Source organism: Talpa occidentalis, unplaced genomic scaffold (assembly GCF_014898055.3).
Source record: "Talpa occidentalis isolate TD23 unplaced genomic scaffold, MPIMG_talOcc4v2.1 talOcc4.6, whole genome shotgun sequence".
In the NCBI taxonomy this organism is placed as follows: Eukaryota; Metazoa; Chordata; class Mammalia; order Eulipotyphla; family Talpidae; genus Talpa; species Talpa occidentalis.
This window is the reverse complement of record NW_023604972.1, coordinates 67,721,883-68,298,598: the sequence shown is the minus strand read 5'-3', so window position 1 is coordinate 68,298,598 and position 576,716 is coordinate 67,721,883. Positions and strand designations below refer to the sequence as shown.

Sequence of the window (576,716 nt, the reverse complement as noted above, 5' to 3'; positions counted from 1 at the left end):
AAATGTCACAGAGCTAGCATGATGTCACAAGACAGACACAAAAGCTAAGGAAAGGAATGTTAGCTTTTAGCTTTGGAAGTGACAGGCTGTATATAAAGGGTAACTGTAGATGACTATCAGTCAGGGTGTCTGCAGGAAACAGATGGTGCAGTGAACTGGCTAATTCTAGGAGAGTTTAATAAACTGTTTTTAGAAGAAATAAATAAGGAAATCAACAATAATCACATCATTTGTTGTTTAAGTTGTGCTACTTTGAGGATAAAAAAGGAAGCTATGTTAATCAATTGTATCAGAACAGAGTCGAAACTGTGTCTGGCCCAGGCAAGTTGTAACATTTGGATTTGTTAATGTCTATCCCAGGATAGCAAGAATAAAGAGCTGTTACCCAACCAGACCTACAGGGACATAAAAAGAAAGGTAATAAGAGAAGAATGTCAACTAATAGGAGTTGAGGACCTCAGGAAAGGAAAGCATTCCACATTTAAAAAAAACCAAGAGGAAAAATATATAAAATAAAATAAAATAAAATAAAAAGTTATCCTTGGAGAAATTATTAAAAAAAAAGGAAGGGGGTGGATTAAAATCCCTACTTCACTGTCCTCCTGTAACAGGGTGGTCCCCAGGAAGGGGGGAGTTTCCAGGTTTCCTGCACTGCCAAGGGATGGTGGAGCTAAGTAGGAAGAAGAAGAAGCTGCAGAGGAGACTGGGAAGGAAGGAAGCAGGACAGAGAGCCAGAAGGAGACCTGGATGAGGCACATGTTGCAGAGAGACACATGAAAAAACTGTGTTTGCCTTTTGGTCATGTGCTGGGTGAAACAGATATGGGTGAAATATCTGTGGGGAGGGTAACAATGGCAGCTTTTACCTTGATTTTGATTTTTCTCTTTTCCTTCCAGACTTGTCTGGTTGTTTCTGATCATTTTCAGTGGGTCCCCACTGGAATGTGCTTTAGACTTGTGGCAGGGTTTCAGGCCTTGCTCTGGGCCAGTCCTGTTTGGGTGGACTTTTGCCCACGAGGAGATGGGTGACTTTGGGTGCTTGATTTAGAAACTAGATTCTTTGCCTTTCCTATAGTGTTTACTGATTGTATTAAAGTTCCTTTTCATTAAAGTCTCATATGTTTTGTGTTGGTGCGGTGGATCGCAGAACCTATTTAGAGCAGGCAGCTTTGCGGGACCTGGGGTGCTCCTCTCCCTGCCCTGTAACACTCTTACCCTTTGATCTCTTGCTAATATCTCCCATTGGCTGAACCAAATCAAATAAAAAATATTGACATACATGGCAACACTTCTCAGCATAGACAATGCAAATATCACCAGCCTCTGTCATAGGAAACTCCCTCACTACACTCTCTTGTTTACAAATGTCTCCAAAGAATCTTAGAGGAAGCCTGGAATTTGATAGAACAAGTCAATGGTTTAAACCAACAGAAGCTGCTTGAGTACAAATGTATAAAGCAAAATTAATGGGCAAAATGGACATGTGCTTCAGTCACCACAAACCATATATTGACTACTTGACATTACATAAATACTCTATCTGACTATGAACAATGAATGCAAAATATCAAGAAAAAAATAAATATTCATCTCTGCAAACTGTGGCCCTTCTTTTCTGCATAAGCAAATTAAAAATTAGGGGTAGGAAGTATTATATGGCCAGCATTCTGCAGAGATCTAGAGAAATTCATTTTACTTCCAGGCCCAAATGAACACCCATCTAATAGGGAAAGCCCATTATAACACATCTTAAAATACAACCTAGGTCCTCCCCAGTGGCGCAGTGTGTTGAGTGCAGAGCTGTGAAGCTGTCCGCAGCCTCTGCAGCGTGGTTTTGATTCCCAGCCTGCCAGGGAGGATACCCACATGGTGCAGCAGACCTCTCCTGTCTCTTCCACTGCCCCCCTTAGCAGTGCTTTTGGTCCGTCTGCCTGTTCTGCTGCCTGGTCTGTCTCTGGTGAATCCTCTCACCCTCCCGTGCCTCTGGCTCTTGTATAAATAAAATAAATCTTAAAAAAATACAACCTAGGTAAGTTTAGGGTCATCCACTTTTCTTAAACCATAGGAGATCTCTCCCATTTCATCAATTGTGTAGCTAATATCCCTTCTATTTTTTTAAGACAAATGATTCAGTGACTTAATAAAGGGGGGAAATCAGCTTTTTTCCTGATAACTTGGATTTGCTTTTTCACCACAAACTGATTTTTATATGAGGACTATGCTACTTTAAAATATTTAGGGAAGTTACAAGGAAAGAGGAAAAAGTAAATTTAAATCAAGGAAGGGAAAGAATAAGGAATGAAAGCAAAAGTAATCCACTATTAAAAGCACTGTTCTGCAACCTTCCCAGGCCGGGCAGTTTCATTGTCAGTTCAGACAGTTTAAAAGAGAAACTTGGAGCCCTTGGCATCATCCCCACAGGTTAGGAGAAACAAGCCAGCAGAAGACAGCAACTTGGGCCCCCCTGTAAATTCCTATAAGTTCTTTCCTCTCCTAGATGTTCTCCACCACTCTCCACTGCTCTTGGCCACACAGTCCTCTACCTCACTCTATCCTCTGTGACACTGCCTTTATGTGCTCAGTCTCTTGGCTCAGGTGTGCCCACTTACACATGCCCAGACCATACTCCAGGAGTCCACTACCAGGCATGCGTCCCCAAGCCCATGCTCCCAAGTGCCTCCTGCATTCAAGGCCTCAGGTGATGGCCAGAGAGGCCAACAGCACAAACATCTGAGCAATCTTCAATTACCCTACAAACGTGAAATGAAAATATTAAGAAAATAGCAAATGATAGATCTTATAATGAGGATAGGAGAAAAAGAGAGTTGTGATCCATCTGATTGGCATGTAAACATACTGTAAAATGTTCTGGGTATAATCTCTCCCTGCTCTAGCAAAGATAACAAAGCCATCTTTGAGTTGAAGACTGTGAAACAACTATGCAAAATCTGCTGCTTGCAGGTAATGCCAGACTTTTCAACTCCCACTAATGACAATGGAGCCTGATAAAAATGATTGAAACAATGGATAAATACCCAGTCTTTGCATCTACACAATGCATTCTTTAAAAACGTAAAAATTGAACCCTTAGCATTGCCTTCCTCTGCACATAGACAGTATTGACATATATTTAGGAAAAATAACTTAGAACCAGTGGTCCTCTGCCAAATATAACTAAAATTTTTATGTTAACAACTCATTGTTCCTACTGATATAAACAAAACTAAAACTTATGGTTATTAGAACAGCTCTCAAATAGTAAAATCTGTCACATTACTTCTCAGGTTCCTATCCTCACCTTGATTATTAATAAACTCTTTGGCTAACCATTTAAATTTGCATTCTGCTTGACAGGTGAGACTATTACCTAATACTCGGATGAGACAATTATTGAGCTAGCCCTAGGACTTCTCAAATTACACAAGTAGACACTATTTACTCCTTCATTATTTAAACTAGAAAGAAAAAGACAGGAAACTTCTCAGACCACCAGGAATTTTCAGAGATACTTTTACTTGAATGGTTGTTCCAGGCAAGGCATGTGTAGATTCCAGGAGGATAGCAGTAAAAAGCTAGAAAAAGAGATCTCTACAGAGATTTTCAAACAAGGTAAACATGTTTCAACTTACTGAGGGCTTGTAGTGTAAGGTAAAAGTATCAGGCTTTTCTGCCCTCCCGCCATTAGGAGGGAGGTCCTGAATGCATGCCTGCTGGGCACCTGGAATAGGGTGTTGGCATATGTAGATGGGACTCACCTGGGCTAAGACTGGGCTTTTAAGGGAGGCATCACGGGGATGCCAGGAGAAGCCCAGAGAGCAGGAGAAGCAGGAGAGCAGAGAAGCAGAGAGAACACGAGAGAACGCTGGAGAGCCCAGAAAGAATGAAGACTTGCTGGGGGCTGGGAGGCCTGCCAGCCTCCCGGCCCCCTGGCACCCCTACCTGCCATGTACCCAGTAAATCCCAATAAAAGCCTGAAAAGACACCGAGGACTCTCTAGGACTCCTTCTTTACTTGATCTGCTGGGTCAGAAAACCTGCACTGTGTCCCTTCCTACAGGGCTTATTGAATATCTAATACATGCAGCACATAAGACAGGATTTTATAGTGATTATGGTAATGACCACAGCATAAGAGAATTTGACTCCCTCTAATGAGCTTGAGGAGTTCATCATGTTCTCGCCATTGCAATGGTTATTTGGGTGATCAGAACTCAATTTTGAGGTTGCCTTAATTTTACAGTTCTTAATAATGCTTTTGTATGGCCTTCCGTGTGCTTGATCCTCATCTCATTTATTACTTAGCTCCTTGCTTTTACATTATTTTGATGTTTTTTCTCTTATCTTCTAGCACCAATGCATTTATTGTAAGTCACATCATATGTTTCTGGGAAAAGTAACTAGGTATTTGTAGGGTAAGGAAAAATGTCAGGCTTTTCTGCCCTCCCGCCATCAGGATAGATGATGGATATTTGAGATCCTGAATGCATGCCTGATGGCAGGCGCCTGGAATAGGGTGTGGGCATAGTTGATGGGATTCACCTGGGCTGAGACTGGGCTTTTACGGGCGGCATCACGGGGAAGCCAAGAGAAGCCGAAAGAGAAGCCTAGAGAGAAGCAAAGAAGCAGAAGCAGAGATCACTGGAGAGCCCAGATAGAGTGAGGATTTGCTGGGGGCTGGGAGGACTGCCAGCCTCCCGACCCCCCAGCACCCCTGCCTGCTGTGTACCGGGTAAATCCCAATAAAAGACCTGCAAAAACCACTGAGGACTCTGACTCCTCCTTTACCCGGTCTGCTGGATATTAGAAAACCTGCACTGTGGTCTTCCTGCCCTACAGTATTGAACCAATAAATTATTATAAAACATTATTATAGAACTTGCTTCTGAAGTCTTCCCAGTCTAAGAAAAAGATAAGGTTGAAAATATTAGTGAAATGTTGCCTAATTAATGGAGGTCATAAAAGGGAAGCCCAAAATTAATATGACTTATGTTCATCCAGGTAAGAGATCACTTTTGGAGATGTCCTGTAAAATGAGTATTGAATGGCAGGAGAATACCAACACCAGAAGAGGCCAGGCCAAGAAGAATGTTTAGGGCATTTTTGGAGCATATTAACTTCAGATACTATTTGGCAAAAGCCTAAATATGGAAAGGCAGCTTGGAGTCTAGGAGGATTTGTAAATGTCAAGGTAACTGGGAATCTCCCAAGAGGTTTTTGAGCAGAAAAGTAATATGATGAAAATGATGCATGAAGTCACACAATTACAGGAAAGAAATTGAGGGACAAGTGTTAAACTATGTACATAACAGGCAAAGAGACATCTTCCAGGATGCTAGTTTCATCTCTTCAAAGAGAAAAGAGGACAGGCAGTTAAAAGAAGAAGGAGAAGGAGAAGAAGAAAGAAACAAAGGGAGACCCATGCTCCATTTTATCTAAGAGAATGCAAGTCAACTCAGTGTGGGCAGCTTTCTTTGTCCCTGCCCTATCAGTATATCCCAGCCCGCTGAAGAAATCTGGGGCTCTAGCTCCTGTCCGCACATCCACTGTCCAGCTGCCTACTAGAAACACCTCTGATGTCACAGCAGATGCATCAGATGAAGATGAATCACAACACTCTGAAAAGTTTGTGATGGGGTAGAGGAGCAGCTGGACATATTTTCCAAAGGATGCTGCCAGAATATAAACCTTAGACTTGGAGGGTTCCAGAAAAAAAAAAAAAAAATTGAAGTCAGCGGTGAATCAGTGGTTTTCTGTCATTTCTGTGAGCGCTACAACCTTTATTCCCAGGTCTTAAAAAGGGAACAGGATCCAGCTGTACTAGTACAGCTGTTGAGAGCCTCTAATTAAAAAAAAAAAAAAATTCACCTATGACTTCAGTAGCCGTCCCCTCCCCTTCCGATTCTACTCTTTCTACCCCCCTCCCTCCCTTTTCTCTTATTCCCCTGCTCTTATTCACAACTGTAGCCCGTGACATTTGCTGGGACACACGTGGGGCGCCCTGCTGGGCGGCTCTGGGCGATGACTCCTAGGAACTTCCCAAGGATCTGAGTTCTGCAGGCTCAGGCACGCAAGGGGCGATCAGAGCCTGGGGCGTGTGGAGAACAGAATTGAGTGTGAGGGGAACCAGGGTGGCGCGGCATGACTCGGGCAGAATTGCCCCCCGCAATTCCGAGCCTGGTGGGTGTCAACCTTCGTTTCTTCAACACTCTATTGGCATTGCTAAAGCCGGGAAGGTGACTACGCATCCTCCCGCGCGCGCTCTCCCGGCTCCTTTCGTGACGTTTTATAAAACTCTTTTCTAGATTAGCAAATTTTGAGAAAGCAAATCCGAGCCCTCCATGTCTTTGTTTCTACCCTCTCTAAAACCAGTTTGGGGGTGGGGGTGATGACAGATTCAAGGTGATGGAAGTTGTTGAGGCTGCACTGCTCCGGACTAAGCGCCTGGGACGCACAGCGCGCGCTGAGAGCTGGACAGCACCTTTCCCAGGCGCTTGGAGCTGCGCACTGCGTCACTGGTTCTGGCCGCGTGTCTTGGGACTGACGTCCTCTCTCTACAATTTGGTCTGAACAGTGGGACTGTTAATGGCTGGGCGCTGGATAATGTGGTTTTAAAGGTTTCTGACACCTATGGAACATGGAGAGGAAGCCACAGCCCCTAGGGAGCCCCGAGTCTTGTAACAGTACCGCTTCTTAACCTGAAATTGAAAACGGTGATTTGAAAAGTGAGTTTTGGGGAATGAGATTCATCAGATCTTTCCCCATTAAACTTCTTATCGTTCAATGCGCTTAAGGTTCTCGTCACTATTGCATATTTAATGCTTTACTTGAAAGCATAGTCCAGGCCTAAGGCTGCTCCCATCCTCCAAAGCATCCGTTTAAGTTACACTTGATTTTTTCAGTAGCTATGGAGGAGAGAAAACGCCAGTTGAAAGTGACCAAAAGAAATGTTCAGATTGTATAGTACACCCCAAGAGCAGTGCCAAGTCCTTAGAGTGGCTGCAGGTTTAGAGCTTTTTTTCCCCAACAAGAAAAGGGCTTGGACATGTAAACAGTGCTATGGGAGAAAGATGTGTGCATAGCTCCTAGAGCACATTCAGACACATATCAAGGCTATAGGGCAAAGATAAAATGAGCTTCCTTTTATCTTTGAGGGAAATTTCTGATGATTTTACCAATGTTAAAATCCCATATCTGTATGAGAAGATGGATATTACCTGAACCTATTGTGATAATCATTTCACAATATTTGTAAATAAAACTATCCTGCTGTAAGCCTTAAACTTTTATAGTGATGTCAACAAATTTCTCAATAAAAGAGAGGGGAGGAGGGATATTTCTAATTAAAGTTAGCCAGGCTTTAAAAAAAATTGCATGGATTTGACTAGTCCTATTTTTTTCTTTTATGTCATCAATTCAGTATTTTATAAAGGAAGAGAATGACATCAAGGAAAATCATTGGCCTAGGGAAGAAAAAAAAAGCCCGTAGGCGTTTAGGTGTTATATATGTGGAGCCAGAAAGCTCTGGAGCTTCAAGAAGACTCCTACATAAGGCAACATCATGGGTGAATATGGGTTTCCTGTACAATGGGAATAAGAGTCAAAGAGTTTATGCCTGGGCACTTGGTCTTACAGATCCAAAGACAATTTAGTCCTGGTGGAAAGAGTTTAGTGTGAAAATTGGGATAGAAATTGGTTTCCAAGTATATCGCCTGATATGTTATTATTTGTTCTATCAGTTTTTTTCAGGAAAATCTTCATCCTGCAACTGGTAGGGCTGGTGCTAACCTACAATTTCACTGACTGTGACTTTGATATGATTAGAAAGATGTATCAGAGGGTCGTTTTTCCAGCCCTGAAGAACTATATGAATGGGGTAAGTGAAGAAACATTAAAAAAAATGTGTTCTCTTTGGAAAACTGGTCATCCACAGGCTCAAACTATAATTTACAATTCAAGAATAGAAAAATAATTTGGAAAAATTATGACGGAGAATTTTGTCAAAAATTTTTATAAGTGATTTTGAAATACATTGACTTTGGAAATGACTACCCAGATAGTGGTACATATAAAGTGTGCAGAAGCTGCTGAGGAGCAGCTAATGATAGGTAACACATTACCCATCAAAGGTGTCTATCTGTTAAAAAAAATGCTCTAGGAGGCACAGAAAGAAAAAAAAAAAAAAAAAAAAAAAAAAAAACACGTTGAACAAGAGCTTGAGAAAACAAGTGGACGAAACAGAATCCTTGGGAGCTAAGCCTTAACAAGTAAGGATAGTTCCAGGGAAGGTACAATTCAACTCATTCTAGTGTCCTAGATGTCTTAAGGTGCTATTATGGGGTAAGGCAAGATCTGGATTTTAATTATAGAGTAGTAACCATTTTTTGATTATTCTAAATTCTAGTTAGAGTATGCCTGGTTAAAATGCATGAATGGTTACAAAGTAGATGTGAATACTTTTTAAAATAGCATTATTGTTCTCCCCTGTAGCCCTGTATACAAGTGTGAACATGGGGAGGGGGGTGTCTTTGATATCCAGTTTCAAACGGGCACCATTTAAAGATTAATGTCTCATTACCTAGTCAGTAACAAGAAGAGATGCATAAGGAACAAGCACCTAAGTGGAAACTACTTTCTGAGCATCTTTTAAAACCAGGGACTAACGAAGTGGGGAGGAAGGGAAAGGGATGATTTCTCCTGTGAATTTAAGTCTTTACCCTTCTTGTCTTAAGCTTTTCCCCCCTTTCTTCTAGATGACAAGTACCGAGTTCGACCACTTGGACTGCAAAGATCAGGTGAGTAGCTTATCAGTGCAGATGGCTTTCTCCAGAGAAACGCCGGGCGCTCCCGGGAGCCGGGTCCCGCGGTGTGGCATCCCAGGCGGCGGACGGGCTCCCGGGCGACGCGGACCAGGGAGGGGGGACCCCGCAGCCGGCGCCCGGCCGCTGGAAACCTCCGGGTGGGGGCCCAGCAGGGCACTGGACCCAAAATCTGGCGAGGAGTCTGTCTGGGCCGTGAGGGCACCGGGAGAGGCTCCTCCTTTCCCCGCCCTCCTGGGAGGAAGCAAATCAGGAACTCGGACCCCGGAACCGCGTTCAGGGCACTCCCTGCGGAGCGGCGGCCTCCCGCGGCCCCGGGGCCCGAGCCCACCCGGCGACGAGGGGGGAGCGGGCGTCCGCTCGGGGTCTTTCTTCCGAGCCCCCGGCTGCTCTGCGGGCGCCCGGCTTCCTTTCCTCTTGCCGGTCGCCTCTGAAGCATCCTCCCGCGGTTCCTTTGCTCCCGCTGCTACCCCCTTCACTCATTTCTTAGTTAACTCCTTTTTAATCCCCCCTTTTCCCTTTTCTTTACCTCATTGTGTTTTCACCATTTCTCATGCCTTTTTTTTTTTTTTTTTGGCGGCCTGTGAGCAGTCGGATTGCCTCGCTCAAATCGAACTCGTTACCTTTACTCCCACCCATGGCTGTTCGTCCCTTGCCGAGGAAACTTTTGCTGTACGCACTAGGACTACGTTCACTCATCAGTGCAAAGGGTACTCCGGAATGCAGGTAAGCCAGATGCGTCAGACGTTTTAATACCTTGACGTTAACCTTGAATTAAAGTGGGACTTTTGTGCAGCAGTCCTTGTGATTTTTATATTCAGGTTCTGCCTTTTGAAGAGCAAATGAACGAATAAAATAGGGCAGGTGGAAGTATGTAGACTGCTGCCTACTAACTGGGTGGGCTATATCAATTTGCGCACGGGTGGCCAAGGCTGTCACTCTTTTAGAGATTGAAGACTGACATTACAGGTTATCTGGGTTTAGTTTGAGTTGAATAAGCAATACCAAACAGCCGTGCGAAAAACTGTTTGACTCAGTTTTCTTATCAAGAATGCTCTGGAGAGGGGCCTCCCTGGTGGCGCAAGGGTTAAAAACACAGCATTACAAAGCTACTGCCTGCCACTACAAGTACAGTGAGACCACCGGCCAGCCAGGGAGCAAACCACTTCTCCCGTCTTGCCCCGCTGCTCCCCTCAGCAGTGTGTTTCAGTAGATCTGCCTGTTCTATTACCCACTCTTTCTCTGGTGAATCCTCCCACTCCTGCAACTCTGTCCTACACCCCAGTTCTTGTATGCATAAATAAATCCTTATATATATAAAATAAGAATGCTCTGGAGAATCTACAGCTGGTCCAAATAAGAGCATAGAGGACAGGTGAAATCAAGTTCTCGACTTCATGTGAGAAAAGGAGAGTCTGGAGTAATTTATTTCAGTTCCCTTACAAGCTAAGAGTAGGGACCTAGAATCACTAATATTTTATTGTGACTTAGCAGTTGTTAGACTGTAAGTATCTTGGTGAATTTTATTGGATCTGACTACTGCTTGTCTAGGAGGCCCCATCTGTTAATAATCAAAAGTGCTTTTTGAAGGAATACACTAGAAGATCATTGCAATTTATTTTTTTATGCTAACTCTTCAGAACAAGACTTCAGGTATCAAGCACATTTAGGTGGTGGGTTAAGAGTGGGAACACTTTGGAACCAAACAATAGGATTGTTGAATTTTATCTATAATAGCAGCACAAAACAGGTCCTACCCTTGAGAAACTTATGATCTTGTCAGGGAGATCATGAAATCACCAGTGTATCCATTTTTGAAAGTTTTAAATCATTGTGCTCTGCACTATGGGGAATACCCATGACGCAATAAAAAAAACATGGTAGTGAGAGCCAAATGAAGTGACACAGGCTCTGGAGCTTTGGCAGAGTTTACAAAAGAAAGGTCTAAGTTTGTAATTAGAAACTTTTGGAATTTTTGGCATTGGAATCAAAAGTTTCCAATTAGCAGATGGAGTACTTGTGAAGGAGGTAATGTTTCCCTTAAAGCAAGAGTACTTGGACTGAGAGACAGAGGGCATTCCTCTGGAGAAAACATTTAGAATCATTCAGAAATCAGCACACTTTGAGATATAGATTTGCATAGAGAGACAATCTAACCTTCCACTCAACTATTGTTAAAGGTGATTACAATTAATTTTGATAAATGACTCTCTTATTCCACAGATAAATAAGACCCAGGCAATGAAAAGAAGAGAGAAAAGAGAAGTTCCAACCAATGAATGCCTGGAGCAAGTCTCATACTTAATAGAATTGTGGCGCCATTTCAGTCGACTTTCAAGGAAACAAGCTAAATCTTGATTATGACTATTTTATGGTAACAAAGCATCTTTATTAGCTAGATGGAATGTTAACTCTGTGATATTTAAAAGACCACTCATAGTTATTTTTTTAATTACAGATTTAATAACTTATTTTTGTAAACTTTTATTGTTTAATGTAAATCTTACATGTGAGGGAATTATCTTTCACATTTGGGGGTGTGCAGGGGTATGGGGGGATGGCTTGTATAGCATTGATGCCTGGACCCCTGGCTATATAGCAGTAGTTCATATTTGGAACTACATAATAAAGGGAGGTTCTAAAAGAGTAGTAGAAATTTTCCCTTCACAAAAGAAACATGTTAAAAACTCAGTAGCATTTAAACTTCTCTTAAAAAGGCAGGCATTTCTTTATTTGTACTGACAACTGTTTTCTCGTTGAAAATTTACAAAAGGAAGAAAATAAAAGCAAAAGGGGTACACAATAATTTGTACATATGATGAAGCAATTTGAAATAATTTCCAAGCAAAATATTGTGAAATTCAAATTTTCTAAAAGACAATAGTATATGCAAGTTTATTCCAAAAAAGAGCCTTGTCACTTCCATATTTGCATTTATGGAATGTATTTTTAATTTATTTTGTAAGGTCCTTTCAAATGTATAATTTGCTTTGTAATTAACACTACTTCTTAATAAAATAATTCTCATACACATTTTTACAAATGATCCTTTTAATTTACTTTGGAGACAAGTATCATGTATACTTTTCTTCAGCTCATTACTTCCTCTCATCCTTGGAGCCCACTGACCACTTTCCTCTTGTCTTGTACCTGCTGGTGGTGCATCTACAGAATTTTGTGGGAACAGGTGGTTTCCAGATGTGTTCTAGACATCCTTTTCTTATGTTATAAATCTTTCCTTTTCCCCCGCTAAACTTTTTTCACACCTGAAGGAGATAAAGGAAGCAAAGGTAAACAAAAATGGTGATATTTTGATTGGTGATAAGAAATATATATTTGTGGGCCTCCCCTGGTGGTGCAGCAGTTGAGCACTGAGTTGTGAGGCTGTGCAACCAGTGCAGTGCCCACAAAATATATATATATATCTTCATTCAGTTTTTGGTTCTAATCATCCAAACAGTTATTGAAGCATCAGTCTGTAAAGCAGCCAAGAACTGAGCATCCTGTGCGTGCAAACTATGATTGTATCTTATGACCTGTAATATTAATAGAAGCTCAGAATTTCAAATTAAAAAAGAAAACTTTTAGCTCAACCTATAAAAACTAAAAATAAAGAGACAGAAACATAGTATAAATGATGGAACAACAACAAAAATACCCAACAATGTGTGTCCACTGCCCCTTATTCCAAAATGCAAAGCAAAAATTCAACTTGCAGTCATTCAAGAATAAATTCAAGTAGTCATTCAAGCAAGTCAAACCTCCACTGAGTATTTTGTGCTATCCCTGAGCACATAGCTGAGAACACAAATTACTTGAAAATCTTAAAATCGTGCCAACAAATATTTATTTGTGAACTTTGTGACCAGTCTTAACCTTCTATAATGCAACTTTAATACTGTTTTAAAGAAAAATAAGGTATACTTTTTAAAATTCATTTTTATATACTAACTTTCCACAATTCTCCAAAATTCATACCAATTTTCTTCAAGTTACGGTTAAATAAGCAACCAAGCAAGCTCATTGACTTGCAGTGAAAATAGTTAATTATCATTCATAATATATTTGGCAATTGCAAGTCAGCTCTCAGTCTATCTTACACACCATCTCCTTCTAGGACTGAGGCTGAAAAAGCAGCCCCTGCTTAGGATATAGTTTTCATTTATGAAGAAGAAAGTTGGCAGAAACACAGAATGACTTTTTAAGCTTCTGCTGTAGACTTCATGTATAACATTTGCCAGATTGCAATAATCAAAGCAAGTCCAAAGCTCTCTACACCACCCTAACGACAAAGGATTTGCTACAGGGCCCAAGCAAATGGCAGAGATACAAATCTTACAGAGATGAAACATAAATATTTGAAATGTTAAACAAATGTGCACAGCTTATAGCTCTGTGAGGGAATATGACTGATATTAAGAAAAAACATTTCACATTTGTAACATTTTATATATTTAAACATAGTCTTCATAAAACAAATATTTATTGAACACCTCTTTCCATTTCCTTCCAGGCACTGTTCTGGGTGCTTGTTATACAAAAACAAACAAATAAAAAAAAACCCACAAAAAACCTCCCCTATCTCCAAGGAATTTATCCACTAAAATATTAAGGTAAATTTAATCAATAAGCAGTACAGTTAGAATTCCTCTCATTTTAAATTTGAATAAGTATTTACAAATAATTAGTATCTTACTCACTCTGAAAGCATGTTCAAAATATGGCTGGAAATGTGCACTGTTATTGAAAAATCCAGGCTAAAAGTAAGAGTTCAAATAAGTATAAGTCAAGAACCAAATAACAAGCTCTCAATCTGTAGCATCTGCTCTCAAAATTGCCTTAACACCCCAAATGTTTGTGTCTTCTATGTGCCAAGTACTATGAAATAAATCAAGATTTTCTTGTACAAAAATGTTCAACAGGATGTTCAAATTAACTGACAAGTTAATCTCATCTTCACAATAAAACAGTAGTAATTTAGAATTGCAAGAAACCTAAGAATTGGCCTACTCGGGCCTGTGCTCATTAGATGAAATTGGCAAGACATTATCACCACTGTCATGTACATATGTGGTCACGTATATTTTTCATATTATATAGTCACTTGGTCTTAATATTATTAGGGTGCCCCAATTTTTTTCATAAATGAAAAGCATAAAAGAAGAGGTCATTTTGAATGCTGAAGTTCAGTCCTGGATTCTAAGGTCATGGCTGTTTTAGTGTATTTTCAAACTCAGAGGTCATTCCCCAAAACTACATGCAAGTAGAAGAGCTTCTGCAACTCACTATAACACAATTAGTCAACTTCGTAGCTCTTAACATTTGTCTAGATTCCTCTTCTCATTATGATGAGCTCCTCTTTAGGGCCTTAACTATCTGTTTTTGACAGCAAACCTAAAAAAGTACTATTCCACCCCAAGGTCCTGATAACCTTTAAACTCAATCCTTGTTCCCAGCATCCTCTTCCCCCATTGCAGGAGGCACCTTCCAAGTTACCCAATTAGCTAGTTCCTTCCTCCAGGTCATCGGTTCTACTCATCTACTCACTAGGGAGTCTGTGAGGACTACCCTTTGTCAAGGCTGAAATACCCATTATAGTTTTCACCCAGGACTTTAAAACATACTGCTTCCACCTCCCACTACATTAGTGAGGGAGTCCATTCAGATTATTTTTATTATAATTATGAAAGTCTGCACCAAGGATAAGTTATGTCTCTTTCTGTAGGCAACCAAGCCAAAATCACCAGTTAAAGACAAAACTCAAGTCTAGCGAAGTCAAGTGATATGGGCCAAATTGTAGATTAAGGGGAACCCCTAGTTCTGTTACACTACACTGCCTTTATTCTTTGATTTTTATGTCCATCATCTGCATTTCTTAGGATCTCCCAAAGAGCTTGGAATAATGGAAAATCAGTCAATAAAGCTCTTCCTGAATTTCTTGGGAGGTGAAGGGTCAATACTGGCACACTCTTGTGCCACACTGGCAGGGAGGCATGACACATCATAGCAGCAAAGCCTATACTGCCTACTAATAATTTATTTACTTTGCTCCATGATCTACAAAGAAAATCATTTCTCTATGTTATTTTCTTCCCTCTGGGAAGTCTCAGTCCTAAGGTGAGGGTCATTACTCAACCCAGATTATTCCCTGCAGGTGAACCACATTCATTAGATGTTTCATAAGAATCATCACATGACATATTTGCCTGTATCCACAAATGCCAGTAGGTTTTTGCACTGCTCATATATGCTCTTTTCTATTTAATACAACCAAAGTATCTGGACTCTTAAATTTGCTTCTAACTCTATCCATATACATATTTGCCTCAGAGAATTGGAATCACCATATTCTAAACCAAAGATATTTAAATTATTTGACATTACATCACCTATTTCATAACTCAGAAAAAATTTTAATAAAAAGCAAGAATGTCTGTGTAATAAAGTAAAATAAGAAAACTACAGCAATTTTATATCCATTTTAAAAAGCAAAACAGGAAGTTATTCTATAGAAGCACTTTTCTGGAAACGAGAGGAAAGGAATGGAAATTGATAGAATAGAGTTGACACTGAACTTTGAAATATATTCCTAAGGCATATGAGAAATATATTAAACTTTCTTCCAGACAACTGTTGTGAAATAACTAGGTTTTTCATAATGCTGATTGGTATTGTTTATGGTGATTTTCTCTTTTGTTTTTCCTGAGATACCCATTTTAGGACCAGGAAATTAATTTCCAAACATACAAATTTAGCTCCATATTCACATTTACTCCTTATAATGATAGCCAATTTCAACAAAATAAGTTATATGAACCAAAGCCAGTTCTCAAAATTAAGTGTTCACTGATGTTTCCATTCAGTAAAGAAGGAAGCCTGTACACTTGTTTACTATCAACCCTATCTCAATCTTGTCTCTATTTTAGTCTCCTGACATCTCTCTTGATTATTTTTCTCTACCCTAACCCCATTTTTAATTTTGCTATCATGTGTCTTTTAAAATCTTTAAAATTCCCAGGGAAAAGTTAGACTGTCAATGTGAGTACCTACATGATAAGTACAATGGTACCTTGTTTCTTTCCTAATTTAGACAATTTTGGGCAGAATTTCCAACAGCATCTCTTTGCCAACCCCTCTGCCTTCCAGAGTACAGTACTGTATTAAGCACTCACAGTGTCATGACCAAGGAGTAGATTTAGTACTCGTTATTATAAAACGACACACCCATAAATTTAACAATACAGATAGGGGAGTGATTGAGTCCTTTTTGATGCTTATGAGATCTATTCAGATATTTAATTAGGTACGGAAAGAAGAAATACAATAACAACAAATACAGAACTCAATATTCATCATAAGAATACATATGGAAAATGTAAATTTAAGGAAAAAAACCCTCTTCAAAAGATGTTACTCTCATCTTGATTGTGAAGCCTATGTAAGTTTGTTTTTTTTTTTTTTTTTGGCTGTAATTTCCTGCATAACATATAAAACATTAAGATTTGTATCTTTAACCTCTGTTTGATAATTTTTTGTAAATATTTCAGGGCATTTAACAAATATATGCTCTGTGAGTGGATACTAAAACTACCCTAAGTCATTATTTTTATTAAAATTCTCCAAATTCTTGCTTATCTTCTTTAAAATTCAAAATCAAATGCTAAATCTCTACATGACAATTGTGTTCACCAGTTTCTCAGTGAACACCTGTCATTTTTAAATTTATTTATTTGTTTATTTTTGTGCTGTCACTGAACATTGAAGTTTATGGAAATTAAGTCTTACTTTGAACTGTGGCTTGATGAATATAAATTTTGTTTTGTTATTCTCTACCATAAAGTATGAGTTACATTTACCCATTATATTTGCATATAGTCTCCCTACAGTAAACTATGTAAATAATTGGGATTTGGCCTTTAACCCAAATTAAGTCAACTATCATTGACTTTTGACTGCAGAGTTGAATATATTCCCAATAACTTCATCACAGCATATTTGGTCTGTTAATATAGTCCTCCTGTTTTACTTATTCATGTTCCACTCTTTCCCAATTATATCTTCCAAAGAGAAGGAAGACTAGAATAATGTATCTAATTTCTTTTTTTATTATTGTGATCATTGTTTAGTATACACTTAAATTATACATCAAGGACATCATCTATATTGTTCACCACTACATTCCCAGAAAATGGAAAGTCATATATCATTACATAATTTAGTGATAATTCAATTAAGACAATTCAAATAAGATATAGATCTTATTTCTTTACTGAAAAAACTTCCTAAAATATCTTTGGATTTAGAGCTATGGTACTGTACTGAAACTGCTAGTTAAGTCAAAGGATAAGATGGGCATGCCATTTTACAATAATAAATAAATACCAAACTTGGGGACCTTCCCTGATGGTGCAAGAGCTAAGTCACAGCATTATGATGCTATCCACAGCCAGGGGGGTCACCCACATGGCCCAGCAGACCTTTCCTGTCTCACCTGCTACTCCCCTCACAAGTGTATTTCAGTAAATCCCACCTGTTCTGCTCCCCACTCTGTCTCTGGTGAATTCTCTCACCCCGCTTACCTCTGGCCTGTACACCAGCTCTTGAATGCATAAATAAAGAAATCTTTAAAAATAAAATAAAATAAATACCAAACTTCATTGGGGAATTTTCATTTGATACCTGTCTTTCTGCAATTCCTTGAAAGTTGCAGTATCCATTTATAGTTTTTCAAGTATTCTTTTAATATCAAATATTTTTTTAATATTTTTGTAGTATATGCACACAAAGAACTACTACTCAGTTATTTAAAAGAGATGAAATTTTGCCATTTGTGACAACATGGATGAAACTAGAGGGGACTGTGCTAAACAAAATAAGTCAGAAGGAGAAAGACTAATATCAAATGACATCACTCATATGTGGAATATAAAAAACAAAGCAAAAGAATAGACATAAACAAAACAAAATAAATCCATGTAATCTGACTGCATAACTGGAGCTACCTGAAGAGCAAAGTAAGGGAGTGGGAACAGAGTAGAGGGAACCCAATGGACTGGATTGAAGGAATATTGAGGCTTCACTGGTGAGTGTGGTATGATAACATACATGTGTGGAGGTGTGAACTTATAATCATAAAACATACAAAATGTTGTAAATCAATGTCACTTTAATAAACATAATTTTAAGGTGGCGCAGGGATTAAAGACAGCGCTATCAAGCTATCAGCAGCCACTGCAGCACAAGTTCCATCCCCAGCCAACCCACATGGCTCAACAGACTTTTCCTGCCTTGCTCACTGCTCCCCTCAGCAGTATGTTTCAGTAGATCTGCCTGTTCTGCTCCCCACTCTCTCTGGTGAATCCTCTCACCCCCCACACCTCTTGCTTACTCCTCCATTCTTTTATGCATAAATAAATAAATCTTTAAAAAATTTTTAAAAATAATTTTAAAACCAGAAAATAACATCATTTTAAACACATCAATGCAATCTATATCAGGCACATTAATTGGATAATTCATTATCAGTAAAAAAATAAAACACAGAAAAAATGAGCAAGTTAGAATTGAGAAATTGAGAATTTACCAATTCTAATTACTTTAAGTGAATATTTTAAATTTTGAGACTACAAGTCTATCTCCAGTTATAGGTATTATGTTCTTATTCAATATTTCTTTCAAAACTGGCAGAAACTAAAAAACCAGGAGGTAGTTTGTTGGCAATGCTATGTTCTTGTATCAGTAGAGATATACATTTTTATTTAAATTAAGTTACACAGCTGGAAATATGTAATATTTTTCTTGTGATTATTTCGAGTCTATAGTTTAAATCTATTATTAGTCACCTGAAGGGGTGGGGGGGAAGCAAATATTGTTTAAAAATGAACAATGATGGGCCTCCCTGGTGGCACAGGCGGTTGAGTGCAGCGTTTTGAAGCTGTCCGCAGCCTCTGCAGCACAGGTTCCATCCCAGCCCGCCTGGGAGAATCCCACATGGTACAGCAGACCTCTCCTGTCTCACCTGCTGCTCCCTTCAGCAGTGTATTTCGTCAATCTGCCTGTTCTGTTCCCCGCTCTGTCTCTGGTGAATCCTCTCACCCTCTCATGCATCTGGCCTGTACCCAGGTTCTTGTACAAATAAATAAATCTTAAAAAAAAAGAACAATGATGTAAAAAATTAAAAAAAAAATAATTATTAAAAAATAAAAAAAAAATAAATTGATTATTAGTGACAGCGAATTCTCCAGACTAACATTGCTAGTGAATATGGAGTTATGAATATTTTTGTTTTAGTAGTTAATAGTTTTAGATGCAGGCCTCCCCGGTGGTGTAGCGGCTGAGCGCTGGGTTGCAAAGCTGCCCGCAGCCTCTGCAGCTCTGGTTGGATCCCTGGCCACAGGGCAAGTGTCCCACATGGCGCGCAGACCTCTCCTGCAGCCCGCTGCTCCCCTCAGCAGTGTACTTCGTCAGTCTGCCTGATCTGTTCCCTGCTCTGGCTCTGGGGAATTCTCTCATCCTCCCGCTCTTCTGACTGTACCCAGTGCTTGTATAAATAAATAAAATAATAAAAAAATAGTTTTAGATGCCACTGGTATTGAGTCAGAATCCAATACCACATCTACAAAATAAAATAATCTTCTATCCTTAATTGTTTGGTGTGAAAAATAAAACAACTATAACAAAAACTTTTCAGTTTTCCATAAATAGTTTTAATATAATATTTTTTACTATAAAGAGAAAAAGAGGAAGGACAAATTTATATTCTTATATTTTTACTTTATGTGAGTGAAATTGAGCTCTATAGATTATCTCTGTGTGTTAATGCTAAGTAATGAAATCTCAGAGTCTGGTTAAAAACATAATTTTATATTATCAAAAAGAGAGTTAGAAAAAGATGAAAGTGCACTCTCACAGAAAGAAGGGATTATTCCTTGTCATAAACTATTGCAAATAATCTGATCTGATAGAGCTTCATATTATAAATTTTCACAAGTATAATTTGGTTTTCCTAGTAAATATATGGATTTAAGTAAACAACAAATTTACTTTATCAATTTCTTTTTGGCCTGTTTAAATAAGTCTGATTTTGGAATTGTGTATGGTCTGGAGGCTCTTATAAGAATGGAGATTTTAATATGTGCCATTCTCACTAGTGTAAGATGGTATCTCATTGTAGTTTTGATTTTCATTTCCCTGATTACAAGTGATGCTGAACATTTTTTCATATGCCTGTTGGCCATTTGCATTTCCTCTTTGGAAAGTTCCTTTTTAGCTCTTCTGCCCATTTTTTTGACTGCATTACTTATTTGTTTTTGTTGAGTCTCTTCAGCTCTTTGTAGATTTTTGTGATCAGTCCTTTATCATTAGTGCTGTGTGCAAAAATTTTCTCCCAGTTGGTGGGGTTTCTCTTTGTTTTGGTCACTGTCTCTTTTGCTGTACAGAAGCTCTTTAATTTGACATAATCCCAGCTGTTTATCTTTGCCTTCGATATCACTGCTTTGGGTGATGAATCTTTAAAGATATTGCTGAGGTTTATGTCATGTAGTGTTTCTCCTATATTTCCTTCTATATATTTTATGGTTTCAGGTCTTATGTCTAGCTGCAACAAATGTTGGCGAGGTTGTGGAGAAAAAGGAACTCTCCTTCACTGCTGGTGGGATTGCAAACTGGTCCAACCACTATGGAAAGCTGTGTGGAGATTTCTCAACCTGCTAAAGATGGAGCTTGGGATTTGCTAAAGAGATGATCAGGCTGGAGAAGTTTAAGATCATGGCGTAAGAACCTGGACTCAACTCTTTCACCAAATATATAGTTCTATATAGAACAATTATCTTAGGAAAAAAAAGGGGCAAAAGTAGAGCAGCTCCTGCACAAAAAGGGAGATAAAGGACCATACTGTGGTAAAAGAGGTAGAAGTAGGAGAAATAGAGAAAGTCAAAACAAAAAACCCACACCAACGTATTGATCCACAATCAGAAGTGATTTCACAAATATGAGCTTCTCCTTGAGAATGAGGGAAAATGTATCCCATATTAGGCACCTGAATCCAGGGGTCCTGCATAGAAAAAAGAGGACCCCCAAACCTCTAACTTTGAAAAACAATGGGTCTTGAGACCAGGAGACTCAAGATAGTGTGGAATGGAAAATCTATTATTTAAGGACAAATGAACAAACTTAGCCACCTCAAACCCATCATAAGTGGAGCAATTTTTTAAATTAATTAGTTATTTTAATGAAGTACCATTCTTTTACAACCTTGTTACTATTTTGAGAGGTGTGGCCTCCCCTCAGCTGAGGTCACCATATATCTCCCACCACCAATTATTTTAGAGGAGCAATTTGAAAAACACCTAAGATATAGAAGACCTGATCAATAATTTTAAATGACTTCCAGGGGCAAGTGTCTCTTGAAATTTTCTTCCAGAACAGGAGCATTGGTGGGTGACATTTTTACATGTTCATCTTATCTATTACATCTTATCTATTATAGCTAACAAGTGCCATTTTAGCATACCCCCTATCTTCTTCTCTCCAATTGGCCTATTGCTGCATTGCTCATCATATCACTACTCAACAAGCCACAGCTTAATGTGACACCACTGGATGTGAGAACTCAACATGCCTGGCTTAACACAAACACACACAAATACACACACACACACACAAGGGCAGGCCCATTGTAGTACCACTGAAGCTGAAGGAGTTCTCAGGGAATGTATGCCAGGGTCTACTATCTTTGTGCTCACCCTTGAGTTTGCTAATTACCTGCTAGAAAAGAAATTACACAGTTGTCTAGAACTGATTATTAAAGGTATTCCAATGGGGACACTTCCATATTGTTGGCAGGGTTTATAGTTGTGGTCCCACAGGACATGCATATTGGATTACTTTAAAGTTAAAAACCTGATATCTGGTTTCCAATCAATCTGGAACTGTTAAAAAGATACCAGCCTATGGGAAAATAACAGGTCCTGGAACACCCTCAACAATGGGACCTGCCAATAATAAACCAGGCTGCCTACGAAATCAGAAAGGTATGAAAGGCAACCAAAAACATAGGACAAAACTGAATGATAAGATTTAATTTTACTACATAAGAGCAGACTTTCGAGTCTTGGAGTGCAGTGGTTTTGTTAGGGGGAAAAGTATGTCCTAAAACTAATTCCTTACAGGCTTTGTGGACTCCACCCCCACTCCAGACCAAAGCCAAAAGACATTGGGAGAGACAAATCCCATCACCACCAAAGGGGAGGTGAACCTGAGGGTGGTGTTAAGCAGCCTGGTTTGGTATAAAACCAAACACATGGGCTTTGGGGGGGGGGTCCCTTTTTTGACTCTCCACTAGCTCACAGCTCGTCCAGCTCTCGGAGTGCCTTTGGGTTTCCAGGTTGGCGATCGGGTAGGACGCATTAAAGACTTTATTTCCCTATTTTCTCCCTGAGTTGTACGTTTCCTCATTTCTATTTCCCTTGTAAATAAACCTTTTATTAACCTTTTGTGTGTGCCTGTAGTGGAGTATTAATAAGTCCCTTTTAAGCGGGCGGGTGAGGACCCACAGCCAGGCAACCCATTTTTATATCGGGGCTGCTCTGTAACAGTTTCAGTGGTTTTGCCAAATACATAGAAATGAAAAGAGATAGTAAAGCAAACTAAAGAAAAGAGGAATATGTTGTAAAAGAAAAAACAAGATAAAACCTCAGCAAAAGAACTTAATGAAACAGAGATAAACAGAAAAGAATTAAGAGTAAAGACCATAAAGATGTTCACCAAACTTGGGAGGAGAATTAAAAAAAAAAGTGTGAACCTCAAAAAGAGATAGAAACTATAAAAATATACCTAACAAAAGTCATAGAATTAAAGAGTACAATACCAGTACTGAAAAATAGAATAGAGAAATTTGACAGCAGAACTGATAAAGCAGAAGGGATATGCAAACTTAAAGACAGGGCAGTGGACTCACCCAAAGAAAGAAAAATAATAACTTTTTAAAAAGGATAAAATAACAATAAAAACATTATATAAAGAACCCATAGGACAACATCAAGGAAAATAAAATGTTCATTATAGAGGTTCTGAAAGAAGAGAAAGAGAGAAGGTGTTAGAAAACATATTTGAGGAATTAGTAAGTAAAAAGCTTCCCTAATCTGGAGCAGGAAACAGGACATCCATGTATAGGAAGAGTTCCAAATCAGAGGATCCCAAAAAGATCCACACCAAGACACTTTATAATAGAAGTGTCAATAGTTAAAGGAAGAATCTTAAAAGCAGCAAGAAAAAAACAATGTTATATGTAAGGGATTTTCAGTGATTTTTCATCAAAATCTTTGAAGGGCAGAGGATATATTAAAGGTGATAAAAGGATAAAAACTTCCAAACAAGAATATATTACCTGGCAAAACTTTCACTTAGAATTGAAGGAGAAATAAAGTGATTTTAAAGCTAAAACGTGTCATTACCACTAAACCTGTACTACAAGAAATGTTAAAATGTCATCAAGTTGAAAAGAAATGGCACAACTTTGAAACAAGAAAACGTATAAAACATAAAATCTCACTGGTAAAGATAGTGAATTAACCACTCATAAAACTAGCCCAAAGATTAAATAAAACCTCAATAATTAGTTATTGGACACACACACACACACATTTTATAAAATGTGATATAAAAATATAAAATGTGTGCATGAGCACAAAAATGTAGTGTTAGAATAAGTTCAAAATTAAGTTGCTATCAACTTAAAATAGGATTTTTTGAAGATTTATTTATTCATGCATATAAGAACCGGGGTACAGGCCAGATGCACGGGAGGGTGAGAAGATTCAGCAGAGACAGAGTGGGGAACAGAACAGGCAGATTGACGAAATACACTGCTGAGGGGAGCAGCAGGCGAGACAGGAGAGGTGTGCTGCACCATGTGGGATTCTCACAGACCAGCCGGGATAGAACCTGTGCTGCGGAAGCTCCGAACAGCTTCACGCCGCCACACTCAACCGCCTAAGCCACCAGGGGAAGCCCTAAAATAGGATGTTCTATATACTGGATTTATGTGGGAACTTTATGATAAGTGTGAAGCAAAATCCTATAGTAGAAACATAAAAGAAAGTGAGAAAGCAGTCTAGTCATAACACTAAAGAAAGCTAACAAACCACAAGGGAAAAGATGAAGTAAAGAAAAAAGGAACAATACTAAACTATCCAAACAGCCAAAACCCAATTAACCAAATAGCAATAAATACATACCTAACACAATCCCTTTAAAAGAAAATGTATCAATTATCCAATCAAAAGACATGGAGTAGCTAAATGAATTGAAAGAAAATGACTCTATATGCTGTCCATAAGAGACCCACTATAGCTATGAAGACATAGACTAAAAGTGAAAAAATAGGAAAAGATCTTCCATGAAAATGGAAATGAAAGCTGGCATAGCTATACTTATATATGAAAAAGTAGATTTTAAAGTCTGTAAGAAAAAATTAAAAAGAGCATTACATAGTGATAAAGAGATCAATTTAATAAGCGGGAGTATTCAGAAAAGTGGAATAATAGGCTCACCAATCTTACTTTAAAGGGTTGCAAATAATTATTAAATAAGATTGTTATTCATTTTCTTGGAACTTGCCTGAAGACTTCAGAGCAGATGCAATGAGTTTCATGTAAGACTGCTATTTCAGGTGAGCCTTTTTCTAGACGGATGCTAAAGAATTTGAATCTCTGAAAACATGTAAGGACAGCACACATTCCATGAGCTCATCCATTTCCGGTATCCAACAGCATTCCTCAATGATCAATAGATTTCAAAATGGGCTATGGACTACAGGTACCAAAATTACTTGAGAAGTTTGTTTAAATGGAGTCCTGAAGTCCACCCTTCTCCTTGTGAATCAGTGACAAAAATTTAGACAGCCAGTTACGTATTATTTAGGATTCTAAGCTGTATGTTCTTATGAGAATTATAGCAGGAGGTAAGGCGAGGACCTTAAGAATCCATCATTCCTTTCAAATTTCTATTTTGGGAGAGGACTTTGATGGTCAGAATATTGCTTCTGGGGAGACCATTTTTGCAACAGTGGGCACTGGGAAATTAATTCTTAGGTTGGTGGACACCTCTAATCATTATGTCCTCATTGTGTGTTTATTATGTACCTAACTTTATTTGAGTTGTATTGAACACATTGTATACATGTGCTATTGCTAACACCTGCCAACATTTGCCCTCTAGATAGTTCTATTTTGAATATCCAATGCAAAGTAAAAATCATTACAGTAATTTATAGATTCCCTCCTCCCTCCACTTTTTTGTCACCCTTCAACAGTTTGTGGCAGCAAAGTCTGGTAAGGAATGGAAAAGTCTCTATTGCTATCAATGTAGCATGGTATATTTTTTTTAAAGTGAGCAGTAAAGAAAGGCAGAGACTGACTGTCAGTGTGCCTACATGGCTCTAGTTTCATACTGGATATTCCATTCAGGGGAAAGTGTGACTATAATATTTGAGGAAGACGTTACATAGAGAGCAATGTCTTTAGGAAACGAATTTTTTTCAGATCATTGGGAGGCTGAGGCTAGATTTCTGTCACCCAAGTCAGGAAAATCCTCATGAATATGTGCAGAATGCTATAGGTTGTTTCTACAATATTGTAATCTGATGCATTTAGCCCACATATCCTATTATTCTAGAGCATTACTATGGAGTACTTCAGCTTTGATTTCCCGGTATGATTGACAAAGGAAATTAAAATGAACAACATTGCTCCAGCCTAACTATGAAACAAGATGATGTTGCATGCATGCCCATAGTTATAGAAAACCCCAAGCATACTCTTTTCAGGGAAGTTACCCTTCTTTCAGGTTAAGTGCTAGCATAGGTATCATTTAACAACCATTTAATGTACTGTTGTTTTATCAGTTAAAATTTGTTCTTGTCTTAGGAATTTATAATTATCAGGACTGGATCTGTGGCTATTACAGAGTTTTCAAAGTAGAAAATCAGAGAAGCAGCCAATTCATATCAGATGAAAGGCAAAGCTGTGAATCAGATTAACTTAAATCCTTTATTACTTTAAAAGCAGAGAGTATTTTGATATAACAAAAATTTACATGCAAAAAACTGAGTAAATGGTTAGCTGGTAAGGGATTTCTCTATGCTTCATTGTTTAAGAGACATTTCTCAAGGAGGCTGGTTAAAACAAGCATTTTCTATAGTCTCCAAAGGGGCGATCAGAATTGCCATTTCAACATCTTAATGATGTAAATGTTTAGTGATGTAAAGATTTATCTGTGGATAGATATATCTGACTAATTTTTAAAAAATTCTTTTTTTTTAAAGATTTATTTATTTATTTATTTATACAAGCACTGGGTACAGTCAGAAGCATGGGAGGGTAAGAGAATTCACCAGAGCCAGAGCCGGGAGCAGAACAGGCAGAAGGACCGAAGTACACTGCTGAAGGGAGCAGTGGGCGCTGCAGGAGAGGTCTGTCATGCTATGTGGGACCCTCGCCAGTGGCTGGGGATTGAAGCAGAGCTGCAGAGGCTGCGGGCAGCTTCACAGCCCAGCGCTCAACCGCTGCACCACCAGGGGAGAACCAAAAAAATTTTTTATTTCTACCTTAGTGCAATATCCTTGTGCAATGTGTTGTCCAGTGGTACTACACTGACATTGAAAGACATGTTCTCAGATATCTTCCACCACCAGAGGAAAAATGAAACATCCAGAATGAACAATTCCCCAAGGCAGAAAGAGTCTTAGACTGAGAATGAGGACACTAAAATGTAGTACCTGCTTTCTATCACCTGATTACACAGTTGTAATCCATAGTTCACTCATCTATGAAAAAGGGGTGAATTAGAAAGATCTTGAAACTACCTTAAGTTTCTGACATACTTCTGTCAATACAATAAAATGAAGTATAAATATTTTCAAATTTGATTAGAAAGATAAACATGAACATATTGATTATGCAATGTGTAGTAAATTACCTCAAAACTTAGTGGCCTAAAACAGCATTAAACACATATTATATTATACAAGTGAGACTCAGGAATTCAGGAGTTGCTTAATAGAGCAAATCTGACTCAGTTTTTCATGCGATCAAGATATCAGTAAGGGATGCAGTAATCTGAAGCTTTGTCTGGGACTGGAGAATCTGCTTTTACAATGGTTTACTTCTAAGTCTGGCAAAATAGTCCTGGTGTTGGCAAAAGGCCCACATTCCCTGCCCATGTGAAACACTCTCTAGGACTGCTTTAGTATGCATACAAATAGCAGCTGACTTATCACAGAGCAAATAATCCAAGAGGGTAAAAGTAAAATTCTTCAACTTCTTTTATGACCTGGTTACACAGCTCAGTGTGAGAGGAGCATGAATCCAAGAAGTAAGAATCACTTAAGACCATCTTAGAGGATTAATACATGAAGTCAAGAGCAAAGAATAAATTGTTACAGGGCAGGGAGAGTGGCACCCATGAATTCCCAAACCTGCCCGCTCTAACATAATCTAGTGTGTAAGACCTTCAATGGAAAGGAACTTTAATACAATTAGTGTGTAACAAAGAGAAGGGAAAGAGTATAGTTTCCAAATCAAACACCCGAAATTACCTATCCACTCGGGGGTAAATGCCCAGCCAAACAGGGTTAGCTGAAAGCAGAGCCCCTGAGCCAGAAAATCTGCCATAAGCCTAAGGCACTTGCTGGTGGCGACTCATAGAAAAGGGCAGAAGGAGCCCAGTACATCTGGGGCAAAAAGAGCAAAATCAAGATAAAATCTGCCATTGTTAACCTCCTCATGGGTCTCTTTTCTACCTCTATTTCTACCAGTCCACCTCTATTTCTACCAGTCCAAAACCAAGAAGCAAGCAGAGGTCTTTCACATGTTTCTCCATTCTGTGTGCCTCCTGCAGGTCTCCTACTGGCTCTCTATCCTTTCAATCTTCCTCCTCCAGTCTCCTCTCTCCAGTTTCTTCTCTTCCCTGTTCAGCTCCACCCTTCTTTGGGTGGAACAGGGAATCTGGCACCTTTCCTTTCCTTGGGGACTGTCCTGTTACAAAATGGCCTCCGGGTTAAATATTCAGAAAACCATATTTGAACTTTTTTTTTTAAGTCAGAAATGACATGATAGCACTATATATATATATATATATGTATATATATATATATACATATATATATATATTATTTACCTGAATATTGTGAAGCCCTAATCTATTGAATCAAATTAAAACATTGACATCTACTGCATCCACATTATTTGGGGGCATCTCTTAGTAAAAAGAGTAACAGCTAACATGCATATCTATTGTGATAATACTATCAGATTTTCCATGATAATTTTCAAACTCTTGTCTCATTGCCTGATGTAGATCTGATTGTCACAGGCCTAATTTCCTATTATTCCACCATCATTAATTCAGTAATCCTTGACAAGTTAAGTAATCTCTGGGAATCTCAAGTTCTTTATCTAATATGAATCCACATGATGTGACCCAGTGTTTAATCTTGAATGAATAATTGGTGGATCTTTTTTTTTCCCATTCTTCTGCTGCCCTTCAGTGATCCTCTTTTACTCCTATTCTAATCTTTGTGCTAGTATGGATATCAGCACTAAATAATTATGGAATTTTGGACAAGCCACCTAAACATAGTGAACCAGTTTCATAATTTGTGAAATAATAATATAAAGTTTTCACTAAATACCTCACAGCCTTAATTTAAAGATTATATTAAAGCTGGGTGTCAAAGACTTGTAAATTATAAAATCCTAGTGGGGAAACTTTTTCAATTTCAATTTAATCCCCAGACTGATAATATGTCAGAGTCTTTGTTTCTCATCATAAAAGCTGCATTGTAGTATACACAATTTAGAAAACTCCTAAACATGTCTACCCTGGGTCATGCAACCATCCCATCCCATGCTGGGTAGGTTCATTGTCAGTTCTCACAGACGGAAAAGAGGATTTGGAGTCTTCAGTAGATTTTGCAGTCCTTTGAGACAGGAGACCATACACACAGGCAGGCAGAGAGAGCAAGACAGACTCCAATACAGAGAGGGAGAACAGCAACTCCTAGTTGCTAGTTCCCTTTACCCTGTTACTTGCCCATAGCTACACAACAGATACACTTTTGGAAATGCAAAGCCCATCTGTTTTTTGCTAGATGTCGGAATTGTGGAAAACATAACAATTGAAGGTATGGGCTGCCCACTGTGTGGAAGCATGTGGAAGCAAGTGGAACGAAAAATAGCCAGATGTTTAAGTCATTTACCTTACACCCAGTAATTAAAATCACTTGTATTTCCATAATACAGGAGTAAAAAAAAATAATTGTTTAATATCCCATTTTCTTCCTGTACACAAACTCAATAAAAAGTATTCCCTTGATTATGGAAAATTTCAAATTTATTTGGAAACTTAAGGATAGTATCATGTAATGCACTCACCCATTCCCCATATTTAACAATAATCAAACTTTCGTTATCTAACCTCTACATTTCACCCCCAACTGTTTTAAAGCAAATCACCGGGTATATTATTTAATATGTCAATAAATGTGTCGAAACGTATCTCTAAAAGATAAGGATCTTTTAACATACAACTGCAATACTACAATCATAAAAAATAAACAGCATTTTCTTAAATCATCAACTCTCCAGTCAGTGTTAAAATTTTCTCGACAATCGCATGGTTTTATAGGCTTTTATAATCACAAATGCAATCTGATTCTCCACACTCCAGATTCCATGAAAACCGCGAGTTTCTTGCAGTCCCACCTTTGTGGGGAGTGTCAGTAAGGAGGTGGAATCTGCGGGCTACGGAACTGAAGTGGCGGCTCCCCTTCAAGCATTGGAGGGAATTCTTTTACAGTTGCACCAAGGGCATTTCCCGCAGACGCGACTGGCAGCTGACACCGGAAGCGCTTGGAGGTCTGCAGGCCCATCTGGAGATCGAGCCACGAGACCTGGCAGAGGGTCGGATGCGCGGTTTCTACCAGCCCTCGAGCCCAGAGCAAGCCCCTTGGCACTGCGATGGATTCGGAAGCCGGAGGCCGCACCGCCAGCGCGCTGTTCGCGGGCTTCCGGGCCTTGGGGCTTTTTAGCAACGACATTCCACACGTGGTGCGCTTCAGTTCGCTGAAGCGTCGATTCTATGTGACGACCTGCGTGGGCAAGAGCTTCCATACCTATGACGTGAGTGACTTCCTTTGCTGCTTCCCGGGAACCCCAGCCCCGGTTCTACCCCTGTGTCCTGGGGCAATCCCGCTGCCTTCCCCCACCTAACGGGTTTCTCCACAGCCCTCTTCCTTCACGGGCTCCTGCTGGGTTTCGCCACCGCATCACATCCATGTGCTGAGTTAGCCCTCCAGCTCACTGAGGAGAGTCGGAGAAAGTCTTGCTGGGGGAAGGTACTAGAGAACATCACAGTGCTAATGCAGAACGATTTGTTAGAAGATATATATTGAAATACACGTGATTAGAACTAGACCCAGCCCTTGTATTATTATTATTATTATTATTATTTCATTTATTTTTTTTTGTGGGACCATCGCCGGTGCCCGGGGAACGAACCGGCGCTGCAGCCTCGCAACCCAGCGCTCAACCGCTGCGCCACAAGGGGAGGCCCAGCCCTTATATTCTTAATGGCAAAACTTCCAAGCAATTTTATTGCGCAGTTCACGACACAGTGTTAGAAATTCAGACTAAAATACGCGGGAGACCTGGAGAGGGTGAGATTAATTACGATTTAGGGATCTGTTCACACTTGGTAACAAATCATTTTCCTGTATATTACCTGAACATCTATTTTCATGCAATATTGAGCGTTTATCACGCATGGTGCCACTTTGAGCTTTGCAGCAGTTTCTTTGCAAGGTTTGTGTCATTCCTTAGCACCCTTATATAACTAGACAATAAATCGCAGGAAAATGACTCCTTGCCAATGGCTTTTCACTTTGTTAGTGATGGTTATTCTCGTTGAATATCCCATCAGTTTCTGAAATAGTCTTATTGCCATTTACTTCTTTTATATATCTTCTCCAAATGAATGTGTGCCTTGAGAAAGGAGTATCTGTTTGATGAGGATTATAATCAGTGTTAATTAAGCACTTTTCCTGGAAACTGTTCTGTAGAGTTGGTCTCCTTGAAGGATTATAGAATCAAATGGGTTTTTAGCAAGAAGTGTGGGTTGTTGGGAGCTGGTTTAATTAGGGAACAGGAAAGTGATGGTGCTGCTCACAGTGGAGAGCAATTGGTTTTTCCAAAGCCTGGGTTAGTGGTGGAAATAAGGTGGCTTAGAATGACAAGATTCATCTTGAAAGGTTATTTATTGTTAGCATTCTGCCTAAGGGTACTTTGTTCCCTGACTTTTGGTTTTGCTGGTAAAAATTTCCTTTTTAAAATATACCTTAGTTTTTCTAGTTTTCTTAAAGAGGTCTTGAAGTGTTTTTTTTTTGATATATTGTCTTTCATTACACTGTATATTACACACTTTTTCCCCATGGTCTACTTCCTAAGAAACCCTGTTAGAGGATACATTTAAAAATTAAAAATTGCTTTAATTTGTTATTTATTTATTTATACAATAGCTGGGGTACAGGGCAGAGTCGTAGGAGGGTGAGAGGATTCACCAGCGACAGAGTGGGGAGCAGAACAAGCCGAGCTACTGAAATACATTGCTGAGACACAGGAGAGGTCTGCCGCGCCATGTGGGAATTTCCCTGGCCAAACCACTCTGCAGAGGCTGCGCTCAACCCTCTGCGCCACCGGGGAGACCCAAAGTTGCTTTAATTTGTGCATTGAGGGCCTCCCGGGTGGTGCAAGGGGTTAAGCATCGCGCTATGAGGCAATCAGCATCCTCTGCAGCACAAGTTTGATCCCCGGCCCTGTCAGGAAGAAACCCACATGGCCAGGCAGACCTCTCCTGTCTCGCCCGATGCTCCCCTCAGCAGTGTATTTCAGTCAATCTGCCTGTTCTGTTCCCCACTCTGTCTCTGGTGGAGCCTCTCACCTTCCACATCCTCTGGCCTATACCCCAGCTCTTGTATGCATAAATGGATAAATCTTAAAAAAAAAAAAATTGTGCATTGAAATTTAGCTCAGACGATAAGCATTTATATGCTGCTATGATTACAGTAAATTTTAGAATTAGAGAAGAACTTAAATGTCATCTTTATTAGGACTAAATTTCAAAGTTCCTTTAATTCGTGCATTGAAATTTAGTCCTAATAAAGATGACATTTAAGGTCTTCTCTAATTCTAAAATTTACTGTAATCATAGCAGCATGTAAATGCTTATTGTTTAAGAGCTCTGTACACTGTTCAACCAACCAGTGTATTAGGCTGTGAGTGCTGAAATTGAAAATAACTTGGGAGTAAAAAATGTTAATTAATGCACTCAAGTCTCTAGTTTGATTTGCAAGTGCTCTGTCTCATGGCGATGGCAATATTATTGTTATACCTAGTCAACTTCGTAGAGAGGAGCTTTTTCTTCAGGGCAAAGAAGACAAGCAGTGGTTAGGTGATGGAGGTGGTGGTGCAGCTAACACTGAGCATTTGTTATGTATTTGATGCCATTCTATTTTACACAGATTTTACTCATTGAATCCTGATAATAATCCTATAAAGTAGATAGCTGTTTTAATCATTTGCTGGTGAGGAATTCAAGGCACAAGGAGATTAGTAACTTTCTCAAGGTCATATAGCTGGATCAGTAACCATAAATTGCAGTCAGCAAACTATGGTCTGCAACCCTGTTTTCCTCACCATGTTTTTGAATAACCTATGACTTGTAAATGGTTTTGATATTTTAATTTTTTTCTCTGCATGTTTGTGTTTATTCTAATTTAACCTTCAAATAGAATTGCCTTGTAGTAGGATTCAATAAAATTAATTTTGGCATGGTATAGAGACATGTGTTTACTTCTGTTTAAGAAATAATATGTTTAATTGATCTCCAAGGGCCTTTTCAGTCTTTGGCACTCTTGCATCTCTAATGGGTGAATTTTCACTTATACTTGCTGAGCTCTGTGCTTCTGAGATAGATGGTTTTCACATTTTTAAAAATGTTTGGGGGGCCTCCCTGGTGGCGCAGTAGTTGAGTGCTGGGTTGCGAAGCTGCCCGCAGCCTCTGCAGCGCCAGTTCGATCCCTGGCTGCTCCCTGGCCACCGGAGGAGGGTCCCACATGGTGCGGAGGAGGGTCCCACATGGTGCGGCAGACCTCTCCTGCCGCCCGCTGCTCCCCTCAGCAGTGTACTTCGGTCCTTCTACCTGCTCTGCTCCCCGCTCTCACTCTGGTGGATTCTTTCACCCTCCTGCGCTTCTGACTATACCCAGTGCTTGCATAAATCAATCAATCAATCAATCAATCAATCAATCTTTAAAAAAAATAAAAATGGTTGGGGAAAAAATCAAGAGAAGAGTATTTCATGGGGAAGACTGTTTCATGATGAATGAAAATCAAGTTTCTATATCCATATAATAAATTTGGTGGAATACAGCCGCTCCATTTTGCTTAGGTATTTTGTGACTGCTGTCACGTAATTAGATATTGAGTAGTTGCAAGAAAGATCACATAGCCTGCAAAGCCTAAAATATTCACTCTATGACCTGTTATAGAAAAATATCTCTTCCATCACCACCCCTAATAAAATAGTTGGAAATACAAACTTTCCTAGTAATGGAAATTAGGATTAGTGTCTTATTTAGCAACAACAGCATAGCAAATTCATGTATGAGGTTATATCTCAATCTTCAAGTGTTATGTTATTGCAATTTTTTTAAATGACAATATAATTAATCATTTTCTTTTTTTTTTTTAAACAGGTTCAGAAACTTAGTCTGGTTGCAGTAAGTGAGTATAGACTTTACTCTGAATTTATGCATGCTTTGTATGTTTAATTTTTTAAAAGTTTGACATAAATTTAAGATTTCTGGAACATGTAAGGAATCTACTATGCATTTCTAATAAACTTACATACCCCCAAAAAAAGAAAAGAAAGAAATCCAGGAAGGAACATATATTGCATTCAGTTGTCCTGTCTTATTCGTTCTCTAGTGTCTGGAATAATTATTTAGACTTTGCATTTCACAGCATTGATTTTTGAAGAGTAGATACTAGTTCTTTTTTAAAATTCTTTCAGTTTTTCTCTGTTTTCTTATGATTAGACTTAGATTATGTATTAAGGCTGGAATAACAAAGAATTGGTGCTGAATTCTCAGTGAATCATGTCAGGAGACACATGACATTGCTTAGTTCTGATCCTGGCAGTAAAAACTGATCGTTTGATTAGGGTGAAACTATCAGGAGACTCCATTTGAAAGTTTTACCCTTTGTAATTAATAAGTTTCTTGTAATAACATATATTGAGACTATGTAGATATTCTTCTCAAAGTTTCTCTCTGTTTTTATCATTAGTGATGATTCTTTTCTGAATTAGATATTAGTATGATTACTGAATAGTGATTTTCTGGTTCTATTATTCCCCTCTCCCTGCAAAGAAAGGGGAAAAAAAATGTATAGGTATGTATGTAATATAACATATATGTATGGGGGGCTGTTAAATAGAGTAAAAGGTTTACTAGGGCTGAGAGATTCTAATTTCACTATTAAATTTGATCTTTGTAGGAGAGAAACAGGGGAATTATAGGTAACCCAGTACGTATCTGATAAATATTTATTTTAAAAGACTAGAAGTTAAAAGAAAAACTATAACCTAAGTAGAATATGAAAGTGAGTAATAAATCTAAATAATATTTTAGAAATGAAATCTCAAAATGGAATATGTAGCATGAAAACTACATAAAAAGTTATTTATCTTCTAACTCTCCTGCCTCCAAATCAGGAAATAAACAGAAAAGGCCAGTGTGGCAATGCTAGTGAGAGAGGAAACAAGACATTTGTATCATAAGAAATGGCTAGAGCTGAAAGGTGTATTTACCTTAAGATAGAGTGGAAACCTTTTTGTTAATTTTAAGAATCAGAGTGTAAACTGTTTTGTGAAGTTAGGGGGCAAGGTGTGATACTCCAAAAGGTAGAATTGGACAGAGATCTGGGTTTTTAATTTGCTAAAAAAAATTTCCTGGAGGTATTGGTGAACTTTAGGTTCCTGAAGATATTTACATGAATATTGGGTGACCATCTGCTATAGTTCTGTGTGTCAAGTGTGGAATTTTTACAAATCACCTCAAAAAGCTTTTTATTTCTTTAAAATTATGGTTTTTTATGTCTGAAAATACTAAACATTTATTCTCCTTGGGAAAGTTAACATGACTTCATATTCTAGTGCATTGTCTAAAATAACTTTGGAAAAATAAAAAAATTTAAAAAAATGAAATAACTGAAGTCAAAATTTTATTCTCTGATTTTCATATTTCTTTTCTCTATATTTAAATTATAGCCATAAAAAATGTTGTAGGTATATTTGACACTTCTGTCTGTTCTAGGATCTTGAAAGTTCTTTTTTTTTTTTTTTTATTTTATCTTTCTTTCTTCCTAGGTAACTCTGTTCCACAGGATATATGCTGTATGGCAGCTGATGGAAGGCTAGTATTTGCTGCTTATGGAAACATTTTCTCTGCATTTGCTCGTAATAAAGAGGTTTGTATCATTGAACTATTTTAATTTTTTTGCCTTTTTGTTTTTTTTGTAGTTAATTGTCATGATAGTGGAGGTAACTTTAGTGTTGCCATCTTTAATCTGGGACACTCCAGACATATTCTTTTTTTTTTTTTTTTAATGCATATTAGTTTTCTAAAGGAAGAGAAAATGGATGACATTAACTACATTAGTTTTCTTTGCCAGAGATGACCATCAGATTAATTAGTCATTTTCAAACTTTTCATGCCTGGTCTGGTCTCATATCTGGAGCTGTCTGCTCTGTATATTTGGTTGGGATAGAATTTAGTTATGTGTATTCTGAAAATGCTTTCATGGGAGATTCCTAAACAAACGTACCGCTGCTTTATGTAGATTGGCATTTTTGTTCTGAAGAACTCAGCTCATGGTTCCTTTTCTAGAACCAAATACTTGTTCCATTTATATATAGAAGCTAGATTTTCTGTTTTCTTCACTGCTAAGGAAGAATTTTTTTCTTGTCTTAATCTGTCAGTTGGTTTCTAAGTTTGTCCTGGAACAACTAATTTGAGGGATAAACTAGCTCTAGTGCTCCAGGGAAAGGGAAAGTGATAGTGGGAATGTCTGAAAACTTACTAGGGTTGATAAGTGTTCCAAAAGTACTCCATCATCACTACCTACGGTAGAGGGAGGCAGTTTACTTGTGTTAATGGGGCCTTTGTGAATTTTTAGAGCATTAGGGGAAATGTTCATTTTTCCACACTATATTGCAGTTTGTTGTGTTTCTTGGAGGGTTATATATAGAAAGTATGGGTGGGAAGGCAGTAAGAGACTATCAGGCAGTAAGAGACTATCAGCAGTAAGAGACTATCTGTTAAACCCATAGTGCTAAAGGGGCAAGTAGTAGAAATGTGTTACTAAAGCCTGGTGAGAAATGAAACCATGGGAAACTGTAGTTACTGAAGGGTGAGGATCAAAACAAAAAGTATTGGCAAGAAGCCTATATCTCCTACCCATCCCATCTGGAAAACAACTGGTGGTGGAGACTGTAGAGTTCAGCCTTCTGAACATAACTTTTCCAAGATGCAGGGGTTACATTGCTTGAATTGGGTGAGGTACCCAGCAGTCTGCATGCCTCCTTCCTGAGCTAGTGAGACTGAGCTTCAGAGGTCTCCTTTCTCTGTTCTGAGTCTAGGCTTTCACTTCCTTATTATTGAACTGGCTGGGAGAACAGCTGAAAATGCCTGATTCCTTGCTGTTTGTTAACCCATCCTTGGATAATCAGAAATTGGACCTTTATTTCTTAATGTGAGCATCTTTAGGATTAGCTTTTTGGGGGGACGGGAGGGGAGTTATATGAATGATATTATGTAATGAATAATTTGAATTTTTTTTGAACTTTGACATTATAGGTGGTACATACTTTTAAGGGTCATAAGGCAGAAATTCATCTTTTGCAGCCCTTTGGGGATCATGTTATTTCTGTTGATATTGACAGTGTTCTTATTATTTGGCACATATATTCAGAAGGTAAGACTTAAACTAATTTATTGCTTTAATATGGGATCCTATGTATGTAGGTAAAATTAAATATTTGTGTGAAAGTATTTCTATATCAGAGGTGCCATATATGAGTGTAAATAATTTTTTAGAAAATGATTTTTAACATTATTAAAAAAAGTCTTCTTTAGAAGAAATTGGATAAGCAGTTTTATTTTTATTATTTTTTATTTTTATTTTTTGAGATTTATTGATTTATGCATACAGGAACTGGGGTATAGGCCAGCGCTGCGGTCGGTGAGAGGAGCCACCAGAGACAGAGTGGGGAACAGAACAGGCAGATTGACTGAAATACACTGCTGAGGGGAGCAGCGGGTGAGACAGGAGAGGTCTGCCTTACCATGTGGGTTTCTCCCTGGCCAGTCTGGGGATCGGACTCGTGCTGCAGAGGCTGCACACTGCTTCATAGTGCGGTGCTTAATCCCTTGCGCCACCAGGGAGGCCCTGGATAAGCAGTTTTAGTCAGCTAGTTGAGTTAACTGTAGTGTTTATCTCAACCAGTGCGTTTTTCCATTATAGTTCTAGTGACATGTTATTTTTTTTCTGTGGAGAAAATACTGGTATATGTCACACCTGCCTAATTCTTGATTTGTGTTTTCAACTTTCTATGAAGGTTATATTAGTAATTTTTGAAGATCATATAATCTGAAGGAAAAATAGGCACCTGTTTCTAAGGCTATGAGTCAGTGTTCTTTAAGTTTGAAACACTGAGCTGGTTGGTTTATTCTCCTTGGGAAAGTTAACCATGACTTCATATTCTAGTGCATTGTCTAAAATAACTTTGAAGTCAAATTGTATATGGGACTATGTATTATCTTCAAAGATTAGGAATTGATAACCTATATAGCCCCAACTTTCCTGAATAAAAGTTTACACCTTTAACTTATACCTCTTCATTAATGTAGTGTTTAATGCAGTATGTTTATTTTTAATAAAAATCTTGGGGATTTTCCCTCTACCCCTCATCCTCTGAGAGTTATTTCATGTTTTTGTTAAATTAGTCACTATTTTTTTCTTGGGTCAAGCAGAGAGAACAGAATTCCAAAGTAGTCACCATGTCAGGAGATCATAGTTAGAGAATCTAATTCTTAAATTTTAAATTTGTAATTGTCACCTGTTCTTATGTTTCTTAAACTGGTACGCACATACCCTGGGAGCCTGCAGCAGTTCGCTAAATAATATGTGAAACTTAAGATTAAGTGAAATGTACTGTCTTTGATTCTCAAATTTAGTGAAAATTTATTTTAATCATGGCTGAAAACTTACATATAGGTTTTTTTAATTTTTATTTTTCAGATTTATTTATTTATTTATTTGTTTATTTATTTATACAAGCACTGGGTACAGTCAGAAGCACAGGAGGGTGAGAGAATTCACCAGAGCAAGAGTGGGGAACAGAACAGGTAGACTGATGAAAAAATACACTCCTGAGTGGAGCAGTGGGCACGGCAGGAGAGGTCTGACGCGTCACGTGGGATCCCTCGCTGGCGGCCAGGGATAGAGCCAGTGCTGCAGAGGCTGTGGGCAGCTTCGCAGCCCAGCGCTCAAGTGCTACACCACCAGGGGAGGCCTTATATGTTTAATTTTTAAAAATGGTTTTGATTTTACAGTAAGTGATCACTGGCTGTGCCATGCCCCTCCACAGAGTTAAAAGTTGTTTTCCCTTCCTGTTAAAGGTTATTTTGTTAAAATGCGCTGTTACTAGTCTCATCAAGGTTTGCTTCAGGCTTTTTACATCTTTGATGTTCCAGCAGGCTCTCTAGGTATTTTGCCCTTCACTCCCTGGAAGAACTTAGTACAAGTTTTTCACTTAACAACATTCTCTCAGACTCTTGATCAAATTATAAAAATAGTAAGGCAAATCCGTAGTGGCACTTTTTTAATCCTATTTTTTTCTTTTCTATAAGCCAATTTTGGCAGAGTAAAATTTTTACGGTATTGATATTTGAAATTTTAGAAAATTTTCTACAGTTTAAATTACATTTACAAGTATCCATATTTGTTTAAATTTTCAAGGAATGCTTATAGGTTAGTATATAAATCTTTGATTTATGTTAGTATATAAGTCTTTGTACAGTAAACTTACTTTAAATTCTACATATATGGGTATATGAAAAACTTTTTAAACTTTTTTATTAAAAAAATGCTTTATTTATAACTTTCATTCTTGTAGAAGAATACCTGCAGTTGACATTTGATAAGTCAGTATTTAAAATTTCTGCAATTTTGCATCCGAGTACCTACTTGAATAAAATACTTCTTGGCAGTGAACAAGGAAGTCTGCAGTTGTGGAATGTAAAGTCCAAGTAAGCAATTTACTTCAAAAATGACTTAGGTGACTCCTCACTTATCCTCACCTACTATTCCTTAATGCATACTTAAAATCTTTCAGGTCTCTTGTCTTTCTGTGTTTACTTGGAAGGCTTTCAGTAAGTATTCATAGCATCATATATGTGAAAGCTGGCATGTGGTCCTGCACATAGGCAACTTTATAAGTGCTCTGTGAAAAGTGTACTATAAAGAATTCATACAGCTATAGAAGAGCTCTAATAAAGTAATACAGAGTCAGAAAATAACTGAGATTCTCAGTGGGCAGCTTTTTAGATTTTTGATAAATTAAAAAGTAAGAAAGCAAGCAAATCAGTGTTAATTTAGTGTTAGCAGTTAGAAATGATTTTTAGGGTAAAAGGTTTATATCATCAACCACAAACATGATGAACGTCTAACATAATATTGGCCTAGATAGAAGACTAGATAAATGATTTTGAATAACTCTACTTTATATTTGAACATTCATGGGGGGGGGGGGGAATAACAGTTTAGACTTCTTTACAGAGCAGTCTATATTCCAAAGTTCTTATAGGTTTGAAAGGGAAAATAAGATTGTTGGAGATTTAATATTTACCCTAGTTCTTAGTTTTAAATCAGTGTTTCCATTCAATTTAGCAAATGTCATTGATCACCTACTCTGTGCCAAACTCAAGGATAATCACTGAGATACTGCCCTGCCCCTAAGGTTATCTCCATAGTGTCATTATATGATGTTTATTTTCTTTATTGTATGTTTTTTTTTTTAATTTCAATTTTATTTTTATATTCCCCATACAATTGCAACCCCCTTATTTTGACCCCAGTCCCTCCTTTCCCTGCCCCCTACCCCCCATAGAGTGTCTCTGGTTCATAGTTGTTTGTTGATTTTGATTTTAACTTTCTTATAGTTATTCTTTTTCCTGGTCTCTTATTTAAGTTTTCTAGATTCCTGCTATGAGTGAGACCATCCGGTATTTTTCTTTTTCTTTCTGGCTTATTTCGCTGAGCATGATCCCTTCCAGCACCATCCATGTTGCTGCAAATTGCATGTGTTTATTTTTTTTGAATGCTGAGTAATATTCCATGGTGTATATGTACCACTGGATCATCTTCTTGACCCAGTCATCTATTTTTGGGCATTTGGGTTATTTCCAAAGCTTAGCTATTGTAAATAGTGCTGCTATAAACATAGAGGTGCAGGTGCCCTTTTGAATTAATGTTTCTGTGTCCTTTGGGTAAATACCTAGGAGTGGAATTGCTGTACACCTTGCATAAATGTTGCAGAACTAATCTGTGACTCCTTACAGAATTTAGTACACGATTTACTACTATATTATCATAAAAATTTCACATAGCTCTCTTTGCTCCAGTAACTTACTATTTGTCATTCCATGACTTGATGCCAAAATTTAGAGTAGTATCACCATTGTCATAGAAAAGTTACGTAATATGAGTAGTATTGCAGTTTCAATATATATATATTTTTTAAGATTTATTTATTTATACAAGCACTGGGTACATTCAGGAGCGCGGGAGGGTGAGAGAATTCACCAGAGCCAGAGCGGGGAACAGAACAGGCTGAGGAGAGCAGTGGGTCTGGCAGGAGAGGTCTGTCGCACCATGTGGGACCCTCGCAGGCAGCCGGGTATCGAGCCGGCGCTGCACAGTCTGTGGGCAGCTTCACAGCCCCACACTCAACTACTATGCCACCAGGGGAGGCCCAGTTTCAATGTATTTCTTTTTGTGCTATGTTTCTAGAAATATTGCAGTGAAAAATAAGTTCTGTCTATATTCTAATGTAGTCTGCATTATAAAATGATTTTTTACTTATTTTTTTCCTCTACTTTTTTTAATTTTAAATTTGGGGTTATAATTTTGATCTTATGTGTATATATTCCATTTATCTACTCTAAACCACCTGTCCCAATGCCCCCTCTGTCTCCATTTCCTCCCTCCCATCTATTCCCTCTGGTAACTAGAAAATTCTTTCACTGAGTTAAAAGATTTATTCCTACTGTGTTTTGGCTATGTTTGTTTTTTGTTATTTATATTCCATAGATGAGTGAAACCATCTGCTGGCTTTTACTTTGACTTACTTGACTTAACATAGTCATCTCTAGGTCAATCCACTTTTTCCTCAAAGCCACTGTTTCATCTTTTTTCTTTGTTCTCTAATTTCTTTAAAAAGTAGCATAGAATAGTAGTTAGTTGCAATTTGGGATCTAGAATTGGTCTGTCTGGGCTCTATTAATTACCACCGTATTTGCATAATATGACCTTAGAAAATCTTGGTTTTTTATCTGGGAAATGTTGATAATATATACCTACTAAGACTGAGTACTAAATTAGTCATTTTATGTACTTATAATAGTGTGAGGCAAAGTAAGAACTTTGCCAAAGTAAGAACATAAATATCACCTGTTAATGTTTCACTTTTGAATATGCATCTGATTTTGTATTCCTCAAAGAAAAGCTTTCAACTATTTTTCTTCTTGTAGTAAACTCCTGTACACATTTCCAGGATGGAAAGTTGGAGTGACAGCTCTTCAACAGGTTAGTTAAGTCAAAGAAATAATAAGGTTAATAGTAGGATCTTTCATTTTCAGGGGCGCAGCCATCTTTTAAACCTGAAGTTTAAATAATATGTAAACTAGTTTATCTTTATAAATATTATCTGAAGAAAATAGTGTTTTTATGAGTCTGCAAAATATGTTTGTGTAAATGAATGAATGTATAGCTATTGTACTCTTTCTAAAATCAGTGCTTGCACTTACTCAGTTTATATGCAGTCCTTTATCTTTTGTCACTACCATTAACCTTGCTCTGTTTTTGCTACCTAGAAGAATCCAAAGATATCAAGTGAATAGGTACTTTAGAAGCAAGGAATCATATTAATATTAATATCACCAGCTTCTACACTGAGTCTACACTGAGTCTCAGATTTAGAAGTTGCTTGATGGCAACTCAATAAAATGTTTACCTTGTTTCTGTTCTGTAATGGTATTGGATTTTGATCTTCTGTACTAAAACAGAAAATTAATAGGGCTGTTATATCAAGCCATTGTATAAATGGAAGAGACTAATTGTCAAACTTGACTTTTAATATATTTTATGGATTTTTTAGTTCCTTTAGATAAATAATTCTTTATTTCCTTTGTAGTTGACCTCTTATGTTACCATTTATGTTTTCTAAGAGTTGTCTCTTTTTCTGTTTCCATCCACTCAATGATCTATAGTGATAACATATCAGATTCTTTTTTTTTTTTAAATCTCAAGGACCTGGCTGCTGCACTTGCCTCCAGATCAGATTCTTTTTCTGTTATTGTTGTTTTCTTGCCAAGTCAGCTGTTTTAGGTGCAGGGAGGTGGTGGTGACTATTGCATTTAAAACCTGGAAGTAATTTGGAAAAATCATTCCTAAATACTTCCATAGGTAAATGCCAAAAAATTTAATGTATGTTAGAATAGCCATATTTACTGTTTTTGTCACCTTCAGGAGGATATTCCATTATGTCTACTGGTAACAAGTAACAATGTGTATCATTAGAATTATTATAACTATCTTGATTTAAAAAATTAAAAGTTGGATAATTTAATTTTCAGGCACCAGTTGTAGATGTTGTTGCTGTTGGCCTTATATCAGGTCAGGTTTTTATTCACAACATTAAGTTTGATGAAACATTAATGAAATTTCGTCAAGACTGGGGACCTATTACTTCCATATCATTTCGCACAGGTAACTTTTAACTTATTGTTGATAAACATTAAGTAATATGGTTAAGTTTTTGGTACATGGTCTTTCTAATTTTATGAATTAAAGGGGTGGAGAGAATGTTAAGTTTAGTGATACATGTTTTTCTTAATGTTTTTTTGTTTTGTTTTGTTTCGTTTTAATAACAGATGGTCATCCAATAATGGCAGCTGCAAGCCCATGTGGCCATATTGGACTCTGGGACCTAGAAGACAAAAAATTAATTAATCAAATGAGAAATGCACATTCTACAGCAATTGCTGGGCTAACATTTCTCCATAGAGAACCACTTCTTGTTACAAATGGTGCTGACAATGCTCTCAGGGTAAAATGATTATTGTTGTTATCTGGCTTAGCTGAGTTACCTTTTGGATTATTACAAGCCTGCTTTAATGTATTAGCCTTGAACCTAGAGGTTAAGAAGAATATGAGGGGCCTCCCCGGTGGCGCAGCGGTTGAGCGCAGGGTTGCAAAGCTGCCCGTGGCCTCTGCGGCGCCGGTTCGATCCCCGGCTGCTCCCCGGCCACCGGAGGAGGGTCCCACATGGCGCTCAGACCTCTCCTGCCGCCCGCTGCTCCCCTCAGCAGTGTACTTTGGTCCTTCTGCCTGCTCTGCTCCCTGCTCTGGCTCTGGTGAATTCTCTCACCCTCCTGCGCTTCTGACTGTACCCAGTGCATGTATAAACAAAACAAACAAACAAATAAATTAAACATGCCTCTATAAAAAAAAAAGAAGAATATGAGATGAGGTATTGATATAGATGAAACAAAAGGTACAGTATGCTTCATGACTGCAATGAAGTAAAAGTTATAGCTAGCTTATCTGTTCCTCTGCTCACATTCTGGCATCAGCAAACATACCTAGTAGGTAACTTGTCTTCTTGCAGATCACTTAACACATTATGGAAGAATACTCCTTTTTTTTTTCTTGACAGATATGGATATTTGATGGTCCCACAGGTGAAGGACGTCTTTTGAGATTCAGAATGGGACATAGTGCTCCTCTTACCAGAATCAGATATTATGGACAAAATGGACAACAAATTCTTAGTGCAAGTGAGTGTTTGGCTTGTGCTATTAGTCTATTACAGCAGTATTGAGAGCAGGATGCTTCCTAGTTGTTAGGTTTGGTATTTACCCATTTTTAGATTCAAATATCCCTTTTGAGTGACTTGAAAATTGGTAAAATAAAGTGATTCTTTTGAATACTTTAGGAGCACTGTTCATGATAATATCTTTATTGAAGTGTCCTTAGAGCTAATCCTCACAGATAGACTAGGCCTCTGAAAGGATGGTTTTTATGTATTTGAATACTTTGTAAATTATTGGTAGCTCATTTTATCTTTTGTTCTTATTAAATGGCATTCTGTGCAAAGTTGAATGGTACAGTGAAGTATATATAATTGCAGTTTGGCTCTCTTTAAAGTGCGCAAACTGCAACATCGATTTTTATAGAACTTAGTTTTGAAAGATATGTGATTCAATGGTCCATTGTTTGATGAAGCTTGATTAAGAATTTTCTGTACATATCAACAGGTCAAGATGGAACTCTTCAGTCATTTTCCACATTACATGAAAAATTTAACAAAAGCTTGGGACATGGTAGGTCATTTGCAAGACGGAAAAAAAAAGCTGCTGAAAATATTTTGCTCATTAAGTAAAAACATGTTTTCAATATCTTTGTAAGCTAATGGCACAATCTATTCATGCATGTATGTGCTTCCAGATAAATTTCAGGATCATTTTAAAATCAGTATCAAAATAATTCCTCTTGGACTTAAATTGGAAAAATTTTCTATCTTCAAGATTCACTGCTAGAGATATGATACATAATTGTTCAAATTGTCTTTTATGTTCTTGGGTGAAGTTTTAGTTGTCCTTCTTGGTCCTACATGTTTAAGATGCTCAGTGATACATTTTTAAAATATATGTGATTATAAAATCTAATGATCAAATATTGCTGCATTGTAGAGAACTCACTGTTTTGGTGGGTTTTTGTTTTTGTTTTGTTTTTGTATTGGTTCTGTATTTGGTTCAAGGAACTTTTTTTTTTTTTTTGGTAGAAGAACTGGACTGTAGGCTAGAGGTGCAGGGTAAGAGGATTCACCAGAGACAGAGTGGGGAGCAGAACAGGGGGATCTATTGAAATATACTGCTTAGGGAAGAAGTAGGCGAGACAGGAGAGGTCCACTGCCCCATGTGGGTTAGCTCCCTGGTCTGGGATCTAACTCAGACTGAAGTGGTGATAGTGCTGAGACTAAACCCCTAGACCACCAGAGAGGCTCTTAGTGAACTATTCTAATAATTATTTGGTTGTTTCTTTGGATTGATGTGACTATAAGATCATATTATTTGCAAAAAAATTGATATTTATATTCATTTTATTATGTTTCATTTGTTATTTAATTGTATATGCTAAACTTCATAAGCAGTTAAATAATAGTGGCAGTACAATCTCTTTTTGCTATTCTGACTTTAATAGGTAATGTCTTGAAACTTCTGATGAATTTCATGTAGTTTATATTCACTTTTCATTAAGGATTGATAGCTATGTTCTGCTTTTCCAAACTCCCTTTTTTCCTCCTCAGGATTAATAAATAAAAAGAGAGTCAAACGTAAAGGACTTCAGAATACCATGTCAGTGAGACTTCCACCTATCACTCAGTTTGTAGCTGGTAAGTTCATATTGTGTTTTGAGAAGTTCTGTTTTGTCATTAATTTCTTACTACATTAATTTCTTACTATATATTTCTCTCTTTTCTCCTTTTCTGTAAATATTTTTGAAATATTAATATTTGCAGGTAACCCCACATGCATTTTAACCTTCTGTGAAAACTAAAAGTGAGTTAGAACTTGGTGTCTATTAACTTCAGTCTTTGTTTCATAAAAATTATTGACAAACAATATTTGATATTTCATTTTGTAACTTTTATATAAGCTTGGCATAATTAAAGTCACTAAATGTAAAGAGGTAAGAATAGTGAACATAGAGCTCTAATTTAATGAAAATACACTTAATATAGTATGTCATTTGAGCAGTGCTTCATTCAATAGAGTAATCTTTCAAAAAATGTAGACAAGTGATGAGTGCAAGCTATCTTAGGAACAAAATAGGCATTGTTTACTTTTCATGGTTGTTATAAGAATATACTGACTGGTGAGGTTTTTTTGTTGTTGTTTCTAACTTTAATTTTGACCAACCTCCCATCTGTTTTCTATTTAAGAGCATTAGTGATCTTTCTAAAATTATGTTACTGACCTGCTCAAAATTCTTTCAGTGACCTCTGATTACCTTTGGGATGATATCTCCTCTCCTTAAGATACATTTCAAGACTCTTTGTAATGTGTAATAGCCCCAGTTCCCTTGCCTGCCTGCTTTCAAGAAAATGCTTCACTTACTTTCTGTGCTTGATTTTTTTAAATTACTCTTGAAGGTGTGTGTGTATCCTGTGCTTGGTTAATTTCTACTTGTTTCACTGCTTCTTTCTTGGAGTCATTGACTACTTTCCCCAGATCTCTTAGTGATCTCCTACGTGCTCTTATAATATAGTGTCAAACTGTATTTTAAATTCTTCTGATCATAATCTCTTATCATATTGAAAGCTTATTGCTATAAGGAATTACCTGTTTCACCACTGTGTCCCTAGTGCCTAGTGATATCATGAAGTATTAAATGGCTTATTAAGTAGTACATAAAAGAATGAGGATATATAAAACATTATGATTTGTGATTTTCTTTGTGTTTTAGAGGAAGCTCGGGAGAGTGACTGGGATGGTATAATTGCTTGCCATCAGGGTAAGCTGTCCTGCTCAACCTGGAATTACCAAAGATCTACAATAGGGGCTCACTTTCTCAAGCCGAAAGAGCTAAAGAAAGATGACATAACTGCTACGGTAAGTGACCTTGGTGGTGAGGGCGTTGTCAGCTCTCAGATTGCCATGCGGTCATCATGTCATACTCAAGTGTATTAATAATGGTAATGTTTGAAAGAACAGTTTATTATTTTGAAATTTTGTGTTTTCTTTTGAAATTGAAATTTAGTGTTAACTCTCCCAAATTGCAAAGAATTAAGTTAAACTTTGCTTAATCAGATGTAAGCAAATATTGCATATTTCGATTTTCTAATTAATACAGGGCTACTTAGAATATACTTTGAAAATGATTCCAGCATGTCTTCTTTCTAACCTGAATTATGTTGAGTATATGTTACTGTATTTAGTGAATGTCAATCTTAAGATTTCTTCCTTTCAGTTTTCTTTTTCTTTCACTTAGAATGTTTTCAAAGTTCATCCATGTTATAGTATGTATCAGAACTTCATTCCTTTTGTGGACATACCACATTTCGTGTAGCCATTCATTGACTATTTGATAGATATTTGTGTTGCTACTACTTTTTGACTAATGCTGTGACAGTGTATACACGTTTTTATTTCTTCATGTTTATACCTAAAAGTAGAATTGTTAGGTCATAAAGCAACTACATTTAACATTTTTGAGGAACTACCAGTCTGTTTTCCAAAGATTGCACTTTATTTTACTTTCCCATTAGCAATGTATAAGGGTTGCATTTTCCATAGGTCCTAGCCAACTCTTGTGATGGTTTGTTCTTTTGATTATTTCTGTCCCAGTGGACATGAAGTAATATCTCATTGTGGTTTGATTTGTGTTTCCCCAATGACTTAACATTTGAGTATGTTTTCATGAAATTACTGGCTGTTTGTATATCTTCTTTGGAGAAATGTCTATTAAGAGCATGTGCCCATTGTTTAGTGGGATTATTTATCTTTTTAATTTTATATTTCTATTTATATTATAGCTGTTTGCTCTTTGTAGATATGGAAACAGATATTTTCTTTTTTTTCTTTTTTTAATTATTATTTTATTTTATATAATTCTTACATCATTTTTCATTTTTGCACAATGTATGCATTTTCTTTTTGGTTATATTCCCCATTTATTTATGCATACAAGAGCTGGGGTGCAGGCCAGAGATGCGGGGAGGTGAGAGGATTCACCAGAGACAGAGTGGGGAGCAGAACAGGCAGATGTACTGAAATGAACTGCTAAGGGGAGCAGCGGGTGAGACAAGAGAGGTCTGCTGCACCATGTGGGTAGCTCCCTGGGCAGGGATTGAACTGCAGTGGCTGTGGAGAGCTTCATTGTGCCCTGTCTACTAACCCCTTGTGCACCAGGGAGGCCCCCAGATTGTTTCTTAGATGAGTGATTTGCAAATATTTTTACCATTCTTTGGGCTGTTGTTTAATTTCGTGTGTATCATTTTCAGCATGATTTATTAATCATGAGGAAGTCCAATAATCTTTTTTTAATTGCTTCTGATTTTTGAAAGATTACTGCTTTACTCAAGGTCATGAAAATTTATTCCTGTGATTTCTTAAAAGAGTTTCATAGCTTTACCCATTATATTTAGAGGCTTTAATCCTTTCTGAGGTAATGTTTGTGTGTGATGTGACATAGTGGATTCACTTGCATAGAGATGCATCCACTTGTCTCAGTATCGTTTTTCCAAAAGATTAGTATTCTTTACCGTTTGGTCTTCACGCCCTTGCCAAAAATTATTTGGCATGAATGTGAGGGTTTTTTTCTATATTCTAAATATGTCTATAAAACATATTACTAATACCATACAGTCTTGATTATGGTACCTTTGTATAAGGTGTTTTATAGTATGTTTTGGAACTAGGAAGTTTGAATTCTCTAAATTTATTTTTCTGAGATTGTTTTGGCTATTCTGATTTTTTGTATTTCCATATGAATTTTAGGATTAGCCAGTTTTGCCAGTACAGTTTTGCCATGATTTTAAAAAGGACTGATTTCATGGATTCCATAGATCAATTTGAGCAGTGTTGCAATCTTAATATTCTAATTTGCGAGCATTGCATGTCTTTGCATTGTTTAGATCTTTAATTTCTGTGAGCAGTTGTATAGTTGTCAGCTTTTGAAAATGCTTATTATAAAAGTATAACTTCAAATTTGAACTTGTTTTATACAGATTTCTTTGTAAGTATGTGTGCTCTGTTCTCCATAGTATAAAATTCAGTCTTGGGCCTCCCCGGTGGCGCAGCAGTTGAGCGCTGGGTTGCGAAGCTGCCTGCGGCCTCTGCGGCACTGGTTCGATCCCTGGCTGCTCCCCGGCCACCGGAGGAGGGTCCCACATGGCGTGCAGACCTCTGCTGCCGCCCGCTGCTCCCCTCAGCAGTGTACTTCAGTCCTTCTGCCTGCTCTGCTCCCTGCTCTGGCTCTGGGAATTCTCTCACCCTCCCGTGCTTCTGACTGTACCCAGTGCTTGTATAAATAAAAATAAATAAATCTTTAAAAAAAAAAAATTCAGTCTTAAGATTTTGTACTGTTTTCCTAAGCCATGGTGATTCTATTTTAAGTTTCTTAAGGTTACCTGCACAGTTTTGAGTAACTGTTATAGAAAAAAATTTGTGGTACATGACAACCACAGCGGTAAGGAGAATTACTAACATTTTTTGTGTGCTGACTTACTTATAGGTTCTCTGCCTAACACAATATTGCTTTCCTCACCACAATTCTATGTTATGATCTATTGTTAACCTCTTTGTATGAACAAAAATCTGAAACTAATAAGACATTGTAAGCTCAGTAAAACTAATAAAGGGAAAAGATGGCATTTGAACATTGAACTACCCATTCTAGAACCTCTATTTTAACTCAGAGCCTGTAGTGATCACTCATAGAACAATTACTTTGTGTATAGACGGTGAATTTAACTGGTGTTGAGTCGTTTGTCTGGCAAAGTCAGCTACCTAGAACAGTGCCAATAACCAGTAAGTAATAAAGAAAAGTAACTTAGGGAATGCATGCTCTAAAGTACTGTTTATTTATTATTCAAAGATAACCCTTACAATGTACTCATTTTTACTTGAACTGTTTTCATTAGTAGATCAGAATAAATTAGAAAAAGATACTGCACAAAGCCAGCCCACTAACAACAATGATTCCTATTAAAATAAACACAAGTTCTGAAAAGTTGAGTAAGGCCTTTAGAGACATGTATTACTCATAAGTTAGTCTAGTATTTTCCTTGGTTCCTGAGAGCATACATTATAATAAAGCATAAAGATTTATTAGTTTTTAAAAATAAAGGTAAAATCATATTTGTCCTCTATTTAGAAAGATAGAATGCATTTTAAGATTAGTGCGTAATTTGCTATCTGAAATGCTGTTTCCGTGTTTAATAATGCTAATATTATTAATACCACGGCTGGCATTATCTAGAGAAATATATGTAAGTTAAATATACTTATGTGAAAGCTATGGGAGTATATCTCAATTCAGATAGTTGTTTATTAAATTAATGCTGCTGTGTTCCAGTGTTTTCTTTTCAGTCTTAGATGTTACTTCTTTAGGCATAAATTCAACAGTTTTGAATTGTCTCTTAGGGATGTCTTTGGTCATGACCAAGTATATAGCCAATTTCATGTTTAGTTTTTTATCAACTGTAGAAACAATTATATGGAATGCTTTACCTTTAGTACTGTTTTGAATGATTAATATTGAAGATCTACTGGTGTACAATTCTGACCTTGTAAATTTTAACTGAATTAATTTTGGTCATGTTTTATTTCCTTCAATAATCGTTTCTTCAGATTTAGAGACTGGAGATAGAATGAAGCAGAGCTTTCTTACATACCCAAACATAATTACATTTTAATCAAGAAAATGAGTGAAGTCATTCATTTACCATGTACTTATTTTTAAAAAGATAATAATTTTTAGATAAAAATATTTCGGGAACCATTAAGTGGTAGAAATGTTAAGTCAATTTTTTTTTTTTTACCCCTAAGGCAGTGGATGTAACTTCTTGTGGAAACTTTGCTATAATTGGTCTCTCATCAGGAGCTGTAGATGTATACAACATGCAGTCTGGCATACATCGAGGAAGTTTTGGCATGGATCAAGGTATTGACTTCTTTTTTTCTTAATTTTTTAAAAATAATACTGTGGTTGACATTTATTAAATTCTTGAGTTCTGAGCATTTTGTTAAAGTGGTGGATTAGGCTGTTATCAACCTACATAGTAGGTATTACCATTGCACCTATTATAAAAGCCATGTTGGATAAATTAAGGGAAAGTAGACATTCTGTGAATTAAAATTTTTGTTTTCTTCTTGCTTTATGCAGACCATTTTAATGTTTTTTTTTTAACTTGTGATATAAACCTGATGAATTTTGTTTTCACTTGAGCAATATTATAATCTTCTCCCTAATTCCTGAAATCCAGATTAAGCTCAAGATTGTAGAGGATAAAATAGTGATAACTTAGATATTTTGAATGAAGGAATCACTCAGTGTTAATGTTCAGTGAGACACTACCAGTTCTGATTTCTCTTTTTCTTTTAATGTTTTTTAAAGCTCATAAAGGTTCCGTTAGAGGTGTTGCAGTGGATGGACTAAACCAGTTGATGGTGACAACTGGTAGTGAAGGATTACTCAAATTCTGGAACTTTAAAAACAAAATTTTAATCCATTCTATGAGCCTCAGTTCATCTCCAAATATAATGTTGCTCCATAGAGACAGGTAAAATTTTTCTTTTATAATGAGAATGGATTTTCTTATTGATGTTTTTAGTAAAAGTTCTTAATTTAGGTGAAGTACATAATATGTCAGGTGGGAAAAATCGCAGTGTTTTAATAAAGAATAGCATCTCATTTAATTTCCCCAAGGGATTAACAAAATGAGATTTTAATTAATTAAAATTTGTTTAATAAAACTGGTATATTTCTCTTACTAGTGGCATTCTGGGACTTGCTTTGGATGACTTCTCCATTTGTGTTCTGGACATAGAAACGAGGAAAATTGTCAGAGAGTTTTCTGGACACCAAGGCCAAATAAATGACATGGTAAAACAAACATAGATGCTTAAACAAAACTTGCCTGATTTCTGCTTCTAATTGGACCAAATAATTCAAGAAGTGAAACTGGTATCTGCTAGCTGCATTAAACCCATTACATTACATGAGGAGTTATTAAAAATTATATTTTGGGGACTAATTTCCTTTTTTAAGACTTTTTTTTTTTTTTTTTTTTTTTTTTGAGGGACCTTTGCCAGTGGCCGGGAAACGAACCAGTGCTGCAGAGGCTGCGGGCAGCCTCGCAGTGCAGCGCTCAACCGCTGTGCCACCAGGGGAGGCCCTAAGACTTATTTTTTCATTTATATATGCATACGGAGGTGTAGGCCACAGGTGCACAGGGTGAGAGGGTTCACTAGAGACAGAGTATGGAGCAGAACGGGCGGATCTACTGAAATACACTGAGGGGAACAGCAGAGGACACCAGAGAGGTCTGCTGCACCATGTGGGTAGCTCTCTGGCCAGGGATCAAACTCATACCGCAGCGGCTGGCAATATCTCGAAAGCACTGAGACATTAACTCCTGTGTCGCCAGGGAGGCCCTAGAGGTAATTTCAAAAAAGATATATATATTTTCCTTTTATTAAATTTTTAAATTTTCTTACAGTGTTCATTTTTGTACAGTATGATTTCTTCCCTCAGGTGTAGTCCCTATTAATATCTCACCACCACGTCACCCATGAACCATCACCATGGTTGTGTGTTCTTCCCACTCTTGTTTTGATCCCTCTTCCTCCCCCTACCCTGCTCTTAGCCTCAGATCTGTAATTGCCTATAAATTTTGTCATTTTTCTTTTTTTGTGATCCAATATTTTTCTTTTTCCTTCTGATTTATTTCACTGAACATAATCTCTTCCACTTCCATCCATGTTGCTGCAAATGGCATGAGTTTAGCTTTTTTGATTGCTGAGTTGGCTTCCGTTGTGTATATGTACCACATCTTCTTGATCAGGTTATGTTTTGGGGCATTTAGGTTGTTGTTTCCATATGTTAGCTATTGTAAATAGTGTTGTAGTAAACACAGGAGTGCAGGTTTCCTCTCAAACTAAAGTTTTTGTGTCCTTTGGATAGATTCCTAGAAGTGGAATTGCTGGCTCATAGGGTAGATCCATTTTTAGTCATTTGAGGATCCTTCACACAGCTTTCCATAGTGGTTAGATCAGTTTCCATTCCCACCAACAATGTAAGAGGGTTCCTTTTCCTCTATATCCTTAGCAGCATTTGTTGTTTGCAATTTTTTAAATATGAACATTTTTTACTGTTGTGAGATGGTATCTCATTTGTGGTTTTGATACTCAGTTCCCTCATGATAAGCGATGTTGAACATTTTTTCATATGCCTATTGGCCATTTGCATTTCTTCTTTGGAAAAGTGTCTTTCTAGCTCTTCTGTCCATTTTTTGACTGGATTGTTTACTTTGTTTTCATTGAGTTGTATAAGCTCTTTGTAGATCTTTGATATAAGTCCCTAATCAGTTGTATGGAGTGCAGATATTTTCTCCCAGTCTTTAGGGTATCTCTTCATTTTGGTTATTGTCTCTTTTGCTGTAGAAGCCTTTTAGTCTGATGTAGTCTCAGCTGTTTATCTTTCCCTTTATTTTCTTTGCTTAAGGGGATGAGTCCTCAAAGGTATTTCTGAGATCTATGTCATGGAGTTTTTTGCCTATGTTTTCTTCTATATATTTATAGTTTCAGGTCTTATATTTGGGTCTTTTATCCATTTTGAGTTGGTTTTTTAATCCATTTTGAGTTGGTTTTTATGTATGGTGTGAGATAGCGGTCTAGTTCTATCCTTTTGCATGTAGTGGTCCAGTTTTCTCAGTACTGTTTATTGAAGAAACTCTCTTTGTTCCAGTGGGTATTCTTTGCTCCTTTGTCATAGATTAGTTGACCATATACATGTGTCTGTAAGTCTGGGCTTTCAAATTGGTTCCATTGGTCTGTGTGTCTGTTTTTGTGGCTTTGTTTGACGAGTGGGAGTGTAATACCTCCATACTTCTTGTTTTAGTCAGGAGAGCTTGGCAATTTGAGATTTTTTGTGAGTCCATATGAATTTCACCAATATTTGCTCTATTTCTTTGAAGAATGCCATTGAGATTTTTATTGGAGCTGCATTGAATATTTAAATTGCTTTGGGTAGGATGGCCATTTTAATAATGTTAATTCTGCTGATCCATGATAGGGAATGTCTTTCCATTTCATTGTCTTCTGTCTTTTATCAATGTTCAGTAGTTTTCTCAAACGAGATTTTAAAGGAAAGTTTAGAATTAAAAGCAGTATAATATTTCTTAGGGAGTTGATGCCCTAAGATTAAAGAGTGAATCGCAGGGCTCATCTTTTCTCTTAAGCCTAAACACGATCAAAATATATTTTGAAGAATGAATGATCCATTGATGAATGAGTATATAATTTTTGAATTAATATTAGACTAAGCGACACTCATTTCTGTTTTTCTATGTGCATAATTAATTAATAGGAGACATGGAATATTGGTATGTTTATTCTAGTGTGTTTTTATTTTGGAGTTTGTATATCTTAACTCCAAAAGAGTTTAATTAATAATGTTAGCTTACTACTATTATATCGTGTGACGTAAACTAGTTGGAAAAACATGTCTTGTTAAAAATGCTTTTAAATATAGGAAAGATAAATAAATTTGTCAATTTAGCACTATTTAAAGTATGTATTGTCATTTTGCATCAGCTGATACCTGGATTACTTGAAAGATGTAAAAATAAATGTTAACTACTTAATGGTAATCCCGATAGCTACATTTATTTATCCATTCTCACACCAAGAAATCAGAATTTGCAATGCTTACCCATTTCCTTAAAAATAGGAAAAAAATTGGTCAGGAAATTGGAAGATTGGCAGAATTACCCATCAACAGAATTTGTTGTGATAGCTTCTATAGAAATGAGGGTGGGAGTAGAGTATTTTTCATGAAATGGCATTTTTGAAAACATCTGTTGGTGTCAACTTGCTCTTCCTATTTCATTCCTGTTCAAAATTCATTTTTAATATATGTCTGGAGTTTCTCCTATTTAGTAATAAATTCATTCTGTTAAATCTGTGATCATTATAATATGACTTTACTCCTGAGAGTCATTTTTCCCCTCCTTTAACTGTCTCATTATCTTGCTGTAAATTGAGCTCTAGGGGAACTTGAGGTTTGAACTTCAATATCACACTGCTTTTTGAACAAATACTTTATTTTGCTAGTACTGATGGTCGTAGATGATAACTATGGTGTGGTTAGACTTCTGAATGGACAATCTACTTTTAAAACTAAGGTTTTTCCTTTTGTATTTTCTTTCATGTTTTGTCTCATTTAAGCCTCACAACACCTATGTGCTACAAGCAAATTAGCACTAGTGTTTATCATTGGCAAACATAGGGCTTCAAGGTGGCATAGTTTATTATTTAAATTTATTTTGAATATAATCTTATTATTATTTCAGTTAAAGGACAAATACAGGGAAACCAAATAAGGAGTTGGGAGCAGGGGGGAACTAGCAGGCAAACTATAAATCTGAGACATGTAGTAGTGTAGGAGGAGTGAGAGGGGTCAAAATAGGGGTGGTAAAAGCTCAAGAGACTATGGTGACAGTTAATGGGTGATTTGGTGGTGGGAATTTTATGGGGATTACATCTGAGGGGAGAAATTAAACTGTACAAAAAGGAACAATGATTAAATAAATAAATTAATAATGAAATTAATTAAATTTAAAAAGGAAAATAACCTGATTATTACAGTTTTTAAAAATACATTTTAGAAATAAAACATTAATGAAATCAAGGAGATTTTTATTTTTTTAATTTTTTTTTTTAAAGATTTATGCATACAAGAGCTGGGGTACAGGCCAGAGGTGTGTGGGGTGAGAGGACTCACCAGAGACAGAGTGGGGAAAGGAGAGGCAGATTGACGAAGTACACTGCTGAGGGGAGCAGCGGGTGAGTCAGGAGAGGTCTGCTGCGCCATGTGGGCTGCTCCCTGGCCAGCCAGGGGTCGAACTGGAGCTGCAGAGGCTGTAGATTGCTTCATAGTGTGGTACTAAACCCCTTGTGCCACCTGGGAGGCCCTATTTTTTGAATTTTTTTATTTTCTTGCATTGTTGTTCATTTCTATACTGTAATTGGTTTGTCCCTTCAGGTGTAGTCTCCATAGTCTTCAGCACCATAGCAGCCAGGACCCATCACCATATTCCCTTGTGCTCTTCCCTTCCCTACCTTGACCCCCCCATTCCCTTCCCTTCTCTTGCTGTATGTCTCAGTTATATGGCCAGCTTCCAGGTTTTGTCTTTTTCTTGACCTTGACAAGGAGTTTTTAAATAAAGCTACAAGTGAAAGTAGGACTTTTTATTTAATGACTTTAATATTTTAAGAAAATTTGTACTCCTTGTTTTTAAAATCATTTTGGATTAATTCTGAGAAAGCCAGTTGAATATATAGACTCTTGTCAAGGAAATGATGCTATTATTGCTTCACAAATATTTTATATCTGAAATTAGGTTAACAAAATATTTCTAATGTTCTCAGAATAGCAGTTTTACGTTTAAAAATGATTTGTGGTCGGACCTCCCCTGGTGCCGCAGCAGTTGAGCGCTGGGCTGCGAAGCTGCCTGCAGCCTCTGTAGCACCCGTTCTATCCCTGGCCGCCAGCAGGGGTCCCACATGGCGTGCAGACCTCTCTTGCAGTGGCCGCTGCTCCCCTCAGCAGTGTATTTCATCAGTCTGCCTGTTCTCTTCCCCACTCTGGCTCTGGTGAATTCTCTCATCCTCCCGTGCATCTGACTGTGCCCAGTGCTTGTATAAATAAATAAATAAATATTTTTTAAAAATGCACTAAAAAAATGATTTGTGGTCAAACACAGTTTGTTAGACATAAATAATAGATTAGGGAGTAAAAATTGGGTGATACTATTAAGTTTTTTTTTTTTATGTAAGAGGCTAATCCTTATTTGTGTACAAATCAGTGTTATATAAGAAATGGTATTTTTATTTTTTTTTTTTTTTTTTTAAATATTAAATTTTATTTTTATATTCCCCCATACAATTGCAAACGCCCCATTCTGACCCCAATCCTTCCCCTCCCGCCCCCCACCCCCAAAAAGTGTCTCTGGTTCATAGTTTTTTTGTTGATTTTGATTTTCACTTTCTTATATTCATTTTCCTGGTCCCTTATTTAAGTTTTCTAGATTCCTGCTATGAGTGAGACCATCCGGTATTTTTCTTTTTCTTTTTGGCTTATTTCGCTGAGCATGATCCCTTCCAGTGCCATCCATGTTGCTGCAAATTGCATGTGTTTATCTTTTTTGAATGCTGAGTAATATTCCATGGTATATATGTACCACATCTTCTTGATCCAGTCATCTATTTTTGGGCATTTGGGTTGTTTCCAAAGCTTAGCTATTGTAAACAGTGCTGCTATAAACCTAGGAGTGCAGGTGCTCTTTGGAATTGATGTTTCTGTGTCCTTTGGGTAAATACCTAGGAGTGGAATTGCTGGATCATATGGAAGCTCTATGTTTAGTAGGTCCAGAAATCTCCACACAGCTCTCCATAGTGGTTGGACCAGTTTGCACTCCCACCAACAGTGCACAAGAGTTCCTTTTTCTCCACATCCTCGCCAACATTTGTTGTTGCTAGTTTTTTTAATATGTGCCATTCTCACTGGTGTGAGATGGTATCTCATGGTAGTTTTGATTTGCATTTCCCTGATTACAAGTGATGTTGAACATTTTTTCATATGTCTGTTGGCCATTTGCATTTCCTCTTCAGAGAAGTTTCTTTTTAGCTCTTCTGCCCATTTTTTGACTGGATTATTTTCTTTGTTGTTGCTGAGTCTCATCAGCTCTTTGCAGATTTTTGTGATCAGTCCTTTATCATTAGTGTTGTGTGCAAAAATGTTCTCCCAGTTGGTGGGGTTTCTCTTTGTTTTTGTTATTGTCTCTTTTGCTGTGCAGAAGCTCTTTAATTTGATGTAGTCCCAGCTGTTTATCTTTCTCTTCACTATCACTGCTTTGGGTGATGTGTCTGTAAAGATGTCTTTGATGTGCAAATCCCGTAGTGTTTCGCCTATATTTCCTTCTATGTATTTTATGGTTTCAGGTCTTATGTCTAGTTCTTTAATCCATTTTGAGTTGATTTTTGTGTATGGTGTGAGGTAGTGGTCAAGCTTCATTCTTTTGCATGTAGCGACCCAGTTTTCCCAGCACCATTTATTGAACAAACTTTCTTTGCTCCAATGCATAGTCTTTGCTCCTTTGTCAAAGATTAGTTGACCATAAATCTGTGGGTTTATTTCTGGATTTTCTATTCGATTCCATTGGTCTGTATGTCTGTTCTTGTTCCAATACCATGCAGTTTTGATGATTATGGCTTTGTAGTATAGTTTGAAGTCTGGGAGTGTGATGCCTCCATTTCCTTCTTTTTTTTTCAGTAGAGCTTTGGCTATTCGGGGTTTTTGGTGATTCCATATGAATTTCATCAATAATTGTTCTATTTCTTTGAAGAATGCCATTGAGATTTTGATTGGAATAGCATTGAATCTGTATATTGCTTTTGGTAGGATGGCCATTTTAATAATGTTTATTCTTCCAATCCATGAGCAGGGGATGTCTTTCCATTTCTTTGTGTCTTCTTCTATTTCTTTTAACAGTGTTTTATAGTTTTCTTTGTATAGGTCCTTTACCTCTTTTGTTAGATTTATTCCCAAATATTTGATTTTTTTTGTTTCGATAATAAAAGGGGTGGTTTTTTTGATTTCTTCTTCTTCAGATTTATTGTTTGTGTATAGGAAGGCCACTGACTTTTGCGTGTTGATTTTGTATCCTGCCACTTTACTGAATTGATTGATGAGTTGAATTAGTTTTTCTGTGGAGATTTTGGGGTTCTCTATGTATATTATCATATCATCTGCAAATAGTGATAGTTTGACTTCTTCTTTTCCTATTTGGATTCCTTGGATGTCTTTCTCTTGTCTTATTGCTCTGGCTAGGACTTCCAGTATTATATTGAAAAGCAGTGGTGAGAGTGGACATCCTTGTCTTGTTCCAGATCTTAATGGAATTGCTTTCAGCTTTTCACCATTGAGAATGATACTGGCTGTTGGCTTGTCATAGATGGCCTTTATGATGTTGAGGTATGTTCCTTGTATCCCAAGAATTTCAAGGGCTTTTATCATGAATGGGTGTTGCACTTTGTCGAAAGCTTTCTCAGCATCTATTGATATTATCATATGGTTTTTATATTTCTTTTTGTTGATGTGTTGGATAACGTTGATTGATTTTCGGATGTTAAACCATCCTTGTGCCCCTGGAATGAATCCAACTTGGTCGTGGTGAATTATCTTATGGATACATTGTTGGATTCTGATAGCTAAAATTTTATTGAGGATTTTTGCATCAGTGTTCATTAGGGAGATTGGCCTATAGTTTTCCTTTTTTGTGTTGTCCTTATTCGGTTTTGGTATTAGTGTAATATTGGCTTCATAGAACGTGTTTGGTATTGTCCCTTCCTTCTCAATTTTTTGGAAGAGTTTGTGAAGGATAGGCACTAATTCGTCTCTGAATGTTTGGTAGAATTCATTTGTAAATCCATCAGGTCCTGGGCTTTTGTTTTTGGGGAGGTTTTCAATTACCATTTCAATTTCGCTGCTTGTAATTGGTCTGTTTAGGTGTTCTATTTCTTCTTTATCTAGCTTTGGGTGATTGTAGAGTTGTAGGAATTTGTCCATCTCCTCTAGATTGTTGAACTTGTTTCCATATAACTGTTCATAGTAGTTACTGATTATTCTTTTGATTTCTGCTGTGTCCGTTGTGATTTCTCCTCTTTCATTTATGATTCTGTGTATTTGTGCTTTCTCCCTTTTTTCCTTTGTGAGCCTGGCTAGGGGTTTGTCTATTTTATTTATTTTTTCAAAGAACCAGCTCTTGGTTTCATTGATCTTTTGGATTGTTTTTTTAGTTTCAATTTCATTTATTTCTGCTTTGGTTTTTATTATTTCTTTTCTTCTACTGGTTCTGGGGTTTTTTTGTTGTTCTTTTTCTAGATCTTTGAGCTTCGAGATTAGGTTGTTTCTTTGAGTTCTTTCTTGTTTTTTGATGTGAGCTTCTATTGCTATATATTTTCCTCTTATTACTGCTTTTGCTGCATCCCATACATTTAGGATATTGGTGTCCTCCTTGTCATTCAATTCAAAGAATTTTTTAATTTCTTCTTTGATCTCCTCGTTAGTCCAGTGGTCTTCCAGTAGTGTGGCTTTTAATCTCCATGAGGTAGGATAGTTCCTTGCCTTCTTTTTATGATTTATTTCTAGTTTGATGCCTTCGTGGTCAGAAAAGATGGTTGGTATGATTTCAATCTTGGTGTATCTGTTGATGTTTGTCTTGTGCCCCAGTATGTGATCGATCCTGGAGAATGATCCGTGTGCGCTTGAGAAAAATGTGTACTCCGTTTTTTTTGGGTTTAGTGTTCTATAGATGTCTGTTAAGCCCAAATGCTCTAGGTCCTTATTTAGAGCTTTAGTTTCTTTACTTATTTTTTGTCTTGTTGATCTATCCATTGTTGATAGTGGTGTGTTGAAGTCTCCCACTACATATGTGTTTTCTCTGATGTCTGTTTTCAGAGAGGACAACAGTTGTCTGATATATTTTGGTGCTCTTTTGTTTGGTGAGTATATGTTAATGAGTGTTATTTCTTCTTGAAGTATTGTCCCCTTAATCATAATGTAGTGACCATTGGGGTCTCTTTTTATTTTTTTGAGTTTGAAGTCTGTTTTATCTGATATAAGTATAGCTGTTCCTGCTTTCTTTTTTGGCCCATTTGCTTGTAGGATTGTTTTCCATCCTTTGACTTTGAGCCTATTTTTATCTTTTGTAGCTAAATGTGTTTCCTGGAGACAGCAAAAGGTTGGGTTTTGTTTCTTAATCCAGGCTGCAACTCTGTGTCTTTTTATTGAAGAGTTTAGTCCATTTACATTTAGAGTTAATATTGATATGTTAGCATCTGTATTTGCCATTATGTTTGTCTTTCCTTTGATTTTATTTATTTATTCTTTTAATAACTTTTTTTTTTTTTTTTGGTCTTCTTTCGTTGTTATTCGTCCCTCTGAGGTTCTGGCTTTAGGATTCCTTGTAGTATTTTTTGGAGTGGGGGTTTAGTCGCAATGAAATTCCGGAGTTTCTCTTTGTCTGGGAAGGTCCATATTCTTTCTTCATGGAGGAAAGAGAGCTTTGCGGGATAGAGTATTCTTGGTTGGCATCTGTTTTCTTGGAGTCTGTTGACTATGTCCCTCCACTCTCTCCTTGCCCGTAGTGTTTCTTCAGAGAAGTCTGATGTCAGCCTGATTGGTTTTCCTTTGAATGTTATCTGTTTCTTCCCTCTTGTCAGCTTCATTATTTTTTCCTTGTCCTGGATTCTTGGGAGCTTTACTATTATGTGTCTTGCTGTGTTTTTCCTTTCGTCGTGGAAGTTTGGTGTTCTTCTTGCTTCTTGTATATCAATTTTCAGCTCCTTCTTCTCATTTGGGAAGTTCTCTTCAATTATATCCATGAATATTTTCTCTGTTCCTACATCTCTCTCCTCTCCTTCTGGAATTCCTATAACTCTTATATTTCCTTTCCTCATGGAGTCAGATAGTTCCCGAAGTCTTTCTTCATTCTTTTTCCTTCGTACTTCTCTTTCCTTTTCTGTTTTGGTTCTTTTTATTTCTGTGTCTTCAAGATTACTTATTCGTTCTTCCATTTCATCTATTCTGCTTTCATTGCTTTTCCCAGAGTTCTTTAGTTCCTCCATTAATTCTTTGATCTCCTGCATTTCTCTTACTTCCCTCTTTAGGGACTCAATTTCCTTCTTCTGATCTATCACTTTTTAATCATGGCAATTTTAAATTCTCTTTCTGGAAGGCTCAGAAGTTCTTCCAAGTTGCTGTCGTTGCAATCTGGGGAGTGGTTTTCTTTTTGTGGTGTGCTTCTTTCCTGAGGAGTTTTTAGGTTGCGTGTGGTTCTTCTACTCCCTACTGTCTGTTTTCTAATTTGTCGTATGCGTTGGGACACTGTGTTGCTCGGACTGACTGACATCTTGGGTGAACTTCTCCGCTCCCCTCTGGCTCTTCCAGGAGCCATCTCTGTCTTCTGGGGGAGCTTTCTGCTGGTTTTAGGCAGTTTTTACTGAAGAAATGTCCCTGTTCTCAAATGGCGAAGCGGGATGCAGTCCCTGCGCCTCCGGTTTCAGGCACACTCTTCTGCGCACCCGGTCTGCCCCGGACGTGGGTGCCTGCTCCCTCTGTGGGCTCAGACTGCTGGTCGGAAGGGGCCTGGCGTGGAATAACTTCCCGGCTGGCCACTGGGTCCTCCAGAAACCTTCTGCCCTTTTCAAGCAGTCTTAAGAAATGTCCTGTTTTATAGGGTGTTAGTGACTTTTTTTTTCCTGGTCGCTAGGTGGCGCCAGAGATCTCTCCTATTGTCCTTGGGGGGCTGTTTTTCGCCTCCCCCCCCCGTGGGACAGAGAACAGAGCGGGAATGGTAGGGTACACCTCAACAGCTTTGGGGTGCTGTGTCTGCCTTGTGCCCCACCATCGTGGAGAAACCACGCCCCGAATTTTCGTGCCCCGGGTCTCAGTTCAAAGCCCTCAGTTCCAGGACGCGGGCTGTAGCCCAGTTCAGTGGCGCTGGAATGGCGCCTTTTGCACCGCTCCCGTGCCTGGGCGCCTGGATCCTGCTTACTCAGGGAGGGACCTTCACCTCAGTGAGGACCTCCGCGTGTCTCCCCGCAAGCCTAGGTAGTCTCCCCGCAAGCCTAGGTCGCAGGCGCGGGGACCTGGGCAGCCGCGATCCAGGTCTGCACTTGCTTTTCAAGTGCGCCGAGCACTCCGCGTTTCCGCACCAGCTTACCAGCAGCCCGGGCTGTGTGCGAGTCTCCCGGGGTCTTTGTTCTTCTCTAATGGCGCCCGGAGCCGTTCGCTCACCGCCGCGGCGGATCCTGCAGGGTTCGCCTCAGCTCCCGTTCACGGGGTGTGGTGGCTGCAATAGTTCCTTTCCGCTCCCAGTCCCGCTTGCTGCCTCGTTTGTTCTTGTGGGCCGTTTTGGTTTGTTGTTTCCTCCTCTCTGAGGGGTCAGAGAGTGCCGCCTCTGTGGGCGGGGGAGGGGAGCAGGGTTCTGCGCTTCCCTCCCTTCTAGTCCTCTTTTATGGCCAGTTTCTTCTTCGGGCAGTTCGCTGGCGTCACCCGTTTATCTTCCGTGGCCCAGTTCTCACTGGGACCTGCCGCTTTTCCTCCCTATTCACTTTTTTTAATGGGAGATCTTACTCACAGCGTCTCCTCGCCGCCATGTTGCTCCGCCCCCTCAGAAATGGTATTTTTTAATGTAAAATTAGGTAATCAAAAATTTATTCAGTTGAATTTATTTTTTTCATTAAGCCTGCATTGTCTGTTTTGGGCATTCTTTAAGCTGTTAAATATATGCATATAAATATATATAATTTTTTTTTTTTTTTAACTTAAAGGCTTTCAGTCCTGATGGTCGTTGGTTAATAAGTGCGTCAATGGATTGCTCCATTAGAACTTGGGATCTCCCATCTGGCTGGTGAGTTTATTTTAAAATCCTTAGATGATAGAGGATTTCTTAGTCACTGTCTTTACATGTGAGTTTTACCTGTAGTTAATAGTTTATGTGATTTTTGTAAATGGATCTATTTGTGAATTTTTTTAACCTAATTCTGTTTTAACCTTGTAATGTTTTCCATCTCTTTAAAACAGCAGAGAGCAGTACCATAAAAAATAATAGTGAGGAAAATGCAGTCTTTACTAGGTTTTCATTTATTGCCAAAGGGAAATATAGAACTGTGTTGCATAAATCTTAAGAAGGCTCTTTTGCCTTTTTACTACTACAAAATAGAGTTCAGGTTTTATGACTAAACTTTACGTTTTGAGGAATTTTTATTGTTAGTTCATACTGGATTTTAAAAGTTTAAAAAATCAAAAACCTAACTTTCCTTTGCATAAATTTTATTTTCTCTGTAACATAAATCTTGAAAGAAGACATTTTAAATACAGTGATAAAAATGTGTCTTAAGATTTGGGTAATACCAAGCTGTGTTCAGAAATGTTTCCCTTGTTGAAACTAGCTACTAAAACAGCACTTGATGAGAAAACAATATCTAAATTCATTAAATCATTTGAACAGTGGAGACCTAGAGCGTATGTGGGGCCCACTTGTGCCTGAGTGCAGTCATGCTTTGTTGTTCAGTTATGTTGGAATAGATACATTTTTAAATTACTTCACTTAGAATTACTTAAAGCATGAAAGAATGCATGTTTTGATAATAACAAAGCATCTAAATTAACAGAAACTTACCATCAGGAAAGAGCAAGGTGAAAGAAATGAGAAGGAAGATAATACTTTTTAATTCTCTGAAATATTTCTAAATTAATTTTGTTCAATTATTTTTCCTCTTCTTTCTCAGAAATTGGATAAGCTCATACCTGAAAGCATTTGACCTTTAGAAAGGAAAAACCCTGATGTATTCATTTCCCTTCAATGGTGATATAGGAATGAGGCACACCTACCTACTTACCCACATACATACTAGATTTGGAATATGCACAGCAAAGAGTGTTGTCGTTGGGTCCAGCTGTCTTAACTAGGGACTTTTGTCCACGGGTGTGGATAAAATAAAGTGTGATGGCTGTGTACTTCAACCTCAAAAAGCTCAACAAAAGTTAGCAATTAATTTAAAAATAAAAAATGAATTTAGGGGCACCATTAGAAATATTAGTAGTCCCTTGCTTCTTGGACCTTTGCCTTTTTCTAAAAGTGAACATTGTAGCTTGAATTGCTTTTACAGTAGGAAAGTTGCTTCAAATAATAAAGTTGACCGAATAATACCCTTTTCATTTTCCACTTACGTGTACTTTAGTTCATGTTAAATGGGGGAGAGAGATTACTACTTAGGAATACAAAATTGCCAAAATATTTTTAAAATATGGTGAGTTTTGTCTTTAGAATGGAAGAATTAGGATCTGAAAGTAGCATTGAAAAACACTGACTTTTGACTCAGCATTATTCCTTTTTGCTAAGTTTCTTATTTTAGTAAAAAGCAAAACATTTAAATCAGATGGATTTTCAACTCTTGTATCTTATTTTTTGGTGAACACTCAGGCAATTTTAAGTGAATGGAAAAGCTTAAAGCCGGGATAAACGCAAGAGCAAGAAATTACTCATATAAAACTCACTTGTTAAAAATGAGTTGTTAAAAAACTAAAATACACACTGGAAAAAAAAAATTTTACCAAAGAAAAACATTAGTACTTCTCTGGTTAAGATTTTAAGTGGAGGGCCTCCCCTGGTGGCACAGGCGGTCAAGCGCCGTGCTATGAAGCTGTCTGTACCCTCTGCAGCACTGGTTCGATCCCGGCTGGCTGGCGAGGGTCCCACATGGTGCGGCAGACCTCTCCTGTCTTGCCTACTGCTCCCCTCAGCAGTGTATTTCATCAGTCTGCCTGTTCTGTTCCCCGCTCTGTCTCTGGTGAATCCTCTCACCCTTCTGCACATCTGGCGTGTACCCCGGTTCTTGTATAAAATAAATCAATCTTTTAAAAAGAAAAAAGATTTTAAGTGGAATAAGTGTGAAAGTTTGAAAAGTAGTATCACACAACTGCTGCTGCCTAATCACAACTAAAGTAACATTTATCATGAGATGCTATATATTTTTTACTTTTCATCTTTTCTCATTTCCTGATAGGTATAGATAGTATTACTGTATTTAATCCCATTTTACAGTGATTTTCTCAAGGTGGTATAGTTTGTAAATAGAAAACAAAAATAAGTATAGGAGACAGAAGTAGAGTTCCCAATAGTTGTGATGTCAGCCTTGTTCACATTGTGTCATATATTCTAAGGTTGAATTGATTTTATTGATATAGAAGATATTAAGGAAGTGAGGAGTTAACCATAGTAATTTAGGTTTTTTGATGCCCCCCTTTTTAAACATAATTAGTGTAGCAAAATTTGGAGATTCCTCAGTCTTCTTCAATAAGCAATTTTATCATTTATATGGCATGTTAAATATTTAAGGAATGAATATACTCATTACAGAGCCTGGAAAGTGAAACTATCTCTGAATAAACCATTGGGTGTGGTAACATACAGGTGCATCCATCTGGAATTGTGCCTATTTAAAACAAATTGCATAGGTACTGAACTGTTTCCTGTAAAGTTTTTGTTTTTTTTTTTTAAATTGTTAAGTATTGTTTTGTGTTTGTAGGATTCTCAGAGAAACAGTTGATATTTTTTATCTCTATAGTTATCTTTGTCATCTACAACCACCACCATTTTTTATTTATGGTTGTTTTTGATCTATTGGAAATCTAGGTTGAACTTTTTGAGAGTGAGATGATTATAAAGTAGTTTAATAGGATTTTTTATTTTATTCTCTCATCTCCTGGTTCCTATTTTCTGAGGCATATTACATGAGAAAAATTATAGTAGAACATTGTATTGTGAAAGCATCATGTTGTTCTGTTCATTAAAAATTTCTCTCTAGGTGATTCCATTTCTGGTGATAGAACTTTTAGAAACTATCTGCATTTGTTAAGAACATAATCAGAAATGACTTACTGAGAGTTTAGCTGTATGTGTAGGGCTCTTTGCTTATCACACTGATTCCTGAGAATGGGAATTTTATTTCTGTTCTCTCAGAAAATAATTATAATTTACCTGTGACTTTTCATTTTATAGAATTAGCAGGAGGCTGTATGGTAATTAATCTGGAATTAAGCCTGTATACATATGCTCTATGAACTAATATGACAGTATAAAATATGCTGTATGTGTGGAAACCACCTTCCTCAATTTGATGTTTTTAAATAATGGAAGACTAGTCTACCCACACAACAGCTGTGGAAATCAAGTTGCACAATAAACTTGACAATTATAGTATCAAGTAAAGTAAATTTGCCCAAGCAGTAGATTCTCTGTTTTAACAGTTACTAAACATGTTTGGAAGTTTCATTTCTCCCATACTTACACTTTTGATGAACAGAAATTGATCAAAACAAAGATGAGTGTTTTAGGTTTAATCTTCGTGTATATATATTCAGATAGTGTTTCTTCATGGTTTGGAGTAAATGAGTTTATACAAGTAATTTAAGTGTTTAGCTAATGTTTTCTAATTCCTTGATCTCTTGATTCTCCAATGGAAACCATTGCTTGAAGGTTTGAGCAGAAATCAGGTTATTCCTCATCTTTTTTCCCATAACTGGGAATTCAGTAATAGTCATTGTTCTGAGTCTACTTTAGCCTGAGTTTATTTCTAGTGTTCCTTGTTTTAATTTTCCCTTCCTATCTGGCACTCATTATTTAAGATTTACATTTTTAATACTCTATGGACAAATTGAGATAGATGTTTTATCATTGAAAAGTCCCTACTGTCTCCACTGGAGAGTCTTTGTTTATACTGAGTCTGCTTGGAGCTTGTTCTGTGAGTCAGTAGTGTAGGCAGCCCCTGGGTGTGTATGTGCTGTCCTGCTGCTTCTTGTGCCTTTACATAGTGGCTTTACTAGAGTTTATAGTTATTAATAGAGCAGACTGCTCTGGTGACAGTACTGGCTCGTTGCTTTTAACCCTGAGCAAGTTTTTAAATATGATGTGTTCTGAGTTCTGATACAAGAAGGATAACACTGCCCCAGTGAGGGTTTTGAGGGTGAATTGATAGACTAAAGTGTTTAGACTACTTCCTACTTCCTATTAGTGCTTCCTCTGAAGCACTAATCCCTTAGAATGGGAATTTTATTAATGTTTCTCTCAGAAAAATAGTTATAATTTACCATATTTTATTATAGTTTTAAAAAAAAATAATTAGTGGGGCCTCCCCTGGTGGCGCAGCAGTTGAGTGCTGGGCTGCAAAGTTGCCTGCAACCTCTGCAGCACCGGTTCGATCCCCGGCCACCGGGCGAGGGTCCCATGGCGCGCAGACCTCTTCTGCCGCCTGCTGCTCCCCTCAGCAGTGTACTTTGGTCCTTCTGCCTGTTCTGCTCCCCACTCTGGCTCTGGTGAATTCTCTCACCCTCCCGAGCTTCTGACTGTATCCAGTACTTGTATAAATAAATAAATAAATCTTTAAAAAAAATAGTTTTATTTAATGTACTTCAGTTCTTTTCTGTGCTTTCCCATGGATAATGTGTTGGTGTCAGTGAATGAAATAGTTTTCACATCAGCTATGGTTAAAACCATTATACCCTCCCAAAGGCAGATTAATGAGAGTATTCTCACTCTTAGCCAGCCTGTGGCCTCTCCTGAAGGATGTCAATGTTAGACCTTCTTCTCTTCTCTTTAAATCCACCTTTTTTCTCTTGCTACCAGCAACTTCCTAGTTCAGATCTTTTTATTTATTTATTTTTTTAAAGATTTATTTATCATACAAGAGCTGGGGTACAGGCCAGAGGTGTGGGGGGTGAGAGAATTCACCAGAGACAGAGTGGGAAACAGCACAGGCAGATGACCAAAGTATACTGCTGAGGAGAGCAGCGTTTGAGTCAGGAGACATCTGCTGCGCCATGTGGGTTCTCCCTGGTCGGCCGGGGATCGAACTCGTGCTGCAGAGGCTGCGGACAGCTTCGTAGGTTGCGTCTTAACTCCTTGTGCCACCAGGGAGGCCCCAGATCTTTTTAGATGACAACCACTATAACCTCACTGTTCCTCTTTTCAATTGTGTGCTAATGAAAAATTTTCTTAGGAAAGTGAAAATTATACCACTATCTGCCCCCAAATCTTCAGCAACTATTCACTGATTAAAAGATAAAAACAATCTCAATAAATTGCTATTTAAGACCCTGTTCACAGCATTTTGCTTTTGCACCAAACCGTACTCTTCGCTAGACCGTTTTCCCTGCCTTCCTGCCACATCTTTGTCAGCCAAGAAATGCTTTCTTTTTACCGTCAGCATGCTTTGAAATCCTGTCTATTTGTTAAGGCTCATCTCAAACATTTGTGTTTTCTGAGATGGCCTGGAATCTTCTATCTGAATGTGCGTGTTCCCCCTATCCTCCTCAGTTCCTGTAGCATTTTAAAGCTCTGGGACTGCTTCCATAAGCCACTTGGTGGTTTTGTTGTATAGATTGAAATTGAGTGTTTTATGTATAGCATTGTTACTTATTTGAAAAAACAGGTCATTTACTCAGTTTTCTTCATTACTATTTTCTTGTTTTTATTCACAATTGTTCTTTTTCACTACTTCCTTATGATGCCTAAGCCTTTTATTATTTTAATTGGAATAACAATACAGAGTAATGATGATTAGGTTTATTTAAAATGTGTTATGTCTTCAGATTCTCCCATTTCCTCTGGTATTCTTTCTGTTGTTGAAAGGCCTTCTCCAGTTAATTGGCCTATTTTAGTGTTCTGGACTTTCTCATTAAGAGAATTTATTTTCACATAGTAAATTAGTTTGGCAAAGCTATTAGTGATTGCTTTCTGATGTTAGTGATTAAAAAAACAAATACTTTGCATGTCTTATCCATTTTTCTTTCAGCAAAAATGCATTTTGTAAATTCTGTCAGTTTCGGTAGAATTTAAATACCTTCTGAATTTAAATGCCTTCTGTCTTTGTATAGCCTTATTGACAGCTTTTTATTGGACTCTGCTCCTCTCAATGTCACTATGTCCCCAACTGGAGACTTTCTAGCCACTTCCCATGTGGACCACCTTGGAATTTATCTATGGTGAGTGTTTTCATACAGTTCTGTTTTGGGTAAAGAAGAGACAGAAGATAATATTGTCAGATATAGTTGTTGACATAGTCATTTAACTTTTTTTTTTTTTTAATATTCAAAAGGGCAGGCTCACTTAAAAAGGAAAGGGAGGTAAAGGACATTTGCACAGAAACAAGTGGGCAGAAAGAGCTGCCCCCTAAAAGGGACAGGTTTGCCAAAAGAGAGGCCTACATAGTGACAGGTGGGCAGTCTTGGGTAGAAAGCTGCCTTTGCTGCTTTGCAAAGGGAGAAGGTTGATGAAGAGAAGCACCTGCGTAATGCCCACAGGTGGGCAGGAGAGCTTGTCTTCATTTAAGTTTAAAAAAAAAAAAAAATGTATAAAATGGAAATGTCAAAGTTAACCCTGAAAGTTAATTCAGTCTATGACTGATTCAACATCTGCTTTCCAATTTAGTTTTGCCAAGTCATATCCTAAAACACATAGTTTGTTTTTATTTGTTTGGCTTTTGTTTTCTGAAAGGGTAAGTGAATTTAAAAGCTTCAGAAAGGAAAAGAGGAGTCCATAGCCAGGCCTTGACTTTCCTGCCATCTCCCCACTACTTACTGCTTTATGATCATGGCCTGTCGGTTTTCAACTTCAACCTACTTTTTCTATAAAATCAGGCATAAATGTAGGATAGTGCTTTCTAAGATTCATTCTAATTACATAATTATTCATGACTATACCTTTATATTTATGGTGATGTTTTAATTCCACTGATAAGCCTGTAAGAATCTGTGGTCATTCAAAATAAATGTCATATCCTCTTGATCTAGAAAAAATTTTGTCTTTCCTCAGTTCAGATGTCTTAATTGTTTTAGCTCTTATTGAGGTAGAGAAAAAATTTAATCCTTTTCTAACTATAAAATTTTATAATTGGATTTTTAAGATAAAAAAGTAGATTCAATATATGAGAAATAACTTTTGGTGCTCTTAATAAGCAAAATGAGTATATCCTAGAATTCATGAGGATTGGTCAAAATAAGAATAGTAGCTATGGGACCTGAGCAGCACAAGTATATAATACTGATAGTAATATAACTTAGAACCTGAGATTCCCAATTTTTATTTTCCATTCCAGATTCATGATTGGATGGGAGAGACAGTTTGTTTAGCCAGCTTTGGGATAGGCATTTGTATCTTAATCATCCAAGGCCATCGTGCTGGGTCAAATAATAGAAACATGGCCAGTTAGGAGACCATTTTAGAGAAAGGGAAATCTATGACTATTCAGTCACCCTGAAGATCTAATGAGTTCATCTTTTATGATTTATTTGAACGAAAGTTGACATTTGTTAAAACAATAATCTATATGGAACTAATAGAAGTCTTATTCACTTAAGTATTATCTACTACTTTGCTCTCAAATGATACAAAATAAAGACTCATTATTATGTACATCTTTCTTGTGATAACATCTGTGACATGAGTTAAAGCATTTTCAAATTAATGCTATCTATCTATGAGGTCTTTTCTTATGCTTAGAATTTGTAGTTAAATTCAAGATTTATGCATTATTATTACTAATTGAAGTCTCTGAAAAAGCTTTTTTAATTAAAATATTGCTTATGTTTTTATTTGTCAGGTCCAACATTTCCCTGTATTCAGTTGTTTCATTGCGGCCACTTCCTGTAGATTATGTTCCTTCAGTAGTAACACTACCTGGTACTTGTCAAACACAAGGTAATCAAAAATAGTAAAATAATTTTTGGATGTAATATCATTTACCTAACATTGTTACTGAAGGTAAAGTTAAGTACATTTAAAGTACTTTTTAACATTTCATGAACTTATACAAAAATATTACTGATTTTGTATTGATAGCTAGTCATATCCCAGTAGAGAGTTGTTTTGGGTCTTGGAATGGGAGTTGTCATGTATATGAAAAAATAAGTATAAAAGGAGGGGGTAAGGAAATATTTCTGGAATTTATAAGACTGTAGTGAGTGAGCATGTTATGAAATACAAATGGATTTGAAATGAATTATTAATATATTGCTTTTATGATAAAAATCTCATTTTCATTAATTACCTTATTTTTTTTTTCTTTAAGATGTAGAATTATCAGAAGAAACTATAGAACAAAATGATGAAATGGTGACGTATGATTCCCCAGAACAACTCAACGAGCAGTTGGTGACATTATCACTTCTCCCTGAGTCACGGTGGAAAAACCTTCTTAATCTGGATGTTATCAAGGTAATATTATAGTGCACTTAGAATTGGCCCCTAAAGATACATTTCAGAACCATTTCTTTAGCAGCAGTAGCTTCCCCTACTTAGAGGGCTTACGAAGAGGCGTAATTAATGACTAGGGTAGCAAGAACACCATTTAATTGAATGTGATTAATTGAACTGTGATTATCACTGTTTTATATTTATATAGAGACCTTGAAAGCACTCAGCAGACCTATAAATAAAGCAAAAGTCCAGCTTGTAATGCATAACTGTTAGAAATTGGATGTTTCAAATCTAGTCTATTGAAGTACTTTTTAAGCTTATCAAACAGGGTGGGGGGATTGCTGCCATAATATGGGATTTTTTTATTCTTAGGCATTTGGGAACTAGATGACTTTCACCAGTCATCTAGTTCTAAGTAGCCTCTTTATCATTAAGGAATTTACAGTTTTACATGAGAAAAGGATGATTATGGCATAAATTAGTGGTTTTCAAAGCAAGTTTCATGATCCCCATTTGTGAGTAGCAAAAGCAATTGAGAGGAATAGACTAGACAATTTCAGAGGTTATCCCTTCCTCTAGTAAGGTAAGTTTTGGTTTCCTCAAGCTAAACTTAGTACCAGAAAAGATAATGTGTGTCTTGGTTAAGAATAAAGAAGGTGACATATTAATTTTCCTCACAGAACATAGAAATACTTCTTTTTGCTTGCTTTTTGAGAGATTAGATGTCAACATAAAGATATGCTGCCTAGGGGCCCCCTAGATGGTTGAGCGCTGCACTGTGAAGCTGTCTGCAGCCTCTGCAGCGTGGGTTCAATCCCAGCCGGCCAGCCAGCTGGTGAGAATCCCGAATGGCGTGGCAGACCTCTCCTGTCTCTCCTGCTGCTCCCCTCAGCAGTGTGTTTCCTTGGTCTGCCTGTTCTGTTTCCTGCTTTGTCTCCGGTGAATCCTCTTACCCTCCCGTGCATCTGGCCTGTATCCTGGTTCTTGTATAAAAATAAATAAATCTCTAAAAAAAAAAAAAGATATGCTGTCTAAAAGCATAGTGTATCTCCATCATGTTGTCTGACCTGTCAGGTCTGAAACGAATACTTCTAAAATAGTTTTAAAAGCAGTGCATTAAGAAATACAAGTATATGAGTATGAAGGGAACAATCAGAATAATGCCCTTAAATTAATTGAGCTAAGTTTTTGGACTACTCTGCCTCTTGCTAAATATAGTTTGTTCTACACCAAATCTTAATATAGAAACCTGAGTGGATGATCTTTAGGAAAGAAGTCTGCTAAAACCTGTAGTCTTTTAATTTTCTACTAAATGAAAGAAGTTAGAATTTTCGTATTTTCCCTGTACTAGGTACTAGATAATGTTTCTGAACTTTGGGGGGGGAAAAACAGCCTCTTTATCATTAAGGAATTTACATTAAGGAATTATATCATTAAGGAATTATATATTTTATATATATATAATTTTCAGAGGCCTATGGTGCTTCTCCAGATGCTTTTATTTACAACTCAGTGACTGTTCCCCTTCAAACTCAAGATCAGTGAGTTAGAAGGACAGTGTAAATTTTATAGTTTCTTCTATTCCAAAGGACATGATTACACTGCTGCAGTTGGCAGCAGTTTATCTTGCTTTCATATAATGTCTTTTATGCTGTACCTTCATGAAGTCACAGGTATTCTGGCTTTCTTTCATAAAATCTCCGTGGGGTTATAGAACTACTAAAGAATGGAAAAGGAAACTTCCAGTGGAGGTTTCCCTGATAAAATTTTAGTAAAACTTAAGATGTTTTATAAAATAGCAATAGTGTTCTCTTAGAAATGCAAAGGAAAAAAATGCAGTATGCTTCACAAAAAAAAAAAAATTCACTAGTTTACTTTTTTTTTTAAAGATTAATTTTATTTTATTTATGCATACAAGGACTGGGGTGTAGGCCAGAGGTGCAAGGAGGGGCGTGAGAGTATTCACCAGACAGTAGGGAGCAGAACAGGCAGATCTACTGAGATCTACTGCTGAGAGGAGCAGTGGGTGAGACAGAAGAGGTCTGCTGTGCCATATGGGTCAGCTCCCTGGCCTGCGATTGAACGCCTGCCGCAGTGGCTGGTGATAGCTTGATAGCGCTGAGACTTTAGCCCCTTTGCCACCAGGGAGGCCCTAGTTTACTTCTAATGGCAAAGTCTACTGACTCCAAATTTCTTTCAGAGAAAAGAAATTTGAAAAACTGTTGAGGACTTATGTTAATTTTGCTTTCTAGCTCATTTTGCAAAGAAAAGAAAAGTTGTATTTTTTTTTTTAAAGATTTTATTTTATTTATACAAGCATGGGGTACAGTCAGAAGCGCGGGAGGGCGAGAGAATTCACCAGAGGCAGAGCGGAGAGCAGAGCAGAGCAGGCAGACTGACAAAGTACACTGCTGAGGGGAGCAGCGGGCGGCAGGAGAAGTCTGCACGCCATGTGGAACCCTCGCCCTGGGGCCGGGGATGGAACCGGCGTTGCAGCGGGCAGCTTCGCAACCCAGCGCTCAACCGCTGCGCCACCAGGGAGACCCAGAAAAGTTGTATTTAAAGTGTAAAAGTTCAGATTGACTTAATTCTTCAACTAAATATTAATGTTTCTGGAGGGCTGCACTGGTAAGCCCACTTTAAGGATATCTGTGGTATTGGTCTGATGAGATTTTATTTTTGTATTCTCATCTGAAAAAGTTTCCTTCCTTTTTTACTTTTAGGTGTTGTTTTAAAATTGATTTGAAATTTAATATTAGAAACCGATAAGGTTATTACTTACTTGAAATATTTGTCTCATTTTTTCTTTATCAGAAAAAGAATAAACCAAAGGAACCACCCAAAGTACCCAAATCAGCACCATTTTTTATCCCAACGGTTCCTGGTCTTGTGCCTAGATATGCTGCACCTGAGCAAAATAGTGATCCCCAACAGGTAAAAACCAATTGGAACATTCTAAGTATATTTGGTATATTTTTGTGTTGTGTATTCCTCTTTCTTTACCAATAGCCAGTTTTACAGAGGTTATAATAAATTAATGATTATAGTAAGTTAATGATTGCTTTTAATTATAAAGTAAACCTTTTTTGATAAAAAACATTTTTGTCTTCTTTGACTAATGTGTATCTTTTTGTTGTTTAAGTCTAAAGTGGTAAATATTGGATTTTTGGCTCAAAAATCAGATTTCTGCATGAAACTTGAAGAAGGATTGGTAAATAATGAATGTAAGTTAAATTATCAATTACATAGTATCTCTCGCTATTTTATTTTATATAAAGAGAAATCAAATGAAGTAGTGGAAGATTTTTCTGTATCTAAAAGAAGGTAGTAAAATTGAAAGGACTGAATTTTTGGTTTTATTCTGAAGTAACTTTACCTTTTGTATGTTAAATGAATGACTCCATACTCAGAAGAGATATTACAATCTATTGAGAACGTTTCACTTTATGTATGGAATTTTTTTTTTCTTTTTTGATTATGAATAGAGTTTGCAAGAAATTTTGGATAGTCCCAAATTCTATAAAAAAGGAAATTTTTTGTAGTTTGTAGCTAATAAAATACATTTTAGCTATACTGTATTCTTCATTTATTACAATAAATGGATAATGATAAATTATTCATTATAAATAATGAAATAGTTTCTAGCCAATAATGATAAATAGTAGTTAACAAAATCACAGTCACTCTTCTGCTTAACTTATCTAGCTTTCTGATCCAATTGCTTTTGTTTTTGTACCAGTATCTCTTTGTAAAGTGAAATAATGGTGCCATTGGGCCATTGTACATGACTAAAGAATAGCAGGACGATAGAAGGAGGAATTTGTTATATTTATGGGGGAGGGACACAAAGAAAAAAACACTTTTTAGTATATACTAGAGGATAGAAAGTAAGATTTCTTAGACTTTTGTTAGGTTTCTTTTCAGAAAGCCAAAAGCACAGTTATTCCCATTGTAATATAAATTCATCATATAAAAATTGTGGTTAAGTATATGGATAATGTATTTGTAGGATGCTCTTATAGTAGTGCGTGATTTAAGGAAAAGAAGTCATTTTAGGGTAGGTAAGAATATGGTGGATTCTTTCCCTTCTTATATATTTCTATTGTTAGTGTTTCTTACTGATTATGTAGTACTTCTATAACTTTTATAATAAGAAAAAAAAGAAAAAATTCCCCACCCCATCGTATTTCCAATGGTTACAGTTACTGTTAATAGTTTGGTATGCACCTTTATATTCTTATATTTGGATTTTTTTCTTACTGATTTATGAGTGTGTTTTAAATATCTAATGGAAGGCATTAATTAGATTTTCTTCAGCTTTAACAGCAGGAAAAAGTTAAATCACAGAAAATACAAAATATTTAGTGCTTTTAAAATTGCTCTCATTCTTTATAGTAATTTTTATTTAATTTGGGGTTTGTTCTACTACTTAGCAGGATAAATGAATCCTCAAAAATAATTTCCTATGTAATTTAAATACATGTTGCTTAAGATATGAAATGACAGCTAGAGTTTCCCAAGTGTAGTGATTGTAGGTAATAACTGGATTCTTTTTAAAAACTTAATGCAGATATGACTGCTTTTAACCTTCTGAAAGAATTAGGCCCTTCAGGAATTGAAACAGAGCTGCGAAGCTTGTCTCCTGATTGTGGTGGGTCTGTAGAAGTCATGCAGAGCTTCTTAAAAATGATCGGGATGATGTTGGATAAAAAGCGTGATTTTGAATTAGCACAGGCATACCTTGCATTGTTTTTAAAGGTAAGTCTAACGTAAGACAGTACTTTCTAGCTTGCCTCCCAATTATAGTGTTATCTAGTAGAGCTTTCTACAAAGATTGAAATGTTCTTTTCAGTGTGGAAGCCACTGGCTGCATAAGCTGCAGAGAAATTGAAATGTGGCTTATATGATTGCTATGTGAATTTTTAACTCAGTGCAATTTTGTTTTAATCCTCTGACTTTCCTGTATCATCCATTTGATCCAGAATACTAAACTATTAATTTTTGAAGTAACATTTTGGCAGTTTTTTTATAATCGTGAAGAGAAAGTCAGATTTTACATATTTTGTTTTGTTCTACTGATGAAATCAAAGTATTTCTCGGTAGTTTTGTCCTGGTTGAAGTGATTGGGCAATAACAGAGCTGCTTTTATGACTGACTGATGTACTATTCATGTTTATTTAATGGTTTAATAGTGTGGTATGTGTTGAAAGTAGCTGATACTGATTTTCAGTGATATTAGATATGATTCTCCCTCTAGCCTACTAATACCTAGAATAGAATTTCATGATATAATTGTATTTAGGTAATAGCATACAGAGTTAACAAAACAAATATCAAGTTTTTTCTGTGTCCTTTTGCATATTTACCAAACTTACTTCCTGAATGTGTATTTATTTATTAAATCTTTAGAAAATACAACAAAGGGCCCATTTGTTGTTCATTACCAGTGGGTTACAATGAAAGAAGAAATAAGGAGTAAGGTTAGAATTACAACCTTGCTTCTGAATCTGGATCAGGACAGCCCTAGGTGGAGGAAAGTGGTCATCTTCATTTCAGTTCTACTATGCAAGTCACAGTACCACAAAGGAATTCATACTAACAAAAATTGATTGAGAAAAGGGAAATGAGAGCTGGCATTAAATCAGCACTTAAGAAAAATTATCAGAAAATATTTTCTGAGGTTCCTTGGTAGAGATGTTGAATCCAGAATAGACAAAATTTTTGTTTTCTTGTATGTTTGGCTATCATGTTTTTTTTTTTCTTTCTTTCTAGTTACACCTTAAAGTGCTTCCTTCAGAGCCAGTACTCCTAGAAGAAATGACAGAGTTGTTACCACAGGTGGAAGAAAACTGGATCCATTTACAATCACTCTTCAATCAAAACATGTGTGTTTTAAATTATATAAAAAGTGCTTTGTTATAAAATTAGTCACTAAATAAATAAAAAAAACTTTTCAGTGAGTTCAATTTAACACATATCTTGTTTTCCATGTTTCAGTGTGAAAAAGTAAATGTTATATTACTGACTAGTCAGTAATTCTCCACTTTAAATGCTAACTCCCTTCTGCAAATGGAATTACACCTCTCATTTGTCTTAAAGATTTAAAGAATCTACTCAAATAAATTATTTACCTATTCTCTTTGCTTTAATTACTTGTCTATGACTTTTTTTGAATTGTCATCACCAAATTAGGTTGTTTGAGAAGCTGAGCATTTTGTGTCAGGAATTGCTGAATGAAAGCGAAGATCAAACTGATATGTAGTATACTTAGAAAAGTACTTTAATGATTTGAAGAGAAACAAATGACCCCAAAACTTGCAAGCACTTTAGATCTGAGGCCTACAGCAAGGGAGGGGCAAAGAGAGGGATCAAAACAGGAAAGGGAAGAACAGAAGGGACTCTGGTGACAGTTCATGGGTGATACAGTGCTGGGAGAATTCCCCGGGTTACACTTGAAGGGAAAAACCAAATACTGTACAAAAATCAACAACAATGTAAGAAAATAAAAAAAAAAAAAAAAAGGAAAACCACACACACACAAAGGGATGTGTGTGTGTCCCCTTGTTTTTTGTCCTTTGATGAAAACATGGGTTATTGACACTTAGAACTAACTACGTGTTTGACATGGGCACTTCCTCTTGTTGCCGAGAAGGAAGCTGCTGATGTCAACCTGGATTTTTTAACACTGCCTTAGTGCTTTCTTTGTTGTAGCCTTTCTATAAAGGGAGTTCTTTTATTAGGAATTTGAGAGGCACTTTTACAAGGCAAATTGCTGTAGGAGACAATTGATTAGATACCTAAGAGAGGTGAGGGAAATTCCAAATTACATAGATGGTATTCTGAGGCTCTTCTTCCTCAATGATGACCTTTATATTTGGGAAAAAACTTCTGACTATACGTTCTCTCACCACCATTGCGAAACAAGATAGCTCTGGGAATTTCTCTATTATCATTTCTCAAGCATCTTCTCATCTTTCAAGACTTCAGTAATATGAATTAAAAATAAGCAATTCTTAAAAGTAGTGATCTAGAAGTAGTTTAATTTGTACACTCAAAAGTAGTATCATTCATAAAATGGTTGTATTTAAATGTCAATACCTTGCTCATTAGGGTCAGATGATTTTACACAACAATCTCCAGAATGAACAGTCTTCACAAGGAGTTGATCAATGATGGTTTTAAATGTGGAAGTGTTTTTAATGGTGTAAAATGGAATTAGTGAACTAAGGAATTATCTGGTATACTCTCAGTTTTGTTTTTCTTTTAGAAGTGTTAGAAACTTAAAGCCATTTACTGGATTGTTAACAGGCAAGTTCTAACTCTAAAAACTTTTTCTCTCTGCCCCAAATACCATATTCTAAAGAAATGCAAGATTCTGATATACAATCATGTCCTATGCAAAGTTTGTAAATAACTAAAACAATAAATCTTCTAAATTGAAATTGTATTGCTTTGATAGATTTTTTTTAAAGATTTATTTATAAAAGCACTGGGGTACAGGCCAGATGCACAGGAGGGTGAGAGGATTCACCAGAGACAGAGCAGGGAGCAGAACAGGCAGACTACCGAAGGGAGCAGCTGAAGGGAGCAGCAGGCGTCACAGGAGAGGTCTGCTTGCCATGTGGGAATCAACCTGGCCCGCCAGGAATGGAGCTGGTGCTGCAGAGGCTGCGGACAGCTTCACAGCTGCACTCAACCCGCTGTGCCACCAGGGAGGCCCTGCTTTGATACATCTTGAACTGGATTTTCTTCTCTTTTTAAATGAGAATACAAAAGGTGAGTATTGTTTTTGTTGGAGATATCTTTAGATAATATCACAGCATTGTTTTGGCAGGTACTTTTCCAGTACCATTCCTGTGTGTTTGCCATCAAAGAAGGAAGGGTAAAGAAATACAAAGGAGGGCCTCATTGGTGGTGCAGGCGGTTGAGCGCAGCACTGTGAAGGTGTCCCAGCATCTGCAGTGCCGGTTCACTCCCCGCCCAGGTTCAACTCCCGCCCTGCTCGATCCTGGTCGGCCACAGTTACCCACATGACATGACGCATTTCTCCTGCCGCGCCCGCTGCTCCTTTCAGCAATGCTTTTGGTTCGTTTGCCTGTTCTGCTCCCCGCTCTGTCTCTGGTGAATCCTCTCACCCTCCCGCACATCTGGCCTGTGCTGTGCCCTGATTCTTGTATAAATAAATCTTAAAAAAATAAAATACAAAGGATAGTGTTGTATATGTATTTTTTCTTAAAGTGTATCAAGCTGTGCATAATGCTTTTTTTATAAATGTAAATTGCAGGGCCTCCCCGGTGGCGCAGCGGTTGAGCGCTGGGTTGCAAAGCTGCCCGTGGCCTCTGGGGCACTGTTTCGATCCCCGGCTGCTCCCCAGCCACCAGGGTCCCACATGGCGCGCAGACCCCTCCTGCTGTCCGCTGCTCCCCTCAGCAGTGTACTTCGGTCCTTCTGCCTGCTCTGCTCCCCGCTCAGGCTCTGGTGAATTCTCTCACCCTCCTGCGCTTCTGACTGTACCCAGTGCTTGTATAAACAAAAAAACAAACAAACAAATAATAAATAAATAAAACATGCCTCTATTAAAAAAAAATGTAAATTGCAAAGGTACTATATGGTTATATTTTATTTGTAAAAATATGAGATAAGTCTCACCTTCATTCTCAACACCCTTCCTGGATGTACCAGTTAACTTTCTATCTATACCTTTTTCTATGAATGTTGACATATAGCTACAGGAAATGTGTAACTTCAGTTTTTGCATAAATAAATATTTGAAACTTTTCTAATTGGTACCTTTATATCAGTTACAGCCACACCTAATCTCTACTTCCACAATCCATTTACCTATAAAGGATACTTAAGACAGTTACTCTTTTTTTTCTAGTTACAAACAATGAGGACAGAATAACATCCTGTGGACCCTTTGTAATATATTTCTCTGTAGTATATGCTTAGGCATTAAATTTCTGGGACAGAAGGTAACAATTTTAAAGAGTTACTTATGTTAGCTTCCAATATGACTTACCAATTTATAGTTTCTCCTCAGTAATAAAGAGTGCATGCTTCTCATTGTTAAGGGCTACTGACATTACACTTAAAATATTATATTAATCTAATGGATGAAAAATATTTTTTTCTTCTTTTGATTAAAATGCTCCTGATATTTGTGAAGATGGGCATATTTTCATATGAATATTTTAATCTATTTTGATGTGAATTTTCCTAACTATATTTTAATATTGGATAATTTGTCTTTTTGTCTCATGGGTTTGTTATTTTTTTACCATTATTATTGAATTTTTAAAGATCCATTTATATTTTTATTTATATAACTTAAATTTATTAAAATTAAGTGGAATGAAGAATCAAGTTTCTCAGTTGCACAAATCAATAGCCACATGTGGCTAGCATCCTTTCTACTAGACAGTGCAGAATTAAACTTTTTCAACATCATAAAATTTCCAATGACTTTCAATTTAGCTTTTTTTTAAAATTTTTTTAAATTTTATTTTTGTATTTTCCATACAATTGCAACCCCCTTATTTTGACCCTAACCCCTCCTTTCCCTGTCTCCCACCCCCCAAGTGTGTCTCTGGTTCACAGTTGTTTGCTGATTTTGATTTTTTCTTTCTTATAGTTATTCTTTTACCTGGTCCCTTATTTAGGTTTTCTAGATTCCTGCTGTGAGTGAGACCATCTGGAATTTTTCTTTTTCTCTCTGGCTTATTTCGCTGAGCATGATCCTCTCCAGCTCCATCCATGTTGCTGCACATTTCATGTGTTATCTTTTTTGAATGCTGAGTGTATATGTACCACATCTTTTTGATCCAGTCATCTATTTTTGGGTATTTGGGTTGTTTCCAAAGCTTAGCTATTGAAAACAGTGCTGCTATAAACATAGGGGTGCAGGTGCTCTTTGGAATTGATGTTTCTGTGTCCTTTGGGTAAATACCTAGGAGTGGAATTGCTGGATCATATGGAAGCTCTATGTTTAGTAGGTCAAGAAATCTCCACAGAGGTCTCCATAGTGGCTGGACCAGTTTGCACTCCCACCAGCAGTGCAGGGGAGTTCCTTTTTCTCCACACCCTCACCAACATTTGCTGTTGCTAGTTTTTTTAATATGTGCCATTCTCACTGGTGTAAGATGGTATCTCATGGTAGTTTTGATTTGCATTTCCCTGATTACAAGTGATGTTGAACATTTTTTCATATGCCTGTTGGCTATTTGTATTTCCTCTTTAGAGAAGTTTCTTTTTAGCTCTTCTGCCCATTTTTTGACTGGATTATTGTTTTCTTTGTTGTTGTTGAGTCTCATCAGCTCTTTGTAGATTTTTGTGATCAGTCCTTTATCATTAGTGTTGTGTGTAAAAATGTTCTCCCAGTCGGTGGGGTTTCTCTTTGTTTTTGTTATTGTCTCTTTTGCTGTGCAGAAGCTCTTTAATTTGATGTAGTCCCAGCTGTTTATCTTTGCCTTCACTATCACTGCTTTGGGTGATGTGTCTGTAAAGATGTCTTTGAGGTGCATGTCATTTAGTGTTTCACCTATATTTCCTTCTATATATTTTATGGTTTCAGGTCTTATGTCTAGTTCTTTAATCCATTTTGAGTTGGTTTTTGTGCATGGTGTGAGGTAGTAGTCAAGTTTCAGTCTTTTGCATGTAGCAACCCAGTTTTCCCAGCACCATTTATTGAACAAACTTTCTTTGCTTCAGTGCATATTGTTTGCTCCTTTGTCAAAGATTAGTTGACCATAAATCTGTGGGTTTATTTCTTGGTTTTCTATTTAGTTCTATCGGTCCGTGTGTCTGTTCTTATTCCAATACCATGCAGTTTTGATGATTATGGCTTTGTAGTATAGTTTGAAATCTGGGCAAGTGATGTCTCCATTCCCTTCTTTTTTTTCAGGAGGGTTTTGGCTATTCGGGGTTTTTGGTGGCTCCATATGAATTTCATCAATATTTTTTTATACTTCTTTCAAGAATGACATTGAAATTTTAATTGGAATAGCATTGAGTCTGTATATTGCTTTTGGTAGGATGACCATTTTGATAATGTTAATTCTTCCGATCCATGAGCAGGGGATGTCTTTCCATTTCTTTGTGTCTACTTCTATTTCTTTTAACAGTGTTTTATAGTTTTCTTTGTATAGGTCCTTTACTTCTTTTGTTAGGTTTATTCCCAAGTATTTGATTTTTTTTGTTTCAATAATAAAAGGAATGGTTTTCTTTATTTTTTCTTCTTCAGATTGATTGTTTGTGTATAGGAAGGCTACTGATTTTTGTGCATTGATTTTGTATCCTGTCACTTTACTAAACTGATTGATTAGTTGAATTAGTTTTTCTGTGGAGTTTTGGGTTCTCGATGTATATTATCATATCATCCATAAATAGTGATAGTTTGACTTCTTCCTTGCCTGTTTGGATTCCTTGTATGTCTTTCTCTTGTCTTATTGCTCTGGCTAGGACTTCCAGTATTATGTTGAAAAGCAGTGGTGAGAGTGGACATCCTTGTCTTGTTCCAGATCTTAATGGGAATGCTGTCAGCTTTTCACCATTGAGAATGATATTGGCTATGGGCTTGTCATAGTTGGCCTTTATGATGTTGAGGTATGTTCCTTGTGCCCCGAGAATTTCAAGGGCTTTTATCATAAATGGGTGTTGTACTTTGTCGAATGCTTTCTCAGCATTTATGGATATTGTCATATGGTTTTTATATTTCTTTTTGTTGATGTGTTGGATTACATTGATTGATTTTCGGATGTTGAACCATCCTTGTGTCCCTGGAATAAATCCTACTTGGTTGTGGTGAATTATCTTGTGGATGCATTGTTGGATTCTGTTGGCAAGGATTTTATTGAGGATTTTTGCATCAGTGTTCATTAGGGAGATTGGCCTGTAATTTTCTTTTTTTGTGCTGTCTTTGTTGGGTTTTGGTATTAGTGTAATGTTGGCTTCATAGAATGTATTTGGTAGTATTCCTTCTTTTTCAATTTTTTGAAAGAGTTTGTGTAGGATAGGCACTAATTCACTGCTGAACGCTTGGTAGAATTCATTTGTGAAGCCGTCTGGGCCTGGGCTTTTGTTTTTGGGGAGTGCTTTGATTACTGCTTCAATTTCACTGCTTGTAATTGGTCTGTTTAGTTGTTCTATTTCTTCTTTGTCCAGCTTTGGATGATTATATCCTTCTAGGAATTTGTCCATCTCTTCTAGGTTGTTAAATTTGTTTGTGTATAAGTGTTCATAGTAATCTCTTATTATTCTTTTGATTTCTAACGAGTCTGTTGTGATTTCTCCACTTTCATTTATAATCCTATTAATATGTTTTCTCCTTTTTTTCCTTTGTGAGCCTTGCTAGAGGTTTGTCTATTTTGTTTATTTTTTCAAAGAACCAACTTTTGGTTTCATTGATCTTTTGGATTGTTTTTTTGATCTCTAATTCATTTATTTCTGCTTTGATTTTTTTATTATTTCCTTTCTTCTACTGGCTTTAGGGATTTTTTGTTGTTCTTTTTCTAGTTCTTTGAGATGTGAGATTATGTTGTTTCTTTGAGTTCTTTCTTGTTTGTTGATGTGAGCCTCTGTTGCTATATATTTTCCTCTTATTACTGCTTTTGCTGCATCCACACGTTCTAGAAAGTGGTGTCCTCCTTGTCATTCAACTCAAAGTATTTTTTAATTTCTTCTTTGATCTCCTCATTAGTCCAGTGTCTTCCAGTAGTGTGGATTTCAATCTCCATGAAGCGGGAAGGTTCCTTGTTTTCTTTTCATGATTTATTTCTAGCTTGATACCTTTATTATCAGAGAAGATAGTTGGAATAATTTTGATTTTCGTGTGTCTGTTGATGTTTGTCTTGTGGCCCAGTATGTGATCGATTCTGGAGAATGATCCATGCTCACTTGAGAAAAATGTGTACTCAGATTTTTTTGGGTGCACTGTCCTATAGATGTCTGTTAAGTCCATGAGTTCTATGTCTTTATTTAGGACTCTAGTGTCTTTGTTTATTTTTTGTCTCGTTGATCTGTCCATTGGTGAGAGTGGGGTGTTGAAGTCTCCCACTATATATGTATTTTCTTTAATATCTGTTTTCAGAGCTGATAATAATTGCCTAATATATTTTGGTGCCCCTTCATTTGGTAAGTATATGTTGATGAGTGTTATATCTTCTTGATGTATTGTCCCCTTGATCATAGTGTAGTGTCCATCTATGTCTTTTTTTACTTTTTTTAATTTGAAGTCTATTTCATCTGATATAAGTATGGCTGTTCCTGCCTTCTTTTTTTGGTCCATTTGCTTGTAGGATTGTTTTCCAACCTTTTACTTTCAGTCTGTGTTTATCTTTTGTGGTTAAATGTGTTTCCTGGAGACAGCAGAGGGTTGGATTTTGTTTTTTAAGCCTGTTTCTTTTTACTGATGAGTTTAATCATTTACATTTAGAGTTAATATTGATATGTTGGCATCTGTGTTTGCCATTTTGTTTGTCTCTTTTGTGATTTTATTCCTTGCTTGATTCTGTTATTCTTGTTCATTCCTCTATTGGTTTTGGCTTTAGGACTTCTTGTAGAATTTTTTGGAGTGGGGTTTATTTGTAATGAATTTCTGGAGTTTCTTTTTGTCTGAGAAGGTCCATATTTTTTCTTTGTAGAGGAAGGAGAGTTTTGCAGGGTAAAGTATTCTTGGTTGGCATTTGCTGTCTTGAAGTTTGCTGAATATGTTACTCCATTCTCTTCTTGCCCATAATGTTTCTTCGGAGAAGTCTGAAGTTAACCTGATTGATTTTCCCTTATAAGTTATCTGTTTCTTTCCCCTTGCCAGTTTCATTATTTTTTCCTTGTCTTGGACTCTTGCAAGTTTTACTGTTAGGTGTCTTGCTGTAGTTTTCTTTTCATTATGGTAATTGGGAGTTCTCACTTCCTGTATGTATATATTCATCTCCTTTATCATGCTTGTGAAGTTTTCTTCAATTAAGTCCTTGAATAATTTCTCAGTTCCTTTGTCTCTCTCCTCACCTTCTGGAATGCCTATAACTCTTACATTTCCCCTCTTCAAGGAGTCTGATAATTGTCTAAGAGTATCCTCAAACTGCTTCATTTGCACTTCTTTCTCCTTTTCTCCTTTGGCTCTTTTTATTTCTGTATCTTTGATAGTACTGATCCGTTCTTCCATTTCATAGATCCTATTTTCATTGATTTTCCCAGAGTTCTTTATCTCTTCTAGTAATCTTTTTTATCTCCTGAGTTTTTTTCTTTCCTTTCTTAAGGTCTCAATTTCATTCTTCAGTTCAGTGATTATTTGTCTCAACTCATTTTTTTCCTTTTCTTTTTCTTTCTGCTTTTTAATCAGGATGATTATTAATTCTCTATCTGATCAGCCAAGAAGTTCTTCCATGTCATTGTTGAGCTCTGGTGACTGTATTTCTTGTTGTGGTGTGTCCTTCTGTGGGCTTTCCTGGTTATTTATATTTTTTCTTCTCCCTGTTGTTTGCTTTCAAATTAGTTCTATGCGTTGGGACATTGTGCCACTGGTGTTGGTGGGCATCTCTTTGGAGTGTTCCTTTAGGGGTGTTGGAAACTGTTTACCAGGCTGAGACCAGCACTGGTAGGCCCAAACTCCACCAGGGTGTTTATGCTGTGTTGCTGGGCTCTGTCTCTTTCAGTTCCCTCCCTCTGTGTTTACTCAGTTCCAAGAGGGAACCAGCTAGTTGGTGATTTAGTTCTGGTCATAAGGTAGCACCAGAGACCTGTACTTGCTGATCTGTGCTTTTTCCCAGCTGTTCTCTGAGTAGCAGAGGGGGAGGCTCAGGGGAGCCCCTCAACACAGGGCTATTATTCAAGCCAGGTGCTGTGTCTGACCTGTGTTCACCAGGTGTCATGCCCGCAGCTGTATGGATCCCATGTCCTGAAGTCTGCACTCTAGGTCTCAGTTCCAGGGCTTATCAGATCCAAAACACTGGCTGTCATCCTGTGCATTGCCCGCTGCCTATGGCACATCCCATGCCCCAGATCCTGTGCCTAGCTATCAGTTCCAGGATGGGGTCTTGCTCCATGCCTTATTTCCCTCTTTACCCCCGTTTGCATGGCCCACCCTTTCTCAGTGCCAGAGGGTGTTTTTCTGATCCCTGGTTTCCAACTATAGGGTGTTGGTGATTTTTTTTTCTGGTCGCTAGGTGGCACCAGAGATCTTTCCTAGAGTCCTTTGGGAACTGTTTTCAAGCCCGTGGGTCCTGGGGAACAGAGTGGGAGTGGTGTGGAGAGCCTCAACGGCGTGGGGGTGCTGTGTCTGCCTTGTGTCCCACCATCGTGGGGATCCCACGCCCCAAATTTCGTGCCCCAAGTCTCAGTTCCCAGAGCCCTCAGTTCCAGGACATGGGCTGTAGCCCAGTTCAGTGCCCACAGAAATGGCACCTTTTGCACCCAGCTCCCGTGTCCGGGCACCTGGTTTCTGATTACTCAGTGAGGGATATTCATCTCAGTGAGGGCCCCCGCACATCTCCCCGCAAGCCTAGGTCGCAGGTGCAGGGACCTGGGCAGCCCTGATCTGCGTATGCTTTTCAAGCACGCTGCTTTTCTGCACAAGCTTACTGGCTGGCCTTGGGCTGTTTGTAGGTCTCCTGGGAGTCTTTATTTTTCTCCAATCAAAGATCCATTTATTTATGCATACAAGAGTTGGGGTACAGGCCAGAGATGTGGGGGGTGAGAGGATTCACCAGAAACGGAGTGGGGAAGAGAACAGGCAGACTGACTGAAATACACTGTGAGGGGAGCAGTGGGTGAGACAGAAGAGGTCTGCCTCGTCATGTTGATTTCTCTCTGTCCGGCCTGCATTGAATTCATGATGCAGAGGCTGTGGATTGCCTCACAGTGCGGTATCCAAACCCCTGTGTCACCAGGGAGGCCCAGTTTTGTTACTTTTTCATACAGTTTAGATATTATTATCATCACTTGTCTTTTACTTATGGTAAAATGTTTTTAATTGAACTTATGGTAAAGTATTTTTGTGTGTGTGTGTGGGACCCTCGCCATCGGCTGGGGAATGAACCGGTGCTGCAGAGGCTGCCGGCAGCCTCGCAGCACAGGGCTCAACCACTGAGCCACCAGGGGAGGCCCAATTATTTTTTTTATTTGTATTTATAAATTGATTCTTTTATGATTTATTTCAAAATAGCAAATTCCCTATTTTCTAGCATTTATCACACATGTATCTCTCTTCATTTGCAATTGATTTTTGTGAAAAGTGTAAAGTATAGATGTAACCTTTATTCAAAAGTCTATTCAGAATCATTTATTGAAGTTTATGTTCAGTGAATCCAGGTCTCACTGACTGAATTGAAATGCTGTTTCATTATGTTCTAAATTCTTTTTCTTTTTTTTTTTCTTTTTTTACATCATTGTTCATTTTTAAGCAATATTTGCTTTCCCCCACCACCTCAGGTGGAGTCCCCATAGAGATTCCTTCACCAATGCACCCATGCACCATCACCTCAGTCCCCCATGCTCCTCCCTCCCTTCCTCTGATCCCTTGTTCTAAATTCTTGAACTGTTGGTATCTCTACTAAATAATGCATTGGTTTGACTATAGTTCCATGGTATGTTTTCAGATTTGGTGGATTAAACCTTTGTAATGTTTTTCAAAGTTTTCTTGACTGTTGGTGAGTATATCTATTTTTGTTTTGATTTTGGTTACACAAAATTTATAGAATTGGTTTTGAGAAAATTATGGTAGTATTTCTCTCCAGGGGCAGTATTATGTCTCTGTTAAATCAGCTCTATTGTGGGCTACTTTCTGTTTCATAAGTTTTCTTTAAATTTTCTTTTATCAAATCCAAAAAACACCTGCACCCCTATGTTTATAGCAGCTCTGTTTACAATAGTTAAGCTTTGGAAACAGCCCAAATGCCCCAAAATAGATGACTGGATCAAGAAGATGTGGTACATATATACCATGGAATATTACTCAGCATTCAAAAAAGATAAACACATGCAATTTGCAGCAACATGGATGGCACTGGAAGGGATCATGCTCAGCGAAATAAGCCAAAAAGAAAAAGAAAAATACTGGATGGTCTCACTCATAGCAGGAATCTAGAAAACTTAAATAAGGGACCAGGAAAATGAATAACTCTAAGAAAGTGAAAATCAAAATCAACAAAAATCTATGAACCAGAGACACTTTTTGGGGGGTGGGGGGCGGGAGGGGAGGGATTGGGTTCAGAATGGGGGGTTTGCAATTGTATGGGGAATATAAAAATAAAATTTATTATTTTAAAAAAATAAAATAAATTGTCTTTTTTTGGGATAAATTTATTTCTGGGAATTTATTTGCTGTAGTGAAATATATCTTTATCTAACATTGGTTACTGCTGTGATGGAAAAAGCTATTTGATTTTTATATACAAATCTCTCATGATACAGCAGAACAGGTCTTGCATAGAAATGCTTTTTTTGTTTTGTTTTGTTTTGTTTTTGTGGGACCCTTGCCAGCAGCCAGGGTGCAAACCAGCGCTGTGGAGGCTGCCAGCAGTCTTGCAGCCCAGCGCTCAACCGCCGTGCCACCAGGGGAGGCCCTTGAGTAGAAATGCTTTTAATGTTCCACCATGAACAATAATGTATGCTCCGAATTTCTCGGAAATTTCCTTTGCTAAATTCTAATTTAGTTATACTACTTAAAGTAAAGTACAGAGGTTTAAAAAGTGATTTTTTAAAAAAGATTTATTTATTTATATAAGCACTGGGTACAGTCAGAAGCGTAGGAGGGTGAAAAAATTCACCAGAGTCAGAGTGGGGAACAGAACAGGCAGACCAACAAAATACACTACTGAGGGGAGCAGCGGGTGCGGCAGGAGAGTTCTGTCACACGGATCCTTGTCCGCGGCTGGGGATCCAACAGGCGCTGCAGAGGCTGCGGGCAGCTTTGCAACCCCGCTGCCCAGTGCTCAACCGCTGTGCCACCAGGGGAGGCCCCTAACAAGTGATTTTTCATAACATATTGGAGGATTATTTTCTTTAATTGGTATAGTATAGTTTTTTTTTTAATTCAAAACTCCTAATATTGAATTATTTTATTCCTAGGTTAGGGCTGTTTACAAGTAGGATGAAATGAGTTAATTTGTCTGTTAATGGAATTATCTGTCTGATATTTGTTTAAAACTTGCCTAATCAAAGGAGAGAAATGTCTTGCCTAAAGTGTTACATGGTAATTTTTGCCCATTTGATTTTTTTATTGATTTATTTATTTATGCATACAAGAGGGGGGTGCAGGCCAGAAGCACAAGGAGGGGGTGGTTGCAGGGTGAGAGGATTCACCAGAGACAGAGTGGGGAACAGAACAAGCAGATGGACTGAAATATACTGCTGAGGGTAGTAGCGGGTGAGACAGGAGAGGTCTCCCATGTTGGGAGGTGACCTTAACCTTTTCAGTTAAGAGGTTTCCTAATTCCCTGACTTACCAGATATTCGTAGAGACCTTATTAAGTGCTGGAATCTTGTGTGAGGATTACAAGTGATCAAAACTTGAAGCAGTGCAGCTGCCAGCAGTTCTGAATTTACATATTTTCCTTCTAAACTAATGAGAAAGTGATTGCCTTAAATTCAGGAATGGAATCCCAATAAGTCTAAGTCAAACTTTGAAACAATTGAGTCGAGATTGTATGGTGGTATAGCTAGGCAGATCACATATAGTTTTCAATGATTTGGGATGTCTTGGAGAACTCTAGAAGTTTCCATCTGCACCCTGGAGAAAATGGAAAGTGGAGAGTAGAGCAGCAATGGTCTATCTACAGAGTCATTGTGCAGAGTGAGTGGAGATCTTTAGCAGAGTGTAGTGTCACCAGCCTAACCCAGAGCCCAGTGAGAGGGCTGGCTTACACTCACAGCACAGACTTAGAGGGCAGGACAAGGAAGAATCTGGCAACATAGAAAGCTTTGTCTCTACCCACATGCCATTTTGAGAAGGAGAAGGGAGTGTGTAGAAAGAACCACTGAGAGGAAAGAAACCGCCTTACTAGATAAATTGAACATAAAATTTCACTAAACATTCAAGAGCTAAGCTAACATGAAAGAGACTGAAGTACTAGTATATTTATTTAGTAATTTTTTCCTCTTCTCAATCCATTAGCACAATTGCTGTGCTATGGTTTATGAAATTTATTATTATGATGATTAATTATGAAATTTTGTCATGTAAAGAATTCTGTAGGGATTTTTGTACTGTATGATGAATTTCCAATTCCAAAGGTGCTAATTTAAAATTCCAGCTGAATTTTACTAAATGTCTCTTAAAGAGGTATATATAAATACTTGATTCTTAGTTTTATTTCCATTTGGCTTGCTTATACCAAAGACACATGGTGATTGAACTAAAAAAAAAAAAAAAAGAATGGCATAATCCTCAGATAATTTTTGGTAATTTATTGTTATAATCAGGAAAGGATATTTCCAAAATATTTTGCTACCATTTACATTTTAGTCTTTACAACATTTAGTCTTTATGACATTTATTACAACATTTATTTTACAACTTTTTTGAAGTCTGGCCTCTATCCCATAACTCTTGCCCTTGCTCACTCCTGGGCACACCCTGCTCTGTAGAGTAAATATTTTGCAAGCCCAGTGGGCTAGTGATTGGAGGACGAGTGGGTTTCCATCCTAGATTCACCTTTACCGTGTGGATTGATGTCAAAAGGTGACAGCAACACATTTGTATTCCTTCAACCATTGACTTATTCTTTCATCACATACCATCTCGGATGCTGTTTTATGCTCTTCATATATGTAATAAAACATACAGAGCTCATCCTTTTATATATGTTTGCTTAACCATTTGTCTCTGCTCTCTTTTAGAGCAAAGAGAAAATGTTTCCAAACCTTCATCTGTTGCAATAAGCATATTTGACAGGAGTTTCTGAAAGCTTGGAAGGCAAGTATGTGTGAATATGTACTTGCTGCAGGTCTCAGGTAGCTTCTAAATGTATGAGTATACCTGGTGAAAGATTATGCTGAAGTATAACGAAACACGTTCACGCTGCTTTGCTGCTGTTCTTGTTTAAATAAAGGGTTTATTTATAACTGAAAAGCAATGAGTATGAAGAAATAAAATAATTAGGGAGAGTAAAATCACCTCTTTTTCTTGGCAGATACCACCTCTCCATTCTTGATGGAAATGGATTGGTATAATGGCTAATTTGTGGGGACAGACGAGGAATTGACAAGTGATCCTTGTTAGCTGATGTTCATGCCCCATGGGCTGGTGGGACGAGGGCAGTGTTGGCTTTGGTCCCTTGGACATGATCTGATTCAATGGGAAGTTGGAGCCAGATAGATTGAGTTTTCATGCCTGTTGCTATGGTGACCAGGTGGTGAGGGGAAGGACACTGCCCAATGCAGTTATGAATGGGTGAGGAAGTAGGTACACATTGGAACAATGTGCATCTCTCAGCATACCGAAGGCTTTCCTTGGTGATTCGTTCAGAAATCCTGTGTGGGTCTTTAAAACTGCTGGAGACAATAATGCAAATGAGTAAGTTGTCTGACCCTCTACTCCAGGTGATGAACCCTACACAGCACAACCCCTGCTCTGTGCAGCTAGGGGAGGCTGCGTGGAAAAGAGCAGGGCTAATGTAGCCCTTGACAGTGAGTGGCAGGGGATAGTGGTGGTGGGGAGAGTTTGAATTCAGAGACCAAGTGAAAATAAAAAAGGCAATTAGAAGTCAAGAATGGCTAAATTCATGCTAGTTTTGCCTCCTGGGATGTGGAGCAAATGGACCTGGAACTGGGTACAAAGGAAGTTAAATTTTCATTCATAATTTTATTTTCTAAAAGATGTACAAGATGTACTAGAGCTGGGGTGTAGGCCAGAGGTGCAGGAGGGTGAGAGGATTCACCAGAGACAGAGCGGGCAGTAGAACAGGCAGATCTACTGAAATATACTGCCAAGGGAGCAGTGGTCAATACAGGAGAGGTCTGCTATGCCATGTGGGTCACCTCCCTGGCTGGGGATCAAACCTGTGCTGCAGTGGCTGCCAATAGCTTCATAGTGCTGAGACTTAATTCCTTGCACAACCAGGGATGTCCCCATAATTCTTATTTTAAATTAGACAAAATAGGATAACTTGATTCTGCTACGTATACATTTTAATAGTTTTTCAAATTATGTATATGTATGTGTTATATAAACATAACTACATATGTAAGTACATAGCTATGTGCATATATATATATATCACCATCTTTCCATCCAGATGACATATATCCTATTATGTGATATATATATATATATATATATATATATATATATATATAATATATATATATACACTCTGTTGTTGGCAAGAATTGCACTTCCTCCTGGAAGACGGCTTCAGGAACTACAACTGTGTTTGCTGCTTTAATCACTGGACCTTTCAAGACACCTCCAAGCACTCTTTGACCTGACCACATTTCCGGGGATGTGAGTCCTGGCGTCAGCACTTCGGGAGGAGTGAGTGGTTTCCAGGTTCAGTCTCTGTTCTGTACTTGGCTGACTTGAGCTGGGAGGTAGGAGACCTTTGGAAGTGGCCCTGAGTCACCTGGCACTTGCCAAGTCTGGAGCTCCTCCAGGAAGTGGTGGGAAGGGAAGCTTTTGGCAGATAAATTCCTCACCGAAATGGTGTGGCATATACCTGTGCTTTCCCAGTAAGCGTGAGGAATATTTGGGTGGAGAGTTTCGCTCTCTTTTAACAGTAAACAGAAATAATCCACTTGATTCCACATAAACTAAATGGCAAAGAGAGACATAGTCTCACATTAGCTTATCTCTTTACCCTTTACCAGAGCACAAAAAAGGAAATTACCTACTGTTCTTCCTGCTGGGAAATAACATCCATTCAACAAATATACCACAACTTGCATCACTTGAAACCAGTTTCATCTTTTCAAAAATACTAATCCTAAAAAAAAAAAATATTTTAAAATGAAAGGATTTTTTTCCTTCATTATAGTCCCCCTTATCTGTAGTTTCACTTTCTGTGGTTTCAGTTCGTCAGCAGCTGGAAAATCCTGGCGATGATAAGATATTGGAGGGAGGGAGGGAGAGAGAAAGGGAGGAAGGGAGGGAGAGAGCATATTCACATAACTTTTGTTACAGTGTATTAGAATCATTCCTTATCATTTTAAATCTCTTATTGTACTCCATTTATGAATTAAGCTTTATCACAGTTAAGAGAAAGCAGAGGGCCTCCCTGGTGGTGCAGGCAGTGGCGTGAGCAGCAGACCTCTACTGTCTCGCCCGCTGCTCCCCTCAGCAACGTGTTTCAGTCAATCTGCCTGTTCTTGTTCCCCACTCTGTCTCTGGTGAGTCCTCTCACCCTCCCGCGAATCTGGTCTGTACCCCAGTTCTTGTATGCATGCATAAATAAATTATTTTAAAAAGAGAGAGAGAAAGCGGAGTATATGTATAGTTCAGTATTTGAGGTTTCACTGGGAGTTTTGGAATGTATCCCCTTTGGTAACAGGAGATGACTAGTATTTTGTGTAGCAAACCCTCTGAACAAACAGTAGTGCCCAGATGCTCTTAGAGTAAATTTAGGCATATGGGAAAGGGTCTCTCACTGTTTTCCCTCATCTGCAAAACTTCATCCTGGTGGGTTTCCTCCTCTTCTACCAACATGGCAGTCACATTCCTGTGGCTCTGCATCTGCTGTGCTGTCACCCTAGCTCCATATTTACTATAAAGTCCATTTCAGTGATGTGCACACAACCTGTGTTCAATCAACCTCAGACTTCGCTGGCATTAGTGGTCTATTGAGTTCACTTAGGGCTAGATGGAAGACTTGGGGATAAGACAACAAAGTGATAGAACAAGGATGTTTAAATTATTAATGCAGTGAAATGTATCAATATGGGTGTTTAGAATCAGCTTTGACTATTTTCAGCAGAAGAAAAATTCATTAAAGAGCATTAAGAATTTTTACAAACAATTTGTGGCCTGTGTGACTTGAGAACCAGGTCTGGATCATCCCAAGGAACTTGCATGGCCAACACTGGTCCTGGGTGCTAGGTGTTCCTGGTGTCTCTGAAGGTGGGGGTATTGCACACAACTTTCGCTGGAATAGGTTTCACACAGTCCATCCTTCTCCACATCCATGACTTGCAATTCTATTGCCATGGCTGTACATCCATTTGGAACAGTCTCTAAGCTTATGTCTTTATCTTAGTTACAAGGGAGGAGGAGAGAGTGAGGTTCTGGTTTCTGTTACCGCTGAAGAGACAAAGTGGGAAATTTTCCAATCAAAGAAAGAATGTTCCTACAGTATTGGGTGTCAAAAAGTAGAACAGGGCCTCCCCTAGTGGCGCAGCGGTTGAGCGCTGGGTTGCGAAGCTGCCTGCAGCCTCTGCAGCGCCGGTTCGATCCCCAGCTGCTCCCCGGCCACTGGAGGAGGGTCCCACATAGTGCGCAGACCTCTCCTGCCACCTGCTGCTCCCCTCAGCAGTGTACTTCGGTCCTTCTGCCTGCTCTGTTCCCTGTTCTGGCTCTGGTGAATTCTCTCACCCTCCTGCGCTTCTGACTGTACCCAGTGCTTGTATAAGTAAATAAAGAAATTGGGCCTCCCCGGTGGCTCAGCGGTTGAGCACTGGGTTGCAAAGCTGCCCGCGGCCTCTGCGGCGCCGGTTCGATCCCCGGCTGCTCCCCGGCCACCAGAGGAGGGTCCCACATGCTGCGCAGACCTCTCCTGCCGCCCGCTGCTCCCCTCAGCAGTGTATTTCGGTCCTTCTGCCTGCTCTGCTCCTCGCTCTGGCTCTGGTGAATTCTCTTACCCTCCCGCGCTTCTGACTATACCCAGTGCATGTATAAACAAAAACAAACAAATAAATAAATAAATAAAAGAAAGAAAGAAAATAAAAATAAATAAATAATTAAAAAGTAGAACAGATGTCCCCATAGTTCAACACACATCCTTGGCTGTTCAACACACACCCTCCTAACATATTTAAATTTCCCACCAACAATAACAGTTGAAACAATAATAAAATAGTGTATGTCATACAAATTAAAACACATCCACTCTCCTAAAAGGAGAAATAATTTTGTATCATTTAAAATGGTTTTAGCTGGGACTACATCAAATTAAAGAGGTTCTGCACAGCAAAAGGGACAATAACCAAAACAAAAAGAAACCCCACCGACTGAGAGAAAACTTTTGCACACAACACTAATGATAAAGGACTGATCACAAAAATGTACAAAGAGATGATGAGACTCAACAAAAACAAAGAAAATAATCCTGTCAAAAAATGGGCAGAAGAGCTAAAAAGAAACTTCTTCAAAGAGCAAAGAGGAAAGGCAAATGGCCAACAGGCATATGAAAATATGTTCAACATCATTTGTAATCAGGGAAATGCAAATAAAAAGCACAATGAGATACCACCTTACACTAGTGAGTATGGCACATATTAAAAAAAAACTAGCAACAACAAACGTTAGCGAGGATTTGGAGAAAAAGGAACTCTCCTTCACTGCTGGTGGGATTGCAAAGTGGTCCAACTACTATGGAAAGCTGTGTGGAGATTCCTCAACCTGCTACAGATGGAGCTTCCATATGATCCAGCAATTCCACTCCTAGCTATTTACCCAAAGGACACAGAAACATTAATTCAAAAGGGCACGTGTACCCCTATGTTTATAGCAGCACTATTTACAATAGCTAAGCTATGGAAACAACCCAAATGCCCCAAAATAGGTGACTGGATCAAGGAGATGTGGTACATATATACGGTGGAATATTACTCAGCAATCAAAGAAGATAAACTCATGCAATTTGCAGCAACATGGATGGAGTTGGAAGGGACCATGCTCAGCAAAATAAGCCAGAAAGAAAAAGAAAATTACTGGATGGTCTCACTCATAGCAGGAATTTAAAAAACCTAAATAAGGGATCAGGAAAAAAGACTAAATATAATAAAGAAAAAATCAAAATCAACAAGCAACTATAAAACAGAGACACACTACGGGGTGGGGGAGAGGAGAGAAGGGATTAGGGTTAAAATAAGGGGGATGCAATTATATGGGGGATATAACCAAAATGAAAATGCATACATACATTGTATACACACGAAAAATGATGGAAGAATTATATAACATAAAATACATTAACAAAAAAATGGTTTTAGGATTAAGTAAGAGAAAATCCTAACTAACCATGATTTCAACGACCATGATTTAAACAGGACTTAATTTTGTCCTATATCAAGATGTCTAGAGGTTGTTCATATTGGTTCAATTATTCAATGATGCTGTAAAGAATAAAAGTTCTTTTCCCCACTTTACCAGCTTCATTTTTAGGACAGGACCTTTTGCTCCTTGTGTTTGTCACATCGGACTCATCAATGCATCCCAGGGAGGGAAGGAAGAAGGGAGGCAAACTTATCCCTTTGCACTCTGCTGTCCCCTCTCAGGGGACATTGGTAGCCAATGTCCAGAATGGTTCGGAGTGCAAAGTGTTATATCTCTGTAGAAGGTTTTATTGCTTTAATTGGGAAGAACTTCAAATGACCCAAGCAGACTTTTCCCTAAGTATCATTGAGCAGAAATGGCTCACCTGACTACCATTTGGCCAATCATGATAAATAGAAATGATTAATGTAGACCAAACATGATGGATTCCCAGGGGCTGGACACAATGAGAGATCAATGGGCACAAGAGATCAATGGGCACAACCTGAAGATGAAATGGGGAAAATAGCAGAAGGGAATAAGTGGCAGACGTTGCTATCACATTGGCAATGGACACCGTTTTATGGTCATAACACCAAAGAAAAACCCCCTATCCCATTCATCGTCTGCTAGAGATGTTCTTTTTTTAAATTGAGTTATGAGTTAAATATGATTTAAATTAAAGAAATTTGGTGTATTATTTAACAATGGTTAACTATTTCAGCATGGAATGAAAGTGCATGGATGTTAAGGAATGAGAGATGGTATAAAATACTCCAACATTTTCTGCTTGTTGGCCTGGTAGTTATATTATCTCTGAATAGTTATGAGTTTTGAAAACAACACTTCTAGAACTGGCTCTGATATGGCCCTTAGAAAAGAATATAGAAGGTATGATTTAAAGCCAATTTGTGACAAGTTCTGATTGTGATCTATATAAATTTGGTTTTTAATAGCAGCCTAAATTCCAGAATTCCTCTAACTTAATGGGTGGTACCAAATGGTTTCATTGCTCTCACCTGCCCTTCTTCCCCCGGTGTAATTGATATATACAGATATAATTGATACATATAATATATGATAAAAATTGATATATAATTATGATAAAAATTATATATATATATATATATATATATATATATAAACAACCAAAACCAAAAACAATCAGCACAAAAATCAGTAAATATTTTGATGGATGTGTGTAGGGTAAGGAAAAAATGTCAGGCTTTTCTGCCCTCCCGCCATCAGGGTAGATGATGGATCCTTGCGGTCCTGAATGCATGCCTGATGGCGGGCACCTGGAGTTGGGTGTGGGCATAGGTTAGATGGGATTCACCTGGGCTAAGGCTGTGCTTTTAAGGGCGGCCTCACGGGGATGCCAGCAGAAGCAAAGAAGCAGCAGAAGCCAAAAAAGAACAGAAGCCGAGAGAGAAGCAGAGAGAAGGCCGGAGAGCCCAGATAGGGTGAAGACTTGCTGGAGGCTGGGAGGCCTGCCAGCCTCCCGGCCCCCCAGCACCCCTGCCTGCCATGTACCTGGTAATCCCAATAAAAGACCTGCAAAACCACTGAGGACTCTGACTCCTCCTTTTCCCGGTCTGCATGGGATCAGAAAACCTGCACTGTGTCCGTTCCTGACCCTACAGTGTGGATACATGGATATAGTCATGATAGCATCTGCCACAGTCATGACTAGACCAGAGTGCCCTCTGCTGATTCCCAGAATCCCATCCTCATTCAGCAGGAAGAAGTAAAGGCAACCTCAGTTCTAGTCCAGTGTATGTGGGAAAAGTGATGATGAGCAAGTCTTAAGCATTTCATCTGTCAGTAGCAACAACCTATGAAAATTAAGGATTAAAAGGGCATTTTAACCAAGTGATGGTAAACAGAGCTAGTTCTTTTTTTTTTTTTTGTCATCTAAAAATATTAAATGAACTAAAATTAGAAAGAATGCACTTAGGAAAAATTTATAATGTTTTCCAGTGGTTTACACTGAATTAAACACATCTTAATGACAACTTTATGAAAAAGTGCTACATGCCAAAAAATAAATGTTGTGAAGATTGCCTTGGCTATTTGGGAACTTTAGTAGCTTTGTATAACTCCTATTTCTTTAAAGAACTCCTTTGAAACTGATGAGGATGGCATTGAATATGTTTTTTGGGTAAGATCTCCCTTCAACAATGTTAGTTCTTTCAATGCAAGATAGCTTTCTATTTCTACGTGACTTCTATTTTTTCAAATAATGTTTTTTTTTTTTGTTGTTGTTTGTTTGTTTTTTTGTGGGACCCTCGCAGGTGGCAGGGGAACGAACCAGTGCTGCAGAGTGTGCGGGCAGCCTCGCAGCCCAGTGCTCAACTGCTGTGCCACCAGGGGAGGCCCCAAACAATATTTTATAGTTTTAATTGAAAAAAATCTGCAAAGAGCTGATGAGACTCAACAACAAAGAAAATAATCCTGTGAAAAAATGGGCAGAAGAGCTAAAAAGAAACTTCTTTGAAGAGGAAATGCAAATGGCCAGCAGACATATGAAAAAATGTTCAACATCACTTGTAATCAGGGAAATGCAAATCAAAACTACCATGAAATACCATCTTACACCAGTGAGAATGGCACATATTAAAAATAACTAGCAACAACAAATGTTGGCGAGGATGTGGAGAAAAAGGAACTCTCCTGCACTGTTGGTGGGAGTGCAAACTGGTCCAACCCCTATGGAGAGCTTTGTGGAGATTTCTTGACCTACTAAACATAGAGCTTCCATATGATCCAGCAATTCCACTCCTAGGTATTTACCCAAAGGACACAGAAACATCAATTCCAAAGAACACCTGCACCCCTATGTTTATAGCAGCTCTGTTTACAATAGCTAAGCTTTGGAAACAACCCAAATGCCCAAAAATAGATGACTGGATCAAAAAGATGTGGTACATATACACCATGGAATATTACTCAGCATTCAAAAAAGATAAACACATGCAATTTGCAGCAACATGGATGGCGCTGGAAGGGATCATGCTCAGCGAAATGAGCCAGAAAGAAAAAGAAAAATACTGGATGGTCTCACTCATAGCAGGAATCTCGAAAACTTAAATAAGGGACCATGAAAATGAATAACTATAAGAAAGTGAAAATCAAAATCAACAAAAAACTATGAACCAGAGACACTCTATTGGGGGGTGGCAGGCGGGGAGGGGAGGGATTGGGGTCAAAATAAGGGGGTTGCAATTGTATGGGGAATGAAAAAAAAAGAAAAGGTCTTTATCTCCTGTAGGGTAAAGAAAATATCAGGCTTTTCTGCCCTTCCGCCATCAGGATAGATGATATATCCTTGTCCTGAATGTATGCCTGATGGCAGGCACCTGGAATAGGGTGTGGGCATAGGTAGATGGGATTCAGCTGAGCTAAGACTGTGCTTTTAAGGGCAGCATCACGGGGACGCCAGGAGAAGCAGCAGCAGCAGAAGCCGAAGCAGAAGCCAAAAGAGAAGCCGAGAAGCAGCAGAGCGAACGCCAGAGAGCCCAGAGAGAGTGAAGACTTGCTGGGGGCTGGGAGGCCTGCCAGCCTTCCTGCCCCCCAGCACCCCTGCCTGCCATATGCCTGGTGAATCCCAATAAAAGACCTGCAAAAAACCACTGAGGACCCTGACTCCTCCTTTACCCGGTCTGCATAGGATCAGAGAACCTGCACTGTGGTCCAGTCCTGACTCTACAATTGGCGTAGTCGGTAGGATCCAAGCAGATGGGTATTGGAGCCCTCCGAAGACCTGGAGGGACTAAGGAGAACAGACTGTTTGTCTGTGATGACGCTGGAGGCGCCATGGCGGCACAGAAGGTGGACAACATCCACGAGCTACAGGACGAGACCTGGTGTGAAGGAGACGCCCGAGAGAACCAGCCAATGACACCCAAAAGGACTGGCCAACGACCCCTGAGGCTGCAGAATCATCGGGGAAAAGTGGACCACGATTCAGAGCTCGCCGGTGCTGATGCAGGGAGAGGCCTAATGGACTTGGACTGATGGACTGATGAACTGATGAACTTGGACTGACAATCCCGCCAGAAGGCAGAGGACCTTGGCAGGTTATGTGTTTTTTTTTTTTTTTTTTTTTTGAGAATGTGGGGGTGGCCAGTGGGCCAAAAGCAGCCTGTGCATGCCCAGCAGCCAGGTGGAGGAGAAAAGCCAACTAAGAAGGCAAAAGCTGGTACTGATGTTAAGTTGAGAAGCCCTAAGAGGCTGTTAAGCAGCCTGGGTATGCTGAAGCCCTGTGAGTCTCGTAAAATCACCTGTGCGTGATGCCCTGCTCATTCTTGAGTGAGGGTGAGGAGCTGAGGAACCTGTCCTTGGGGGACGGGTGGGGAACGTGGCTTGGGGTGGAGCCCAAGCCAAATGCAGTTTGTATCCCCGACCCATGTGCTTGTGCAGTGGGATGGCCTGAGTGCAGGGGTCTGCGAGTCGCATTGGTGGCTATGAAGGCCGAGTGTTGGAGCGACTGCAGACAGAAACCCTGAGGGTTGGCGATTACCCCCAACAGAATAAAATTGCCAATCCCAGAGCTAGTGCACCCTGGGGGTGGATGCTGTATGTGGCTTGTAGTCCTGACTACAGCCAGAGAAGGCCAGGAAGTCTGACGGCTCCTGGCGTGTTGCAATAGATGTCGTGAGTGATTCCCCTCCCTCGTATGATTTGTGTTCTGTTGTATTTTGTTATATTGTATTTTGTTTTATTTGATGTATTTGCTTTTGTGGGCCATGGCTGCATTGTTTATTTGCTTAGAAAATTGTATATATATGTATAGACTGTATGGCAGAAAACCCTGAGGGGGTGGACTGTAGGGTAAAGAAAATATCAGGCTTTTCTGCCCTTCCGCCATCAGGATAGATGATGGATCCTTGTCCTGAATGCATGCCTGATGGCAGGCACCTGGAGTAGGGTGTGGGCATAGGTAGATGGGATTCAGCTGAGCTAAGACTGTGCTTTTTAAGGGCGGCATCACAGGGACACCAGGAGAAGCAGCAGCAGCAGAAGCCGAAGCAGAAGCCAAAAGAGAAGCCGAGAAGCAGCAGAGCGAACGCCAGAGAGCCCAGAGAGAGTGAAGACTTGCTGGGGGCTGGGAGGCCTGCCAGCCTTCCGGCCCCCCAGCACCCCTGCCTGCCATATGCCTGGTGAACCCCAATAAAAGACCTGCAAAAAACCACTGAGGACCCTGACTCCTCCTTTACCCGGTCTGCATGGTATCAGAGAACCTGCACTGTGGTCCAGTCCTGACTCTACAATCTCCTTTGTTAGGTTTATTTCTAGGTACTTAATACATTCTGATGCTTCTGTAAGTGGGATTGATTTCCTGATTTCTTTCTCTTTCACTTTGTTATTTACATACAGGATTGCACTTGATTTTGAAGCCTGCCACTTAACTGCACTGATGTATTATTTCTAATACTTTTTTAGTGGCTTGCTTAGGGTTTTATAGATATATTTATTTTGATTATATATTGAAGGGTAAGGTAAAAAATCAGGCTTTTCTGCCCTCCCGCCATCAGAATAGATGAGGGAACCCTGTGATCCTGAATGCATGCCTGATGGCGGGTACCTGAAGTGGGTACACCTGGGCTAAGACTGTGCTTTTTAAGGATGGTGTCACGGGGACGCCAGTAGAAGCCGAAAGAGAAGAAGCCTGAAGCAGAAGCAGAGAACGCCAGAGAGCCCAGATAGAGTGAAGATTTGCTGGGGGCTGGGAGGACTGCCAGCCTCCCAGCCCCCCAGCACCCCTGCTTGCCATGTGCCTGGTGAACCCCAATAAAAAAAACCTGCAAAAACCACTGAGGACTCTGACTCCTCCTTTACCCGGTCTGCATGGGATCAGAAAATCTGCACTGTGGTCAATCCTGCCTTTAGATATGTAGGGTAAAGAAAATATCAGGCTTTTCTGCCCTCCCGACATCAGTATAGACGATGGATCCTTGTCCTGAATGCATGCCTGATGGCGGGCACCTGGAATAGGATGTGGGCATAGGTAGATGGGATTCAGCTGAGCTAAGACTGTGCTTTTTAAGGGCGGCATCACGGCGACGCCAGCAGCAGCAGCAGCAGCAGCAGTAGAAGCCGAAGCTGAAGCCGAAGCAGAAAGAGAAGCCGAGAAGCAGCAGAACAAACTCCAGAGAGCTCAGATAGAATGACCAAATGCCCAAAAATAGATAACTGGATCAAGAAGATGTGGTACATATACACCATGGAATATTACTCAGCATTCAAAAAAGATAAACACATGCAATTTGCAGCAACATGGATGGCGCTGGAAGGGATCATGCTCAGCGAAATAAGCCAAAAAGAAAAAGAAAAATACCGGATGGTCTCACTCATAGCAGGAATCTAGAAAACTTAAATAAGGGACCAGGAAAATGAATATAAGAAAGTGAAAATCAAAATCAACAAAAAACTATGAACCAGAGACACTTTTTGGGGGGGTGGGGGCGGGAGGGGAGGGATTGGGGTCAGAATGGGGCGTTTGCAATTGTATGGGGGAATATAAAAATAAAATTTATTATTTAAATAAAAAAAATAAAAAGAAAAAAAAAGAAAAAAAAAGAATGAAGACTTGCTTGCCTCCCAGCCCCCCAGCCAGCACCCCTGCCTGCCATATGCCTGGTGAACCCCAATAAAAGACCTGCAAAAAAACTACTGAGGACTCTGACTCCTCCTTTACCCGGTCTGCATGGGATCAGAAAACCTGAACTGTGATCCAGTTCCTGCCTTTACAACATATATACATGTATATATTTTGATTTTTTATATATGTATGTATTTCTCTTGCCTAACTTCTCTAGCTAGGTGTAGGGTAAGTTATTATCAGGCTTTACTGCCCTCCCACCATTAGTGTTGATGATGGACCACTGCATGCCTGCATGCCTGATGGCGGGCACCTGGAGTGGGGTGTGGGCATACGCAGGTGGGTATACCTGGGTGAGACTGGTCTTATAATGGCGGCATCATGGGGATGCCGGAGGAATGGAACCACCAGAAGAGAACAAGAGCAGCACCAGCAGGGAAGCAGATGCCATGAAAGAAGGCTGGAGAGCCCAGAAAGTAAAGATTCACTGGGGGCTAGGAGGTCTGTCAGACTCCTGTCCCTGCCCCCACCCCACCCCCGACCCTGCCACCCCTGCCTGCCGTGTATCTGGTAAAATCCCAATAAAACCCTGAAAAAGCCACCAAGGGTTCCTCCTTTACCCGTTTGCATAGGTTCATAGAGATCCTGCCCTGTGGCCTTCCCGCCACTACACTAGGTATCTCAATACTATGTTGAGTAGTAATGGTGAGTGTGGACATCCTTGTTGTATATCTGATCTTAAAGGAAAAACTTTCAGTTTTATACCATTGAGTATGATGTTACCTGTGGATTAGGGATGTATAACCTCTATTATGTTGTCATTTTACTGAGAATTTTTATCATAGATGTTGAATCGTGTCAAATGTGTTCTAAGTATCCATTGATATGCTCACTTGATTTTCATCCTTTTGTTGATACTGTGAGTTATATTGGTTGGTTTGTACGTGTTGAGCCATTCTTGCATCCCAAGGATAAATCCCACCTGGTCATCATATATGGTCCTTTAAATGCTGTTGAATTCAGTTGTTAATATTTTGTTGAGGATTTTTGCATTTATGTTCATCAGGGATTGGTCTGTGGTTTTCTTTTTTATTGTGAAGTCCTTTTTTTGGTATCACAATAATGATAGCCTCATGAAATGTGTTTGGAACCATTTCCTCATCCTCAGTATTTTTGGAAAAGTTGAGAGGATAGGTATTAATTTGTCCTTGAAGGTTTGATAGAACTCACTAGTGAAACTATCTGGTCCTACACTTTTACTTTTTTCGGGGAGACTTTTCATTACTGTTTCAGTGTCCTTGCTTGTAATTGGTCTGTTCAGGTTTTTCTATTCTTGATTCAGCCTTGGAATGTTGTATGCTTCCAAGAATTTATCCAGTTCTTCTAGATTTTTCAATTTGTTGGTATAAAGATGTTCATACAGCCTCTCATGATCCCCTGTATTTCTGAGATGTCTAAAACACAGACATTTTTCTCTTCAGATTCTGTTTTTTAGTATTTCTCCTTTTTTCCCTTAGTCTATCTAGAGGTTTGTCTATATTTTTCAAAGAACTTGCTTTTGATTTCACTGATCTTTTGAATTGTCCTTTTCTATTTCACTTTTTCTGCTCCAATTCTTATTCTTTCCCTCTTTCTACTGACTTTTACTTTCATTTGGTCTTCTTTTTCTAGTTCCTTAATGTGTAAGGTTAGATTATTTATTGGATTATTTCTTGTTTCTTGATGTGGGCCTGCATTACTATACATTTCCCTCTTATTTTTACATTTTTTCAGTGTCCCATCAGTAGCTTGTAAATACACTCTGGTAGCTTGTACCTTCATTCTTGTTTGTATATGGATATATTTTAATGTCTCCTCTGTTTTGCTCATTTATCTAATAGTCATTCAGAATTATGTTGCTCAGTTTCTACATATTAGAAATTTTCCTGCTTTTCTTGTGTATGGTTGCTATGATCAGGGAAGATATTTGATATGATTTAAATCTTCATTTATTTATTGACTGCTGTTTTGTAACCCAATGTGTGATTTTTCCTGAGGACTGTTCCATGTGTACTTGAATGTGTGCTCAGTTTTTTTGGGGGGGGTATAATGCCCTATAAATGTCTTATAGGCCTATCTGGTCTAATTCCTCACTGTTTCCTTGTTGACTTTCTATTTATTGATCTATCCATTAAAGTAAATGTGATGTTGAAATCCCCTCAAATTATTGTGCCAATGTCTGGTTTTATATTTGTTAATAGCTGTCATATTGTTTGGTGCATATATTGAGAATATTACATTTTCTTGATGTACTATCCCCTTAATCATTTTATAATTTTACCCCTTTTAATTACCTTTTTTCCACTGGAAGTTTATTTTATCTAGTATAAGTATGGCTGTCCCTATTTTTTTTTGGGGGGGGGAGAATGGAGGGCTGAGGGTCCCATATGCTTACAATGTTATTTTTTAACCATTTTCTTTGAGGCTTTGTTTATATTTGGAGCTCAACTGGATCTCCTGGAGACAGCAGAATATAGGGTTTTATTTTCTAACACTACTGTGTGCTTTTTGATTGGAAAGTTCAGTCCATGTATATTTTGGGTAATTATTGATATCGGGGATTTGCTGCTTTTTTATTGTTCGTACTTAGTGTTCTGGTTCTATGATTTAATTTTGTGGATTTTCTTTTTGATATAGATACAAGTGCTCCTTTCACCATATCTTATTGGGGTAGTCAAGTGTTAGCAAACTACTTGAGCTTTATTTGTCTGCAAGGCCTTTATTTAGTTCTCATATGTGAAAGAGAGTCTCAGGATATAATGCTCTTGGCTGGCAGTTTTTTTTAATCTTTGACTATTTCGAATACATCATTCCATTCTCAGAGTTTCTGCTTAGAAGTCAGGTGAAAGTCTGATGGAAATATCTTTATAAGTTACCTGCTTTTTCCCCCCTCACCCCCTGCAGTATTCTTTCTTTGTCCTGAACACTTGCTCGTTTCACTGCTATGTGTCTTGTGGTAGGTCTTGTTGCATTTAGGCAAGCAAGTGTTCTTTTACCTTCACAAAATTGATATTTAATTTTTTCTCCAGATGTTGAAAATTTTCCTCTATTATTGCCTTGAATAAATTTTCTGTTTATTGCTCACTCATCCTTTTCTAGGATACCCAATATTCTTATGTTGACTTTTCTTGGTGTCAGTGCCCAGATTTACTCTTCATATTTATCTTTTGTAATATTTCTCTCTCTTCACCAGGGTCTGTAGTGGATTACAAAGAGATCCTCTGTTTACTCTATTATACCTCATAGATTTCTTTAGAGTTCTTGATCTCATTTGTCAAATTCTTTACACTCTGAATTGTTACTTTCTTTTTTTTTTAAAAAAAAGGATTTATTTATTTATTTATACAAGCACTGGGTACAGTCAGAAGTGTGGGAGGGTAAGAGGATTCACCAGAGTCAGAGCGGAGAGTAGAGCAGGCAGACTGATAAAACACACTGCTGAGGGGAGCAGCGGGCAGCAGGAGAGGTCTGCGCGCCATGTGGGACCCTCACCCAGTGGCCTGGGATCAAACTGGCACTGCAGAGGCTGCAGGCAGCTTCGCAACCCAGCGCTCAACCGCTGCGCCATTGGGGAGGCCCTGAATTGTTACTTTCTTATTTAAAGTTTCACTTTCTGCTGTCCATTGATTTTATTTCTTGGTTCATTTTTTTTTTCTAATTTTTGTTGTATATATTTGATTAACTTTTCCGAGTTCTCTAGTATTTCTATCATTTGCCTCCATTGTCCTTTAGTTGATTTCAACACCTGTTGATTTGTCTGTCTTTTAACAGTCCTTGTTCTTTTCCTTTTCCTGTTTCTATGTTTTGTGTATGATTTTACCCTTGGATTGTCTACTCATATCTACAAATACTAATTTTAAAATGTCAGCACATTTTAAGATAATTTACCTCATATTTATTCCCAACAATGAGCATTAAATATGAAAATTCTGAATTGCTTATAGGATTGGGACCTAATGCAAAGTTAGATACTAATACCTCAAAGATTTTGTTATTATGTGCTTCCTTATATATGTATATGTACTGTAGGGTTTTTTTGTTTTTTTTTGTTTTTTTTGGCTTTAGTCAAACACTAAAAGTGTTCTGGTTGTAGTGTATTAATTTTGTGGATTTTCTTCTCTTTGCTCCTTTTTCCATATCTTTTTGGGGAGGTCAAGTACTAGAAAAGTACTTGAACTTTTTCTTGTTTGTTTGGTTTCTTGTTTGTCTGGTTGTACTAACAAGTGATTCAGTCAAATTTCATTCAAAAGATATCCACATGTATGAACAGTAAAACAAGGAGTAAATATTGGAATTGTTAAAATTTTGAAGTTTGGAGAAGGGCTGGAGGCACATAACTGAGGAGATAATCCTGTCCAAATGTTACAGATGCTTTCTGGATCTGGGATTCAGGATTCTGAGGACAGTAATGTTTCTTGTATGGTACTTGTGTCTCACATGTGGAGATGGGACTAGATCTATAAGGAAGCAGCATTGGCCCACTAGTGCTGGTTGCTCTGAGTGAATTCTATGAGACTGAGAATATAGTAGCCTAGAAAAACTGCAAACTGGAACTAACATTGCTTCTAGATCAAAGAAGACTTGCTGTACAAGAGAGAATCCTAGTCTGTACCTTCAGGGAAACAGCCATTATACAATTCTCCTTTGGTAATAAGAAGAAATCACTGAGAAAATAGAGCATCTCTATCTGCTTTTCCTCTTGTTCAGTGGCACAAGGAAAATAAATCAAGTCTTAACTTTCAAACCAATTTGATTTTTACCCTTAAGGAATTCTTCCTCTCTTAGAAACAAAGCCTTCTTTGTCAAGCTCAAACTTGATGTAAAGGGATATAAAAACTCTGAGAAAACATTTTTAAGTGTAATAGGTCAGTTCTGCTTCCACCACTTTAGTCTCAAATTTAGAAATTCTGATTATGGGAGAAACATTACCATGTATTGACTGTCGAATCACAATATATATTATTTTATAAGACATATCCATGTACTTAAGGTTTTGTTTCTGCATTATCAACGTATTTGACTCTGTAGTAAATAGAATCTATTAGATCATTTTCTTCCGTGGTTTCAGGGTTAATGGTAAGATAAATGTATGGTAATATGTGTATGGGTGTATATATATGTGTATATATATATTTTTTTCTGACTATGAGTGTATTATACATGTTTTGATGTTACATGAACAAAACAAGTACCATCAAACCTGGCCTCACCAAATTGTGACTTCTGTGGTTTCAGAATTAATGGTAAGATCAGTAAATCCATGAGCATGAGTCCATTGATGTGCTTCTTTTGCCAGGACAAATAATAATGTGGAAATACCATGTTAGTGAATAAAACACTCCATGAGTTAATACATGTTAGTTTTGCTCAGTGTAAAAGGCAAGGAACACAAGTGCATGTACAGAATATCAGTCTGTCTAGTGAAGACAAATTGCTGTCCATAATGAAAGAAATATGATGTAATCCATCTGCATCTGGATGGTTGACTTTTCTCCCAGGAAGTACTGGCATATTGGGTGCTAAGTGTTAGTTCCTGCTGTGCAGAAGCAGAACACTCAACAATAGATAGTAGCCGGATTTAGTCTATGCATTTTTTAAGACTATGCATTGCTTCTGTCCCTGTCACATGGCCATTTTGTACATTTTGTAAGGAAGTACTAGGATAGCTGGCAAAAGAAACCACCTGACATCTACAGAATGTGACTTCTTTTCCAGTTGATTATTGGAATCTGCTTCCACAGTGGATACCCATTTTCGTGACATTCACATAAGACATAAGTACCTTCACCTTTATTCAGAGAGTCATTTGTCTCAGTTTTTACAATTGATCAAAATTCGCATATGTCCTCTGAACAAATACCCAGCATACTAATTATGCAAATGGATTAAATCCAGGAAATACTTGTATGAGTATAGATGCAATAGGCCCTTAGCATGACTTTATTTAATTTTTCTCAGGTGATGCATACATAATGTCCATTGGTTTTATTGATTAATATCAGACTGGAGAAAACTGGAATAATCAGATTCCGTGAAAGACCTCAAGCTTTCACATGGACAAAAGCCATAGCAGAAGATAGAGTATGCAGACTAAGAATCTATCATTCTAAAAGATATCTCAAATCTGCTAACAAGTCACAATTTATCCTATGACAGTCACCTAGTGTGATGATATATTTCTCTGCCTTTTCCACAGTACCAACAACCACTACATAAGAACCCCCTCCCTGCCCTTATCCCTTCTCATGCTTCGAAAGATTATATTCAACGTTCAATATTATAAAAAGAGTAATAAATTATAGGGAAGAAAAGAAAAACTAAGAAAATGCCCAAAGGATCGACTCTTATTCTTTCCTCATGCTTAGAAACATTTTCTCTAGTAATGATGTCACAGAAACAGGAAACTTGACATAGTGGTGGAATAACTTACTGAAGATTCAAATGTTTCTGTGGAAGTGTCTTCTTATCAAGGAAATCAAAGTTGTCCTTCCACATATGAGTTGGACACACAGATTTATGACAGGAAGTTGCACAAGAATCTCCTATCAGGATTTGCAATTATTGACCTTCCTGATCACTCCTAATAAATCATCTAATTTAGCCTTCCCATTATCTCTGAGAAGTGAAGCCAATAGAAGTAGTTTGGCCAAGATCATTCTCCAAAGCCTGTTCCAATTAAGAAAACTGGCACAGCATTTTTCCAATTAAGAAAACTGGCAAGAGCATTTTTATACATCCCATAAATTATAGGATTCTCTATCTGGGATTAATTAGTACTAGAAAACACCTTTTCAATCTTGGAAAATATCTGTATTTGTAGAGATTAAAAAATAACCTATTTTCTCATCCACTGGAGAAGACTTTTGCTGACCTGGTGTCTTGTAAGGAATACCTGTGAAAATAGGTTTGTGACCAGTTGGCTTCTAGGCCTATTTTTATTTTTTTCAGGAAATATATCAAAAAACAACCTAGTAGAGGGCAGGTCTCAATAATTACTAACTGATACCCTTCAGAGTCCAGTACCCTCAGGATTATTTGGAAACTGATTTCCTGACTCACCTATTCTTTTTGTTAACCCCACTACTTCAAGAGTACAAAAATTGGAGCCATCCTGAAATTGTTGGCTACAATCTTCTCAACTATCAGGAAGGCAACTGAAACATCAGGGTTCTTAGTTTATGGAAAGTACTGTCAAGGCTGTTGGCAGTGTCTGTGATAGTCCTTTTTTTCCTGAGTGTTTTTCTTGGAATTTAATTTAGTTATATTTAAATGCACCACTATTATGTGCTCATTTTGATAACTGTGCATATTCATGAAACAAAACAAGTTATAGAACAGTAATAGCCCTCCAGGGCATAAGCTCTTGCCCTTTTCCAGTCAATCTCACCTTCTCCATACAAATTTCCCATACAATACCTACCTGATTTGGTCTAGCTCTTTATGTCAGTAGTTTTTCCTTTTTATTGCAATTTAGTGTCCCTTTGTATGAATCTACTACTGTTTATTTATTTTGTTCTTTATAGACATTTTGGTTGTTTCTCGTTTGGGTTTGTTTAAATTTCCTTTTTGTAAGACTTCATATTAATTGGAGTAAACTTCATATAAAACTGTGGAAAGAGAGCATGTATTTTGCAAAGAGAAGTTTTCTTTAAAAAGTTTTATTACCTCCCTGAAGAGAAAGTAGGACTGAATTGGTTTTGGAGCAGAATGGATTTCAAAGTAACTTTCAAAAATTTTCAGCTGTAAGATATGAAGGACAAGGGATTCTTTTCCATGGGGACATGGAATCTCCTTTATTAAAAGACCTTAATAATAGTCATTCTGATTGATTTGGGGTAATTTGGATGAAATTTGAGGCAGAGTGAAGAACCAGATCTGGATATACCACATGTTAAGTCCTAAACTAATGTAGCCACCAGACTTTCAAGAAACCACTTCATTAGCTGCTGTGTTGCAGACAAGCTATGCATTCTGACTACACTCTCCACTTCGTAGCAAAAGCTTCAAAATTCTCTAGCTTGTTGAAATTGCACCCATTCACATTGTTGAAATTTCCTCACTTACATTTGTTTGGTCATTCATTCTTCCAAGACCCACTGAAGTATCAATTGTGAACTTTGCTAGAGGTTAAAGTTGAATAAAATCTATTTGTTTTTACATGAGTTGTGTGAGGTCCCTTGTAAGGGCTGAATATGAGAACACTTTGTTATTGCTTACTATAGACTTAAGATGCTAAGCAGATAGGTGACAATCATTACATTTATTATGAAAAAATTGTCCTGTGTTTTACATCAGAGTGAAGGCTCTTTCCACTTCTACATGGAGGCAAGATAATCAGATCTGCTGAACTGTGTCAGCAATGTCCTGATATTTTATCTTCATTATTAGCCACTCTCTGTCTACTATTTAACTTCTCTCCATGGAAGGATGAGTGACTTTTATGAGTGATAAATTTGGGTGGGTGGCGGGGCTTGTGCTAGCTTTTGCTTTTAAAGAGCTCTTGTCTGCACTTTGCCATATGTTCAACAGGGTCTGCCTCTGAAAGTGGAGACAGTGAAAGGATTGAGGCTGTTCATTCCATTTTCAGGAACTGGAGGAACAAGCGATTTCAGCATAAGAGTAAAATGTTGACAAGACAATTTCAATTCAGTTTTAATGCCATTTTCTCCAGGCAAGTTTTCCAGTAATGAATGTGGATATTTTCAGTGTATTTTCCTTTGGTATATCATCTTTCCTAAACTGTTATTTATTTCCTAATTTCATTGCACTACAGTGGGGAAGATGAGTATGATAAACTATAATTTAAAAAATTGAAAATAGAATTCTCTATGATGCATGCATAAAAGAGAAATTTCACTTTTTTTTTAAAGATTTATTTTATTTATACAAGAACCAGGGTACAGGCCAGATGAATGGGAGGGCAAGAGAATTCACCAGAGACAGAACAGGGAACAGAACAGGCAGACTGATGAAATACACTGTTGAGGGGAGCAGCGGGCCAGACAGGCGAGGTCTGCTCACCATGTGCATTGCTCCAAGGCCAGTGGGGATCTAACCGGCACTGCAGAGGCCATGGACAGCTTCACAGTGCTGCACTTAACCGTCTGCACCACCAGGGAGGCCCGAAATTTCACTTATTAACGCTGGAACTATAAGGTAAGTAAAGCTGATTCAAAGAGGATACAAGAGATTGAAGTAAAAAAAAAGACTACTAAATTAAATTCCTAAGGTAGATGTAAAAGTAACTAATGTTGTGCAGAGGTATGCACTTCAAACTCTGGGATAATTATTCTGAAATTATTTGCATTTTCTGAAAAGAAATTCCTTGTATCCTAATGCACAAAAACATATACATTTTTATCAATCTTCAAACTGTAAACTAACAACCAAAATTTGTATGTAGTATTAGGAAGTATTCTGTGAGAGGTAAGTAGGTCTTGAGAGTGGAACTTTATGATGAGAATAGTGTTCTTATAAGAAGAAGCATGAGAAAGCGTTCTTCCTTTCTTTCTGCTGTCTATCATGTAAGGAGATAAGAGGACAGCCATCTGCAAAAAGGAGAGGGCCTTTACCAGACACAAGATCCATTAGCACTTTCACCTTGACTTCTAGCAGACTGTGGCTCAAGTTACTCAGTCTGTGGTATTCTGTTATATCATCCTAAATTGGTTAAGAAAACATCTATACAATGATTGATTTTGGACAGAAATCTTTACCTTTCAAGAAGAATATATTGCAAAAATATGTCTTCAGATTACTACATTAACTAACCTAAGCAGAATCATTTATTGCCTGGACTATAGCATATGTTTATGTAGGTGTTAGCCTCTACTTTTATTGTACATATTAATACCAAGGAATACTAGAAATAAACTGTAATTTTATTTGAATCATGAACCTCTAGTTTTTCTAACAACAATTGACCAGAAAATAACCATTTCTTCCTAAAAACACAAGTGGTCTTTGGGCCATAAACATAAAACAGCATTTTTCTCCCTTAGTCATGGTCAGAAGTCATAGAGTTGACTCATCTAAAAATGTATCTACTGATTTTGATTAAAGATTCTAAGGGAACAGTATCTATTTAAAGGTGAAATATATTGACTGTTCAATTGTTTCTTTTTATGGTATCGGGAACTGTTAGCATGAATACAGATAGAAATTGTATTATGAATCAAAACAGTGAAGAAACTCTTAATTCCAAACAACTTACATAATTGTAAAAATTCAATATTATATTTTGTCCAGGGTCTTTTTATACCTTTCATAGGCTATTCAGTTGAGAAAACCATTTGTATATAAAATTGCTATTGATGTATAAGGAAATACTTAAACAAATTCCATGTTGCCCTTTTGCATTGTAAAAATATGCCTGAGAGGCCAAATTAGGGTATAGATAAATGTTAATATATATTCTATGTGACAGGCCTTTGTTAAAATTGTTTTGTGCACTCATTCAGTCAGATGCATTAAGCTCAATTCAAAACCTAGACACTTCCTCCTTATGTAAAAATGTAGAAAGGAGCATTGTTAAAGATGTCAGACACGATGTGAGTTTTCTCATTTATTTCAGGTTAAATTTTGTCACAGAGTGAGATAAAAAAACAAATGGATAAACTTGTCTTTGTTAGGCAGAGATAACTAAGTTGCTAGGCAAATGTGTGTGTGAACAACAGGTATAAAGTGATGGAAGGAATGAGTAGACCCTAACTGTTTGGTAAAATCTTAAATGACCTTCCCATTAGTGACACCATTCCGGCCCCACCTAGTCTTTGTCAGATTAAAATCTATAGCTTCTCCTCAGAAAATTGGTGCAATACTTTGTGGTCACAGTCACTTGCCCCTAGAACAGCTTGCCTGATAATATGCTCGCAGGTAACCATTACATCAAGGTAATTTCCTATATGACACCAGAAATTGAAAGAAAGGATATATAAAAAATCTTGTATGTAACCATCTACCTCAGGCAATTCATTTTATATTTATTTGTATCCCTTTATAGTTTCTCTTATCTTTCATTAGTCTTTCTCTATAAACCACATTGCTTAATTCTGATAGTGAATCATCAATTGTAGTGGCAGTAACCATCTCTTAATAGATTTGGAATTACCAGCCCCCCCACCTTTGCCTGTCTTATGTTCCTCTTCTCCCTCTCTCAGTTCCTTATTCCTTCTTTCCCTTTTCTTATTCTTTGCTTTCCCTTCCTCCCCTACAATCTCCTCCTCTATCTCTCTGTAGTCCTTTCCTTCTCTCCTCCCCCTTGACTCCCTCCTCTCTATCTCTCTCTTTCTCTCTCTTTCTTTCTCTGTGTCTATGTTTTGCAAATTCCTCTCCACTCACTCTATTTATTTTGACTATCCTTGCTGTTTTCTTTGTTTTGTTTTAGAAATATTTTGAGTTAGTTCAGTGGAAAAGCACAGCAAAATAATATTAATGAAAACAGATAAAAGTAAAAATGAAAGTCTTGGGTACAAATCTAGTGAGACTAGAAATGAACATGTTACAATTCTGCAAACCACAGAGACTTCCTGGTTAAAGATGAGCCACGAACTTGACTCTAAGTCTGCCAATAGCTAGTGTGAAAAGGGGAAACTGACCAGTTTTGTATTTTGTATCCACAAGTCTTCGGCACAATGAATAGAATTGGAGTTACTCAAATAAGTAATAAAAAGTAAGTAATAAAAAGTCATTGGCTAGAAAACTAGCAAGAGTTCTACCACATTTAACCCTTTGATATTATAAAATTCATATACAACCTCCTCCTCTAATAGAGTTTCTTCCCAGCCCTTCACATACCCCTGTTTCATCCAGTTACTTCATTCAATTCAAGGACCAAGAACTCTGAGTGGTGTGCTGTCCTTGTCATCAGGTCTTGAGGTGGCCCCTTGTTGTCTGGCGTTCAGTGAGCTTGGATGGATGTTACAAGCCTCTACCCAAAAGGGAGAATTAACATACCATGGCACTGGCCCACATGGTTCCAGGAATCCATCTTGCTGGGCAGGAACAGTGAAGACTCCTTACTCTAGCAGTAAAATAATTTCCTTAGCCACATTTGGGGAGATTTTCTTATTTATTATTCTCCATGGCAGCAGCAAAGGAAAGTGGGAAGAGGACATCCTTTTGGGGCAGACAGCTGCCGCTATTGTTTACTTGTTGGTACACCTGGGAGGGCTCTGGATTTCCTTTCTATGTTGATCGATTATATAATTTTTGATTTTTTTCAGAAATGCTGTACCCTTTAAAACTTGTAAACAACCACAGTCAATAATCTGATGCAGTGAGAATGTTAGGACTGAGGAACATTTGTTCCTAGTGATAGGCCTTCATTTTCTATACAGCTTTGTCTCATTTTGACTTGATTACCTTTGAAGTCAACTTAAATGCTATAAATTTGGAGGAATGTATTTTACCCTTCTTTACTAGCAGATTTACCTCTTTTGTCCAGTAGAGAACTTGAAGAAAGAAGTGGGACTCTAATTGCAGGCCCTGGCAAAGCTGCTGTCTCAGCTCTGGTGAGATATGGAAACAACCCAAATGCCTAAAAATACATGACTGGATCAAGAAGACATCATATATAGATACACAATGGAATCAAAAAGATAAACTCATGCCATTTGCAGTGACATGGATGAAGCTGGAAGGGATTAAGCTCAGTGAAATAAGCCAGAAGGAAGAAGAAAAATATCAGATGGTTTCACTTACAGGAGGAATATAGGGAAACCAAATAAGGGATCAGGGGGAAAAAACGTAATAAACAAAACAAAAATCAAAAGGCAACTATAAATGAGGGACATTCTGCAGGGGAAGGGGGAGGGAGAGGGATCAAAACAGGGGTGGGAAGAGCACAAGGGACTGTCATGATGGTTCATGGGTGAATTGGTGGTGGGAATTCTATGGAGACAACACCTGAATGGAGAAAGCAAACATTGTACAAAAATGAATGATGTAAAATAGATATAAATAAATTATATTTAAAAAAACTGACCATAAAGGAAGCTTCAATAAGGGTTTGACCAACTTAAAAAAAAAAAAAAGAAAAAGAAAGACAGACTTCAGTGTGGGTGGGAAAGCAACACGTTTTCTTTCCAAAGTTGGCCCACTCATGTTGTCGCAAGGTGTAGGCAAGTTCTAGTCTCCTGTTATGAAAATTGAGGGCACAGATTGGAGGAGTGAGTTTTAGAAAGTTTATTCAGTGATCAGGACAGCAGGAAAGTTCCCTGCAGTGACAGGGAGAGGGAATCCCAGCAGGTATCCCAAAATGCTCATGTCTAGGGACTTTTATGCCAAATACAACTCCCTAAGGGCCTCTCTCCACTAAGCAGAGCCGAGGAGGTTGCTTGTTAGAAGTTGGCATACCTGCATCTAGCAGTGTGGGAAGCTTGCTGGAGATTAATGCTCACAGCCCTAAATGCAGGGCCCGTAATTTTCTATTCTATGACTTTTTCCACTCTCTGTGGGACCTCTACCCTGTCTGCCTAACAGAATCTCAGGCTTCTAGACAACTTAGATTCCAGGCTGGGTAGAGACCTGCTTTCCTAGCTATAATAATGACCAACTCTTTTTTTTTTTTAAGATTTATTTTATTTATACAAGAACCAGGGTACAGGCTAGATGCACGGGAGGGTGAGAGGACTCACCAGAGACAGAGCGGGGAACAGAACAGGCAGACTGACAAAATACACTGCTGAGAGGAGCAGTGGGCGAGACAGGTGAGGTCTGCTCGCCATGTGGGTTGCTCTGAGGCTGGCGGGGATCGAACCTGCACTGCAATACTGCGGACAGCTTCACAGCACTTAACTCAACTGCCTGCGCCACCAGGGAGGCCCCATAATGACCAACTCTTAATTCATATTTCTCAGGTAGCATTCTGCAAAAAAAAAAAAAAAAGCACTAAGTAACCCAAATATTCTGATTGTCCTATTACTTTTTTTTAATATTATAGGTGCAGTGAACTCAAAATATATACCTGAAGTCAACCAGAATAAAGTCATCAATTTTCCAGTTTGAAATAAGTGGGGCTTTAGTTACCTATCTCTCTAACTTCCTTACCCGGAAATTTCACATTTTTGATTCTTTCACATATAACATTTCACTATTAGGTGCCTGTAGCAGAAGGATGAGCACAGAGCAGGATCTCTATGATCCCATGCAGACAGATGAAGGAGGAATCCTGAAGCCCTCAGTGTTTTTTTTTTTCCAGGCTTTTATTGAGTTTACCAGGTACACAGCAGGCAGGGGTGCCTGGGGGTGGCCAGGAGGCTGGCAGGCCACCCAGCCCCTGGTGAGTCTTTACTCTTCCTGGGCTCTCCAGTGTTCTCTCGTCACCTTTGCTTCTCTTTCACTTTTGTTCTCCTCTCTTCCAGTCTCTCGCTTGTTCTCCTCTCTCCCTATGTTCTGCTGGCGTCTCCATGACACCACCCTTATAAGCTCAGTCTCTTAGCCCAGGCGTACCCACCTACATATGCCCACATCCTACCCCAGGTGCCCGCCATCAGGCGTGCATTCAGGACTGCAGGGATCCATCCACCATCCTAATGGTGGGAGGGCAGAAAAGCCTGATACTTTTTTTTACCTTACTCTATAGTGCCATATTTTGCATCAGGTGGTTCACAGGTGATATGGTGGTGGGAGAACTATGGGGAGTACAAATGATGTAAGAAAAAAAATAATTAAAAAATGAATGTATATGCAAGCAAGAGAAAACTTATTACACGGAGTTAATGAGATAGGATTTCTATTATCTCAAGAGACCATAACAAAATTACCACTGATTGGGTAGTTTAAACACAGTTCTGGAAGTTAGAAGTCCAAGATCAAGGTATTGCTGATTTAGATTTCTGGGGAGACCTCTCTTCCTGGTTTGTGGTTGGCTACTTTTTCTGTGTCCCTTTTAAAAAAATATTTACACATACAAAAGCTGGTGTGTAGGCCAGAGGTGCAGGATGTGAGAGGATTCACCAGAGACATAGTGAAGAGCAGAATAGGCAGATCTACTGAAATACACTGCTGAGGGGAGCAACAGGAGAGGTCTGCTGTGCCATGTGGGTCAGCTCCCTGATCAGGGATCGAACTCATGCTGCAGTGGCTGGCGATAGCTTTATTGTGCTGAGAATTAACCCCTTGCTCTGTGTCCTTTTGTAGAGAGTATGAAGAGAAGGAAGGAAAGAGAGAGGGAAGGGAGGGAAACACAGAGACAGAGGTATCTTTCTTTCCCTGCAAATCCAGTTAAGCCTTTTATTTCTTGTACAGGGAGAAAAGGCTCTCTTATTATAAGGCCACCAATCCCATTTGATTAGGGCCCACCATTTTTACCTCCATTTAAACTTAAATGCCTTCTAAATTATCTTCCTCACTACCTTAATTACCTCCTAAATTTCCTCTTTAGAAGGTTAAAGTTAGGGTTTCAACATATGAAATTGACTCTGTAGCCAGGGTTTGGTTTTTTGTTTTTTTTTTTTTCCATGTAGGCTTTGGAGAGTCAAGTACTGATATAGCAACTTTGTGATGTAATTACTGCCTTAGGCTCCATCTGTTTTCTTACTTGCTATCCTTAGTCTGTGGCTTCTGTGCCAATGGTAGCAAGATGCCTACTTTACTCTGATCTCTTTACTGTCAAAAAAATTTTTAAAAGTGGTGTATGTTTGTCAAAAAGCAAATCTCTTCTCCCTCCTTCCCTGGAAATTTCCTGTTACTTATATCCCATTGTGAGAATTGTATCATATAGAGACCCCTAACTGAGAAGTTGGAATGGTAGACATTGAGCTTTGTTACTTCACATTATTTTGCTGGGTACAAAATTGCAGTTCTGTTTGTGAGGAAGAATGGGTGAATAGATATGGAGAAGGCAACTCTCAGTGTTTTTATAGGGTTGGTGATAATACCCAAAACACAATTCAGTGGGAAAAAAAAAAAAAAAAAAAAAAAAAAAACTAGGCCAGGCTTCTAATATAATACATACTGGATCTGTAACTTTTTGATATTTTAGTTTAATACACAGAAAGATTTTAAAAGTTTTCCCATAAGCAATTTTTTTTTTCCTGTCTTGAAGCACAATTTGATCTACCACTAACTTTTGTATTTAGGGCTAGCATCAGATTGACTGCTAGCATGATCTCCACATAAAAGAACCAAGACAACTCAGAGGGTAGCTGAATCTTGTGTCAAGACCATGAGAAACATGTCTTCCCTCTAACAAATGACATGCCCTTCGTAGGAAGGGACATTACCAGTCTTTGCAGAGAATAACATGAGCTTCTCCCCTGGATGCAAACACTGAGTTGCAGTATCACATTTTGCCAGTAGATGACAACACCTTCAAACACGTGAAGACTCCAGACCAGCACCCTTTAATTTTGAGACATTGAATAAAGAATCGTTATTTTCTGTCATTATATTAGTTTAACTTGCTGCTAGTCAATTTTATTTAGAATGAAAAACACATGTTTGAATAGTAGCATGAAACACTTTAATTGGTGATAATTATTGCTATAAAAAGTAATGTTCAAGGCAATGCCAATAATTTATTTTAGATGAGCAAAATTTTCCAGATGAGCAAGCTATCTTGCAGAAGAATCAGAAGAAAACTGATTAGGCAGGTATAAGTGCTGTGCCCACAAAACCTTCAGGCAGAGTTTTTAATCTTGGCTGTACATTGTAATCATCTGGGCAGTTAAAAAGTTACTCATGCCTAGACCTTATCCCCAAAGATTCTGATTTAATCAGCCTGGGGTGTGACTGAGCATGAAACATTTTTAATTTCCTAGGTGATTCTGTTGTGGAGCCAAAAATCTGAATACCTGCCATTATCCTCCAGGTTCCATTACTCCACGTAGCAATCGGTTGCTCAAAAAGGTCAGTCACACCCAGTTATAGAGCATGTGGTCATCTACCGTGTGTAATCTGTAGGAACAGAAGAAAGGGTCCTCCTTTACCAATAAGCTATTACATCTACACATCCACCATTCTGGGTGCCTTTCTTATGGCAGAGATATTAACTGATTTATTTAAAATAATAATTTTTTCTTTTAATTGTGGAAATATTAGGATTGTCCCCATCAGGTATCACCACAGCTGGGTATCTGCCACTGAATCATGCATAGTCCACACCACAGTGGTGATGACTGCCCTTTTATTGCTACTCCTGGAGAGTGATTTAAAAAAATGACACAGACATTTATCTATCATTGTTGTTAATCTGTTTTGCTAGCCATTTTCAATAAATATCATGTTTTTGGGGGTCCTCCCTGGTGGCGCAGCAGTTGAGCGCTGGATTGCAAAGCTGCCCGCAGCCTCTGTGGCACCAGTGTGATCCCCGGCCGCCACGCGAGGGTCCCACATGGCGTGCAGACCTCTCCTGCCGCCCGCTGCTCCCCTCAGCAGTGTACTTCGTCAGTCTGCCTGTTCTGCTCTCTGCTCTGGCTCTGGTGAGTTTTCTTGCCCTCCCGCGCTTCTGACTGTACCCAGCGCTTTTATAAATAAATAAATAAATCTTTAAAAAAATAAATATCCTTTTTAAAAAGATTTATTTTATTTATGCATACAAGAACTGCGGTGTAGGACAGAGGTGGGGCGGGCGGTGAGAGGATTCACCAGACAGAGTGGGGAGCAGAACAGTCTGATTGACTGAAACACATTGCTGAGGGGAGCAGCCGGCAAGACAGGAGAGGTCTGCTGCTCCATGTGGGTCGCCTCCCTGGCCAGGGATGGGATTCAGGCCACATTGGCTGGTGATAGCTTGATAGTGCTGAGACTTAAACTATGAACTACCAGGGAGGCTCTTAATGAATACTCTTTTGTGAAAGGGACACAAGGGAATTAAATTCTGGAGTTTGATGATGTCAAGATGGGAGTGATAAAGTACTGAGGTCTTGGGCTTGGCTCAAAGACTATAGGATAAGTAGAACACAAATTGCTAGACATGGGGCCATGAGAGAGATCAGTACCCAGAAATAGAGAGGTGAGTTACAGAGAGAGGGAGTCTCTGAATATAATTTTTTATCATTTTATTCTCAAAACAATCCTATGAGAGAACACTATAACTTTTATCTCTAAGTATGAGACAACTGGAAAGCAAGAGTGTTTCAATAATTTTCCAGAGGTCATCCAGCTGGTCAGTGGTGGAACTGAGGGTAAATTGAAGTTTATCCCCCTCTTTTGTGTCTACTCCCCTTATGAGCTGAATTCCTTCAAACAACTTGACAGTTCAACATCAATTTTCTTGTTTATTCTCTGTGATTGTTAGTGCTCCTAACTCTTTTGGATGTACTGGAAAATATGAAATCAACATACGTGAAAGCTCTCAGAAATCTGATAGTGTAACATGAGACTTTGCAAGGTTTGCATCGCAATGTGGGATATACTGTAATGAGCATTCTAATACTTAGACATTAGTATCTAAGTCTCACCTAGTTTCATAAAACCTTCAAAAATTTTATTTAATTTTTTAAAGATTTATTTTTATTTATACAAGAACTAGGGTACAGGCCAGAGTCGCAAAAGGGTGAGGATTCACCAGAGACAGAGTGGTTTGCAGAACAGGCAGATGGACCGAAAGCACTGCTGAGGGGAGCAGCAGGTGAGACAGGAGAGGTCTGCCTTGTCATGTGGGATTCTCCCTGGCTGGCCAGGAATCAAACTGGTTCTGCGGAGGCTGCAGACATCTTCACAGTGCTGCACTCAACCTGCTGTGACACCGGGGAGGCCCAAACCTTCAAAAATTTTAAACCACTTCAGTAGTATGACTCTTTAGAGAGACACATAATACCACAATGGCCAAAAGTCCATTCATTCATTGAGCAAAGATTTTCTAAACATTTGCCACATGACAGCTATTTCATTGAGCAATGAACCTGTGGTGAAATGAATCATGAATCCCACCTCCAAGGAACTTTTGTCTGGGAGCTCAAACAAATGCATTGCAACTGGAGATTCTGATGTGAAATAAAAAGTATATGGCACACTATTAATGTTAAATCATAACAGCTCAGATTTATTGAGTACTTATTCTGTGTTCATCATTGTGCTCAGTGCTTTATTCCTCTAATTTAATCCTCATAAATTCCTCATGAGGTATATGTTAGTGGCATGTCCATAGCTAAGAAAACTAAACACGGAAATGTGACATAACTTGCCCAGAGTTTCCCGGGTTGGAAGGGGAGAACAGAATCTGGACTCAGATAATCTGACTCTGGAGTCTGAAGTGACACATCTAAGTAAGACTGGGAAGGTCTGCATGAGATAATTCCAGAATAAGAGCCCTGCATATCAGTCTCAATTTTATACCCCTCCAATATATATTAAAATCGTGTAATATAGTATTTGATACCTGTATTTTACATACATTAATCTTTCCACATCCACATTTGACAAATAATAAAAGGAATGGGGTAGTGTGGGAAGTCCCTTAGTGTTGCAACATTAGAAACTTGAGCAATAATTATTTATATCTCAAATCATAGAGGTCAATTACAGCATGGAATAATTACAGCTTATGACTAATATTGTTTTTAAATTTTATTTTATATATATATATTTTATATCATTCTTCCCTTTTGTACAATGCATGCTTTCTCCTCTCAGGTATAATCCCCATAATATCCCCACCACCAACTCACCCGTGCACCATCACCATAGTCCCTTGTGTAAGAATACATTCCTTCCCCTGTTTTGATTGATCTCTCTCTCCCCCTCCCCTGCAGAGTGAGCTTATGACTAATATTGATGAGAGGTACCTCAATAAAGAGTTCGAGATTGATGTCTAATTCAGCTCACGGTTCTGAATTGAGCTTCTATACTGTGGCAGAGAGTTTACCTGTGGTGCATTCCACATATAGTGGGCTGGTCCACATGCTGACTGTCAGAACCTTGGTTTGGCTGTATCATGAAGTTATGCTTTTCTACATTAAAGATAAGCTTCCTTTGGATATCAAGTACAGATACAGAATATTTGTACTTGGTGAACAGTGTTTTGACGTATCTGAACGCCAGATAACTTCATCTCACTCGGTTGTTGGAACCCGAAAATTCACCATTAGTACCCATGTTGGCTCATGGACTGCACCTACTGAAATGTGAATATACGTAGGAATAGGGAAGGATTACCTGGCTGTCATTGAGATGCTTTAGCAATGACTTCTAAGTCATATAACTTACTAGGAGACAGAAAAAAGGTAAAAACCCTGATTTCTAGATGTAAATGGAAACTGTAAAAGGAAGAGCACTAACAAAGGGAGGGCAAGGTACTTTCCCTGGCCTGTTGCACAATCTTACCCTAGTCACCAGGAAAGGCTAATGTCATAGGGAAAAATTTCCATTAAGGACACCTTTCTCTTTCATTCATAAACTGACTAACTAGAAATAACTAGATATCCTGTTATTATTTACTTTTTTTTTTAAACATTTTTTTTTAAAGATTTACTTATTTCTTTATACAAGCACTGGGTACAGTCAGAAGCGTGGGAGGGCGAGAGAATTCACCAGAGCCAGAGCAGGGAACAGAATAGGCAGACTCATGAAATACACTACTGAGGGAAGCAGCAGGCAGCAGGAGAGGTCTGCATGCCATATGGGACTCTTGCCGGCGGCCAGCGATCAAACCGGGCACTGCAGAGGCTGCAGGCAGCTTCAGAACCCAGTGCTCAACCGCTGCGCTACCGGGGAGGCCCTCCAGCTTGTCTTTATTTGACTAGTTACTTTATATCCCTTACATTAGTGACACCATTCAGTATTTATCTTTCTCCTTCTGACTTATTTCACTTACCACATCCTTTCAAGTTCCATCCATGTTAATGCAAATGGCATCGACTGATGCAGTATTTCTTTTTTCTTTTTTTTAAGATTTTATTTATGCATACAAAAGCTGGGGTACAGGCCAGAGATGTGGGTGGTGGGAGGATTCACCAGAGACAGAGTGGGGAACAGAACAGGCAGATTGACGAAATACACTGCTGAGGGGAGCAGCAGTCAAGACAGGAGAGGTCTGCCGTGCCATGTGGGTTGCTCCCTGGCTTGCCAGGGATTGAACTCATGCTGCAGAGTCTGCAATTGCTTCATAGTACGGTGCTTAACCCCTGCGGCACCAAGGAGGCCCCTGATGCAGTATTTCATTGTGTATATATACCACATCTTCTTGATCCACTCAACTTTTTCGGGGCACTTAGTTTGTACTTGCAGTTTAGCTATAGTAAATAGTGTGGTAATTAAAATGGGAGTAAAGTTTCCTTTTGAATTGTTTTTGAATTTTTTAGATGATACCTAGGAGTGGAATTACTAGGTCAAATAGCATATTCATGTTTAATGTTTTGAGGTATCTCCATTAGTGCTTTCCATAAGACTGAAACAGTGCATTCCCACCAGCAGTATAGGAGGGTTCCCTTTTCGCCACATCCTTGCCAGCATATTGTTTCTGGTCTGTAGGTGTAGGGTCGCACAGAGCTGGTTCACTGATTCAAGCAGATCAAGTAGAGTCCTGGAGCCCTCAGTGGCTTTCTCAGGCTTTCATTGAAATTTTACATGTAGTGCAGCAACCAGGTACACAGCAGGCAGGGGTGCCAGTGGAGGGGTCAGGGGGCTGGCAAGCCTCCAAGCCCCCAGCAAGTCTACACTCTACTTGGCTCTCTGTCTGGTGTTCTCTCTCCTGCCTCTACTTCTCTTGGCAAATATATCAACACTGTAGCCATAGCCTACAAAAGTAAATAAAACAACTGAATATAACAATGTAACAAAATCCAGGTGCCTGCCATCAGGCATGCAACGCTAATGGAGGGAGGGCAGAAAAGCCTGAAAATCATTTACCCTACATGGTCTTTTCAATATGGGCCATTCTCGAAATTGTGAGGTGGTATCTAATTGTGGTCTTGATTTTCACTTCCCTAATAATAAGTGATTGTGAGCATTTTTTCATGTGCTTATTGGTTGTTCTAATGTCTTCTTAGTGATCCCATTTGCCTAGGAGTAAAGCTAACAATGGAGGTAAAATCTTATACATATATATATATATATATATATATATATATATCTGGAAGGGTGATACTGCTATTTTCTTTCTTCTTTGTCATGATTGCTTTGTCATGATTACAAAAGTATAATTTGGGGTCTTTTCCATATGAATTTCAGTAGTGTTTGCTCTAGTTCATTGAAATATTCCATTGATATTTTTATTGGCATTGCTTTGAATCTGTATATTGCTTTAGAATCGTTATTTTGATAATGTTGATTCTTCCAATCCATGATCAGTTAATAATTTTCCCTTTCTTTGTGTCTTCTATCTCTTTATTGCACATTAGTTATATTAAAGTTCTTTTTAATTGTAGGTCTTATGCACTATAGTATGTTTTGTCTTTATGCAGTGGATGCAGAACCCATTTAAAGCACGCAGGTTTGGGGCTCTAGGTTGTCCCTCATTCTGCCTGCTAACAGTACCACATCTTAGTGGGAAACCTTTCAGTTTTTCATGATTAAGAATGGTATTTGTTGTAAATGGCTTTTATAATGTTAAAGTATGTTCAGCTTATCCCCAGTTTATTGAGGGTGTTTATCATAGATGGATGTTGGTTCTTATCAAATGCTTTTTCAGCATCTATTGATGTGATCATATGGTTTTTATCTTTCTTTTTGTTGATGTGGTTATTACTTTGACTCAGTGTAGTGGCAGGATAGGCACAGTGCACGTTTTCTGATCCAACAGATGGGTAAAGGAGAGTCCTGGAGCCCTTGGTGGCTTTCTCAGGCTTTTTTTAAGTTGTTACATGTAGTCCAGCAGCCAGGTACATGGCAGGCAGAGGGGCCAGGGGGCCAGGAGGCAGGCAGGCCTCCAAGCCCCTGGCAAGTGTTCACTCTGGGCTTCTCTAGCTTCTCTCTTTCCTTCTCTCTCCCGCCTCTCTCCTACTCTGCTTCTCTCCTTGACTGTCTCAATACTCCTCTCTTGGCCCACAGATGTAAAGAAGACAGCTAACAACAATGTAACAACTGCAGGTGCCTCATTAGGCAGGGCAATCCTAAAGGTGGGAGGGCAGAAAAGCCTGAAAACCATTTACCCTACACTCAGATTTTGAACCATCCTTGTGTTTCTGGTCTGATTCCTAATTGGTCATATGATAATTTTAATTCATAGTTTGATTTGGTTTGCTAGGATTTTATTCAGGATTTTTATGGTTGTGTTCATTAGGTAGACTGGTCTGTAATTTTCTTTCTTTCTTTTTTTGTGTGTTGCCTTTGTTTGGTTTTGGTATTAAACCAAATACCTTTTGGCCTGATAAAAGGAATTTTTAAGTGTACCTACTTTTTCAATATTTTGGGAAGAGTTTGAGTAAGATAGGTATTATTTCCTCTTTGAAGTTTTTTTTTTTTAAAAGTAAATGTGCAACAAACTTGTATTTTATTTTATTTTTTTTTAATTTATTTTTTTAATTTATTTTATTTTTTTTTAAATAATAAATTTTATTTTTATATTCCCCCATACAATTGCAAACGCCCCATTCTGACCCCAATCCTTCCCCTCCCCCCAAAAAGTGTCTCTGGTTCATAGTTTTTTGTTGATTTTGATTTTCACTTTCTTATATTCATTTTCCTGGTCCCTTATTTAAGTTTTCTAGATTCCTGCTATGAGTGAGACCATCCGGTATTTTTCTTTTTCTTTTTGGCTTATTTCGCTGAGCATGATCCCTTCCAGCGCCATCCATGTTGCTGCAAATTGCATGTGTTTATCTTTTTTGAATGCTGAGTAATATTCCATGGTATATATGTACCACATCTTCTTGATCCAGTCATCTATTTTTGGGCATTTGGGTTGTTTCCAAAGCTTAGCTATTGTAAACAGTGCTGCTATAAACATAGGGGTGCAGGTGCTCTTTGGAATTGATGTTTCTGTGTCCTTTAGGTAAATACCTAGGAGTGGAATTGCTGGATCATATGGAAGCTCTATGTTTAGTAGGTCCAGAAATCTCCACACAGCTTTCCACAGTGGTTGGACCAGTTTGCACTCCCACCAACAGTGCAGGAGAGTTGCACACCCTCGCCAACATTTGTTGTTGCTAGTTTTTTTAATATGTGCCATTCTCACTGGTGTAAGATGGTATCTCATGGTAGTTTTGATTTGCATTTCCCTGATGACAAGTGATGTTGAACATTTTTTCATATGCCTGTTGGCCATTTGCATTTCCTCTTTAGAGAAGTTTCTTTTTAGCTCTTCTGCCCATTTTTTGACTGGATTATTTTCTTTGTTGTTGTTGAGTCTCATCAGCTCTTTGCAGATTTTTGTGATCAGTCCTTTATCATTAGTGTTGGGTGCAAAAATGTTCTCCCAGTTGGTGGGGTTTCTCTTTGTTTTTGTTATTGTCTCTTTTGCTGTGCAGAAGCTCTTTAATTTGATGTAGTCCCAGCTGTTTATCTTTGCCTTCACTATCACTGCTTTGGGTGATGTGTCTGTAAAGATGTCTTTGATGTGCAAATCCCGTAGTGTTTCGCCTATATTTCCTTCTATGTATTTTATGGTTTCAGGTCTTATGTCTAGTTCTTTAATCCATTTTGAGTTGATTTTTGTGTATGGTGTGAGGTAGTGGTCAAGCTTCATTCTTTTGCATGTAGCGACCCAGTTTTCCCAGCACCGTTTATTGAACAAACTTTCTTTGCTTCAGTGCATATTGTTTGCTCCTTTGTCAAAGATTAGTTGACCATAAATCTGTAGGTTTATTTCTTGGTTTTCTATTTAGTTCCATTGGTCCGTGTGTCTGTTCTTATTCCAATACCATGCAGTTTTGATGATTATGGCTTTGTAGTATAGTTTGAAGTCTGGGAGTGTGATGCCTCCATTTCCTTCTTTTTTTTTCAGGAGATCTTTGGCTATTCGGGGTTTTTGGTGATTCCATATGAATTTCATCAATAATTGTTCTATTTCTATGAAGAATGACATTGAAATTTTGATTGGAATAGCATTGAATCTGTATATTGCTTTTGGTAGGATGGCCATTTTAATAATGTTTATTCTTCCAATCCATGAGCAGGGGATGTCGTTCCATTTCTTTGTGTCTTCTTCTATTTCTTTTAACAGTGTTTTATAGTTTTCTTTGTATAGGTCCTTTACCTCTTTTGTTAGATTTATTCCCAAATATTTGATTTTTTTTGTTTTGATAATAAAAGGGATGGTTTTTTTGATTTCTTCTTCTTCAGATTTGTTGTTTGTGTATAGGAAGGCTACTGACTTTTGCGTGTTGATTTTGTATCCTGCCACTTTACTTAATTGATTGATGAGTTGAATTAGTTTTTCTGTGGAGATTTTGGGGTTCTCTATGTATATTATCATATCATCTGCAAATAGTGATAGTTTGACTTCTTCTTTTCCTATTTGGATTCCTTGGATGTCTTTCTCTTGTCTTATTGCTCTGGCTAGGACTTCCAGTATTATATTGAAAAGCAGTGATGAGAGTGGACAGCCTTGTCTTGTTCCAGATCTTAATGGAATTGCTTTCAGCTTTTCACCATTGAGAATGATACTGGCTGTTGGCTTGTCATAGATGGCCTTTATGATGTTGAGGTATGTTCCTTGTATCCCAAGAATTTCAAGGGCTTTTATCATGAATGGGTGTTGCGCTTTGTCGAAAGCTTTCTCAGCATCTATTGATATTATCATATGGTTTTTATATTTCTTTTTGTTGATGTGTTGGATAACGTTGATTGATTTTCGGATGTTAAACCATCTTTGTGTCCCTGGAATGAATCCAACTTGGTCGTGGTGAATTATCTTATGGATACATTGTTGGATTCTGATAGCTAAAATTTTATTGAGGATTTTTGCATCAGTGTTCATTAGGGAGATTGGCCTGTAGTTTTCCTTTTTTGTGTTGTCCTTATTCGGTTTTGGTGTTAGTGTAATATTGGCTTCATAGAACGTGTTTGGCATTGTCCCTTCCTTCTCAATTTTTTGGAAGAGTTTGTGAAGGATAGGCACTAATTCGTCTCTGAATGTTTGGTAGAATTCATTTGTAAATCCATCAGGTCCTGGGCTTTTGTTTTTGGGGAGGTTTTTGATTACCATTTCAATTTCGCTGCTTGTAATTGGTGTGTTTAGGTGTTCTATTTCTTCTTTATCTAGCTTTGGGTGATTGTAGAGTTGTAGGAATTTGTCCATCTCCTCTAGATTGTTGAACTTGTTTCCATATAACTGTTCATAGTAGTTACTGATTATTCTTTTGATTTCTGCTGTGTCCGTTGTGATTTCTCCTCTTTCATTTATGATCCTGTGTATTTGTGCTTTCTCCCTTTTTTCCTTTGTGAGCCTGGCTAGGGGTTCCTCTAATTTATTGATTTTTTTCAAAGAACCAGCTCTTGGTTTCATTGATCTTTTGGATTGTTTTTTTAGTTTCAATTTCATTTATTTCTGCTTTGGTTTTTATTTCTTTTCTTCTACTGGTTTTGGGTTTTTTTTGTTGTTCTTTTTCTAGATCTTTGAGCTTCGAGATTAGGTTGTTTCTTTGAGTTCTTTCTTGTTATTTGATGTGAGCTTCTATTGCTATATATTTTCCTCTTATTACTGCTTTTGCTGCATCCCATACATTTAGGATATTGGTGTCATCCTTGTCATTCAATTCAAAGAATTTTTTAATTTCTTCTTTGATCTCCTCTTTAGTACAGTGGTCTTCCATTAGTGTGGTTTTTAATCTCCATGAGGTATGAGAGTTCCTTGCCTTCTTTTTATGGTTTATTTCTAGTTTGATGCCTTCGTGGTCAGAAAAGATGGTTGGTATGATTTCAATCTTGGTGTATCTGTTGATGTTTGTCTTGTGCCCCAGTATGTGATCGATCCTGGAGAATGATCCATGTGCGCTTGAGAAAAATGTGTACTCCGTTTTTTTGGGGTTTAGTGTTCTATAGATGTCTGTTAAGCCCAAATGCTCTAGGTCCTTATTTAGAGCTTTAGTTTCTTTACTTATTTTTTGTCTTGTTGATCTATCCATTGTTGATAGTGGTGTGTTGAAGTCTCCCACTACGTATGTGTTTTCTCTGATGTCTGTTTACAGAGAGGACAACAGTTGTCTGATATATTTTGGTGCTCTTTTGTTTGGTGAGTATATGTTAATGAGTGTTATTTCTTCTTGAAGTATTGTCCTCTTGATCATAATGTAGTGACCATTGCGGTCTCTTTTTATTTTTTTGAGTTTGAAGTCTGTTTTATCTGATATAAGTATAGCTGTTCCTGCTTTCTTTTTTGGCCCATTTGCTTGTAGGATTTTTTTCCATTTTTTGACTTTGAGCCTATTTTTATCTTTTGTAGCTAAATGTATTTCCTGGAGACAGCAAAAGGTTGGGTTTTGTTTCTTAATCCAGGCTGCAACTCTGTGTCTTTTTATTGAAGAGTTTAGTCCATTTACATTTAGAGTTAATATTGATATGTTAGCATCTGTATTTGCCATTGTGTTTGTCTTTCCTTTGATTTTATTTATTTATTCTTTTAATAACTTTTTTTTTTTTTTTGGTCTTCTTTCGTTGTTATTTGTCCCTCTGAGGTTCTGGCTTTAGGATTCCTTGTAGTATTTTTTGGAGTGGGGGTTTAGTCGTAATGAAATTCCGGAGTTTCTCTTTGTCTGGGAAGGTCCATATTCTTTCTTCATGGAGGAAAGAGAGCTTTGCGGGATAGAGTATTCTTGGTTGGCATCTGTTTTCTTGGAGTCTGTTGACTATGTCCCTCCACTCTCTCCTTGCCCGTACTGTTTCTTCAGAGAAGTCTGATGTCAGCCTGATTGGTTTTCCTTTGAATGTTATCTGTTTCTTCCCTCTTGTCAGCTTCATTATTTTTTCCTTGTCCTGGATTCTTGGGAGCTTTACTATTATGTGTCTTGCTGTGTTTTTCCTTTCGTGGTGGAAGTTTGGTGTTCTTCTTGCTTCTTGTATATCAATTTTCAGCTCGTTCTTCGCATTTGGGAAGTTCTCTTCAATTATATCCATGAATATTTTCTCTGTTCCTACATCTCTCTCCTCTCCTTCTGGAATTCCTATAACTCTTATATTTCCTTTCCTCATGGAGTCAGATAATTCCCGAAGTCTTTCTTCATTCTTTTTCCTTCGTACTTCTCTTTCCTTTTCTGTTTTGGTTCTTTTTATTTCTGTGTCTTCAAGAGTACTTATTCGTTCTTCCATTTCATCTATTTTGCTTTCGTTGCTTTTCCCAGAGTTCTTTAGTTCCTCCATTAATTCTTTGATCTCCTGCATTTCTTTTACTTCCCTCTTTAGGGACTCAATTTCATTCTTCTGACCATTGTTTTCCCTCTTTAGGGACTCAATTTCCTTCTTCTGATCTATCACTTTTTTAATCATGGCAATTTTAAATTCTCTTTCTGAAAGGCTCAGAAGTTCTTCCAAGTTGCTGTCGTTGCAATCTGGGGAGTGGTTTTCTTTTTCTGGTGTGCTTCTTTCCTGAGGAGTTGTTAGGTTGCGTGTGGTTCTTCTACTCCCTACTGTCTGTTTTCTAATTTGTCGTATGCATTGGGACACTGTGTTGCTCGGACTGGGTGGCATCTTGGGTGAACTTCTCCGCTCCCCTCTGGCTCCTCCAGGAGCCATCTCTGGCTTCTGGGGGAGCTTTCTGCTGGTTTTAGGCAGTTTTTACTGAAGAAGTGTCCCTGTTCTAAAATGGCGAAGCGGGATGCAGTCCCCACGCCTCCGGTTTCAGGCACGCTCTTCTGCGCACCCGGTCTGTCCCGGACGTGGGTGCCTGCTCCCTCTGTGGGCTCAGACTGCTGGTCGGAAGGGGCCTGGCGTGGGCTAACTTCCCGGCTGGCCACTGGGTCCTCCAGAATCCTTCTGCCCTTTTCAAGCAGTCTTAAGAAATTTCCTGTTCTATGGGGTGTTAGTGACTTTTTTTTTCTGGTCGCTAGGTGGCGCCAGAGATCTCTCCTATTGTCCTTGGGGGGCTGTTTTTCGCCTCCCCCCACCCCATGGGACAGGGAACAGAGTGGGAATGGTAGGGTAAACCTCAACAGCTTTGGGGTGCTGTGTCTGCCTTGTGCCCCACCGTCGTGGAGAACCCACGCCCCAAATTTCGTGCCCCGGGTCTCAGTTCCAAAGCCCTCAGGTCCAGGACGCGGGCTGTAGCCCAGTTCAGTGGCGCGGGAATGGCGCCTTTTGCACCCCGCTCCCGTGCCTGGGTGCCTGGTTCCTGCTCACTCAGTGAGGGCCTCCGCGCGTCTCCCCGCAAGCCTAGGTCGCAGGCGCAGGGACCTGGGCAGCGGGATCCCGGTCTGCATTTGCTTTTCAAGCGTGCCAAGCGCGCCGCTTTTCCGCGCAAGCTTACCAGCAGCCCGGGCTGTGTGCAGGTCTCCCGGGGTCTTTGTTCTTCTCTAATGGCACCCGGAGCCGTTCGCTCACCGCCGTGGCAGATCCTGCAGGGTTCTCCACAGCTCCCGTTCACAGGGTGTGGTGGCTGCAATAGTTCCTTTCCACTCACAGTCCCACTTGCTGCGTCGTTTGTTCTTGTTGGCCGTTTTGGTTTGTTGTTTTCCTCCTCTCTGCTGGTCGGAGAGTGCCGACTCTGTGGGTGGGGGAGGGGAGCAGGGTTCTGTGCTTTCCTCCCTTCTAGTCCTCTTTTATGGCCACTTTCTTCTTCGGGCAGTTTGCTGGAGTCACCCGTTTATCTTCTGTGTCCCAGTTCTCACTGGGACCTGCCGCTTTTCCTCCCTATTAACTTTTTTTAATGGGAGATCTTACTGGCAGCGTCTCCTCACCGCCATGTTGCTCCGCCCCCTCCTCTTTGAAGTTTTGATAGAATTCATTTGTGAAGCCATCTGGTCATGGACTCTTGTTTTTTGGGAGAGTTTTGATTACTGTCTCTGTTTACTTGGTAGTAATTGGTTCATTCAGTGTTTTTATTTCTACTGTATTCATTGTTAGGTGATTGTACAATTCTAAGAATTTGTCTATCTTCTAGGTTTTTAAATTTGTTAGCATATACAGGTCCATAGTAGTCTCTATCCGCTGAATTTCTGCAGCATCTATTGTGATTTCTCCACTTTCATTTTGATTCTATTTACTTGAAATTTTTCCTTTATTTTCTTGGTGAGCCTTGCTAGAGGTTTGACTATTTTGCTTATTTTTTCCCCAAAGAACCAGCTTTTATTTTCAATATCTTTTGGACTGTTATTTTAACTTCTATTTAATTTATTTATGCTTTGATTTTTATTATTATTATTATTTCTGTTCTTCTGCTGGTTTTTGAATCTGTTCTTCTAATTCCTCAAGTTACGAGAGAAAGTAGTTTACCTGAGTTTTTTCTTGTTTCTTTTTTTTTAAATTTTTTTTTTTTAATAGAGGCATGTTTTATTTATTTGTTTGTTTGTTTTGTTTATATATTCACTGGGTATAGTCAGAAGCACGGGAGGGTGAGAGAATTCACCAGAGCCAGAGCGGGGAGCAGAGCAGGCAGAAGGACCGAAGTACAGCAGCGGGTGGCAGGAGAAGTCTGCGTGCCATGTGAGACCCTCCTCTGGTGGCCGGGGAGCAGCCGGGGATCGAACCAGCACCACAGAGGCCGCGGGCAGCTTCGCAAGCCAGCGCTCAACCGCTGCGCCACTGGGGAGGCCCATTTTTTTCTTGTTTCTTGATGTGGGCCTGTGTGGCTATATATTTCCCTCTTCATATTGCTTTTCCTTCATCCCATAAGTTTTGGGCGGATGTGCACTCATTTTCATTTTTCTTGAGATTTAAAAAAAATATTTATTTATGCATACAAGAACTAAGGGTGTAGCCCAGAGGTGCAGAGGATGAGAGGAATCACCAAAAACAGAGTGGGAACAGAACAGGCAGATCTACTGAAATACACTGCTGCAGGGAGCACCAGGCAAGACAGGAAGGGTCTGCCTTGCCATGTGGGTTGCTCCCTGGCTGGGGATCGAACTCGTGCTGCAGTGGCTGTGAATAGCTTCACAGTGCTGCATCTTAACCCCTTGTGCCACCAGGGAAGTCATTGAGATGTTTTTTATTTCTTCTTTGATTTCTTCCTTAACCCAGTGGACTTTCAGTAGTTTGTTGTTCTGTCTCCCATGTTAAATGATTTCCCAGCTTTGTTTTGGTAATTGGTTTCTAGTTTGTCACCTTTATGGTCTAAAAAGATGCTGGTTATGATTTGTTGGGGTTCAGTATGTGGGTTCTTGAGTCCTTTTTTTTTTTAAAGATTTATTTATTTATGCATACAAGAACTTGGGTACAGGCCAGAGGTGTGGGGGTTGAGAGAATTCACCAGAGACAGAGTGGGGAACAGAACAGGCAGATCGACTGAAATACACTGCTGAGGGGAGCAGCAGGTGAATCAGAAGCGGTCTGTTGTGCCATGTGGGATGTTCCCTGGCCAGCCAGGGATCGAACTTGTGCTGCAGTGGCCATGGAGAGCCTCATAGGTTGCGTCTTAACCGCTTGCACCACCAGGGACGCCCTCTTGAGTCCTTCTAAAAATGAATTCAGCAGACATTCCCCTTCATAAACACAGCAAATTTATTAAGGAAAAGAGAAAAAAAGATGGAGAGATGCCTGCATAGACACAGATGGGCAGTCTTAAAGAACAAGAGCTGCATTTTTCCAGCACAAGGGTTTTTGGTTTTGTTTTTTATAATGTTCTTTGATAGAACTATTGTGGCAATTATTACCTTGGGGTTAGATTGGGTGGTCTTCTAAGATCATAATCATCCTGCTGTCACCTCTGGCTAATAATCTTTTCTGACCCAACCTTAAATTTCTGGAAATTTCCTAGCTGATTTAGTTAAGATTTATTAATCATCCCTGCTCCCTCCTCTGATATTTGTCCTTGTGAGATCTTCCATCCTAAATTTTTCTACTCTAAGTTTCCAACAATTTCAATCTTCATGTAATTACTGATATTTGTTTTGTGTACCAGAATGTGGTTTATTCCAGATAATATACCATATGCGCTTGAAAAAAATGTTTATTCTTTTTGGGGGGAGGGTGCAGTGCCCTGTATATGTCTATGAGGTCCAAGAGATCTTCTCTATTTAAGGCTAGTCCATCCCTCTTTATTTTCTGTCTTGTTGTTCTGTCCATTAGTGAGAGTGTGGGGTTGAAATCTCCTACCACAAATGTGTTTTCTCTAAAGCATGTTTTCAGAGTTGACAGTAGTTGCCTGTCCTTTGGTGCATATATGTTCATGAGTGTTATGTCCTCTTGATGTGTCATTCCCTTTATCATTATATAGTGTCCCTCCTTGTCTCTTGCTACCTTTTTTAACTTAAATATATTTTGTCTGATATAAGTATAACAATACCTGCCTACCTTAGAGTCCTATTTGCTTGTACAATTGTTTTCCAACACTTTACTTTGAGCCTATGTTTGTCTTTTTTTTTTTTTTAAGATTTATTTATTTATTTATACAAGCACTGGGAACAGTGAGAAGCGCTGGGGTGTGAGAGAATTCACCAGAGCGAGAGCGGGGAGCAGAGCAGGCAGTAGGACTGAAGTACACTGCTGAGGGGAGCAGCAGGTGGCAGGAGAGGTCTGCGTGCTATGTGGGACCCTCCTCCAGTGGCCAGGGAGCAGCCGGGGATCGAACTGGCACTGCAGAGGCTGCGGGCAGCTTCGCAACCCAGCGCTCAACCACTGTGCCACCAGGGAGGCCCCCTATGTTTGTCTTTGGGTTTAGGTGTGTCTCCAAGAGACAGCAAAAGTTTGGGTTCTATTTCCTGATCCAGCAGATACTGTGTCTTTTAATCCATGAGCTCAGTAGGTTTATGCTTAAAACGATCATTGATAATATACATTATATTTTGATGCTCCTCTTTGTGTTTTCTTTATCTTCATGTGTGTAGATTGTATTTCCTTATAACATTTTGGTGCCATAGTAGCATGACTTTTTAAATGGTTATGAAGCAGGGCAGAGAGGACCACAAAAGGGCAACAGGACAGGAGGCTGGATGGAAGATGGAACGGCCACCTACCTGCCCAGTCTCTGAGGCCAGAGAGCCACCAAAAACCCCAAAAGGCCAAAAATCAAAATGAAGAGCTATAGTTTAACAAAGGACAGTGCCCAATAAGAGGACAGGTCTCTCTCTGTGGGTTCTCACCCGTGCACATAACTGCAAGAGGCCTTAGACCCTAGGGACAACAACCATGGGATTTAGTCTACAAACAAGGAAAACAAAGAACTTATTGTATCCACAAATGGCAGGCTATCTCACCCAGGTGGCATCAGTGATGGTCACCACTGGTCACCAGGAATGCTGGACAGCACTGGCAGGTATTAATGATCACTACTGGTCCCACAGAGGCAGTGTCAGAGACCCCCCAGAGTTAACAGCTCTTTGTGAGCTGTTGGGTTATACTAACAAAAAACAGCTCTTTGAGACTCAAAACCCAGGGCCTTTGGTGCTCCACTCAAACAATGTCAGAGACAGGACAGAGGCCCAGTCTGTGACAGTCCTTCGGCTTCTCTTTCCTCATTGGAAGGTGGCTGCTGGATGCTTCTTTTCTTCTTTCTTCAGAGACTGCAACCATCTTCTTTTCCTCAGGGGCTGGCATCGTCATCTCCTGGGCTGGCATCATCTCTTCCCTTCTGCAGGGGCTGGTGTCATCTCCTTTTCTTCAGGGGCTTCCCCAGCTCCCTCCAACTCTGGCATATATCCTTTTTTACCCACAAGTGTGTTTGGACCATTTTTCAATCCTGTGGCTGGTTGGACCATTTACTAATCAGCCCATAGCACCTGATTGGTCCATTCTACACCCCAGGACATGTGCTTTACATAAAAAGGCTCTGAGGAGCAACTGTCACAATAGATTCATGGTGGAGCAGCAGGTTGAAAACACCACTGCTTCTTTTGGCTCCCACTGCTGAGGTGGCTGGATTCCAGTAACAGGTACTGGGTTCCAAGGAGAACTATTCCTCAGCAGCAAAGTCAGAAGACATCATTTCATCAAGGTCTAACTTTATGTATCACACATGTATCTGCTACAGTCATAAGGTCAACCCAGATTCCAGGGTAGGGCAAGTAAAACTCACCTCTTAATGGTGAAGTGGCAAAAGTGTATTGCAGAAACACATACAGATGGGATATTGCTAGAGCCATCTTGAAAAATATAATGTGCCATTCTTTGCTTATGAAAACCTAAAGCCTAAAACCTAAAGCCTTTCAAATCATTTCTCCAATTTCTAGGAGTTTAAGATTTTATAGTCCCATCAAAATTATACTCCTGATTCTACCCTTTCATGCTACTTTACTTTTACCAAGGTCTATATAAATTAAAGTGAGTCAGATACTTTGTTAAGCAGAGTAGGACAGTATAGAGTCACAAAGGTTTCATTGAAGACATGCTATTTTAAATAGACTTTGAAAGACAAGTAGAAGTTACTAAGCAGAGGTGGTGATGGAGACCCCAGATAGAGGACCATCCAGAGGTAAAGAGATATCAAAGGGCTTTGAACAGTGTGGAAATATCTACGCTTCCTTGTTTCTGAAGCAAAGAGAATAATGATTAAATTTGGCTAAGACAAATTGCTATCTTATAAGAGTTGGGTTTCAATAGTGTTTATAAAGATGATTCATTTGGGATTTTAAAACAGGTGAGTAGAAAAGCCTATCTATTTTTTTTACAAAGATGTCTGAGAACACAGAAAAACTTAGGTTGGATGAGGGAGGAAAGGGATACAAGGTCATGTAAGCTGTGGTCTAAATCAATCATTTTTTTTAAAGATTTATCTATTTACCTATACAAGCACTGGGAGAAGTGCGGGAGAGTGAGAGAATTCACCAGAGACAGAGTGGGGAGCAGAACAGGGAGACTGATGAAATACACTGCTGAGGGGAGCAGCGGGCAAGGCAGGAGAGGTCTGCCGCACCATGTGGGACACTCGCCGGTGGCCGGGGATTGAACCGGCCCTGCAGAGGCTGCGGGTAGCCTTGCAGCCCAGCGCTCAACTGCTGTGCCACCAGGGGAGGCCCTAAATCAATCATTTTATAAACACTTTTTAAAAGCCTTCTATGTGTCATACCCAATGTTAGACCTGGAGAGAGGCAAAGATAAGAAAGATACGTATCAAGTATAATATTTTTGAAATTATATTGATGTTGTTGGTTGCCACCCAGATCCTTTCACTTCAGATCTGAGCCATGTTTTCTCCCAGCTCCTGGGAGAGTGTCCTGCCAATCAGTGACAGCTGAGTTCCTCCTCAGGACTTGTTCTCAAACAAAAAAAAAAAAAATAAACTGCTTCTCTCTAGATGAAGCAGCCCCAAGTTTATGTCATCACCTTTGCCTCAACTCAGGACAATTCTGAATAGCCTGCTTAGCTCAGAGCTACCTGAGGGAGTGAATGAAGGCTGATAATTGCAAAGGCATGACCGTAGTAAGCCTTGTTCTGTTTCCCTCATGCCTTACAGGGTGATGACTAAGCTTACTCTCCAATCAGCTCTCTTCATGAAGTTCTCTATCTCAGAGTCTGTCTCTTGGAAATTAAGCTAAGAAGAATATTTTATGTAGCATTCTTTATTCAGAGACCTGCTCTTCTGTTAGACACTCATTCAAGATTAAAGTTAGAGTTGAAATGCAAATGGAGTTGATTTTGAACATAGAAATTTTTAATCCATATCAAGTAATAATATGAAAGTTTTTAATAATATGAAGTATTTGTTGTGAAAGAAAATGAACTGTAAATTTTATATTATTATTGCATATTTTTATCTTAGCATATGAAGAGAAAAACCCGATGGAATTTTAAATTTTAGAGTTAAAGCCATAGTGCAGAGAGAGAATGCAAAGAGAATTCTATCCAGACAGAATGAAAAGTTCTTACCTTCCAGGTGTGATAAGAAAGAATTTGACCTGGTGGCATGGGGGTTAAGTCTCAATGGCCTGAGTTCTAGCCCCGGCCAGGGAGCTAACCCACATATGGCACAGCAGACCTCTCCTGTCTTACCCGCTGCTCCCCTCAGCAGTGCATTTCAGTAAATCCATCTGTTCTTCTCCCTACTCTGTTTCAGGTGAATCCTCTCACCACACCCCTCAAACCTCTGGCCTACACTCCAGTTCTTCTATGCAAAAAGGGGAAGAAAGAATGAGAGTGTGGTTATCCTTTGGACCAAACTCCCAGAGGTTTGGTGAGCATCCTTAGAGAATATGTGGGCAGTTCCAGAGGGTAGGGACTTACTCCTTGCTGTGTGGGAAGATTGGAAAAATTTCAAACTCTCTGGTTGATGATGGCTATGTGAGAAATGCAGCAAAAGAAAGGAGAACTCTGAGTCTGCATCTGCTCTCATATCCCATGATGGGCATCTGATTTCCTGCATCCTTTTATAAGGAATTTAGTGGCAGGTAAACAACAAGGATGTCATTGCAAGAGAGGAAATATGTAACATTTTCTTTGTACATCTGAATGGTGGGACAGAGTCATTCTATCAGCAGATGCTGTCTCTACCTCAAGGTGTTTATGTTCTGATTAATTATTCATATTTACAGATAGTTTCATTGTTTTAGGGCAAGTGCTAAGCTAGAGAGAGTCATAGGTGTTATGGGATCATAGAGAAAAGAATTTGTAGAGCATTGGGCCCTCTTCTTGAAGATAACTAAATTAAGGTTGAAATATAAGTAAGAATTAGATAAAAAGTGAGAACAAGGACACTCAATGCTGAGGGGAAAATGAAACAAAAGTAATTATTTTGAACTGAATTGTGATATCTCCAAATTTTTATGTTGATACCTCAGACCAATGTGACTTTATTTGATCATAGGACCTTTATAGAGGTAATTAAAATTAAATGAGATCATAAGGTATTCCATTCTAATAGAACTGGCATTCTTATAAGAACAAGAGGGGACACCGAATTGCTCTTTTTTTCTCTTCATGAACACCAACAGAAAAGGCCATTTTGGACACAGCTAGAAGACGGCCATCTGTAAACCAGAAGAATGCCCTCATCAGAACCAAATCTGGGGCATCAAGCTTCTAGTAGTGTGAGAAAATAAATTTATGTTGTTTAAGACACCTTTGTTTTGGCAACCCAGGCTGACTAATATCACAATGAACCCACATCAGGAGAGATAAATCAAGAATATGGACTGAGTTGATAATTTTGGGTTTAGAGAAAAACATAGATTAATGCAGTATAAATAAAAGGATTTCTTTATTTGTTGAACTTGGTGAGTTAGAGAGAAGGAATTGTTATAGGAACCCAGCTGCCTCAGTGGTGGGAGCCGGCAGAAGCAGTGATGTCCTTTCAACCTGTTCCTCCACCACAAGTCAGTGGTGGCACTTGCTCCTCAGAGTTCCTTAAGTGCTGTCTGTAATGGACCAATTAGGTGCAAGCTATGAGCTGATTGGTGCTAAATGGTCCAATCAGACTTGTGGGTGAAAGAGATATAAGCCAGGGTTGGAGGGAGCTGAGGGTTGGGGGTGAGGGCTGAAGAAGAAGGAGCAATGACGCCAGCCCCTGAGGAAGAGAAGACAGTTTCAGCTTCCAAAGAAAGAAGAAAAGAAGCATCCAGCAGCTGCCTTCTGAGGAGGGAAGAGAAGCTGAAGGACTCTTTCACAGAGTGTGCCTTGGTCCCGTCTCTGACATTGCCTGAAAGGAGCACCAAAGGCCCTGGGCCTGGTGTCTCAAAGAGCTGTTTGTTGTTCGTGTAACCCGACAACTCACAAAGAGCTGTGAACACTGTGTGTCTCTGAAACCGCCTCTTCGTGACCAGTAATGACCGTCACTACTGGCCATTGCTGTCCAGCACTCCTGGTGACTGGTGGCGACCATCAACAATGCTAGCTGGGTGAGACAGCCTGCTATTTGTGAATGCAGTAAGCTCTTTATTTCTCTTGTTTGTAAAATAAACCCCATGGTTGTTGTTCCTGGAACCTGAGGTCTCTTGCAATTGTGTGTGTGGGTAACAACCCACAGACAGTGACCTGTGTCTTATCAGTCACTGTCCTTGTTAGGCTATATCTCCTGGTTTTGGTTTTTGACCTTTGGCCATTTGGGGCTTTTGGTGGCTCTCTGGTCTCAGAGCCTGGGCAGGTGGGTGGCTGTTCCATCCTTCCATCTGGCTTCATGCCCTGTGGCCTCTCTTGTGGCCCTCTCTACCCCTGCTTCATTTTTCAGAATGTCAAAGCCACCCCCAAGATGGGTTCTTGGGTAGATACTGATTTCATTAAAATAGAAAGTAAACTTGTGGTATGTGTATGGTTTGTGTGTTCATGAATTAGTTAGTGTGAGGCTAAGAGGCTGTTTAAAAAATATCCAAGAATAATTCAATAATTCTACAAAAGATAGACCTTTATTTCTCTCTCAGTCCAAGTTGAACATTCTAGGTTGCTGGATGACTGTTTCTCAATGACCCAGATTCCTAAAGCCCCAAGTGCCTGTATCCCTAAATTCTCATTATCAACCTCATGTTTGATGCAGGGTTGCCACATATTCCAGATGTTAGAAAAGGAAAGAAAGTGAAATATGGAAGAAACAAATTTCAATGCCCAAATCTCAGAGCTAAATGTAGCATATATCACATTGCTTATATTTCTTTAAAGAAAAATTAACAATGTGGTCACAACAAATTTCAAGAAAGAGAAATTTGTATGTCTGTGAAGTTTCATGTCAAATCAAGATTTTATTTCTAAAGATTTATTTTACTTATTTATGCATACAAGGGCTGAGGTACAGGCCAGAGGTGTAAGGGGTGGGGAGAGGATTTACCAGAGAGGAGTCACCAGAGACAGAGTGGTGAACAGAACAGGTAGACTGACTGAAAGACATTGCTGAGGGGAGCAGCGGGCGAGTCAGCAGAGGTCTGCTGCACCATGTGGGCTGCTCCTTGGCCGGACGGGGATTGAACTCATGCTGCAGTAGCTGCGGATAGCTTCATAGTGCTGAGAATTAACTCCTTGCGCCACTAAGGAGGCCTAAGATTTCATCTCTGAGAAAAAAAGAATTATGTATTTGATGGACAGTGAGTAGTCTCTATCATAAAAGGATATAAAAGTGACTAAACACATGTATTTAGTGGCCCTTAACTATGAGAGTAGATAAGATCTCAATAAAGTATGTGTAGATGAGAAAATAATGCAAAAAAAATGAAACATCAACATTTTCAGAGGAGCCCATGAAGGAATTCAGGAAGAAATGGGTACAAATATAGGAGTAAGTCCATATTTGATGGGGAGGGTAGATGTCATATTTTTAGTCTGCCAAGTATCTAAACCCTCTTTCTATGTTTAGGGAATTTCTCACCTCATGAATATTGTTAGGAGAATCCACCTCTCATTAGAGAGGTTAAAGATGAAGTAATTTTTTAAAAAAAATATTTATTTATGCATACAAGAGCTGGGGTAAAGGCCAGTTGTGTGTGTGGGGGGGTTGGGGGTGTTTGTGAGAAGATTCACCAGAGACAGAGTGGGGAACAGAACAGGCAGATTGACCGAAGTACACTGCTGAGGGGAGCAGCGGGTGAGTCAGGAGAGGTCTTCTGCGCCATGTGGGTAGCTCCCTGGCTGGCCAGGGGATCAAACTTGTGCTGCAGAGGCTGCAGACTGCTTCATAGGTTGCGTCTTAACCCCTTATGCCATCAGGGAAGGCCAAGATGAAGTATTTTTAAGCCTTTCTTATGTCAAGGGTGTAAACAAGTGAACTAGCTCTGCTAATCAGATGTGTCTGACCCATCTGTAGGATACAACCTAGCCAGATAGTTCAGGGGAAACTGTGAATGATCTGGCAGTAATGGTAACTGCAGAGGAAATCAGTGTCCAGGACAGCCAGGCAGTGGTGCGAGGGCAGTGCTTGTGATGATAGTAATGGCATTGGTGTCTCACACAAATCACTTCTGATAGAATATTTAAACGTTCCTCCTATCTTCGTACCCTGTCAACTACGTATTCCATCTCCTCTGAGCTTTTTAGATTACTGCAATATCATTACAGTCAATCCTTTTGTTTGCTTAAAAATAATAGAATCTCTTTCTTTTGCTTATAAGTAAGCTCTGCAGCAATGGATCTTTTAAATGTACAAATTCGTGGTTAGTATTTCCTTTTAAATGTCTGGTGAATTTATTTCAAAAATTCCCTAAAAAAGGATATCTTTTTTTTTTTGAAAAGAGATATCTATTAAAATTATTGTCTATTAATTAATTAATTAATTAGTTTTTGTTTTTTAGACAATATTTGCTTCCCCCACCCACTCAGGTGTAGTCCCCATAGAGTTTCCTTCACCAATGCACCCGTGCACCATCACCACAGTCCCGTTCTCCTCACTCACTCCCTCCCTCCCCCTGATCCCTCTCCCTCCTCCTCTGCAGTATGTCTCTGATTTATAATTCTCTGTTTTTGCTTTGTTGTGTTTTGTACTGTTATTATTTTTTTACACTGATGTCTTATTTGGTTCCCCTATATTCCTGTTGTAAGTGAAACCATCCGATATTTTTCTTTTTCCTTCTGGCTATTTCACTGAGCATAAGTCCTTCAAGGTCCATCCATGTTGCTGCAAATGGCATGAGTTTATCTTTTCTGATTGCTGAATAATATTCCATTGTGTATATGTACCACATCTTGATCCAGTCATCTGTTTTTGGGCATTTGGGTTGTTTCCAGGTTTTACCTATTGTAAAGAGTGCTGCAATAAACATAGGTGTACAGGTGTTCTTATTTTTTTTTTTTAAAGATTTATTTATTTATTTATACAAGCACTGGGTATAGTCAGAGGTGTGGGAGGGTGAGAGAATTCACCAGAGCCAGAGCGGGGAGCAGAGCAGGCAGACCAATGAAATACACTGCTGAGGGGAGCAGTGGATGAGGCAGGAGAGGTCTGCGCACCATGTGGGACCCTCGCTGGGGGCCAGGGATGGAACTAGCTCTGCAGAGGCTGCAGGCAGCTTCGTAGCCCAGTGCTCAACTACTGCGCCACCAGGGGAGGCCCTACAGGTTCTTTTGAATCAATGTTTTTGTGCTCTTTGGGTAGATCCCTAGGAGTGGAATTGCTGGGTCGTATGGTAGTTCCATTTTTGCTAGGCTGAGGAACTGCCAGACAGCTTTCCATAGTGATTGGACCAGTTTGCACTCCCACCAGCAATGTAGGAGAGTTCCTTTTTCACCACATCCTCACCAACATTTGTTGTTTCTTGTTTTTTTTGATATGTGCCATTCTTACTGGTGTAAGGTGGTATCTCAGTGTGGTTTTGATTTGCATTTCCCTGATTATAAGGGATGTCGAACATTTTTTTTTCATATGCCTGTTGGTCATTTGCATTTCCTCTTTGGAGAAATGTCTTTTAAGTTCTTCTGCCCATTTCATGACTGGATTGTTTATTTAGTTTTTGTTGAGCCATGTGAGTTCTTTGTATAAATTTGTGATCAGTCTCTTATCAGTTGAATGGAGTGCAAAGAATTTTTCCCATTCAGTGGGGTGTCTCTCTGTTTTGGTTAATGTCTCTTTTGCTGTACAGAAGCTTTTTAGTTTGATGTAATCCCAGGTGTTTATCTTTGCCTTCACTACACTGCTTTTGGGTGATGAGTCTTTAAAGATGTACTGAGATGTATGCTTTGTAGTGTTTTACCTATATTTTCTTCTATATATTTTATGGTTTCAGGTCTTATGTCCAATTCTTTTATCCATTTTGAGTTGATTTTTGTGCACGGTGAGAGGTAGTGGTCTAGTTTCATTTTGTTGCATGTGGAGGTCCAGTTTTCCCAGCACCATTTATTGAACAAATTGTCCATGTTCCATTGCATATTCTTTGCTCCTTTGTCAAAGATTACTTGTTCATATAAGTGTGGCTTTATTTCTGGGCTCCCTATTCGGTTCCATTGGTCTGTGTGTCTGTTTTTGTTCCAATACCAAACTGTTTTCATTATTATGGCTTTGTAGTATAACTTGAAGTTTGGAAGTATGATACCTCCTTTCTCCTTTGTTTTCATCAGTAGGGCTTTGGCTATTCCTGTTTTTTTATTTTATTTTATTTTTTTTGTGGTTCTGTCTGTATGAATTTCATCAGTATTTGTTCTATCTCTTTGAAGAATGTCATTGGGATTTATATTGGAATAGTATTGAATGTGTATATTGTTTTTGGGAGGATGGCCATTTTAATAATGTTAATTCTTCCAATCCATGAGCAGGGAATGTCTTTCCATTTTTTTTGTGTCTTCTTCTATTTCTTTTAACAGCGTTTATAATTTTCTTTGTCTAGGTCTTTCACTTCTTTTATTAGGTTTATTCCCAAGTATTTGATGGTTTTTGTTTCAATTATAAAAGGGATGGTGTTCTGTTTTCTTCTTCAGGTTGATTGTTTGTGTATAGGAAGGCTACTTATTTTTGTGTGTTGAATTTGTATCTTGCTACTTGACTGAACTAGTTGATTATTTTGAGTAGTTTTTCTGTGGAGTTTTTAGGGTTCTCTATGTATATTATCATATCATCTGCAAATAGTGATAGTTTTATTTCTTCTTTCCCTATTTGGATTCCTTGTATGTTTTTCTCTTTTCTTATTGCCCTGGTTGGACTTCCAGGATTATATTGAAGAGCAGTGGTGAGAGAGGACACCCGTGTCTTTTTCCTGATCTTAAAGGCCTTCAGCTTTTCACCATTGAGAATAATGTTCACAGTGGGTTTGTTGTATATGGCTCTTATCACGTTAAGGTATGTTCCTTCTATCCCGAGAATTTCAAGGGCCTTCATCATAAATGGATGTTGGTCTTTGTTGAATGCCTTCTCAGCATCTATTGATATGATCATATGGTTTTTGTAATCCTATTTATATGTGTTTTCTTCCATTTTTTTCTTTGTGAGCCTGGCTAGAGGTTTGTCTATTTTGTTCATTTTTTCAAAGAACCAACTTTTGGTTCCATTGATCTTTTGTATTTTTTTTTTTAATTTCCATTTAGTTTATTTCTGCTTTGCTTTTTATTATTTCCTTTCTTCTACTGGCTTTAAGGTTTTTTGTTGTTCTTTTTCTAGCTCTTTGAGATGTGAGATTATGTTGTTTCTTTGAGTTCTTTCTTGTTTGTTGATGTGAGCCTGTATTGCTATATATTCTCTTCTTATTACTACTTTTGCTGTATCTCATATATTTTGTAAAGTGGTATCCTCCTTGTCGTTTAACTCAAAGTATTTTTTTAATTTCTTCTTTGATCTCTTCATTAGTCCAGTGGTCTTCCAATAGTGTGGATTTCAATTTCCATGAAATGGGAGGGTCCCTTGTTTTCTTTTCATGATTAATTTCTAGTTTGATACCTTTATGATCAGAGAAGATAGTTGGAATTATTTTGATCTTCATGTATCTGTTGATGTTTGTCTTGTGGCCCAGTATGTGATCGATTCTGGAGAATGATCTATGCTCACTTGAGAAAAATGTGTACTCAGATTTTTGGGGGTACAGTGTCCTATAGATGTCTGTTAAGTCCATGAGTTCTATGCTTTATTTAGGGCTTTAGTGTCTTTGTTTATTTTTATCTTGTTGATCTGTGCATTGGTGAGAGTGTGGTGTTGTAGTCTCCCACTATATATGTATTTTCTTTAATGTCTGTTTTCAGAGCTGATAATAATTGTCTAATATATTTTGGTGCCCCTTCATTTGGTGAGTATATTACATCGGGTATAAGTATGGCTGTTCCTGCCTTCTTTTTTGGTCCATTTGCTTGTAGGATTCTTTTCCAAACTTTTGCTTTCAGACTACGTTTATCTTTTGTGGTTAAATGTGTTTCCTGGAGACAACATAAGGTTGGGTATTTTTTAATCCAGCCTGCTACTCTGTGTCTTTTTATAGATGAGTTTAATCCATTTACATTTAGAGTTAATATTGATATGTTGGCATCTGCATTTGCCATATTGTTTGCCTTCTTTGTGATTTTATTCCTTGCTTAATTCTGTTCTTCTTGTTCATTACTCTGTTGGTTTTAGCCTTTGGATCTCTTGTAGAATTTTTTGAGTGGGGGTTTAGTTGTAATGAATTTCTGGAGTTTCTGTTTGTCAGAGAAGGTCCATATTTTTTCTTTGTAGAGGAAGGAGAACTTTGCAGGGTAAATTATTATTAATTGGCATTTGCTGTCTTGAAGTTTGCTAACTATGTTTCTCCATTCTCTTCTTTCCTGTAATGTTTATTCAGAGAAATCTGAAGTTAGCCTGATTGGTTTTCCCTTATAAGTTATCTGTTTCGTCCCCCTTGCCAGTTTCATTATTTTTTCCTTGACTTGGACTCTTGCAAGCTTAAATATTAGGTGTCTTGCTGTAGTTTTCTTTTCATTGTGGTAATTGGTTGTTCTTCTCACTTCTTTTTTGTCTACATTCTTCTCCTTTTTCATGCTTGGGAAGTTTTCTTCAATTATCTCCTTGAATAATTTCTCAGTTCCTTAGTATTTCTCCTCACCTCCTGGAATGTCTATAAGTCTTACGTTTCCTCTCTTCATGGAGTCTGATAATTGTCTAAGAGTCTCCTCATACTGCTTCATTTGCACTTCTCTCTCCTTTTCTCTTTTGGCTCTTTTTATTTCTATATCTTCGATAGTACTGCTCCGTTCTTCCATTTCATTGATTCTGTTTTCATTGCTTTTCCCAGATTTTTTTAATCTTCTCTTGTAATTTTTTAATCCCTTGCGTTTCTTTTCTTATTTTTCTTAAGATCTCAATTTCATTCTTCAGTTCAATGATTATTTGTCTCAAATCATTTTTTTTTCCTTTTCATTTTCTTTCTGCTTTATAATCATGATGAGCATTAATTCTCTATCTGATAGGCCAAGAAGTTCTTCCATGTCATTGTTGAGCTCTGGTGACTGTATTTCTTTTTGTGGCTTGTCCTTCTCCTGTGGCCTTGCTTGGTTATTTATATTTTTTTCTTCTCCCTGCTGTTTGCTTTCTAATTAGTTCTATGCATTGGGATATTGTACCTCTGGTGTTGGCAGGCATCTCTTCGGAGTGCTCCTTTCGGGGTGTCAGAAATTGCTTACCAGACTTAGACCAGCACCTGTTGTCCAAAACTCACCAGGGTGTTGCTGCTGTGTTGCTGGGCACTGTCCCTTACAGTTCCCTCCCACTGTATTTACTCAGTTCCAGCAGGGAGTCAGCTAGTTGGTGATTTTGTTTTGGTCACAAGGTGGCACCAGAGAGCTGTACTTGCTGACCGGTGCTTTTTCCCAGTGGTTCTCTGAGAAATGGAGCGGGGGTGGGGGTGGTGGAGAGTGGTGGAGGGGAGCACCTCAACACAGGGGCTCTTATTCAGGCTGTGTGCTGTGTATGCCCCGTGTTCACCCAGTGCTCTTCCGTAGCTGTATGGATCCCACGGCCTGAATTCTGTGCTCTAGGTCTCAGTTCCAGGGCTATCAGATCCAAATGGTGGCTCGCACACCAAATGGTGGCTCGCACACTGTGGCGCATCCCACACCCAGGATCCTGTGCCTGGCTCTCAGTTCCAGAATGGGGTCTTGCTACATGCCTTATTTCCCTTCTTACCCTGGTTTGTGTGGCCCACCCTCTCTCAGAGCCAGAGGATGGTTTTGGGATCCCTGGCTTCCAAGTATCAGGATGTTGGTGATTTTGTTCTGGTCACTAGGTGGTTGCAGAGATCTTTCCTAGTGTCCTTCCAGAACTGTTTTTTCCCCTCATGGAACCAGGGAATAGAGTGGGGGTGACGTGGAGTGCCTCAACGGCGTGGGGGTGCTTTGTCTGCCCTGTGCCCCACCATAGTGAAGATCCCACGCCCCAAATTTCATGCCCCAGGTCTGTTCCGAAGCCCTCAGATACAGGACATAGGCTGTACCCCAGTTCAATGTCTGCAGAAATGGCACCCTTTGCACCTGCTCCCATGTCTGGATGCCTGGTTTCTGATTACTCAGTGAGGGACATTCACCTCAGTGATGGCTCCCATGTGTCTTCCCACAAACCTAGGTTGTGGGTGCAGGGACATGGGTAGCTGCGATCTGCGTATGCTTTCCACACAAGCTTACTGGCTGGGCTTAGGCTATTTGTATGTCTCTCTATGCAGTCCTTGTGTTCCTCTAATGGCGCCTGGAGCCAATTTCTCACCTCCGTGGTGATTCCTGCATGGTTCTCCACAGTTCCCGCTCATGGGGTGCAGTGCCTGAAATAGTTCCTTTCTACTCGTGTCCCACTTGATTTGTACTTTGTTCCTGTTGTTTCCCCCCCTCCTTTCTGTTGGTAGGAGAGTGCTGACTTTGTGGGTGGGAGAGGGTAGCAGGGTTTTGAGCTTTCCTCTCTTCTCATCCTCTTTTATGGCACCTTTCCTCTTTGGGCAGTTTGCCAGAGTCACCCCATTTATCTTCTGTGTCCCAGTTCTCCAGGGACCTGATGCTTTTCCTCGCTATTAACTATCTTTTTTTTTGGTGGGGGGGCTTACTTGCAGTGTTTTCCCACTGCCATGTTGATCTATCTCCAGAAGAAATAATTTTTATCCAGAAAGTGTAGAGGACCTAAATTTCTCTGTAAGATTATGCATGTACATAATGTAGGTCATAAGATGTAGGTTGTGAGTGGCCACAAAAAGCCCTTAACATTTTGGGCAGAAAAAACCGAGAAATCGTTATAAATTAGAAAATGTTCTGAGTTTTGTTTTCAGTAATACAAGTCCAGTGGTTTTGTAATATGGCATGCATGAACATCAATACAGATCACAAAACTGGCATGTAATTTCAGCAGTGCTTAAGTAATGGCAGGTACTGAAAAAATGTTAAACTTGCTAGTTCTGACCTCATAATACAAATTTAAAACATGATTTTAGGGCCTCCCTGGTGGTGTGAGGGGTTAAGATGCAACCTATGAAGCTGTCTGCATCCTCTGCAGCACGAGTTCAATCCCCATCCCACTAGGGATCAACCCACATGGCGCAGTAGACCTCTCCTGTCTTGCCTGCAGCTCTTCTCAGCAGTATACTTCAGTCAATCTGCCTGTTCTGTTCCCTTCTGTCTCTGGTGAATCCTCTCACCCCCCGCATCTCTGGCCTGTACCCCAGCTCTTGTATGCCTAAATAAATAAATCTTAAAAAAACAAACAAACATGATTTTAAAATTTTTTCCCTAGTCAGTGGATGGTTCTTTAAGTTAATCTATTTCAATGGAATGAATTGTATGTTTTATAATTTCACACTTAATATTGATATTTCTTTATCCACCTATGGACTTATCTGTTAAGATAAAGTTTTTCTGATTAGGAAGACACAAGTTCAAATATCAATAAAAGCTGATTATTTAATCAAAATCAGAAGTCTTGCAAAAGTATTATGTCATTACAATTAAAAATATATTCTTTAGGGCCTCCATGGTGGTGCAGGGGTTAAAGTCTCAGCACTATCAAGCTATTGGCAGCCACTGCAGCAAGAATTAGATCTTGGGCAAAGGAACTAACCAACATGGTGAGACAGACCTCTCCTGTCTCGCCCACTGCTCCCCTCAGCAGTGTACTTCAGTAGATCTGTCTGTTTTGCTCCCTACTCTCTCTGTCTCTGGTGAATCCTCTCACCCCCTGCACCTGTTGCCTACATCTCAGTTTTTGTATGCATAAATAAAAATAAATCTTTAAAAAATATATTCTTTATTCTCCTCCTTACATTTTTCTCTTTTCTGCCTCCCTTTTCTAAGAACTTCTTAAATGAACTTCGATTTCTCTGTTTCTTGTTCCCATCATTATTCCTTTCTAAGTTATCCAATCATCTCTTCATTTTTCATGTAAGGAAATGGGATCATTTTGGGAGACACTAACCAAGGGAGTCTTAGCTGTGAAAACCCAAGACAATGAGCTCCTTAATTAATTTTGATTTTGAATGAATGAATGAATGATTGAGTGAACTGATCAAATGTAGGATATGGTTGAGGTCCAAGTAGAGAGAATGATGCATCTTAAACTAAAAAAGGAAATCTTTAATTTTAGCTACTGCTGCCCTGAACTTACAAATTTATTGCCCAATCACTGTTTCTCTTACTTACATGGAAATGAGAATATTGTTTTTTACAATATACCATTTAATAAGGAAGGTAGGCTGGGCTTGTACCTTGAGAACTGAATGAGTACCCATCAGTATAAATTTTGCTGTTCCCTGTCCTGTCAATTAGGTGGGGGTGGGGCTTCAGTTCACAAAACAGCCTTGGAGAGACAGTTCCTGCTATACACCTGTCACATGGCTTCTGATGGGAGGTCCCTATTAACCCATTAGTTTTGTACTCTAAGCTTGGAGTGGGGTAGAAACATATGACAGGCTTCATAGATTGTACCTAGAAATATTGCTGTTGTGATTCTCTCCAGTCCACACTTGAGTTCTTTTATTTCGCTAAACATTTCTGTCTGAGGCTTTACTGAAAAATTGTATCTTATCTTAACTGTCCTTAAATTCCATTACCTCTCAGTTATTTCTAATGTTTGTTTTCATTGTCTAAAGACAATTGAAAATAGAAATAGGATCCCAGCAGTTTATTTCCATCTTATTAAAGGACTTATTAAGTTTCTCTAGTAAACGGGGGAAAAAAAAACCTTACTGACAAAGTTAAAGCATGACTGCAAAACTTATCAACAAAATATACCAAAAATTGTTATAATAATGTGAATTTGTTTAAATGTTGATAGAATATAAGGAAACAAGTTGATATCAAGAGAGATTTTAAGACTTCCACTTATTTCAGTAGTAGACTCTTTAGATAGGATTGGTGTTTTGATAGACTGCCACATGCAAAAGAATGAAACTCATTACTATCTCACAAACCACACACAAAATCAACTCAAAATGGATAAAACACTTTGGATGTAAAACCTAAAACCATAAAATATATAGAAGAAAGCATAGGCAAAACACTCCATGGCATAAACTTCAGAAATATCTTTGAGGACTCATCCCTAGAAACAAGGTAAATATAAATAGCTGGGACTACATCAAACTAAAAATCTTACTACAACAAAAGAGATAGCAACCAAAACAAAGAGACACCCTACTGAAGGGGAGAAATTATTTGCACACATCTGATACAGGACTGATATCAAAGATTTACAAAGAACTTGCACAGCTTAACAACAGTAAAAAAGCAAATAACCCAAATCAAAAATTGGGCAGAAGAGCTAAAAAGATACTTTTCCAAGAAGAAATGCAAATAGCCAACAGGTATATGAAAAAATGTTCAACATCACTTATTATCAGGAAATGCAAATCAAAACCACAATGAGATACCACTTTACACCCATGAAAATGGTCCATATTAAAAAAAAATAAACAACAAATGCTGGCTGGCACAGACGTGGTGAAAAGTCACTTTTTTTCACTGCTAGTGTGAATGCAAACTGGTGCAGCTATAATGAAAAGCTGTGTGGCAGTTCCTCCAAACACTAAAAATGTATTTACCATATGACCCAGCAATTCTACTCCTAAGAATCTGGCCAAAATATATAAAAATACTAATTCAAAAGGAAACCTGCACTCCTATGTTTATTGCAGTATTATTTATAATAGACAAGATATGGAAACAACCCAAATGCCCCCAAACAGATGAATGGATCAAGAAGATGTGGTGTGTATACACAATTGAATATTACTCAGTAATCAAAAGATAAACTCAAGCCCTTTCAGCAACATGGATGGAGCAAGAAGGGATTATGAGAAGTGAACTAAGAAGAAAAAGATAAATATCAGTGATTTCACTTATATATGGAATACAGAGAAATGAAATAAAGGTTCAGGAAAAAAGACAAAACTTGCAAACTGACCATAGATCATGGTTATACAGCAAGAGAGGGGAGAGAGAAGGGTCAAAACAGAGGAGGGAAGAGCACAAGGGACTATAGTGAATTATCTTGGGTGCTATGGTGGTGGGAAAACTAAAGGGACTATACCTGAGGGGAGTAACCAAATACTATCCAAAAATCCACAAAAATCTAAAAAATAAAGGGGAAAATACTGATGTTTTGAATTATTTGTTCTTTTTTAGGTCATTCCTGATAATATTGCTGATATTCAGGATCATAATACAGTGTTGCCAAAACCCCATGCAGTATAAACTTTTTTTTTAATTAAAAATAATATATAGGGCCTCCCCGGTGGCGCAGCGGTTGAGCGCTGGGTTGCGAAGCTGCCTGCAGCCTCTGCAGAGCAGGTTCGATCCCCGGCTGCTCCCCGGCCACCAGAGGAGGGTCCCACATGGCGCGCAGACCTCTCCTGCCGCCCGCTGCTCCCCTCAGCAGTGTACTTCGGTCCTTCTGCCTGCTCTGCTCCCCGCTCTGGCTCTGGTGAATTCTCTCACCCTCCCGCGCTTCTGACTGTACCCAGTGCATGTATAAACAAAACAAAAACAAACAAACAAATAAATAAATAAAATAAAACATGCCTCTAAAAAAAAAAAAATAATATATAGAAGGAAGTTGAGGATAGGAAAAATGTTGGGAAGAAAAGAAGAGCTAGAGAAGGAAGGAGATAAGAAAAAGAAAGAAGGAAAAGTGTCAAAATGCTTAGAACAACAAAAGCAATTTACAGATCCAATGTTATTCCAATAAAAATTTCAATGACATTTTTCAAACATAGAACAAATATTGATGAAATTCATGTGGAGCCACAAAAAATCTCAAATAGTCAAAACTTTCCTGACTGAAAAAAAGGGAAATGGAGGTATCACACGCCCAGAATTCAAGCTATACAACAAAGCCATAATAATTAAAATAGTATAGTATTGGAACAAAAACAGACACACAGACAAATGGAATTTAATAGAAAACCCCAAAATATGGGGCCTTCCTGGTGGCACAAGGAGTTAAGATGCAGCCTATGAAGCTATCTGCAGCCACTACAGCATAAGTTCAATCCCTGGCCTGGGAGCTACTCACATGGCGCAGCAGACCTCTTCTGGCTCACCCGCTGCTCCCCTCAGCAGTGTATCTCAATCAATCTGCCTGTTCTGTTCCCCAGTCTGTCTCTGGTGAATATTCTCACTCCCATACCTCTGGCCTGTACCTCAGTTCCTCAGGCATAAATAATAAATCTATTAAAAAAGAAAACTCCAAAATAAAGCCACTTATGTATGGGCAATTAATCCTTGACAAAGGAGCAAAGAATATGCAATGTGACAAGGACAGTTTATTTAATAAATGATGCTGGGAAAACTGGACCACTACATGCAAAAAAAATGAAGCTAGACTACTTACTCACACCGTGTACAAAAACCAACTCAAAATGGATTGAAGAATTAGACATAAGACCTGAAACCATAAAATATATAAAAGAAGATATAGGCAAAACACTACATGACATACATCTCAGTAATATCGCTAAAGACACATCACCTAAAACAAAGAAAGTGAAGGAAAAAACGAAAAGTTGGGACTACATCAAGTTAAAGAGCTTCTGTACAGCAAAGGAGACATTAACCAAAACAAGGAGACACCCCACTGATTGGGAGAAAATTTTCACACACAATTACTACTGATAAGGGACTGATCACAAAGATCTACAAAGAGCTGAAGAGACTCAACAAAAAGAGAAAACAATTCAATCAAAAAATGGGCAGAAGAACTAAACAGACACTTCTCCAAAGATGAAATGCAGATGGCCAACAGGCATATGAAAAAATGTTCAACATCACTTGTAATCAGGGAAATGCAAATCAAAACCACAATGAGATACCATCTTACACCAGTGAGAATGGCACATATTAAAAAACTAGCAACAACAAATGTTGGCGAGGATGTGGAGAGAAAGGAACTCTACTACACTGCTGGTAGGAATGCAAACTGGCTCAACCACTGTGGAAAGCTGTGTGGAGGTTGCTCAAACTATTAAAAATGGAGCTTCCATCCATTTGCACCCAACACTAATGATAAAGGACTGATCACAAAAATCTGCAAAGAGCTGATGAGACTCAACAACAACAAAGAAAATAATCCAGTCAAAAAATGGGCAGAAGAGCTAAAAAGAAACTTCTCTGAAGAGGAAATGCAAATGGCCAACAGGCATATGAAAAAATGTTCAACATCACTTGTCATCAGGGAAATGCAAATCAAAACTACCATGAGATACCATCTTACACCAGTGAGAATGGCACATATTAAAAAAACTAGCAACAACAAATGTTGGCGAGGGTGTGGAGAAAAAGGAACTCTTCTGCACTGTTGGTGGGAGTGCAAACTGGTCCAACCACTGTGGAAAGCTGTGTGGAGATTTCTGGACCTACTAAACATAGAGCTTCCATATGATCCAGCAATTCCACTCCTAGGTATTTACCCAAAGGACACAGAAACATCAATTCCAAAGAACACCTGCACCCCTATGTTTATAGCAGCACTGTTTACAATAGCTAAGCTTTGGAAACAACCCAAATGCCCAAAAATAGATGACTGGATCAAGAAGATGTGGTACATATATACCATGGAATATTACTCAGCATTCAAAAAAGATAAACACATGCAATTTGCAGCAGCATGGATGGCGCTGGAAGGGATCATGCTCAGCGAAATAAGCCAAAAAGAAAAAGAAAAATACCGGATGGTCTCACTCATAGCAGGAATCTAGAAAACTTAAATAAGGGACCAGGAAAATGAATAACTATAAGAAAGTGAAAATCAAAATCAACAAAAAACTATGAACCAGAGACACTTTTAGGGGGGCGGGGGCGGGAGGGGAGGGATTGGGGTCAGAATGGGGGGGGCTGCAATTGTATGGGGAATATAACAATAAAAAAAAATAAAATAAAAATGGAGCTTCCATATGATGCAGCAATTCCACTCCTAGGAATCTACCCAAAGGACACAAAACATTAATTCAAAAGGACACCTGCACTCCTATGCTTATTGCAGCACTTTTTATAATAGGTAAGCTATGGAAATAACCCAAAAGCCCAAATATAGATGACTGGATCAAGTAGATGCGGCATATATATACACAATGGAATATTACTCAGCAATCAAAAAAAAAAAGACAAACTCATGCCATTCACAGCAATGTAGATGAAACTGGAAGGGATTATGCTCAGTGAAATAAGCCAGAAAGAAAAAGAAAAAAATTATTGGATGCTTTCACTTATAGGAGGAATATAGAGGAACCAATTTAGGGATCAGGAAAAAAGTAATTACAATAAATTAAAAATCAGATCGGGCCTCCCCAGTGGCACAGTGTGTTGAGCACAGCACTGTGAAGCTGTCCACAGTCTCTGCAGCACTGGTTCGATATTCTTCTTGGCCAGGGAGATTCCCACATGGCATGGCAGACCTCTCCTGTCCCACCAGCTGCTCCCCTCAGCAGAGTGTTTCAGTCCTTCTGCCTGTTTTGCTCCCTGCTCTGTCTCTGGTGAATTCTCTCACCCTCCTGCACCTCTGGTCTGTACCCCAGTGCTTGTATAAATAAATAAATCTTTTTTTAAAAATCAAAATAAACAGGCAACTATAAAACAGGGACATTCTACAAGGGAAGGAGAGAGGAAATAATCAAAACAGGGGTGGGAAGAGCATAAGGGACTGTGGTGTTGGTTCATGGTTGAATTGGTGGTGGGAATTTCATGGGGACTATACCTGATAGGAGAAAGCATACATTGTACAAAAATGAAGAATAATATAAATATATATAAAATAAAAAAATAATAAATAAATGAAACCCTAACATTAGTGCCTTTGCTGTAAGGCACTACAGGGGATTATATAGTAAAAAAAATGTAGTGTAGTAAAAAAAAGAACAACATTCTTACATAGTTCCAAACACAGATTGATTTTAGTAGCCTAATCTGTTGTGTATAATCTCTAGAACTGAAAAGAATTGGCCTTTTTTTTTTATAACATTATTTCCAATTCTCTCTTCAGCTTGTCTTTTTGGCTTTAAGCAAGTAAGGGAAAATTGGCACAATATTTTAGGATCTTTGTCACTAGAGAGTTATGTTAAATTTGAGTAATTTTTTTCCTGAACTTTTGGATGTATATTATGTATGTTATGTCAAAACAAGTTTGGATAATATATCTGATTAATTGGGATGATCTGGCTCATTCAGAGAGAAAAGAATGGGTGTCCTACACATTAGACTGGTTTTTTTTTTTAATGTATTTTTTTTTTTTTTTGTGGAAATATATTGCAGGAATAGACTTACTTTCTCAGTCTTGGGCTTAGTTTCTCCGTGCTTCCGACAGACCTAACTTTCCAGGTTCAATTGAACAAATACACCATCATCAAGCTGAATTAGATCCCTTAAGTTTGGACATCACATAATTGAATGATTTAAGGCATTTTCTTGAGATCCTCTCCATGGCTGGTTGGAGGAGATACAAACTAATGTGAATAAGCACATTAACTGCTCAGTGCCTTAGAAAATGTTATCGTTGGGCCACCCTGGTGGCACAGGCAGTTGAGCACAGTGCTGTGAAGTTGTCTGCAACCTCTGCAGTGCTGGTTCAATCCCCGCTGGCCTCGGAGCAATCCACATGGCAAGCAGACCTCTCCTGTCTCGCCCTCTGCTTCCCTCAGCAGTGTATTTCGTCTGTCTGCCTGTTCTGCTCCCTGCTCTGTCTCTGGTGAATCCTCTCACCCTCCTGTGCATCTGGCCTGTAACCCAGCTTTTGTATAAATAAAATAAAGATCTTTAAAAAAAAAAAGAAAGAAAATGTGATCGCTATAGCACAAGTCTAGAAGGCCTAATTTAAGTGCCAGTACTGTTACATAACTTTAGACTACCTAATCCTTATTCTAACCTTAATCCCTGAGTATTAAGAGAATACAATGACTGTATAATTAATCCTGGTTCAAAATAACTTGTCAAAAGGGTCAAATACCCAGGCCCTCCCTAACCTATGTTCAGTCAAATGAAGAGTTCCCTTTCTTCTTCTTGTTCCTCCTTTCAAATCAGTGTAACAAGAAGATCCCACCACAACTGCTGGCAGTAGTTGATGCCCTTATCAAGGTCTTCCTTATTTTGTTATTGTTAAATCTAGGAAACACTGTTTTATCCTTATTTTTTGTGACATCTGTCACAAACTGTTACTTCCTTTTTTTGAAAATGTTCTCTTGGGCCTCCATTGTGGCGCAGGCAGTTGAGCGCCATACTATGAGGCTGTCCGCAGCCTCTGCAATGCAGGCTTGATCCCCACCGGCCAGTGAGAATCCCACATCGTGAAGCAGATTTCTCCTGTCTCACCCGCTGCTCCCCTCAGCAGTATATTTCGTCAGTCTGCCTTTTCTGTTCCCCACTCTGTCTGTGGTCAATCCTCTCACCCTCCCACTCATCTGGACTGTACCCCAGTTCTTGTATAAATAAATAAATCTTAAAAAAAAGTTCTCTTGATTTCTGCAGTATCACTTTTTACAGGTTTTCCTCTGACATCTTTGTATAGTCCTTCTCTATTAGTTTTAGTATCTTTTCTATAACCATCTATCTAGATGTTAGTGTGCTTTGGAATCTTTTCCTAAGAATTCTTATTTCTCTATGTACTCTTCTTAGGAGATCTTTCTGGGGTTCAGATCTCCAATTAGTATGTGTTCAGACCATCATGAGCCCTTTGTCCAGTGCACTACTGAAACCTATAGATACCTAACTCCTTACAAAGAAATAGTACTTTCTTTGTAGGTGCAAACACTTTCTCTACTTTAGTTAAACACTTTCCCTGCTGCTATTAGTTACCATAAGCTGGGTAGCTTAAATAACAAATATTTATTTCTCACAGTTCTGAAGGTTGGGAGACCAAGATCAAGATGCCAGCAGATGTAGATTCTGATAAAGAGCTGCTTCCCAGCTAGTAAATGGCTGTCTTCCCACATGCTCACATGGCACAGAACAGAGAAGCAAGCTCTTTTGGCATTCTTGTAGGGATTCCTATATCATTTATGTGAGCTCTGCCCTCATGATGTCATCTAATCCTAATTTATCTACCCACCTCCCAAAGTCCCAATTTAGAAAACTATCACATTAGGGGCTAGGGAGGGTTTAAATATATGAATTTGAGGTAGGGGGAATATTACTTTCAGTTTAAAATATTCCCTGTGAAAAATGTGTCCCTCTCTTTTATTTCCTTTCCCAGTAATTCCCCCAAAGGCCAAACCAGGAACCTGAAATTCATTCCTCTTTGACTTCTTCATTCCTCTATTTCCCCCAGTTCCTAGAAATTGTTTAAAAAGCAGCAAGTATAACTGATCTGTAGCTCTGTGTTTTTGCTTCTTGTCTAAATTATTTCACCAGCCTCCTACATGACCTATTGACTCCAGTGCTTTCTCTTTTCTGATACAACTCTCATTTCGAAGGTTATTCTTCCTTCAGAATGTAAACCTATTCTTTGAATCCCTTCGAAGTATGAATGTCCTTCAGGGGTTGAACTGGTCAAACTTAGCTCCCAGCTATCCCCTCTCCTCCCCTGGTCTATGGTCAATGTTATACTACTGTTGGTCATCATGGGTTCCCTCAATGAAGCACACTTGAAAATGCCACTTAGCTTTAGTCAGTCTGTTTTCTATGACCATGATGACTTTCTATCCCTAAAAATTGCGATTAGCTCCAACTTATATTTATGATGAGGCAAAAAATAATTTTCTCTGAATAGGCTCTTCTAAATCTACCCAACTACTTCCTGAGTTACTATGTTTCTAAAGAGTCCTGTGTTTCTCTTTTTTCATAGAATTTTCTCACAAACTGTATATTTGTTATTCAATTTTTTTTAGTTTCATCAAGATTATGCTTGCATATGGTTTAAGAAGTTTTACAGGCCTTAGTATGAAAAGTAATGCATTATTGTCCAATTGTAACTATTCTGTTAATATCTCATTTTAGTTATAACTTGTATTTCCAAATGAGAAGCAAAAGTTCACTGCATAAACTTCTATTTCTTCCTTTATAAGTCTTCTTTCTGTGGAAAATAAGAATGGAAGAATGTAATCTTTTTCCCACTCCCTCCACAGCCCACCAAATAAACACACACACACACACACCACACACACACAAACACACACATATCCCTTCCACAATCCTTCTGATAATAGATATTACACAGTTACTATATGGTTTACAGATGAGCAATATAATACACTATGATTATTTCTTTTCTTGTATAACTTTTAGCTTTCCTAGGAGAAAAGAATAAATGTATTATTTTCTTGCCTTAGTTTTCTATGTAGATATAACTAAATCATAAATGCACACTTCACCTTAAAGAAAACTTTTCTGTCAATTATCCTAGGAGTTTCATCTCCTTTTATTCCTCTCTACTGAAGCCCATAGTCTCTTGCCAAAATTTGAAATGATTTCTCTCTAAGTGAGCAACTCAGTTGTCATTCTGAGTTCACCATCATTCTGTGAATTCCCTTTGCCTCTCATTGTATTGGAGTCTCTATCTTATGTACACCCATATTTTCTTCTGCTTTTTAAGCTTATTTAGTGTAACATTGTCATTAGAAGCTTCCTAAGAAAGGGAAGCTATATATCTATAGCTTCCTATAGATATAGATATAGATATATATATATATGACTTTGAAAGTCTTAAAATGTCTTTACCCCACTCTCGATGTTAGAGGTTGTGTTGTTTCAATTAAATTGATGTCACTAGATCATGGTTTTCAAATATCTTATTTCTAACTGATGTTTTCTTCTAGTTTAATAAATTGGTGTTAGGATGGTGTTGAAATATCTAATTATCATATTTTTAATTTGCTTTTTTGTTCCATACCTGTTTGCTTCTTATATTTGCCTCTTATGTCTATTATTAGGCAATACACATTTAGGATCATTATGGCCTCTAGATCAAGTGATGCATTTTAACTGTTCTTTAATAATTCAGTGTCTAACCTGTTATTAATTGTATCCAGTACAATTTTAACTTAAGGCATTTTATTTTTCACTTCTGGTAGTTCAGTTTGTGATCTCTTGTTCATATTTTTTTTATATCTTCTAAGCTTACATAATACATGCATATGGATATGGATATATATATATACACACACATAGATATCTACCATTTTAGTGTATCTTTCCCTAATTTTATCATTTTTGTGTTCTGCGTCTTTTTGATCAAGCTCATTTTCTTGTATTTGTCATATTTTCCTACCTTTTTTATGCCCGACAATTTTAGATAGGATACTAGAATTTTCAATTTTTATCGTTAATTGGTGGCAATAAAAATTATTATTTTTAAATGGGTAGAAGAACTAAATAGGTGCTTTTGTAAAGAAGACATACAGAGGGTCAACAGGAACATGAAAAAATGTTCATCATCACTTATTATCAGGGAAATGAAAACTACAATGAAATACCACCTCACATCTGTGAAAATGGTGCATATCAAGTAGACTACAATCAGTAAGTGTTGGCAAGGATGTGGAAAAGTAACCCTCCTATACTATTGGTGGGACTATGAATTGGTCCAGCCTTTATGGAAAATAGTATGGCAGTTTCTCGAGATATTGAAGGTAGATCTACCATATTTTCTAGTAATTCTACACATAGGTACCTACACAATGAATGGAAAAACACTAATTTGAAGGAATATATAAACTCCTATGTTTATTGTAGCACTATTTATGATAGCCAAGTTGTGGAAACAACCTAAGTGCCCCAGAACAGAGGAATGAATTAGAAAAATGTGGTATGTACACACACATACACACACACACAGGAATACTATCCAGCTATTTTTTTTAAAAAAAGGGTGAAGTCTTGCCATTTGTGACTGCATGGATTGTACTAGATGGGATAACACTAAGTGAAGTAAGTCAGAAGAAAAAAGACAAATACCATATGGTTTCAATTACATGTGGAAAATAGGGAAATAAAACAAAGGGCCAGACAAACCCAAACCAACAGACACTAGAATCTGACTGTGGAATTGAGGTATGAGGAAAGTGAAAAAAAACACAGTGGGGAGGATCACAATGGACTATGGTGGCGATCCATGGGTCTTCTGATATGGGTGTGGTGTGATGAAATGCATTGTAAACCAATGTTACCTCAAAAAGAATCTAAATTTAAAAAAATATATATTTTTTGAGGTAAGTTACTTAGAAAGAGTTGGCTCTTTAGAGACGTTCTTTAAGACTGGGCCCAAAGCAGGCTAATAAACAAAGACTGGGCCCAAAGCAGGCTAATGAACAAAGTAATAAACTTTTGGTAACTGTACTGAATGGCCCTTACATTAGGAAGTCTTTCTGGTGGGAATAAACATGAAGTCCACCCCATTTTTAGGTGTGGAAGTTGTTTTACAATAAAAAAATGTAATTATTCCAGCATAAGAATCTTATTTTCTTCAGATTTCATTTCTCAGAATTCTCCTAAATAACATCCAAAGTATACACAGCTTACTTATAATTCAGGTTAAAAAAAAAAAAAACTTGTAATGATTTGTACTTAAGGTTACAATTTATGAAACATTTTATATGTATTTCAGCCTAAATAAATTAATTGCATACCCATATTAGTAAATAAACAATTTTTATTCCTAATTCCCTGAAAATCTGTCAGCACATGTTTTCACACTGGCTTAATATTCTGTATTTCCTTTTGTGTGTAACTCAATGGATCAGAGATAAATTCTAATTTTACAGGTTTGTCTGTGTAATAACCCTGTTATAGACAGTATAAACACTTCTTGGAAATTCCCATGCAGCTTTTTAGGAACTTGTTTTAAGACCACAATTTCAATTGTGAGGAGGTTTGGGAAATTAATCATGTTCTAAACGGTGAAGATACTTTATCCGTCTCAAAGAACTCCCAATGTAGAGATAATTACATCCTTCAAATAAATGTCTTTCAATGACAAATAGGCCATAGTTTTCATTCAGCAAAGATGATACTTAACAGGGGCAAGATAGGTTATGTAGCATAAGCCTAACCAATCTCTGGGAGGTCATGGTGGGAGGGATAAGGAGATGGACAGAGAGCCAGGTGCTTCATGGGTAGCGACTTTCCAGTTAAGCATGGGTGTTACAATTAATATAGGTGCCCTTGAAAGCATTATATTTTTCTTTTATAAAGTTGAGTTTCTGTAAACTCAAAGTGACATTAGAACCTACTCATAATTTTAGCATGGACTGACCTATGGCTATAAATTCTTATTCTAGGAACACTCTTAAAAAGCCATTGTTGACAGTAGTAATCTAAGTGTGTCAGTTGCTAAAAGAAAAAAAATAGCTCCATATTTCCTTACTGATGTGAAAAGAAAACATATCAATCATGTATGGTTTATATAGCAAGAACCTCTATTTATTCCAAGTATTTTCTCAGGCATGAAGTTCTGACATCACAGGAACTTTTGCATCACTATTTTGAGATACAGGTCATTAGATTCAACTCTGAGAATGTAAGCATTTTGCATATTTTTAAAAGTACAAGAACGTTAGATTTTTATTATAGTGTTTACGGAAATAAAATTCTAATTCATAGTTAGACAGACTTTATTAGATAATTGAAGTGAGAATTGAACCCAGAAAGCAATACAAGATTTTACAATCAGGTTTGAGTTCAGATTATATATATTATTACAGAGCAGCATGGGCACAGAAGAAAAAAAAACAGAGACATCATGTCAAAAATGTAATTATTCTTGGGCCTCCCCTGGTGGCACAGCGATTGAGCGCTGGGCTGCAAGGCTGCCCACCAGCCTCTGCAGTGCCGGTTCATTGCCTGGCCAACAGCAAGGGTCTCACCCCCCAAAAAAAAAGTCATTATTCTTGACAGGGAGGCTTCTGGTTTTTGTCTATAGGTTTAGGTCTTTTGATATCCTAAATTATCTTGATTTAAAGAAATGTTTATGCTGTCTATGCTCAGAGGAGAGCAAATTTATCTGGAGATTGGTAAAAAATATACTTCAAGATGCAAAAAGTAGGTATCCATTGTTTAAATCTTCTTTAGCAGGTTCCTTAGTTATTAGTGGAGGGTAAAATGTTAGTTTTTCTAAATAATAAATTCCCACATGACTGCGTCACAGAACAGAATAAGAGGGCTTTGACTTTAAGTCTATGCAGATGGCTTTGTTCTCTTCCTGCTAGACCAGGGAAGAGGGTCCCAGAGTGTTTAACGGTATGTTCAAGTAGTTCACAGTAGCAACAGGAAAAGTGCAGTCATAAGACTAGGTACAAAGCTAATATTTTCTGTATTTTTAAACAATACATACTTTTGGAATATTCACAAGGTTCAAAAATCAAAGCAATACAAAAAAGTATATATTGAAAATCATCGTTCTCTCCCAGCCTCCATTTGTTTTCTATGTTCCCTTTTCAATCTTACTAGTTTTTTTTTTATGTTATCTTTCCTGTATGTTTTTTTAAAATACTCAAGTAAATATAAATCTGTGTATTTTCTTTTTTTTTTTAAGATTTATTTATTTATTTGTACAAGCACTGGGTACAGTCAGAAGCACAGGAGGGTGAGAGGATTCACCAGAGCCACAGCGGGGAGCAGAGCAGGCAGACTAATGAAACACACTGCTGAGGGGAGCAGAGGGCATGGCAGGAGAGACCCTGTCTTGCCATGTGGGACCCTCACAGGTGGCTGGACCCTCGCCAGCTGCTGGGGATCTATGGAACCAGCGCTGCAGAGGCTGTGGGCAGCTTCACAGCCCCGCACTCAATTGCTGCACCACCAGGGGAGGCCCTAAATCTGTGTATTTTCAGTCCCCTTTCAATGCAAATGTTAGAATATTTACAGCACTCTGAATTTTGCTTTTTTTAAAACCTAATGAAATAGACTTGAGATAGATTCTTCTGAATGTAATACAATATTGAGTACTTTTTATATCAATGTATAATAGTTTATTTAAACAGTGCCCTCCTGATGAACACTTATTTTCCCCCCATCTTTTGTTGGTATAAACAATGTTGCAGTGAAGAAATGCATACCTACTTTATACACATTTTCTTTTGCTATATGCAATGGTTTAGTGCTTGTATTGATTCTGAGAAAAGCAACAACTAGGTCAAAGGGCAATTGAATTTGTAATTTTGAGGATCACTTAGGTTTCTTTTCAAGACCTTATTCCCTATTTTTAGAAAAGATTTATTTATTTATGCATACAAAAAATGGGGTACAGGCCAGAGGTGTGTAGGGTGAGAGGATTCACCAGAGACAGAGTAGGGTACAGAACAGACAGATTGACTGAAATACACTGCTGAGGGGAGCAGCGGGTGAGTCAGGAGAGGTCTGCTGCGTCATGAGTGTCACCTCCCTGGCCGAGGATCAAAATCATGCTGCAGTGGCTGTGGATAGCTTCATCGTGCTGTGTCTTAACCCGTTGCGCCACCAGGGTGGCCCTCAAGACTTTACTCCTTAAGTAATACAGTGACTACCCATTCTTTGCCACCAGAATATAATGTCAAATTTGGAACTTTGAAGTTATCATTAATAAGAAATTATATTTTAGTGCTATTTCAATAATTTGATATGTATAATTATTGTATTTATTTTTCTATGCACTCTCATTGTTTTTTGTCTTTTTTTATACACTGGTCTTTTTCTTATTTAAGAGATGTCTATAATCAGAGAAATTGGCACTTGGGATATATATACGTTTTTCAAATATTTATTCCCTGTGTGTCATTTGGTTTGGATTTTACTTATGGCAACGTAAAATCCAGTCAGGAGGGGAGGTTGTTTCTTTTCCGCTTAATTATTCTTTTACGACTTCTGAATAGTGAGTCCTAGAAAGGTCCTTCCAAGTCCAAGGTTAAAAAGGCGCCCTCCCATTTACTTATATTTTATATATATATATTTTTTGCAATTTGTATATTTGACTCTGGTATACAGTTGAAGTTCTGTAGATAACATAATCACTTTGTTTATATTGATTCTTTGATCCATGAGCATGGAATATCCTTTTACCTCCTGATGCTGCTTTCTAAATCCTTTAATAACATCTTGTAGTTCTCATTGTGTATATATATTTCTAGCCTCCTTTGTCAGATTGATTCCTAGGTATCTAATTCTTTTTTGAAGCAAGTATAAATGGAATTATTTTCTTTATTCTTTAGCTTGTTATTTGCTTGTATATAAAAAAAACTATGACTTATTTTATGTTGAATTTATAGCCTGATTGCAGCTATATTAAACATGTTTTGCATTACTTTTGTACAGCATCAGACTATGAACTAGAAATGGTCAAACTTGGAATCCAGAAGTCTTTTCTTCTCTGTTCCATAGATTTATTTATTTATACAAGAGCTGGGGTACAGGCCAGATGCACAGGAGGGTGAGAGGATTCACCAGAGACAGAGCAGGGAACAGAACAGGCAGACTGACGAAATATACTGCTGAGGGGAGCGGCAGGCGAGACAGGAGAGGTCTGCTTCACCATGTGGGATTCTTGCCGGCCGGCTGGGGTTGAACCAGCGCTGCAGAGGCTGTGGACAGATTCACAGTGCGCGCTCAACCACCTGTGCCACCAGGGAAGCCCTCTGTTCCAATTTTATGTCCATCTACTCATGTCATGTGTGAGTTCCAACCAGCTCCACTATTTTATTTTATTTTACTTTTTTTTAAATAATGTTTTTTTATTTTTTTTTTTAAGATTTATTTATTTATACAAACACTGGGTACAGTCAGAAGTGCAGGAGGGTGAGAGAATTCACCAAAGCCAGAGCAGGAGCAGGAGCAGAACAGGCAGAGTGACGAAGTACACTGCTGAGGGGAGTAGCGGGTGGCAGGAGAGGTCTGCGCGCCTTGTGGGACCCTCGCCCAGTGGCCGGGGATCGAACTGGCGCTGCAGAGGCTGTGGGCAGCTTCGCAACCCAGTGCTCAACTGCTGCACCACCAGGGAGGCCCAGCTCCACTATTTTATACAATCAGAAATGTCATGACCTATTTATAAAACTTCATACTGGGATGAGACATGGATTGTATGTCTACTTTCTGTATAAACCTTGTTAGTTTTCACAGTTCCATTTTGACCTTGTATTTCCACATTATTCTTGATTGTTGTGGTGTGATGAGGTTTTTGTTGGATTTTCAGGGATTTTCAAGATCAATTTGAAATATGTATTATAATATATATACCCTGATTCTATCAATAGCCACGGGTATTACAAACCTAGGAATAAAGTCAAATTTTTCTTTGCACATAAATATATGCCTATCCATTCTAAAATGTTATATACTTCATCAAAATATTTTAATTAATCAGTCTTTTATGGTGAATATGATTTGCCTGTGTTATTTTTAGCTTTTCAGAAGTGTAAAACAGGAGTTCTGATATTGTTGCACAACATGGGAACCTTTGAAGAAACCTTAAATTTTTGATATTCAAGTTTACAAAGTTATTCACTACTCATTCACCTGTGTTTCATCTTTGAAAATTTTATGGCCATAATTCATTCTTGTGTTCATTTTTTCTATGTAGGTTTATACTTTTAAATATTTCAATTAAAATAAATTTTACTCCCTTACTGTTATTGGAAGTGAATACGAAGGTATGTGTTCAGACAGATTCTTCAACTACAAAGCTTCCCATAGAACTGTAATTATTATTTTATTCATCTGTCTCTGGCTAATTTGAACATCCTGTAAGAGAATACTTATTAGTTATTCATTTTTATATTGTCAAAACTCTACCCATGATAAACCATTACGATTCTCAGTAGATCATTATTATTTTAATTAATTCATACATTGCAACGTATAAGCACAACTGACAGAAGAAACTCTTTTAAGGGTGTATTAGATTCTCCTACAGACAGTGTTGTGCTCTGATGGAAATTTTTTGGGTCCTATAGAAGATGCCAGTTTTTCTCCTCAGTTCCCACTATTTACCTTAATTCACTAGTTGAAATAAGATTAAATATTACTCAGAAAAAAGCAGAATATTACAACAGAGTAAATATTGCAACAGAATATGTCAAAGAAAATAAATTATACTTCATGATGCTATGTGGCATGCTGTAATAAATCCCTACCACTCTCCTGCCCTGTTTTCCCAGAAGAAGATGCAAATAGTATATTCCATGAACTTGCAACTCATGAAAAGTTGTTTGTGAAATGATTAGTTAGTTCTTCCCTCAAAAATAATTGGATTGTTGCACATATATTTATTCATTCATATTTAAATTTATCTTTAGTTTGCAATATTTGATTTCTCCCCTCAGGTGTAGTCCCTGTACTTCTTCCACCATTGTATCACCTGTGAACCATCACCGTCTTCCCTTGTGTTCTTCCATTCCCTATCTCACGCCCCCCTCCCCCACCCCGTATGCTTCAGATCTATGATCAGCTTGTTAGTTTTGTCTTCTCTCCTTGATACAGGGCAACAAGGGGCACTAAACTGGCCAACAACATTGCCCAAATAGTTAGTCACTGTCTGAGTTCTTCACCCATATGCACAATTGCAAGATTATTCAGGTTTAGAGAACAACAACAATGGGATTTATTTAACAAACAAGGAAAATACCAAGAGTACTGAGGCCAAAAATGGGTTTTACCTCACCCAAAGCCATGCCCAGTGTGTTCATGTCCTAAACAAAAGCAGCTAAGATGGTGTCTTCCCACCACAGAGCTCCTCTTCCAAACAATAGGCCACATGTCCAAGACATCATCTTCCAGCCTGGAGCATGTGGCAGCCAGAGTATAAGCCAAGTTCCAAATCACAAAGACAACATAAGACACAACAGGAGATGCTCCTGGTGCTGCTGGGATGCCCCAGCACAGCACCAGACAAGTGACACTCAAAACAGCAGCTGCAGCATCCAGACTGCTGGACAAATGGCCACACTCACAGCTCAGCAAGGTACCTGGCTCCAGTTCTTTGCCTTCCTTGCCAGGCTGTAACAGCAGCAAAAACAGGAACAGTTTTAGTCGCTCAGCTACTTGCAAAGCCTCCAAACTTCCCCTCCCTGAAGTTGGCTGCTGGAGGCCTCCCTCTTCAGAGGCCCAAAACAGCCTTCTGGATGATCAGTGAGGTGGGGCTAAAATCACTGACCCCAAATCATTGAAGATCCAAAAATGCTGAATCCCAAATACTGAATCCTCAAATGCTGAATCCAGAAGACTGAATTATCCCAGGTTCCTTCTGCAGTCCCTTATATTTTTATCAGTCGCTTCACCCCAAAATTCAATGCTTTTTTAGCATTTTCTTTGGGGCTAGGCTATCCTCACCAACAACCCCCTTCAGGGGGCACCACCTACTGTAACAGTCTTTGGCTTCAGCTACCAGTTACATCTTGACCCTTTGTTTGGTTTCACTATATTCCACATAAAAGTGAAATTATTTCTCTTTTTTTCCTTCTGATTTATTTCACTGAGCATAATCCCTTCCAGCTCCCTACATGTTTCAGCAAATGACATAAGTTTATGTTTTTTGATTGCTGAGTAGTATTCCATTGCGTATATATAAAACAAAGCAAACAACTCAGTCAAAAAATGAACAAAAAGTTAAAAATACACTTCTCCAAGAAGAAATGCAAGTGGTTAGCAGGCATTTGAAAAAATGCTCAATATCGCTTATCAGGAAAGTGCAAATTAAAACTACCATGAGATACCACTTCACACCAATTAGGATGGCATATATTTAAAACAAACAAACAAACAAAAAACAGAAACTGGAGGGCCTCCGTAGTGGCACAAGGGGTAAAGCACAGCACTATGGGGCAGTACGCAGCCTCGGCAGCATGAGTTCAATCATGGCCAGCCAGGGGGCTTCCCACATGGTGCAGCAGACCTTTCTTGTCTCGCCCATTGCTCCCTTCGGCAGTGTGTTTCAGTAGGTCTACCTGTTCTGTTCCCCACTCTGTCTTTGGTGAGTCCTCACACCACCCCCTATACCTCTGGCCTATACCCCAGCTCTTGTATACATGAATAGATGGATCTTGAGAACAGAAAAAAAAAAATTAAAAATTTAGAAAAACCCCTGGAAACAACAATGCTGGCAAGGATGTAGAGAAAAGGGAATATTCTTATACTGCAGTTGGGAATGCAAGCTGGTGCAGCCACTATGGAAAACTCTGTGGAGGTCCCCCAAAACACTAAAAATATACCTACCACATGATCCAGTGATTCTACTCCTAAAAATTGTCCCAAAAGACACAAAAACACTAATTTGGTTTTCACTCTTATGTTACTACTAAAATGTGTGAAAATATCCAACCACATAATTATTTTTATTTCTTAAAGATTTTATTTATTTTATTCATTTTTAAATTATTTTTTCTATTTTTTTACATCATTAATCATTTGTAAATAATATTTACTTCCCCCCACCCCCTCAGGTGTAGTCCCCATAGAGTTTCCTTCACCAATGCACCCGTGCACCATCACCTCAGTCCCCTGTGCTCCTCCCTGCCTCCCTCTGATCCCTCTCCCTCCTCCCCCACAGCATGTCTCTGACTTACAATTGTCTGTCCTTGCCTGGTTTTGTTTTCATCAGTAGGGCTTTGGCTATTTGTGTTTTTTTGTGGTTCCATATGAATTTCATCAGTATTTGTTCTATTTCTTTGAAGAATGTCATTGGGATTTTTATTGGAATAGCATTAATCTGTATATTGCTTTTGGTAGGATGGCCATTTTGATAATGTTAATTCTTCCAATCCATGAGCAGGGAATGTCTTTCCATTTCTTTGTATTTTCTTCTATTTCTTTTAACAGCATTTTATAATTTTCTTTGTATAGGGCTCTCACCTCTTTTGTTGGGTTTATTCCCAAGTATTTGAATTTTTTTTGTTTCAATTATAAAAGGGATGATGTTCTTGATTTCTTCTTCTTCAGATTGATTGTGTATAGGAAGGCTACTGTTTTTTTTTTTAAAAGATTTATTTATTTATTTATGCAAGCACTGGGGACAGACAGAAGCATGGGAGGGTGAGAGAATTCACCAGAGCCAGAGCGGATAACAGAACAAGCAGACTGATGAAATACACTGCTGAGGGGAGCAGCGGGCAAGGCAGGAGAGGTCTGCATGCCATGTGGGACCCTCGCTGGCGGCCAGGGATTGAACCGGCGCTGCAGAGGCTGCGGGCAGCTTCGCAGCCAGGCGCTCAATCGTTGCGCCATCAGGGGAGGCCCGGAAGGCTACTGATTTTTGTGTGTTGATTTTGTATCCTGCTACTTGACTGAACAGGTTGATTATTTTGAGTAGTTTTTCTGTGGAGTTTTTTAGGGTTCTCTATGTATATTATCATATCATCTGCAAATAGTGATAGTTTTACTTTTTCTTTCCCTATTTGGATTCCTTGTATGTCTTTCTCTTATCTTATTGCCCTGGCTAGGACCTCCAGTATTTTATTGAAGAACAGTTAGAGAGAACAACCTTGTCTTGTTACTGATCTTAAAGGAAAAGCCTTCAGCTTTTCACCATTGAGAATAATGTTCGCAGTGCGTTTGTTGTATACGGCTTTTATCACATTAAGGTATGTTTCTTCTATGCTGAGAATTTCAAGGGCCTTCATCATAAATGGATGTTGGACTTTGTCAAATGCTTTCTCAGCATCTATTGATATGATCATATGGTTTTTACTTTTCTTTTTGTTGATGTGTTGAATTACACTGATGGATTTTCACATGTTGAACCTACTTGTGCCCCTGGGACGAATCACACGTGATCGTGGTGTACTATCCCTTTGATGCATTGTTGGATTCTGTTGGCAAGGATTTTGTTGAGGTTCTTTGCATCAGTGTTCATTAGGGAGATTGGCCTGTAATTTTCTTTTTTTGTGCCATCTTTGTTTGGTTTTGGTATTAATGTAATATTGGCTTTGTAGAACGTATTTGGTAGTATTCCTTCTTTTTCAATTTTTGAAAGAGTTTGTGTAGGTTAGGCACTAATTCACTGCTGAACATTTGGTAGAATTCATTTGTGAAGCTGTCTGGGCCTGGGCTTTTGTTTTGGGGGAGTGCTTTTATTACTGCCTCCATTTCATTGCTTGTAATTGGTCTGTTTACTTGTTCTAATTCTTCTTTGTCCAGCTTTGGATGATTATATCGTTCTAGGAATTTGTCCATCTCTTCTGCGTTGTTGAATTTGTTTGCATATAAGCGTTTATAGTAATCTCTGATTGTTCTTTTGATTTCTACTATTGTGATTTCTCCTCTTTCATTTATAATCCTATTTATATGTGTTTTCTCACGTTTTTTCTTTGTGAACCTGGCTAGAGGTTCGTAAATTTTGTTCATTTTTTTCAAAGAAGCAACTTTTGGTTTCATTTATCTTTTGGATTGTTTTTTAAATTTCCAATTCATTTATTTCTGCTTTGATTTTTTTATTATTTCCTTTCTTATACTGGCTTTAGGGTTTTTTTGTTGTTCTTTTTTTAGCTCTTTGAAATGTGAGACTAGGTTGCTTCTTTGAGTTCTTTCTTGTTTGTTGATGTGAGCCTGTATTGCTACATATTTTCCTTTTATTACTGCTTTTGCTGCATCCCATACATTCTGGAAAGTGGTGTCCTTCTTGTCTTTCAACTCAAAGTACTTTTTACTTCTTCTTTGATCTCCTCATTAGTCCAGTGGTCTTCCAGTAGTGTGGATTTCAATTTCCATGAAGTGGGAGGGTTCTTTATTTTCTTTTCATGATTAATTTCTAGTTTGATGCCTTTATGATCAGAGAAGATAGCTGGAATGATTTTGATCTTTGTGTATCTGTTGATGTTTGTCTTGTGGCCCAGTATGTGATCGATTTGGAGAATGATCCATGCACACTTGAGAAAAATGTGTACTTGGATTTTTTTGGGTGCAGTGTCCTATAGATGTCTATTTTTTTTTTAATAGAGGCATTTTTTTTTGTTTTATTTATTTATTTATTTATTTGTTTGTTTGTTTATACATACACTGGGTACAGTCAGAAGCGCGGGAGGGTGAGAGAATTCACCAGAGCCAGAGAGCAGGCAGCAGAGCAGGCAGAAGGACCGAAGTACACTGCTGAGGGGAGCAGCGGGCGGCAGGAGAGGTCTGCGCGCCATGTGGGACCCTCCTCCGGTGGCCGGGGAGCAGCCGGAGATCGAGCCGGTGCCGCAGAGGCCACGGGCAGCTTCGCAACCCAGCGCAGCGCTCAACCGCTGCGCCACCGGGGAGGCCCTAGATGTCTATTAAGTCCATGAGTTCTATGTCTATTTAGGGCTCTAGTGTCTTTGTTTATTTTTTATCTTGTTTTGTCCATTGGTGAGAGTGAAGTGTTGTAGTCTTCCACTATATATGTATTTTCTTTAATGTCTGTTTTCAGAGCTGATAATAATTGTCTAATATATTTTGGTGCCCCTTCATTTGGTGAGTATGTGTCGATAAGTGTTATATCTTCCTGATGTATTGTCCCTTTGATCATAATGTAGTGTCCGTCTGTCTCTTTTTACCTTTTTTAATTTGAAGTCTATTTCATCTGACATAAGTATGGCTGTTCCCGCCTTCTATTTTGGTCCATTTGCTTATAGGGTTGTCTTCCAACCTTTTACTTTCAGTCTATGTTTATCTTTTTGGTTAAATGTGTTTCCTGGAGACAACATAAGGTTGGATTTTGTTTTTTAATCCAGCCTGCTACTCTGTGTCTTTTTATTGATGAGTTTAATCCATTTACATTTAAAGTTAATATTAATATGTTGGCATCTGCATTTGCCATTTTGTTTGCCTTTTTTTGTGATTTTTTCCCCCTTGCTTTATTCTATTCTTGTTCATTCCTCTGTTGGTTTTGGCTTTAGGACTTCTTGTAGAATTTTTTGGAGTGGGCTTTGGTTGTTATGAATTTCTGGAGTTTCTGTTTGTCTGAGAAGGTCCATATTTTTTCTTCATAGAGGAAGAAGAAATTTGCAGGGTAAAGTATTCTTGGTTGGCATTCACTGTGTTGAAGTTTGTTGAATATGTTACTCCATTCTCTTGCCTGTAATGTTTCTTTGGAGAAATCTGAAGTTAACCTGATTGGTTTTCCCTTATAAGTTATCTGCTTCTTCCCCCTTGCCAGTTTCATTATATTTTCCTTGTCTTGGACTGTTGCAAGCTTTACTATTATGTGTCTTGCTGTAGTTTTCTTTTCATTGTGGTAATTGGGAGTTATTCTTGCTCCTTGTATGTCTATATTTGTCTCCTTTTTCATGCTTGGGAAGTTTTCTTCAATTATCTCCTTGAATCATTTCTCAGTTCCTTTGTCTCTCTCCTCACCTTCTGGAATGCCTATAACTCTTACATTTCCTCTCTTCACAGAGTCTGATAATTGTCTAAGAGTATCCTCAAACTGCTTCATTTGCACTTCTTTCTCCTTTTCTCCTTTGGCTCTTTTTATTTCTGTATCTTCGATAGTACCAATCCATTCTTTCATTTCATTGATTCTGTTTTCATTGCTTTTCCCAGATTTCTTTATCTCCTCTAGTAATCTTTTAATCTCCTGTGTTTCTTTTCTTTCCTTCCTTAAGGTCTCAATTTCATTCTTCAGAAAAATAGGGAACACTTCACGAATTTGCATGTCATCCTTGTGCAGGAACCATGCTAATCTTCTCTGTACCGTTCCAATTTTTGTATATGTGCTGCCAAAGCGAGCACTCATGTGAATTTTTTTATTTCTTATTTTTTCAAAAGATTTGTTATTTATTGATACAAACACTGGGTACAGTCAGAAGCACGGGAGGGTGAGAGAAATCACCAGAGTCATAGCGGAGAACAGAACAGGCAGACTGACAAAATACACTGCCAAGGGGAGCAGCGGGCGGCAGGAGAGGTCTTTGCACCATGTGGGACCTTCACCAGGTGGCCGGGGATCGAACCGGCTCTGCAGAGGCTGCGGGCAGCTTTGCACCCAGCACTCAACAGCTGCGCCACCAGTGAGGCCCCTGAATTTTTTTTAAAGATTTATTTATTTATTCGTACAAGTGCTGGATACAGTCAGAAGCATGGAAGGGTGAGAGAATTCACCAGAGCCAAAGCGGGGAGCAGAGCAGGCAGTCTGATGAAGTACACTGCTGAGGGGAGCAGCGGGCACAGCAGTAGAGGTCTGCGTGCCATATGGGATCCTCACCTGGGGCTGGGGATTGAACTGGCGCTGCAGAGACTGCAGGCAGATTTGCAGCCCAGCACTCAATTGTTGCACCACAGGGGAGGCCCCTCACCTGAATTTTTAATGCAATGTAATGATTCGAGTGTCTTAAACATTTATTTAATATGCAGTGTGATGTGATGTGTGTGCATGTAAGACTGCTTACTTTCAATAAAACAATTCACTTGTTTTATAGCAACTGTTATCAGCAAATATAGCATCAGCTCTTTAAAAATTAATATGTGAAAATGTTCTCCCTAAACCACTAAATTTTAAGTTGAATCTAAATAAATGGCTCTATAAACCACTTCAGTTATAACATAGTTATGTTTTAGAAGGTAGCTTTCTATTTTGAATAATCAACAAAGACCTGAATAGTATTGTTACCTCTTATAATTAGTACACACTAAACTGAAATCCATTGAATAACAAGAACTATCCAATTGTTCCGTTATAGCAGGTAGGCTTGTTCATGCAGAAGAAATCCTTTGAATTCCCATTTTCTGTGCATGCATCTTTTGTGGGAAGAAAACCTTAGAATCTCACCTGTATTTAAGTGAGGAATATACAGCTGCTCTGGAAGGCAATAGTCATGAAAGCTGAAAGGACCTCCCAACCTCCTCCCAAAGCTGCCAGAATTATTATTTAAGGAGACCTCCCTGAAAAATCGTAGGAAATCTCCCTTCCATAAAAGCCACCAAACACTTTTAACACCAGCATGCTCCATCTATCTATCATGGTGATAGATTCCTGTTTATCTAGCTAATGGGTATAATGTAGAAACACATCACATCTAATTCCTACCTGAGAGATTAAATGAGAATTGAACTAATAAAACAAAGAAGGACTCTGAGCCTCTTAAACGTTAATAGTTTCAAAATGTAAATCATTACTGGAAGTTGAATTCAATAATTATTAAAATGTTCCTTTATACTTAGAAAATATAAAAGGTATTACAATATTTTACATGGGAAGGTGATAATAATCTAAAGTAATATTAAGCAAACAACTAGGAAAACCATAAAGAAATGGATCTAAAATGGTATATTAAGTGCTCTCTATTATAGAGGTATAGCACTTTAACAAGTACTATCAAACTTTTTAGAATTTCTCCCTTACTAGTAGAATCTCATTTTGTATAAATAGAACACTGTTATGAGGGAACTGTTTTTCACAGGTACCATCAGGTAATACTTATGGTTTTATATGTGAGTCCCAGTTCCTATTTTGACAGTAGATTTCATATTTGAATAAAGATTGTTTTATATCTTAAAAGGATGTTTTACTTAAATATTATGGGAAGTATTAAATAGCTACATACTCTTCCTGTGTTATTACATATAATTTGTTGAATTATTTAGCAATCTTTTTAAATTTACCTCAGAAATCCAGTCAATTCTATTAGCACAATTTCCTTACACAAGAACAATAAAAGTGAAAATTATTTATATTTTGATGTATACATTTTATTTTTTAAAATTGATGTCTTCCATAAATATTTTCTAAAGAAAAAATGTTAGCTTTAGTATCAATAACATGTCTGATGGTTTGTATTTCGTTAACATTAGCAGGGCAACACCACTAGACCATAATACTCTAGCATGTAGAGATGTTGGTCAAATGCACGATTTACATTCCATTCTTTCTAATCAACATCTCTTTGTTGTGTTGCTTTAATTCATTATTGATATTAATTTTGATCTTACTACTTTCTTTGGATTTACCAAATGCAATTTTATTCTCCCTAGATTTATCTTTTCATCTAGTATTGTGTCCTATGTGTACTGCTGTAAAATGTGATAATTTTAGAAATGTAGATGTGTTCATAAATTTGATTATAAATTATTCTGGAGATAAAACTTAAGCTGTAATGTTCTGAAATGGGTCTTTCAAATGGTGCTTTCTTTCCATTGGTCTTCAGAATCTTATTTAATTAAAAGAAATCTTACTGGTAATTTTTATTTCTGGTCCATAAACATTGGGCATCCTCAGGATTACAGGCATCTAGAATAAACAAAGTTTTCATTTACAATCCAAGAGTGGGCCTCCCTGGTGGCACAGACCATTGAGCGAAGAGCTGTGAAGCTGTCCGCAGCCTCTGCAGCATGGGTTTTATCTGGCTGGCCAGAGAGATACCCACATGGCTGACAGGCTTCTCTTGTCTCTCCCACTGCTTCCCTCAGCAGTGTATTTCAGTTGATCTGCCTGTTCTGTTCCCCGCCCTGTCTCTGGTGAATCCTCTCACCCTCCTGTGCATCTGGCCTATACCCCCATTCTTGAATGCATGAAAAAACAAATTTTAAAAAAATACAATAAAATCTAGGAGCAGGGAGTTGTCAACTTTTAAGAAATTCAACAGAACAGGCTTATACTTCTTGAAACTTTTTACAGATAATAGCTTTTCTACTGAATTTTTAGAGACACAGCTGTTTAAAGAAAAATAGAAAAGGTCAATTGCATATAATCCTGCTAACTCAAAAGATTGTGACATGAATACTGAACTAAATAAAAATAATTTTAATTGACTCAATAGAAAGTTTTAATAAAACAATTTCATAGTTTCTATTAATTAAATTCATTGAAGTTAATCACATGTATCTGTAATTCAACCTAGTAATTTTTTTCTACAAATATATTCTGAAGGTTGTGCCATGAGCCTACCAAGCACATTTGAACATTTTAAATTTAGAAGCTAATTTAAGAAGACATCTTTATCATTTTTTACTTATCTTAACCAAGAGCTGGTATTTCTTACTATTTATTAACAGTATTCTTATATTTTTTAGTTGACTTTATAGTTTTCTTCTCATAGATTTTATACACATCTAAAGTTTATTTTTTTGTCTTTGCCTATAGTTTACTTAACACAAGTTCACTGTGGGATATATATTATAATTATAATATTTCACAAGCCAATTCGATATTTAATTGCATTAGCCAATATCATAAAGAATAATGTCTTTTTACAAGTTAATAAGGAATTTTAACATATGCCAAGCCAATAATAGATTTGTTTACAATTCTTCTAGGCAGATGGGAGATTAAATTTAAAAGGTTCTATAAGACCAAATTAGTGTTTACTAGAAGAAAGGGGGAAGGAAGCTGGACAAACCAGATAAAAAGGGTCAACTATACAGTAAAGAATAGAATTGAACTTTTAGTGGTGAATGTAAACTAGTATATACAAATGTTGATTTAAAATGATGTATACCTGAAACATACAATATATTTTATACTTAAGTGTTACTTCAATAGAAAAATTAAAGAAATAATATATAAATTAAGTCATACATTTCTATGAGTGAACTCTGGTTATAGGCAGTTCTCCCAACTAAAACTTGGGTATCAGCTCCAGGCTTAAGTCCCTCATTGCTGGGGCACATATGCAAGTTGAACAACAGCCCCACTCTTAGAAGACAAGGTGATTGCTGCAAACGTTGTTATTTCCAGAGAATCTTTCACACCCTGAAACACTGCATGTGAGGAGCAGCCTGAGTAAAGTTTATTTCTTAATCATAACTAGAATTTTTTCATTCATTATATTTTTAATGGTGCTACTTGTATGTGAAAAGGCTAGTGGTTTTTCAGTATGTTTTGTGTTAGATTTCCTTATTGTGGTTTCAACTTTATTATCTACAAATAAATAAATGTTGCTTTATCTTTTCCGTGGAATATATCTTGTCTTTCTGGTATCCAATCACATCAGCTAACACTTCCAAAACTTATTAAATGTTCTCTCAGTGGATGTTCTCAATGCATGATTTTAGGTTGTTTTAAGCACACCTAGTCAAAAAGGAAACTTGTAGATCTTAGAAGTTTCTCTCACTATTGTCTTTCTAGGAAAATTGCATGGTTCTATTTGTTTTTGTTTCATATTTAGAATTGTAACTCCAGGGCCTAGTTTAGTCCTTAGAAATAAAATAAATGCTTATCAAATTTTTATTGCATGCATAAAACAGTGAATGGATGAATGAATGGCAGTTAGTTCCCTGAGGAAAGTATTCATTATTGTTTTCTCCTGAAACTCCCTGGATGCTTTTCTCATTATGCTTCTTTATTTTATGTCACATTTTTTATCCTCAATGTTCTTTAGTTTTCATAAGTTTTATGTTCTTCATGCTGTCTAGAATCCTAATTATTTATTATCCAACTCCTCTGGAACCTGGTCCCACCTTACCTATGATTGTGCAATTTCAGCCACACAAATAATGAGGGAAGCGATCAATTGCTTTAACAATACCTACCTAATAACTTTTTCCTGGTGCTCAGTAGTTTCTGGATTATAACAGTAGTTTTTGATTATAGCAAACAATTATTGCCTTATCAAAAGTCATATTATATCTGCAAAGTTTTTCTCCTGGACAAAAAAAATAAATAAGTCCCATAAAAAAATCTAATTTTTAGCATTCCTCTAACTGCCAAAAATTTTGCCTATTTTTAACTTTTCTCCATAGGTAATGTTTATTGTTCCACACAAACACACTAAGCTCATTTCAGTATTAATGTCTTTATTTGCATTCCCATTTCCGACTAACCAATGCTCTTTCAATTGCTCTTTGTCTGTCTAAATTCTGTCTATTCTTCATATTCTAGATGAAGGAACCTCTCCTCTATAAACATTACTAATTCTCCTATGCTTTATTCTCATCCATGCTTCAAAAACACAATATTTATTGTCCATACTGGACATGTTAGTAGATAAATACATACTATTTTGTGTTATTGAACATGATTCATAACTATTCATTTCACTATCCAAAAGAAATTACATTTTGGAGGCAGTTTTAAGCTGTTAGTTATTCCCTATAGCATCTTGCATGATGCTTAGCACAGAGAAGAGTAAGGTTGCAGGTTGATTGCTATAAATGATTACAACCTATAAACTTGACTCATTTGATAAAAAATCATTCATTTAAAACACACCTCTAATGCTTTAGGCTATTGATGTTTTCTTCTATTCACTACAGATTTCTCTATTCTCTTGGATTTTGACTGTATTTATATATTTATGATACCTGTTTAGACTGCCTAGACATATTGTTTATGATATTACAGGGTTTTAGTATTGTCTGGCTGTTCCCTGCAAGAGAGGTAAGATGGAGTAATAGTATAGTCAGATGAGCATAAAACACAGCTGATTTCTGTTTCCAAATAGGAAATTAGGTTGGTGAATTGGAAATTCTGGCTCTGTTGCCTAAATGTCAGAACAAAAGAGTGTCTGGTTTGAAACATAAGTGACTGGAAAGTTAGCATTTATCCTATCTGTTAGGGAGGCTGGGTGATTATATTTCATTAGGAATGAGAAGGTGGGGGGAATGGGAAGATGTTTGTCGTGGAGTACAAAGTTGCAGTTATTTAACATGAGTACATTTAGAGATTTAACATGTAACATTGTGACTTCAGTTAATAATATTGTATTTGATATTGCAAATTTGCTCAGAGAATAGAGCAGAGGTGCTCTCATAACACAAAAGCAGGTAACTGTGTTAACTAGGGTGGTCATAGTTACCATTCCTTTTTGTATATATGACAAATCATTGTGTTGTACATCTTAAATATATATAATTTTTAATTAAAAAAGAAAAATGATTAACAATCTAAACAAGAAATGGGCAAAGGATATGAATAGGAAAATCATAGATTGGGAAGTTTAAATAAACTCCACGCATACAAAAGTTGCTCACCCTTCATCTTAATGAAAAATATGCAAGTTAACAACAACAAAAAGAAGACAGAAGATATAAATGGATATTATTCTGAAGAAGACAAGCAGATTGCTAAGAAGCACACGAAAAATGCTCATCATTACTTAGCATCAGGTAAATGCAAATCAAAATCGTAATGACATACCACCTCACACCAGTGAGAATGGCTCCATATCAAACACACACACACACACACACCCCAAGTGTTGTTGTTAAGGTTATATTGAACAAGGAACTCTTCTACAAGCTGGTAGTCTTACTGATAAAAAAGAAACAATATAGAGATAACTTAAGAAACTTACAATAGAAAGACTTATACAGGCTCAGCAGACCTTCCATGCCTCACTTGCTGCTCCCCTCAGCAGTGTATTTCAGTCAATCTGCTTGTTCTGCTTCCCACTCTGTCTCTGGAATCCTTTCACCCCCCCCCCAATTTCTTGCTTACTCCCCAGTTCTTGTATGCATAAATAAATAAATCTTAAAAAAAGACTATTATACAGCAATCCTAACTCAAGATATCTACCTAAAAAGATACCAAGATAGTAATTCAAAAGGTTATCTACTTTTCTGTGTTCATTACAACACTAATTACAACAGCCAAGTTATGTAAATGTTTCATGCAGTGACAGAAGAGTAGACTAAGAATACAGTATGTCTACACAATAGAATACTATTCCACTATATTAAAAAAAGTTGAAGTCTTGGCATGTGTGAAAATGTGGATAGAATTGTAGAGTATTATGTTAAGTGAAACAAGGCAGGAGGAGAAAGATAAATGACAGATAATTTCACTCATATGTTGAATACAAAGAAACAAAAGACCAAACCAAACCCTCAAAATGTGACCTGAGAACTGCAGATACCAGAAGGGAAGGGCTGAGGTTAAAAGCAAAGATAGGGGTTCCCAATGGACTCTGGTAGAAAATTATTTGTGGTTTGGTGGTGGGTTTGGAATGATAGCATACATTTGAAAGTGTATGAAACTATACTCCTAAAACATATACAGTGTTGTAAACCAATATTACATCAATAAAAATATAATTTTATGAAAATGTTATTTTATTTAAATATAAAACTATGTATAAAAGGACAAACTACAGAGAAGAAACAACATATATGTAAAACAATTCATTTAGGAATATAAACAACTCCTACTAATCACAAAGAAAATTAGAGTAAATCAAATAGAAATAAGGACAAAAGACAAACATATTTCCCAAGAGGATATGCAAATGACTAATTAAGATACAAAATTCAGGGGATTGCAAAGAGAGATTAAACCATGACATGGCAGCCCTGACACTCACCAGACTGATTAACATGAAAAAGACAGAAGATAGCAAATAAAGGTGAGGATGTGGGATATCAGAACATTCAATAAGTCCTGGTAGAAGTGAAAAATGACACAACCTCTTTGTAAAACTATTCATTAGTATCTCTTAAAACTGAACATATGTATATTATACAAGGTCCACAATTTCACACTTAGATTAATACAAACATAAATGCATTCATATCTTCACAGAAGGCATATAAAACAATGTTTATAAAAACTGTATTGACAGCAGTTCAAAACTATGCAAATACAAGAAAGAATTAAAAGGATAAGAAAATAACTTTAGTATTTTCACAATATTGAAGCGTATGCAATGGAACAAATTACATATGCTGTTATCTCTTCTAGATTATTGAATTTGTTAGCATAAAACATTCATAGTAATCTTATTAACCTCTGAATTTCTGCAGTGTTGTAACTTCTCTTATGCTTCTGATCACATGTATTTGAGTTTTCTCTTATTCTCTTATTGATCCTACTTATATGTTTGACCACTTTGTTTATTTGTTTTTGATGAACTAGTTCTTTGTTTCATTCATCTTTTGGATAATATTTTTATTTCTATTTAATTTATTTCTGCTCTAATTTTTATAATGGCATTTACTCTCCTGACTTCTGGTTTTATTGGTTCTTCTTTTTCTAGTTATTTGAGAAGAGAAGTTATTTATTTGGTCTCATTCTTGTTTCTTGATGTGGGCCTGTGTTTCTATATACTTCCCTTTTAATATGGCACTTGCTGTGTCTGGAAGTTGCCTCTTATTTGTCATTTATCTTGAGATATTTATGACTTCTTTATTTTCATCATTAACGTAGTAGTCTTTCAGTAGCATGGTGTTCAGTCTCCATGTATTAGGGGTTTTCCATGCCATCTTTTCTTTTCTTTTTCTTTAAATATTTTTAGGTTTCTTTTTTAAGATTTATTTATGTAGGATTCACCAGAGACAGAGTGGGGAACAGAACAGGCAGATTGCCTGAAATACACAGTTGAGGGGAGAAACAGAATGCTAGGAGAGGTCTGCTGCACCATTTGGGTTGCTCCCTGGCAGACAGGGAATAGAAATTATGCTGGTGAGAGCTTCACAGCACTGTCTTTAATCCCTATGCCACCAGGGAGGCCCCCATGTCTCCTTTTTGCAGTTGGTTTCTAGTTTGATACATTTATGGTGAGAGAAGGTGTTTGGTATGATTACAACCTTCATGAATTTGTTGAAACTTACCTTTGACCCAGTATGTGGCTAATCCTGAAGAATGTCTTAGGTGCACTTAAGAAAAATGTGTATTCTGCTTTTGGGGGGTTTGGTACCCTATAGATGTCTATTAGGCCCATGTGGTCTAATTCGTTGATTAAGGCTATTGTGTCCTTATGTTCTGACTCCTTGACATGTCCATAAAAATTAACAATCATCTGAGACTGAATAAGGAGTATTGGAAAACTGAACAGACCAATCACAAAAAAGGAAATTGAAATGGTGAAATCAAAACTCTCCCCCCAAAATAAAAGTCCAGGGACAGATGGCTTCCCAAGTGAATTCTCCCAAGCATTCAAGGTGAATTAATATCCATCCTGCTCACTCTTCTAAAAAATTGAGAGAAGGAGTACTCCTGAGAACATTTTTGAAGCTAATATTACTCTAATGCGAAAACCAAGCAAAGATAACCAAAGAAAAAAGAAAATTATAGACCAATCTCATTAATAAAGGCAAATGCAAATATCCTCAATAAAATATTAGCAAACACAATTTAACAATGCATTAAAAGGATTATACTCCATGACCAAGTAGGATTATTCTAGGGACACAAGGGTTGTTCAACATCCAAAAATCAATATAATTTACCACATCAACAAAAAAGACAATAGATGCTGAGAAAGTATTTGAAAGACTTAAATTCCATTTATGATGATAACTCATTTTTTAAAGATTTATTTATTCATACAAGATCTGGGGTACAGGCCAGAGGTGCAGGGAATGACAGGATTCCCCAGTGACAGAGTGGGGAACAAAACAGGCAGACTGAATGAAATACACTGCTGAGGGGAACAGCAGACGAGATAGGAGAGATCTGCTGTGCCATGTGGGTAGCTCTCTGGCCAGCCAGAGATTGAACTTGTACTGCAGAGGCAGTAGATAAATTCACAATGCTATGCTTAAGCCCTTGTGCCACCAGTGACCCCAGATGATGATTACTCTTGAAAAACTGGGAACAACCAGAACATACATTAACATATTAAGGGCCATATTATGCAAACTCATACATAATATCATTCAATAATGAAATACTGAAAGCCTTTCCACTAAGATCTGGTACAAGAAGGGCCTCCCTGGTGGCACAGGTGATTGAGCGCTGCACTGTGAAGCTATCCACAGTCTCTGCAGTGCAGGTTCAATCCCAAATGGCCTGCGAGAATCCCACATGGTGAAGCAGACCTCTCCTGTCTCGCCCACTGCTCCCTTCAGCAGTGTATTTCATCAGTCTGCCTGTTCTGTTCCCTGCTCTATCTCTGGTGAATTCTCTCACCCTCCCGCGTATCTGGCCTGTACCCTGGTTCTTGTATAAAAATAAATAAATCTTTAAAAAAAAAAAAGATCTTGTACAAGAAAAAGATGTCCACTCTAACCACTGCTATTCATCATAATATTGGAAGTCATAGCTAAAGCAATTGGTGAAGAAAAAGATATAAAAGGAATACAAATTGTGAAAGAAAAAGGAGATGTCCACTCTTTGTATATTTCAAGATAATATACATAGAGAGCCTAAAATACTCCATTGATAACCTAAAATCTAATTAAAACAATAAACCAGGGCCTCCCTGCTGGCACAAGGGGTTAAGACGCAACTTATGAGGCTATCCACAGCCACTGCAGCATGAGTTTGATCCCTGACCAGGGAGCTACCCACGTGGTGCAGCAGACCTCTCCTGACTCACCCGCTGCTCCCCTCAGCAGTGTATTTCAGTCCTGCCTGTCCTGCTCCCCACTCTGCCTCTGGTGAATCCTCTCACCCCCCACAACTCTGGTTCTTGTATGATAAATAAATAAACATTTTTTAAAAAAAACAATAAACCAGTTCAATAAGATGGTAGGTTATAAAACCAATATATAAAAAGTAATTGTTTTCCTTCATGTATACAATGAGCTAGAATAAGAAATTTAGAAAATAATCCCATTTACAATTACACACGCACAAATTAAATACCTAAGAGTAAAGCTAACAAAGGAGTGAAGGACATTCAATGAAAACTACAAGATTATTAAAGAGAAGACACAAAGAAATGGAAAGACGCTTCCTGCTCATGGATGAGAAGATTCAACGTTGTGAAAATGGCTTTTCTATCAAAAGTAATTTACAGATTCTGTGCAATCTCAATAAAAATTTCAATAGCTTTCTTCAAAGAAATGGAACAAACATTGTTGAAATATATATGAACCAGAAAACATCCTGAATAGCTTATGCACCACACAAAAAAGAGATTCAGCACTCAAGTCACCAGAACCTTAGAAGCAAACATAAGCCACAGTTTGGGCCTTTCAAGACTTAGATTTTCACTGCACACCACAAGCCACACAGGGGCAGTACATTTCATTCATTGCTCAGCCACCAACATCTCCAAGCAAACCATTTCCCAAACCCAGGCTGATGCTCTACATCAGGGACCCTCAGCCATCCTACACTAAGCATGCCTGACTCCAGGTCCAGACACCAACTCCTTGGAGCAGAAACAAGTCCCACTGGGATTTTGCAGGACCAAGATTTTCACCATGGTCTCCCTGTTATACCTGGGAAGTGTATCCCATTCAGAGTTCAGTCACCACTGCCCTGGGAGCAGACACAAATCCCAGTCTGCGTCACATTCTGTTCAACAACCCTCTCGCATCTGTTTACCAGAAACAGGGCCTGGCCAACTGCTCAGTTTCTCCCAACCTTCCCAGACACCAAAACAAGACCTGAAAGTGCTTCAGGGGAGTCTCTAGCACCACCACAGTTCATACAAGACCCCGATACCTATGCCCTCCATGCAGTAAATGCCAAGAACAGTGGGATAGAAAGACTCATACACAACAAAGGACCTAGCTACAGTAGAGCAAATGCAAAGAACAATGGGAGAAGGAAAAATGCAAATATTGAAGTAAGCCCCCAGGGAAACAATACACCTTAAACAGAACAAACCCCTGGAACCAAACCACAGACATGGAAGAACTTCTTTTCCCATCATACGTAGAATAAAAGATGGTCATGGTTAAGACAGATAAAAATTGGAATAGCACAAAGAAAACTCAGAAACAGAAATGAATACTATGAGAAACACAATCAAGAAACAGACGATTGAAATGTAAACTTTAAGGGCTTTCCCCTGGTGGCACAGTGGGTTGAGCACAGCACAGTGCTATGAAGCAGACTCTGCAGTGCCAGTTTGATTCCCAGCCAGCCAAGGATATACCCACATGGCATAGCAGACCTCTCCTGTCTTTCCCACTGCTCCCCTCAACAATGTATTTTGGCCTACCTGTTCTGTTCCCCCTCTGTCTCTGGTGAATCCTTTCACCCTCCCGTGCCTCTGGCCTGTACCCAAGTTCCAGTAAAATCTTTAAAAAAAAAATGTAAACTTTAAACAAGAAAATATCAGAATTATAGGAGGAAGCAACAAATTCAGAAGCAAGCCCTGGAAGTAGAACAAATCAAATGGACAAATGAATCAGTGAATTCAAAAAGGTAAAAAGATAAGAATGATTGATTAAAAAAAATAGAGAAACAAAGGAGAAAGAATGAAGAAATACTTCAAGAATTACCTAACACCATGAGGAAAGAAAATACAAGAATAATAGGAATCCCAAAGAGGGGAGAAGAGAAAAGGGAAATCAGAATCTATTTATGGAAACAGTGGAAGAGAAAGTCCCAAACTTAAGGAAAAGAATAAACATAAAAATACAAGAAGAAAAAGAACATCAAACTCTCTATATGAAAGAAAAACTACAGCAAGACAAGTAATAATAAAACTCCCAAAAATCCATGACATAGAAAAATAATGACACTGCTGAGGGGGAAGAAACAGATAACCTATAAAGGAACACCAATTAGACTAACATCAGATCTCTCTAAAGAAAAGCTAAGGACAGGGCTTTCCTGGTGGTGCAGGGTTGAGCATTGGGCTGCGAAGCTGCCCACAGCCTCTGCAGCGCATTTGTCCAATCCCCGGCTGCTGGCGAGCGTCCCATATGGCACACAGACCTCTCCTGCCGCACCCGCTGCTCCTCTCAGCAGTGTAGTTCGTCAGTCTGCCTGTTCTTCCGGCTCTGGCTCTGGTGAATTCTCTCACCCTCCCGCACGTCTGACTGTACCCAATGCTTGTATAAATAAATAAATAAATCTTTAAAAAAAAAAAAAAGAAAGAAAAGAAAAGCTATGGACAAGAAGAGAATGGAACGACATAATACTGCAAGGAAAAAAAAAAAAAGCCAGCTAAGAGAACTCTATCCTACAAGGATCTCCTTTCAGTGTGATAAAAAGATAAGTACCATCTCAGACAAAGAAAGTCTTAGGAAGTTTGCATACACCAAACACCCCTCCAAGAAATATTAATAGAAGTCTTAAGACTTCTATTTCAGAGGGAAGAACAAACACAAAGAACTGAATGAAGAATTAAATAGAATCATAAAGCTAGGAACAAAATGGCAGGGACAGATATTTACATATCAAAGTACCTCTAGATGTTAATGGTCTAAATTCACCAATAAAATGACACAGAGTATATAATTGGATTAGGAAACAGAATCCAACCTTCTGCTGCTTCCAGCAAACTCACCAATGTACCAAAGATAAATTTGGAATGAAGGTAAAGGGATGGAAAAAAATCTGGCAAATATATGGCACCCAAAGAAAGGCAGGAATGGATAAACTTACATCACAAAAAAGAAACTTTCAGATTCTTAAAATTATACACTCCTCTAAGATGGTATAAGGAATAAAAAACCTGAACAAACAAATCATAAATAAGGAAACTGAAACAGTAATCAAAACTCACCCAAAAAACAAAAGTCCAGAACCAGATGGCATCACACATGAGTCCTACCAAACTCTCAAAGATGAACTGATACCCATCCTGCTCAACCTCTTTAAAAACATTGAGAAAGAGAGAATTCTTCCAAATGCATTTTATGAGGCCAATATTACACTAATACCAAAACCAAACAAAGAAAGAATATTCCAGACCAATTTTCCTAATGAACACAGATGAAAAAATCCTCCATAAAATTATACATCATGACCAAATGTGATCTGTACCAGGACCACAAGGATGGTTCAACATCTGAAAAATCAATCAATGTAATACACCACATCAACATAAAGGAAAGAAAATACCACAGGATCATATCAATAGGTGCTGAGAAAACAATTGATACAATTCAGCATCTATTTATGATGAAACCCCTGAACAAACTGGGATATCTTAATATAATTAAAGCCATATATAACAAACCGATAGTTACTTCATTCTCAGTAGTGAAAAACTGAAAACCTTTCCATTAATATCTGATACAAGACAAGGATGTCCACTCTCACCAACAATACAACATGCATAGTATTAGAAGTTCTAGAGCAATTAGGCAAAAGGAAGCTATAAAATGAATACAAATGAATAAATTTGTAGATGATAATATACATGGACAACCCCAGAGACTCCACAGAAAAACTAATCATAATATTGAACCAGTTCAGCAAAGTGGCAGGATACAAAACGAATATACAAATTTTAGCTGGCTTCCTGTGTACAAATAATGAATCAGAAGAAGAAATTATGAAGCCATTTAAAATATCATTTACAATATCATCCAAAAATGTAAATGCCTGGAAATAAACCTAAAAAAGGAGGTGAGGAACTTTACAAGGAAAACTATGAAATATAGTTAAAATAAATAGACAACACAAAGAATTGGAAAGATATATCCTGTTCATGGATTGGAAGTATCAGCATTGTCAAAATGACCACCATACCCAAAGCAATTTATTGCTTCAATGCTATCCCAATAAAAATCTCAATGGCATTCTTCAATGAAGTAGAGCAAATTTCACTGAAATTCATATGGACCCACAAAAGATCTCAAATAACCACAGATTTCCTGACTAAAAAGGGAAAAATGGCTGTATCACATTTCTAGACTTCAAACTATACCATCAAACCATAATAATTAAAACAGCATGTTACTGGAACAAAGACAGACACACGGAACAATGGAGTAGAATTGAGAGCTTAAAAATAAAACCACACAATTATTGAAATCTAATATGTGACAAAGGAGCAAAATTTATACACTGAATAAAGGAAATACTCTTCAATAAATGGTCCTGGGAAAACTGGACAGCCACATGCCAAAAAATACAAAAACAAAGAAAAGAAACTAGACCAATATCTCATATAATACACGACAATCAACTCAAAATGGATAAATGACTTGGATGTAAGACCTGAAGCCACCAAGTACATAGAAGAAAACATGGCAAAACACACCATGGCATAAGTCTCAGAAACATGTTTGTGGACTCATCTCCAGCAGCCAAGAAAATAAATAAGAAAATTATCAACTGGGACTATATCAAAATAAAATCTTCTGTACAGTGAAAGAGAAGTTACAAAAACAAACATTCTACACAACGGGAGGAAATAGTTGCACACCATGTATCTGATAAGGGATTGATACTGAAGGTCTGCAATGCACTTATACTCCTCAACAAAAGAAAACAAGCAACTTAAGCAAAAAATGGGCAGAAGAACTCAATAGGCACTTCTCTAAATAAGACAGGTAGATGTTCAAAGGACATATGAAAACATGATCTTCATCACTTATCATCAGGGAAGTGCAAATCCAAACCACAGTGAAATATCACCTCATACCTATAAGAATGGCCCATATCAAAAAGACCAGAAACAAAAAAATTATGAGGAGAGTGTGGAGAAAAAGGAGCCCTCTTATACTTTTGGTGGGAATATATACTGGTCCATTCCTTATGAAAAACATTATGGAGTTTTCTCAAAAGACTAAAAATGGATATGACATATGAACCAGTAAATCACTCCTAAATTACCAGAAGAACACAAAAACACGAATTTGCAAGGAAACTTACTCTCATATTTATTACAATGCTATTTACAATAGCTAAGATATAGAAATGACTTAAGCACTCCAAAACAGATGAATGAGTCAGGAAAAGGTAGTATATTTACACAATGGAATATCTCAGTGATCAAGAAGACAAACTCATGTCATTTGCGGCAACATGATGGAGCTGGAAGAACACTAAGCGAAATAAGTCAGAAGTCAAAAGACAAATAACAGATAGTGTCACTTATATATGGAATATAGAGAAACCAAACAAAGTCAAATACAGTGAAAATGAAAAACTAACCTTTAACAGCTGACCATAGAACTGGGACAGCAAATGTGAGTAGGGGGGAGAAGCAAGATTCCAGTGGACTATGGTATTGGATTATGGGTGTTTTGGTGGTGGGTGTGTAACACTGAATATACTTGGAGGGGGGAGAAAAAAAGTAAATCACATGTTTACAACCACATGTGTTAATAGAAAGAGTTCTCACCCAGTGTTAAGTAATGAAGTCAGACCCCAAAAAAATGCATACTCCATGATTTTACTTACGCAAAGTATGAGAGGAACAGTAAAGTATCTCTAAGGTTAGATATTAAACAGGTAGTTTTCCTTGTGGGGAATGTGACTAACCGTGATCATAAAGAATTTCTGAGATGCTAGTAAACTATTTTTTGAATAAAAGACCATTACACAGGTGTATGAAATTTGTGAAAATTCAGTGACCTGAATATATACTTATGATGCTTTCATGTAATTTCTCCATATCTATACTTTAAAAATTTAAAATACACATTAATCTTAGACCCAATAACCCCTTAAACACCACAGCAAACAAATGACTAGTAACTAAGGATCATGTATAACATGTTTATTGTATAACGCGTTTATCACTCCTGGCTTCAGGAAAATTGAAGGCAAGATGAATTTTAAGTAATAGATGAATGGTTAATTGCATTGTACTTCATTCACACCATAGAATAATATGGCAAATAGAAAGAATATTACTGGATTTCTAACAGCTGACTGAAAATTATTTGCATTGTGTGTTATTCAATGAGGATATCCGTTAAAAAGTATGCAAATTAAAAAAAAAGAAAAGTATGCAAATTATAATTTCATATATATAAAAGAAGCTAACTTGTGTGTGTGTGTGTGTGTGTGTGTGTGTGTGCTTATGGGCATACAAGAGTGAACTGATACCAGGATATTGATAAAATTGGCTACTTGATGTCGTGGGTACCACAGGATGGAGTAAAGAAGAAGGGAGGAGAGTCTTACATACCCATATTCACAAGACCACATTTTCAAAAAGACCTTTTTTTTTAAAAAAGATTTATTTATTTATTTATACAAGCACTGGGTATAGTCAGAAGCACAGGAGGGTGAGAGAATTCACTAGAGCCAGAGCGGGGAACAGGAACAGTCAGATGGACTGAAATACACTGCTGAGGGGAGCAGCGGGCGGGACAGGAGAGGTCTGTGCGCCATGTGGGACCCTCGCCCGGCCGGTGGGGATCGAACCAGTGCTGCAGAGGCTGTGGGCAGCTTTGCAGGCCAGCACTCAACCGCTGCGCCACCAGGGGAAGCCCAAGAAGACCATTTTTTTTTTTTAAAGAAAAAAGAATATTAGTTCATCTTTGAAGGTAGAACTCACTAATGAAATTTCTGGTTCTGGACTTTTGTCTTTGGGGAACTTTTGATTACAGTTTAAATTACCTGGATTCTTTTCAGATTTTCTATTTCTTCCTGATTTAAACTTGAAATTTTTGTATGATTCTGAAAATTTGTTTATTTCTTTTAGATTATCCAATTTATTGGCAAAGATATATTTATAGTTGTCTCTTAAGATCCCCTATATTTCTTTGATGTCTGTTGTAACTTGTCTTTTCTTTTCTTTCTTTCTTTCTTTTTTCTTTTTTTTTTTTTTTTTTTTTGTTGGGACCCTCTCCAGGAGGCCAGGGAATGAACCGGCGCTGCAGAGGCTGCAGGCAGCCTCTCAGTCCAGCGTCAACCACTGTGCCACCAGGGGAGGCCCTGTTGTAACTTCTCATCTCTTGTTTCTGACTCCATTTATTACAGTTTTCTTATCCTTTGTGAGCCAAGCTAGTGGTTTGTCTATATTGTTTACCTTTTCAAATAACTAACACTTGATATCATTGATCTTTATTGTGTTTTTGATTTCTGCTTCATTTATTTCTGTTCTCATTGTATTAGTTCCTTCTTTGCAGTAGCATTTTTTGGCTTTTTGTTCTTCTTTTTCTACTTTATTAAGGTGTGAGGTTAAATTATTTATTTGAGATCTTTCTTGTAGACTTGTATTGTTATAAACTTTTCTCTTAGTTTCTGCTTTTTCTATGTCTAATAGGTTCTGATGGCTTGTGTCTTCATTTTCATTTATCTCGCAGTATTTTAAATTTTCTCCTGTGATTATATCACTAAATCTACAGTAATTCGGTAGTATATTATTTAGTATCCAAATATTTGCAATTTTTCATGCTTCCTTTGTGGGGTTTTGCTTCCTTTGTGGGGTTGATTTCAAATTTGATACTATTGTTGTCAGGGATAGTACTTGATATGATTTCATTCTTCTTGAGTCAATTGAGTCTCAACATGTGGTATATCCTTGAGAAAGTTAACTTGTTCACTTGAGAAAAATATATACTCATCTTGTTGGAGTAGAATGCCCTATAGATATTTATTAAGCTCATCTAATCTATTTCTTTGCTTAAGGATATTGTTCCCTTGTTGATTTTCTGTATGATTGATCTGTCCATTGATGCAAATCTGTCTCTACTTTTTGAAGGATACTATTTCCTTGTAGGATTATTTTCCAACCTTTTATTTTGAGCTTGTATTTATTGTTAGTTGTCAGAGGAGTCTTACGAAGACTGCAAAAATTTTGATCCAACCAGCTAGTCTGTGCCTCTGGATTGGTGATTTCACTATTATTATCTTGGTGCACAGAAATTATCAAGAAGTCATGTATTTTACTACAGTTTAATGCATCTATTGTTTTGAATTTTGTCCCAGTGTAGTGCCAGGAAGGGCAGTGAGCAGGTTGTCTCTGATTCGAGCAGACCAGAGGGGATAAAGGAGAGTCTTGGAGCTCTCGGTGGCATTTATTAAGCTTTTACATGTAGTGCAGCAACCAGGTACATGGCAGGCAGGGATGTGGGGGAGTGGGGGAGGCAGGAGGCTGGCAGGCCTCCAAGGCCCACCAAGTCTTCACTCTGGGCCCTTTGGCCTTCTCTCTCCTCCCTCTGCTTCTCTTGGTGAATATATCAATGTTGCAGCCATGGCCCACAAAAGTAAACAACACAACTTATAACAATACAACTTATAACAATGTAACAAATGTAAGTGCCTGCCTATCAAGCATTCAATCCTAATGGTGCCTGAAAATCACTTACCCTACACCCACTTTAAGAAACATTTTCTTACCTGATAGCCTTACATATTCTCCCTATGTTTTTAATCTAAAAATTTGTTGTGTTGCCGTTTACTTTTAAACATATAAGCTCTTTGAAATAGATTGTTGTGTGTACTGTGAAGTAGTGGTCAAGATATATCATTTTTTGATATGGATATCCATTTATGTTATTTACTGAAAATATTGCAATGTAATCTTTGCTAGAAATGAAGTATGATTTTTTTACACTCTAGTCTACAGATCAATTTGCTTATCTTTATGCTACATCATATTGTTTTAAGTCTTATACATTTTAATATCTGTTGGCATCTGTTTTTGTAATTTTTCCAGTTTCATTCTTCTTTAAAATTGCTTGGACTATTTCTAGTTATTTGTCTTCATACGGATTTTGGAATCAGTTTGTCAATTTATTTTCCAAAAGAAAATATCAACCTGTTGGGTTTTTGAAAAAAATAATACATGCATCTTTTCACTATACTTATCCAATAATTATATTAAATGGTTTACTACTGTTTTACATATTTCTCCTATAATTTCTTTAATAACATTTTGTACATTGTTTTGAATGTATAAGTGCCATTATCTGCCATGTGTGTTCCTAGCTATTTGGTGGGTTTCAATAATATTGTAAATTATGTTATTTTTCTTTTTGTTGTTGATATAAAGAAATTTAAGTTTTGTGCATTGAATATGTATCTAGAAACCTATATTCAGTCATTTATTCTTTTAAAGATTTATTTTATTTTATTTATGCATATAAGAACTGGGATCTATGCTAGAGGTGCAGGGAGTGAGAGGATTCACCAGAGACAGAGTAGGGAGCACAGTAAGCAAATCTACTGAAATACACTGCTGAGGGGAGCAGATAGGAGAGGTCTGCTGCGCCATGTGGGTTAGCTCCCTGGCCAGAGATAAAACTCAAGTTGCAGTGGCTGGCCATATCTTGATAATGTTGAGACTTTAATGCATATGCCACTAGGGAGGCACTATTCAAGTCATTAATTTTATTTTGATGAGAATTAAATGAGAACAAGGCCTGTAAAGCACTTACTGTCATACCTCAGAAGAGCAAATACTCAATAATAAATTGTAATGTATTATGAGAAGACATTTGTGAATTGCATTAGTCTCTACTCTGAGATTTTATTTCACAATTTATAGATTACGCTATATTACTTATAAAGTATGCTTTCCCAGCAGTATACATCAGAAACCACACTAAAGATATATTTCTGTGTGAAGAGAAAATTTTGAGAATAGTAGGTCATACTCTTCCTCAAAAAAAGTGTTGTGGAATTCTGGAGAAAGCTTTCTCTGGAGTCTCGAGTCTAGAGACTTAACAATGGACTACATAGGTTTCTAATATCAATTGTAATTAACTGTCATGATACAGATCATGTAACACAATAATATAAATGGCAGAATGACAAAACTTATTATTGCTAACCATTAATTAACCATGCAGTGTTAATGAAATTTATGTTTTTAAATCTTTATTTCCTTTAATTAGAAAATAATATAATAGCTCCCTCAGATATTTGTTATGAGGATTATCTATATATTGAACATGACTGTATCTGGCATGAAGTAGGTATTCTGTAAAAACTGATATTATTGTTTATTCCAAAGTATGAAGTTTGACAGAAGAAAAATATGTAAATATTTTAGAGTTAAAGTTGGAAGAAAATACTTATTTTTCATTTGTAAAGACTGTGTCTTAATTGGCCCCAAATGATAAAATTTTATGTTATAATTTGTATAATATTTTTATAAATAGCACTGATATTTGCTAAAAATCATATTGAAGAGAAATCTTGGAGATTATTTGATATGTTATGATAGCTTTTATTTTTTTTTTTTTTTTTTTTTAAGCAAGAATGTCATCATTTAATGATACTAAAAATAATTTACACTCTTGGAATCATTACTATTCATGCTATGCATTAAAAATGAAAAAATGCTTGAGAAATTTAACTTTAAGCCTTTTATACTCTCTTTTTTTTTTTTTTTTTTTTATAAATTTTATTGTTATATTCCCCATACAATTGCAGCCCCCCCATTCTGACCCCAATCCCTCCCCTCCCGCCCCCGCCCCCCTAAAAGTGTCTCTGGTTCATAGTTTTTTGTTGATTTTGATTTTCACTTTCTTATAGTTATTCATTTTCCTGGTCCCTTATTTAAGTTTTCTAGATTCCTGCTATGAGTGAGACCATCCGGTATTTTTCTTTTTCTTTTTGGCTTATTTCGCTGAGCATGATCCCTTCCAGCGCCATCCATGTTGCTGCAAATTGCATGTGTTTATCTTTTTTTGAATGCTGAGTAATATTCCATGGTATATATGTACCACATCTTCTTGATCCAGTCATCTATTTTTGGGCATTTGGGTTGTTTCCAAAGCTTAGCTATTGTAAACAGTGCTGCTATAAACATAGGGGTGCAGGTGTTCTTTGGAATTGATGTTTCTGTGTCCTTTGGGTAAATACCTAGGAGTGGAATTGCTGGATCATATGGAAGCTCTATGTTTAGTAGGTCCAGAAATCTCCATACAGCTTTCCACAGTGGTTGGACCAGTTTGCACTCCCACCAACAGTGCAGAAGAGTTCCTTTTTCTCCACACCCTCGCCAACATTTGTTGTTGCTAGTTTTTTTAATATGTGCCATTCTCACTGGTGTAAGATGGTATCTCATGGTAGTTTTGATTTGCATTTCCCTGATGGCAAGTGATGTTGAACATTTTTTCATATGCCTGTTGGCCATTTGCATTTCCTCTTCAGAGAAGTTTCTTTTTAGCTCTTCTGCCCATTTTTTGACTGGATTATTTTCTTTGTTGTTGCTGAGTCTCATCAGCTCTTTGCAGATTTTTGTGATCAGTCCTTTATCATTAGTGTTGGGTGCAAAAATGTTCTCCCAGTTGGTGGGGTTTCTCTTTGTTTTTGTTATTGTCTCTTTTGCTGTGCAGAAGCTCTTTAATTTGATGTAGTCCCAGCTGTTTATCTTTCTCTTCACTATCACTGCTTTGGGTGATGTGTCTGTAAAGATGTCTTTGATGTGCAGATCACGTAGTGTTTCGCCTATATTTCCTTCTATATATTTTATGGTTTCAGGTCTTATGTCTAGTTCTTTAATCCATTTTGAGTTGATTTTTGTGTATGGTGTGAGGTAGTGGTCAAGCTTCATTCTTTTGCATGTAGCGACCCAGTTTTCCCAGCACCATTTATTGAACAAACTTTCTTTGCTCCAATGCATAGTCTTTGCTCCTTTGTCAAAGATTAGTTGACCATAAATCTGTGGATTTATTTCTGGATTTTCTATTCGATTCCATTGGTCTGTATGTCTGTTCTTGTTCCAATACCATGCAGTTTTGATGATTATGGCTTTGTAGTATAGTTTGAAGTCTGGGAGTGTAATGCCTCCATTCCCTTCTTTTTTTTTCAGGAGAGCTTTGGCTATTCGGGGTTTTTTGTGATTCCATATGAATTTCATCAATAATTGTTCTATTTCTTTGAAGAATGACATTGAAATTTTGATTGGAATAGCATTGAATCTGTATATTGCTTTTGGAAGGATGGCCATTTTAATAATGTTTATTCTTCCAATCCACGAGCAGGGGATGTCTCTCCATTTCTTTGTGTCTTCTTCTATTTCTTTTAACAGTGTTTTATAGTTTTCTTTGTATAGGTCCTTTATCTCTTTTGTTAGATTTATTCCCAAATATTTGATTTTTTTTGTTTCAATAACAAAAGGGATGGTTTTTTTATTTCTTCTTCTTCAGATTTATTGTTTGTGTATAGGAAGGCTACTGACTTTTGCATGTTGATTTTGTATCCTGCCACTTTACTGAACTGATTGATGAGTTGAATTAGCTTTTCTGTGGAGTTTTTGGGGTTCTCTATGTATAATATCATATCGTCTGCAAATAGTGATAGTTTGACTTCTTCTTTTCCTATTTGGATTCCTTGGATGTCTTTCTCTTGTCTTATTGCCCTGGCTAGGACTTCCAGTATTATATTGAAAAGCAGTGGTGAGAGTGGACATCCTTGTCTTGTTCCAGATCTTAATGGAATTGCTTTCAGCTTTTCACCATTGAGAATGATGCTGGCTGTTGGCTTGTCATAGATGGCCTTTATGATGTTGAGGTATGTTCCTTGTATCCCAAGAATTTCAAGGGATTTTATCATGAATGGGTGTTGCACTTTGTCAAAAGCTTTCTCAGCATCTATTGATATTATCATATGGTTTTTATATTTCTTTTTGTTGATGTGTTGGATAACGTTGATTGATTTTCGGATGTTAAACCATCCTTGTGCCCCTGGAATGAATCCTACTTGGTCGTGGTGAATTATCTTATGGATACATTGTTGGATTCTGATGGCTAAAATTTTATTGAGGATTTTTGCATCAGTGTTCATTAGGGAGATTGGCCTGTAGTTTTCCTTTTTAGTGTTGTCCTTGTTCGGTTTTGGTATTAGTGTGATGTTGGCTTCATAGAACGTGTTTGGTATTGTCCCTTCCTTCTCAATTTTTTGGAAGAGTTTGTGAAGGATAGGCACTAATTCGTCTCTGAATGTTTGGTAGAATTCATTTGTAAATCCATCAGGTCCTGGGCTTTTGTTTTTGGGGAGGTTTTTGATTACCATTTCAATTTCGCTAATTGTAATTGGTCTGTTTAGGTGTTCTATTTCTTCTTTATCTAGCTTTGGGTGATTGTAGAGTTGTAGGAATTTGTCCATCTCCTCTAGATTATTAAACTTATTTCCATATAACTGTTCATAGTAGTTACTGATTATTCTTTTGATTTCTGCTGTGTCCGTTGTGATTTCTCCTCTTTCATTGATGATCCTGTTTATTTGTGCTTTCTCCCTTTTTTCCTTTGTGAGCCTGGCTAGGGGTTTGTCTATTTTATTGATTTTTTCAAAGAACCAGCTCTTGGTTTCATTGATCTTTTGGATTGTTTTTTTAGTTTCAATTTCATTTATTTCTGCTTTGGTTTTTATTATTTCTTTTCTTCTACTGGTTTTGGGGTTTTTTGTTGTTCTTTTTCTAGATCTTTGAGCTTCGAGATTAGGTTGTTTCTTTGAGTTCTTTCTTGTTTCTTGATGTGAGCTTCTATTGCTATATATTTTCCTCTTATTACTGCTTTTGCTGCATCCCATACATTTAGGATATTGGTGTCCTCCTTGTCGTTCAATTCAAAAAATTTTTTAATTTCTTCTTTGATCTCCTCATTAGTCCAGTGGTCTTCCAGTAGTGTGGTTTTTAATCTCCATGAGGTAGGAAAGTTCCTTGCCTTCTTTTTATGGTTTATTTCTAGTTTGATGCCTTCATGGTCAGAAAAGATGGTTGGTATGATTTCAATCTTGGTGTATCTGTTGATGTTTGTCTTGTGCCCCAGTATGTGATCGATCCTGGAGAATGATCCGTGTGCGCTTGAGAAAAATGTGTACTCCGTTTTTTTGGGGTTTAGTGTTCTATAGATGTCTGTTAAGCCCAATTGCTCTAGGTCCTTATTTAGAGCTTTGGTTTCTTTACTTATTTTTTGTCTTGTTGATCTATCCATTGTTGATAGTGGTGTGTTGAAGTCTCCCACTATGTATGTGTTTTCTCTGATGTCTGTTTTCAGAGAAGACAACAGTTGTCTGATATATTTTGGTGCTCCTTCGTTTGGTGAGTATATGTTAATGAGTGTTATTTCTTCTTGAAGTATTGTCCCCTTGATCATAATGTAGTGACCATTGGGGTCTCTTTTTATCTTTTTGAGTTTGAAATCTGTTTTATCTGATATAAGTATAGCTGTTCCTGCTTTCTTTTTTGGCCCATTTGCTTGTAGGATTGTTTTCCATCCTTTGACTTTGAGCCTATTTTTATCTTTTGTAGCTAAATGTGTTTCCTGGAGACAGCAAAAGGTTGGGTTTTGTTTCTTAATCCAGGCTGCAACTCTGTGTCTTTTTATTGAAGAGTTTAGTCCATTTACATTTAGAGTTAATATTGATATGTTAACATCTGTATTTGCCATTGTGTTTGTCTTTCCTTTGATTTTATTTATTTATTCTTTTAATAACTTTTTTTTTTTTTGGCCTTCTTTCATTGTTATTCGTCCCTCTGAGGTTCTGGCTTTAGGACTCCTTGTAGTATTTTTTGGAGTGGGGGTTTAGTTGCAATGAAATTCCGGAGTTTCTGTTTGTCTGGGAAGGTCCATATTCTTTCTTCAAAGAGGAAGGAGAGCTTTGCGGGATAGAGTATTCTTGGTTGGCATCTGTTTTCTTGGAGTCTGTTGACTATGTCCCTCCACTCTCTCCTTGCCCGTAGTGTTTCTTCGGAGAAGTCTGATGTCAGCCTGATTGGCTTTCCTTTGAATGTTATCTGTTTCTTCCCTCTTGCCAGCTTCATTATTTTTTCCTTGTCCTGGATTCTTGGGAGCTTTACTATTATGTGTCTTGCTGTATTTTTTCTTTCGTCGTGGAAGTTTGGTGTTCTTCTTGCTTCTTGTATATCAATTTTCAGCTCCTTCTTCACATTTGGGAAGTTCTCTTCAATTATCTCTTTGAATATTTTCTCTGTTCCTACTTCTCTCTCCTCTCCTTCTGGTATTCCTATAACTCTTATATTTCCTTTCCTCATGGAGTCAGATAGTTCCCGAAGTCTTTCTTCATTCTTTTCCTTTGTACTTCCCCTTTTCTGTTTTGGTTCTTTTTATTTCTGTGTCTTCAAGAGCACTTATTCGTTCTTCCATTTCATCAATTCTGCTTTCATTGCTTTTCCCAGAATTCTTTAGTTCTTCCACTAATTCTTTGATCTCCTGCATTTCTTTTACTTCCCTCTTTAGGGACTCAATTTCATTCTTCTGATCGTTGATTATTTTTCCCTTATCATTGTTTTCCTTTATGACTTCTGTCAGTTTTTTAATCACGGCAATTTTAAATTCTCTTTCTGGAAGGCTCAGAAGTTCTTCCAAGTTGCTGTCGTTGCCATCTGGGGGCTGGTTTTCTTTTTGTGGTGTGCTTTTTCTCTGGAGAGTTGCTAGGTTGCGTGTGGTTCTTCTCCTCCCTACTGTCTGTTTTCTAATTTGCCGTATGCGTTGGGACACTGTGTTGTTGGGACTGGCCGGCATCTTGGGTGGGCTTCTCTTCTCCCCTCTGGTTCCTCCTGGAGTCATCTGTCAGTTTCTAGCAGTCTTTATTGGAGAAAGGTCCCTGTCCTAAAATGTCGATGTGGGGACACAGTCCCCTGTGCGCCTGGTCTGCCCCAGCGGTGGGTTCCTGCTCCCCCTCTGGGCTTGGACTGCAGGCCAGAGGGGGTCTGGCGTGGGCGAACTTCCCCCGCTCACCTCTGGCTCCTGAGGAAGCCTTCTGCAGGTAGTCTTTACTGAAGAAATGTCCCTGTTCTAAAATGGTGATGTGGGACACACTCCCTGCGCGTCCGGTGTCAGGCACACTCTTCTGCGTGCCTGGTCTGCCCTGGCTGTGGGTGCTCGCTCTCCCTGTGGGCTCAGACTACTTGTTCGGAAGGGGCCGGGTGTGGGCTAACTCCCCAGCTGGCCACTAGCTCCTTCAGGAGCCTGTGCTGTCTACAAGTCGCTAGGTGGCGCCAGAGATCTCTCCTGGAGCCCTTGGGGAGCTGATTTTCCACGCCGTGGGACAGGGAGCAAAGCGGGGATGGTAGGGTACACCTCAACGGCTTTGGGGTGCTGTGTCTGCCTTGTGCCCCACCGTCGTGGGGAACCCACGCCCCTAATTTCGTGCCCCGGGTCTCAGTTCCAAAGCCCTCAGTTCCAGGACGCGGGCTGTAGCCCAGTTCAGTGGCGCGGGAAGGGCGCCTTTTGCACCGCTCCCGTGCCTGGGCGCCTGGTTCCTGCTCACTCAGGGAGGGACCTTCACCTCAGTGAGGACCTCCGCGCCTCCCCGCAAGCCTAGGTCGTCTCCCAAGCCTAGGTCGCAGGCGCGGGGACCTGGGCAGCCGCGATCCTGGTCTGCACTTGCTTTTCAAGCGCGCCGATTGTGCCGCTATCCGCGCCAGCTTACCGGCAGCCCGGGCTGTGTGCGCGTCTCCCGGGGTCTTTGTTCTTCTCTAATGGCGCCCGGAGCCGTTCGCTCACCGCCGCGGCGGATCCTGCAGGGTTCGCCTCAGCTCCAGTTCACGGGGTGTGGTGGCTGCAATAGTTCCTTTCCACTCACAGTCCCGCTTGCTGCGTCCGTTTTTCTCGTTGGCCGTTTTGGTTTGTTGTTTTCCTCCTCTCTGCCGGTCGGAGAGTGCCGCCTCTGTGGGCGGGGGAGGGGAGCAGGGTTCTGCGCTTCCCTCCCTTCTGGTCCTCTTTTATGGCCACTTTCTTCTTCGGGCAGTTTGCTGGCGTCACCCGTTTATCTTCCGTGTCCCGGTTCTCACTGGGACCTGCCGCTTTTCCTCCCTATTCACTTTTTTTAATGGGAGATCTTACTCGCAGCGTCTCCTCGCCGCCATGTTGCTCCGCCCCTTGTTATGATAGCTTTTAAAGCTAAAATTTAATCATGACATTTCAGCATAGTGTCATTAACCCAAAATATGACATGATTTAGAGTGCCATTGGCAATGTGAATACAAGTATGACATAATCCATTAATTGTTATGAGACAAGCAAAATCATATTTTATATACTCATTAATGTGTAAAGTGATTATTTGAGTGATATTAACAAAATGTTCAATTTCAATGCTAATATATTTTTGATGTGTATCATTTGGCATAGTGTAAAAATAATGATGAATTAAAATATTAAATAACTGAATTTTTTTGAAGTATGCATTTCATTAAGAAAATGTTAAAGTATAATTCTGATCCTTTCTTTTTATTAATTGTTGCCTCCAAGTTTCAAATCCATCCTTCTCTACTCTTCTTCCTGGGTCCTCTACTCTTCTTTCTGTCCTGGGTCTGGAACTTTGCAAACCATGTTTATTCTTTGTCATCTGTTCATAACCAAATTGCGGCACAAGACTAGCATCAGGAAAGGGGACTTCTAGTTTTGTTTCCTACTTATGTCAGCATCACCTATCAATCGTTTTTCATCTTGGCTGCAGCAGTTTATTTTTTACATTCTTGAAAGCAGATGCATTTGTCTTCTCTGAGGTATCTGCACTACCTTGCAGGGACCTTTCAGCGGCCCTTCTCCGACCACTGACTCCCAGCTGTGCAGGATCCCTCTTTACAGTTCTCGGAATAACAGCTAACAGCTGGTCAGTTTTAATAATCACACTTCCCTAGAGGCAATTCTCGCTTCCGTGTCTCCTGTTTTTGTCACTTCAGTGTTCCCTTCTGTCTCTTCAATTGTCCATTAACTCTTTAGCCAATTTCTTAAATTAAACTTACATGATAATAACCGTGTGATTTTTGTTTCCACAAGTTGACCCTGACTGATACATTATAAGGCAAGAAAAAGGCAAGAAAAAGATAGACAAATTATAAGGCAAGAAAAAGACAAATGTTGTATGTTTCCTGGTGCAGATGGAAGGGTTGAAAAAAAAATCGAATTGCAATCCTAATTTTGGGGTTGGGAGAGAACTTACATTTAAATAATGTATACATAATAAAAATAAACTATAAAATGACTGAATTTTTATCTGAGTTCCCATCATGACTAAAAGAGTAATTGCTAAAACTTTCCATGTATGTTTTATTCTTTTTTTTTTAAGATTTATTTTATTTATACATGAACTGGGGTACAGGCCAAATGCGTGGGAGGGTGAGAGGGTTCACCAGAGACAGAGTGGGGAACAGAAGAGGCAGACTGATGAAATATACTGCTGAGGAGAGCAGTGGGCCAGACAGGAGAGGTCTGCTTGCCATGTGGGTTGCTCCGAGGCCGGATCGAACTGGCACTGCAGAGGCTGTGGACAGCTTCACAGCACTGTGCTCAACAGCCTGCGCCACCAGAGGAGGCCCTCATTCAATATCTTTTTGTTAATACTCTCCTAAGGCTGGTCCACTAGAAACCTGTGAAATAAAACTTAGTTTGTTTTTATTCTTTTTTCCTAATAAACAATTTTTATTTTATGAGGCCCAAAACCTCAAGACATAGAGGAACTGGAGTACACAAAATAACAGACATTTTGGAGAGAATTTGCTCTAATAGATGCCTCTGCATTCAGTATAGTTTGTCACAGCATTCTGCTAAAGAGAGAAATGGACTAGTTTCCACCTACTCATTAATCCAAATTACATTTTTCTTTGTAAAATATCCACTTTCTCTGTTAAACCATATAATCTTTCCATGGTGATATTAATAAGACCATTCCAATTTCTGTTATTAGAAACATCCTTCAGAAATTCGAATCTGTGATACTGAGACTAATCATAAGAAATACATATTTGGTCTTTCCCTGTGAGAGTTCCTAAAACCCTTGGAATTTTCCAAGTGATAAGGGCAACATAAGTGTCTCTTGTTAATTGATTAAGGTTACTTTTGGAGCCCACGTGTGGGTGAGGGGTGCTTGCAAAGAGAACCCACTGTGTGAGTAGCCAGTTGCAACTTTCACTCCCACCTTTAGACCTCTAGGGAACAGAGAGGGACTGATGGTCGCATCAATTGCCAATGGCTAATGCTTCTATCACTCATGTCTATGTGATAAAGAGTCCACTAGAAACCAGAAGGACCGGTTAGGAGAACTTCTCAGTTGGTGATCACATGGAGATTTGGGGAGAGTGGCATGCTTTGTGGAATAGCCATAATCTGTTTATGTAATTTTTCCATGGTGATAATAACTGGAAATTCAGCAGCCTTCCCCTATACCTTGTCATGTGTATCTCTTCCATCTGGCTGTTCCTCAGTTATGTCCTTTTATAATAAGCTGGTTATCTAGTAAGTACAATATTTCTCTGAGTTCTATGAGCTGCACTAGCAAATTAATCCAACCTGAAGAGACTATGAAATCTCTTAGCCAGTTAATCAAAAGTACAAATAACACCTGGATTTGTGCCTGGTGTCTGTTTTGTTTCTTTGTATTCTACATGTAAGCAAAACCATCTGGTATTTGTCTTTCTCCTCCTTACTTATTTTGCTTAGCATTATCCCCTTCAGTTTCAACTATGTTGTTGCAAATAGCAAGAGTTCATCTTTTTTCTTCTAGCTGGGTAATGTTCCATTGTGTATACATACAACTTTTTTCTAATCCACTCCTCTGTCCTTGGGCATTAGGTTTTTTGTTTACTTAGATATTGTAAATGGTGCTGTGGTAAGGTTCAGAGAGCATATATCTCTCTTCAAATTAGTGTTTTTTTAAATTTGGGGGGTAGATACTTCAGAGTTGAATTGCTAGATCATATGATAGATCTATTTTTAATCTTTTTTTAAAGATTTATTTATACAGGAACTGGGGTACAGGCCAGATGTGCGGGAGGGTGAGAGGATTCACCAGAGACAGAGCAGGGAACAAAACAGGCAGACTGACTGAAGTACACTGCTGAGGGTAGCAGCAGGCGAGATAGGAGAGGTCTGCTGCACCGTGTGGGTTTCTCCGTGGCTGGCCCCAGATCGAACCCACACTGCCGAGGCTGCAGACAGCTTCACAGTGCAGCGCTCAACCACCTGCACCACCAGGGAGGCCCTATTTTTAATCTTTTGAAAAACCTCCATATTCTTTTGCATAGTGGATAGACCCAGTCTACATTCTTACCAACAGCGTAAGAGGGTTCATTGTTCTCCAAATCCTCATCAACACTTCTAGTTTCCAGCCTTTTGGATACTGGCCATTGTCACAGGTCTGAGGTGGAATCTCATTCTGCTTTTGGTTTGCCATTTATTTGATAATGAGTGATAATGAGGATATTTTCATGTCCTTTTGGCCACCTGTGTCTTCTCTGGAGTAATTGTCTATTAAGATCTTCTGCCATTTTGTGATTGGGTTATTTGTTTTCTTTTTTTTTTGAGTCCTAGGAATTTTTTTTTTTTTAATATATTTATGGCCGTCAATCCTTTGTCAGATGTATGACATGCAAATATTTTCTCCCATTCTTTTGGGTATCTTTTTGTTTACTCATAGCTTCTTTCACTGTGCATTAGCATTTTAGATTGATGCAATCCCATTAGTATATTTACTTTTGTTTCTCTTGCCATTGAAGATGAGTCCATATAGACATCACAGAAGCCAATTTTATGAAGTGCTATACACAAGTTTTCTTCAATTTATTTTATGGTTTCAGGTCTTACATCTATGTTTGTCATCTCTTTTAAATTAATTTTTATGTAAGGTGTGAGATGATTACCTAGCTTCATTCTTTTGCACATGATTATCAGTGTTCTGAGCACCATTGGATGAACTATACTCCTTCCTCCAGTGTATACTCTTGGCTCCTTATTTTAGATTAACTGTCCATAGGTTTATTTCTGGACTCTCAATTCTATTACATTGGTTTGTCTAAGAATTATTTGTGTACAACAAAAGTGAACTAACCTAAATTGATGTTGGGATAGTATATCAGACACTTATAGGGAATTACCTTTAGTCTTGGACAGTAGGGGCCCAGGAATAAAAGTTATATTGAAACAGACAGAAGGGGGTCACAGAGAGGCTATGTGAGAAACTATGGGAAAAGAAAAAATAAGAGTAATAGGTCACATCCAAAGAAATAATTAATAATTATAAATATTAATAATATTAATATATGCTGTTATTACCTGGAATTATCCTAAGCCACAACTAAAAAGCACATGGACCATTAATATGCATATTTAAATAAAGTATTAATAAATTTGGTGATATGTCTACATGTCTTAAGTATCTGTTGCTATATTAAAGATATTTAGTTCTAAGTCTCTTAGAATCTCCTCTGTTCCAGATTTCATGTGAGCTAAGAATAAGAATTCAGGTCAGTGTTGGTGTATTGTATTGTCAACTCAAGACCACCAATGTCATTGATCTCTATAAGATGGCTTCTGATAGCATTTCTGTTGCATTATTAAAAATATTAAAATCATGAGAAAATACTTTATGGTTTTATTTTAAATAATTTATATCTGTTATATGTCAAATATTTTAAGCTCAACTAATTATCAGTTGGCCTTTCTTTTGTATAATCTTGTGGGAGCTTGTATTATGTGCCTCAACTATTCTGTGTCTTTGCCTTGATTATTCTTTGCTTTGACTCTTCTGTGCCTCTCAGTGTGCAGAAAAAAGGGAAAGTTGATAAGAAACCTCTAAGGGCAAAAGTCCCAGTATGAGGATCCACACATGCTGAAAACAGCATGTGCAGAAACAGGTAAAGTTTAAGTTAGGGAACCTCTCAGGGCAAAAGTCCTGGTGTGAGGATCTATACATGCTGAAAACAGCATGTGCAGAAACAGCAATAGGTGTTGCGGCTAGAGTAGCATAAACAGAGACTTTCCTTGACTTTCTCCCTATTTATCGACCTTGGCTGGGGCCAGCTGGTTACGCATCCCCCATACATTTGTGCATTCCCCGTTTGCCTGCTTGTTTTTTTGATCTTTTTATTTTCTGTCTGATTCTAAATAAAAATGAGACTGCCCTTGAAGCTGGGCTGCACTTTCTTTCTTGGTGTAGTCCCTCTAGGCTTCTCATTGTTCTGGACATGGACTCTGAGTAATACATTTTCATCCCGCTGCCACACATCAAAATGACACATAATCTATTGGTGAGATATTAGAAAGTTGTGCACATGTGAAGCAGCTCCTTGATGTGTGTTCCTTGCATTGTAGAACCCTGACATCTCTCACCCTGCCCACTAAACGCAATTAGTTCTCCTCAGTCACTGTTATAGCTCCAAATAGCAGCCAGGATTTGCAGAAATCTTCCTAAAATGTGGTATAAACTTTACTATAAATCAGTTTTAGATTTTTTTTTTTACTTTTCTTAAATACATTTATTTATTTTTTATTTTATACATTTTTTACATCATTTTTCATTTTTGCACAATGTATGCATTTTCATCTTGGTTATAGTTCCCATACAATTCCCATGCCCCCTTGTTTTGATCCTACTCCCTCCTCCTCTCCCCCACCCCCGAAGTGTGTCTCTGGTTTATAGTTGCTTGTTGATTTTAATTTTTACTTTATTATAATTAGGCTTTTTCCTGTTCCCTTATAAGCTTTCCAGGGTCAGACTCAAAGAATGACAGCTTTTAGCAATGGTCTAAAAGATGGCTAAGTGAATTTTAATGCTCAGCATTCAATGAACTGTAAGAAGTGAGGTGATTAATAGAGAATAACAAAAAAATCATTAATTAAGAGGTCATATTCTTGTGTATTATAATATATCATACATTATAAAGTTTGTATACAATTGCTCTATAGTTTTTGTTATTTATTTAAACTTTTATCAAGGTATAATTGGCATATAAAATTATATTATTTTCAGATGTGAATTGTAAAATGATCTTGACAACAAGTCCAGTTAATGTCCATCCCTCTACAGAGTTATCTTTTTTTTTTCTTGTGAGGAGTAGTTTTGAGGTCTACTCTATTAACGCTATTTTAAATATGTAATACTGTATTATTAAATATGATCATCATGCTATATATCATCTAGGTTTTTACTAGAAATTCTGTGTATTTATTTCATAAGCATCTTTCTGGTTTGGCCTTTTTCCAAGCCATCTGGATTATGTAATTCACGCATCTCTTTTCTGTAATTTTCAAGGTTTCAATATACTGCAGTAACTAATAAATATTTGAATCAGGATTGGGTACACTTCAGAACTTAAATGGTAAATATTTCAGAACAAATTCAGAAAAAAACTGAGGGGGGTGTTTGGAGGAGAAAATGAGCCTTAGAAGAACATGGTGGGGAAATGATAAACTTTTGTGATAGGATAAAGGAACAGTGGTGACCTGAGTGATGAAGTCACATTCTTGGGAGCCCCCAAGAACCTCTCAGTCAAGCAGATCATTACAGTCGCAAGGACAACTTATTCACAAGAAGTCTCATACTGCTTTAGTGGTTATTTTAAAGGATCTGTGACAATTTGTTCTAATACGCTTATTTGTGGATGAGGAAAAAATGGTTAATTAGAAGAGCATTTTTCCCATTTATTTCATTAAAAATATCTAATGAGGAAAAGTGATCTAAAAAATGAAATCTTTTTTTTTTAAATAATTTTCTATTTAGTAAGGTCATGGATGTTTATCAAAGTTAATTTTTATGATGTACTTGTTAAATTTGTGCATTTAAATTAGGAAAAAAAAACCCTATAGAAACAGAAATACTTGACCTTAAAGTGTGTCCCACGGAATTATCTGCCTTATTCAAGAACTCCTAAAAGACAGAAACCCTCTCATTGTTTAACCTACTTTGTGTGTGTGTAGCATCTACTAGAAAAGAAATTGGGTTAGGGACACTCTGTATTCATTTTTATCAGAGCATTATTTCCCCATGTTATAATTGCCTATCTGCTGATCTGTTCTATTCCCTCCTTCCAAAAAATTCTACTAAAAACTAGACTTCTATTCTGCTAGATAGGCCTAATTCTTAAAAATGACATTAAAATCTCCCTTTATAATTTTTCAAGTTTCATTGTCATAACAGTTATCACTATGTGTTTTTAGTCTGTATGTTTGATACATACAAGTATATGCCTATTGCATCTTCTTAAAAACAGTGTATATCTCATTATGTATAAGTCTATACTTTGACTAAGTAGTGAATGTATTTTTATTTATTTATTTATTTTTAAGATTTATTTATCCATGCATACAAGAACTGGGGTACAGGCCAGCTGTGTGGATGGTGAGAGGACTCACCAGAGAAAGAGTGGGGAACAGAATAGGCAAATTGACTGAAATACACTGCTGAGGGGAGCAGCAGGCAAGTCAGGAGAGGTCTGCTTCACCATGTGGGCTGCTCCCTGGCTGACCAGGGGATCGAACTGGTGCTCCAGTGTCTGCGGAATGCTCCATAGGTTGTGTCTTAACCCTTTGTGCCACCAGGGAGGCGCCAGTGAGTGTATTTTTAAACCACACCTTGCCTAACATATATTTCATTCTGATTCTTCCTTTAAAATTTGCTTAGTGATTTTCTTAATGTCATTTTAAACTTATTGCTTTAGATAAATTTCTTTTTTGTAAAATATATTTATGTGTCTACATCTTGTTCATTTTTGTACAATGTTGGATTTCTCCTCTCAGGTGTACAGCCCATAAAATCCCCACCACCAAGTCACCCATGCACGATCACCACAAACTCTTGTGCTCTTCCCTCCACGGTTTTTATCCCTCCATCCCCATCCCTTCTGTGTGTCTCCAATTTATAGTTTGCCTCACAGTTTTGTCTTTTTTTCTTTTCTGATACCTTTTATGGTTTCCCTATATTCCTCGTATAAGTGAAACCATCCCATATTTTTTCTTTTCTTTCTTTCTTTTTTTTAAAGATTTATTTATTTATTTATACAAGCACTGGGTACAGTCAGAAGCGCGGGAGGGTGAGGGAATTTACCAGAGCCAGAGTGGGGATCAGAACAGGCAGACTGACAAAAATACATTGCTGAGGGGAAGAGCGGGCGCAGCAGGAGAGGTCTGCGCACCATGTGGGATGCTCACCAGCGGCTGGGGATGGAACCAGTGCTGCAGAGGCTGCAGGCAGCTTTGCAGCCCAGGGCTCAACTGCTGCGCCACCAGGGGAGGCCCTCATATTTTTTCTTTTTCCTTCTGACTTATTTCACTGAGCATAATTCCTTCTAGATCCATCCATGTTACTATGAATGGCATGAATTTATCTTTTTGTTTGCTGAGTTGTATTCCATTGTGTGTATATTCCACATCTTTTTTTTTTTTAACATTTATTTATTTATTTATACAAGTACTGGGTACAGTCAGAACCATGGGAGGGTGGGAGAATTCACCAGAGCCAAAGCGGGGAACAGAACAGGCAGACTGACGAAGTACACTGCTGAGGGGAGCAGCGGGTGTGGCAGGAGAGGTCTGTGTGCCATGTGGGACCCTCGCCTACGGCCGGGGATTGAACCAGGGCTGCAGAGGCTGCGGGCAGCCTTGCAGCCTAGTACTCAACCAATGTGCCACCGGGGAGGCCCTATTCCACATCTTCTTGATCCATTCATCTGTTTTTGGGCATTTAGGTTGTTTCCATATTTTAACTATTGCAATTAGTGCTGTAATAAGCATAGGGGTGCAGGTGTCCTTTTCAATTAATGTTTTTCTGTCCTTTGGATAGATTCTTTTTAGTGGAATTGCTGGTAGCTCCATTTTTCATAATTTGAGGGTCCTCCACATAGTTTTCCGTAGTTGTTGGACCAGTTTAGATTCCCACCAGCAATGTAAAAGTGTTCCTTTTTCTCCAAATCCTCACCAGCATTTGTTGTTAGTTTTTTTAATGGGGGCCATTCTTACTGGTGTGAGGCGATATCTCACTGTGATTTTGATTTGCATTTCCCTGATTATAAGTGATGTTGAGTATTTTTTCATGTATCTGTTGACCATTTGCATTTCTTCTTTGGATAAGTGTCTTTTTAGCTCTTCTGCCCATTTTTTCACTGGCTTTTTTATTTTGTTTTTGTTGAGTTGTATAAGCTTTTTGTAGATCTTTGATATTAGTGCCTTATCAGTTGTGTGGAATGCAAATTTTTTCTCCCAATCTGTGGTTGTCTCTTCCTCTTGGTTATCGCTCTTATTTCTGTATGGAAGTTTTTTAATTTCATGTAGTCCTAGCTTTTTCTTAATTTTCTTTGATTCAGGGGTTGAGTCTCTAAAAATATTTCTGTGGGCCTCCCTGGTGGCTCAAGGGATTAAGCACTGCACAGTGAAGCAATCCACAGCTTTTGCAGAGCAAATTCTATCCCTGCCAGCCAGGGAGCAACCCACATGGCGAAGCAGACCTCTCCTGTCTTGCTGGCTGCTCCCCTCAGCAGTGTGTTTCAGTCAGTCTGTCTTTGGTGAATCCTCTCACCCCCTGTATCTCTGGCCTGTACACCAACTCTCGTATGCATAAATAAATAAATCTTTTAAAAAAATAAAAATAGGGCCTCCCCGGTGGCGCAGCGGTTGAGTGCTGGGTTGCAAAGCTGCCCACAGCCTCTGCAGTGCCGGTTCGATCTCCGGCTGCTCCCCGGCCACCAGAGGAGGGTCCCACAAGGCGCGCAGACCTCTCCTGCCGCCCGCTGCTCCCCTCAGCAGTGTACTTCGGTCCTTCTGCCTGCTCTGCTCCCCGCTCTGGCTCTGGTGAATTCTCTCACCCTCCCGCACTTCTGACTGTACCCAGTACTTGTATAAATAAATAAAAAAATAAAAATAAAATAAATCTTAAAAAATAAATAAATAAATAAATAAAAATAAAAATATTTCTGAGAGGTATGTCAGACAATGTTTTGCCTTTGTTTTCTTCTATATATTATATGATTTCAGGTCTTCCATTCAGGTTTTTAATCCATTTTGAGTTGGTTTTTGTGTAGGGTGTGAAGTAGTAGTCCAGTTTCATTGTTTTGCATGTAGCAAAAGTTTTTTCAGCACCATTTTAAAAATAGGGAATGTGGGTCTTCCTGGTGGCACAGGGATCAGAATCTCAATGCTATCAAGTTACTGCCAGCCACTGCGGCATGAGATCGATCCCCGGCCAGGGAACAAACCCACAAGGCTCAGCAGACCTCTCTTGTCTCACCCACTGCTCCCCTCAGAAGAGTATTTCAGTTGGTCCACCTGTTCTGCTTCCCATTCAGTTTCTGGTGAATCCTCTCACCCCTGAACCTCTGGCCTAGACTGCAGTTTTTGTATACATAAATAAATTATATATAATATGTATGTGTGTGTATATATATATATATATATATATATATATATATATAACAAAGGTAGTGGTTTGATCCTACCCTCTTATGACTCCTTCTTCCTGACATCTATTATCCTGCTCAGGAGAAAGGGTAGTTGGAAGCTGAACTACGCTGAAATCAGTTAGAGGCAGGGACATGCATTCATGTGGTACCGTCTTCTGAATATAATTTGCTTGAGGGTGGTGATTGCTTTCATTATATGTGTTGTATTCTCAATATCCAGGACATTATAGGGAGCACAATAGTAGTTTGCTAAATAAAATTATTTAGGCCCTAAACATTTGAAAGTTATCACACTAATATGTAAGACATAGGGTTTCGACTCTGAACTCTAGTTCCTAGACGAATCCTCAGATTTTGGAAAGCCATCTTTCTATTCTTTTAGAAGAGGGAAAGGAAAATCTCTCTTCATTCTTTTGGTTATAAGTCTGTAACAATAAATAAGAATTTTAATTTCTTATGGAGCAAATGAATGAATAAATGTGCAAGTATGGATGAGCTCTAGAAAGCTCGCTCGCTTGCTCTCTCTCTGTCTGTCTCAATTGATTAGGAGGAAAATAAGAGTAAGAGAAGCTGATGAAAAATTAATATGGCAACCAAGCTCACAGAGAAAAAGGAAATATTGCTTAGCAACTAGAATTTTTGGAAGGAAAAATTCCAAATTCCAGTGGTGGGAAGTGCAGAAGGTAGGTAAATATATGTAGTATCTAATGTGAAGGTTTCTGAATGATTATTGTGGTTAATTCTCTGCTTTAAGAAATATGCTGCTTCTTTCCCTCTGCATCCATAGAAAACTTAGCTCTATCTCAAAGTATGGGTAATAAGTAGCTAAAACCAATGGGTTGTCAAACTGGGGGTCAGTTTGTCCACTGTAAACAGATGTGGCTATGGACCAATAAGGAAAATTATTTGCTACTACACTGCTCTAATTGTTTTGTCTTTTAAATTACCCCACTAATACATGAATATATTTTCATAAAGGATTGTAAATTGCAAGCATATTAAGAACAAACGCTGAAATGAAGGTAGTATGTTTTCCCTTCCTTCCTTTCTGATTTGGTTAACTATTCTGGAGTATGAAATCCGTCATTCTGTCCTTCCCATGCATTATGTGTGTTTGCATGTATGTGTATATAAATATACATATATGTGTATGTCGATATTTGATATTTATTTTTTAACTCAAAGGAAATCATATCTGACTAAACTTACACAAAATAAAATGATTAGAAAAAATTTTATGTGGTATGAAGTATAACTAATTCATTTTTCATATCATACATCATATTCCACTCTTATCTTCCTTATTAATGAATATTTCATTGTTTCCAGTTTTACACTAATACATACAATGAGCTATGAATGGCCTTGAATATATCATTGAACACTTTACAAAGCAGTTCTTGAAAATGTAGACTAGAATCAGAGTTGCCTACCCCAGGAATTTAAAATTTAAAAAATACTTCCTAATTGCCTTCTCAAAAGTCTCCAAAAAAGACTAGTATATACTGTATGTGAATGTGACAGTTTCCTTGTATCTTTCCCAGATTTGACAATGTATGCCATCTCATAAATGGAAATGCACAGACACAATCTCTAGTGAGAGTGAATATCCTTTATATTTAATTCCCATTTTGTTTCTCTTTTTGAGACTTACCATCTGGCATCCTTATTCAGTTTAGTGTTGAATTGTTTGCTTTTCCCTAAATTATTTATAGCAGACTCTATATATTCTGGTTATTAATACCTTGTCTGTTAAATGTGTTGCTGTAATTTGTCTTTTCCACATGCATTTTATTGTTTTTATGTTTTTGCCCCAATTATACAGAAGTTTTAAAGTTTTTTAAGGAGAAATCTGTCAGACATACTTGGTGTTTTCTGGGTTGTAGTTTTACTGGAGAAGACTTTTAAAGACCAGTGTTTTAAAAATATTTTCTTCTGACACATTTTTATTTTTGCTTAATGTTTAGTGCTTTAGTCAAACTGGAATTTGTTTTAGTAAATAATATGAGGCAGGCATAGGTAGTGTCTAACTATTTCTTTCATGTAGCAGTTTTCCTACCACTCTTTTCCTGCTGAATAAAAGTCCAATTTAATTGTAAAATTCTGTATTTGTGTGAGTCTGCTTATAATCCCATTCAGTTATATTGACTGATTTCTTTTCTCAATTTTCCAGATCCAATTAGCTTAAGGTTCATTGCATACATTCACACCTATTTAGAAATCTGGCAATCTTTTTCCAATGATTCTGACTTTTCTGGCATCTATTTCATAGAAAGTGAAGACTAGATACATAAATATATCTATATTATTTATTTTAATTTATTTTCTAGATATTATATATTTCTTAGCGATATATTCTAACTAAATATTGTTTATAAAAAAGTGTGTTAGCTTTACTCTTTTGTTTTTTGATGTCACTACCTCTTGTTTCTTTCTCCCAGCTGTGGTACACTGAGTGTTGATGTTGGGAACATCCTTTTCTTGTGTCTTTAGTCAGGTTGTTCTCACTTTATGCCATGAGCTATGATATTTTCTATAGATTTCATAAATGCAACTTTTATTAAACTGATATTATTACTCTTTAGTCCCGGCTGTTTTTTTTTTTTTTAAATCATTATAGAGCACTGGATATAATCAAATGGATTTTTACTCTTAGCCTGCTGATAATAAGATATTTATTTATTTATTAAGGTAATTTTGGCCCTACATGATTCAAATTTTGGCTGTTCACTGTACATGATTCAAAGATATAGGATCATTCCCCTTAAGATGTATGTTGCCACACCACATTCACCACCAAGTCACCAATAGTTCTCCATCAAGATTCACTGGGCCCACCCCCATTTTGCTCTGCACCCTCTTCAAACCCCTCTGGTAGTTTCAATTTTATGATCAGATTTCTCAGGGTTTGTTTTTGGTTTGGTTTTGCTGATTCTTAGTTTTGTTTTTCTATATTCCACATGTGAGTGAAGCCATCCAGTAGCAGTCTTTCTCCTTTTAACTTCATTTAGCATAATTCTCCCCTTCCCATCCATGTTATTGACAAAGTTTCATTTTTTTATATATATATATATATATAATATATAATATAATATATAAAACTTAGTAGCATTTCATTGTGTGTACCATATCTTCTGAATCTACTCAGTTGTCCTTGGGCATTTAGGTTGTTTTCATAACTTTGCTATTGTAAATACTGCTGCAATGAACATAAGTATGCATATATCTATTTGAATTAGTGTTTTTGCATTATTTGAATAGATACTGAAGAGTGGAATTGTTAAGTTGTTTGGTAGGTCAATTTCCATTGTTTTGAGAAACCTCCATATTGTTTTCCTGGGTCAGTCTACACTCATTCCAATAATATATAAAGGTTCCTCTTTCTCCATACCTTTGACAACACTTACTGTTTCTGGTCTTTTTGATTTCTCAGGGAAATTTTATCTTCTACAAAGAATAAATGATACATTGTGGCTCTTCAAGGAATGTAAGACATGCCCATTTCAGTAACAATGTTATTTGTAACTATTTGGTCACAATCAAAATGCAGTATTAGATACTTTTGTAACCAGAAGTTTTGAGTGAGGATCCAGGATAAGCTCTTTTTTTTTAAATTCCTACTTGTTCCTATGGTATCTTAAATTTTCTTCATTGTTTCTTAATGTAAAGATGTCTTTTTACTATTTGCTAAAATTTCTCCTTGAATCAAATTTATCATCAGAGCTTTTATAAACTACCACACCTTGAGAAGTCTTTGGGAAAGAGAGACTATTACCTTACAGTGTGATGTGGGTCTCTTTGAACATTACAACCTGGTTAAATGGTTCTGGAAAAGCATCTGAAACCCAGGAGACCCAAACGTGAACTTTTCTGTGACTACAAGGAGCAATTAAAGGACTAGGTTCCATTTGGTTGCTACATCTATCTTGGAGAAGTGAAGGGATACAATCCCAAGCATTTATTCTCTCTTTAGACTCAGTTACATCAAAGAACATACTAATGGTGACAAAAATCACTCCAGTCTTTTTGCAGTAATTTTAAATATATAGCAAATTATTCAAGAAAATAAGCCTCTGATGAAATAAAAAAAAGAACTATTAGAACCAAATCCTGTTTTTCTTAAGAAAGATAAAAGATAAGAAAATATGGTGTGAATTATAGCCATGTATGTGTGTGTAATACTTCCACAATTTTTTTTTTTGATAAAGCTTTCAATAGCTTCATAATGTCTGGTCAAACTTTAGGTAGATGCACATTGATGCTTTGGCATCATCCCCTCCATATGTCATCATCTTGTTTTAGAACATCCTTATAACCACTCACCTGATCACAAAAGGATAGAGGTGAGGTTTTAAGAAGGTCAGTAACTCAGATATTAATCTCTATAAATCAACTTTCATTTTCTGAAACTTCTAAGATTTAATGATAAGTAAGTTTGCCTCTCTAAGGATCATGTGGTCTGGGTCAGGGAGACACATCCACATGAAACTTTGTTGTCTCCAAAGCAGGAATATTTTCCATAGACAAAGTTCTAAACAAGACCAAACCCACAACTTACAAAACAAGATCTGTTCGGGTGAACTTGTCCACATCTAAATGAGGAAATGGAGACCTATGGGCAGGGATAGAGCCACAGCAGAAAAGTGTGAAAACACTAGGTGATACCTTGTAGCACATGAAAAGATTTCAGAAATAAAAGCATCTGACAAGTGAAATGTTTATCTTCAGGTGGATTCTGGTGGCTATAAGTTCAAGCAATATCAGGAAACACACTAAATTGTTCATTATTTTAGAAGTATCTTGGAGTTATCAAAATGCTGGTAAAGTCAGGAATCATAAAATTCTTCAAAAACAGTATCAAAAGGAGTCAGAAACTGCTTTAGGATTTCTGATTTTTGTGAACATGAAGTTTTTAACAATTTGTTTTATAGCAACTGTAAGAGTCCAGAGGCAATATACTACTTTATCATTTCAGAGTATTCACAAAGATTTTTTCTTTTGGCAAAAAGTAATCCAGGAATGGCTTAATGTTATCTTATTTCTCAACTGGAAAATACAGAATGAGTACAAAGCACTTTTTGCAGCCAAGTGAGGTAACCATTTATCTAAGTTTTGGAACATACATGTTAATTTAGAATAGACTGCAGATGGTTTTAAAAAAAAAATTAATAATATCTCTATATTTCTTTTTTTTTTTTTGCATAGGATTCAGTCTCCACACACAATATTTTGGTTATGATCATTTGATCACTGGAAACTGAAGGAATGTAATTTCTTGGGTGCTGATCGGCTGAGAGTGCTACAGAAATGTTAGTCAAATTGACAAGGAATGGCCAAAGGACAGTATGGGAGCTATAGCATTCTGAGGAGGTGGTTGTAGAGCCATCTTGATCTAAAAATGTCAGGTTGAGATAATAGTTGTAAACTTGGCTCTCATTTTCCAGTGTGGTTCCAAGAAGTAACTTCTTGTGTAATATATCTAAAGTTCAAAAAAAACCTTCAATTTTGATTTAAAATATTTCTTTAAGAAGACTGACGACTCCAAATTGTAAATATTAATCTTAGAAACACAACTCTCTAAGATGTTTCTTCTGTAAAACTCTGCTTGGCTACACTGGCCTTTTTTAATTTCTTTCATTTTCTGTAAATAGTAAAGGTTTTCCCAGCATCAGATTGTTGCCCTTTTCATTTTTCCTGCAAAATATTTTTCCATCAGATCTTAGAATGGCTACCTCCTCATCAGATGACTGCTCAAATGTCATTTCTTCAGAGATCTTTTCCGATCACTTATTTAAAATAGCCATCACATCCTGGCCAAACTCCATTCATTATTCTACTTGATTTTCTTGCTGTCTCCTATCCGTGTGTGAAAAGTTGGTGTTTGTCTGTCTCTCCCCTGTTAAAATGAAAGCCCCACAATGGCTAGTGATTGCATTTATCTTGTTCATGTCTGTCTCCTAAGGGCAGTGCCTAGACTATAAACCCTCACTCAATGAATAAATGCTTAATAAACACATTCACCTCGCATATTCTCCATGCTCTTCCTCCTTCATTCACAAGAATCTGAGGGTCGCTGGCCTTTCGGGAAAGTCCTGAGCCATCACCACCATCCCAAAGAACACCCTCACTTCCAGGCTAGGCAGGTCTGCCCAGCCTGAGCAAATCAGACTGAGGCATCATCAGATGTACTAAGGACCACTCTTGTACCCGAGAAACTGTGAGGGGCTCCCACACAAACCATCCTTTCCTGGTATCCTGGGAACGCCAGCTTCCCCAGCCTTAAGGCCTGGTCCCTGTAGCTCAATGACCACTCCTACTTTGGAGCATTTACTTTCTAATATTTAGCCAGGTGTTCTGAGAAACCTTGGGTTACTCTTTTCTTTGTAAGTGTACATTTTCCCTCACTCCTATCAAAAAACAGACCCTTTAACCCGTGTGAGCAAGACAATGGAGAACTGGTTAAGAACAATGCCAATCACAGCTGCACCAGGGAAAGCTCTACAAAGATCTGCCTACCTCACATAAAGAGGGGAGAAAATGGGTCAGTGCAACTCAGAGACATGAAAAAAGAAACAGAATCTCATATGTAAAAGATTGAAATTACTGTTACATCTCAATTTTGAGCAATACAGTATTTTGTATGGGGTAAATGGTGAATGGAATCGCTAATTCATAATCTTTTATTAGGCCAAATCTCCTTCATTTATCATATATCCAGATATAGATACATCTTTAGAGAAGTGACTTTTCTTTGATTTTACAAATGTCTAAAACAGAGATAATTTCTATTTGGTTATGATGTGATTCTTAATTTTCTGCTTGATTTGGAATGCTAATATTTATTTAAAAGATTTAATATTCACTCTCATGCGTAGGAATTGGCTTATGTCTCTCTTTTTGCTTTTGTACATGCTGTGTCCTTTGTTGATAGTAGTTTTGCTGTTCTTATAGAATGACTACTTATAAAACTTTTCATATTTTTTCCTGCTCTGAAGCAGTTTATATATAATGTGAAAAGTATCTATTTTTTGAAGTTGATAGAATTCCCCTCTGAAACTACCAAGACCTAGGGTTTTAAAAGAGTGGATTTTGGGCCTCCCTGGTGGCACATGGGTGAAAATCTCAGTGTTATCAAGCTATCACCAGCCACCATGGCATGACTGTGATCCTCAGCTAGTGTGCTAACCAACATATGGCGGAGCAGACCTCTCCTGTTTTGCCCACTGCTCCCCTCAGCAGAGTATTTCAGTAGATCCACCTGTTCTGCTCCTCACTCTGTCTCTGGTGAATCCTCTCATCCCCAGCACCTCTGGCTTACATCCCAGTTCTTGCATGCATAAAATAAATTTTTTAAAAGAGTGGATTTTCACTGCTTTCATTTCTTTATTAGTAACAATTCTATTATTCTTTTTACATTTAATTAATAGCAATCATGTATAATTTCCTATGAAGCAATATACTTCACCTAGTATGTGAAATTTGTGGCATAGAATAACCATAATATTTTCCTATAATTCCTTTTTAAAATATTTATTTATTTATGCACATAAAAACTGGGGTACAGGCCGGAGATGTGGGGAGTGAGAGGATTCACCAGAGACAGTGGGGAACAGAACAGGAAGATTGACTGAAATACACTGCTGAGGGGAGCAGCTGGTGAGTCAGGAGATGTCTGCTGTGCCATGTGGGTTAGCTCCCTGGCCAGGGACCAAACTCGTGCTGCAGTGGCTGCGGATAGCTTCATAGGTTGTGTCTTAACCCCTTGAGCCACCAACTTCATTTAATGAAGTTTCATATTCCCTTCCAATTTTAATATCATTTGCCTGTGTCTTTTCTAATTTTATTTTCATTATTTTTTTTCTTTCTGAGGAGTGTGTATGTGTTGGGGGTGGAAGTAGGAAAGAATATAAATGAGAAAGTGTGATGGGGGTGGATCCTTTTTAATATTATAGTCAGATGCTCAATTTTATGCAATTTTCCAATAAGAAAATTTTGTTATTACTAATTTTATTTAATGTTTTCATTTCATCAATTTAGTTAATTTCTATTTATATATATCTTTTTCTCTTTAACTTCTTTTTGGTCTATTTTGCTAATCTTTCCATTTTCTTCAGTGTGATAGGATGAGTAAATCAGTTATTTGCTGCATTGGTTTTATTTAAGCTCCAAAGGCCAGAGCAAAATAATAGGTGATAGGGAGCCCTGCATTTCAAAATGAAGAGCTAATTAATTTACATACAACTGACAAAAGAGGCAACTGGAAAGCTGTTTTGTGACCTTTTGGCTCCATATTCAAATTGAAGAAATTTTAAGATTAAGGTTGGAGAGTTAGGAAAGAAAGATATTTTGAGGACATGCTGCTTGGTGGCATTTTCCACCCACATTTCTCTTCACACTTAGTATGTGGGATAAGTGGATAGGGGGCGGTATCTTCCCTCAAACTCCAGACACATTGGAAGGGCTTTAAGAGAAGCTTTTATGGATTTTCATATCCTTGCTTTCCCCCTTTTCTTCTGAGTTTTGGTTGAGTAAAGGGACAACTTTTATTCTTCACTGAAGCATGAAAATATGTGGCTTTAGTGGTAAGTGTGCACTTCTGCCGATGCTGAGGAGAGGGGAGTTTTCCTAGACCAGATGTGAGTCATTATAATGACTTGTTAGGGAGGAATATGGCTTTAAACAGATCTAAAAGAAACCTGAGATAACCATTAGATACTGAATCTGAATTGGAGGACAAATCCTAAGTGACCTGACTTTGATGTCAAGGGAGCTTCAATGGGATGGTCACACTGAAGAAAACTACAAACTCCACAAAATTCCCCATGAGGTCAGTAGTGTTCTCAGCAAGCCCAAGGGCACTATCAACACATCACAGCATCTCCATAAGTTAAGTCTTTTTGTCTCTTTTGTCTTTATCCTATCTTTGATTCTGCCCAATTTCAACTGTAGATGATTCTAAAGTCACAGCTAAAGGTTGGGTATGGGCGAGGAGGAGCTGATAAAACAAGGACAGAATTCTCCACACACACTCTGTCAGAGTTCCAGCCTGAGATGGGCCTGAGCCAGAGAGGGAAGAACTGAAATATTAAAAGGGACACCAATATATACCAACATGGGCATTTTACTTATCACAGTATGACTGTAGTTGTCAATGAGACAGGAGAATTTTTTTTATGTTTAAGAATTATTAGAGAAACTAGGACCTTTTCCCAATATTTTATGTAGGAGACTGGAAGAATGATACTATAAAATAGATTTTATTATTTGTTTATTATTAATTTTCAACTGAGCTAATATTAAGATACCTTCATCAGTATTATCACTATAGGGCACCCACCACCAAACCCACCAACATAGTCCATTGTGTTTCCTTCTTTGTTCATATCCTGCACACACACCCTCTCCCACTGCTGGATGCTTCAGTTCTATAGTCAGCTTTCAAGGGTTTGTTTTTACGCTTGTCTTTATCTGAGTCTTAGTTTGTTTTCTCTATATTCCACATATTAGTCTCACCATTTTGTATTTATCTTTCTCCTTCTGATTTACTTCAGTTAGGATTTCTGCTGACAATGAAAGATAAATTTGTGTTATAGCAATTTCAACAACATCCTAGCAATTTCTGCTAGTTCAGCATATAGCTCATAATCTTACATCTGTTTTTGACTAATATGCACATTTAAAATTATGAATTCCTGAGTATTATTTAAGTGTATTCAGAGATTATTGCAATTTCATATTCATTCAATTTATAATTTCATTTTTAGTGTTATCTGAAATTTCATCTGAGAGGTATTTAAAAATTTCCAAGTGTTATTCATTTCTAAGTTCTTTTGCTATTTTTGTTGTTTCTAATTTTACTATAATTTTAGTGAGAAAACTTACTCTATGATTTCTTTTAAAAAATATATATTTATTTATGCATACAATAGCTGGGGTGCAGGCCAGAGATGTGGGAGTGTGAGAGGATTCACCAGAGACAGAGTGGGGAGCAGAACAGGTAGATCTACTGAAATACACTGCTGAGGGGATCAGCAGGCAAGACAGGAGAGGTCTGTTGTGCCATGTGGGTTAGTTCCCTGGCCGGCTGGGGATTAAACTTGTGCTTGCAGTAACTAGCAATAGCTTGATAGTGCTATTTTTAAACCTTGCACCACAAGGAAGGCCCACATGTATGATATCTACTTTTAAATAACCAAGATTTTCCTTGTGGTCCAATAGTGATTTCTTCCTAGAGGGCAAAATCCAGTATCAAGAGAACAAGTGCTGTGCCATAAGATTTCCCTTATGTAATTTTTTTTTATATTTATACCTTTTAATTTTATTTTTTATTATTATTATTTTACATACTTTTTACATCATTCTTCATTTTTACAATGTATGCTTCATCATCTCGGGTATAGTCCCCAAGGAATTGCCACTACCAATTCACCCATACACCAAAACCATAGACCCTTGTGCTCTTCGCAGGCCCTGTTTTAATCCAACTGCCTCCTCCCCCACTGCCGCAGAATGTCTCTGGTTTGTAGTTGCCTGTTGATTTTGATTTTTACTTTATTATAATTCCTTTTTTTTATTTCCTCATTCTTTGGTCTCAGAAACCTCAGGATCCACATTCATGCCAGTATGTGATGTTCCTGTAACTCCTTCAGCTTATAGTTCCTTCCCCTTAAAGGAGTCCATCAATTTTCCAACATATTATGTTATGCAGTGTTTCCCATCTGGTTGTAGTCTTAGAGACTGGGAGGGATTTGGGGGATAGTGCAAATCAGAGGCCTTTGTATTCTCTCCAAGAAGGGAAGTGTACCTTCCTTTAATAGGAGGGCATGGATGGCTCAGGGATATCTGGGATTCAAGTTTCTCCACTGCATCAACCAAAGTGGTTCCGTCCCAAGATTCAAGGTCCCCTCCTACTGATACAGGCCCTGACCTTGGTATAATAGATTCCAGGATTGAGAATTCAACTGTTTTCTAAAACTATCTTTATACTTAAGTCCTGCAACTGAGCCACAACTTTCTCTTGTCCTTCTGCAGGAGGCAAGAGTGTCTTCAAAAGGATACTCCCATACTTTTCCACTTTGCCTTAACTTGGTGATTAACCATCCTCAACATTTCATTTTCTCTCTTTTAATTTGTTGAATACCTAGTGGGACTATGCAAAATCCATCTTGATGTCATTATCCTTGTAATTATGTTTTCCCCAAATCTTTCAAAGAGCTGATCATTGCATCCATGGGTGCCTTTCCTTCTACTGTTGTCACATTTCAGTTTACCACTAGTGAAACTTCAACACTTATACCAAGCAGTAGCTACTCTTCTAAGATGACTTCAGTTTCACCCATCCTACATGTACTTGTCACACATCATATTTCCTCTCCTCTTATATCTAGACTATTCTTTTTTTATACAAGCACTGGGTACAGTCAGAAGCGCGGAATGGGGAAAGAATCCACCAGAGCCAGAGCAGGCAGCAGAACAGGCAGAAGGACCGAATTACTCTGCTGAGGGGAGCAGTGGGTGTGTCAGGAGAGGTCTGCATGCCATGTGGGATCCTCACCTACGGCTGGGGATGGAACCGGCGCTGCAGAGGTGGCGGGCAGCTTCGCAGTCCAGCGCTCAACTGCTGCGCCACCAGGGAGGCCCTATCTAGACTATACTTATGATTACTTTGATCAGTTGAATATGATATTGTCCTATGCAAGGTCTTAGCTTAGCCCTGATTTGACCTATCAGTTTCTATTTTCTCTCTATTTTCTGTTCTTGTGATGTTCTCTCTTGGAACCTAGTTGCCATGCTGTGAAAGCCCACATATAAGCACTCTGATCACCTTCCCAGATGACCATGCAACTATTGCCAGCATCATCATTCAACCATGCCAGTGTGCCAGATTATGTTTCCAGATGACTGCCAACATCATCAAAGCTGGAGAACTGCCCAACTGAATCCAGTCAACCCACTGAATCATGCGAAATAACAAAATAGTTTGTTAAGTCACTGAGCTTTGGAATTATTTGTTATGCAACAATATGTACTAAGAGTTGCTTCCACAGTATGTCAGTAACCACTATATTATATTCATTACTAATAATGGAATCTTTTTTTTAAAAAAAAATATTTATTTATTTATTTATACAAGAACCAGGGTACAGGCCAGATGCGCAGGAGGGTGAGAGAATTCACTAGAGACAGAGCGGGGAACAGAACAGGCAGACAGACGAAATACACTGCTGAGGGGAGCAGCAGGCGAGACAGGAGAGGTCTGCCGTGCCATATGGGACACTCACCAGCCAGCCGGGATCAAACCAGTGCTGCAGAGGCTGCGGACAGCTTCACAGCGCTGTGCTCAACCACCTGTGCCACCAGGGGAGGCCCTCTAATAATGGAATCTTTATTGTTAGCCAACTGGTGGGTGATTTGGCTCCAAAATTCCATCCTTTATGTTGTTTCCTTCGGTTATCTGGTACCAATTGTCTGAAATCAGGTTCCATTAGAAACATTTGTTCAGATTAAGGATATGCATGCAGAAAGTTTATTGGGGAGCAATCAGGAATAATGAGAAGGGAAGGAATGGCCAGGAGAGGTTGAACTGTGTGATACCTTTGTCCCAGAGGTCTCAGCGATTCCCACATGGAGTTTGGGAAATGGATCAGATCTTCAAAGTGGTCCTAAATTGAGGCATGGAGACTGGCACAAGTAATTGGATGAGAACTGCTCCCATAGTCAAGCCTCCTTGACTGTGCTTTACAGAATCTGCTATATTGCCACTTAAAATATTTCATATTTTGTTTCTTTTTTACCCCTCTACCTTATTTGTCCTATTTCTGCCCCATTATCTTGTTTGAAAGTAATAAACTTTCTATTCCTCTCATTTTATATCTTCAAATTTGAATGTGTATTTAACCGCAAAATTTTCTATTAAATTTCTTATTTAATCACAGTATCTCTTCATGACTGGAAGGAATGGGGTTTTTAGCCAACTTTTAGATGTTTTCTGCTTCTAATTTCTCTCCTCTGCTACTGCTTATATTTCTAGACAGTTAATATATATAAGTCTGTATTATTCTATTTTGCAGTAGTAATTCATAAAACTTTTATTTTTTTCTTCACTGAGCATTCTTTTTGTATTTCATGTCATACTTGCTAGCACACATTAAAGGTGTTAGTGTAGTCCATACTTATCGTGGTTATTTTTGAGAGGGTGAATTGGGTGAATCCCTGAGTACTTGAAGATATACGGTATTTTGCTTCATTTAAAAGGCTAGTTAGGGCCTCCCTGGTGGCACAAGGGGTTAAGATGCAACCTATGAAGCTGTCTGCAGTCATTGCAGCAGGAGTTCAATCCCCGGGCAGGAAGCTACCCACATGGCTCAGCAGACTTCGCCTGTCTCGCCTGCTGCTCCCCTCAGGGGTATATTTCAGTCAATCTGCCTGCTCTGTTCCCCACTGTCTCTGGTGAATCCTCTCACCCCCCACACCTCTGGCCTGTATCTCAGTTTTTGTATGCATAAATAAATAAATCTTAAAAAAAAAAAAAACGCTAGGGGCCTCCCTGGTGGCACAGTGGTTGAGCGCTGGGTTGTGAAGCTGCCTGCCGCCTCTGCAGTGCCGGTTCGATCCCCAGCCACCGGGTGAGGGTCCTTCATGGCCCGCAGACCTCTCCTGCCGCCCGGGGCTACTCTCAGCAGTGTGCTTTGTCGGTCTGCTTGCTCTGCTCTCCGCTTTGACTCTGATGAGTTCTCTCTCCCGTGCTTCTGATTGTGCCCAGTGCTTGTATAAATAAATAAAAATAAAATCTTTAAAAAAATAAAAAAAGAAAAAAGCTAGTTAGCTTTGGCATCACATACAGATTCACAATCAGCAACTGCTTTCTTCTCTTTATCATCAGATGTTACTGATGTAAAGTGTGATGTAATTCTATTTTTCTTTGTTAATAACCTGGTTTTTCTTTCTAGAAACTTCAGTGTTCTTAAGTGCTCTTAAATAGCTCTAAGATATGTCTCCACAGAGGTCATTGTATCTTTGCATTTTTCTCCCAGGATTTCAAATAAATGGAATCACAGCACATACTCTTTGGGGTTGATGTCTTTCATTCAGTTAATCATTGAGATTCAGCAGTGTTTCTGTGTAATAGTGATTTATTATTTTATTGCTGAGAAGTATAGTTAGCTATTTTGTAGTTTTGTTGTTAATATGTAGAAACATTCTAAGAATTCACTTTCAGAATCTTTTGGATTTTCAGTATAAGCAATCATGTCATTATAAGTAAATAATAACACATTCTTTCTTTTTAATATTTATTCCTTCCAGTTTTTTTTTCATATCTGCTTTTTGCATCGCTTAAGACTTCCTGTACATTACTTAGTAAAAGTGAAAATGACTGGTAGAAGACAACATGCTTTTATCAGTTCTGATCTCAGAGGGAAATTTCTCAGTATTTCACCATTGTGATTTTTGCTGCACATTATATTCCTACTTCCATAAGCATCTTTTTAGTTTTATAATTAAGGGATTTGAGTTTTATCACTTTGTTGCATCAATTGAGATAATATGATTTTTCTTCTCTTTCTGCTAAGAAAAGCAGAACCATGTAGATGAAATATATGGATGATTTTGAATGTTAAGGCAACCTTGAATTCCTAGAGTAAACACACTGGTTCATGGTATAATTTTTATATACTGTTTAATTAAAAAAAATAGTTCATGAAATTGAAAATTTCTTCCTTAAAATGTCTTTGTTACAAACCAATTTATCCTCAAAAGGCAAGTTAAGGATGACTTTCATTTTATTCTCTAAAAAAGTTTGTACCACATGCAATGGTACAAAGTTTGGCACAAAATTAAACAACGTTTTTAAATTTAAAAATCATTATTTTTTTTAAAGATTTATTTATTTATTTATACAAGCACTAGATACAGTCAGAAGCAGGGGGAGGGTGAGAGACTTCACCAGAGCCAGAGCAGGGAACAGAACAGGCAGACTGATGAAACACACTGCTAAGGGGAGTAGTGGGTGCAGGAGGAAAGGTCTGTGCAACAAGTGGGACCCTCGCTGGCAGCCAGGGATCGAACTGGCACTGCAGAGGCTGTGGGCAGTTTCGCAGCCCAGTGCTCAACTGCTGCACCACCAGGGGAGGACCAAAAATCATTAGTTTTTTTTAAAGATTTATTTATTTATGTATACAAGAACTGGGGTAAAGGCCAGAGGTGTTGGGGGGCAGTAAGCAGATTCATCAGAGACAGAGTGGGGAACAGAACAGGTAGATTGACTGAAATATACCGCTGAGGGGAGCAGCAGGCAAGACAGGAGAGGTTTGCTATGCTATGTGGGTATCTCCTGGCCTGCAGGGAATTGAACTCTTGAGGACAGCTTAAGGTTGCATCTTAACCCCTTGTGCCACCAGGGAGGCCGAAATTGAAAAATTATTTAAATTAAATTAATTTAAATTAAATTAAATTAAATTTAAAAATATTGATATTCTTCCTTTTTGTGTGTAGGCATACTGGGGTATAGGGCAGAAGTGTGGGGTGGGGGTGTGAGAGAATTCACTAGTGGGGGCCAGAATAGGTGGATATGCTGAAATGCACTGCTGAGGGGAGCAATAAACCAGACAGGAGAGGTCTGCTGTGCCATATGGGTTAGCTACCTGGCCAGGATCTAACTCAGGTCATAGCAGTGACAGTGCTGAGACTTAACCCCTACTTCATCAGGGAAGCAAAGGGTCTGATATTTTATGTATGTGAATGTGTGTGTGTGAGTGTGTGAGGGTTTTAATTAGAAATCCAATTTCATTAATAGATATAGAGACATCAAGGTTTTTCTTTTTAGTGTCAGATTGGTAAATGGTGATATTCCAGACGTTCACCCATCTTATTCAAATTTTCATTTCCTCTTATAACTTTTTAAATACATGTCTACTTTCATCTGCTTTCCCACCATTTGTTTGTGTGCAGGATATATTCCTGCTCTGCCTTCAGGGTAGAAGGGTGTTCCCTGTTCCCCTCCCTCAGCTGCTGTGAGTTTCTAACAGTGACATAAAGTGACAATATTGTCTGGTTGCTCTTTCGCCTATAGATTAAGGTTTTGATTCCAGATGGAAGATGAGAGGAAACTTTCTATAAGTGTGTACCCCTAATAATGTCTGCCATTCTTCAGATCTGCACTAGGATGCATTCCTTTTCAGGATTCTCACCCATTCTTTTTTTGTGTGCCCAGTAGAGTGAAGAGCCTGTAAGAAGGTATGATATTGTTTGTGTGTGTGTGTGTGTGTGTGTGTATGTGTGTATATATATATATATATATATATATATATATATATATATCAACTTACAATGGGGTTATGTCTAATAAACCCATCATGAATTGAAAATAATCTTCTGTCAAAAATGCTGAGTGAGGCAACATGGATAGAGCTGGATGGGATTAGGGATATTATGCTCGGTGAAACAAGTCAGAAGGGAAAAGGAAAATATTGAATGGTTTCACTTAAAGGAGGAATATAGGGAAACTGAACAAGGGGTCATAAAAAAAAAAGACAAAACCAGCAGGCAAACTATAAATCACAGACAAACAGCAGAGGAGGGGTAGGGAGAGGGGTCAGAACAGTGAATGGAAGAACACAAGAGACTCTGGTGATGGTTCACGGTAATGTGGCCTTGGGAATTTTATGGTGAATACAACTGGGGAGAAATCAAACATTGTACAAAAATGAATAGAGAGTAAAAATTAAATAAATTTAATAAAGAAATAAAACAAACAAGACAAAACAAAATGCTGAGTGGAAACTGGGACACACTATCACTGCTCAGTATCACTAGAGAGAGAGCAATCTACCTTGGTTTCTAATGAATGTTTCACTTTCACACCATCATAAAGACAAAGGATCATTTAGTCAGATTATAGTGTCTAGGGACTATCTGTATATAGCTCTCAGGGGCTACTCATTGTCTGGCAAGCTCACACTCAATATCCTGTATTGTCAACTTTTCCTATCAAATTCTTACTGGTTTGTAGCTTTGTTTGCTCCAAATAAGGAAGTAACCATATTTATAATACGTGTGGACACGTATCTCTCCTTAGATTTTTAGATTACTTCTTTGTCCTGTGATCTCAGATCTTTGAAAATTTAAGAAAATCTTGAACTAGCATCTTGATTTTTTTTTAAAGTGAGGTAACACTTGTTTACGACACTGTATGTGATTCAGAGTTAGTCCTATAACACACTCCTTCAGAGAATGTTATTATACCACACCCACCACAAAGACACCCAAAATTCTCCATCAAAGTCCATTGGGCATCTTTTCAGTTTTACTTCCACCTTCTCTTTCCTCTCAGTATCATCACTGCTACAGTAAGATTTCTAGGATTTGCTATTGGTTTGGTTTCATAATACAGTTTGGCTTTTCTGTATTCTACATATAAGTGAAACCATCTGGTATTTGTCTTTTGCCTTCTGACTTATTTCAGTTAGCATTATCTCCTCCAGATCCATACGTATTGTTACAAATGACAAGAGTTTATTATTTTTACAGTTGAGTAGTATTCCACTGTTTATATATACCACATCTTCCTAATCTATCTTTGGATACTTAGGTTGCTTCTATAGCTTGGTTATTTTAACTAGAGTTACAAAGAATATAGTAGTGCATTTATCACTTTGTACTAACTAGTGTTTTTTGAAACTTTGGGGTTAATACCTAGGAGCAGAATTGCTGGACTAAAAGGTACATCCACTTTTTAAATTTTTAGAGCTTTCCAGTGTTTTCCATAGAGACTGAACCAGTCTACATTCTCACCAACAGGGTGCAAGAGTTTCTTTTTCACTATACCCTTGTTGTTTCTGGCCTTTGTGATATGGGCCATTCTCATAGAGGCAAGTTGTTACAGTGTTGTGGTTCTGACTTTTATTTCCCTGATGGCAAATGTTGATGAGCATTTTTCCATGTGCCTGTTGACATCTTGCATGTCTTCTTTGGAGTAGTGTCTATTTGGCTCTTCTGCTCCCCTATTTTTTTTATTTTGGTTGAGTTGTATTGAGTTCTTGGTTGATATTGGATATTAGCTCCTTGTCCAATATTATGAGTTACAAATATGTTCTGCCACTTGGTAGGGCATTTTGTCAATGTTTTTGAAAGTTTTTTGTTTGTTTGTTTGTTTGTTTTTTGTTTGTTTTTTGCTGTGCAGAAGCTTTTTAAGTTAATATTCCCCCATCTGTTTATTTTTACTTTTGTTTCCCTTACCTCTTTGGTTGACTCCCCAAAGACATCAATGAAGCTAAGGTGAAGAGTTTTGCCTACATTTTCTTTTATGTGATTTGTGGTTTTAGGTCTGACCTATGAATCTTTAATTTATTTTGAGCTAAGTATGCATGTTGGGAGGTAATGGTCTAGCTTAATTCTTTTGCATGCAGCTGTCGGTTTTCCCCACACCATTTGTTGAAGAGACTTAATTTCTCTATAGCTTACTGTTGGCTCATTTGTTAAAGATTGTCAGTGTAAGTGTGGTTTTATTTATGGACACTCAATTTTACTCCAGTGATTTGTCTATTTCTCAGTTATACTGTTTTGAATACTATTATTTTGTGGTGTAGCTTGAAGTATGGGAGTATAATATCTCTGTTCTCTTTTGACTATTTGGGGTCTTCCATATGAATTTCAGTAATGTTTGGTTTATTTCTTTGAAGAATAAATGAAAATTGCATTGAATTTTATATTCCTTTGGACAAGATGGCCGCTTTGACATCCATGAGTGGGGAATATCTTTCCATTTCTTTTTTAAACAGGTATTTTACCTATTTTGTTTAGTTTATTCCTCAGTGTTTAATACTTTTTTTAAAAAAAAAAAGATTTATTTATTTATTTATTTATTTATACAAGCACTGGGTACAGTCAGAAGCACGGGAGGGTGAGAGAATTCACCAGAGCCAGAGCAGGGAGCAGAGCAGGCAGAAGGACCGAAGTACACTGCTGAGGGGAGCAGCGGGTGGCAGGAGAGGTGTGTGTGCCATGTGGGACCCTCCTCCGGTGGCCGGGGAGCAGCTGGGGATCGATCCGGTGCCACAGAGGCTTCGGGCAGCTTTGCAACCCAGCGCTCAACTGCTGCACCACCGGGGAGGCCCATAATACTTTTGATGCAATTCTAAATGGAATAGTTTCCTTAATGTCTTTCTCTTCTAGTTTGTCTATATATAGGAATGCAACAAATTTTTTACATTGATTTTTTTGAGCCTATCCCTTTCCTGCATTAATTTATTGTTTTTAATAGGTTTTTTTTTTTTACTTTTCTTTGACAATTATCATGATATCTGCAAATGATAACTTTGCTTCTTCTTTCCCAATTTGGATTTCTTTCATATCTTTTTATTGTCTAATTACTATAGTTCCAACTTCTAATAATATGCTGAATAGCCTTGGTGAAAGCAGACTTCCTTATCTTATACCTAATTTTAGAGGAAAAGCTTTCAGTTTTCACCACTGAATATGATGTGGTTTTCTCATATATGGCCTTTTTTATGTTGAGATATGTTCCCTCAATCCCCATTTTAAAGACTTTTTATAATAAATAGATGTTGAATCTTATCATCAAATGCTTTGTATCTATTGATATAATATGATTATCTTTCCTTTTGTTGCATGGTGAATTTCATTGATTTTCAGATGTTGAACCATCCTTGCATGCTTGAAAAAGGTCTTGTTTGGTATGATGTACAATCCTTTTAATGTATTGTTGAATTTGGTTTGCAAAGATTTCATTGGGGTTCTGTTAAACAGAGATAATGGTGTGTAGTTTTCTTTCTTTGATGATGTCCTTGTCTGGTCTTGGCATCACATGGTGTGGGCCTCATAAAATGTGTTTGGAAGCTTTCCCTTTTATTAAATACTATGAAAGAGTGAGAAAAACAGATTTGTCCTTGTCTTTGCAGGTTTGGTAGAACTCACTAGTGAAATCATCTGGCTCTGGGCTTTTGTTTTTTGGCAGACTTTTGATAACTCTTTCAGTTGCCCTGCCTGTAAACAGGTCTGTTTCTTCCTGATTCGAACTTGGAAGTTTTGCATGATTATATAATTTTTTTCATTTCTTCTAGAACATCCAATTTATTGGCATAATTATGTTCATTGTAGTCTCTTTTAGTTTTCTGTATTACTAAGATGTCTATTTTGTTGTCTTCATTTTCTTTTCTGATTCTATTTATTAGAGATGTTTCTCTTTTTCTTAGTGAACCTCATCAGAGGTTTGCCTATTTTGTTTAATTTTTCAAAGAACCAACTTGTGGTTTCATTGATGTTTTTTACTATGTTTTTTTCATTTTAATTCAATTTATTTTTTCTCTAGTTCTTTTTTCATCATTCTGGTGACTTTGGGTTTCATCTGTTATTGATTGTCTATAGTCTTTTTTCAAAGTCTTTTTTATTTTTTTAAATTTTATTTTATATATTTTTTACATCATTTTTCATTTTTGCACAATGTATGCATTTTCATCTTGGTTATAGTCCCCATACAATTCCTACCCCTTGTTCCCCAAAATAGATGACTGGATCAAGAAGATGTGGTACATATACACAACTGAATATTACTCAGCAATCAAAAAAGATAAACTCATGCAATTTGGAGCAACATGGATGGAGCTGAAAGGGGTCATGCTCAGAGAAATAAGCCAGAAAGAAATGTGACAGGAATGCAGAAAACCTAAATAAGGGACCAGGAAAAAGACTAATTATAATAAAGTAAAAATGAAAATCAACAAGCAACTATAAACCAGAGACACACTATGGGGGAAAGAAGGAAGTAGGATTGTTTGTCTATAGTTTTAACGCATAGAGTTAGGTTATTTTTTGAATTCTTCCTTGTTTCTTCATGTGAGTCTGTACTGCTATAGACTATCCTATTAACACTGCCTTTAGTATGTCCCATAGGTTCTGGTAACTTATGTCTTCATTGCCATGAGTTATCAATTTTTTTAAAATTTTTACTATGATTTCCTCATCGACCCAATGTTATATTGTAGCATGTTGTTTAGTCTTCACATATTTGAGCTTTTTCCTGTTTTCTTTCTGTAAATTATTTCTAGTTTCATGCCATTGTGATCAAAGAAAATATTTGAAATTATACCGCTCTTCATGAATTTACCAGCACTTATTTTGTGACCCTAAATGTGCTCTATTCCTTATGCATTTGAGAAGAATATGTGCTCAATTTTAGGGGAAGGGGAAGTGGAGTGACTTATAAACATCTATTAAATCCATCTGCTCTAATTTTTCACTTAAGGCTGTTTTTCCTTGTTGATTTTCTTTTTGGTTGATATGCTAATTGATGTAAGTGGGGTATTGAATTCCTCTACTACAATTGTATTGTCATCAATGTCTATTTTTATGAATAGGTCTGTTAGTAGCTGCCTTATGTATTTTAGTGCTACTTTATTTGGCTTGTTTATTTTGCTGAAAATTTATGTCTTCCTGATGAATTGAACCTTTTATCATGGTAAAATATCTATCCCTGAATAGTTATCTTTCCAAATGGAAATCTTTTTATTTTCCTGAGCTAAGTATGATTGTTGGTACCTTTTTTTTTTTTTAAGCGTACCATTTGCTCCTAAAATGGTTTCCTATTCTCTTACTCTGAGTCTTCATTTACCTTTGGAGATCACAAGAGTCTTCTAGAGACAGAAGAAGATTAGGTTTTCTGATCCAACAGGCCACTCTGTGTCTTTTAGTTGATTAGTTCATATAATTGACATTTAGGGAGATTATCAATATATAAATTTTAATTTCCATTTTGCTATTCATTTTCAATTTTTTATTTGCTGTTTCCCCCTCTTTTTGTTCTACTTTTGTCTTTTTCCATTGTAATATGAAAGTTACCATCTGTGTAGTGTTTACATTCTATTTTATCCTTTTCATTTTCCCTGGGTAAATTTTTCCCTCTGAGTTTGCAAAGTGGCTTATATAGTAGATATTCATTTAAATCTATATTAAATTGCAGACCCTTTAATATTTCTTGCAAAGCAAGTTTAGATATGGATTATCTCAACTGTTGTTTGTTATTAAAATTCTATATCACTCAATTTTGAGTGCTAGCCTGTTTGAGGAGTTTTGAGTAAAGGATTCTTGGTTTGAGGTCCTTTTCAGAGCTTTTATAGCTCCTTTCTGGCCTGTTACATTTTTGCTTTGAAATCTTCTGATAGTCTTATGCTGGGGATGGGGAATCAGGAGTGTTCCTTATATGTAATTATTGGCTTTTCTCTACCTGATTTTAATTTTTGCCTTTTTAATTCTAATATGTCTTTATAATATGCCTTGGGGTGCACCTATTTTTTTTTTTTTTTTTTTTTAGATTTTTATTTAGGGCCTCTCCAGTGGCACAGCAGGTTGAGTGCTGTGCTGTGAAGTTGTCCCCAGCCTCTGCAGCACGGGTTCAATTCCCAGTCAGCTAGGGAGAAACCTACATGGAGTGGCAGACCTCTCCTGCCTTGCCTGCTGCTCCCCTCAGCAGTGTGTTTGGTCCCTTCACCTGTTCTGCTCCCAGCTCTCTCTGGTGAATTCTCTCACCCTCCCACGCCTCTGACCTGTATCCCAGTTCTTGTATAAATAAATAAATCTTTGCAGATTTTTGTGATCAGTCCTTTATCATTAGTGTTGGGTGCAAAAATGTTCTCCCAGTTGAGACTCAACAACAACAAAGAAAAAAAGAAACTTCTCTGAAGAGGAAAAGCAGGGCCTCCCTGGTGGCGCAGCGGTTGAGCGCTGGGTTGGAAGCTGCCCGCAGCCTCTGTGGTGCCGGTTCGATCCCCAGCTGCTCCCCGACCACCGGAGGAGGAGGGTCCCACATGGCTTGCAGACCTCTCCTGCCGCCTGCTGCTCCCCTCAGCAGTGTACTTTGGTCCTTCTGCCTGCTCTGCTCCCCACTGTGGCTCTGGTGAATTCTCTCACCCTCCTGCGCTTCTGACTGTACCCAGTGCATGCATAAACAAAACAAACAAACAAAAAAATAAAAAAAAGCCTCAAAAAAAAAGAGGAAATGCAAATGGCCAACAGGCATATGAAAAAATGTTCAACATCACTTGTAATCAGGGAAATGCAAATCAAAACTACCATGAGATACCATCTTACACCAGTGAGAATGGCACATATTAAAAAAACTAGCAACAACAAATGTTGGCGAGGGTGTGGAGAAAAAGGAACTCTTCTGCACTCTTGGTGGGAGTGCAAACTGGTCCAACCACTATGGAGAGCTGTGTGGAGATTTCTGGACCTACTAAACGTAGAGCTTTCAAATGATCCAGTAATTCCACTCCTAGGTATTTACCCAAAGGACACAGAAACATCAATTCCAAAGAACACCTGCACCCCTATGTTTATAGCAGCACTATTTGCAATAGCTAAGCTTTGGAAACAGCCCAAATGCCCAAAAACAGATGACCGGATCAAGAAGATGTGGTACATATATACCATGGAATATTACTCAGCATTCAAAAAAGATAAACACATGCAATTTGCAGCAACATGGATGGTGCTGGAAGGGATCATGCTCAGCAAAATAAGCCAGAAAGAAAAAGAAAAATACCGGATGGTCTCACTCATAGCAGGAATCTAGAAAACTTAAATAAGGGACCAGGAAAATGAAGAACTCTAAGAAAGTGAAAATCAAAATCAACAAAAAACTATGAACCAGAGACACTTTTTGGGGGGTGGGGGGCGGGAGGGGAGGGATTGGGGTCAGAATGGGGGGGTTGCAATTGTATGGGGAATATAAAAATAAAATTTATTATTTAAAAAAATAAAATAAAATGAAAAAAACAATAAATAAATAAATCTTAAAAATATTTTTATTTATTTATGAATACAAGAACTGGAGTCTAAGCCAGAGGTGTGGTGGGGACAGGGTGAAAGAATTCACCAGAGAGACTGGGGAGCAGAATAGGCAGATCTACTGAAATACACTGCTGAGGGGAGCAGCAGGTAAGGTAGGAGAGTTCCGCAGTGCCAGGTGGATTTCTCCTTGGCTGCCCAGGGATCTGAATGGAACTTGTGCTGCAGTGGCTGGTGATAGCTTGATAGTGATGTCTTTAACCCCTGCACCACCAGGGAGACCCCTCAGTTTATCTTTTATGGAAGATTTCGAGCTTCTTGGATATGGATGTCTGTTTCCTCTCACAATTTGGGGAAGTTCCTGACTATTAGTTATTCTAATAGAATTTCTATTCCCCTCTCTGTCTGTCTCTTCTTCTTCTGGAATCCCTATGATACAAATGTTCTTCTTGATGCTGCCCTTTACGTCCCTCATGATGTCTTAATTTTCCTTAATTGTTTTTTCTTTCTGCTGATCTTTTTAGATGATTTTCAATTCCTGATCATTCATCTCATTGATTCATTTTTCAGCCCGAGTATCCTGGTGAGCCCCACTATTGTATGTTTTATTTCAACTATGCGTTCTTTACCTCTGTTAATTATGTTTGAAGCTTTTTCACATTTTCTCTGTTTTTGTTGTACTTCTCATTTTGTTCATTCATTCATTGTTCTCTTAACTTCAGTAAGCATAGCTAAGATGGTTGTTCTATATTATTCTTCTGCTAGATGTGTTGAAGTAGTGTTTTTCCCCATGGTTTTGTTTTGATCCAGCAATTGGAGTCAATTCTGTTTCCTCATGGTGTTTGGTGCTCTGTGAATATTTCTATGGAAAAAGCTGGATTGTTTTCCTTCCTGGTCCTACTGTATCTTTCTTGTGTTAGAATTGTAGTTCATAGCATATTTGCTATGGTGTTGGCCCTGAACTCTGTGTTTTCTGTTGTTTTGTTGACTGAAGCTACAGGATCAGGGCATGTCAAAGCAAACTGCCTTAGTGGTTCTTTCCCTGAAACCCCAACCTGAAGCTAAGCTTTCGGTTTCAGCCTAACTCCTAATTCTTCAGGTTTGTTGGAGATTACTTATACCCTGAGACTCAGGAACTTGTGGGTATTGGGTGGAGGCAAGTTGTGGGCCCAAGTCACAGGTAGATGTTGAGGATAGGTACAGACAATATAGCATTCAGGCTGTCCAGAGGTCTGCCAAAACAAAGCAGGGATCTCCTTGTTGCTTCTTGGACTGTTGTATCTAGCCTCTTGCAACTCTTATGTCCCTTGCTCAGGAGAATATTCTCCTGAGGACACTTGCACCCTCAGCCTGAGAGCTGAAAGGATATTTGGAGGTTGCAAAGGGAAAAAGCAGGTGTTTCTACTGTCTGCTGTGGCAAGCCCCCATGCAGTGTGGTGTCCCTTGCGAGCAAGCTATGATTTCCCCAAGTGGTCCATCCGTATACTCTGGCTGCACAAGTTGAAAGTTGTAAGAAAGACAGAAAGGGCTCACTGGGGAAAGGCAGATGTTGCTCACAACTCCTAAAACCAGGCACAAGCAACCTCGGTACCTTTTGTTCAGCAGGTTGTGTTCTGTGGAGAAGCTTACACATTTTGGCTGGTGAGCTCTGAGCTGTCCGGGATGTTGCACTAGGAGAGAGAGAATCCTGGTCATCAAAGCTAGTCTAGGAGGCCCTTGTCAGCAGCCAGTCATTATTTTTAAAAATAAATTTTCTGCCCCAATTCTCTCTCCTTTCTTCCTGGGACTCCAAATCAAATAATATATATTAATATTATCTTACATTTCACTAAGACTTATTCATTTTTTTCTCTATATTGACCGATGTTCTACTGTTGTTTTCATTAGTTCTCTATTGTTGCATAAAAAATTATTTCAAGATTTAGTGATTTAAAAGAATAATAATCATATATCTCACAGTTCTGTGAATGCAGAATTTTGAATCATCTGAAATTCTGCATTGCTTCAATTAGGCAGTTTCACTTCAGTTCTTTAATGAGATTGCAGTAATCTAAATGGTTGATTAAGGCTGGGGAGTCTACTTCCATATTGGCTCACTCACAAAGCTAGCAAGTTGGTTTCTCCCACCTCAATCTCTTCATGGGTCTGTTTGAGTCTATACTCAAAGAAAAGATCATGCATATGACCTAGGAATAATCAAGTTTGGATTATTCTTGGAATAATCAAACCAGGAGACCAAGACAGAAATTGCAATATTTTTAAACCTTAAAAGTGACACAACTTCACTTTCACCATGTTCTATTTGCAACATAAGTCAACCCTATTCATTGTAGTAGTTGAATTCAGAAGGAGGTGAATGCCAGGAGGTGAAAATAATTTGGGGCTATATTGGATGATAGACACCATACCTATCATCAAGTTGATTTATATTCTCTTTAAGTCCTTCGAGTGATTTTTTTCCCTCTCAAAATTTCAGATAGTTTGGGTCTTAAATTTCTAGTTGTTTCTTTGGAATAGTTTTCATTTCTTTGATTTTGATGAATTCACCTTTTTAAAAAAAGATTTATTTATTTATGCATACAAGAACAGGGGTACAAACCAAAGGTGCAGGGGATGAGAGGATTCACCAGAGACTGAGTGGGGAACAGAACAGGCAAATTGACCAAAATACACTGCTGATGGGAGCAATGGGTGAGGCAAGAGTGGTCTGTTGTACTATGTGTCTACAGTTACCTAGCTCCCTGGCTGGCAGGGGATCAAACTTGTTCTGCAGAGGCTGCAGATAACTTCACAGTACTTAACCCCTTGCGCCACCAGGGAGGCCCGGATTCATCTTCTGTATACTCATAATGATCATCTTTTCCTTTATTTGAATATATTTACAATAGCATTTTATTTATTTATTTTATTTTATTATTTTTTTAAAATAAATTTTATTTTTATATTCCCCATACAATTGCAATCCCCTTATTTTGACCCCAATCCCTCCCCTTCCCGCCCCCCACTACCCATAGAATGCCTCTGGTTCATAGTTGTTTGTTGATTTTGATTTTCACTTTCTTGGAGTTCTTCATTTTCCTGGTCCCTTATTTAAGTTTTCTAGATTCCTGCTATGAGTGAGACCATCCGGTATTTTTCTTTTTCTTTCTGGCTTATCTCGCTGAGCATGATCCCTTCCAGCGCCATCCATGTTGCTGCAAATTGCATGTGTTTATCTTTTTTGAATGCTGAGTAATATTCCATGGTGTATATGTATCACATCTTCTTGATCCAGTCATCTGTTTTTGGGCATTTGGGCTGTTTCCAAAGCTTAGCTATTGTAAATAGTGCTGCTATAAACATAGGGGTGCAGGTGCTCTTTGGAATTGATGTTTCTGTGTGCTTTGGGTAAATACCTAGGAGTGGAATTACTGAATCATATGGAAGCTCTATGTTTAGTAGGTCAAGAAATCTCCACATAGCTCTCCATAGTGGGTGGACCAGTTTGCACTCCCACCAACAGTGCAGGAGAGTTCCTTTTTCTCCACATCCTTGCCAACATTAGTTGCTGCTAGTTTTTTTAATATGTGCCATACAATAGCATTTTAGAATCCTTTGTCTGTGAATATCAACCCATAAATCATCTCAGGGTTGATTTCTAGTTTTTTTTTTTTTTTACTGTAGTTCATATTTTCATATATCCAATAAACTTTCATTGCATGCTAGATTTTTAATGTTTCCTTGCATTCTGCATTCTTTTATGATTTTCTGAAGAATTTTTTTTCTTCTAATACACAGTTAAACTTGATGGGACTCATAGTTCAAACCATACCTCCCCTGTGGTGAGCAACAATTAACATTTCTTGACTTTTTCAGTCTAGTTACTGCTTTGTGCTTTCTGCTGTGTTCTTTGTAGTTGCCCGTACGTATCTGTAGTTCACAGGCTAGCTTAGTACTTGAGCAGTTTATATGTAGGTTTTTAGACCCTTTGACTGTGTTCCCTTCTTTCTGGAATTTCCTCTTAATTTTTAGCTTCTCTTCCAGCCCGTAATTCTGTTTTCTGACACCTCAAGCTGCTAAGATTTTTGTCTTTAATTTTCTGCTTGAGTTATAGTTGTCTTATGCTGCCTGCAGAGTACCCTCAGAGGAAAAGTGAAATAAATGGGTATCTCACTCAGTAGATTTCTTTTCTTTCATGGATTACATAATTTCCAATTTTCTGATTTTGGTATTTCCTCCACAAATTTAAAGAGCTGTTTTCATACTTAGTCCAGAGATAAAAATTTCTGTATGCAGGGGGGTTAGATCTACCAGCCATTCTGCCACACAAGAATAGAACCTTATTCATTCATTTTTGAGTGAGACATAAAATAGCACATTAGAAATTTTAAGTCCCTGAGCTTATTATTCAATGATGTGCTTCACTGTAAAGATGATAAAAAATGAGGGTGTCTTGTTGGGAGAGAAGGATGTAATCCTAATTGTAGTTATCCATAGGTCTCCCTCCTCTTGGGTTGTTCAGTTTTTTAGTGAGATATCCTCCAATTTCCTGTATTATTGGGGATAGGATATATATAAATCTATTTTTCAGCAACTTAATAGACCTGGCAGTCTGTTTATTATGTAAGGTTTCACAGATCTCTCTGCTTTCAACATGGTCTCAGCTGTAATTTGTGACCTAAGACATAATTAATATTCTGTTCAACATTTCCAAAGATTATATTTACCTACTACTCCAAGGGTTTGGGGAGAGTGTTTTTAGGCTGTGAATGGCACAAAAAAGATTGTATGGGCCTAAGACATGATAAGAATGTTCAACCTATGTTTTTTCTCTGATCTATTTATTGATAAATTCTTGAGCATTTCTGAAATTCTGTGGCTAGATTTCTTGTTGACTTCGCCCATTGATATATAGGTTACCATTTGTTCATCTGTTTCTGGGTTCTAAGATGTATTTGTTATTATTTCGCCTTTATTTTTTGGGAATATATGCCTTTGTTCCATTTCTGGTCATTTTTGATGAGAGCTGGTAAGGAGTGATGATAAAATGCACAGACTCAACTCTTGTTCCATCTGTCTCAAAATGTTTTTTAATTTATTTTCATCTATTTTTAAATAAAAATAAACTGCATAAATTAAACCAAACATCATCTTTTTAAAACTTCAGTTAGTAGCACCAGTTACAAATGTTAGTTATGAAAAGCATAGGTGTCAAATGATTGTTGAATGCAATTATCAATTCTACAGTTACCTCTGTACCATGAAATGGTGTTTCAACTGCTGTTGTTCACTAATGTATCAGGAGAGAAAAGGCTTACCATCTCTTTCAATGTAATATGCTTGCTTTGGATTTATGTTGTAGAAGAATTCCACAACAGACAAGTACCTACATACAGTGTTGCCACTTCATGGAAGTACACATCAAGGAAGTTTATTTTATGAGAACTAAAATTTATATTAGAGAACTTTAGTCTTGTTTTGCTTATTAACTTGATTTTCTAATTTGAAGATTAGTAAATTCTTTTCCTGCTAAGTATCAGTCTTTCACCAAATAATCCAGTATTTAATGAAAATTGTATGAATCCACACATACTTGCTATTGTTAAGTCATTTTGTATATTGAGTGTGCTTGTCCTCATAAAATTACTTTTGAGGAACAGCTTTTTGGTTTTTCATTCTCAATCGACTAAGGCTCACATTCTTATTACTAATTGTTTAGGGTTTTATTTTACTTTATTTTGTTAGTTCACCAATATAGCAGGAATGGTCTTAAGTATAAGAAATAAATCAACATATCAGACTGTGTTCACTAATGTTATCAGGGACTAATGTTTTTAGGGACAATCTGAAAAATATTTAGTGGATGTTGGAAGATGTTAAAAAAAAAAAAACAAAAAAACAAAAACTAGAGTAACACCTGTGAAGTAAGATCAAATAAAGGAGCTAAGTTTTTTAGCCAGAAATGAGATGTGCTATAATAGCGTGATGTCCTTTTGTATACAAAGATTTATTAAAGAATGTAATGACTAATTGTTCATTATTGTTGAAATTTGAAAAAAATTCATTGTTAGAAACATAAATGATATATTTAAACAATACTTAGAAACATAGTCTGAAGGTTGATGTACATTTGGATGTTCGTGATAGGACACATCTCTTGGGAAGAAGGAAAAGCTTTCGATGTAGCAATCTTATCTGTCACGAATGATGACATGTTCTGCCTTAAAAAAGAAGGCTGGATTGGTTGGTTTCCCCAGGGCCCTTCCTAATCTGTAATTCTTTGGGTCACTTCTGTTGCTGGCCTTCAGAGGTTGGGAATGAAGGAGACATAGCGAGTACCTGCCCTTTCGGGACGAGCGCCAACAGTGCCAAAGGAGGCAGTGCAAGCAGCAGACCAGCAAGCACCAATTGCAATTGAAGACTTCGTTCAAAGGTGAGTCAGGTCGGCACGGACTCAAGTCTCCTCCATTCCGCCAGCTCTCACTGGGTCCAGGCGCGAAAACCCTGGGGAGCATCCCCAGAACACCTTCCTCAGCCACTAATACAGGCGTTGAGAGAGGGATGAACAAGTGAGAGCTGATTAGCCTGCTAGGTGGGGAGAACGCCGCCGAAATGCACTCTAGGAGGGATGAGCTGTACTAACAACACCCGGGAGCCTTCTTCACCCTCCGGCTGCACCGCCAGGACCCAGGTGCTCCCAGAGCGTGCTGGGCGCCCGCCACTCCCAGCGCCGGCGTCCCGCTGCTCACGGTGGCTTCCAGGCTCCGGCTCCCGCGGGGGGGCGCGTGGGAGGATGCTCTGGTCCCCGCGTCTTCCCCGGCTCCAGCATCCGGAGCCGCCCTAGCCTGCACCGCGCAGCCACCGCCTGCGGAGGAGAAAGGAAAAGAGGGAGGGGGCTGGAAAGGCTCCGCGGGGGGAGGAGGGGAAGGGGGGAGGGAGCCTCTCTCCCTCGCCGCGCCTCCGCCTCTCCTCTCCACTCCCGCGGGCGGCGACGCCGCGCTCTCCCTCCGCGCTCCGAGCCGGCTGCTCTCCCCGGCTCCGCCCGCCCTCTCTCCGGGCGTGCGGAAGGTGCGCCGCGGCTGCGCGCCGGGGCGGGGAGGGCGGCGGGGGCGCGGGGGTGTGCGGGGGACGCCACTCTCGCTCTGCGTCCGCAGGCGGCGGCGGGCGGCGGGCTTCTCGCCCGGCAGCGGCGGCGGCCTCCGGAGTCCCGCCGCGAAGATGCTCAAAGTCACGGTGCCCTCGAGCTCCGCCTCGTCCTGCTCTTCGGTCGCTGCCAGCGTGGCCCCGGGGGCTGGGAGCCTGGTCCCGGATTACTGGATCGACGGCTCCAACAGGGATGCTTTGAGCGATTTCTTCGACGTGGAGGCGGAGCTGGGACGGTAAGGTGGGGGCGGCACGCTGGGCGCGCGCCGGGGCGCCCGGGCTGGAGCCCCACGCTCTGCGCGCGGGCTCAGCCCTCGGTGGAAGCCCGAGGCGCGCGCGAAGGACTGTATGTGCCTCTTGCAGTGCCAGGTCCCGAGGATGCGGGAGCAGCCATCCTGCCCTTCGATTTCTCCCGCTTAGTGTTTGGGCGAGAGCTGTGCAGCGTTCAAGTGAGAATCAGGTCTCCTCCTGAGCGCCCAGGCGGGTGCAGCTGCGAGCTGTCAACTCTCTGCTAGCCTCCTTCCTCTCTGGCAGCCACTTCCTTTGGGTAAAATCTCCCGTTGCACGTGGGCCCTGCTTTCCCAGTTGGGGTCTTTGCTCAGGATTTTAGCACGCCAGAGAATCCTGTTTGCTACTTATTTGGGGGGGTGGGGGAGGGAAACAGAGGGGTCCCCTCCAGATCATAGCAAAATTATTAAATTAGATTTTCCTTCCTCCTTCTCATCAAGTTCTCCAAAGCAAGTGGCTCTAGAAATTAAACTTAAATACTAGCTTCCCTGCAGAGTCTGCTGGGCTCAGGAGTGAAGGGCGGAATGAATCATTTAAGAGAGTTGAAGGCAGAATAATGAATTAGTGTGGCTTTAAAGAAAAAGCAACACATGGGATCCAGGCAGTGGTAATTAGTGGGAAGAGTTCTGTTACTCTTCTTTCTGTGCTGGAGTGATTTATTTAAATTATGCATACAAAAAAGCCAATTCCCTGGGGTGTCCCTCCTCCAAAGATCCTAACAGGTAGTGATTTTGCCATGTGAATGATGCCATATGTTCTCATATTTGTATTCATTAAAATTACCTTTTCTTTCCCCTTTTTCATTTTTCCTTCTTTCTGTTGTCCATAGGTAATGAGACTGTAAAACTCATTTTAGATCCAGGCCCTTTATTATAGGCAACTGAAGATGCAATTTCAACTGTTGACAAGTTGAAGCTTTTGTACTTCCTACTTCTTTGCAATTTCATTTTCCATTCTCTCTTTTCAAGGAATAGTTTAGCTGACAGCCATTTATTTTCTTTTTGATGCTTTTGGGGGCCACAGAGCAATATTCTGGATTTAGTGCTTAGTGGGAGGGAGTAAGGGTGGGTCACCTTCTGACCCCAATTTGCCATTACTGTATTAAGGGCTCACTGAGTCAGAAAGGCAAAATTTCTGATTAAAAATTTATCAGTTTTAAACTATTTCAAAATATTTGAGATTTGAATAAAGTACGCATAAATATCCTGTTTTGATCCAGTTTTTCAGTGTTCATCTGAAAATCTGCTAATGTATGCATTCACTAGTGGGTTGAAAATGAAATGGTTCCTTTGGTAAGGTCTAAAACCTACCATGATTATGTGAGTAGTAGCAGTTGGAGCAGTGTAAACTTCTGATTCAAAAGATAACCTACTTAAAATGGCTTACTTGGTGTTTCAGAAACTGCCACCTGGTAGAGGAAGTGCCTGATGGTGCTACAGGGATTGTCCCATCACCAAATCCAACTGCTTTCTGAATAATGTCTACCCAGATGCCTCCAACTGGCTCTGACTTATCATCAACACAATTATCTTTATGAATAAGCTTTTCCATTAGAAAGCTCAAGATATTTCCTTTAATTTGAGGGTGGGTAACTGGGTAGGGAAAAAAATCCTGGTGCTTGTATACATAGATTGAATGGCTGATTTCATAAGGGAAATCTAAGGAGTTTGAAGTTTATTAAAAAACTAAAACTTGGTGTTACATTTTGCCTTAAAATTTTGGGGGGCAGCTATAAATCAATTATTTATTGCTAAAACTTTCACTCTGCTATCTAGTCATTTGATTACCTTGAAAAATCACAGAGCTAAAGTGTTTTGAGAAAACTAAAAATTGATATGGCTGCCTTTCAGTGGTCTTGTATGCTAGGTAGTTTGTTAATGACAGTATTAATGAAGGGCTTGCTTATACCATTTGGTTGAAATGTTGAGAAATATTATCATTCATGATCAAAGTTTTTTTTTTTTCAGCAAAATAAACCCAAAACATAAAGCCACTAATGTTACAGTTATAATTACTATGAATCTATAATGCCAGAGAATGTACCAGATTATAATTGCAAGTATTAGCTGAATGACAACAGTCCTCTTCCTCCCTGTACTAGTGATAAAATAAAGAGAGTAATAAATTTGAGATGAAGTCTTTTACTCCTTATTCCCAGTCTTGGGTCCAGTCTGCATGCCAGTGGTCACTGTAAGGCCAAAATGTTTAATTCATTAGTAACACTGTTACCATTAGGATGCTAAGAGAACAACCTTCCTGGTGTTGTGTGGTGCTATTGCGATTAGTTGCAGGGTGTGGACAATCTCTCTAGATTAAGGTAATTTATGAGTAGTCAGTCCTCTGCTGCCATCATTTGTTGTGAACTAGTGACTCTCTAATTCAAGGAACACACTGAGCATGTGTTTGGGAATTTTAGGGACTCAATTTCCCAGGCTGTAACCACTGGAAGCTCCTGAATGGTACTGGCAGCTCTGATCTACCTGTAGTCATTCCGACCAGGGCAGGTGTAAGGGCTTTCTTTTTGAGCAGTGGGGTTGAAGGGTGGAGATGGAGGTGAAGGGGATTATTTAAGAGTATCAGACAAACTAATTTTTCTAAAATCACAAAGATACTGCTTTGTTTATAGAATTGGTCAGTTTATAAAAATCATAATACAATAACAAATTCATATCTGCTTAAAAGATGAATTGGCCATGATCCTGTTCAGGTCTTAATATCCTAGAGAGTAGTTGGTCCTTTGCCCGGTGATTTGAGAAATTGGTATTTCAAAGGTTTTTCCAAGGGAAGAGGAAACTTCTAGTCCAGATACTATCCATGACACGGTGGAGGGAAGGGTTTGGCTTGGTCTTCTTTGCTCTGTGGTGGAGAGTGTTTCCAAACCCTTGTGCTAATTTAAGTTATTTCCTACCTTTTATTTCTGTCTGTGGTACATGATTGAAAGAATGTAACAAAATCAGATGTTTTTCTTTCTCTCTCCCCCCCCCACAAATTTAGGGAATCCAAATTAAAAGTAATTAGAACAAACGGAGAAGAGTATGTTAAATTATTTTGGAATCAATTTTTTTTTTAGAAATATCCTTTTCATTTACTATAGTTTCTTTAGGCTAATGACTTTTATTCTCACTTCCAACTCCTAAACAGATCCTTAAGTTTTTAAAAGTACATTTATATGGCAACCCCATTGAAGCATGATTATACTGGATCCCTTGCTATGGGTATTACTGCTTGGGAACCAAATCGATTTAGATAATGAGACATTTGTGTAAAATGGAAATGAATTTGTCAAACAGTGTTATTACCAACAGTATACTTTAATATTTACTATTCTATTGTTTGATTAAAAACATTGACTGGACCCACTTACATCTCACTAATAGGTTGTGTCTCAGTTTGAAAAATGTTTTAGGTTACAAATCGATGTTTGCCAGGTTAAAATATGTGGCCCAGTCCTTTTGAAAAATGCCTTTTAGAACAGTTGGTAATGATGAAAAGTTTTCCTATCTTTGTCTATAAGTCATTATTGGGTTTTCCATTTGAAATGTTTTGGACAAACTGGTATTTCCTTAAGATCTGCTCTGTATATTATGCTCTGGATTGATCGAGGGGGTGGGACTAGGGGTATACCTTCTCATGGAAGGAGAATTTATGACCTGATTAATAGTGTAATCTACGATAACACATAACTGGCCCCAGATAATGACCAACTAGAAGGATTGTGATCGTTGCTCTTGGCTGGTGAAGAAACAGGTCCCTGTCTTTCTTTCTCTTCTTTCTCAGCCAGTGCCCTTGGTTTCCCAGTGCCAGCCCTCTATGATTCCACCACACCTCCTCCCTCCCCTACACATAAGCTCTGTCCTTCAAGGCTCAGAGCTGTCCAGGGTGTCCTGGGTGATCTCTTGCCATACACACTACCCTTAACATCTTAAGCTCTTTGGAGGATGGAATGTTTTTTAATCTAAGAATTACAAATATACTGTTAGGTCCCTCTCTTGTTTTCTATTTATCTGATTGTTTTTTCAAACAATTAACTTGGGATCAAGATGGAATTTCAAGTGGGACAAGAAAAACAGGCTGCATGAAAAGTGAAACTTCCTGGGATTTGGCTGATTCATTGTTGTGTGCTCATTGCTCATTACCCACACAGTGTTCAGTACTCAGTGTGTGTTCCACTAATGATTTTAAGGAGAATGAATGAATGATAAACAGGGCAGGCTCAGCAGATAAGTCCCCTTCCTTCTGTCGGAGTTGGTGTGATGACCAAGGTCCTGTTGTCTCCAGGAAAATGAAAATCTGGTGACTAGCTTATCTTCTCCCTAAACCTTGTGTACAGTGACCCTAATCTCAGCTTGGTTTCCTTTCTACATAATGCTATGTAGTGTTTTGCCTGTATTTTCTTCTATATATTTTATGGTTTCAGGTCTTATGTCTAATTCTTTGATCCATTTTGAGTTGATTTTTGTGCATGGTGTGAGGTATCAATCAAGCTTCATTCTGTTGCATGTAGCAGTCCAGTTTTCCCAGCACCATTTATTGAACAAACTGTCTTTGTTTAATTGCCTATTCTTTGCTCCTTGGTGAAAGATTAGCTGTCCATAAATCTGTGGGTTTATTTCTGGGTTTTCAATTCCATTCCATTGGTCTGTGTTTCAGTTTTTGTTCAAAAATAGATAACTGGATCAAGAATATGTGGTATATATACCCAATGGAATACTATGCAGCAATCAAAAATATACATTAAAGCCATTCACAACAACATGGATGGAGCTTGAAGGGATTATGCTCAGTGAAGTAAGTCAGAAGGAAAAAGAAAAATACCAAATGGTTTCATTTATAGGAGGAATAAAAGGAGTCAAGGGAAAAAATAATAACAACAACAAAAACCACAAGAAGACAAAACAAAAATAAACAACTAGAAATCAGAGACATTCTGCAGAGGTGGGGAGGGAAAGGGATCAAAACGAGAGTAGGAAGAGCACAAGGGACTATGGTGATGGTGCACTGGTGAATTAGTGGTGGAAATTCTATGGGGACTATACCTGAGATAAGAAAGCAAGCGTTGTAAGAAAAAAGTAAATAGATTAACAAAAAGAAGAAAATAATGCTGCTTTTCTGTTGGCAAAGTACTCTGTGCTTTGAAATGAGGATTCAGTTTTACTTTCACTGTCATTTTATCACAGGTGTGTCAGAATTAGCAGTTAAATCAATTTGAACTTAAAGTCATGAAGTGCCTCCAAACTATACCAACCACTACACTTACTATAGTCAAAACTAAATGCACCGAAAATAACCTTAAAATCAAGTGAAGACAATGATAAGATCATTGCATGTTTTACTTTTCCATGTTTAAATACTGTTGCAAGGGTAAAAATAACTCCCATTTTGGAAAATAAAAAAAGACACACACAGGTGCTATTAACTCCTAAACTGATTTGGAGGACATTGCATAAAAAAAAGGAGAGAGAGCAAGAAAACACTAACCACAAAACAACTTCAAAGAACTTTCTTATAAACACTTTATCTTCAGACGTATATGTATGAGTTATGTTTTCAGTAATACATTTGAGAATAAAACAGTTGTAGACAAGTAAACTGTTTCAACTATTTCCTCTTTTTTTTTTTTGTTAAAATTCGTTTTGTTTTTGCTAGCTTTAAGTGTAGTTCTTTAGACTCCCTATTGGAAAGGTTACATTTTTAATAAAAAGAATATTGATTTTTTTTTTTTAATTACAAGGTCAGGGTTTTTCTTCAAAATGTGGAATTTAATTTAGTCAATGCACCATTTAATTAGGGACAAAGGATAACTATATGAAATCAATAGCAGCTAGAATCAAGATTTTACTCAGATTATGTCAATCTTTACCTTAGTATTTTAAAATCTATTTGATTATACAGGATAATCTGATCTGAAAATTTTTTTGTTTAATTTTTTTTAAATTTTATTTTTATATTCCTCATACAATTGCAATCCCCTTATTTTGACCCCAAACCCTCCTTTCCTCACCCCCGCCCCCCCATAGTGTGTCTCTGGTTCATAGTTGATGATTTTGATTTTTTCTTTTTTATAGTTGTTCTTTTTCCTGGTCCCTTATTTAGGTTTTCTAGATTCCTGCTATGAGTGAGACCATCGGTATTTTTCTTTTTCCCTCTGGCTTATTTCGCTGAGCATGATCCCTTCCAGTGCCATCCATGTTGCTGCAAATTGCATGCATTTTTTTTGATTGCTGAGTAATATTCCATGGTGTATATGTACCACATCTTCTTGATCCAGTCATCTATTTTGGGGCATTTGAGTTATTTTTAAAGCTTAGCTATTGTAAATAGTGCTGCTATAAACATAGGGGTGCAGGTGCTCTTTGGAATTAATGTTTCTGTGTCCTTTGGGTAAATACCTAGGAGTGGAATTGCTGGGTCATATGGAAGCTCTATCTTTGGTAGGTTGAGGAATCTCCACACAGTTTTCCATAGTGGTTGGGCCAGTTTGCACTCCCACCAGCAGTGCAGGAGGGTTCCTTTTTCTCCACAACCTCACCAACATTTGTTGTAAAATTTCATAACTTATATGCTTTAATTAGAAACTAGATCTAAATATTGGTGGCATAGTATAAGCACACATAAAGGACATGAACACTTCAACACAGTCCATTTTTTAAATTTTCATTGCTAGTAGAAGGAAGTAGTTGTGTGGTGAAATAAAATAGTGGAAGGTGTAGGTGGGAAATTTACTTCAGAAATCTTATCAGTGACAAAGATCAAATAAGAAAAGTACTGGACGGCAGTTGACTTAAAATGATGAGTAAAAGATAGTGTGCATGAAGCTCTCCCTTCTTTGAGCAGGGCTTCTCACCGTTGGCACTGTAGACCTTCAGGGACAGATAATTTTTTTATTTTGGGGGACTGTGCTAAGTATTATTGGATGATTAGCAGTGCCCTGGGTCTTTATCCACTAGATGCCTGTAGCAGCTCCCATCCCCCCTGGTTGTGATAACCAAAAGTGTCTCTAGACAGTGCCAAATGTCACCCCTTCTTCCTGTTGAGGAGCCTTGTCTCAGAAACTTGAAGTTAGTCTATTATATCATTTTTTTTTAGTTATGTGAATGGTGAACAGCAGGGTTATTGATTGATAAAATTCATTTGGCTTTACTAAGTATCTGCTACAACCAAATCTTTCTCCCATTTCTATGTAATACTATCAAAATCTGTGTCATATGTGTTTTCCATTGTGCTATAATTCACTTAATATTTTTGTTTTAATCACTTCATTTTTGTTAACCCGATTTTACTATGGAAAATACTTATTCTCTTTAATAAAAATAAATTGAAAAAGTATTGATACCATTAGTAGATTCAAATTATAAAAAACATTCCAATAAAAATAAAACATTTATGTTAACTTGTGGCTCCAAATGTCTTCTTGCAGAAGGCATCAACCTGAGGATTATTCTTTTTGTTAAACAGAGGTGTTATCAAAGATTACAGGGTTTGGCCTCCCTGGTGGCGCAGGCATTTGAGCGCAGCACTGTGAAGCTGTCTGTAGCCTCTGCAGTGCGGGTTCAATCCTGGCTGGCCTGGGAGATACCCATATGGTGCGGCAGACCTCTCCTGTCTCCTGCTGCTCCCCTCAGCAGTGTATTTAAGTCAGTCTGCCTGTTCTGTTTCCCGCTCTCTCTGGTGAATATTCTCACCTCACACATTTGGCCTATACCCTGGTTCTTTTATAAATAAATAAATCTTTAAAAATAATTACAGGGTTAAAATCACAGTAGAACAAATCGAGATTTTCTCCAGTTGTAATCCAATGATTGATAAATAATTGAAAAGAGAATGATGTCCTCAGTTTTTGATTCCTTTTCAGTTAATTCTGTGCCTTTGTGTCAACTAAAGTTCTCTCTCTTACAGGTGTGTTGTTTTGAGTAACTATGAACTAGGAAATGTGTGTTGATAAGAATGTGTATGGCAAGCAAAGGGGCTAGTATATAAATGAAAGTGCTGTTTGTATAAAACACTATTTGGCCTCCATATGTGCAGTTTACTGATAATAAGACTAACAATAAATCTTATGTGAGATAAATAAATAGAACAAATATGAGATAGAGACATGAGAACCACAGCAATTTTTATGATATTTCTAATTGCGAGGAATGAGGTGTCTTTGTGGGAGGGGAGAAGGGGCTGCAAATTTGGCATGATTTAACAAGAAGAATTTGATGAAGGATGTACTAAGTGGAAAGTGAGGAAAAACAAAGCTGGCAAAAACTTCAGGATTTATATTTTGCAAACTTTACAAGTCATGGACATTGTAGGGCAGATAGGGACGCGAGGGTAAGTTGATGTCACATCAAAGAAAGCCTGTGAAAATATAGCTGAATCTGTACCAATTGAAAACCAATTGTAGATAAACAGAAAGTAACCCTTATGAGAGCAAAGGAGGCTGTAGAGGCAGCTGCATTTTGGACTGTAGTTTTGGGAGTCAGAACTTGCAAAACCATGATGTAGATAAACTGGGAGGTGGTGAATAAAATATAACTTACCATGTCTCTTTGGACTATGTTGTTTTAGAAAAAAGGAGTGGGGAAGAAAACCCTACCACAGCCTATCATGAGGTAAGAAAAGGGAATTGTGGTATTAGGGGACAGCTCTATTACCAAGACCCATTAGGGAGCCTGTAAAAGGGCAAACAGTAAGTATTTCAATTCAGGTTTTCTGAATCATACAGTCTCTATAGCAGCTGTCAACTCTAATGTTTGAGGGAAAACAGCTATATAGGTATCACAGAAATGAATGTTCTTGGCTACATCCCAGTACAACTTTGCTTATGAAGGTGACGTTGAATTTCATATCACAAAATATTTTTGCACAAAATCAAAAATCTTATTTTTTAAAAAAATCAATTTTAAGATCACTTAAAAATGTTCAAACTGTTCTTAGGTTGCAGACTGTATAAAAATGAGTGGCCCTTCACCCCTGACCTACATCAGTCAAGCTAAAGTTCTACTCCTCCTCAGTTACATGAGATTTTCTGGTTAAAGTGATACCAAGAATTCATTTATTCAAGGAGCTACCTTGAATCGCCCTTTCTCTTCAACAATGTCAGCCTGATATTAATTTTTCAAGGGGTACAAACTTTAAATGCACACTGATCCTTTTTCTAGATCTGTTGAAACTGTATGCGTGTCAGTCAGCTCCATTCATCATTCATGTTTTTGAAAGTGCAGAAGCTTAACTTGAAATGTATTTAAGTTCAACTTCTATTCCATAACCAGCATTTACAGCCAAAGACTACTATTGAATGGTAATTTATTTTGCATCTAATATTTAAATAGGTTTCAAGTTCATTATTCTTTCATTGTATGTGAAATGACAGTGACAAAATAATATGCTGTATAAACTGTTGATAAAGGATTTGTTTCTGACTGAAAGCTTAATTCACTTTTTTGTTTATTGATATATTATCTGCATTTTAAATAATCCATCTATATGTCATGTATAACTCTCAGGTGGACTAACGAAGGCCTTATAAATTAGGACTCTGTTTAAATATGCAATCTTTTGAAAAAAATAGAATCTAAACTAAGGCTGTCACTCATATTTTGACTAAAGCAAAGGTCTGTAAAGTGGCATGTCCACATCCAGGCTATGTGTGATATAATGTGGGTGCTAGGAGAAAGTATTAGGCATCCTCCAGTCCCCTAATTTTTGCTTTTGATGTTTGTTTGGTGTATTTTCAGAAGAATAAGAATAGTAAATATTTGTTCAGTAACACATGAATAGCTTTAATAGGTACCTAAGTGTACATCATTTAGAAACATACTTAAAGAAAAGTTTTTAGGTGATTACTAGATCAAAGAATGGCAGTGATTAGTAGGTACTGAATATACTTCTTTATATATGAATGACTTTCATTTCATGAAAATGGGTTGAAAGCAGATACATAAATCAAAATGCAAACAAAAAGGAAATAATATTGCAAAGTATGTCTTTGTGCAGAAAGGGGAAGTGGGTACCTGTGTGCACTTGTTATGCATTTAAAGACTACTTGATGAAAGGTTTTGATAAGAACTAACTGCCATTATGTCTAAAAAATTCATGAAACAGAAAACAGAAAAAAGAAAAAAAAAAAGCATACAACTTTCCCATCAAGCACAGGGTTAAATGAAAGTTTTAGCATTGTTGTTGAACTCAAAATTTATATTATTTGCAAGAACCTCAATTTTAATATGACTAACATGATTCATGGTAAATTTTGCCAACTGACTTAGGTAGCTGAATGCATTTACCTGAGTGTTTGGTGGGCAGTTGCTTGAAGAGTTGTGGGCACTAGTGCTAGGATATTGAGTTTAACAAGTGCATTTTTATCACATAATTACTACTAAAGTCATCCCTCAAAGTGGGTGATATGGTTGAAAAATTTACCAGGTACAAAAATATTTCTCAAAAAAATACATATAGAATTGAGAAACCCCTCTAAATAACATGGTATGCTAAAGAAGTAATGCACATGATGTGCCAATAGTGTTTCCCTACTACTTTGTTAAAGTACTTTGTTAAAATGCACTTTCTTTGACTTATGTCATAATTATAGACAGGTCTTCACAAATATTACAAGCCGAACAGAGGAGAGCTCGGGATGTCAAATCTGTAATTATGTTCACACATTTATATTACCTACAATGCAGTATTTGAACGATCTGTTGCTATTAGTCTTTATGCACTGTTCAGTAGAGATTCTGCTTGTATTTTACCTTTCATTGTACAGAATCTCGTCCTTCCTGGCTTGGTCTGCCCTACTACTACTGATTTGAAGGGGCAATTAGCGACTGCTTTGGCTTAGTGACAACTTTCAGTACAAGTTTCATTTTTAACAGGATGTAAATGCATAAGACTCAAGTGAATCATAAGTATTTTCTCAAAGCTCCCTGTCAGACAACGACTGAGAAAATAAGACTATATTGTTAAATGTGATCAACTTCAAAAAATATATTCAATAAATCAGCCTGGCCTGGAGTGTTTAGTCACAATAGTCCTCTGAAGAGGGATTGTGTGAATGAAAATATTTTTAGTGGGTCTCTTGTGACTCTGCAGCCTTACTTTCCTTTTTCCCTCAATGGGAACACATAAGCTAATGGAGATATTCAATAAGGTAAACTTCTTGAAAAGCTCTTCTGAGTATAAGTAACTGAAGTGAATGAAACACAAATAAACAGAGTTTTGCATTAGTGAAGTGGAAACCTGAGGAAGTTATCTGGATAATCCATAGCAAACTGATGGAATTCTTTCAAACCTTGAGATGCTAAGGAAATGGAAATTCAGGACTGTGCTGAGGACTCAGGAGCAGCTGAGGTTCTAGCCCCAGCCAGGAGGGAGCAGCAGAGCACTAGGCCTTGCTTGACTACCCGGTGGCAGAGGGAGTGAGCTTCAGAAATTACAACCCCCAGGGAGAAGCAGGAAAGGCAGACATTAAGGTAAGCAGATAGACTGGGGGTAACAAGGAGTCTGTAAGGGCCGCTTGACTTGTTTGGGGTGGAGGACTTCTGAGTAGGGCAGAGACTAAGAGAACAACTGAGTTAAATGATGCAAGTTCCAGACAGAAAAACAGGCAGGATAAAAATGTTACTTAATGGCTGTGTCCCTTTGGGCATAACACTGAACTTCACTTAGCCTCATTTGTAAAATGAAGATCGAGGTGTTACGTCCTCGTCCTCATAAGATTGCTAGGACAATGAAATGAGATCACATACATAAGAACACTTAGCTCTGTAGCTGGCACATAAGTTTAATGTCATTGTCCCGATAGGAACGTGAGAAGGGAGGTAGGGGCTAATGATTCCGAACTGGGTATTTATAGGGGAAATATCTCAGCCCAGTTTACGTGGCCCTTTTATGAATCTGACCCCAATTTGCTCATTCCCCACCATTTCCAGTTACCAACCTGGAATATTTATCAGCATCTTGGTGCTGTGATTTTTTTTTTGTCTTTATGTACATTGCTAATTATTTCAATACTACAATAAGGTGATCAGTTCCAGCATCAGTTGTTTTTTTTTTTTTTCCCACATGAGGACCCTGAGCCTCAGAATTATTAAGCGACTTGTTCAAGTCTGCACAGCTGGAAAGAGGATTTAAGTTCGGGTGTGTCAAACGCAGCTCTCCTGTCCTTTCTATACCAGCCTTAGTGAGAAACTCGCAGGTCCTAATGTCTTGGTACTGGTGTCCTGGAACTTGTCTCAGTCTGAGATCCTCTTTTCTCTCCTCCAATACTGTCATCCTGTCCCCCAGGGAGAAGGTTTCTCTAGATTCTTTGCTCTGATACCATTTTATATGGTAGTTGTCTTACAGGCAAATACTTTTTGGTCTTCTCCATTGGAACATCTGCTTCTCCAGCAGAAGAACCCCTTAGCTAACCCATCTTTTCTCCGCACAGTAAGGTCATTCTTTAGCCTACTGCCAACCCCCATAAGTAATTAATAAATGTTTTATGGAGTAGTAAGTGAGTGAATAATGTCAATGGAAATAGGTAAGAAGCTGCAGGAAAATGAGCAGAACTTAAATCTCTTTCTTTAGAATGTTTTCCTAAGTAGTCCTCTGCTAAGCCAGTATACTGAAATTGCTTCAGTGCCCATCTCCCTCTCATTGGAATGTTTAAGTGGCTGCAGGCGGGACGTTTTTTCCTCTTTTCATTGCTTATGTCTCCAGCACTTAGTGCAATGCCTGGCACAATGCCAACACTCCGTAAATATTTGTTGAGTAAGTGAGTCAGTGGTACCAGCAGGGCTTCTGCAATTGAAACTCCTTTAAAACCCATGGGGCTCTGGTCTTGATCTATCTTAAATGTCCTCTGTCTCAATGATAGGAAATGATATGAGCGCCACTGACTAGATCATCTACCTCTGAGGTCCCTTCTAGGCACAAGCATTAGTGCATCAGTGTCTTCTTCCACCTGAATATTCTGGATGATAACCTTACTTTTTTTTTCTTTCTGTTTTTAGGGGACAGAGCAGCTGTTGGAGTGACTAGGGTTTTAAGCTCCAAAAACTCTGTAAATATAATGGTGGATTCTTGAATACTTTTCATTCTTCTTTTATCCCCTTTAAATGCCTCAATTCATCTTAAAAACTAATGCTCATTGTTATACTTGTTCATTTTTGCTTCTTTTAGTGGACTGTGTAAATGCTGCTCACAGTTGTAGATATCTAAGAAAATATTTAGCAAGAAGTTATGTTTCCTCTATACATTTAGTTTGTTTTTAAAATCAATCATTCTTTTTATTTATTTTTAATTGTAGTCTTTTTTTTAATTGAGCGAATGTTGTTATACAATGCCATATATGATTTGGAGGAATAGGTTCACACCTTTTCAGATATACATTACCACAACACACCACACCTACCACCAAGGCAGCCACCGCTACATCTTAGTCCCTTGAGACACCACACCTTAATATTCCCTTACTTCTTCCCACTAGTAGCCTCAATTCTACTCCAGGATTTCTAGAGTTTGTTTTGGGTTGGTTTTGTCTGTACCTTTTTTTTTTGTTTCTCTGTATTCCATATATAAGTGAGTAGAGTGAAAGAGTAGTATCTGTATTTCTCCTCTGATTTACTTTGCTTAGTATAATCCATTCATTTCCATCCGTGTTGCCACAAATGCCAACATTTCATTTTTTCATAACTGAGTAGTACTCTAGTGTGTGTGTGTGTGTGTGTATGCCAAATCAATTTAGTCATCTGTGGTTGGATAATTAGGCTGTTTCCATTACTTGGTTTCATTTCAAATACTGCTGCAATGAACATGAAAGTGCATATATGACTTTGTTGCATTCCTTTCAAATAGTGTTTTTGTATTCTTTAAGCAGATATCTAGAAGTGGCATTGATAGACTGTGTGCTAGGTCTATTTTCAATATTCTGAGAAACCTCCATACTGTTTTCCATAGGGGATGGATCAGTTGATATTGTCACCAACGGTGTATGACAGTTCATTTTTCTCCAACTTTCACCAATGCTTACTTCTGGTCTTTTTAACACATGTCATTCTCACAGATGTGAGGTTTAGCTTATTGTTCTATTGATTTGCATTTCCATGATAAGTATTGATAAGTATTTTTTCGTGTGTGTTACATGTGTATGTCTTCTTTGTAGAATTATCTATATACTTCAACTGCCTATTTTTGGATTGTGTTATTTGTTTTCTTTTTCTTGAGTTCTATGATTCTTTTTTAGAGCTTGGATATTGGCCTCTGCCTTGTCAGAGCAGATATGATGGGAAAATATTTTTGCTGAATTGGAAGGGTATCTTTGCCTTTTTTTTTTTTTAATTTGGAAGGGTATCTTTTTTGTTTTATTTTTAAAGATTTATTTATTTATGCATACAAGAACTGGGGAACAGGCCAGAGATGTGGGGGTGAAGGATTCACCAGAGAAAGTGGGGAACAAAATAGGCAGATTGACTGATACACTGCTGAGGGGAGCAGCAGGCGCAACAGAAGAGGTCTGCTGCACCATGTGGGTAGCTTCCTGGCCATCTGGGGGAATTGAACTCATGCTGCAGTGGTTGCAGACAGCCCCATAGGTTGTGTCTTAATCCCTTGCACCACCAGGGAGACCCTATCTTTTTGTTTTAATGATAGTTTCTTTTCCTGTGCAGAAGATGTTTACTTTGATGTAGTTCCATTGGTTTAATTATGTTTTTTTCCCCATTGCAGTTTGACTTGAGCCCCCAAAGACATCATTGAAGCCATTGTTGTGTTTTGCTTATATGTTCTTCAAAGTATTTTATGGTTTCAGGTATTACCTCCATTTTGAATTAAATTTTGTATACAGAGTGAGGTAATGGTCTAACTTAATTCTTTGCCTGTGACTGTTTAGTTTTCCCAACGCCATTTTCTGAAGAGACTTTCCCGTTTTCCATTGTGTACTGTTGGATTGTTGATGTAAGTTAACTATCAATGTAAGTGTGGGGTTGTTTCTGGAGTCCCAATTTTTTTTTTATAAGAAGGTTTTTTTTTTTTTAAGATTTTATGTATTTATTTATACAAGCACTGGGTACAGTCAGAAGTGCAGGAGGGTGAGAGAATTCACCAGAGCCAGAGCGGGGAACAGAACAGGCAGACTGACTAAGTACACTGCTGAGGGGAGCAGCGGGTGAGACAGGAGAGGTCTGTTGCACCATGTGGGACCCTTGCCTGGCGGCCGGGGATCGAACCAGCGCCGCAGAGGCTGCAGGCAGCTTCACAGCCCAGTGCTCAATTGCTGCACCACCAGGAAGGCCCTGGAGTCCTAATTTTATTCCATTGGTCTGAGTGTCTAATTTTATTCTAATACCATACTGTTTCGATTACTACTACTAGTGTTTGATCTGGGAGTGCGATAGCTCCATTCTTATTTTTTGTCAGGATTGTTTTGGCTAATCAGTATCTTTTGTGGTTCCATATAAATATCAATAATGATTGTTCTATTTTTTTAAAAGATTTTTATTTATTTATATATACAAGAACTGGGGTGTAGTCCAGAGGTGTGGGTGGTGAGAGGATTCACCAGAGAGAGTGGGAAGCAGAACAGGCAGATCTACTGAAATACACTGCTGAGGGCAAAAGTGGGCGAGGCAAGAGAGGTCTGCTGCACCATGAGGATTGCTCACTTGCTGGCTGGGGATCAAACTCATGTTGCAGTGGCTGGTGGTAGCTTGATAGCGCTGTCTTTAACCCCTATGCCACCAGGGAGGCCCTTATTATTGTGTTTCTTTGAATAATGGCTTTGAAACATTGTTAAGGAATACTTTGATAAGATAGCTTTTGGATTAGATAGCCATTTTAACAATGTTAACTCTTCCAATCTGTAAGCAGGGGATATTTTTCCACATCTAGTGTCTTTGACTTGTCTTTGTAATGTCTTAAAATTTTCATTGCACAGTTAATTCACCTTCCTTGTTTAGCTTTTTTCCTAGGTATTAATATATTTTGATGCAATTGTAATGGGTATTATTTTCTTGATTCATTTCTTTTCTAGATCATTGTTAATATAGAGGAATGCAACTGATTTTTGTATATTGATTTTGTAGCCTGCCACTTTCCTTTATTGATTTGTTGTTTCAAAAATTTTTAGTGGAATTTTTAAGGCCTTCTATGTCTATTATTATGGTCTTTGCAAATACAATTTTACTTCTTTCCCTATTTGGATTCATACTTATTTTTCTCTACCTTATTGCTCAAGCACAGCCTTCCAATAGTATATGAAATAGTAGTGGTGCAAGTGAACATTCTTGTCGTTTTACCTTATTTTAGAGGAGAAGTTTTAAGTTTTTCATCATTGAGTGTGATATTAACTGTTGGTTTGTCATATAGGGCATAGCTTATGTTGAGATATTATCCTATCCCTATTTTTGAGAGTTTTTATCAAAATGATTGTTGAATCTTATGAAATGCTATCTCTACATCTATTGATACAATCACATTGTTTTTATTATTCTTTTTTTTATTGTGAGACACATTGATTGATTTTCAAATGTTGATCATGCTTATATTCCTGGAATAAATCTCACTTCGTCACAGTGTATGATCCTTTAAATGAATTGTTGGATTTCACTTGCTAAGATTTAGTTGAATATTTTTACACATATTTTCAACAGGGATATTTGTTTGTAGTTTCCTTTTTCCTGATTTTCTCAGTTTTTGATATCAGGGTATTAGCCAATAAAATAGGTTTGGAAGAATTTACCTTAATTTTTTTTAAGACATTGAGAAGAATAGGCATTAGTTTGTATTTTAGATTTGATAGAACTCACTACTGAAACCATCTTGTTCTGGGCTTTTATTTTTTGGGTGACTTTTAATTGCTGTTTTAATTTCTTGCTTATAATTGGTGTATTTAGATTTTATGTTTCTTCTTGATTCAGTGTCAGAAGATGATATGCCTCTAAAAATTTGTCTATTTCTTTTTTTTTTTTTTAGAGGCATGCTTTATTTATTTGTTTGCTGGTTTGTTTGTTTGTTTTTTGTTTATACATGCACTGGGTACAGTCAGAAGCGCGGGATGGTGAGAGAATTCACCAGAGCCAGAGCGGGGAGCAGAGCAGGCAGAAGGACCGAAGTACACTGCTGAGGGGAGCAGCGGGCGGCAGGAGAGGTCTGCACGCCATGTGGGACCCTCCTCCGGTGGCCGGGGAGCAGCCGGGGATCGAACCGGCGCCGCAGAGGCCGCGCGCAGCCTCGCAACCCAGCGCTCAACCGCTGCGCCACCGGGGAGGCCCAAAATTTGTCTATTTCTAATAGGCATATTATATAACCTCTTTATATCTAATAAAAAATTGTGAGATAGCTATTAACTTTTCCTTTGTTTCTCATACTATTTATTATTGTTCTTTCTGTTATTTTCATTGTGAGCCTAGCTAGAGGCTTGTCTATTTTGTTTATTTTTCCAAAGAAACAGCTTTTGTCTTTATGGCTCCTTTGGCTGTCTTTTCATTGCTATTTCATTAATTTCTACTCTAATTTTTATTATTTCCTTACTTCTAGTGACTTTAGTTTTCATTTGTTGTTTTTATTCTAGTTCCTTAAAGTGAGGGTGAGACTATTTGAGTTTCTTGTTGTGTATCTTGCTATATACTTTCATCTTAGTACTTAATTGTTGTGTCCCTTGGTTCTGGTCGGTTGTGTTTTTATTTCCATACATCCAGGAAATTTTTAATTTTCTTCTTTTTTCCTCATGATCCCAATAGTCATTAAGTAGTATGTGGTTCAGCCTCTCCATAGTAAAGGTTTTCCCCATTTTTATTTTTATTGTTCATTTATAGCTTGAAACCATAGTGATCAGGAAGATACTTAATACAATTTCAATCTTAATGAATTTTGACATTTATTTTGTGGTCCAACATGTATCCTACCCTGGAGACTATTCCCTGTGCACTTGAGAAAATGTGTACTCATCTTTTTTGGATGCTGTGCTCTGTAAATTCTATTAATCTCATGTGGTCTAATGCTTTGTTTATGGTAATTACTTTTTTCCCCTGTTGATTGATATGTCCATTGGTTAAAGTGAGGTTGTAGGCCACTATTGTGGTGCTGCTAATATGTTTTCAGATTTTGATAACAGTTGCCTTATGTATTATGATGCTCTTTAATTTGGTGTGTGTATATTGATTAGTGTTATATCTTCCTGATTGATGCTTAATAATCATATATTACTCATCCCTGTCTCTTGTTTCCTTTCTTGGGTGTCTTATGGCATGTAAGAATGCTGTCCCTTTATTGGCAGACTGTTTGCCTGTAGCATTGTTTTCCAACCATTTACTTTAAGACTGTGTTTATCTTTGAAGCTCAGATGAGTCTCCTAGAGCAGCAGAAAATTTGGTTTTATTTTCTGATCCTTCCAACCACTCTGTGCCTTTGATGGGTGAGTTCAATCCATTTTTACTTAGGATAATTATTGATATATGATGGTCAGCTATTGTCATTTTATAATTAGTGTTTTATTCATCTCTTTCCTTTTAGTTTTTTGTGGATGTTCTCATAAATTTAGAAAAATGAACTTCTTTCTACATTTCTTGCAGGGGAGATCTAGTGTTTACAATGTACTTCAATCTACTTCAGCTTCTGTTTGTCTGAAAAGGTCTTTAGCTCTCATATCTAAAAGAGTCTTGCAAAACATAATATTCTTTGCTGACAGTGCATATCTAGTTTTTTGAATACATCATACAGTTTCTTTGGATGGAAGAAATTTTACAAGTTAACTGTTTTATTCCCTCCGCTGCCCCCAACTGCCTTAAATATTCTTTTTGTATTTTGAAATCTTGGTAGTTACATTATGATGTGTCTTGGTGTAGGTCTTATTACATTTAGATAACCAGTTGTTCTTTTAGATTCATGGACTTGTATATTCAGTTCCTTCTGCAGATTTATAAAATTTTTCCCAATTATTTCTTTGAATAAGCTCTTTGTTCCCTCCCTCTCCCTTCTGGGGATAATCATTATCTTGTATTGCCTTTCTTAATGAAGCCAGATAATTCTTTAAGTATTTCTTCATTTTTTTCCTTTATATATATTTTTTCTTCCACCTGGGTCCTTTGTTATTATCTTTTTTTTAAAAGATTTATTTATTTATTTATACAAGAACCGGAGTATAGGCCAGATGCATGGGAGGGTGAGAGGATTCACCAGAGACAGAGGGGGGAACAGAACAGGCAGACTGACGAAATATGCTGCTAAGGGGAGCAGCGGGTGAGACAGGAGAGGTCTGCTGCACCATGTGGGACCCTTGCCGGCCGGCTGGGATTGAACCAGCACTGCAGAGGCTGGGGACAGCTTCACAGTGCTGCACTCAACCACCTGCGCTAGCAGGGGAGGCCCAGTACATTATTATCTTTGAAGTCACAATTTGATCCTCCATTTAGTCTATTATGCTTCCATAGGTTTCTGTAGAAGTTCTTATCTCATCTGTTGTTGTTTTACATCCCCAGTCTTTCATTTTACTATTTTAAACCTTTATTTTCTATTTTCTGTGCATTAATTTTATTTATTTATTTGTTTTTTTATTTTTTTAAGATTTATTTATTTGTTTATACAAGCACTGGGTATAGTCAGAAGCGTGGGAGGGTGAGAGAATTCACCAGAGCGGGGAGCAGAGCAGGCAGAAGGACCGAAGTACACTGCTGAGGGGAGCAGCGGGCGGCAGGAGAGGTCTGCGAGCCATGTGGGACCCTCCTCTGATGGCCGGGGAGCAGCTGGGAATCGAACCGGTGCTGCAGAGGCTTCGGGCAGCTTCGCAACCCAGTGCTCAACTGCTGCGCCACCGGGGAGGCCCCTGTGCATTAATTTTATTTGTCTGGTTATTCATTTGTTTTTCTGAATTTTTGTTGTATCTCTTTCGTTAGCTTTTTGGATTCTTTTGTATCATTTTGATTTGCTTTTCTGTGTTTTCCACCATTTCTTTGATTTTTTTTTAAAGATTTATTTATTTATGCATACAAGAGCTAGGGTACAGGCCAGAGATGTGGGGGGTGAGAGGATTTACCAGAGACAGAGTGGGGAACACAACAGGCAGATTGACCAAAGTACACCCTTGAGGGTAGCAGCGGGCAAGTCAGGAGAGGTCTGCTGCGCTATGTGGGTTGCTCCCTGGCCAGCGGGGATTGAACTTTTGCTGCAAAGGCTGTGGATTGTTTCATTGTGTGGTGCTTAACCCCTTATGCCACCAGGGAGGCCCCTGATTTTTTTTTTTTTTTATTATGACACTTTTGAATCTTTATCTGTTAAGAACTTAAAATCTTTCATGCCTTTGTAGTTGATTTCTGGAGCATTGTTCTCTCTTTATGACATCATCTTTCCCTGAGGTATCCAGTTGCCATATATGTTGCTTTTTGCCCATTTTGTAGCTTCAGATTTTCCTATTTTTAAGAGCATCTTTAGCTATATCTTAGATATATGAACTGTTTCTTTTTTTTTTAATCAGGTGGTGCTATCATTTTATATGATTTTAGTTTCTGGCCTTTGCCAGCTTCTGTAGTTCCAGAGACCTTATCTTGCAATTGATGAGTCAGTGGGTGGGAGAGGGCTCTTGAACGGCCTTTCTGAAGTTGTGAATACTGGGGTAAGGGGCCTATCTGACTTGTGATTGTGGCAACACATATAGTCCTCCTCTCTTGGATTCTATTCCCATGACCTTGCAGACCCTTCAGTCTGCATATTGTTAGTTCACTTTATAAGGTCAGTACCAGGGGATGGGGAGCAGAGACCAATGTGTACTGTTCTTGTTTTTTCATTGGAGACCCAAACTTCAGGGAGTACCCCATCTCTTCCATATGCATTCCCCACAACCTTCAGACACTTCTCTCCACCCACCTCTTGTTCACTGAATCATGAAATTCTTTGTGTTCCTTCAGCTGTAGTTTCCGATATTCAAGATGTGTACCAGTTTTACTCCAAACCACAGGACCTTTAGTTCTGAAACAGGGTTCCTCAGAGGAGGCCAAAAGTCATGGGCTCTTAGAGAGCCAAAAAGCAAACCAAGGTCTATGCTATACCTGTACAACAGGATGCTAGAGCAGGTCAAAGGACAGTGCTCAATAGAGGAGAGGTCACTGTCTATGGGTTCTCATCTTTGTGCATAATTACAAGATACCTCATGCTAAGTGACAACAATGGTGTTTATTTTACAAATGGGGAAATAAAGAGCTTACTGTAGCCACAAGTGGCAGCCTTTCTCACAGTATTCAGATGTAAGTAAAGTGCTGGTCACCCATTAACAGTACTGGACAGCACTAGCCAGTGGAGATGGTCATTACTGGTCACCCAGACGTGGTGTCAGAGACACCAAATGTTAACAGCTCTTTGTGAGTTATTGAACTGAACAAACAGCTCTTTGAGATACTAGGCCTAGGGCATTTGGTGGTCCTCTGAGATCATGTGAGAAACAGGACTGCAGGCAGGTACAGTGGCCCAGTATTTGCAAAGGTTTTTGGCTTCTCTTCCTTACCTGGAGGTCAGCTGCTGCTGTTCTCTTCTTTGGAGGTTGACTGCTGGTCCTTCTTTCTTCAGAGGCTGAGAACAGGTCATTCTTCCTTCTTCAGAAGCCCAAAACAGTGTCCTCAGCTCTCTCTGCCTTCCTTATATCCTCTTTCAGATTGTCCCACCTATAGGTCTGATTAGACTGTTTTCAATCCTCTGACTGACTGGGCCGTTTAACACTGATCAGCTCAGAGCTCACACCTGATTGGTTCATTTTACGATCTAAGCACCAAGTATAAAAGAGAAGCATCTGGGTCCTGAGGAGGCACAGCCAGAGCCTGCCCACAGTGGACCAGCATGATAAGAGACCACCACTGCTGCTGCTGGCTGCCACCACTTAGGCGGCTCCCACCATTGAGGCATGGGGTTCTGGTTTCAATTTTAGTCTAAAAATTTGTTCCTTTAGTTAATCTAGATGGTTCTCTGGGGAGCAAAGTAAGGAACCTCCTCAGACTTATCTTATTGATGTCATCAATGTCATTCTTTGTAAAAATTTTGACATGTAACCTGCTTATATCTATGTAATCAACAGTGTAAATGCTATGAAATTAACAATGTACTATAATAAGGTCCTGTAACAAATGTCCTGCTTGATCACAAGAGAGAAGAAAGCGTTAAGGAATAGATCACAAAGGAAAGAATGTATGGGTCCTGTTCATTGTCTATCTTTATTTGCTGATATTATTTGAAAACCACCTGTTGAGATGTCTATTTCTTTGATCAAAAAAAATCACCTCTTGATTTTCAATGAGGGTCATTAACATTATGATTTTCATGTACTGTCAAGGTAATTGTTCTGAGAAATGTGTCTGTATCTATGACTGTTTTGACAAGTGAGGCTGGGGATGAAAGGAAAACTGGATCTAACAAGAGGATCAGAGATAGGGATGAAGGGCAGAAGGAAGGCTATTCTTATTTTCTGAATCCAGTATCACCTCCACCCACAGACACTTTTCTGTCCCTGCCTGGTTCCTCTCTATTTCCCTTGTCCTATAAGATCCTACACGCCTTCAATTTTTGCTTTATTTCCCCTAGTAATAGACTGAATATTGTGGCATCTGCATATTCTTATGTTGAAACCCTTACTCCCAATGTGATGGCATTTAGAGATGGGACCTTTGGAAGGTAATAAGGATTTGATGACGTAATGAGGATGCCATCCAGCTGCTAGTACCTTTCTAAGTATTTGTGTGTCCTCCCTTCCTCCCTCTCTCCCCCCTCTCTCATAAGGAAACAGCAAGAGAACTGTCATGGCAAGCCATGATGACAGATTTATCTCATCAGAACCTGACCACTTTAGCCCTTAACCTTGAACTTCCAGCCTCTCAAAGTGTTAGAAAATAAAGCTCTTTTATTGAAGTCACCTAGTCTATTTTATTTTGTTATGGAAAACTGAGATGACTAAAACACTCTATGCTTTCTCCTTCCATTTGATATCTATTTAACACTATTCACAACCTCACAATCTGCCTGATTCTGTCACTAACCAGAATTAATCTATGTTAATGTGATAATTAGAATTTGAGGCAAGTGTTGTGCTTTTCCTTTCTTAAATGCCCATCTCTGTTCTTCTGTAAGTGCTGCAAAGGAAAATCAAAGCAATCAAATGGCCATTTCATAGGGAGTATAGTGCCTATATTTGCTTTATCTAGGATGGCTTGAACTGCCTCTAAAATTTTTTTCCTTCTATCCCTCCCTCCCTCCTACCTCCCTTCCATGTACTTATTTACTTTGAACAAGAGTCCTCCTTAGCACACTGCCTCCTTGCTGGAACCGAGACTGAGACAGTTCTCTATATTCGCATGCACTCTATTCTCCCTCTCTGCCTTCTAGGCACTAGCACCCTGGTTAACAACTGTGCATCCATACCTGTTGGCTTTCCAAGTACTTGTGCCTGCCAGCTCCCAGCACATTATTTCCTCGGCAACTGGCACCGGATTTTTTGTTGCCAAGTAGAAGCTCAGCTATTAAAAAATAAAACTTGGCCCATCTTGAGTATCATATGTTTCCTTCAGGACTTGGATCTGCATCCTGGCACAACTCACATGATCACTTGGGCACCTGTCTCAGGACCGAGAACCCAGTGTTCCTCTGGATCTCTGACTACATTTCACCTGTTCATTTCAAGCATTTCCCAGCCTTAAAAAATAATGGGATGCTAATGGTTAGCTGAGGGCCAGTTTACCATGTCTTACTTAGTCTTATTAAACTTATTAACCTGTTTGGTATTTCTTTAGGCTGACTTATCTAATAGCTGGTGCTAGTTTTATATCTTAAATTAAATATTAAATATTAAGTAAATTAAATCTGCATAAATTTATATCTTAAATATCATTAAAAAGGTTCATATTTCTCAGGCTAGTAGGTAGCTAACATACGACACTGAAACACAAGAATTTCTTGCTGACTTTGCATGAGCTTTAGGCGGTCCAAGAAAAGAGACCTTAATATTTGTAGATATTTGATTACTGTTAGTTGTATTCACATACTAAAATAAAATGTATGGTATAATCTTAAGGTTGTCTTAAGGTTATCTGACCAAAAGATATTTAGGGTAGTTTAAAATAACTGCTGTAGGTGGGTCTTTATGCTTTTTATAGTTTGCATTGCTTATAAAAAGGTGTTAATATTATAAAATATTAATCATTTTGCTGAGATCTTATATTTTCTAACTTTAACTCTTCATCATAGATTCATTATTTTTTTATTTACATTTTTTCCACTGGAAAATAAAATAATCAAATCCAGGTTCACTGCAACTTGATTATTATTCAAAAATGAAGAAGAGAGCCCGAAAATAATTTAAGGCTGTAAAAAAAACTACAACCATATATAATAGAGAATATTTGAAAGCAGTCTATAGTCTTTTATACTGATAAAGAAACCATCACATATTATATTTAAATGATATAACCATCTCTTAGTCATTCCTAAAATTTCTCTGGCTTGTTATGTAAAGTGGTAAAATAAAGTTTGACTTCTGGTTTCATAATACATTTCAATAGCTGCTACTAATTGTCTTAGTCTCTCTTCTGGTGAAGGGATTTTTCTTTGCAGCACTTAAGAAAACAAATTAATAAACTTTGAGAAAGGTGTTCGTAAGATACCTATGATTAGAAAAAAACGGCGTGGGGAAGAGACCAGATGATTTAGGCGTGTCCTTCAAGTCTTAACTTAATTCTGAGATGGTTGTTTTCAAGGAAGGATAGCAAAACCTTTCAAGATTTCCTCTTTCTCCAAGATTTATAGAACTGTGTTGGCTATAGACTGAAATTCACTGAGAATAAAATGAATGGCAACTATGCTAGGGTGAAAATACATTACAACTCTTGTACCTACTAAATTCATTGTTAATGAATCCTTTAAACTATAATGAGCTTCACTTTCCTCATCCACAGAATGAATTATACCGTTGCCCTTTTTACGACATTATTACAAAGATTTTTAAAAAGTTAAATTATATAACTATTAAAAATTATGCACATATGGAATACTGAATTATTTTTATTTGAATAACAATAGTTATTATTATTTTACTATTAATTTAAGATGTTATTTGAATTCCACAAGCTTTTCTATTAATTTCTTCTTTGTCTTTCAGGAGTCAATCCAGGCAACCACACTGCACTTAGTTAACACAATTTTCCTGCTTTTTCTGATACATGACATTTATTTACTCTTATTTTTTTTGTGATCTTGAAAATTATGAGAAATACTGGCCAAATATTCTGTAGGGCTTACTTTCCCTATTCCATCCCACAATTTGAGTTTGCCTGTTGCTTTTCCACATGATTAACTGGAGTTGTGGGTGTTTAAAAAGAATATCACACGTATGAAGTGCCCTTAGTGTTACATAATTTTGGGGTACATAATAACACTGCTGATATTAACCTTCATTACTCCACCCAGGATGTGGAACCCCTGCATGTGCCAGGTTTCTCCATTTATGGTTACTATTTATCCTTTTCCCTACTCTCTCTGGTCTTTGGAAATGGACTGCTAAGTCCAGTCCACTTAAGTACCATGGTTGATTAAGTGCCATTTCCTGGAGGGAGAAGTATATAAATGTGTTATTTAAAGTTATTCTGTAAGGAAAATTTGTGAGGTATAATTTTATTACTAATAAATTCTTAAGTGTATATAAAATGAATATCTTAACTAATTTTCCAGAATCTTTTTTTAAAGATTTATTTATTTATGCATATAAGAGCTGGGGTACAGGCCAGAGATGGGGGGCCGGTGAGAGGATTCACCAGAGACAGAGCAGAGAACAGAACAGGCAGATTGATCGAAGTACACTGCTGAGGATAGCAGCGGGCAAGTTGGGAGAAGTCCACTGAGCCATGTCGGTTGCTCCCTGGCGGGCCGGGGATCAAACTCGTACTGCAGAGGCTGCAGATTGCTTCACAGTGTGGTGCTTAACCCCTTGCGCCACCAGGGAGGCCCCCAAAATCTTCTTAAAAATACACTGCCACCAATAAATATGCAGTTGGCAATGTGAGAAACTTTGAATTTGGTAAAAGAAGCCTTCGTTGGGATCTTGTGCTTAGACACTGAGTATATTGAAATTGATGATTTAAGGGGAAACTATAAAATCAGCTAGTATCTTTTGTATTGATAGAGGTAGATTAGCTCTAAGCAGTAACTGATCTCTGTATGTGTCTTGTAGTTACATAATTCCTAACAGCAACAGCCCTTATTTCAGATGGCCTGCTGGAAGTCTCCACTGGAAGATCACACAGGCAACTTTGACACAAGCTATCAAAACCAACTCACCTCCCATTCACCCCTAAATAACAGCTTCTATAAAACTTTTACTTGTGTACCCCGTTTCAGTAAATGTTACTACTGCATACCCTAACTTCTAACCTGGAATCTTGGGAGGCATGTTGGATTTCACCTTTTACCCCTCCCCACAATAATATTCTTCTATTGAATAGATGTATGATGGTGGATAAGTCATTTGTCTTTCTGAGTCTCAGAAGTACAATACAGTTATCAATGTCCTATGAAGATACAGTGAGACCATATATTATGAAGTCATTAGCATAGTGTCTTATGCTGTGCACATTCAATAAAGGTTATTAGGTGTGACTGCTAGTGCTTAAATATATTTTAAATCAGCTTCCTCCTCTGCAGGGCCACTACCCCCTTTTTTTTTAAAGATTTTATTTATGCATATAAGAACTGGGGTACAGACCAGAGGTGTGGGGGGTGAGAGGATTCACCAGAGACAGAATGGGGAATATAACAGGCGGATTGACCAAAATACACTGCTGAGGGGAGCAGCAGTCGAGACAGGAGACATCTGCTGCACCATGTGGGTAGCTCCCTGGCCAGTGGAGGATCGAACTCCTGCTGCAGAGGCTGCAAATAGCTTCACAGTGCTATGCTTAACCCCTTGCCCAACCAGGGAGGCCCCCCACTGCTCCTTTTAGTTCAAGTCAGTGGAAGGTGCTCTTTCCTGGGGTGTTACACTGATATCTGAAATCTAAAATTTTGTCTCCACTTCTAGCCACGACCACTCTGCTTAGGAAGTGACCTTTTTAATGTCATTCCTCTGCTTGAAATCGCTTAATATCTTCTACCCCCATCCAGGATGTGGAACCTTTTTACACAAACAGTATTACTTTTCATACTAGCCCCTGTTGCTTTCCTGCTTACTCCCACCACACCTACATTCTCACCTTGGACTCCAGCTCTCCCAGCTATTTTTCCTCACAAAGGATGCCATGCTCCCCTACTTTGGCATGTAGTACCTTTACTGTCCCCTGAGCAAGTACCTTTTCCTTTTTCAAGATTCCTTTTCTGACTCACAGGCAGGTAGTTTTTATACTCTGCCTCTGTAGTTTTAGGGTACTGCGAGTAGGATTCACACCTCCATGGCTTGATTAGGAACTCCTGAGATTGCTTAGTACCTGTGTGCTTGCATAACGCTGGTATAGCACAGGTGTGTGCATTTGTGTTTGCAACACAGGTTTTTGACTTCCCTACTAGGATAGGCTATATCATTACTAATTAAACTAATTGGAAATTTTCCTAGCCCTGGGTGGTTCCTGATCCCTTCTCTGTCAACTTCTCTTTTCTCACCCCCACCCCCAACTTTAGAAATTTCAAAGAAGACAAGACAGGATTCAGACAGATATCTGGGAGAAATGCGTAGATAACAGTTCTCTCCAGAGCTCAAAAAGGGAGTCTGTTGGTGGTATGTCAAGCATTAAATTTTGAAAACACTGAAAATGTTGGGATTGCATCTTGTGACTGTATCTCCCTGACTCAGATATGTGTACATCTACACCTTGTTCAGATTTTAATTTAGTTTGTCAGGATCATAGAGTGGGTAGCCCCTCATCACAAGTCTAATGTTTCATTGTATAGTGAAGAAACTGAGAAGGATCATGTCCCACCCAGCTCTCAGTTCTAGTTAGCAGTTGAATGGGACCAGGACTTGGTCTTCTGCACAGTGAGTTGGTGAGACCGTGCCTTTCCTTACCAGTGTCATTTGCAGAATCCTGAGTTTAAAGCTTTCCTACTCTTCCTGCTAAAGTTTTCCTGAGTTATCTCAGAATACAGTTTTTCTTATCTCCAAGAAGGGATTGTTAGAGATTGTAATTATAAAATGTGTGCAATTTTCTGCCTTGTATTTTGTGTTAACATTTTTCCTAGAGGATGAAGTCTTAAACATTAAAATACAACCAAAACTATTAAACATAAAATTTACACTTAATTTCTTTCATATTTTGGATATTGTTTCTTCATCATGTAAAAAACCTTTGTCCTACAATTTTTTGCAGTCACATTTAAGATTTATAATATGCATGTCAGAATACATGCTGTTTGAGAGTATTTTAGGGGCTGAGGTTCTCATTCTTATGTAGCTGCTTAAAGAAACTAGTCAAATATGCAAGTGCCTAATCTAAAAGGCTATCTATATTAAAAGCCAACATAAAATAAATTACCTTTTGTTTGTTCTTCCTGACCCCTGAGTGGAAACGTTTTCATGGTGTCTGCACCTGTCATGATACTGTGGTGATTTTCTTATAGAAATTATTGATTTCATAAGTTATTTATAGAGAAAGACATTGGATATTAATTCTTGCTTTCAATTAATGCTATGAGCAAGTTATTTGCATTGGATAAATATTATCTTTTCTTATCCCAATAATTTCACTGACTACAGTGATAAGTTGGAAAGTTAGGTTTTTAATGATTTAAACTGATAAGGAGAACATTTTTATTTGCTGTTGATAGAAACAGGAAGTTTTCATGATCAATAACAGGAACATTGTAACAATGTCTTATTTCTTTTGTTCACATACTTGTACCTAAGCCTGTGCTGAAGAATGTATATACTTACAGCAGTTAGGGCCAGATATTTTCTTCCTTTTTTGGTCTGCTTTCTCTGATGAGTTAATACTGCCATTTCCTTATTTCTCTCAAACAGTTTTGTCTTGGGCCCATTCATTCCAGTTTTATCCTCTTAATTCCATCAAAGAGTAACTGTTGAGTTCCACTTGAATTCCATATCCCAAACTGATTCTCTGATCTCAGCCTGTAAGCCTCTCAACAGCCTGAGAATCTGTTGATAACAAATGTTTCCTTATACGTCGTAAGACAATAAGATGACTGGTTTCTACGTGCTGAGAATTCATGGAAAAATTTATTATAAATAAAACTTAGCACAGAATTAATTGTGTGCCTATAGCATAATCATGGAGCATATTTTTCAGCCCCAGGAGTAAATAGCTCTCACAAATAACTTTAATTTGTATAACCTGTCTTCAGTCAAATCACATTTCAGGTTTTTTTTTTTTTAATATCTTTTCCTAAATCTCCTCTATTTGACAGTTTTTCATGTAGTGCGGGGGTTCCAAACTGTGGTCCATAGACTTCTGTGCCTGAGTTCTAGGACTCATGAAACTGCTCAAATTGAAAACTAAATTTAAATTTTGTATACAGTTTTCTGAAAAGATTAACCATAGCTTTTTTCAAATATTCAGTGATATTTAAGGAGCCCTGATGTTTGAGATTCATTCACACACACATATTTTTATACATTCTCAGAGCAGTTGGTTAGCACAAAGCTTGTCTTGACCTAATCATTTAACCTACTTCTTTTTTCCTTCACCTGCTGCTGGGCTCAATCCATCTATCCTCAAACAGTGCTTTATGTATTCTTACATTCCTAACTTTTACCTTTTCTACATAACTTTTGTCAGTTAAGAAGCCTGTATTTGCAATTCAGTGGATATATATTGAAGCTCCAAAAGAAACTCAACTCTTATCTTTAGCAATGAGATGGATTTATTGGCTCAAGTAACTGAAGTTAAGAGGTTGTTCAGGTTTTACATGAACTCCTGTAGCTGTGTTGGCTCATGCTAGTTTCCCTCAAAGTGGTAAAATGCAAAAGTTTGAGCCCTGATATTGGCAACCTACTGTCATAGTCCAGGGCAGTAGGGATCATCATTTCCAAATCACTTAATGAAGCAGAGCCAATCAACATGACCAAGGGATGTTTGTGCACAAATTGACTTAGCCCTGTTTAACACTATATCTGAACACTCACAGAGATAAAGGGAATGAGATGACAATGTTCAGCTTGTTCCTGTCAAGGTTTACTTTTAGCACATTGGCAATCCCAACCTTGTGGGGGTGTGAGTGTGGATGCTGGGAGGAAAGATGCTTAGCAGCTACTCACAATATTTATCATATCCTTAAACTAAGAGGTGTTCTGCCATATTGTTAGAATTTTGCTGATGTAAAAAAATGGGAATTTATTAAAGTTATGTGAAACTAATTTTCAGGGATTTTTTTTTTAATCATTCAGAATTCTAGAGAAATAAAATCAGTTTTATATATATAATGTATATATAATCAGAATACATGATAGCTATATATATGTTTCTATAAATAATATTATTACTAAATGATAATAATTATTTTCAGGGATTGGTTTATGTGATGGTGGAGGTGGCAGGTGTAAAGACTATAGGGTTGGCAGACAAATGGAACTGTTAGGCAGCATCTGACACTGAAGTTTTTTTTTTTTTTTTTTTTTTTTTAAAGATCTATTGATTTAGGGCCTCCCTCCCCGGTGGCGCAGCGGTTGAGCGCTGGGTTGCGAGGCTGCCAGCAGCCTCTGCGGCGCCGGTTCGGTTCGATCCCCGGCTGCTCCCCGGCCACCAGAGGAGGGTCCCACATAGCGCGCAGACCTCTCCTGCCGCCCGCTGCTGCTCCCCTCAGCAGTGTGCTTCGGTCCTTCTGCCTGCTCTGCTCCCCGCTCTGGCTCTGGTGAATTCTCTCACCCTCCCGCGCTTCTGACTGTGCCCAGTGCATGTATAAACAAAGCAAACAAATGAATAAATAAATAAATAAATAAATAAATAAATAAATAAATAAATACATGCCTCTATTAAAAAAAAAAAGATCTATTGATTTATTTATACAAGCACTGGGTACAGTCAGAAGCGTGGGAAGGTAAGAGAATTCACCAGAGCCAGAACGGAGAACAGAACAGACAGACTGACGAAATACACTGCTGAGGGGAGCCGGGGGCGTGGCAAGAGAGGTCTGCGCTCCATGTGGGACCCTCGCCGGCCGGCCAGGAATCGAACCAGTGCTGCAGAGGCTCAGGCAGCTTTGCAGCCCAGCGCTCAACCGCTGTGCCACCAGGGGAGACCCTGACACTGAAGTCTTGAGGCAAAATTGCTTCTTGAGAAAAATCTCAGTTTTGTTTTTAAAGCCTTTCAACTGCTTAGGTGAGGCTTACCCAGATTTTTACTTAATGTTACCTAAAATATAGGTGCTAACTATATAAAATATCTTCATAGCAACATCAAGACTAGTGTTTAATTGAACAACAGTCTTCTATTGTCTAGGCAATTTGACACATAAAACGAACCATCACAGATGTTAATTAGTATAAGTCCAAAGACATGTTCTGTGGTTAAATAAATTTGAGAAATATTATATATACATTGCTATAGGACTTTTCATTCTTTTTATTTTCAAATTTCATAGCAATAGCATTTGCAATTAGAAACAGCCCAAACTTCCACCAGCTGGTGAATGGACAAAGTAAAGAATTTCCATATAATGGAGTAGCACTTGGCAGTAAAAAAGAACAAACCACCCATGCGCTAACAACATTGGTGAGAAAAAGAAGACAGACTCAGTAGAGTATATATTGATCTCATTTATACTCAACCCTAAAAAGACAAATAAAATCTACAGAGGATGATACCAGGTCACAGGAGCCCAGGACTAGGGTGAAGGAGTACTTGGGAGGGGATATAAAAGAACCTTTGAGCCATAGGATTTTTTATTATTTTTAACAGGTTCAAGTACATTGTGATTTTTAACTATGTCTCAAACTTATTTTGTCAAGGGCATTTCTTATTGCTGTATTAGTGTTTCACAGAATACATTTTGGAGAACAGTGAATTAAACTATGACTAAAAAGATGGGTTTTACTATAATTTTGGGTGCTTTTTTATTGCTTCTGCTCTTAAATGTATTAATGAATGTTCCTCTTTCTCCATTAAATTATATATAAATCCCTTTTGATCCCACTTTGTGTCTTCATAAAATAAAAATCCAATAATGTTAACTTAGAAATATATTTAAATAAATGAATGGTTATTAAGTCTTGAGGTAATGATCTTTATGTTGCTCAGAGCTGTCATTATCCCTTGGTAGACATTACATTGTAATAGCTTTAAATGTTTGCTGCACTTTGGAGATTTTTTTCACTGTGGGGAAATAGCCAATAAAATAGAGCAGTTCTATGTCCTAGGAATAAGTCTTACATAATTACTTTTATTTCTTAATGTGACAGGTTATTACTTTGTTCCACTTAAGATATTATTTAAATGTACATAGAACAATTGCCAAGGGCAGGACAGGTTATGGATCTGTCTGTTTTTGTTTATTTTGCTTTGTTTTACTATCCTCTTTTATTTTGCTTAAATCTTTCTTGTTGTGGGGCCTCCCTGGTGGCACAAGGGGTTAAGCAATGCACTATGAAGCAATCCGCAACCTCTGCAGCATGAATTTGCTCCCTGGCCGGCCAGGGAGCAACCCAATTAGCACAGCAGACCTCACCCGTCTCGCCCACTGCACCCCTCAGCAGTGTATTTCAGTCAGTCTGCCTGTTCTGGTCCCCACTTGTCTCTAGTAGATCCTCTCACCTCCGCATCTCTGGCCTGTACCCCAGCTCTTGGATGCACAAATAAATAAAATCTTTTAAAAAAAAATCTCTCTTGTTGTGATGACATATTGCTAGATTGAAAAGAGCTGAGGTTTTCTCATCTCTATAACCCATTAGTACTGCCATGCGGTCTAGATATGGTCTAGAGTTTAGATTGAGTTAGAGTCCTCACTAAGAACTGTTAGCAGTAATCAAGTGATGCTGTGGCCAGTTCCATTTGTCTGGAGAGGGCTTGTGAGTCAGATGTGATTGTCCTGTGCATGTCCCTGAGCATATGGGTTGTATCTTGAAAATCTACCAAATCCTCTGAGCTCTTTCTTATATGGGGCCACACTAATCTGTCTACTTGGATGTTGCAAACTTGTAAAAGTATTTTTGGAAAACAAATCAAAATTTAAAGTTTCAGTTACCTAGAAATGTACTAGTTGAATTTAAAGAGATCATTGATTTAAAATAATCAGTTTGATTGAATATCAGATTATTTAAAAAGCCAGTTTGTTTGTATAGACATGCTTCTTATTCCATTCCTTATTATATTAGAAAAGGAGACTTTAAAGTTGTTCTCAGTGAAGGAGTTGGGATAAAGCCCAGCCTTGCAAAACTGAAAGGATTATTTCCTTCCAAGGAAAGAGATGATCCCAAAACGATCTGTTTTCTTAAGACTGTGTCCTAAAATCTGCAAAGAGATAGCCATAACCCCCCCCTTTTTTAACCAGAAAATAAAATGAAAACCTAAGGGTCATATTTATATATAATACAAAATGTGAATATACACTCTTTACAATAAATAAATAGAATGTATTTAATGTACCTATCTAAATAAGTACAAAATAAAAGACTTTGAGTGCAGAACTTTTGGAAATGAATGATAAATAAAACAGGTAGACCATAAAAGTTACTTTTTGTTTGCATTTCTTGATGACCCAAGTTAATTTTATTATTAAATTATTATTATTATTATTTAATTGAGGTAATATTGATTTATAACATAGTATGTGTTTTAGAGATATTTCTTCCAATCCATGAACAGAGAAAAGCTTTCCATTTCTTTGTGTTTTCTATTTCTTTTAACAATGTGTTAAAGCTGAATTTAGACAGGAGAATGCCTAATTCATGACTCTTTTAATAGAGTCAATAAATCTCTAAGAAAAAAATAAAAACAAAAACCAAAGTTCATAGGATTTCTTTGTCTAGGTCTTTCACTGCTCCTCAGTATTCAGTTTTTTAATATAATTATAAAGGGAATTTTTGAAAAGAATTCTTCCACTTTTAGCTCATTGTTTGCAATAAGAAGGAACTGGCTTTTGTATATTGATTTTGTAATCTGCCACCTTGCTGAACTGATTTATTGTTTCAATTAGTTTTTTTAGTGGATACTTGAGGGTTCTCTATGTATATTATGTCATCTACAAATAAAGAGAGCTTTACCTTTTTTGTTCCCTATTTAGATTCTTTTGCATCCTTTTAACATCATTGCTAATTGCTTTATTTAGTATTGAATAGTAGTGGTGAGAGTGGACGTCCTTGTCTTGTACCAGATCTTAGTGGAAAAGCTTTCAGTTTTTCACCACTGAGAATAATGTTAGCTGTGGGTTTGTCATGTATGGCCTTTATGTTAATATATACCTATATGTAGGTTATGTTCCATATACCTCCAGTTTTTTCAGGATTTTTATCTTGAATGGAGGCTGAATCTTATCAAAAGTTTGTCTGCAACTATGGGTATGATCATATGATTCTTATCTTTCCTTTTATCAAATATGGTGAATTATATTGATTGATTTTTTTTTTTGATGTTGAAAGTTACATGCCTGGAATAAATCCCATTTAGAATAAATCCTTTCAACACATTGTTGCATTCATTTTGCTAAGACTTTGTTGAAGAGTTTTCCGTCTATGTTTGTCAGGGAAATTGGTTTGTAGTTTTCTTTTTGTGATGTCTTTGTCTGGTTTTGGTATTAGACTGATGTTAGCCTCACAAAATGTGTTCGTGATTATTCCTTCTTTGACAAGTTTTTTGAAGAGTTTGAGAAAAACAAATATTAGCTCATCTTTGAAGGTTTGATAAAATTCACTTGTGAAACCATCTGGTCCTGGGCATTTGTCTTTTGGAGACTTTACTGTTTCAATTTCCTTTCTTATAATTGGTCTGTTTGTCTTTGCTATTTCTTCCCAACTTAATCTCAGATGGCTTTATATTTCTAAGAATTTGTTCATCTCTTCTAGGTTATTGAACTTACTAACATAAACATTTATGATCTTCTGCATTTCTGAGATGTCTGCTATAATGTCTCCTCTTTCATTTATAATTCATTTGCATTTGCTCTCCTTTATAAGGTATCTAGAGGTTTGTTTATTTTTTCAAACAATCAGCTTTTATTTCCTTCATCTTTTGGGCTGTATTTGTTATTTTATTTTGGTTATTTCTGCTTTGATTTTTATTTTTTTCTTTCCTTCTACTGACTTTTGGTTTGGTTTGTTCTCCTTTTTCTAGTTTCATAAGGTGAAAGATAAGGTTATTTATTTGAGCTCTTTTAATCTGTTTCTTGATGTGGGCCTATATTGCTATATACTTCCCCATTAGTACTGCTTTTTCTGTGTCCAGTAAATACTGCAAGACTGTGACCATTGTCTAGAGGTAATTTTTAATTTCTTCCTTGATTGCTTAATGATCATTGGTAGTAGTATACTATTCAATATCCACATATTAATGGGTTTTCATGCCTTATTTTTATGATTGATTTCTGGCTTGACAACATGTGGTCAGAGAAGATGCTTGATGTGGTTTTAGTCTTCATGAATTTATTGTTACTTGTCTCATGACCCAATATGTGGTCTGTCCTGTGGAATGTCCCATATACACTTGAGGAGAATGTGTTTTTTTGTTGGGTAAAGTACCCTATAAATGTCTATTAAAAACTAAGGACTAGGGCCTCCCCTGGTGGCACAGTGGTTGAGCGCTGGCCTGCGAAGCTGCCCATAGCCTCTGCAGCACCTGTTGGATCCCTGGCGGCCAGCGATGGTCCAACATGGCACGCAGACCTCTCCTGCCGCCTGCTGCTCCCCTCAGCAATGTACTTTGGTCCTTCTGCCTGTTCTGTTCCCTGCTCTGGCTCTGGTGAATTCTCTCACCCTCCCACGCTTCTGACTGTACCCAGTGCTTGTATAATAAATAAATAAATCTTTAAAAAAAAAGATAGAAAAAAAGAAGAGATATTCCCACTCTTCAAATTAAAAAAAAAAAAAAGAAAAAAGAAAGAAAAACTAAAAAACTAAGGACAATTCTTTAAGGTTATCATATCCTTATATATTTTTTCTCTGGTTGATCTATTAATTGGTGAAAGTGGGATTTCAAAGTAGTCCCCAGTAACTATTGTGTTTTCCCCAATATGTTTTCATATTTTGATAGTAATTGTCTATAATATTTTGATGTTCCTTCATTTGGTGAGTATATATTGATGAGCATTATGTCTTTCTAATGTATTGTCTCCTTAATTATTATATAGGGTCCCTCCCTGTCTCTCTCTCTTTTTTATTATTTATATATTTTAACATCATTGTGCATTTTTGTACAATATTTGATTTCTCCTCTCAGGTGTTGTCCCTATAAAATGATGACCCCCAACTACTACCACCAATACACCTGGGAACTGTCATCACAGACTCTTGTGCTCTTCCATCCCATTTTATCCCCCTATCTCCCATTCCCCTGCTGAATGTCTCCAATTTATAGTTTGCCCACAAGTTTTGTCTTTTTTTCCCCTTTTCCTTTTGACTTATTTCACTGGGCATGATCCCTTCCAGCTCCATGCATGTGGCTGTGAATGGCATAAGTTTATCTTTTTTGATTGCTGAGTAATATTCCATTGTGTATATATTCCACATCTTCTTGATCCAGTCATCCATTTTGGGGCATTTTAGGTGGTTTTCATATTTTAACTATTGTAAATAGTGCATCAGTGAACATAGGAGTACAGGTTTCCTTTTGAAGTAATATTTTTGTGTCCTTTGGGTAGATTCCTAGGAGTGGAATTAATTGCTGGGTCATATAGTAGCTCCATTTTTAGTAATCTGAGGGTCCTCCAAAAGGCTTTCCATAGTGGTTGGACCAGTTTGCATTCCCACCCGCAATGTAAAAGGATTCCTTTTTCTCCACACCCTTGCTGACATTTGTTGTTTTAGATTTTTTTAATGTGGGGCATTCTTACTGGTGTGCGGTGATATCTCATTGTGGTTTTGAATTGCATTTCCCTGATTGTAAGTGATGGTGAGCATTTTTCATGTGCCATCTGCACATGCTCTTTGAAGAAGTGTCTGTCTTTTTAGCTCTTCTGTCCACTTTTCGACTGGATTCTTTATTTTGTTTCTATTGAGTTCTGGAAGCTCTTTGTAGATCTTTGATATTAGTCCCTTATCAGTTATGTGGAGTGCAGATTTTTTTCTCCAATCTGTATGTGTCTCTTCCTCTTAGTTATTGTCTCTTCTTTCTGTACAGAAGTTTTTTAGTTTGATGTAGTCCTAACTGTTTATCTTTTTCTTCATTTTCTTTGCTTTGGGGCTTGAGTCCTTAAAGATGTTTCTGAGATGTATGTCATGGAGTGTTTTGTGTATGTTTTCTTCTATATATTGTATGGTTTCAGTTCTTACATTCAGGCCTTTTTATCCATTTGAGTTGATCTTTGTGTACTCTGTGAGGTCATAGTCTAGGTTCATTCTTTCACATGTAGCGATCCAGTTTTCCCAGCAGCATTTATTGAAGAAATTGTCCTTGTTCCAGCACATGTTCTTTGCTCCTTTGTCATTGATTAGTTGTCCATATATGTGTGGCTTTATGCCTGGGGTCCCTATTCAGTTCCATTGGTCTGTGTATCTGTTTTTGTTCTAGTACAATACTGTTTTAATTATTATGGCTTTGTAGTATAATTTGAAGTCCCAGAGTATAATACCACCATTCTTCCGTTTTCTAGGCAGGAATGCCTTGGTTATTCAAGGTTTTTGTGGTTCTGTGTGAATTTCATCAATATTTTTTCTATTCTTTGAAGAATGCCATTGAGATTTTTATTGGAATTACATTGAATATGTAAATTGCTTTTGATAGAATGACCATTTTGATAATGTTAATTCTGCTGAGCAGGGAATGTCTTTCCATTTCTTTGTATCTTCTTCTGTTTCTTTTATCAATGTTTTGTTGTTTTCTTTTTATTGGTCATGTACCTCCTTTGTAAGATTTAATCCCAGGTATTTAATTTTTGGGGGGTACAATTGTCAATGGGACAGTTTTCTTCATTTCTTCTTCTTCAGCTATATTGTTTCCATATAGGAAGGCTACTGATTTTTGTGTGTTGATTTTATAACATGCAACTTTTCTAAATTTGTTTTAGTTTTTCTGTGGAGTTTTTAGGGTTCTCTATATATTATCATATCATTCATGAATAATGATAGTTTTACTTCTTTTTTTCTATATTTTGGTTCCTTGTGTGTCTTTCTCTTTCTTTAATTTCTCTAACTGGGACTTCCAGTATTAAGATTTCCTTCTCTTGTTCCAGATATTAAAGGGAAGGCTTTTAGTTTCTCATCATTAAGAATGATATTGGCTGAAGGTTTGCCATATATGGCATTTATTAAGTTGAGGTATGTTCTTTTTATTCCAAAAATTGTGAGGGCCTTCATCATAAATGGATGTTGGACTTTATCAAATGCTTTCCCTGCATCTATTTATATAATTGTGTGGGTTTTGTTTTTCTTTTTGTTGATGTGGTGAATTACATTAATTGATTTTCGGATATTGTACCATCCTTGTGTCCCTGGCATAAACCCAACTTGGTCATGATGTATTATCCTTTTGATGCCTTGTTGGATTCAGTTTGCTAGGATTTTGTTGAGTATATTTGCATCTGTGTTCATTAGGGAGGTTGGTCTGTAGTTTCCTTTTTTTGCACTGTCTTTGTTTGGTTTTGGTATTAGTGTAATGTGGGAGTCATAAAAAGTACTTGTACTTGTTAGTATTACTTATTTTTTAAGTTTTTGGAAGAGTTTTTGTAGGCACCAGTTTGTAGGCACCAGTTTGTCTTTGAACATTTGGTAGAACTCAGTTGTGAAACCACCTCACCCCTGTATCTCATTATCTTTTTGGGGGGAGAGGGGCTGGAATCTATTTCATCTGATGTAGGTATGACTGTCCCTGCCTTCATTTGGGTGCTGTTTGCTTGTAGAATTATTTTCCATATCGATATTCTGAGCCTCTATATATCTTTGGAGCTCAGGTGTGTTTCCTGGAGATAGCAGAAAGTTGTATTCTGTTTCTTAATCCATCCAGATACTCTGTGCGTTTAATTAATCTGGTGTGTTTGGTCTGTACACTAGAATGATTATTGATATATAAAAATCTGCTGCTTCCATTTTGACCTTCATTTTGTAGTTCTAATTCTTTGTTCAGTTCTTTGTGGATGTTCTTCCTTCAGTTTTTTCTCTGTTCTCTTTTCATTCTCTTATTTCTCTAAATAAGGACTCTGTTCCTTCTCTGTCCCTTTCCTTTAATATGATGGAATATGATAGTTCTCAAAGTTTTTCTCTTCATTTTAAAATTTTGTTTCTCTCATTCTTCTACACAGATTTTTTTTTTTTTGTGTGTGTATGTATATATGGTCATTTTCAGTGTCACTGATGATCTTTTCCATGATTATATCTACTTCCATAGCTTTCTCCAGAGCCTTTTTATCTCTTGTATTGATTTTTCTGTATCCTATATCTCTGTTATTTTCTTATTTAAATATTCCATTTCAGTATTCTGTCCTTTAATTGTATTTCTCTGGACATTCATTTGTTTTGCTGAGTTTTCTTATTTTTCTGTGACCAGTTTTTTTATGTTTTCTTACACTGCTTTGAATTTCTTTATTATGAAAATTTTGAACTTTGTATCTGATATGCAGAAAAGATCTTCTATAGATTTGTTTGTGTTCTGAATATTTGTTCTCTCTGTGATATAGTATTCCCCTGAGGATTCAGATTGCCGTTTGTTGTGGATTTTCATCTCCCCACTATTTGCTTTATAAACATTAAGGATATAAGCTTCTGCATTTCAAGTCATTGATGCTGTTTGTCATGGAGAACTAATTTGTACTTCTCTTTTCAGTGTGTGTGGGGTGTGGTGTGGTCTTTTGCTGGGTATGCACAGGCTCAGTTTGTGCCTGTGTTACTGTTGCTAACCTTCCTCTCTGTTTTTTAAGCCTATGTCTCTGTAGTCTGTGCTTTTGGTATAGCCATGGAATGTTTCAGTGTTGGTTCTTCTTGGTCCCTATATTTGCACATTTCCAGGGGAAATGTTCATAGAAGTGTCACACCATTTTGGTATTTATCCTCTTCATTGAGTTCCCTGTCTACATTCACCCAGGTACCCTCACACATATCTCACACATCCTGCCATTAGATATACAGCAATTGGCTTTGTCCACCCCAGGTGGACAGTTACCATCCCAATGACTGCCTCTTCCCCTACTCATACTTTTGCTGCCCAGAGTTGAATTTCTTTCACATCAGTTCTGTCATTCTCATTCGGTGTTGGTCCCTGGTGATCATGAGGTCTTGGTTTTGCGAAAGAGCAAATCAGGGAACTGCCTTTGATGCCATCTTTCCTAAGTCTCCCCTTTTGAGAATTACTTTTAATCTCATTATCCAAAAGTGATCACAGCTCACATTTTGCTCAGTTGTTTTTGTTTGCATGTATACTGATCAAGTCACTTTGTTCAAGAGGAAGAGGTCTATTTTTGAATTTTTTCTCTAGAAGGTCATTTAGTCTAGCATAATTCTTGTCTGTAAGGAAATATACAAGTGTACTGGTAGTATAAAAGCTTCAGGACTAGCAAAAGCAAACTACCTAACAAGACACATTCAATGTGTTTGCCATATCCACTAGATCATAAAGCAGGAAAAAAGCATGGATTGTTTAATTTATAGCCTTTTATTCATTCAGTTGCTTTTTAAAATTAAAATATATATATATATATACACAGCTGCAATGATTTTATGAGTACTATTCTTCCTTTCTTTTGTTTTTCTGGTGTTTGTACTTTTACTAAATTCTCTCCCTTTTTCCTGTTTTTCTATTTTCTGCTTAGTGTCCCTCTTCCCTTTAAATGCTTGTAAATAAAAACCTGAGAAATAATGTGATATGTAGTTGTGATGGAAGGGAACTTTCTTTTTTTTTTTTGAGATTTATTTATTTTATACAAGAACCAGGGTACAGGCCAGATGCGTGGGAAGGTGAGAGGATTCACCAGAGAGAGAGGGAGGAACAGAACGGGCAGACTGATGAAATACACTGCTGAGGGGAGCAGCGGGCAAGGCAGGAGAGGTCTTCTGTGCCATGTGGGACCCTCGGGGCCGGGATTGAACCCGAGCCCGCAGAGGTTGCGGACAGCTTCACACAGCGGCACTCAACTGTCTACGCCACCATGGGAGGCCCGGAAGGGGATTTTCAGTATGCATTCACTAATGGTTTCATGCTACAACAGTGTGTTGAGAAAGCTCATACTTTTCCAGTGTATATTGTATTATGTGTTATCAGTATGCATTTATTTAATTAGGGCTCAATAATTCTTGTTTCTTACCAAATCTTCAAGGTTCATGTTTCCTTGCCACCAGTGAACTCAGATTTGACTGGAAAGGGCAGGAAATAATTAATAGTCCAAACTCATGCACCTATGTACATTTTCCTTCTCTTTATATTTGTATTACTTCTTGAGTTATGTTACCTTAAAAGAAGGCATCTGGGGTAGAGCAGAATTATGAGATGCCAAGGAATAGTCATAATTGTAGGATGCCAAGACACTATTATAATCATGACAACTCTGGCAATTGCATCCCAAATTTATAGTCATATACTTTCCAAGAATGTATCTATTTGGAGATGTACTTTAAACCTTATCAAAGTAATTTGTTTTACCATATTCCGTTGATTTATGAGGGGACTCTGTTTGTTGAGTGCTGTAGTGCGACATATACATAGAGGTAAGACACATTCTGTAAATAGTATGTCATACCATAGCCGTAAAAATGATTGCCTTCTTACATATTTTTGTTTAGTGTGGAGAAGTGTGAAATAGCGCAGATAAGACTGCTTCTTTATTTGGACCCTCATGATATATTCAAGACCAATATTTTCCTTGGATCTCTGTATTTACTTATTTACTAAAGATTTATTTATTTATTTACAAAAGAACAGGGGTACAGGTCAGATTCGTGGGAGGGTGAGAGGATTCACCAGAGACAGAGCAGGGAACAGAACAGGCAGACTGACGAAATACACTGCTGAGGGGAGCAGCGGGCGAGACAAGAGAGGTCTGCTGCACCATGTGGGACCCTCATCGGCTGGCTGGGATTGAACCGGCACTGCAGAGGCTGAGGACAGCTTCACAGCACTGCGCTCAATCACCTGCGCCACCAGGGGAGGCCATGATCTCTGTATTTAAAAAACTTTAAATTGAAATACACTTTTGGGGAACTGGTGCTTACCAGTGAAGCTGATACAACAAAATATTATGAACTTCACTTATAGATTCCAATAAAACATAAATATAATACTTAATTAAAAAATCTATGACATTCTTAATAGGCTAACAGTTAGTACAGTAATAATAATGTTGCAATAGCAAGTTAATAATAATATAAAAAGTAATACCTTAGGCAAATCTGACTAAATTATTTGTACCTTATTACTTCGGTTTTTCCTGAGAAATTATTTTTCTCTGATCGTACTGATTTTCAAAATAAGAACAGGGTAAGGAATTTGTCCCTAATGCAATGATACTTATTGATAAAGCATTGCTTAGACTTGAAAAATAATTCCAGTAGTCTACAGATTTTTGCTAGTCTGACAGCTAGCTAGTTGTATTGGTGATAGCTCTGCATGGACATGAATATAGATATAGAGCTCAGGCTGTAAATTGTATTTGGATTTGTATTAGCTTTTTTATTTTTGTCAAGCCTAATTTCTTGTCTACAGAGACACTTCTTTTAGATCAGTTAGTCTCTGAAAATTAAATAACTAATTTAGAGCAACACAGACACATGTGCAAACATATTCACATTGGTAATGCCTTAGTCTCTGTTGTGGAGGTGGATGCTAATTTCTGCACAAGTGATACTTAAGTGTGCCTCCTGTTCCACCACTGCTGCCTTTCATCTTCCTACAAAAGCACCTTTGGGTTCTTGCAGCTGCATATATGAGGGCTGCAAAGTCAAGTGCTGGTACATCTCTTCTGAGCAGTCCTCTAAAACAAACAGCTGGTGCTGGCCACTCTGTTTTCCCCAGAAGCCTGGGAGGAGAGATAGTTCCATTTCCAGATGAGGTTGGGCAAAAAATGGTCACCATTTGATTTTCTCAGACCTGTTACCTGATGAAATCCAATACTATTTTATTTTCTGATACTAATTTTGCATTAAAAAGAATCTGAAAGGAGAGTGAAATGTTACCAAAATACCACCTACTTCAAGAGTGAAACAATAAAAAAAAAAAAAACTAGAACAGAAGTGAACATGGTACATTTACTAAAATGCATGGCTAAATTTTTACAACCTTGATTTTATTTATTCCATCTTATGGAATATTAAAAAATATAGAAATTGAGGGCTGATGAATAGATTTTATATGTATATTTTTCATTTTTCAATGAGTGTGGCAAAAATTTCCATTTTAATTTTTCATTTGCTATTTATATATGCATGCCGGTCCTGCCTGCAGGCCGATGGGGTTCAGGAACACGGCGGAGGTGCTGGGGATGAAAAGACGCTTCTACTCACATGGATGGCTGCAGGAACTCTCTTTATTCGAGGGGAGGGACTATATATCGGAAAGCCTGCGCATGTGCTTTACGTGGATTTGCAACATCCGGTTACTGTTGCATCAGCCTCCGCTTTGGGCTCCTTGGGCGGAAGCGACCACCACCCCAGGTCCCCCTGCTGGTGTAAGCCTGGTACTGACATCTCCCCCGTTTTTTACTTTATTGATGGGGGCGGGGGGGCACACACTGGGCCTGTCTTAGGTTGTGGCATTCGTACTCACGTGCTTACCCGTCATAGCCACCCACTACCAGGATCCTAGGTAAGGTAGTGGAGCTGTCTTAGGTTGCTACGGGTACACCACCATCTTACCTGTCGTTGGCCTACAGGTGGTCAAGGGCAATGTTTATCCACACCCTGGGATCTTCAGTGGGCTGTAATGGAGAATAGCGCACTTTTTGGAGAGCTACTTGAAGATTTTTCATATATTCCACTGGCACCACAGGATGTAGAAAATGATTTCCAGGCAGAAGAGGATTGTACTTAGGAGTGATATTGCTTCCCCCAAGGATTTTGTCAGTCCCCAGGCCTTTGAAAGCCAGGGGAGGGCCTGATCAGGATTATATACCGAAGCACGAATGTTGTTAATGGTTAGAATTTGATTAGCCAATTGTGCAGTAAAATTGAGAAAGTTTGGTTCCACGGGCCGCGCAGGTAGGCATTAAGGGTATGAACTTGAAAGGAATAGTTGAAAAGGATGGCAGGTGTAACACACGTGAAGGCATAGGTAGGAATACAAGGAACATGAGCAGTTAAAGTCAATAAGTCAATTTCTTCCTGCATTAAGGAAACTTGTGGATTCAACTGGAGTAGTCCGACTGCAAGATGGTTGTTGATGGAATTTTGTGTGAGAAAGGTGCTGGAGACTCTGGAGTAGTCCGACTGCGAGATGGTTGTTGATGGAATTTTGTGTGAGAAAGGTGCTGGAGACTTTGGAGTAGTCCAACTGGAGATGGCTGTTGATATCTGCGTTGAGTACGAAGTTGGATAGATCTAGGCCGCCGACCACTGCGGCCACAGCTGCCAGCATCGAGAAGACGGAGATCAAGGTGCCAACAACCAATGCCGGACCTGCTTGTTGATTTCAGATGATTACCTGAGAAGTAGACTCAGACACATTGACAGGCATAATAACGACCTTAGGGAAACACATGACAACAAAGGAATTGCTGAAGGTTCTGGACCAACAAGAGGAAAGGTAACAGCTACAATTGAGGGAGGATTGATTGTTGAACGATAGATTGAAAGACACTATAGAAGGGAGTCCAGTGGTGGAATTGGTAGACAAGAATGACGGGAGAATACCCCCCTTTCTGGAAACCAGCAGAAGGAAAGGGGGATTATTAACTATTGTCCAATGAATCATGTTGCAAAGGAGGGGGGGTGCTGGGCTGACGGCTGCAGAGCCGCCACCATGATGGTGCCTGTAACGGTAGCCCCGTCAATATCCTTACACAAGCGTATGCACCCAGAAATATCCTGTTTATCCTTCCATGGGCGAATGGCCTCCTGGCACCATTTGTTAGCATTTTCAAACACCAATTGTTTGACTAGTATAGAGGTAGGCTCGCCCTCACCCATAATTCGAGAGGCTGCTGTTAGAAGGCGAGCTACAAAGTCAGCAAGTGGCTCTGAGGGGCCCTGGAGGATTTTTGTAAGGGATTGGTGAGGCTGTCCCCTGGATCCCAGTGCCTTCCAAGCTGATTTTGCTGCCAAGGCTACTTGTGCAAAAACAGCAGGATTATACAAACATTGTTGCTGGTTAGTACTATAATTGGGACCCTCCCCTGTTAACATTTCTTTAGTTTGTTGGGGAAAACCTCTTTGAAGATTGGTTTGAGCATACTGGTCACAGAGTTCTGTAAACTGACCCTTCCACAAAAGATAATCCCCCGGGCTCAAAACCGCGTGGAAAGTGTCCTTCCAGTCATTGGGTGTCATAATAAAGGTTTCAAAGGTGTCTAACATTTGGTGAATAAAAGGGCTCTGAAGTCCGCAGTCTTTGATAGATTCTTTTAAGAGCTTGAGGTCTCGGAAAGGCAGTGCCGAATGTTGCCGGACCTGCTGTCCCTGATCATTTTGAACAACCGAGACCGGGCAGGCCAGAAGGGATTCCCGAGAATTTTCAGAGTTGGAGGGTACAAATCTCAAAAGAACAAAAGTTAGTTACTGTATAAGCCCAGGAAAGTCTGGGTCAGAGCCATGGGAGTTGGGTGGAGGGGCAGAGGGGAGAGTGGGTTGGTGGGGGGGATGCCGCCGATTTTTGGTTGATGGGGGTGGTCTATCATAGGGAGGTGGATAGTCTGTATTGTCCTCCACATTCCCCTCGTCTGAAGAGGAATCTCCCCCCGGATTTGAGGATTGAGAAGGGGGGGTTTCTGTGGCTGAGCTTGCTGCGGCCGAGTATGTGGCGGGCGTTTCGCTTTCGGACTGAGCCGCAGAGCGCAATGCCTCAGCCACTAGTTCACAAGCAGCTGCTCCCCTGTCACTAAGGGCATCATGGACTAGCTGCCACACAGAAAAAATATGGGGGGGAACAGTTTGGGGTCCGTAAAGGTCCCTGTGAAGAAGGAAGTCTGCTTTGACCTTTTCCCAGTTTCTTACTGAGACGGTGTCCTGCTGAAAGAACCATTTGCTGGTATTTGCGAGGACTGAGACTAGATTATGAAGGGTCTGAACCTTAATGGGAGTTCCATAATGTTTAAGCAGAAGTTGTAGGGCTCTAACAAGTTGGCCCTTGGACATGGTATTGCCCATGGTGCTGATCACTTACCTAATCCTTACCTTACTGATTGATCGGTCCCTCAGAGGATCCCTCGTACTCGTGTCCCACGTCCAGGCGCCACTTGCCGGTCCTGCCTGCAGGCCGACGGGGTTCAGGAACACGGCGGAGGGGCTGGGGATGAAAAGACGCTTCTACTCACATGGATGGCTGCAGGAACTCTCTTTATTTGAGGGGAGGGGCTATATAGCTCTCAGAAAGCCTGCGCATGCGCTTTACGTGGATTTGCAACATCCGGTTACTGTTGCATCAGCCTCCGCTTTGGGCGGAAGCGACTCATCCTTGGGCGGAAGCGATCACCACCCCAGGTCCCCCTGCTGGTGTAAGCCTGGTACTGACATATGCATACTTACATTTCTTCATTTCAGAAAAGACTTGTCATTATCAGCTCCATTTAACTACATAATGATGGGTGAGTTGATTAGTTAACTAATTTTTAAATAAATACAAGTTAATTAAATCATGAACAGCTTGTTCATTATCGATAAATATTTTCTTTTTACTTAGAAAGCACTTCAGATATGTGTTCAGATACATAACTCTGGTAAAACTATCATAGTTGTTATCTGAACATTAAATGTGACTTCTGAAAAATAGAAGCCCAGAATAAATCATCTTCCTCTAGATTATTGCTGCACATAGACTCATGTTATTTTCAAAATGGTCAAGGTTTGTTTTGGAAGTAGAGGTCAAGAACCTTAGTTTTACTTCTTGAAATATCACTAGATATTTTGTTACTTCAAGAGTTTGATGCAAAGAGAGAAGCTGAGAGGAAACTGGAGAGGGGAACATTTGAAGTTCAAAGTGGGATCATTGTAGGCAGACCCTCCTGGAAACTGGCCAAGAATGCTGCATTGCAGACATTGCAGCTTGTGTTGTAAAATGATCCTAGGTGTCTATTCAACATAAACATAATGGAACTGTTAACCTCTTTTATCTCCTTCCAACTCTGATGATATGAGCTAATATCAATACCAAATTACAAATTTTAAAGTGTGGCAAAGATGATGTTTATGAAAGGTGAAGAAATTAACAGACACTGAAGATCAATATTCACAGAATCTACAAGATTCATAGAAATCCATTCACAGATACAATATACATTTGTCATACCATTTCCTTTTGAGAGCATAGATTTTTTTCACCTATGATTGCCAGTGCCTACAGAGCAAGGGATTTTCTCTGCTATCCCTCCACACAGTGTTACTAGGACCTAATTTCTGTGGTGAAGGTGATTAAAAATGAAAATAACATGTATACAGTGGTGAGTAATGGTGGTACTGCTGTTTATTCTCTAGGTTTTCTTGGCTGTTGCTATAATTCTTCAGGTAATTTTATACCTGAAGCCATTACTGGTTTCTTGATCTTGATGGGGCCATATCAGGTGCTCCAGGGAAACGTAGAGCACCTTGTGGCAATGACAATGCAATGACTTCAGTGACTGCAAAAGAATCAGAGAAAATTCCAGTGTTCCTGAAGTTGAATTTTGTCTAAGCTTTACTTTGTTTTTATTATTTTTTAACATTTTTATTTATTTATGCATACAAGAACTTGGGTACAGGCCAGAGTTGCTGGGGAGGTGAGAGGATTCACCAGAGAGAATGGGGAGCAAAACAAGCAGATCTACTGAAATACACTGCTGAGAGGAGCAGCGGGAGAGACAGGAGAGGTCTGCTGCACCATGTGGGTCATCTCCCTGGCCGGGTATCGAACTTGTGCTGCAGTGGCTGCAGCTAAGCTTCATAGGTTGCATCGTAATACATTGCGCCACCAGAGAGGCCCCTTTCCTTTGTTATTATTATTATTTATTTATTTTTATTTGTATATTTTTTACATCATTTTTCATTTTTGTACAACTTGTGTATTTTCCTCTTGGTTATAGTCCCTGTAAAATTCCCACCAACATTCACCCATGAATTATCACCATGGTCCCTTGTGCTCTTTCCACCCTTGTTTAGATTGTACTCCCTTTTCGCTGCCCCCGTAGTACATCTCTGAGTTATAGTTGCTTGTTGATTTTAATTTTTACTTTATTATAATTAGTTCTTTTTCCTGATCACTTATTTGGATCCTCTACATTCCTGCTATAAGTGAGACCATCCGGTATTTTTCTTGTCCTTTCTGGCTTATTTCACTGAGCATGATCCCTTCCAGCTCCATCCGTGTTGCTGCAAATGGCATGAGTTTATCTTTTTTGATTACTGATTTAATACTAACTTTTCTTTTTTAAAGATTTATTTTTTTTTTTAAATTTTATTTTTATATTCCCCATACAATTGCAACCCCCTTATTTTGACCCCAATCCCGCCTTTCCCCGCCCCCCTCCCCACAGTGCGTCTCAGGTTCATAGTTGTTTGTTGATTTTAATTTTTTCTTTCTTATAGTTATTCTTTTTCTTGGTCCCTTATTTAGGTTTTCTAGATTCCTGCTATGAGTGAGATATTTATTTATTTATACAAGCACCTGGGTACAGTCAGAAGTGCCGGAGGGTGAGAGAATTCACCAGAGTCAGAGTGGAGAACAGAGCAGGCAGATTGAAGTAAACTGCTGAGGGAAGGAGCAGGCAGCAGGAGAGGTCTGCACGCCATGTGGGACCCTTGCCCGGTGGCTGGGGATCGAGCTGGCGCTGCAGAGGCTGTGGGCAGCTTCGCAACCCAGCACTCAACCTCTGCACCACTGGGGAAGCCCTTAATACTAACTTTTCCCTTAATACTAACTAAGACTGATTACTGGGATTCCATGGTTTGATAGAAGTACATTTGTGAATAATATAGTAGATTGTTGGACTGCTATTGATATGTGCACTGCTATTGATAGCCTTGGAGCTCTAGTTACTGTGTCTTACAGTTAACTTTGGTCTGCCTATCCCATGCCATCCTCCCCCCCATTGACTCTGCTCCCTTTGGTGAGCGCTGAGTGGAAAGTTCTTTTTGAGTACCAAAAAAATCTATTATTCCTACAAGCAGAAAGTATTTGCAGTGGGTTTATTATAATCTGAGTGGGTTTTCCTGGATTCTTGCCCAGCAAGTTTATTTTTATGTCGAGTAGGCTGATTTTGTATATTTTTTGGTAGAGTTTACCAAACTATCTTTGCTGGGGACTTAAGCTTGGGCAGGGTTTAAATAAATGCATTGGAGCCTTTTAAAAGTCATTATCTAAAGTTCCCTAGAACTGAAGAGGATAATGGTTAAGTGATATAAGTAAGAAGGAGAAAGACAAATAACAAGATGGTGTCACTTTACCTGGAATATAGAGAAACAAAACAAAGGATCAGACAACACCAAACAATAACAAACCCTTGATGTGTGATTGCAAATTTGAGGCAACCAGAAGGGAAGGGTGGTGATGCAGGGGGCAGGGAATTAGAATGTAGGGAGGGAGCCCCATGGAAAATGGTTGGTGGATTATTGAGTCTTTGGTGTTGGGCATGTTGTGAAAACTATACATTTGTGGAAGTTTGAACCTGTAACCCCTAAAACAAATACAATTATGTAAACCTACTTTACCTAAATAAACATAGTTGGAAAAATTAAACTAAAATAACATGTATAACAAATATTCTAGCACAATTATGAAAAAATAAAAATAAATAAAGTCCCCTAGTGTCTATATTGCTAACTTTTAGCCCAGCCATTTCTGTAGCATCATGGCTCAGCTTGTCTTGGGAATGGAAACAAGCTGAGTTGCATGTTTCTATCCCCAAAGCTCAAAACTGTACTTAAAGTCTCCATTATTTATTTTTCTAGTCTCAGAAACTTTGCACTTATGGTTTCATTGTATTATTGTCTTACAGAGTCTCTGATGGTATTCTAATTAAGTGCTCATTTTCTAGTAACCACAACGCTGTTTTAAATTGCTTAAAATACCAGCCTTCCCCAGTGTATTTGTGGATATATGGGTGATGGGTTGCTTTCAGCAGTACTGAAGGAAATAATTGTTTTTAAAGCTAATGGAATGAAGATTAAAATTATTTCCCCTGGGTAAATTTCCTCATCTTTAGAAAACAAACACATACCATTTATAGCTGCATGTATTTTATTTATTTATTTATTTATTTATTTATTTATTTATTTTTAAATAATAAATTTTATTTTTATATTCCCCATACAATTGCAACCCCCGCATTCTGATCCAAATCCCTCCCCTCCGCCCCCCACCCCCAAAAAGTGTCTCTGGTTCATAGTTTTTTGTTGATTTTGATTTTCACTCTCTTATAGTTATTCATTTTCCTGGTCCCTTATTTAAATTTTCTAGATTCCTGCTATGAGTGAGACCATCCGGTATTTTTCTTTTTCTTTTTGGCTTATTTCGCTGAGCATGATCCCTTCCAGCGCCATCCATGTTGCTGCAAATTGCATGTGTTTATCTTTTTTGAATGCTGAGTAATATTCCATGGTGTATATGTACCACATCTTCTTGATCCAGTCATCTATTTTTGGGCATTTGGGCTGTTTCCAAAGCTTAGCTATTGTAAACAGTGCTGCTATAAACATAGGGGTGCAGGTGTTCTTTGGAATTGATGTTTCTGTGTCCTTTGGGTAAATACCTAGGAGTGGAATTGCTAGATCGTATGGAAGCTCTATGTTTAGTAGGTCCAGAAATCTCCACACAGCTCTCCATAGTGGTTGGACCAGTTTGCAGTCCCACCAACAGTGCAGAAGAGTTCCTTTTTCTCCACACCCTCGCCAACATTTGTTGTTGCTAGTTTTTTTAATATGTGCCATTCTCACTGGTGTAAGATGGTATCTCATGGTAGTTTTGATTTGCATTTCCCTGATCACAAGTGATGTTGAACATTTTTTCATATGCCTGTTGGCCATTTGCATTTCCTCTTCAGAGAAGTTTCTTTTTAGCTCTTCTGCCCATTTTTTGACTGGATTATTTTCTTTGTTGTTGTTGAGTCTCATCATATAGCTGCATGTATTTTAATGCTGACTAACTGACCACAAAATCTAACTGCATGTCTTACAAAAATGAGCCAATTTTTTTTTTTAAAGATTTATTTATACAAGAATCGGGGTATAGGGCAGATGCGTGGGAGGGTGAGAGGATTCACCAGAGACAGAGCAGGGAACAGAACAGTCTGACTGACAAAATATACTGCTGAGGGGAGCAGCGGGCATGGCAGGAAAGGTCTGCTGTGCCATGTGGGACCCTCGCCAGCCGGCTGGAATTGAATCAGCACTGCAGAGGCTGCAGACAGCTTCACAGCCACAGCTCTGTGCTCAACCGCCCAATTTTTTTAATCCATATCCTGACTACCATTGAGTAATAAAAAGTAACAACTAGTGAGACTGATACCTTGAAGATCATATGCTAAGTGAAGAGTTGTCTCAACAGTTTATATTACTTTATGATTAAATTTATATAAGGTCTTAGACAAAGTTATAGACTGTAAATTAGTGGTTACCAGGAATTTGGGATGGTGGTGTTGGAGAGAATTATCGTAAAGGGAAACATGAGTGAGATGTTTGTGGTGATGGAATAGTTTTGTATCTTGATTTGGTGTTCAGATCAATCAACATATATAATAAATGGCATAGAGCCTTATACACTCACTGTACCAATGTTATTTTCTGGTTTTGATATTGTACTATAATTACATAAAGTGTAACCATTGGGAGAAACTGGGTTTACAGTATGCAGGACCTATCTGTAATATTTTGCAAATTCCTGTGAATTTATAATTTTTTCAAATTTTTTTTTTCCAAATGAGCGAATAGTCATAAAGAACCCTTAGGAAATAAGTTTTTCATACTGATGTTGAAAATGAATGCAGACATTATCAATCAAAGCTGGAAAATATTTTAGATAATATTCACATACAAATGTCAGAATAATGTGACAGTCCTGGTCTTTTTCTTTTGAAATTTTGTTATTTTTATGGAGCTTGTTTCCTTTCTGTTTAAATCTTCAAGAAAAAAGAAAACATACAGAAATGTTTCTGGCTAAGAAGAGCAAAAATCTTAAGTTATGGCAAAGGAAACCTAGGAAAAACCCATAAGGAAGTATACCTTGACATATGGTATGAAATGTATGTAAAACCATCAGCCCCCAAAAATAAGAAAGAGAAGGGATTTATATTTTATTTTTCCTAATTTTTTAAAGATTTATTTATTTATGCATACAAGAACTGAGGTATAGGCCAGATGTGTGGAAGGGTGAGAGGATTCACCAGAGACAGAGTGGAGAACAGAACAGGCAGACTGACTGAAATACACTGCTGAGGGGAGCAGCCAGCGAGACAGAAGAGGCCTGCTTTGCCATGTGGGTATCTCTGCAGCCAGCTGGGATCAAACCCGCAATGCATTGGCTGCAGACAGCTTCACAGCACTACGTTCAACCACCTGCACAACCAGGAAGGCCCTTATTTTCCTAATTTTTCAAGTAGCAGGTCATTTGTGGAATATGCTGGATGGACCTATTTCAATTTTTTCCCATCTCCTGTTGAAGGAAAAGGAGATTGAAACTGATAGATGGAGGCAGAACATGTGTTTTCATGGCCTTCCCTAGACATATAGAGTATATACTTCTTGAATGCTAATACATTTTATATTAATCTGTATCTTTCACTGTTTCAATTTGGCATTTACCGTCTAATTTAATACTGAGTTACTAACACTCTGTAGATATATGGGAACTGAATCATACCTTCAAAACTGAGTGCAGTCCAGAGTAAAGTAGCAACACTGATACAAAGTTAATAGATTCTCTTATTGAAATTTGATTTGGCAAAAATAAAAGAAAAAGTATTTCATCCCAAGTATCCTAAAAGATTTTCTCTCATGAATTTATGATATCCATGGGAAGAATATTGAGGGGATATGGGCAAGTTTCCAATAATCTATTGGAAATAAGAGTTGTCTCTGAGAGGTTTGGATGTGGGTAAACGTGCACCTCCTCCATCCTCTTCACCAGGTAGTCACAGCAACAGATACACTTTGTTTCAAGTGATTAGAAGATTGTATTTTTTTTTTAAATACCACAGACACATGTGTAATCTCTTAACCATCTTGATTTAGATTAAGGAAACATGAGATAAATTTTCCTGTACAAAAAAAAAATAAAATTATGAAAGTATTTCACATTAGCACAGGTTTTCCTGTGGCATTCATTTAGGAGGAAACCCTTTTTAAAAAGGCATTGAAGTAGATTTTTATAGATCATTTACAACATCACATTTTCTGAATTGGGAGGGAGTCACTCTTTATTTAGTACCTACACTTACCATACAAAAATTGAGGGGAATGCCCTCCTTCCCTTCTAGTTTTGCATTCTGTACCAATTTACATATTGATCACAAACAGAATTTCTCTTACTGTTTCACTTACAAGGTCTTGTGCCAGGACTTACTTTTTTTTTTTTTTTTTTTTTTTTTTTTTACAGATCCTCTCTTCTTCTGAATGAGCTTAAGTGCCATGGAACTGGCATATGTACAAACTGAGTGACTGGCACTCTGCCCATTGTAAAATTATTTCTTCACATGCTTAACCATTATCCAGAGACAAAACTTGAATACTGTACCACCTCCTTCTTTCTTTCCTTTTCCTTTTTTTTTTTTTTTTTGCCAGAATTAGTTTGCCTTTATTTTCTTAGCAGTGAAGAGTCATTCAGATTTTTTGTAGGGTGAAGACATAAAGGTGATTTTTGGCTCTGGTAAGCAGGATAGATAGGAATAGGGGAGATTGTTCCAGTTTCATCCTCTGCTTTATTTCGTCCTGTGTTCTGCTGGACCTTTTACTGTTATATCAAATGATGGTGTATTAGATCCTTCCCATGTCTCTGCAAGGCATAAAACCTGGGATATTAAAAATAGTCCCTTATTCCTGATAGTTTAAAAGTTCAGGAGCTGTAGATCTGCATACCCAACCTTGTGTCCATTCATTCATTAGCACCTTTGCACAGGCTCCTGTGCCCCTCATCCCCTGACATATCTCACTGACATATCGACTGTGGGGGCCCAACTTAGATATTCCTTCTCTGATGTGTAAAAGAAAAATTGCACCAAACCAGTTAACTAGACAAAAAGTCTTTAGTCAAGATAATTGCAATAGAGGAGAAGAGACTATTGTAATAGGAGAGAGAGCCTGAATTCAACTCCCCTGAAACAAAACATCAGAACTTAAGTACTGAGAAGGGCTAGTAGAAAAGTACCCAATGACTTTAGTGGGAAGATTGGTTAATGTGATGAGTTCATGTGTGTCAGCTAATCAGTGCAAGTTAGGCTCCTAGGGCTCCACAGGGACTGGAAACAGGAGTGTTATCTCACCTGATGATTACATTTCAAAGGGATAGCGCCCACTTTCTGGAGAAAGACATTCTTGGATTACAGGAGACTAATATTTCAAAGGACAAAAAAAAACATAATTATAAGTTTTATGAAGAAAATTCACCAAGAAAAGGGAGGTCAGAAGTCCATAGTCAGGGAAAATCCTGCCCCAAAAGTAGTCAAGTGATTTTAAGTCTGTCTTGGTCAGATACAGAAGCATAAACTAAAAGGTAAATAACTATCCACTTAACTTGCTTTCATGTGGTTGTACATATTCCGTCGATAACAGTATCGTGGGTCATACAGTAAGGTGATTGCCTTTATTAATGAAATTTATATATAATGTCTTCTGATATATGCTATAAAATTGTGAACAATTTTCCTCTTAGGTTATGCCCTTTTGAGGAGAAATGAAAAAACACTTCAAAATGAATGCTTTGCTATTGTCACGCTTTACCTCTATTTTTTTTTAAGATTTATTTATTTATTTATACAAGCACTGGGTACAGTCAGAAGCACGGGAGGGTGAAAGAATTCACCAGAGCCAGAGCAGGAAACAGAACAGGCAGACTGGTGAAATATACTGCTGAGGGGAGCAGTGGGTGCAGCAGGAGAGGTCTGCATGTTGGACCCTTGCCGGCGGCCAGGGATCTAAGCAGCGCTGCAGAGGCCGTGGGCAGCTTCGCAGCCCAGCGCTCAACAGCTGCGCCACCAGGGGAGGCCCTCTTTACCTCTTGACTCACTATTAAAGGCAAATGCATTTATCACACAGGAAAGCATTTGTGGTTTGATTGATATGTACTGTTTTCTGTTTTACTGTAAGTACCCATTAGGGCATGTCATTATGCAACATACAAAATAATAATTTTGCATCCTGCCTGAGCTGTTTCTAACATAAGTGAATCATACTAAATCAGATGCAGATAAGTTAAAGAGAAAGGGAAGCAGTAAAGGTAGTAGGACAACAAAAAGAGATGATAGCTCAATGGCAGCATCTTTCTAGAGGGTATACTTTCAAGGGTGACTCTTGACTATACCAGGTGATTTTCTTTTTTTCATTTGATGGAAATGGTGTTTGACTCAGTTTCCCATGCCTATTAGGTGATACAGATTTCATAAATACGTCTAGTGATTCCACAGCAGTATTCAGTATGAAATTATATTACATATGTCACAATTATTGTGCCTGACTTTTTAGGTAGAGTTGCATAATGTCAGGCAAATAAAGAAACGATAGGAGTTGGGTCAGGACACTGAATGAACAGTCAGTGACGGATGTTTGGGGAACAATCAATATTGTAAGCTCTTAGAAAATACTCCCATTTATTCCTCTACTTTTATTTCTTTTGTATTGCCACATTTGCCTACTCCTTCCTGTCATATTGTCCCTGCACTGGTGTGCTTCTCTAAACCCCATCACCATTACAATCTCCATTTTTATCTCCACCCAATTCAAAACCACCGTGCCACATCTCTGATTGACTACTGAAATAATATCTTTATAATGCTCCAAATTTTATCACTTCTCTAAAGCCTATTTTTCACAGAGTGAACTAAAACAAATGTTGCCTAGACCAAATTTTTGCCTAGACCAAATTGTTCCCTGTATATCTGTAAAACTTTCCCATTGCTTCCCAGCACACTCAAATTGAATTCCAAATGTGTCCCTCAAAACCCAAGACTTTTAGCCCTGCCTCACCCAGCCATATAACCTCTTGTCATTTTCCAAAAATTTTCCCCATCCCCAGGAGCAGTGTCCTTTCAGTTCCTTGAAACTGCCAAGTTTTTTCTGCCATGGGTTTTTTGTCCTTACTACCCCTCTCCCTACACATCTTTGCAGACAGATTGTAGTATAGCAGGCTTTCTTGCCATTCAACTCTCAGCACAAATGTCCTCAGCACTGAAGATTCCTTGACCATCCAATCTTTCTTAATCTTCTTCCTTGCCATCTATCACCAACTTCTGGTTTTGTTTTTCATCCCAATACTTACACTTACCTGAAATTATCTTGCTTATTTGTTTTGTTTGTTTACTGCCACAATTATATAAAACTCATCCGTGAGGTTGTCTGTTATATATATGGCTTTAATCAAAGCATCAGAAACATCTTTGGAATACTGATATGCTCAGTAAATATTTAAGTGAATTAATCAATTTACTAAATAAATGTCATTTGTTAGTATCTTACTGTTTCCCAGTTCCACTGCAACATTCCCTTGGAATGATTACATGATTCCATATCTCATATGTCTGTTATTTTTATTTGGGTTTCTGGTTACCAAACCTTCTATTAGGATTCATATTTAGCCTTTGTTTGGGGAGTCAACACAAATTGATAATATTCATAGATAGGCAGATACTTTCTGTTCTCTAAGGATATTCTATGTTTACTTTCTAGGAACCTCTAAAAATTTAGATTCTCTCATTAATACATACTTTATATTTTCTTTAATAAAACTTTATCCCCTAACAGTATCAGACTCAAGTCTTTTTTATTATGAGGTATACATATGAGGGTTAGATGTTTTCAAGAAATACAAAAATTAGTAAGGAAAGATAAACTGAGTTCTGATAAACATGAAATGAAGCTTTATTTTGTTTGTTCTATAGAAAGGAAGAGCAAATAGAAGAATCTAGGGAAGAGAGATAACCACAGAGGGGAGATGAACAGGAAATGCTTAATTAATAGATAAACTTTGCCTTGCTTTTTAATTATCATTACAATTTTGATGGAGAAAATGGAACATGTAAAGGAAATGGCATGGAAAATGTAAGGAAGAACAATGAGTTTTCTAGTTAAATATCAACATGAAGTTTTGGAACTAATTCTATCCTGAAGGCTTTGAAATGTCTTTGGGAGGTAGGAGTCATTGAATATTTTTTAGCAGGACTTGACACTGGCACAGCAGGGCTTACCAAGAGTATATTAGACATCTCTGGCAGAATGGATTGCAGTGAAGTCAAATTGGAGACATGGAAACCAATCAATTAGCACTCTTGTGACATGAAAATCCAGAGATGAGAGAATAAGGGTGTGAAACGTAGTTTAACTAAAGAAATATATTACATTTTTTCTTTCTGTCTCTCTCTGTCTCTCTCTGTCTCTCTGTCTCTCTGTCTCTGTCTCTGTCTCTCTCTCTCTCTCACACACACACACACACGCACACAGATACCCTTGAGTGTGGCATTATCAAGGATCATTTCTTTCTGCTTCTATTTTGCTGAGCCTTATTAAACAGGCATTCCATCCTAGTCACTTCTGTATGAAAGGTATTAGAAATAACAACATGTGGAGCAAGAAAAAATTAATTAAGAAAGTATGGGTTGTTATTTTAAAAAAAAAAGGTTATAGAAGTTAAATACATACAACTTGAATTGTATCTGTATAATTCTCTTAATACACAATGCTTATTTGGAAATAAGGAAATGACTTAGATTACCAAAGCCGTCCACATCCACTCATCAGACAGTTTACCTCATATTTTCTCACTTTGATAATTCAGGTATGGATTAGATGCCCACAGTTTCAAGTTAATCATCAGTATCCATTTAAAGAATGTCTTTCCAGGAAAGTACAAAAGTATGGTGTCTGTTTCTGGCCTTCTCTAACTCAGAAGTCCATGGAAAGGGTTGCCTCATTGCTATTTACCTTTCTATATCTCTAGAAACTTCTGTCATGTTGGATCCATTATTGTGTAAATAAATTATTGATTTATCTCTGTAGTCATTTATGATTTTCTTCATTACAATCTCTTATTTGTCACTTCATTGGGTCTTGCCATCTCCTGCTCATAACCTGACCACAAACCACAAACATCTTTCTTAGGATTTATAATATGTATGTTATCCATAAATACACACACAGACAACACAACACAAATACAAAGGCAGATAGAGTTGTCTGATAAAGTCAGTGTTTATGGGAAACTGTCTTACTAATTTAATATTTATATAGAAATTTGCTTGTAAGATTTTAAAGAGTTTAGGGCCTCCCAGGTGGTGCAGCAGTTTGAGCACAGCACTATGACTCTCTGTAGACTCTGCAGCATGGGTTCGATTCCCGGCTGGCCAGGGAGATTCCCACATGGAGTGGGAGACCTCTCCTGTCACGCCTGCTGCTCCCCTCAGCAGTGCATTTTGGTCATCTGCCTGTTCTGTTCCCCATTCTGTCTGGTGAATCCTCTCACCCTCACGCACCTCTGGCCTGAACCCCAGCTCCTTTTTTTAAAAAGATTTATTTTTATTTATTTATTATTTATACAAGCACTGGGTATAGTCAGAAGCGTGGGAGGGTGAGAGAATTCACCAGAGCCAGAGCGGGGAGCAGAGCAGGCAGAAGGACTGAAGTACACTGCTGAGGAGAGCAGCGGGCTGCAGGAGAGGTCTGTGCGCCATGTGGGACCCTCCTCCTGTGGCCGGGGAGCAGCCGGGGATCACCTCCCTGTGGGTCACCTCCCTGTCCGGGAATTGCACTCGTGCTGCAGTAGTTGCGGATAGCTTCATAGTGCTGATACTTAACCCCTTGTGCCACCAAGGAAGCCCATATGAGTTATTTATAGGTATTGGCTATGAGTTCTTATCAAATGTATTATATGCAAACATTTCCCATATTAGTAGGATATCTTTTCATTTTAATGATAGTTTTTTTCACTGTGTAGAAACTTTTTAGGTTGGGTATTGTTCCCCCCTTCATTTGCTTTTGTTTCACTTACCATTGTAATTGAGTTCCCCAAAACATCTCTGAAAATAATGTTATATAGTATTTTGCCTGTATTTTCTTCTATTTATTTATGTATTTTGAGTTAATTTTTGTGTATGGTGTGAAATAATGGTCAGCATCATTCTTCCACACTTGGGCTGTCTATTTTTCCCAACTCCAATTTGTTGAAGGCTTTCTTTTGTAAGCTACTATATACTTCATTGTATACTGTTGGCTCATTTTTCATGACCATATTAATTTGAGCTTTCAATTGTATTTCATTGGACTGTGTCTATTTTATTCCAATTCTGTGGTCTTTTGATTATGATAGCTTTATAGTATAATTTGAAATCGGATAGTGTGATGCCCTTATGTGTGCTTTTTTGGTAAGATGCTTTTGATATGTAGAGTCTTTTAAAATTTCACAAGAATTGAGATGTACCATATCCAAGACAGAGAGCTCTGCCTCTGGTCCTCACCAGTGCTGTGTGGAATCGAGAAAGGACCAACCCCACAGTCAGAGATGAGCAGAAATCACAGATAAGCCAGGCTCCATGACTGGCTGCTGGTTGGAGCCCAGAGGGGCATCCAGTCACCACCGGGGCAGTCTGAGGGAGCAGGGAAGTCCCTCCCAGACAAACCATACTTAAGCCTGGGAGGTTTGAGTGTGGACCTCACCGAAACTATGTGGAACTGGGAAAGGGCTATCCCCACAGTCAGAGGTGAGCCAAAAAGCATGCAAGAGTTGGAACGTAGAAGGGGATCCAGTGATTAGGTGCCCAGGGGTGATCCAGCCACTGCCAGGGCAGTCTGAGAGACCTCAAGACCCACCTCTGGTATTAAATAAATACAGAGGGAGTGGATTTCTAGGGACGGTGTCCATCAAAATATCCTTAGTACCATGCCCTACTGGAATTCTGGCATAAGAGTATTGACTTGATTGGGCCACCAGTTTCTGACATCTCAGAAGGAACACACCAAAGATATGTGGGCCAGTACCAATGACACAGTATCCCAAAGAATAGGACAAATTAGAAAACATGCAGCAGGGAGAAGAAAAACTACAAGCAATAAAGGAAGTCCTCAGGGAAAAGACACACAACAAATAGAAAATCACCCATCAGATGGCAACAACAGTGGCTTGGAAGAACTTCTGAGCCTTCCAGATAGAGAATTTAAAATTGCCATGATTAATAAACTGAAAGAAGTTATAAAAGAAAACAATGATAAGGGAAAAATAACGATTAGAATAATGTAATTGAATCCCTAAAGAGGGAAGTGAAAGAAATGTAGGACATCAAAGGATTAATGAAGGAGCTAAAGAACTCTGGGAAAAGCAGTGAAAGCGAAATAGATGAAATGGAAGAACAAATAGGTACTCTGAAAGACACAGAAATAAAAAGAACCAAAAAAGAAAAAGAAAGAGAAATATGAAGGAAAAAGAATGAAGAAAGACTTCAGGAACTATGTGACTCCATGAGGAAAGGAAATATAAGAGTGATAGGAATCCCAGAAGGAGAGGAGAGAGACATAGGAACTGAGAACATATTCAAGGAGATAATCAAAGAGAACTTCCCAAGCATGAAGATGGAGCTGAAAATAGTCATACAAGAAGCAAGAAGAACACCAAACTTTCATGATGAAAGGAAAAATACAGCAAGACACATAACAGTAAAATCCCAAGAATCCAAGACAGGGAAAAAATAATGAAGCTGAAAAGAGGGAAGAAACAGGAAACATACAAAGGAAAACCAATCAGGCTGAAATCAGAGTTCTCCGAAGAAACACTACGGGCAAGGAGAGAGTAGAGGGACATAGTCAACAGACTCCAAGACAACAGACTCCAAGACAACAAATGACAACCAAGAATACTTTATCCTGCAAATTTTTCCTTCCTTTATGAAGAAAGAATAAGCACTTTCCCAGACAAACAGAAACTCCAGAATTTCATTAGGACTAAACCCCCACTCCAAAAAATACTACAAGGAGTCCTAAAGCCAGAACCAACAAAGGGATAAATAAGAATGAAAGAAGACAAAAAATAAAACCACGGAAAAGACAAACAAAATGGCAAATGTAGACACCAATGATCAATATTAAATATAAATGTAAATGGACTAAACTCTTCAATAAAAAGACAGAGTTTCAGGTTGGATTAAGAAACAAAACCCAACCTTTTTCTGCCTCCAGGAAACACATTTAACTACAAAAGATAAAAATAGACTGAAAGTAAAAGGATGGAAAACAATTCTACAAGCAAATGGACCCAAAAAGAAGGCAGGGACAACTATACTTATATCAGATAAAACAGATTTCAAACTCAAAAAGGTAAAAAGTGACCCAGACAGTCACTACATTATGATCAAGGGGACAATACTTCAAGAAGACATAATACTCATTAACATATACTCACCAAATGAAGGAGCACCAAAATATACCAGACAGCTATTATCATCTCTGAAAACAGACATCAGAGAGAATACATATGTAGTAGGAGACTTCAGCACACCACTATTAACAATGGATAATCAACAAGACAAAAAATAAGTAAGGATGCTAAAGCTCTAAATAAATATCTAGATCTCATGGGCTTAACAGACATCTATAGAACACAACACCCAAAAAAAATCTGAGTACACATTTTTCCCAGGTGCACACAGATCATTCTCCAGGATTGATCACATACTGGGACACAAGACAAACATCAACAGATACTAAGATTGAAATCACACCAACCATCTTATCTGACCATGAAGACATCAAACGAGAAATAAACCATAAAAAGAAGGCAAGGAACCCTCCCCACCTCATGGAGGTTGAAACCCACACTACTGGAAGACCACTGGACTAATGAGGATATCAAAGAAGAAATTAAAAAATACTTTTGAGTTGAATGACAAGGAGGACACCAATTTCCTAAACGTATGGGATGCAGCAAAAGCAGTAATAAGAGGAAAATATATAGCAATACAGGCTCATATCAAGAAACAAGAAAGAACTCAAACAACCTAATATCACATCTCAAAGAACTAGAAAAAACAACAAAAAACTCTAAAACCAGTATAAGAAAGGAAATAATAAAAAATCAAAACAGAAATAAATGAAATCCAAACTAAAAAAAAAAAAAATCCAAAAGATCAATGAAACCAAAAGTTGGTTCTTCAAAAAAATAAATAAAAAAGACCAACCCCTAGCCAGGTTCACAAAGGAAAAATGGGATCAAGAAGATGTGGTACATATACACAATGGAATATTACTCAGCAATCAAAAAAGATAAACTCATGCAATTTGCAGCAACATGGTTGGAGCTGGAAGGGATCGTGCTCAGTGAAAATAAGCCAGAAAGAAAAAAAAAAAAAAAATATATATATATATATATATATATATATATATATATATATATATATATATATATATATATCAGATGGTCTCACTCCTAGCAGGAATTTAGAAAATCTAAATAAGGGACCAGGAAAATGACTAATTATAATAAAGTAAAAATCAAAATCAACAAGCAACTATAAACCAGAGATACACTACGGGGGTTGGGAGGAAAGAAGGGAGTAGGATCAAAACAAGGGGGCCTCCCTGTTGGTGCAAGGGGTTATGCACCACACTATGAAGTAATTTAAAGCCTCTGTAGCACGAGTTTGATCCCTGGCCCACCAGGGAGCATCACACATGGCGAAGCAGACCTCTCCTGTCTCGCCTGCTGCTCTCCTCAGCAGTGTAGTCTGCCTGTTCTGTTCTCCAATCTGTCTCTGGTGAATCCTGTCACCCCTTACACCTCTGGCCTGTACCCCAGCTCTTATATGCATAAATAAATAAATCTTTAAAAAAATCAAGGTGGTTGGAATTATATGGGGACTATAACCAAAATGAAAATGCATACATTGTGCAAAAATGAAAAATGATGCAAAAAATATAAAATAATAAAAAATATAAAAAATAAAAAAAATAAAAAATTCTGTAATTGCTCAAAAAATGAAATAAAATTTCATTAGAATTAAAATAATGTTTGATATGTTTATTGAGCAATGTCATTAACAAGGATTACATTGAATCTCTATATTGCTTTAGGTAAGTGGATCATTTTAACAGTGTTATTCCTGGGGCCTCCACAATGGCGCAGCGGTTGAGCGCTGGGCTGTGAAGCTGCCCGCAGTCTCTGAAGCACTGGTTCGATCCCCGGCCACTGGTGAGGGTCCCATAAGGCACTCAGACCTCTCCTGCCGCGCTCACTGCTCCCCTCAGTAGTGTACTTAGTATTCTGCCTGTTCTGCTCCCCGCTCTGGCTCTGGTGAATTCTCTCGCCCTCCTGCACTTCTGACAGTACCCAGTGCTTGTATAAATAAATAAATAAATCTTTAAAAAAAAAAACAAAACTTATTTCTCCAATACATAAAGAAATATCTTTCCACCTCTTGGTGTCTTTTACTATTTCTTATAATGATGTATTTCAGTTTTCATTGTACAGGTCCTTCACCTCTCTTTTTTATGCTTGTTTTGTTGATGTGATGAATAGCATTGACTGTTACTGATTTGTGTATGTTGAACCATCTTGGAATCTCAAAGATAAATCCCACTTGGTCATGGTGTATTATTCTTCAAATGTGTTGTTGAATAAGTTAGCTAAAATATTGTTGAGGATTTTTTCATTTGTATTCATTAAAGATTTTGTTCTGTAGTTTTCTTTCTTGCATTTTGTACTTTTTTGGTGATCATAGTCTTCTTTTGATGGTTTCATGAAATGTATTTGCAATCATTCCCTCTAGTTCAAATTTTGTGAATAGTTTAAGAGTGATATGTATTAGTTTGTCATTGAAAGTTTGTAGAACTTACTAGTGAGACCATCTGGTCCTGGGGTCTCCCTGGTGGCTTAGTGATTTAGTCTTAGCTCTATCAATCACTGTGACCTGAGTTAGATCCCCGGCCAGGGAGCTAATCCACGTAAGGCTAAGCAGACCTTTCCTGCTTCACCCTTCCCTTAGCAGTGTTTTTCAGTAGAACCACCTGTTTTGTTCCCCACTATGTCTCTGGTGAATCCTCTCACTCACTGTACCTCTGTCCTACACCCCTGTTGTTCTATGTGCAAAAAAAAAAAATAGGAAGGAAGGAAGGAGTGAGAGAGGGAGGGAGGGAGGAAGGAAGGAAGGAAGGAAGGAAGGAAGGAAGGAAGGAAGGAAGGAAGGAAGGACCATCTGGTCCTAGGCTTTTGTTTATTTGGAGCTGTTTATTACTCCTTCAATTTCCTTATAAATCATTTGTTCTGTTTTTTTTTTTTATTTCTTCTTGATTCAGTCTTGGGAGGTTGTATTCTTCTAAGAATCTGTCCATTTCTTCCAGGTCATTCAATTTATTTTTATTTTTTTATTTTTTTAAAGATTTATTTTATTATGTCCACCAGAACTGGGGTGCAGGCCAGAAGTGTGGGGTGAGAGGATTCACTGGAGAGAGTAGGGAGCAGAACAGGCAGATTGACCAGATTGACTGAAATACACTGCTGAGGGGAGCAGCAGGCAAAACAGGAGAGGTCTGCTGCAGCATGAGGGTTGCTTCCTGGCCAGCCCGGGATCAAACTTGTGCTGCAGTGGCTGTCAATTGCTTAATAGTGCTGCATTTAACCCTTGTGCCACCAGGGAGGCCTGGGCCTGTATTATTATGTAATTTTTTCTTAGTAATGATTTCACTGTGTTCCATATGTTCTGGCAGTCTTTTTCTTCATTTTTGTTTGCCTCTAAGTATTTTTAAAAATGTCTTCTTTGATTTCTTCATTAATCCAGTAATCATTCAGAAGTATGTTGTTGTATCTCCACATATTAGAGGATGTTCCTGCTTTGTTTTTTGTTGTTGACTTGTAGTTTGATATCTGTGTGATCAAGGAAAATACTTGATAGAATTTCTTTCAGTCTTCATGAATTTGTTGACACTTGTTTTGTGACCCAACATGTCAACACCTTGACATTGTTCCATGTGCACTTGAGAAAAATCTGTACTCAACTTTCATTTTTTTTTTTGTGTGTGTAGTGCCCTATAAATACCTATTAAGTCTCTGTGGTCTATTTCATCATTTAAAGCTATTGTTTCCCTGTTGATGTTCTGTTTAGTTTATCTGTTGATTGGTTAAAGTGGGGTATGAAAGTCCCCTAGTACTGTTGTGTTGCTGTCAATGTTTGTTTTCTTTTTTTCTTTTTTAATGCATTTTTTAAGATTTATTTATTTATACAAGAACTGGGGTACAGGTCAGAAATACAGGAGGGCATGAGAATTCATCAGAGACAGAGTGGGGAGACAGAACAGGCAGATGGACCAAAGACATTGCTGAGGGGAGCAGCGGGCTAGACAGGAGAGGTCTGCTGCACCATGTGGTTTTCTCTCTGGCCGCCAACGAATCAAGCGCATGCTGAGGCTGTGGACAGCATCATGGTGGGGCACTCAACCCACTGAGCCACCAGGGAGGCCCCAGTGTTTGTTTTCTTATTTCTTAAATAATTTCCATATATATTTTAATTTTACCTCATTTGTTGCACGTGTGTGTTATATCTTCCTGTTATATTGATACCCTAATTTTATATTATCTCCATTTCTGACTCTTGTTGCATTTTTTAGCTAGAAGTCTATTTTATCTGATATAAATATAATTGTCCTTGTACTTTTTTGGGTATCTTTGGCTTGTATACTATTTTCCAATTATTAACTCTGAGTCTGTGTTTATCTTTGGAGCTCAGATGGGTCTTCTGGAGGTTAGATTTTCCCTAGTGATTGGTGATTTCAGTCCATTTACATTTAGGGTAATTGATATACAAGAGTTTGCTTCTACCACTTTGTTTTTATTTTGCTTATTCTAGCTAGTCCTTGTTCAATTTTTTTTTGTAGATTTTCTCTTTTTTTGAATTAGATTTTTGTTTTGTTTTGTTTTAATAGTGGAGGTGTAGTGTTGGCAAAATCCTTTGGCTTCTGTTTTTTTTGGGAAAGTTTTGTTTTTCCTTCATATCTGAAAGAGTCTTGCAGGATATAAGATTCTAGCTGACAGCTTTTGTATTTAAGAATTGAAAATGTCATTCCATTCTCTCTTTGTAGAGTTTCTGCTGAGAAGTCTGATAAAAACCTGATAGACATTTTTTGTGTGCCTTTAAAACTTACCTACCTCTCCCATCTTCCAGCTTCCTCCAGTATTCTCTCTTTGTCATAAAAATTTGGTAGTTTCACTACTATGTGTTTTGTAGGTCTCATGCATTTAGATAAGTAGGTGTTCTTTAGGCTTCATGGACTCATATATTTAGTTTCTTCCTCAGATTTAGGAAGTTTCCTCTATTATTACTTTGAATAACTGCTCTGTTCCCCTCTCATTCATTTCCCTTCTGGAATACCCATTATCCTTATGTGCTTTTTCTAATGTTGTTGTATATTCTTAGTGTTTCTTTTTCTTTTTCTTTTTTTTTTTTAAGATTTATTTATTTATTTATAGAAGCACTAGGTACAGTCAGAAGTGTGGGAGGGTGAGAGAATTCACCAGAGCCAGAGTAGGGGGCAGAACGACGAAGTACACTGCTGAGGGGAGCAGTGGGCGCAGCAGGAGAAGTCTGCGCGCCATGTGGGACCCTTGCCGGCAGCCGGGGATTGAACCGGCGCTACAGAGGCTGTGGGCAGCTTCACAGCCTCGTGCTCAAACTCTGCGCCACCAGGCGAGCCCTGTCTTTTTCTTTTTTACATCTTATTTCTCTCCCTTCTTCCACCTAGATCCTTTGTATGTTACTTTCTTTAAGGATGCTGATTTGATCTTTTATTTTGTATCTCCTTCTGACTTTTTCTAGTGTTTTTAATCTAATTTATTTAGTTCAATACACCCTGAATATCTGTTATTTTCTTATTTCAGACTTCAATTTCTTTTTGTTTGATTTGTTAATTTTATTTCTGTGCTCATCCATTACTTTTTTCTAAAAATCATTATATGTCACTTTGATTAGCTTTTGTGAGTTCTGCTGCTTCCCTTCCCCTTCTCAGAAGTGGTACAAATCTATTGTACTACTTTGACATTTTCTTTTGTCTCTGATTTTCTTTATTGCAGCTTTTTTGAATTCCCCTATATGATGGGGATATATAATTTTCACTGTCTTTTTGATTAGATTCTGGGGACTTATTATCTCCTTGTGATATTCCTTGAATTATCAAAGTCCCATATGTTAAATGTTGTTGTCTGCTCATTTTGATGCTTATATATCCCTATCAAAAATATTTGTACTATGGTTTCACTTAAATTTTTGGTCTTGGCTGACTTTCATAGGTACTGAGGCCAGTTTTTTGCATTTGTTAACACAGCAGCATGGGAGCAGGACCTGAAGTGGTTCAGCTGCTATTATGAATGTTTTGGAGGGAAGGCTGTCTTATGTTTGTGGCATTGTTGGTACTTTTCCTGTCTTGGTTGCCAGATCTGAGATTGTAGTTCATGTGTTTTCAGTGGGAGATTAGTACTAGTTTTGAGAGGAAGAGGAGGAATGTGCAGTCTAGAGCTCCTTCTCAGTTCTCCTTAAGGGGTGCCTAGCCTGTGTGGATCCTCACAGGTTGTCTGTGTTTCTTCTTTTTCAAGGGTATTTGCCATCACCCCATTTACGTTATCCCCTTTCCAGGGCCCCTGACTAAGATGGCATTCCTACCATCTGTGATCCCCCCCCTGCAAGAATGCAATCTCCAGTATTTCTTCCTGTCTCCTGTTCCATGAAACTTGACTTTCCCTTATGTATTTTGTGTAGATCTTTTATGTCAAAAGATTGTTTCTGTTGCATGCCCAATCATGAAACTCTCTTAGTGGAATGTCCATCTGGTCACCTGCTAGAGTTCTCTCTCAGGACAAAGCAACAAATCTCCAGTACTGCCATTATGGTCTATCCTCTAAATTGTATTAATTTCCTTTCAAATATTATATAATTATTTTGCTATTGATTCCTATAACACTTGATGAAAAGTCTAATAAATTGTTTAACAGTAAAAAAGAATGGGTGTCCTTTTCTTATTCTAACTTTATTTTTCACTAGTATATATCATGGTTGCTATTATTTTCTTAGAGTTTCCATATTTAGTGAAAAATATTTCTTGGCTTCCTATGTACTTATTTTCTGTGAGTTTGATTTTGATGTAATCAGAAAAGTTGTTAAGGTCCTCATGTGGGTTTTTCTTTTTATCCATTATTATAGTAAATGCATTGCTATAATTTTTAGTTTAGAAATACCATTGCATTCCAAGAATAAACAACCTACTTTGTCATGATAGAATTTATTTGCTAGTATTTTTATAAAACGTAGGTAAGTCTGGCTCTTTTTTAATATCATTCTGTCTTTCATATAGATTTTACTTTAGCATTATAAAATGATTATAATGGCTTTTACATATTTTTCCATGTGCTTGGAATTTTCTCCTCATTTTGGGGTATAGAGAGTCACTCATTAAAGAATTTTAACAGAATTTTTTAGAGGTAGACATTTTTTAGTTCTGTTGTTTTTGAGAGTTTAAATATTTCTGATTTACTTTGTGTCAATTTTAATAAAATGTTGGGGCCCCCTTGTGGCATAGAGGTTGGGCATCAGCACTGTAAAGCAATCCACAGCTACTGCAGCACAAGTTCCATCCCCGGCCACGGAGGTGACCCACATGGTGCAGCAGACTTTCCCTGTCTCGTCTGCTATTCCCGTGAGCAGTGTTTTTCAGTCAATCCGCCTCTTCTGTTCCCCACTCTGTCTCTGGTGAACACTCTCACACCCCCACCTCTGGCCTGTAACTCAGTTCTTGTATGCATAAATAAAAAAATCTTTAAAAAATTAATAAAATGTTTTCCTAAAGAAATTATTTGCCTAGATTTTAAAATTTCATCCTGTAAACAGTAGACTATAGAGATGGGCTATGGGGATTTGGTGGTGGGTGCCCTCTGCAATACCTGACAGAAATATCCAAATATTACCTTAACCAAAAAATTTTAAAAATAAAATAAAAATTTATTATGTAAAGCTCTCATAGTGTTCTTGTATAATTTTTATATAATTTTTCCTCATTTTAATGTCCTTTTCATTCCTTATTTGTTTTGTCTCTTTGTAGAAAAAATTAGACTTGCAAATCATATTTTTAAGCTTTGGCAATTAATTTGAATTAAAAATATCAAGTTAGGCAGGCAAAGTACTGGCATTGGTCACTTGAACTGATAATGATTGAAAGTTTCATTAACTCTTTGTATCATCCTCATGGAACATCTTCATTTGTTATAAACATCTAAATTCATATTTCACTTTCCCTTATCATAGTTTGCCAGCCACTATATTCTCACCAGAGAAGACCAGAATCTAAGGACATCTTAATTTTCTATTACCTTCCTTTCATTGAATCTTTTCATGGTCTTATCTTATCATCAAGGATTTAAATTACAAATTATTACTTTATTTTTTAAAGTTTACAACTTACACTTATTTACACTGGACCACACACTTTACTGTTTATTTCTCATAATTATTTCTGTTTCATTTTACTTTTATATTTATCTTCCACTTTACTTTAGTAATATTACAGTGATTCTTTCAGATAGTGCTTGAGAGTGATATACTTCGAGTATTACATACCTGAAATGACTTTATTTTCCTTTCAATTATAAATTAGAGTTTAAAAGTATAGAATTTAAAAGTCAAATAGCATATCTAATAACTTTAAAAATAAAGTTCCACTGTCATCTTGTGTTAATATTATTGAGAATTCTGTATAAAGTCAATATTAATTTTATATTCTTAAGTGTTTATATTGGAAGTATAGTGTAATTGTTTTTTCCTTTATTTTTAGTGCTTCCATATTGTGATCTGTGCCGCTTATCCTCATCTGTGCTTTCATATCCCTTTGATTGTAAGAGATAACCTCTTTATTTAGGCATGAGAAATGTTCTATTATAGTTTATTCAGTATTTCCTTCAGTTTGTTGTAGCTATTCTCTGTTTCAGGAGCTACAGTTAAATACATGCTCGAAGATTTATATCTATTCTTAATTCTTTCTGTTTTCTTTTCAAGTTCTCATTTTCTTTCCCTTTGGTATACTTTATTCACTAAGTTCTCCAGCTCAGTTGTTCACTGTCACTTTTTTTTTTAGGTATAATCTATAAACTTTAAAATGCACAGATCCCAAGTGCTTAGCATTCTAATCAAGATTCAGAACAGTTTCCTGATTCTGGAAAGTCCTCTTGGCTTCAGTACAGGCAATTCCCATCTTACGTCAAAGATAACCTCTGGTTTGATAGTTCTAGCAGTATAAAATAATTTTGTGCATTTTTGAACTTTATACAAATAAAATTATATAACATGTATTCTTTTGTGTTTGGTTTATTTCATTCAATATACCTATGAGGTATTTTTAATCATGAGGTCTGTCTCTAATTTTTCACTTTCTAGGAAATATGTCATTACTTGATTTTGTCATAGTTTGTTTATTCAGAGTTTTGTTGATGGACATTTGGACTTTTATGAATAAGGCTACTGTGAACATTCTTATACAAGTTTTATGGACATTTGTACTTACTTACTTTGTGTATGTTGAATTTGTTTACAGCAGTTTGTGTTTCCTTATCAGTGATTGAGAAAGTGGCAGGAGATACTTAGAGCCGAGGTGTCCCCATTTCTGCATTTTACAGAGTCAACTCTGGGTATTCTGCCTAGCCATGTCTGCTCAGGTCACCTTGGAGTCAGGCACCCTGTTTTCTTCTTGTGTCATAGGTGAAGATTTGGATTTAAGGAGAGGCCCATGATTGGTGATATAAGCAACCACTCATAGCCCCTGAGCTACCTCTGCTACTCTAATTGGCAATCCTAATTCCAATAAAAAGTACATTCAAATATCAATTGTAAATTTACTACCACCCCGTACACACACATATACACACACAAACACACACAACTCTTTTCCATCCTTTGTTTTTTTTTTTATCATTCTAAATTCTTGTTCACTTAGGTCCTATGTTATTTTCCACCAGCTCTGTGATTGTTTTGTTGTTGTTGTCGTTTGCTTTTTTTTTTTTTTTTTTTCCATTTCAGTGTTCTGTCATTTGTGTGGATTTGAAATGGGGTGGGAGACTTCAGTGAGTTTTTACCCCACTACTGTCCTTTATATCCTCTTGTCCTTCCTGGCCCCAGACTCACTTTTAACTTCAGTACCTTCACTATGTCTATGAATGTCTGCTTGGTCTTGTAAGTATTTTACTTTCTCAGAATGTTTATGGGATGTCCTGTATATGTTTTTGTCATTCTGACATGCTTTACTACATACAGTTCCTCGAACTCCCTCTGTTTTGCATTTCATTTTTCCTTATGGCTGAATAGTATTCCACAGTGTGGGTATAGAACTTCTTGATCCAGTCATCTATTTATGGGCATTTAGGCTTTTCCAGTGTCCTACCTATTGTAAATAATGTTGCAATAAACTTTGTAGAGCATATAGTATTTTTTGTGTGTGTGTGTGTTGATGGTTTCATTTTCTTTTCTTTTTTTTTTTTTAATAGAGGCATGCTTTATTTATTTATTTGTTTGTTTGTTTTGTTTATACATGCACTGGGCACAGTCAGAAGCGCGGGAGGGTGAGAGAATTCACCAGAGCCAGAGCGGGGAGCAGAGCAGGCAGAAGGACTGAAGTACACTGCTGAGGGGAGCAGCGGGCGGCAGGAGGGGTCTGCGCGCCATGTGGGAACCTCCTCCGGTGGCCAGGGAGCAGCCGGGGATCGAACCGGCGCCGCAGAGGCAGCGGGCAGCTTCGCAACCCAGCGCTTAACCGCTGCGCCACCGGGGAGGCCCGGTTTCATTTTCTTTAAAGAGTTTTTGTTTTGTCATCTGATCCTGTGCCTACTATAATGAGTTAAGAAATATTAACTTTTCTATCATAAATATAGTTAAGCATTAGATATGTTAAGACTGAATAATCCTTCCTGAAAATTTCAAAAAATGTGATTCTTGGTGATGTTCATGTTATGATTTACTGGTGGTCCTTCTAATCACAAGAGTTCAGTCCCTTTAACCTTCAAACTATAAGTGATTTGGTCTGAAATTAGGCATGCATATTTCTGTTCCTTTACTGTAGGTACTATTTTACTGGATTAAAATTACCTGTTTTAAATGAAATTCTTGACTGAATTTCCATTTTCCCGAGATGTATTCATATAGTCCAAAATATACTATTAGAAAGTTGTTTTTTTATCTGTTTAACTTTCATTAAGACTTTGACACATGGATAATTTTTCAGAAACTTGATTTTACACATACGACACATGAAGCTACCTGGTTAATGAAGTATTTGAATTCCAGAGATGTTGACTGTAGTTTTGGAGACTTGGCTTATTCTTATGGCAATTGGCTGATAAATGTCCATTGAATTAACAGGTGCATTTGGTATGTATGTCATAAAGCATTAGGAACATAATACATCACAAAGACTCCCTGCAACTGATTTTCTGGGACTAAAGGTAATGTGTTGCTAAGTCAGTTGCTTATTACAATTTCAACAAACTTGAAGTCATTTCATTTTATTTCCCTTTAGAGCTTACTGTTTCCAATAATAATACTTACAATGACTTAAATTTTGGTAAAAATCCTAAATTTCAACAGTTCCAAAAGGATGAATAGTCAGGATTAACTTGAAATAATGTAGTTTTTATGTTAAAAAATAAATTTTGTAGCTTTTTCTCTTAAAATGATTTTTTTTTCAATTTACTTAATTTTACATGCTGGTTGTGAATTCATTCACATTGTTTTTTCTCTGGGTTTATGTTATGGGACTATTTGTGTCTCTCCACTTATACCCTGCATGAATAATTTCATATATTTTATAATCTCACTGCTTTTATTGATTAGAGAACTTAATGATTATCAACTGCTTCATAGTGGGAAGGATTTGGAATGGGAATCATTATTTTTGTATATACATGTAAAAACTTGGGGAAAGAAGAAAATTTACTATGTGGTGAAATTCTGCCATCCAGAACTTGAAGAATAAAGTTACTCTTTATGTTACATTTCAATAGCTGTAATTATGATTTTATGTTATTTCTCTATGTGTTTTATTTCTCTCAAGTGAATCGATAATGTCCATGAGGGCCAGAATTTTGCTTTCACTGCCCTCTTAACATGAATAATAATGGTGCTTCACACAGCCTTCTTGTGTTCAATAAAGAGAATGCTTGGATGGTCTGAGGTCCCTTGCAAGGAGTTCCTACCTTTATGCAGGAAAAGAATTTGACCCAAATCCATGTAATCATTTTATCTTGCAGATTTATGCAATAATGGATTTGGAAAGGAATTTGGAAAATTGGACTTATTTGTTTTTTTTTTTTTTTTAATAGTGAAGCTGAAATAGTTTAGAATATTTTGGGAAGGTTGTTCTCAATTTCCAAAGCCATTAGCTTAATGAACACTTTATGAGAAATGTGCTTTTGTAACATTTAACTATATAAACAATTTATATATTTTATTATATTCTAAGTAGAGATCGTATTATAGATCTATGTAGTAAATGGTGTAGAGAGCTAAATACAAATATTTATGAAGTAAATGCTAGGCACTTATAATTATATATTATCTTTGTAAGACTTATTACTAGGCTTCACAAACAGGATCTCTATCTTCTGCTAAGAACTGCTCACTTCCTGGACAAAAAAAAAAAAAAAAAAAAAACTACTCACTTCTTTTTGTTCTAAAGAAATGTAAAAGGGGATAAAAAGGATAGTTTTAAAGTGCTTACAGCAATTTATGTAAGTATATATGCAATTATATACACACATATATTTATATATACACCAGACACAAACATATAATAGATCTCCTTTTATAGGAAAGAGGTTACCCTAAAACCTTCTAGAAAGGAAATGGCACCCCTTGGAGTTTCACATCACAGAGGCTTGCTCAGAGAAATTCACATTGCCTGAAATTAGTCCAGTTTGCACTTAACTTTCCTTTGCTTAGAGCAAATTTAGATGCAGATTTGAATTATTGACTCAGAGGTTAAGTTGAATGATGGAAACTACTGGAAAAAAACCATGAGGCCAGGATAGGGTTCAGAGGGACCTTATCCCGCCCAGTGACTGCAGATTTTAATATGACACACCCTGACTTAGCCACTTGAAAGCAGGAGCTCTGTCACCATAGCAACACTGGGACCACTTCTGCAGATCTTAGCTATCTCCGGCCCTGAGCCATCAAATCCATTTATGGTAAAGCCAGATGCTACATACTGAAAGATGCATAAACCAACTCAGATGAGCCATAGGGAGGGGGTAAATTTTTCTTTGAAAGTGATTTTTTTCCTTCATATGAGGTAAATGTTTGTAACTTTTCTATGTTGTGTCAAAGTTCATTAATTCAGCAAACCCTGATTCCCATTGCTAATTAATTGCTTAACTTTAAGAACTTCTCAAGAACATTATTTTGTTATACTGCAAGTATGACACTTTTAGTTTTGTTTGCAATGCACATGCAAACATTGCATGCATAATGTGTTTGTGTGTGAGTGTGTGTTCGCTAAAAAATTTGGGGTGCTTTGAGGATGAGAAGTAGTTGGTATTTAACCTTGTGACCTTTTTGCTTACCTCTGTGTCTGGCACTTAGGCACTCCATAAATGCTATTTTGGTGTTGAAAGTAATTAAGAATGACTAAGTTGAATGAATGATAGAGACACCCCTGACTAGATTTAATTGGTAAGTGGATTGAATTTTTGTGTCATACAGAAAAAGGGAGTGTGACAGAGCAAATATTCTAAATTGTATTGAGGTCAGACACTTTTAAAACAGAATTTTCAATTTTGTGTGCAGAATGTAAATAAAACATTAGAAGGCAGTTTCCATAAAGAGCACAAAAATACCTCTCAAAAACAGGTGTTTTCATGAATCTGATTGTGGCATCTAATGGAATATGAACATGCCCCAGACATCACAGTAAGGGGGCCTATTTTGATAAAGAACAAGCTTTTAAATTACTCTTTTGGTAGTTTATCAGGTATAACCTCCTACTTTTAAAAATCAGCTCCAGCAAATGACAGGAGTGATCTGAAGAAGTATTCTGCAGTCACCGGAGAAGTATTATTATGCTTTAAAGGCAGAAAATGAATTTAGTAGTTTAACTTGTTTTGTTTTTGAGACCCAAAATAAGCCTGCCAATTACGTAGCCTAGTTATTAATCAGGTTTGAAGGGACCAATCAAAGATGTTATGTTTATTACTCATGCTTCTTTGCCTCTATATGTTGCCTTATTTTATATATGTATATATATATATATGCAAATGATCAAGAACTTGGCAAAGAAAATGAACACTCCAAAAATCTAAATGCAGTTTGTTTTTTTTTTCCCATAAGAAAGCCAACTGTTCTGTTAAAATATCTAGGCTGACTGACCTAGATCGCCAAACTGAAAGGTTTCCTGAGACACATGCAGCGTGTAAATCTCTGAGATGTGGGTTATTTAAGCAGATGGTTACTGTGACACAGTGCGCTCTCCATGCAAATTGGCAGCGACCAAAACCAGAAAGGAAGCAAACTAGAAAGGAAACATTTTCTCACTGTGGACCTCTGAGAATTTTAATAAAAACACAGAACAACATTCAGAGTGGTTGAATATACCCTTTGGAATATTTATTATCAGTATTGGTATTACTGTTTTGATACCAACAGTTGGGAGAAATTGGGCATTGTTGGGAGTCTTATTTAGATATTACTAAGTTTCTGAATGTGATCTGGCCCTGCCATTTGTATATATTCAAATAAAATCTGGGAGGAGAAACTAAAGTGGGGACAAGAGTCTTGATGTTGGCAGGTAAGTTGTAGAGAAGTTGTGTTAGTTTTCTGTAACAGCGTTCTAAGGTCAGGGTGCTATTTTGGTGGGTATCAAGAGACCATTAAAACAGGAGCACGAGTGACATTCTGATCCATGGGCTAGAAGACCAAACCAAAAATTCCTGATCACAACAGAGGGACAGGTCTGTGGTCATTTCTGGTACTCATTCCTGGTGGTCCAGCTTAAAGCCTGCTATTCTCTTCCTGCCAATGATTTTCAAACTCTTAGTTTCCCCTATTATTTTTTAGTTTAAAAGAGCCAGAATAAATTTTCCTTTTGTTAAATAGCAAAAATCTGAGTTAATTTTAAATATCTAATTGGCTGTATTAAATGATTCATGAATCAGGCAATATTCTATCTAGCAAGCGGAAGGAAACTACAAGACATTGTACAAAGTAGATTTCTATAGTCAGTAAAAAGGTGGGACAGGATTACTATTTAAAAAAAGAAAGATTATTTCAGGTAAAGCCACCTTCCCTTAAGGGGAACCAGAAGATTCATATTATGCAGATTAATTTTCTGGTGCTACCCAAAAAACTCTTAGATTGCTTAGTTTAAACTTCCACTTTGGGAAGAGGCTGAAATTGCAGTAGATTAGGTATAGAGCTGGGGGTGGGGGTTGCATGAATTACTCCATTTTGGGCTTACTGTTTCTGTCTTTTCTTTTTTTAACGCCTGCAATCTAAACCTAAGCGATAAGAGCACATATAATAAACTATAACCGTTTCCTACTGCATTTCCCTGCCCTAAATACGTGGTGCTTCATAATTCCATGCAGAATTGTATCGTATACACCTTTGTATCTTTAATATTTCCCTAGAGAAAAGGAGAGTGATATTTCAGGAGAAAGGGGTTAAGTTTATTCATTATATAACTTAGGGACCATTTTGGACATTAGAAAATTATTGAGAGATAAGGATAAAGCACTTTGTCTTAGAAGTCAAGTTCATAAGGATTTAAAATCCTGTTTACAACGTACATGCATCAAGATAGAAAATGAAAGACAGACTGTTTCTTACATAGAACTGTTACCTAAAATTAACAATCAATTTCCTGGAATTAGAAAAATGAAGTCTCAACTTATGGCACTTTCTTTCATTGTATTTTTTTCTAACAAGAGAGTCAAGGTAAAAGGCAAATAGAGAATATTGACACATCTAGTTGAATGTCACTGATAGGAAAATGTATAGCTAAGTTCATCTGACATTTAAAATACAAATATGGGGCCTCCCCGGTGGCGCAGCGATTGAGCGCTGGGTTGCGAAGCTGCGCGCGGCCTCTGCGGCGCCGGTTCGATCCCCGGCTGCTCCCCGGCCACCAGAGGAGGGTCCCACATGGCGCGCAGACCTCTCCTGCCGCCCGCTGCTCCCCTCAGCAGTGTACTTCGGTCCTTCTGCCTGCTCTGCTCCCCACTCTGGCTCTGGTGAATTCTCTCGCCCTCCCGCGCTTCTGACTGTACCCAGTGCATGTATAAACAAAACAAACAAACAAACCAGCAAACAAATAAATAAAGCATGCCTCTATAAAAAAAATAAAATAAAATAAAATAAAATAAAATACAAATATGTGCATAATACCCTAATGTCATTTTATTTTATTTTTTATTTTTGAAGTTTTTTATTTATACACAGGCCAGTGACACAGCAGGGTAAGAAGATTCACCAGAGAGAGAATGGGAACCAGAACAGGCAAACAGACCAAAAGCACTGTTGAGGGGACCAGCGGGTGAGACAGGAGAGGTCTGCCACGTCATGTGGGAATCTCCCTGGCCTGCCGGGAATCGAACCTGTGCTGCAGAGGCTGGGGACAGCTTCACAGCACTGTGCTCAACCCACTGTGCCACCAAGAGGCCCTTAATGTTATTTTAATTTAGAAAACTTAGGGGATGATATGGAAATTAATATTTGTATATGATCGCCTTTGGTAAATTTTTCTAGGTATACGATGTTTGAAAAAAATATCAGTAATGTACAACTTGTTTCTCATTTTAGTAATAGAACTCTATGTATGATTAAGTTAACATTTTTCTGACTCCTAATTCTGATTCTCTAACCTCTACCTGGCTCAAATTAACTTTTATAGTTAGCTATATATTTTCTCTTTTAGTTCATTTGTTAGCATTTTGTTTTTGTACAAACATACATTTGCATGTATTTATAGCTGCATAAATATAGGTTATTATTTTATGTAAGTTCTTTTTATGTGAACATGAGCATACTGTATATATATTTTTGTAAACAATATGCTTTTAAGTTCTAATTTTGTACTTAACATACGTTTGCCATATTTGACTCATGAATGTTTTATATTACTAAGATGGGGGAAAATGTTGCCAATTAATTCAACATACTTATTGAAAGAGGTTTTTTTTTAGACTTATTTAGATGAACATTTTTCTCACTTATATTTTTTTTTTAAGATTTATTTATTTATTTATACAAGCACTGGGTACAGTCAGAAGCGCGGGAAGGTGAGAGAATTCACCAGAGCCAGAGTGAGAACAGAACAGGCAGACTGACAAAATACACTGCTGAGGGGAGCAGCGGGCACGGCAGGAGAGGTCTGTGCGCCATGTGGGACCCTTGCGTTTGGCTGGGGATCGAACCGGCGTTGCAGAGGCTACGGGCAGCTTTGCAGCCCAGTGCTCAACCGCTGCACCACCAGGGAGACCCTATTGGATAATTTTGGAAGGGTGTGTTCATTTTATTTTTCTTTGTGCATTATTATCTTCAAGGTTACTGATTTGATCTTCCATTCGGTCTGTTCTACTACCATAACTGTCTCCGGAATTTTTTCATCTCCATTATGATCATTTTGTAGCCTGCATCTCCATTATTTTCTTTTTTGTTTTTCTTTTTGTTTTTCTTTTGTTTTTCTTTTTTAAAGATTTATTCTTTATTTATACAAGTGCTGGGGTACAGGCCAGATGCACAGGAGGGTGAGAGGATTCACCAGAGACAGAGTGGGGAACAGAACAGGCAGACTGACGAAACACACTGCTGAGGGGAGCAGCGAGCAAGACAGGAGAGGTCTGCTGCACCATGTGGAAGTCTCACTGGCTGGCAGGGATTAAACCCATGCTGCAGAGGCTGCAAACATCTTCGCAATGCAGTGCTCAACTGCCTGTTCCATCAGGGAGGTCCTCTTTTTTGTTTTTAAAGATTTATTTATTTATGAATACAAGAACTGGGGTACAAGCCAGAGGTGTGGAGGGTGAGAGGATTCACAGAGAGAGTGGGGAACAGAACAGACAGATTGACTGAAGTACACTGTTGAGGGGAGCCGCAGGTGAGTCAGGAGAGGTCTGCTGTGCCATGTGGGTTGCTCCTTGGCTGGCCGGGAATGGAATTTGTGCTACAGAGGCTGCCAATTGCTTCACAGTGTGGTGCTTAACCCCTTGTGCCACCAGGGAGTCCCCTCCATTGTTTCCTTATTTAAGTTTTCAATTCTAATCTTTTTCTCATTAATTTTATTTCTCAGGACATTCATATATTTTTTCTGAATTTTCTTATATATCTTTGATCAGCTTTTCTGGGTTTTCTTTCATTTCTTTGAGTATCTTTTTCATGGCAATTTTGAAGTCTTTTTCAGATGAGAATAGATCCTCTATGTCTCTGTAATTAAGTTTTGGAGATTTGTGCTCTTTTTGTGGTGTAGTATTCTGTGGTGTGGAAACAGGTTTTCATTTGTTTGTTTTTTCACCTCATTATTTGTTTTCTAAAAATTAAGAGCACACAACTTGTACTTTTCTAATAGGTGGGACCACATGTGAGGGAGAACTAACTTTTAGCTGTGTTTTCAGTAATGGATAGGTCTGCTGAGGCCACACTGATGTCTGTTGGGCAAGTATTCCCTTGAGCCTCTTTAAAGAGCTTTTTGAAGTCAAACTGATGCCGGTGGTATACCTGCTTGGGGTGGGCATGGAGGGACAAGGGCTCTGCCTTTCTATCTATTCAGAATTTTACTGAGTCTGATTTTATATTAGCCATACATCTGCTGGGCATGACTCCCCTCTTGAGCTTGTTCTTGGGGCTCACAAAAGCCACATTTGAATTTTATTGAGGTAATATTTATTTAACAACATCATGTGATTCAGAAGTATCGGTTCAAACTTCTTCAGAGGTATGCTGCCACATTTCACCAACCACCAGGATCCATTGGTTCCCCTGACCACTTTTCTCTCCCCCTCTTTCTCTTCCCTCTGGTAGCCTCACATTTACAGTAAAATTTCTAGGCTTTTTTAGGGTTTTGTCTGACTTTTTGTTTTGCTTTTCTATATTCAACATGTGAGTGAAACCACCTGGTATTTATCTTTCTATATCTAACTTATTTTATTTAACAAATACCATTCAGTTCCATTCATGTTGTTATAAATGGCAAGGGTTTAGGGCCTCCCCTGGTGGCAACAGCGGTTGAGCGCTGGGCTGCGAAGCTGCCCACGGCCTTTGCAGCACCAGTTCGATCCCCGGCTGCCAGTGAGGGTCCCACATGGTGCGACAGACCTCTCCTGCCGTGCCCGCTGCTCCCCTCAGCAGTGTATTTCGTCAGTCTGCCTGTTCTGTTCCCTGATCTGGCTCTGGTGAATTCTCCACCCTCCCGCGCTTCTGATTGTACCCAGTGCTTGTGTAAATAAATAAATAAATCTAAAAAATATATATAAATGGCAAAGGTTTAACCTTTTTTATAGCTGAGTAGTATTCCAATGTGTATATGTACCACAGATTAATCTACTCATTTGGATTAATGAGTGGTTCTTAAGCTTTTTCTATAACTAACTTATTTTAAATAGTACTACAATGAACACAGGAGTACATGTGCCCCTTTGAATAGTGTTTTTGCATTCTTTGGGTAGATACTTAAGACTAGAATTGCTGGATCATATAATATGTCTATTTTGAATATTTTAAGAAATCTACATACTGTTTTCCATAGGGACCAAACTAATCTGCATTCCCATCAACCTTTATTAGGGTTCTTTTTCTCCACATTTTCACCAACACTTGTTTATAGTCTTTTTGATATGCACAATTCTCAAGGTGTAATGTAATGTCTCATTGTGATTTCAATTTGTGGTACCTTGATGATAAGTTATGGTGAATATTTTTTCAGGTGCCTGTTGTTCACCTATATGTCTCTTTTTGAGAAGTAGTTATAGCTCTTCTGCCATTTGTTGATGGATTTTTGATGTTGTTTTTAGGTGCGTGAGTTATTTGTAGATTTTTGATGTTCACATGTCAGATGTTTGCTTTTCAAATATTTTCTCTCATTCATTAGGATGTCTTTTCATTTGAATGATAGTTTCTATACTGTGCAGAAGGTTTTTAGTTTGATATTATCCCAATTATGCTATTGTTTACCTCACTATTGGTGCTGAGTCTCCAAAGATATCTGTGAAGTCACTGTTGTAATTTGCTTTTTATGGTTTCTGGTCTTATATCCAAGTATTTTATTTATTTTGAGATATTTACATATATTGTGAAATAGTGGTATTTTTTCTTTCTTTTGCATGTGCCTGTCAAGTTTCTCAGCACCATTTGTTCAGTGGGCCCACATTTCTCAATGTATACTTTTTGCTCCTTTGTCCATAAAAATGTGGTTTCTTTCTGGACTCACAATTCTATTTTTTTAAAGTTATTTTTAATTGAGACAATGCTAGGAAACCCATCAGGTATTGCTACCATAGGACATTCACCACCAACACATAGGCTACCACTGTTATCCCTTTTCTCTTTATTCTTTCCCCCTCTGGATGTTTCAGGGTTAGTTTCTATGTTTATTTTTACCTAACTATTGATTTAGTTACTTTATATTCCACTTATTAGTTACATCATTCAGTATTTATCTTTCTCCTTCTGACTTACTTCATTTAGTATTATCTCTTCCACTTCCATCCATGCTGCCACATATGGCAGGAATTTATATTTTTTGATCACTGAGTATATATACCACATCTTCTTAATCCATTCATCTGTTTTGGGCAGTTAGGTCGTTTCCATAATTTGACAATTGCCTGCAATAAACAGGGGAGTATGAGTTTCTTTTCAAATTAGTGTTTTTGAATTTTTGGGGTAGATGCTTATGAGTGGAGTTACTGGGTCATAGGGGAGATCCATTTTTAATGTTTTGAGATACCTCCAGTAGACCAGTGTGCCTTCTTACCAGCAATGAAGGAGAGTTCCTTTTTCTCTACATCTTTGCCAACACTTATTGTTTCTGGACTTTCAATATGAGTCATTTTCACAGGTGTGAGATGGTATCTCATTGTGGTCTTTATCTGCATTTCCCTGATAAGTGTTGATGAACATTTTTTTCATGTACCTGTTTGCAATCTATGTCTTTTTTGGTGAATTGTTTGAATTCTTTTACTCAAAGGATTTCCCCTTTCTGGGAGTGCCCATTTGCCTGATCTGTTATTGTAGCACTATGGGTAGTGTTGTCAACCCTGCCAGAGAGTGGCATATTAATTGGATTTGGCCTGAGCCCTCTACTGATATATTCTCAGTGGATAGTGCTATGGATCCTGCGTTCGTGTGTGATGGCCACAAGTTATTGCAACATGTGTACCATGGTAGGTAGGCAGCTGTGATGTCAGTTTTTATGGGTTTAGCAATGGTATACAATGCTGGCAGCAGTCACAGGGCATGCAGGCCAGCTATCTGTGGGAGGCATGGCACTCCACTAGTTAGCTAGGCAATGGGAGGTATGCTTGGACAGATGGGCTACTGACAGTAGCACCAGTGATGCACGCCTGTGGTGCCAAGTAGGTAGACTGGCAAGTAGAGAGAGCACAGGTGCCTGGCTGATGGAAGAGTCACTTGCTAGTGGGCAATGCTGTGGGAAGTCTATGAAGGAGTTGTTAGCTATAGGGATGTGAAGTGCTTGCTAAAAGACAGATAAGAGCAGGGAAGGGCTGGACCTGCTTGTCTACTAGAGTTGGACTCTCTCGATTGTTTTAACTTGGCTCCTTTCTACCTTGACTAATTCTAAGAAGTTGTAGGAGTTTCTATAAGAGATTCATACTCAAGTTATAGTAATATGGAGGGTGGCTCCCGAGATGGTTCCTACCAGCTATCAGCAAGGTTGTGAGAGGTTGCCCAGATGGTATCTGCTTGTTCCCCCAACTTAAGGGTAGTTCCTAAAGTTTTTGCACCCTAAGCTGAAGTTTTCAGGATAGTCTCTTGGATTCCTACCTATGTCAGGCACTCCTCACACCAGTGTTACTACATTGGGTCTCAGGGCAAGTGAGTCTACATAGACCTGTTAAGACCTGGTTCTTAATGTCTACTTTTTACTCAGTTCCTCAGTGCTCATTATTCTCTGACACTCAATTTAGTATTTCCAAGGGCTCATATCTGCTATGCTAAATCATAGGGTTGGGGTGTCAGGTGTTATGTAAAACTCCTTCTGCTCCCTAGTGAAATGTTCTGCATCTTAGAAATCTCTTCCTGATTGTGCTTCATTGCTCCCAGGATGAGGTTTCTTTCTTGGCAAAAGCATATCACTGTTTCTCTTATCACTCTGGGTGCTGCCTTTTTATCCTTTGTTACAGAAACTCTATTGGTTTAGATTTCAGTTCTGTTTCTGTGTAGGTCAATCCATATTATTGTAGATTTGTTATATTTGTGGGAGGAGATGAGCTCAAGTTCTCCCTGTTTTCCTTCTTTCTCTGACATAATTTGTGTGTGTGTGTGTGTGTGTGTGTATTTGTCAAACAGATATTGATCAGTACATTCATCACAAGAATTTTTTTGTGGTCTGATATTGTAAGGCACTGCATTTGGATAATATGAGAAATATAAAGATGAACTAATGAGAAACTACTGAAAATTTATCTAGTCTCCATATCATGGTCTCTGCTCAGAATTTTTCATTAATTCTCATTTGTCACTTCCGATTTGGGTACTCTCAACCTTGAAAGCCTGTTAGATATAGGCAAAGCCTCTGCCTCAAGTAGCCCCTGCTGCTCCACCTCTTTGCCCTCAGTTCCCAAGGGATGCTTAGTTTAGAGCTGTAAGTGCTTCCCTGGAGCACTGTAGGAGGAGAACAGCTGAGGTTTAAAGGTTCTTAACAGGCAAAAGAGTGTCAAGAAAGGAAAAAAATATATATCTAAGGGCATTATTGCCTCTTCTTGATGTCATTTTTGCTAATTTGGAAGTTTAACATATTGTGACTTTCTAGCATTTTTGGTTTCTATGGAAAGTAGGCAAATTTTAGACAGATTTTTGATTTGCCCACTTAATTTACATATTCTTTTTTCCTGACTTCTATTTTAAGCCATTTAAAAGACAGCTTTATCATATCTCTTCAACCCCATATCCCCACTCCCTTCAAAAAAAACATGACAGACTATCTTTCTCACAAGATTTCATATACCACCTAACTATATAGCAGTAGACTTAATAGCACTGTCCTATTTTATGCAGTCCACAAATATTATGATTTTTAATTTTTTAACATTTTATGCATGTACATGTGATTTATTGTCTTTTAACTTTTTATACATGGAATATATGGAATATTTGCAACTAAAATGAGAGCTATATTATATACTGTTCTTTTGGCTGGAGCATAAAAATAAAACCCTACTCCATGGAATTGAACCAAATGAAAATTGTTTTAAACTGATATGGCACACCAGAGGGAAAATATACTATATGCAACAGATAAGCAGAAAGAAATATACTAATGAACAGCTTAGAACTGGAAAATAAAATGCATGCAGTCACATCTGAGATATCTTTGTATCTCTATGTGCTTTATAATGAATGCTACTAAATTTGTACTTTTAACAAATTTTACTAGTTTATTTCTGATGTTCTTACGTAATTCACAGGGTACCAATGTGATTTTCATGAAAATTAGAATGTCCTAGTACTTTTTGCCACCTTAATTGTTCAATAACCTAATGTGTCATGTGTTATTAGTAAGATGACATCTATTAGCTTTACTAAAACATCTTCTACAACCCATGCATACTGATGTTGCCCAGGATGATGAGCGAGTCCTATGTGTGCAGTTTCTTAGTGCATTCAAAATTTATGCTGTTCATGTAGATAATTCCTCCTATCTTTTCCCTTGTTTTTATGACCGCACTAGTAATACTGCTGCACTCTTAGAATGAAGTGGCATATTCATCTGTTTTCATTAGTCCCCTTGGTGGTTTGTTATTTGTTAAGTTTTTATGTATTATGTTCAAATCACAAAATTGTAGTTTTTCATCAGCAAGTAAACCCTCTGCTCTATCATCGTGTAGGTGCCCTTGTGATGGCAGGGTGGTCTTTGGGGAGTGGGGGTGGGCATTGGCATTTGTATGTGCTTATCAATTTATTTGACAAAGTAAACCAATAGTAAACATCTGTTGAGAACCTTTAATTTTTTTCAGATTTCCAGTGTAATGTGCTGTGATGCTACCATTGACCTACGTTGGGGTAAATGGAACATTAACTGGGATCTGTCACAGCTTGTGTTGATATGTGACTAAATGCAATGTTATCAAGCTGAGAATCCACTTCTGTAAGAAAATACAGAAGTATGCAAAATGTAACACAATTCATTTTGCAATAGTGATCACAGCGCTTTGAAGTTAGAGGATTGCACATTCTGTGTATGGCAGCACATGACATCTGAGTTGATCATTATCATAGTTCTTTAGAAGTAACTCTTAGTATTTTCTCTTTGTAAAGATGAAGTGCTCCAGAGGGAGAAAACCTTTGTCCATTTGACATCTCACAATATACAGAGAATTTTACTTGTTAATGTATAGTTGACTAATTTTTGCTTATGTATCCATTTTTTAGGAATACTAATATATCAAACTAGCATGATAATGATAAAAATTATATAGTAATTTATAATCTATAAGCAGAGCTTATATACTTTACTTTATTTAACAATGCTTTGCATCCCTTAATACAGATGATTCCTAGAATGTTCAGAAAGTTTGTTCCACATCATTGTCAAAGTTTCAAGGGTAAGATTCAAACCCAGTTCCTGCATATAGTTTCCCACATACTTACCAGTTCATTTTATGAAAATTTCTTTGTTATAAAGACTTCATTAAACCATTAATATCAGTTTACATAAAGTTGTTTTCAGTAGTATTTTTGAATTTCTAATAGACATCCAAATATAGATTTAAATTTTAGTCACATTATAAACTTAAGAATTGGTGTACATTAGAAAGAAAAATCAAAGAATGGCTACTAAAATTCATTTTTTAATTTAAAAATTTAAAGTTTCCAATGTTTTTAGACAAATTTATCATTTTCCTGATGTTTATCATACCTCCCACCCCTGCCCAGTATCTATTTCTCTCTCAGCAAATCTTTTGGCCATTATGTGTGTTCCTGAGACTTTTTATGAAGTTTAGGATAATCAAATTTCATGACATCTTTGACCTCTTTCTTAAAATACATGTTATTTGGTGGGGATACTAGTATCTTTTGATAAGAATGAACTTACTGAATTTTCTTTAACTTGTAAATTTCCTTTATGTCGGGTGTCCAGTGGCCACTATCAATAGATCACCACACTTTCACTCTCCTCTTTCAAAAATATAAATGGACCCTAGTAAAAAGCCTGAATACTTATCAGAGTAGCAGACCATGTCAAAAGGGGAGAAAGGGATGAATCAAGCCACATGAGACAGGATAAGAACAATGTCCCAGAGAAAGTTGGTGTAGAATTGAGTGAATATAAAGTTTAGAAGACTGAAAAAATGCTTTGTTTTCATATTTAAATGGAAAATACAATTTACACATTATAGTTCATAAGAAATCTTGAGTAACTTAGATTTCATTTATTCTTTTGTTGTAATTTTGTATTATGCTAATATTGATTTAAAATACTGCATATGTCATTTGCATCAACATGGGTGGAGCTAGAAGGGATTATACTCAGTGAAATAAGCCAGAAGGAAAAAGAAAAATATCGGATGGTTTCTTTTATAAGAGAATAATATAGGGGAACCAAATAAGGAATAAGGGAAAAATAATAAAAATAATAATAAATAAAACATTAGCAGGCAACTATAAATCAGAGACATTCTGCAAGGAAGGGAGTGGCAGAGGGATCAAAACAGGGGAGGGAAGAGCATAGGGACTAGGATGATGGTTCATCCATGAATTGGTGGTGGGAATTTATGGGCAGTACATGAATTTATGGGCAGTACACCTGAGAGGAGAAAGTATACAGTGCACAAAAATGAACAATGATATAAAAAATAAATAAAATACTGCATGTGATTCAGAAAATATTTCATTTTTTCTGTTTTGAAATTTAATACTTACAATGGTGATGGAATGAATTATTAGATTTAAGGAAATTTTTTTTTCAAGCCTGTTTTATTTCATTTACTTTTTAATTGAGGTAATGGTAAGATACCCTCATCAGATATTACTACCTTATTACACCCACTACCACCTCACATATATTTCATCACCAGAGTCCATTGTGCTTCCTTTCCTCTTTATTCATACCTTTCCCCGCCTCCTCCCCACTTGATACTTCAGTTCTATACTAAGCTATCGAGGGTTAGTTTTCTAGCTTGCCTTTATCTATAAATTTAATTACTTTATATTCCACATATTAGTGACACCATACTGTATTTATCTTTCTCCTCTGACTTAATTCATTTAGCATTACTCCTTCAAGCTCCATACAGGTTGCCACAACTGGCGTGAATTTTTTTTATTGCTGAGTAATAATCCATTGTGTATATATACCACATCATCTTAGTCCATTCATCTGTTTTGTGGCACTTACATTGTTTCCATCATTTAGCTATAGTAAATAGCTCTGCAGTAAAGATGGGAGTGCAAGTTTAATACTATTTTTGGCAGCCATATTGTTGTGACTTTTTTTTTTTGTCAGAATATCAAAAATATATTTGCATTATATTTTGTATTTTAATACTTAAAATGCCATGTAAGGATTGATAGTAATAATAGTTTGCCTTCAAATATCTAATATACTAATCTGACAAAGATGATGTGATACTCAAAAGGTGGCAACCTCATATATAAAGCAAATTAAAAATTGTGTTCTAATTTTCATTGCCAAACCACTCACATATATAGAAAAGTTTATAAAATATAAACATAGACCTTAACTTATGCCATAGGGGATATACACTTTATTAGGTAATGCTAATTTTTCCCAACGAAATTATATGTGCTGATACTACCACTTGTTTTATCACATTTGGCCAGAGTATACTATTTTGAGATTTTTGACTCACTAATTTTAATTAACATTTTTGTTATTACCAGTGGAACTATACACTGTTTCATATATTTGTTGCTTATTCTTTTATGAAGTCTCTATTCAGATATTTTCTATTACATTGTCTACCTTTTTGTATTGATTTGTGAAAACACCTCCTATATTTTGGAGACAAGCTCATCTTTTCTCTCACAGCATAGATGAGCAGTTTCTCTGCCATACTTTATTAGGAAATGCAACCCCAAAGAGAAGGTGTGAGTAACAAAGAGAGTAAGTCAGAAAAGGAGGGAGAGTCAATGAAAGGAAGCATTGCTGAGCAAGCTGTCACTACGAAAAACAGTGCTCAATCTCAGAGGACTGACCTACAAGAACATACATACCTCTCATGATTTTCCATTGAAGAATGGAATGAAAAAGAGAAAGGGAAAATATTTATCTCTCAGCTATTGAGTACTATTTATTGGACAAAGGTCCACTGTGGCATGTTAACTACCCTAAACTTTATGTTTGCACATCTGTTGGTACTAAGTGAGATATGGTGGACTAGAATCAGTGGGTAAGCTTACAGTAAGGAATAGAGGCTGAAATCCAGGCATGAGGCAAAATATTCAACTTTATTATGAGACCCTTATTTTTCATAAGTACAAGTTATCTTCTTCTAATAAGTAACAGTAGTCCCTTACAGGAGATGACCTACCATGATGTTTAAAAGATTAAAGAGGGTTAGGGAAATAAGTAAGAAATCTCCATTATTGCAAGTAATCTCAAGTCTCTAGTTGATATTCACTGTCAATTTCCCTTAGCATAAATTTTAGATTTTTTTCTTTCTCTCGGAGAAAAAATTAGCCATTGAGGTTGCTCCTGGTGGGTACTTTTATCTTTATGCCTGAGAAATCTGAACTTTAGAGTCTTTTTATTTTATTATTTTTTAAATATTTATTTATTTATGCATACAAGAACTGGGGTACAGGCCAGAGGTGGGGGGTGAGAGAATTCACCAGAGACAGAGTGGGGAACAGAACAGACAGATTGACCCAAGTACACTGCTGAGGGGAGAAGCGGGTGAGTCAGGAGAGGTCTGCTGCGCCATGTGGGTTGCTCCCTGGCTGGCTGGGAACTGAACTTGGCCAATTGCAGTGGCTGTGGATTGCTTCATAGGTTGGGTCTTAAACCTTGCACCACCAGGGAGGCCCCCTAGAGTCTTTTTTTTTTTTTTTTTTTTTTTGATTATAGCTGCTACAGTTGCCCATTCACCATTATTACACATGCATTATGAGATGCTCAGTGACTCACACTTTTGTACTCCCCCTCATCCCTACTGCATAGCTGGAATTCTAGTTCCTCTTGCTAATTAGGGTTAATTATCCCTGAAAATATAGGAACTCATTTGTTTGCCCATTGAGATTCATTGGAAAGTCTAAAGCACTATATCTCTGGGAATTCAGTATTCTATTTATCCTGGCAGAACGCTAATATTGTTGGGAAATACAATCTAGCAAATTCCACACATTGTGAATATTGGTGAGAAAGTTCTAGTCTACCTCTACCTATACATTCCCAGTCCTGTGCATACCATACCCGTACTTTACCATAGAAATACCATTGATTTAACATAGAAACTTGATTTGGGGGGATAGAACTCTGCCTTCTCTGAAACAGCACCATAGAATTTCCCTGAGCTGGTACCTAAGATGATCCTATAACTGGCAATTTCACAATTTCATTCTTGCTGTTTGTTTTCAAACCAAAATAACAGTCACAGATTATTATTAATGTTTAATTTTTATTAAGATAACATTGGTTTAATAAATAAAATACTGCCATATAAAATGTGTATTTATGGCATGTATAAAAATGAAGACATGTTTAGGAGGAACTTACTTTGCTATTTTAAAGTTTCAAACCAGATTATAACTTCAGAAAAAATATCTACTTTTTCTCCCCTTAAAAGAATTGTATAAAAATTCTGTATTCTTCCTTAGTATTTGATAACCATGAATCTGAATCATTAAAATATGCTTGAAGTATCTCTGTTAATTGTTTTTTGTGGAATTTAAAGCTTAAATGCAGCACACGACTACCTTTAAAATTAGGCAATAGTGGTAATCCAGCCATCTTTGACAAATTGGGTGAATCTCTAGAAGGTATTATGTTTAATGAAATAAATCAGATAAAGAAAAGCAAACTCTCTATGTCTTCATTTCTATTTGGTTCATAAAGGAACAAATCAAACAAATGAGCTAAATAGAACATAAATTGTTTAGATCTATAGCCACCTACTTGGTGGTTACAGAAGAAAAGAGGGAAAATTGGATTAAAAAAGGCAAATCTTATGGTGAAGTCTAGAATTGGATTTTTAATAGTAAGCTTAATGTACTATATATAGATGTTGAGTTTTAATGATGGACACCTGACATATAGTGTTACAATGCAATGTTACTTTAATATAAATTAAAATAAATAAAATATGGTATTAACAACCTAGATGCTTCCTGTATTTGAATTAATTTTAGATTGGAAGAGTTGAAAGAAATGTTTTGATTTTTATATAAAATTTCATCATTTTAATTGGTTTGCAATACTATACAAAGTTTGAGAGTAAGCTGAACACCTTGATATATGCATATACCTTAACAAACCCACCACCAAAGTTCTAATACCTTTTATCATCACTGACACCTCTATCCAGTTTTCCATCTCCTCTAGTAGCCACCATGTTTGTCTGCATCTAAGAGTTATTTTTGCTGTGTTTTGTTAATTCCTTTATCTGTATTCCACATGAGTGAAATCATCCAGTAAGTTTCTTTCACTTTCTGACTGTTTTGATTAGCATAATAACCTCAACCTCTATCCATGTTTTCACAGAGGCAAGATTTCATTTTTTCAGAGTCTATATACCACAATTAAAGTATCCACCTGTTGACAGTCACTTAGGTTGTTTTCATGTATTGGCTTTAGTGAATAATACTGCAAAAATCATAGGGGTGCAGATATTTTTTAAAAATATATATATATTTAAAATATATTTTCATAATCTTCAGTGGAATTGCTGAATCATATGATATTTCAATTTTTAGTTATTTAGGGAATCTTCATACTGTTTTCAATAGAGGATGCACCATTTTTATTCCCACTCTCATTATATGAGAGGTAATTTTTCTCTATAAAGGTTCTGATTTTTGTTAAAATCAATGTAAATGATATTCAGAGCAATATCACTGCCTTTGCAGTTGAAAGGCAGTAAAGGAGACATTTTGTCTTTCTTGCCACAAACATGAATGTCATGTGCCACATACTGTTGATGATTGACACAAAACCGTCTATTTATTGCTAAATGTGTTTCCCTGGGAAAATATTTTAACTTAAACTCTAAGTAAATCTAAATTCCTAAAGGAATACCTTCTATTTATGATTAGATTATACTTGATATCCTTGTATTGCTCAAATTTTTAAAAATGATTTGCTTTCTTGAAAATTGTGGAAAGTTTTTCCATTGGTTTGTATTTATCTATTTGCTTACTCATGTATTCATTCACTAATATATTCAAATACATACATATAATGTTCACAGTTGTCTTGATGGCATGAGAGAAATAGAAAATGTAGTCCCTTATACTCTAGTAGAAAAGTTAAGAACCGAATAGATAACTTCTGGACTTTTAAAACTACAAATATTATGATGCTAAACATATGACTTACAATGAATGGATTTGGAGGGAAAGTCCCCCCTAATTCTATTACACTTGATTTTGCACAATAGCTTCCAGTTAGTTTACACATATATGCATAATTTTAAATAACTGCATTAAGGCATATGCATTTTTTGCTAAATGTTAATGTGGGAAATATTAAATTAGAAGGAACAACATAAAAGTTTTAGGATGCCAAAATATTTCTCTTTTTTATTTTCACTGTTTGGTTTCCAGAGTCATGACTAATATATATATATATATATATATATATATATATATATATATATATATATATCAGGTTCAAAAGCAAGACGGTGGTATCTTAAAAATGCCAGAACTATATAAGCTAATATAAGATAAAAACAGAGGCCTGTAATTCTGTATTCTGTTGCAAATGGTGATGATTCCTAATGTTTTCTAGCAAATCCAGTGGAATCTTAGAGAGCATATGATCTGAGAGATACTGAATATGCCCTGTAGCAGAGATCTTTGGTGTTAGAATTTTTTTTTTAAAGATTTGATTATTTATACATACAAGAATTGGGGTATAGGCCAGAGTTGTGGGGGGTGAGAGGATTCACTGGAGACAGAGTGGGGAACAGAACAGCCAGACCAACTGAAATACACTGCTGAGGGGAGCAACAGGCAAGTCAGGAGGGGTCTGCGGTGCCATGTGGGTAGATCCCTGGTGGGGGATTGAACTTGTGCTGCATAGGCTGCGGGGAGCTTCATAGGTTGTGTCTTAACCCTTTGCACCACCAGGGAAGCATTGCTGTTAGAATTTTATATTTCCAAACTAGGGGAGCGTATCCCCATTTTAAAACACGTTGCTTTATTCATGAGAAAAGTATAAAGAGATTAGCTAATATTAATATAACTAATAATGAAATGACTGCAGATGATGCTAAGCTATATTCAGTGTATAAAACTGTTATGGTTTTCACTTTAAATACAAAGTGATGAAAAGCTGATTATCACCCAGTGCTAATATCTACACAGGAAAGTAATACTTCATAAAAAAATGAAAAAAATCATTCTATAAATTTGTGACTTTAAATGTCTGAACAGGTTTTAAGTTTTCAAGTTTAAAACATTGACAGCTGCTATGGATTAAGTAGAGCTTATTTGAAGTCGTTCTAACTTTTAAATTTAACTCTTCATGTAAATTCTCTGAAATTGATTTTTTCCTATTGTTCTCCTAGCTAAGACCTTAAAATAGAAAAGTAACTATGAGAAAGGGAGACAGAGGCAGGCAGAATCTGACAATAAATAATAATCTTAAGATTGTTACTGTTTTCTGGGGTCTTCTATATTTAACAGATTTCCTATTTAGATACACCACTGTGCTTACTTTCCAGTCTGAAACTTTGAATACTCTATTTCTATAAAATTGAAAGGAAAGCATATGGAATTTTAGTTCAAGTTCAAGACCGACAGAGCTAAAAAGATTGGTAATAATTATATATCGATTTACCATTTCCCTATAGCTTGGTGTCATTTCATATTGTTCTGCAAGAGGAGATCACCTCAGACTTGTATCTGTAAAATAATAAGGGAAATGATTTTTAGGGAAGTACTTAAAGTTACCAAGAAATTATGACTCATGGCAGATATTGATTTGCTTTCTAATTGCCATGTATATATTGGAAATTACTGGCTGTGAGAAATCTGCAATAATTGAATTAAATTAAATAATTAAATTATTGGTATGGCAGATGTCTCCTTTTTCCAGTTGTTGTCTGATGTGAGAGGAACAGAATGATCAGGAAATGAGATAAGAACAAAGATGATGCAAACCAACAGGTTATTATTTTGCATAGTTAAAAACATGAGGTTTGTGCATAAAATTAATATTAACAGTTTTGGAATTGCATTTAAGTTCTGATTCTATTTCTGGTCTTCATCTGCTGTGTATTTAATCATAATGTCTTCCTTCAAAAGGGGTCATTTACTGTATTTTTTAATTGTAAACATTGTAAAAGTGGTCTTCAATTTCTGATTAATTAATACATCATTCACCTCAAATATGTATCTTTTCTTCTGTTTCTGTTGAGAGCATTTAAGTTGTATTCTCTTAGCAAATTTCAATTATATAATAGTGTCACTATATTTTACATTAGATCCTCAGACCCTATCACCTTATAACTGAAAATTTATATCCTATTATAAATTTCCCAATCTGCAGCCTCTGGCAATCAATTTTGTACTATGTTTCTATGAATTCAACTTTTTATTTTTTTTAGATTCTACATATAATTGATAACATGCTGTATTTGTTTTTCTCTGGCTTGTTTCACTTTAGTAATTTCACTCATTAATGATGTAATGATACTAGATGATGGCATGACTGCTTTTATTTGGAAAGACAGAATTTGTATTCTCTTTAGGGAAATTCACCTGCTATAAACACAAAATCAAGTGATAGCCCATATGCTTTTCTCTAGAAAATTAGCAGCTTTTTTGGCATAGTCTCAACCTCCCACCTCCACCCCTGAGGATATGGCAGATATCAGTATGTATTCATTGGCTGTGTTGGAGAAAGAAGCATCTGGCAGCTCAACATAGCTTTTTTTCTTTTTTTTTTAATATTTTATTTTATATAATTCTTACATCATTTTTCATCTTTGCACAATGTATGCATTTTCATTATCAACATAGCTTTCTCTAAAGGGAATCTCAAGTTCCTCAATAATGTAAGATATATTTAAGTCTAGACCCCAAACCCACATTGGAGAGGGTGCCAGAGTGGTGGGAGACCTCATTACCTTGCACAAGATCCCACAAGTCCCTGCCCAGACTGGCAGAAACCTCAGAACGTTCTGCAGGACCCTACTACATTCTCAAACAGCAGAGGTCTTGTGATTTTCTGTGAGACCCTTCCTGACTCTGACTGGACCAGTAAGACCTTGAACCAGTGTCATGAGGGTGCCAGAGTGGTTAGAGACCGCACAATCTTCCATGAGACCCTATCAGTCCCTGCTCAGACCTGCTGATGTCTCATGACTTTCTGTGAGAACCTGCCAGCACCCATTCAGACAGGTGAGACCCTGGACTTGACTCTGGAAGGGTGCCAGCATGGCCAAAGGCCTTGCAAGATACCTCCAGCCTCTGCCCAGACTACCAGAGACCTCACAACCCCCCATAAGGCCCAGCTGACAGCCGCCCAGACCAGCAGAAGCTGCCGGCACCTGCCTGGACAAACAGAGGCCTTGTGACAAACATAGGCTCTAAGTAAAGGGTTGGAAATCAAGCCTACAAGTAAATGGGACTTTAAAGAAGGCAGGGACAGCCATATTTGTATCAGACAAAATAGATTGCCAGTTAAAGAAAGATAGTAAGAGACAGGAAAAGACATTATATAATAATAAAGGAAAGTATACATCAAGAAGATATAACACTCATTGACATATATACAGCAAATGAAGGAGCACCAAAATACATTATGCAACTACTATAATCTTATGAAAACAAACATGGAAAAAGCACATTTATGATAGGAGATTGCAACACTCCAGTTTTACCAATGAACAAATCAACTAGATAAAAATTAAACAGGAAAACAGTAGCCATAAATAGAAAATTAGACTTCCTGTACCAAATAGACATATACAGGGCACTGCACTTCCATAAAGCAGAATACACATTTTTTTTCATGCACATATGGGACATTCTCCATAATAGACCATGTTCTGGGGCGCACAAAAATATCAACAATTTCATGAGATCGTACCCAGCATCTTCTCAGACCATAAGATACCAAACTAGAAATTAACTATCAAAAGAAAGTCAGGAAATCTTTTAATACATGGATACTAAACGGTACATCAGTGGGTTAATGAGGATATTAAAAGAGATCAATGAAAATGAGACACAATCATCCCAAACTTATGGATGCAGCAAAAGTAGAATATATTATTAATATATAGCAATAGAGGCTCACACTGAGAAATAAGAACGATCTCAAATAAATACCCTCTCTCAACTTGAGGAATTAGAAAAAGAAGAACAAACAAATACAAAAGCCAGAACAGAAATAATAAAAATCAAAGCAGAAGTTAAATGTAACTGAAATAAAAAAAGTCAATCCAAAAGATCAATGACAGCAAAAGCTGTTTCTTTGAAAAAGTAAACAAATAGACAAACCTCTGCAAGATTAACCAAGACAATAAAGGAGATACCTCAAATGAATAGAATCATAAATGTAAGGGAAAAAAATCACAACAGATGCTGCAGAAATTCAGAGTATAATTAGGGACTATTATGAACATGTATATGCTAACAAATTCAATAACCTAAAAGAGATGGACAAATTATTAGAGTACAATCATATAAGACTGAATAGGGAAGAAAGAGAAGCTCTTTGCACTTCAAGCAAGGAAATTGAAAAAGTAATCAAAACTCTCCCAGAAAACACGTGTACAGGACCCCATGGCTTCACAAGTGAATTCTACCAAACCTTCAAAGATGAAATAATGCTTATCTTGCTCACACTCTTCCAAAAAATTGAAAACATAAACATAAACATAGGGGTGCTGGTGCTCTTTGGAATTGATGTTTCTGTGTCCTTTGGGTAAATACCTAGGAGTGGAATTGCTGGATCATATGGAAGCTCTATGTTTAGTAGGTCCAGAAATCTCTACACAACTCTCCATAGTGTTTGGACCAGTTTGCACTTCCACCAGCAGTGCAGGAGAGTTCCTTTTTCTCCACATCCTCGCCAAAATTTGTTGTTGCTAGTTTTTTTTAATATGTGCCATTCTCACTGGTGTGAGATGGTATCTCATTGTAGTTTTTTTTTTTTTTTTAAGATTTATTTATTTATTTATACAAGCACTAGGTACAATCAGAAGCGTGGGAGGGTAAGAGAATTAACCAGAGTCAGAGCAGAGAGCAGAGCAGGCAGACTGATGAAATACACTGCTGAGGGGAGCAGTGGGCGGCAAGAGAGGTCTGCGCGCCATATGGGACCCTCACCCGGTGGCCAGGGATCGAACCAGCGCTGCAGAGGCTGCATGCAGCTTCACAAGCCAGCGCTCAACTGCTGTGCCACTGGGGAGGCCTCTCATTGTAGTTTTGATTTGCTTTTCCCGGATTGCAAATGATGTTGAACATTTTTTCATATGCCTGTTGGCCAGTTGTATTTCCTCTTTGGAGAAGTTCCTTTTTAGCTCTTCTGCCCATTTTTTGACTGGATTATTTTTGTTGAGTCTCATCAGCTCTTTGTAGATTTTTGTGATCAATCCTTTATCATTAATGTTGGGTGCAAAAATGTTCTCCCAGTCGGTGGGGTTTCTTTTTGTTTTGGTTATTGTCTCTTTTGCTGTGCAGAAGCTCTTTAATTTGATGTAGTTCCAGCTGTTTATCTTTGCCTTCACTATCATTGCTTTGGGTGATGTGTCTATAAAGATGTCTTTGAGATGCATGTCATGTAGTATTTCACCTATATTTCCTTTTATATATTTTATGGTTTCAGGTCTTATGTCTAGTTCTTTAATCCATTTTGAGTTGGTTTTTGTGCATGCACTATTTACAATAGCTAAGCTTTGGAAACAACCCAAATGCCCATAAATAGATGACTGGATCAAGAAGATGTGGTACATATACACCATGGAATATTACTCAGCATTCAAAAAGATAAACACATTCAATTTGCAGCAACATGGATGGAGCTGGAAGGAATCATACTCAGCAAAATAAGCCAGAAAGAAAAAGAAAAATACCGGATGGTCTCACTCATAGCAGGAATCTAGAAAACCTAAATAAGGGACCAGGAAAAAGAATAACTATAAGGAAGAAAAAATCAAAATCAACAAACAACTATGAACCAGAGACACACTATGGGGGTGGGGGGCAGGGAAAGGAGGGATTGGGGTCAAAATAAAGGGGTTGCAATTGTATGGGGAATATAAAAATAAAAAAAAACTATAAAAAAATAAATTAAATTAAATTTAAAAAACCAAAAAATTGAAAAGGAAGAAATACTTCCAACTACTTTTTATGAGGCCAACACTACTCTAATATCAAAGTCAAAAAGAGACTGTACACACAAAAAAGAAAATTACAGACCAGTCTCCTTAATGAACACAGGCACAAAAATCCTTAATAAAATCCTAACAAACCAAATGCAACAATGTGTTAAAAAGCATCTTAAAATCATGATCCAATGCTTAGACATTGGAAAAATCAATAAATGTAATTCACAACATCAACAAAGAGAAAGCTAAAAATCATGATCATATCAGTAGATTCTGAGAAAGCATTTGATAAGATCCAACATGCATTTATATTGAAATCTTTGAAAAACTAGGGACAAAAGAAACTTACATAATAAAAGCCATTTTTAAGAAACCCATAGCTAATATCACTCACACTGGTGAAAAAACTAAAAGCTTTCCCACTAAAATCTGGTATAAGACAAGGATGTCCACTCTCACCAATGCTATTCAATATAGTATTAGAATTTCTAGCTAGAGCAGTTAGTGAGACAAGAGAAAGGAATCCAAATTGGGAAAGAAGAAGTATAAAATGAATCCAAATTGGGAAAGAAGAGTAATACTATTATTATTTGCAGATAACATGATAATATACATAGCGAACCCTCAAGACTCCAAGGAAAAACTAATTGAAACAATCAGTTTAGCAGAGTGGCATGGTATAAAATCAACACACATAGATCAGCTCCCTTCCTTACACAAACAATGAGATAGAAGAAGAAATTAAGAGAGGCATCCCATTTACATTTACACTAAAAAATATAAGCATAAACCTAACAAAGGAGGTAAAAGACTTATACAAAGGAAATTATAAAACATTGTTGAAAGAAATAGAAAACATGAAGAAATAGAAAATTATTATTCCCTGCTCATAGACTGGAAGAACCAACATTGTTAAAATGGCCATCTTAGTTAACGCAATATTCAGATTCAGTGCAATCCCAGTAAAAATACCAATGGCATATTCCAAAGAACTGGAGCTAATACTACTGAAATTCATGTGGAATCACAAAATACCCTGAATAGCAAAAGCTATCTTGACAAAAAAGAAAGACTGTATCACACTTCCAAACCTCAAGTTATATTATAAAGCTACAATAATTAAAAAGCCTGGTATTAAAACAAAATCAGACACAAAGACCAATGGAATAGTATTGAGAGTCCAGAAGTAAACCCGCACATACATGGACAAAGGAGCTAAAAACATACACTGGAACAAGGATAGGCTCTTTCATAAATGATTTTGGGAAAACTGGATAGCTGCATGCAAAATAATGAAACTAGACCAGTACCTCATACCACCAACAAAAATCAACTCAAAGTGGATCAAAGAATTGATTGTAAAACCTGAAACCATAAATTATTGAAGAAAACTATTGGCAAAACATTTCATGATATAAGCTTTAGTGATGTTTTTAGGTATTTATACCCAACACAAGGAAAACAAATGAGAACATAAACTAAGACCACCTCAAACTAAAAAGCTTCTGTACAGCAAAAGACACCATAACTAAAATGAAAAGACACCTTATGGAATAGAAGGAAATATTTGCATACCATATAATCTGACAAAGGACTGATATCAAAGATACACAAAGAACTAAATAGTTCTACAAAAACAAAACAAATAGCCCAATCAAAAAATGGTCAAAGGAACTAAAGACACCTCTTCAAATGCAAATGAAGAGAACAATGAGATTAACATGTCACATCTGCGAGAAGGACCCATATTAAAAAGTCCAGAAGCAATAAGTGCTGGTAAGGATGTGGAGAAAAGGGAACTGTCCTACACTACTAGTGTGAATACAAACTGGCCTAGCACTTACGGCAAGTGGTATGGAGGAATCTCAAAACATTAAAAATGCCTTTCAACCCAGAAATCCCACTCCTAGGCATCTATGACCCCAAAATTCAAAAACACTAACTCAAGAGGAAACGTGGATTCCCATATTTATTGCAACACTATTTACTATAGCTAAACTGGAAATAACCTAAATGTCCCTCTCTCACAGATGAGTGCCTCAGGAAAATGTGGCATATACACACAGTGAATACTCCTCAGTGACCCACAAAGATAAAGTTATGGTTTATGCGCAATCTGGGTGGAGCTTAAAGGATTAATGCTAATTGCAATAAGTCAGAAGGAGAAAGATAAATACCAGATGGTGTCACTAATATGTGGAATATAAAGTAACTAAATTAATAGTCAGAAAAAAGACAAGCTGGAAAACTAACCCTTGATACCTGACTCCAGAAATGAAGCTCCAAGGTGGGGAGGGGTAAGAACAAAGAGGGAAGGAAGCACAGTGGTCTTTGGTGCTGGAATATGGGGGAATTGGTGGATGCACTGTGGTGCTAAAACCTACTGGATGTATGCCAACATTACCTCAATTAAAAATAAATGAATAGAGCCACCCCTGGTGGCACAGGAGGTTGAGCACAGCACTGTGAAGCTGTCCACAGCCCCTGCAGCACTGGTTTGACCCTGGCCGGCCGGCCGGCGTGGGTCCCACATGGTGCAGCAGATCGCTTCTGTCTCGCCCTGCTGCTCTCCTCAGCAGTGTATTTCTTTTTTTTTTTTTTCTAAAGATTTTTATTTAATTATTTATACAAGCACTGGGTACAGTCAGAGGTGCAGGAGGGTGAGAGAATTCACCAGAGCCAGAGTGGAGAGTAGAACAGAGAGAGTGATGAAGTACACTGCTGAGGGGAGCAGCGGGCAACAGGAGAGGTCTGCGTGCCATGTGGGACCCTCGCCCAGAGGCCGGGGAGCAGCCAGGGATCGAACCGGTGCTGCAGAGGCTGGGGGCAGCTTCGCAATCCAGCGCTCAACCGCTGCGCCACCGGGGAGGCCCTCAGCAGTGTATTTCTTCAGTCTGCCTGTTCTGTTCCCCGCTCTGTCTCTGGTGAATCTTCTCACCCTCCTGTGCATGTGGCCTGTACCCTGGTTCTTGTATAAATAAATAAATCTTTAAAAAAAATGAATAAAGTAAAAAGAAATATTTCAGTCCAGTGAAGACAATTCTGTTAATACCACTCATGCATTCCATCTTTTGGAAGTCAGAAAAGTTTTGTGGATTACCTTTTCATTTAGAAGTTTTAATCAATTTTTCCTGGCTCAGCAAATCTCTTTAAAGGGACAGATAGCAAAAGCAAATATTTTTTGCTTTCAGTGCTTTTTAAAATTCATTTAAATTTTTGTTTGCCCTTTGTGTTTGTTTTATCAAGTAAATGTCAGGTACAAAAAATCTTGTCAAATATACATTTAAATAACATAGTTATAGGGCCTCCCTGGTGGCGCAGCAGTTGAGCGCTGGGCTGGGAAGCTGCCCGCAGCCTTTGCAGCGCTGGTTCGATCCCCAGCTGCTGGTGAGGGTCCCACATGGCACCCAGACCTCTCCTGCAGCTCCCGCTGCTCCCCTCAGCAGTGTACTTCATCAGTCTGCCTGTTCTGCTCCCTGCTCTGGCTCCTGGTGAATCCTCTCACCCTCCCGAACTTCTGACTGTACCCAGTGCTTGTATAAATAAATAAATAAATCTTTAAAATAAATAAATAACATAGGTATAAATTAGCAGAGACAAATAACTTATCCTTTGAAAGGAACTGTGATTGACTAAATCACATCAATAACCATATAAGTGGAAGTCAAAAAACAAACCAAAAATCAGAGTAAGGCCTTCAAGATATTGTCTCCATTATGATAGTTACAAACCCTTAGGGAATTCTGTTGGGTGATGGGTCTAGAGCCAGCAGTGCTAGACATTTCTGATTCAATACCAGTAATTCTGGTTCTATGTGAAATACTGAATATATTGTATATTATTAGTTCTGAATCAATATACTTTAGATGCAGTGTATTGTTCTTACTGCAAACTTTTCTTAACCTTGAGGTTTTATATGGAATCCCAATTGATAATGTATGTTCATACTCTTATTTATTTAGAACTTGCAAATTTTTTAAAATATAAGTCTACTGTAACATACACCATTTTCTTTTTTTTTTTTTAAAGATTTATTTATTTATTTATACAAGCACTGGGTACAGTCAGAAGCATGGGAGGGTGAGAGAATTCACCAGAGCCAGAGCAGGGAAAAGAACAGGCAGACTGATGAAATGCACTGCTGAGGGGAGCAGTGGGCACGGCAGGAGAGTTCTGTCGTGACATGTGGGACACTGGCCGTGTCATAATTATTTAGGATTGAGCCAAAAAACTATATTTGGTTGCTTTGACTATTAGATTTTCCAACTTTTTCTTTTTTAAAGATTTATTTATTTATTATTTATACAAGCACTGGGTACAGTCAGAAACACGGGAGGGTGAGAGAATTTACCAGAGCCAGAGCGGGGAGCAGAGCAGGCAGAAGGACCGAAGCACACTGCTGAGGGGAGCAGGGGGCTGCAGGAGAGATCTGCGTGCCGTGTGGGACCCTCCTCCGGTGGCCGGGGAGCAGCCAGGGGATGGAAATGGCGCTGCAGAGGCAGCGGGCAGCTTTGCAACCCAACACTCAACCGCTGTGCCACCGGGGAGGCCCCCCAACTTTTTCTTAAGCTCCTTTAAGGTTCAAAAGATTCAGAGACTTTCATCACTAAAATAGAACACAAATTATGATGTCTTGAACATTTGCTCCGAATCTCATTATAAAAATGAATTATTTCTAGTAGCACTTCTAAGTGAAATATAACAAGCCTTTTGAATCCAACTGAAAGCAGTGAAACATTCTTTTCTTTTTCCAGAGATATCCAACACCAATATGAACACCATTCAATTAATTTTCAGTACTTAATTTTATGGGCAATTTAATAACTCATTCTTAATTTCTAAAATATCTTCCTGGGTTAGCATGGTATTCCAAACTCAAGGTAAAATGTGGGAAAAAAGGAAGCTCTATGTATTCTTTCAAACCCATTTGAGAAAGATTTTAACTCATCTTGAGTTGATACATGTGTAGTTGTCACTATTCTAGGCAGCCATTGATTGGAGCTGGAGTCAAAAGAAAATTCAGACATACTAATTTTGCTTTTATTTAAAATTCTAATATTTGGTTCAACATGAACTTTTTATTGACTTTAATTTATTTTGCATTAAAATGTTATTAATCTTGATTTTAAATTGCCACTTTAAATTTGAACCCAATGTGAGTGCCTCATGGTTTTCACCCTGACTTTGTCTCTAGTGGTCCTGATAAACAGATCTGAGAAGTAAATTTCATTTTTCTTTTTGTGCCAACACAAACGTCTGAACATTGCAGTTGCCACCCATCATCCAACTTTTGTTAATTTGTTTCAGTTTGGAGCAATCATTCCACTGACTTGCATATATTGCTGATTGAACTTGGCACCTCTTTTATACACTCCTTTTAGCTCCATTAATTTCTGAGGACATGCATCTGAGGAAGTGTGTTCCTATGCCTGCAGTAGTGTAAGTCAGTATTACCTCAATAAAAAAAGGAAACAAAGAAAAAATAAATGTTGCATTTCATCCATTATTAGATACATAAGCTTTAGGTATTTTAACATCTAAGAAGTTGGTATATACTGTATAATATTATAATTAATGTAATGTATGACTACTCGAAATTATAATTGGTAGCTTTTTTTTCTTTCTTGTATGCCTTACAATTGCTAGTTTCTCTAAGCTGATGAAGTACAATGTTCTCCATAGTAGTTAAGGTAGGAATATTGCTTCATTTAATTCTAAGTTTCTCTATATTGAAAATTATGTATATTATTTAATATTATTCTAAGCTTTTGTATTAGAAAATTTTATAGTTGAAAATGATATGTTCCAATAGGCTTTTATTTACAGAATTGCCTATTGACCATTTAAAAATTATATGTACAAGTTCTAACTAAATAAATATGACTAGGGGCCTTCCTGGTGGTACAAGGGGTTAAGCACAGCACTGTAATGCGAGCTACTCACATGGAGCAGCAGACCTCTACTGTCTTGCTCGCTGCTCCCTTCAACAGTGTATTTCAGTCAGTCTGCTTGTTCTGTTCCCCACTCTGTCTCTGGTGAATGCCCTCACACCTCACACCTCTGGCTTGTACCCCAGTTCTTGTATTCATAAATAAATAAATCTTAAAAAATAAATCAAGTTTTTTCAATAAATAAATGAATAAATATGACCATATACTGTTGAATTGGATTCCATGTTAAAATCTCAAGAATAGTAAAAGAAAATGGTAATAAGACCAATACACTTATCATTGAAACATTGTTCATTCACAATGCACTTAATTTAGATTACTTAGATCTCTTATAGGTAGATTTCTTGGGCATGATATAGCGAGGAAACTTGTCTCTGATCCTATTCTATCCAGTAAGAGAATTACATTTCCTTTCTTCTTCCATCTGCCTTGTTATACTCACAGTCCCTCCTGGTTTTATAAGTAGAGCATTGCCTGTGAAAACAGTGGCTGGAGTCAGACAGGAGTTCAACTGGATGGATGTACAATTCACCTGAAGTACCTGTGTTAACATAAGCAAGTTAAAAAATACAAATCATTGTCAAGTTAAAGTCAAGACTGCAGTTACATAGAAAGGTCTAGAACAAAGGAAAATCAATGGGAAGAATGAGTTGCAGCATGAAGTTCAGAGCCAAGGCAGGGAGAACAAGAGAGTGCTAGAACCTGTTGATACTGTGCTGTCCCCTATGATTCAGAAAGGTGGGCTGAGGGGAGCCTTAAAGAATATCTTCTTTTTCAAAATACATGGATTGTGTCTACATTTTCAATATTTAATCCTAACTTTTCTGCTACCTTTCCTTTTTCTACCTGTAATAGGCTAAGAAAATTACCTCTCATTAAAAATAAGTAGTGATTTTCTAAATGGCTGGTAGAATGAACAAACTTTAGTTCATGACATTTAGAATAATTGATTCTCCCTCCCTTATTAAGTGAAAGATTTAATAAAATGTGTGTGATTGTATTTTAGTTTAAGAAGAGGAAAGTCATATTGTCAATTGTATAGAGAACTGGGACTGAGCTTGCTTTAATCACCTCAGCAATTGAGAGCCGCAGAGAAAATGGTTTCATGTTTGCCTGTTGTTACTTTGTATTGCTCCAGTATTTCTGCCTACCAGCATTGTCCTAATGTAGGAAAAGAAAGATCTAGGCTTGAGGTGAAGGAAAGTAATGTAATTTGAGAAGAACAGAAGGTATTTAAGGAAGTGGATTGCCATGTTAAGGATGACTTTGAAACATGGATCTAGTGTGATTAAGAATTGCTATGCTTGTATGAGGTTTTATAAAATGCCTCAGACATTTCTTGAAAGAGGACATTTTAAAATGAATATGAGAAATGTAGTTACAAACTTTGCTTTATGGGAAATCACCTTTAATTTAAGAAGTAAAATGTCGGCAGCAGCACTCTTTTCACCAACTCTCCCTTTGCAGGGCAGCATCCTTCCTGCCTGCCCATGACCTTACAAGGCTACCCACCTGCAACCATGCAGGCCTCTTTTAGCAAACCTGTCCCTTTTGGGGCAGCCCTTCCTGCCTGTTTGTGTCTATGCAAGTGCTTTAACTATTTTATCCCTTCCTAATAAACCTGCCCCTTAACTATAAAAAAAAAAAGTAAAATATCTATTTATGTTTATGATGCCAATCAGTCCAAAATTAATTGCCAAAATGAACTGTACAAATGGCTTTTTAATTTATTAAAAATCATTAAGCACCTACTGAATATTAGTGCATTTGGAGGTTAGAAATTTATATGAGGGGTGGGAGAGCAAAGAGGAATAAAGTGTTGTAATAGAAAAAGAAACTGGGAATGAACATGCTTATGGAAGGTGATGTGGAGAAAGTGGAAATTTGAGTGGTAACTTTCAGGGTAGGTGTATCAGGAAATGGTGAGAGGACCTGAAAAGGTATCTTAAGCAGCAGCAAAAGTAAAGACTTGAACTCAGTAATGGCTGTTTTCCAGGAACAGTATAGTGGCTACTATTTTAATTCTCTAAGAAAATAAAAGGAATTAGTTGTAGAAGGCAAAATATTTAGTGATAATAATAGAGTCTGAGTTCCAAAAGCTTTAGGCCACTGTCACATATGGCTACTGATAGATTGAAATGTGACAAGTCTGACTCGAGATGGTTTGTAGGTATAAAATACATGCTAGATTTTATTGACTTAGAACAGGGACACAAAAGAATCAGATGACAATATTTTGGATACATTCATTTTATGGGAGCTGTATTTTAGATATATTTTTGAATATATCAACTATATTAAATATATACTTAAATTCATTACAGATGCTCATTTTACGTTTTAAAATGTGACTTCTAGGTATAACTAGAATTTTATTTCTATTGGGCAGTGATATGCTAATTGTTATTAAAAAAAAGAAAGTTGGAAGCAAATGACGTCTGCAAGGCAATTGCCTCTCACTTATTTATTCATTTAAAAACCCTCTTTAACTCGTAATCATATGTCCCAGGTTTTTCTTTTTGGTTGACAGGTTTACTTGTTGCACAATATTTTGAAATTGTATCTATGCTGAACTTTTCATAGAGAAAATCTACTAGCAGCCTCACTACCCACCTTCCTACCCCCGTCATTGGTAATCACCTTCCTACCCTTTTACTCCACACCCCCCCACCCCACATCCAGAAAATGCTTGAATTAACTCTTACCCAGCCTCTTTCTCTTCGCACTCCCAGTCTTCCATCCATTATTTCACCTAGAGGCTAAAGAATATGAGAGAAGAGAATGAGAGATGAGGTTTAGCATGAGGTAATGAAGCTCACTGAAATCACAGAAATGACAGGCTGTTTGTGTGCTAATGTATGAATCAGGGGTTTGTTTTACTCATAATATTTGTGAAATAAGATAGAATTGTTGCTATTAATTAAAGAAAAAATATATAAAGCAAAAGAGCACATTTGAACTGGCTGCATCTTAGGTTGCTTTCATTTTTCCTTCTTAGTAACCTGAAACTTTGCCGTGTCAAAGAGCATGACTGGCCTCTTCCTCTAGTTGTTATTTTGAAATTCTACAATTGTTTTTTTTTTTTTTGAAGAAAGCACCTAGTGATTTGTACTGTTTTAGTAAAAAGGAAGTCACTGATGAAAAATAAGATAATCCAGATTCCACCCACAACATGGCAGACTAGGGAAGCTCTGATGAACCTCCCCCACAAACACACACACACACACAAGTAAAAATTGCTAACAGGAAATCATTATTGGTAACCAGTAAATACTAAATGAAGAGTTTACCTTAAGATCATTTTCTATGGGAGCAGAGCAGGATGGGGACAAGGAGTGACCAGGGTGGGTGGCCACTCTAGTCCATTCCAGGATGGGGCTGAACACAGTGTGGAATGTGGGTCAAACAGGGCATGGTGAATCTTTTCAGGGGGACTTTTCAGTAATGGGAAGTGCAGACTAGCACATTCATGGGCATGGCAACTGCTGGTTAAATTTCAGAGTATACAGACCCTTTCCCCCGTTGCTGCTGGGAGATCAGAGAGAGAGACCTACACTTGTAGTATGACCCTTTCTGACTCATTCCCAGTGTACCCTTATGTGTTTTATGTGTCCCTGGCATCATGCATGCCCTACCCAATAGGAGATGGACCCTAGAATATGTACCCCTTAAAGCAGAGTGCTTGAACAGAGTTTACTCTGGAAAAAAAAAAGGCAAAAAGTTAGAGTCAATCTCTGTGCTTAGAATAGCCCACCCTCTCCTCAAGACTCTAACTTCCACTAAATCCCTCATGTCACCAAATGAACAAAAAAGAGACCCAAACAAAAATAAACCCAAAGCACATCCAACCAGAAAAAAGTGATAGTAGATTAGGCAACTCACATGCCTAGGAAACAAGGCACATTAGAACATAAGATGCATAAGCAGAAAGAGAAGTCCAGAAGTCCAGAGACCCATATCAAGGTGACAGAATTTGAGAAACTGAAATACAGGATTTTATTTCATTTATTTTATTTTATTTTTTAATTTAATTTCTTTTATTTTATGTTTTTATTTTTAAATGATTTATTTTTACACAAGGATTTTAGAATGACAGTCTTAAAAACAAACAAACAAAAACTGTAATAAGATTTTAGTGGTTAAAACAAACACAGAAAGGCAGGTCCAAGAACTTAGAAAAGAGTTCCAGGAACCAAAGCTTTTCACTAGAGAATTCTTAAAATAACATTTAAGACACACACACACACCCCACACACACACACAAAACACACTGCATGAAATGAGGACAAATATTAAAAGTAAAATAAATTTAGATTGGCATAAGAGAGGATAGCAGAAATTGAAGATACAAATGTACAAATGACACAAGTGGAAGAAAAGAGAGAAATAAGACTTGGGAAAAATGAAGAAACTATGTTATGAAAAATATTGGGGGGACTCCCTGGTGGTGCAAGGGGTTAAGTGTCAACACCTATGAAGCAATCCACAGCTACTGCAGCATGAGTTTTATCCTGGGCCAGGGTGGTGACCCACATGGCACAGCAGACCTCTCCTGTTTTGTTTACCCGCTGCTCCCTTCAGCAGTGTATTTCAGTACATCTGGCTTTTCTGCTCCCCTCTCTGTCTCTGGAGAATAATCTCACCCCTGAACCTGTGGTCTACACCCCAGTTCTTATATGCATAAATAAATCTTTTTAAAAAAAGAAAGGGCCTCCCCGGTGGCGCAGCGGTTGAGCGCTGGGTTGCGAGGCTGCCCGCAGCCTCTGCGGCGCCGGTTCGATCCCCGGCTGCTCCCCGGCCACTGGAGGAGGGTCCCACATGGCGCGCAGACCTCTCCTGCCGCCCGCTGCTCCCCTCAGCAGTGTACTTCGGTCCTTCTGCCTGCTCTGCTCCCCGCTCTGGCTCTGGTGAATTCTCTCACCCTCCCGCGCTTCTGACTGTACCCAGTGCATGTATAAACAAAACAAACAAACAAATAAATAAATAAATAAAACCAAAACATGCCTCTATTAAAAAAAAATAAATAAAAAAAGAAAAAAAGGAAAAAAAATATTGGGCTCCATTAAAAGAGAAAAAGGAAAGGTAAGGGTATTCAGAAGGTGAAGAGAGAGAAAGAGAAAAGAGGCCTTACCCAAAGAAATAATAGCAGAGAACTTCCCAAACCCAAGCAGAGTTTTAAACATAGACATCCAGAAAACAAAATAAACATTCGAGTTTCTAAATTCACCAGGACACATCACTGGTAAATTGTCAAAAGTCAAAGGTAAAGAAAAATGTAAAAAAACTGCTAGAGGAAGAAGGACTGTGACTTGATCAACCTTTGATCTGATTTTTCAGCAGATATACTTAATGCTAGAAAAGAGCAGAATGACCTATTTACAATCCTAAATTACAAAACCCATCAGCCAAGAAAAGAATTATTATTTTTTTTTAGATTTATTTATTTATACAAGACCCGGGGTACAGGCCAGATGCGCGGGAGGGTGAGAGGATTCACCAGACACAGATCAGGGAACAGAACAGGCAGACTGGTGAAATACACTGCTGAGGGGAGCAATGGGCGCGACAGGAGAGGCCTGCCACGCCATGTGGGATTCTCATCGGCTGGCCGGTATCGAACTGGTGCTGCAGAGGCCGCAGACAGCTTCACAGTGTGGTGCTCAACCGTCTGCGCAAACAGGGAGGCCCAAGATTATATTTTTTTTAAAAAGCAAACATTGCTTAAAAATTAACAATGATGTAAAAATATATAAATGAAAAGAAAATTTTAAAAAGCTGATAAATAAGTAAATAAATAAATATGATAAGGAAATAAAGGCTTTCCTAGAGAAACAAATATTAATGGATTTCCCCAGAAGCCAACTTTCCATGCAAGAAATGTTGAAAGGATCTCTTTTACATGAAAAAGAAAATATATAATCTATAAGGAAAGTATATAAAAGAACACAAAAACATGAACAAAGTGGTAAATAGGAATACAACATCAGAAGCATAAGAGAATAATATGAAACAACAAGAAAACACTAGAGGAGAGGAGAAAAATGACAATCTGTATCGTCAAATGTTGTTGAGTTGATACTAGCACTAATGAAATAATTTATACATAGAAATTTTGATGTAACACTCATTGTGAACACTTAAGAAAAAGCATAGGATAGAGATACTTAGAGAAAGAAATTAAGAAAATGAGTAAAATTCAGGGAAAGTAATTCAAATGAAAAACCCCCAGTATAAACCTAGAAATCAACCACAAAATGAAGCATGGGGAAATAAAAATTCCAAAGATTAGAGACTAAACAAAGACTTTTTTAATTACTCATGAGTCAATGAAGAAATCAAAGGAGAAGTAGAATATTATCTAGTGAATAATGCAAGTGAAGAGACAAGCTACTGGTCCCCATGGGATGTATTAAAAGTGGTATTAAGAAAAAATTGCAAGCAGTATAGGCTCACATCAGTTAAAAAAAAAAATCTCAATTGAACTTTACATCTGAAGTAACTAGAAAAAGAAGAATGTACAAAACCAAAAATCAGTGGGAGGAAGACAGAATAAAAATTCAAGTTGGAATAATCAAAATGTATGTAAAAAAGATAATTCAAAAAGATTAATGAAAACAAGAGCTATTCTTTAAAAGGCTAAACAAAATTAATAAACTCTTATCAAGGCTCAGTAAGAAAAGAACAACGAAAATACAAATTGGGCCTACCTGGCGGTGCAGGGGGTTGAGTGCAGCGTTGTCTGCAGCCTCTGCAGTGCGGGTTCAATCCCGGCTGGCGGGGGAGATACCCACAAGGCATGACAGACCTCTCTGGTCTTGCCCACTGCTCCCCTCAGCAATGTATTTTGGTCAGTCTGCCTGTTCTGTTCCCTCCTCTGTCTCTGGTGAATCCTCTCACCCTCCCACACAGCTGGCCTAAACCCCGGTTCTTGTATAAATAAATAAAAATCTTAAAAAAAAAGAAAAGAAAATACAAATTAAAAGAAGCAGAAGTGAAAGAGGTTAAATTACAAGAAAAAAAACAGAAATGCAAACACTTTGAAAATATTTTGAATGTCTTTATACAGACAAATTGAACAACCTAGAAGAAATGGACAATTTAGAATCATACCATCTTCTAAGACTAAACCAAGATGAAACAGACAGCTTAAAAAGCCCAGTCACAAGCACGGAAACTGATAGTGTGACAAAAGATCTCCTTAAGAAAAAAAGCCGTGGTCCAGTTGCTTGTGTAATGAATTTCACCAAACCTTCAGAGATGATCCTATCCTTTAAAAACCTACAGAAAATTGAAGAGGAGGTGGGGGTGGGGGGAAGCTGACAACACATTTCACAAAGCACCATTACTTTGATCCCAAAACCAAACAAGGACAGCACAAAAAAAGAAAACTAGATAGACTATCTCTGATGAACATAGTTTAAAAATCTTGGCAAATAGAGTGCATCAATAACTTCAAGTAATCATCCATCATGACCAGCTGCAATTTATTACACACATGCAAGAGAGGTACAACATACACAAATCATTCAGTGTCATTCACCACATCAACAGAAGGAAAGACAAAAATGACATGATTGCTTCAATAGATGCTGAAATATTATTTGGCGTGATTCAACACCTGTTTATGATAGCAAGACCCCACAAAATGGGAGCAAAAGGAACTTATCTCAGTGTATAAAGGCAATATATGACAATACAAAGATTAACATTACCTTGATGATGAAAAACTAAAAAATATTTCTGCCTAGATCAGAGGCAAGACCAGGATGCCTTCTCTAACCATTGTTGTTCAACATAGAATTGGAAGTTGTTACCAGAGCAATTATTAAAGAAAAGCCATAAAAATACAAGTTGGAGGGCCTCCCCGGTGGCGCAGCGGTTGAGCGCTGGGTTGCGAAGCTGCCTGCAGCCTCTGCGGCGCTGGTTCGATCCCCAGCTGCTCCCCGGCCACCGGAGGAGGGTCCCATATGGCACGCAGACCTCTCCTGCTGCCCGCTGCTCCCCTCAGCAGTGTACTTCGGTCCTTCTGCCTGCTCTGCTCCCCGCTCTGGCTCTGGTGAATTCTCTCACCCTCCCGCACTTCTGACTGTACCCAGTGCATGTATAAACAAACAAATAAATAAATAAATAAATAAAAAATACAAGTTGGAAAAGAAATGAAAGTATATCTACTTGAAGATGATGTAATATACATAGAAAGACCAAAGAACTGTACAAAAATACTCAGAAAGTAATAAAAGAATACCGTAATTTGGCAGGATACAAAATCAGTGCACAAAAATCTGTTGCATTTCTATATGCAAACAATTACAGGAACGAGAAATTAAGAAAACAGTTCCATTTGCAATCACACCAAAAATGATAAAATACTTGGAAGTAAACTTAACAAAGAAGGTGAAGGATGTATATCCCAAAAACTATAAAAAAGTACAATATGACACAAAGAAACAGAAAAATACCCCCTGTGAAGGAAAATTGAAAGACTAAATATTATTGAATTGACCATATTAACTAAAGTGATTTTCAGATTCAAAGCATTACCTACCAAAATCCCAGTGATATTTTTGAACAAAATAGAATAAATAATTCTAAACCTTTTATTAAAACACAGAAGGCCCTAAGTAACCAGAACAATCCTGGCAGAAAAGAACAAAAATGGGTGTATCACATTACCTGTCTTAAAACTGTAGTGCCGGCAGCAGTCCCTCTGCCCACCTGTGCCTATGCAAGTACTTCCTTTTTTATTATTTATTTATACAAGAGGCGGGGTACAAGCCAGATGCGCGGGAGGATGAGAGGATTCACCAGAGACAGAGCAGGGACCAGAACAGGTAGACTGCGTGAAATACACTACTAAGGGGAGCATCATGGGCCAAGACAGGAGAGTTCTGCCGCAACATGTGGGATTCTCATTGGCCAGCGGGGATCCGGCGCTGCAGAGGTTGCAGACAGCTTCACAGTGCTGTGCTCAACCGCCTGTGCCACCAGGGAGGCCCTGCAGGTACTTCTTTTCACCAACTCTCTCTCTGTGTAGGGCAGCAGCTTCCTGCCTGCCCGTTGCCTGTACCATGCTTGGGCTTCTCTTCACTGACCTTCCTCAGCAGAGGCAGCTCTCCTCAAGGCCACCTGCCTGCAACCATGCAGGCTGCTCTTAGCACACCTGTCCCTTTGAGGCAGCTCTTCCTGCTTGCTTGTGTCTATGCCTCTTCTGTCCCTTTCCCTAATAAACCTGCTCTTTAAATAAATATATATATGTACATATATATATATATGTATATATATGTATATACACACACACACACACATATATAAAAGAAACTTTATTGCCTAGTCATAGTAATCAAAACAGTATCGTATCAGAACAAAACAGAAACAAATAAAAATGCAAAAAACTAGAAGACCCAGAAATAAATCCAAATATGGACAGTTTATTTTTGATAAAAGGACCATTACCATACAATAAAGGGAAGAAAGTCTCTTTAACAAATGAGAAATGTGGACAGCCACATGTGGAAAAATAAAAAGAATTAGGTCCATATAAAAAATTTAAGTGAAGGTAGATTAAAGACTTGGATATATGACCCCAAAACATACAATTCATAAAAGAAAACACAAATGATACACTACAGGTTATTAACCACAGAGATGTATTTGGGGATGCAACTCTAACATCAGGGAAGCAAATGCAAAAATAAACAAATAGGACTATGTCTAATAAAGCTTTTGTAAAGTGAACTAAACTCACTCTGAAAACTCACTATAAAAGACAACATACAGCTAGAAGATACTTGCCTTTTACACATTTGATAAGGGGTCAATTTCCAAAATATATAAAGAACTCACACAACTCAATAACAATAACACAAACAATCCAAAAATGGGCAAAAGACCTAAGTAGACACTTCTCCAAAGAAATATTCAGTTGGTTTACAGACATGAAAAGTTCTCAACAGCACTGTTATAAAGGAAGTGCAAATTAAAACTACAGTGAGGAATCACCTGAACTCCACATATCAAGAAAGATTGAAACAGCAAATGCTTAAGAAGATGTGGAGAAAAATATATATTTCCACTGTTGTGGAAATATAAATTGGTGGAGCTTTCTGAAAAATGGTATGGAGATTCCTCAAAAAAAGAAAATCAAGGGCCTCCCCTGGTGGCGCAGCGGTTGAGCGCTGGACTGTGAGGCTGCCCGCAGCCTCTGCAGCACAGGTTCGATCCCCGGCTGCAGGGCGAGGGTCCCACCCTGCGCGACAGACCTCTCCTGCCGCACCCGCTGCTCCCCTCAGCAGTGAATTCCGTCAGTCTGCCTGTTCTGTTCCCTGCTCTGGCTCTGGTGAATTCTCTCACCCTCCTGCACTTCTGACTGTGCCCAGTGCTTGTGTGAATAGATGAATAAATTCTTAAAAAAAAAAAATCAAGATTGAAATTCTATATGAGCCAGCAATAGCACTCCTAGATTTTTACCCAAAGGATATAAAAATACGAATAAAAATGTTTATGCCCTTTTCTGTTCATGGCAGCATCATATCCAAGAATTAAGTCATGAGACCAACCTAATTTCCATTCATATGTAATTGGAAAAAGATCCTGTGGAATATATACTCAATGTAATATGACTGGGGCATTAAAAATGATGAAGTTGTTAGTGTCTTTTAGGACCAAATGGCTGAATCTTGAGGTTTATGCTAAACAGAAAAAAGCAGAAAGTGAAAGACAGTTACTGGATGATTTCACTCATTTGTGAAATATAATAACTGAAGAAAACAAACTGACAAAACACAACCAAAAATAATTCCTAGACTTAAAAATTATAATGATTATCATAGGGTTAGGGGAGATGTGAGAAGACTATTGGGGAGAAATGGTGGTTGGGTATTGACACTGGGATTTTGTGGAGGGTAAGTGAAGCATGTTCACATATAAAGGTGTCAGGTTGTAATTTCAAAGGTACAATCCTGAGTAAAATTAGGGAGAAAAACCCACTCACAACTAAAATAAAAAAGTGCAGATAAGAAAGTCAAGAGTAGTCTTTTTTGTCTGAGTTTCTCAAAGAAAAATAAATTGAAATAAAAGCTTTCTTTCCCCTTTTTTGATAAAATATTTAATTAAATACCTGTTCTTTGGCCATTGATATTATAGTGATAGGTGTAATAGATACATGACCAAAGAAAATAATTAATTGATATTTTACAAATTGATTTTTTGTTTGACTTTTGTAGAAGCTACCTAACTGCAACACATAACTTTAAGTAATTGACCTATATATATTAAGATATCATGAAAAAATATGGAATTTAAATGTTGAAAATCTAAACAAATAAGGTTATTTTAATGCCACTATTTAACAACTGTTAAGAATTATTTTAATAATAATTTAAACTGCATGCTTAAGTTATTTTATGTGAATGCATATATATATGTAAATTACCAATTATCATTATCAGAAACAAAAATACTCTGAGGTTCATTCCTATTCAGATGTATGTTGCCATACTGTACCTACTATCAAAGCACCCATAATCCTCTACCATAGTCCATTGTGTCTACTACCCCATGGCTCCTTCTACCCCACCTATCCCCTCTGGTAGCCTTAAGTAAGATTTCTAGAGTCTGTTTTGATTTTGGTTTTGTTTCTTTGTTTTGTTCCTTTGTATTCAGATATGAGTAAAATTATCTGGTACTTGCATTTCTCCTTATAATTTATTTTGGTTGGAATAATCAATCTTCTCCAGTTCCATCCATTTTGTCACAAATAGAAACATGTCATTTATTTTTTAAGTATTATTCCATTACATTCCATTTTACACACACACACACATACACACATCTGTTGATAAGTACTGAATTGATTGGTCTTTGATGTCTTCTTGGTGTACTACTCATGATTGTTGAAACCATCTGGTCCTGGGATCCTGGGCTTTTGTGTTTTTGTGATAATTTTGATTAATATTTCAGTGTCCTTGCTTACAATGGTCTGTTTAGGTTTTCTATTTCTATTTCTTTCTGTTCATTCTCAAAAGTGTGTATTCTTCTAAATATTTGTCATTTTCTTCTAACTTATGCCACTTACTGGCATCACAGTTTTCACATGTTTACCACTCTGTGCCATGTCTGTTGTAACATCTTCTCTTTGGTTTCTGATCCTATTTGTTGTGCTTTCTCCATGTTTTCTTAGTGTACTTAGCTAGAGGTTTGTCTATTCTGTTAACTTTTTCAAAAAACTATCTTATTTTTCTTGCTCTTCTGTATTAACTTTTTGATTTATATTTAATGTACTTCAATTCCAGTTTTTAGTATTCCCATCCTTGTACTGGGTTTTGGTTTTGTTTGTTCATCTTTTTCTAACTCATTTGTAAAGTTAAAGTATTGATTTACAATCTTTTCTGTTTCTTGATGTGATCAGATATTGCTATATACCTCCCTCTTAATATTGCTTTTGCTATACTCAGTAGTTCTAGTTGCTTGTGTCTTCATTTTCAATAATCACCAGGTATTTTTTTTAATTTCTTCTTTGCTTTCTTCATTAAACCTAATAACCATTCAGTAATATGTTGTTGAATTTCAGCATATTAGAGGTTTTTCATGCTTTCATTTTATGGTTCCTCCTAAGAGTAAACAAAAGAGGTGAAGGACCTGTGCAAAGAAAAATGTAAAAATGTGTTAAAAGAAATACAGGAAGACACAAAAACAAGAAAGATAGCCCCAACTCATGAACTGAAAGAATCAACCTTGTTAAAATGAATATTCTACCCAAAACATTGTACAGACTCAATGAATGCCTATCAAAATTTCAATGGCATTCTTTAAACACATTTTTTAAAAAAATATTTATTTATTTATGCATACAAGAGCTGGGGTGTAGGCCAGGAGTGCCGGGGAGTAAGAGGATTCACCAGAGACAGAGTGGGGAGCAGAAAAGGCAGACTGACTGAAATACACTGTTAAGGGGAGCAGTGGGCCAGACAGGAGAGGTCTGCTGAGCCATATGGGTCACCTCCCTGCAAGGAATCCATGTTGTGCTGCAGTGGCTGTTGATAGTGCTGTCTTTAACCCCTACCCCCCTATGCTACCAGGGAGGCCCCACAATGGCATTCTTTAAAGAAATAGAGAAAACAATAATGAAATTCTTATGGAACCACAACAGATTTCAAATAGGTAAAACAATCCTGACATAAAAGAGGAATGATGACGGCATCACATTTCCAGATATACTACAAAAGTATAGTGCTCAAAAAAGTATGTATGATACTGGAATAAAAACAGACATACAGACCTATGGAATAATGTTGAGAACCCAGGAATAGGCCTCTCCTTATATGGATAGTTAATCTATGAAACAGTAGCCAACAATATACACTGGAGCAGGGAAACCTCTTTTATAAGTGGCTGGGAAAACTAAACATCTGTCTGCAAAAGAGTGAAACTAGACCACTATCTCACACTATATTAAAAAATCAACTCAAAATGGATAGGAGACATAGATATAAGGCTAGAAATAATGAAATCGATAGAAGAAAGCATAGCTAAAACACTCCATGACATAGATTTCAGAGATGTCTTTGTGTGTTCGTCTACAGCATCAAGGAAAACAAAGAATATGTGACTATAAGAAAATAAAAAGTTTCTGCACAGCAAAAGAAATGTCACTAAAACAGAAAAGATATCCTACTCAATGGGAGAATATATTTGCACACCACACATCTGACAGAGGACTCATATCAAATATCTACAAAGAGCAAGTATAACTCAACAAAGAGAAAACAAATAATCTAATTTAAAAAATGAGCAGAAGAACTATGTAGGTGCTTCTTCAAAAAATACATTCAGTTGGCCAATATGCACATAAAAAATGTTCAATATCACTTATCGTCAGGACAATGAAAATCACAATTAACAGTGAGATACCACCTCATGCCTGTGATTATGGCCCATATTGTAGGGGGGACTAAAACAAAAACATAAAATGCCAGCAAGGATGTGGAGAAAAAAAGAACTCTCTTACACTGTTGATGGGAATATAGACGTGCAGACCCTGTGGAAAATGGTATGGAGTTTTCTCAACATGTGAAAAATGGATCTGCCATCTGAACCAGCATTCTTCTCCTAGGTATCTACCTGAAAAATATAAAAACACTAATTTAAAAGGAAATATACACTCCCATATTCATTGCAGCACTGATTATAATAGGTAAGCTAGGGAACCAACCTAAATGAACAAGACAGATTAGTGGGTCAGGAATGTGGTATAAATACACAATGAAATAATATTCAGCTATCAAAAAAGATAAATTCCGGCCTCCCCTGGTGGTGCAGGCGGTTGAGCGCAGCGCTGTGAAGCTGTCGGCAGCCTCTGCAGCACCAGTTCGATACCAGCCGGCCAGCGAGGGTCCCACATAACGCGGCAGACCTCTCCTGTCTGCCAGCTGCTCCCCTCATCAGTGTATTTCGTCAGTCTGCCTGTTCTGTTCCCCGCTCTGTCTCTGGTGAATCCTCTCACCCTCCTGCGCATCTGGCCTGTACCCCAGTTCTTATATAAATAAATAAATAAATCTTTAAAAAAACAAAAAAATTGTAGCAGTTTTAATAATATAAAAAAAGATAAACTCTTGGCAACTGTGGCAACATTGATGAAGGTGGAGGGGATTATACTACATGAACTAATTAAGATGGAAGAAGATCAATAGATGGTTTCACTTATATGTGGAAGACTGAGAAACCAAAGAGTCAGGTAAAACTTAACTTAAAACTAACCCTAGGAAGCCAATTATAGAAATGAGGCTTCCAGTGTGGTGAGGAGAGGTGAACAGGCAATAACAAGGTGGGGAGGGAACATGGCAGACTGTGGGTGTCTGTGGTGGGTGCAGTGTTATAGTAACACCTGAAGGGGGAAGATCCCATATTGCTAATTCATAAATAAGGTTTTAAAATAGTTTTATCACAAAATTATCAATTTTAAAAATAATAATAAATTGAAACTGTACTGTTAAAAAATAAGATTTGATCTCTGCACTCACTTGAGAATCTTCAAGTCTTATAGGTTCAGACAAACACATATTTATAGATCAATGATGTGGCATCACAAGGCTATGACAGCTGTTGGTTTAGGACATTGTGAGAGCGCAGAAGTTTATGATGATAAGACTTTGCAACTGAAGAATATCCTGTTTTCAATAAATATGCATACCGAGCTATGAGTTCTTTTGAGTGAAAGGCAGAGAAGGCAGTGTGATCATTTGTGTGTAACTCCTTGAAGTCAGGGACCAAGACTCCATTCCTTTTTGGGGGCTTTGGCTGTTCTTGAAAGGTCTGTGTACCATTTTAGCTTCACTTGGCAGCTAAATAAAGATTCTAATAAAGATTCATTGAAACTAAAGATCCTTAAATTAAAACCAAATCAAAGGGTGAACTTTGACATTTGCCTGCTCTGTATTGGTCCCACTTTTGCACTGTTACTATCTTCTTGATTGTGGTAGGTCTTTCCTTGGTGTGTGGTGGAGAGCATGGTCTCTGTGTTCCTCACTGTCTGTAGCTATTTAGTCCACTTCAACATGCTTTTCTGTGTTGAGTGTCCTTCATTCTCCCTACCCTTTCACCTTCATCATCTCATTAAAATGCCTGTTCCATTTAATTTGATCATTTTTAAAAAGTGAGTTTGAAGTAAATATGAGTGCCACGAGACTCAAGAATTGGAATTTATTTCCTTTCTAGGACCATCAGAGACCTCAGTGTCATCAGAGGTGAGGACAGCAGTTTATTAGGGGACATTTAGTGAGTTGGTCACTAAAATAGCATGAAAATAATTGGGCAATCTTGAATATGCTTAAGAATAAGGTGGTGGTTGCACTGTGGTGGTAATATCTGATGGGAGTACCCTATTGTTACAAAATTAAAATAAATAAGTAATAAACTAGATAGATGTAAAAAAATAATAAAAATAAAGTAAGTATAAATTGACAAATGGTTTCTTAGATTAAGGATATGAATGGGCCTCCCCTGGTGGCGCAGCGGTTGAGTGCTGGGCTCAGAGGCTGCCCACAGCCTCTGCAGCGCTGGTTTGGTCCCGGTCTTGGCGACGGTCCCACATGGTGCGCAGACCTCTCCTGCCACACCCGCTGCTCCCCTCAGCAGTGTATTTCATCTGTCTGCCTGTTTTGTTCCCGTTCTGGCTCTGGTGAATTCTCTCACCCTCCCGCGCTTCTGACTGTACCCAGTGCTTGTATAAATAAATACATAAATCTTAAAAAAAAAAAAAGACTTTAATGAAAAAAAATTAAAAAAAGGATGTGAATAGAAGGCAGGGTTCAGTCTTGTGTTCCTGCTAGCCACAACTTATGTACTCTCTACCCTTTCTTGCATATCCCTCCCTGATGCATACACATTATGTAGCCTACCAAGGCATATTCAGTATCATTGTTTTTTTGGTACACAGCTGAGTTACTCATGTGCCTCAGTTATGGTGACCTATATCCCAGACTATGCAGGCTTTCTCTAGTTGTAGTCATTTGTTCCATTCTCACATGTCATCCCATCTCCCTGCTCCCGCTCTCAGTATCTATTCTCATGGATTGTGTTTGTATTTGGAAATTAATGTATCATTATAAAATACAGTGTTTTCGGTATAAATATGTTTTCAATACACATAAATTCTTTCTAGTGAATGCATTACATAATGAATGAGATGCCAGGAGGCTGGCGTAAGTTTACTAAAGGTTGTGGCACTAATAACAAAAGAAGTAGATGAGATAATTGATACCTGACTTTATATGTCACCCTAAGGACTTTGGACTTTATCCATTAATAGTCAGAGATTGTTGAAAGGATTTTAAAGGGGATGATAAAATGAGCTGTGAGACTCTAGTTACTCAGACTGCAGTGTGGAATTAATAGTACTTAGGATCTTCTCAACATTGGTCACTAACTATTTCCATGCTTTAGTAATTCCCTACTGAATACTGTATAGTTTTAAGATTAAGAATATATTAATAATTAAGAATATGTTCTAACACATTTACATTAGGTTCTAGTAAATTATAAAAAGCATGGTCTTCTTTTTTTATACTACCCAAACTATATTAAATCATTGCAAACTTAATTCATTTTAACACATAAAACAATTATTGGTGTTTGGAAAGCCTTGTGAGCATTCTGGGTCCCCTTAGCTATGGCCGTTTGACAGTGGTGACTAACCTCATTTTTACAGGTGCAAACAAATCCATTCTAAGAATGTCATAAAATAGTTGAATTTATTTTATTTTTTTTAAGATTTATTTATTTATGCATACAAGAACTGGAGTATAGGCCAGAGTTGTGGGGGGTGAGAGGATTCACCAGAAACAGAGTGAGGAGCAGAACAGACAGATCTACTGAAATACACTGCTGAGGAGAGCAGCGGACAAGACAGGAGAGGTCTGCTGAGCCATGTGGGTTGCTCCCTGGCCAGCTGGGAATCGAACTTGTTCTGGGGATAGCTTGATAGCGCTATCTTTAACCCCTGCACCACCAGGGAGCCCCCAAATAGTTGAATTTAAATAGACCCATTTATATGCCGAGAATGTTACTGGAGAATCTGACAGGCATCGTTCTTTCTGTAATCAGAGCATTATCCCTGGGTTGTGAGAAACATCAGATCTTCCCTCTATAACCTCCTGCAACCCCCACTTTTATTGTGAAGGGCTGTGGTGTCAGTTTAGGTGGCATCAGGTTGTAAGTAAGTCCATGGGGAAAAAAAAATATTCTAGTTCCTCTTTCTCAGATATTCTAAAATCAACGTTGGAGGAGGCTGCCTTCTGCCACATGGCAGCACCAACTGCATAGTTGCTGTTTTTTGGAGAAAACTTGCTGAGAGTGAGTGCTAGTGTTAGCACATTGTAAAGCTTGCCTCTGCTTCTGTAATTTCTGTTGGAAGAATAATTGAGGTTTTTATGGAGAAAAGTTAAACAGATAATATGTTAACCCCATTATCTCTTTGAAGGAAAAGGGGTGCAGGAGAAAGTAGAAAGGCTACATTATGAACCAGAAGCCAGTTTTTTCTGGACAGTTTGTGACCCACAGAGTAGGGAAACAACCAGGTTTGCAGAATTGTATCATCCCCTCTATTCATAGCAAGGCTGTTATTTAAAGGAAAGTTAGAGGGTTCCCTGCATTTCTTGGGAAGTTTCTCTATGCCTCTTAATCATAAATATATAAAAAGCAGCTGAGTTTGCTGTCATCTTTGATCGCCATCCCATTAGAGAATCAATGTGGATGATTTGAAAATCTCAGTGGACAGCAGTTGCCATGAGATTGTATTGTTGCTCTAGTTTGTTTTTTGTTTTTTGTTCAGTTGGCATATTTGACTCTGATTCTTTTGATATATGTAGAAGGCCAGGTTGAAACTTGTACTCATTTTTAGAGAAGACAAGGAACTAAAAATAGGAGATGCTTTTTTGTACTTTTAAAACAAAGCTAATTCTTTGGTTTTGATTTAAAGGGCTTATTAATTCCAGGAAATACTTTGATTTCATTGCTAGTTGATGCTCCCTGAAACATGGGCAAAATACCTTCCATGCAACTAGGTGCCAGAACTTTAAGTCCAAAGTAAAGGACTCCACATAGACACCCAGAGGATGTGGGTTTGTAATGGTTAGCTATCATTGTATTTTAGAAACCTGGATTTGTCTGTGCTTTTCCAGATCCCCACATATCCAATCAGAATGCCTAGAGTTTCCTTGACTTCTTTTTTTTTTAAGATTTATTTATTTATTTATTTTATACAAGAACTGGGTTACAGGCCAGATGCGCGGAAGGGTGAGAGGATTCACCAGATACAGAGCAGGGGACAGAACAGGCAGAAGGAAAGAAATACACTGCTGAGGGGAGCAGCGGGCAAGACAGGAGAGGTCTGCTTGCCGTGTGGTTTGCTCTGAGGCTGGCGGGGATGGAACCTGCACTGTAGAGGCTGTGGACAGCTTCACAGCGCTGCGCTCAACCACCTGCGCCATCAGGGAGACCCCAGTTTCCTTTACTTCTTATGAGATACTCTGAAATTTCAGCTACAGAAATTCCAGTATCAAAATATTTCTTTAACCTCAGGTTAAATAGAATGCTTTAGGATATGCCTCTAAATTTTCCAGAGTAATCCCAATAATTCTAAAATTAAAGATCCAAGTAACTCTCTGGGATTAAAACTCAATGTAAACGGCCTCCCTGGTGGCGCAGCAGTTGAGGGCTGCTGGTCTGCAAAGCTGCCTGCCGTCTCTGCAGCACCGGTTCCTATCCCTCAGCTGCGGGGCGAGGGTCCCACATGGCGCACAGACCTCTCCTGCTGCCCGCTGCTCCCCTCAGCAGTGTATTTCGTCAATCTGCCTGTTCTGCTCTGCCCTCTGGCTCTGGTGAATTCTCTCACCGTCTCGCGTTTTTTTTTTTTTTTTAAGAGGCATGTATTATTTATTTGTTTGTTTTTTTATACATGCACTGTGTACAGTCAGAAGCGCGGGAGGGTGAGAGAATTCACCAGAGCCAGAGCAGGAAGCAGAGCAGGCAGAAGGACCGAAGTACACTGCTGAGGGGAGCAGCGGGCGGCAGGAGAGGTCTGCGCACCATGTGGGACTCTCCTCCGGTGGCTGGGAGCAGCTGGGGATCGAACCGGTGACTCAGAGGCCGCGGGCAGCTTCGCAACCCAGCGCTCAACCGCTGCGCCACCGGGGAGGCCAGTCCCACGCTTCTGACTGTACCCAGTGCTTGTATAAATAAACAAAATAAATCTTTAAAAAAAAAAACCCTCAATGTAGGAATAAGGTAGGGCTACTAGCAACACATTATTAGTTCGTGACATTTGTCAGTGGCAGGCCCCTGCACTACAATGGGGGCATCTTGGAAATGTTGGTTACAATATGTTTTTGGAGACTATAGTTTGTAGTGGGAAACTACTTTGGGAAACTATGATTAAAAGTAACTTCTTTGCAAATTTAATTTCGAAAAGCTAAGTATGAGGTTTTGAGAAATTTTATTGCACCAGATGAATGTCTCTTTTATTTTGGGTACTCTGTCTTCCTAAACAACTTGTAATTCTGAATTGGGTAAATCATCAGTCAGGGCTTCTCAGACATGGTACAATTGACATTTTGAGTCAATAATTTTTTTGTGTGTGTTCAGACAGGGAGTTGTCATCCTGTGCATTGTAGACTATTTAACAGCATTACTATCTATACCAGTAGCAATGCCAAACCACTCAGTCATGACAACAAAAATGTCTGCAGAGATTGATAAATGTCACCTGAGAGATTGATAGAAGTCACACCTAGTTAAGCACCATTGTCTTAAGTACAGCATTGATACTTGATAATTTTAATATAGTTCCACTTATGCACTTTAACATTGCTGCATTGATCACTCTGTCCCTTGTCTGGAGGTATACATGAAGTCTCTTTCCTTTTGTGGTCACATGATTTCCAAATCTTTTCAGTCTGAACAGACTGGAAATTTTAGTTTTAGACCATGGTGGAAGACTTTAGGTGCTTGGGTGGTAGGTGTGTTATGGTACATGCATTTTAAGAGGTGTGGGCCTGTATGTCTAAATAACATGCAGTGTTGTAAAACAGCACTACATCAATAAAAATGACCCAATTTAAAATACAAACATGCAGTAATAATGAGAAACAAAAATAAAACCCTTCATGTATTAGAACCTAACTCAAAATTTCCCTGTCTCTCAAAATTCTTTCACTTCTGTTCCTAATATGTCAGGTTCAAATTTAATCATCTTTGACTTCTCTGTCCATCTCTTCTTACCTTTAGAAGAGATGGACAGAGAAGTCAAAGATGATTTTGAATTTTTCTTTCTATATCCCACTTCTCTTCTTTCCCACCACAATTGTGCTTCTCCATGTCTCTACTTCTGTAATGCCTTTTAAAAATCACCTTCCAATATGTTTATTTTCCTTTATTCTGTTAAAATTACTATCAGACAACTTCCATGCCCAGAAACCTCAATAATTTCCACCTGCCTAAGGAATTGTTAGCATGTTCTTACTCTTGGCATTTAAGACTGCCCTTATTCTGGCCTCATCTAATATTCCACATTAGGTCATTCCCTCACCCATCCAGTTGAATAGCCAAATTGAGTTCTCACTATTCTTTGTGTGTGAATCTGGAATCCCAGCTTCTGAACCTTTGCTCACATCCTTTTCCCAGAATGTTCTTTCCTCTCATCTCTTCCTGGTAAATTCTTCTTAGCTTTGAAGGGTTTTCAAATGGTGCTTCTCTATGAAACTTTCTCTGATTCTATCATCTTTCTTTAGAAAGCTGTTGTTGCCCTTTAGCTGAACTTCTTCCTTGTGTCTCTTGGTCTTTTATCACCATGCTTAGACATTCAAGAATAATTTTGTTTTAAAATTAGTAAGTAAATTAATCTTACTAATTAAAAATTGGTAAGATTGGATCTCTTCATTGATAGAATTAAAACTTGAAATATTTTCCCTTTTACTGAAATATCTATTGGAGACTTTTGTTATGGACTAATCTGTAATTATATTTACATGAATAGTTAGAATTTTGAATAAATACACAACTTTTTAAAAAAATATCGGTGATGCCAGTCATCAAATCCTTCCTATCCCACTACATGTTAGCATCGGGACATTAGTTATGTTATTTTACTTCTCTGAACCTCAGCTGTCTTGTTTCCTGAAGTTGTTGTTATGAAATGGTGTATGCAAAGCAGTCAAAATAGTGTGTGGTTCGTAGAACTCAGAACATCTTGGCTATTTATATTTTATCATTTGAATTATCTAAAATATCCTCTTTAAGTGAATTTCTTCTGTAAGGATTTCTACAAAATAACCAGAATAAAAACATAGCATGTACTGCTTGGATGTTATGGAGTCATAGGGGAGACCACTAACTTAGACTGTTATATTAATGCATAGTCTTTAAAATGATATGTAAGGTTGTGTGAATTGATAGTGTTTTTAAGTGATTTCTCAAAGAAATTGTATGAGCATATGAAATTATACGAGTAGAATATTCCTTCTAATATACATTAGAATTATTGTATGTTTTCCCAGTTAAGACAACTTTTTCCTATAGAAGCATTGCCTCAAAAGTGTAATAGAAATTAATGAAAAAGGTTATTCAATATTAAACAGAGAGTTGTGACTTCTTGGTAATTCATTTATTTAACATATATGAGATATGGTTAGTACTTAGAGTTGAATTTCTCTGAAAGGATTTGGCTACTTTTAGTCTGGGCTACTTTGAGGGAGAGTTAAACATTTAGATACTCTTGAAACTACTCATAGAGACTCACCTTTGTTATCTTTGTGCAAATATAAGTAGCATTTGACCAAAAACACATCAAAATCCATATGACAGATTTATAGTCATGTTTTAATACAGTGTAACATGTTTGCAGTCATGAGTCTGCAAATCCATTTGTTAATAAAGAATAATATCATAATCCAGTTTTTCAACAGTGAAGTATAGGAATGAATATAAAGTATTGCTCTTCTTCAGTGTATTATAAGAATGTAGTTACAAGAATATCATTTGCTTTATATTCTTCTGGTGAATTTAAAGTATTTTTCTTTGTCTCATGAGACACATTTTACATTCCAAAATTTTGCTTTATATTTAACCAATTAATGTAGTGGTGGCTTTAAGTCAGAATAGGAAAAAAAAAAACATATATTAATCATCTTTTCAGAATATTTTTCTAGTGATTTGAAAAGTTCCAAAATAACTTTTGAGATTTGATAGTTAAAAATCTACAGAAACTAATGAATTAATTCATTCATTCTTATCAATATCAAGCTATATTCTAGTATAATTTTATGTTTCAATTATGTTCTTAAATGTGATTAAATACTTTAAGATCTTCAAATGACTGTCTTGTTAATATATTGAATTAATAGTTCTGTCTTCAAAATGAATAATACACTGAGGGAAGCTGAGATTTTTTTAATATAGATTTTCTGTTTAAAATGAACCCACAGCAGCTACAAACTGAAAGATCTTTCTCAATTTTGAGATTTTGATGAGGCAATAATTTCAATATAGATGACACAACATTATTTTTGAAGTAGATGGATTGGACACTAAAAATATTTTTTCAAAGATAAGAGACTGTAACAGCAAAATGATATTACCAATGGATAACATATATGAGCCACCAGGCTATTTGTGTTCAACATACATTGTTTACTGATAAATGTTTTGTTATATTGTTTGTTCCTGGATGAGTAAGAAATTCTTCCACATTTCATTTGAAATGAATGTTCATTGGGGTGACCTTTTGGCCAGAATTCTTGAAGAAGAAAACTGCTAATTGAAAGGTTTTATTTCTCCCTCAAAATTAATAGTCAAAGGGGAAGGTCACTGTTTGCGCAGATAATTGGAACCTTTTGCCAGCATTAGCTTTTCAATTGATTAGGGAGAGAAATAGCATGCTATTTTAATTTTATGTACTATTTGTCTCATTCAACTTAATGGCTATGTATTGAATTGTTCAGATTAATTTGAGTGATTACCATTATAGGTGGTGAGTAACAGATCAGGGGCATTCATTTAGTAATGATTATGTCTTTCTGATTTGGCTAGTCTTCATTTAGATTTTGAACTTGATTTAAGTAAAGGAAAAACAAGGAAATTTAAATGTATTTAGCTCATTTTATGTACCAGCCAGTGTTGTGGCCTTTCATACAAAATACCAAATTAACACTCATGACAGCCTTAGTTATCAATGACTATGATCTCTATTTTTTACATATAAAGAAACTAAAAACCTAATTCTTAACTTTGTTCCTATAATTCTGAACTCATTAATTTTTCTCTCCTTAGGTGAGTAGGAGAAACTAAATAAATGTTAGTTTGGGAAAAAAAAATCCTTTGGTGATGTTTAAATAATTTTAACCATGTTATATTGAAGACTCATTCTCAGTTTTTCCAGTCTGTGGAAAAACTACAGTTCATAATCTGAATCTTTTTTGTTTGTCTAAGTTAACACATGTTTTATTGCTCTCTTTAGGAGACAGCTCATGATTTAGGATAAAAAGTTAAATAAGGCACAAAGGAACTCATTTTGCTTGGCATTATACAATAATTATATGTCATTTCTTCTTTTAAATTGTATTATTTTTCATTGAGGTTAGGTTGGTTTACAACACTATATATAATTTAAGGATATAGGTTTAAACATTTTCAGATATATGCTACCACCCCACGCCCACCATCAAAGCAACCATAATCTTCTACCAGAGTCCATTGGGTCTTCTTATCCTTTACTGCCTACCCCTTCCCCCCCCCCCCGTGACCTCAGTTACAGTCATATTTCTAGAGTTTGTTTTGGACAAGTTTTGCCTGCTCCTTTGTTTAATTTCTTTATTTTGCACACACACATGAAAACATCTGGTATTTGTCTTTATCTGGCTTATTTTGCTGAGCTTGAACCCTTCCAATTTCATCCATGTTGGTACAAATGGCAAGAGTTGGTCTCTTTTTATGGAAGAACAGAATTCCATTGTGTTTATCTACTACATCTTCTTAATCCACTTATCTATTGTTGGCATATAAATTGTTTCTTGGTTATTGTAAATTGTTAACTTGGTTATTGTAAATAGTGTTGCAGTAGACATAGGAGTTCATATAGCCCTTGAAATTAGTGTTTTTGCATTTTTCAGGTAGATATCTAGGCACAAAACTGCTCAGATGCCATTTCTAACTAATGTAGGAAGCAGAAGAGACCACTATATGTTAGCCATTGGAGATTGCCTTTTAGGCCATTTCAAATTATTTCATGACCATAAGCAAACATTACCTATAATAAAGAGGCAATTGAAATTCTCTCAAAGGTTTTCCAATATTTCTAATTATAAGGCATGTGGCTTTATACCTTAATCCCTTTTTCCAACAACCCTTGGCCATTTTCACTTCACAGGAATGGAACAGGAGATATCAGTTCCCTAAAGAAGGTAAAACTTCTGCTACGTTCTTTTTCTGTGGCCAGTCTTTGTGGTTTCAATTTAGGGTACTTGTGATCTCTACTGTTCCACTTAACTGTCCTCAACCATATGCTCCCGGCCACACACATTTGCCCTGGAGCTCAACCTGACATTGGAAACAGATTGAGTTGTAATCTCTTTTTCCTTTATTTTTTCTTTGAAGATTAGGCAATTAGGTGTCTTTTTCTTTTAAATCTGAGCTTTTGATAGAAACTAATGATTAATCTTCCCCAGTTCTGAGGGCCAGATCTTTATTTTTATTTTTTTGTTCATTTTTTATTTTATATATTTTTTACATTGTTCTTCATTTTTTTTCATTGTATGCTTTCTCATCTTAGTTATAGTCCCTATGAAATTCCCACCACCAATACACCCATGTACCATCACCATAGTCCCTTGTGCTCTTCCCATCCTTGTTTTAATCCTACTCCCAGCCCCCCACCCCCCACAGAATGTCTCTGGTTTATAGTTGCTTGTTGATTTTGACTTTCAATTCATTATAATTACCTTTTTTCCCCCTGATCCCTTATTTGGATCCTCTACATTCCTCCGAATAAGTGAAACCATCCAGTATTTTTCTTTTTCTTTCTGGTTTATTTCACTGAGCATGATCCCTTCCAGCTACATCCATGTTGCTGCAAATGACATAAGTTAATATTTTTTGATTGCTGAATAATATTCCATTGTGTATATATACCACGTCTTCTTGTTCGTCATTTGCTTTTGGGCATTTGGTTTGTTTCCATAGCTTACCTATTGTAAATAGTGCTGCAATAAACATAGGGGTGCAGCTGTCCTTTTGCATTAATGTTTTTGTGTTCTTTGGGTAGATTCTTTTTTTTTTTTTTTTTTTAAATATTAAATTTTATTTTTATATTCCCCCATACAATTGCAAACGCCCCATTCTGACCCCAATCCTTCCCCTCCCGCCACCCACCCCCCAAAAAGTGTCTCTGGTTCATAGTTTTTTGTTGATTTTGATTTTCACTTTCTTATATTCATTTTCCTGGTCCCTTATTTAAGTTTTCTAGATTCCTGCTATGAGTGAGACCATCCGGTATTTTTCTTTTTCTTTTTGGCTTATTTCGCTGAGCATGATCCCTTCCAGTGCCATCCATGTTGCTGCAAATTGCATGTGTTTATCTTTTTTGAATGCTGAGTAATATTCCATGGTATATATGTACCACATCTTCTTGATCCAGTCATCTATTTTTGGGCATTTGGGTTGTTTCCAAAGCTTAGCTATTGTAAACAGTGCTGCTATAAACATAGGAGTGCAGGTGCTCTTTGGAATTGATGTTTCTGTGTCCTTTGGGTAAATACCTAGGAGTGGAATTGCTGGATCATATGGAAGCTCTATGTTTAGTAGGTCCAGAAATCTCCACACAGCTCTCCATAGTGGTTGGACCAGTTTGCACTCCCACCAACAGTGCACAAGAGTTCCTTTTTCTCCACATCCTCGCCAACATTTGTTGTTGCTAGTTTTTTTAATATGTGCCATTCTCACTGGTGTGAGATGGTATCTCATGGTAGTTTTGATTTGCATTTCCCTGATTACAAGTGATGTTGAACATTTTTTCATATGTCTGTTGGCCATTTGCATTTCCTCTTCAGAGAAGTTTCTTTTTAGCTCTTCTGCCCATTTTTTGACTGGATTATTTTCTTTGTTGTTGCTGAGTCTCATCAGCTCTTTGCAGATTTTTGTGATCAGTCCTTTATCATTAGTGTTGGGTGCAAAAATGTTCTCCCAGTTGGTGGGGTTTCTCTTTGTTTTTGTTATTGTCTCTTTTGCTGTGCAGAAGCTCTTTAATTTGATGTAGTCCCAGCTGTTTATCTTTCTCTTCACTATCACTGCTTTGGGTGATGTGTCTGTAAAGATGTCTTTGATGTGCAAATCCCGTAGTGTTTCGCCTATATTTCCTTCTATGTATTTTATGGTTTCAGGTCTTATGTCTAGTTCTTTAATCCATTTTGAGTTGATTTTTGTGTATGGTGTGAGGTAGTGGTCAAGCTTCATTCTTTTGCATGTAGCGACCCAGTTTTCCCAGCACCATTTATTGAACAAACTTTCTTTGCTCCAATGCATAGTCTTCGCTCCTTTGTCAAAGATTAGTTGACCATAAATCTGTGGGTTTATTTCTGGATTTTCTATTCGATTCCATTGGTCTGTATGTCTGTTCTTGTTCCAATACCATGCAGTTTTGATGATTATGGCTTTGTAGTATAGTTTGAAGTCTGGGAGTGTGATGCCTCCATTTCCTTCTTTTTTTTTCAGTAGAGCTTTGGCTATTCGGGGTTTTTGGTGATTCCATATGAATTTCATCAATAATTGTTCTATTTCTTTGAAGAATGCCATTGAGATTTTGATTGGAATAGCATTGAATCTGTATATTGCTTTTGGTAGGATGGCCATCTTAATAATGTTTATTCTTCCAATCCATGAGCAGGGGATGTCTTTCCATTTCTTTGTGTCTTCTTCTATTTCTTTTAACAGTGTTTTATAGTTTTCTTTGTATAGGTCCTTTACCTCTTTTGTTAGATTTATTCCCAAATATTTGATTTTTTTTGTTTCGATAATAAAAGGGGTGGTTTTTTTGATTTCTTCTTCTTCAGATTTATTGTTTGTTTATAGGAAGGCTACTGACTTTTGCGTGTTGATTTTGTATCCTGCCACTTTACTGAATTGATTGATGAGTTGAATTAGTTTTTCTGTGGAGATTTTGGGGTTCTCTATGTATATTATCATATCATCTGCAAATAGTGATAGTTTGACTTCTTCTTTTCCTATTTGGATTCCTTGGATGTCTTTCTCTTGTCTTATTGCTCTGGCTAGGACTTCCAGTATTATATTGAAAAGCAGTGGTGAGAGTGGACATCCTTGTCTTGTTCCAGATCTTAATGGAATTGCTTTCAGCTTTTCACCATTGAGAATGATACTGGCTGTTGGCTTGTCATAGATGGCCTTTATGATGTTGAGGTATGTTCCTTGTATCCCAAGAATTTCAAGGGCTTTTATCATGAATGGGTGTTGCACTTTGTCGAAAGCTTTCTCAGCATCTATTGATATTATCATATGGTTTTTATATTTCTTTTTGTTGATGTGTTGGATAACGTTGATTGATTTTCGGATGTTAAACCATCCTTGTGCCCCTGGAATGAATCCAACTTGGTCGTGGTGAATTATCTTATGGATACATTGTTGGATTCTGATAGCTAAAATTTTATTGAGGATTTTTGCATCAGTGTTCATTAGGGAGATTGGCCTATAGTTTTCCTTTTTTGTGTTGTCCTTATTCGGTTTTGGTATTAGTGTAATATTGGCTTCATAGAACGTGTTTGGTATTGTCCCTTCCTTCTCAATTTTTTGGAAGAGTTTGTGAAGGATAGGCACTAATTCGTCTCTGAATGTTTGGTAGAATTCATTTGTAAATCCATCAGGTCCTGGGCTTTTGTTTTTGGGGAGGTTTTTAATTACCATTTCAATTTCGCTGCTTGTAATTGGTCTGTTTAGGTGTTCTATTTCTTCTTTATCTAGCTTTGGGTGATTGTAGAGTTGTAGGAATTTGTCCATCTCCTCTAGATTGTTGAACTTGTTTCCATATAACTGTTCATAGTAGTTACTGATTATTCTTTTGATTTCTGCTGTGTCCGTTGTGATTTCTCCTCTTTCATTTATGATTCTGTGTATTTGTGCTTTCTCCCTTTTTTCCTTTGTGAGCCTGGCTAGGGGTTTGTCTATTTTATTTATTTTTTCAAAGAACCAGCTCTTGGTTTCATTGATCTTTTGGATTGTTTTTTTAGTTTCAATTTCATTTATTTCTGCTTTGGTTTTTATTATTTCTTTCTTCTACTGGTTCTGGGGTTTTTTTGTTGTTCTTTTTCTAGATCTTTGAGCTTCGAGATTAGGTTGTTTCTTTGAGTTCTTTCTTGTTTTTTGATGTGAGCTTCTATTGCTATATATTTTCCTCTTATTACTGCTTTTGCTGCATCCCATACATTTAGGATATTGGTGTCCTCCTTGTCATTCAATTCAAAGAATTTTTTAATTTCTTCTTTGATCTCCTCGTTAGTCCAGTGGTCTTCCAGTAGTGTGGCTTTTAATCTCCATGAGGTAGGATAGTTCCTTGCCTTCTTTTTATGATTTATTTCTAGTTTGATGCCTTCGTGGTCAGAAAAGATGGTTGGTATGATTTCAATCTTGGTGTATCTGTTGATGTTTGTCTTGTGCCCCAGTATGTGATCGATCCTGGAGAATGATCCGTGTGCGCTTGAGAAAAATGTGTACTCCGTTTTTTTTGGGTTTAGTGTTCTATAGATGTCTGTTAAGCCCAAATGCTCTAGGTCCTTATTTAGAGCTTTAGTTTCTTTACTTATTTTTTGTCTTGTTGATCTATCCATTGTTGATAGTGGTGTGTTGAAGTCTCCCACTACATATGTGTTTTCTCTGATGTCTGTTTTCAGAGAGGACAACAGTTGTCTGATATATTTTGGTGCTCTTTCGTTTGGTGAGTATATGTTAATGAGTGTTATTTCTTCTTGAAGTATTGTCCCCTTAATCATAATGTAGTGACCATTGGGGTCTCTTTTTATTTTTTTGAGTTTGAAGTCTGTTTTATCTGATATAAGTATAGCTGTTCCTGCTTTCTTTTTTGGCCCATTTGCTTGTAGGATTGTTTTCCATCCTTTGACTTTGAGCCTATTTTTATCTTTTGTAGCTAAATGTGTTTCCTGGAGACAGCAAAAGGTTGGGTTTTGTTTCTTAATCCAGGCTGCAACTCTGTGTCTTTTTATTGAAGAGTTTAGTCCATTTACATTTAGAGTTAATATTGATATGTTAGCATCTGTATTTGCCATTATGTTTGTCTTTCCTTTGATTTTATTTATTTATTCTTTTAATAACTTTTTTTTTTTTTTTTTGGTCTTCTTTCGTTGTTATTCGTCCCTCTGAGGTTCTGGCTTTAGGATTCCTTGTAGTATTTTTTGGAGTGGGGGTTTAGTCGCAATGAAATTCCGGAGTTTCTCTTTGTCTGGGAAGGTCCATATTCTTTCTTCATGGAGGAAAGAGAGCTTTGCGGGATAGAGTATTCTTGGTTGGCATCTGTTTTCTTGGAGTCTGTTGACTATGTCCCTCCACTCTCTCCTTGCCCGTAGTGTTTCTTCAGAGAAGTCTGATGTCAGCCTGATTGGCTTTCCTTTGAATGTTATCTGTTTCTTCCCTCTTGTCAGCTTCATTATTTTTTCCTTGTCCTGGATTCTTGGGAGCTTTACTATTATGTGTCTTGCTGTGTTTTTCCTTTCGTCGTGGAAGTTTGGTGTTCTTCTTGCTTCTTGTATATCAATTTTCAGCTCCTTCTTCTCATTTGGGAAGTTCTCTTCAATTATATCCATGAATATTTTCTCTGTTCCTACATCTCTCTCCTCTCCTTCTGGAATTCCTATAACTCTTATATTTCCTTTCCTCATGGAGTCAGATAGTTCTCGAAGTCTTTCTTCATTCTTTTTCCTTCGTACTTCTCTTTCCTTTTCTGTTTTGGTTCTTTTTATTTCTGTGTCTTCAAGATTACTTATTCGTTCTTCCATTTCATCTATTCTGCTTTCATTGCTTTTCCCAGAGTTCTTTAGTTCCTCCATTAATTCTTTGATCTCCTGCATTTCTCTTACTTCCCTCTTTAGGGACTCAATTTCCTTCTTCTGATCTATCACTTTTTTAATCATGGCAATTTTAAATTCTCTTTCTGGAAGGCTCAGAAGTTCTTCCAAGTTGCTGTCGTTGCAATCTGGGGAGTGGTTTTCTTTTTGTGGTGTGCTTCTTTCCTGAGGAGTTTTTAGGTTGCGTGTGGTTTTCTACTCCCTACTGTCTGTCTGTTCTAATTTGTCGTATGCGTTGGGACACTGTGTTGCTCGGACTGACTGACATCTTGGGTGAACTTCTCCGCTCCCCTCTGGCTCTTCCAGGAGCCATCTCTGTCTTCTGGGGGAGATTTCTGCTGGTTTTAGGCAGTTTTTACTGAAGAAATGTCCCTGTTCTCAAATGGCGAAGCGGGATGCAGTCCCTGAACCTCCGGTTTCAGGCACACTCTTCTGCGCACCCGGTCTGCCCCGGACGTGGGTGCCTGCTCCCTCTGTGGGCTCAGACTGCTGGTCGGAAGGGGCCTGGCGTGGAATAACTTCCCGGCTGGCCACTGGGTCCTCCAGAAACCTTCTGCCCTTTTCAAGCAGTCTTAAGAAATGTCCTGTTTTATAGGGTGTTAGTGACTTTTTTTTTCCTGGTCGCTAGGTGGCGCCAGAGATCTCTCCTATTGTCCTTGGGGGGCTGTTTTTCGCCTCCCCCCACCCCGTGGGACAGAGAACAGAGCGGGAATGGTAGGGTACACCTCAACAGCTTTGGGGTGCTGTGTCTGCCTTGTGCCCCACCGTCGTGGAGAAACCACGCCCCAAATTTTCGTGCCCCGGGTCTCAGTTCAAAGCCCTCAGTTCCAGGATGCGGGCTGTAGCCCAGTTCAGTGGCGCGGGAATGGCGCCTTTTGCACCCCGCTCCCGTGCCTGGGCGCCTGGTTCCTGCTCACTCAGGGAGGGACCTTCACCTCAGTGAGGACCTCCGTGCGTCTCCCCGCAAGCCTAGGTCGTCTCCCCGCAAGCCTAGGTTGCAGGCGCAGGGACCTGGGCAGCCGCGATCCAGGTCTGCACTTGCTTTTCAAGTGCGCTGAGTGCGCAGCTTTCCCGCGCAGGCTTACCGGCAGCCCGGGCTGTGTGCGCGTCTCCCGGGGTCTTTGTTCTTCTCTATTGGCGCCAGGAGCCGTTCGCTCACCGCCGCCGCGGCGGATCCTGCAGGGTTCGCCTCAGCTCCCGTTCACGGGGTGTGGTGGCTGCAATAGTTCCTTTCCACTCACAGTCCCGCTTGCTGCGTCTTTTGTTCTTGTGGGCCATTTTGGTTTGTTGTTTCCTCCTCTCTGCCGGTCGGAGAGTGCTGCCTCTGTGGGCGGGGGAGGGGAGCAGGGTTCTGCGCTTCCCTCCCTTCTGGTCCTCTTTTATGGCCACTTTCTTCTTCGGGTAGTTTGCTGGAGTCACCCGTTTATCTTCCGTGTCCCAGTTCTCACTGGGACCTGCCGCTTTTCCTCCCTATTCACTTTTTTTAATGGGAGATCTTACTCGCAGCGTCTCCTCGCCGCCATGTTGCTCCGCCCCTCCCATTTTTTTTTTTGGGTAGATTCTTAGCAGTGGAATTGCTGGATCTTTAATTTTAAAGGAATGCTAAGGTAAGAGAATGAAGGTGCACAAAGAAGGCTATTCTACATAGTGTCATGTTTAATCAAGGAGTTTCATCATTTGTTTAAATTTCTTGTTTTAAAATATTGTTTTTTTAGATTGCATTATAGCTATATTGTTAAAAGAAAAAGAGTTAACAGCCTATGGTATCTCAATGCTTTGTGACATTGACAAATCACTAAGAACAAGGAATCTATAATTTCAATTAATATTGCATTTTCAAGGATAGGAATAGCAATACTCTAATCTGTTTCATAGTTATGTAAATGTTCTCTGGAAGGCTGAATGAGAACAAAGATCAGAACAAATAGTGAAGGTATTTTACCTCCACAGTAAAAATTGAGTCATTTTGTAATGAATTCTGATACATCTTGTGTTTTGTTTTTCTTTTATATTCTTCTTTGTGATTTCTCGTTTTCTGTTTTGTTTTGTTTTTGAATTTTTTCTAGAAAAAACTACACAATGAGTAGAATTTATATGAGAAACCATTAGTGTCACAATGGTAGGGAAAAGGGAAAGGTATTGTGTTTTAAAGATAAAGCATAGGAATTCATTTTGAATTTTCTAGCTGGTTTGTTTGACCCTTTGTTTTCAACCCAAAAGAAAGGTGCAGGAAAATTACTGCAGAGAACATTAAAATCCCTCTCTTAAAGAGTAGAAAACCCTGCTCAAAAGATACATAGTACAGGGCCTCCCTGGTGGCACAGGCGGTTGAGCGCAGCACTGTGAAGCTGTCCACAGCCTCTGCAGTGCTGGTACAATCCCAGCCGGCCGGCAAGATACCTACATGGTACAGCAGACCTTTCCTGTCTTGCCCGCTGCTCCCCTCAGCAGTGTATTTCAGTAGATCCGCCTGTTCTGTTCCCTGATCTGGTCTCTGGTGAATCCTCTCACCCCCCACCTCTGGCCTGTACCCTGGTTCTTGTATACATGAATAAATAAATCGTTTTTTAAAAAAAGACACAGTCCCCCCCCACCCCCCACCCCACCCCCCGTGGTGCAGCTGTTGAATGCTGGGTTGCAAAGCTGCCCACTGCCTCTGCAGTGCTGGTTCGATCCCCGGCCTCCAGGCGAGGGAAACACATGGCGCGCAGACCTCTCCTGCCGCCCGCTGTTCCCCTCAGCAGTGTACTTCGTCAGTCTGCCTGCTCTGCTCTCTGCTCTGACTCTGGTGAATTCTCTCGCCCTCCCACGCTTCTGACTGTACCCAGTGCTTGTATAAATAAATAAATAAATCTTTAAAAAAAATAAAAAAGACACAGAGTGCAGTATTGATGATACCTCAAACTTAACCCTTTCATAAACTCTGATGCCACAAGAAGAACAAATAATGTCCATTAATGCATTTGACAAAATAACATAGTAAGAGAATTTCTACACAGAAACTGTGGGGACTTGTGAAACCGGGCGCAAGTTGACAAAGGTACTGGATGTGCCAGAGATGAAAATAAAACTTCAGAGTTAGATCACAGTGATTTGAAAGAGCTTAGTTTACTTCAATGAATTCACTTGTGCTTAGGTAGATCTAATTAGTAGACTCTAGTCTCAAGGTTATGTGATAGTTAACTTCACAGAGTACAAAATTAGTTATGGTAAAGCTTTTTTTGAGGAAGAATTTGGGTTTCCATAGTGAAGCAATATTCATCTGTTTCAAACTTGACCTATATATAAGAAGTGTTTATAATATTTGTTAAAAAGTGAAAAAAAATCATGCACATCAACCAATTAGCTTGTAACACAATCACATATTTTTAATTGTGTAGAGTCTAAGGCATTTAAACATTTAACATGTTGTCTATGAGATGAATAAGGCGGGTCTGCTTAGACTACTTTGTAGATGAACAATTCAAGGGTCAAGGAAGTCAAATGATTTGCCTCTTGTCAAGGCTGGCTTAGTGGGCATGTGACCTGTACAGAAAGACAGGAACTTGTACTTGAAAGAGCTCTGCACTTGGGTTTAATGCTTTCCTATTGCTATTTTGAAAAAAAAAAATTACATTTTAAAAGGACAAGTTTTTAGAAAAAAGAGAAAGAAAAAAAGAAGCCCCTGCATAATCACAAATGGACAGGAGAGCTGCCACCATTTCAAAATTGTTAATAATTTTTGAACAAAATGTTTTATATTGTCAGAATGCAAGATTATATTTTCTTTTCGAATAAACACAAAATGCAAAATCCTAAAGGATTCAGAGGCATAATATGTAAAAAATGTTAAAAAGAAAATCTTACCTGAAACGTATGTAATGTTATTCAGTGTTAATTCAATTAAAAATCAGATAAAATAATTGTATTCTAAAGACACATAAAAAAATAAAAACACACTACAAACAAAAAAGCAATCAGTAGAGTGTATGAAGATAAGAAAATAGGGCAGATGCATATTACATGCAAAGAAAAATGAAAAACTAGATTCACTGTACACAATTTACTTAATCTCCTGAACTCTATCTTTTCATTTATGGTTAAAAGTTAACTACACTTAGTAATGGTCAGTGAATGTAAGCATATGATTTAATTCAATAAATTCACTAAGAGGAAGTATTTTATAAATCTATGACGCAAAATGTCTTACTAAATAATAACCTGGGCCTCCCTGTTGGTGCAGCGGTTTGAGTGCTGCACTGTAAAACTGTCCACAGCCTCTGCAGTGCGGGTTCAATTCCCAGCCAGCCAGGGAGAAACCCACATGGCGTGACAGACCTCTCCTGTCTCGCCCTCTGCTCCCCTCAGCAGTGTACTTCGGTCCTTCTGCCTGCTCTGCTCCCTGCTCTGGCTCTGGTGAATTCTCTCACCCTCCCGCGCTTCTGACTGTACCCAGTGCTTGTATAAATCTTGTATAAATAAATAAATAAATCTTTAAAAAAAAAAAGTTGTCATTTAAAAAAAAAACAACAACGATGACTAAGTAATAACCTAAACAGGGCCTCCCTGGTGGCACAGGGGGTTGAGTGCAGCACTGTGAAGCTGTCCACAGCCTCTGCAGTGCTGGTTCCATCCAGGCCAACTGCGGAGCTACCCACATGGCGTGGCAGACCTCTCCTGTCACAACTGCTACTCCCCTCAGCAGTGTATTTCATCAGTCTGCCTGTTCTGTTCCCTGCTCTGTCTCTGGCGAATCCTCTCACCCTCCCGCACATCTGGCCTGTACCCCGGTTCTTGTATAAATAAGTATTTTTTTTTTAAAAAAAGTAAAAGTAATAACCTAAAAAAAGTTATCAAGCTTTCCAAAATTTCATTGAAAGTTGACAGTATGTATGACCAATTGAATTCACAATTTCTATGACCCACATCACTGTTCCAGGACCAGAAGTTATGATATGGTAAAACCTGAAATATGATTCAAATGTTTCAAAATACACGTTATACAACTACCATTTGAAGCTCTATCCCAATAAGTTGAATAATCTAAAATAATTGAACAAATTCTTAGAAATACAACCTTCTGAGAATGGAAGTAATGAAAAATCAGAAGTAATGGAAAACCAGAACAGACCAATTATAAACAAGTAAATTGAAGCAGTAATAAAATGTCTCCCCCCCCCACCAAAAAAATTAGGACCAGATGGTTGCACTAGTGAGTTCTACCAAATTTTCTCAAACTCTTCCAAAAAAGTAAGAGGGAAAGCTTCCAAACACATATAAAAGACCAAAATTATTTTGTTAACAAAAGCAGACAAAGATATCACAGAACAAGAAAATTGCAGACCGATATCCCTCATGAACACAGAAACAAAAATTCTCAACAAAACCTTCGCATGGGGCCTCCCTGGGGGTGCAAGGGGTTAAGCACGGCACTATGAGGCAATCCACAGCCTCTGCAGCAGCAGTTCAATCCCCACTAGCAAGGGAGCAAAACACATCGCACAGCAGACCTCTCCTGACTCACCCACTGCTCCCCTCAGCAGTGTATTTCAGTCTGCCTATTCTGTTCCTCACTCTGTCGAATCCTCTCACCACCCCACATCTCTGACCTGTACCCCAGGTCTTGTATGCATAAATAAATAAATCTTTAAAAAAAAAAACTTAGCAAACTGAATTCAGTAATGCATTCAAAGAATTATCCATCATGAACAAGCGGGATTTATTACAGGGAGGTAAAGATAGTTTAACATCCAAAAATTGATCCATGTAATTCACCATGTAAATACAAGGAAAGATAAAAATCATATGATCATTTCAATAGATATACAGAAAACATTTGATAAGTTTTAATACCTATTCATGATAAAACCCTCAAAAACTGGGGAGAGGTGGAACATACTTCAACATAAGAACACACATCCATCATAGTCAATGTTGAAAAACTGAAAGCTGGGCCACCCTGGTGGCGCAAAGGGCTAAGCACAGCACTATGAAGCTATCCACAGCCACTGCAGCGTGAGTTCAATCCCCAGCTAGGGAGCTAACCCACATGATGTAGCAGACCTCTCCTGTCTCGTCTGCTGCTCCCCTCAGTAATGTATATCAGTCAGTCTGCCTGTTCTGTCCCCTGCGCTATCTCTGGTGAATCCTCTCACTCCTGCACCTCTGGCTTGTACCCCAGATCTTGTATGCATAAATAAATGAATCTTTAAAAAAAAAGGAAAGAAAAACTGAAAGCTTATCTTCAAGATCATGTTCGAGATAAGGATATCCACTTTCACTACGATTATTCAACATAGTATTGGAAGCTCTAGCTAGAGCAATTAGGCAAGAGAAAGATATAAAGGAGTTCAAATTGGGAAAGAAGAAACAAAACTATCATTTGCAGATGACATGATAAAATACTTAGAAAACCTTAAAGACTCCATTAAAAAAAACTAATTAAAGCAATAAATCAATAAAGTAGCAGTTTACAAAATCAATTAAGAAAAATAAGTTGCATTCCTAAATGCAAACAATGAAATAGAACTGAAAGAAATCAAGAAAGTCATCCCAGCTACAGCTGTATCATAAAGAATTAAGTAGCTAAGAGTACTTAAGAAATTGTTAAAAGAAATAGAGAAAGACACAAAGAAATGGATAGATATTCTCTGCTCATGGATTGGAAGAATTAGCATTATTAAAATGGCCATCTTACTCAAATAAATATACTGAGTCAATGAAATCCCTATCAAATTCATTATTAATCAAAAAACAGAGCAGACACTGCTGAAATTTATATGGGATCATAAAAGAACCCAAATAGACAAAGCAATCCTGAACAAAAAACGAACAATGGTATCACACTTCTAGACTTCAAACTATACTACAAATCTATATAATTAAAATATTTTGATTTTGGAATAAAGATAGACACAGAGAACAACGGGATATATATAGCCCAGAAATAAATGTACAGTACTATGGATGATTAGTCTATGACAAAGGAGCTAGAGGTATACATTAGAGAAAGGAGAGTCTTTCAACCAGTGGTTCCTAGTTTCTAGAATGAGTAAATGAGGTTTGTTGAATATTGTTCCTTGAGCATAAGTCTCTTAAAGGGTTGATTGCTCTGACATAATGACAAATGACAGTTATTTTTATTCCTTATATGAATTTTATTATCTAAGAGAAGGGGGAAAAAGACTTTTTTTTTTTTTTTTGAGATACCCAACAAAACACAAAGTTGTGCTGTCAATCAGGAACACTTTATTGGACAATGCCTCTTTGAAAAGAATTGTCATTTCTTGTCATAAGATTGACTTTTAAATTGTGATGAAATGTCACTAATGGAGCAACTCATCTAGCATAATTGAAAGAAACACATGATAATATTAACAAAGAGGTAGCTGTGATCTGGTAGAAACAAATACAGTTATTTTAGGGGGCCTCCCTGGTGGCACAGGGGGTTACCTATGAAGTTGTCTGCAGCCGCTGCAGCGCGAGTTCGATCCCCAGCCAGGGAGCTTCCCACATGGCACAGCAGTCTTCTGACTTGCAGGCTGCTCCCCTCAGCAGTATATTTCAGTCAGTCTGCCTGTTCTGTCCCCCTTTCTGTCTCTGGTGAATCCTCACACCCCACCACCTCTGCCTGTGCCCCAGTTCTTGCATGCGTAAATAAATAAATCTTTAAAAAAATACAAATATTTAAAAACAAAAATATTACTGTAATGTACGTAACACTTTAAATTCTATTTGCATTAGAAGCAATATGAATTTATCCATTTTGTATGACAAATGCTATTGATAAAAATGGGAAACAATAACTGAGTGAATGCTTGTCTCCATTTTTGTCTTTCTAATAACAATATTCTTTCTTCCTCTCTCCTTTTTTTTCTCCCTCCCTTTTCTTTCTTTCCTTCCTTTCATTTGCATAGAATTTTAGGCATTATTGTGATAGAAAAAAGTTATTTATTCAATTGCATTAAATATTCTCCAAGTGTGATATAGCAGGTCTAGGTATGAAAGACACTGGCTGACCAAAAGCTTCCTCCTCATGTCACATTGCAGAAACACTTGCAAATAATTATCTGTAAAGCAAAGTAGTGTGTAATAAGTTCTGTAATGTACAGAAACAGTACATAATTATTAATTAATCAATTGAAAGTGTATTTTGGTTTTATGAGCTCTAGAGTTAGAATATCACAAAAAGCTGTGTGTCTTAGAGAGATATCCTGAGATACTGGATAGAAATTTGGGTTCAGTCTCAGTTTTGCCTCTTATAAGATCATGTCTTTTTTTAAATTTAAATTTAATTTTTATATTCCCCATACAATTACAACCCCCTTATTTTGACCCCAATCCCTCCTTTCCCCACCCCTCACCCCCCATAGAGTGTCTCTGGTTCATAGTTCTTTGTTGATTTTGATTTTTACTTTCTTATAGTTATTCTTTTTCCTGGTCCCTTATTTAAATTTTCTAGATTCCTGCTATGAGTGAGACCATCCGGTGTTTTTCTTTTTATTTCTAGCTTATTTCGCTGAGCATGATCCCTTCCAGCACCATCCATGTTGCTGCAAATTGCATGTATTTATCTTTTTTGAATGCTGAGTAATATTCCATGGTGTATATGTACCACATCTTCTTGATCCAGTCATCTATTTTTGGGCCTTTGGGTTGTTTCCAAAGCTTAGCTATTGTAAATTCTGCTGCTATAAACATAGGGGTGCAGGTGCTCTTTGGAATTGATGTTTCTGTGTCCTTTGGGTAAATACCTAGGAGTGGAATTGCTGGATCATAGGGAAGCTCTATGTTTAGTAGGTCCAGAAATCTCCACACAGCTCTCCATAGTGGTTGGACCAGTTTGCAGTCCCACCAACAGTGCAGGAGAGTTCCTTTTTCTCCACACCCTCACCAACATTTGTTGTTGCTAGTTTTTTTTTTTTTTAATATGTGCCATTCTCACTAGTGTAAGATGGTACCTCATTGTAGTTTTGATTTACATTTCCCTGATGACAAGTGATGTTGAACATTTTTTCATATGCCTGTTGGCCATTTGCATTTCCTCTTCAGAGAAGTTTCTTTTTAGCCCTTCTGCCCATATTTTGACGGGATTATTTTCTTTCTTTTTGTTGAGTCTCATCAGCTCTTTGTAGATTTTTGTGATCAGTCCTCTATCATTAGTGTTGTGTGCAAAAATGTTCTCCCAGTCGGTGGGGTTTCTCTTTGTTTTTGTTATTGTCTCTTTTGCTGTGCAGAAGCTCTTTAATTTGATGTAGTCCCAGCTATTTATCTTTGCCTCTACTATCACTGCTTTGGGTGATGTGTCTGTAACGATGTCTTTGAGGTACATGTCATGTAGTGTTTTGCCTATATTTCCTTCTATGTATTTTATGGTTTCAGGTCTTATGTCTAGTTCTTTAATCCATCTTGAGTTGGTTTTTGTGTATGGTGTTAGGTAGTAGTCAACCCAGGTAGTAGTAGCGACCCAGTTTTCCCAGCACCATTTATTGAACAAACTTTCTCTGCTCCAATGCATAGTCTTTGCTCCTTTGTTAAAAATTAGTCGACCATAAATCTGTGGGTTTATTTCTAGATTTTCTATTCGATTCCATTGGTCTGTGTGTCTGTTCTTGTTCCAATATCATGCTGTTTTGATGATTATGGCTTTGCAGTATAGTTTGAAGTCTGGGAGTGTGATGCCTCCATTCCCTTCTTCTTTTTTTCAGGAGAGCTTTGGCTATTGGGGTTTTTGGTGATTCCATATGAATTTCATCAATAATTGTTCTATTTCTTTGAAGAATGACATTGAAATTTTGATTGGAATAGCATTGAATCTGTATATTGCTTTTGGTAGGATGGCCATTTTAATAATGTTTATTCTTCCAATCCATGAGCAGGGGATGTCCTTTCATGTCTTTGTGTCTTCTTCTACTTCTTTTAACAGTGTTTTATAGTTTTCTTTGTATAGGTCTTTTACCTTTTTGTTAGATTTATTCCCAAGTATTTGATTGTTTTCGTTACGATAATAAAAGGGATTTTTTTTTATTTCTTCTTCTTCAGATTTATTGTCTGTGTATAGGAAGGCTACTGATTTTTGCATGTTGATGTTGTATCCTGCCACTTTATTAAACTGATTGATGAGTTAAATTAGTTTTTCTGTGGAGTTTTTGGGGTTCTCTATGTATATTATCATATCATCTGCAAATAGTGATAGTTTGACTTCTTCTTTTCCTATTTGGATTCCTGGTATGTCTTTCTCTTGTCTTATTGCTCTGGCTAGGACTTCCAGTATTATATTGAAAAGTAGTGGTGAGAGTGGACATCCTTGTCTTGTTCCAGATCTTAATGGAAATGCTTTCAGCTTTTCACCATTGAGAATGATACTGGCTGTTGACTTGTCATATATGGCCTTTATGATGTTGAGGTATGTTCCTTGTATCCCAAGAATTTCAATGGGTTTTGCAGTTTGTCAAAAGCTTTCTTGGCATCTATTGATATTATCATATGGTTTTTACATTTATTTCTGTTGATGTGTTGGATAACGTTGATTGATTTTCGGATGTTGAACCATCCTTGTATCCCTGGAATGAATCCTACTTGGTCGTGGTGAATTATCGAACATTGTTGGATTCTGATAGCTAAAATTTTATTGAGGATTTTCGCATCAGTGTTCATTAGGGAGATTGGCCTGTAGTTTTCTTTATTTGTGTTGTCCTTGTTCGGTTTTGGTATTAGTGTAATGTTGGCTTCATAGAACATGTTTGGTATTATCCCTTCCTTCTCAATTTTTTGGAAGAGTTTGTGAAGGATAGGCACTAATTTGTTTCTGATCATTAAGTAGAATTCATTTGTAAATCTATCAGGTCCTGGCCTTTTGTTTTTGGGAAGGTTTTTGATTACCATTTAAATTTCGCTGTTTGTAATTGGTCTGTTTAGGCTTTCTATTTCTTCTTTATCTAGCTTTGGGTGATTGTAGAGTTGTAGGAATTTGTCCATCTCCTCTAGATTGTTGAACTTGTTTCCATATAACTGTTCATAAGAGTTTCTAATTATTCTTTTCTGCTGTATCTGTTGCAATTTTTCCTCTTTCATTTGTGATCCTGTTTATTTGTGCTTTCTCCTTTTTTTCCTTTGTGAGCCTGGCTGGGGGTTTGCCTATTTTATTTATTTTTTTCGAGGAACCAGCTCTTGGTTTCATTGATCTTTTGGATTGTTTTGTTTAGTTTCGATTTCATTTATTTCTGCATTGGTTTTTATTATTTCTTTTCTTCTACTGGTTTTGGGGTTTTTTTGTTGTTCTTTTTCTAGTTCTTTGAGCTTGGAGATTAAGTTGTTTCTTTGAGTTCTTTCTTGTTTCTTGATGTGAGCCTCTATTGCTATATATTTTCCTCTTATTACTGCTTTTGCTGCATCCCATACATTTAGGAAATTGGTGTCCTCCTTGTCATTCAATTCAAAGAATTTTTTAATTTCTTCTTTGATCTCCTCATTAGTCCAGTGGTCTTCTAGTAGTGTGGTTTTCAATCTCCATGAGGCAGGAGAGTTCCTTGCCTTCTTTTTATGGTTTATTTCTAGTTTGATGCCTTCATGGTCAGAAAAAGATGCTTGGTATGATTTCTATCTTGGGGTATCTTTTGATGTTTGTCTTGTGCCCCAGTATGTGATTGATCCTGGAGAATGATCCGTGTGTGCTTGAGAAAAATGTGTACTCAGATTTTTTGGGGTTTAGTGTTCTATAGATGTCTGTTAAGCCCAAGCGCTCTAGATCCTTATTTAGAACGTTAGTGTCTTTACTTATTTTTTGTCTCATTGATCTATCCATTGTTGATAGTGGTGTGTTGAAGTCTCCTACTACACATGTGTTTTCGCTGATGTCTGTTTTCAAAGATGACAATAGTTGTCTGATATATTTTGGTGCTCCTTAGTTTGTTGTATATATGTTAATGAGTGTTATTTCTTCTTGAAGTATTGTCCCCTTGATCACAATGTAGTGACCGTTGGGGTCTCTTTTTACCTTCTTGAATTTGAAATCTTTTTTATGTGATGTAATTATAGCTGTTCCTGCTTCCTTTTTGGTCCATTTGCTTGTAGGATTGTTTTCCATCCTTTAACTTTGAGTCTACTTTCATCTTTTGTAGCTAAATGTGTTTCCTGGTGACAGCATAAGGTTGGGTTTTGTTTCTTAATCCAGCCTGCGACTCTGTATCTTTTTATTGAAGAGTTTAGTCCATTAATATTGATATGTTAGCATCTGTATTTGCCATTATGTTTGTCTTTCCTTGGATTTTATTTATTTATTCTTTTAATATTTTTTTGACCTTCTTTCATTGTTATTCATCCCTCTGAGGTTCTGGCTTTAGGACTCCTTGTAGTATTTTTTGGAATGGATGTTTAGTCATAATGAAATTCCAGAGTTTCTGTTTGTCTGGGAAGGTCCTTATTCTTTCTTCATAGAGGAAGGAAAGCTTTGCCGGATAGAGTATTCTTGGTTGGCATCTGTTGTCTTGAAGTCTGTTGACTATGTCCCTCCACTCTTCTCCTTGTGTGTAGTGTTTCTTCAGAGAAGTCTGATGTCGGTCTGATTGGTTTTCCTTTGAATGTTTGTTATCTGTTTCTTCCCTCTTATCAGCTTCATTATTTTTTCCTTGTCCTGTATTCTTGGGAGCTTTACTATTATGTGTCTTGCTATATTTTTCCTTTCATCATGGATGTTTGGTGTTCTTCTTGCTTCTTGTATATAAATTTTCAGCTCCTTCTTCATATTTGGGAAGTTCTTTTCAATTATTTCCTTGAATATTTTCTCTGTTCCTATGTCTCTCTCCTCTCCTTCTGGGATTCCTATAACTCTTATATTTACTTTCCTCATGGAATCAGATAGTTCCCAAAGTCTTTCTTCAGTCTTTTTTATTTGTACTTCTCTTTCCTTTTCTGTTTTGGTTCTTTTTATTTCTGTGTCTTCGAGAGTGCTTATTCATTCTTCCATTTCCTCTATTCTGTTATCACTGTTTTTCCCAGCATTCTTTAGCTCTTCTGTTAATCCTTTGATCTCCTGCATTTCCTTCATTTCCCTCTTTAGGGACATAATATCATTCTTCTGAGCATTGTTTTCCTTAATGACTTCCATCAGTTTTTTCATCATAGCAATTTTAAATTCTTTTTCTGGAAGGCTCAGAAGTTCTTCCAAGTCACTGTAGTTGAAAGCTGTTGGGTGTTTTTTTTTTTTTTTTGTTTTGTTTTGTTTTGTTTTGTTTTTTTCTGGTGTGTCTTTTTTCTGAGGCATTGCTGCTTTGCTTGTAGTTTTTTTTTTCCCTGCTGCCTGTCTTCTAATTTGCCTTATGTGTTGGGGCACTGTGCCGCTGGTACTTGCTGGCATTTTTTTGTTGTGTTCTTTCGGGAGTTTCAGAAACTGGCAATCGAAACGTGTCAAAAACAGTTATGCCAGAAGTCTAGTGAGGCAGTGGTACTTTGAGTATGTTAATGGTCACTGTCACAGAATCTCTCCTCCTTCTGTGTTTAGTTACAAATGTGCGTCTTGAAGTCCCACAGACTTCTTGAAGGTGGGGCAGCTGGATTGCAGTCTGGGTTCCAAATCTTTGGATCCTCCTCTGGGCTTCGACTTCCTGCCAGGTGGGACTGGGCTTGTGGGGCTCACCTCTGACTGCGCAGCAAACCTTCTCCTTCTGGCTCCATGGGAAGCCTTCTGCCAGATTCAAGCAGTATTTATTGAAGAAAGGTCCCTGTTCTAAAATGGCACTTTGGGAACAGGCACAATCTTTTGTGTGCCTGGTCTGCCCAGGTCATGGGTGCCCACTCCCCCTCTGGGTTGGGACTGTTGGCCTGAAGGGAACTGGCGTGGGCAAACTTCCCAGCTCACCTCTGGCTCCTCCAGGAGCCTTCTGCTGGTTTCAAGCAGTCTTTATTGAAGAAAGGTCCCTATTCTAAAATGGCGATTCGAAGACAGGCACACTCTCCAACATGCTGGATCTGCCCAGGCCGTGGGTGCCCGCTCTCCCTCTGGGCTTGGACTGCTGGTCAGAATGGGCCTGGCTTGGGCAAGTTTCCAGCTCACCTCTTACTCTTCCAGGAGCCTTCTGCTGATTTCAAGCAGTCTTTACTGAAGAAAGGTCCCTGTAACTAAATTGGTGATTCAGATACAGGCCCACTTTTCCACGTGCCCAGTCTGCCTCTGCCCCTGGGTGCCCGCTCCCCCTCTGGGCTCGGACTACTGGCCAGAAGGGGCCTGGCTTGGGCGAACTTCCCAGCTCACCTCTGGCTCCTTGGGGAGCCTTCTGCTGGTTTCAAACAGTCTTTATTGAAGAAAGGTCCCTATTCTAAAATGGCGATTTGGAGACAGGCACACTCTTCTGCATACCTGGTCTGCCCCAGTCATGGGTGCCCACTCCCCCTCTGGGCTCAGACTGCTGGTCAGAAGGGGCCTGGTTTGGGCGAACTTCCCAGCTCACCTCTGACTCCTCTGGGATCCTTCTGCTGGTTTCAAGCAGTCTTTACTGAAGGAAGGTCCCTGTTCTATGGGGTGTTGGTGATTTTTTCTGGTCACTAGGTGGTGCCAGAGATCTCTCCTATTGTACTTGGGGAGCTGTTTTTTTTTTTACCCCGTGGGACAGGGGAACAGAGTGTGAGTGGTGGGGAAATCCTCAACGGCTTTGGTGTGCTGTGTCTGCCTTGTGCCCCACCATCGTGGGGATCCCACACCCCGAATTTCGTGCCCCGGATCTCAGTTCCAAAGCCCTCAGGTCCAGGACGTGGGCTGTAGCCCAGTTCAGTGTCCGCAGAAATGGCGCCTTTGCACCCTGCTCCCGTATCTGAGAGCCTGGTTTCTGATTACTTAGTGAGGGACATTCACCTCAGTGAGGGCCCCCATGTGTCTCCCCGCAGGCCTAGGTCGCAGGTGTGGGGACCTGGGCAGCCGTGATCCGCATATCCCTTTCAAGCTGCCGCTTTTCTGCACAAGCTTACCGGCTGGCCTGGGGCTGTTTGTAGGTCTCCTGGAGTCTTTGTTTTTCTCCAATGGTGCCTGGAGCCGTTCGCTCACCTCTGCAGCTAATCCTGCAGGGTTCTCCACAGCTCCAGTTCATGGGGTGTGGTGGCTGAAATAGTTCCTTTCCACTTACAGTCCCGCTTGATGCGTAGTTTGTTCTTGTTGGTTGCTTTAGTTTTTTTTGTTTTTTTCCTCCTTTCTGTTGGTCAGAGAGTGCTGACTTTGTGGGTGAAGGAGGGTAATAGTGTTCTGAGGTTTCCTCCCTTCTAGTCCTCTTTTATGGCAACTTTCTTCTTCAGGTAGTTTGCTGGAGTCACCCATTTATCTTCTGTGTCCCAGTTCTCACTGGGACCTGCCGCTTTTCCTCCCTATTAACTTTTTTTTAATGGGAGATCTTACTCGCAGCGTTTCCTCGCCGCCAAGTTGATCCAAGTCCCAAGACCATGTCTTTTTGAACAAGACATTAAACTTCTCAAAATGAAGTTTCTTTATTAACTGTGAATCTTAATACCTAATACCTACCCTGCCTCTTTGCTGAACTGTTGTGATTATCATACCAGATTATTCACTTCAACATGTAAAATATTTATTGAACTCCAATTACATACATCAACACTTACATTAAGCATCAGGGAACAAAAATAAAATACTTCTATGTTTATTGCAGCACTATTTACAATAGCTGAGATACAGAAACAACCTAAATGCCTAAAAACAGATGACTGGATCCAGAAGATGTGATATATATACACACACAGTATAATCAAAAAAGATAAACTCATGCCATTTGCAGCAACAATGATGGAGCTGGAAGGGATTATGCTCAGTGAAATTAGTCAGAAGGAAAAAGAAAAATATCAGATGGTTTCACTTATAGGAGGCATAAAGGGAAACTGTACAAAGGGTCAGAGAAAAATAAACTAGCAGGCAATTTATAGATCTGAGACATACAGCAGGAGAAGGGGATTGGGGGTATCAAAATAGGGGAGGGAAGAGCACAAGGGACTATGGTTATTGTTAAAGGATGATATGGTGGCGGGAAGTTTATGGGGACTACACCTGAGGAGAGAAATCAAATATTGTACAAAAATGAACAATGATTTAAGAAAAAAATAGATACTCCCTTATTTTAAGAAGTTCACAGTCTTTACAAAAAAATTTAAACAGTGAGGCTTATAGAAGCCAGGCCTATATTGTAAATGAATCAAAAAAATTAAAAACCAGGGTAATTCTTCTCTGATACACTGTGGGAAACCTAGGGTGGCCGCTTGAGGTGGTTTTGGTTATACAGGAAAGCAGTCCCATATTTCTAGGTTTGCTACTAGAAAATGTGGCATGTTCCTATTTTCAATGTGTATATCTAAAAATTTTCTAAACATTTCGTTGGCAAATGTATTTGTGAAAGAGCAAATCAAATTATGAGATGAACATTTGCAACTCCCATTCTAGACAGACATGCGGTCATGTAAGCCACAAGCAAATATTAGATGCAGAATTGGACTAAGCGATCTTCAGATCTCTTCAGCAGGGAATAAAAAGGATGTGGTATATGTGCCATGAAAAGTATTCCATAAGAAGGGGTGAGTGTGTTGAATTAAAAAAAAATTAAAGTCAAGCTAGCAAGAAATTGGAGAAAGTGATTCAAAGAAAGCAGTATGCTCAAAGACTCAATACAGAAGGGAAGCAGCAGGACAGGAGACTAAAAAGGAAGGACGAGGTGTCTTACATGACAAGCTAAGGATACTGGATCCTCCTCATTGCCACGGGAATAGTAAGCATATGGGAGAGACATGGTCAACTTTATATTCTAGAATGTTCATTCTATTATGAAGGAAGACTGACAGAGACTTAAGACTAGAGGTCAGATTCCATATAGAGGATATGGTAATGGCAATGGAAATTAAGAAGAGACTGAAATTTATTTGTAACCTAGAAAGTTTTCTAGTAATGTGTTATTATCATTTTTAATTGACATTAAAATGTCCAGTCTTCTACCCTTTAATTTCTCTACAGTCAAGATGCATCCTTTAGTCCAAGGGGTGGCAGAGATATAGTAGCATCATTTACTTTTTTATTTTTTTAGTGATTACAGCATAATGATTACACTTAAAGTCAATGTTATCTTTGATCAGTGAAACATAGTAATTATCATGGACTTCTAATCACTAAATTAAATTTAAAGCAGAGAATTGCAATGAGTCTACAATTTGATAATCCCTCCTACATCTTTGGAATGGAGCCTTTAGACATTTATATGCTTCACTTACTAGCTATTTCTATTTCCTAAATGTTCATTAGATCAGATGAGGCAGATGTGTATATCAGCAGAGCTGGGAGAGGCTGTAATTATATGAAGCTGGTAAGAGGATCTCTAAAACAGTTGTTACTCAGGTCCTACCAATTGCTGCTGGATACAAATTAAAACATTGTCATCAAATTTAAGAGAAAGTGGAAATCTGCATTTTTTATGGAATCTCTCAATATTTAAATGTTGGCAAGACATTTAACTTAAAAAAAAAAAAAAAACACCCTGTGTAGGTCAAAGAAAACACATCTGTGTGCATAATAAGCTACTGACTGTGCTTCTTGTTGAGTGATTGTACTGGTTTCTAATCTTTATAGTTCCATAATATTAAATGCTAGATGTTGCTGAATGCCAGTTGACAAGATTAAGTCACAGCTGGGAGAGATGAAGTGTCTTCCTTGTCGGTATCAGCCAGCTGGTACAGTTCTTAGCAACATCATTCCCTTAGAAAAGGCAGGGGGATGTTTCAAGGGTTGTGATCTAAAATGGGATAGTTATTTTGTTTTAAAATATGTCTGTTTGATCATATTCAACAGGAAAAATTCTGGAACACAGAATTATGTTTTGCCATAATAAAATTATATTTCTTGTTTCACAATTCCTATCTTCTTCAAAAATGGTAACGCAATTGATGTTTACAAAGCTGCCTGGAATGCCAAAGGGGCATTTCTTAATTCCTCCTTTACACATTTGTCATTTGCCAATCTTCTTCAACCACTAGCTTTGTTTAATATTCATAAATGTATTTTCCCTTCTGATACAATTAAGTCATATTTAAACTCAGTGACGTGATAAAAATTAAGACCATAAGGAAGGATATATGTTTTGGCAAAGATGGAGCAAAGGGACTACACCTGACCTTTGATCCCTGAGAGATGGGAAACAGGAGCTATTATATTCACCTTGACTCTCTAACTGGGGACAATGTAGAATGAAACTTTACGAGTCTAAGCAAAACAACTGTGTAGAGACTGACCGAGATTTCTGGTACTGACAGATACTGCTAGAATACATTAGACCTCTGGCTAATCCAGGATGCAAAGACATCACTGAGCATCTCAGATATTTGACACTTTAAAAGGATCATACTTTAAAAATGAAAACTACACTGTAGAGCAAGGGCCATGACATAGGTTCCATAACAAATCCCGTATAGGTATGTTCTAACAAAAAATAAAACCAAACTCAATGAAATTAAAAAAAAAAATTGATAACAATTTAACTGCCTACCACTAAAAAGCCAATTCTTTAAAAGAAAGTAATATAATTTGCACTTGCTAATGTGTTTCATTTAAAAAAAATCTGTCACACATACCCTCAAACACAAAATACTGAATATTTAAAGAGTAGGGATATTAGGCCCACAACCAAGGGGGGATGTCGTCAATATAATAGGCTTGACATTGACCCAGATGTTGGAATTAGCAGATGAGGAGTGTATAAAACATCTATGATTCCTTATCCAGGTGTGAAACTATTCTCCTGAAGGAAAATAAATAATGAAAGCAAAAAATATGAAGGAAAGTATGGGCACAATGAGTAAATGGATAAGGTACCTAATCATAGAAGTAGAAACCATAAAAAAGAGCCTAATATGAATAGCATGTAAAAACAATATAAATTGCATATTGGTATTAATAAACTTAGGTGAATTATTTTGTATATATATCACTAAATATATTATAGTAGATGGTATGAAATATAAGGAAATGGTATAGGGATAGAGGATAAAGGTGAAAAAAAGAACCATTGGTCTCCTTGTAAGGTATTGCAGCAGTAAGTGGTTGATTTGGGCATTCAATTCTGCATGTGCTGATGTACTGTTTACATGTGCACACACCCATTAAAGAGAAAGAAATAAAGTGAAAAGAAAAATAATCAAAGTCTTCAAAGGAAGCTTGATTGATACTAACAGTTAAATATTTTGAAGTAAACAAAATAAAGGATTGATAATGGCATTAAGGCTCTTTATATCCATAGGTTTCATTTTTATATCACTGTGATTGAGAATAAGTAATTAAGCCAAACTGGTAATTTCAGGTAGTTTTCTTCGTTTACTTTGTGGTAGCCATAGGTTAACATTTGAATTCCAAAACTTCTAAGAACAGGGGTTTTGTTAAATTTTTTAAGCAAGAGGATTCATATTCATATTCAAAGACAATCTTTGTAGAGTCCCAGGTACTAGGAAGAAAATCACGGTCAGTTGTTATTAGGCAAATACTGAAAGACATTGTTAACTAGGCAAGCAGGTTAGAAAACAAGGCACAGCACATAGAGATTATGAAGGTTCTAGATTTGAGTTAGTGATCAATTTTGAAGAGTTAAGCGCTTGATAATATAACTGTTGAAACTAATGTATGTCTTGAAAAGGGGAATATAGATAAGAATTAAACATAAGGAGCAGTAGATATAGATTAAGCAGCTATCACCGTGAAAAAAAAAAAAAATAATGAGAACCTGTCAGGGAGGCAGCTACAAGAGTCAATTTAACGTCCCATTTAGGAGGACATGACGGACTCTGATCCTGAAATAGGGTGTTTACCTTTGTCCCAGCAGTATTTGACAAGTAGAGAAGTAAGAGGTAGCTATACACAGACTGAAGCCAAGATGTTTAAAATCTTGGGCTTGAAAGCCTCTTCAGTAAGTTGTTGGGAAAATTGGACTGCCACATGCAAAATAATGAAAGTAGAACACTATTTCTTGACATACACAAAAATCAACTCAAAATGGATAAAGTACTTGGATATAAGATCTGAAACCATAAAATACATGGAAGAAAACAAAGGCAAAACACTTCATGACATAAGCTTCAGAGACATCTTTGTGGACTCATCTCCAGCAGCAAGGAAAATCAAGGAGAATATTAACACCTGGAGCTACATAAACTTAAAAAGCTTTTGTACAACAAGAGGACAGTAACTAAAAAGAAGAGACACCCTAGTGAATGGGATTAAATGTTTGCACACCATACATCTAGCAAGGGACTGACAATAAAGATCTACAATGATCACATACAACTCAACAAAAAGAAAACAAACAAACCAGTCAAAATATTGGCAAAAGAGCTAAACAGGCACTTTTCCAAAGAAGATATACAGATGGCCGCATGTATATGAAAAAAAATGTTTATCATCAGTTTTCATCAGGGGAATGAAAATCAAAATCACAATGAGATGCCACTTCATGCCTGTGGGAATGCCCCATATTAAAAAACAAACAAGCAAACAAAAAAAAACCTACAAACAATTGCCGGTAAGGTTGTGGAAGAAAAGGAAGCTTCTTACACTGCTGATGGTGATAAAAGACTGGTCCAGCCTCTATGAAAAGCTGTGTGGAGGGTCCTCAAAACACCAAAAATGGATCTTCCATATGACCCAGCAATTCCAGTCCTAGATATTATCCCAAAGAACACAAAAACACTAATTTGAAAGGAAACCTGTACTCCTGCATTTATTGAAGCACTATTTACAGTGGCCAAATAGGGAAACAACCTAATCGCCCCAAAACAGATGAAAAGATCAAGAATATATGGTATATATACACAATTGAAAACTACTCAACAATCAAAAAAAAAAAATAACTCTTGCCATTTGCAGCAGTGTGGATGGCCCTGGAAGGGGTTATGCTCAGTGAAATAAGTCATAAAGAGAAAGACAAATATTGAATTGTGTCACTTATGTGTGGAATATAAAGAAACCAAACAAAGGGTCAGACAAAGACAAACCTGAAAGCTAACCATAGAAATGAGGAGTCCATGAGTGAAGGCAGAAGGGAAGGGATGAAAACAAAGTGGTGGATTATTGTAAGGAACAATGGTGATGGACTATGGATACTTTGGCTGTGGGAGAACTACAGTGATCACAACTAAGGAGAGAAATCCTATACTTTCCAAAAATTGAGAATGTAAGAAAAGGGCACTTCATTAAAAAAAAAAAATAAAGTTTTAAAAGATTTAAAAAAAAAATCAAAATCAACAAGCAACTATAAACCAGAGACCAGAGACACACTATGGGAGGGAGGGGGGGAAAGAAAGGATTAATAAGGGGGGCAGAACCATGTGGGGAATATTACCAAAATGAAAATGCATACCTTGTACAAAAGTGAAAAATGATGTAAGAATTACATAAAATGAAATGTATTAATAAAAAAAGAATAAGTAAACTCTCAGGCCAGAGCACTTCATACGATCTGGAGTTTGATATTCTTTCTTGACATAATATTTTTTTTTGAGATTGGGGCTCTAATATTTAAATGTCTTGAGAAATCTCCAAGTCTATTGACACCTTCTAAATTCTAAAGGTTAGCCATTCATTAAGCTGCAGATTAAAATGCCAAACCAGTAATTTAATCATTTCAGCAGTCTTTTCTCCTGTCCTTTGTTGGTTTAAGGTTCAGGATTTTTTTTTTCTGGTTTTTGGTGACCAAAGAACATATTGAAACATCATCAAGTATTGAAGGATATTAAGTGCAGAAACTGACAGAGATGAGGAATGAAACTATGAAAAACTGTCATGTAATGGGGCAAGACATGTGCTGACATTAAACACTTAGAGACTGACTTTTGCAGATTCTTGTTCCTAAGAAGCAGTTTTGAGGTTATAATCATTATTTAATAATGTATCTGATCTAAAAAATCAATGAAAACAGATCCATTAAATAATAGTGAGTCAGTTATGTAGGAGAGATATTATATGTAGCCTTACATATGTTTTCAACATATAACTGACAGTTTTTATAAATCACAGCTTTGCTTTTAAACCTTTCCATGATGAGGTTTAGGAGTATCTTTCCTGAAAGTATATATGTGCATTAAAAATATAACTAAAAAATCAAATCCAAAAACAAACAGAAGAGCAAAAATAAATGCATTGAAATGTCTCAAATTATTATGATGACCTAGTATATTCTTTAATCAAGCACCTTCAATATTAAAAAAGAGACTAAGTTTCTTTTAGTTCTATTTCAAGATCCTATTAAAAAAACCTGAAACTTTAATAATTTATTATAAATCTTTAATAACCTTAACAAATAAATTAAGGAATGAAATGAAGAATATCATTAGATGGACACAGCTAAAGCCAAGAAACAGATTGATAAACAGTCACCTCCATATTTATATAGTTTAGAAGATGTGGGATATATATAGATAATGGATTACTACCCAGTGATCAAAAATGACGAACTCTTGCTGTTTGCAGCAACCTGAATGGAGTTGTAAGGGACTGCGATAAGCAAAGCAAGTCAGAAGGATAAAGACAAATATGGTGTCACTTATAGGTGGAATATAGAGAAAACAGACAAAGGATCAGATAAAGCCAAATAAACCCTTGAAAACTAGGGTTAAAAACTAACCCTTGAAAGTTGACTATATTATGGATCCAGGGAGGCAGTGGGGGCATGAGAACAAAGTGGGGTGGTAGCGTAATGGCGTATGTGGGACTACAGGTGTTTTGGTGTTATGTTCACTATGAGTAGCACTTGAAGGGGAGGAGGATCCTATACTCCCTAAATATTATGAGAGTGAGGGATATTGGGATGGGAGAGGGAGATTGTATATTTGAAGTTCTCATGCATTTCCAAAGAGCAACTTGTATATCTAATGGCAAGTGAAGCCAAGCTCTATTGCTACAATTGAAACAAGCACAAATTTTCCTCTAGGTCCTTCTCTATAAAGCAAATCTCTGACTGTCCCTTCATAGGAGAATACCCGTGATGTCAAATAGCCTCAACATTGTGCAGTGTCATCCTAATTCCCTAAAACATTGATGTGAATCCAAACTTCTGATTCCCTGCTTCCTTTCTAATCATATTTAATATCACCTGCCCCTTTTAATGCACTTGGATATCTATCAGCTGGTGAGACAGTTTTGTCAGTGTGCTTGCATTTCTTTTGGGAAAATTAAAGCTTTGCCAATCCCTCTTTCTAAAAGAAGAAAGGAGAGAGTAAGGGGGTGAGATTATAAAGAAAATAAAAGAGAAGTATATAACAAATGAAAATTAATTTTGACTTTTGTTCCTTAAATGTTGGGCATAAAGAACATATAAAAGTAAATTATAGGATTAAAAAAAAAAAATCCCTTTTCTGTACTAAGTAGTCCCTAAATGTGGTGTAAAGGGACCCTATACTGAATTGTCTCCAGACAAATAAATATACCTGGAGCTTTTCCCTCGCCTCAATAAGTTTGGCACACGTGCCAGGTGCCAAAATCAGGTGCTTCTTTAATAGCATAGAGGCAATTATAATATGTAAGGCATAATATATAATCATATACATTGTATTATGATCATTGTCTTTATGCACTGTACATGATTGTATAAACATGACTACTTACTCTTTTCTCTACAATGAAATATGTAGTGGTTCATATTTTTAACCTTTTGACTGTAACCATTTTTTAATAACCAGTCATATTTGAAAAGGTTAAACTAAAAGTGATTTTTTCAAAAAATTCTTTTAAAGAAAAGCAGTGTGAAATTAGAAGTCAGGCTCAGACTCCAGTAAAGTTGTGATTTTCTTTTTTTTTTAAAGATTATTTATACAAATATTAGGTACAGTCAGAAGCGTGGGAGGGTGAGAGAATTCACCAGAGCCAGAGTGGGGAGCAGAACAGGCAGAAGGACCAAAGTACACTGCTGAGGGGAGCAGCAGGTGGCAGGAGAGGTCTGCACACCATGTGGGACCCTCACAGGCAGCCAGGGATCCAACTGGCTCTGCAGAGGCTGCAGGCAGCTTCGCAGCCCAGCACTCAACCACTGTGCCACCAGGGGAGGCCCAAAGTTATGATTTTCTTATCAAAATCAGTTGGAAAAAAATGAACTGGAATAATTTCTATATTCCTTCACCTTTTTGTTAGAGGATAATAGATACAAAAAAATCTTGCTTCAGGCCTCCCCTGGTGGCGTAAGCAGTTGAATACTGCGCTATGAAGCTGATCTCAGCCTCTGTAGCACCGGTTCAATCCTGGCCAGCAAGGGTCCCGCAAGGCGCGGCAGACCTCTGCTGTCGTGCCCACTGCTCTCCTCGGCAGTGTATTTCTTCAGTCTGCCTGTTCTGTTCCCTGCTCTGTCTCTGGTGAATCCTCTCACCCTCCCGCGAATCTGGCTGTACCCCCGTTCTTGTATAAATAAATAAATAAATATTTAAAGAAAATCAAGCTCTCCCTTTCAGTTTAATAACTCCATATATATATATATATATATAAAATATACTCTAATCTATAATTTTCTTCTTCCTTTGTATCTCATGAAATTTTTAGATTATTCTTATAATGTGCTTTGAAATGAGGATACAGCACTATATTGAAATGGTCTTTCTGTCTTAAAAAATAATCATTAATTTGCTCTGTGTCAAAATGTTTTTCATTTTTATGTAAATACCCTGAAAATAGGGCTCCTTTCTAAAATGATATTACATTTAAGTCAGTCATTTAATGTTACAACTATAGATTGTATTTTTGAGAAGTTGCTGAAATATTTTTTCATATGTTTTTATTTGGGCCATTTTCTTTTAATCTTTTTAGATTTTAGAAAGTTTTAACTATGTAAGTGGTAGATGTGTTAACTCGCCTTATTATGTTGATCATTTTGTAATATATACATGTATCATGCCATTACACTATATTCTTTAACCATACACTATATTTTATGTCAGTTATATTTCAATAAAGCAGAAGAAGTTCTATAGACCTGTTAATATTTATAGGTCCATTCCTTAGCAAAATAAAACTTGACTTCCTGAATGAATTCTTCATACACTAAATAAAGAAAATGAAACATAAAAATATGTTTCTGGCATCCTTCTGTCCTGAGGTGAACAGCCAAGATTATATTTTGATAAAATGCTTTCAGGAGAGTTTGCTGAGACTATTTACATATTGAAATTACTGATAATTTCATGTGATATAGAAATTAAGGAATAGATACCATTTAATATGCTTTTTTACACACATTGTTGAGTAATATTAATTTTTCAATGGGTGTAACACTTAAAATTAGCCTTCTAGTGTTCTTTGATGTTTGCAAATCACTGATGTTTGCAAATCACCTTATATCTCCCTTTTCTTTTAAATTTCACAAGTTACTGTGAAATGAAAACAGAGCATTAGAGGATTGAAAACAGAGTGCTATAAGCAATATTTTGGCAGTGTGGTCTTTTAATCTTTGAACAATATGATTTTCTTGGAAAGATTTTTTTTCACTGCATTTTTATTAAAGTATAACTTACATACAGTAAATTTCACCTATTGTACAGTTCTGGCTATTTTTTTTTTAAGATTTATTTATTTATTTATTTGTACAAGCATTGGGCACAGTCAGAAGCGCGGGAGGATGAGGGAATTCACCAGAGCCAGAGCAGAGAACAGAACAGGTAGACTGACAAAACACACTGCTAAGGGGAGTGGCGGGAGCGGCAGGAGAGGTCTGTCACGCCATGTGCGACCCTCACCAACTGCTGGGGATCGAACCGGCACTGCAGAGGCTGCGGGCAGCTTCGCAGCCAAGCACTCAACCACCACCAGGGGAGGCCCAACAGTTCTATTTTGAAAAATGTTTACAGGTGTGTGACACTACCACAATCAAGATATGGAACTGTTGTATTATGTTAAAAAAAATCCTCTAATACCCCTTTGGAGTCAACCCCCCATCCCATGCATACTTCTGATAACCACTGATCTATTTTCTGTCCCTATCTTTGCCTTTTGAACCTAGCTTCTGTCACTTAGGATATTATATGAGAATCATGCAAGTTTTGTGCACTCTAATTCAATCCTTCTTTTTCTTTTTGATTAATATTTCACATATGGGTAGGTCACAGATGAGGAATATTGGAGTTATTGCAGATTTTGACGATTATTAATAAGCTGTTGTAAAGATTCTTATTCAAGTTTGTGCAGGAACATAGTTTTCAGTCTCAGTTGGTTACATACATAAGAGTGAGATGAATATGTCATATGATATGCAAAGCTGTTTTCCAAAGTGCCTATGCCTTTTTGCATTCCCTCTAGTAAATAGATGTTCTGTTGTTCTGCATCCTTGTGAGCCATGGTATTGTCTTTTTCTCTATCTTAATGAGTACGCAGTTATATCTCTTTGTGGTTTTAACTCCCTAATGATTAATGATGGTGCATATATTTCCTTTGGCTTATTTGACATCAGTTTAATTATTCTGGTAAAATATATGTTTACATATTTTGCCCATTTTAAAATTATTTGTTTACAGTAACATTAAGTTATAACGTTTTCTAAGTTTCACATGCGATTTTGCACATTTTTAAAATGCATTTTCGTTTCCTTATTATTGAAGTTTGAAGTTCTTTATAATTTAGATACAAATCCTTTATCAAATATGTGATTTGTAAATGTATTTCTCTGTAGCTTTTAGAGAATAAATATTTTAATTTAATTTAAATGAATTTAATTTAAATGTATTTGTCCTTTCATTCATTGTGCTTTCATTTTTTTAATGTAATAAATCATTGCTTAACTAAAAGTTACACAGTTTTCTTCCATGTTTTTAAAAAATGTTTACATTGATCCATTTTGAGTAATTTTTTTATATAAAGTGTGAGATATGGATCAAGATTCTTTTTTCATTTTATTTTTTGCACAAGAATAAGCAGTTGTTTCACTGTTATTTTCAGTTGGAAAAACTCCTTTCTCCACTGAATTTACTTTTTATCTTTGTCAGAAACCATTTGGCAAATATGTGTAGGACTATTTCTGAAATCTTTTTTTCATTTCCACTTGTTTCCATGTTTATTATTTCTCTACTACCACTCTCTTGATTACTGTTCATAGAATGTCCAGAAATCAATTATGTGAGTCCTCTAATTTTGAAGAGAGTGTTTTTGGCTTTTTGTGTGTGGCTTTTTCTCTACATGTGAATTAGTTTAATTTAGTTGACAATGTTCTTAATGTCTTCTGTATCTTTAGTGGTAACTTGTCTACTTTGTATATCAATTGCTAAAAAAGTGTGAATTCTCCAACTGTATTTATGGATTTATTTATTTCTTTTTTCAGTCCATCAATTTTTGCTTTATCAAATTTGAAGCACTGTTGTTGGATGCAAACCTGTTGCTATTTATTCTGTCATTTGGGGGGAATTGACTCTATCATAAATTAAGTAATGTCCATCTTTATTCTTGTTCCAATGTCTACTAGATCTGATAATATAGCTATTTCCACTTTCTTTTGATTAGTATTTGCATAGAATTCCTTTTCTATAATTTTATTTTTAGTCTACTTATATTTAGTAGATTTTTTGTACATGGTATCCAGTTTGGCATTTTAATTGAATCTGATTATCTTTATTTTTAATTGGTATATTTATAAGATACACACTTAATGTAATTATTAATGTGATTAAAGTCCACAAACAATCCAAAGCTGTGTTATTTTTCAATTTTATTGTTTTCCCTTGTGTCTAACTTTTGATTATTCCATTTTAGGTCCATTGATGGTTTATTATTAATTTTCTTTTAACATTACTTTATTAGCTGTCCTTGATTACAATTACATCTTTAGTTAATTGAAATCTACCTTAAATATCATGTTATTCAGCATGTAGTATAAACATTTACCTGTATTTTCCTATTTTCCCTCTATTCTTTGTGTTATCTTTTGGTTGTACACAATGCATTGTTAATATTTTCACTTTAGATAATTATATTTTAGAGAAACTTAAAATAAGGCAAGTTGAATTTTCTTTGTCTTGCTTTATTTCACTTATAGACCATGTGACACATCCCCACATCCCTCCATAGCTTTAAAAAATGCATTGAAATTACTTTGTTCAGTCTTCAAAGGCTGACAGATATACAGATATACGTCAGGTTTTTTTTTTTTTTTTTTTTTTTTAAGAATGATCTCAAGGGCCTCCTGATGGCATAAGGGTTTAAGTCTCAGCACTAGGAAGCTATCTGCAGCGTGAGTTCAATCCCCAGCCAGGGAGCTAACCCACATGGTGCAGCAGACCTCTCCTGTCTCACCTGCTGCTCCCCTCAGCAGTGTTTTTCTGTAGATACCCCTGTTCTGCTCCCCACTCTGTCTCTGGTGAATCCTCTTACCCACCGCATCTCTGGCCTGTATCCCAGTTCTTGTATGCATAAATAAAATAAATTAAAAAAAAAAGATTTATCTGAAGCTCCCTTTTTTTGTAATCTTGCCCATATGTGATAACAGTTAACTGAATTCCTTCTTACTATATTCCTTTAGAGGTGATAAATTTTCCGTACTTCTCCATATTCTTTACAAAGGCATAGATCTACATACTCATACATACTTTAAAAAAAAAGGTTAATTTAGAGCCTCCTTGGTGGCACAAGTGGTTAAGATGCAACCTCTGAAGCAGTCCACAGCCACTGAAGCACAAGTTCGATCCCCAGCTAGGGAGATACCCACATGGTGCAGTGGACCTCTCCTGTCTTGCCCGCTGTTCTCCTCAACAGTGTATTTCAGTCAGTCTGCCTGTTCTGTTCCCTGCTATGTCTCTGACGAATCTCTCATCCCCCCATACCTCTAGCCTGCACCCTGGTTCTTGTATACACTAATAAATCTTTTTAAAAAAAGGTTAATTTGCATATATGCATATATATATGAACATGTCATAAACTATTATTTTTAGGGCATGCATTAGGAGGTAGGTGGTTGGCATATTCATTGGCCAATACAAGAATTAGAATCCCTGTGGGGCTAATGTTAGCTCTGGGCAAATGTCAGTTTACCAAAAAGGCAAATTCTCAAAGGTGCCAGTTCCCTTGTCAAATGAGACTATTTTGACTCATATTCATATGTTGAAATTAAGCCCCCTCCTTAGACACATACTTTGGAAGAACTCAAAGATTCTGAAATTGCATAGCTATCCTCTGATAGTTATGTTAACCTAAGGACCTGCTTAACTACAGAGTTTACTGAATGCAACAGCCCCAGATATATTACTTGTATAGATGGGGCTGGTGGGAAATAGCAAACTGGAAAACCTTCCATTTTTCTCACTAAGCTATATTCATTGTGAAAGAAAATACATATTCTTGAATATTGAGCTGATTTTATAGTAGAACTTACAAACACTGTCAGTTATGAGGGTAACTGCAAGAGATACTTTATTTTCAAACGTTTCCCTTTATATTATGTTCACAGCATAATATTTTCTTTTTGTCTTTTCCCCCTCAAGGGGTGCTACATCCATTGTGTACAGATGCAAACAGAAGGGGACCCAGAAGCCTTATGCTCTCAAAGTATTAAAGAAAACAGTAAGTTTGTTTCATTTTATAATAGCATCTCTAAGGGATTTGTGACCTGGAAAAGCCAGAAGCCCTAGCTCATGGAACAGAGTGTTTGTTCAAAGAGTTCCTCTTGTAGCCAACTGATTTGAATCTTGATTATGAGTGTGCAGTCAAATGGATGATTGTCTGTTGGAAACTGTGTGACACTTTGAAAGTGAATGGATCTCAGGTTGGATGTAGCTGAAGGGAAAAGTGTGGAAAGAGCTGGTAGGTGATCTTGCTTTGTCCTTCAGTAGTCTTTCAGTAGTCTAATTCCAATCACACTTTGGTACACTAGAAAAACTTACTCTTTAAAACTACCTAAATGAAACACAAACAGATGCATTTTTGAAGGCGGCATCAGCTTATAACTTGCTAGATTTTCAGACACAGGGTTTGCTTCAGTAAAGTCCAACTGTGTTTGAAAAGTACATTTGTATTTGAACAAAAAGGAAAGATGTTTTCTTACCACTTTTTTTTTTTTTAACCCTATGCTTGGGACTGAGCTGAAGAGGCAAGTGCTATTAAGATTATCCTATAATGAGTAAGAAATGCAGCAGGTGAGAGCTCAAAAACTGCCAGTCCTGCACCCAAGAGAATATTTGTCTTTGAAATGTCTTGCTTGCACTTTCTATCCTGAAGTGTTTTTCCTTTATAAAACTATAAAAAGACAATGTATTCTTTTAGAGTGCATTCTTTTGTTCCCAAATTTTATGTGAATATGTGAAATATATGTATTTCTGAAAACTGAGTTCTAAAATGTTCCAAGGAGTGAAGTATCATAAATTTTCAGTAATTCAAAATAATAGCTCTTAAACTAAGAGATTTTTCTTTTTCTAGAGACAACTTATTATCACCAGGTGTTTATGTATTGTGTAATGCAAGGAAGTTTTAGACTCTCACACAATGAAGAAGAGATAATAATACAGGATTTTCAGTTCAGTAGAAGAGGAATGACATTTTGAAACAATCCGTTAGCATTTAAAGCCATAGCAAACTACCAAAGACAGTTACATTGGAGACTGTAATGATTTAAATGGCAACTGTTACTGATAAACGCTATATAAATAGGGTCAGACAAGAACTTTACATTCTGAGTTTCATGTGGGTTATAAGTTTGTTCCAGAAAATAGAGGAATCATTTGATTAGTAAGGGTTGAAATTTTTCTTAAATCAATATCTTTTTGAACTAATGATTATTAAAAAAAATGAAACAGAATTTCCTGTTAAATGTTGAATTTTTATGAAAGTTGATTGGCATATTTTAAATACAATAATAGTAGTTGCACACAAAATGTTATTAAACATAGTTTACATCCATTTTTTTGCCATTTAAAAGAAATCACCAGTATAATTTGTGTTGATTTTTTTTTCATAGCTAAGGAAATTTTGAAGAGGAATAACTATATAAATAACTATTCAGGAATAGCTAGAAAAAAAACTTCAGTAGTGATTTGTGCATGTGCTGATTTCTAAACAACAAAGGACTGATTTAGAGATGATTGGTTTATATCAGAAATCTTTGGATGAATTGGAATAAGAGATAGGTAAAAATATTTGGCAGGTTTGTAGCTCTTATTCACTGGAAAGTAAAGTTCTGGTTTGCCCTTGCTGTCTTTTCTTCATCTCTGCTGTGGAAACATTCCCCAGAAGTTGGACAGGGACAGAATGTGTAGGGAGCCAAGTGGAGGATGAAACTAAAGAGAGGAGCTGTAAGGCAGATGGTATAGATGTAGTTACTGTTATGTCAAATGAAATTAGAGAAAATCCCCTGGGGAAACCTTAGCTTTGAATGTGAGTTAGAATTCTGACTATAACCAAGATGAAAATGCATACATTGTGCAAAAATGAAAAATGATGTAAAAAATATATAAAATTTAAAAAAAAAAGAATTCTGTCTCATAGAATAAGCCCTGCATAGAGACATGTAAACAAGAGAAATAATAGACAGTACCTCAAAGAGCAGTTGCCTCCAGTGTTTAATTCCATATAGGTCATAGAGACAGAAACTTCTTTATCTAAATGAAATGAATGACATTGAAGAATCTATTTACAGAGGAAATAATGCAGGAAAGATATTTTCCTAATGTATTCAGTAAGGATTTGCTCTTGAAAGAAAGAGGGTTTGAGAAAACTTGAATTATCTTTGTAATCTACCTATTAGATTGAACCACATAAAATTACTTCTTATTTTTGGCCTATAAAAAAGGGAATTTTATATGGCTCAGCTAATAACCTTAAGACTACTTTATAGAATAATTCTTCAAATCCTTAACTTCTGACTAAACCAAAATCTAAAAAGTCTGAAATATTATCTATATCAATCTGTCATCTATTACTGTCTATCTATGTATTTATCTATCAATCATCTATCTTCAAGAGAATCCTAGAGCTGACATAATAACCCACCATAAACTGGAAGACTTTAGATAACAAAAAATTTATTATCTTAAAGTTCTAGATGATAAATTCTGAAATCAAGGTGTGAGCAGGGTTGGTTCACTCGGAGGACTGACCATGAAAAATTTTCATGTCTCTCTCGAAGCTTCTGGCAGTAGCCAGCCATGCTTCATACTTCTTGGTTTATAGATGTATCACTCTGTAAGACACACACAGTCAGCTCCTGTGTGTCTTTATATCATCTTATCTCATTTTGTCTATATCCAAATTTCCCTCTTCTTTTTAGGACACTGGTGTGATTGGGTTATGAACCCACCCTATTCCAGTATGACCTCATACTAAATTAACTAATTATATCTACAAAACCCTATTTCTACATAAGGTCACAAACTTAAGTACTCAGGATTAAGACTTCAATGCTTCTTTCAGGGAGGGCATAATTCCACCCATAATACTGTCTATAAATTTCAATTTTTCCCTTCAGAATTTTATCTAAACAGGAGTAAAAGTTATATCACATTCAAGAAAGTTAAGAATTTCATTAGACTTATATCTGTGTGATAGACAAAGACTCTAATTTATCCATAGGAGGACAGACTAAACCTCCAGCTCTTACAGAGAAATCCATATCCCATTGGTGGTCAGGACAGAAATATGAAAAATAAAGTAATATTCAGACAGTTGTTTTTTGGCTAATAAAATATCCTTGTGGGAAATTAACATCTACTTACAAAAATAATTTAATTACCATATATTTTATACATTGATACAATACTATATATTATATATATAAAGAACTATGTTTCATGGAATTAGTATACAGGAAAATACATAGTAACGAAGATCACATTAGTAACTTCTTTTTAAATAGTTACAGAACAACAGCAAATAATGTGTGGGGGGGAAACAGGAAGAAAGAAAATATGGCAACAGTCAACAATTATTAAATTTAGGGCAATACACTAGTATCCATTCTGATATTTCAACATTTCAGTATATATGAAAATTTTCATAATAAAGTATTTGGGGAAAACATGCTTCAACATTGTGATCCTATTCAACGTAACATGTCTTTGGATATTCAGAAGCATTTCAAGATCCTACAGTATCTAAATGTTCTGATAAACATCGGTAAGTCACTATTACTATTGAAGTACCAGAAAGCAGTAAGTGGAAACAACTTTTTACTGTACAGAAAAATCCTGGACATTTTCAGTAATAATATCCATTTGTCTCATTGCATCATTAATGAGGATAATGAGGATCATAGAGTAAAGAAGAGAGAAAAATAAAATGAAAGTCTTTTTCAATTGTGTTTTCCACTTTGTATTAGTGATCCTTATACTAAAGATGTCATCAGATCTCTAGGAGTGTCATCCATGCTCTCCTTCTGAGAAAAAGGAGTCCATTTTATAACTTGTATTTTGAAATAGTTACAGAGTCACAGTCAAATCCATTTTTGTTGCCTATAGATACCTCATTACCTTGCACATAAGAAACTGCCTTGCAGTTATCAGTGGAACTTTGACTATGAACTTTGTAAAATATGAATCAAGAGTAAAGGAAATAAAATTAACTTTTTTTTGTGCATGAGTCCTTATCATGTCTCTTTTGTGTGATATTTAGAGGAAATTGAAGTAGAGTAGGAAGACTGACTAACCTACTTCCTCAGGTTGAAGACTTTCAGGACTTTAAAGAACTCCCACAGACTTATCTGGTGGGATAACCAGTTCATTTATAATACGAAAAATCTTTAGTGATGCCCCACAACATTAAAATATGCTGAGCTACTTACAACTGCACAAAAGGAAAAAATAGATTCAGAAAGGTATCAAAATTTGAACAGAATAAGCAGATTTGAATAGACTAAGTAAAATTTGAACAAATTCAGCCTGGACTGAATTTTGCTGAGCTAAATGGAAAATCACCACTTTTAAAGAATGGAATGGTGGAAATGGGTTCATTATTTCAGGAGTAATCCACCTTAGGAGGAATCTAAATGATCTCACCTTTACCCCTATCAAGATGGTTCATTTTCAAGAACTGATTAAGAATTATGAAAGTAATGTTCAACAACCTTTTATGGTGTCTTTGGAATTTTGGAGACAAAATATTTGAATTCTAGATGTCAGATGAAATTTCTGGCTGTTTGACTCAGCTTTGGAAAAGATTATATTCAGCTTACTGTAAAATCCATGCCCTTTCATGAGTACTCAGTAATGAATCTAGGACAATCTCAATGTGTAAATTCAGAACTTATGAGAGTGAGATTCAATCACCCAATGTGAATTCATAATTTGTAGGTATTCTTATTGTGCTTAAGAATGGCTGTGCAGTTGTGGGGTGAGATCTTGGACTCCAGACTGAGTTCAGAGTTTGGGACCACTTCTGCTCCTTATTACTTGCGTAACTTTATAGATTATTCAATTCTTGCTGTATAAAAGGGCCTTAAAAACACCTGGTTCATAGTAGTCTAATGAAGACTGAAATGATTTTATAAATATTTCTCAGCAAACAGGAAGCCTTTAATATATATGACCTTTATTCTTCTTATTAACTATAATGGGTTTATGCAGATATTTTATAATAATACTGTTCATTCTGTATAATTGGAATATTTTCTTTAGCTTGATTAAAAACATCATGAGCAGCGCCAGACATATTGTGCACATCTGCATGAACAAAATTATTTGTTTTAAAGTACTTATAAAATTTCTGCTGAGAAAATTTTACTGTTGTTATCAATAAAATTTAATGTGGCATTAAATAAAGATTTCTGTTTATATGATCTACTAAAACAAAAGCTGAATGCCTGTGATTCCTAGATTCAGAATGCTTTCAACCCTACAACTCTTCTGATTCCTACTGTTGGAGCAATGTGACTGGATCCACAGTGCAGATAATGTTTCAGATCTAAATTTCATCATATTTTAGTGACAACAGTATAAAGTTACCTATAAATTTCTGGAAAGTTTTCTCTTGAATAACTTAATTAGCATTTACATCATAAATGCCTCTAAAATCTCCTCAGTTACTTGAAGAATCCTACTTTGTGATATGCTAATCATCTTATGAGTTAATTTATAACTTGTATTAATTTCTACTAAATTTTGTTTATATTCTTATGTGCTAAAATACGTGTATAGAACTATGGTGTTGTGGGGGGATTTGAGTAGTCCTGTTATACAGTGTACACAGGCCCCTTTCCAAATTCTTTTTTTTTTAAGATTTATTTATTTATGCATACAAGAACTGGGGTGTAAGCAAGAGGGGCCAGGGGCAGAAGGGGGGTGAGGGGATTCACCCGAGAAAGTGGGGAGCAGAACAGGCAGATCTACTGAGATACACTGCAGAGGGGAGCAGCAGGCAAGACAGGAGAGGTCTGCTGCACAATGTGGGTTAGCTCCCTGGCCAGCTGGGGATTAAATTCTTGCTGCAGTGGTGGTAGCTTGATAGTGCTGTCTTTAACCCCTGTGCCAGCAAGGAGGCAAGCCTCTGTTTCCAAATTCTTGGTGGGTGACTCTCCACAACCTCTCCTTTAGAGATTTTCAGGTTCATCTGTTGTAAAATAAATAATGACATTTAGAATATTAGGTAAATTGGGCCTCCCTGTTGGCGCAGCGTGTTGAGCGCAGCCCTGTGAAGCTGTCCGCTGTCTTTGCAGCGTGTGTTAGATTCCCCGCCAGCCAGGGAGATTCCCATATGGCATGGTAGACCTCTCTTGTCTTGCCCGCTGCTACCCTCAGCAGTGTATTTTGGTCGTTCTGCCCCCTGCTCTGTCTCTGGTGAATCCTCTCACCCTGCTGTGCCTCTGGCCTGTATCCCAGCTCTTGTATAAAAATAAATAAAACTTAAATATATGTGTATATATATATATATATATATATTAGGTAAATTGAGGATCACCTGTTCTTGTCTCTTCTTGCTTATGTTTAGAAGCATAGAAGACTGCTTAGGAGCCATCTGTTTTCCAGTTGCTGTGATGTGCATGAGATAGCTAATCATCCTGAGTTGAAAACTTGCCTTTAGTAAACACTTCTGTAGCAACTTTTAACCACTATTGGGTATGCTCTAGAAGTGCAGTCAAGGTCACCGTTGGTCAGTGATGGAGAAGAGAATAATAAATCACTAGCTCAAATAGGCTTTTTGGACCTGATTGAGGTCTCTGAACACATTAAGGAAAGTAGCTGTCAGATAAAGAGCCATGTCAAGTGAAGTGAAACTTCTTCAAGCATTCTGTCAGTTGAAGCCTATTGATTTTCATAGGGACTATGAAGCTAGGTTTCCTGGAATAGGAACAGGGATACTTCTATTTAGATTGTGACAAATATATGTCCACAAGAGAAAAATGGTACTTGTGTAGTGTGTTGAACTTGATCTGATTTGTATGCAAGCATCTACTTTGAAGTCTGAACATTCTCATAGAGAATAAGTGATATTTTTTGTTAGAAGTGTTGCTAAAATCTGTCACAATTCCAAATTCAGCTTGTTAATTCATCCTCATTCTATTCATCTCTTAAAGTTTTTTTAAATTTTTTTAAAAATAAATACTGTAATTCAGAAGCAAGTTTAAACAAGAGGGAGAGAAGGAGAGCATGCAGACATAGATCTTGTGTTGTTGCCCAAAAGCTGAAAATACTTTGGCGTCTACTCAAGTTATCACATGTACACATCTTGTACTTTTATAAACAATAGATTATTGGATCTAAAATTATCTTTATCCTTTACATGAAGTTTATGGAGGAGAAAAAGAAGACATACCATCAGCTCAGAATAGAGAAAATCTTGGAGAAAGAATTTAGGATACCATGATCTTGGAGAGACTGGAAACCTTGCAGTGAGCTGAGTGGGAAAGGCCTTGTACCAAAAGGCAGTTTTGGGCAGTGGAGTGCTTAGCAGTGGGGAGTTGAGAGGGGCCCATGGACATATCAGAACTATAATCTTAATGTGGAAAAACATTTCAATTTTTATTTTATGTATTTCTTTATGGTACCTAGTTGAATGGTGGTCAGAGCTTCATCTATCCAGGCAAATTACAAAGATGTCAGGAGAGAAAGAAGACTAAATAAAAAATCAAGTCCTGGAACTCTAAAACCCTTAATTTGCTAAAAAAAAAAAAAAAAAGAATAAATGAATAACTGTGCAGAGGACATTAATCAAAAATACTCAAATAATATTTAGCACTGAATTAGCTTCCAACTTTTTTTTTCTTTAAGTAAGCACTCTCAAATCACCATATGCCATTTCAGTTGTTCTAGTAGTAAAGGACCTTTATGCCATTCTTATGAATGGAGCTTATGAAGCACTGTATAGTAACCCCTTTCACATGCTAACACAACAAGCCCCAAAGGAGTGTTTTGCTTATGGGAGTCTTATATAAAGAAAGTACATATTCAAAGTATACAATAATAGGTAGAATTTGAACTTATGGCTAATGAATCTGCAAGTCTGGGCCCTTTCTAGTTATGTCAGCAAGGTCTTGATAGAGCAAAAGGCAAAACAAAACAACAACAACAAAAGAAAAAAAACTTAGGAATGATCATGGCCTTGATGATTTAGGCCTGAAATTACATATTGTTCCCTGGCTGAAAAAGCCTTTATTGACACACAGACACTGAGAAGCTGGGTATAGCGTCTAAGTCAAAATATAAAATCAGTGTAAATCATATTCCCTATATGCAGAGAATACAAGAAACATATTTCTTTCCCAAATTCTTTTAAAACCTTATTTAAGGACTCTCAGCAATAATATCCACTGAAATAAAAGACTGTCTGGGGAATGCATAACATACAACCTACACATTGCTTATGACTCTCTTTGCTCTTCTTTGCCTCAATGGTGAATGTGATGAAGTGATGGCCAGGCAGGGCTGTGTGGATGGAGTTCCAGTTTTCTCCTGCTACAAGTGTCACTATCATGGGGATAATTCACTTGAGCTTACTCATACTTATCACTGTTCCAGAAGTCTGAAAACTGTATCAAATGGGTGGTTACATCTTCAACATTTTTCTCCTGACAACACCAGGCTGTCACTGGAGAAAATTTGAGATCAGAATACTCTAGAAGTAGTTTTTCATCATGGTGTCAGAACACATTTGGGTGTCATGATCAGTTTCAAGGTGTGACATGCATAATACTAGACTATATATGGTATGAATCATTTATTTGACTGATAATCAAGACAGATCCAAGAATGTCATCCTAATCTTTTAAATTCTAACCTATTTTTCATATCAAAATTGAACCACCACATTTATATTTGCAAAATCATTTTGAAGTATCCTCTGTTTTCTGTGAAAATTAAAATTTCTCCTGAGATGTATGTCACTGCATATCTCAGGGGAAAATGTTTTACATTTCCTGACAAAATGTCTTAGTTTTTTCCATTTTATGTGTCTTTTAATTTGTTTCTTTAAAGGTAAACTAGCCATCAGTTTAAGTTTAGTTCTTTCTCATACCTATTTCTCCTTCACCCTGATCTCCCCATTCTGGCCTCTGGGTTTAAAAAGAACTTAAGTAACCCATAAAACATGGTGTCCATGTGAGGATGAAGTGGCAAGTTGTAAGAGTTTTGTCCAGGTACACTGCCTTGAAGCCACATGCTCACCTAACTGGATGAGGGCACCAGCAGCTATGGGCAGCTGGGGACACATCGTGGGGTTTACCAGCTGTCTGCAGAAGGCTAATATATACCTGTCAGATGTTCAAGGACCAAAAATCAGGACCACAATATCAGAGACCAGCTCGGGGTGTGGGCTACATGCCTGTTACGATCCTAACGGCTCTGGAAGGCACCATGGAGCAATATGCAAGCAGTAGCTTGGAATGTGTGGGTATCTACAAGAAGCATTCATAAACAAAACTTTTAAATTCTGAGTCATTTAGCCCAGAAGAGACTTCAAGGCATGTGGATGAGGTGCAATGAGGAGGCCACATTGTTGTGCAGAAAAGGCATTGAGAGGGACTGAACCTATATGATAAGATGTGATCTTAGCAAGGGAGGCAAATCCAGACTTCCACATCCAGGAAGAAAACTGACATGGATTAATATCAATGATGGATTTGTTTTTCAATTCTGGTATCATTAGTATCTTTAGCATCTCTTTCCAATTTCAACCCCAGATTATATTACATTTGGAGTTATTTAAAAGAGGTTTTCTCCACTATAATTCATTCCTTTTATTTTTTTCAAAGGAAGATTTAACATCCTTAAGTAAAATTAATGAGGTATTTGGAAGTCTTAGTTATTTAGAAATAAAAGCAAGCAGCTAAAGCTTCTTCTAAGAATGTCCAGGTTTGCCCCTATTCAGAGCTACCTTCAGTAAAGGTTTCAATCCCAAGATGTAATTGATGAGGCAAAAATGCTGATATTCCTAGGGGTGTTTTTTTCATTTTTTTCAAATTTTATATATATGTATATATATATATATTTACAATTTATTTTTTATATATATTTTACATCATTGATCATTTTTGTACATTGTTTGCTTTCTTTTCTCAGGTGTAGTGTCCATAGAATTCCTGCCACCATTCACCCGTGCACCATCCATAGTCCCTTGTGCTCTTCCTGTCCTTGTTTTGTTATTTGACAGATTATAGTCATTGACTTTTAAAAACATATAGCTACATAGTTTTACAACTAATAGATGACAGTTTTAATATCAAAGGGATATTTCAGAGCCTTTGAGAATATACAATGTTCCACTCCTCATTTCAAATGGTTTGGGAATTGTGCAACTGAGTCATTGCTGTCCAACCAAAGAAAAACAAAATTAAAGCTAAACTCTTTTTTCATGTAATGTTAGTAATTTTAAAAACATTTAAAAAGTACTACCTTGACCATGTAAAAATTGCTAAAAAAACACTAAAAAGAAATTATGTGGTTTGTTATATTTCTATTAGAACCTGAATGTCTACAGGACATGACTGACAACAAGTCCTGCAGTAACTCAAGTGTAATGTAAGTGGTCAATGGTAATCATTAATAAATTATTAGAAATGATGGTAAAACCTATCTGGAGCTTAACCAATGTAGTAAAGATCTAATCCCATTCTTCAAAAAAGGCAAAGGAGGGGTATCAAACAGGCATCGATTCTATTCTTTGATTACCAGCAAGCAAGAATTTTACATTCAATATAGTTTAGTATTTTGATGAAGTTGTGTCCCACTTTAGGAAAAAAGGGGTAAATAAGATCACTCCCCATGCTTATTAGACATTTTTCTTGCTACTATTGGAACATGCTCATAAATACCAATATTTCTAAATATAGTTTATTTAAATTGTGTTAGTGGGCCTCCCCTGGTGGTGCAGCAGTTGAGCACTGGGCTGCGAAGCTGTCTGCAGCCTCTGCAGCACCAGTTTGATCCCTGGCCGCTGGGAGGGTCCCCCAAGGCACGACAGACCTCTCCTGCCACGACCACTGCTCCCCTCAGCAGTGTATTTTGTCAGTTTGCCTATTCTGTTCCCCGCTCTGGCACTGATGAATTATCTCACCCTCCCACGCTTCTGACTGTACCCAGTGCTTGTATAAATAAATAAATAAATCTTTAAAAAAGTTAAAAAAAATAAATTGTGTTAGTCTTTATGGGAATAATACAAATTGGAAATAGAAGACTAGGAAATATTAATTTACTTTTACAAATCCTCTCAGAAAAGGTATTGAAGATCTATTCTGAGCCAGAAAATTTCACATACATTCTCATTTAATTCTTTCTATAATAATGCTGTGAGATAGCAATTATATCTCCATTTTATTTATGAAGAAATGGAAATTTCAACCCTCATAAAGGATAAGTGACTTTATAAAGGATTCTAAGTGACAGAGTCAGTTTTCAAATTACATTTAAAAAGCACAGTTGGGATTTACATATAGAATGATTTGTGTTATTAATAAATTGTATAAAACCATAAGTGTCTGGCTGTAAGTATAACCATTGATGATACCAGAACATTAGGAAGTCATTTTGCATTCTGCTTTTGAATATTAGCTACCATATGACTTTATGGTATTTTAGTGACATTTGTAATAAAATTAAATTTCCATATGTGAAATGTGTAAATAAATATGTATAGTTTAAAATGCTGAAAGAAAATAAATCAAGATGCTAATGATAGTTATGTTACAGTGGTGACTATGTTTCCCGCTCTTATTTTTTTATATTTCACATTTCTTTTATTATTTTTTTTAAAGATTATTTATTTATACAAGCACTGGGTATAGTCAGAAGCACGGGAGGGTGAGAGAATTCACCAGAGCCAGAACGGGAAACAGAGCAGGCAGACTGATGAAATACACTGCTAAGGGGAGTAGAGGGTGTGGCAGGAGAGGTCTGTTGTGCCATGTGGGACCCTCGCTGGTGGCCGGGGATCATAGCTGCGGGCAGCTTCGTAGCCCAGCACTCAACTGCTGGGCCACCAAGGGAGGCCCTATATTTCACATTTTTTATAATGCGGCTATACTTCTATTTTAAAAAATTACAAGAGTAATTTATTATATCCCAGCACTGGCAACATGAATATGAATAGATAATTTGGGATACTTATGTTTATTCATTTTTTATTGAGACAAAATTGTTTTACAATGTTATTTTTGTAATGTAGAGGTTCTCCTCTTCCAGGTGTTGCTACCACACCATACCCACAGTGAAAACATCCATGTTCGACAACCATATTGCATTGTGCATCTTCCCTACTTTGACCTCTCTCCCCTCTTCATGCTCCTCCTACAGAACTCTGTTTCTACAGTCAGATTTCTAGCATTTGTTATTGGTTTGCTCTCTCTGATCCTTTGTTTCTCTAAGTTCCATTATTTACCATCTGGTATTTATCTTTCCTCTTCTGACTTATTTAGCTTATCATAACCCCCCTCTGTCCCTTCCATGCTGACATGAGTAGCAAGAGTTTTACTTTTTTATGTCCAAGTAGTATTCCATTGTATACATATATCTACCTCTTCTAAACCACTCATGTGTTTTTATGAATTTAGGTGATTTCCATAGTTTGGCTATTGTAAATAGGTCTGCATTGAACATAGAACTGTATATTTCTCTTCAATTTTGTGGGTTTTTTCCTTCTATTTTTTGGGTAGATCCTTAGAAGACAAATTACCAGGTCATATGATAGTTACATTTTAATACTTTGAGAAACCTCCATACTGTTATCCGTAGGGGCTGAACCAGTCTACATTCCCACTAACAGTGCAATAGGGTTCCACATCCTCACCAACATTTGTTTCTGGTCTTTTTCATAAGGATCATTCTCACATGTGTGAGTTGGTATCTAATTGTGGGATAGAAGGAATATGCCTTAACATAATAAAAGCCATGCATGACAAACCCACAACCCATATTATTCTTTTTTTTAAAAGATTTGTTTATATATGCATACAAGAGATGGAGTATAGTCCAGAGGCATGGGGGGTGAGAGGATTCACCAGAGACAGAGTGGTGAGCAGAACAGGCAGACTAACTAAAATACACTGTTGAGGGGAGCAGCAGGTGAGTCAGGAGAGGTCTGCACCATGTGGGTTGCTACCTGGCTGGCCGGGAATCGAACTCATGCTGCAGTGGCTGCAGATAGCTTCATAGATTGCATCTCAACCCTTGTGCCACCAGGGAGGCCCCCCTCCAATATTATTCTTAATGATGAAAAGCTGAAAGCCTTTCCTTTAAGATCAGGAACAAGACAAGGATGTCCACTCTCCTCACTGCTTTTCAATATAATACTGGAAGCATTAAGAAAAGAGAAAGACATACAAGGAATCTAAATAAGGGGAAAAAAGTAAAACTATCATTATTTGCAGATGATATGATAAAGTACATAGAAACCCTAAAAACTCCACAGAAGAGTTAATTAAAATAATAAACCAGTTTAGTAAAGTAGCAGGATATAAAATTGGCTAACAACAATCAGTAGTCTCCCTATATGCAAACAATCAGTATGAAGAAGAAAAAATTAAGAAAACCATTCCATCTACAATTTAAAAAAAAAAAATCAGATACTTGAGAATAAACCTAACAAAGGAAGTAAGTGACCTATACAAAGAAAATTGTAAAACATAGTTAAAAGAAATACAAGAAAACACAAAGAAATGGAAAGACAACCCCTGCTCATGGATTGGAAGAATTGATATTAAAATGGTCATTGTACTGAAAGCAATTCACAGATTCAATGAACCCAATAAAAATCTCAATGACATTCTTCAAAGAAATGGAACACATATTGATGAAATTCATATGGAGCCACAAAAAATGCTCAAATAGCCAAAACTCTCCTGAGTAAATGAATGAAAGGAGCTATCACACACCCAGATGTCAAACTATAATACAAAGCCATAATAATTAAAACAGTATGGTACTGGAACAAAAACACACACAGACCAATGGAATCGAATAGAAAACCCAGAAATAAAGCCACATGTATATGCACAACTAATTTTTGACAGAGGAGTAAATAATATGCAATGGAACAAGGACATTTTGTCCAATAAATGGTGTTGGGAAAACTGGACCACCACATGCAAAAGAATTAAACAAGACTACTAACTCATGCCATGCACAAAAACCAACTCAAAGTGGATAAAAGAATTAAACATAATACCTGAAATCATAAAATATATAAAAGAAAATATAGGCAAAACACTACATGACATTCATCTCAGTAACATTTTTAAAGACACATCACCTAAAACAGAGAAAGTGAAGGAAAAGTTGAAAAGCTTGGACTACATCAAATTAAAGAGCTTCTGTACAGCAAAAGAGACACTAACCAAAACAAAGAGATACCCTACTGATTGAATCTTTGCACTCCATACAAATGATAAAGGACTGATCATAAATATCTACAGGGCCTCCCCAGTGGTGCAGCGGTTGAGCGCTGGGCTGCAAAGCTGCCCACAGCCTCTGCAGCACCAGTTCGATCCCGGGCCAGCCAGCAAGGGTCCCACATGGCATGCAGACCTCTCCTGCCGTGCCTGCTGCTCCTCTTAGCAGTTTATTTCATCAGTCTGCCTGTTCTGCTCCCCACTCTCGTTCTGGTGAATTCTCTCACCCTCCTGCGCTTCTGACTGTACCCAGTGCTTGTATAAATAAATAAATAAATAAATAAATAAATAGATAGATAGATAGATAGATAGATAGATAGATAGATAAATAAATCTTAAAAAAAAAAAAAGGTTACAAAGAGCTCACACGACTCAACAAAAACAAAGTGAATAATCCATTTAAAAAATGGGCAGAAGAGCTAAACAGACACTTCTCCAAAGAAGAAATGCTAATGGCCAATAGGTTTATGAAAAAATGTTCTACATCACTTATAATCCGGGAAATGCAAATCAAAACCACAGTGGGATGCCACCTTACACCAGTGGGAATGGTACACTAAAAAAAAAAAAAAAAACTAGCAATGAGAAATGTTGGCAAGGATGTGGTGAAAAAGGAACCCTCCTACACTGCTGATGGGAATGCAAACTGGGCCAACCATTATGGAAAGCTGTGTGGAGGTTCCTCAGACTACTAAAAATGGAGCTACCATATGACCCAGCAATTCCATTTATAGGAATCTACACAAAATACAAAAAACATTAATTCAAAGGGATCCCTGCACCCTTTTATTTATTGCAACACTATTTACAATAAGTGAGATATGGAAACAACCCAAATGCCCAAAAACAAATGACTGGATCAAGGAGATGTGGTACATATACACAAAGGAATTCTATTACACAATCAAAAATATAAACTCGTGCTTTTTGCAGCAGCTGGATGGAGCTGGAAAGGATTATGCTCACTGAAATAAGTCAGATGGAAAAAGAAAAATACAGGATGATTTCACTTATATGAGGAATATAGGGGAACCAAGTGAGGGATCAGGAAAAAATAACAATAAATTAAAACCCAAAATTAACAGGACACTATAAACCAGAGACATTCTTCAGGGGAAGGAGAGAGAGAGCAATCAAAGCAGGGGAGGTAAGAGCATAAGGGACTATAGTGATGGTGCACAGGTGAGTTGGTTGTGGGAATTTTATGAGAACTACATATGAGCAGAGATAGCAAACATTGTACAAAAATGAACAGTGATGTAAAATATATATAAACAAATAAATTAAATTTACTCAAGATAGATGAATGACTTGGATGAAAGACCTGTGGCCATAAAATGTGTAGACAAAACACTCCACAACACTGGCTTCAGAGATGTCTTGTTGATTTGTCTTCAATAGCAAGGAAAACAAAAGAAAATACAAACTATCACAACTATATCAAACTTAAAAGCTTCTGCACAGTGAAAGAAAGTATCACTAAAATAAAACAAAAAAACCCTCACACTTATTGAATGGGAGAAAATATTTATACACCATGCATATGACAAGGGACTGTTATCCAAGAATAGCATTTTTTTTTTTTATCATAGGCTATTGATTTTGTTTTTGTTGGTATTGAAGCTGCCTCACTGGGGAACACAAGGTTTTTCTCTTGGGCTATATTTTGAGTGGCACAGAGACAAATCAGAATTCATAATTGCATCCTTAGAATTTTCCCTTCTTACCTGTACTCTCACAGCTCCTTCTTTGAGAGGAGTGCCTAGTATACTCTAGTTCCCCCTGTTATTTTCTAATTTCATTCTTATTTAATCTCTTTTGTAGTTATGATAGAGTGCAAAGAATGTATCACACAAATTAAAGCCCAAAGTGTGTTGTTTAAAAGAGAACATTACTCCTTTCTGGCAGTTAAAAAAAAAAAAAAAAGCTCTATATCGTATATAAAGGAGCAGATAAGACATGGAGTATAAGTACCTGCTGCAGTGCATTTACAAAGTCAGTAACTCCACTGGAACTTTTATTCATTATATTTCTTGAACATTACTTTGGGAAAATGAATGCTAAACTAAATGGTAGAGTAATCCTTTGTGACTCACAGCTTGGAAATCACAAAATGTCATCTTTGCAGGCTCTTAGCTCTGCCGGTGAGACAGGATTTTCTACTCCATTTGTGTCAATGACATGACCAAAAATATCACATAGATTTGAATGGCCCCAGGAAAACTGTCTGACTCTCCTGATCTCATTTTGTCAGTAATACTAAACAAGGTTATATTTTTCCTTTGAGTTGCCAACATTTTGTTTTCAACCACTAGTTCCATGCCTCACACATTCATTCAACAAAGTATAATATACCATAATACACCAGGCATTGGTAAATAATAATGAATATAGTGAAGTATACAAAATGGACAAAATCTTCACGATTGTAGAGTTCGTGTTCTGGTAGAAGAAACAATAATGTATTGTTAATTACATGTGTATGTAGATTTTTATTTTTTTAAAGATTTATTTATTTATACAAGAACTGGGGTACAGTCAGAGGAGTGGAAGGGTGAAAGAATTCACCAGAGACAGAGTGGGGAGCAGAACAGGCAGATGGACCAAAGACACTGCTGAGGGGAGCAGCGGGCAAGGCAGGAGAGGTCTGCCACGCCATGTGGGTTTCTCCCTGGCTGGCTGGGAATCGAACCCGCACTGCAGAGGCTGAGGACAGCTTCAAATGGCAGCGCTCAACCCGCTGTTACCACTGGGGAGGCCTATATGTAGATTTTTAAATAAATGTTATTAAAGGAATTAGAGTAATGTGTTTAAAGTATGTGTTTCTGTGTTTAAGAGTGTAGCCGCTTTTGATGGAGTGGCCAGGGAAGGCCTCTCAGTCTTTCCTTGTGAAGCCTAGTGACAGAGGAAGTAGCAAGCGCAGAGGCCTTCAAGTCTGTTCTGACAGTTGAATGGCCTGTGTTAGAAAACAAAACAAAACACATCAGCTCAAAAGATTGAGACCAAGTCATACCGAGTTTTATAGTCCTTTATAAAATGTTTGCTATTTATTCTAAGCACAGTAGGATGCCAACATAGACATTTAAGTTGGAAAGTGACCTGATCTCGTTTACATTTTAGAGACATCTTTCTGGCATGTATGCTAAGGGAATGGTTGTAAAAGGTAAGAATCATAGCAGGGAGACTCCTTCAGAAGTGTTATATGATACTTCTACAGCCTTTAAAGTAGAAGAAAAGAGAGACCAGATTAGTGACAATGGAGCAATCAATTTTATTTGAATAAGGGAGTGATCAAATATATCAAATGCTACTAACAGGACAAGATAGATCAGAAAAGTAGTAATACAGCTTCAAATGGCTCCTCCAATGAGGCCACTGATTTCATCTGTAAGATTCATTTTGAGGGCTTGCTTGGGATGTAGTTAGATAATGTAGTACTGACAAATATATGGGAGGGGGACAGGTGGAGAAAGAATGCAAAAAGGCTTTCTGTGGAGGGGAGCAGAAATGTGTTTAGGAAATGGGAAGAGGGCTGAGAAACTGAGAAATATTTTTAAAGATACGAGATATTAAAGCATAGTTACCCCTTATGTTCTATATGAAAAAAATGAGAGAAAGAGGCACATAAAGAAATATTTTTCTACTTTATTTATTGTATTATCTTCCTCTTTTGTCTTCCTCATAAGCCAAACCTATTTCCAATGAGAGGCTGGTATGAATCACATCTCATGTATGAACTTTGTCAATTTGTTATCCCCTCCAGGAATATTTTAATTCAGTTTCACCTAAGCATGTTACCTGTGAAAGAATTTCTGGCATCTGTGAACAGCAAGACTTATATTTCATACTGCATTGTTCTGAATCTATCTGATTTAAGAGGTTTCAAGTTCTGAAACACAAATCTTTTCTATTCTGGCTGAGCTTCTCAGAGTAATTTTTATCTTGCCTAAACTCTAGCACAAACTTGAGCTCCTCCTCCACAGGAAAGCTCTGCTTTTCTCTTTCACCCTCCCTGTCTTTGTGTGCAGGGAGTAGGAGGTGACTATTAACAGAACTATCAAAAAATCTTGAGTTTCACAATTTTCAAAACCAAGATTATTTGTTTTAAATACTGTATTAGTTTTATCTTCCTATCCTGATTACAACAAGATTGATGCTATGCTAGTCAATTTTAAATTGCATACTGGTTGCCCTTCAATATCTTTTTTCCATCCCACCCACTGTATCCAATGCTAGTCACAGCCCCCATACCTGAACCATCACCTCACTCTGCAGCTTTCCTTTCATTCGTTCTGCTTTGAGTTTAAACTCACACGAAAATAACTGAGAGGAGAACATTCAAGACAAATACTATCTAGTACAAAGTGGCTTCTTTAAAGATCAACTAGATCAGTGAGCTGGAATAAAAAGGTGAGTTCAGCACAGTGAAGATATTAGCATCTTTCTGTCATTTTGCTCAATCTAAACTGGTCTCTTTGGTATTATTCAACTTTTCAAAGTCCCACTCATAGCTGAGGATATTTGTAGTTGTTCTTTATCTTTCTGAAACTGCACTTTTCCAATCTTCACATCATATTCTCTAGTCATTGTTAAGAACAAAAAAATAAATGCACCTAATACATTAAAAAAAGAATAGAGGGACAAAACAAGGTTTAGGTTTTAAATTCACATAAAGTACATGAGATGAGGCTGAGTATTTTATGTGGAAATTCTACTTGACTGAATCATAGAACAAGTAGGACAGTGGTCTATGTTTCCATAGTCCACTCCAAGTTACCAAGAGCATATCAAGTTCCAGAGTTGGGACTCTCATTGCATCAGTAACCGAGTAGCTCAAGACAAACAGAAATCTGGTGCCACAGCCCCTTCCTTCTTCTCCAGTGCATTCGCCACCTCTGTCTCTCATGTGTCATTTCACAGTGCAGATTTTTTTTTTCTTTTCTTTCCTTAAGTCCTCATTACTTTCTTTTTCATAAGCTTTCAATCCTTCCTCTTTCTCATCAAACTTCTCAGCCCCCATGTAGTTTTTTTTAACTTTTTTAAAAAAGATTTATTTATTTATACAAGCACTGGGTACAATCAGAAGTGCAGGAGAGTGAGAGAATTTACCAGAGCCAGAGTGGGGAGCAGAACAGGCAGATGGACAGAAGACACTGCTGAGGGGAGCAGCGGGCGCGGCGGGAGAGTTTTGCGTGCCATGTGGGACCCTCACCGGCCGGGCAGGGATCAAACCAGTGCTGCAGAGGCTGTGGGCTGCCTCACAGCCCAGCGCTCAACCACTGCACCACCAGGGGAGCCCCCCCCATACTTTTATATTTGTTGCATATCTAAGTGAAAGGTCAATATTTGATCAACTATCTTCCAATGGTGGAGCCATCTCTGATGTTACTCTAGAATTATACCTCTTACCCCTTTCTTTTGTTCCCCTTTATGGAGGCAGAGAGCCAAGTGGAGAGTTTGTTCAATATTAAGGAATCTTTAAGGAGTCTTGATTTCCTTTGTATTTTGAAACTATGAAATCTGCAGAATTACTTTCATGAAATTGTTTTATTACTTTTTTCTTATATATGATCTTCAGAAAGTATATTTTATATTGAAAATATGTAAAATCATTAAAATTTCTCTTTCAAAAGTGATTTGAGGACAAAAGAAAATATTTTTTTGAATAGTTAGTGTGCTTCGTCTATATTTCCTTCTATGTATTTTATGGTTTCAGGTTTTATGTCTAGTTCTTTAATCCATTTTGAGTTGATTTTTGTGTATGGTGTGAGGTAGTGGTCAAGCTTCATTATTTTGCATGTAACGACCCAGTTTTCCCAGCACCATTTATTGAACAGACTTTCTTTGCTCCAATGCTTATTCTTTGCTCCTTTGTCAAAGATTAGATAACCATAAATCTGTGGGTTTATTTCGGGATTTTCTATTCAATTCCATTGGTTTGTGTGTCTGTTCTTGTTCCAAAACCATGCACTTTTGATGATTATGGCTTTGTAGTATAGTTTGAAGTCTGGAAGTGTGATGCTTCCATTCCCTTCTTTTTTTTTTTTTTTTTTCAGAAGAGCTTTGGCTATTCGGGGTTTTTGGTGATTCCATATGAATTTCATCAATAATTGTTCTATTTCTTTGAAGAATGACATTGAAATTTTGATTGGAATAGCATTGAATCTGTATATTGCTTTTGGTAGGATGGCCATTTTAATGTTTATTCTTCCAATCCATGAGCAGGGGATGTCTTTTCATGTCTTTGTGTCTTCTTCTATTTGTTTTAACAGTGTTTTATAGTTTTCTTTGTATAGGTCCTTTACCTCTTTTGTTAGATTTATTCCCACATATTTGATTTTTTTTTTGTTTCGATAATAAAAGGGATGTTTTTTTTGATTTCTTCTTCTTCAGATTTGTTGTTTGTGCATAGGAAGGCTACTGACGTTTGCATGTTGATTTTGTATCCTGCCACTTTACTGAACTGATTAATGAGTTGAATTAGTTTTTCTGTGGAGTTTTTGGGGTTCTCTGTATATTATCATATCATCTGCAAATAGTGATAGTTTGACTTCTTCTTTTCCTATTTGGATTCCTTGTATGTCTTTCTCTTGTCTTTTTGCTCTGGCTAGGACTTCCAGTATTATATTGAAAAGCAGTGGTGAGACTGATCATCCTTGTCTTTTTCCAGATCTTAATGGAAATGCTTTCAGCTTTTCACCATTGAGAATGATACTGGCTGTTGGCTTGTCATTTATGGCCTTTATGATGTTGAGGTATGTTCCTTGTATCCCAAGAATTTCAAGGGCTTTTATCATGAATGGGTTTTGCAGTTTGTCAAAAGCTTTCTTGGCATCTATTGATATTATCATATGGTTTTTACATTTCTTTTTGTTGATGTGTTGGATAACGTTGATTGATTTTCGGATGTTGAACCATCCTTGTGTCCCTGGCATGAATCCTACGTGGTCGATATGCACATCAAAGACATCTTTACAGACACATCACCCAAAGCAGTGATAGTGAAGGCAAAGATAAATAGCTGGGACTACATCAAATTAAAGAGCTTCTGCACAGCAAAATAGACAATAACAAAGCAAAGAGAAACCCCACCGACTGGGAGAATATTTTTGCACACAACACTAATGATAAAGGACTGATCACAAAAATCTGCAAAGAGCTGATGAGACTCAACAACAACAAAGAAAATAATCCTGTCAAAAAATGGGCAGAAGAGCTAAAAAGAAACTTCTCTGAAGAGGAAATGCAAATGGCCAACAGGCATGTGAAAAAAGGTTCAACATCACTTGTAATCAGGGAGATGCAAATCAAAACTACCATGAGATATCATCTAACACCAGTGAGAATGGCACATATTAAAAAAAACTAGCAACAGCAAATGTTGGTGAGGGTGTGGAGAAAAATGAACTCTCTTGCACTGCTGGTGGGAGTGCAAACTGGTCCAACCACTATGGAGAGCTGTGTGGACATTTCTGGACCTACTAAACCTAGAGCTTCCATATAATCCAGCAATTCCACTCCTAGGTATTTACCCAAAGGACACCAAAACATCACCTCCAAAGAGCACCTGCACCCCTATGTTTATAGCAGCACTGTTTAAAATAGCTAAGCTTTGGAAACAACCCAAATGCCCAAAAATAGATGACTGGATCAAGAAGTTGTGGTACATATGCACCATGGAATATTACTCAGCATTCAAAAAAGATAAGCACATGTAATTTACAGCAACATGGATGGCACTGGAAGGTATCATGCTCAGCGAAATAAGCCAGAAAGAAAAAGAAAAATACCTGATGGTCTCACTCATAGTAGGAATCTAGAAAACTTAAATAAGGGACCAGGAAAAAGAATAATTATAAGAAAGTACAAATCAAAATCAACAAACAACTATGAACCAGAGACACTCTACCCATAGAGTGGGAGGCGGGGAGGGGAGGGATTGGGGTCAAAATAAGGGAATTGCAATTGTATGGGGAATATAAAAATAAAATTTATTTTAAAAAATAGTTTGCTTTAAGAAGAGAGACTAAAATAAGATTTTAAAGAAAAATCCCTTGTGTCCAAACCATTTGAGGATTATCCATTTTGTAGTGGCAACTAGAGCAAAGGCACAAAAAATGTTAATTGGAGACAGCATTCTTTCTGTCATGTCAGTTCTTTCATCAAAGCTCTTTCTGATTAGCAGTAAAACACATTAGGGAAGCAGGATTTTGATCCCACTGCTGTCATCTTGAATTACCTTGTGATTGCTAAATCCCAAGAATGCCCTGAGATTGGACAAAACTCTCATGGGCCCCTCAGGTTCCTTCCGACTGTCCATCTTCTAGACCAACGAGATCTGGTTGCCTGTTGGCCATTTCATGGGGCTTAACTGTGTGTGCAGCAGAAGCATAGCTAAGATTCTTAGCTCTTTAAGTCTCTTCTGGACTTGAATGAGATATGACATTTTAAGTCATATAAGCCATCATAAGTAACTGCCAATGAGGCTGGACATGTAGGGGAAAGGTAAGACTATGGGGTCAAATTTTACCAATAGGAAACAACAGAAGGGGACTTCTGGGCAGGTAAATTTCTCCTCCTTCTTCCTTTCCAAGAACTTTTCAAGGCATGGTGGTTGCTCCGGCTCCTTTGGAGAAGTGCCATGTCCCTACTGGATGCACCTGCCAATATGACCTTCTGTGTCTATGCAGCTCATTGTGTTACAGAAACCAGTGTGCTTACTATGTTGTGATATCTTTTACCTTGTCACACTTCCCTTTTACTCACCCTCACTCCTTGGGTTTGTACTTTCCAAACAATAACCAGTTCTTTGCCTCACATTTGTTGTCTGAAGAATCTGGTTAAAATACATCCCGTAAGTTGGAATTTTAGTAATATATCTTTTAATAATTAAAAATTCCCAGTGAGGACCTCCCTGGTGGCACAAGGGGTTAAGCACAGCACTATGAAGCTATCTCCAGCCTTTGCAGCAAGAGTTAGCTCCCCCGCCAGGGAGGCAGATACCCACATGGTGCAGCAGACCTCTCCTGTCTCACCATGTATTTCAGTCTGTCACTTCTGTTCCCCACTCTGGCGAATCCTCTCACCCCTTGCACCTCTGGACTGTACCCCAGTTCTTGTATGCATAAATAAATAAATAAATATTTATTAAAAAATTCCTAGTAATATAAAACTACTATTCTTCCAGGTATTTTGTAGTTATTAAAAGTGAGTTTTATGGGTTTCAATATTGTTATAATGTTGGTTTGTTAAAGTCACTGGTGGGTGTGTCTCAAGATACCAATTATAGTAGCACCTGGAAGCTAATTTCAGGTGTCAATGATGACTGCTCAGATAGCTGCCCATGGACTTTTATGGCTTGCTTCACAGTTATTTTCTCGGAAAATGTCACTCATTTTGAGAGACATTGTCAGGATTCAGACAACGTCAGGTCTTTCCTGTGCTCCACAAGAGATTAGAGTGGGGAATCAGTAGTGGGAAGGAAACACCAACTCCTGGAACAAGGGGAGTATTTGAAAGATGTGAGATCATGTCAAAATGCGTACCTGTGTGGCCTCCAACATGACACCTTTGGAGGAAACAGCCCCGGAAGTTGGGGTGCCTAGGAAGCTATAAACTTCATGTAAAACATGACAGCTGATGTCCCTCCACTAGTCTACCTGGGAAAGATTTTCTGACCTCAGTCTTATCTTAGTCACTTGTCTGTCCATTTCCTTTTGGTTCATTTCTGCCTTTCAGCTCAACCCTCTGGTGATTTCCTTGATTGTCATCACTTTGACTTGTAGTCCAAGTTTCATCTCTCAGTTTTCTCTTTGGATCGATGGTTTTTTCATTGCCCCATTTTCCCCTAAGTTTCTCCTTTTATGATTATTTTCTGCTTCATCTTTTCAACTTCTACTGAAATCACCACCTGTGACCACTGAAATTGGTTTCCAACATTCAAAGGAAAAGAAAGAATATTCACAGATTTCATTCATTTAAGTATTACTAAAATAATGTTCTTTTCTTTCTATTATGTTCAACTGTATAACATTAAATTTTTCTGGAATAGTGGTTCTAAATCATTTGAGCTTTGCAAGTTCTCTTTGTTAATTATTGAGACTCCTAAATAGCTATACACATTTACTGCAATAGAGATAAACGGACTTTAAAAAAATATTTCAAAGAGTTTGTTTTGTTGTTTAATATTTTCCTTAGAGAATAAAAAGTAAATGAATAATTGTGATCTCCTTAAAATTTTGTACTTATTACCACTGAAATGTGGTTGTCTTTCTCCTCAGGCCCTCTCTTCCTTTTTAGGAGATCTGGTTTACAGGGTAGAAGTCACTGTGAAGCAGTCTCTTGCTTATGCCCACACAGCTTAGTGAGGCCTGCACATAGACCACTGTGCAGGTATTATCTATACATTGCTTTTAAGAATTGTATTGGGAGAGGAAACACAAAAAACTTTCTTTCCAGGCTTCCTTAATCGCAAATAATGAACTTCAGCTAAACCTCTAAATAACTCATGTAGAAAAGAAACTTTAGTATCTCATTTAATGACAAAGTTCAAAGGCCAAACTAGCTGATACATAACCAAATCTAGTGGAAAAACAATGTGTATGTGTGTGTGTGTGTGCTTGTGTGTGTATGTGTGTATGTGTGTGTTGGCATTATTTGCAGTTTAGCGGTCTCCATATGGTGTCACAAAAGGTAACTGGTAGTGGCAGATTCTATTCTCATTTGCTTCACAGTTTCTGGGAAAAAGAGAGTAACTCTTCTTGCTTATTAGAAAAACTTCAGAGGAGGATGTTGGTATGACATGAGGCTGGTGGGTATCTCCAACCTAATCATGCTGATTGGGAAATAGAGTTTTCTGATTGGTTAGACCAGGCTACATGCTCATTTCTGTGCTAGAAAGGCAGTGATTGTGATTGACAATTCCACTGGGTTTTAGCAGGGATGTATCAAAGAAAGAAAGAAAAGGAAGAATAGTTTGAAATAAAATTTTCCAAGTGAGGATAGTGATGACCTTTGATAAGAAAAAGCCATGCAAGAGCTCTAACAAGTTGTGACTCCATATTCATAACTGGTTCTAGCTGTTTTTTTTTTTAAGATGTATTTTTTATTTATTTATGCATACAAGAACTGGGGTGTAGGTCAGAGTACAGGGGTAAGAGGATTCACAAGAGACAGAGTAGGGAGCAAAAAAGGTGGCTCTACTGAAATGCACTGTTGAAGGGAGCAGCTAGTGCGCTAGGAGAAATCTGTTGGCCATGTGGGTTAGCTCCCTGGCCAGGGATCAAACTGAGGCCATTATGGTGATAGCACTGAATCTTAACCTCTATGGCACCAGGGAGCTCCTGGTTCTACTTTTTATCTAAAGTAGAGAGGAAAGACATACAGTTGAAAAAAGGGGAGCAGGGCAAGGAGACACAATAAAAAGCTAAAGAATTAACCTTTGATAATTACCTGATTCATCTAGGTGGTTATTGTTTCTGATTCTCTGCTAAAATGGGAGTTTCTTTCAGTCTCTTTTATTTTGCTTTTTAGGTGGACAAAAAAATTGTAAGAACTGAGATAGGAGTTCTTCTTCGCCTCTCACATCCAAATATTGTAAGTGGTTTTTAACCTACTATTTCAAATAATCTCCAGAATTATAGCATGGGATTTTTGTTCTTTATTGTTCATCCTGAGTAGCGGATGATGAGAAGCTGAATCTTCTATCAACAGTAGTCATCATGGCTTAGCTCTCATCCTCATAGGATCACATTTTTTAAAATTCTATAGCTGAGTAAAGATTGAAATAACATTCCTTGAACGAGTTTCAAAATAGAGCAGCAAGGTATGCCATCTTTATTTTTATGCATAAAATTATGCCTTTAATTTGGAGAATTTTTTGTTCCAATAATTCAATGACTTTTTCTTATTAATATATGGTTATCTTATAAATATCCATTGCTGAAAAAGCCTATGAAGAAAATGCATTGCTTTTCAAAATCATTTCAGTCTTCTTTGATAGAGTATATAATTCAGAAACAATGTGAAGTTTCAAATAAATGATTTATCGGAATGGGGAAGATAAAATGTCCTCAGAAGCTCTGCTTTAGACTATATCCAGACAAAAGCACTGAGGAAAAGGTCTGCTGAATAGCTTTCTTGGGCCAGTGAAGTGAAAAGAATAATATTATTTTCCAAGCTATAACTTATTTTTTGGAATTGAGTTACCTACTTACATAAATGATAATTAATGATAACTTAATTTTTGATAGAGTTGTGGTGTTCAAGAGAATGACCTACAATGCTTGGGCTCAAGGCAAAGTGCATACAACTTAATATGTGAGCTAGTGATTCATTACGTTGTAATAACAGAAAACTTGAATATAGTAGTCTAAAGAAGTATTTTTCTTATATTATCAAAAATCAGAGGGGAGGCAGTTGCTAACATTGTTTCAGCTCTTCAGAGACATCATCCACCTGTTTGTACATTGAGACCTGGAAAGTTCTCACTAGGAGAGTTTGATGAAAAGAGTAAAACATTTTCCAGAGTTTTCAGCTATAGCAGAATTCTCTTATAATTTTAATGTGCAAAACTGATTACATCATCCTTAACTGCTTGGAGGCTGGGAAGTTGGGGAACAAGGTTGTCATAAGGATCTTAAATCAACAATGATCCACAATTCAAGGCAAGGGACATCATTTGCCTGGACAGAATCAGAGTTCTGCTTATATTTTAATTTTTTAAAAGATTTATTTATGCATGCAAGTACTGGGGTATAAGCCACAGGTGCTGGGGGTGAGAGGATTCACCAGAGAGAGTGGGGAACGGAACAGGAAGATCTACTGAAATATAATGGTGAGGGGAGCAGTGGGCAAGACAGGAGAGGTCTTTTATGCCATGTGGGTCAGCTCCTTGGCTGGCCCAGGGATCAAACTGGTGCTGTAGTGGCTGGTGATTGCTTGACAGCTCTGTGTCTTTAACCCCTGAAACATCAGGGAGGCCCCAGAGTTCTGCTTATAATTAGGGTAGAAAAGACTTGAGTAGAAAATAAAATTTGCCAGATTTGATCACTTATTTTACATTGTTCAACTTCTTTTGTTCTTCCAAAGAGAAACCAATGAGGAATTTTACGCAAATGTAGATCGAGTCTAGTCTCTAGATTTTCAGATGTATTAAGGAAAATTCCAAAAGTGAATGCATTATCTGTGTGTGAAGAAAATCTTATTGTGGTCAATCAAAGCACTACTACTACTACTTTTCTGAGGAGCCCTCTATCCACCAACAACTTTTTAACTGCCTTTTCTATACACACAGACTTTAATTTGGTCCTGTTGTGATTCAGACTCCAAATTCCAAGTTCCTTCCCAGGACAAAGAGGCATTTGCATCTCTAGAAACAAGATGCCCTCAAATATTTTAGGATTTTTTTTTTTTTAGTTGGTTGCATTTGTTTATTATTCTTGGAGCAATTCTGAAATTGAAATGCTTTGACAAATTGGAGGAAGTGTTTCCAAGGCAGCACTCTTTCAACTGTCCAAAAGAAAATACAAAAACTTATAAAGGTATTTAAGGAAACATGAGGTAAATGATAAAAACAACTAGAGTGAAAAATGGCTACCTGGTCTGGAATCAGGAATCCTTAATATTACTAGCACAGGAATCCTTAACATATTGCTAGCACAGATAGTGCTATTTTAGTATTTCTAAGAAAGATGAAAATAAAGAATTTGTGATACTCTTTTTTTTTCCACTTCTCTAGATAAAACTTAAAGAGATATTTGAAACCCCTACAGAAATCAGTCTGGTCCTAGAACTCGTCACAGGAGGAGAACTTTTTGATAGGTGAGTTGGTCTTGGGACTCTAACAACAGAAAATGTTTGCTTCTAGTCACAAGGAAAGAATCAAAGGGAAATTTCTCTTGTTTTTTTATAATATATAATACCAGTTGATAAATTCTACTGAAAATAAATTTCAAAAAGTGTGTAGAACAGAAAGAGAGAGACATTTGATAAGATACAAGTGGATAATAAATTGGGGATGCTAAATGTATAAAAAGAGAAACGCTTTAATATCTATTTACTTTTTTTTAATTATCCACTTTTATTTAGTTTTTATTTATTTATACAAGAACCAGGGTACAGGCCAGATGCACAGGAGGGAGAGAGGATTCACCAGAGACACAGCGGGGAACAGAACAGGCAGACTGATGAAATACACTGCCAAGGGGAGCAGCGGGCAAAACAGGAGAAGATTTATTCACCATGTGGGTTGTTCTGAGGCCTGCGGGGATCGAACCGGCGCTGCAGGGGCTGTGGATGCTTTGCAGCGCTGCACTTAACTGCCTGAGCCACCAGGGAGGCCCCCCAATCTATTTACTCTTGAGAACATTTACTTCCCCAATGAGAAAGAGAATGTTTAATGCCATACTAAATTTAGAATAAATTGAAAGATCTGACAGAATAATATTTGAGAAAATAGTAATGAAAATTATTGGAAGTTATACAACTACATTCTCTACATTCAAGTTATACTAACTGCATTCTCTAGAATGATTCCACAGCACATAAAATCCATATTTAGAATGATTCCACAGCACATAAAATCCATATTTACTAAACGATTATTTTTAAGCTTCTATAGACTTTTTTAGGCTATCTGAAGAGTTCCAGGTTTTAGAATAAAGTATGTTCTATTACAGACAATTAAGGTTATTGTAGTCAATTTTTGTTGTCTGTTTTTTATGTTCACCATTCCAGTCAGAGGTTTAATGATGGCAAGCAGGAGAATGACTTAAATCTAGTAAACATACCATAGACAAACTATTTGTGCAAGGGACACAAACTTTAAGTTTCCATTGCTTTTCTACCTTCTCCATCTTCTCAGGTGAATTAGCTTCTTGCCCTGATGAACTTTTAAGGGCCCTTTGCAGTGTTCAGTGGGTAATTAAAAAAAATAGAATTGAAAGATGACAAAGATGCTAAGTAGGTGCATATTAGAAATGGTCAAGAAACTGCACTGATGTAAATGTTGTATTGGTTAAAGATGGGTTAAAAAAGAAGCATGCTATAGGATGGAGGGAACTGTTGCTGTAGATTGAGTCCGTGGAGCATGGAAAATGCTCAGTAAATATTTACTGAGTGAATGAGCAACCACTAGAGTGAATGGAATGGAAGGAGAAAGATCTAATGGGGACAGGTTTTGAATGTGTTGGGAGAGGAATACTTCTTCCCTTTCTTTCCACTCCAGCCCCACCCACTTAACTTTGCTGTGTCTGAAAGAGCTTCCAAAGGATTCATATTCTTCTTCAAAAGTTCTTTCTACTTTCAACATAACCCAGTGCAGAGTGGGACCTTCAAGTAGGAAGAAGATATATGGCTCAGCTAGGTTGGAATTATTTTTATTTATTTATTTATTTACGCATATAAGAACTGGGGTAGGGCCTCCCCTGGTGGCGCAGCTGTTGAGCACTGGGCTGCGAAGCTGCCTGCAGCCTCTGCAGAGCCGGTTCAATCCCCGGCCACCAGCGAGGGTCCCACATGGTGCGCAGACCTCTCCTGCCACGCCCGCTGCTCCCCTCAGCAGTGTACTTCAGTCCTTCTGCCTGTTCTGCTCCCGCTCTGGCTCTGGTGAATGCTCTCACCCTACCGCGCTTCTGACTGTACCCAGTGCTTGTATAAATAAATAAATAAATCTTAAAAAAAAGAAACAACTGGGGTACATGCAAGAGATGCATGGGGTGGGAGGATTTACCAGAGATAGAATGGAGAGCAGAACAGGCAGACTGACTGAAATACACTGCTGAGGGGAGCAGTGGGTGAGACAGGAGAGGTCGCTGCACCATGTGGGTCAACTCCCTAACCAGGTATTAAACTGCTGCAGTAATGTGGATTGCTTCATAGTGCTGACACTTAACCCCTTGTGCCACCAGAGGCCTCAGCCATGAGGTCTTTTTATGGTGATCTTACATATTTTTTCTGCTAATTACAGACTATCAGAGGTAAATCTTAAGTTCTTTTAATTATAAACACTTGTGGACAGGAATGTAACAATAAAATTATCATCAACTTATTTACTATTTACCTACTTAGTTCTATTAATTTGAATTATTTTAGAATCAAGTGTCTTTTCTTACTTCCTTCCCAACCTTTTTTCCATGAGAAAATTCTAGTTCTCTAGTAGTCTGATTGATTTTGATGAGACTGAGTTAATGCATATCTATTTAAAAATGAACACTAAATGCTGTTCATAAATTTCATTTACAAAGATAATTGGCTGAAATATTCATATTTAACAGGGTCATCTAAATATATGGCAAACAGCCAGTAAAGCAATTAACCACTCTATAAATTGTTAGTGGTTACAGAAGATAGAATTTTTTTCTCTCTGGATATTGTTGTCCATATCATTGCCCTGGCAAAATCAACTTGGATTCTCCATGAACTTTTTTAATTGTACAGTTAATTTTAAAATTATATCAAGCTAAAAATGTATCCTACATTATTTTTCATGTATTGCTTTCTTTCTTGAAAGTCTCTTTTTCCTGTACTAGGTTAAAACCAGATTTAATTAATTGTAAGGATAAAAATTCATTCCTGGTTTAATGATGATTCTAATAGTATCTAATAAATGAATTAATAGAGCAACTGATGAAGAGATAATCATATTAGCCCATTATCATCAAAATGGTTGTAGTTAATTAGTGAAAGGACTATTCTATAGTCCTTTCCAAGTGAAATCTGATGTTTCATGAAGAAAATAAATAAACTTCATGCTTGATTAAAATTTTTGGAGTAGCTCAGTGATTTTCTTGTGCCCAAGAAAATGAAAAATAGTTCTATAAAATTATATCATTGGGAAGAGAAAGCTCCAGTAGTTTTCTGTTGCATCCTTCTTATAGACACAACTCTTGAAACAGTGAATGAATTTTCTAAGTTCCCTCCAGTGTGAGGTTTCTGGAGGGGATAATCTAAGTAAAATAAGCCAGAAAGGGAAAAAATACTTCGTGGTTTCACTCATATGTAGAATATAGAGAGATAAAACAAAGAGCCAGACAACACCAAACCAAAAACAAATCCTAGAAATGTGACTGAAAATCTGAGGTTACCAGAGAGACAGGTGAAGATTAGAGAAGAAAGAAGATCCGGTACAATGGACAAAGAAGGAGGATTATGAGGACCTTGCTGGTGGGTGTGGTGCAGTAGTATCTACTTGAAAAGGTGGGATCCTATATTTCTGAATCATTTACAGTGTTGTAAAGCAGTGTTACTTTAATTTAAATATTGTGGAAAAAGAAATGAATATTAGGGAAGCATCCAGTGAGATCCCTCAAAAATGTCCTCTGTATGTTGGGATCCTAATTATTTTACAGTTAACCAAGGTTAGTATGAATATTTTGAGAAATTTTGGTTGTGTTTTTTAATGTGTGCTACTAATTTAAGCATACATTTTTGTTGATGAATAAGATAAATCACTTTATTATAGGAATATCATTTTTCAAGTGTTTTTGTAGGGAAGGCTTGTAGTATAGTGTACATGAAATCAAAATATGTATATTAATGAAGACTTGGAAGTTGAAGTTTTACTTTGTTAGAGAACAATGAGAACTATATTTTGTAGATTACCTTGTCTTGACACACTAAAGGTTAACATTCAAGTTTTTTTTTTACATTTTTTAACTTTTAAACAATATTTGCTTCCCCCCACCCCCTCAGATTGAGTCCCCATAGAATTTCCTTCCCTAAGAATTTTCAAGTTTTTTTTAAAAAGAAAATGATTGCATTTTAAGACAACTGATTGAACAATATTCTTAGTCTTATGAATAAATTTTTAAAAGTATTTCCCTATGTTTACCTAACATCTTTATCAGAATATCTTCTGTATCTTTGAAATTGTCTTGTTTATTATATTTTCTTGTGTTGTTATTTACCTAATTTTGTCTACTTATTTCCCAATACCATACTGCTTTGACTACTATAGTCTTACAGAATAGTTTGAAGTTTGGGAGAATGATAGCAACATTCATCTTCATTTTTTGTCAAGTTTGCTATTGCTATTTGGGTTCTGTTTCTGGTTCCATATAAATTTTAATAATGTTTGCTCTATTTCCTTGAAGAATTCTGTTGACACTTTGATAGAGATTGCATGACTAAACCTCAGAAACATTATGCAAAGTGAAAAAAAGCCAGGCACAAATGTCTACATATTGAATATGCAATAAATTTTCAGATGGGGAAAATCTAAAGAGACAGCAAACAAACCAGTGGTTGCCTAGGACTGGGAACGGGAATGTGTCGGGGAAGGGGTAAGAGTAAGAGATTTAAGTATTTCAGATTTGATAAGCTCTTTTTCTCCCCCGGTATTGTTGTAGAAGAGAAATTTATCCCCTAACAATGACTGGGGAAAAATAAAGTAGGACACTTGGGGAAGTAAGTGGTGAAATTTGGAGTGGGAATATGAGAACATACAAGACAGGATAAGGACTTTTGAGAAGCACTGAAGTCTGTTAAGGCAAGAAGTTCTGTGTGTTTGGAAACTTTGATCTGCTATTTTATGTTGGTTAAATCTCTCTGTATCTCTCAAGCAGTTTTTTATATCATCTGCTTTTTCCTTGCCTTTTACCTTACTTTTTGCTTTTCTCCTCAATCTCTTTTCCTGAGTTCTTTTTCTACTTTTCATTCATTTATGTCTATGTTTCCTGAAGTTCTTCTAAAGGTGAATTTGAAGCTCTCTTGCTTCAACCAAATTGGTGACTGCTGTCTCAGAGAGATGAAAATAGTATTTCCAACAGTCTGCTAGACATTTCCACCTACAAGTTTCATGCACACCTCTAAATCAGTATTTCCTCAAATGAACTCTGCATCCTTCTGTAAACTCTCAATCTCATTTCCCCTTCTTACCTCCATGAATTGATTTACCAACTATACTAGTCAGAATTAATTTCTCCCCTTTCTCCTCACTTTTCCTGCCATTCTCCATAATTTTTCTCTAAGCAGCTCTCAAAGCCATTCACTCTCCTCTTTCCCGTTCTTACTGCTTCTGCTCTTTTGAGCCTTCACATCCTCTTTCCCATCAAAACCGCCTCTTCATGGTCATTAGTTTCATTTTCTTCCATATATATTTAAAATTAAGATTTGACCAGGTCAGTCCAGCAAGATACTCACTACTTCCAGTTAATGTCAATTCTTTCAAACATAGCATGCAAGGCCACTTACATTCTAGTCTCAAGTTTCCATTCCAGCTTCACTACCACTTTCTTCCCTTCTCACCACCATATTAACCACAATACATTGACTTGACCCTCAGGGATCACATTGCCCAGAATGGGGAAAGTAAAAATGTGATAGAGAGATCCTAATATTATTTTTTTTAAGATTTATTTATTTATTTATTTATTTATTTATTTATTTATACAAGAACCAGGGTACAGGCCAGATGCGCAGGAGGACATTCAGCAGAGACAGAGCAGGGAGCAGAACAGGCAGACTGACGAAATACACAACTGAGGGAGGGGAGCAGGGGGCACGACAGGAGAGGTCTGCCACGCCATGTGGGACCCTCACAGACCGGGATTGAACCGGCACTGCAGAGGCTGCGGACAGCTTCACAGCACTGCACTCAACCACTTGCACCACCAGGGGAGGCCCGACCTAATATTATTATTATTATATTTTTTAAATATCATTTTTCCATTACTATTTTTTTTAAGATTTATTTATTTATTTATTTATGCAAGCACTGGGTACAGTCAGAAGCGCGGGAGGGTGAGAGAATTCACCAGAGCCAGAGCGGGGAACAGAGCAGGCAGAAGGACCGAAGTACACTGCTGAGGGGAGCAGCAGGCGGCAGGAGAGGTCTGCGCGCCACGTGGGACCCTTCTCCAGTGGCCGGGGAGCAGCCGGGGATTGAACCGGCGCTGCAGAGGCTGTGGGCAGCTTCGCAACCCAGCGCTCAACCGCTGCACCACCGGGGAGGCCCCCTAATATTACTTTTAATACTATAATCACCTTTCAGAAAAGTAAGTTAGGGCTTATAGGGACAAACACAGTATCGCCAGATTTGAAAATACATGGTGAGGACTAAGGACATGAAAAAATAAACACAAGGATCAGTACACAAAAGGCATATCATAATATACTTTGTGTTTTCTAGAGAGTGGCCACAAATTTGATTCTAAATATTCATGTGGATGTGATAAATGTTATCACTGGGATATAAATACAATATTGGAAACAAAATAAGGGATTGTATATATGATTACTGACTTTGGAGGAAAGTAAATTTTTTAAAAGAAATGAAAATCTGTAGGTGTAAGTAGAAGTTCAGATCAAATGATGTCCAAAAGTCCAGCATACTGGCAGGTATTGTATGTGAATACTTTAAGTTCCATTTGAGCTCCATTCTCTAGCTATGCTAAACTGAAGGCAAGAAGTTGCAAGATAAACAGGCTTTTCTTTTGCTGATGAGAGAATTGGACTAGGTAGGTAATTCTGTGGTCTGATTTACTCCTCTATTTCTTGCACTGGCAACTTCCTGGTCAAAATTTCCCTACTGTTTCTTTAGCTTTCACATTCAACAAGTGGTAGTAGTGCCTTTAAAACTATTTGATTTTAAGCATATAAATTTAACACCCATTTGGAGAATTCTTAGTAAAAAAATAATACAGACCATGATTACATCAATGAAATAAGAAAAATCAGTGAATAAAACTTTAATAAAGGAGCAGATTTACAGAATTCATTTTAATACAATTTATTATATAACAGCAAAATAATATGAGCAGTCCTTAAGACTTGGTTACCAGGTGCTTGCTTTTAGGACACATATACTAAAATTAGAAAAGTTTGGTTCCTGAAACTACTATTATTTAAGGTTTTTACTCAGTGTCATTCACTTCTTCAATACATATTCTTATCATACTAATATCTTTCTCTTGTAAAATCTGATAGCATCTTCATTTGAAGAAAAGCTCCCAGTGTTGGAGAAAGCCATAAGATTCCTAATCAAAGTGCCAGGAAGTCTGAGGGGCCTCAGGGCATGATCAGATTAGAGCTCCTCAGCTGCAGTGCCTATGCTATGCTAACTGCTGAGACAGAGCTGTGTTCAATTCAATTTGCAGCAATTAGTATGACAGAAACAAATGCACAAAAATCATGTTTTAAAGCAGATGCATAGAGAGAAATGGGCAATGCCTGTGTTTTCTCATCCTGCAATTTTAAAATAATGATAAGGAAAACAGCCCTGACTGTGGGCAAGAGGTGCATGAGGCCAACAGAGTAATAACAGAGGCAAAAAATACAGCCTGAAGCAAGCAGACTGAGTGAGTCTGGGGAAATGCAGTTTGGATCCAAGAAATGCACTGCAGTGGTGCCTCTGTCCCCATCTTCAGACATCTGCTAGCCCCTTAAGAATTGAAGGACATATAAGAACTGGGGCTCCAGGGGGTCTTTTGGATCATTGTTGTGACCAAAATCTTAGTAGAAATTTCACTTTTAGCACTGAGACTTCTGGACCAACCCCCAATGGGAAGTTGAGCACCATAGTGCAAACTACATGGCCCTGAGCCTTGAAAATGATGTTAAGATGTCAGTAATATTTTAACTGCCTTTTCATTATTTTACAAAGCATGAAAATGAAATGAGTTAAATATTTTAAAAATGAAATGAGTTAAAACAGCAATAAATAAACTTAAGCCAAAATTATCCTATTTTTACAACTCTAAAACCCCTACAATGATTGAATATACTTCATTGCTTCTAAAAATTGAGATTATTAATATATTTTGCATAGAACTATAATCTGTTGATGATATCTTGATTATATTCCCTTGTTCCAATTTTCAATGACATTTTTGTTGTAATTCCTGCTAAATTTTACATAGGAATTGTTACATGTTGTATCATGAAAAAAGTATTCCATCTTGCTTAATTTGAAGTACCTTGATACTGTTCAAAATAAATTTCCAAAGACATTCATGTCATTACACTAATATCCAAAAACTGTGTAACTGGGTTTATTCCTAAGGCCAGCAATGAGCTTTCTACTGTCAACAGAGAAATAATAAGACTATAAAATAATCAGAAAGCAATTATTTAACAATAGGAATCATGATCCTAGTCTCAACCAGGGGTCAGTCTTAAGGTTTTTTCCACCTAAAATTTTAAAGGATCAAGCAGGGAAGCAGTTTGAATTTAGATCATTTGTTTTGAAACTTTTAGATTGACAAGATTTCTTCAGGCAGAAAGCTATGTCGTGGGGTCCTTTGTAATAATCAGCAGATGGTCTCCTGCTCTTTCCTAATCACCAATAAGAATAGAAGGAGGGTCCTCCCCAGTGGCACATCAGTTGAGCGCTGGGTTGCGAAGCTGCCTGCAGCCTCTGCAGTGCATGTTCGATTCCCTGCCACTGGGCGAGGGTCCCACATGGCACGCAGACGTCTCCTGCCGCCTGCTGCTCCCCACAGCAGTGTATTTCGTCAGTCTGCCTGTTCTGCTCTCTGCTCTGGCTCTGGTGAATTCTCTCACCCTCCTGCGCTTCTAACTGTACCCAGTGCTTGTATAAATAAAATAAATCTTAAAAAAAAAGTAAAAAAAAAAAAAAAGAGAACGAGGACTTGCTATACTGTACAGTCATTGTTTACTTTTCTAATTTTCTTTTTTTATTTTATGTATTTTTTACATCATTCTTCATTTTTTTGCAATGTATGCTTTCTCATCTCAGGTGTAGTCCCCATGAAATTCCCACCACCAATTCATCCGTGTACCATCACCATAGTTCCTTGTGCTGTTTTGATCCTATTTCCTACTTCCCCCCTGTGGAATGTCTCTGATTTATAGTTCCTTGTTGATTTTGATTTTCACTTTATTATAATAATTTTTCCCCTGATCCCTTATTTGGATCCTCTACATTGCTCCTATAAGTGAAACCATTTGGTATTTTTCTTTTACTCACTGACTTATTTCACTGAAAATGATCCCTTCCAGCTCCATCCATGTTGCTGTGAGTGGCATGAGTTTTTATCGTTTTTGATCACTGAGTAATATTCCATTGTGTATATATACCACATCTTCTTGATCCAGTCATCTATATTTGGGCATTTGGATTATTTCCAGGTTTTACCTATTGTATATAGTGCTGCTATAAACATAGGTGTACAGGTGCTCTTTTGAATCACTGTTTTTGTATCCTTTGGATAGATCCCTAGAAGTAGAATTGCCAGATCGTATGGTAGCTCCATTTTTAGTAGACTGAAGAACCTCCAGACAGCTTTCCACAATGGTTGGACAAGTTTGCACTCCCACCAGCAATGTAGGAGAGTTCCTTTTCACCAAATCCTCGCCAACATTTGTTGTTGCTTGTTTTTTTGATATGTGCCATTCTTACAGGTGTAAGGTAGTATCTCAGTGTGACTTTGATTTGCATTTCTCTGATTATAAGGGATATTGAACATTTTTTCATATGCCTGTTGGCCATTTACATTTCCACTTTGGAGAAATGTCTTTTGAGTTCTTCTGCCCATTTCTTGACTGGATTGTTTATTTTGTTTTTGTTGAGCCGTGTGAGTTCTTTGTATATCATTGTGATCTTTGAACAAAGATTTTTTCCAAAGATTTTTTGCAAAGATTTTTTTCCCAATCTGTGGGGTGTCTCTTTGTTTTGGTTAATGTCTCATTTGCTGTGCAAAAGTTTTTCAGTTTGATGTAATCACAGTTGTTTATCTGTGCCTTCACTATTTTTGCTTTGGGTGAGGAGTCTTTAAAGAAGTTTTTGAGATGTATATCTTGTAGTGCTTTACCTATATTTTCTTCTAAATATTTTATGGTTTCAGGTCTTATGTTCAATTCTTTTATCCATTTTGAGTTTGATTTTTGTGCATGGTGAGAGATAGTGGTCTAGTTTTTCTTTTCTTTTTTTTTTTTTTTTTTTTGCATGTGGAGGTCCAGTTTTCCCAACACCATTTATTGAACAAGCTGTCCGTGTTCCACTGGATATTCTTTGCTCCTTTGTCAAAGATTAGTTGTTCATATAAGTGCAGCTTTATTTCTGGTCTCTCTATTCAGTTCCTTTGGTCTGTGTGTCTGTTTTTGTTCCAATACCAAACTGTTTTAATTATTATGGCTTTGCAGTATACTTGAAGTTAGGAATTGTGAAACCTCCTTTCTCCATTATTTGCATCAGTAGGGCTTTAGCTATTCATGGTTTTTTGTGGTTCCATGTGAATTTCATCAGTTCTATTGTTCTATTTCTTTGAAGAATGCCATTGGGATTTTTATTGGAATAACATTGAATCTGTATATTGCTTTTGGGAGGATGGCCATTTTAATAATGTTGATTCTTCCAATCCATGAGCAGGGGATGTCTTTCCATTTCTTTGTGTCTCCTTCAATTTCTTTGAACAGTGTTTTATAATTTTCTTTGTATAGGTCTTTCACCTCTTTTGTTAGTTTTATTCCCAAGTATTTGATTTTTGTTTGGTTTCAATTATAAAAGGGATGGTTTCCTTGATTTCTTCTTCTTCTGATTGACTTTGTGTATAGGAAGGCTACTGATTCTTGTGTGTTGATTGTGTATCCTGCTACTTTACTGAACTGGTCCATTATTTTGAGTAGTTTTTCTGTGGAGTTTTTAGGGTTCTCTATGTATATTATCATATCATCTGCAAATAGTGATAGTTTCTTCTTTCCCTATCTGGATTCCTTGTATGTCTTTCTGTTGTCTTATTGCCCTGGCTAGGACCTCTAGTATTATATTGAAGAGCAGTGGTGAGAGAGGACATCCTTGTCTTGTTCCTGATCTGAAAGGAAAGGTCTTCAGCTTTTCACCATTGAGAATAATGTTGGCAGTGGGTTTGTCGTATATGGCTTTTATCATGTTAAGGTATGTTCCTTTTATCCCGAGAATTTCAAGGACCTTCATCATAAATGGATGTTGGAATTTGTCGAATGTTTTCTCAGCATCTATTGATATGATCATATGTTTTTTGTTTTTCTTTTTGTTGATGTGTTGAATTACACTTATCGATTTTCGTGTGTTGAAACATCCTTGTGCCCCTGGGATGAATCCCACTTGATCATGGTGTACTATCCCTTTGATGCATTGTTGTATTCTGTTGGGAAGGATTTTGTTGAGGATTTTTGCATCAGTGTTCATTAGAGAGACTGGCCTGTGATTTTCTTTTTTTGTGCTGTCTTTGTTTGGTTTTGGCATTAGTGTAATGTTGGCTTCGTAGAACTGATTTTGTAGTATTCTTTCTTTTTCAATTTTTTGAAAGAGTTTGTGAAGGATAGGAATTAATTTACTGCTGAATGTTTGGTAGAATTCACTTGTGAAGCTGTCTGGGCCTGGACTTTTGTTTTTGGGGAGTGCTTTGATTACTGCCTCAATTTTACTTCTTGTAATTGGTCTGTTTAGCTGTTCTATTTCTTCTTTGTTCAGCTTTGGATGATTATATCATTCTAGAAATTTGTCCATCTCTTCTAGGTTGTTGAATTTGTTTCCATATAAGTGTTCATAGTAATCTCTGGTTATTTTTTTTTATTTCTACTGGGTCTGTTGTGATTTCTCCTCTTTCATTCATAATCCTGTTTATATGTGTTTTCTACCATTTTTAATTTGTGAGCCTGGCTAGAGGTTTGTCTATTTTGTTTATTCTTTCAAAGAACCAACTTTTGGTTTCATTGTTCTTTTGGATTGTTTTTTTAATTTCCAATTCATTTATTTCTGCTTTGATATTTATTATTTCCTTTCTTCTACTGATTTTAGGGTTTTTTTGTTGTTCTTTTTCTAACTCTTTGAGATGTGAGATTAGTTTGTTTCTTTGAGTTCTTTCTTGTTTGTTGATGTGAGCCTGTATTGCTATATATTTTACTCTTATTACTGCTTTTGCTGCCTTAGCAACTCATACAGAATAATTAACATAGTTTTTAGAGATGAGGTAGTATGTGATTCAAAGTTGATTCCACACCACTTCTTGCATTTTGCGTTGGGAATATCTGCATAGATGTTCTGTTTCTGGACCCATGACCTATGAACTTGCAATAAATATCACTTCAGGGCCTCCCCTGGTGGCCCAGAGGCTGCCCACAGCCTCTGCAGCGCCAGTTCAATCCCCAGCCACTGGCGAGGTTCCCACATGGTGCACAGACCTCTCCTCCTGCGCCCACTGCTCCCCTCGGCAGTGTATTTCGTCAGTCTGCCTGTTCTGTTCCCCGCTCTGGCTCTGGTGAATTCTCTCACCCTCCCGCACTTCTGACTGTACCCAGTGCTTGTATAAATAAATAAATAAAATCTCAAATAAATAAATAAATAAATAAATATCACTTCCAAGTCTAATGTTAAGAAGTTACTACTCCTCTGATACAGAATTCCTGTGATAAATAGTATTGCCAAAGGAATTGTGCAAATGTTCATATTTTGAAATTTTTCTTGCTTCCAATCACTTGTCAATTGATCTTGATTCCACAAACATTTATGACTGTTTATTATGAACATAGCTTAAAGCTATTCTCTGTGGGTGATCAAAGCAACAGTCTAGTAAGAAGGATAAAATTTTTACCATAATGCCATATGGGAGACATTGCCCAAACACACCTACTGTAGTCATGTGACCTAAATGAAAAGGAAAAGATTGTGAGACTTCATTTTCCTTTGCATGGCTGCTAATATCTTCACTTAAAATTTTAGCTCTGAGTTATAAACCTGTATTTGCAACTGGATAAGTTCACTGCTATTGATCTTTCTTGACAGCTGTGCATGGCCTGTGGGCAGCTCTACTTATAAAATATTTAATATTGGATGTCTGAGATCCAGAAACCTAAGTCAGTGACAATATGATTAATAAATCATCTCAGAACAAAATTCCATTTAACATGAGAAGTCTGGCACAGATAGCAGAGTACTGGGGACTGAAGGTGATTGGTTGTTGGCACTGGAAGTTAGTGGAGGGTGAGTGAGCTAAGTGCACATATGAGGGTGTGATGTTGTAATACAAAAATCATATAGTTGTATAAGTGACTGGGTATAATAAAATTGGGAAAAATATAATTAATTGAGTGAAGAAACTTAAGCAATTGAAAATTTTGTTATCAATACAGATATTTTTATTCTTATTAATTATGAACACTCGGACATCTTATAATGCATTTTTTTTTATTTTTATCATCTCTTCCCCTTTACACACCTTCAATTCTTATTTTAAGAACATGTTATCGATTTTATTATTTTTTATTTTTTTTTATTAGCAAAGTACATCTTTATTCAGTTGTTGGTGACTTTCGATGTTGACCCGTATATCAAGGGGTCTTGTAGTCTCCTAGACCAAGGGTACAAGAACCTCATTATTTCAGATGTAAAGTAAGAACATTGAATTGATTCCCAAAGGTGTTTTCAGTGCTCTTTGTCGCCAGAACCAAATAATCTGGCAGAGTAATGATTTTTTTTTAATAATAAATTTTATTTTTATATTCCCCATATAATTGCAACCCCCCCATTTTGACCCCAATCCCTCCCCTCCTGCAACCCACCCCCCCAAAAGTGTCTCTGGTTCATAGATTTTTGTTGATTTTGATTTTCACTTTCTTAGAGTTATTCATTTTCCTGGTCCCTTATTTAAGTTTTCTAGATTCCTGCTATGAGTGAGACCATCCGGTATTTTTCTTTTTCTTTCTGGCTTATTTCGCTGAGCATGATCCCTTCCAGCACCATCCATGTAGCTGCAAATTGCATGTGTTTATCTTTTTTGAATGCTGAGTAATATTCCATGGTATATATGTACCACATCTTCTTGATCCAGTCATCTATTTTTGGGCCTTTGGGCTGTTTCCAAAGCTTAGCTATTATAAATGGTGCTGTTATAAACATAGGGGTGCAGGTGTTCTTTGGAATTGATGTTTCTGTGTCCTTTGGGTAAATACCTAGGAGTGGAATTGCTGGATCATATGGAAGCTCTATGTTTAGTAGGTCCAGAAACCTCCACACAGCTCTCCATAGTGGTTGGACCAGTTTGCACTCCCACCAACAGTGCAGAAGAGTTCCTTTTTCTCCACACCCTCGCCAACATTTGTTGTTGCTAGTTTTTTTAATATGTGCCATCTCACTGGTGTAAGATGGTATCTCATGGTAGTTTTGATTTGCATTTCCCTGATCACAAGTGATGTTGAACATTTTTTCATAAGCCTGTTGGCCATTTGCATTTCCTCTTCAGAGAAGTTTCTTTTTAGCTCTTCTGCCCATTTTTTGACTAGATTATTTTCTTTGTTGCTGTTGAGTCTCATCAGCTCTTTGCAGATTTTTGTGATCAATCCTTTATCATTAGTGTTGTGTGCAAAAATGTTCTCCCAGTTGGTGGGGTTTCTCTTTGTTTTTGTTATTGTCTCTTTTGCTGTGCAGAAGCTCTTTAATTTGATGTAGTCCCAGCTGTTTATCTTTGCCTTCACTATCACTGCTTTGGGTGATGTGTCTATAAGATGTCTTTGATGTGCATATCCCGTAGTGTTTCGCGTATATTTCCTTCTATGTATTTTATTGTTTCAGGTTTTATGTCTAGTTCTTTAATCCATTTTGAGTTGGTTTTTGTGTATGGTGTGAGGTAGTAGTCAAGCTTCATTCTTTTGCATGTAGCAATCCAGTTTTCCCAGCACCATTTATTGAACAAACTTTCTTTGCTCCAATGCATATTCTTTGCTCCTTTGTCAAAGATTAGTTGACCATAAATCTGTGGGTTTATTTCTGGATTTTCTATTTGATTCCATTGGTATGTGTGTCTGTTCTTGTTCCAATACCATGCAGTTTTGATGATTATGGCTTTGTAGTATAGCCTGAAATCTGGGAGTGTGATGCCTCCATTCCCTTCTTTTTTTTTTACAGGAGAGCTTTGGCTATTCGGGGTTTTTGGTGATTCCATATGAATTTCATCAATAATTGTTCTATTTCTTTGAAGAATAACATTGAAATTTTTATTGGAATAGCATTGAATGGGTATATTGCTTTTGGTAGGATGGCCATTTTAATAATGTTTATTCTTCCAATCCATGAGCAGGGGATGTCTTTCCATTTCTTTGTATCTTCTTCTATTTCTTTTAACAGTGTTTTATAGTTTTCTTTGTAAAGGTCCTTTACCTCTTTTGTTAGATTTATTCCCAAGTATTTGATTTTTTTTTGTTTTGATAATAAAGGGGATTTTTTTTTCATTTCTTCTTCTTCAGATTTATTGTTAGTGTATAGGAAGGCTACTGACTTTTGAATGTTGATTTTGTATCCTGCCACCTTGCTGAACTGATTGATGAGTTTAATTAGTTTTTCTATGGAGTTTTTGGGGTTCTCTATGTATATTATCATATCATCTGCAAATAGTGATAGTTTGACTTCTTCTTTTCCTATTTGGATTCCTTGTATGTCTTTCTCTTGTCTTATTGCTCTGGCTAGGTCTTCCAGTATTATATTGAAAAGCAGTGGTGAGAGTGGACATCCTTGTCTTGTTCCAGATCTTAATGGAAATGCTTTCAGCTTTTCAGCATTGAGAATAATACTGGCGGTTGGCTTGTCATAGATGGCCTTTATGATGTTGAGGTATGTTCCTTGTATCCCAAGAATTTCAAGGGCTTTTATCATGAATGGGTGTTGCACTTTGTCGAAAGCTTTCTCGGCATCTATTGATATTATCATGTGGTTTTTATATTTCTTTTTGTTGATGTGTTGGATAACGTTGATTGATTTTCGCATGTTAAACCATCCTTGTGTCCCTGGAATGAATCCTACTAGGTCGTGGTGAATTATCTTATGGATACACTGTTGGATTCTGATAGCTAAAATTTTATTGAGAATTTTTGCATCAGTGTTCATTAGGGAGATTGGCCTATAGTTTTCTATTTTTGTGTTGTCCTTGTTTGGTTTTGGTATTAGTGTAATGTTGGCTTCATAGAACGTGTTAGGTATTATACCTTCCTTCTCAATTTTTTGGAAGAGTTTGTGACGGATAGGCACCAATTCGTCTCTGAATGTTTGGTAGAATTCATTTGTAAATCCATCAGGTCCTGGGCTTTTTTTGGGGGGAGGTTTTTGATTACCATTTCAATTTTGCTAATTGTAATTGGTCTGTTTAGGTGTTCTATTTCTTCTTTATCTAGCTTTGGGTGATTGTAGAGTTGTAGGAATTTGTCCATCTCCTCTAGATTGTTGAACTTGTTTACATATAACTGTTCATAGTAGTTATTAATTATTCTTTTGATTTCTGCTGTGTCCGTTGTGATTTCTCCTCTTTCGTTTATTATCCTGTTTATTTGTGCTTTCTCCCTTTTTGCCCTTGTGAGCCTGGCTAGGGGTTTATCTATTTTATTTATTTTTTCAAAGAACCAGCTCTTGGTTTCATTGATCTTTTGGATTGTTTTTTTAGTTTCGATTTCATTTATTTCTGCTTTGGTTTTTATTATTTCTTTTCTTCTACTGGTTTTGGGGTTTTTTTGTTGTTCTTTTTCTAGATCTTTGAGCTTCGAGATTAGGTTGTTTCTTTGAGTTCTTTCTTGTTTCTTGTTGTGAGCATCTATTGCTATATATTTTCCTCTTATTACTGCTTTTGCTGCATCCCATACATTTAGGAAATTGGTGTCCTCCTTGTCATTCAATTCAAAGAATTTTTTAATTTCTTCTTTGATTTCCTCGTTAGTCCAGTGGACTTCCAGTAGTGTGGGTTTCAATCTCCACGAGGTTGGAGAGTACCTTGCCTTCTTTTTATGGTTTATTTCTAGTTTGATGCCTTCATAGTCAGAAAAGATGTTTGGTATGATTTCAGTCTTGGTGTATCTGTTGATGTTTGTCTTGTGCCCCAGTATATGATCGATCCTGGAGAATGATCTGTGTGTGCTTGAGAAAAATGTATACTCAGATTTTTTTGGGTTTAGTGTTCTATATTTGTCTCTTAAGCCCAAGCACTCTAGATCCTTATTTAGAGCTTTAGTGTCTTTACTTATTTTTTGTCTCATTTATCTATCCATTGTTGATAGTGGTGTGTTGCAGTCTCCCACTATGTATGTGTTTTCTCTGATGTCTGTTTTCAGAGATGCCAATAGTTGTCTGATATATTTTGGTGCTCCTTCGTTTGGTGAATATATGTTAATGAGTGTTATTTCTTCTTGAAGTATTGTCCCCTTGATCATAATGTAATGACCACTGGGGTCTCTTTTTATCTTTTTAAGTTTGAAATCTCTTTTATCTGCTATGAGTATAGCTGTTCCTGCCTTCTTTTTTGGTCCATTTGCTTGTAGAATTGTTTTCCATCCTTTAACTTTGAGTCTATTTTTATCTTTTGCAGCTAAATGTGTTTCCTGGAGACAGCAAAAGGTTGGGTTTTGTTTCTTAATCCAGCCTGCAACTCTGTGTTTTTTTATTGAAGAGTTTAGTCCATTTACATTTAGAGTTAGTATTGATATGTTAGCATCTGTATTTGCCATTGTGTCTGTCTTTCCTTTGATTTTATTTATTTATTCTTTTAATAACTTTTTTTTGCCTTCTTTTGTTGTTATTTGTCCCTCTGAGGTTCTGGCTTTAGGACTCCTTGTAGTATTTTTTGGAGTGGGGGTTTAGTCGTAATAAAATTCCAGAGTTTCTGTTTGTCTGGGAAGGTCCTTATTCTTTCTTTATAGAGGAAGGAGAGCTTTGCGGGATAGAGTATTCTTGGTTGGCATCTGTTTTCTTGGAGTCTGTTGACTATGTCCCTCCACTCTCTCCTTGCCCGTAGTGTTTCTTCAGAGAAGTCTGATGTCAGTCTGATTGGTTTCCCTTTGAATGTTATCTGTTTCTTCCCTCTTGTCAGTTTCATTATTTTTTCCTTGCCTTGGATTCTTGGGAGCTTTACTATTATGTGTCTTGCTGTATTTTTCCTTTCGTCATGGAAGTTTGGTGTTCTTCTTATTTCTTGTATATCAATTTTCAGCTCCTTCTTCGCATTTGGGAAGTTCTCTTCAATTATATCCTTGAATATTTTCTCTGTTCCTACATCTCTCTCCTCTCCTTCTGGGATTCCTATAACTCTTATATTTCCTTTCCTCATGGAGTCAGATAGTTCCCGAAGTCTTTCTTCAGTCTTTTTCCTTCGTACTTCTCCTTCCTTTTCTGTTTTAGTTCTTTTTATTTCTGTGTCTTCAAGAGTACTTATTCGTTCTTCCATTTCATCTATTCTGCTTTCATTGCTTTTCCCAGAGTTCTTTAGGGTCTCCATTAATTCTTTGATCTCCTGCATTTCTTTTACTTCCCTCTTTAGGGACTCAATTTCATTCTTCTGGTCATTAATTATTTTCCCCTTATCATTGTTTTCCTTTATGACTTCTGTCAGTTTTTTAATCACAGCAATTTTAAATTCTCTATCTGGAAGGCTCAGAAGTTCTTCCAAGTTACTGTCGTTGCAATCTGGTATATGGTTTTTTTTGCGGTGTGCTTTTTTGCTGAGGAGTTGCTGGGTTGCATGTGGTTTTTCTACTCCCTACTGCCTTTTTTCTAATTTGCCGTATTCCTTGTGACACTGTGTTGCTGGTACTGGCCGGCATCTTGGGTGACCTTCCCAGCTCACCTCTGGCTCCTCTGGGGAACTTCTGCTGGGTTCACACAGTCTCCACCAAAGAAAGGTCCCTGCTGCAAATGCCGGTGCTGGGCACGCTCCCCTGCATGCCTGGTCTGCCCCAGCGGTGGATGCCGCTCCCCTCTGGGCTGGGACTGCAGGCTAGAATGCGCCCGGCATGGGCAAGCCTCCCACCTTACCTCTGGCTCCTCGGTGAGCCTTCTGCTTGTTTCACACAGTCTCCAGCAAAGAAAGGTCCCTGCTGCAAAATGCTGGTGCAGGGGACGCGCTCCCCTGCACGCCCGGTCTGCCCATTTTTATTATTTTTTAATTGGTCTCCATTTCTTTATATTCCACATATAAATTACAGCAGCTGGTTTTTATCTTTATAGTTCTGACTTATTTCACTGAGCATAATCCCTTTCAGCTCCATCAGTGTTTCTGCAAATGGCATAAGTTTATATTTTTTGATCACTGAATATTATTCTATGGTGTATATATACCACACCTCCCAATGCACTTATCTGTTTTCCAGCACTTAGGTTGTTTCCATAGTTGTATTATTGTAAATAGTACTGCAATGAACATAGGAGTGGAAGTGTCCCTTCAAAAATATTGTTTTCATGGGGTTTTTGTGTAGGTGCATGTAGAGGAATTCCTGTGTAATATGGTAGATACATTTCTAATCTTGTAAGAAACCTCCATACTGTTTTCCATCAGGGCTCTACCAGTCTACATTCCCACCCACGGTGCACAAGTGTTTCCTTTCCTCCACATCCTCACAAGCACTTGTTTTTGATCTTTTCAGTATGGACCATTCTCACAGAAGTGAGATAGTTTGTCATTGTGGTTTTAATTTTCATTTCCCTAATGATAAGTAATGAACATTTTTTCATGTTCCTATTGGCCATCTGTGTATCTTATTTTGTGAACTGTCTATTTTACTTTTCTGCTTATTTTTTTGATTCAGTTATTTGTTTTCTTTTGTTGAATTACTTGAGTTCTTTGTAGATTTTGAATATCAGCCCTTGTCAATGTATTGTGTGTGAAAATTTAATCCTATTCTCTAAAAGTGACTTTTTGTCTTTGTTACAGTTTCTTTTGCTGTGAAGATTTCAATTTTGATGTAGTCCCAATAGCTTATGTTCTCTCTTGTTTTCCTTGGAGGCAATCCACGCAAAGATATCTTCTAAGATTATGTATGGAGTATTTAGCCTATGTTTTCTTATATATATTTTATGGTCTCAGGACTTACATCCAAGTAATTTTGAATTAATTTTGAATATGGTACAAAAGTGTCATCTAGTTTTAATGGTTTACAGGTGGTTACCTAGTTTTCCCCACACTATTTATTGAGGGGTCTTTTCTTGTTCCAGTGTATGTTTTTGACATGTTTGTCATAAATTACCTGTCCATGTACAAATGGGTTTATTTCTGGACTCTCAATCCTGTGCCACTGATTTGTGTGTGTGCTTATGTCCAGTATCAGGTGGTTTAATTATTATGTGTTTATACTGCTTTATTGTTGGGATTGATTTGTCTATTTGTAGTCTTTTGAGACTCCATTTGAATAGTAGTGCTTATTCCAGTTTTTTTGAAGAACACCATTGACATTTTTATTGGGATTTTGAATTTATATATTGCTTTGGGTAGAATGTATGTTTTAACAATGTTGATTATCCCAATCCAGAACAGGGAATATTTTTCCCTATTTTTGTGTGTTCTGTTTCTATTAACAATGCCTTATGGTTTTAATTGCATAGCTCTTTTACCTCCTTTGTTAGATTTACTCTAGGTATTTGTTTTTGGTATGATTATAGTGGGGTTGATTTATGAATTTCTTCATCCACTATTAGTTGTTTGTATATAAGATGGCAACTAACTTTTGTGTATTGATTTTTATACCCTGTCACTTTGCTAAACTGATTGTTTTGATTATTTTTTCCATGGAGTCATGAGGGTTTTCTATGTATAGTATCATGCCATCTAAATATAGTGATAAAATTAATGATGGTTTTACTTTCTTTCCAATTTGAATTCCTTTTATATCTTTCTCTCCTCTAACTGCTCTATCTTGGACTTGCAGTATTAAGTTGAATAGTCAAAAACAGAGAATTATAAATCAGAGACATCCTGCAGGGGAGGAGGAGAAAGAGGGATCAGAGCGAGGGAAGGAAGAACACAGAGGACTGTGGTGATGGTGCACGGACTACACCTGAGGGGGGCATGCAAACATTATTTATAAATGAAGAATGAGCTAAAGATGAAGCTTCCATATGATCCAGTAATTCCACTCCTAGGTATTTACCCAAAGGACACAGAAACATTAATTTAAAAGGGCATCTGCACTCCTATGTTTATTGCAGCACTATTTACATATTCCATAGGTAAGCTATGGAAGCAACCCAAATGCCCAAATTTAGATAACTGGATCAAGAAGATGTGGTACATATACACAATGGAATATTACTCACCAATCAAAAAAGATGAACTCATACAATTTGCAGCAATATCAATGTAGCTGAAGGGATCATGCTAAGTGAAATAAGCCAGAAAGAACAAGAAAAATACTGGATGGTCTCACTCATAGCAGGAATTTAGAAAACCTAAATAAGCGACCAGGAAAAAGACTAATTATAATAAAGGAAAAATCAAAATCAACAAGCAACTATAAACCAGAGACACACTGTGGGGGTGGGAGGAGAAGGGGGTAGGATCAAAAGAAGGGTGATAAGAACTGTATGGTGACTATAACCAAGATGAAAATGCATACATTGTGCAAAAATGAACAATGATGTAAAAAATATATAAAATAAAAAAAGAACAATGATGTAAAAAATAAAAATAAATAAGAATGATAGTTTTACTTTCTTTGCCAATTTGTATTCCTGTTATCCTCTAATTGCTCTATCTTGGACTTCCAGTACTAAGTTGAGCAGTAGTGGTGAGAGTGGACATACTTATTTTGTATTAGATCTTAGCAGAAAGCCTTTCAGTTTTTCACCATTGAGAGTATTAGCTGTGTGTTTATCTATGTTTTATTATGTTAATATATGTTCCACATATTCCAGGCTTTTTCAAGGGTTTTCACCATAAATGAATTTTAAATTTTATCAGATGTTTTCTCACATGTTATAATCATGGTTTTTACCTTTCTTTTTTGCTGATGTGATGAATGATATTGACTGATTTTCATATGCTGAAACATCTGTGTGTACCTGCTATGAATCTACTCGGTCATGGTGTATATAATCCTTTTGATGCATTTTTGGATTTGGTTTGCTAAGATTTTATTGAGGATTTTTTGCATCTGTGCTCATTAGGGAAATTGGACTGTTTCCATTTTTTGTATTGTTTTTGTTTGGTTTTGGTACCAGAATGATGTTGGGCTCATAAAATATATTTGGAAGAATTCCTCCTCTCAGTTTTTTGGAAGAGTTTGAGTAGAATAGGTATTAGTTTATCTGTGATATTTTGGTAAAAATGTAAAACAATCTATAGTCCTAGACATTGGTTGGTTGGAGATTCTGATTATTGTTTCAGTCTTTTCAATCTCCTTGCTTGAGATAGGTCTGTTCAAGTTTTCTATTTTTTCCCTATTCAGCCTCAGCTAATTGTATGATTATAGCAATTTGTTCATCTCTTCTATGTTATTGATCCCATTAGCATACAGTAGTTATTGATCCTAGTAGCATCCTATTAGCATACTAGTTCACAGTGGTCTCTATCATCTGAATTTCTGTTGTAACTGTTGTAATGTCTTTATTTCTGCTCTTCAATTTTGATATGAGAACTCCTTTCAATATTTCTTGGAGGAGTTTTCAGTGTTTATAAGTACATCCATTTCGCTTTATCTAAGAAGACATTTATTTTTCCCTCATATCTGAATGAGAGACTTGTAGCATGGTGTATTCATGGTTGGAAGATTTATGTTAAGTATTTGGATCACGTTGTTCCTTCTCTCATTGTCCATTGTGTTTCTTTAGAGAAGTCTGATGTTAGCCTGATCATGGCACCTTTTTAGAATATCTGCTTCTTTCCTCTGCCAACTTCAGTATTCTTTCTTTGTCTTAAACTCTTGGAAGTTTCACTACTATATGTCTTGGTATATTTCTCATTTTATTTAGGTATGCCAGTGTTCATTTAGCTTCCTTGATTTGTATATTTAGTCTTTACTCCAGTTTCTGTAAGTTTTCCCCTATCATTTCCTTAGATATATTTTCTGCTCCTTTTCCTCTCTCTTCTATGTCTGCTATACCCATTATTCATTTTTTTCCTTGGACATTTCTTAGAGAGATTCTTTGTCTTTTTCCCCATTTCTCTCTTTGCTTTTCTTCTCAGATTCTTTAGTCATTTATAAATAATCATATTTTTGTTCTATTCTAATTCTATAACTATCTCCTGAATATTTTATCTCCTCTGTTGTCCTTTAATAACCTGAATCTCCATTTTCTTGTTTCATGATTAAATTTTCATCATCATTTGTTGATTTTATTTCTCAGTACATTCAATCATTTTTCTGAATTTTCTTCCATGTCTTTGAATTTCTTTATCGTGGCTATTTGAATTCTGGTTTTGATATAAAGAACAGATCTTTTGGGCCTCCCTGGTGGCATAAGGGGTTAAACACCACACTATGAAGCAATCCACAGCTTCTGCAACATAAGTTGGATCCCCGGCCGGCCAGGGAGAAACCCACATGGCACAGCAGACCTCTCCTGCCTTGCCCGCTGCTCCACTCAGCAGTGTATTTCAGTCAGTCTGCCTGTTCTGCTCCCCATTCTGTCTCTGGCGCATCCTCTCACACACACCCCCACATCTCTGGCCTGTGCACCAGCTCTTGTGTGCATAAATAAATAAATCTTTAGAAAAATAAGAACAGATCTTTCAATATTTTGTGACTGGGCTCTGGGGATTTTTTTCTTTCTGTGTTGTTGTATTCCCCTGTGGATTCATCATGCCATTTGTTATAATTATCCATTTCCCCATTAATTATATATTTTTTTCATTTTTTCTTTCAAGGTGCCACTGTGATTGTGGGATTCTGCATTGTGTGGCTCCTTCCATACATGCTAGACAAAAAGGTGTTCTTATATGAGCTACAGGACTCAGCTGCTCCATGTGGGTGTTGGGTGCTGACTTGGGGTATTAGATGTCTTCTGTATTGGGTGTGGGCCCTACCTCCCCATTGAGTTGGGGGTTGTCTTACAGAGGCCTCTATGTAACTCTGATTCCATTTTACATATTTTAAAATCATTTTGTAACATCAACTACTTTGAACACTTAAAATTTCTTACTACAACAATGAAAGAAAAAAGATACTTTCAGATAAATAACTGTGAGACATTAACACTTTAATGAAATTGTCAATGCAAAATTTAAACAGTTATACAAGTTTTTTTTCTCTTTTATGTTTTGAATTCACATTTTCAGGTATGTCTTCTTTTATTTTATTTAATTTTTATATTCCCCATACAATTGAACACCTCCTTATTATGACTCTAATCCCTCCTTGCCCCCCCCACCCCATAGTGTGGCTCTGGTTTATAGTTGTTTGATTTTTTCTTTCTTATATTTATTCTTTTTCCTGGTCCCTTATTTAGGTTTTCTAGATTCCTGCTATGAGTGAGACTATCCGGTATTTTTCTTTTTCTTTCTGGCTTATTTTACTAAGCATGATCCCTTCCAGCTCCATCCATGTTACTGCAAATTTCATGTGTTTATCTTTTTTGATTGCTGAGTAATATTCCATGGTGTATATGTACCACATCTTCTTGATCCAGTCATCTATTTTTGGGCATTTGGGTTGTTTCCAAAGCTTAGCTATTGTAAATAGTGCTGCTATAAACATAGGGGTGCTGCCCTTTGGAATTAATGTTTTTGTGTCCTTTGGGTAAATACATAGGAGTGGAATTGCTAGATTATATGGAAGCTTTATCTTTAGTAGGTTGAGGAATCTCCACACAGCTTTCCATAGTGGTTGGACCATTTGACACTCCTACCAGCAGTGCAGAAGAGTTCCTTTTTCTCCACATCCTTGCCAACATTTGTTGTTGCTAGTTATTTTAATATATGCCATTCTCACTGGTGTAAGATGGTATCTCATTAGAGTTTTGATTTTCATTCACCTGATTACAAGTGATGTTGAACATTTTTTCGTATACCTGTTGGCCATTTGCATTTCCTCTTCAGAGAAGTTTCTTTTTAGCTCTTCTGCCCATTTTTTGACTGGATTATTTTCTTTGTTTTTGTTGAGTCTCATCAGCTCTTTGTAGATTTTTGTGATCAGTCCTTTATCATTAGTGTTGTGTGCAGAAATGTTCTCCCAGTTGGTGGGGTTTCTCTTTATTTTGGTTATTGTCTTTTTTGCTGTGCAGAAGCTCTTTAATTTGATGTAGTCCCAGCTGTTTATCTTTGCTTTCACTATCATTGTTTTGGGTGATATGTCTGTAAAGATGTCTTTGAGGTGCATATCATGTAGTGTTTCACCTATATTTCCTTCTATATATTTCATGTTTCAGGTCTTATGTCTAGCTCTTTAATCCATTTTGAGTTGGTTTTTGTGCATGGTGTGAGGTAGTAGTCAAGTTTTATTCTTTAGCTTGTAGCAACCCAGTTTTCCCAGCACCATTTATTGAACAAATTTTCTTTTGCTCCAGTGCATATTCTTTGCTCCTTTGTCAAAGATTAGTTGACCATAAATCTTTGGGTTTATTTCTGGGTTTTCTATTTAGTTCCAATGATCCTTGTGTCTATTCTTGTTCCAATACCATGCAGTTTTGATTATTATGGCTTTGTAGTATAATTTGAAATCTGGGAGAGTGATGCCTACATTCCCTTCTTTTTTCTTTTTTCAGGAGGGTTTTGGCTATTTGTAGTTTTTAGTGGCTCCATATGTATTTCATCAATATTTTTTCTATTTCTTTGAAAAATAATATCAAAATTTTAATTGGAATAGCATTGAATCTGTAGATTGCTTTTGGTAGGCTGGCCATTTTGATAATGTTAATTCTTCTGATCCATGAGCAGAGGGTGTCTTTCCATTTCTTTGCATCTACTTCTATTTCTTTTAACAGTGTTTTATGGTTTTCTTTGTATAGGTCCTTTACTTCTTTTGTTAGGTTTATTCCCAATTATTTTTTTTTGTTTCAGTAATAAAAGGGGTAGTTTTCTCGATTTCTTCTTCAGATTTATTGTTTATGTATAAGAAGGCTACTGATTTTTGTGTGTTGATTTTGTATCCTGCCACTTTACTAAACTGATTGATTAGTTTAATTAGTTTTTCTGTGGAATTTTTGGGGTTATCTATATATATTATCATATCATCTGCAAATAGTGATAGTTTGACTTCTTCCTTGCCTATTTGGATTCCTTGTATGTCATTCTCTTGTCTTACTGCTCTGGCAAGGACTTCCAGTATTATGTTGAAAAGCAGTGGTGAGAGTGGTCTTGTTCCAGATCTTAATGGGAATGCTTTCAGCTTTTCACCATTGAGAATGACATTGGCTGTGGGCTTGTCATATATGGCCTTTATGATGTTCAGGTACATTTCTTGTATCCTGAGAATTTCAAGGGCCTTTATCATAAATGAATGCTTTCTCAGCATCTATGGATATTATCATGTTTTTTATATTTCTTTTTGTTGATGTGTTGGATTATATTGATTGATTTTCGAATGTCAAACCACTGTTGTGTCCCTGGAATCAATCCTACTTGGTCGTGGTGAATTATCTTATGGATGCATTGTTGGATTCTGTTGGCAAGAATTTTGTTGAGGATTTTGCATCAGTGTTCATTAGGGAGATTGACCTGTAATTTTCTTTTTTTTTGTGCTGTCTTTGTTTGGTTTTGGTATTAGTGTAATATTGACTTTGTGGAATGCATTTGGTAATATTCCTTTTTCAATATTTTGAAAGAGTTTGTGTAGGATAGGCACTAATTCACTGCTGAATGTTTGGTAGAATTCATCTGTGAAACCATCTGGGCTTGGGATTTTGTTTTTGGGGAGTGCTTTGATTACTGCCTCAATTTTGCTGCTTGTAATTGGTCTGTTTAGTTGTTCTATTTCTTCTTTGTCCAGATTTGGATGATTATATGATTCTAGGAATTTGTCCATCTCTTCTAGGTTGTTGAATTTGTTTGTATATAAGTGTTCATAGTAATCTCTGATTATTCTTCTGATTTCTACTGGGTCTGTTGTGATTTCTCCTCTTTCATTTATATTCCTATTTATATGTGTTTTCTCCCATTTTTTTCTCCATGAGCCTGGCTAGAGGTTTGTCTATTTTGTTTATTTTTTCAAAGAACCAACTTTTGGTTTCATTGATCTTTTGGATTGTTTTTTTAATTTCCAGTTCATTTATTTCTGCTTTGATTTTTATTATTTCCTTTCTTCTACTGGCTTTAGGGTTTTTTTTTGTTGTTCTTTTTCTAACTCTTTGAGATGTGAGATTAGTTTGTTTCTTTGAGTACTTTCTTGTTTGTTGATGCGAGCCTGTATTGCTATAGATTTTACTCTTATTACTGATTTTGCTGCATCCCAAACATTCTGGAAAGCAGTATCCTCCTTGTCGTTCAGCTCAAAGTATTTTTTAATTTCTTCTTTGATCTCCTCATTAGTCCAGTGGTCTTCCAGTAGTTTGGATTTCAGTTTCCATGAAGTGGGAAGGTTCCTTGTTTTCTTTTCATGATTTATTTCTAGCTTGATGCCTTTATGGTCAGAGAAGATAGTTAAATGATTTTGATTTTCATGTATCTGTTGATGTTTGTCTTGTGGCCCAGTATGTGATCAATTCTGAAGAATGATCCATGCACACTTGAGAAAAATGTGTACTCAGATTTTTTGGGTGCAGTGTCCTATATAGAAGTCTGTTAAGTCCATGAGTTCCATGTCTTTATTTAGGGCTCTAGTATCTTTGTTTATTTTTTTTCTCATTGATCTGTCCATTGGTGAAAGTGGGGTGTTAAAGTCTCCCACTATATATGTATTTTATTTAATATCTGTTTTCAGAGCTAATAATAATTGTTTAATATATTTTGTTGCCCTTTCATTTGGTGAGTATATGTCGATGAGTGTTATATCTTCCTGATGTATTGTTCCTTTGATCATAATGTAGTGTCCATCTATGTCTCTTTTTACCTTTTTAATTTGCAGTCTATTTCATCTGATATACGTATGGCTGTTCCTGCCTTCTTTTTGGTCTATTTGCTTGTAGGATTGTTTTCCAACCTTTCACTTTCAGTCTATGTTTGTCTTTTGTGGTTAAATGTGTTTCCTGGAGATAACAGAAGGTTGGACTTTGTTTTTTAATCCAGCCGGCTACTTTGTGTCTTTTTATTGATGAGTTTAATCCATTTACATTTTGAGTTAATATTGATATGTTGGCATCTGTGTTTGCCATTTTGTTTGTTGTTTTTGTGATGTTATTCCTTGCTTTATTCTGTTCTTCTTGTTCATTACTCTGTTGGTTTTGGCTTTAGAACTTCTTGTAGAATTTTTTGGAGTTGGGATTTAGTTGTAATGAATTTCTGGAGTTTCTGTTTTTCTGAGAATGTCCATATTTTTCTTCATAGAGGAAGGAGAGATTTGCAGGGTAAAGTATTCTTGGTTGGCATTTGCTGTTTTGAAGTTTGCTGAATATGTTACTCCATTCTCTTCTTGCCTGTATTGTTTCTTTGGAGAAGTTTGAAGTTAACCTGATTGGTTTTCCCTTATAAGTTATCTGTTTCTTCCCCCTTGCCAGTTTCATTATTTTTTCCTTGTCTTGGACTCTTGCAAGCTTTACTATTAGGTGTCTTGCTGTAGTTTTCTTTTCATGATGGTAATTGGGAGTTCTTCTTGCTTCTTGTATGTCTATATTCATCTCCTTTTTCATGCTTGGGAAGTTTTCTTCCATTATCTCCTTGAATAATTTCTCAGTTCTTTTGTCTCTCTCCTCACCTTCTGGAATGCCTATAACTCTTACATTACCTCTCTTCATGGAGTCTGATAATTGTCTAAAAGTTTCCTCATACTGCCTCATTTGCGCTTCTCTCTCCTTTTCTCTTTTGGCTTTTTATATTTCTGTATCTTCGATAGTACTAATCCATTCTTCCATTTCATCGATTCTGGATTCTGTTTCCATTGCTTTTCCCAGAGTTCTTTATCTCCTCTAGTAATCTTTTTATTTCCTGTGTTTCTTTTCCTTCCTTTCTTAAGGTCTCAATTTCATTCTTCAGTTCAGTGATTATTTGTCTCAGATCATTTTTTTTCCTTTTTGTTTTCTTTCTGCTTTTTAATCAGGATGATTATTAATTCTCTATCTGATAGGTTGAGAAGTTTTTCCATGTCATTGTTGAGCTCTGATGAATGTATTTCTTGTTGTGGAATGTCCTCCTGCAGGCTTGCTTTGTTATTTATATTTTTTCTTCTCCCTGTTGTTTGTTTTCTAATTAGTTCTATGTGTTGGGACATTGTGCCAGTGGTGTTGGCAGGCATCTCTTTGGAGTGCTGCTTTAGGGGTATATTTACTCAGTTCTAACAGGGAATCAGCTAGTGGTGATTTTGTTCTGGTCACGATGTGGCACCAGAGACCCGTACTTGCTGACCTATGCTTTTTCCCAGTGGTTCTCTGAGTAAGGGAGGGGGGACGGAGGGTAGCATCTCAACACGGGGGCTCTTATTCAAGCTGGGTGCTGTGTCTGCCCAGTGTTCACCTGGTGCTGTGCCTGCAGCCATATGGATCCTGTACCCTGAATTCTGCACTCTAGGTCTCAGTTCCAGGGCTATCAGATCCAAAATGCTGGCTATCACCCTGTGCTGTGCCTGCTGCTATGGAGCGTCCCATACCCAGTATCCTGTGCTTGGCTCTCAGTTCCAACACGGGTCTTGCTCCACACCTTATTTCCCTTCTTACCCCTGTTTGCATGGCCCACCCTCTCTCAGAGCTGAGGGTGTTTTGGGGACCCCTGGTTTCCAACTAATGGATGTTGGTGATTTTTTCTGGTTGCTAGGTGGCGCCAGAGATCTTTCCTAGTGTCCTTCCAGAACTGATTTTACCCCTTATGGGTCCAGGAAAACAGTGTGGGAGTGGGGTGGAGTACCTCAACAGCATGGGGGTGCTGTGTCTGCCCTATGCCCCACAGTCGTGGGGATCCCACACCCCAAATTTCGTGCCCCGGGTCTAAGTTTCAAAGCCCTCAGATCCAGGACTTGGGCTGTAGCCCAGTTCAGTGTCCGCAGAAATGTCGCCTTTTGCACCCTGCTCCTGTGTCCAGGCACCTGGTTTCTGATTACTCAGTGAGGGAAATTCACCTCAATGAGGACTCCCGGGCCTCTACCCACAAGCCTAGGTCGCAGGCTTGGGAACCTGGGCAGCCATGATCTGCATATGCTTATGGAAAGCACTGCTTTTCTGCATAAGCTTACTGGGTGGCCTTGGGCTATTTGTAGGTCTGCTGGGAGTCTTTATTTTTCTCTAATGGTGCCTGGAGCTGTTCCCTCACCTCAGCAGCAATTCCTGCCTAGTTCTCCACAGTTCCAGGTCACAGGGTGTGGTGCCTGAAGTATTTCCTTTCCACTCACAGTCCTGCTTGATGCATAGTTTTTTCCTTTGTTTTTGTTGGTGGTTTTAGTTTTTTTTTTTTTTTTCCCTCCTTTTGTATATAGGGGAACCTCCCCCTTTCCTGGGGACCACCCTGTTGCACTTTCTGTTGGTCGGAGAGTGCCGACTTGAGGGTTGGGGAGGGTAGCAGGGTTCTGAGCTTTCCTCCCTTCTAGTTCTTTTTTATAGCAACTTTCTTTGGGCAGTTTGCCAGAGTAGCCCTTTGTATTCTGTGTCCCAGTTCTCACAGGGACCTGCCACTTTTCCTCCCTATTAACTTTTTTTTGGGGGGGGAGGTCTTACTTGCAGCATTTCCTCACCGCCATGTTGATCCCTCCACTTTTTCAGGTATGTCTTTACCACAACTTTTTTGCCAGCTGAAAATATCTTATGCCGGTTGGTAATCTATTGTGCCATCAAAAATGTATTTATTTTGACATTCTGGGAAGATAGAAACAGCAAAAAAGGATTGGCCAATGTAAAGGATTGTTGCCATCGAAATTTCTGTGTCCAACAGAAATCACACATAGGGGGGTCTGAAGAGACTAATGCAGTCATGGGCCTGTGCATTCACTCCTCAAATGAGTATTTGAAGCCCCTTTGGGTAAAAGTCCCACAGTTAGAAAAAATACAAAGAAAAAACATCCAGTAATCAGTGTAGAAATAGTACAGACACATAATGAATTTCTAGGTAGAAGAGAAGTGATCTCAGAAAGTACAAGATTGTACTTAGTACTTCTTTTTTTTAAAGGTTTTTTTTAAGTTTATTTATGCATACAAGAACTGGGGTACAGGCTAGAGGTGTGGGGGGTGGTGAGTGGTGAGTGAACTCACCAAGACAGAGTAGGTAACAGAAGAGGCAGATAGGCTGAAATACAGTGCTGAGAGGAGCAGCAGGTGAGGCAGGAGAGGTCTGCTACACTATGTGGGTAGCTCCTTGGCTGGCTGGGAATTGAACTTATGCTGCAGAGGCTGCGGACAGCCCCAAAGTGCTGTGCTCAACCCCTTGTGCCACCAGGGAGGCCCTGTACTTAGTACTTCACGAAAATAAATGGAAATTCAAGAACTACAAAACTTGAAAGGACAGCCTGACATACTACTCTGTCAAAAAGTTAAGACTGTGCTGATGGTACATGAGTGCATTGGCATTGGTGAAAGAAGTTCTATGGGAACTACACCTGGAGGGGGGGAAGCAAACATTGTTTAAAAATGAACAATGATGTAAAAAATATATAAATAAAAAGAAAATTTAAAAAAATGATTATGAAGGCAGAATGTAAGATGCAGAATAAAGTTCAATTAGGACATGATAGCATATCAGTAGGATATATTCACAAAATAAATGGGACTATAATTTAATGTTGGAAAATGAGCTAAAATTAAGGCAATCATGAAGAACAATATAAATTGAACCTAGTAAAGTAACCCTCAAAGAAGAAAACCAAAGAGTGAAAGGAAATAAATAGAACACATTCTAATTTGGGCACAAATTCCTGAAATTAAAAAAAAAATTATCATTTATTCAGAAAATAAGAGAGAGAGAAAGAGAGGGAGAGAGTGAATGAGAGAGAGAGAATGCACTTGGGAGAGGGAGAGGAGGGAGGAAGGAGGCATGGGTAAAAAAGATAGATATCTCAATCAAATTGTTTGGACTTATTTAGCTACTGATTCAAATACATAATATTTAATACCTCCAAATAATTGTAAGTTTGAAACACTGCTAATTTGTTTATATAAAGGAATTATAATTTATAGATGTGATCATAACATCCTAGTTATTATTTAATATTGATGAATGGAATTATGTGTCTGATATTTACTTGAAAGTAATAAAAGAGGAGGGCCTCCCCGATCGCGTATCGGTTGAGCGCTGGGTTGCGAAGCTGCCTGCTGCCTCTTCAGCACCAGTTGATCCCCTGGCCGCCCCGGCAAGGGTCCCACATGGCACGCGAACCTCTCCTGCCACCCGCTGCTACCCTCAGCAGTGTACTTTGTCAGTCTGCCTGCTTTGCTCTCCCCTCTGGCTCTGGTGAATTCTCTCACCCTCCCGTGTTTCTGACTGTACCCAGTGCTTGTATAAATAAATAAATAAATCTTTAAAAAAAAGAAAGTAATAAAAGAGGAGAAAGTGGATTAATTGGATAGATAAAACAGGATAGGCCATGAATTAATAATTGTTCAAGCTGTGTTACAATTCTTTATACTGGTTCATGGAATATTGTTTACTTGTTATATGTTTAAAATAACTCCAAAGAGCACCTGGACCCCTGTGTTTATAGCAGCACTTTTTACAATAGCTAAGCTTTGGAAACAACCCAAATGCCCAAAAATAGATGACTGGATCAAGAAGATATGGTACATATGCACCATGGAATATTACTCAGCATTCAAAAAAGATAAACACATGCAATTTGCAGCAACATGGATGGTGCTGGAAGGGATCATGTTCAGCAAAATAAGCCAAAAAGAAAAAGAAAAATGCCGGATGGTCTCACTCATAGCAGGAATCTAGAAAACTTAAATAAGGGACCAGGAAAAAGAATACAAGAAAGTGAAAATCAAAATCAACAAACAACTATGAACCAGAGACACTCTATAGGGGGTGGTGGGGTGGGGAAGGGAGGGATTGGGGTCAAAATAAGGGGGTTGCAATTGTATGGGGAATATAAAAATAAAATTTATAAAAAAATTTAAAAAATAAAATGACTCACAATACAAAATTTAAAATATATATATGGAATGGGGTGGACAGTTCAAACTAAGGTAAAATAAATGTTTTTCATCTATCTAAATAAATCCTAAGATTTCCAGAGTGCAGTTTATGGAAGTATTTACCTTGAGGCTGTTATAGTCTGTTGCAATTGTTTAGATGCATCTTCTATAATATTAAGTCCTTTTAACATCCACTCAATAGACTGCGTGGGTGTTATAAGAATTTCACAGTTTTTGTTTCTTGTTTTTAGGATTGTGGAAAAAGGGTATTACAGTGAACGAGATGCTGCTGATGCTGTTAAACAAATCCTGGAGGCAGTTGCTGTAAGTTTGAAGTGACAACAATGGAGTAAATACTGATAAATTCCTCTTTTTTTAGAGAATGATTTTTAAGAAGTATATAACTGTGAAAAGCCATTAAACTTAAAGCAAGATTGTATGAAATTTTTGCTGTAAAATATGTTGGATTCATTCATATTTTCTGTTGATTACTCAAATTTTGAAAGATGCAGTCATCCTGCAAAATGCCCTAAATTTGCTAACATAACTTCCATTCTATTCTATGATGCTATGTCAGACTCTGATGCCTTCATTGTTCCCTTTCTTTTTCTTTCCATTTATTTAGTTTGTTTCTTCTTTGAAGTTGTTGCTTAGTAGGGACATGATGGTAGATTATAATAAATATATACCTTGAAGCATGGATAGTAATTATTTTTTTCTTTGAGGACAAGAAATAAGTGAATTTGAAGGATAAAAATCTTAAATTATGTTTTAAAATGAAAAAAATATGCTATATTTTAAGCTAGAATATTGTTTTCTAAGTTAAATGATGGGTACAAATGCACACATACACATAATTTTGAGATGTATGTGTTTGGACTAAATTAATCAGGAAATATTTGCCTAGATAAAACAGACTCCACTGTTGAGAACATTCCTTTATATTTAATGACTAACAGTTGGGACAGTTTGGGGATTTTTTTGTTTAACATAAAGTCAGAACATAAAGCCAGAACAAATATTATCTAACAAACAGCTGGAATCCAAGAGGGGATATTTATTAGGATCAGTTAAGGAGCACCAATCTATAAAATAGGTGCATGGGCCTCCCTGGTGGTTCAGGGGTTAAAGTGTCAGTATTATCAAGCTATATGAGTTCAATCCCTGGCCAGGGAGCTGACCAACATGGCATAGCAGACCTCTCCTGTCTCACCTGCTGCTCCCCTCAGCAGTGTGTTTTGGCAGATCCACATGTTCTGCTCCCCACTCTGTCTGGTGAATTCTCTCACCCCCACACCTCTGGCCTGTAGCCCAGTTCTTGTATGCATAAATAAACAAATCTTTAAAAAAAATAAAATAAAATATGTGCAGAATTAAGAGATAATCCATTGTTCACTCAGTTGTCTAGAATCTTTATTCAAATCTTTAGAAATCGGCCATAATGATACAGGCATATGTCCTAGTAATTTTGTCCATAGTAAAAATAAGTGGGAAGAAGGAGGGACGGGAAGAATGGAAGGAGAGAGGGAGGGTAGTAGGGAGAACAAGTATAGAGGGAGGAGAGAAGAGAGGACTGAAAGAGAGAGGGAGGAAGGAGAGATGGAAGGAAAGGGAGGGAGGGATGAAGGGCCCTGATAACTAGCTTATACATTGAATAGGAAAAAAGAGGAAAAAAATAGACTTCATAGACTTTGCTGATAAAAAATATATCTGTGATTTAACCAAATCCATTATTGAGCAATCAATGCCAAGTTGAATTGGCTTTACAGCTCACTATTTCCAAATTATTCCTTCTTATAAAAGAGTTTTAGTCTTTTAGCTATGTTGGGGGATAAAATATTTGAAAAGAAGGAGGTATAAAAATGTAGCAAGTATGCCATGGAATTTTACTCTGAATACACAATTCATAGTGCAATATAGTGATCCAGTTTCATTTTATTGGCATGCAGCTGCACAATTTCCCCACTATCACATATTGAAGAGTTTTTCCTTGTTCCTGCATATATTGTTAGATCCTTTGTCATAGATTAACTGGAAAATAAGCCGGAAGGAGAAAGATAAATATTGGATGGTATAATTTTATGTGGAATATAGAGAGATCAAACAAAGGCTGAAGTTAAACTTTAAAACCAACCCTTGAAAAATCAGCATAGAACTGAGGCACCCAGAGGTAGAGGGGGAGGAGTTGGGTTAGAAACAGGGTGGGGAAAGAGCACAGTAGATTATGGTAGAGGACTGTGGGTGCATCAGTGGTGGCTATACTACAGTAGTACATTATGTGACTATGCATAAAGGAGGGAAATCTTGTACTTCCAAAATACTAACAAGGTTGTAAGCCATTGCACTTCATTAAAAACAAACAGGAACCACTGCTTACATTTAAATAAAAAATACACAATGCAGTTCCTGATCGTACAAATATTGTATATCAAATGCATCTTCCCAAGATAACCACTCCATTACAGATTTTTTTATTAAACAGTTTGTTTCCCAGTCTTGGTTTCCTAAGCTTGCCAATTTGGGAATGATTTTAATACATCAATTACTATCTCTCCTCATTCCCAACTTCCAAACTTTGATCCCTTCAAACATAATTCCATTATCCATCATGCTATGAATGTTTCTGAAAGCCTTTTTCAACATTTATAGTTGCTTACAATTTTTATTCTTAAATATATGGATAGAAACCTCTTTTGCAATCACCTCTTTTTTCATTTTGTCACTTCTGAATTCAATAATAGCAGTTTCATGCTTTCTATAACTACCCATCTTAAAGCTTCATTTCTGACTATAATATACCGTAGATTATCTGTTAAAGTAAACTTTCTCGCAATGACCCAATGTCCCGTTATTAAGTCAGGAGGGTAGCTGGTATGGCAGTTAAAACTACTTTAAGAGGGCCTCCCTGGTGGTGCAAGGGGTTAAAGTGCAGAACTCTGAAGCTATCCCCAGCCTCTGCTGCACCATGTTCGATCCCAGGCCAGCCGTGGATCTAACCCACATGGCGCAGAAGACCTCTCCTATATTGCCCGCTGCTACCCTCAGCAGTGTGTTTCAGTCAATCTGCCTGTTCTGCTCTCCACTCTGTCTCTGATGAATTCTCTCACTCCCTGCACCTCTGGGCCTGTACCCCAGTTCTTGTATGCATAAATAAATCTTAAAAAAAAAAAAACTACTTTAGGAATCAAGCAAGAGCTGATTTCACTTTCTATATATTCAAGCTTGGACATGTCACTAAAAACCTATGAAATTAAAAACTTTTCATGTAAAATAGGCATAATATTATATTGTATTAACAGGGTTGTTGGAAGAGACTAATAAATTAGAGTATAGAAGTCATACTTAAATTCAAAACAGAAGGTGTTGTATCAGGCAACACCACACTGTCAAAGAAAGGGGGGTCATGGAGCAACCTGTTAAGGCAGGATGCTGCCGAGAAGGCAAAGCCTGGCCTTTTTATTGATTGAATGATTTTACAGAGTCAATTATTCAGAGCAGGAGAACAAAGAGAGAAAAGTTAGAAGGAAGTGAATATATACTTAGGTTTTCTAGGCTTTTTGGGGAGATGAGTCTCAGGATATGGGTTAGTTTTATGGCCCATGTTTGAAGATCGAAATCAAGCATCTCGTGGTTCCCATATTAACAAGGTATTCCTCTGATCAGTCTCTGGGACACAGTTATATGTCAGTCTATAGCCATAGGCATCCCTGATAGTGCCTTGCGAGGCATACTCATTGTCCCAGGGAATTAAACATCCTGCTCTCGTTTAACTTGAGAGGAACCTTTGCAGGGTTGGTAGTTTGCATTCTTTAAATTTAGGTAATTGAGTGACTGGGCCAAATGGACTTTGAACTGAAAAGGCCAAACTGCATAGCCACAATGGTGGCTACAGCAGCCCTTTATGCCTAGCAGACCCACAAGAAGGAAACTGTGGTAAGCAACTTCAGATTCAATACAGTCATCTAAAGATATGCTAAAATCGACAATTGATAATAGTAGATGTCAATAAATATTTATTAAATATATAATTGAAAATTCATCAAAATAGAAATAGCCAATATTCTATATTTAAGGGCAGTGCCAAGGTAGGGGACAGGTAACTGTCCTCACCTATGAGCTAACAATTGCAATGCTGCTCAAGCTCAGGTTATGACTACACTGGGGTTTATTTAACAAAGAGGAGATTAAGGAAACAAAAGTGTCTCTAAGGCCACAAGTGGCCCGCTGTCTCACCCCATATAGCCCCAAACAAAGACTGCTCAGCAAAATAGTGCTTTCCTGTCAAAGAGGGCCTGGAAATGGTGCGCAGCAGTAAGCAGGGGGCCACAATTCCATTCGCCATGGCAGCTGGAGGTGCTCACAGGTGGGGCCAATGAGGTGCCATTGCAGCAGCCCACAGCAGCAGTCTGAAGACCAGGTTGCACAGCAACAGATGTCAGACCAGACAAAGCTGGACTCAACAGCACCAGAAAACAGTGCTGGATGATCAGAAGCCATGGATAACTCTCAAAGGTGGCCTAACAGAGTGCCTGTTCCCAGTCGGTATTTCCATTCACTACTGGTCACCAGAAGGCAGAGTCAGAGACACCAGTGATACAGCCCTTTGTGAGCTATTGGTATGAACAAATATATAGCAAACAATGACACTGGGTTGCAGCTGATGGTGCTACTTCCAACAGATGTCAGAGAAAGGGCAGGAGGAAGGTATAACAGCTGGCTCTCTGTGAAGGTATACAGAGGAGTAGTGGCAGGAAGGCACAGAGCAGATTTCTATGACCCAAGCAGATGGGTAAAGGAGAGTCCTGGAGCCTCAGTGGCTTTTTCAGGCTTTTATTGGGATTTTACCAAGTACATGGCAGGCAGGGGGGCAGGTGGTGGCTAGCAGTCTGCCCAGCCCAGGTGAGTCTTTACTCTTTGTGCGCTCTCTGGCATTCTCTCATGGTATCATTCTCTCTCTTCTGCTGGTTCTGTTCTGCTCTCTCGCTTGTTCTCCCTCTCCATTCTGTGATGCCTCCTTTATAAGCCCAGTTTCTTAGCCCAGTTGAACCCACCTATGCTGAACCACAGTTGAACCACACCCTACTCCAGGTGCCCACCATCAGGCCACCATCTTTGTCCTGTCAGGACAAAGACCTGATAGGGTCTTTGTCTTTTCAGGACCGCAGGGATCATCATCAATCCTAATGGTGGGAGGATAGAAAAGCCTGACAATGATTTACCCTACAAAAGGTCTTGAGTTCTGTGGAAGTCTCAGCATTTGTGGAGGTCTCAAAGTCTTCTGGAGGTGACCTGCTTGAAGCTTCTTCTTAGGAGACCACTGAATAGTCTTCTCCCTTTGGAGGCCATCTGCTGAATCATCTTTCTTTGGAACTCATTTGGTCAATTAATCAAGCTGTTTGCTCAGTCTGCTTATATCCTCTCCAGGCCCTCACCTTACAAGTTTGATTATACCACTTTCGATCCTAACTTTTGATCCTGTTTGATGGGTGCTAGTTAAGCACCCATCAAACTTGTTCCATTTTCAATCTGCATGATTATCTCAAGGACTTGATTGACAGCTGGAGAATTTGAACCTGATTAGTCCTTACAATCCTGGTGACAGATTTAAAAGGGAAAAGCTCAGTACTTGCCCAGATCCAACGTGCAATGAGGTCAGGGCAGATTATGGGCCAATGGGCTCCACGTTTAACAATTTATCATGCAACCATGCTGGGATATGGGTCCCAGTGAGTGGAGGACAGGGAGCCTGCCATGTGGCCTGGTACTCTGGGGGCTTGTCTGCTGTGGCTCCAGAGGACTACAGCGCTGGAGCTGCCTCAGTGGGGACCACCACTCCTCACTGTTGCTCCAAACCAGGGACCATGGGGCTGGGGGGTTGCCTCTGCTGCTAGAGTCCCCTTAGTTGGCCTGCTCTGGGGTGGGAAAACCTTGCTATTATAGCCCCCGGAGGGAAGTATGCCTTGGAGTGGTGGGGTGAGGAAACCACCATCACCCACCACCACTGCTGCCAGATGCTTCTGAGTGGCCTGGACACTGTCCACAAGCAGTTGCTTGGGTGGCAGGTGGGGAAACTCCTGCCGCTGCCATCTTCTGGAGTCCCAGGGTCTTTAACTCTCAGACCTGGCTAGGGCAGGAGGTGCTGCCTATTGGCAGTGCACATTCTAAGGCAGGCTGCTGGAGCCCCAGCAGGGCCAGTCATACTGATATGACAAAGAGTAAAATACCTGCTGTTTTCACAGCAACTTGTGCCAGTACACAGCCTGCACATGCTGGGGCAGTAGTGTGGGAAACCACAAATTCCCGAGGCTTCTAGGTGTAGTGGGTAGCAGGGTCCTGTTACAATGACACATTTACTGAGCACCCTTGCTATTATTTTCTTGTTTCATATGAAACAAAGCTATATAATTTGTTCCATACTTGAAACATTTTTCTGCTTCCTTACCATCATTTAATTATTTTTCTGTTATTCAAAGCGCATCTTCTTTAATGTATTCTTTCTGGTTGCCTCCTTCCTTTTAGGTCAACTCTTGATTTTTTTGCCTTATCACAGTGGGCATGCTTCAGTTTAGTGATATCAGGTACCTGACTGAGAGAGCGCTGTTGCTCTCAGCATAAGAATTCTACCTATTGGAGTTAACACCAATTAAGATATAAAAGGTCCCCCACTAAGGATGTTCCATAGAGGTGTGACCCACATATAACACAGGGACTAGAGTTCCTAGAACTCTATTTTGGACATCAAAGATGGATTGATTAATCTACTGCTATTCTTAAATTTATAACAAAAACTGTTATTTTACCTTCTCACAAAGTTCCAATTTAGGAACTAGACTACTATATCCAAGTCATACACTCTTTGAAAGAAATTAAAAAAAAAACAAAAAACAAGTGTTCTCTGATTTCTGCAAACGGGGGTTAAATAAAGAAAAAAAAAAAAGAAAGTCATTTCCCTAATTATTTCACAGTAGAAAATAGGCAAGCTTAACTTGTGAGAAGTGGGTGACATTTATGAAATAGTTTATTATTAACTACATAGCTATATATAGCTATGAAAAATAGCATAGTTGGGAACCTCAAAGTAATCAGGGATACATCTAACATTTCCTCTGGATCACACTAAAACATAGACAAGACTATGGTGGTTCTTGGGCCTCCCTGGGTGCAGCAGTTGAGCACTGGGTTGCGAAGCTGCCTGCAGCCTCTGCAGCACCAGTTCGATCCCCAGCTGCTCCCCGGCCACCAGAGGAGGGTCCCACATGGCGCGCAGATCTCTCCTGCCGCCTACTGCTCCCCTCAGCAGTGTGCTTCAGTCCTTCTGCCTGCTCTGCTCCCCACTCAGGCTCTGGTGAATTCTCTCACCCTCCCGTGCTTCTGACTGTACCCAGTGCTTGTATAAATCAATCAATCAATCAATCTTTTAAAAAAAAAGAAAGACTATGGTGGTTCTTGAGAGCACAGAAGTAGAAAACTAGGAGATTGAAAACTTGGAGGTTGGAAAATATGTTCCATAATTATATTGTACCATGTATATACATATACATACATATATATAAAAAACATTGTACCATATATATATAATATATATATATAAAAAACTTAATCTAAATTCCTTCCTTTCCTTCCCACTCCATACCAATTACTGTCCCAAATAGTTTATAATATTTATCTGACTGTAATAATGTTCTTGCCTTTTAGCTTGAAATAGCATTTTTGAAAGCATTTAAAGTGAGCTTAAAAGTGTTCAAATTTGAAACCCTTTGAGATTGAATTAATTCAATTATCTATTGAGGATGGATCCTTAAGCCTTTTTGAATATTCAGTTTTCTTGAAATGAATTCTACGTAGTCCCAAGTTAATTGATCTATATAAAATTAAGTATTTTGAAAGGGCCATCTTCATGTGTGATAAAGCACAATGTCAATACTTAAAGACCCCCTTTTCCCTTTACTTAGCTAACTAGACCACATTACATTTTCCCTGACATCTCTTACTACTGCAGTAACTTATAGTTTTGTCTATGTCACCACTGATAACCTACCATTCCTCTATTTCCTAAAAGTCATCTACCTCTCTTTTTCCAGCCCTGATGCAGACTTCCTTTTATACTAACCACAATTCTGTTGGAGAACTCAATAACAAGGTCATGACTTTGGAACCTAGGGGGAAAATATAGAGAGAGACTATAATATTAACATTAACAAAATACAAGGAAATGGTTGAAGAACTATTTGACTATGTCTTTTATCCTAACACCTAGATTTTTTTTATTTAAATGTTGTTATTGAGTGTGATGGTGAGGGTGAATAGTTGTAAACAAAGGTTTCTTATTCTTTGAAGTAATGTAAATATATGTGATACTCCCTTGGACTTGAGGAAAAAAGTGAAGAGATGTATATGATTAAAACAACCATCTGAAGGACATGCTCTGTAAATATGTGACATAGTCTCTTTGCTTAAAGTAATTGCCCATGAAGCTGTCAAACTATTGAGAATGTGTTCTAACCAACTAGTGCTGGAGTCCCTGAGGAGTGACAATGAGATTGGTTCTCTAAGTATTGGAACAACTGCACTCTGGAATCAGCAACTGCTGTCAGAATGACCTGCTACTTCAGGATGCGCTGGAAGAGCATCAGCAAAGTACTCCAAATGCAGATAGGATGGAGCAAGTCTGTACCTCCTCTTGTAGCTTCCCACTTACTCCCTATAGCTCTCTAAAGTCAGAACCAAACAGGAAACAAGAAGACAAAGAAAAGTATGTCTTATAATTCACAATGATAAGTCAGCTTCTCAAAGTGAACTTTGGAAAGATGGGTATAAATTTGAGAGACAATAGTTTAATAAGTTGTCTCATAAGGTATTCCAAACAAAGAAACAAAAAATACATACTCAAAGTTTCTGTTTCTATTCTTAGTTTTCTAAAATGTTTATAGTCTTTACTAGAGTGCACAAAATATTCTGAATGTCAGTGGAATCAAAACCAGTATGGCACCATTAAAATTACCTACATACATTATTCAAATTTATATTATATAACACATTTAAGTCATCTGCCTTTCTCGCCTCTTATTAATTGATGCAGACCTAATCTACTTTTATAAAGATGGGAAATGCACCAACTTCTTTATCTGACTTCCCTTGCAGCTAGGTAAGGTAGATGACCTGGTCCTGACTCATGAGTATTGTTAGGCAGTCTGCTTATGAATTATGGGAAAATTTTCCTCATAATGTAAGGGAAATGAAGGGAGGGAAGGCCATTTTTCTTTTTCAGTGGCATAGTTGAGTCTGCACATAATCCTAGGAACTGCTCTTGCTATCCTGTAATTATAAAGAGAATCATAACTTGTTTTTCTTCATACTGAACTTTAAAAATAGAAGTCAGAATAAAAAGATGACACCATTGAGAATCCCACATTTTCTATATCACAGAGGAAAATAACAGTTTCTCAATATTTCTGCTACTTTAAATTGCATATCCTTTAACTTGAAGCAATCAGATACTGAATTTTATGACTAAACATTTGAGTACGTGATAATAAATATTCTATAGTCAGAGCAATTTGTGTATTTTTTCCATCTATTTGAATGTAAAACAAAGGGCAGACTTAAAACTAGAGCTTCACTGCATATCAAATCCACACCTACACAATGCTAAATCAGGAGTAGGTACAATTTAAAGGCACAATGAGGCTTAAAATTATTAACAATAATTTTTGTGTTTCTGACACTTCTTTGGTTTTGTGAATATTGTTATTGCTTGGATCCTCTTATTGTCAGTAAAAAGATCTTGAGTGTTCAGTTAAATAATGCAAGTTCAGAACAGAAAATGTGAGGTTTTTGTTCTTTTAAATCTGTCAGTTCATGTGGCTTTTGCATTTCTTTGGGAGGGATTTTTGCCTTTCTCTTGATATTCACATCTAAAAAATAATGTCTGGAGGATGGATTTGGATGCAAGGCTTAAGTCATAAAACATTATAAGATCATTTTATTAATAAAAGTAGCTCTATTGTCTTATTGAGAAATCAGAGAATAAACAAGGATTAATTCTATTAGTGTTCTCATGTTTTGATCTATAAACAGAATGAAGTAGACTAGTGCCTCAATCAGATCATATATATTTAATCAGAAAAAAATGAGAACAAAAAGCTGTTCTGAAAATTGCAGTAGTATTGAAATACATGAACAATTCTTTGTATAAGTCAGGTAAAATATTGTTTTTTATTTCTAATTCAGAAGGAGAACTTTCAGGCAATATTAAAATATTCTGTTAAATTCACTACTTGAATATGGAATTTTGATTTTATTGTATTAATTAGCTCTGGAACACATTCTCCAAAACTTTTATAAAATATTCTTCCTGATTAATAAATTAGTGTGTGATTATAAGAGTGTCAGATAAAATTTATTCCCTTTTTTTGTTTTTTTTAATAGAGAAAATTTTGGTGATACATTGTAAGGCAGCAAGTTTTTTAATTAGTATTTACACATAGATTTTTTTTATGTGTGATAGATATTTTTAATTAGTATTTACATTTATTCACTAAAACACCTGTTTTTAAATTCATAGAAAATTTAAATTAAAGTATGGTCTTCAGAGAGTTCCATTAAAGACTGTAAGACCACGCAAAGGAAAAATGAGAGAAAGCACAAATAAATAGGATCACAAATTACAGAGGAGAAATCACAACAGACACAGCAGAAATCAAAAGAATAATCAGAAACAGTTATATGCAAACAAGTTCAACAATCTAAAAGAGATGGACAAATTCCTACAACTCTACAGTTACACAATGCTAGATAAAGAAGAAGTAGAACACCTAAACAGACCAATTACAAGAAGCGAAATTGAAATGGTAATCAAAAACTTCCCCAAAAACAAAAGCCCAGAACCAGATGGAAATTTACAAATGAATTCTACCAAGCATTCAGAAATGAATTAGTGCCTATCCTTCACAAACTCTTTCAAAAAATTGAGAGGGAAGGGGTAATACACATTCTATGAAGCCAACATCACACTAATACCAAAGCCAAACAGGGACAACACAAAAAAAGAAAACTACAAGCCAATCTCTCTAATGAACATGGATGCAAAAATCCTCAATAAAATTTAAGCTATCAGAATCCAACAATGTATCCATAAGATAATTGACCACGACCAAGTAGGATTGATTCCAGGGACACAAGGATGGTTCAGCATCCAAAAATCAATCAATGTAATCCAACACATCAACAAAAAGAAATATAAAAACCATATGATAATATCAATAGATGCTGAGAAAGCTTTCGACAAAGTACAACACCCATTTATGATAAAGGCCCTTGAAATTCTCAGGATACAAGGAACATACCTCAACATCATAAAGGCCATATATGATATGCCCATAGCCAGTATCATCTTCAATGGTGAAAAGCTGAAAGCATTTCCATTAAGATCTGGAACAAGACAAGGATGATCAGTCTCACCACTGCTTTTCAATATAATACTGGAAGTCTTAGCCAGAGCAATAAGACAAGAGAAAGACATACAAGGAATCCAAGTAGGGAAGGAAGAAGTTAAACTATCATTATTCACAGATGATATGATAATATACATAGAGAACTCCAAAAACTCCACAGAAAACTAATTAAACTAATCAATCAGTTTAGTAGAGTGGTAGAATACAAAATCAACATGCAAAAATCTAGCCTTCCTATACACAAACAATAAATCTGAAGAAGAAATTAAAAAAAATCCCTTTTATTATTGAAACAAAAAAAAAATCAAATACTTGGGAATAAACCTAACAAAAGAGGTAAAGGACTATAAAACACTGTTAAAAGAAATAGAAGAAGACACAAAGAAATGCAAAGACATCCCCTGCTTATGGATTGGAAGAATTAACATTATCAAAATGGCCATCCTACCAAAAGCAATTTACAGATTCAATGCTATTCCAATAAAAATTTCAATGACATTCTTTAAAGAAATAGAACAATTATTGATGAAATTCATACGGAATCACTAAAAACCCCGAATGGCCAAAGATCTCCTGAAAAAAATAAAAAAAGAAGGGACTTCAAACTATACTGCAAAGCCATTATAATCAAAACCGCATGGTATTGGAACAAGAACAGACACACAGACCAATGGAACCGAATAGAAAATACAGAAATAAACCCACAGATTTATGGTCAACTAATCTTTGACAAAGGAGCAAAGAATATGCATTAGAACAAAGTAAGTTTGTTCAATAAACGGTGCTGGGAAAACAGTTGCTACATACAAAAGAATGAAGCTTGACTACTACCTAACACCATTCACAAAAACCATCTCAGAATGGATTGAAGAACTAGACATAAGACCTGAAACCATAAAATATATAGAAGGAAATATAGGCAAAACACTACATGACATGCACCTCAAAGACATCTTTACAGACACATCACCCAAAGCAATGATAGTGAAGGCAAAGATAAATAGCTGGGACTACATCAAATTAAAGAGCTTCTGTACAATAGCCAAAACAAAGAGAAACCCCACTGACTGGGAGAACATTTCTGCACACAACAATAATGATAAAGGACTGATCACAAAAATCTAGAAAGAGCTGATGAGACTCAACAAAAACAAAGAAAATAATCCAGCCCAAAAATGGGCAGAAGAGCTAAAAAGAAACTTCTCCAAAGAGGAAATGCAAATGGCCATCAGGCATATGAAAAAATGTTCAACATCACTTGTAATCAGGGAAATGCAAATCAAAACTACAATGAGGTACCATTTTACACCAGTGAGAATGGCATATATTAAAATAACTAGCAACAACAAATGTTGGCGAGGATATGGAGAAAAAGGAACTCTTCTGCACTGTTGGTGGTAGTGCAAAATGGTCAAACCACTATGGAAAGCTGTGTGGAGATTTCTAGATCTCCTAAAGATAGAGCTTCCATATGATCCAGCAATTCCACTCCTAGGTATTTACCCAAAGGACATAGAAATGTATAATTCCAAAGGTACCTGCATCTTTATGTTTATAGCAGCACTATTTACAATAGCTAAGCTATGGAAACAACCCAAATGCCCAAAAATAGATGACTGTATCAAGAAGATGTGGTATATATACACAATGGAATATTACTCAGCAATCCAAAGAGATAAACTCTTGCAATTTGCAGCAGCATGGATGGAGCTGGAAGGGATCATGCTCAGCGAAATAAGCCAGAAAGAAAAAGAAAAATACCGGATGGCCTCACTCATAGCAGGAATTTAGAAAACCTAATTAAGGGATCAGGAAAAAGACTAATTGCAATTAAGTAAAAATTAAAATCAACAAGCAACTATAGACCAGAGACACACTACAGTGGGGGTTGGGGGGAGGAGAAGAGGGATTAGGGTCAGAAAAGGGGGGTGGGATTGTATGGGGAATATAACCAAAATGAAAATGCATACATTGTGCAAAAATTAAAAATGATATAAGAATTATATAAAATAAAATAATTCATAAAAAAATAAAGACTGTGAGACCAAAAGCACTACTCTAGAAGGACAGCTGAAACCTAATCCCAGACTTGTCCCCAAAGTATTTGACATGTCTCAAGTGTGAGTATCACACAAAATGGAGCTGTTTACATTCCAGATTAAGAAAGAAGCTGCCTATGGTTTCTTCATTTTCTTTCATTTTTTTTTAAATTACATATTCACTGGAAACACCAAAAAAATTTCAAAATTTTAACATTTAAATAAGGAGTGTTCATCAACAAGCTTTCAAATCTGAAAGGGTTCACCATTATACAGTGGTGAGGGGAAATGCCTCTGAGGAGCTGTGAACCTATCCCCCTAAATCATATATAGCATTGTAAACCAATGTTCTCAATTAAAAAGAAAAACTCAGTTTTAAAGAAAAACAGGAACCAAGCAAGAGTTCTCACCATGTTTTCTGAGGTCTATGAAAAAGACATAACCAGAGATTTAGTATCCCCTGTCTTATTTTATGTGAGCTGCTTTCATTGTCACACAAGTCCATTTCAACTTCTTCCTTCTCCACTGTACTAGGTTGGATTTCAAGTCCTATATATGCAAAAAGAGTTGAGAGTGAACCCTGAAATGTGACATGAGTAGTAGGACAGGCTACTCTAAGAGCCGCACGTTCTTATGAAATGTTCCAGGCAAGAGACGACAAAAGATAGTTCCAAATTTTATTCAGGAGTAAATTCCTCACAATCAAAAGGAACAGTCAAACCACAACTGAAAGGAAATTTAATTAGAGTATGAAAATGTGGCCTCAGTGGCTACAGTGTAGCTTCAGAGATAAGATGGTGATGGTCATAAAAGAGAACTCATCTAGTGTCAAACAGCAGATTTGGATCAATTTCTTTTTAATTTTATTTTTCCTCAAAATTAGGAATTTTTCAGTCTTTCAGTCTTTTATATATCTGTATAACATTGGAAGTACATTTTTAATGTCCATATATGCATGTTTCCCTCATCCTCCACCAAAATTCCCCTCTCAATATTTTTTTCCTCTCCCTTTCCCCCTATGCCCAGTCCCTCTGGTAACTAATACACTTTGTACAGAGTCTAGGAATTATTTTTGCTGTGCTTTGCCAGTTTATGTTCTTTGGTTATTTATATTCCACAAAAAAGTGAAACCATCTACTGTGTTTTGTTCAAATTTCTAACTTACTTCACTTTGCATAATCATTCAATATTCATCCATTTTGTTCCAGAAGGCACTATTTCATCTTTTTAATAGCTGAATAATATTCCATAGATTATATAGTCCATAATTTTTTTTTTCCAGTTGTCTGTCAGGGGTAATTAGGTTGATGTCATGATTGGCTATTGAGTATTAATACTACTATAATCATAGGAGTACATAATTTCTTTTCATATTAGAGTTGTCTAAATTGTTGGGTAAATACTAGTGTAAGTGTTGCTGAATCATATGGCATTTCCATTTTTTAAAGATATCTCCATACTGTTTTCTTAGAGAAGTTCCACTGAATTACATTTACACCAACATTAGATGAATATTCCTTTATCTTCATGTCCTTGAAAACATTTACTCCATTCTTTTTGATAGAGACCATTTTCATAGGGATGAAGAGATAGCTCAATGTGGGTTTGATTTGTATATCCCTTATAATAAATGATAGTCATCATTTTTTCATGTGCCTGTAGGGCATCTGAATGTCTTATTTGGAGAAATGTCTATTTAGGTAGTTTGCCCTTTTATAAATTTTATTTTTTTAATTTATTTTTGCATAGAAGAACTGGGGTATAGGACAGAGGTGCCAGGGTGTGAGGATTCACCAGAGAAAGGTGGGAAGCAAAACAGGTGAGACAGGAGAGGTCTTCTGTGTCATGGGGTTAGCTAACATGGGTTAGCTCCCTGGCCAGGCTCGAACTTAGGCCATCATGTTGATAACGCTGACACTTAACCGCAAGGGAGGCCCTGCCCTTTGTTATTCGGTTGTTTGGATTTTTTGTTGTTGATCTGAATAAGTACTTTATATACATATGCATGTGTATATATGTATATGTACATACATATACATGCATATGTATATATGCATGTATATGTATATTTTATATGTGTGTGCATATATGTATACATTTATTTATATGAATCTAACCCTTTGTCAGATGTGTCATGTGCAAATCTCCCAGACTGTATGTTGTCTTTTTGTTTTCATGATGGCTCTTAAAATATTTATTCTTCCAATCCATGAATACAGTGTATCTTTTCCTTACTTTGTGCCTTCTTTTATTTCTTTTAACAGTGTCATAGTTTTCAGTGCATAGGTTCTTTACCTATTTTGTTTTTTCTTAGGTATTTCACTCTTTTTGGAGCAATTATAAATGGAATTGTTTTTTAAATTTCTCTTTTTTTCTAATTCATTATTTGTATATAGAAAGGCAGCTGATTACTATGTAGTGAATTTGTATTCACTTATTGCTAGTGTTTTTTGGTAGATGCCATTGGATTTTTCTATATATATTAATGTGTCATCTGTGAATAAGGATGGTTTCACTTCTTATTTTTCAATTTAGATTTATTTTATGTCTTTTTCTTGCTTAATTTCTCTGGCTAGGACATCCAATGCTGTATTGAATAGTAGTGGTAAGAGTGGACATCCTTGTTTGCTGCCGATCTTAGGGAAAATACATTCAATTATTCACCACTAAGTATGATGTTTGCTCTGGGTTTGTGATATATGACCTTTATTATTTTGACACAAGTTCCATTTATTCTGATTTCATGTTGAATATTTAGCATGCATGGGTGTTGACTCTTTTAGAATACATTTTGGCATTTGTGAAATGATCATGTGATTTCTATCTGGTGAATGATGTTGATTTGTGTATATTAAGCCACCTTTGCACCTAAAATAAAACCTACTAGATTATCATGGATGATTCTCTTAATATATTGCTGGAGATAATTTGCTAATATTTTGTTGAGGGATTTTGCATTTGTATTCATCAGAGATATCAGTCTATAGTTTTCACTTTTTGTACTTATTTGCTTTTTGGATTAAGGTAATATTGACCTCATAATATGTGTTAGAGGCTTTGCAACTTCATTTTTTAATTTTTTTTATTTATAATACTTTTGTTTATATATATTATTTTATGTAATTCTTACATAATTTTTCATTTTTGCACAATGTATGCATTTTCATTTTGGTTATATTCCCCATACAATTGTACCCCCTCCCTTATTTTGACCCTAGTCCTTCCTCTCCCCACCCAACCCCCTTTAGTGTGTCTCTGGTTTATAGTTGCTTGTTGATTTTGATTTTTTCTTTATTACAATTAGTCTTTTTCCTCGTCCCTTATGTGGGTTTTCTAAATTCCTGCTATGAGTGAGACTGAAAAGTTTACATAGGACAGGTTTAGGTTTACGTTGAAAACTTGGTAAAATTTACTAAAGAAGCCATCTGGTCCTGTCCTTTTATTCTTAGGAAAACATTTATTACTCCTTCAGTTTCTGCACTTGTGGTTGGTCTTATTCATTTGTATCCATTCCTACTAGATCGTACAGTTTGTTTGCATAGAGGTGTTCATAATAAATTCTTAAGTTTCTTTGTATTTCTGCAATATCTATTATAATTTTACCTCTTTTATTTTTGTTTATTTTTATTTCAGTTTTCTCTGTTCTTTTCTTAGTGAACCTAACTGTTTGTCAATTTTATCTTTACTAAGAATCAGCTTTTGGTTTCACTGATCTTTTGAACTGCCATTTTATTGGCAACTTCATTTATTTGCACTGCATTATTTACTTCCTTATGATTTTTGGTTTCATTTGCTCTTCCTTTTCCAGTTCCTTCAAGTGTAAAGTTAATTTTTTATTTGATAGTTTCCTTGTTTATTGATGTGAGCCTGACTTGCTGTACTTCCTTTGTAACAATGCTTTAGGTTGTCCCATAGATCTGGTAGCTTGTCTGTCCATTTTTGTTAATTTCCACATAACTTTTAACTTCTCATTGATTTCTTCATTAACCTAGCAGTCATACAAAAGCATTGTTCAGTCTATACAATTTTGATTTATTCGGAGGGCTTAATTTTTGTGGTTTATTTCTAGCCTTATACCATTGTAATCAGAAATTGCTTGATATAATTTCTATTTTCAAATAATTTTGAGACTTGTTTCATGTCCCAGGATAAGGTCTATTCCTGAGACTGCTACTTACACATTTGAGAAGAATGTTCATCATTTCTTTTGGGATGGACAACTCTGATGTCTATTAATATCAGTTGTTTTAATATTTCACTTAGGACTTTATTTCCTTGTTAACTTTCTTTCTAGATTATTTATCCATTGATGTTAGTACTATGTTGAAATCCCCAACAATCAATGTGTTTTTGACAATGTATTGCTGTAGGTCTGCTAATAGTTGTCTTATACAATTAGGTGCCCCTGTGTTAGTTGCATAAATATTAATGATAGTTATATCTTCTTAAACCATTATGTAGTTCTCATGTATTTCCCTTATTACCCTTTCAGATTAAAATACTAATATATCAGACAAAAGAACAGTCTGATATATATAAATATTTGTTTTTTTCTGTGTTATGGGTTTGAAGTGTCTTGCTTCAGTCTTTCATTTCAAATTTGTGTTTGTCTTTAGAATATATAGAATATATAGAATATATATATATATATATATACACACACAGAGCGAGAGAGCGAGAGAGAGAGAGTTCATTGTTCATTTCTGTACAGTGTTTGATTTCTACTCTTAGATGTAGTCCCCATAAAATTTCCACCACCAAGTCACTCATGAACCATTGCCATAGTCTTTTGTGCTCTTCCTGTTCCTGTTTTAATCCCTCCCTCACCCCACCGAATGTCTCTGATTTATAGTTGCCTGCTAGATTTTTCTTTATTCTCCTGATCTCTTATTTAGTTCCCCTGTATTCCTCCTAAAACTGATGGTGGTGAAACCATCTGATATTTTTCTTTTTCCTGACTTATTTCACCGAGTATAATCCCTTCCAGCTCTATCCATATAGCTGTAAATGACATGAGTTTATCTTTTTTGACCACTGGGTAGTATTCCATTGTGTATATGTACCACGTTTTCTTGATTCAGTCATCTTTTTTGCGGCATTTAGGTTGTTCTCATATCTTACCTATTATAAATAGTGCTGTGATAAATTTAGGAGTGCAGGTTTTCTTTCAAATTAATGTTTTGTGTCCTTTGGGCAGATTCTGAGGAATGGAATTGGGAAATATGGTAGCTCAATTTTTAGTAATCTAAGGAATCTCCACACAGCTTTCGAAGCCAACATTACAATACCAAAACCAAACAAAGACAACACACAAAAAGAAAACTACAGGCCATTCTCCCTGATAAACACTAATGCAAAAATCCTCAATTTAATCCTAGGAAACAGAATTCAACAATGCTTAAAAGGGATAATATACCATGGATTTATTCCAGGGGCAAAAGGATGGCTCAACATCCAAAAGTCAATTAATGTAATTCAACACATCAACAAAAAGAAAAATAAAAACCATATGATCATATCAATAGATGCTGAGAAAGCATTTAAGTTCAACATCCATTAATGATGAAGGCCCTCAAAATTCTTGGGATAGAAGGAACATAACTTAATAGAAGCCATATACAACAAACCCACAATCAATATCATTCTCAATGGTGAAAAACTGAAAGTCTTCCCTTTAATGTCTAGTACATGAAAAGGTATCCACTTTCACCACTGCTTTTCAATATAATACTGAAAGTCCTAGCCAGAGCAATAAGGCAAGAGAAAGACATACAAGGAACCCATATAGGAAAAGAAAAAAAAAATGAAACTATCACTATTTGCAGATGATATAATAATATACATAGAGAACCTTAAAATCTCTACAGAAAAACTAATTAAAATAATCATCCAGTTTAGTAAAATGGCAGGATACAAAATCAACACACAAAAATCAGTAGCCTTCCTATATGCAAACAATCATTCTGTAGAAGAAAACCATCCCATTTACAATTGTACCAAAAAATATCAAATATCTTTAGTATTTTATTTATTTAAAAAAAAATTAAGATTTATTTATTTATTTATACAAGCACTGGGTACAGTCAGAAGCACAGGAGGGTGAGAGAATTCACCAGAGCCAGAGCGGGGAACAGAACAGGCAGACCGACGAAATACACTGCTGAGGGTAGCAGTGGTCGTGGCAGGAGAGGTCTGTCAGGACATGTGGGACCCTCACTGGAGGCCAGTGATTGAACCGGCACTGCAGAGGCTGCAGGCCGCTTTGCAGCCCAGTGCTCAACTGCTGTGCCCCCAAAGGAGGCCCTCTTTAGTATTTTAAATGAGTTTCTTGTAAGCACTTAGTTACACTGTACCTTTTAATTGGCAGATTCAGATCATTTACATTAAAAGTGATTATTACTATATGAAATTTATTTATTATCAATAGCCATCTTGGGTTTTTGAATATTTTCTCTCTGTTGTTTCTTTTACCATTTATTTCCATCTGCCTTTTTATTTATCTGCCTTTCCCTGGTGATTCTCTTGGTTTCTTCATTTCTTCTTCTTTGTGTCTTTATTCTAGGTTTTTGCTTTTCAATTACTCTAAGGCTTAAATCAAACTTTCTATGCCAACAGTGTTCTTTATAAACTGATATGACTCATCATCATTTAGCTATATAAGTTCTTCTATTTTCTTTCTCCTATTTACTATTTTGTTGTGTGTTATCTCTTTGTTTATACATCTAAATCTATATTCCACTGTCACTTTGCTCAAGGTTTGTTTTGGTCTTTTTTCCCCCAGAAAAATTCCTCTCAATATTTCTTATAACAGAGGTCTGGGTATTATTACTCCACTTGCTTTTGTCTGGGTTGCTAGATCTTGTCAAATTCTTTTTCTGCATCTATTAAGATGATGATCATGTGTTTTTAGTTCCTCTTTTTTGTCCTTGTGATATATGATGTTGATTGATAGCTATATGTTAAACCATCCTTGCATCCTTGGAATAAAACCCACTTAATTGTGGTGTATGGTCCTTTGTCGAATTTGGTTTGCTAAATATTTTGTTGGGAAATTTTGCTTGTATGTTCATCAGAGATAGTAATGAATAGTAGTCTTATTCTGCAATACCTTTGTCTGATTTTGGCATCAAAAAATGAGTATTATAAAATGACTTCCATAGTATTTTCTTTTCTTCATTTTTAATAGAAGAATTTAAGAATGGTAAGCATTAAATATTCTTCGAATGTCTGTAGAATTAATCAGTGTATTTGTCTGGTCTTTTACTTTTGTTTTTGGAAGGTATGTTACTGTTTCAGTTTCCTTACTAGTAATTGGTCTTCATATTTTCTGTCTCTTCATGATTCAATCTTGGAAGGCTCTGCAACTGTAAAAATTTCTCCATTTTTTTTCTAGATTATTCAATTTGTTAACATATTGAAGTCTTTTCTGTTTTTCTTTTTCTTTTTCTTTTTTTTTTTTTTACTTAAATAGGTAGTGCTTAGTTTCATTGATGTTTTCATTATCTTAAAGTCCAACTACATGTAATAGGGTGTGATGCACAATTTTTCCAACATAATGCATTTAATATAATTAACCCAAAGTGCTTTTTTCTATGGGAACTAAATTAGGAATTCAAAAGTTGACTCACAAGGTAAACTTAAATTGTCATTGGTCTTCAGGCCTTTTGGAGACTAATGCATGGGCAAATGTTTTTGTGGTGTGTGTGTGTGTGTGTGTGTGTGTGTTTCAACAAGTAGCACTCATTCTGTGTCATGTTCTTCCTCTATTCTCTTCACCTTTGTCTTATAAGTTAGGAAATTCACTCTGTTACTTCAAAGCATTAATCATAAAATACGTTTTTAAAGTTATTTCACATATCTTTTGAAACAAACTCAAACACAGACCAATGTTCAAAAAGAAGGAAGGATGGCTGTGGCTTAGACTGTCTGACAACCCGACTCACAAAGACATAAGTATGCATGGCCTCCCTGGTGGTGCAAGGGGTTAAGACACAACCTAGGAAGCTATCCACAGCCATTGCAGCACAAGTTACATCCCTGGCCAGGAGCTACCCACATGGCCCAGCAGACCTCTCCTGACTCGCCCACTGCTCCCCTCAGCAGTGTATTTCAGTCGATCTGCCTGATCATTCCCCACTCTGTCTCTGGTGAATCCTCTCACCCCCCCCCACACCTCTGGCCTATACCCCAGTTCTTGTGTATATAAATAAATAAGTCTTTATAAAAAAGCAGTATTAAAAAAGTATGCAATATATTCATCTGTAGTTGACTGTCCCTCTGACTTTTGTTTTCTTCCTTAACAATATGCTTTAGAAATCATTCCTTTCATGTTTTAGTTTTCTACGTTACATAAAAAATTACCATTACCAAAACTTAAAAGGTTATAACAATTTTAATTTATTATCACACAGTTCTATAGTATGGAAATTAGATATGGCATGACTAGATTCTTAAAATTCCAAAATTAAGGTAGATTAAAGCTATATTCCTTTCTGAAGGCTCTAGGGAAAAAATTGTTTACAACCTGTTACAAAATTTGCTTAAGATCCCAGAATTTTCAGTGATAGGGATACTTTTGAACTTGTCTTATAACCATGGTTTTTAAAAGACAATAGAGCTTGAAATAGTTTTAATAATTCAAAAATATTTTAAATTATATTTTTAAAAAATACTAATTTAACTATGAAAAACACTTTTATTGGACTATTGTGACTAAAAATAAAAATAAATATATATGACATATATGCCTATGTTTTGGAAATTTTATAGAACTTGACATGAAGATATATGCAGAGGAAAAACCCACATTGGAAAACCCTGTAAATATAATTCCTTCAGCATTTTAGCATGTATCAAATAATTTATTAGCTTTGTATATAGTTAAAATTATAATGAAATTTTCATGGGATAATATATTGGGATGTATTGATTTGATTTTTGATGTTACATATTTTATATCACCTCAGGAATTTTAACTATGAGCATCATCATTTGAGTTATAAAGGAATAGGTATTTTTACAATCTCATTTAAACTGAATTGACAATGCCAGCACTTTAAAGAATAAGATTGTGTTTAATTGAATGAGAAAACTTTTTATATTACTAATCCTTGCCTCAATCAGATTATTAAAACATCTCAAATTCATGCACAAAATATTTGAAAATCCATAATAAAATATTTTAAAATATTACTCTAGTCCAATGTAAACAAAAGAAAAGAAATAGTAAGAATTAAAGCAGAAATCAACAAAATTAAAATCAGGAAATCAGTAGAGAAAATCAGTGAAGTTAAAGTTGGTTCTTAAAAAGATCAATAAAATTGAAAGCTTCTAGCCAGACTGACTTGAGACAAAGAAGATGAGAGGAGAGGAAGAGGGGTAGATGACATTTGCTAATATCAGAAATAAAAGGGGGGACATTAAATGGTAACTTAGATGAAATGGAGCAGTTCCTTGAAAGATGTAATTTGTCAACACACGTGCAAGAAGAAAATTAAGATATAAATAGCCTGACATGTATTTTTACCAATTGAATTAATTAATGAGCTTCCAAAACAGAAAGCACCAGTCACATATGGGCACACTGGTGAATTCCACCAAACACTTAAGAGAGAAATTTTACCCATTCTCTACAATGTCTCTTAAAGAATAGAAGCGGAGAGAATATGTTCTAACCCATTTTATGAGATCTGCATTACTCTAGTACTAAAACCACAGAAATCATAAGAAAAAAACTTTGCAGACAAATATCTCTTATGAAAATAGATACAAAAATCTTTAGTAAAAAATTACTTAATTGAATTCAACAATATACCAAAGTAATTATGCTCACTAAAAAATGAGATTTATTTAGTTTTGCAAGGTTGATTCAATATTTATAAATTTCAATTATCAATAGATGCTGAATAATAATTTTACAAAATCCAGTACCCATTCGTGATATAAACTCTCAGTCCAGGGAATAGAAGACAACTTTCTCAACTTGGCAAAGAACTGAAAACATACAAGTAACATGCTTAATGATAAGAAAGTCATTGAAGACCCAGAACAAGACAAGGATATCCCTTCTCATCACTTTCAGCATTTTGTTATAGTTCTGGTTAATGCAATAAGACAAGATAGGGGAAAAAAATGCATCTAGATTGGGGAGGAAGAAATAAAATTGCCTTTTTTCACCAATGATATGATTGTTTACATACAAAATTCAGAAGCTGGAAAATGGTTAAAAAACCTCTCCAAGGTGAAATACAAAACGACAAAAATCATTATGAACAGAACATCAGTAACCTACAGGAAAATTTCAGGTAGCTAAATACATATATAATTGGACTCACTGAAGAAATCTGAAGAAATAATAGGCATAATTTCCCAAATTTTAATGAAGCGTAGAAAACCATTTTTTTTTTAAATAATAAATTTTATTTTTATATTCCCCCATACAATTGCAAATGCCCCATTCTGACCCCAATCCTTCCCCTCCCGCCACCCACCCCCCAAAAAGTGTCTCTGGTTCATAGTTTTTTGTTGATTTTGATTTTCACTTTCTTATATTCATTTTCCTGGTCCCTTATTTAAGTTTTCTAGATTCCTGCTATGAGTGAGACCATCCGGTATTTTTCTTTTTCTTTTTGGCTTATTTCGCTGAGCATGATCCCTTCCAGCGCCATCCATGTTGCTGCAAATTGCATGTGTTTATCTTTTTTGAATGCTGAGTAATATTCCATGGTATATATGTACCACATCTTCTTGATCCAGTCATCAATTTTTGGGCCTCCCCGGTGGCGCAGAGGTTGAGCACTGTGTTACGAAAACCATATTAAAGAATCTTAAGAAGTCTTAACCATAAGCAGTATGAAGAAAATGGCACCAAGACGTATCATATTCACTTATCTTAAATGAAATATAAAAATAAGCCATACAAGCAGCAAGAGAATAATGATACATCAGAGGAATAAAGATAAGAATGGAAGCAAATTTCTCATCAGAAAGAATATATTATCAGTGAATTTAAAACAAGGGAACCAAAAATGGGAAAAGGATAGTGTCTTCAATTAATGGTATTGGGAAAACTGGAAATCACATAAGAAAAAGAATGAAACCAGATTACTACCTTGCATCAAACACAAAAAGCACCTTAAAATAGATTAAAATCATGAACGTAAGATCTGAAAACATAAAACACCTTAGAGAATATGTTCCTGTCTTAGCAATAGCTATTTTAATGTAACACTAAAAACAAAGTTAAACTACATATAAATAAAAAGCATGTGCACAGCAAAGAAAACAGTCAATAAGATGGAAAAGCAGCCTCGTGAATGTTAGAAAATATTTGCAAAGCTAGTATCCAATATATAAAATATACAACACTATAGCAAAAAAAAAAAAAAAAAATCCAGTGGGGCACAGGATCTGAATAGATATTTTTCCAAGAAAGATACACAGATCACCAACAGATACCAGAAGAGATGCTCAACATTAACCACCAAGCAAATAGAATGAATATTATGAAAAAAAAACAAAAGCCAGCAGTTCTTGGTGAAGATGTGGAGGAAGGGGAACCCTTATGCACTGTTTGTAGGAATGTAAGTTGGATAAAGTACATATAGAGCTACCATATGATCCAGCAATTTCACTTCTGGGTTTTTATCTGAAGAACACAAAAGCACTAACTGGAAAAATTATGTGCACCATGTCCATTGCATGACTGTTTACCAAAAGTCAAGATTTGGAAACAACCTAATTTTGATGAATAGATAAATATAAAGAAAGTATAGTATATAATCATGCATTGCTTAACAACAGGGATATATTCTCAAAAACGCAGTAGGTGATTTTATCATTGTGATAGCATGATATAACACTGAAATAGCTTGATGGAAAGGCCTACTACACACTTAGATTATATGGTTTGACCTATTGGGACCACATTGTATACATGATCTGTCACTGACCAAAACCTGATTAAACAGAGCATGACTATATGTAAGGAATATTATTCAGCCATAAAAAAAGAATGAAATCTTGCCATTTTGCAGCAAAATGCATGGACCTTTGAGGTCATTTTGCTAAGTGAAATAAGTCAGACAGAAAAAGACAAATACCATATGATCTCACTATATGTGGAATTTAAAAACAAAATAAATCTAAGTTCACAGACACGAAGCACATAGAATAAATTATTATGGAATGTTGCATAGTCTCAAATTGGGGGCAAATTTTAAAAAGTCTTTACTTTTCATACTGAGGAGATTAGATTTTAATTAATGGGAAATGAGGCACCCTCAAAGGTGATTTTTTTTTTTTATTTTTAACTAGAGGATTGACATGAATTAATGTGTGTTTTAGAAGTATCACTTTGCTATAGAGATGTCATGTGGTTAGGAGACAAATTTTGATGGAGCCAGTAGAGAATAACTGACTGTATTTAGTGAAAATGTAAATAGAGAGAACAAATAGATATGAGATATATTTCATAGATGAAATTATGGCTGATTGGCCAAGGCAGTGAAAGAAAAAGGAGCAAGAAAATTGACTCTGAAACAAATGAGAATGCCTCTCCAGGGTCCCAGAACTTGCTTGCTTTCCTAACAGGAATTCTTCTAGCCCCTGGGTAGCTCTGCAGATCAGGTTTCATTAAGGATCCTCAGCCAGTCAAAAATGATCACACTTGTTGCTCTGGTGATGGTTGGTAGTAGTCAACGATTGGTTATCTCTGGTTAACTCATAGATTCTTTTGACAGTTCCCTTTTCTTTAAGATTTATTTATTTATGGATACAAGAGCTGGGGTGTAGGCCAGAGGTGTGTGTGTGTGGGGGAGGGGTGGCAGTGAAAGCATTCACCTGAGACATAGTAGGGAGCAGAACAGGCAGACTGACTGAAATACACTTCTGAGGACAGCAGCAGGTGAGACAGGAGAGGTCTGCTGCACTATGTGGGTCAGCTCGCCGGCCAGGGATCGAACTCGTGCTGCAGTGGCTGTGGATAACTTCACTGTGCTGAGACAACCCCTTGTGCCACCAAGGAGGCCCTCTTTTGACAATTCTTAAGGCATCATAGAACATAGGTCAAGGATAGGATAAAAACAATGGTAGTGGCAGTTCTCTAAAGTAGATATGATCCAAAAGTAGACAATTTGAAGTTTTTTTGTTTTTTTTTAATTTTATTTTTATATTCCCCATACAATTGAAACCCCCTTATTTTGACCCCAATCCCTCCCCTCCCGCCCCCTATCCCCCATAAAGTGTCTCTGGTTCACAGTTTTTTGTTGATTTTGATTTTCACTTTCTTATAGTTATTCATTTTCCTGGTCCCTTATTTAAGTTTTCTAGATTCCTACTATGAGTGAGACCATCCGGTATTTTTCTTTTTCTTTCTGGCTTATTTCACTGAGCATGATCCCTTCCAGCGCCATCCATGTTGCTGCAAATTGCATGTGTTTATCTTTTTTGAATGCTGAGTAATATTCCATGGTATATATGTACCACATCTTCTTGATCCAGTCATCTATTTTTGGGCATTTGGGCTGTTTCCAAAGCTTAGCTATTGTAAACAGTGCTGCTATAAACATAGGGGTGCAGGTGCTCTTTGGAATTGATGTTTCTGTGTTATTTGGGTAAATACCTAGGAGTGGAATTGCTGGATCATATGGAAGCTCTATGTTTAGTAGGTCCAGAGATCTCCACATAGCTCTCCATAGTGGTTGGACCAGTTTGCACTCCCACCAACAGTGCAGAAGAGTTCCTTTTTCTGCACAACCTCGCCAACATTTGTTGTTGCTAGTTTTTTTAATATGTGCCATTCTCACTGGTGTAAGATGGTATTTCATGGTAGTTTTGATTTGCATTTCCCTGATTACAAGTGATGTTGAACATTTTTTCATATGCCTGTTGGCCATTTGCAATTCCTGTTCAGAGAAGTTTCTTTTTAGCTCTTCTGCCCATTTTTGGGCTGGATTATTTTCTTTGTTGTTGTTGAGTCTCATCAGCTCTTTGCAGATTTTTGTGATCAGTCCTTTATCATTAGTGTTATCTGCAAAAATGTTCTCCCAGTTGGTGGGGTTTCTTTTTGTTTTTGTTATTGTCTCTTTTGCTGTGCAGAAGCTCTTTAATTTGATGTCGTCCCAGCTGTTGATCTTTGCCTTCACTATCACTGCTTTGGGTGATGTGTCTGTAAAGATGTCTTTGATGTGCATATCAAGTAGTGTTCGCCTATATTTCCTTCTATGTATTTTATGGTTTCAGGTCTTATGTCTAGTTCTTTAATCCTTTTTGAGTTGATTTTTGTGTATGGTGTGAGGTAGTGGTCAAGCTTCATTCTTTTGCATGTAGCAACCCAGTTTTCCCAGCACCATTTATTGAACAAACTTTCTTTGCTCAAATGCGTAGTCTTTGCTCATTGTCAAAGATTACTTGACCATAAATCTGTGGGTTTATTTCTGGATTTTCTATTCGATTCCATTGGTCTGTATGTCTGTTCTTGTTCCAATACCATGCACTTTTGATGATTATGGCTTTGTAGTATAGTTTTGATGTCTGGGCGTGTGATGCCTCCATTCCCTTCTTTTTTTTCAGGAGATCTTTGGCTATTTGGGGTTTTTGGTGATTCCATATGAATTTCATCAATAATTGTTCTATTTCTTTGAAGAATGACATTGAAATTTTGATTGGAATAGCATTGAATCTGTATATTGCTTTTGTTAGGATGGCCATTTTAATAATGTTTATTCTTCCAATCCATGAGCAGGAGATGTCTTTCCATTTCTTTGTGTCTTCTTCTTTTTCTTTTAAGAGTGTTTTATAGTTTTCTTTGTATAGGTCCTTTACCTCTTTTGTTAGATTTATTCCCAAATATTGATTTTTTTTGTTTCGATAATAAAAGGGATGGCTTTTTTGATTTCTTCTTCTTCAGATTTGCTGTTTGTGTATAGGAAGGCTACTGACTTTTGCATGTTGATTTTGTATCCTGCCACTTTACTGAAATAATTGATGAGTTGAATTAGTTTTTCTGTGGAGTTTTTGGGGTTCTCTATGTATATTATCATATCATCTGCATATAGTGATTGTTTGACTTCTTCTTTTCCTATTTGGATTCCTTGTATGTCTTTTTCTTGTCTTATTGCTCTGGCTAGGACTTCCAGTATTATATTGAAAAGCAGTGGTGAGAGTGGACAGCCTTGTCTTGTTCCAGATCTTAATGGAATTGCTTTCAGCTTTTCACCATTGAGAATGATACTGGCTGTTGGCTTGACATATATGGCCTTTATGATGTTGAGGTATGTTCCTTGTATCCCGAGAATTTCAAGGGCTTTTATCATGAATGGGTGTTGCACTTTGTCGAAAGCTTTCTCAGCACCTATTGATATTATCATATGGTTTTTTATATTTCTTTTTCTTGATGTGTTGGATAATGTTGATTGATTTTCAGATGTTGAACCATCCTTGTGTCCCTGGCATGAATCCTACTTGGTCGTGGTGAATTATCTTATGGATACATTGTTGGATTCTGATAGCTAAAATGTTATTGAGGATTTTGGCATCAGTGTTCATTAAGGAGATTGACCTGTAGTTTTCTTTTTGTGTGTTGTCCTTTTTCGGTTTTGGCATTAGTGTAATGTTGGCTTCACAGAATGTGTTTGATATTATCCCTTCCTTCTCAATTTTTTGGACAAGTTTGTGAAGGATAGGCACTAATTCGTCTCTGAATGTTTGGTAGAATTCATTTGTAAATCCTTCAGGTCCTGGGCTTTTGTTTTTGGGGAGGTTTTTGATTACCATTTCAATTTCGCTGCTTGTCATTGGTCTGTTTAGGTGTTCTATTTCTTCTTTATCCAGCTTTGGGTGATTGTGGAGTTTTAGGAATTTGTCCATCTCCTCTAGATTGTTGAACTTGTTTACATATAACTGCTCATAGGAGTTACTGATTATTCTTCTGATTTCTGTTGTGTCCGTTGTGATTTCTCCTCTTTCTTTTATGTTCCTGTTTATTTGTGCTTTCTCCCTTTTTTCCTATGTGAGTCTGGCTAGGGGGTTTGTCTATTTTATTGATTTTTTTGAAGAACCAGCTCTTGGTTTCATTGATCTTTTGGATTGTTTTTTTTTGTTTCAATTTCATTTATTTCTGCTTTGGTTTTTATTATTTCTTTTCTTCTACTGGTTTTGGGGTTTTTTTGTTGTTCTTTTTCTAGATCTTTGAGCTTCAAGATTACGTTGTTTCTTTGAGTTCTTTCTTGTTTCTTGATGTGAGCTTCTATTGCTATATATTTTCCTCTTATTACTGCTTTTGCTGCATCCCATACATTTAGGAAATTGGTGTCCTCCTTGTCATTCAATTCAAAGAATTTTTTAATTTCTTCTTTGATATCCTCATTAGTCCAGTGGTCTTCTAGTAGTGTGGTTTTTAATCTCCATGAGGTAGCAGAGTTCCTTGCCTTCTTTTTATGGTTTATTTCCAGTTTGATGCCTTCATGGTCAGAAAAGATGTTTGGTATGATTTCAATCTTGGTGTATCTGTTGATGTTTGTCTTGTGCCCCAGTATATGATCGATCCTGGAGAATGATCCATGTGCACTTGAGAAAAATGTGTATTCTGTTTTTTGGGGGTTTAGTGTTCTATAGATGTCTGTTAAGCCCAAATGCTCTAGGTCCTTATTTAGAGCTTTAGTTTCTTTACTTATTTTTTGTCTTGTTGATCTATCCATTGTTGATAGTGGTGTGTTGAAGTCTCCCCCTACGTATGTGTTTTCTCTGATGTCTGTTTTCAGAGATGACAACAGTTATCTGATATATTTTGGTGCTCCTTCGTTTGGTGAGTATATGTTAATGAGTGTTATTTCTTCTTGAAGTATTGTCCCCTTGATCATAATGGAGTGACCTTTGGGGTCTCTTTTTATCTTTTTGATTTTGAAATCTCTTTTATCTGATATAAGTATAGCTGTTCCTGCTTTCTTTTTTGGTCCATTTGCTTGTAGGAATTTTTTCCATCCTTTAACTTTGAGTCTATTTTTATCTTTTGTAGCTAAATGTGTTTCCTGGAGACAGCAAAAAGTTGGGTTTTGTTTCTTAATCCAGGCTGCAACTCTGTGTCTTTTTATTGAAGAGTTTAGTCCATTTACATTTAGAGTTAATATTGATATGTTAGCATCTGTGTTTGCCATTGCATTTGTCTTTCCTTTGATTTTATTTATTTATTCTTTTAATAACTTTTTTTTTTTTTGGCCTTCTTTCGTTGTTGTTCGTCCCTCTGAGGTTCTGGCTTTAGGATTCCTTGTAGTATTTTTTGTAGTGGGGGTTTAGTCGTAATGAAATTCCAGAGTTTCTGTTTGTCTGGGAAGGTCCTTATTCTTTCTTCATAGAGATAGGAGAGCTTTGCGGGATAGAGTATTCTTGGTTGGCATTTGTTTTCTTGGAGTCTGTTGACTATGTCCCTCCACTCTCTCCTTGCCCGTACTGTTTCTTCAGAGAAGTCTGATGTCAGCCTGATTGGTTTTCCTTTGAATGTTATCTGTTTCTTCCCTCTTTTCAGCTTTATTATTTTTTCCTTGTCCTGGATTCTTGAGAGCTTTACTATTATGTGTCTGCTATATTTTTCCTTTCGTCGTGGAAGTTTGGTGTTCTTCTTGCTTCTTGTATATAAATTTTCAGCTCCTTCACATTTGGGAAGTTCTCTTCAATTACCTCTTTGAATATTTTCTCTGTTCCTACATCTCTCTCCTCTCCTTCTGGGATTCCTATAACTCTTATATTTCCTTTCCTCATGGAGTCAGATAGTTCCCGAAGTCTTTCTTCGGTCTTGTTCCTTCGTACTTCTCTTTCCTTTTCTGTTTTGGTTCCTTTTGTTTCTGTGTCTTCAAGAGTACTTATTCGTTCTTCCATTTCATCTATTCTGCTTTCATTGCTTTTCCCAGAGTTCTTTAGTTCCTCCATTAATTCTTTGATCTCCTGCATTTCTTTTGCTTCCCCCTTTAGGGACTCAATTTCATTCTTCTGATTGATGATTATTTTTCTCATATCATTGTTTTCCTTTATGAGTTCTGTCACTTTTTTAATCATGGCAATTTTAAATTCTCTTTCTGGAAGGCTCAGAAGTTCTTCCAAGTTACTCTCGTTGCAATCTGGGGGGTGTTTTTCTTTTTGTGGTGTGCTTTTTTCCTGAGGAGTTGTTAGGTTGTGTGTGGTTCTTCTACTCCCTACTGTCTGTTTTCTAATTTGCCTATGCATTGGGACACTGTGTTGCTGGGTCTGGCTGGCATCTTGGGTAAACTTCTCCATTCCCCTCTGGCTCCTCTGGGGCCATCTGTCGGTTTCAAGCAGTCTTTACTGAAGAAAGGTCCCTGTTCTAAAATGCTGATGTGGGGACACACTCCCCTGTGCACCTGGTCTGCCCCGGCGGTGGGTTCCCTCACCCACTCTGGGCTTGGACTGCAGGCCAGAAGGGGCCTGGCGTGGGCGAGCTTCCCCGCTTACCTCTGGCTCCTGAGGGAGCTTTCTGCTGGTTTCAGGCAGTCTTTACTGAAGAAATGTCCCTGTTATAAAGTGGCTATGTGGGACACACTCCCTGAGCGTCTGGTCTCAGGCACACTCTTCTGTGTGCCCGGTCTCCCCCGGCTGTGGGTGCCCGCTCCCCATTTGAGCTCAGACTCCTGATCGGAAGGGGCCTGATGTGGGCTAACTTCCCAGCTGGCCACTGGCTCCTCCGGGAGCCTTCTGCCTTCCGCCGTTTTCAAGCAGTCTTTTCTGAAGAAAGGTCCCTGTTCTATGGGGCGTTAGTGACTTTTTTTCTGGTCGCTAGGTGACGCCAGAGATCTCTCCTAATGTCCTTGGGGAGCTGTTTTCACCCCATGGGACAGGGAACAGAGCGGGAATGGTAGGGTAAACCTCAACGGCTTTGGGGTGCTGTGTCTGCCTTGTGCCCCACCGTCATGGAGAACCCACACCCCAAATTTTGTGCCCCCGGTCTCAGTTCCAAAGCTCTCAGGTCCAGGACGAGGGCTGTATCCCAGTTCAGTGACCACAGAAATGGCACCTTTTGCACCCTGCTCCCGTGCCTGGGCTCCTGGTTCCTGATTACTCATTGAGGGACTTTCACCTCAGTGAGGGCCCCGCGCGTCTCCCCGCAAGCCTAGGTCGCAGGCGTGGGGACCTGGGCAGCCGCGATCCGCGTTTGCTTTTAAAGTGCGCCACTTTTCCATGCAAGCTTACCCCCCGGCCCGAGGCTGTGTGCAGGTCTCCAGAGTCTCTGTTGTTCTCTAATGGGGCCTGGAGCCGTTCGCTCACCGCCACAGTGAATCCTGCAGGGTTCTCTACAGCCCCAGTTCACGGGGTGTGGTGGCTGAAATAATCCCTTCCCACTCACAGTCTCGCTTGATGCGTAGTTTGTTCTTGTTGGTTTTAGTTTTTTTTTTTCCTCTTTCCTGTTGATCGGAGAGTGCCGACTTTGTGGGTGGGGGAGGGTAGCAGGGTTCTGTGCTTTCCTCCCTTCTAGTCCTCTTTTATGGCAACTTTCTTCTTCAGGTAGTTTGCTGGAGTCACCTGTTTATCTTACGTGTCCCAGTTCAAACTGGGAACTGCTGCTTTTCCTCCCTATTAACTTTTTTTTTAATGGGAGATCTTATTCGCAGCGTCTCCTTGCTGCCATGTTGATCCGCCCCCCCCAACAATTTGAAGTTTTTAAAGTTATATATTTTGATTCTAAATCTTTTGCGGAGTAGAGAAGAGCAAATTCATGGAATTCAATTTTTCTTCCCAGTTGGAGAACTGTAGTCCGAATACCGTTTTCTTTTTTTTAATGACTGGTTCTTCTTTGTTCTGTTAGATTTTTAAAGAGATTCAGACTTCCTCCTACCAGCTCCTGAGACATTATCAATTAACTACACACAGTCCATCAAACACAGCATAACTGTAATTAAACTAAATTACTGTGCAGTAGCTTTCATTACACAATGACACAGTTTTTGTTAGGACCATAGAGAGAGTTTAATTACATGTCTAGACACCCCTGAATTCAGAAATTCAGAGCAGTATTGTCTTTCTCTGTTTAAGAGATTTTTTTTGTTTGTTTGTTTAAAAGAGATTTTGAGCTTTAGTTTAAAAGAGATTGCATTTTTTTAAAGACCAAATGGCATATTTAGTTTTTTTTTTCTTTACTTTTTTAGTTCCACATCTTCTTTAATATATATTTGATTTAGGAATCACATTTATGTCTGTGGAAATAAATGTTTTCCAAGGAAAATGCACAGATTTTTACTTTTTGTCATATTTAATACACATTTCATTTGCATCTAAGATCTTTGATTTTCTGATACATCCTGAATATCCTCTTTTTTATTTTGTTAATTTTGTATTAATTATTAACATATAGAGCACATACTGTTGTCTGAAGCAGTCACCTGTAATGATAATACCCCCAGTTTTTTCATCCTGTGAAGTAGTTCATCACTTTGCAGGGGGATGGAATGTTTCTGTATTAATTCTCAATCCTGCACAGTAGCCTCTGTGACAGTGTGAAGAGTTGGATTTCTGTAGACTCTGTAGACTCTGCTTGACCAAGCATGCAGATACAGGAGCTCCCTTTTTTTTGTTTTGTACCCCAACCTTCTTTCTCATTACAAAAGGAAAAAATCTTTCCACAGCCAGCATCCTTAAAAGCTCATATTTTCTGAAACTTAACCATATATACTCGAAATAAGAAAATGAAATTATCCCAACTTTATTTCTTTAACCATTCTCAAATCCCCTTGGAAAGTTGCATTTGCTCTAATCTTATTAAAAATAAATTGTATATGCTGATTCACTAGTTTGGGTTTCATGTACATTACTGCTATTATTGTACTTTTTTTATATTTTGTATTCTGTAGGCATGGGACTTAAATGTTTAAATAAGGCACATAGTTTTTTCCCATTAATATTTTGCATGATTCCTAAATGAATATGGTAACCATTCACTTATTATTGAATTCAGTGATATGTTTTATTGCAGTCTTGGTGAATATTTTATTTATTTTTTATTATAAATTTCATTTTTTTATTCCCCATACAATTGCAACCCCCTTATTTTGACCCGAATCCCTCCCCTCCCCTTCCCCCAGCCCGCATAGAGTGTCTCTGGTTCATAGCTGTTTGTTGATTTTGATTTTTACTTTCCTATAGTTATTCTTTTTCTTGGTCCCTTATTTAGGTTTTCTAGATTCCTGCTATGAGTGAGACCATCCGGTATTTTTCTTTTTTCTTTCTGGCTTATTTTGCTGAGCATGATCCTTTCCAGCACCATCCATGTTGCTGCAAATTGCATGTGTTTATCTTTTTTGAATGCTGAGTAATATTCCATGGTGTATATATACTTGGTGAATATTTTAATTTTTGAATTGAAGCTTTGGATGAAAGTATAGATAAACATATTTTTCAACGGTGTCATATAAACAATTCCTATAAATACAAAATGTTACTAGAAATATGTACTTAATAGAGTCTTATGACATGCACATATGTTGATACAGGAAATGAAACCTGTTGGAAGTATCAATGTTTCCCACTCTGAATTGGTACACCAGGAGAGTTGTACCAAATCAGAAACAAGAGCTATAGTCTTTTCTATCTGAACTCTTTGATTTCTTTGACTATCAGTCATTCTAACTTGACACCCTAGGTTTTCCTTCACAATGGCACTTGTAATTATCCTCTTTATTAACATCCAGCTCCCTTTCTCCATAATAGCACTAGCCCAGCAAACACTTTCTAGCAAATTTTTCTTTAACCCAATACCTCTAGGCTACCCCCATACCTAAGCAGTGTTGTACACATAGAATTCTTACTGCAGGAACAATGGCATCTTTGTGGTCTTCATGCTCACATTGGACTCCAGCGGGGCACCTTGATTTATAAATGGAGGCATTATGCTTATCCACTGCTCACTAAATGTGTGATTATAGCTGATCACATTGATACTCAGTTCCATTTTAGTACACTGGCAAGTGCAATTTATGAATGTTTCAGACATCAAGGGAACAGAAGAAAAAATGAACAGATGAAATTTCAACTGTCTTTCCCCACACTCCCCTGAGGCATAGTCTGTATTAGATATTCAGATCAACTTCAAAGCATGTGAATAAATTAATTCAGCCATAATCATCAACTTTATGCTACTATAGAACAGTAACAAAAAGGAATTATATAATTATTCAAATTTCAGTTTGAAGATAAAACTTTTTTGACTGATCTTACAGTTAAATTGCTATGTTCTAGCCCAGTAAAATAAAAAGTATAGATTTGGTAAGATATTAAGGAAAGATACACATATATACACTATTTTTGTGAGTAAAAAGTGATGGTGTTTTTGGGAATGATTATGATCTTTTGATCCCACTAGACTTGCTATCCAATACCTGTACTATAGAAAAAAACAGAAAAATGCTAAAATATCTAAATGCTGAAATGTTTTTTACTGCATTATTTATAATTTTAAAAATCTCCAATTTTTAAATTTGGACATGCAAAAGAGAATAGCAAAATAAATGATAGTTCATCCAACAAGATGGGTGCAAGAGATAAGCAGAACAAACAAGGGGAAATAGATGGAAAGGTTTCAAAGACATTGCTTAGTGAGAAAAAAGCTGTGCAAAACTTCACACTAGTAGTGTTTTATGTAAAAAAGTATAAACAACTAAGGCTATCACTTTTATACATACAATTAAGTTTGTAAATGCATAAAAATGTATAAACTGAAAACTTTTTGCAGAGGGATATGAGACTGAGATAGGACCTCAGTATTTACAAACATGGATGGAGCTAGAAGGGATCATGCTCAGTGAAATAAGCCAGAAGGAAAAAGAAAACTATTGGATGGTTTCACTTATAGGAAGAATATAGGGGAACCAAATAATGGATCAAGAAAAAAAAATAACTATAATAAAAAAAACAAAATTAGCAGGCAACCGTAAATCAGAGACATTCTGCAAGAGAGAGGGAGGAAAAAGAATCAAAACAGGAGAAAGAAGAGCACAAGGGAGTATGATGATGGTTCACAAGTGACTTGGTGGTGGGAATTTTATGGAGACTACACAATGATGTAAAATATATAAATAAAACATAAATTAATAAAAATGTGAATACATTTAGAAATTAATTTAAAATGCAATAAAATGTGTGGAGTGGCTAGAGGTGATCTGTAAGATTCATGTCAAATATAATCCTCTATGTTTCTATAGGTAGTTGGGTTTACTTTGAAGATCAATCATCTCTATTAAACAATATGTATCATATTAAAGTTAATTTTTTGTAGTAACTACTTACATCTAGGTGTTTGGTCAAATAATAATTATGAGATCTTTGCTATGACCATGATTTCTAAAATGACACAACTATTATTTTCAGATAATAAACCAGATACATTTCAATACACAAAACCTTTGACTTTACTATGATTATCTAATCCTAGCTGATATGGTTAAATGTGTCAAAATGAAGGGGAATATTCCCCCACTGTTCTGGGCTCTTTTTGCACTGAACAAGCAAACAAATTAACATCACACAGATTAGTAAGAGAATAAGAACAAATGTGGTAGCATGTATACAGAATATTTACATGGTTGTAAATTCTAAAGAAATTGGGCAAACTGGGAGGCTATATCTTGAGCTAAGGAATGGAATAGGGACTGAGAGAGTCAAGGAGAAAGAAGGGGGTCTCACACAATGAGGACAGGATGACTTCTATGACAAAACCTTGCTTCTATATATTTGCCCTATCTGAAGATAGCTTTCTCCAATAAAATAATTATTTCTGGAGATGTCCCTAAATCTGCATTCTTTGAGGTAATAGTAGCAATTTCTTCAGAGGCTCACTAGGTTTCGATTGATCATAGTTCTGTGTACCAAAATGATGTGTATTAGAAAATGTCTACTCTAGAAATCTTGGGAAAAGACTGAAAATTTTAGGTGAGGCTGAAACTACAGATACATAAAGAGAAATGCAACTAATTTTCTCTGGGGAGAAATTTTTCAACAATGACCTTTGGCTCTATACAATTAAATATTATTTTATTTTCAGTTCACTATATAAAAGCTATTCTTTGATGATATGTAGTTTAAAGCATATTTTTCTTTATGTCATTTATTTTTAAATTATAAAATGTGTAAGTTGTAGGATCGCATAAGGTAGCAAATATATTCTGAAAATATTAGATGAAAATATTGAAAGCATAACTATAATTTCATGAATATTGCTTCATTATTCTTCCTATTTAGTACCTCCACGAAAATGGGATTGTTCATCGTGATCTCAAACCAGAAAACCTTCTCTATGCAACTCCAGCCCCAGATGCACCACTCAAAATTGGTGAGAACATTTCCTGGTGTGTTATGACCCCTTTTTATAGAGCAGAAGAAATTTATTCCATGGAATTTTAAAATATCACTCCATTCAGTTTTACCTCCATTTAACTTCTGGCTTCTGCAAAAGAATATTGAGTCATTTTGGAAGTCTGAGTTCTTTTCTGGAATACCAGTGTGGATGGTGCCTAGAGGCTGGTGCTCCATTGAGGGACATACAAACAAAGGAATTAGAGCTTTTAGAAATGACAAGGAATGCGGAGGTGAACATGTATTTTTGTAGATAAGTTTATGTAAAAGAAAATCACAGAGAGTGTAACACTTCTTTTTTGGCAATTAGCTTTTATTCCACAAATTAGTTGGAATTTAATTTTAGATAATCAAGAACTTTGACACTAAATGCCCACTTCATTAGTTCGTGTTAGTGAATTTAGGCTGAGTCACTTGTATGAATAGAGATAAATTAAGATCTGTATTTCCCATAGTACACTCCCCAGAACACTGATTTTTCAGTGTTTACTGTGGTTTGGAGAGGTGCTAAGGTTGGTCAAATAAGATAGGAAATACCAGCTCATACAAAGCTAAACAAGACTTTTTTCCTACAAATTTCCTTGAATCTTAAAAATGTTAATGGTAGATTGATCCCTTATATAGTAAACTGTAACACTTTTTTCATACCTCGTTTGACTTTGGAAACCTTTTTTTTTCCTTCCAATAAGCATTATGAAGAATGATGCACTTTGGGATATTATGATCTACCCCAAAATTACTTGAAATCAAAGACTTAGGGAAAAAAAATTATGTTAAGTCTTATATTCTGTGGCCTTTCCAAAGCAAATCTTTATTAGCAGGTACACACACACACACACACACACATGCAGACATACACACAATTTTGTAAATTCACCTTAGGCTACTATGTATTCAATCCTCTAAAAGGCATTGCTCATATAGTACTGTTCTTTGTAATGCTAATCTGATGAATTCACTGCATTTACAAGTGTTAACACCTTTTAATATCAACTTGTGCATATCATAGAAGAATTGAGACAACATAATATACTTTATGAATACAAGAATCTAAAGAAAAAACGCTGAAGTCCTGCTGGGCAGCCTTATTCTCATAATCACTCCTGAAAGGCAGCAGGCAGCAGGGAGGCTCTCATTTCCGTTGACATCTCTTTCAAAGATTTTATCCCTAAAGAAATTTCTTTAAATGGATGGATAGATACAAATTTAGGCAGGATAGCCTTTCTTTCCAAAGGACTTCCTGCTGCTTCCCCTGATAAGGATCAAGCGGTTCCATGGAAATGTAGGTTTATCTTTGAAGTCTAAAATGGCATCAATTCTGCATCTGCCTCTCTTGAAGAATGGCCCTGAGCAATTTCCTGATGTTTCCAGATTGAGAGAGATGTAGTCCAGCAAATAGACCATAATGTAGCAACTTTTGACTAGTTGTGATATCCTGAGAAATAAATAAAAAAAAAAAGGTTTTTACCCAAAAAATCTTATTCATATATTCATATAAGAATAAATTCTTACTGTCAAATACACTAGGGAAGGACATTATTTATTTTGAAGTAGACCCAATCTTGTGATATTTCTGTTCTTTTCCTTGATATTTATGAAAGTTTAACTTTATATTTTGATTTTTTCTATTGAATTAAAAATTCTCAATTGTAGCACTAGCTCTACATTGTCCTTTACTGTTTCATAAATTTCAGAATTAATATTACATGAAATATATTTACAGCTACTACCTTTAGAGAAATAACTTGTTTCTTTAAAAAGTAGGCATTAAGGAGAAAAGCATTAAGTGTATTTGGGAGTCGCATTTTTCTCCCATTAAAGCAGGAGTTGAAGTTTTTGTTTGTTTCCTCTCATAGCTGACTGGTCTTCAGCACATCGTGAAAGATGAAAAATTAACAAATAAATAAGTTGTCCTCAGAATTATCCAGCCTGAGAAACATTCTGTCATCACATAAAATTTGAGAAAAGACTTGCTTCATTAATTTTTTTCTTGTGTTGTCAGCTGATTTTGGGCTCTCTAAAATTGTGGAACATCAAGTGCTCATGAAGACAGTATGCGGAACCCCAGGCTACTGTGGTATGCACTCTAATGCTTATATTTGACTTTCATTGTTATTTGGAATATTTTTTACTTTTGGTGTGACTCTCCCTGAGGAATATATAGATAAGTAATACTCTACCACTCGTGCAGACCCCACTTGCACGAGGACTTAAAGGCTAATTTAAGAGCACTTTGTTTGAACAGTAGGGTCAGTACTTTACAGGTCAGCGCTTTACACCTGCCTTTTGGGCAGGACCTATGCTTGGGCCCAATCAGGAGTAAAAAGACCATCCCCAGACATAGGACAAGGAGGAACAGAGCTTGTAATTAGAATTAAAACCATGAACCTTTTATCACTTATTTACTTTTCTTTGGGAAAGTGACATTAATTCAGATGACATATGGGACAACAAAGAGAATGAGTAGTCCCTAGTTCTTATTCATGGCACTGATAGTCTCACAAGATAAGGGCTGCAGTTGGGGTTTCACTGCCAGAGGCCCCCAATCCTGGAGATGAGCTATGAGCTATGTGAAGGTCCTTGTTTCCCAGGTCCTCGCCCAGCCATCCAGAAAATGCTGAAGAAATCCTTTGTGCAGCACACAACCTGCAGTATGCACTTACTATGCTTACATAGAAGACAGAACATTCGCTTATTGGGACCTGTCAGTATGAACCTGACTCTCTTTTCTTGATGGCAAAACAGATCAGGCAATAGTCTTACAGCCAGTAAAACAACAGTTACCAAGAATCGCTAAAGTTTTTGTAATGAATACATCACAAATCAACTAAGATCTTACTTTGGATTATAAAGGAAAAAGACAAGATTTCAAGTTATCAGTCACAAGATTAACAACCATTATTCTTTCTTAAATTATCATCATATTTTGATAAAAATCTTTTTTCACTCATCTCTCTAGCAAAATTACTTACTGTATACTCAGACCAGTGATGAGCATCAGGGAGATGCCATCCTACGAACTCACAGAATCCAAGGAACAGATATGTAAATCAAAAAAGATTAACACCTTAAGAAATATCATGTTTAGTGTATGGGAAGCCCTTATGCAATGTAGAAGACAGTGGCATTTGGAGTTTCCTGTCTTATCCTTCTATGGCATTTATATGTGTTAGTCACCACTGTCTCATAAATAGACACATAAAAACTACATAACTAACTCATTTTAAAAACTTCTGAATTCATAGAATTCAGATTGGAGAAATGTAATGAGATAACTACTGAACCAAACATATTACTAAATTTACAGAATTCTTGTGCTGAAAGAAATTTTAACATTCTCATTTTACTAAGGTTCAAGAATATGATTTCCTTAAATTACTACATCTAGTTGTTATGGAATCAGGGATACGAATACAGATATCTTTTTTGATTGCTGAGTAATATAACCAAAATGAAAATGCATACATTGTGCAAAAATGAAAAATAATGTAAGAATTATGAAAAAAAATACAGCTATCTGAGGACACAAAAATGTATGTAATTCCCTCTTTAAAAAAGCAAGATATAGAGAAAAATACAGTTTTCCTTCATACAAAGGTGTGTTGGTTCTTTCTCTTATTTTTAAATATTTTCAATTTAAAATTTTTTAAACCTTGAAAGTATTACTTGGTCATTGTAAGAAATTAATATAAAGTATATGTAATAAATGTTAATAGTTTTGTGCATCTCTCCACAGCTTTACCATATTCCTATATTCATATAAACATTTTATAATTTTTCTTTTAACTAGTTTTGCTGGTGAGTTACCAGAGTATAGTACTTTTCCTTGCAGTTTAACTGTTCATTAATCCAGTGATTACACAGAATTAAATCTTTACATCATGCCACATATTCTTGCTCTGGAGTAAACTCCTTGAGGACAGAGTAGTTTATCAATAGGAGAAAACAAAAAAAATTAAAACCTTAGCTTAAACAATGTAGAGGTTGATTTTTCTTACGTGGGAAGCCAGACATAAGTGTTCCTGGTGTCTCTGCAACTCTGGTGGATCTCAGGGAAGGGAGGCAGGTTTTCTCTGTCTTGATGCTCTACATTCCTTAGTATGTGTCCCACAGTCTGAAATGACTGCTTGAAAAATAGTCATTGCATGCCCTCCCTGGTGGCACAGGGGTTAATGTCTCAGTGCTATTAAGCTATCATGAGCCACTGAGGCATGAGTTCTATCCCTGGCCAGGGAGCTAACCCACATACGGTGCAGCAGACCTCTCCTGTCTCGCCTACTGCTGCCCTCAGCAGTGTATTCAGTAGATCTGCCTGTTTTGCTCCTGACTCTGTCTCTGGTGAATCTTCTTAACCCCTGTACCTCTAGCCTATACCCCAGCTCTTGTATGCAAAAGTAAATACAATAAATCTTTTTATTTATTTTTTAAAGATTTATTTATTTATGCATACAAGATCTAGGGTATAGGCCAGAGATGCAGGTGGCGAGAGGATTCACCAGAGACAGAGTGGGGAACAGAACAGGCACACTGGCTGAAATACACTGCTGAGGGGAGCAGCGGGAGAGACAGGAGAGGTCTGCTGCGTCTCTCAGCAGAGGTCAGACCTCAGACAGAGGTCTCTCTGGCTGGCCAGGGATCGAACTCAGGCTGCAGAGTCTGCAGATTACTTCATAGTGCGGTGCTTAACCCCTTGCGACACCAGGGAGGCCCCAATAAATCTTTTTAAAAAATGTCATTACATGTGCATCCAATACAACAGCAAGAATAACAAACAAACAAAAAAACTAAAAAAGAAGGTACTTTTCCCTTGAATAGACTTGCTGAAACCCCACATGTTATCTCCACTTACAATTTATTGGCCATCACTTAGTCACAGCCTCCACATTGCCAGTAAAGTTGGCAGTTTGTCCTTTGCACATGTTGCTGCCTCAAATGAATTCAGGGTTGTGTTACTAAGAATAAGTGATAGGTTAGACAACTCATTATATCCACCACAGATTTATGACTAAGATTCCTATACCTAGAGAAAAATATGAGAAACATTACACACTACCATGTTCCCTGTAGGCATCCTCTTGTTTGTTTTTATATATTTAATTTTCTTTAGCTGACAGCCTATCTGTGAGCCTTCCCTCCTGACGGCACCATGTGTGCTGTCTGTATTTCACATGTCCTTATTTGTCCTTCTCCTGTATTTCTTCATGCCTTCAAGTCTCCAAGACTATGAGGGAATAGAAAAATTTGAATTTAGTACCATATGCCAAATGAGGTTGCCCATTTATGATCACCAATTGTGGACCCACTGATAGAATAAAAAGAGAATTTAGAAAATAATGATAAAGCACATTAAGTTTTTCCCAGAAGAAAGCTTATGGACAATTTGGTAATCATTATCTAACACCAAACACTATGACAAAGTGCTAGGTAGGTTGGAGCAATTCTCTGAAAATTAAAAAGATTCTGCTGAAAGGGAAGCATCAGGAAGAGATTACATTTATGATCTCTCAGGCTGTCTTCTGTGACCATGAGATAACAGCATCCTTTCAAGGACTTTAATAATGATGAGAGCAGATTTTCCTTGCTATGTTACTGAGTAGTTATTCTACAAAGGAGTTACTTCTCCACTGATAGAATTAATATCAAATGCCTGATACATTCCATATTAGGCATTGTGATTACAAGAGTGAATACACTATGTTCTTGCCCCTTCTAGGATTTTATGGGTTGTAAATGAGGAAAAACCTGTACACAATAAATCAAAGTTTCTTGCAACAACTTTGCATTTATCTGAACAAAAGACTATAGGATATAAAAGGGAATGAACAATGTGTCCTGCCTGGAGGGCTTCACAGAGGAGGGACATTTGAGCTGGATACAGAAGGATGAGTAGGAGTTTCACAAGTGAAGAGGTGGCCAGAAGGCGTTCTTTGTCAACAGGCACAGGAAGAGAAAAGTCGTAGAGGAGTGATAGCATCTGGCAAGTTCAGGAACTGTTTGTCACTTTGTTATTTTTATGTTATAATAAAGAGTCCTTGGTACAGAGGACAAAGATAGACTTGGAAAGGTAGGAAGGGTGGTATTTTATTTTATTTTTTTTTTTGATTCTTTTTTTTTTTTTTTTAATAGAGGCATGTTTTATTTATTTATTTGTTTGTTTGTTTGTTTTTTGTTTATACATGCACTGGGTACAGTCAGAAGCGCGGGAGGGTGAGAGAATTCACCAGAGCCAGAGCGGGGAGCAGAGCAGGCAGAAGGACCGAAGTACACTGCTGAGGGGAGCAGCGGGCGGCAGGAGAGGTCTGCGCGCCATGTGGGACCCTCCTCCAGTGGCCGGGGAGCAACCGGGGGTCGAACCCGCGCTGCAGAGGCCGCGGGCAGCTTCGCAACCCAGCGCTCAACTGCTGTGCCACCGGGAAGGCCCGGAAGGGTGGTATTTTAAAAGAATCTTTTTATCAAGTTAAGGAAGTCAGATTTGCTTTAGGACATAATAGTGATCCAGCAAAGTGATCCAGCAAAGTTCTTAATTAGAACAATATTTAATTAGAATATGATAGTGATCCAGCAAAGTTCTTAATTAGAACAATATTTTTAAATCAATTCTGTATTTTATAAATATCTTGATAATGACATTTTGACAGATGGATATGAGGGAGAAAAGAAATTAAAAGAAAGCAAATTAAAAAAGTGATTATAAATGCTCTTTTATTTTTCTGATGAAAGAAATTTGCACACAGTCAGCCTGTCACTCCATAAACACCTTCTCAGCAGATAATGTATTCCACTTACTCTTAAACTCAATTCTTTATTTTTAATATAATATATAAAAAGGTGGTAGAAATACAATTTCATATTCTTGTTCTTTTCATAAATAGGCCTGTCTTATAGATAATACTGTTTTATAATGGAAATTTTTACTGTTTAATATCTTTTTCATTCAGATACCTGTATCACCTAGAGGCTATGAAATGGGGAATTGAGTGGTTGAGTGTGATCATGATAATCTTTCCACTCTGCCGTAGGTAGTGGCTCACCAGGAAGGAGTAATTTGCTATATTATAAGCAAAAGAGAGAAAGCAGCAAGAAAACTGAGAGACAGTGGATGAGAGGGAAAACAAAAGAGCTTTGTAAATTCGGAGTGCTAAACACTTGTACAGAATTACTAGTATATGGACTAAGGCAGGTTTGAACATCAAAAACAAGTTTAATATATTTATTTACAAAGGCAAAGTCCAAATTCTGCATGCATTTATGCTTATATGCACCCTTGACTCAAGGGAAACACTCTTTAATGTCACCTCCAAGTGGGAGGAGAAGGGGGATTTTAAGTGTACACCCTTGTATAATAAGGAAGAAAGCACTGGGAAAACTGAGGGAGGGATAAACAGAAGTCACAGCAACACCAGGGCACAGGAGTGGATGATTGAGAAGAGAGGCAAGGAGCAGCATTTTGAATTTTATTTTATTTTATTTATTTTTTTAAAGATTTGTTTATTTATTTATTTATTTATTTATTTATTTATTTATTTATACAAGCACTGGGTACAGTCAGAAGCGTGGGAGGGTAAGAAAATTCACCAGAGCCAGAGTGGGGAACAGAACAGGCAGAGCGATGAAATACACTGCTGAGGGGAGCAGCGGGCAGCAGGAGAGGTCTGTGTACCATGTGGGACCTTCGCCAGCAGCCGGGGATTGAACCAGCACTGTAGAGGCTGCGGGCAGCTTCGCAGCCCAGCACTCAACCGCTGCGCCACCAGGGGAGGCCCAGCATTTTGAATTTTAAAAATATGAGATATAATAATGAATATTTGCATTCACCGATCTTATAAACAATTTGATTTCTTATATATAAAACTAAAGCACTCTTTGAGGGTCACCCTCAATTCTAGTCTTTTGCCCCCTCGCCACATGTGAGTACTGTCATCATTTTGGTATATATACTTCTGAGGAGAAAGCTGTTCATTTATAGAATGAGTCAGAGATAAGACCCAGGTGTAAGGCTGGTAGAAATCATTATTATGCTCTAGAAAGCATGACTTCGCAATGAAAATTCACACTTAACTGGCAAAAGTGTCTGATGTCCATCTATAGAGGAGAGTTGCAAGGGATTTCATTGTTTGTTAGAAGGGTGATTGTATTCTAGGTTGACTCTCCTTCTGAATGCTAGGTCAAGTTTCTGCTTTTAATGGAAGGCTTTCAATTACATCTTTTGAGGAAGTAGATATTAATGAAATACTATGTGTCATTTTGTCAGGAAATAATGAAAGGAAAAGACACCCACTTGGTTTCCTTCATAGAACCTTTGCCCCAGACTATTAATAACAGGGTTATCCTAACTGTGAATCACAAACAAAAATCACAGATGCTATGTAATAAGCAAATGCCTATTATTTTCTGGGAACTGTGCCCAGGCAAAACAAATTTTTAGGAAAGTAGATTAAAATTTGCAGTGAAAGAACTCAGTGACATGATCTCTGAGAGAGTCCATGAGGAGTTCAACATGGAAGAGTTTCTCAACGTCTTGTTATTGGAAAGAGAAATTGGCCCCCAAAAGGGAAAAAAAAAAACAAGCAAACATTAGGTTGTGGCCCCTGACGAATGCTCTAAAATGTAACTATGATATTAACAACAAAATGTCTTAATTAGTGTAAAATATTTAAGGCTTTAGGTCTGTGGCTGTTCTCACATATCCATGCCAATCACAGAAATGAATTACAAGATATTAGAACAAAAAAGAAACTGATATGAGATTGGGTAAAATTAAAGACTATTTCTGTCTAATACTAATTACCTAATTTATTTACAACCTTAATTATTTTTCATTTTTCTAAAGAACCAAATAGCTAAGGTGAAATAATAAGAGTATAAATTATGTTGATAAGCTAATCAAGCAAAGGTGCATTTCACCTGAGAATCAAATGCCCATATTGGTGACTCTCTTTCTACAATAAACTTTAAAACATTAGATGAATTAAATACACAGTTATAGGTCAAGTTCACTGCCTGGACCTTTCTGGTTGACAGGCTGGAATGTACGCACTAGGGTTCCTATGGTGCTTCTTGGCCACAAAAGGGTAGTAGGGAAGGTGAGAAGAAAAGTTTCCACTAAGTAGGTGGAAAGGGTCCTTTCTCCCTGAGCCACCAGGTGAGTGTCCAAGACACACTTGCATGAACAAGTGCCAAGTAAGGAAAAGTGGCACTGAGGGCAGGTAGTGGTGAGGAAAGGTCATAGCTCAGTTTGTTCTTGACCCTACAGAGAATAGGAGTTCTGCAGACTTACATGAAAGTTTTAAATCTGGAGGATAATGAGTCTCTTAGGATATTAGTATTATTCTATACTAGCTTACACAAAGCATCTTCTGTGGAATTTTAATTGCATAGATTTCAGTCTTTTTTTTTAAATTTAATAAATTTATTGGGTCCAAACTACAAACTAGGCAGAGCTCTAGGTGCTAGATATGGCAGTGAGAAGAACAACCCCTCTCCTTTAAGGATGGTTCATTTTAGTGGGAGAAAGCAAACAATAAACAAAGTAAGTGTTTAAATTGTATTCCTCTATGGAAGCATATAGAACTGGAAATACAGAGATAGGAAGTGCTGGGGTCCTAGGGTACAGTTTGAGCAGGGTGTAGTAGTTTTCACACAAAAAACATAGGATCAAAGTCTTGAAAGAAGTCAGGAAGAAAATTAACAGTGTAGATATCTAGGGAAAGAATGTTCCATGTAGAGGGGACAGAGTGTACCGCCCTGAAACAGGAACATGCCTGGGTCCAGAAAGCGATTGGTGATTAGAATGAATGATGAGGTGAAGGTTAATTAATTATCAATTATCAATGATAATTGATAGTTATCAGGTAGTAGAGAGGGACAACGTCGTCGCCAACATCATCCCCTCAAGTCTCCTATTGTCAGGGTTAGACAGTCTTTAATATCTAGTAATCCTTAACTTCTGGGTCTCCATATCATAAATCATTTCCTGTGCCATTGCTTTATGTCTGTAAGAGTCTACTTCAAGAATAGAACCAGCAAGCCAGAGAGTTCTAAGTGCTATGAGGATTCAGCGCTGATACTACATCTGTGAGGAGGAATGATAGAAAGAAATGAGGTCAAAGGGAGAGGTGATTAATGGCAAGTGGGCAGAATTTTGCTTAAAATGTACTGTTTGGGTCCTGAACACCCATGAAATCATCCATTTTAGAATGTTGTTGCAGAAAATGTATGCATAAAATAAAAATAAAGTTTCAAAAGAATTATCATTGATAGTTATCAGTAGATTTCTAAACCCTCTAGGGAAAAACACAGAATTTGCCATTCTTAACACTTAAGATAGAGTTTGATTTCTAAGCCTATTGCTTTATATTTCTGTAGATTTTTATAGGATAACAATAGAATGAGTTGGGAATATTTATTGTATTCTACTTCATCCCATGGAAAAGAAAAGGCAGTTTTTATGGGTCACACCCATCACATCACAACTTTAAAGTGACCAGGAGTCTTAGTCTGGTTAAGATTTCAAACAAATAGTGATTATTCCAAGATGGGAGAGCTCAGTGGAATCATAGAGAAGTGAATTTTTAACAGGGTGGTCCCCAGGAAAGGGGGAAGTTCCAGGTTCCCTGCCCCACCCAAGGGAGGGTGGAGCTGAGCAGGAAGAGGAGAAGCGGCAGAAGAGACTGAGGAAAGAAGCAGGATGGAGCCAGGAGACCTGGAGGAGGCACATGGAGCCTAGAGACACGTGAAGAAGCTGCGCTTGTCTTTTGGTCGTGGACGGGGTGACACAGATGTGGGTGAGACCCATGGGGAGGTGACAATGGCAGCTTTTATCTTGATGTTGATTTTGCTCTTTTCCTTCTGGGCTTGTCTGGTTGTTTCTGACTCTTTTCTGTGGGTCCCCACTGGAAGATGCTTTAGACTTGTGGCAGGCTTTGGGGCCTTGCTCTGGGCCGATCCCATATGGATGGAGTTTTACCCACGAGGGGACGGGTAACTTTGGGTGCTTCATTTAGAAACTAGACTCTTTGCCTTACCTGTATTGTTTCCTAGTTTTTATTAAAGTTCCTTCCCATTAAAGTGTCATATGTTTTGTGTTGATGCGGTGGATGGCAGAACCCATTTAGAATAGGCAGGTTTGCGGGGTTTGGGCTGCCCCTCTCCCTGTCCTATAACAGATTTGGCGCCCAATGTGGGGCAGGGAACCTGGAACTTCCCCCTTTCCTGGGGACCACCCTGTTACAAATTTCCTAGAAATAAAACTTTTATGGGGTAATACAAACAAGTTGTATTTATTTTTTCCTTTTCTAAAAGCACTAGGTATTCTCAATTATTTTCTTTTCTTTTCAGAGTATTATTAAAAAAAATAAAAAGTAAGGTGAGGAAAATAAACAAGCTATTTTTCTTACACATTTACAAACTTCATACAGAGAAATATTATATAATTGATACAGAAAGGAAAACATTTTTTTTAAATTAAACAGCTTAAATGAAAACTATTAAGTGGGAATGGGATTGACTGATATTTGTAGTGTAAAAGATCAAGAACCCTGGGAAGTGGGAAGAAAGAATTAGGACATAAAGTACATCACTTATATTTCAAAATATCCTGCAAACTATTTTTTTGATCTAAGTTAACAAGTCATAAATAACCAAAGTGATAGAGATCTTAAAAGTCTCTTCATTCCTTCTCACCTTTTCACAGCATGACACACACAGAATTGATATTATTTTCATAGATTCACTAAAACTGACAAGGCTACTCCCAGCCAAAAGCAGGCTCTTCTGGAGTCAGCTCACCTGTATCCCTGACTGACCAACAACTTTGTCACACACTTAGCACCCTGGACTGGGACACTGCCTTTCTTCTGTCCTCAAAGCACAAATTGCACTTGACAAAGTCGTGCTGTATTCTTGCCAAAAGGACTTGAAAAAGAATGACATGGTACAGATACTAAGAAAAGCCTGAGTTTGGAGTCTGCCCCGCTGTAGCACTCCCTGAGTGCAGGCTGTCCTCTGAGTTCCTAGCTACCTTAGGAAGAGGGAGAAGCATTGGATTTCCCAATACTGCTTTTCTGCTTCTGAAAGAGAAATCCAACACTTCTTCCTCACGCTTCCACAACAGTCACTCTAGTGAGGCAAAGTCCACAGGGAATCTCGAGATGTTATGTAAAGATGCCAGGAATTGTGTGGTCTCGAGAAAATTCTGAATTCAAGATGAGACTTTGCAGTGAAAAATCTGATTTTGTCCCTCAGTTGGAGGAGGAGGGCAGTCGTTCTTATAAAGGCAGACCCAGACTTTAAGATGAAAATTTTCCCATATTCTATGAATTGCTGAAGTGAAAGCATAAGAGAAAATTTAAAAACAAAACCCCTGATTTGCTGGCCCTGCAGTCTGGCCAGACCTGCCTCCTGCATTTACACACCAGCTCCCCTCCAGCCTCACAGACTTTACTGTTTCTTGAGTGTCCCTTGTCTCCTCCTGCTACAGGCTCTCTCACCTGTGCTTTCTCTATCTGGAATATTTCTCCCTCTTTCCTCAGGCACTTCCCTCTCCTTTTTTCTAGTTATCTCTCTAAAATCTTCACATCTAGGTCCAAACTTGACTTTTTCTGGTCATCTCCCCTTATCTCACTCCAGTTACCTCCAACTCTGCCTTTCTTCACCTGGTTTTTGACCAATATCTACCTCCCACCTCCCCACCCCCAGACTGTCAGCTCTGTGATGACACAGCAGGGGCCAAATAAATAGCTCCTGATTTATTGAATGAATAATGAATGAACTTGTTGATTTCATTCACATTAGTCTTCCGTTTTTTCCCTTAAAGGCTGTTAAAAGCAGTTTGAGAAAAAGCTTCTCATAAAGAATGCCACTCTAGTTTTAACTTAGTTTGGGGGAAGCTAACCTAAGGTTTGTATGCAATGAAGGTGCAATCAATAACTTGGGTTGGGGCCTTCCTGGTGGTGCAAGGGGTTAAGCACAGCACTGTGAAGCTATCCAGAGCCTCTGTGGCAGGAGTTTGATCCCCAGCCAGCCAGGGAGCTCCCCACATGGCGCAGCAGACCTCTCCTGTCTCGCCCGCTGCTCCCCTCAGCAGAGTATTTCAGTCACTCTGCCTATTCTGTCCCCCATTCTGTCTCTGGTGAACCTTCTCACCACCCTGCACCTCTGGCCTGTGTGCTTGTTCCTGTATGCATACATAAATGAATCTTTAAAAAAAATAACTTGGGCTACAGGAAAAGAGAGGAAACCCAGCACCACTGTGTTATCAAAATGTGTCATGGGCCATACCCAATGTTTTCAGTTTAGGACAATTTCCAGAATTGACTACAGTGAATTCATTTGATAAATGGAATTCATTCATATAAATGAAAGCTCAATCTCCAGATACTTTTCTAAAACATATTTAATGTTTTATTCTATAAGAAAAAAATTATTGAGGTAGCATTGCATTGTAACACTAAATAAGTTTCAGGTGTGATCATTATAAATCAACATTTGTATTAACACATTAAGTTCATCAGGAAAAATCCAACTCTATTCCTTGACCATACAATTGACTTCTTTAGCTGATTTACCACCTCCATCCCCGTTTCTCTCCTGGTTACCAAAGTGATAGAGAACTCTCTGTTCTCAAAGTGATAGAAAACGGATAACCCCCAATTTGATCTCATTGTCTAAAAGTTTATTATTGTTTTATTCAGTTAATTTGCTTGTTTTTTATCACATGTAAGTGAAATCAAACAGTGTTTTTCTTTCTCCATCTGATTTATTTCACCAAGCATAATGCCTTATAGATCCATTCATGTTGCAGATGCGTGGCTTGATTTCATCTTTTCTATAGCTTAGTAGTAGTCCATTGTGAGCGTGTGTGTGTGTGTGTGTGTGTGTATCATGTCATCTTTATTAAATCATCCATCATTGGGTACTTAAATTGTTTCCAGATCTTAATTATTATAGATAATGCTTTGAATGAACATGGGACTGCATGTATATCTTTGAATTATGGTATTTTGTATTCATTGAATACAGAAGTGGGATAACTGGATCATATGGAATTTTTGTTTTTCTTATTTGAGGATACTCCATACTGTTTTCTATAATGGTGTGACAATTTACTTTCCCACCCACTTTATATAGGGTTCCCTTCTCTTCACTCACTGCTCCCAAAACTTGTTTCTTTTATTTAACAGACTATTCCAACTATTTTAATGGTACCATGATCTTATTTAAAAAAAAAAAAAAGTCAGCACTCTGAGGTCTAGGTTATTCATTGGTGAATAAATATCATAATTAAAGTTTGATAGTTTTATGCAATTTTTGTATCAGGTTGAAATTGCTTTTCTTGAAGAATGCATTTGATATCTTTGCCATTCTAAGACCATTGACCAAAATTATTCTGTACTGGAGATTAGAATATGAAGTCTCCAGGGAGCTCTGTATCATTAATGTTTTATGAGCCACAACATGAATGACAGTATTGGGAAGTAGCAGAAAACTTTGACCCACATAGAAGACAGCCAGGAAAATTAAGAAACAGTAGTTGATTCTAATTGATCTTGAATATATTGTCATAAAATATATTATACCTTAAAATGATTTACCCCCACCTCTTTCATTTGTTTTTTTTTTTTTTTTTAAATAGAGGCATGTTTTATTTATTTATTTGTTTGTTTGTTTTGTTTATACATGCACTGGGTACAGTCAGAAGCACGGGAGGGTGAGAGAATTCACCAGAGCCAGAGCGGGGAGCAGAGCAGGCAGAAGGACCGAAGTACACTGCTGAGGGGAGCAGCGGGCAGCAGGAGAGGTCTGCGCGCCATGTGGGACCCTCCTCCGGTGGCCGGGGAGCAGCCGGGGATCGAACCGGCGCCGCAGGGGCCGCGGGCAGCTTCGCAACCCAGCGCTCAACCGCTGCGCCACCGGGGAGGCCCTACACCTCTTTCATTTGTTTACTTAGTTGTTGGACATTAAAGTATGAAAAGTTATGAATGACAGGTGGAAGAGCTTGCATCAATGACACATGGAATAGTTGATATCTTTTCTGAAGTAAAGTTGAAGTTGTCAGCTATTTCTCACACTCAGGAGATCACAATGAGTAGAATCACTTGCAAGGACATATAATACCTAGAAGAGGTGATGTGCTGGAGTGCCAGATCCTGAAATTTATTCAGAGCTTTTAGAAAAGACTTAGTGTTATTACTAGAAAATGTTCTGATGACTCTGAATAAAATCAAAGGTTATATTTATTAACTAGTAATTGAAAATAGTGGAAGATTACTGCAAAAGTTACCTAATTACATCTCCGTGTTTAGACTTTGCTTCACGCAAATTTGGCATTATGATTGTTAAATAGTATAAAATCTTTTAAAAAGATAAATGTATTGTGGAAGATGAAAACATTGTATGTCCCATTTGTCTCAGTTAACCTCACTGTGGAAAATTCAGCCTTTCATGCTAGTTTACTCACACTGCAGCATTAGAAGTAAATAAACTACATCTGGAGAATAGGGTTGTAGCCAGTGCTCTGAAGGAGGTATTTCAAGGTTCTAGATATTGTCATGTTATGTAAGAAACTCAGAAGCCCTATAATGTGAATCCAGAAAGAATTTGTTCCAAGATATTAACTTCATTTGGGGTCTGGGGTCTGGAAGCTATGAGGAATGGCAGGAGAACACACCTGAACTTTGATGGAATGAATCTTTGTACAGTTGGGATGGGAGGGTTGACTTCACTAGAGCCAGTGGGCTCACTGCCCACAGGGCAACATACACAGTGAGCATCTTGAAGGAGGAACAGGACATGCAGCAGGGTCTATAGGTGGATTTCTTTTCATCTTTTCTTGCTCAGATTATCGTTAGCTAGCTGCCCTTTCTAATATCATAGTGGCCAACAAGTTAAAATTCAGAGTAATCTTGGAAATTAATTCAATTGACTTAGATATTAGAGTTAAAAAACAAGATCCAGAAAATGTAAAAGACTCCAATATATTTCTATGTTTATGTATAAATGTCCACGTGAGACTTGGTATCACATCCCTGATGTGAAGGAGGGTGTGAGGAGGGCTAATGCATGCTAAATATGCACAAATTAGTTCCCTGACAGCAACAGCTCTTGGAGACAAAAATAGGTACAGATGACGGCAGCTTCTTAGAAATTGGCAACCCAACCTGTGATTCCTCTGCCCTATGGTCAGTGAAACATTTACGAGTGGGAGTTCAGTGCTGGGGATGTTAGAACCCAAAGAAACCTTCTAGGGGATACAGATTGCCCTAAAAAATGATAGCAAACCAGAGAGAGTGCAGCTGTTTGCACTGAGTATACATTTTTCATAATTATGTTAATTAAATCTGAAAGGAAATTTTTCTAGGAATAATTTGCCTATAGATGAGAAACTTCTTGGCCCCAGATACAATTCCTTAAAAGAATTGCTGCTTAGAGTGTGAGATTGTGCATTCTCATTTCATTTGTGTAGGCTTTTCAGCTCCTATAATTTATGTAACATTATTTCTCCTGAAAGAGACTATCCAGATTGGAAGAAGATGGCGAGACAGTATATAGTATGGGAAAACATTAGTAGAAAATCCACTGTGTTCCCTCCTAGAGATAAATCCAGAGTCACATGAGGACAGATCACTTCCAGAGCCCACAGTCCACAATGAACCTGAAGGTTCCAGCCTGCGTGGGTGGTGGGTGTAGATGGAAAGGATTCAAAAACTTACTGGAAAAGCAGTGTGCCACACCTGTCTTCAAGGTCCCCCCCAAGGGACCCTCAGCATCATCAGTCACCTCCTTCTTGGGGTCCCTACTGCCACCTCCAGCACTTTTGCTCAAAATAAAAAAAGGCCACTCTGGACTATTGATCTGAGCCCTGATTCTGCAGGTAGGGGAACCCTCTCTTTTCCTTTTCCTCCTCTGTCAGTTCAGCAGAAAAACAACACCTCAATCCTTAGTGCAGGAAATAGGTCCCAGTTAACTCTCCATTTCCACAGCTTTGAGATAACAGAGACTATTTAATGGCTGAGAAGAGTGCCCATCTTCACAGTGGTAGGCAGGCCTAACAGAGGCACCTCACTGTACACCTAGAGAAGATCCCCTTTCTCAGTTCAGAATCCCAAACTGATTGAGGACAGTGCTCTCTGCAGGCCTACATGTAGTTCTCCATACCAGGATTCATGCCAAGGTCCTTCCTAGCTCCTGCTCCAACTTTCCAGCACTGGAGAGTCCCCAATGCTTCCCTCATCTGTTCTGACCCTACCCTTGCACACTTTCAAACCCACACACATGGGCACCCTGTGCTTCAAGCAGATCTAGACTTCAAGATAACATAACTGTGCCCCTTTTTGCTTACTATGCTAGATTTTCATTTCTTTGTGCAAAGCTTCCTTTAAAGTAGGCTAAGGGATTATTAGCAGAGATACACCTATCTGATTTGGACAGTGTCATCATATTCCATGCAGAATGTTAAATAGCTTAATTTTTATGCACCCAAACACAGAGACTAGAATATCTCTCACTAAAATAAGACATAAGAATTTGTAACTTCATACTTTGGTTTGGGGAAAGAAGATTTGTTCTAGAACTGTTTTAAAGCTTCTGTTGATGAACTTATTTCTCCTCCATTGCTTGCTATTAAAATAAGACTGTTGGATTTGAACTCAAATTTAACACATTTTTCACTCTTTTGGCAGCACCGGAAATTCTTAGAGGCTGCGCCTACGGCCCGGAGGTGGACATGTGGTCTGTAGGAATAATCACCTACATCTTGTAAGTGAAGAAAAGCTATCTTTATGCAACCTGTTTGCCTTTGCTGTCAGATTTTCTAGGAAATCATAGTCTTCACAAAAAGAAAGATTACTTTCTGACTGTTTTGTGATTTTCCATGACATACATACATTACTGTAGTTAATGAATGAATTTTCTTTTCATTTTCTTTTTTAAAGATTTATTCACTCATGCATACAAGAGCTGGGGCACAGACCAGAGATGCAGGGGAGGTGGGGGGGGAGGTGAGAGGATCCACCAGAGACAGAGTGAGGAGTAGAACAGGCAGATTGACTAAAACACACTGCTGAGGGGAGCAGCAGGTGAGACAGGAGTGGTCTACATTGCCATGTGGCTTTCTCCCTGGCCGGCCGGGGATCGAACTCCTGCTGCAGAGGCTGTGGATTGCTTCATAGTGCGGTGCTGTAGAGGCAGGAATGACACAGTGCAGGTTTTCGGATCCAGCAGACCCGGTAAAGGAGGAGTCAGAGTCCTCAGTGGTTTTTTGCAGGTCTTTTATTGGGATTACCAGGTACACAGCAGGCAGGGGTGCTGGGGGGCCGGGAGGCAAGTCTTCACTCTATCTGGACTCTCCGGCCTTCTCTGCTTCTCTCTCGGCTTCTGCTCGTTCCCGGCTTCTTGGCTTCTGCTGCTTCTCTCTAGGCTTCTGCTGGCATCCCCGTGACGCCGCTCTTAAAAAAAGCACAGTCTCAGCCCAGGTGAATCCCATCTACCTATGCCCACACCCTATTCCAGGTGCCCGCCATCAGGCATGCATTCAGGACCTCAAGGATCCATCATCTAACCTGATGGCGGGAGGGCAGAAAAGCCTGACATTTTTCCTTCCTTACAGGTGCTTAACCCCTTGTGCCACCAGGGAGGCCCTATGAATGAATTTTCTGAAAACAAAAATTGCTTTTGATTTTGAAGTTTTCTTGGCAGCAGAATTTCTGTCCAGAGCTTTGCTGTATCTTATTTTGCTGCACAATGTATAGTAGATTTGGAGAACAACTCATTATTTAATGATACCAAGAAGTGTGAAAATCAGTTCTACTTATTAAACCTGTTTTTATTTTACTTCTTGCATCTCATTGAAATAATTAGTTCATTGGTCCTCTTTAAAGACCAAATGTCTTTTAAATCTATTAAACAATCCCAATCTGGTACTTTTCTTATCAGAACTTGTTAGATATATTTTGACCCTCAGTTTTGTTTCCTTTCTCTGATAGATTCTCAACCTTGAGTTTAATACCATAAACACAAAGAAAATTTTTTTTTCTGGTAAGAAATTAAATAAGCCAAATATCTCACTCTCTGGTATCCCTACCTCCATTCCTAAACTGCTGTTTACAAATAAACAAAGAGTTTCAGGAAATTTCCCAAAGAGATGATGGAATTTCAGAGAACAAACATTAGCAAGAATGGTGGAAGAGCAAAGAAATATTATTGTGGAACAACTACACAAGCAAGATATTAATAAGTTTGAGAGTTTAATTCAAAACAAATTGATTTTGTTGTCATTTAGCAGATATTGCAGAGTTAGTAATAATTTGAATATACAAATCTGTAAAATAATTTTGCAGTTTATTTTTTTTTTTTAAGATTTTATTTATTTATTTATACAAGCACTTGGTACAGTCAGACGGGCGGGAGGGTGAGAGAATTCACCAGAGCCAGAGCGGGGAGCAGAGCAGGCAGAAGGACCGAAGTACACTGCTGAGGGGAGCAGCAGGCGGCAGGGGAGGTCTGCACGCCATGTGGGACCCTCCTCCGGTGGGCGGGGTGCAGCCCTGGATTGAACCGGCGCTTGCAGAGGTCCCTGGCAGCCTCGCAACCCAGTGCTCAACCGCTGCGCCACCGGAGAGGCCCAATTTTGCAGTTTAAAAAAGAAAATATTAGTCAGCTGAGATTGCAGTAAGAAAATACCGTAGAATGGATGGTGTAGGGTAAGGAAAAATGTCAGGTTTTCTGCCCTCCCGCCATCAGGATAGATGATGGATCCTGGCGGTCCTGAATGCATGCCTGATGGCGGACACCTGGAATAGGGTGTGGGCATAGGTAGATGGGATTCACCTGAGCTAACTAAAACTGTGCTTTTTAAGGGCAGCGTCACGGGGACGCCAGTAGAAGCCTAGGAGAAGCCGCAAGAGAAGCAGAAGCTGAGAGAAGGCCGTAGAGCCCAGAGTGAAGACCTGCTGGGGGCTGGGAGGCCTGCCAGCCTACCGGCCCCCCAGCACCCCTGCCTGCCATATGCCTAGTGAACCCCAATAAAAGACCTGCAAAACCCCGAGGGCTCTGACTCCTCCTTTACCCGGTCTGCATGGGATCAGAAATCCTGCACTGGTCCATTCCTGTCCCTACAGATAGCTTAAACAACAGAAATTTACTTCTCATAGTTTTGGAGGCACCTGTAGCAGATCAGAGTACCTGTAGGTTGGATTCTGATAGGAACTCTCTTCCTGTTGTGCAAGCAGCCTTCTTCTCACTGTGTTTTCATATGGCTGAGAGGACACAGGGTTTCTGGTGTCTCTTCTTAAAAGGGCACAGTCCCATCATGTGGTCACAGCCAGGTACTTCATCTAAGTGAAATTACCTTTCAGAGACCTTTTCTCTCAGTGCCATCAGACTGGGGAATTAGGACTACAACATATGGATTTGGAGGAAGCAAACAATTTAGTGTGTAGCAGGAGTTTCTTGGTTGTTTTCTCAAATTTAATAGTGACCTCAGAAAGTACAGTGTTTAGGTAACATAAGATGTAAATGGGGTGCCTGGGGTAGAACCCCCAATAAGTTTGCAAACTAAGTTTATGTGCTTTATTGGTCAGTAAGACAAAAGGTTTAGCAAGGAACACATAAATTAGCCATCTGCTATGATGTAACGGTACCAACATTCAATTTCCTGCATTTCCAGAAGTATTAAAGCTTATGAATAATTGAAAGTGATAGGAAAACATGTTTTTCTTATGAAAGTGCAAATTGTTAGGTAATGTTTGTTTGCCACGCTAAGTGCTTAAATCATTAAAATACATTTCTTAGGTGACATCATAGAATTCCTTCAGCCTATACTGAAGAAAGAATGTTGTCTCCTGAATTATGTGGGAGGCATATGTTGAGTAATTGTAAAGGCAGGACTGGACACAGAGCAGGTTTTCTGATCCCATGCAGACCGGGTAAAGGAGGAGTCAGAGTCCTCAGTAGTTTTGCAGGTTTTTTATTTGGGGTTCACCAGGCATATGGCAGGCAGGGGTGCTGGCTGGGGGGCTGGGAGGCCTGCCAGCCTCCCAGCCCCCAGCAAGTCTTCACTCTATCTGGGCTCTCTAGCGTTCGTTCTTCTGCTTCTCGGCTTCTCTTTCGGCTTCTGCTTCGACTTCTTCTACTACTGCTGCTGCTGCTGCTGCTGCTGCTGCTGCTGCTGCTGCTGCTGCTGCGTCCCCGTGACGCCGCCCTTAAAAGCCCAGTCTTAGCCCAGGTGAATCCCATCTACCTATGCCCACACCCTATTCCAGGTGCCCGCCATCAGGCATGCATTCAGGACAAGGATCCATCATCTATCCTGATGGCGGAAGGGCAGAAAAGCCTGACATTTTCTTTACCCTACAGTAATGTTAAGTGAAAAGCTGAACTTCACAAATAATAACACAGATTTTCCCTTAACATGGAAATGTACTGGCCCAGTAACAATTGCACATTGTGATGCAATGAATGGATTGAAGTATTAAATGAGGTACAAGAACTCAGATCAAGGTAGGAAATTAAGTCACATTGCCTGCAAAACTGAAATATGGAATGAGTAATAGTCCATGATAAAGTCACTGACATAGGAAAATGAGGGGGAAGTGTGGTCATTTGAGAAATATCTCAGTGTAGTTCTGAAAATAGTTTTTAAAAACCTGTCAATATCGGGCTTCCCCTGGTGGCGCAGGCAGTTGAGCACAGCACTGTGAAGCTGTCCGCAGTCTCCACAGCGCCGGTTCTATCCCAGCTGGCTGGTGAGGGTCCCACATGGCGCGGCAGACCTCTCCTGTCATGCCTGCTGCTCCCCTCAGCAGTGTATTTCAGTCAGTCTGCCTGTTCTGTTCCCGGCTCTGTCTCAGGTGAATTCTCTCACCTTCCTGCGCATCTGGCCTGTACCCCTGTTCTTGTATAAATAAATCTTAAAAATAAAATAAAATAAAATAAAAACCTGTCAATATTGATTCCCCTAGTTTACTTAAGCTCATTAATTGATAGTTATTGTTTGAAAATAAGCAATAGTGGTCCCCCAAATGAAATCACAGTGCTGCTTACAGCTAACGTTATTTAATTCTAGTCTAACTTATAATCCCTAAACCTGGTGATGCCATTTGATCTGCAGTTCATTAATCATGGATGACACCCACCAGTTCATTGGAATATTTTTTCCAGAGGGTTGTTCCATTTTATCTCTTAATATTACTAAAACTTCTTCTAGGCTATTTTGTGCTGTAACCTTGTTCTTATAAAGTGACAGAGTAAAAATGAAGACCATTCTTGTTTTTTCCAGAAATTCTGGTCCCTTTTACACTTAACCCATTGTCCCCATAGACAGAAGCAATCACCAGAATGCTGAGGACAGAATCAGAATCAGATAATGCCAAAGACTCAAGCTCTCTCCTTCAGTTTTCAATGCTGGAGAGCTGCCAGTGGCTTGGAGCTGCCCTGTATTGTTCATCCACAGCCCAGCCCTCTCTGCCCCTAATATCCTTCTAAACTGTCATTGTGGCATTCGAATATCACCACTTCTGAAGGGTTTTTGCACTTTGTACACTTGCCTATGCACGTTTGCTGCTGGGTGTCATATTTCTTCTATTTTTGGCATTTCAAGCTGACAAGATAGATAATTTTACTTCCCTCACCAAAGGACAAAGTCACAGACAAGACTGAGATAAAAAGCAATCCAAGCACTGTACCTTCTGAACTGTCATTTTTCTCTCCAGATTTCCACATGGGAAACACAGCTCCTTAAACTAAGTCTGAAAAGTTGGCTAACAACAGGCTATATTTTTCCAGTGTGTGGGGTGCACAGGAGGAGCTGGATGAAGCCAGCTTGCCTCCTTGTCTCCATCTGGATGCAGGCTCACTTACCTCCTGGGGCTGGGCCAGGACTCCCTGTGCAGGCTCTGCAGAGGGGAGATGAAAGCAAGGCCTTGGATTTCAGTGCTGAGCCTTGACTTTTTCTGTCTGTCTCCAGAATAGTCCAGAAAGACAAAGCATCTCTCAATAGAAAATCCCCTGAGCAAAATGACTGATTCTTCCTATTAGGATGTACTTGAACATTTCATGCTCTGTGTAACCTGGGCTATTTGAAGGAAGAACTTGGGAATTTTTTTTTAACTTATTCATTATTCTCCCCCATCTTTGTCAAATGTGTTACAGGTAACATACCCTCTGTTGGGGCCCTTTTGCTTTCTTTCCATCACGAGTGATTTTATTCCTATAACCTCTGCTTATCTAGAAACAGAGGAGGTTCAGTGGTTCCAAAACACATTGTTCCTCTTATCAATTGTGTTCTTTTGCCCACATTACCCCTTTATTTTTGTGCTGAGCCTATAGAGGAAAGTGAAGATGATCATAGTGAACTATTAGGATGTGTAACAGTGAAGGTCACATGCAAGTTTGAAGTAACTGTTGGCTGCTCATCTCTGTTGTCTGCATCTGTTCACTTAGTTAAGTTTTAAAAGTCAAATTCCCTGATGATATTTTTAGCTGTCATCATTGTACACTCTGAAATCTAAACCAGGATGGGTGGAAATGTAAAACTATACTCAATTTTATGGAAGAATTCAGTAAAAAAAAAAGTGAGGACTTTTTTCTTTGCACCTTTCAATATTTATTCTCAAAATCCTAACTCTCACTTTACAATAAAAATGGATCTCACTAAATCTGTTTGTCTTCTCAATTCCCAGTGAAATAAAATTCATGGAAATTTGTTAGTGTTATCACTATATTGTCTATTATCTTTGTTATGTTTCATAATTATATTATTATAACATTTTCTAGAAATCCTAAGTTGGTTTTGCCTTTATTCTTACTTCCTGAAGATCTGATTATGTATTTGCACAATCAAAAGTGTATTGTAACAGGACAATTACATACTTGTGTTCATTCATGACAGGAATCTGTGAAAAAGGACAACTCTGAATTTCTACAAAAAATTGATGAACTACACATATAATTAAGCTTCTAATGGCATTTTATCCTCTATTTTTACCTCTAGACTTTGTGGATTTGAACCATTCTATGATGAAAGAGGTGATCAGTTTATGTTCAGGAGAATTCTGAATTGTGAATATTACTTTATCTCCCCCTGGTGGGATGAAGTATCTCTAAATGCCAAGGACTTGGTAAGTGTGACCAAAACAAATGACACAAAATGAAATAAAATCCATCACACTGATTTTTAATTAATTAGTAATAAATGTTATTTTTTATTTTTTTTAAAAAGATGTGTTCATTTATTTATACAATAACCGGGGTACAGGCCAGATGCCCAGAAGGGTGAGAGGATTCACCAGAGACAGAGTGGGGAACAGAACAGGCAGAATGACTGAAATACACTGCTGAGGGGAGCAGAGGGTGAGACAGGAGAGGTCTGCTGCGCCAGAAATGTTAATTTTAAATTGCCCCTTGTAATAACTTATTTCTTTTTTATTGTATTTTTTAAAAAACAATCCACACTAATGCATTTTCCTTCTAGGTAATGAAAACAGATGAATCTGATTTATCATTAGCTCAATTATCACAAAATATAAATTATTTCAGTATTAATGAGTTTTACCTCCTAGTCAAGGTAGAGTCTTAGTTATGAAGTCAGCTGTGCTGGGTGAAGCCAAACATCATTTTCACAGAGGAATCCTGTTTTGTCATGGCTTTCTTTTACCAAAACTGAATGCTGTTTCCTAGAATTTCATTTAGACTTACTAAAATATCTTAGTAACACAGGCCCCATCATTGATATTTTATATGATTATACTATATTAATAGTACATTTTGTTTGATCTTCTTTTTTATTTATTTTACATGGTTTGACATTTAAGCTAACATAGAAGTTGGTTGCATTCAGAAGACAAATACCCTCTAGGGAGATGACCCTCCTGTTCTAAAATAAAAGAGACTCTAACAGGAGAGTGACACATTTACCATCAATCCTTTAGAGTAAATCCATGCAGAAATAACTGAAAACTGATTTTTTGGATCACAGATGGTTATAAGATCTATGGAGTCATCTGGTTTTCTCCTTATTTTAAAGATGAGTGTGTCAACATCTGGAGTAGTGAAAGGGTCACACAGCTTCCTGACAGACATTGCTAGGATCCAATCATCCAGTAGTCCAGACCCCTTTTTCAATCCTCTTTTGCCTCTAAACATTCCCTCCTTTACCATCCATGTTTTCATGAATCAGATCCTCTCAGGCCATGATTTCTCCAGTATGACCAGGAAGAGAGGCACTCTGTGTGATGTCAGCGTGTCTTCCCAACTTCTCCCTCAAGTCAGGGACCACCCTCCTCACCACCACAGCCCCAACTAGATCACAGCCATAACCTCTTGTCTGGTATTCCTGCTCTTGTAATTCCTTTCTCAACTACATTCTCATGCAGGACCCAAGGAAATGGTCTTTTAAATAAAGAAAACACGGCATATCACTCTCCTGCTTTAGGACTCTTAGGATAAAATCCAAAAGCTGTAACAATATATACACAACACTGCCTGGTCAGAGTGTGTCACTCTCTCCTGCTACTCTGCCCATCACTCTTCTTTGATATTGCTTCATTCCACATACCTGTCAGGGTATGGATTTGGGCTCTTGCTTGCTCTTATACTTTGTGGTGTTCTGGCCCCCTCCTTTCTCTCCAATATCACACACACACACACACACACACACACCCCTCTTTGCATGGGTAACTCTTATTGTTAAAACCTAGCTGCCATTTGACATTATCTGATAATGCGGCATGACCCCCTTTGGCTGGGTCTCCCCCCAGAATTGATTCCATTCCTTCTATCACATTGTTCTTTTGCCTCCTGGACTTCCTCATTCATGAGAGTCATCACTTTAAAGTCTCAAACACCTGTATTCAAATGCCTCATTTTTCATAATTTAGAAGTGTGATCTTGGATTTTTAACTACTTTCTCTATGTTTCCCAACCCCCTTTTATGTTTTAGTTTTCTTATCTGGAATGAGAGTAGTATCTATAGTTAGGTTTTTGGAAGAATTAAAGTAATAAAATAAATGCATCTCATTTAACTACTATCAACTAAACAATATTTCTACTATTTTGCCCTCCTCTCATTTATTTTTATCCTTAATCAAAATAAAATGGATAAGAATTTTAGCTATGATTTTTCTTCATTAAGCTAGATCTGTCAGTCAATATATTTATAGAACTTCAGAACTGGACAAATAATTGATCCCCCCATGTATCCTTATTAGCAGAACCCACCTCTGTTCTGTCAACAGCAGAGGCCACATGCCAATGAGTTTACTCTGCCATAGGCTAATGGCAAGGCTTTGAATTTGAATTCTATCAAAGCCATCCAATCTCTATGCCCTTCAGAAAGTTTTCTAACAATTCAGTGCATCCATGTCTCCAAACTTAAAGAAGACATAAATTTTAGATACACTTTGGCTTAAATTTTTTTTTTTTATTTAAGAAGGAGTATGGTAATAATGAGGAAGAGGAAAAGGATGATTGAAATAATGGGAGGGGAATATCTAATTGTCAAGGATATTGTAAATTGAAATGTTTGTGTACGTATTTGACAGGTCATAGTGTGATTAATATATTTTATTTTACTATCATGTATTCTCTTATTTAATTATCTTTACCTCCCTTCATCTTTTCTCAGATTTTAAGCCTGAATCTTCTATAAATTCTGTGTCTACCACAAGCACACATTCCTTTGCAAATGGAGGTGAAAGGAGAGCAGTTATCGATTCTTCATTTGACTTGTGGGGCCTGGCATTGCTAGCAGGCATTCAGTTCTCAGATTACTAGAGTTAAAAAAAGACCTTATGGTTTCAATCATCCAAATCCCCTCATTTTACACATGAGCCAAGTAAAGTCCAGAGAGGTTGACCACCTTGAAGGCACAAGGATGTGGTGGCCTAAGATGAGGCCTGTGGTAAAACAGACCTGAGTTCAAATATAGCTCCTACAAATTACAAATTTCTTTTTTTGTAAAGATTTTTTTATTTATTTTTGCATAGACGAACTGGGGTGTAGGCCAGTGGTGCAGGGGGGTGAGAGGATTCAACAAAGTCAGAGTGGGGAACAAAATTTGCAGATCTACTGAACTATACTGCTAGGGGGAGCAGCAGGTGAGATAGGCATGGTCTGCTGGGCCATGTAGGTAGCTCCCTGGCCAGGGATCAAACTCCGGCTGCAGTCTTAATAGCATGAGAGCACTGAGACTTTATACCACCAGGGTGGCTCACCACATTACAAATTTCTAATGTTAAACAAGTTACTAAAGCCTACTGAGCTTCCCTTTATCCCTCACTTATTAATCGAAACTAGTAGTTTCAGGCTTATAAGGTTATGGAAAGGATTAAATGAGTTTTAAAAAATACATGAATATAAGTGTATATGCATATAAGCATGTGTTTTCAAAGGAATGAAGGTGAAATGAGGTGATGGAAAGGCCCAGGAGTGTCCAGCGATACACAATTCATAAGGGGGTCTTTCCCTAGAGTTGCCAAAATAGTTCTAGCTCTAACTATGAATTGAACACGTGTTCTCACTCCTGATAGTCACTACTTGATTTCAGGTTACACCTTCTGAGCCCAGGCCAGATTTTATTTTGGTTATTGATCTTTCTTTCAAGTTATTATCTGCTCATCCTCACAAGTAGAGTTAAACCTCCCAGAACAGGCTGCCATTTGGTAGAATTTTTCCTTTAAACAAACCATTCCCCTAAGCCACCGACACCCTTGCTTTGTTCCAAAACATGGTTTTATTTCAGAACTTGACTTATTCCTACAGTACCATCCACAGATTAGAGGGAAACGTCAGCTCCATGACAGAATCATGGGCGATCATGAGGACTAAGATAAGTTTGCCATTTAATCCCCAGAGAAAGAATGTTGTATGTATAAATGATTCTATCTCCATTAAGATGTATTTTAAGTTCTAAATTCTAAGTGATTACAGAGTGCTAGAATTATACACATAATGGTTCTGCTTCAAATAACATCCAGGCCACAGGCAAGCCAGGATCTGTTTCTTTGTCCTCTGTGGGAAGACTGTCTGCTGGTTCAGACTGTCATGACATGGCCTCCCTGAGTTCCTCATCTGCAGACACCTTGAGCCATTCTTAGACACAGTGATCTCAGAGGGCTAGCAAGTATTTTTTTTAATGTATATTTAGTGGTACTTCCAAGAAAGTAGAATAAAATCTAGAATGTCTCAAGCTGAGGAACAAACTCAGCTCACCATAAAAATCTTCCTCAGGAGTTTATGGTTCTTTATCATTTCAGGTCAGAAAATTAATTGTTTTGGATCCCAAAAAGCGCCTGACTACCTTCCAAGCTCTCCAGCACCCATGGGTCACAGGAAAAGCAGCCAATTTTGTACATATGGATACTGCTCAGAAGAAGCTCCAGGAATTCAATGCCCGACGCAAGCTTAAGGTAAGATGGCATATCTTTTTTGTTGTTTAAGATTTCTCTTTTATCTTGAAATAGCAAAGATAATTCCTCCATTCTTCATCTAATACTATTGTTCATTTTCTGTGGTACAAGATCCTGCTTTAATGCAGGTATAAGGCCACTAATAAGTTTTTTATCTTCTCATAAGAATTTATTGTTAATAAAAGGAAATGTGTATTGAATTTATTCACTATTGCTGTTTCTCATTTAATTAAGGCTGAAGTGCTTGAACGCCATTGTTCTGGAAACTTATTCAGAAAGTTGTCTTCTTTTTGAATATGTGAAAATTGCACAATATTTTTTTTAAATCTTTATTTAGTAATAGAGATAATTATCATTCTTGGTAAAGATTAAAATAATTCAAGTGATAAAGAAATTTTTCATTAAAATATATCTTTACAGGATGTGCATGGAATATAGATTAGGTGCTTTTCTCTTTCATAATAGTATTTAGGGCTACCTAAAAATAGGCAATCACAGAGAATGGCTAGAGGTCAAAAGTAGTGTTCTGTTTACCCAATCTGCAGATAAATAACTCTAAAGGCTTCCATGGTCTTATTAATTTGAAATACCCAGGATTAAACAAATTTAACCTTGGTGTTATTTTATTGTCATAATATTAACTGATGTTCCATGACACAAAATCTTTGGGAACCATAGTCTAAATTTCTTTAAAACTGGTAATCCATGGGTGAACATATTTACTCAGGCTTTCAATTGTCCATATGAAAAGAGAGTTTGCTGTTCATTCTCCAAACAAATTTTTGTTCCACAGTTTTGGAACAAAAAAAACAAAGTTTCAAAAAGTTCTTTGAAAGATTCAAAACTAAAATACATACATTAAAAAAAAAAAAAAAAACCTCCCTAAATTCAAAGTTGAAGCTGAGCTCTGAGTTGGATTTTATGTGGGGGTAACTCACCCCTGCTGCTTTTTCTGTCCCAAATTAGGCAGCAGTGAAGGCCGTGGTGGCATCCTCCCGGTTGGGAAGTGCCAGCAGCAGTCATAGCAACATCCAGGAGAGCCAGAAGGCCAGCCAAGAGCTATTGCCAACCCAAGATAGCAAGGAAGACGTTGAAGCTATTCCAAGAGAGAAAATTCAAGGAGATGGGGATCAAGTGGCAGATGAGGTGGCAGAGGTTGAGGTCGTGAAGACGAAAACCACTGAGGAAGTTAACTATGAAGATGTAATTGGTGCTGAGGCCACCGAGATGGTGCCTGAGGCCCAAGAGGATGGCTTAAAGGTGGCTGACCCGGAAGTAGAGGGAAGCCTTGTGGAGGAGAAGTTAAAGACTGTGGAGGAAGCTGCAGCCCCCAAAGAAGGGCAAGAAAACCCTGCTCTGGAATTTGGAATTCAGGAAAGTGATCCGATCCTGCCAGAATACTAAAGTGGTTTCATCTGACCTGGAAGCCAAATTCCAGCATTTTATGCATTTTGTCCTTCAGCAAGGAAAGTGTGGAAGCATGATATGCACTATAGTGATTCTGTATTGAGGTGCAAAAAATACATATATATCAGTTGGTTATCCTAACTTCAATGCATGTGACTGCTTTATGAAAAAATAGTGTTGTCTATGGTATGCAATGGTTAACTAATACCGATGAGTTAAATTTGAAATTGCAAGTAAATACAACATAACATTTAAAAACATACATTTTCAGGGATGAGTAAGACACACTTGAAGCAAATAGTAACCAATGGTTTTTGCTTTGAAAACATAGTCATCCTGCATCCTTTGAACTTCTACACAAGGCAGTAATTCCTTTGGACTATTGCTTGGTTAATACTAGGTAGTGCTATAAGATGCGTCCTCATGATATTCATAATATTTTACTTTTCATTAATGTGTTTGAACTGTTTACAAGAACATGGTTACAGGTTCTAGTTGTATGGTACATGCTGAAAACAATTTCCACTTATAAAGACAAGAAACTGAAGCATACTATTATATGTCCCTAAAGCTTGCACGGATAATGTTTTTTTTTTTGTTTGTTTTTGTTTTTTTTTTTATTTTGTCATTATTTTTGTCATTATAGCTTACCTTACTAATAACTGAAAAACGTTCTGTCATAAATTTCTGTCATTTTATGATCCTGGAGAAAGTATTTTAAAAACCCATGCTGAGGAATGTATTATTTTCTTTTCTTACTCTTTCATAAGATGTCCTTCTTATGGACAGCACTTAGGGTGGGAAAAAAGAAATTTAGGGAAGGAAATAAGACTGGGCCTAAAACTTGTCATTTTTCAAATAAAATTAGATTTATTCATGTCTTCCTACAATTTTAAAGATAGGAAATTTTGTATGGATAAACTTTGTAATTTCCAAGTGTCAAATATTTAGAAAAATCTACCCCACTGGATGGTGCCAAAATATCTGAATAGAGTGAAAATATTATTTCACTATAAGATCATTCATTCATTATTGAATTTTTTAGAGTAAAGAATCTTTCTTTTTATAAAAATCTTTTTTTTTTCTTCAGTTGATGGTTACACTGCTCATAAACTAAAGGTATTTATGAAAAATTAGCATATATTTTTCTCATATTTGGAAGGAAATTGCCCCTATTTTATAATGTACTTTTGAAAGTTTCCATGTGAATAAATTTAGGACAATGCAACTTTTCATTTATCTTAAAATACTAAACCAAAAATAAAGAAAACTACAGATTTCAAATCAGACTCTTGAGATGATATAACATTAGATCTAATAATTTAGTTTTTTTTCCCCCAGAACGTTTTACTTTGATTTTCATATGAGCACTACTCCCATCAGAAATTATACTAATCCCAAGTATCCCAGATTTATTTCTTTTTTGAGTTTCAATGAACATTTATAAAATTATATATCATGTTTTCTTTATTTGAAAAAAGATTAAATACAGAGAGCAAAATAATAGATAATAATGATTATTCCATATAAGTCTTCATCAAAAAAAAAAATCTTAAATTTTTGGGCTCATCCTCAAAACTATTACAGTGGAAAACATAGTTACACTCTGGTTTCTGGGGGCCACTGGCCCTTAGTAGGCACTGTTTTCCAAGTATAGATCATCTTTGCTACTATTCTCATAATACAAGGTAGGACTTCTTATCTTCCATAGGCGAGGGGTCTAACCCTGACATTGACTTAAGGACACATCATCTGAGTTCATAGAATCTATTAGAGACTATTTACCTCCTTCCCTATTTTCTCCTTGTCCAATTCATTCTATCTCATAATTCCCATTTAGTTACTAGAGAAGCTTCACTATTTTTAACCTGTAAGAATGCTTTCTTCACTAAGTGTTAAGATTTTCATTGGAAAGATTGTTTTGTGTCTTTTCCCACTGAGATTTAATAAAGTAAATACAGTAAGTGTCTTATATGTCAGAAGAGAGAAGAAAAGAGAGAAAGGGGTCTTGCTAAAAAGCAACAATTAGTTGGAAGATAAGATCATATTGCCTTATCCAGCCCATGCCCATATTGTTTCAAATGTAGTTGTAACTGTCATGCCAGCACTCTGGACTGACCACCTTGATTGGCCTGTGCACTCTATCTAGGAACAGCATTGCCAAAGTCAGGGACTAAATAGTGTATTTTAGAATTTACTCATTTAAATGAGTACAATGCATATTCCTTAGTGAGTACTCAAGGGTGTGAGGATAATTCCATCTATTTTTTAACTTGTAAATTGCACTCTGAAATTCAATGAGTTTTATGTTTGACTTGTATGTCAAAGATTAAGTCTTGATAATGCCTATGTAATGACTGATTTAGTCATTTTGGTGGAAGACAAGCATTCACAAAAATTGGTCACTTCAGTCAAATGATTGCATCTAATATTTCACAGAAATGTAACCTAAGTTAGGATAACTACATTAACATTTTTGAAAGAACAGCAAAGCAAACATATTAGTTTTAATGGGGCCCATCTATCTCAAAGATTACTTAACTAAATAATAATAATGGTAGACTATTGCAGATAGAGCCCTCATTTGACAAACTACTTCATAATGCTACCACTAATTGATGATACAGTCACAAGCAAAATAATTTAGGGAAATTCAGCAAATAACAGTACATTTTGCAGCTGAAAATTATGTTGCATTATTGATTTTTGTTTTGAGATAAGTTCAGCTAAATAGCATAAACTAGTCTAATTTACCAAGGACAATCTTGAATTAATTTCCCTATTTATGAAGTCTAATTACAATCCCAATGTTTTTTCTCAAACTGTAAGAATCTGTCACACAGATACATAAGTAAAATAGAAATGTAAATAATATGATTGTAAAAGTTATTTGTCTAGAACATGTTGTCAAATATAAATAGGAGGTAAGCCACATAAGTGATTTTATATTTTCTCTTAGTCACATTATAAAAAGTAAATATAAACAGGTGAAATTGTGTATTTTAATCCAATATATCCAAACTATTATTCTAATATATGATTAGTATGATAAGTTAATGAGGTGTTTTGGATTTTTAATTTTTATACTGTTTTCAAAATCAGGAATACGTATTACACCTTTACTACAGCAAGTACTCAATAACCGGATCAGACTATTGGCTACTATATTGGGATAGCACCAGAGTAGGCAACTTTTTAAGCAAAAAAACACATTAAACTGCCTCAATTTTCCACACTGATGAGTTGGTGGGAGGCCAAAGGAGAAGAAAAAAGATATTTCAGAAATGTCACACATCTAAATAAGTGAAAATCCTATTGGCTAATTCTGTTTATCCATGTGCTTTAGAAAAGGAATGTCTTCTACCATGACTTTTAGAAATGATAATTTCCAGGGCATTTCTAAATTTTCTCTTAGTCATCTAATTGCTGGTATTCCGGAATCTTAATTACATGCTAGGGTTTCCTCACTACTGATATAAAGCCAATAGTAGTCTTGAGTATCAAAAACTACTGTGGGTGAACCATGCATTCCCATTCAGAAAGGACTATACATAGCATCTTGATGGGGGGTTGTAGGTCTGGACTAAGTCAGATACCATTTTTGTATCACAGGCAATTTCTTTGTAGAAATCTACTGAAACATCAAATTTGCATGATGACAGTTAGATGATGATGATGATGATGATGATATCCCAGTTACCACCATGTGTCATTACACATGGATTTAAAAGACTTTTCTTACATACTCAAGGTTCTATAGCCATTTTAGTTTCAGACTTAGAAAACAGTTTGCTTTTTACTGTGAACTTGATTACATAGTATTTAAACATATTTTGTAATTTAGAATGTTTAGCAATCCTATTTCCAGTTTCACATGCAAAGTAACTCCTGGTGGGTTGCTGAAGATTTAATGAAAGTCATTTTGTTTTATAAGTAACTACTTTGCAGGAGCATCTGGTTACATTTTAAGCTAAAAAAAAAAAAAAAAAAAAAAAAAAAAAAAAAAAAAAAAACAACAAAATGCCAGAAAAAGGAAAGCATAAAATTAGAAAAACATTCTGTTTTAGGATTGTTCTTGCAAAGTAAATGCAAAAAAAAAGTCAATGAAGTGAAGCAACACAAGGTTTTTCTTGAAGATTGATTCCACATATAATTGACATAAATACACTGAACAGTCAATTACATAAGTACAATGCCATTATGTAATTTACTTGTTGCAGAGTATTTAGTCTTATTATTTTGGTCTACTTTAGATGGTGCAAAATTTCCAGACATTTACCTACATGATAGGATTTGCAATATCCATGTAATTACTGACTTTTAGGTAATATTCCAATTTCCATACTGGTTATCACTGATCTGTTCCTGATCAGGGTTATTGCTAACATTTGAGCAATTACTTGTTGAATATACTGCTTTATGGTTAGACTTGATGTATGTTTTTGATGTTTTTTAAAATTACTTACATTTATAATCCTAATATTCATAACCCACAAAATAAGCAGAAATGTACACAATAATTTTCTGTAAATTTTTTTCAAACTCCCTTTCTGCCCCTGGCACTATTCAGGGCAAGTTCTGGCTCTATGACAAACAGAAGGAAATAAAACCAAAAAGACCACCGGAGAGATATCAGCTATCCACCCATACTAATTATGTTCAGCATTTAATCTTAGCTCACAGTGCCCAACCATTTATATACTAATATTGGAAAGCAATAATAAACTTGTCTAATTTATGTTTGCTTGTATAAAATTCCATTTTTTACAAATGATCTGTGATGTACTCTGGAGGGCTTGATTGGTGTGATTATCTGACCTCCTTCAGGACTCAGTCTCTTCCCTGTCAGCTAGCCCAGACATCCACCTTAGGCAAGATGAAATTCCTGTTATGGAAATGGACCATCTGACTTCACAAAAATCAGACATTGCTCTAGAGAAGACTCCAGGAATCTGATATGATTGAGCTCAAATTAAGCAACTGGGAGAAAACCTCCCCTGTACTGGTTAAAAGTGACATTGTTTAACTAGTGGTGCATTGTCATTAGTCAATAATGAGAAGATAGGATCCCACCAATATTGGAGTTTTTCATGTTTCTTTTTGCTACCATTTGTCCCAAATCAATATTTTGTTCCATCTCTTTGGTCGTCAGGCTGCCCCTCTAGGACTGTGAACTGCTTTTAAACCCAGGCTGGCTAAAGTGGGTCTCTTAGTGGTCCAGAAATCAGTTTGAAATCTAAGCAGCGATGCTAATACTACAAAGTCACACTGTTCTTAATAGCTGATTTTAGCCCATTGTAAGATCCTAGAAAAACCCATAGACATGGAAAGAGATATTACTATAGTCTTTGTGGTGATTTATTGTGTTAAAAGTGACAGATATTTAATCTTCAGTCAGATTAAGTGATCATTATTTTCAATTTAAAATATTATTTTGGGTTACAAATGCAGTAAGCTTCATACTAGAATTTTTGAAGCTATTATCTTCCTAAGTGTTCTCTTTCTCTCAGACAATCAATTGTGGATTACAAAAATACACTGTCTCTTTTCTGGTTTGTCATGCATACAAGTAAGTTTGACTATAAATTGAAAACTCATTTTATAGCTGCCTTTTTTTAACCTGGGATACTTTATAGCCATTGTCCTGCAGTTATTATATAGTAACATAGAGTACACATAGCATATTCATGAGTTATAATTTTGTTTATATCTTTATTGTCAAGATTATGCTGTCAGAAGTTCCCATTGATTTTTCCTCTTGCATACTTAGTCCCAGTAATATTTTCATGGTCCTCTGAAAAGCCAAAAATTATGCATGTCCACTTATTAAGTCAGTAGGTCCAAACATTGTACTACAAGTACCACAATCTATGTCTGGCAGATGTTTTGTTTCCCACAAAATTTAAAATGTCCTGAGTTCAGTGAGTGGTATCACTAGACAAGGAATTTAAATATTTCTTATCCCAATGAACTAAGGGTATCAGGGAAAAGGGATTACTAATAAAGTAGTTATAGGGGCTAATATTTATATTTTTTTACTTGAATGCCAAACATTCTTTTATGTTATGGTCTTCTTAATATACATATAAAACTTCCATGTACATTTTTTAAAAAGCCACATAATTACAAGGAAATAACTTGATGTATCCAAAGAACAGTTTTCATGAGTTCAGACAATCACAAAAGGCCTGTTTTTATAAAAGGGCATTAGAAAACCACCATGCTCATTTATTTATGTATTGTCTGTGGCAGCTTTCACACTGCTAGTACACAGGTGAGTAGTGTTTTTTTTTTCCTTTTTTTTTTAAGGTTTATTTATTTATGCATACAAGAGCTGGGGCACAGGACAGAGGTGTGGAGGCATTGAGAGGATTCACCAGAGACAGAATGGGGAACAGAACAGGCAGATTGACTTAAGCACACTGCTGGGGGGAGCAAAGGGGCAAGTCAGGAAAGGTCTGCTGCGCCTTGTGGGCTGCTCCCTGGCTGGTCAGGAATCGAACTCGTGCTGCAGTGGCTGAGGATTGCTTCATAGGTTGCGCCACCACAGACACACATAGCCCACTCCCTTTTCTTCTTATGAAGTTAGGAAAGTTGCATTCTGCTGTAGATAGTCTCACAACAATAATTATGCTGGATGTATATAACTTGACAGTAAAATTTCCCTACAAAACTAAAAATTCAAAATGCATCCTTCATAAAAAAATAAAAGTATAAATTGACTTGCTTACGAATGACTTTGCATGACTTTGAGGAAGCTTTAGAAATGTAATTCTTGTATTTAAAATCATGCAAATAACACCTGGCACCAGTATTTGCTCACATTTTAAATCAATTGCAGCTGTTACTTAAAAAGCTAAGATAGAAGAGAACCCCTTTGTGAATCCTTCAGAATATTCTCAAGTAATTTATATCAGTTGGATTTCATGTAATCATTTTTTAGAAAGTAATGTACTTTGTGGTATTTGATGACTGTTTTGCTGATTAAGTAGCTCAGGGAATGAGCTATTCTGTAAGGGCGACTTTTCTGACCCCCGTGCTCTCTACAGCACTATGGATTTCATTGAAAAAAGAAGGTCTTGAGTAAATTTTCTCTTCTTACATATTTAGAATCCAGGAAGGGCCCTTTTTTTAGTCTATTTCTGTCAGAGAAATTATTCATTCAAAGATATCTGCCTTAAAGGAAGCAGATGACCCAGATATTGAGAAACGTAGGCATGCATGACCTTTATGTTTGATTTTGAACATCTGTGACCATAATGTTACAAATGAATATTCAGTAGAAAACTCACTATCAGTTTATTATACATACCTAAACTCATATCATGGACCTAATTAAACATTATACAGTTTTCTTTAAACTGTTGCAGCAAATAATACAATGTGGCTACTTGGCTACACTACAAAACTCAGGAACCAAAGAGATGCATGTCTGCTAACTCCTCAGAGTGTTCTCTATAGGAGAGAAACTTTACTGGAATCGGAGATGATATATAGATTAGGTCCACATTTCCACCTGCTCGTTTTTCTTGATTGCTCAAAATCTGAGGACAGTCGTGAATGGACTTCAATATGTTAGAAGTGAATAGACCAAAGTAAATAATTTTCTTCCTGGAACCATAAAAACAGCATACTCTAGGAGATAATAGACCTACATTGCAAACACACTTGATCAATATTTTATGCTAATTTTGAAGCTTCCAGAAAAGCCCATTTCAGGAACCCATTTTTCCCATTATTATGTGCAATGGGGGCATCAGAGGTGATTTAAAACCAGGATTATGGGAATTTTTGCAGGTAGGAAGAAGGAAAGTCTGCAGATGAGGTTCAGATCTTGTGCTAGTTAAATTAGATCTCCTCACTCTTACTTTGGGTAGACACTGCAGCCTCAGAGCAGCTAGTTTTCTGTGATCTTCTACATACTTAGCCAATGTGGTGTGATGCATCCCTAAGAGGAGTAATAATCACTCAACATATTATTTTGCAAAGTCATAAATTGAAGCAAAGCCTCAGTTACTGAAAGCAAATATTACATTGACTAGGTCTGAAAAGCTCCCTAGAAAATTACCTAATTGCCAAAGCTTTGCCAATAGTAGCCACTCAAGGTTTCTGTTATCCTTTAGTTATCTAAGCAGAAAAGGCAATCCCCACAGGGGCTTGAGGTAGAATCATACCTCAAAGTTTAGGCTTCAAAAGTTAACTTGTACAAAACTAAGTCCAAATAAATTTAACATTTCAGAACAGCTGTCCCCAAACATCAAGCTGACCTTCCCAATTTCTTTCTTCCTCATTCTTTTGCCACTTTACACATTCTTCTTTGTACAAATTAACTATTATTTTAGTGGAAGGAAAGTTAATGTGTAGTTTTAGAAAACACAGACACAGAAACACAAGTTAGTAGGTAATGAGAAAGAATAATTTCCTACTAGGATTTTTCAGGCTTATGTGATATATTATCTGATATATCTTTTCTAGTTTTTTCTTAGAGGAGAAATTTGTATTCCTGGGCTGTCAAAAGTTTTCTAGACTACTGGGACATACACAGTTCAAAAGCAGCATGGAATAGATTAATACTGTTAAATACAGGAAATCTGTGTGTCCAATACTTTTAGGCTGCAGGTCATTAACCAAAAACAAGTGCATGCAGGATCTGGAGGACAAAGATAAAAATAAAATTTCAGTTTACACAGACAAGAGTATAGGCTACCTTTCCAAGAGTTGATTGAAAGCACTGAAAAAGAAGCTATTAATGTTTCATTTTTTAAAACCTGTCAAAATGGTGCTATTGACTCCTTCATACAAAGATGTATTACAATATTTTTTAGGTAAATATGTAAGTCTGACCTGGCCACAAATGTAAATACAGAAAATGTTTGTAAAGAACTCATCAAAATCATGCCCATTTGCTTTTGGTTGAGTTACCATATTCTTCAGTGGCAACTGCTGTGATTCTTGATTTCCTAAGGATGGGACAAACAGTTATTGGCATTCTCAGCTACCCAAAGTCTGAGGCAGACAATGTGAGAGCCTCAGACATTGTGGTTTCTTCCTGGTCTCAGGTTGGACAACCTGATTAAATGGCTACATATGCTTATTTTTTTGTGTGTTCCAGGGAACAGGAAGGGAGAATATGTGACAAGGTAAAATGGATACGGACTGTTGAAATTGACCTTAGTGGAGGCCAATATTATTTGTGTAAATTCACTCAGATGTATTAGAACATGCCAAAAGAAACATGTACCTTGCTGGTGGGAAATCTGTAAAGCGATCTGCATGTACAAAATGACAATAAATCATCAAAGAGCCCACTAAAACTTTGCATTCTGTGATCTGAATGTTACTACAATTCACAAATGTTACTACATACTACAAGAATGACACAAAGAACATTTTCCTTACATCTGAAATACGAAATTGAATCATTTCTTGAATGTTTCCCACTCTCAATAACTTATACTTTCAGTTTCATAGCATTTTTAACATATATAGTAACATCACAAAAATCATGAAATCATTAGAGTTAAAAGGGGACTTGGGTAATTATTTAATCGAGCAAGCTCATTTTATTAAAGTGACAGCCAGAAAGATAATGCCTTATAGCTGAAGTCACAGGCCCATAAGAGAACAGATCTGGTTGCCATATCCTACCTCAGTGTTTTCACCACAGGAAAGCCATTTTACTGGGGCAAGGGAACTGTAGCAAGTAATATATTTTTTATTATAAAAATGTGAAAGCAAATGAAATGAACATAACACCTTAGAAAGAAAATCATTGCGTATTTCCAGCATTAGATTTTTTTTATAAACTTGTAATCATAGTGTACCTTTTCTTGTATCAGCCTATCACTAGAGCACAAGCATTTTAATAAAATCTTCATTTTTATGATAGCTGCAAACAATCCATTCTCAATGATCTTTCTTTCCTCATGGAACTGTTGTTGGATCAGATGATGTTTAGTGATCACTTTATGTTTCCAAACCTATAGGATCCAGGAATGGGAATAAAGAAAAACTGTATGCTCACCTTTAAGAAGCTGTCAGCAGCACATAGTTGTAAAAAGATCTGAAAGCCTTAGAGCTTGGCCACTCACTCACTTAGGAAACAATTGTGTGAAATGTTTGAGGGGGAAGTAGGTAAAGTAACAACAGAGCTTACCCTCAGAATTGCAGCTTGCTACTACCTACTTTAGGTCCAAAATGCTGGTTTTGTTGAGAAGACATACTAACAATGACTTCTCAATGGAGGGAATTAAGGGAAATGCTAGAGAAAAAACTTACTAAGACATTATCAGTGATTAAATGTAAGTAATTTAAAAATAAATATGCATTTTATTTATATTAACATGCTCTTATTAGTTTAAGAAATGTTGTTATACATATTGACCTATACAAATTATAAACTAAAAAATGTATATACAGAAAAACTTTTGTTGAGGTAAATTTTTAACTATACATGTAAAACTACACATGTGAATTTTTCTTGACCTCATGGAAATCTGGCCAAATCCTTTGACCTCTCTGGGTCTCATTATCTTATCCATAGAGTTGGGATATAGCTACAATATCCACTTATTTGAAAGAAATTGGATTTAAACAACTAATTCTAAGGATGCTAGTGGGCTCTTGAATATAAAAGTTTTTATCTACAGCAAAGGGAATTACTCATACCTAAAAGCTAAAAGGACAATTAGAGGCTTAAATTGTGCAATATTTTCTTACCTTCTCCAGAGGCAAACTGAATCAGACATTTTAACTTAAGATGTTAATATAACTCAAGCTGAGTGTTATGTCTTTCAGTTAGGAAGGAAAGCAGGGGTAGAAAGAAAAAAACTTCTTTTCACTGGGAGATAATCTAAAGAGAAATCTACAATTTCAAATATAGACAACCTCAGTGAACATGGATGTAAAGATTTTTAACATTTACAATCTACTCTATTCTAGCAGTTACATATAACTGTAGGATAATACATTTTCCTATTTACTCAGTATATGAGTTATCAATATGAATTAATATTTCATGCAAAAGTATAACTGATGGGGCCTCCCCGGTGGCGCAGCGGTTGAGCACTGGGTTGCGAAGCTGCCCGCAGCCTCTGCGGCGCCGGTTCGATCCCCGGCTGCTCCCCGGCCACCGGAGGAGGGTCCCACATGGCGCGCAGACCTCTCCTGCCGCCCGCTGCTCCCCTCACCAGTGTACTTCGGTCCTTCTGCCTGCTCTGCTCCCCGCTCTGGCTCTGGTGAATTCTCTCACCCTCCTGTGCTTCTGACTGTACCCAGTGCATGTATAAACGAAACAAACGAACAAATAAATAAATAAATAAATAAAAAAAAGTATAACTGATGATACTTTATCTTGTGAGAAACTGATCGCCTTAAAAAAAGAAAACTCAATGTACTGAAAAGAGTACCCTGCCACATACTTAGTGCGTATGTGAGTTTTTGATACACACTAGCTATCAGTAGGAGAAAATAATCAAGTACATAAAATAAGGTAGATTATAATCTTTGACTTGATTTAACTGCCTTATGAAAAGTAAATTATCTTTAAAGGAAAGTATTTTTGGTTATAACTTTAATTTTATTGATAACTACTGATATATTTCTGTTTAGTTTAGGCAGCATGGAAGGCTCCAGAGAAGATATTTTGCATTTAAAAGAGTAATACCGGGCCTCCCCGGTGGCGCAGTGGTTGAGCACTGGGTTGCGAGCCTCTGCAGCACCGGTTCGATCCTCAGCCGCCGGCGAGGGTCCCACATGGCGTGCAGACCTCTCTTGCCTGCCTGCTTCTCCCCTCAGCATTGTACTTCGGTCCTTCTGCCTGTTCCGCTCCCCGCTCTGGCTCTGGTGAATTCTCTCCCCATCCCGCGCTTCTGACTGTACCCAGTGCTTGTATAAATAAATAAAAATAAATCTTAAAAAAAAAAAAAAGTAATCCCATAAAATTCTTTACTTCATATTATAGAAAGACAATACATATAGTATAGAACTGTGCTATTAATACATACACTGGCTTCATGTGAATAATGAACACTTAAAATGTGGTTACCCTAAATTAGTCAAATACATAGATTTCAAAGAATTAGTACAAAAAAGAATGCAAGCAATCTTAATGATTTTTTACATTGATTACATGTTGAAATGTAATATCTTATATATATTAAGTTAAATTGACATATTCAAATTAACTTAAGATACTTATTTTTAATGTGACTGCTAGAAAATTAAAAAGTGCACAAAAGGCTCATATTATTTTTCTATTATTCAGCACTGCTGGAGAAGTAGCTGACTCAATTACATATTAATATTAATCCCAAATCACACTGTTAAAGTTTTCTATCAGTATGGTATTTGAGACAATATACTTAATATATATTATAATATACAAGGTTCCTGAGCTTAGAATCAAATATATTTTTATTCTTAAAAACAAAACCAAATAAAACCTACTCTAATCATTTTCTTCATGTGCTATATACTGGCAAGTGTGCTAAACTTTGGTTAAGTATGATTGCAAACAGGCAACTGGATCTAATTGGGTAATAGAAATTTTCTAAAACTGGATTGTAGTGATGGCTGTATAACTATACATGTATTCAGGAGTAACTGGATTGTATACTTACAACTAGTAAGATGTACAGCATGTAAATTATACCTCAGTAAAGCTGGGTTGTTTTTTGCTTTGTTGAATTTTAAAGTACACACTATAGTTCAGCACATCTAAATAGCCATCTAAAGCTGCATATAAATTTCAGGTAATTCAAATATATTTTTTAATGTGACTTAATAGTGCAACAGAGATTTTTTTTCCCCATAATGTCCATTTTACCTGTAGTGGGTTACATTCAACAGTGTATATGTAATCATTAATTGGAGGTACAGTTTGAAAATGACAAAGGGAGCATTAGAGTACTAAGTTAGACAATTTATTTGCCTTTAGGGGCACCCAGCTTAGGCAACAACAGCCCTTGTATAATGCAAAACTTTGTCAGAAATTCTTTACTCAATCTGATTACCCTCTATTTGGGCATCTGCTGGTATTTCACCATTCTAAACAAATACTGGAATATAAGAGAACTCCAATACCACCCTAATAAGATCAATTGAAAAATATATATGAAGTCAAAATCAACATTTAACAATTTCAATGGGAAACTGAAAGCTAAACTACCAAGTTTTCTTTCCCTATTGCAAAAGAAAAAAAAGCAGCAGAGAAATCCAGCAACTCAAAAGTTATAGTCAATTCAGAAAAGGCTATTGGCAAGGTAAGAATATAATATAATTTGTACATTGTCAGTTCTTGAAATAAGTTATTTTCATGCACTTGATCATGATGCATTCTTGTGCTTTTTGTAGCTCAACACATAAATATCACTTTCACCCATATTAACAAAAAAAAAATCAATGGAAAACCAATAATATTGATTAACACAAAATGAACTCACATAGAACATTGAAACAAATTTCAATATGTATGTATGTACACCAACATAAATCCCTACAAAAATTTGCATACACATACCATTGCCTCAAGTTCTCATTTTAGAGGTAAACCGGGTGGTTAGTTCAAAAGTCAAGAGAATTCTCGGAATGATAAAATCATTTAGGAATGTTCATTTAAGGCAGCCATAGAATCAGAGGACTTATTATGAGTCCATTCTAGTAAGAAAAGACTCACTCTAGTTAGGCATTTGGATACATCTACAAGTGCATTTTTATAATTCCAGACTGAAATTATAAAACAATTGTGAAAGTTTATGAAGTAGGTAGTGATATTTTGCAAATTGAGAGATACCTTTAAAACTGACACATGCATAGAACAGTCATTGAATGTGATTTTCTAAAGTGATTATTTTCCTTTTACACAACCCAGACTACATCATAATCAATGTGGTGACTCCAGCACATATTTGGCCATTTTCCATACAGTCTTATTCATGCATAAATGCTCTTAAGACTCTCAAATTAAATTCACAAAAGATACAAATATATTTTAAAAATATATTCACAAAATAATTCTTTCTAGGTATCAAATCTGAGTTGCATTTGAATTGTACCTGAAATTACTATAATATCTATTCTGTTCTTATTCCTGGTCTTTTCAATACTTAAAGTAGTATAACTCAATGGACAATGAAATTTATTTTTATAAAATATAGAGTAGAGATTTCTTTCTCAGTTTAAGATATTGGCAAACTCATAGAGCATACCACAAGTAGAGCACTAATACCCTCCAAGAAAATTAAAATATTTACAAAATGTTTATAAAGCTAAGTAGATTACTTAACCCCAAAGAATGAAGCTGTATTTTCTCTAATTTCCCAGCAGCCAAAATATTCATACCGAGGCACTATTCAAGTTCTTACGTGTTTGTGTTACAGAACTATATCTACTCCTTGTGATTTCTGTCATACTCTCCATTCCTGGACACAATGCCATACAAAACAATGTGCAAATAAATGTTTGCAAAACTGAAATGCCCTCTCTTATATAGCTACTTACTTTAGGATAAAATAAATCAAAAACATCCCAAATTTTTCTAGAGGCTATGAGAAGAGAGGAAAGGATGATTTTTTTTATAGCTAAATACAAGTTTGATGTATTACGCCTTTTGTAAGGTTTTTCGTAAATCATCATAGAAGCTGATTAAAGTGCTTGCCATGGCTGTATCCACTGCAGACTGAGGAACCATCCCACGTAGATCTGTCTGAATATAGCCTGTTAAAAGACTCTGGTTTGGATTGTCTTTAAGTGGTACACAAAACCAGCCACAGGGATAGTTAAAGCCACGCACAAATTCCGGTCTGTTTTCATTCCAGTCAAGACTTATGCCTAGAACACAATTTAAAAATAGTATTTTAATAACAATAACTGACAGTAGTCTAAAGCTCACTGAAGATACCAGATTTCTTATTTAAATATCTTCCTTCTAGTGCATGTAGATGAACATTAAGCTCCAAGAGTGACTATGCAAGAATTAAAAAGATAATTGCCAAGTAGAATTCTGACAGGAGGCAGTAGATAGGTAATGGGGAAAGTTTGAATCCCTTCAGTATAGATGACATCATGTCATCTTGGTAACTCCTTGGAAACTACAAATCTTGGCTGCAGCAGAGAAGCCTCCAGGTGCCAATAATCAAACCTAAGGCACTATCACTACTCCCCATAGGCTATACCATATCCAACTTTGGCACTGGCTAGTTAAGAATAAACAAGGAGCGATTTACCTATAACTGCAAACTCAAGTATATACTATATATATAAAAATATTAATTTAGCTATATTTCATTTTATATCTATCTACCTAGATTTTTTTAAAAGATTTATTTATATAAGAACTGGGGTACAGTCAGAGGCATGGGAAGGTGAGAGAATTCACCAGAGAGCGGGGAGCAGAACAGGCAGATGGACTGAAGACACTGCTGAGGGGAGCAGCCAGTAGGCAGGAGAGGTCTGCGGCACCATGTGGGTTTCTCCCTGGCCGGCCGGGAATTGAACCCGCGCTGCAGAGGCTACAGACAGCTTCACAGTGTGGCACTCAACCCACTGCACCACTGGGGAGGCCCGATAGATATTTTAGAAATAGATATTTTAGAAATCAGGAGCCCCTAACAACAATATTTTTAGTCTTAAAAAGAAAAAAAATTCTCAGCTCAAGAAAGGGAAAATATTTTCACACAAACCAAGTCTATATTTTCCTATTCATATGACCAAAAACTGTTTTCTAGTGTCCCTTAGAAGGAAATCCATTTATTGGATCCTTTTCCTAGAGGCAGTCATGAGATCCATATTTATTTGCTATCATCTAAATTGGGAACAAACACTTGTCAGAAGTATTTCAAAACCCTTCCTCATATTGTCATTCTAATTCCTAGGGTGTAGCATTTACAAAGCTCAGTGACTATAGAATGAAGGTTAAAATATATATCTTACATAGAAAGAAACATCCAGCTAAGAAATTTCAAATACTTAAAACAAAATGGAAGAAAGCATAAAATTTTGAGATTATTACCACAGGATAAAAGTCCCTCTTTATAGCCCACAGTATAGGAGAAATCAACAAACTCTCTTGGAGAAATTATATTCCAAAGCTGACCAGCAGTAGTATAACGCATCACACAACAATTCTGAAAGAGAATGGATAATAGGTGTTACTACTAAACAGATAGACTCAATTATTATGTTAATCTTTTGTAAGAAACTAGTAGGCATTTAAAATGTGCAATAATTATAGTTAATAATTTTTATGGTAATTCTGAAAGATTTATATTTCTATTCTATGTCTCACTACTACCATAAAGACATGAAGATAATACATATAATCAAAGCACAGAGAAGTTGCACAGCATCCAAAATGTCTAATTCAATACAGCTGTCTTTTATCTAATATGACATTCAACATGGAAGCTGGTAGTGCAGATTATAGATATTTAAGATAAAATCCACAAATACTTTGATTAAAACACCAGATGTTTCAATGAAGAAATTCAAACATGGTAATAAACAAATTGATAGACAAAGAAAACAAGTCACTTTAGTGATATAATTCACTAATGTCTTCAGTTAACATTGTCATATTTAGATTTTGCTTTTGGTTTACTATTAATGGAAAACCTACATACATCTGCCTAGAAATTTAAATATGATGGTTGAGGTGATGTTTTTGGAATTTTAAATTTTAAAACCTCAACTACAGTTTTACAATTATAGATTCTGGTAAATTTTTTTTAAGCAGCAAGGGTGTAACTACTGTGGAAAACAAACTCAGGTCTGACTCGCAGTCATTAGTTAATATGAAGAGACTCATGCTTCTTAAAATGTACAACGATTCCCCTGTGAGACCTCTGTCATGACTACTTACTCTCAAAGCAATGAATACAATGAATATAAGTAAATGCATGTGTTCATACTCACATACTCTCTTTCACACACAGAAACACACACACACACACACACACTTTGAAGTACTGATTCCAAGAAAATACCTCTTCAAATTGCTCTAAAATATCCAAGGAAGTCATTAAGCTGTCCCAATCCACACGACAGGGCCCTGGGCGTATATGGTTTATGACACTATTTACAACATCATCTACGATACCTTGGGCTTTAAAGCTGGAGAAAAAATATTAAAATGAAATGCTATTAGCATGAAAAATGTCGGCATGCCCTCATAACTTAGCTCACTTCAAAAAGATCAACATTGAAGATTTTTTTTAAGGAGAGTAAATCTCAACAATTCTGATTTATTAAGTTTTATCAAGTATCATATCAGCATGTACCATTTGTCCTTAAATCTAATAAGAGAGCTGAAGAGTATATTATACGTTGTAATGAACACAGTAAAGAGCCTTCAAATTATGGGTACAGCCAAAACAGCATGTAAGAGATTGTATCATTTATTTTTCATGCTATTCTTTTCTTGATTATACTCTAACGTGTTATTAGTATATACATATTTTACCCTTTTTATTTTTCTTCTGCTCAAATTTATTTTTCTTTCCTTTCTTTGTAATTCATTTATATAGATTTTACATTATTGTCCATTTTTATACAATGTTTGCTTTCTCCTCTCAGGTGTACATCTACATCCCATAGAATTTCCACCACCAATTCAAGCATGTGCTCTTCCCTCCCCTGCAGAATGTCTCTGATTTATAGTTGCTTGTTAATTTTGTTTTTTTATTTATTTTTTATTTTATTTATTTATATAAAAAATGTTTTACCCTTTTAAAAACTTTGTATTAGGCACAGAAAAACAAACAAACAGATCACCTAGAAATAGAATACCTTGGAATTGACTCATAAATAATTTTTTTTAAAGATATATTTATTTATTTATACAAGCACTAGGTACAGTCAGAAGCACGGGAGGGCAAGAGAATTCACCAGAGACAGAGCGGGGAACAGAAGAGGCAGAATGATGAAATACACTACTGAGGGGAGCAGTGGGCAGCAGGAGAAGTCTGCACACCATGTGGAACCCTCGCTGGTGGCCGGGGATTGAACTGGCACTGCAGAGGCTGTGGGCAGCTTCGCAGCCCAGCACTCAACCGCTGCACCACCAGGGAGGCCCTAAATAATTTAATAACAACATATTTCAAAGGTGGCATTACACATCAAAGGGGAAAGGATATACTAGTCCATAAATGATGCTTGGATTCAAGTTATCCTTATGGAAAAAATAAAAATTAAATTCCTACCATTCAAAACAATTAATTCCATATATATTAAAGACCACAATGGAAAACTTTAATACACTGAAAAAATATATGTAAGTGACAATCTTTGTAACCTAGGAAATAAGAATTTCTTGAATCTATAAAACATGAAACACAACTAATACAAAATGATTAAAATTTAAAATTTGCATACAACAGTCATATTCTGGGAGACTTTGTGTGTAATACATATGAACAGACATATGATTAAGGCTTGGGATATATGATTAATTTTTACAAGTCAATGAGAAGGACAAACAATGAAAAGAAAAGATGAGCAAGGGATATACTGATATTTTCCTGCAATGTCAATCATTATAGAAAAGTTGCTCGACTTCACTAGCAACAAGTAAATACTAACAAAATGCCATCTTAACCCCTGAGGTTGGCAGAGATTAAAACCTAGTAATCAGTACTATAATACATGGAGGGTAAAGAGGACTCTCATACTGTTACAACTATTTTAGAGAGACATTAGGTAATGTCTAGTGAAACTGGATGATGTCTATTCCTAAAACCAGGGATATACCTGAAGTAAATCACATATGTGGGTAAGAGGAAACATGTACCAAAAAGTTTACCATAGTACTTTTCAGAGATGAACTGATAACAACTGAAAAGTTTATCAGCAAACAAGTTTGCAAACACAGAGAAACATACTGCAGTTAAGTTCATACAGAAGAACAAAAGAACATACAACTCCATGGCTAACACATTATACTCAATGAAAACAAATACAAGCAAATTACTACATGAGCACACACACATCTGTGGTCCATGTATTAGCATAGTGTTCCCTTGGCACTTTTCATACTTTTCAACATCAGCTGGAAATTACTATCTAGCAGATTAACTTCCATAATTGCTTACAAGGCTTACTCCAAGTCCAGTTTCCCTGTCCTTGTCATAAATATTGTACAACTCATCTTTCTGGAAATGTAATCTTTGGTATTACACTTCAGAACATCTTTATATGATATATGGGGCCAACAATTTTAGTTTAAAAAGAGCCAGGTTCCAAGGCTGTTAATATTCCACTCCAATTACACGAGGAAATTGTCTCTACTGACTTTTTTTTCAACTGAAGTAATATGTGGATGCCCCCCTCAGGTAACATAGTGTTCCTGAAACCAGCTCATCCAGAGCCCACCACCACAGATTACTGTGCTGCTTTTCCTCCCCACCCTCCTCTCCTTGCAGTGCTCAGCTCTGCAGTCAGCTGTCAGGGGTGGTTTTCAGCTTGTTTACATCTGACTCTGAATGGAGTCACATTATATTGAGCATACCAGTGACACCATCTGGTATTTATCTTTCTCCTTCTGACTTATTTTACTTAGTATTAGGGCTGGCTTTAGCTCAGCAGTTACTATGGTAAATGAATCCACTGACTTTAAAACATAATATTTTTTAACTAAATCAAAACAAACCCTACAAATCTGACTTAAGAACTGATGCTACCAGAGGGGTGGGAGAAGGGTAGAGAGTAAAGGAAGAAGTGGTCTAATGGACTCTGGTGGAAGATTATGGATGCTTTGGTGGTGTGGTTTAGTAACATACCTCCAACGAGGAGTAAGTCTAACCCCCTAAATCATATACAGTGTTGTGAATTGTTACTGCAAAAAAAAAATTAAAGAGATTACAAAATAACTATTTTTCTGATTAAAGAAATAATTCACGTTCCACTACCAAAAAGAACAGAGAACATAAAAACTGCAATTTAGAGATATCCAATTGTTAGATAAAAACATATTAATATATAAAAACAAATATTTAAAACCAATCTGTAATTCTGCTATAGCTAATTTAATATCCTGTTTTGTTCATATTATATCTTGGGGATTTTCTTATGTTTTTAGATAATATTTGAAAAGATGATTTGTAAAGACTATAAAATATAAGTTTCATAATTTCATAATTTTTCAACTTTTTATTACTCAGGTTGCATATGATTTTGAGTACTAAAATATTATAAGTTTTATACAATATTATAAGTATTATATGCTATAATAGAAGAAACAGGTACTTAAATAACCACTTTTAATGATTTGTCAAGATAAATTCTTAGAATAAAATATGCTACAGTACTAAGTGTGAAAGAAAAAAACAAGATCTTATATATCATCCTAAGAAATTAAGATTTGATATCATTATTATCATCTTCCCATATCAACAACTATGTCTATAAGACGCATGGCCATTTTTCAGACTTTGAATTTATAAGGATGTGATTCTCAGGAAGCTTAAAATTTTTAAAGCAAAAGTCACATTTTACTGCCAATTATCATTTAATGATCATGTATACAGATATATATTTATATACACACATATATCCATATCCATAAATATGTCTATAAAGTTTAGTTTTATATATATATATTTTAAGGATTTTATTTATTTATTTACTGAAGAATTGGGGTGTAGGCCAGAGGTGCAATAGGTAAGAGGATTCACCAGAGACAGAGTGGGGAGCAGAACAGGCGGGTCCACTGAAAGATACTGCTAAGGGGAGCAGCAAGCAAGACAGGAGAGGTCTGTTGTGCCATGTGGGTCAGCTCCCTGGCCAGGGATGAACTCAGGCTGTAGTGGTGATAGTGTTGAGACCTAACCCCTAGCCCACCAGGGAGAGACAAGTTTAGTTATATTTTTTTGAGCTATGTAAAACTAAAAGAATTTACTTACAGATATCCATTAAATTCTTCTGAAGGTTTTCTCCAAATTGTGACATCTTTCTAGAAAAATAAAGATACAGAAATAATTTCACAGTTGAAACCCTGGATATAAAACTGGTAAGGTGATATCACTGGTCTTTGCATTAAAAAAAAAACAAGTAAAATTTCAAAGAGACAAGTAATTTATACCATACTGTTAAGAACAGTGATGGCATTATCTAAGAACAGTGATGACATTATCTAATCATTTACTTCAAACCAATTTTAACTATTTACCATTACTGACACATTCAGGTTAAGACATTATGAATGCTAAATATATCATTCTGAACTTGCTCAGATTTTCCCTTAAAATTAAACAATTTACACCTACTATGATAGTGTTACCTTGAATTAGTTCCTACACTTTCCCTCTATTATTTCTCAAGAAATTGTGAGTATTCGAACAGTTAAAACACTTAACTAGAAGAGTCCTGGATCCTAGGGTTGGTTCTGTCAAAACTCAACCATGCAATGGTTTGAACAAATCATACTGATAAAAAAGACTACTAACCACCCTCACAAACTTGGTGAAATATCTGAAACTATTTCAAGCTACTAATAATTATACTTTCTTCAATTGAGAACAGTATGCTTTGTTTACATGCAAAGTTATTCTTTAGGTTCTGGTGGCCAGTAGACTAGTTTCATGTCCAAAACCTAATGACAGCAGTGAAGGATTACTACGTTTCTTCCCTTGTAAGACACTAAACCACGGACTTTATCAGCATTATTTATCCTGCAAATCCACCTAAAGTATGGCTCTATTTTCCTATACCCTTTTGAAAGTTATCAACCAATTCATTAGACAGAAGATACACCCCAGTAAAAGAAATTTAACTAGGGCCTCCCTGGTTGAGCGCCATATTGTGAAGCGGTCCACAGCCTCTGCAGGGCAGATTCAATCCCAGCCAGCCAGGCAGATTCCCACATGGCGAAGCAAACCTCTCCTGTCTTGCCTGCTACTCCCCTTGGCAGTGTATTTCCTCAGTCTGCCTATTCTGCCCCACACTCTGTCTCTGTTGAATCCTCTCACCCTCCTGTGCATCTGGCCTGTACCCCGGTTCTTGTATAAAAATAAATCTTAAAAAAAAAAAAAGAAATTTAACTAATTTACCGTTTTCTTAGCAACTCGCCATTTATCATCTTCAATGCTATGGTACTGGATAAGAGTGTTTTTAAGTCTAGTCGCAAAAGCGGCAGCATCAGACAGGTCTTCCATTTTTTTCCTGTTAAGAGAGACCAAGTTAGCACTGGCAAATATCAACTGGATAAAGACCAATACGGTCTCAAATCTGGCTTCATAATAGAATCTCCTGGAGAACTGTAAAAGATAGCTGTATGTGGACCCTACCCAAAGTCAACTAAGAATATCTGAGCGTATAACTTAGACATAGGTTTGTTCTAAAAGTTTCCAAGGTAAGTCACATATAGTCAGGATAATAATTACACATTTTGAGGTGTTAAATTCATTTATATTGTTTAAAAAGTCCTATTTTCCCCCTTCTAGCAGAAGCTAATTAAAAGGAATAAATTCTAAAATTCCACTTAACTTAAAAAATATTGCTGGGCCGCCCCTGGTGGTGCAGGCAGTTGAGCCAAGCACTGTGAAGCTATCCGCAGCCTCTGCAGTGTTTGTTTGATTGCAGCCGGCCGGCAAGGCCATGCATCTGGCCTGTACCCCAGTTCTTGTATAAAATAAATAAATAGGGGCCTCCCTGGTGGTGAAGGCGGTTAAGCGCAGCACTATGAAGCTGTGTGCAGCCTCTGCAGTGCCGGTTCGATCCCCGGCGGCCTCGGAGCAATCCACATGGCGAGCAGACCTCTCCTGTCTTGCCCGCTGCTCCCCTTAGCAGTGTATTTCATCAGTCTGCCTGTTCTGTTCCCCACTCTGTCTCTGGTGAATCCTTTCACCCTCCCGCGCATCTAGACTGTACCCTGGCTCTTGCATAAATAAAATAAAAAATAAGTTAGTAAGTAAATCAATAAAATATATCTTTAAAAAAATATATTGCTGTTCCCAAAATAAAATATACAAGGCATAAACTCAGATTTTCAGCCACTGGAAATTTTTATTTTACTATTCAACCGATTTAAGACTCATTCTAGCAAACAACCACAATGAAACCCCTTCTTTTGTCCTTTAAGTGTAAGATTACACAACTCTGAACAACTTCAAAAGTATGGAAAACTCTACTGTTTTCAATCTTATTTCATTTGATAGGTTATATGTGTTATACACATTATAGGATATATTCAGGATTCAGTGAGGTATCTGTGATGAAGTCACATGAAGACTTTTGGACTCACCATTCCAGCATAAATAAATGGTTTGCAATTTTATAAATTTAATTTTTTTAATTTAATTTTAAATAAAGATGAAATGTATTATATGATTAATAATTCCAAAGATAAGCTATAGTCTAACAATATTATGAAAAGGAGACATTACTAACCTTCAAAAATAATGAATTTATGGTTGACTCTGCAATGTGATGGTTTAAAACATTTCTACAAATTCTTTGATACACTTCCCATCAAGAGGTGAAGTCTATGTCCACTTGAAGCTGGGTGGGCTCTGTGACTGCCTTAACAATATATGTAGCTGAAGTAACTGCATGTTTCTAGAGCCCAGGTTTCTTTTATAATAATCACTATAAGAGCCTTTGATCAACAAGAAAAATTTCTGGCTACCCAGAGGGGTTGACATTTGGAAAGACCCAGGTAGAGTGAAAAAGAGAGAAGGAAGGTGGGAAAGGGATAATCAATCTCTCTCTCCCTCCCACATACACAGACACATAAACACACACCCTACTATAAAGTTCCAGACCCAGAAGCTACTTAAATAGGCATCTTTTATTTCCCCTGATTTCCCTCAAATTATCTCAGTCTTCCTCATCTGAAAATTTACTATTAAAATGGTAATTGAGCCAATTGCTCAAGTGGAAACTTGCCATTTGCAACAAGTTGGAACTGGAGGTGACTGTATTAAACAAATTATGTCAAATGGGGAAAGAAAAATGCATGGTTTCATTCATATGTAGACTATAAAGAAGCAAAACAAAAGGTCAGGTAAAACCAAACCAAAACCAAGCCTAAAAATCTATAAAACTCATGCTACCAGAAGGGGAAAAGGAGGGTAGAGAGCAAAGGGTGCGGGGGAGGAATAGACTATCATGGGGGACTATGGGTGCCTTGGTGATGGGTGTCTCAGGATAACATTCACCAGAAGAGGTGTGATCTGTGATTGTTTAACTCTGAATCCTCCAGTTTTGTAAACTGATATTATCTCAATAAACAAACAAACAAACACAAACCTTGAAATCACTTTTAACAGGAATTAACATCCCACTACCTACATTGTCTTAATCCTGCTGATTTTCTTTGGGTCTTTGTATTTGCTCTTTCTCTGCCTGGATTACTAGAACTTAAATCTGAGAAGGACCAAAAACAAAATTAATGACAATTTTAGCTTAAACCTCCTGTCATAAAGTCTTCCACAATTCAATATTATATCCTTTTATTTTCTTTGTATTGCTTATCACTATATGAAACTAACTTGTTTACTTATTGGTGTAGTATATTCTTTGACCACAGCACCCTCAACTCTGTACTATAATTATTCACTTGTTATCTTCTTCCACTGAACAGTAAAATCATTGGGGGCAAAGGAATGTTACTTGTTTAATGTTATATCCCTTATGTCTGGCATGAAGGAGGAACACAGTGAAAAGAACAGAACCCCTTGTCTGCCTTATTCACTACTATATCCCTACCAACTAGAACACTGCCTACAACACAGTAGACCTTTACTATTTATTGAAGTTTGTTTCAATACTAGAATTATTCGGTCTAAACTTGTCTCCCTTTGGAGCCATGGTACAAATTTCTGCTTTACCCTAATCTAGCTCTATTCCTTCCTCCAACTCTTTAGTAAACATCTAAAGGAGAAAAGAAATTTCGCAAAATGTTTACTGAAGCATCAGGTTACTACTAAAAAGAAGATCAAGAAAAAAAAAATCTAAATGAAGTATAACTGCTATGAGAATAAGGTTGAAATTTTCAACTACCCAAGCATAGATTAGAATTACCTTTGTTTTATTTTATAGTAATTGCTGTTGATAAAGATTCCCAACACTCATGCTCCTATAAGATCTCTTTTGATTAGGCTTACCTCTTGGGCATTCCTTGGTTCTTACCGCAGTTTTAACAAGAATTCTGCTGAGTCCTTTTAGGGGAAAACCCCCACGCTCAAAAATTCCTTATCCCGCCTTCAAACTTATCACTATGTCCAGCCTTCAGTAAGCTGGTTTCACCAGAATCCCTCTTACCCCTGTTAGTAATTTTCCATCCATTGACATCCACCCTACTCCTTGGCTATAAATCCCCACTTGTCCTTGTATTTGGAATGAAGCCCGATTGTATACCATGTCTCTTTCCCCCATTGCAATAGTTCTCAAATTAGACTTGCCTAAACAGGTAACAAATTAACTTCTGGTTCTGGCTTTCTTTGACACAGTTTCAGCTCCCACTGCCATATATTCTGATTCAGTTGGTCTTTTCTGGGGTGGGCCCCAGAAATCTAGGTCCTTTAGAAAGTCTCACAGACAATTCTGTTATCCAGCCAGAGCTAAGACCCACTAATCAAAAAACTAAAGGTGACAAAAATAAATCAATTTTGTAGTCAATATTTAAATAGGAAAAGCTAAGTAAAGACAAGATATCAAAATGGTAAACATTAAAATGATACGCAACTCTTGGAGGTGGGGAAAGCTTTTCATCTACCCTCTTAGGTTCTGTATCAGAAGCCAAAAAATTAAAATGAAAAAGCTAGAGGAACAGGACAAAAAAGTACACATATTGAATTTGAAGTTAATATTTTGTATTTTATGTGCACAGAGGCATTCATAGAAAAGAAGTGTAGACTCAAAGAATGTAATCAGACCAGGGGCTATACACCACTTTAATAGCGATATATTATGGAGAAATGACAAGACCAAAAAGGGGTCGAGGCTGGGCTTCTAGGGGTGGTAAATTATGAGAAAATAAATATATAGGGGAAAGCAACTAGAAGATAAGGGTTCTTTTAGTACAGTTTGTGTGTGCTGACCATATCAGTGCCAACATTTTGTCTCCTGTGGTAAGAGTTGTTTTCCTAGTATGGAAAGGGGAGATGGAAGACTTTCACATAGCAGAATTTAGATCAAACTCTCAGGCAGACAGCAGGAAGGAAAAGAGTTTTTAGTACCTTTGCCAATTACTTTCAGCTAATAATAATTATTTTTCAAAATAACATTTTAGGGTGACATATTCCTTCAGGAACCTGGGAAAATATCTATATATAAAATAGAAAGTTCAGTAATATATAATTTAGGATCTATGAAAGTGTTGCAAAATATATAAGTATAAATGCTATCCGTACACTAAAAGAGATAAGTTCATTCAAAAAGTCAGGAAGTCAGTAATATTATACCATTTCTATTGGAAATTGCCAACTTGATAGTCAGTACAATGACCTTACTCAACGGTCTGTTATCTACAAACACAAGTTCTCAGAAAGGACTTGCAAAAGCAATTTATCAATTACTAGATCATTATGAGTAGGCAGTATTCAAAGGCCACCTGCCAGCTTTCTGTGGTTTGCAGATAAGATTTATTTTTTCAAAACTTTGACTGAAATCAAAGCCTTCTATTATCATAAACATTATCTTTGTGTAAATCTGGCACACAAAAATAAAGTAGCAAAATTACCTATAAAGATGAGAATCTGAAACTTTTTAAGGTGTTTACCTTAGTAATCATTCACGCCTGCTGATAAGTTGAGTACAAACTTCTTGTGGCTTACGGACCTTTCATGTCTAATTTCTACTCTTCTTTCCAGGACTCCCCTAAACAGTAGTTGAGACCCCCTATAATGTTTTCTTACAGCACCTCTATACTGTAATTATTCACTTGTCATCTAATATTTAGGGCAGGAACTGTGACTTTTCCAATGTTATACTTCTGATGTTTAACATGCAGTAGGAACCCAATAAACATAAAAGGGGAAAAAAGGTAGAGAGTGAACTACTCACTTATGGAAGACCTCAATATATCTAAGAGGATCTCATTCATATCAACCATCTTTGAGGTTCTGAATGACTAAAACTTCCACTACCATAACCAAACACAGTAATTTCTCAGGAGGGTCTACTATTTTATTTACCAAGCATCAGATATACACTAGGTCCTGGAGATATAAAATGGATGTAGTCCAGTTTTTGATCTCAGAGTTGACTAATTTCGTCTTAAAATCTGAACTGTAACAAAAACAACAATAACTAAAATTTAAACATTTCTATTAATAAATCTATGTAAGGTTGAAGTCAAGAGGAAGGAAAGAAAGAGAACAAAGTGCAAACTTTTAAAGTTCTCCTTTTAGCCCAGTGAGCTATTAACCAGTCAGTTAATTCTCCATCACAATTCTTGATGAGATTTATTTTTCATTAAGATCAAATCCATAAGAAAATAATGGTTACTGTCTAAAATGATATCTCTGTGAGGGCAGACATAACAAAGCATCTCTGGAAATATATTCCACAACCAAAGGGCATGGGCAGTATTGGAGCTTTGTATCAAAGTCTTGGTGTTCTCCTAATATAACAGGGCATTCACACTAATTCAAAGGAGCACACACAACATACGCTACTGCAATCTCCACTTGTGGAGAATATCAGAAGATTGTTTTAAATCTGGAACTCTCCTAATTCTTTTATTCCCTTTCTTAACCTTCTATCAGGAAACTCTCCAACTCTACCACTTACATGTCAGTGAGAACAAGCACCACTTAATCATATCAGAATCTAACCACTCTATATAAAATGTTAAAAATTTTGGACAGTCCTATGGTCAAATGCTGAGCAATGGCCATCTTCATTTTTTTCCTTAAATTAACCTTTTTGTTTCTGTTTCTATGTCCGTGGTTTTGAAAAGATCACTAGCATAGAGTGCCTTCAGAGTGGGTAGAGCCCCCAAGTTAAACATATTCTTGAGGTCTTTGACCACTACTCTATAGTAAAATGACCACAGGTTTTATTTTAAGTATGAAACATAATAAACACTTTAACCTCTAATAAATTGTGAATGCCATAAATATGTTTGTACCTATGTAGTATGTCAGAATTCACTTGTTAAAGAAGCTCATATCAGAATTAACCTTCCATTACCAAATTGCTATAGGTTTATTTATGTGGATCCTTCAACTTGGCATGTCAGAGATTTTTCCCCAAATGTTGTGCAAACCAAGGCTTTGTAAATTATATTTTCTACATAACATAAAAATTCTACTATACGCTTGATTTCCAGTCAATCTTGAATCAGTAATTCAGCTTTTCCAACTCAGTTAAGTACAGTTTTTCATTTTTGAGACTGGCTTTTGCAAGAATGCAATAGGGAATCTTACTTTTGCAATGTGACCAACAATCCTCTATTCAGTGCTCACTTTGGCTTAGTTTAGGACAAATTACTACAATGTTGAGACATTTTACAACAATTAAGACAATATTAAATTCTACTGATATCTATAAGTTTGAGTCCAAATGATTGTTCAAACTTCCAATATTCTGATCTTTTATTAAAAATAACAATACCTAAAAATTATTAATATTTTACAATGTGGTCAGTCTTTGTGACCATTTTAAATTGTATCGCTTCATTTAATCCTCATAAACAACTCTGAGATCTGACCTTATTATTAGTACCCCTATTTTCCAAAAGCAGAAATAGGGAGGTTATGTCACTTGCCCAAGATCACACAGCTAATAAGTGATGGAACCAGAATTTCAACCCAGCTCTCTGACTTCAGAATCTAAGTCTGTTTTGTAAATCGCTGGAACCTGATCACCTATTATTACAACAGACTTTAAACATCATGTCATATTAAATTCATTAAATTTTGTTCTGGCCCATAAGCCCTTCTTTGCCTCCCCAGTCTCAAGTAATCTTTCTTAATTGCAAATTAGAAAGGATATAGTAACACTAAGTTATGAGGAATTAGATGAATTAATGCACTTTGTAGGGAACTTGGAAGCTGGCAAGCGCCTAATCTTGCTGTGAGAGGATGAGGTGCCCATACGGAATCTGTGCAAAGAATGGAAACCAGGAAGCGCCGCGACCTCAGAAGAGCATGAGCTCAAGGAAGCTTCCCCAGGGTCCTAGACGACAGGTTATTACCGCGCCTCCCCACTTAACAGGACAAGCAACTGAGGCCTAATCAGCGTCCAGGTTCTTCAAGCGGTGAGCAGCAGAGAAGAGCCGCAAGCCCCGGGACCCTTCGCCCCTCGCCCTCCCTGGGCCTGGGCTCTGTCTTGCCTCTGAGGGCCACCCGCGCGGGGGTCGGCTCCTCCGGGGGCTCCCCCCCCCACCCTCTCCCCCGCCCCCGGCCAGGAAGTGATCCGGGAACCGCGCCAGACGCGGCGTCCCGGACTCCCGCCTCCCACCCCCGCCCTTGCCCGCCTCACCGCCACGGCGCCGGGCGCCTCTACGCGTCTACCTGAGGTGAAGCGAGCAACGGACGAAGCTCAGGCGCGCCGGACCCGTCCCACACTGAGAGCTTTCAGCCACACTACCCGTTACAGCCTCTGGAGTGCCCGCCCGCTGAAGTTGCGGGAGGCAGAGGCCAATGAGCGTCAAATCTCTGCCAGTTGCAACCAATTGGAAAGCACCCAGCGCTCAAGGGCCAGCTAAGCCCCGCCCCCGCTCGAACTCGCTGCTCGGGGTGGGGAGTTAGTGGCGGCGGTGGGGGCAGCGGGGTGTGTTTGCTTGGATTGGCTGGCGTGGTCGCGTGCGGAGCGCTGATTGGTCGCTGGGAAATGGACTGATTCCGCGTGGGTGTGGGCAGGCCCGGCGGGGCGGGGCGGAGGAGTAAGGTGCGCGTGAGCAGAGATAAAGTGTGTGTGCGTGTGTACAGAGAGAGAGTGAGCAAGCAAGCGCGAGAGCACTGAGTTGTGTCTGTGTTGACTGGAGCTGAATGTCCGGTGGTCAATGAATTGTGAAAGAATTTCTCAAAGCAGTAAAACTGAGAGAAATTCAACACGTAGAGGTGTGGATGATGACTATGAGGGATAAGACTGGATTCTCCACTGTGAAGATCTGGTGTTAGGTCTTATTGTGGACCAAGCACTGTGCTAAGCACTTATTAATTCATTAAATCTTGATAACAACCCCATAAGCTATGCGACATAATTGTACTCTGGAAGAACCTGTAATACATATGGCAATGAATAGATTCCTCCTCCAAATAGTTTTAATACGGGGAAATAAGTTTTTCATCTAGAGTTCAAGGATAAAAGAAACCTGTAATGTATTCCAATCAGCTATATGGAAATTCAGCCAAAAAAATCAAAACAGCTTTCCTGACAAGTCCTGACTGTAGCCAGACAGAATATATTGACATAACTGAAGAAAGAATTTACAAGAGAAAAAAAACAAGCAAAAAATTCCAAAACAGAAAATAACATATCCACAGTATCTGGGCAATAAATCTAGGAAGTAAAAACACACCTGCACAAATACCCTTGAAAATTAAACAAACAAACAAAATTCCCCCAAATTGTTCAAATATGACTGTTACAGGGCAGGGAGAGGGGCAGCCCAAACCCTGCAAACCTGCCTATTGTAAATGGGTTCTGCCATCCCCTGCATCAACACAAAACATATGAGACTTTAATGGAAAGGAACTTTAATACAATTAGGAAACAATGCAGGAAAGGCAAAGAATATAGTTTCTAAATCAAGCACCCAAAGTTACCCGTCTCCTCTGGTAAAACTCCATCCAAATGGGATTGGCCCAGAGCAAGGCCCCAAAGCCTGCCACAAGTCTAAAGCATCTTCAAGTGGGAACCCACAGAAAAGGGTCAGAAACAACCAGACAAGCCCGGAAGGAAAAGAGCAAAATCAAAATCAAGATAAAAGCAGCCATTGTCACCTCCACTCGGGTCTCTCACCCACATCTGTGTCACCCAGTCCACAACCAAAAGGCAAGCTCAGTTTCTTCACATGTCTCCTGGCCCCATGTGCCTCCTCCAGGTCTCCTTCTGGATCTCCATCCTGCTTCCTTCCTTCCTCAGTCTCCTCTGCAGCTTCTTTGCTTCCTGCTCAGCTCCACCCTCCATTTGGGTGGGACAGGGAACCTGGAACCTCCCCCTTTCCTGGGACCACCCTGTTACATGACTTACTCAATATTGAAAAAAAATAAGTAAAATATCAGTATTAATACATGTTGACATGAATAAAAATAACTTAATAAAAGTTGACTTAAAAAATCTTATATTGGGCCTCCCCGGTGGCGCAGTGGTTGAGCGCTGGGTTGCAAAGCTGCCTGCAGCCTCTGCAGCGCTGGTTCGATCCCTGGCTGCTCCCTGGCCACTGGAGGAGGGTCCCACATGGCGCGCAGACCTCTCCTGCCGCCCACTGCTCCCCTCAGCAGTGTATTGCGGTCCTTCTGCCTGCTCTGCTTCCCGCTCTGGCTCTGGTGAATTCTCTCACCTTCCGTGCTTCTGACTGTGCCCAATGCTTGTATAAACAAATTAATTAAAAAAATAAATAAATAAATATTTAAAAAAAAAATCTTATATTTCAGGGGCCTCCCTGGTGGCACAAGGGGTTAAATCTCAGCACTATGAAACTATTGGCAGCTGCCACAGCACAGGTCCCATCCCAGGCCAGGAAGCTAACCCATATGGCACAGCAGACCTCTCCTGTCTTGCCCACTGCTCCCCTCTGCAGTGTGTTTCAGTAGATCTGCCTGTTGTGTTCCCCACTCTGTCTCTGGTGAATCCTCTCACACACACACCCCACCTCTGGACTATACCTTAGTTCTTGTATGCATGAATAAATAAAATAAATCTTTTTTAAAAAAAAAAACAAACCTTGTATTCCAAAACTAGGGAATAATATAAATTCTATATTTAAAGAATTTGAGTCAGGAAAATCTATATCTTCAATTCATTGAATATTTTTTCAATGCATTCTGTAGGAAATATGATGAAGGTGGGGTGCTTTACACACTTTCAATTTCGAACCTGGATATAATCATGAATCTTTTATTTATATAATCCAGTGAATTTCTGTAAATGTTTTTATAGGGCCTCCCTGGTGGCGCAGTGGTTGAGCGCTGGGCTGCGAAGCTGCCCGCAGCCTCTGCAGCACTGGTTTGATTCCCGGCCAGCCAGTGAGGGTCCCACATGGCGCGCAAACCTCTCCAGTTGCCCGCTGTTCCCCTCAGCAATGTATTTCCTCAGTCTGTCTGTTCTGCTCCCCTCTCTGTCTCTGGTGAATTCTTTCACCCTCCCACACTTCTGACTGTACCCAGTGCTTGTATAAATAAATAAATAATTGTTAAAAAAATAAATAAATAAAAATAAATAAATGTTTTTATAAATTTGTCTTTTAAAAGCAGATTGAATTGAGTGAACTTTTTCTCATTTAGGATGGAAGAGTCTATAGGGAACAGAGGACACCTTTTCCCTTTCAACAAGTTCTTCCTTAGCTTTATCTAATAATGGCATGGAGCTGGATGGAGACAAGGAGCTGGTGAAGTATTAGGAGGAGACTTCTGAGCAGGAACCACAGAGAAAGGGGAACCTGAAAATATTCGATGGCTGTAGAAAGACAAAGGGTAGTTCCTGCACTTGGATGTAGCAACTTTTTGAGCAGGCAATTTATACACATGCCTGAAGAATACATATATAAGAATGATCTATTTCTCTTCTTGTTACAAGTATCTCAAATACAAGACTGTGTTTGAGTTTCCATAAGGCAAACTGTATTTTCTACTTCTGATTCCCTGAATTCTGTATCTTTTCAACAGTGTTCTTCACAGTTTGTTTAGGTATTTGTTTCAATGAATCTTTTGTTTATCAATCAATCAATTTCTTACTCTTACAGACTGTAAGTCTCGACCCATCCCCTCAAAAAGATTTTAAATGCTTAAACAAATGAACTATATCAACTATGATATTAGCTGCATGCTGTTTTAAAGGAAAGCAGCAGAGATGGATTGGAAAAAATAATCTGAGACACTTTCATATTCACAAATATTCATGGAATCTACGTCATGTTCTAAGGTGTGCCAGACACTAATTCATTTTCATTGCCTAAAACTTTGGACAAATTACTAAACATGAATGAACTTTAGTTTCCTCACCTGTAATTTGTGATTAAGAATATATATCTGCAGGGTTATTATAAATGTTCAGTACAGGGGCAGCAGAGAGGCGCAGGCATACAGAAGATGGTAGCAAGTGCTGGTGAAGAAAACCTGTCTGAGAACTTAAGTCAGAGTGTGGAAAAGAGTTTCCCCAAATCTCCAACACATCTGTGTCAAAGGAGGCATTTTAAAAATACAGATTTCAAGCCTTCTTGGATGATAATTGCAGCTAATCTGCTATTGTATGATTAGTTTTTAAGAAGTACTAGAAAACAGGAAGCAAGTTTTGCGTGTGAGAACAGGCCACAGGAAGAGGCAACTATTAAGTGGATACAATAGCGGTCCTTGGTATTTATTTTATTTATATAACTTACTTTTTGTGATTTATTCATTAGTGCCATTTGCTATAATGTTTAAAGATTGTGGTCATTTTTTTAAAACAATTTACACTTTTATGAAAATTTAGAGCAGCTGAAGGTAAAATATTCAAAGTATAGAAATACCTTGTCAGGAGACCATAAAAATGCAGACAATACTCAAATTTTACCTGTGGTTCATAAACGGAAATATCATGAAACTGAAGGTTAATTAACAATACATAAATGGAAATATCATGAAACTGAAGGTTAATTAACAATACTATAATCATAAATAATATTAGCAGCTGATAACATGCCCATTATAAGTACCAAGTTGTCCATTACAGATAGCATCTATGGATGTTTCCTATAATTCCTACATAGTTCTGAGTGCTATCATGATCCCTGTCTTACATATTAGAAAGTGAGGCATAGAAAGTTTAAGTTATTATCCTAAGGACACAACACACAGCTAACGAGTGGCAGAGATCAGATGTGCTCTCCCTACTCTGGTTCCTATGACATTCCCCCTGTTAGTACACTGAGCACTACATGCTTCTGGCCTGCCACCCCTCAGTCCATCCCGAGGTTTTGAGAGGGCTCCATACTCATCTGAGTCAAAAACCCTGCCAACCTATGCCAGTTGTAGGGAGGCAACCAGGCACAGAGCGGGCAGGGGATCTAGGGGGCCAAGAGGCTCACAGGTCTCCCAGCCACCAGTGAATCTTTACTCTTTCTTTCCTCTGGGCTTCCTCTTGCAGTCTTCGCTAGTCCTCTTGCAGCCGTTCTCCACCATATAAGTCCTCTAAGTGATGCTGTCCCCTTATAGCCTCCAGGCTCAGGTATGTCCACTTACGCAAGCCCACACCATACTCCATGTATGTGTCAACCATGAGGCATATGTACCCCAAGCCCATGCTCCTAAGAACCCCCTGCATTCAAGGATGCAGGTGATAGCACAGAGGCCAGTGGCATAAAAGTCTGACCATTTCTCTAACCCTACATTGACCTTTTATAGAAAGCTTTGCTGACATCTGCTCTAAAACATATTTCACAAATCTAAGTTTACTATTTAAATTTTTGAAGAGATAAAATTGCATTTGATACACATCTAAATTCCTAGAATCATGGCTATTAGAAGACAATGGGAGATAAAATCCCTCACAAAAGAAAAATGGTGGAAAAAAATTCAATTCCACCAGTACCTTTGATTTACAAGGTGAACTACTCTAGAGAATTAACTTTGTTAGATTTGTAAATAACCTAACTCAGAGAACACCATATTACATATGAATAGAAAGTGATTGTGAATACAATCAAAGAAATACAAAGTGATTGTGAAATAGTTTTAGCCTTTTACAAATCTATTCTCATATTTCTGATTGCACATTTTCTCCCCTAAAGAGAAAACTTCTTGTATTATTTCTATAAATTTGTCGATTATTAGGGGCCTACTCTGTCATAAATAATCCTAAAATATTTACTTTCACTATCTGACTACTATCTTTCACAGAAACAGCCCTCATTTTTAGCTGGGCACATCAGATTAAAGGGATCACCCTGCCTTTTAGGCCTTTTATTGAGGGCATATGAAAGTCACCTGTATTCATTTGCTAAGGCTGCTATAACAAAGTACCACACACTGGGTGGTTTAAATAACAGAAATGCATCCTCTTACAGTTCTAGAGGCTGGAAGTCTGGGACCAATGTGTTAACAGTGCTGATTATTTCTGAGTGCTGTGGAGAGAATCTGTTCCACCCCTCTCCCTAGCGTCCGGGGCTTACTGACTTGTGGTTGTGTCACTTTGATCTCTGCTTTCACCTTCACATGTGTCAGGCAAATGAAGATTGCTCAGGCATTTGCTCTGTTGGCCTCTGTGGCTATCACCTGAGGTCTTGAAAGCAGGAGGCACTTGGGAAGGACTCAGGGTATGCATGCCTGATGGCAGACACCTGAAGTGTGGTGTGGACTTACAGAGTGGGTGTCCCTGAGCCTGGAGGCTGAACATATAAGCGCAACATCACAGAGGATGGTGTGGCTTTGGGTGGTATAGGGTAAGGTAAAAGTACCAGGCTTTTCTGCCCTCCTGCCATTACGATAGATGAGGGAATCCTGTGGTCCTGAATGCACACCTGATGACGGGCACCTGAAATGGGTACACCTGGGCTGAGAGACTGAGTTTATAAGGGCGGCGTCACAGGGACATCACAGAAGCCAAGAACGAACGGAAGCTGAGAGAAGAAGAAGAGAAGCAGAGAGAAGGCCAGAGAGCCCAGATAGAGTGAAGATTTGCTAGGGGCTGGGAGGACTGCCAGCCTCTCAGTCCCCAGCACCCCTGCCTGCCATATGCCTGGTAAATCTAAATAAAACCCTGCAAAAACCACTGAGGACTCTGACTCCTCCTTTACCTGGTCTGCTGGATCAGAAAACCTGCACTGTGTCATTCCTGCTACTACAAGATGATAAGGCGGAGAATGGTAGAGTGGTGGAGAATGGCGGGGGAGTGGCTACGAGAGGAAGAGACCACACAAGAGGACAGGATGCCAGAGAGAGCCAAGATTCACCCAGGGCTAGGAGGCCCGCCAGCTTCCTGGCTCGTCTAACTGGCCTGCACCTGGTTGCCTCACTACAAATGGTAAAAAGCCTGAAAAAGCCATTGAGAGCTCCAGGGCTACCCTTACCCTGTCTGCCTGGATCCACAGAGAATCTGCCCTGTGCCTTCCTGCCACTGAATATGGTATTCTTCTGTGTGCATGTCTGTGTCCAAATTTCCCCTTTTTATAAGGATATCAGGATCAGGGACTCCTGAATAATTTCATTTTAACTTGATTAGCTCTGTAAAGACCCTGTCTCCAAAGTGAGGTCATTCTGGGGGCTTTAGGAACACAATTCAACCTATAGAAAAACTATTATATTGAAAAGAGGTTGTGCAGGGCCTAGCAGCTAATAATTAAGACCAGACCTTCAGACTTAAATGTGTATCTGTATATTTGAGGAAATTGTGTGTGTCTGTGTACAATGTCTAGAGTTCTTCCTGTAAAATTCTTATACTGGAACTGACTGGAAGCCTACTAAATCTAAGAGAAAATTCTTTACCAGAGAAGTTATTAACCTGTGCTACCGAAGCCTGATTAAGCAGAAGGCAAACTATGGCATGCAAAAGCTGCCCCAACAAATAACCAGGACAGGGAGGTTTCACAGCCCTCAGAAGTGTGCTCTCTAATGCCCAATTTGAATGCAGTCAAGGAGGTGAATAAATAAGAAAGTACCTTCAAAAAGAGTAATGGGCTAAGAGAAGTAGCAGAGGCTGTCGGAAGGGTTAACACAGAAAATTAATAGCATTCTTCTACCAGTGCAAATGTTTCTGAAATTCTTGCCTAGCACAATGTTGTGCAACATCCCGGGCCAGGTAGGTTCACTGTCAATTTGTGCAGATGAAAAGAGAATTTTGAACTTCCATATGATCCAGCAATTCCACTCCTAGGTATTTACCCAAAGGACACAGAAACATCAATTCCAAAGAGCACCTGCACACTATGTTTATAGCAGCACTGTTTACAATAGCTAAGCTTTGGAAACAGCCCAAATGCCCAAAAATAGATGACTGGATCAAGAAGATGCGGTACATATATACCATGGAATATTACTCAGCATTCAAAAAAGATAAACACATGCAATTTGCAGCAACATGGATGGCACTGGAAGGGATCATGCTCAGTGAAATAAGCCAAAAAGAAAAAGAAAAATACCGGATGGTCTCACTCATAGCAGGAATCTAGAAAACTTAAATAAGGGACCAGGAAAATGAATAACTCTAAGTAAGTGAAAATCAAAATCAACAAAAAACTATGAACCAGAGACACTTTTTGGGGGGTGGGGGGCGGGAGGGGAGGGATTGGGGTCAGAATGGGGGGGTTGCAATTGTATGGGGAATATAAAAATAAAATTTATTATAAAAAAAAAAGAAAAGAGAATTTTGGAGACTTTGGTAACTTTTACAGGACTTTAATGCTAAATCAGGACAGACCAGCAGGTAGGGAGGCAGCAACTGAGCTCACTAGCCTGAGTGACACTGCTCCCGTGAATGCCAGAGTTGAGGAGCCCATTTGGTCCTCATTCCTCGACGCAGTTGTCTGCATTTGCATATACATGTGCCCTGTGCTCTCTGGCCCAGGAGTCCATAATCAAAGGCACATATGACCCACGCCCATGCCTCTCTGCCCTGGCTGTCTGTGTGTGTCCTCTGCTCATGCTCCAAAGTGCCTTTTGCACCAACACGTTATCAAGTGCAGGTAATGCAAGACTTCAGGTGGTGGTCATAGAGGCTAGTGGTGGGAAGGTGGAAAATAGGCTTGCCACTCCATTTTTCCTACACACAATATTTTTCTTAAAGGGAACTTTGTTGTAGTTATCCTGTTTCTATTCCACCTTTACATAATGTGTCTGAAGGGAGTGTGGGAAGGACAGCCTGTTACTTCCTGTATCAACTGTCCACAGGTAGCCACATCTGGACCTGATATAGAGGATATCCAAATAGATATCCTGGACGTTTGAACTGAATTCAGTTTCTGGATGGGACTTGGAGGTCATACCTCTTGGAAAAATTGTTCTGTGTGGGGGAAAAGGGGTGCTCACAGATCTCGGGGATGGAAATGGATGGGGTATAGCAGACTGCTAGATAGCCTCCACTATCTGTCCCACCCCCCTTTTTCCTAATCTATGGCAATAGAACCTCTGATTTTTTTAAAATCTGGGAACAACTTCAAATAAAGACTATATTTCTGAATGTAACCTAGTTTCTTCATCTATTAAAATGACAAAAATAATCCAAACCTTTATAGGTTACATTCAGTTGCAATAAAACATAATCTCTGTGCTAATTTAAGTAAAAGAGGAATTTACTAAAGAGTTTTAAATGTCCTAAAGAACTTTAGGGAAGATCATAAAACATGTAGTAGTTTGAGGCCTAAAATACAAATCTAGAGGCACACCATAAAACTAGGCCATCAGGGAAACTACCCTCCCATTTGAGAAGTTGTTTCTATGGTTACCAGTTCTAAAACTAAGTTGTCTCTACCATGATCAGGAAAGACTCTCACAAGAAGTCACTACAGAGAAACAAGAGGCCTCCACACTGCTTTTACCTGCCTCTTGTCTTTTGAATACCTTAACAGTGTTTGATTGACAGAAACTAACACATAGCTGGAACTGTAGCTGCATGGGAGGCTCAGAAATATAGTCTTTATTTGAAGCTGTTCCCAGATTTTAAAAAAATCAGAGGTTCTATTGCCATAGATTAGGAAAAAGGGGGGTGGGACAGATAGTGGAGGCTATCTAGCAGTCTGCTATACCCCATCCATTTCCATCCCCGAGATCTGTGAGCACCCCTTTTCCCCCACACAGAACAATTTTTCCAAGAGGTATGACCTCCAAGTCCCATCCAGAAACTGAATTCAGTTCAAACGTCCAGGATATCTATTTGGATATCCTCTATATCAGGTCCAGATGTGGCTACCTGTGGACAGTTGATACAGGAAGTAACAGGCTGTCCTTCCCACACTCCCTTCAGACACATTATGTAAAGGTGGAATAGAAACAGGATAACTACAACAAAGTTCCCTTTAAGAAAAATATTGTGTGTAGGAAAAATGGAGTGGCAAGCCTATTTTCCACCTTCCCACCACTAGCCTCTATGACCACCACCTGAAGTCTTGCATTACCTGCACTTGATAACGTGTTGGTGCAAAAGGCACTTTGGAGCATGAGCAGAGGACACACACAGACAGCCAGGGCAGAGAGGCATGGGCGTGGGTCATATGTGCCTTTGATTATGGACTCCTGGGCCAGAGAGCACAGGGCACATGTATATGCAAATGCAGACAACTGCGTCGAGGAATGAGGACCAAAATGGGCTCCTCAACTCTGGCATTCACGGGAGCAGTGTCACTCAGGCTAGTGAGCTCAGTTGCTGCCTCCCTACCTGCTGGTCTGTCCTGATTTAGCATTAAAGTCCTGTAAAAGTTACCAAAGTCTCCAAAATTCTCTTTTCTTTTTTCTTTTTATAATAAATTTTATTGGGGAAAAAAATGCCCTCAAAGGTAGCATTTGCTACCATCAGTGATAAATACTCCTATAATGATGGATTTCAAGTCTTCAAAGATTTACCAGATTGTAGGCAAAACACTTGAAACTTAATTGACTCTTGCGTGTCTGCTCTTTCTCCAATACACCACTGCTTGGGGAATTTAATTTACCCTAAGGTAGCAAATCAGTACATACTTATTAAAAAGATTGAAAAATGGGGCAGAAGGCTCCCAGAGGAGCCAGAGGTGAGCTGGGAAGTTCACACATGCCAGGCCACTTCTGGCCTGCAGTCCAAGGCCAGAGGGGAAGCGGGGAACCCACCACCAGGGCAGACCGAGCATGCAGGAAGTGCGTCCCTGCATCGCCACTTTAGAACAGGGACGTTTCTTC

At 37.5% G+C, this 576,716-nt stretch overlaps 3 protein-coding genes and 1 non-coding gene across 9 annotated transcripts; 2 read left to right on the top strand and 2 right to left on the bottom strand.

The window, feature by feature from the left end:
• Positions 1–29,717: 29,717 nt before the first annotated feature.
• Positions 29,718–79,240, top strand: WDR36 (WD repeat domain 36). The gene is made up of 23 exons (XM_037529335.2): positions 29,718–29,993; positions 33,625–33,652; positions 35,298–35,398; positions 36,787–36,904; positions 39,108–39,240; positions 41,743–41,797; positions 42,847–42,979; positions 43,144–43,319; positions 43,929–44,049; positions 44,530–44,595; positions 45,582–45,668; positions 46,742–46,887; positions 50,827–50,941; positions 51,395–51,560; positions 51,775–51,883; positions 63,397–63,476; positions 69,503–69,610; positions 71,227–71,324; positions 71,695–71,840; positions 74,637–74,756; positions 74,965–75,046; positions 76,393–76,580; positions 77,595–79,240. The coding sequence occupies exons 1-23, from the start codon at positions 29,832–29,834 to the stop codon at positions 77,742–77,744; spliced, it is 2,688 nt and encodes an 895-aa protein (XP_037385232.2). The 5' UTR covers positions 29,718–29,831; the 3' UTR covers positions 77,745–79,240.
• A 95,602-nt stretch (positions 79,241–174,842) lies between these two features.
• Positions 174,843–174,949, bottom strand: LOC119261472 (U6 spliceosomal RNA). Its single transcript, XR_005129018.1, has one exon. It is a non-coding gene; the product is annotated as a U6 spliceosomal RNA (small nuclear RNA).
• Positions 174,950–243,684: 68,735 nt separating this feature from the next.
• On the top strand, positions 243,685–537,326 carry CAMK4 (calcium/calmodulin dependent protein kinase IV). Of its 4 annotated transcripts, XM_054688256.1 has the most exons (11): positions 243,685–243,923; positions 407,995–408,073; positions 433,842–433,904; positions 436,048–436,130; positions 469,377–469,449; positions 506,852–506,942; positions 508,968–509,042; positions 524,644–524,719; positions 530,952–531,078; positions 535,213–535,365; positions 536,332–537,326. In XM_054688256.1, the coding sequence occupies exons 1-11, from the start codon at positions 243,763–243,765 to the stop codon at positions 536,767–536,769; spliced, it is 1,419 nt and encodes a 472-aa protein (XP_054544231.1). In that variant the 5' UTR covers positions 243,685–243,762; the 3' UTR covers positions 536,770–537,326. The 4 variants fall into 4 exon arrangements, with proteins under 4 accessions (XP_054544231.1, XP_037384965.1, XP_054544232.1 ...); XM_037529068.2 differs by lacking the exons at positions 243,685–243,923; positions 407,995–408,073 and adding an exon at positions 428,998–429,064; XM_054688257.1 differs by lacking the exons at positions 243,685–243,923; positions 407,995–408,073; positions 433,842–433,904; positions 436,048–436,130 and adding an exon at positions 437,513–437,673.
• Positions 537,327–547,929: 10,603 nt separating this feature from the next.
• STARD4 (StAR related lipid transfer domain containing 4) lies at positions 547,930–566,418 on the bottom strand. Of its 3 annotated transcripts, none has more exons than XM_037529632.2 (6): positions 566,226–566,418; positions 558,813–558,924; positions 557,667–557,716; positions 553,755–553,881; positions 552,782–552,896; positions 547,930–551,601 (listed from the first exon to the last, which is right to left on the bottom strand). In XM_037529632.2, the coding sequence occupies exons 2-6, from the start codon at positions 558,915–558,917 to the stop codon at positions 551,372–551,374; spliced, it is 627 nt and encodes a 208-aa protein (XP_037385529.1). In that variant the 5' UTR covers positions 558,918–558,924; positions 566,226–566,418; the 3' UTR covers positions 547,930–551,371. The 3 variants fall into 3 exon arrangements, with proteins under 3 accessions (XP_037385529.1, XP_037385530.1, XP_054544234.1); XM_037529633.2 differs by lacking the exon at positions 566,226–566,418 and adding an exon at positions 566,194–566,219; XM_054688259.1 differs by lacking the exon at positions 566,226–566,418 and adding an exon at positions 565,137–566,034.
• Positions 566,419–576,716: the final 10,298 nt, after the last annotated feature.

Excerpts from the sequence above, each read along its gene's own strand:
- WDR36 (XM_037529335.2), top strand. The coding sequence starts at position 29,832 with ATGGATTCGGAAGCCGGAGGCCGCACCGCCAGCGCGCTGTTCGCGGGC. Across the intron at positions 41,798-42,846 it reads GAGTGACAGCTCTTCAACAG|GCACCAGTTGTAGATGTTGT; the intron begins GTTAGTTAAGTC and ends TTTAATTTTCAG. Across the intron at positions 69,611-71,226 it reads CACCTTGGAATTTATCTATG|GTCCAACATTTCCCTGTATT; the intron begins GTGAGTGTTTTC and ends TTTATTTGTCAG.
- CAMK4 (XM_054688256.1), top strand. The coding sequence starts at position 243,763 with ATGCTCAAAGTCACGGTGCCCTCGAGCTCCGCCTCGTCCTGCTCTTCG. Across the intron at positions 436,131-469,376 it reads GGAGGAGAACTTTTTGATAG|GATTGTGGAAAAAGGGTATT; the intron begins GTGAGTTGGTCT and ends TCTTGTTTTTAG. Across the intron at positions 531,079-535,212 it reads CTCTAAATGCCAAGGACTTG|GTCAGAAAATTAATTGTTTT; the intron begins GTAAGTGTGACC and ends TTATCATTTCAG.
- STARD4 (XM_037529632.2), bottom strand. The coding sequence starts at position 558,917 with ATGGAAGACCTGTCTGATGCTGCCGCTTTTGCGACTAGACTTAAAAAC. Across the intron at positions 557,717-558,812 it reads GGCGAGTTGCTAAGAAAACG|AAAGATGTCACAATTTGGAG; the intron begins GTAAATTAGTTA and ends TTATTTTTCTAG. Across the intron at positions 551,602-552,781 it reads AGAGGGACTTTTATCCTGTG|GCATAAGTCTTGACTGGAAT; the intron begins GTAATAATCTCA and ends ATTGTGTTCTAG.